Raw genomic sequence first — 540,734 nt, forward strand, 5'->3', positions numbered from 1 at the left:
ATTTACAATTCCTGCTTTATTTTATCTTTCTTACAGAAATGTCAGCCAAGGACAGCTCAGGAAAACTGCTTGCTCCCGAATCCTCTCCCCTCCAGCCCCACTGCCTGACAGCACTACTGCTTTTTGCACCCATTTCACAGCAAGGCAAGCTTTACTGTAAGGGAAACAGAGCACTGGAGCAGGCTGTTCAGAAAGGTTGTGAAGTCTCCTCTAGGTATGTGGATGCATCCCTGTGTGACCTGCCCTAGGTGATCCTGCTCTGGCAGAGGAGGTGGACTTGATGATCTCTGGAGGTCCCTTCCAATCCCTACCATTCTGTGACTCTGACTCTAAGCTGGTATCATGGTACCTGTCCCATTGGGTGCCTGGCAGAAGTCACATCCATGGGGGGACAGCCCAGCCCCGCCCAATGGCAGCATTTGGCAGAACACCCCACAAACCAAGAGGGATCAGTAAGAAGCAAAATCATTGCTGTTCTTCCTAAAATCACAGAATCATAGGATGTTCTGGGTTGGAAGTGACATTTAAGGTCATTCAGTCCAACCTGGCTGCAGTAAGCAGGGGCATCTGCAACTAGATCAGGTTGCTCAGAGCCGCAAACAACTTGACCTGGGAGGGCTCCAGGGGTGGGACATCTACCACCTCTCTGGGCAACCTGGGCCAGTGTCTCATGGTCCTCAGTGAAGAATTTCTTCCTTGTATCTAGTGTAAATCTCCCCCTTTTAATCTAAAACCACTACCCCTTGTACTGTCACAACAAGGCCTTGGCTAAAAACTTCCACCATCTTTCTTACCTGCCCCTTGAAGTACTAAAAGGCCACGATAAGGTCTCCCTGGAGCCTTTTCTTCTCCAGTCTGAACAACCCCAGCTCTCTCAGCCTGTCCTTAGAAGATGTGTCCCCACCCTGCAGCCTGCCCTTGGGCTTGGAAGTCAGTGCCAGCACCTTTGAAACTCACTTAGACAAGAGTATGCTCTGTCACGGTTCTGTAAGTCCCACAATAAAGAAAGTCTCCAGAATTAAAATAGCTGATTTAAAACAGACAGCAGCTTCAAGGATGAGGAAGGCCTGGAGGAGGGATGGCTTGTTCCCAATGACCATGATAGGAACAGTGTTTCCCCATGATTTCCATCCACGGACTGCCTATCCTTGTCCTGCAGAGGTGCTGGAGCTCCAGTGGGGCTGGGGAGCCAGTGTGGGATCAGCTGGAGCCCTTGTACCAGCATCTCCTCCAGCACTCCCTCCTCTCATGTCACCTGCACAGCCCAGGTGGGGTTGGGCTGGTGCTGCTCTGCCCTGCCCTGAATGAGACATGAGGACAATCCCCTGGCAGCATCCCACCCACCTGCCCAGAAGGCAGAGCAGGGGGAGGTGGCATCCATGGAGAGCATTGGTGAGATGTCACCGGGGTGTCACTGCCACTGCTCTGCACAGCAGGTACAGCCCCAACGCAGTCACAGCAGGATGTGAGGAGATGGCAAGATGACACTGGCCCTAAGAAAGTCCTTGGCAGCATCTTGGCTCACTGGATGAGGCCCTCAGGCAGCAGCAACGAGGTCTCACTGGTGCTGGCGAAAGGGGCTGCCCTGCTGCCCCGCACTTGTGCTCCTCTGCACCGCTCTGAGCCAGGAAGTGGGAGAAGCAGGATAGAGCTAAGCCAAGGCTGGTGTCCTTGACTTAGTGTAAACACTGCTCAGCAGAGGTATGACTCCAGCATGTTATCAACATTGTTCTCACACTGCACCCAAACCACAGCACTGTACCAGCTTGTAGGGAGAAAATTAACTCCATCCCAGCTGAAACCAGGGCAGGTGTCTAACTGCCTGCTGGGTTACACCACAGCAGCTCACCATGAACCCCACCGAGGCTGGGCCACCCCTGCTCTCTGGAAGGGCTCCTGTTCATCTTCCCAGCAGCCAAGCCCTTGCAGTCTTCTCCCCAGCCCTGCAGCTTTGGGGCCTGACGAAAGTCAGATTTGCCTTCCAGAGCCACACTCAGCAGCACCCTGGGGGACTCCAACCCTAGCACTTGGAGCAAGCCGTGACCTCACCTGCCTCCTCCCTGCTGCGGAAATGCTGGAATCCTTCTAAGTCTGCAGAGAGCAGGACTTGGAGAACAGGCTCCTGGGGGCAGAGAAAACTGGGCTGGGGGAGCCTGCTGCTTTGCCACTCTCTCTCCAGGGCTGTGAGCCTCCCAGCCAACTGAGGGCAGAGGATACAGCCCTTCCCTGCCACCCCCACATCTGGCAGCTGGGCTCAGATGCTGCAGCCTCCATCTTTGTGAGATGAAGACACTTGAGGTGATGAATGTGCTGCCAGAAGAGGTAGTAGCATCCTCATGGCAGGTGCCACCTGCAGAAGGCAGCTAGGCTGAGCCCATGGGTGCAGACCCTGCTGTGTTGAGCAGAGCAGACACCTGGAGCAAGGAGAAGCAGCAGGACACCACACGGAGGCTGCTTCCCACATACCTGCAGGCTGCAGAAGGCCAGGGGCAACCCATGCTTGCGCAGCTCCTGCAGCAGCTCTGCCAGCCCCACCACCACTGTGTAATCAATGCTGCTGATGTGGCAGCAGTCCAGGATGATGGAGCATGGTGGAGATGGTGCTGGAAAGAAGAACATACAGTCATGTCCCTGATGAGGCCAGAAATGACCGGCTCAGGACAGCCCTCAAGAGCCAGAGCTGTGTCTGGAAGGGGTGAAACAGCCTCAGGAAAGCAGCAGCAGGCAGGGGCTGGTCACCACCACAGGGAAGCTATGTTGCTGCTGCTTGCACCCACAGCCTAGAAGCAACACTTGGTACCCCAGCAGAAGTGATCCAGGTGGGCTTAGGGTTCCAGCCAAGTCCTCCGGACAAGCTGGCAGGCCAGGAAGCACTGTACCTGCCAGAGCGTGGCTGCACACAGTGTCCCGGAGGCACTCGATGGCTGGGAAGTGCAGGCTGCTCCCCGGCTGAACAAGGAGCACGTCCCCCTCTGACACCTGCACAAGATACCAGTGGAGGGGACAAGTTATGGGCATCTTGTCACCTTCCCCAAGAAAGGACAGTTGTCCATGTGACATAGCAAAGCACCTTCCCCCTGGATGAAGTGGGACATACAGGACCCTCCACTCCTCAGGGAACCCCTCCCCTGTTGCAGAATGGCTTGCAAAGACATGGTTCTACGGAACAATGGTTTGAACAAGAGCATGTAGGCCGCACTCCATCTTGTTATTTACTGCTCCCAGTAAGCTAGTGTGTTGATGCAGCCAGGCCACCGTGGCCTTGTAGCTGTGCTTGCAGCTGCCTGCAAAGGATAACAGGATACCAAAGCAAGGTCACTACGCCCTTACAGGCGATAACAAGTAAAGAAGAATGTAAAACAGAATTCTTGTGATTATCTCATCAGGATGGGAGAGCAGGATGTTTAACCGCAGAAGGTGGGGCTGGCAGCTAGGCTACTGTATATAAGAAGTGTCTGATGCTCAATAAAGTTGGATTTCGTGGATCATATTGATCGTTTGCGACCCCTTCTTGCGGCACTCCCCTGCACACACCCCAGCATCAGCAGGAACAGGGACAGCAATGCCTCCCTCTCCTGCTCTCAGCTCCTGAGATACTCCTTTCCTTGTGCTCCTTGAAAGGGTTCCCTGTGCTGCACTGACAGCAAGCTGGGGACACAGGAGACAGCAGGAGCAGGACAGAAACATCCTGTACCCCAATACCCCATGGCCCTCAGGAAGCCCTCTCCCAGCTCCCTGGTGAGCCCAGGTGGCCCTGCTGCAAGGGGAACCATGAAGCCCACCTTTATTGGAGGCCTAGCAATGGAGTAGAGCAGGAGAATCCCTGAGATCAGCACCCCAGCCACAATGCCATACTGGACTTCCCAGAAGCAGAGCAGGAACGTCACACAGAGGGGAACAAGGTCCAGCCCTGCAAGAGAGACAGCCCAGACGTGGCTGCACCTTGTCCTCATGCCACAGGGCCCTTTGGGACAGTGCCTGCTCTGCAGGTACAGCTGGGTGGCACCAGGGGTCAACAATCCCTGGCTTGTGGCCTCACTCTTAACCCGCCAGAGCCTCCTGAAGATCGCAGTGTCAAACATGGGGACCACAGCCGAGATGATGACAGCAGCCAGTGCTGCTTTGGGGATGTAGTAGAAGAGTGAGGTGAGGTATGCCAGCGAGAGCAGGACCAGGGTGCCTGCAGAAGGTATGGAGCACCTGAGCCATGGGGCCCCAATGCCCAGGGTGCCCAAGGGGAGCAGGTGCTGGGCATGGGGGCCTGCAGAGCAGCCCGTGGCAGGCTGGGGGGGCTCTACCTGTGATGAGCCCTCCCGCAGGGGTGCAGACCCCTGATTGTGCATTCACAGCTGTCCTGAAATGCAAAGCAACATGTCCCAGGCTGCACTGGGCTGGCTGGAGCTGGCAGCTGCCCCTACCTGCTGCCCCTACCTGCTGCCCAGAGACCCCACACAGGAAAACCACCCAGCCTGGCAGACCCCACCAGGGAGCAACATGAGCAAGCCCACTGCTCCCAGCTTGCAGAGCACGAGATGGGAAAGATCATCACAGGATGCATGCATAGCCTGGTAGCCAACACGGGCAGCTAGGGACCACGATGTGAGCTCAGGGACCCACAAGGGTCCACACAATCTTGTGTCCAAGATCATGCAGAGCCCACTCACTACATAACCCCAGCAAGCATCCTGTCACCCACCGGCCAAAGCTGCCTGTGATGGGATACGACGAGACGAAGGATCCCAGGATGTTGGCAAAGCCTGTGGTGAACAAGGAGAGGGGCTGAGTATGCAGCACCTATGCGAGGCACTGCTTAAGATCATGAGATGGGTCAGTGTCCCTGTCATCACCTCTTCCATCCCTGGGCTGGTACCCAGAGACAGATCTGAGCCTGTCCAGCCGTGTGAGCTGGGCTCAGGCTGCTCTGGAAATGGCTGTGCTGTGAAAAAGGCTTGGGCTAGGGGTAACATGCAAGACAAGAAAGGTAAAACTTCAGGTAGAGGTAGGATGGCTGAAATGGAGATCTCTGGTAGCTCAGGGGCTGTGGGACATGTGGATGCACTTGAGGCAGATCCCCAAGCCCTTCCCTCCAGCTCTGAGAGGCCTCTTACCCATAGCCAGCAGCTCCTGGTTGGGGTCAATCCTGTAATCGTTCTGCGAGGCTGAAAGGAGATGAGCAGCATCATCCTGAGCTTCCCATGGGCACAACCAGCCACAGATACAGAGCAGGGCCAGGAGTGCCTGGAACAGCCATGGGCTCCAGCCCCCAGCACACTCATGTGCAGGAGCACCCTGAGACAACACTCAGCTCCTGTGCAAACTTTGGTTGTGCATACCACAGGATCCTCCCAGCCCACAACCCAGTCAGGCATGGTGGAACTGCCTGACCAGGGGCAGTGGGTCAGCAGCACATAGTGGGACCCCTCCTGCCAGCCCATGCTATGAACTGGACTCACAAGCAGTCCAGTATCCAGTCCCTCCCACTGACCCTGTGGGAACAGCACCCCCCCAGCACCCCAAGCCCCTGCAGAGACCCCCTCCTGCCACTGCAGGAGCAGAAGCCTGGTGCAGCCATACCAAAAGCCTTGGCAATCGCAACGGTCTCCAGCAGGCCCATGAGTGGGACCACAGCCAGCCCGATCCCCATGTCCTGGGAAGGAAGGACGTGGTGAGTGTTGCCACCAAGGAATGAGAATCACCCCCCAGCAGAGCCTTCTGCTGTGCAGGGAGCCAGCAAATGCAGGAGTAAGGAGAGCAGCTGGCAGAGACTCCAGGCTCTGCTGGCCAGTCTGGCACCCACCTCCACCATGCTCCAGAAGGGGATGGTGCCATTGGGTGCAGCCATGGAGAAATGTGGCAGCTGGAAGGGAGGGAGGCCCTGGGGGATGCTGCCGGTGAGTGTGAGTGGCTGGGAGCCCATCACCTGGAAGGAGTAAGCAACCAGGCCAGCAAAAAGGACCACAAGGGCATTGCGTGCTGCAAGGGAGAGAGCAACTCTGAAAACCTGACTGGAGCTCAGGCTGAGGGGAGGGACAGCAGGAGGTAGGTTCTCAGGCTGCTGAGGTCTTCCAAGCATTAAGAAGGGGCATGCAGGGTGGCAGGACCATCCTTGGAACTTTGTCCTCCCCAGCCTACCTCCAGGTCTCAGCTCCTGCCAGCCAGAGCTTTACCAGTTTCAGGCTGTGTCTTCCCTGCCATGGAGAGGCAAGACCCCAGGAGTGATGTCTTGGGGGGGGGGGGGGGGGGGGGGGGAAGGCACAGCCAACCCACCTGTAGCAGAGGTCCAGACGATCAGGTAGCTGAGCCTGGCAGCCAGCGGCTCCGCACTGGCAGCTCGGGGCAGGTGACTCTTCATTGCCTGGAGCCCTGCCAGTGCAGCCAGGCAGGCCAGCCCCAAGACAGCATCCCCAGCCCTGCAACAGGAGCATCAATGCCAGTCCCAGTGTGCTGCAGGGCCCAGGGAGAGCTGCCCCAAAGCTCCATGGGAGGAAAAGTATGTGCCCAGGCACGTGACACAGCTCTGCCAGGAGGCGTATAGCTGGCAGGGACGTGGCTGGCACCTCCACACCACTGGCAAAATGTGTCACCTCCCTGGGGGGAACTGCATGCAAGGGACTAGGGGGTGTCCCCAGACAGCAGTACAAAGTTCATGGGTTTGTTGGCTCTTCTTAAACACGGAAGAAGGTCCTATGTTGACAGGCAGGATCTGCCTCCTCTCACTCCTGGCTGCTGTCCCACAGCTAGACAGGGAGGTATCTGCTGGCTGTGATGAAACTGACCCTGTGTGCCACTGCACTGTGTGTAAAACCCAGGCTGTGGCACAGACCCTGAACCAGGGGTGCAGCAAACAGGAGAGGGTGGGGCACATGGGGATGCCTAAGTTCCCTCTTATACTATCAAAAATTGGAGGAGAACTTTTCACAGAGACAGCCCCAAGGATGTGCCTGTCTTAGGGCTGCCAAAACCCTGCTGTACATAACTGGGAGCAGAAAACTCTTTACCATCTTGGGAACCCATGTGCTCCCCCATCTTCACATTTCCAGCTCAAATGGAAATGGCTGAGAACAAGTGCTTGTGTGTCAGCCCTGAGCAGGGAATGAGAAATCAGTCCAAGATGTGGCCAAAGAGATGGGGTATAAAGCAGCAGAGTGAGACCCCACAGGAGGAGAGAGCAGGGCAGATGTAGGGGCAGTGCTGACCTGGTCTCCCCAATCCTCCGCAGTGTCTCATACACCTGCAGGAAGAACTGCCGAGGGATCCCCTGCAGCCCCAGGATATTCTGTGTAGGAGGACAAAGCCTGGTGAAAGCCCAGCACAAGCCCTTATCCCAGCCCTGCCATCCCTCTGCACCCTGCTGAGAGCACCAGCCATGCCCTTGTGCCTTGGCATCAGCTCCCACTGTGACCGCAGCCATTAGCTAACGCTGGCCTGACACAGCCTGACGCCATCTCCTGGAGTCTCTGATTTTGGTCAACCACAAAGGAAGCACTGCAGCCCCAGAAGAGCTGGAGGGACTCAGGTCGCTGAGAGGGACCAGTGAGGAACCAGCTGAGCTGTAAACCCACTGTACCTGACAATCACCTATCACTTCCTGCCAGTGACCAAATCAACTGTTCTGGTTTTACTGGTGTCTTCAATGCCACCAGGTGGTCACATGCAGAGGTTGAATTCTGCTTGGTATGCTCAGAGCAGCACATTCAGGAACCCACCAGAACCACTGGCAGAGATCTGTGGCCCCTTGCCTCAAGCACATCCCCCAGGCCAGTGCTAAATATCTTAGCTCTGCAGAACAGGCAGCTCTGGAAGGGAGCAAAGGAGGTGTCCAGGGCAGACCAGAAGCCCCTACCTTGACTTGGTTGAAGCTAATGGTGATGGAAGCAGCTGATGTAAACCCTTTAATGACAGGGCAGGAGATAAAGTCCAGAAGGAAACCTGCATGGGACAAGAGACAGTAAAGACACTGCTGGCCCCAGCTGGGAGCACACACTGCTTGCATGCACACAGAGCTGTCGCAAGTCTTAGCAGGACAATCCCAGTGTCTTGGAGAGCACTGGGGCAGGGGGACAGCTAGATGGACACAACAACCACAGGGTGTACCCTAAAAATACAACCAGGCATGGCAAGCACATCTCACCGAGGTGCAGGAGCCCCATGGCCAGCTGGATACAGCCGGAGAGTAAGGTGAGCAGGATGGCATAGACAGGCTCATGGAAGGCATAAGAAGACACAAGCAGCGACATGATGGCCGTGGGACCCAGCGTCACGTCCTTGGCGGTGCCCAGGAAGCAGTAGACAAAGCAGCCCATGAAGGAAGAATAGAGGCCATACTGCACGGGGACAAGAGCAACACCAGCATGACAGTCAGAGCTGAGAGATGCCAGGCACCTCCAGGACGAGGAGGACTGAGCTGTTCTCAGGTGCCTCCGGTGCCTGCAGCCAGCCCTAAGCAAACACACGGCGTCTGCACCGTCCCGACCCGGAAAATGGATGACTGCACAGGACCAGCCCTCGGCCACTGGCTGCCCAGCCCTGCCCGCCCTAATGCCACAGGCTGTGGTCAGCGAGCAGGTGTCCCCTAGCATCCAGGGCTGCGGGGCACTGTCACCCACCTGCAGAGGCAGCCCGGCGACCTCGGCGTAGGCCAGTGCCTGCGGCACGACGGTGAGCCCCACGGTCAGGCCGGCCATCAGGTCCAGCTGCAGCCAGGACAGGGAATAGTGCGGGAGCCAGCGCAGGATGGGCAGCTTCGCCCGTACACCCGGGCACCCGCAGTTCTGCCCCGGGTGCCACGCACCCTGAGCTGCCATGGCCAGGACAGTGGCCACCAGCCCGGTCACCTCTAGCCGCCGGGACCTTCTGCACAAGCCACGGGGGCCAGAGCTCCCGGGTCGCCGGGGGAGCAGAGGGACCGAGGGCTCGCCGTCGGCCCGGGACCGACTGGCTCGGGCACCTCCGCGGGGTCGGGGACCTGAAGGGAGGTTCCGCCGGAGCTGCGCGGGAGCCCCGTAGCCACCCCTCGTTTCAGCCGCGGGCTCCCGGCGGCTCCGCCCGGGCCGGATCTGAGCCACCGGGGCTGCCTCATGTGACCGGGGCAGAGGAGGAGCCGCGACGGCGGGAGGACCCGCTGAGTGCCGCCGAGCCTCGCCGCCGGCGCCCGGCCTCTGCCGGTGTCGGTGCCGGTACCGCTGCCATGCGGCATTTGGCGCTGCTGTTGCTGTTGGCCCCGCTCGGGACCGGCGGAACACCGGCTCCGGCCCGCAATGTGCTGCTCCTCCTGGGTAAGTGCGACTGCCGGCCCGGCGGAGCCCCGCGACCAGCCCCGCGGCGGGGTACCTCTGCCCGGAGCTCTGGACGGCCCCCGGGCAGGGGAGGGACGGCCTCGGGGGTTCCGCAGCATCCCGTCTGCTGGGATGGTTCGGATCAACTTCAGCCCAGGAGTGATCCCAGAGTCATTAGTGTCCCCCGGGCTTTGCCACCCCGCATCGTTAGGGACACACCAGGGGGCTGTCCCGGTGCTGCTGGGCTCACCCTGTACCCCTCCCGCTGCAGCAGATGACGGTGGCTTTGAGAGTGGCACCTACAATAACTCGGCAATCCGGACACCCAACCTGGACGCCCTGGCCCGGCGCAGTGTGATCTTCCAGAACGCCTTCACCTCTGTCAGCAGCTGCTCTCCGAGCCGGGCCAGCATACTGACTGGCTTACCCCAGGTAGGGGCACTGCCACTCTGCAGTGGGCACAGTAGGCCAGAGCCAGTGAACATCCAGCGTGGTCACAGGACCTGGCAATCCCCGCCTCTCCGGTCTACTGACCCACTCTCCCCTGCTCCCTGCAACCTGCTTCCCATGCACATGTACTTGGTGCATGGCTGGACTGGTTTGGGAGCCAGGCTGGCAAGCATTGTCCAACTATGCTGTTTTCCCTGGTCTACAGCACCAGAACGGGATGTATGGGCTGCACCAGGATGTACACCACTTCAACTCCTTCGACAGCGTGAGGAGCCTGCCCCAGCTGCTCAGCCAAGCACACATCCGGACAGGTAGGGAGCTCAGGGCAGGTGACACAAGCAGGGAACGTCCTACCCTGTGCACTGAACCCCACCAAATGAGAAAGCTTGAGTCCTAACTCATCTGCAAGCTGGAGAGTACCAACATACCCATGCTTCGTGCTGACACCTGCACCTTGCTTTTCTTGCCCCCACCACTGCTCCTCTGCCATCCCTCTTATAGCTCAACTCTACTTCCAGTCCCCATCCTGCATGGTCCTGGTTCACACAAGGCTTGTGCTTGATACAAACATCCACCCAGACTGCTCAGCTGCTCTAGTGCTTACCCATTCCTGTGACCTGGGGCAGCATCATCCCCAGATGGGTCTCGTTTTCTACCAGACCCAGAAGTGCCTCTGCAACTGTCAGAAATGACTGGAGAAGCCACCAGCATTTTCCACTCTCAGCTGAGCACAGGACATGCTGGAGCAGATCAGCTGCATCAGCCTCCAGGGAGGAGACAGCAGCAGCCAGTATCCCAGCCCCTGCTTTAGGCACACCCTGTGTCTGTGTTCTTGCAGGGATAATTGGGAAGAAGCATGTGGGACCCGAGGCTGTCTACCCCTTCGACTTTGCCTACACAGAGGAGAACAGTTCGGTCTTGCAGGTGGGGAGAAACATCACTCGAATCAAAGCGCTTGTAAGGCAGTTCCTGCAGAGCCAGGATGAGAGGTGAGCTGGACCCTGTGCTCCGGGGGTGAGCTGCAAGGGGGCACAGGAGAGGAGAAGGAAACCAGCCACGCTGAACCTGTGTCACAGAATCACAGAATGTTAAGGGCTGGAAGGGACCTCGAAAGATCATCCAGTCCAACCCCCCTGGCAGAGCAGGATCACTTACATCAAATCACACAGGAATGCATCCAGGCGGGTTTTGAATGGGAGGGAGACTCCACAATCCCCCATGGCAACCTGTCCCAGTTGGTCACAAATAGAAAGGGACACCTTGTCGATGGAATCTTCCCAGTGACACCAGCTCCCAGGGACGGTCTCATGGGGTATGGGCAGACCTTTGCTACACCTCCTCCACCCTCTCCATCTCTAGGCCTTTCTTCCTCTATGTGGCCTTCCATGACCCGCACCGCTGCGGGCACTCCCAGCCCCAATATGGGCCATTCTGTGAGAAATTCGGCAACGGAGAGAGCGGCATGGGCTGGATCCCTGACTGGAAGCCACAGATCTACCGCCCAGAGCATGTGCAGGTGGGAGCCTGTGGGGCTGTGTGGGACTATATGGGGCTTAGTGAAGCTATATGGGGTTGTAGGGGACTGCATATAGGGACTGCACATGACAGCAGTGTCTGCTGGAGCCAGGGTGGCTGTGGGCTGGCCCCCATCTTGGTCACTGCCATCAGTGTTATGGACAAGAGCTGGTGAAGGCTGCCCCAGCCTACCCACAGCCTCCTTCCTCATGGCAGCCATGTGCCACTTTTATTTCTCCATTTAGGTCCCCCACTTTGTTCCAGACACACCAGCTGCCCGGGCGGACCTGGCAGCCCAGTACACAACCATTGGGCGCATGGACCAAGGTAAGAGCCACAGGGGCCAGGCTGGCACCAGTGAGCACCACAGTCCCCTCATCCTCCTTCAGCTCTGTTTCTCTGTCTGCAGGGATTGGGCTGGTCCTGGAGGAGCTGCAGCATGCTGGCTTCCACAACAGCACACTGGTGATCTACACCTCTGACAATGGCATCCCCTTCCCCAGCGGCAGGACCAACCTCTACCGGTCAGGCACTGCTGAGCCCCTGCTAATCTCCTCCCCAGAGCACACCCAGCGCTGGGGACAGGTCAGCCAGGCCTTTGCCACACTCCTGGGTAAGAGCCCACATGCCCCATGAGGGAGCAGGGTGGGAGCTGGTTCCCACCTTCCTCACACTGGGTCCTGTCCCAGAGGACAGCCGCTAGCCCTTGGCATTGGCACAGCCAGCCCCAGGAAGGGAGAGGAGGGATGGCAGACCAGCAAGAACGCCAACATAGAATCACAGAATGGTTTGAGTTAGAAGGAACCTTTAAAGGTTGTTTAGTCCAAACTCCCTGCAGTGAGCAGGGACATCTTCAACTGAAACAGGTTGTTCAGTGCCCTGTCCAACCTGACCTAGAATGTTCCCAGGGATGGGGCATCTACCACCCCTCTGGACAACTTGGGACAGTGTAAAAAGCATCTTCCTTCTATCTAGTCTAAATTGCTCCTCTTTCAGTTTGAAACTGTTGCCCCCTGTCCTGTCACCAGCAGCTCTTGCTAAAAAGTCTATAGGAAAGAACCATCCTTCTGATGGGCTCCCTTTAATTACTGGAAGGCTTCAATAACTTCTCCCCAGGGCCTCCTCCTCATCCCAGGGCCCCTTCTGCCCTTCTCCGTGACTGCTTTCTTCCCACAGGTACCAGCCCCTCCTCTCACCTTTCTTTTCCCCTGCAGATCTCACACCGACCATTTTGGACTGGTTCTCCATCCCCTACCCTTCTTACAGCATCTTTGGCAAGAAGCAGGTGCAGCTCACTGGAAAGTCTCTCCTGCCAGCGCTGGAGTCAGAGCAGCCCTGGGACACTGCCTTCAGCAGCCAGAGCCACCACGAGGTGACCATGTACTACCCCATGCGAGCGATCCAGCACCAGCAGTTCCGCCTCATTCACAACCTCAACTACAAGATGCCCTTTCCCATCGACCAGGACTTCTACATCTCACCCACGTTCCAAGACCTGCTCAACCGCACCAGGGCCGGGCAGCCGACCCACTGGAACAAGTCCCTGCGCCAGTACTACTACAGGGAGCGCTGGGAGCTCTTTGACTGCAGCCACGACCCCACTGAGAGCCAGAACCTGGCCTCCGACCCCAACTACGCTGCTGTCTTCCAGATGCTTCGCACACAGCTCTTGAAGTGGCAGTGGGACACGGGGGACCCCTGGGTGTGTGCCCCTGATGCTGTCCTGGAGGAGAAACTGAGCCCCCAGTGCCGGCCACTGCACAATGAGCTGTGAGCATCACCTCTGCCTGGCGTCCCCATTGCCAGGGGACAGCCATGTGCTGCCCATCAGGCACAAGTGGGTTGGAGCAGGATCCTGGCTGGGCCAGTCCCAAAAGCCCTGGGTAATGCCCTGAGGCTCTGCTCTCTGTATTGCGCATACTGCCTGGTCTTGGAGCATTGAGGGATCCTGTTCTCCATCAGAGGAGCCTTAGGGACAGGTTGCTCCTCAAGGAAGCCTCTGGAAGAGAGGGCTCCATTTGTACTTGGAGCTGAGTATGCCTGGGACAGCTCCTGGCACTGTGGTGTCTGTGTGGCACTGCTTGCTGCAGGTACCAGTGAGGAGGTGGCAGGGATATGGTTTTATGTAACAAAATACACAAAGTGCCCAAAATACACTGAGTGACAGTGTCTGCTCCTTCCCTGCACAGCACAGGCTCGACCAGAGCCAGCCTGAGCTGGGGGTCCCCAAGAGCAGCAGTCCATGAGCTCAGAGCAGCTGGACAGATGGGATAAGGGGCTCTGTGGCACAGCCAGGGCTGCAGGAGCAGCCAGGGGTTCCCCCAGTGCTCTGGGAAATGGGGTGAAGCCTGCAACAGGTGCAAGTGTTCTTGCTGGGGGCCCAGGGATGGAGCTGGGGAGGACTGCAGCCAGGGTGGGCTGAGCCACGGTGGATTGAAGCCTGGGTGGGCTGAATTGGTGGGGATTCTAATAAGGGTGGGCTGAGTCAGGGCTCAGCAGCACTTTCAGGACAGGCAGCAGCAGAGAGGCACATGGACACAGCTTTGGGCTGCTCCCGGCAAACAGCAGCTTTATTCACAACACTGTACTGATCCCACTCCCCCCAAAAAGCAGCCAGAAGATTCCCCACAGTCCCTCCACAGGTTACCAGCTCTGCCTGTTAACAGGTTTGCTGTCTCCCAAGGCACTTTGGTGTTTTTTCCCCATTTTGGAAGAGGTAAGAGATTCCCCATCCCAAGGGGCTGTGCAAGGCCTGCCACTACAAGTCCAGTGCACACACTCATGAACTCACATGAAGAAGGAAGATAAATCCCAGGAGCTGAATTGCATGGAGAAGCAGCAGCAACTCTGGTTCTCCACAGGACAGCATGGATTAGGCTCCAGAGATGGAGGGAACAGAATTCTCTCTCCCTGCTGAGCAGCTCCGATCCAGCCTGGGCTCAGGACCACGTGATCACAAACTGCTCCCACATGGGCAGTGATACAGGGACTTTCAGCACCTGAGGGGGAGAAGGAAGGGTCAGCACATTGAGGACTGGCCAAGACAGAGCCTGAAGGGTGTCAGGGCCAAGGGGTGTCCTGTCGTCCTCAGGGTGCACACAGAGATGCAGCCTGGCATGGCCCCAGTCTTGCAGACCCCCTAGAAAACATGCCCACAGCAGAGAGCTCAAGCAGCAGAGCTTTGCCACTGCTCTCTGCAGAGCTCCAGCCCCATCACCATATAGTGTTTCCATCCATCTCCTCCTCGTCACCTTTTGTGTTCTAATCCAGCCCCAGAACAGGAACCCAACCCATGCTGGGCAGGGCTTTACACTCCTTGATGCCAACACAGCAGGTACTCGTGCCATCACTGGGACTAAAACTTGCCAGCTCCCTAGCTGAGCCCTGGATCCCCACCCAGCTGACAGCTCCCCACCACCATCACCCCCTCCCATGACAGGGTTGAGCACTCACCTGGGTGTCACTGCGGTAAGAGAAGTCACCCACAAGGGCACCATTGGCCAGCACTTGCTGGGGAGGGCTGGTGACACCCAGCACAGTGACAGCCTCCAGCAGGACTCCATCGAGGTGAGCACTAGCCTGTAGCAGTTGGCTGAGCACAGCACCCTGTGGGGACAGAGGACTGTCACCCTGCACACACCCAGGGCTTCTGCATGTGCCCTGCCCAGTACACTGCCTATCTGCAGGGCACTGATCCTGGGGAGGTAGGCATGCTGCCATCACTGGAGAGCAGCAAAGCAGCAAAGCTGTCAGAAGGACAGGACTGGGCATCATCCACTGCTGTGCAAGATGACAGCAGCAAGCTCTCTGGAGTAGCATCATTCCCCCCTAAAAGGGCTCCCAGCAGGGTGGAGCCCTCATGGGATCCCACCACCCACACAGTGCTGTAGCTGCTCAGTCTGGCACTTTTGGCACGACAGCTTGGCTGCACCAGGGCATGGTGCTGCCCATGACGTTTCCCACAGACACCAGGACCTACATGTGGCAGTCAATGTCTGGATGCCCCTCACCAGCAGTCCCTCCTCACTCACATGTGTGGCCAGGAAGAGGATCTCAGTGTAGTCCCCATTCTCAAAGCTCTGCCAGCTCTCTCCATCATCCCAGAACAGGTCTCCTCTGGCAAAGCCATCTGGTGTCAGTGCCACAACCAAGGCCATGCCCTTCTTGCGGGACTGGGCAGTGCTGAATGCAGGCTCCTGGGGCACAGGATCAGGAACAGCTCTAACACTGCCTGAGCTGCTTTCCCCCCACCCCTGCTGAGCATCACAGGCTTGGCAATGTCCAGTCTGCTGGTGACTGTGTCACAGCCCTCTGCCCTGCCCCATCACAGGCAGGGGCTGGCCAGGCAGGTTGCAGTGGCATCACCACAGTGCTGAAGGGCTCACCTGCAAGGGCAGGATGTACCCAGCACGGACATGAACATTAATAGTGTCCAGGGGAGCTGGTAAGAGGATCCACTGTCCCTTGCTGTGGATGGTAGAGTCCTAAACAACAAGAGGAACGAGCACGCATAAGGCACAGTGTGGCCAAGAGGGTCCCAACCCAAGGTGGCTGATCTTGAATGGCCATGAGCAAAGGCAGGCAAGGCACAGCCCTGGGGGGCGGATACCAGCAATGGGGTGCAGGAACGCACTGTGTGCCCCCTGAAAGCCCCGAGGCAGCGAAAGGGAGCACCCACCCCTGTGAGGCTGTACCACGTCCCCGCCGGGAAGTAGCCACTGACTTTGGTCTTTCCTGCCTCCAGCACAGGTGTGATGAGCAGCCCCCCACCCCACATGAGCTGGCGGTCCACAGTCCATGTGTTGGGGTCCTTAGGGAACCTGGAGAAGGATGGGGAGGGGTAGTGTAGCACCAGGGAGAAACTGCAGCCACCTCCTGCTGAGCCTGGCACCCCTCAGCCCCATCCAGGCTGGCACTCACTCGAGGAAGAGAGGCCGTGCCACCGTCTCCCCAGCCGAGTGAGCTCGGTGGAAGAGGCTGTAGAGGAAGGGCAGAAGGGAGTAGCGGAGGTGGAGAGCACTCCTCATGGCTGCCTGGGCGGCTGGGCTGAAGGCATATGGCTCCTGTGGCTGCAGGAGAGAGGCCGAAGGAGGATGCTCAGAGCACACAGGCAGGAACACCAGGGACATGGGGTGGAGACCTGCAAGGCACAAGCCTGGCACCGATGGCACATGCCCCAACAGCTTCACCAGCCTCTTTCCCCCGCAGGCAGGGCAGCTGCTTGCACAACCCCAGAGCATCCACCCCTGCCCCATCCACCCAGCCACTGCCCTGCCCACTGCCTGCTGGGCGAGGCTGCTCACCCGGGCACCGTGGTCGTTGTGATTCCTCATGAAGGGGTAGAAGGCTCCCAGCTGGGTCCAGCGCACACACAGCTCCTCGGACGTGTCACCAGCGAAGCCACAGATGTCAGCACCCACCAGTGGCACTCCAAAGAGGTTGAAGAGCAGCACTTCTGTGGAGGGGGCACAGAGGGCATCAGGGGCACGGAGAAGCCCCCAGCTATGGGGGAAGTGCAGGGGGGAAGTGGTGGTGGATGTGACTCTAGGACCCTGCAGCCTACCTGGTACAGAGTAGTACAGCTGCTCCCAGGTGCTGCTAACATCCCCTGTCCAGTGCCCTGCGTAGTGCCCATGCCCAGCAAACGTGGAGCGCGAGATGACGAAGGGACGCTTGCCACGGATCCTCAGCAGTGCGCTGTGGGCAGGACAGGTTCTGCTCAGCACCACTCAAGACAGGGAAGGGGCTCCCAGCAGCTCCCAGCAGCTAGAAGCAGCTCCCAGCAGCACCACAGACCAAGTATATGCCAGGGCAGACATCTAGTGCCATCTCATCCATGGGGCAGGTGACACAGGACAGTGCTCAGGACACAATTCCCCAGCCCAGGAGCCAGCATGGCCACACTGCACCAGCTCCAGCCCCATCCAGCACTGGGCCATCAGCAGCAGGTAGCAGCATTATAAATCAAACCCTCACCCACCCACCAAACACCCACCACGCCCCAACTGCCCACACTGCAATGCAGGCTCCTGGCTCTGGCATCTCCTGGGATGTACTTCAACTCCTCCTGGGCAGCTGGAGCTGTGGCACGAGCCCCAGGCTTACTTGTGGGTGGCGATGGCCTCGGTCAGCCCATAGAGGCTATGCAGGTTGTAGTGGGAGGAGAGGTACTGCTGGCTGGAGGCACAGATGGTCCCAGCTTGGAGGCGTCCTCCAAACACACCTGCATGGGAGAGGTGGTGGCTCAGAGCCCACTTGGTGGGAACTGGAGCATGCCCTGGGCTCCTCCTGGGGCTCCCTGTACCTGGCACATAGAGTGGCTGCTCCAGGTTGTTGTTGGGGCAGCCATCCTGGGAGCCATCCACAAAGTTTGAGGGCTCGTTCATGTCCTTTGGAAGGAAGGGAAAGGGAGGGAAATGATGGGATGTTCTCTCTGACATGCTGGAGCCGAGCCAGGGAGCCACAGCTGGCAGGTTTGTGGGGGACACTCACAATCCACATGCCATCGAAGGGCACTTGGTCATGGAAGTCCTTCACCATGTCATGCCACCACTCATGAGTCTCTGGGTTGGTGAAGTCTGGGAAGACTGTTGGACCTGGCCAGACCTGAAGGAGGGAGACAGCAACAGGCAAAGACCTGCTGTCCTCAGGCCCTCTGCACCCCACAGTCCCCATGTGTCACCCCATTCTCCAACACAGTCACTGCATGGGTGTTGCTCTCGGGGTTCTTCCCAACATAGCTGCCTCCCACAAGGACTGGGGCTGCTCCCCACACTCACCTTCCCAATCAGGGGCTGCCCTGTGGTGTTTCTGATGAACACCCCTCGCTTCAGTCCCTCGTCGTAGGGCTTGTAGGTGCCAGGAGGCCCTGAGCTGCTGATCCCAGCATCCTGGCAGGGCACAAAGCCAGGGCTTCACCAGCAAGGGCAGGGAACAGCCTCCCTCACCCTCCTCACAGGAAGCTCCATCATTGCTCACGGGGGCATCTGGGAGTCTCAGTACCAGCCCACCCGTGTAGGAGCTCCAGCACAGCCAAGGATGTCACTCACCACGATCATGATGTACCTCAGGCCACGGCGGTGGAAGTCCTGCACCATCTCTGGGTAGTCCTTAAAGCTTTTCTTGTTGAAGGTGAAATCCCTCTTGGCATCTGCATAATCCAGGTCATTCCACTGCACATCCTGGGGATGGTGGCACTGGCACTCAGTAAGGAGCAGGGACCCCTGGATGCTGCCACAAGACCCCAGCCCTACAAGGGCTCTCCATCAGCCCCTCCATGGCCACTTTTGGGCAGAGACTTCAGGGAGCAGCCAAGACCTACCTGAGGGAAGCGAGCTGCTGACATATTGGCCACGACCTGCCGGGTGATGTTGGTGGAGGAGTATCCCCAGCGGCAGAGATGGAAGCCCAGGCCCCAGTATGGGGGCATGAAGGGGTACCCTGGAAGCCAGGAGGGTGCGTGCTGGCCAGGTGGACCCAGGGACAGCCCAGCATCATGCTCCCCTGCAGTGTTGCTCTGCGCTGCTGGCCCCATTGTGCCATGTGCAGCATCCCAGCAAAGCCACCCCAGGAGGTCCCATGCTCCCCAACCACAGCTTGGCCCTACCCACAACATCCAGGTACTGCCGCACCACACTCTTGGGATCAGGGCCCAGGAAGATGTAGAAGTCCAGGATCCCACCTGTTGTGCGCCAGGTCAGGGCTGGGCTGGGCTGCAGCAGCACATCTGGGGAAGCACAAGCATGGGATGAACAAGATGAGGACGAGGACAGGAGCCAAGCCTGTGCCCAGCACCTCCACAGGACTCACCCATTGCATTGCTGTTCAGCAGAAAGACACCATGAGCTGAACCACCATCCTCCATCCCCAGGTAGAAAGGGTGGGAGCCATAGAGGTTGACCTGGGGCTGGACCAGAGCACAGTGTGGTGCCAGCAAGACTCCACCAGAGACCCTGGCACAGCACCCACCCACCCACTCGCCTGCCCCTTGCCTCTGCCCAGAAGCACTGTCACATCTTAAGGTGTAAACCCAGGGCTTGCAGCCCCAAACACTGCCTGAGTCAGCAGAGCTCTGCCCCAGCACCATCCCTGGACCATACAGGGAAAAGCAGCTTGAGCAGCACAGGGCCCGGAGGAGGACAAAGCCCCACCTGGGGACAATGGTCTCACAGGCTTGCCCAAGGCAGAGGACAGGTCCCAGAGCTCAGCAGGCATGGACACCTTTCCCCAGCCCTGGTCAATGCATGAGAGGCCATAAGGCCACCCCTGTAAGTGCAAGCGAGCCATCTCCCTTTCCCTTAGCCCTGTCCCATACCACAGGTGCCATGTCCCGATTCCAGAGGGTGACCCTGGTCCATGCTGTGTCGAGCATTAGAGGTGTCAGGTGCTCCCCCAGCCCAGAAACAAAACGAGAGGGCAAGGAGGTGGAGATCTGCAGAAACTGGTCTGCGAAGAAGAGGGGAGCGATGGTGGTGTTCAGCCTGCCAGAGAGAAAGGGACACTCCAGCAAACAGCCCTGGCAACCAGGGAGGAGGCAGCACCGAGCTGAGGACAGCCAGCCTTGGGGAGGGACACAGATACTCATCACCAAGTGAAATAAAATCAGATTTTGGCCGAGAGCTGGGACACCCTTCCCCGCCCCCGAACTGCAGAGGGGGTCACGACAAAACCCCTGCAGCTGCTGACTGCCACCCTGCTGCTGTGCCCCCTGCAGCACCCTGGCTCCCGCTACCCACATCACTGGGGCTGGCGTCAGGTCCCACTTCCAGCCCCAGTCCCTGCGGGAAGGCAAGGGAAGCCTTCGTCCAGCTCGGGGCACTTACAAGACCTGCCCGTCCCGCTGCCGGTAGACGACGAGGCCGAAGGGATCCTGGTTCACCTGCACCTCGTAGAGCGTGGAGGTGGCTGGCCCGCTGGCCCGCGGTGTGGCCAGCGGCACCTCGTAGCGCTGCCGGGCCGCGTCCCGCAGCTGCCGGGGCAGAGACCGGGGGTTAGCGGGGGGGCAGGGCCGGACCCACGGCCAAGGTGGGGGTCAGGGCGCACCGTGAAGCGCAGGCGGGTGGCGGTCTCCAGCGCCAGGTCCAGCCGCAGGCAGCCCACGTCCCCCGGCAGGAAGCTAGAAGCTACGCGGCGGAGCCGGGCGGTGTAGCCGGTGGCGGTGGCTGTCAGGTTCTCCGCCCGGTAGCTCCGGTAGCCATGGGGAAAGAAGCACCAGGGTGGGCCAGGACCGGGACCGGCGGGCACGTAGCAGCAGCCTCGCGCTTCGCAGTCCTCCCGGGACAGGAGCCGCTCGGGGCCGCAGTCGAAACGACCGGCCGGGGGCAAGTCGCAGCTGGCAGCCCCAGGGCTGCAAGCCGCAGCGGAGACCAGCAGAGACAGCAGCAGCACGGCAGCAGCGGCTAGGGGCCGCGGCCCCTGCATGGCCTCGCCAGCCCGGCCTCCCGGTAGTGCGGCGGTAGCGATCCGCGTCACGCCACTGGCTGCGGGGCGGGGCCGGCCCCGAGCACCGCGCCAGCCCCGAGCACCGCGCCAGGCCCGGGTGGGACCCGTCCCCTTCTGGGAGCCGCTGAGCGCCCGCAGCCGCCGCCGCTTAGAGCGTAAGCAGAAGCCGGGGGGAGAGCGGCGGCTGGGGCAGCTGCTCCAGCCAGAAAGTCAAGGCAGCACCTGCCCCAAACCTCCATCGCGGAAGCGATGAACCTCCCATTTACAGCAAAACGGAAACTGAAACAAACGAAAAAACTCGCAGCGCTACCCTCTTTAACATTTATTAAACCCTCCACCTGCTTATCTTTCATATTTATTTAGTCACAACGCCTGCAGCCTCCGCCAGGAGGCAGATGGTTATATGGGATTTGTCTGTCAGGCTTCCTGGGAGCAGAGCCTAGATTCCAAGCACTGACTGAGCCACTGGAGAGCTCTTTGGTGCTGAGGATGTTCCTGCTGGACCTGGTGGATAATGGCATTGATGGCACGGAGCCTGTCCTGCAGCTTCTGTTGCTCCTTTCTCCACGCTTGTTCAGTATGGCAGAGGGGAGTGTACTTCCCTTCCTTCAGTGCCTGCAGATGCTTCTGGCGTGCCTGGTAGGCCACAATCTCCAAAAGGTTCTGAGAAAAGAAAGCAACATCAGAAATTACCTTGTCAGCAGACTGCACACAGGAGAGAAGTAAAGAAACTGATGTGAGTCTTGTAATGAGTTCTGTAACCATCCCCTTATCAAACAAGGGCTGGAGTAGAAGGTCAGTGTTATGAAATCTACATTATAACAGCCAAACAGCATCACCGTTCTCTAGGGATACAGTCACAGCATCTTGTAGGTTGGGAAAAAAAGTCAAGGTTGAGTGCAACCATGAACCCAGCACTGCCAAGTCCACTACTAACCATATCCCCAAGAGCCACATGTACACATCATCCAAGAGGGGAAAAAGGGATATTTTTAGCTATTGGATGTTCTCTAAATCAGAGAAGTACCTGGGTGTACAAGGCAGTGCTTGCCAGGACAGAGATTCATCAATTTAAACGCTTCACAGGAGGTCAATTCAGGCCTTGAGCTGGCTCTCAAATCTGTAACATACTGATGAGTAGCCAGCAAGTGCTCACAAAGGAGAGCTGGTACTGGATATTTTCAAGATACAAATGATGTCCTTCAGGCTGATGCTGCCAGGTGAATGTTGCCTTACCAAGAGTACAACTTGCAGCATCACTTCAGGATCACTACTAGCCCTCAAAGCATGCTCAGTTAACTTCAAGTGTTGCTAAAATTACACACCATGCACACCCAGTTCAGGAGATAAGGAGCTGTGGAGGTGGCCACAGAAGAGCACAGCAGGTTGTGTTTGGCTCATGTGCTGCAAGGAAGCAGATGTGTGCTCACCCATCGCTTCCTCTGCTGAAGATGTTCTGCCTCTGAATCGAGGCCTTCGGACTCAGCCTGCAGCCTGAGCAGTTCTTGCTGCTTTTCTGAGAAGGTGGCACTAAGGGATGCTTGGGTGCTCTCCAGCTCCACTATGGTTTTGTTGCAGTCTTGGGTGTTCTGGTAAACAAAAGAGAAAGAATTATCAGATACTGGTTCTTCAGCTCAGCTGCTTTCCTGACCATCTTCCCAGGAGACCCTTTTTCCTGAGTCTCCAAAGCCTGCCCCTGTGCAGGGGTAACAGCACTGTAGAGCAGTGGTATCCCTGTGCAGGGCCTGTGTCCTGACACCCCACGTGCCTGTGCTCAGTGCACACTGGTGCTCATTGGAAGGCACACACACAGGCTGCACGAACTCCTGCAACCTTCCCCCACCTGCTCACCTTCTGTGTTTCATGGATCTTCTTCCTCAGCTCCTGTTTCCTGCTGTGGAAGTCACTCTTGGTGGCACGTTTCTTATCTGCTTTGTTCTGAGCCTCTCCACGTGTCGATATCACCTCTCTACGAGAAACAGCTGCCTCCATGTCCTGAATCATCTTCTCCTGCTGCCTCATCAGTTGGCCATAGTGGACCTGTCATTTGACAAGATACAAACCAGGCTGAGCAATAATGAATGTTTATGAAGGACACCTAATTGAAGTCTTCTGTGGGGCACATCCCATCAACACAAACCAGATACACGTGACACGAGCACTGGCAAGCCAAATTTGCTCTCATTTCTGGTTTGCCTTGTGTGAAAGGCAGAGGGCTGGATTATCAACTCATCTAACTCATCAAAAAAATCTTTACTGGAACTCATTAGCAACAGCAAAATCACTAAGAGCAGAAGCATCCTGGGAATAAAAAGGAAGAGTCGCTTTGCCAGACAATAAAAGTCGTCAACATTTCTTTGCTTATAAATAAGGGTCACAGAACAAGGTGGCAGACATGCTACATTTTACACAGGTTTCTCAGGTACACCTGGGTTCTGCTGCAGCCCCTTACACCTCATGCACCAGGAACACATGAAGCACACATGGGCTGGATGTATTTAATTAAGCCTAGCTGTAGGGTGGTAAGTCTTCCAGTATTGCTGCAGCCTTGAAGATGCTACTTCTCCAGCCTGTTTCTCATCTCCTGCCTTATGTTTCAGCAACCCAAAGCTGAATATGCTGTGTGCAGCTTTCCCTCCTCAGCCCTTTCCCAGTGACTTACTTGCATTCTGTGAATTTCGTATCTCATGGCTCGGATTTCACCCTGTCCCATCTGAGAATCCACTGCTGCACGCATCTCTCTGGTCAGCTGGATCTTTCTCTCCCATAGCATGATCTGATGCCTTCAGTGACAGAAAGGGAAAGCAGCACCTTTGTAACCACAGAAAGGATGCTTTCTCTGGGCATCAGGGCCAGCATGCTACTGAGATCAGTTCTGAACACAGAGCCACCTGGTTCAGAAGAAACCAAGGATTTGCATATGGGACATGTAGAAGGGCAGCAAGGGCAGTATGAAATCAAACAGGAAGCTCCACAACTCTGCAAATGGCATGATGACTCTGACAATCAGCACACCCAGAGTGCCAGGGGGTACTGACAGGGACCCTCAGTTCTTCACAGAAAGAGTAATTGACCAGTGGAATGTGCTGCCCAGGGAGGTGGTGGAGTCACCATCCCTGGAGGTGCTCAAAAAAGGATTGGATATGGCACTTGAAGCCATGGTTTAGTTGTCATGAGGTGATAGGTATTAGGTAATAGGTTGGACTTGATGATCTCTGAGGTTTTTCCAACCTGGTTGATTCTGTGATTCTATAATTTCCCAGGGCAGCACACTCGCTCTGAGTTACTGGCAGAGGAGACAGCATGCAGAGGGAGTCCTCCCACGTAGATCTTGGCAACATCCAGCACAAGCATGATGGAACTGTTAAAGCCAACATCCTCCCAGCTCTTTTGCTGGTTCCAGAATCAGCCAAAGCACCTTTCTGTTTCTGCATTTCAAAAATTCCTTAAATTCCTTCCATCTTCTCCAAGAAGCACAGAAGCGCTTTTGCTGGTGCTGGTTCAGTTTGATGACCAGAGGAGAGGGTAACATGGACACATGTACAAAAGTTTGACTGTGGCACAAAGCATGAATCTCTCTGGTACCTACTCAGCTTCCAACAGGCTGTTTAGGAGTCTTTCCTTCTCCTCAGACAACTGATTGTGCTTCTCCTGCATCTCAACTGATTCTTTTTCTGCTGCCTAGAGTTGTGGAGCATAAACCAATACAACACTGTCAGAGCAAGAAAGATTTACAGGATCACTATTTGCCTCTAATCTGCATGGAAAGTTGAGACCTGGAAATGAGGTGCCACGCCTCTGTACCTTGAGAGAGCGGAGGAACTCATTCTCTGTGACAATGTTGCCATATTGCAGCTCCTCAAAGCTGTTGTTGTTCTTGTTGATCAACACATTCAACTTGATTAAGTCATTTGACATGTTCCTCATGTGACGTTCGATGTCTTTCTGCTCTTTGGTTTCCTGATTAATTTCATCTACAGGTGAGCAGGAAGGAAAAAAAAGAAAAGGTCTTAACAATTCCTAGGAGCACAAGGTTGAATGAAGGCAAGGTGTGACAAACTGCTGTTAGACCAGACAGTGCTGCATGCAGAGCCACCTGTCCCATGTACCCAACCTTCTTCCATAAGCCCAAAAATCAAATAAGGTTTTGAAGGAGACCACTCTGGAAAGACTTGAGTTTGGCTAAGGAAAGTGCTGTTGCTGGTAAGGATATTTACCTACCAACAGGAAGGCTTGGGAAGGACTGTTTAGAAAGGCTTGCAGCAATAGGACAAGATGCAATGGTTTTAAACCATTGCATGGTAAAGCATTTAAATCGAAGCAGGGTACTTTTAGGTTAGACATAAGGAATAAGTTCTTTATGACAAGAGTGGTAAAACAGTGGAACAGGTTGCCCAGGGATTTGGTCGAGGCCCATTCCTGGAGCTATTCAAGATCAGACTCAATGTGGCCCTGGCCCTGATCTAGTTGGAGATGTCCCTGCTGACTGCAGAGGGGTTGGGCAAGCTGACTTTTGAGGGTCCCTTCCAACCTGATGAGAATCTGGGAACTACTTGTCAACGTCATTTAAGAAGTGTAAGACATGACTGAGTCCCTTTGGGTTCAACTGTGTCAGTTCAGACAGCAGGAAATAGCCAAAACATCAGGCAGTGCCTGGCTCTTAGCCCTGAGGCCCTGAACATGGTACCGGTGCCATTTGCATCATTGCTCAGGCACACACAGGAGTACCAAGGGCTTTCTTTGGTGAAGGTCTCTCATCACCTACCTGTAAGCACTCACTCCCTGTTTTCTCCATTTGTGAATGAACATTGCAAGAGTTAGGAAGGACTTACTTTCCGTGCGCACTTTCTTCTGCTCCATTACTGTGATCTGCTTCTTTAACAGGTCCAAGGAGGCTAATTGTTCCTCCCGTTCTTTTGTTAACTTGACCAGCTCTTTCTGCTGATTGAGCCAGTACTTCTGCAGTGTCACCACCTCAGAACTGCATTCTTCTATCTGCTTGGTCAGCTTGTTGATCTCCATTTCCAGTGGTCCAAATTCTTGCCCCTGTACATGGGCAAAGTTTGGGATTACTCAGGCCGAAGCTGCTGGAGCACTTCTTTATAGCATCATTGCAGAAGGTTGGTCCAGGTGCTGAGATGCCCACTAAATGCTTCAGCTATACTGTTATTTCATCTGTTAGTTACTTCCTGCCTTCATATCCCATGAGTTGGATGGGACTAATCATTCCTGACCTCATAGGATAAGTTCAACAAAAGCCTGAAAGATTGTCAGCATCTGTGGCAAAAAGGCCACCTAAGCTCCTCCAGCAGGTACATCTGGACATTCAAAAGTTTGTCAGGTATATGCCATAGTACTCATTTTCACACTGCTATCCACAAAGGTCTTACAGCTCACAGTGTTATGGACAGATCTGGGCATCATCTGAATGGGGCCAACCGTCACCAGAGGGACTTAAGTCACTCTGCCTGCTCTGCTCTCCCCTTATCAGTCTGTGCAGATTTTATAATGAGATCCTATTTACTCCCAGAGTGTTTATGTCATTCAGCATTTTCATTAGCTGCAGACAACTCCCTGCAGAAATCTGGGCTAGGCACACCTTCGTTTCACAATTCCCTAAAGGCCAGCTCCTCTTCACATGCATTAAGAACTGTTTGTCAAACATAAACATTCACATTACCTGGAATAGCTTTTAAATCACAAATGCTGATGCCTTAAAGTTTTAACTATCCAACAGTTGTGTAGTTACATTTATCAAGGACATCTGTGGCCAGCACAAAGAATAAAACCAAGTTTGGGATTGAAGTGTAAATGGTACATACCCCCTGCTGAGAAAGAATCATCTCCAGCTTCTTGTTGTACTGGCTGATGACCGCTTGCTTGTTCTCAAACAGAAGCCTGAACCTGGCAATCTCACTTTCACTGTGACTGATCAGATCATTGACAGTATTTATTTCCTTGTCCAGCTCACAAAGTGTTTTCTGGAGAATTGTCAGCCTGCAGTTGGTGTGAGTTGCATTCAGAATAACCTGAGTCACGTCGTTCTCAAGTGCAGAAGAATGCAGCTCCTAGGAATGTCAACAGACAGAAAATAAACTACTATCAGCAGCAGCTCTGTGATTTGTAATGGCCACTTATCAAAGCACAGGAATTGAGGCATTTAGATTCTACTCCCAGGTCTGTGCTGCAAACAAGCTACTTACCCTCTCTGTATCTTTGTTTCTCCATCTATTGACAGGAGATAGCAATATTTACCTCTGCCATAAGGCTGTTGGAAAGGATTAAGGAGTCTAAACATCCCCAAACCCTTTAAGAGACCACACTCATCACTGCTGCAATTACCTTCCCTGCTTGGATGTCTCCAGTTACCTGGCTAACAGCAGCAGGATGTTACTATATTGTACCTTCTCCACTATAACAAACAAACTCATCCCTTGCCTAACAACAGCCATACCAGCCAGAACGTGTGGGTGTGCCTATTTGAGCACAGCATGAATGCAGCCAGGTGACACTGAAGAGCCTGTCTGCACTTCTGCACTGCCTGGATCACACCTCAGGATGTTACTATTTGCTCCTTCCTGAGCTGTAGTCTCTGCACTATATTCAACTGTACTACACAGATGCCAATAGTAGTCAACACAGAGTATCTATTTGTTTGTTGGGAAGGGGGCTGGAGGGGCCTTTCTCACAATGGAAGCCAACCCTTGCAGTCTTCCAGTTACTTAAGATATGCCCTTGATTTAAAAAAGCCATGGATGGGCTGAAGTTACCCAGGGAAATACGGAGGTGTGAGCATGTTGTGTTAGTGCCAGCTCACACAACTCAAAATACTATACTGAATCTCCTAGTTTTAATACCTGCACCAGTTAGAAACTCCCAAAGAGAGCAACTTATAATGCTATAAAGAACTGTGGCTCTGGTTTGACTCTTCCTTGAGTCCTATCCTTACTTCAAATGTGCCTGTAGCACATTCCATGATACAGTATAGAGATATAAGTTAATGTGGAGGCTAAAGTGGAATATAGGAATACCACAGGTCCACTGTCTTCCTCCCATACATAAGAACTGGTAAGACAGTGTAGTAAATTCTGTCTCATTTAAGAGAGAATAGCAGGTTGTGTGTCAGGCTTTTTTGGCCAAATTCTCTCACACACTGGAATCCTGCAATAAGATCACTAGAAGAACCAAACTGGAGTCACAAACTCAGCAGACTTTCAGTTGGAGAACTGAAAACCAGACTGAAGATGCTGACAAAACACAGTTGAGAAATGCTGCTGGAGGTGGCTTCCTTCCCCTGCCCAGTCACATGGAAGAGACACCATACCAGATCCATTTTTCTCCTATGAAGCTTTGCAGCCAGCTGTGAGAGTTGCTTTGTGGCTTTGCTGGATATCATCTGGTCCTGAAGCTTTGCTACAATTTCTTTCTCCATCTGCTCTTTGGCATCAATTCCCTTCTGTATGTCCTTACGGATGGACAGCAACTCACTCAGGCGAGCAGCTTGATCCTGAAAAGCAGGGAAGACAGAGACAGGATCACTACAAGTCCTTGGGGAAGGGGGTTAAATACCCAGGTACAAGTAACTCTTCTCACCATCTTGGTCTTGTTGAGGGCCTGCTCTGTCTCGTGGAGAATGCGAATATAGGTGCTGTATTCAACCTTCAAGGCCTCCTGCCTTGAAAGGCACTGGGCAATCAGTTTCTTTGTTGTGTTGGCATTGTTCTGGGAACGGCTCAGGCAGGTGACAAGGAACTCATTCTTCTCCTCCTCCTTCCTGATTGACTTCCTACACCCATGGATGTCTGCTTCTAGAGACTTGAGATCGTGTCTGTACTTGCTGGACAGGCAAAGGGGATGGAAAATCATCACAGAAGATTCATTTGTGTGCTGAACCATCACCTACAAGTTCCTCTTTTCAAACAAGCTATTGCAACAACAGTTGACCAAAAAGGAAGATCTTTATAAAAGCTAATCTGCTGTAACAGTGCAGAAGATGAATGGAGACATTGATGTTTCAAAGGAAATGTTGTAGGAAAATAATTCCTTCTTTCAGTCCTGACCCACACCTCCGTTCTTATCAGGACCCCCACATGAAAGCACAGTTTGTTCCTAGAGAATCAGTTAAGCTTTAAGTCTCCAGACCAAATAAACACTTCCTCTGGCAACAATAGGAAGGTTTTCCTGAAGGCATCACAAAACCCTAATAGAAAGCAGTAGATAAATCCTTCTTGCTGCCTGTCTCTTTGGATTGAAAGATGTTGCAAAGATGAAGGAACTCTTTTAAAGGAATAAAATATTACCAGAAAAAAAACTCTAAACAGCTTTAAACCCCACACACATTAAGGGGGAGTTGTGCTTTGGGTAAAGAAAATAGTAACAATGAGTTGTGCTTATCCTTTAACCTTATTACATGCAGCAAACTTGTTCTGCCTGACACATCCTGCACATGACAGAGGACATACTGCCCACTTAGAATCCCTCCTGTCCAAATTATTTGAGGTCTCTCCTGTGTCTCTTTTCAGAGACAGTACCTCAGCAACTCTTGTGCAGCAACATAGGCCTCATCTTTTTGCTTCATTCCAGCCAAGCTGTTATTCCAGTGCTTCATCAAGCGCTTTTTCTCCATGTTAATAGCCTGTATCTCCATGTAAGCCTAGGGAAGACAGAATTGGTAGACAGTATAGGTTGAAAAAAATGGCTTGGAAAAAAACATATATAGTGGGTTGAAGAAACAAATTCATGTTACAATGCAGCATTTTTTATCTCTTCATAATATGCTGGACATAAACAGCTTTGACGAACATGGGTTTAGTTTGTTGTCACACCACCAGGAAGAAGAAAATGCTGTGAAGGTGGGGGAGAAAGTGATTTACAGGCAATTGTTAAGGACAAGGTGGAAAAAAAGAAGTCATCATTCCTCCAAACAGGAACACACCGTACAGCTCTGGCCTAGATTGTACCTATCACATGAGCATGACCCAAAGGGGTCAATCCTTCCCAGAGGGAAATATTAACCAGAAGCTAAAAAAACAACCAGCCTCCTACCTCATTTACTGCTTGCCGAGTTACTTTTGTGTCCTCTGCCTGGGCCACAAACTGAGCTTCCAAGAGAGCAATCTGTTCTTGCAGTTCAAAGGCTTTTCTTGTTAAGCGGTCTACTAGAAGATCCTAAAGAGTCAGAGCCAAAGAGCTCAGGATGAGTTAGATCATGTCAGCCTTAGCCAACCATATCCTACAAGAGTAATAGACTAGAAAAGGAATTAAACTGCCAATTGGATTAGATCTGATTCCTCCTGTGACTTTTCCTCTCACCTACCAGTGACTCATGAGTGCAGCAGTGGCAAGGCTCTTCTCACTTGCTCCCTGTGATAGGACAAGGAGCAATGGATGTAAGCTGCAGCACAGGAGGTTCCACCTCAACACAAGGGGGAACTTCTTTACTGTAAGGGTCACTGGACCACTGGAACAGGCTCCCCAGAGAGGTTGTGGAGTCTCCTTCTCTGGAGACTTTCAAGGCCCGTCTGGATGCGTTCCTCTGTGACCTGAGCTAGATCCTATGGTCCTGCTCTGGCAGGGGGGTTGGACTCGATAATCTCTTTGGGTCCTTTCCAACCCCTGACATCCTGTGAGCCTGTAAACTTTCAGGAAAATGGAACCTTCTTGGCCAATTTTTTTATGATTCCATTTGCAGTAGGAAGTTGATGCCTCAGATCTGGAGCTGCATTCATTCTTTCAAGCATGGATTATATCGTGCCACCTCCCCAGCAGCTGGGAGTCTGCATCCTTTGTGTTTTAGAATCCTTTGTTAAAATCATCTAAATCCATTTGATTGCAAGTCTTTGTATGCATTTCTGGGTTGGTAATAACCAGCCTGAGTCTGGCTGCAAGCAGAAGGCAGCAGCAGAGGGAGCTCCAGCACACCGACTTGCTCAGCTCCTTCCCAACGTCCCCTTGTCATTGTGAAACTCATCCTGACACCCAACTCCAGACCTGAATGCAAGATACTTCTCCACTAAACAGCTGCCTCCACACTCCCTGCCTGTCAGTGAAGAGTGAGTTGCTATTATAAGGCTTATCAAAAAGCTTTGGGCAGTGTCTTCTTGGTAGGGATTCTTCTTGATTTTAGAAAAACTTGTGGGCTGATTGGTGGTTTTTCATCAATTTGGAAAAAATATCCCCACGCATCATCCCTGATTCAGGCACTACAGCCCTCCTCTGACAAGGCAGCATGTCCCCCAGGACTCACCACCAACTGTCATGCATATTTATTTATTTACTTTAAAGCAGTGTTGCTTGGTACCTGTTTTTTCTTTTCCAACTCAGCCTGGACTTTCTCTGCCTCAGCCCTCTTTGATGACTGCTTCATTAGTAACAGGTTGTGATGCATGTCCTGGTCCATATTCTGCATGTAGAAGAGGTGCAAGGCCAGGTTTTCAACCTGGGTCTGCATTGCAGAAACTGGGGAGGCAGAAGGAAAAATATGCACAGAGAAGTGTGTTTGTAGGACATAGTCGAAACAGAAATAGAAGGGAAAGGGAAGCACCCAAAGCAAAATCTGCACACACATGCCAGCTACCTCAGCCCTCCCTGAAAAGAGAACTCACAGCAGCTTTGGAGTACAGCTCCACAAGCAAAGCTCAAAATCTTGAGTAAGCAATTGACAAAAACACAGAATGATAGGGGTTAGAAGGGACCTCTGGAGATCATCTGGTTCAATTCCCTGTCAAAACAGGTTCACCTGGAGCAGGTTGCACAGGATGGCATCCTGGTGGGCTTTGAATGACTCCAGAGATGGAGACTCCACCACCTCTCTGGGCAGCCTATTTCAGTGCTCCACCACCCTCAAAGTAAAGAAGTTCCTCCTCATGTTTAGATGGAACTTCCTATTCCTTGATTCCCAGCACACAGAATCCCAGGAAATCCAGGAATGGGCCTCAGGAGGCTGTGAATCCACTTTTCTGCCCCCAAACAGAATTGTCTCATTCTCAGTCCATCGAATGCTTCTCTATTTTTCTCAATAATCTGCAAAAACTTCCCAGGCAATTTATTTTAGTGCTCATTTATCCTTGTCAATGCAGTTGTTTCACTGTTTCCTATCCAACCCCCTGCAACACATGAATGAGTATGGTCCATTTCTTTGGCTGGAATGGCCACATGGATGCTGCTTTCATCCCCTGGATGCCCCTACAACCCAGGACCTCCACAATCCAGTCACAGCCATACAGAGACACAGGCAAACACATCAAAGTGATGGGAGCTTCCTTCCTGCTAAATCCCAGAACAGCCTACTTGAAGGTCCTAAAGACCTTCTTAGAAGTACAATACAGCCACGTGGTCTTAGAGACAATAGAAATTACATGGCAATCAGGAATATCTGTGAAACTCTCCAACCCTGCCTCATTTGACTGTGTTTTTCAACCCAGTGCTTGGTTTATATCCAAACTGATTTCTCCACACAGTACTGGAATCAGGAGATATTGCAAGGACCACCACAGTCACCTTTCTTGCGTTCATCATCTGTGTTCTGCCGCATTTTCTTGTGAGTAAGCCTGAGGCCCTCCAGTTCCTCTTCCAGCTGCTGCCGTGCTGCAGCCACCTGAGAACGGCGCTCGTGGCTCTTCTCCAGCTCCGCCTGCAGACGCCCCAGCAGCTGCTGCGCCCCGTAAAGAACCACCCCAAGCTCTTCTCGCTGGATTTTGACCTCCTTCGTTCCTGCCCTCTGCAAACACAAGAGGAAATCAGCTATCTCACTTCAGTCTGGACAGGGATGGGCTGCTGTGAAAAGGCAAAGAATGTTGCATACCAGTTCCTGAAGGTCTAGGTTGACTTTTTCTATCTGCTTGGTAAGGTAATTCTTCAGGGCAGCCTGAAATCTTCTCATCAGGGGCTGTAAAGAAGCATGAATCACAGAATTGTCAGGGTTGGAAGGGACCTCAAAGACCATCCAGTTCCAATCACCTTGCCATGGGCAGGGACACCTCACACTGGATCAGTTTGCTCAGGGCCCCATTCAGCCTGACCTTACAAACCTCCAGGGATGGGGCCTTTACCATAACCCAGGGCAAGCTGTTCCAGTGTCTCACCACCCTCATGGTGAAGAACTTTTTCCTAACATCCAATCTGAACCTACCCACTTCTATATTTGCCCCATTCCCCCTAGTCCTATCACTACCCAACATCCTAAAAAGTCCCTTACCAGCTTTCTTGTACCCCCCTTAAGATACTGGAAGTCCACAATAAGGTCACCTCAGAGCCTTCTCTTCTCCAGACTGAACAACCCCAACTCTCTCTCTGTCTCCATAGGAGAGGTGCTCCAGCCTTTGACATGGATAAACTTTAACATACTTGTGTAAATACAATATGAAGAAACCTTACTGCTACTCACACTATGAAATAAAACATCCTGATTGCTGCCATTGATACTTGCTTTTTATTTTAGCTACACTCAGTGTAACAAGCGAGAAGAGTCAACACAGAGTATTTGTTGATGCTAGAAAGTAACTGCTGAGAATATCTGAAAGTCAGAAATACATCAGAGGAGCTCCATTGGAGAAGCCATCCACTCACTCCTGCTGTAAGGGCTTATCTTTGAGGACTACTGAATGGTATCAGAATTACCCACTTCTGATCCTGCAGCTTTAAAGTTAATATTTAGGCAGTCACACAGTTTTGCAGGAGCTACATTTAAGCATGTAGTGTCAGCACACAGCTAAAACTATACCTCACACATTTGATTTAAAAAATAAAGTAAAAAAAAGAAATAAAGTAAAAAATAAAGTTTAAAAAAAGTAAAAATAAAGTAAAAAACTAAAATAAAATATAAATAACAACATTTAAAAATAAAATTAATAATAAAATTAAATATAATAATGAAATAAAGTAATAAAATAAAATAGGCAAGTCAGGAAAGAAGAATGATCTGAGGACTTCTCACATGTTCTGGATCCAAGACAACCAGTTCAGTCTCTTCTAAGTTTTCCTCACTTCTTCTCTTTGCTTCATGCTCCTCAGTTCTGTGCTGCTGCATTTCCTCTTCCCATTGTTGGTCCTCATGCCCTGTAGTGAGATGACCAAGTTACTCAAAGGCAGATTGTGAATAGAAAGAAATGGGTTCTCCAACATTCTCTGGACCTCATCCCCCCCCCAAAAAGAAGAGAATGATGAAGAAAAAGGCTTTGATTTCATAGTATTATGTCTCCAACAGGACTAACAATCGTAGAATCAGTCAGGGTTGGAAGGGACCACAAGGATCATCTAGTTCCAACCCCCCTGCCATGGGCAGGGACACCTCACACTAGATCAGGCTGGCCAGAGCCAGTATGTTTAACAATGATCAGAAAGGAATAAAACTGGAAACTGTACTTGATAGATGGTATCAAGAACTGTATTGTTAATAAGGAGATGAATGGTACCTGACCCCAGGGAGCTGTTCATCCCCTTGGACAGTGCAGACACCTGCACAGGAGCTCCTGAAGGAAGGGAAGGGCTTCCTCTGTCTGTTACTGGCTGCTCCGTGTCACCCAGTTCCAGAGAACAACTGCTTAATCCCACATTGTCCGAGAAAGTCTCAGGAGATTTTTCCTGAAACATAAACCCCATCACCTGAAACAGCTTTTCAGTTTAACTCTATTTGCCCCTAAAAATCTGCTCATTTTTGTCATCATGAGATATGAACAATGCAGACAAAGAATCAACAAAAGGGTTTTGTTTCAAAACCAGCACACAGGCATCCTGGCAAAGCTGTGTCCTGATTAAAGTAAACACACACAGAGCACAACAAAGAATCTCTGAATAAAATGATATTATTAGAGTGTCTCACTTCTGCAGAACCAGAAAACAGCTCTGTAGATCCTCCTTCTGCTGGGGGAAATGTCTCTTCCTGGTCCTCCAGAGGAACAGACTCATCCTTTTCATTCTCGTTGCCATTCTCTGCTTCCGTTTCCTAGAACACAGCAAAGGGAAAAAGCAGAACAGCAACACTGCAGGGGGTTCTTGTACTTTGTTCGGTGTTAGTTCTACAGGGTTGTAAAAATGCTTTTTGTCACAGGGCACAGGAGTCTAATGTAGAAGCTAAATCTCACTTGCAAAAGCAGTCACTTAGCATTAAGACAGCTAAGATCTTGACAAACATTTCTATATTCCACTTTTAATTTCACCTGAGTTTCTAGCTGACAACTATTTCAAAAGAAATTACCCTTAGGGTTTATTAATGAAAGTCTTCCAGCTTGCCCTACATGCAGCCACATTGCTATCTTTCTTTCTGAAGAGACGTTGTTTTATCCCATATCATCATTTTCCAAATTCAAATGTTGTGAAATAAAAACAAACTTTATCCCAAGCACACCTTGGAGACCCCAAGCATATGATGTCATGAGACATAGGTAACTTCTTTTCTAACATGTCTACATCAGAATTTGTTGAGAAATGAGAAGCAGATACTTCCATATGCTGCTGACACACAGGACTGTAACTACATTTACTTGCTGGTGGCATTTTTTAATTATTATTATTATTATTTTACAGGAGACAGCATTAATTGTTTGCTTGTTTTACTTCCTCCTATTGAAAGTGCTTCCATGAAGCCATGGTTTCATAAGGAACACAAAGGAACATGCTGCCCCATGAACCTTCCAAGGGAAATCACCTCCATAGCAAGATGTGAAGGAACTCTGATTACATCCTGCTCGGGGGAGCCGAATTCCATCCCAGGACCCTCTGCTGCCGCGGCACGGGGGAGTTCCTCCATGGTGCTAGTGCTGACCTCTGCCCGCGACTAGAGCGTTCCACAGAAGAGAGACAGAGAATGAGTGAGCAACTGAGTGCCGGCTAAGCGCTACCTTCCCGGGGCCCGCTGCAGGCCGCCCCTTGGCCGCGGGGTGAGCACAGGACCAGAGAGGTCATGCCGGGCCAGGCCGCGCCGTGGGGACCCAGGTTGCGGAGGAGCTCCGGCCCCGAGCCGGATGGGGCCAGGCATAAGGTACACACGGGTTTTTCGAGGCCGGACCAAGCCAAGGCGGTACCGGACCGCAGTGGAGTCCCGGAGGCGGCCCAGCCCCGCACTCACCAGCCGGCGGCCGTCACCATCTTCCCGTTGCCAGGCTACGCGTCAACACCAGGTGACGTGCGCACCCGGGCCGCACCATCTCAGCCTGCGGAGGGGGGGTTCGGGCCGCACCACCTCAGCCCGCGATGGGGGCACTGTTGGGGGGTGGGGGGGGTCGAGCCGCACAACCTCTGCTGCCCGCCGGGCCCGGGCGAAACCCGCAGCGTCCCGGCCGCCATGGCCGCGCCAGCCCCAGTGCGGAGCAGCAAGGTAATGGTGCTAGGGGCCGCAGTCCGTGCGCGGTGTGCTGAGGTGAAGAGGGTCCCGCTCTGCTGAGGAGCTGCCGGGCAGCCTCGGGTCACGCCGGCGGCGGGCGAGGCGGGGCCGCGGGCGGGCACACCCCCACGGGCCGGGCCGGGCGGAGCGGGGCGGTGGCGGCGGTGGTCCCCTCGCAGGGCCCGGTGGGGGCGCGGCGCTTCGGAGCCCGCCCAGGGTCGGACTGATCCGTGCAGCCGAAGTTTCCTCGGGCTCGTCTTTGCAGGTAAAAGCGCCGGGGCTGTGAGGGGCGTCGCTGGCCACGGGCGCGTTGGGGGCGGAGGAAGCCGGCTCCGTGCGGCGGGGCTGGGCCGGGCCCCGGGGGTCTGGGCTGCGGTGGGCGGCAGCAGGGCCCGGCTGACGTGTGCAGCGGATGCCCCAAGCCCACCCGCGACCCCGGGCCCATGGGGGGGCTGCTTGTCATGCCTGTCACTGTCACATGGGTTCGGGGACGGGGCACCCGGTGTCCTGCCCGGCACCCCGGTGACACATCGTCCCGGGGTTTATCTCGCTCTTTGTCTTCCCTTCCTCCGCGCCCCGCCGCCGGTCGGTGTGCTCGGAGCTGGCAGGCAGCGGGATGGGAAATAGTTGTTAAACTTTATCCTTTGCAGCGGCGGCCGGCAGCAGGGGGGTGTTGTGGGCCCTTCACTTTGGGGCAGGTGGGCTTTGGGTAGTTACCCCAATATCTATCTCGTGGTTTGCTCAGTTTGGTCACCAGCAGAGACATGAAGATGGATGGTGGGGATCCTTGGCAATTATTTGATGTGTATCCTTCAGGCGCTCCAGGTCAGGGGTTAGGGGTGGATTTATTGCTCACGGTGTTGCTGATGCTCTGTAAAATAACTCCTTTCCTCGCTGAGCCCTGCCTGTCTTTTTCTGCTCTCAGACTGGCAGCTTGTCTTGCAAAGGTATTATGTTCTCGGCTGCCACTCTCAATAGGAAGTAATAAAAATGAAGTCTTTTAAAAGAAAAATATTGGAAATGTTAAGAACAGGACAGCTCAGGGTAAAAGATCTTGGCCTTGCTGCTGCTTGTGTAGAAGCCTCCTTTAAGTTTGCAGGCTTAGAGGAGCTTGTTCTTGTTCTGGTGATAACTTGGCTGAAAGAGAGAAGTCTCTGAAAGCTGCTTCTCTGGCCCTGTGCTGGATTTGCCAAATATCTGGGTTTCCTCTGTGTGTCTTGTTGTTGGCTTAAAGCTGGAGAGCCAGGATGGGACAGAGCGCTGCTGGCAAGGAGGGAAGGGGACATGGTTCTGGCCATGGCAGGGTAAAAAGAAAAGTGTTTCAAAGTGTCAGCTTGGCAGAGATGTGTGGTCTGCTGTTTGTCCTATTAAGAGAAGACTCAGCTGTGAAGCCAGGTTCCTGGGATGCTGATACTCAGGGACCTAGTGCTGTGAGCTGTGGTTACAGGACACTGGAAATAAAAAGCCATAGAAGTGTTGTCTACTGCACAAGCACTGCAGTTAAGGAATATGAAACATGTTCAATGTTGGGATGGAGTGACATATGGCACAAGTTATTTCTCAGCACTGAAGCGTGTGTTGTGGTTTGACTCTTCGTGCTGGAGGGGTGTTAAGCTTTTTGTTTGCGTTTTTGTGCCTCAGCAGGTGTGGCTGGAAGCAGCAGGCGGGCTCCAACGATAGCATTTCCTTTCCCTTTTTATCTCTGAGTCACAAACTTGCAGTATTTAGTCTGCTGTCCCTTTTTTACCTTCTCAGCTGAGATGCATCTGAGCAAAATCTGTTCCACTGAAGTGGCTGGAACTGGAGTTGTGTGAGTGCTGGGATTTCAGCCGGTGCTGGTGACTGCTGTTCCTTTCCTTTGCTCTGTACTCTGAGAGCCACTGCTGCACCAGCAGGTCAGGAATGAAAGACTTTTTGGTGACCTACATAATTCTCCCTATGAAATGGGATGATTTCAGAATGGCTCCCTATGGTAAACTTGTTTCCTTGATTTGGCTAGGTCATCTTAAATAGCTCCAGCTAATAGCTACTAGCTTTGAAAGCTTGCCTTTTTTTTTTTCTTCTCTCTAATGTAGAGGTATTGCTATACAAAGGGAAGGTCGTTAGAAAGGCTGTCATATGTACACAGAGAAGTACAGATCAAGTCAGTGACTAGCTGAGAGTTGCACAGAAAATCCAGTCAGAGGACTGGGAAGAAGCTGCAAGTCCTGACTCTTGGGCTCCTCTACTCTCATCTCCAGCTGCTCTGCCTTCAGCACACGCTAACCTGTGCTTGAGCTACTGGAAATGCATGGGAAAAGCAGGTGACAATTTCTGTGGTGTTTGAGACCTCCACAGTGCAGTGACTCTGTACTCCTTAAATAGGTAGAACCAAATCTATGTTATTAGAGGACAGAAAATAAAAAGAATAAAAACTCTGTTGCATTTTTCTGACCTAAGGCATTTCACACTTAAATTCGGTGCTGATGTTTAATAGCTCATGTTTCTCCTCTGTGCCCAGGCATGCTCTAGGTCTCGTGTTTCACTTCAAGAGCCTTGTAGCTCTGCTTATTTTGCTTGTAAAGCTATTAAACTCTTGCACAGCAAATTCACCCTTGGAGCAACAAGACCAGCTGCCAGGCACAAAGTGCTCAGCAGTGTGACTGAGCTGCAGCCAACCCCAATTGCAGGCTGTCATATACCTCTATAGGCTAAACTTCTTTGTGAGAGATGCCTCAGCGTTTTGCATGCTCAGAAACCTCCCTGATGTCAGTGTGTGCTGCACAGAGTGGGAATGATGTGCTGGAACCTGTGTCAGCCCATGCAGAAGCCTTGCATTGCCCTCCTGTGCCGGAATCCTGGAATCCTGTGCAACCGGAGGAAGCAACATTTGGTCCAGCAGCGTCTGCCAAGGTGAGGGTGTGATCTGCCAAGCCAAACAGGATCTTGTGGTTGATGGGTTTGTGAGAAGGGGAAGGGCATTTCCAAGGGAGGTGAGCAGCCAGTTATTTGAGATGTTGCTGGCTGGAACTGGTCAGGCTCTTGGGAAGAGGCTCCCGGAGCGATTTCAGGAGTTGTCTCCCCAGCCTATTTCTGAGCTCTCGTGTGCTGGCGTTGACTGGGAGAGCAGCCAGGGGCTGTGTGAACAGACTTGGTAGCTGTAGCAAAGATTTTTAGTAGTGACAGTTGCTGTGTGGGAGAAGAATATGTGTGTGTGCTTAATAAATATTGGCACTCAGCAAGGGCTTATCAGTTAATTCAGTGCTTCAGCTTTTGGAGAGCTGGATTGTCTGTGGCATGTTGAAAAGAATCCCTTCAGATCAGAGGATAAATAGAAAATTAATGTGAAAAATACCTTTTTTTTTTGAATGGTGCTAATTTAATTCTGACTTAGCTGTAGGACAGTTCTTGCCTGCTTCCCCAAGCCCACATAAGAGGTAGCAGCAATACTTGCACCTCCTCATGACCCAGGCCCCATGGACTGGGCATGCAGATATTGTCCCACACAGAAGAGAGCTCAGAATAGAGCAAACCTTGCAGATTTGGTCTGCAGGTTTGTGTTCTATGAATTCCTGTGTTTTAGGAGGGATGGGCATATTCACAAGCTGTGTTTCAGAGACTTTTGGGGTGGTGTGAGTAGACTAGATGACCTTCAGAGCTCCAATCCATCACCTGACTCTAGCTGGGACTGACTATTTCTAAGCTGATCTGTTTCTTTGGTTCATTTTTGAAACTCACCAGTGATGAAAACATCCCTTTTCTGGTACACCAGAATGCCGTTGGAATGACTGAACTAGATATTTGTTGCCACAGTTTAACTGTTTAGGATGGATGTTAGGAAGAAGTTCTTCATCGAAAGAGTGATTTGCCATTGGAACGGGCTGCCCAGGGAGGTGGTGGAGTCACCATCACTGGAGGTGTTTAGGAAGAGACTTGGTGGGGTACTTGGTGCCATGGTTTAGTTGACTAGATAGTGTTGGATGATAGGTTGGACTCAGTGATCTCAAGGGTCTCTTCCAACCTGGTTTATTCTATTCTATTCTACTCTTCTGTCTTTCTTTGGCAGCGACAGTTCTCATGCATGAAGACTTTTAAAACATTTCCCTTTCTTTAATCTTCCCTTGCAATCTCTCTCCATGCCCCAGATCAGTCTTGTTACTCTCTGTGAAACTGTCCCATGACTTTAATCTGTTTTTCTTTAATGCTGCAACCAAAGCTCCACAGAATTCCCTACTCTGTGACACTGGTGAAAGGATTAATTTGAATCTTGCTGGTGATATTTATAACCCCCAGTATATTTGGCTACTTCTTTGCAGCATTACAGAGGACTCTCTTTTATTTCTGGTGCATAGCTCTTCAGTGAGGCAAATGCCACAGACTAAGTTTCAGTACTGGCAGGACACCATATTCTTCACCTCCTGTCTTATGTCTCTCCCTTTCCCAGCCTGCATGTGTGTACCTGCAATGCTGTTCACCTGCACACCAGGGCAGTGATGAAGCAACAAGTGTTTTGTGGGATCAAAGTGATACTTCCCTGCAAATCCCTCCTGCTTGCCAGTGAGCAGCTTTTGATCTTCTACCTGGTGCTTTGTTCTTTCCCTGCTAGGCAAAAGCTAATTAAATGTTGCTTCTGTTAGCATCAAAGTCTTGCACCTCTGCCTTGCATTCCTGAGAGCCCCTGGAAAGCGGTGGCAGGAGGTCATGGTGAGGTGGGGATCAGCCTCTTCTCTCAGATAACAAGCGCTAGGACAAGAGGAAAGTGCCTCAAGTTGCATCAGGGGAGGTTTAGTTTGGAAGCTAGGAAAAATTTCTTCCCTGAAAGGGTTGTCAAGCCCTGGAACAGGCTGCCCAGGGAAGTGGTGGAGTTCCCCATCCATGGACGGATTTAAAAGCCATGTAGGTGTGGTGCTGACAAGGTTTAGATGTGGGACAATGTTTAGAGGTAGACTTGGCAGTGTTGGGTTAATGGTTGGATCTGATGATCTTAAAGGTCTTTCCTACCCTACACCATTCTGTGATTCTGTCACACAAGCACTTGATTCATACATGCTTCTCCATCTCGTGCTGTCCTTAGTAGGAAAAGCTAACTCATGTTTTCTGAGGGACAATTCCGTGGTGAACATCTGCGGCCTCCTGGTACCTCCTTCTCCTCTGCATGTGCAGGTTTGGCATTTTTAGAGTTCTGATGCGATAGCTAAAGGTCTGGATGCCCAGCCCAGTTTCAGTGTTGAAAGCAACAGGGCATAACTGAGCAGACCATACTGCCTGCAAAATGTGGTGTCAAAAGATGACCCCCTTCAGATGTGCTCAGGGCCTCTGGTGCCATCCAAGTTGCTCCACATCACTACTTTGGTCTCCCTCGAGTCTGTGTTGAAATGGCATGTTGTAACTTGGTGATGAGAAGGGGGAATTGCAGCAGTTACTGCCCATGTTCTTGCAGGGTGCAATGAGAGGAAAGGTGACTTGCTCTTTAAATGTGGTGGAGGCAAATGGCTTTCTTCACGATGCAGCCCAGAGCTTGAAACAGTGCTGTGGTTTTTGGTGATCTGAACAAAACCAAGCGTATGACTCCACTGCTGTTCATGTTTTGGGGCTGAGACATGAAGAGGTGTGTTGTGTTTGGTGCTAGAAGGAGACATAGGTGAAGGACTTGCAAATCGTGTCATTCTAAACACTTGCTGGGCACAGCACATAGCAGGGCTGAGGCTTCTCTGTCAAGTTCCAGCGAAGACTGAAATGCAGAAACTGCTTATGCTGTGATTCAAGCTGACAAATGGAGTGATTACCAGTTAAACCAATAGTTTGTCCTGTATTGAAGGCTCTGTCAACTGCTCGGCAGTCTCATTTACAACCTTCTGTATGTACAAATCTGTCAGAATCAGGATAGCTCTTTTCCTTCCCTGCAGCTTTCATCTGCTTTTTGAGAAATGTTGGTTTCTCTTCACCCTTTCTACCTTCTTGCTGGTCTGAAGATACCATTAAAAGTGGGTTTAAAGAACTTGGAGCTATTCAGTGTCTGATGGTGCTTGCTTGGGCCCCTGAATGTTCCTGCATATGGTGCCTTGATAGTGCAAGTCAGGACCTGTCTGCTTTTCCTTTTAGTTTTGGTTCCCCTGCTGTGTGCTCTGCACGTATCAAGCTCATCTCTCCACCACTGCCCCTAAACCTGGCGCTGCAGAGATGTGTGGTTCATGCTGGGTTGGACTGACCTGTTCACAAGCAAATGAGGCCATGTAAAGACAAAGGAACAAAAGTAGGCATTTCTCCTCCTCAGGTGCTCTGGGCAGAAGAGAAACTGCTGTGCCTGTGATTATCTGCTTCCTAGCACAGGACAGCAGCAGCAGGGAAAGCCTGATCTGTGTTGAGTTGTGTTGGGCTGTCTGTGGGATTGCTTTGTGTGAGACCCACCTGCTGCTTAAACACATCAAGTCTTCCTAATCTGTCTGCTAAAAAGTTTATAGCTCTGGATTCACTGTACAGCTCCTCATCCACAGCCCTGAGGAGCAGCTCGTCCTGTTTGAGTACAGAGCTTACTTGGTGATTAGCTGGGGATCATACTCCACAGTTAGCTGATGTTACCGATTGATAGATGAAATGTTTGCCTCAGACTGATGTGCCATACTCTACTCTCGAAGAAGAGAAGGCTTAGGGGAGACCTTAAAGCCATGTACCAGTACATAAAGGGTGGCTGCCAAGAGAATGGAGTCTCCTTTTTCACAAGGAGTCACATGGAAAAGACAAGGAATAATGGGTACAATTTACTCCTGGGGAGATTCAAATTGGACTCCAGGAAGAAAATTTTTCACCATGAGAACAGTTAAGAGATTGGAATCATTTCTCAAGGGAAGAAGTGGCTTCTTCTACATGGGTCAGTTTTAAGACTCAGCTTGACAGAGTGCTGGGCCAGCTCATTTCAACTATGCTATTGCCTAGAGAGGTTGGACCAGATGATCCTTGGGGTCCCTTCCAATTCCCTGGCATTCTGTGATTCTGTGAATCTGCCTGCTTGGTGGAACATGGGGCTTTTGCCACTTATCTCTGAACAAAATCCATTTGACCATCACTGCTCAGCCAACAAAACAAAACCCCAGCCCCAAAACCTCAGCTCCACAGCAGGATTATGCCAAAACTTGGTAAGCACAAGATGAACTTGTTTTGATTAATGTTTTCTTGGAGCTCAGCAGTTACTGTGGATGAAGCAGCAGCCCCTTGTTTAATGTTGTGGTCTCAGCAGTTTTTCTGTGCTGTAAGAATTCTCTGGGGTCTACTCTGGCTCTCTTTGACATCCCCAGGACAGTGATACATTGGGCAGCTCTGCATTGCTGAGTTATTCCCTTAATGGGCCATTTTCAGCAACAAGCATTATTTTCCTGTTTCCTCCCCACAGTAACTATTAAAATGTGGGGGGTTTACTGCCTCCATATTTCTTTGCTGCAGAGAAACCCATCCCAGGATACTGTACTTTGGCAGCTTTAAAACACAGAGGTGATGTTACAGATCCAAAGCATTTGGAGGCTCTTGCCTGAGTTGCAGGATTGTTGCAGCAGTTGATGGGAGACCTCTTGCTTCTCAGACAGTGGTAGGCATGTGCTGTGCTATCTGTATTGATTCTAACCCAATTCTTTCCTCTTTCTTGGCAGATCTTCTGAATTTGGCTCCTGATTAAAGTTGACAGATAATGGAAACATATCCTTGGCGATGTCTCTGGGGCGACTCCTCCGACGTGCCTCTTCAAAAGCTTCCGACCTCCTGACCTTGAATTCTGGTGGCAGTAGCAGCTCATCTTCCATACTTGATGGGGAGATTATCTACTCAAAGAACAATGTCTGTGTCCACCCACCTGAGCTGCTACAAGGCATCGGGGAGCATCATCCAGGTGAGGCGTGTTGCAAACACTGCTCACTCTTTTTCTCTTTCCTGGGGTGTGTGTTTGTATCAAGTTCTAGATGTTGGGCTCTAAAGAATGGAGAGCTGCCAGTGGAGAACAGGGAAAGGTAGTCTTATGGGAGACTAAAGAAATCCATCCACAAACTGATCCATCAGCTCTGAAAATGTATTTTCTTTTCTCTTCTGGTCAAGTGAGGATTTACCTGATTTAGTAAGTCCTTTTGTATTGCCAGGAGATGGAGAGTCTTCATTTGAGGGTGGTAACTTCTGCTGCTCTTTCAAATATGTGTTTTGCTCAGGGAAGCCAAGTATCATCTTCTAATTGTCTTTATTGCTAGAGCAGCCTCAGCAACCACTGGTAAAGGGAGAAGGAAAAAACCTAATTGTGGTTTTATGCACAGGAATAAATGAAGATAAATACAACCTTGTGCCTTTATTTTAATCTGTTACTGCACTCTTTCATGTTTTCATCAAAGAGAGCCGTGGCTACTGGCTTAGCCTCACAAAACTAATGATCCTGTGAACGCTGACCCACGCTTCCCTTTTTGTCTGTGACTCTCTTTTTTTTCATTGGCTTTCTATGAAAATTGTAACCCTTTAGCTACACCAAAGTAAATATTCTTGAGAAAGAAAGGTTTGGCTGGCACTTGAAATTGTTTAACTAACAAACAATAGAAGTTTTTCATGTGGCAACGTATTTCAGAACTTACTCTTGATTAGTAATCCATCCAGGAAGCTGAAGTATTTGCATGTCATTTCTATGTCCACTTGGGCCTGAGGGAATTTAGACTATTCAAAAGCCATATGGAGGCTCAAAATGATTCACAGATCCTGAATAATGTTGAGCACTCCACAATTCATTTGGCAGAATTCTCTCCTGGTAAATCCAAGGGTTTGTTTGGCCTGTGCGTGATGGTGGTGGAGTGGGGGGCGATGGGGATGGCCACATTTCAGCCTCACGCAGAAGCTGTGTTGTCACCAATTGCACTTTTGCTCTCTTAAAGGCTATCTGTGTCTGTACATGGAGAAAGATGAGCTACTGGGAACCACACTTATCCTTGCCTGGGTGCCAAACTCCCGCATTCAGAGGCAGGATGAAGAAGCCCTGCGCTACGTCACTCCCGAGAGCTCCCCTGTCCGTAAAGCTCCCCGCAAACGCGGTCGCCACTCTCAGGGTTTCAGCGCTGTCCAGCCAGCTTCCCCCACCGAGCAGAGAGGAGCAGTGGTCCTGAAGGGAGAAGACATCTTGACTCTGTCTCAGCTTGTAAAAGATGTGGCATACATCAGCTCCCCCTCTTCGGAAGGGGAGAAGCTGTCACAGTGCTGCCCCATGGCCAACAGCAGCCGCCGGTCCCCGCAGCCTGCCCGCAGTGACTCAGGAATCCTATCGACAGTCAGCTCCCAGGAGGAGCAGAACAGGTCGGAGCTGTCGGTGGAGGGGATGGAGGAAAGTCCGGACTGCAGGCCAGAGCCAGGGGAGGACGAGGGCTCCTTGGAGCTGTCTGCTGATGACGTGAGCAGGGATAGTACTTTTGACTCTGATTCTGATGCCTTCTCTTCCCCCTTCTGCCTCTCTCCCATTAGTGAAGCCCTCGGGAAAAGCAGTAGTTCTGTGTTTCTGGATAATGAAAGCAGGTAAGTGCACCCTTTTCTCCAGTTTCTGGGTGAATAGCTGGGGTGCTGGATGCTGAACTTGGAGATGCTGAAGAAAACTGAGAAGCCTAAAGGCTTGTAGTAATAGGATGAGAGGGAATGGACTGAAGCTTGAGGAGGAAAGATTTAGACTGAATATTAGGAAGAAATTCTTTACAGTGAGAGGAGTGAGACACTGGAACAGGCTGCCCAGGGAGGTCATGGATATCCTCTCCCTGGAGGTCTTGAAGGCCTGGTTGGATGAGGCCCTGAGCACCCTGGTCTAGTGGAAGGTGTCCCTGGAAATGCCAGCAGGGTTGGAACTGGATGATCTTTAAAGGTCTTGTCCAACCCCAACCATTCTGTGAATCTATGGATCAGTGTGTCGCTGAGCTGAGTATCCTGCCTTGTTTCAGGCACCTGTATAATTTACAGGAAATTGTTTGCCAGCAAGTCCTGCTTCTGCTCAGTGAACCCTGGCCCCAGACATTCAGGGCTGTGTATGTTAAGTCTTACAGGTGAACTGTCTTGAGCCCTGAAAGCAGCATTACTAAATTAAAAAGGTCTTTTGTGGGTCTGATTGGCTATGCTGAGGAGATGCAGTAGTTACTTCTTGCAGAGAGCCACATCAAAGTGTCTGTCTGGCATCCTTTGCATCATGGGTGCCTCTCTGCAAGGCACTGTGTTGACATGAAAGCTGCATGTATGAGCTTGTTTTGCTGATGTTCAGAACATGGCCCCAGTTAAGACATATAAATATTCATTCTTGCTTGTTTAACCTGGGTGTTTCAGTCAGCTCTGGTGTGTCTAGATGTCAACATTTCTCACTGGCATCTGCAGTAAACCCTTCAGAGGGGAAAGAAGGTACTTTGGCAAAGGGATCATGAGGAACAGGTACCTATATTAAACATTTCTGGCTTTCTGGTGTGTGCTCTGTGCATTGTGTCACTTATGCCAGGTTGGGGAGGGTGGATGTGCTGCGTTCATGAAGCACTGTGGGGCTGACTCTAAGGATATAGCTCAGTTCTGAAGCTACACCTGAAACTGAAAAATGAGCTCTCCTGTGTGTGTCAGCAGTGTACAGAGTGCATTAAGACTTGACATTTGAAGAGATTTTCCCTCTTTATGGGCTGATCTCAAGCCCAGTGAATGCCAGTAAAGGATGAGGTTTATGAAGGAACTATTCTAATTGATTCAACTCTCTCTGGATATTTGAAAACACTTCAGTGCAGTGATCTCAGCCTTTGTATCAGATTTGCTTTTGGTCTGTGTTCTAGCAGTATGCTCCTAATTAACTGTCAGCCCACAGGGTTTTCTGGGCTTGATGTCTGCAGCAGCTGGGTGGGCAGCACCTCAGCACAACTGTTCCATCCCATCCTGTCCCAGAAGCTACACAAATGTCACAAAACACACCTTGAAAACACTTTACAGAGGAGCCTTTGGAATGATTGAATATCATTCCTAATGAATGACTTTGTTTTGCAGCTTCTAGGCTTTCTGTCCCTTCCAGACTGTGTTCTAGCACTGGGATGCTGCTCAAGGGTTCAGAGTTTCAGAGAAGGTCATATTGCCTTAGAAATTTCTTGTCTCAAGCATTTAAAAAAAAAAAATAAAATCACAATTGATTCAACATTTCTGAGTTCCAGCAGTAAGGTTCTGAAAGGACAAATGTTCCTGTCTTTGAGTCTGTGTGGGGAAGCTGTGGCCTCAGCTGTGGCCCAGGTCACCCACACACCCTGGGTACAGCATGGTCATTATCCCCATGATTAGGGACACGTTCAGAACAATGTCCTAAGTGCTGAAAACCTGGAGCCTGATCTCATCCCAGGGAAATCCAAATCTGTGGCCTGGGCCACAAGGCCATGTGCTACCCAAGGTGTGCAGACAGCACCGAGAGAGAAGCAGAAGGATGCTGGCATGGGGCATGGCAAGGTTGGCAGTGTTGTGGTTTCGCTGTTTTGCAATGCTCTGAGCTGCTGACAGTGTCAGGGAAGGAAGGAAACAGAGCTTGCTGCATCTTCTCAGCCTTGCCTGCGCCTTCCTGCGGCGTTTCCCTCGCAGCCTGGCTCGGGTGAGCCCTCTGCCGGCTTTTCCTCCCGGCTGCTGAGCTCCAACAGCTCCTGGCTTTGCAAACACTCCTCCTGGGCTGGCAGGCTTTTCTTTAACTCCTCTGGCACCAGTCTGGAAGCCTCATACACATGTGACACTCATAATTAATAAAACAGACCTTTCATTGTTTGGGATTTGAGACTTGAAAGGCTTTTGTCCAGTGTGTCCATTTTTAATCCCAATTTATTCTTCCCCGTAGAGCCTCTTTGCATGATATCTGCAGGACCTTACAGAGTGCTTGAGTCAGAGATTTTTCATAGAATACTTGGGAAAAGTCTCATCAGAAAGTACTTTCTTATCTCCTTGTTCATCCCAGGGGCTTTGGGGGGCAGCAGATGCTGTTTCAAAAGTCACTACAAGCACAAGAACAGCTTCCTTGTTTCTTAAAGTTGGTTGGGTTTCGTTTTTTTTTCTGCTGGCTGCTTCCCATCTGAGCCAGAATTGGAGAGTGAACAAAGTTTGTGCTGCTGGCAGATTGTCTCAGCTCTTTTTCCCCTCCCTACCCTCCGGTCACCTCCTCCTCCCTGCAAAGAGGAGCAAATGTTTCTGGTTATTTCCCTCTGTGCTGGGGAGCAGTTGTAAAGAGAGCTCTGCTTTTCCCCCTGCTTGTTTCGGAAGCTGAAGCAATGCATTGCATTATCTTGCCATTAGATATCACCAGAAGTGGAAAAATGTGACTGTGGAAGAATCAGGATGTGGAAGAATTTCATACAGACTCGGATCAGACGAGATCAGGGGCTCAGGAAACTGCTTGCCAAATATCCATATGACCAGGAGCCACAAGCCCTGTGTGCCTCTTGGAGCATCCTCTGAGAAGGTGGTTGGTGGGAGCCAAGAGACACGTACTGCTGTGTGCAGAGTAGGGACAGGGAGGGAGAAGGGAGGTGGATGAGTTACACAAGTCAGTCATTTTAAGTCAACAGCTCTCGGGGTAGAACATAAGCAAAGAAAAACTTAGCCCTTGTTTTTTTGATTGTTTTCCTCTTTGCTTCTCAGTTGGGGAGGCTGCCAGGGCTCCCATGCAGCAGTCGATGCTTTCCTCCCATTTACCCAGTTCCTCAGGCTAGGAGCTATGGGAGTGTCCCATCACCACTGTACACATTCTTGCTTCTCTCTTCAGAACAGCCTGGCTTTTCGTCTGCACAGTGCACTCATTGCTCCTGCCCTCTTGGGGTTTGTGCCCTGGTTAACTGTGGGGGGGTCCTGCTCTGCTCCTGGTGCATGGTTCCTGCAGGGAGGTATCTTGTGTGGGAAATGCCTGTGTTGACAGGGGCTTTGTCACAGGCTGCATTTCTGTAGGAAAGGAGGGCTACTGGAAATAAAAGTGTTCCGTTCTGTCCCCTTTCTCCCTTGTCACCGTTGTTTGCTGTCTGTGAGGAGACATTTGCTTTGTGGTCTGAAGGGCAGTAATTCAGGACAAGTGTACTCAATACCCAGCTTTGGCTTGGTGCCCCTTTGCTAAATTACTCAGCTTCCATTTCCCCCACCAGTAAAGTGAAACTAAAAAGCCTTTTGTTACATCCCGGCGACCAAATAGCATCTGACACCTATATAATGTCTTTCAACCCATGCTTCTGGAGTTATTTTAACTGACCATGACATCAGATCTATACCAATCAGCTGCAGAAGCACTTAGTGCTCTGTAAGTGGGGTTGTTGGGGGGTGGTTTGGACCATGCCAGAGCAATTCCTGGTGAGCAGAAGCATTCCCTAGCAATGGGTTGTGGGGCTGCTAAAGCCTTTTCACTTCAGTAACAAACTACAGCTGCTCTTCTCTGATGAGCACTCTATCAAAATGTTGAAGAGGACAAATAAATGCCAGCATTGTTTCCTCCACTAACTTCAGGTTCAGATGTTGGTTGGTGCCAGTCAGAATTTGGTCTGAGATGCTTTGGTGATGGAATTGCATGTGTGGAGCTTGGGGCAACATCTGCCAAAGGCCAGAGCTCTGAGAAGAGTCCCGCAGGTGATGGAACAGATGCCAGCTCACACTTCCACAGCACTTGCCTTAAAGGTCAAGCAGAAGTGATGTGACCAATGTGGTCCTGGATATCATTGTGAGAAGGAAACATCTTTGCTAAGAAGGTGATCATTTTAGCAACCAGTAATACCAACAATGAAACATTTCCACAAAGGAGCTACACAGTGGTGCCACTCTCGTGTTCTTCGGCAGATGTGCATGCACAGAACTATGAGAGAGGGCCTAGGCAAAGCACACAGCACAAAGAAAAACTCCTTTGGCGTCGCAGTTGATGCAATTTTTACAGATGTGTTGCACATCCTGTTGTTAAGCCTCTTCCCAGGGAGCTAATCAGTAAATTGCCATCTCAAGAGGGAGCGGAGGCGCAGCGTTACGGAGGGTGGCCGCAGCTGCGGGAGCGGGTGGTAACAGTGCAGAGGGTTGCATCATGTTGTTTTGGCAGCTCACCTGAAAGGCTTAGGGCTGTTCAGGCCTCTGCAGAATAAACAGGAGGCAAAATTATAGGGGAAATGAGCTGAAATTAGTGTGAACTGGCAGGAGCTTCAGAGTCATCAAGAGGTTGGGAATTCATCACTGTGTAACAGAAGTGATTATAGTCTTAGAACCAGGGGGAATTGGGCACAGACTTCCAAATCTCCTGTAACTTCTTGCAGCATCTTGTGTCATGCTAGCCCACTTTTGATGATGTCAGGCATGAGGATGAGTGCACAGGGTGCCTCACTGCTTCTGGTTCAGGCTCCAGTTCCCTGGAACCTTGCCTGAACCAGTGTGATTTATGATGTAAGAGACTGAAACAGCTCCATTAGCACCCAAACCAATGCCCAAGAAGAAAAACAAACCCAGGAACATCACCAAATCCTCCTTCCATCAGAAGGACAGTCCTTTTTCTCTTCTCTTTGAACCGTGGTGTGGGCGACTTCATCTAAGGCTGGACTTAGAGGCAGTTAGTGCAGAGCTGGGTGCTGGGAAGAGGAGCCAGCCTTTGCTGTCTGCCATCAGCAATGCTGTGTGATCAGTTGTAAGTTGTCACCAGCTGCAACACTGAGAAGGTTGGACAGATCCAAGAGCCTGCAGAGGCACATGGCTGGATCCTGCTTTAGATAAATATTTGAGCAGTGAGAACATTAATTACAGCAGGTTTGATTTTTCCCTCTATCGGTTCCCTGCCAGGTGGCTGTGGAAGAAAACGGTGACAGCTAACTCAAGAGCAGGGATTGCAGCTAGCGGGATGGCAAAGCTCTTTACTGGGGGCTTTGAGGGGTGGATAAAAGGGTGGTGATGGGAGCAGGGGATGATGCTCTGGGGAGAGACCCCCTCGGTGGGGGAATGAAGAAGAACCACTTCACCCTCCGGATTTATGATTCGGTGCCCACGGAAAGGGGCCTCGGGACCAGGCTGGGGTTGTGGCCGTGGTCTTAGCCGTGACCGTGACCGTGACGGTGGGCTCGGGGCCGAGCCGGGCGGTAGGCGCGGCGTGGCCGCCAGGGGGCGGGCTCGGCCCAGCGGCTCTCCCGGTGCCCGGCCCGGCCCTGCCTCCCCCAACCCCGGCACTCCCCGCTCGGCCCTGCCGCCTCCAGCCCCGGCATCCCCGGCCCGGCCTCTTTCGGTCTTGCCGTCTCCCAGGCTCGGTATACCCAGCCCTGCCCTGCCCCCCCCCCCCCCCCGACACCGGCCCGGTACTCCCGGCCCTACTACTGTCCCCCGGCCCGGCATCCCCAGCCGAGCGGCCGTTCGCTCCCCGGCTGCTAACGCTCAGCACCCGGCTGCCCCCCAGCCCCGTTCCGCCCCAGCAGAACCGCTTCAGGGAGCGCTTGGCCCGCGGAACTGCGCTTGCAGCCCTCTCCGTGCACCCGGGCTGAGGGGCTGGGATCCGGTCCCGGTGTCCTTCACTCGTAGAATTGCGATAAAAGGGATTTATTGACAGAAAATGACCGCGTGGGCTTGTCCGGGGGCACTTCCCGGGTGGGCAGTAGGGCAGGGAGGGGGTCTGGCCATTGCAGCTTCAGCAGCGGGGGTTTGCTGCGGGAGGCATGGCAATAAAGAGCCTTTTCCCAGGGCTGTCTCACATTTCTTCTGTTATTTATATGATCGTAACGCCCAGAAACCCGAATTGAGAGTGGAGATAAATGGTGCTGGCAGGTATCCACAGCTTTGTGAGGGAAGAATTGTGTTAACTGGATCAAAATAAAGAGCATGGCCCCTCGAAGAAGTGCAACAGTATATGCAAATAAATCTGCATAGCCTCTGTCTTCTTGGCTCGGTCCTCACAATTATAACAGCATTAAGCATTTACAATAACTCTGAAACATGCTGTTAGCCAGCTCTCCTTTTTTCCTCTCCCTTTTCTGCTCCTTGAAGAAAGCTCTTCCCTGGGGAAATCCTCATTGTATTGTGGAAATGGGGAAATTCTCTCTGGGTGGTGTTGGCTCTGCTAATACTGGGTCAGCAGCAGCGCAGAGTCCGGGGAGTTGGTTAACTTCGTCTGTCAGTAAAAAGTCCCCCTGAAATTCCCAGTTCATTGCTTACAGCCAAGAATATAAGAACAAAGGTAATCTTCAGGGCTTTCAAGGGACCAGGGTTTTGAAGGCTTGATTGTAATTAGCATAATTAGTGTGGAATTTTATTTTTGCATGGGTAGAACTGAAAGGGGGGAAAAAAGAGGGGGGGGGGGGGGGGGAACCGACGCAATAATCCACTGATTTTTAAATATAAAATAAACACTGGTAAGAAAGGTCCCCTTTTCCAGTCTGGAATAGGCTGAAAAGCAAACATTCTTTTTCAGGCTTTGCTGAGAAATCACTTTTTCCATCTAAGGAATTATTTTTTTTAAGTGTTGCATTTCGATTGATTTATTAATGAGCTAAAAGCCCAGGCAGGAGGTGCCCCTTCTCTGTATGGATTGTAAAAATCTGCCACTCAGCTTTTGGAATATTTTTCCTTCCTTCAAATGAAGGCAACATTTGCATCATTGAGCAGCATAGGCTCGGCTCTAAATGATTTGTTGTGTTTGGCTTCTTGGGAGCTATGTGTATTTTATTCATAAGCATCAAACTGCTAATTCTGCTCCTGCTACCTCACTGCAACAAGAAGTCACAGAGAGAAACCTTGCTTGGGTTTTACCAAAGGAGCCTACACCTGCCCGAAAGCCTCAGCCATGAAAAAACAGCTTGCTTGTCTTTCAACCAAAGGTCTGTGTGTATCATGTTCCAGACTTTGGGTGCAAGAGATTACAACAGACATTAATTCATTACAAACATCTGATTATTCTTTCCCCCTTCACATTTACAGTCAAAATAATTAACTCAAGAATTCCAGGTTCGTTTTGTTTTTCCTCCTGGATTAATTCACAACAGTTAGGGGGAAAACCCTTTGGAGGTGAGCAGGGTTTGTTTTCTAATGCTCCCTCTAAAAATCTCATGGCTTCCCTTCAACCCATGAGGACTCGGAGGAATAAGGAGGAGCAACAAAGCTCCCAGTGTAGCAAGGCTTCTCAGCTGCCACCCTCCTCAGCAAGCCCTGCAGGTGGGCAGCACCCAGCACCAGCAGAAGTAGTTCATGACCATGGGTCATCCCAAGGTGCAGGCACCCAGCACCATGGCAGAGGTACTTCATCAAAGCAGGCTGGCTCTTGGCTGCCAAATTTGGGTTGCTGAGCTGGTGGCAGAAGCAAGTGAATCAGTGGCAGAGGTGATGAACCAGCGGCAGAGGTGGGCTCTCTGTGTCCTACCTGCCCTGGGTGGAATTGTGTGCCCTGGGAAGGCAGGCAGGGTGCGGTAGAAGTGGATTGCAGAAGCCCCATAAAGCACAACAAATTGTTTTGATCTTTATTTCTCAAGGACAAACCAATTATGCCTATCAGAAGGCAAAGCTGCATAATGGGGTTTCCCTGAGTCCCTCCTTTCCTTGTGTGAAAATGTTTTATTTGTCAGACTGATGCTCCCAGAGTTGATGTTAATCCAGAGCCCCATGCCTGATCATGAACTTGCTGTTACAGTCCAAGGTCAGAGGGGTGGATGTAGAAGTTGCTGCCCTCCTGCAGCCCATGCTGGTGGGGTGTAGATGGCTGGGAACCACCAACCACCTTCTGCTCTTCTACTGCAGGGGGTGGGGGAGGGAGGGACGCCGACTCTTTGAAGATGTAAACAGCTCGTTCTTTGGATATTGTTAATACCATTAACAATATGGGGAGTGACTAACAATGCCAGGCTGACTTTTAGAAGCTCTGTTGAATCTGCTTCCCGGTGCTGGGCGTGAAAGGATACAATTATTTTTTATAACCTTTTATTTTCCCTTTACGGCAAGCTAAGCAAAGCAAGTTTGTCAGAGGCAGAGTGCTCCTAATTTGGTCTCCAGTGACCTCTGCAGCCGTGATTGGCAGTCCAGTGTCGGGAAGGAACTTGTGCCTGTGAGATAGAAATGAGCAGAACAAATGCCGTAGGACAGCTTGGGTTCCCTGGAGGACTCAGGCTAAAAAAGGTGAAAGAAGTGCAATTACAGGAGGTTTTCAGCACAGAAAGTTAATTAGCTACTAAATAGCATTTAGTGCAGTTCAACGTGAGGAAATTTATGTTTTGAAAGCAAACAGATCAATGGCAAGCCGGTGGAACAAGCTTTTGGAAAGTCCATGCTGGCATTCCTGTACTTTGCACTGTAATGTCCTGGGCAGTTTTTCCCAGCAACCAGGAGGAATTATTGGGTTTGTTTCCACACGTTTGCAGATGCATAGATACACTTCCAGGCGAGGGTGTTGGGGCATTTCATTTCAGAAATCCTGCTTAGGTTTCCCTCCAAGCCGCCTGACACCTTTGTCCCCACTCACCAAGGTCACTGTCAGTCGTTTCCGCTTGGGCTCTCTTGAGGCAGAGGAACGTCAAGGTTCCAAATACTTTCAGCCAAAGGGTGAATTTAACACAATTCTTAACCTAGTTACTCCTCTGCGTTGATCAGGTGTGAGGAGCCGGTGCCACTGCAACATTTCACCATCAGCGTCTGGCTCTGCATGGCCTTGCTCCTCTGCAGGGGTCCTGCCGCTCCTGCCCTGCCACATGACACAGAACCAGCAGAAATATTTTAACAAGTCTCTTTTATATTTTTTTTTTTCCACCCCAAACTGCCAATCTGTTTTCTTTTGCACATCTTCTACAGGCTGCTGAAGTCAGCACAGTCCACAACTCGTTATGTATGTAGAGTGGCAAGGACATCTCTTTTAATCAGAACAATAGATTTGGGTTCCAGCTGCCTGGTATTACCTCACTTTGTGCAGTCACTAAATTTTTAGGTGTTTCAGGATAGCTTTGAACTGTTATTGATGGGTTGTTTGTTTGAAGCTGTCTTAGACATTTTAGGCAGTTGATGCTGCCCTGAGCTGTTTCACCTTGCTGGAAAGAAGAGGAACCTAAAAGGTCAATGCCTGTGGGGAATAATGGAGAAAGAGAGAAATGCTAACCCCTGGGGAGGAAAAGGGGCATGTAATTCCCATTACATGGATGCTCATACATTATGATGATACTTATTGTCTATAAATGATGTTTCAGCAGCCAGCCTGCAGGAATAGCTCTCAAGCTGTAGGGAGAGCTGTCATTAGCCAAGGAGTGATTCAGTGCAGTGGTGATGGAGAGCCAACCAAGGAGGGTTTGGCTCCAGCAAGAGGCTCTCTGGGAACCGGGTGGTGCATGCTGACAGCTCAGTGAACTGCCACACCATGGCTGTAATCTTCAGCCCCTTTCCCTCTTATAATTACATTTGTCACATCATGTTGTAAAATGAGTTATTAGATCTTCACTGCTGAAAGAGGCTTCCCATGTGATTGGTGCAGGTCTCTGCCCTGGTTCCGTAACAGAAATAATCCTTGGGTTGATCTCTCTTTATGCTGTAGGTGTGTACCAACAGTAGGTTATGTTCCATGGCTACATCACTGCACGTCCAAGGTCTTGTTTGCAGGGTATCTGTCCCTGTGTGAGAGAGTTCCCATGTGGAGGGAGGAGGATGTGGCTGCCTTATGCAGTCCCTTGCTTTCTTAGGGGCTGCAAAAACTCCAGGAATGCAGATATGGTCGATTGCTGGAGTTGATTGTTGAGTGGAGAACATCTATCACTCCTGTTCCTGCTCACCAGCAGGAATGAGATGTATTTTGAGACAAAGGAGTAAGGGGACTTCAGTAAGGGGGAAAGGCTTAAGTGGAACCATGAATATGTCCATGGATTTCCTACCTCAGGTTTTGCTAATCCTCCTTATTTCCCGCCCCCCTGTCCCTTTTATTCCCGTGGACCATTGCACTTGTTCTCTTGTTTTGCTGAGCAGTGCTGTGTACTAGCTGGCTCTCTGTTTTTCCTGGATCTCACAACCCAAAGTCTCTCTGGAATGTTCCTCCAGCTATTTGCCTTGCAGGGCTTCAGCTCTCTGTTTTCGTAGGGCGCTCTGGTATAAATTCCTCATCTAACAGATAGAAGAGTCTGACAAGTAATAAATTCTTCCCTTGCATCTTGTGCATCTCATGGCCCCCAAATCCACAAAATCAGCACTGACCACACTGCTGCTCATTATTTATGTGGAGAATGGTCTCAGTATTAAAATTATTTTTTAAAACAGTCCAACAGATTAGAATCTTTTCAATAGTTGTTGGTTTTTTTTCTTTCAATCACTGTGTACAGGAAAAAGTAATTTTAAACACAGAGAGCTGGGTTGTTTTTTTCTTGAATTCCACAGTGACTAAGTATGCCCCAATGTACAAGGTGGGACTCCCTCTGCATCTGCACTGTAGATGAATGTAAGTGTTCACAGCCCTCTCTGAAGGGCTTGAGGTGCACAGATGTCTCTTTCAGATTTCATCTTCCACATCAATGAAATCATTGGAATTTCCCTGGCTGCACACTCTGAGGCACTGTGCTTGCACTCAGTGGCTTTTTTGCTGTGCAGGAAGGGTCAATCCAATTCCACATGTTGCATCAGATTGCGTCCTCCTGTGTTGGATGTGTGCGCAGGCTTGCGACTAAGGGCTAAAAGAGAGCTGTAAACATTTCTCTTGAAGAAGTGTTTCCAGAAAGTATAACATTGCCAGCACCTTTGTGACTGAGCTCTCCAGACTCTGAGTTTTCAGGTAGCTTCTGCTGTATCTGGCGCAGATTTTGGTTATGGAGCAGAAGGAGCTGCAGCTGGCACTTGGTGCTGAGGAGCTACACGATTCCCAGGATGGCTGTGAGCTCACCTGACTCTACTGGAAACTGTCCTTGCAGTTGTCTGTCTGCCACTGGTCATTTGAGATGATATTCTTGAGGAATGGACACACTGGCCTGTGACAAGCTAACTGCAGGCCAGTGATCCTCTCAGCCAGCCCATCTTCCAGCCCTTTGTCATACTGACCAGTTCCTCTTTGCAAGAGTTTTAGAAAGTTGGTTGCCTCTGCTTAGTCTTTGAGCTGGTTTGAGTCATCTCTTCCAGGAAAATCCTGTGCAACCAGCTGTGGCTGTTATGAAGTGTTGCTCCACAAATACCAGCTGCTTACAGCAAGCAGTCCAGCACAAGTGTCTCCTACCAGGACTCCTCATACTTTTGCATTAATATGAATCACAGAATATCCTTGGTTGGAAGAGACCTTCAAGATCATCTAGCCCAACCTTTGATCCAGATACTGAATGTTTTAGAAGCTGTTATATTTTGCAGCTGTATCAGAAAGTAAGGCTTCATATCCACATGGAAAAATTCCCAAGGTGCAGATAATGGTGTAGATGATCATAGAATCATAGAATGGTCTGGGTTGGAAGGGACCTCTGAAGGTCATCCAGTTCAACTCCTTCTGCAGTCAGCAGGGACATCCTCAACTAGATCAGGTTGCCAGGGGCCCTGTCAAGCATCACCTTGAATATATCCAGGGATGGGGTCCCAACCACCTCCCTGGGCAGCCTGTTCCAGTGCTCCACCACCACCATAGTAAAGAATCTCTTCCTAACATCCAATCTAAATCTGCTCTTCTCTAGTTTGAAGCCATTGCTCACTGCAGGCCTTTGTAAAGTCTCTCTCTGTCCTTCTTGCAGGCCCCCTTCAGGTACTGGAAGGCTGCTATTAGGTCTCCCTGGAGCCTATTCTTCTCCAGGCTGAACAGCCCCAGCTCCCTCAGCCTGTTCTCATAGCAGAGGTGCTCCAACCCCCTCATCATTTTTGTGGCCCTCCTCTGGACCTGCTCCCTCATGTCCATGTCCTTTCTATGTTGAGGGCTCCAGACCTCGACATAGGGCTCCAGACCTGGACATGGCACTCCAGGTGAGGCCTCACCAACAGTGCTTGGGACTGGAAGTATTCCTGGCTACTGGAATTATCCCAGTAGACTGGATGCTTAACCTAGAAAAACTGCTGTCATTCCTCTTTGAGTGGGTTTGGGTATGCTGAGTGATCCCTGCTCCCATGGTGACACTGCCATTCCGCTTTTAAGACCTCAACCTCCAAAGGGCTTGAATGGAAGTTTTGCTTTGATGCTTTCTCTCTGGAAAACAGAGCAGCAGAACTTCACGAGCAGGGGAGTGAGGCCACTCTTGGCTGCAAGTAAACCAGGCTTGGTCTCATCTACATAATGCTGCAGAAGTAGAGAAGGGGACTCAGGGATTTATTCCCCATGCGTGTGGGCGCGGAGGTTTTGGGTCGCACCTCTGAACTGGGCAGCTCACAGGGGACTCGCATCAACATTTCACCCACAACTAACTGGGATGTCCGGAGACCTGTCCATTGGAATGCAATGACCTGAACCATGGGTTAGATGCTGCAAATAAGGCTCTTCCCCATGGAAGAGGCACTGTAGGCAGGCTTGGAAAGCATACTGATGTGGTGTGCTGCAGATGCATGCTGAGTGTGTGATTTTCAGCGTTCAGTGCCTACATTGTTAGATAAGCGGATTAGAAAACATTGCATAAAGTGGCATTGCAGGGGGCTGGCTTTATACCTGCTACTGCCCTTGTTCTGCAAACCCTGATTTCACAGCAGAACCCATTCAGAGCTTGTGCTGAGATTGTTCACATCTATTGGCCTTTTTAAGAATCAAGGGGTCACAGTTGCAGATTCACTTCACTCTCAAAGCAGTGATATTTTTCTTCTGGGCTCAGGGCTGGTGGTGGGCATCTGGGGACTTTCAGCTTGAAGTTTGCTCTTAGAGATAAATATCTGGGGCATGGCAAGCTCCTTGCATATTGGAAGTTGGTTGGGTTCACTCTCTGCTTTAGGTGGGTATAGAGAGCTCATGTGTGATTTCCTGCTCCTTAACTCACCAAAATCTCAAGCTTACGAATGGAAACCATTTGGTTGAAGTTCATACACATGAATCCAGGTCCACTTGCAAAGGCTCAGTGAGAAACTCGAGTTCAGGGGAAATATCTGTGGATGTTATTGGTCACTAAAGGAATTTGTCAGATGAGATCCTTGGTCAGTGATGCTGCCAAAATGTGCTCACTCCTCCTGTCCCTCGCTGGGGATGGAGCAGCTGCATGAGGAGGTCACTTGAGCTGTGGAACAAGTCTCTTCCCTGGGAAGTTATTCCCTGAGTGCTGCTGAAGCAGGCTGTGGAGCACTGGTAGTTCTGCAATCATGGTTTTTCAGTGGCCTGAGGTTTACCATCCAAAGGGTTCATCAGTCCCAAGGCATAATGGTTTGAAGGGCTCTGTGCTGTGGGCTGGAGAGCCAGCAAGTGCCTGCTGTACTGCTGGGATCCCCAAACCGGTCCTTGTGCTGCACCAAAGGATCTGGGGACATTCTGGCCTGTTCCCTTACTGGGCTTCTGAATTTTGTCTTGTCAAAAGTCAGTGTTCTGAGGAACAGTTTTAGCTCTCCCCAGTCCTGTGTGGAATTCAGGAACAGACCAACACCAGGATCATTTGGGGGGATTAAATAAAAATTAGGGAATTAAATTAAGATTATTTAATCTCTTATGTGGGCTGTCAGCTATTGACTCCTCAGCCCTGCAGGGAATTCCAGTTTTAGAGCTCTGACAAAAGGTTTTAGTGTGGAGTGTCTGTGTAGTGCCTGCAACTGCAGCCTTTGGCTAATGTCCTGGGGGGGACTTTCTTCCTCTTGTCTACAGGGACACCTGTGACAATCGCATGAACTGCTCCACCAGCTCTGCCTCCAGCCTTGACACCAGTGCCCAGTTCCAGGAGAATAATGGGCAAACACAGGGCACCAGATGGGATGAGCAGCAGAAGGTCTTTGCCCTGGAGCAGGTCTGTGGTGTCTTCAGAGTGGACCTGGGACAAATGCGATCCCTTCGCCTCTTCTTCAGGTAAGGTCTTACTGTGTGTGCTAGGAGTGTGTGTTCTGGATCAGTGCACACTGGGCTCTGGAGACAGATGGCTTCTACAGTCCCCCTTGGAATTCTTTCCCTAATGGTTGTCTCCAGGAAAGCAAGTGTCAGCCTCCCCCCGAAGAGCCTAGGATTTTCTTGCCTAGAAAAGTAAAGGCTGCTCTTAGCTTTCTTACCAAGAATGTCTCAAATAACCTGGAAGTGTGGAAGACATCTCTTCATCTATGGAATCACAGAATCATTAAGGATGGAAAAGACCTTTAAAAACATTGAGTCCAACCATAACCCAACTACCACTATACTATATCCTGAAGTGCCACATCTACTTTTTCCTATTTTTATCTGTTATTCTTTCTACAGCTTCTTAACACCTCTGTGGTACCTTCTCCCTTCCCTGCTCCTCATCTGATCTTTCCACTTCCTACTCAACCCTTCTTTGTCTTGATGGTTGTGCCATTGTTTTGTCCCACAGTGATGAGGCATGTACCTGTGGCCAGCTGGTTGTTGCAAGCAGAGAGAGCCAGTACAAGATCTTCCATTTTCACCATGGTGGCCTGGATAAACTGTCTGAGGTGTTTCAGCAGTGGAAGTACTGTACGGAGACCCATCTCAAGGACCAGGTACCTGAGCAAGGTTCATGGGCAGAGAGGGTTTTCCCAGTAGATATTTCATATGTAGGTTTTTAGCCAGGGGAGTGTGATGGAGAAATGAATCATAGAATTATAGAATCACAGAATCATAGAAAGGTCTGGGTCAGAAGGGACCTCCAGAGGTCATCTAGTCCAAACCCCCTGCTGTAAGCAGGGGCATCCTCAACAAGATCAGGTTACCCTGAGCCCTGCTGAGCCTAACCTTGAATATCTCCAGGGACTGGGCATCAGCCACCCATCCCAGTGCTCCACCGCCCTCATGGTAAAGAAGCTCTGAGCTCATGTCACCAAGTCAGGCAGGAAGCTACGACGTGTTTGCCGTTGTTTAGGATGCAAGTCAGCCCTGAGGTCTCACTTGTACTTGCTTATCCCCATCCATTCCCGGTCTGCCCGTGGACTGTGGGGGAAGGTAATCCAGCAGAGTTGCTCAGGTGGCTGTTCTGTTAGCCCTGACAGGTCAGCAATGTGCTTCAGGCGTGGAAGGTGGCTGGGAAGTCTGCAGTGGTAGGTCTGAAATTCTGTCAGAGCCTTTCATCCATTTTGTGAAGCGCAGCACACCGCTCCGGAAAATGTTTTGACAAGGCACCGTGCCATATTTTGTTCAATCTACATACAAATGTGATAAGAGCTCTTTAATTATCTGTTTAAGATACTGTATGTGCTTATTAGAAACAGTGATTTTTAAATTTCCATCCTTCCCACAGAGCCCCCTGCTGCTTTTCTTATTATGGTCGCCTGGGCTCACTTTTTGCATTGAACAACCTTTGATTTTTAAATTAAATGTCAGCTGCAGTCTTGCACTGGGATCAGGAGTGCCCTTAGAGAGCCTGGCAGTGCACTTCCCCTCTTGCCTAACAGCAATCCCTTTGTATATGGCCAATCATATGTAATTTATTGCAGGCATTCCTGGCAGGGCGAAGTTTTGCTGTAAGCAGCATTAATTCAGTTTCAGGTCAGGGATAAGATTGGGGGAGGAATGGAAACGATTATTTATTTATTTGTTCGTTCATTCATTCATTCCAAGGTGAATCTGTTTGGTGGCACTCAAGATTTTTAATTATTCTTACCACTTCTGCTGTGGCAATGGTCGGGATTTGGGGGCGGGGGGAGGGTGGGAAACTCCAACCCTCCCCAAGTGCAACAACCTCAGTTCTTAGTCCTACATCAACCAGGCAAAAAAAAAGGTTTTCCTGCTCTGAAAAGCAGAGAGTTTCTGCTGCTGTCCCTGGCTCCTGCCTCCAGATCTTGGGTTTGTTTCCCCTGGTTCAGCAGCTGACTGATGAGAGGATGTGTATGCAGTTCTCCATCCGCCGCCCCAAGCTGCCCTCCTCAGAAACCCACCCCGAGGAGAACACCTACAAGCGTCTTGATGTGTCTGCCTGGCTCCATCACCTGAACGAGTCTGGACAGGTGGAAGAGGAGTACAAGCTGCAGAAGGTGAGAGGAGAGCTACTGATGTGGGTTTGATCCTTTCTCTCCTGCTGCAAAGTGTGAGTGCCCTGGTGGAAGCTGCGAGAGTTTGCTTTCCTGCTCGGGGCAAGAAGTGGGCTTCTGAATGTAGAAAGATGGACATAGCTTGGCTGGAGGTCTTGCTGGGGCTGCAGATGAGCCTAGTAGAGCATCTCCCCGACCCCGGAGCACAAGCTGTCCAGCTTCTGCTGCCAGCTGGAGTTAGTAAACCCAAGTGCCCGCTGCTCGACGTGTTCACAGAACGCGGTGTGAACAAATCAAAGAGAGAAAAACTGAGATTACTGCCTGGAAACGCGCAGGGGAGCACTGGGTCCAGGTCCTGAGAGAGAAGTTTGCAGTGAAACGCGGTGTCTCCAGGCCTGAGGATTAAGCCGTGACATGAGAACGACACGTTAATCATAGAGCCTCTCCAGGGGGGGTTATTGACATTGAAATGAGCCCGATTTGTGTCTCGTCTGGGAATAGAAGGCCAGCACTTTCCCTCTAAACATGTGCAAATTGCAGGAGCTTGAATCAAGGCGTCACTTGTCAGCAAGGAACTGCAAAGCCACCGGAGCACAGTAGCGGGCAAGTTTCTTGTTGGTGTTTTGGGGAACGTTCAAACTGTACCAGTCATAACTTTTGCTCCTTCTTCCAGGCCATTTTCTTTGGTGGGATTGATGTTTCCATCCGTGGGGAGGTGTGGCCCTTCTTGCTGCACTACTACAGCTATGAGTCCACCTCGGAAGAGAGAGAGGCACTGAGACTGCAGAAGAGGAAGGAATACTTCGAGATCCAGGAGAAAAGGTAAGGGACCAGCTTCATCCTCCCCTCCTCATCTCTCCTCATGCCTGACGTCACAGCAATACTGATGGTGATACATGGATACATGAAGTCTCTGCATCTTTTGCTGCAGGAGAAACCAATAGGAGTAGAGAAATGAGAGGGATGGTGAAGGAGGGATGGTGAAGGCAGAGCAGAGCCCCTGAGGGTCTGGAGATAGTAGCTTGTGCTCTTCACACAGGCTCATCAGTACCACATAGGGAAGCATATCTCACACAGCATGCTTGGTTTAGGACACTGGAGGTGAAAATGGGATCTTCTATTTCTTTATCAAGATATCTGGGTGTAAAAATAGGGAAAAAGAAGGGGTATCTAATTCAGGGAAGTTACTACTGCAAGAACTGCATGTTGTAAACTAATTGTGGGTGCATTCCAGCTGGAGAGGGACAGTATTGTTATCATTAATGAGGAGAAAATTGTAACAGAGAGGTGAGTTGTGGTGTGCCAGCCTCAAGGAGCAGTGGAGAGCAGAGTCCAACTGCTTCTAGAGCGGATTTTATCACAGACAACACATCATGTCCTCACATTTATAACCTGGGAGGCTCCTTCTAGTAATCCATGTGAACAGAAAATCTGCTGCTCTGGACACACCTGCTTGTCTGTTTTCCAGGTGATGACAAAACTCCACACAGGAGTAGTTTTTTTTTTTTTCCTCTGCTAACAAAAGCTGAAACAAGGCTTTTTGTTCCTTGTGGCAATCATCTCCCCCTCTTGGCAACACACTCCTCTTGCTGCTCAATCTGCAGGCTCTCAATGACTCCAGAGGAGCAGAAGGATTTCTGGCGTAAGGTGCAGTTCACGGTGGATAAAGACGTGGTGAGGACCGACCGCAGCAACCAGTTCTTCCGAGGGGAGGGCAACCCAAACGTGGAAACCATGAGGTGAAGGCTCTGATCTCAGTGTCCCAAACAACATGGTTCTGTAGAGAAATGTATAGAAAACTGAGTAAGCCCCCATGGGCCAGGCTGCTGGCTCACTGCCTTGAGAATGCTGAAGATGACCATGTGTATGGTGGCCAGTACCAAGTGATGCCAAAACAAGAACTTCTCCCCCAGTGCTTTCATTGCTTCTTTAGCCCTTGGCTTCTGGATATGACAACCCTGCTGCCATCCCCTGTCTTCCCTGCACATGGGCATGTGAAAGCTGGCTGTGGCTGTGGGAGGGTCGTGGGTGCTGCAGCAGAGTCGTGGGCAGTTCCTTGGTCTGTGATTCTCCTGGTGGACTTGAGGACGAGCACACCAGAGTCTGCTTCATGGCTGTGTGACTTACGGGGGTGTGATTATAGAGCAGTTGGATTTCATCTAACCATACAGCCTGGAGCCCCATGGATGTGTAAGCATCACCTTTCCCCTTCCTTTCTTGCCTCTTAAATATTTTTAAATTCTAACTGCTTGTTTGTTTCTGTTTTGGTCTCTGTGTATTGAAAACCTTCTCCTGGTGTTTATTTCACTGGGCTGATGTTTGCAGCAGGGTTTCTCTGTAGGTGTTAAAGCTCCTCACAATGGGCTCCTGTGTCTTTGTATCTGAGATGAACGGTGCTGCTTGTTCCCAGTGCACTGCTCCCAATGGGCTGTACTGTGGCTGGAGAACTGGAGCTGGAGAAGTTCTCTTCAAATCCATTGTCTTAGGCTGCCATGTGCTACTCAGAGTTCTTGTTCCCCATCCAGGAGCCTCTCTGGACAAATGCAAAATGGTTTGAATCCTGAATGGATTGGTGCAAAATATTGTAATCCTAAAAAGCATAAGGAAAATTCCAGCTAGGTGTAGTGTTAGTGAGTCTTTGTTGTGCTTCTAGATGTGGTTCTTCCAGGGAGAGCAATTCTGTGGGATGCAACATGCTTCACAGGTGCTCAGAAGTTCACAAACCTCTGGGTGCAATTGCAAGTTGATCTTTCAGATGGCAGGAGTGATCTGTTGCTCTTCTGCCCCTTTGGCTGACTCGGCCTGTGTGGTGGAAGTTTGGGTAGGAATCAAGAGGTGCTGGTCTCAGCTGTGACCTTCCCTTTCCTGTGTCTCACCTCTCCTTTTGCATCTCTTCTCCAGGAGGATCTTGCTGAACTATGCAGTATTTAACCCAACAATTGGATACTCCCAGGGGATGTCTGATCTGGTTGCTCCACTCCTGGCAGAGATCCTAGATGAGTCGGATACCTTCTGGTGCTTTGTAGGACTGATGCAGAACACAATCTTCATCAGCTCACCCCGGGATGAGGATATGGAGAAGCAGCTGGTGAGGATGAATGTTGAGCTCCCTTTAGCCCTGTCTTTAGCTTCTTCTCCTCAGTCAAATGAGAAGAATCCCATACATCAGTGACCTGGGCTGTTGGATTCCAACACACCAAATGACTCTCCAAAGCCACAAAAGGGATAAAATTGATCCTGAGTGACTGGGACACTCAGAGGCAGTTCTAGGCAATAAATTGTCCAAGTAAAGTTACCTAGCCTATGCTAAAGGGTGCTGACTCAAGGAACCTTTGATGATCAGATGAATTTAGCATGCTGCTTACTTTATCTTTGCACTTCTCTCAGGCAGTAAAGACTCATGGTTGGTTTTTGTCCTGATTCTGGAGTATGAATGAGGCAGAGTTGTTGACTGAACTGCAGCTCTTTTTGTGATGGTTTGGTTTGGGGTTTTTTTAAGGCCTTAACATTGTTAATAGATTTTTAAAATTATCTCCAAATTAAAAGCTTTCTGTGTCTGACAGAGTTTCTTAAAGTAAGGTGATCTTATTTAGAAATGGAAGCCATTTAGGTTTTAACAAAAGTGACAGTTATTTTCTGACCAAGATCCTGAAAAATCCATTCTAAACCTGAATAATCCTGGCCAGGGTCGTGATGGCACCAATTTAAACTTGTGGTGCAACCCCCATGGGAGGCTGCTGGTGAGGTACAGTCAGTTAATGCACAGATTTAGGCCCTGTGATGTGCCTCTATAGTTAGGCTTTCTAAGATCACCACCGTATTGATCATTTCTACTGCAGTGAAACACTGCCAGGGAGAGCTCTGTGCTTTCTTTCCTGTGGTTTTTAAGGCCCTAGCTGCTTTCCTCAGCCTGAATCTCTCCTCTCCTCTCCTCTCCTCTCCTCTCCTCTCCTCTCCTCTCCTCTCCTCTCCTCTCCTTTCTTTTCACAATGTAGCTGTCAGGGGATTTTCTTTTCACTCTCCATCCTTCCTTGTGAAATAGCTGCCATGGCCTGTGAGCTCTGGCCTGCAACGACAGACCCAAGCGTGCTGCTGGCTGTGCTGTAATAAACAGGCCGTAAAGCTGGAGGGTTTTGAGAGAGGAGAGAACTGTGGGCAGCTCTGCAGGAGCCCAGGCCTGGCACAAGGGGTGGGGGCTCCTGGGGACGGTGGGTGAGAGGGGCAGCAGGGGCAGGAGGCAGCAGCTCAGCTCAATGTCTTTGCAGCTGTACCTGCGGGAGCTGCTGCGGCTCATGCACCCACGCTTCCACCAGCACCTCTGTGCTCTGGGAGAGGATGGTCTGCAGATGCTCTTCTGCCACCGCTGGATCCTCCTCTGCTTCAAAAGGGAATTTCCAGAGGCTGAGGCTCTGCGCATGTGGGAAGCCTGCTGGGCACACTACCAGGTCAGAGCGCTGGCGATGGGCATGCAGGCACCGGGCAGCAGCGTGGCCTGTGCTGAGTCCTCACCATCTCAGCAAGCACTGCAGCATTTCCATAAAGGCTCTTCGTAGCAAAGCTTCCAAAGCAAGAGGTGTATACAGAGGGCCTGTTCCTCTCGGAGAGGTTTGTCTGGGCAGCAGAGGGAGGGAGGTTTGCTTCTCCTCCTCAAGGATGTCCAGGCTTCAAAAGGAGATTTTCCAGGAAGTGCTGAGCATCCACTTCTGAAGTTCAGCCTTCCCTCACAGAGCTGCAGAATGTCTTCTCCAAAACCACTAGTCTGCTTTGAAAGCTCTGGTGTAAACCTTGCTACTGCACTGTGGAGGGAAGAGTGCAGAATTCACCAATGAATCACAATCTGCATCACCAGGCAGAACGAGAAGGAGCACAAAATCTCACTAAGGATGTGCTCGTGGTGGGGGAGGAGGTGAAGTGAGACCTCTGCCTCCACCTGCTCTACTCCAGTCCCTGTTTTCTCATTGCAGACTGATTATTTCCACCTCTTCATCTGTGTGGCCATCGTGGTGATTTATGGGGATGATGTCATTGAACAACAGCTGGCCACTGACCAGATGCTGCTGCATTTTGGCAACCTGGCCATGCACATGAACGGAGAACTTGTGCTCAGGAAGGTAAATGCCCAGGTGCTGGTGTGGGCTGAGTCTTAAGCCCAAGAGATGAGATGAGTGTCGAGAAAATCAGGGACTGACGTTTCACCTTCCACATCTCCTGTATCCCCCTGCTTGTCTGGAGCCTGGGAGGGGAGGAGGATGCTGTCTGCCTGGAAACAAGTTTTACAGAAATCAGAGGTAGCTGTAGAGTGCTGAGGAGGTGGTGAGGGCTGGGATACGCCTTGCACATACCCAGGGACATGACAGACAGAGCTGTTCATGCCATGGTTCCAGATCCATCTGTGGCTGGGAGTGACTGCAAGCAGTGGGTTGTACTGCAGCCACCTTTACCCTTTGCTGGAGCTTTGGCTCTGCTGAGGTAGCCGAGCAGGACAGTTGGACGGAGGCCCTGGGCTAGCCCAGCTCTCCTGTCCCCTGGTGAGGAGTGCCTGACTTTTCTCTCTCTTCCCTCTAGGCGAGGAGCCTGCTCTATCAATTCCACCTCTTACCTCGCATCCCCTGCAGCCTGCACGACCTGTGCAAGCTGTGTGGGACAGGAATGTGGGACAGTGGCTTCATCCCTGCTGTGGAGTGTTCTGGCCATCACCCCGAGTCCGAGAGCTGCCCGTACGGGGGACTGGCGGAAGTGTCTTCTCCTAAGGCAGGAAGTGAAGGCAGGAGAGGCCTGAAAACAAGAGACGTCTTCACCTTCCGAAAATAGCTGCAGAGGAACAGGGTGTGACAGGCAGGAAGGATGTGCATAGGAAAAAGTGGAGGGATAGCTGGGCAAGACTCCTGACAAGAGTGGAGAATGGACAAGGAACGAACGCACTCAACAGGGAAAGCAAACTCCAGTGCTCTGGTGGTGGAGCTGGAACAAAACCACCGAACCAGGAACAGTGTTGGCGTGTGCTCGGGTTTGGGTTTGCTAGGAACATGCTTTTTTCTAGGTCTTAACAAGGACTTTTTAATTCTGCCTCTGGGACTGGACTGATTAGCAACCAGAACTTTGTTACTTGATGATGAGAAATGAGAACACTAAAGAGAGCTGAGTTCAACCAGCGGCATCTGGGGGTCAGGTGGACGGAGCAGAGCTGTGCCAAGAGCTCTGTCTGTGTCATTCCTCCATCCAGAGCATACCACATGCACGCACTCTCTGCTTCAACCAAAACCTGCACCTGAGTGGCTTCTCTCTAGAGCCATAAAAGACCATTTTAGTTATAATCTGCCAAAAAAATAACCCTGCAGACTGTTGGGATTGCAGGGAAGGTGTCTGCTTTGTTGGAGAGGAGGAACTGGTCTGTCTCTTGCCTTGTTTCCCACAGTACTGTCTGGCATGTTGGGTTTTTTCCCTACTGTACAAAGCATGTCCAGCCACAGGTCTTAATGCACCACTTCAGGGTCAGGATGTTTGACAAAGGTGACTTCTTCATGCCCTTACAGCAAAGCTGTGTCTTTATGCTGACAACTACAGGCTTTAGGCTTTATGGAAGTCTGTTGTTTCCAATGTATTTCCCATGGTGTTTCCTTTGACTCTTCTCAGCTACCTGACTATTTACTGTCCTGCCCTGTCTTTCTGTGGCCCATGCTCCAAGTGGGCTTCAGAATCTTCAGCTGGTGCCAGTAGTGCACCCTCTTCCCCAAAGTGAAAATGAAACTCAGCTTGTTGCAGTCATTTCTGCTGAGCTCTGTCTCTGCTAAAGGTTTCACTTGAAGTATTTTTGAAAGGACAACACAACTCTCCTCTTGTCTGCTACAGAATTTGCCAGCTGGAAGTGGAGCTGGGCCCTTGAGTACAGCTATGTTGCCAAATGTCCCTTACCAAACTGAGTAGCATCCAAAGGTGTGTCCTGAGCCAGTGTTTGTGCCAAACAGAGCCAGGGAAATAGTTGCCTTGTATGGATGAAAAAGGAGATGAGGTGAGAGTGGGCTGGGCCGTGTTGCTGCATCCCTCTGCACAGCCTATCAGGTCCGGCAGCCTCTCCTGGTTGTCTTTCTCCCTCTGACTTCAATCATTCTGCTCCTCCTGTACAACCATGTCATGCTCTGGCAGCAGGGGAAAGTCCACACTGGCTTTTCAGCAGTGTCTGCCAGGTTTCTCTGTCCTGTCAGCAGCACATGAGGGAACACCCCACACCCTCCTGCAAAGTGCTGCAGAAGGCTCCTGCAGCTGACAAGCAGATTTCCCTAAAAGTCTTTCTGCAAGGCCTTGGCCGTGGCCTGATCTGGATCCCACGTGCCCCAAACCTGCTGGGAAGCAAGGCTGGCACCTGGCCTGCTTTGTGTGAAACCAACATGAACCAAGTGCACCTGTGTAAGGGGAAGGAGACTTGACCCTGTGCAGACACCATGCCAAAGGCTGGCTGGTGGGGGACAGAAGGACAGTTTGGCTCTTGATTTGTGTGCCTTTAATTCAGAGGATGAAAACCTTCTCCTTGGTAAGAGCAAAGGTGAAACCTCCTGCAGTATTGCACACCTCCAAACTAGCCCAGCTTTGAGGGGAACCATGGCTGCAGGTGCCTGCTGGGGTGGCAGGAGGTGACACCTTGTGTAAGGGCTGGTGGTAGCTCTGCTGGGAAGCAGAGAGTTCTGCAGGATTGGTGATGTGTCAGTGAATAATAAAAGTTTGTGTGAGGCATTTGTGTGGTATGTTGCTGTCCAGGCTGGGTGTCATACCTTGTAGTCTTAGAGTCATAGACTGATTTGGGTGGGAAGGGACCTTTAAAGGTCATCCAGTCCAACCCTTCTGCAGTGAGCAGAGACATCTTCAACTGGTGCAGGTTGCTCAGAGCCCCAGACAATATAACCTAGAATGGTTCCAGGGATGGGACATCTCCCACCTCTCTGGGCAACCTGTTCCAGTGTCAGAAACAGCACTTGGCCAGACACCATCCCCACACCTCAAGCGGCTCCTTATGCAGCAGTACAGAGGTGTGGTGGGTGCTGGGTCTGTGGTGGGTGCTGGGTCTGCATTGCTCTCCCCAGGCTCCACTGATGTCAGCCTGGGGACACTCAGCAATGTCCAGCTAGATGCAAGCTCCAAGTGGTGGTGGCTGAATTAGGGTCAGAAAAACCAAGTGTCAGAAAATGCCAGGAGCACCTTGCTGCAGAATGGCTTGGAGATAGGCAAGCAGGTGCCAGCTCCCCACGGGGACAACAGGAGCCAGGTACCACCCACCTGCCCCCTTGCCTGGGATGGGCATTGCCATGAAGCCTTTATCCCACCACAGGAACACTGTCAGGGAGTGGCCAGTGTGTGGGCAGCTCTGCCAGGCTCTGTACCAGGTACAGGGTGGGCAGAGCCCACCTGGGCCCAGCAGCTGCTGGCAGTGGGCTGGGAGGCATCAGCAAACACCACCCAGAATCACAGGATGTTAGGGGTTGGAAGGGACCTCCAAAGATCATTGAGTCCAACCCCCACTGCCAGAGCAGGATGATAGAACCTAACACAGGTCACACAGGACCACATCCAGAAGGGTCTTGAAAGTCTCCAGAGAAAGAGACTCCACACCCTCCCAGGGCAGCATGTTCCAGCACTCTGTGACTCTCACAGAGCTGGTTTTGCTGCAGCAGTCATTCCCAGCCACTAAAAGACAACAGGAAGAGATGAAGCAGATCATTTTGAGCATCATTTTTTCCACTATGCAAATGTCATTCAGCAGTGTGGGCATCACTCAGGATTTGCTCAGCTGAAGACTCTGTGCTGCAGTTTTCCAGCACGGGGAAATAAGTTTTTCCCTGTGCCACAGCGCTCAGCTGCGTGGCAGCGGCTCTCACAGTGACCAGCTCTGCTGTGCCTGGTGTCCCCTGCAGGTCCCACTGCCAGCAGGAGATGTCAGGTGTCCTGCTGCTGCAGTGGCTCTTGTGCTCAGTGTGGGGAGCTCCCCAAGCTCCAGTCAGATACTTCAACAGAGGCGATAACCCCACAGCTCCCTGCCCACCAGCAGCGGTCACATCCCAGGTGAACTTAATTTATCATGCCATTATTAATTTCATACTGGACATCCCCACACTGCTGAGCTTGTTTTGGGTGGGAAACCAGAAGGGTGCTTGGAGCCAATCTGGAGCCCTCCAGCAGCACCTGGGGATTCAGGAGCAACCTGGGAATTCTGCAGTGGAAGACAGGCAACAAGTCAAGTCTCAGCCAGGGAGCAGGTTTCTGAGGTCCTTCTGACCTGTCCCCGAGATGCCTTTGACCCTTGTGACACTCTTTGCCATCTGAAAAGACAAAAAAAAACAAACCACCAAAGCACACCCAAGGAACAACAAAAAAAGAAGCCCCTGCAAAGGAGTAATGTAGAGCCTAGAAACAATGACCCTCATGTGGCTTCTCCTGAATCGCTGCCCTGTTCATTGAATTAGCTGCAGCCGAGCAGCCAAAAATAGACCCTTGCAAAGGTAAATAGTCAGCATAAGCCTCTTTAGACTCAGCCTGGAGCTGACACATCCTTCTGCCTCCTGCTGCCGGGGGGAAGGGGAGCAGGAAAGAAAGAAAACCGAGTCCTGGCTCCTGGCGGTGGTAACACTATGCTCCCTGATCCCGGAGGGGAGCCTGATCGCCTGCATCTGGAAAGCTGAGGAGCACAGTGTGCACCACAGCCCCACACCTCCTGCAATGCCTGGGCTGCTGGTGGGCATGGGGAGCAAGGGCAGCTCCTTCTGCACCATCCCGGGCCTGGAGAAGGCAGCCAGCCACCCCCCACCCGGCTGCACAGTGGGATGGATGAAATGGGTTTGTTTTGCCCCTGGCATTAAAGGAGCAACCCCGAGGGCAGCTGAGGCTACTGCCGTGGTGGCAGGCACGGAGCAGAGGTGCTCAGCCAAGCTGCTTCTGGAGCCTTCTGCACTGAGGGAATTTTGCCTTTGTAAAGTGGAGCAGAGGCAGCGATGCTGGCTTGGCCTCACTGTCCAGGTACAAGGTGTGCTTGGAGGTGGCCATTTGTCTGCTCTGTTCAAGGGATGCTGTCTGTCAAATGACAAATTACAGCTCACAGGAACAAAGAGACTCACCTGAGTTATTACAGGCACCAAAGAATTTAAAACCCAACTTAGCTTGTTCCCCTGGGCTGGCTGATTCTCTTTGCTTACATCATAAAAATAGACCAGTCTGGCCAGCTGTAGCTCATGGTCACCTCCTGCTCCAGAGTGCTGGCCCAGCCCTGCCCTGCCTTTGCTGAGTGCTGTGGGGAATGCTCCACACACCACTGATTTCTCTCATTCAGATGTTTAGAAGACAGCAGATGATGAGGAGTGGATTTCCTCCACCACCTGGGCAGAAAAGCTGAAGCCAGTGGGAGCCATGCTGGTGGCACCAGCTTGGAATTGCCACAAGCCTGCTGATGACTCTGTGGTGAGGAGCATCCTCGTGAGCAGCTGGTGCTGGCCATCCCAGGGCCACCAGAGCACTGGTGGAGAAAGCCCTCCTCCAGCATCACCTGGCTCAGCCCCATGCCCAGCCCTTTCCCAACCTGAATCACATCCCAAAAGCTGCTGTGTGCTCCCAGAGTCACCAAATCATAAAATGGCCCCACTTGGAAGAGACCTTCAAGGTCATCTAATCCAACCTTCAGCCCAGCACTGCAAGTCCACCACTGAACCACGTCCCTCTGCACCACACCTTTTCAACACCTCCAGGGATGGCAGCTCCACCACTGCCCTGGGCAGCCTGTTCCAATGTTTGATGATGACCCTTGCAGTGAAGGAATATTTCCCCCTCTCCCCACAGGCTGCTCCAGAACCAGGTTGCTCTAACTTTGAAGCTGGAAATTTAGAGGAAGCTCCTTAAATATTTTTTGTGGCCAATTTTATTGCAGGCTGTGCTTCAGCCAAGAGCTTCAACATTTTCCAAGTACCCAAAAGTCGCTGCTCTTTGAATGGAGCTCATTTCTCCTTCTAGTATGAAAGGCAACTCTCTCTCTTAGTTCCAGCTTGAAAAGGGCTTTGAAAAATAATTCTGCTGTGAAGGTCCAGGCTCCCCTGCTTCAAAACCTCTCCAGGTCACGGAGCTGAGCTCTGGCCTCTGGCCTCCCTTCGGGTCATGCCTGCTGCTGTGCTGAGCTTTTTACCATGTCCTGTGTCCCTCGCAGCAGGGGCATGAGATCCTGCTTCACTTTCTTCCTCTGCAGACTACTTTCCCAAGAAAAAAAGCAGGATCATTTCAGAGCTTGTCTTCAGCCTCTGACTGGCAGCTGCTGGCCATCGCCACTGCTCCCAGTTGCTGTGCCCCACCATGGCGTTGCCCATGGCTCAACTAACTTGGAGCAGAAGGAAGCTGAGCAGAGTGCAAGGGTGGTCCTCAGAGGTGCTCAAGCAGGCAATGGACTCTTCATCACATTCCATGGACTTTCTGCCTTCAGATCACAAATTTTAGGCCATTTTGATGCCGTAGTCTGGAAACTGCAGTGGTAAAGTCATTATGTGTGGTACCTTACCTCTTGAAATCTGATGTCCAGAGCTCCAGGAGTGCTCACATCTGTGGGGCCAGCCTCAAGTGGGTTAAAAAAGAAAGGACAACATCTAAAACATTTCAGCTTAAAATTTATCAGCTTTAAAAATTTCATTTTAAACATTTTCTGTTTACAAATTTTCAGTTTAAACATTTTCAGTTTAAAACCCTGCCTCAGCCATTCGGCCTTGCTGTGCCCACAGGACTCCTTTCTGGCAGCCCAAGGTCCACAGCTGGCCACACCAGTTTGTCATGGGGCTGAGTGTGGGGCTGCAGTGGGGACTGGGGCAGAGCTCTGGGCTCCTCCACCACCCCCCAATGAGCTGGAGGCCAACTTCTATTTCAAGCTCAATCTGAAGAGCATTGGGTTTAGAGGCTTCTTCAGCCTGGTTTTGTTAAGACCTCACCCACCTGCCAGGCCAGAGCAGGGAGTGTTCAGATGCTGCTGGTTTTAATAAGAAAATATTTGGGTAATGTTGTCATGAAGCAAGTCTGGGTAATGAACCCAACAGGCTGGTTTGGGTTTGGGTGAGATGCTTGAAAGCACCGAGCTATTGCCTGGGTTGTTTGCTAAAGGTGATCCGCAGCACTTTCTGTGCTGGGGCTGGGGCAGCACCTGTGCACCTTGCTTCTCTGTAACATGTGGGGCAGGGGGGGGAATGCCACCCCTGTGCTTCAAGTAAATATTGTGTTTGAAACTGATGAAGAAAATGCAACTGATGATAGAAACTGTCAGTGCTGGACATTCTCCAGAGAGTGGATTTTGGCCATGCAAACCTTTGAGCCCTCCAGGAGCCAGCCAGGCATAGGCAGCAGGGCTGGGAGAGGTGTGCTGAGGCTGCACAGGGCTCTCAGCAGCTGTGCCCAGGGCTGTGGCTCTCCCTAGCCCCTTCTCCCTCTCTTGGAAAGCTCGGATCATCCTCCAGCCTCCTGGAAGCGAGGGGATCCCAGCTCAGCCTCCTGCCTTTGGTTGGTTGTTTCCAAACCCATCCTTGTCTGCAAGCTGCTGTCATTTCAACTGATGTTCTGCAGCTCACCTTTAAAACAAAGCCCCAGCTGGTCTCAGGGGAAGGGAATATCAAAGGGGGGTTGGGTTTGTTCCTCTGTTTCCCCTTGCAGGCTGCTCTGTTCTGGTTGGCATCGCTGCAAAACCGGAGCCACGTCACAGTGCAGTGGCACAAACAGCAGAAAAACAAAGCAAAATCAAAATGCATCCTCCTGTTAAAGCCCCTGGGGCCATCCCACGTGAGCATCAACACCCAGGTTAGGATTTGCTTTCACACAGGGACCTGCTCCACCTCCTTGTTGCTCTGGCTGCACCGTGAAACGTCCTCCCGGGTTTTGCTGGACTGAGGGTGGGAGGTGCACCCCAGGCAGGTAACAGCAGCTCTGCTACAGGTGCTTTTTTAATTATTTTTTTTCTAAGCAGGATTAACCAAGTGACTGTCCTTGGGCAAGGTCTTCTCAACAAAGGAAAATTGCCTTGAAGGGATTCGAGCCTTGTCTGCAGCCTGGCTGGACACACGGAGCTGTCCATGTCTCCTGAGGTCCGTGACTGACCCAGCAGTGCCAGGCGTGCTCCAAAAACATCACAGTGAGCACGGTGACAGCTCAGGCAATCCACAGAAAGGGACCTGGTGTCAGCTGGCACTTTTTAATGGTGCTTTTTGCCAGCTGGAAGAGATTCTTTAGCCACCCCCCACCCCTCCACCATGCACAGCCACACCACAGAATCATAGAAACATAGAACGGTAGGGACTGGAAGGGACCTCCTGAGATCATCAAATCTAACCCCCTCCCCCCACCAGCTCCCTCCGAATTCAGCTCCAAGTTCAGTCCCTGCCAAAGCTTTATGTGGGAAAGCAGCAGCAGAGACCTGGGGAAGGAGCTGCTTAAAGACTTTTCCTGGGATTTTTTACTTCATTTGGCTTGGGTTTGTCTTCAAGGAACCACAAACAAGTTAAGCTGCTTCTGTCTGCAGCTGGTGCTTGACTAACCTTGGCGGTGTCAGAGGCAGCCAGGGAGGTGGCATCCACCCAAGTCCTCATCACTCCAGAGGTTTCTCAGGTGCTTTCACATGTTGGAGAGTTCAATGTCCTGCAGAGGACTTTTCTGTGTCCTGCCTGTGCTGAGCCAGGATAGCATCTTGCCTTCCACAGGCTTCTACAGCACAGAAAATGGTCTAAAAATCCAAACCAGTCATCCCACTGGGAAGAGCCTCTCTGAGCCTCACTGCTGTGAGGGTCCTAGTGCTCATGGGGGGGTTCTGCCAGAGTCCAGGCATTGTGGAGACATGGAAAACACCCTGGGTCCCCAGCACTGGGCAGAGCTCTTGCTGTAGGTGAAGGCAGAGAGGTTTTTGGTGCCAGGGAGCAAGGGAACCTGCCAGGAGGGCTGCCCAGCCCAAATCAACTCTGGCACCTGGATCCCAGTTCCAGAAACCAAATTCCCCCATATTGCATGGGAGGGTGGGCACTGAAAAACTTCCAGTGGTGACAGGAAGCCCTGGAAACAGCCCAAACACCAGCTGGGCTTTAGGCCCTCTGCCAAGGTGATAAATCTGCCTCAACCTTGGCGCTGCAGCAGCCAGCGCTGGGAAGGCACTTGGTGAGCAGCAGCAGCCCCTCTGCTGCAGGATCTCCCCAGGGGTCAGCATTAGTGGGGAGAGCATGCCCCAGCCCCCAGAGCAGCCCTCAGTGCAGCCTCCAGCCCTGGCTTGGAATGGCAACACCACCAGCTGCTTGTAGAGGGTGGCATAGCCAGGACCAGGCTGGAAAAGGATAATACAAGGTTGCAGTGGAGCTGGGTGCACCAAGCAGCATGCAGAGCAGCTTCCCAAGCTGAAAATGCTTCATCCCCTCTTGAAGCCAAGAAGGAACAGGGTCAGGCCTGGCTACTGAAGCCAGAGGGGTCACAGCTACCATTAGAAAAGCTCCAAGGAGCCCATGTGCTCAGCTGTACCAGGATGAAAGGGTTAAGGAGCTGCCAGAGCAGGGAGTGAGACCAGGGAATTCAGCTGCTGACGCAGGTAGTAGGAGATCTGCAGTCAAAGCATCGCTGTGCAGACACAGCAGCGTCACTGTCACCCCTCCCCTGTGCTGCGTGGGAGCTCCCCCCGAGCAGGAGCAGCACGTGGGGAATGGGCAAGCAGCTAAGTTCCACACCAGAGGCACTCCCCAGACAGCACTGCCCAGCTCACCCAAGAGCAGCCCAGGGTGCCCACTCCTCTCCTTGGTGCCACAAGCATGGCCTGATCCAGCTCTTCTGCAAATTGCTGCTGGAAGGATGTCCATGGGCACTTGGGTGTGGGGCAGAGGAGAGATTGATGTCACAAGAAGAAAAGACCACCCAAGACCTGCTGCATTGGGGGCTGTTGCCCGGGATGGGATGGGATGGGATGGGACAGGGAGCCCCATGGGACACCACCATCGGGCTTCTTCTGGGCTTCAAAAGCAACACATATGAGAGGAAGAGAATGGCAGTGTTCCTGTCATGGCCAGAGGGAAGGAACGAGGGGAGGAGGGCTGCCTGGGAGGGGACACAGCCCTCCTGCCCCACAGAAAGTGGGGGTCAGAGAGAACACATCCCCCAAGACTGTGCAAACAGCTGAAGCAAGCCCCAGGCTTGTCACAGCTGGGATGGTTACCGAGAGCTCTCTGAGGATGAGGAGGGTCCTGTGGAACGGGAGCTGTTTCTCTTGCACGTGGGCTGTGCCACACTGTCCCTGCTGGAGGCAGCAGCAGAGTGGCTGAGCTGGGGCCGTGGCCCTGGTTTTAGCAGGGTGCCTGGTCTGGCCCATGGGGCTCAGGGCTTCACAGAGCAGAACCAAGCAAGGCGATGTGTGTGCTGAGCCCCTGCCAGGGCTGCCTGTGCTGCCCCTCCAGCAGCCAGCTTTGAAGTGAGCCCCGATGGAAGCAGAATGGGATAATCGATGGCCCATTGTTGCCGGGCTTAATTTAGCTGTTCGAGCAGGCAACGACCAGCCTGAATGTACGTAAGCAGAAGCCAAGGCAAGAGATGAATCAGCCTCATGTCCTCTGTAGCTCAGGGAGTGAGCAGGCACAGCCAGCCAGTGTCTCCTGCACCAGCCAGCGCCAGGGCTCTAGCCCCCAACCCCCAGGTGGGGGTGCAAGCAGGTGCCACTGATGGGAACTGACTTTGCTTTGTCCAAGGCCAGGTTAAAATGCCTGCAGCTGGGTTGAGCATCACCTGCCTGCATTGCCTGAAGCCCCTTGTGAGCTGAAGCAAGAGCAAGGAAGCTGCTGGCTGTGCTGAGGCAGTGCCTGAGATTAATTCTGGGGGAGGGCATGGCTTGGGAAGGACACAGCTGCAGCCACAGCCGTTCTTGGGCACCACCCAGGAGCACCAGCAGCACTCCTGCACCGGCTCCCCTGTCCCAGGAGAGCCTTCCAACCTTTGTCCAACCTGCCTTGAAAGGCCCAAAATAAATGGGATTTTGGGGAGAGTCATCACACTCTCATAGAGTGGCTTGAGTTGGAAGGGACCTGAAAGATCATCTAGTTCCAACCTCCCTGCCATGGGCAGGGATCTGGGATGTATACAGACCCGATGCAGCCTGGTCTAAAACACTTCCAGGGAAGAGGCATCCACAGCTTCTCTGGGCAGCCTGTTGCAGTGTCTCACCACCCTGTCCACCTCACCAGCTGGAAGCACATCCCAGTGCAGGGCCCCAGCCTTGAGCCTTCACACTTTGCCCTGCTGCTCGGCAGTGCCCACCCCGATACCTGGGGCATCGCCCTTCCTCCTCGCTGTTTATCTTCCCCACATTCCTGTGGGCTGGCTCACACCCCGCCCTGGCCACAGCTCCACAGCACATGTGGGCTTTCCTCAGAAATTAGTCACTCTCCTGTGGTGGGTCTGTTATCTGCCCATCTCTGCTGTTCTTCTCTGGGCTTTGGTCAGTATTTCAAGCCCTGCCAGTTAAGGGCATCCCTGGGGTGAGCCAGAGCAAGCAACACCTCCGAGCTCTGGTCACTCCTTGTGTGGAGTTCATCACCACCATATTTGCCACCCTGATGTGTAATGAGCTCTGGAGCTTGCTGCTCCTTCTCCCCTTCCTCAGCTCCTGTCCTTTTATCTCCCCTTGAGATGCCTCCAAACTCAAGCATCCTCTGGGATGGGTTAGCAGTGTGGCTTCAGCTGGGATTTAATTCCTGTGCTTCAGTCCATGCCAGTCTCTCCTGGTCCCTCTGACTCTCATGTCTTGGCATCTGCAACACCTCCTGAGCTACTCTCAGCTGCAGACGTTATCCCTGTGCCATGGACTGGCACCGCCATTCTGCAAAGGACAAGTTAGATAGGAGCAGGCCTGAGAAGGTCACTTGAGACTCAGCCAGCAAGTCCCTTCTCAGGGCTGCATGACCAGCTGAGACACAGCTGCAGCTTTGGCTGTGCCCATGCAGGACCCACCAGAAGCACTCCTCAGCACCCTGGGCACCTATGGGTGTTGGGGTGGGGACCTTCCTGCCAGGACAGGAGCTGTCTGGCCCTTTCCTGGAACCAGCAGGACACAGGCTGTTCTGCAGAACAGCAACAGGCTGGGGGTGCCCAGAACATCCCCTCTGCAGGGCAGCCCCACAGCCCTGGGAGCAGCCCTAGCCCACAGCCCCAATTCCCAAAGCAGCTCCCCTGGACATGAAGTGCCCCGATGCAGTGGGCCCAGTGCCAGCACCCTCCCCACGTTGCCTTTTATGGGTCTGCTGCAGCTGAGGTCCAAACAAGGGAATGGTGGAGCTGGGAGCCTCCCTGGGGCTGGCCCCGACAGCACCCAGGGCTGTCCTGAATGCCCACCCTCCCCCAGCCTGGGTGAACATGCTGGGGGAGCTGGGGCTGAGCAGCCAAGTGCCCTGTTTTGGCAGCAGTCCCCTGAGCTGTGGGGTCCCCAAGCATCCTGCAGCTCTGCATCCGTGACCCTCTGCCCCAGGCAGCTCTACCCCTGCCCCATACGTCCCCCATCCCTGTCCTGCTCATCCCTCCAACCCTGCCTCGTGCTCCACCCTGTGCCACTCTGCCAGTGTGCACAGTGTCACTTCACACCTCCCTGGCCCCCTAAACCACACAGTCCCTTGCACCCAGCCAGGGCAGAGCCACAGCCCCAGTTTTGCTCACAGTGCTGCAGACAAATGAGCTGCAAACAGACAGAGGGACAAGAGACTAACCAACACACCCAGCCCTGGGAGCCCTCCTCCTGACCAGTACCCAGGCAGGGCTTGCGGGGAGCCTGCGGCCGGGCGAGTCGAGCTCCCCTCCAGAGGAAAGGGTGTGCCCTGCCGGCAGGCACGGGGTGTGTCAGAGACCAAATGACTTGGCTGTCCCCACGGTGTCACCCCTGACAGGAGACTCCTGCCTGTTGACTTGCTGCCTTTCACCCCAGGGGACAGAGCCACCTCCACTTCAGGGCCAGTCAGCCTTCAGGCAAGCCTGAACTCCACCACAGGTCACCACAAGCTGGGACATGTGAGATCTCACCACAGTGGTCAAGGCTGGCCAGGAAGCCATGAGGTGCCATGGGGATGGACACCTGAGGTGCACATCCCCACCTCACACATGAGGCTGTCCTCATGTTCCGGTCACCACAGGACACTGTCCTGCACCCCTAAGCTGCAGGCAGCCCAACATGGGGGACAAACTGCTCTCAGGGTAGCCAGGTGGGGGTTGGTCTCTTCTCCCAGGCATCCAGCAACAGAACAGTCTCAAGCTGTGTAGGGGGAAGTTTAGGCTTGAGATTAGAAAGTAGTTCTTCACAGAAAGAGAGATTGTCCATTGGAATGGACTGCCCAGGGAGGTGGTGGGGTCGGTGTCCCTGGAGGGGTTTAACAAGAAACTTGGATGAGGCACTTAGTGGCGTGGCCTAGTTGATTAGTTAGGGTTGGGTGATCAGTTGGACGTTGGACTTAGAATCATAGAATCAATACGGTTGGAAGAGACCTCAGAGACCATCAAGTCCAACCTATCACCCAACGCCTCATGACTAACTAAACCATGGCTCTAAGTGCCACATCCAATCCCTTTTTGAACACCTCCAGGGATGGTGACTCCACCACCTCCCTGGGCAGCACATTCCAATGGCCAATTACTCTTTCTGTGAAGAACTTTCTCCTCACCTCCAGCCTAAATGTCCCCCGGTGCAGCGTGAGACTGTGTCCTCTTGTTCTGGTGCTGGTTGCCTGGGAGAAGAGACCAACCTCCACCTGGCTACAACCTCCCTTCAGGTAGTTGTAGATGTAGACTTGATCTTGGAAGTCTCTTCCAACCTGGTTGATTCTGTGATTCTGTGACAGAAAAGGGAGGCAGAAGAGGGAGCAGGGGTGAGAGCTGCTGGGATGGATCCTGAACAAGGCTGTGCAAGGGGGATTGCTGCTGGTCTGGGCTGCCCCTGTGTGTGGCCTGCCCTCAGAGGGCACTGAGGATGTAGAGTGAGTGCACACATGGCAATGGGAGCTGTTCCAAATGGCATCCCAGGTGTCCCCATCCCAGCGTCATCCCAACCTCCTCCCAACCCAGGGTGCCAATGTGGGTGACAGACCTCCAGGTGCACCCCAGAAATCGAAGCAACCACAAAGTGCAAAACTCAGAAGACCTCTGGAGAGGGTGAAGTTCAACCCTGGATGAGGCCATTCTGCCCATCCCAGGAGAGCTGGCACTGCTGGCCTTGGTATGTGAGGGGGCTTCCATGCCAGGGCAGCTGCAGGAGGGCAGCAGAGCTGGTGCACATGCTGAGGAGTGAAGGAGTGAGCTCAAGCAGCAAAGCATCTCTCATGCTGCCCAAACAGCAGCTGGAGTTCCCAGAACCTGCTCAGCATCCCCGGGGGAAACCAGACAGTGAACAGCAGCCTAAAAATAGCTGTCCAGGGCACACACTTGCCTGAGAGAAGGGGAAGTGAAAAGGAAGATGGTCTGCAGCTTTCCAAGGAACAGACCCCAGCCCAGCCACGGCCCTGCGCAGCCTCGCACAAGGAGAGACCTTATCCATCCTTCTGAGGGACAGCATCTCTGTGCCTTTGCCTGCTAACTGCTCTCCTGGGACATGCCAAGGCCTCCCCTTGCCACAGCCAAATCACTTGAAGCCATTTTTCCATGGATGATTCCCAGCACTGCAGGGTAGCTGATGCTGAGCCCTTTGCCCAGCACTGCTGCTGCCACCTGAACACTGCTGCCTAACCCCTGCCAGCCGTGCTGGGCTCCTCTCCTCCAGCCTAGTGCAATTTTTGCTCAGGGGAAAACATTCATACAGCTTGTGACACTCTGTGGCATCCTGGCAGCTCAGCCTGGAGACATGGTGCCTGGAGGGACTAAATTTCCCCATGGAGATGCCATCTCTCTGATGAGAGGTCACTGTTCTCTTTGAGGCACTCCAGTGAATGACAAGCAAGAGGAGTGGACTCGGTAGAGAGGTTTCCCCTGCCCAGAGAGGCCCTTGTGTTTCTCAGGCTACAGGACTCAGAATGGGAGCACCCTGCTCTCACCATGCTGCTTTGCCACTGTCCCATGTGTGAATTGCAAAGTCTTTCCCACAACACCTTCACCTGATCACTCAGCATGATAAAACATCTGAGTGTCGGACACCAGCACCTGCAGAGCCCAGGACAATGTCACTGTGGGCCAGGACTGGCCAGGCAGGAGCAGAGCACAATCCTAAGAGTCCAGTTTGAGTCCTTTAGCAAGCACTCAGCTTTATGTAACCAAATATAGGTAGTCCATGAAGAGGCAGAGGTTGGAGAAGCCAGTTTAACCAGTCAGTGACCAGTCTGTCTCCCCAGTAGTGCTCACCCAGCTCCTGTATGGCCATTTCCAGTTGCCTACACCTGGCATGAGCTGGTGCACTCATGGCCAGCTGGGAGCCCAGTGCCTGCTGTGCCCTGTTTAATGCACATGCAGAGGACTCGCAGATAGAATCATCAGATTGTTTTGGTTGGAAAAGGCCTTTAAGATCATCAAGTCCAGCCATCAGTCTAATACCACCGTGACCTTTAAACCACGTACCAAAATGCCATGTCCACGTTTCTTGAACGTGCTGGGCAGCCTGCTCCAAGGCCTGACCACTCCTTCAGTAAAGAATTTTTTTCCTGACCTCCAACACAAACCTCCCCTGGCACAACTACAGGCTGTTTCCTCTTGGTCTATCATCTGACTCTAGGGAGAAGAGACCTACCCCCCACCTCACTCCAACCTCCTTTCAAGTCATTGTAGAGAGATCAGCTTTTGGCTTGAGGGAATTTGCACACCATGCAAACCGCATCCAGGTGCAGGGCTGAGTGACCCACGCTGAGTGTGGGAGCAGAATTTCACCTAAGTCCCACAGGCTGGCAGGAGTGGGGACACAGAGCAGACACCCACCCTCTGTGATGCACATCCAGCGGCTGCCTTGGATTAAGTCCCACAACCCTCCATGTTTCTGCCCCACTGGGCTCTCACCCCCAGGCAAAGGCAGATGCTTCCTAATGGATTTAATGCAGCTCGGCTGGGGTTGGCCTAAGCAGCTTTATAGCAGGGAGCACTCTGGTGACAGCGTAATGCACAGCCAGCAGCCAGCATGGCCAGCAAACCTTTCCAGACCCTTTGGAAACATAAACACTTGGTGTAATCCTCTGAGAGGATTTAAAATGCCAGGGCAGTGGTTGGGGTGGAGAAATCATCTTGCAATGAGCCACAGGCTCCGGCTGGACCTGCTGAGGGGATGCTGAGGTGATGCCGGCTGAGTGCTGTGGGCGGAAGGAAGCCGGAGGGAAGGGCTGCTGGGGAGCTGTGTGCTGCCTCGACTCAGGTGCAGGGAGGATGGAAACTGCCTGACCACAGAGCCCTGCACGCTTCCTCCCTCCGCCTGCACTCAGCAGCACTCAGCAGCACTCAGCATGCAGGAGAGGCTCCCCAACCCAGCTGCTTGGGTGTGAGCTGGCAGCACCCTTGCAAAATCAAGACCCTGCTGCCAAAGGCTGCATCCTGTGGCCACCAGCCCCTTGCTCCAGTGCAGCAGCACATGGCTGAGTCGTGGCTGCAACTCCTCATCCATGGCACGGCTGCCAGATCCATCCCAGCAAGTCCCAACTCACTCCTGAAGGAATCACATGCCTGGAGCAAGGATCTTGTAGCTATTTGAGTAAGGAGAGGCCCAAGAGTAAACCCCCAGCCCACCTGCTGCATGGCCACAACACCACATTCTGGCTGCTCATTGCAGCTGCAGCTCTTGGTGCCACCGGCCAGGACCCTCACAGCCCTGGAGACACCAAAGGACCCCAAGTGATTTGTAGCCCCCAAGAGCTGCAGAGCCTGAAGGTCCCCATCACCGGTGGTTCAGTGGCCATCACCACCTCCACAATCCTCACAGCAGCCCAGGGCTCAGCTCTGCCACACTCAAGAAGGGCAGGGCAGATTGCTACGACCACCAGCACTGTGCCCCCATGCCAGCCTTTGCCGTGTGCCATTTCCGTACCATGAGGCAGGACGTGTGCTGACAAGGCCCTTGCCTGCTCCTCTTCCTGCAACTCCCTGAGCTGTCCCAGCCCAAACCAGTAATTACCACTGCTGTCTGTGGGCAATTACAGATCTCATCGCTGCGCTGCCCGGGGAGGGGAGGCCGGGGTGGCAGTTTGGATGAGTGCCAGCCTAACCACTCTGCCACAGCAACTGGTCCCAGCAGCGGATGGAAGCTGGAGCTGCGGCTCAGCGGTGCCAGGTGCTGCACAAACATAACTGAGATACCAAAGGAGCAGAGACCCTGCATGGAGCAGAGCACAGGATCCCACACAGAACCAATCACACAGGTCCCAGCATGGGCTGCAGGTTTCCTCTCTTCCTGTTCTCTCCCTCCCTGTGCCTCATGAGTAGCTCTCCACGGCCCTGCCCTTCCCAGGCAGCTCATAGCAGGACCTGGATGCAGGCACACTCACCTGTAATCTTAGCAAATCAATTAGTCAATCAATCAACCGATCAATCTCTATGCTTAAATAGCTTGGTATGATCAGCTCAGCTGCCTCTGCAGCCAGGGGAGGTCTTAAGGATGCTTGCTGCTCTCAGGGGTTGTTGCCCATGTGGGTGGGAGCTAGGCTGCAGTTCTGGGTGCTATGGGCTGAGGCTCTTTCTCCTGGGGCTTAGCCCAGCTCCTGCCTGAGATGGAGAAGTGCCTGGGTGCTCTGTGGAGAGGAATAGGCCTGAGGCCATCCTTGACCTAAGGAATGAACATGTGGGTCAGAAGAGCAGCCTGGTGTGGGATGAACAGACCAAGCATCCCTGTGGGTGTGGGCAGACCAAGCTGGCTCTACAGCCACGGGAGGTGGAGGAATCAGGTTTTGCTGCACATGGCAGTTTTAGCAGCATGCATTATTGCTGAGGTTCAGGAGGTGGTTTGTCTCCTGAGGATGTTTTTCAGACTGGTTTTCCCTGTGTTTAATGTTCTCTAGAAGATGATGATGCTTTTAAAAGAAACTGCAGGTAGAGCTGCTCCAATCTTCTCTGAGTTTGATGACTGAAATGTCAAGATAATGCTTTTATGGTTCCAAAGCATGGCCCTTCCAGTGAAGCGCTCTCTCTGGCTGTCCATGCAGATCTGGACTGACATGAGAAGCTCTGGCTGAAGCACTTCCCTGGCAGCTCCAGCTAACTGTCCAGCAGCTGCATCATCTGCTCTTATCCTGCCATCAGACCACGTGGGGCAAACCACTGTGGCCAGTGACTCCTCTGCATGGTCAAGACTTTGTAGTAGGTGCACATCTTAGATTGCCTTCCTACAAAGGGATAAGGACCCCTCTGCAGGTGTGTGCTTTGACTCTCTTAGGAATAGCTTGGTGGTTTTGCCCATTAAAGAGCATGATCAGAGGCCAGGCTTGCATTTGTTGTGATGGTAGAAGTATCTGCCTGGAGGCTTTGGTGTGAATTGAGCTGCAGCTTCTCAACCTGACCTCTAAGAAAAAGGGAATTTCTTGCTATGCTCTCAAACGTATTGGAGAATAACAAAGGGGAAGCCCTGAGAAGCCACAGAGGATAATTTCTTCCTTGTGCCTCTGTTGATGGCATTTCCAAACCACCACCCTAATCTCCACCCCAACCTGCTCTCCTCAGCAAGATGTCCTGGAGCCTCCAACTTTCTCACACTCTGCAGCGGGTGCAGGGCAGGCAGCAGCATAGCTCTGTCTACCTGGAGAATGGAGAGGGGAGAGGACAGGAAATTCCAGAGCCACCTTCAGACTACTATACCTGGGCCAGAGCCATCCCAGCTCTATGTGCAGGATTCCAGTGTTCCCCATGTGGCTTTTGTTGCAGAGGAACCTTTGTTCCACATGTTTTACTTGGGGGTTCTATATACAAAATGATACTGACCCCAACAGCTTCTTGTTTGATTTTTGTGGAGGGGCTTGAAAGTTGAGCTGTCCAAAACCTGCAGTGTGCTGGCACTGTTTATTTTTTGATGGAATTTTTTTGTGATTCCAGTGGATGGAGTAGGTTGGAAAAGCTTGCACAAAACATCTCAATCATTTCACAACTCACTGAGCAGCTCCTCGCCGCTGCCACCAGCGGATTTTGGCCTCGCCAAGAGACGCATGCGCAGACCTGCTCCTGCTGGAGGAAATCTCATAATTCCACTCGGCTCCCAAGGAACAGCATCAGCTTAAGTGATAAGAGGAGGAAGAGAGCTCCAAGTACAGCCTTATCCAGGGCTGCTCTGAAGAGCCAAAGTGGGACAGCAGAGAAGGTGCAGGGCAGAACAAGATAGATGATGTGCACTGGGCTCCCTGCAGATTCCCAGCTCCTGTCCATACCCACAGCCTCCCTGCTCCCTTGCAGGTGGGAATGTTTCCCAGGTGGGAACACTTCCCAGTGCTTGCTGCCCGGTGTTAGAGGAACCTGCACTGGTCTATGGGGACCTGCTCCCCCCTGGTAGGTGCTGAGCCCTCTGCCACGGAAGGAGGGTCATGTCCGGGGACAGAGGGACTTCGGTGCCTCTTTCCTCAGAATTTTTCCTGACTTGCCTGACTCTAAGAAGATTAAAGACAGATGGTCTCTGAGGCTCTCTCACTGGCACCCATGCTTGAGGCTGGGGATGAAGGAACAGCAGAAAGGGCCCTGGGAAAGGGGAGTTATTCCCAAGGGACAGAATCTCCTGGGAACTTGCTACTTTTTCTGACTGCAGCTCTGCAGAGCAGTGCTGTCACCTCCTTCCTCACAGTGGGGGTTCCAAGGGTAAGGGGAGCCCAGGCATGCCCCCAGCACAGCTGCTCTGGGTAATGGTGCCACGTGTACTCTGCCTTGGCCCCTCCATCAGCCACATGAAAGCAAGCTCTGCCGCGCTCTGTTAAACCGCCACAGAAGTGCACGGTGTGCTCCTGACAAGTGCCTCCTCTGTGGGAATTTTGTGAGCAGCTTCTCCTGGTGTGTGCTGGAAGCAGTGCCAGAAGGAGAAAAAAACAAAAGACTTTGTCTAGCATGGCCCCGTGCACAGCAGCAGCAACTGCAGCAGGGCATTTGTGAAGCCATTTAAATTTCCACGTGATGACCCAGTTCAGAGTGCTTTTCCCTCTGAATTTTCCCACTGCTGCTGCTGCCTCTGGCTGGGGGGTGGCAGCTCCAGACTTGGCTGCTGTACTTGGTGCTGAGGCCACTACGCTTGCTCCACACTGACAGTGCTTCGAGTGCTTGCTCTTGGTGGTGCTTTCCTGAGTGTTACAGAATGCTGGGTACTCCCTGTGCTGGTTTTCTTCCTGAAGCTGTACCTGAAAACACTCATGGCTGCTCCGTGGTCCTGTGTGTTTCACTGGAAGCTTTGGGGACTGAACATTGCGAAGGGTTTTTTTGCAGCTTTGGAGAGCATCTGATGCTGGGGGCAGGGCACATGTCACTTCAGCTGCTGGAGTGAAGGTGGTGGGGACGCTCCAGGGGTTTTCAGTGCCTGTGCTGGAGTAAATTCCAGCCCAGCTTCCAGCAGAGTTGACTCTTCCCTCACCATTTTCAAACAGCCCCAGCCAGCAATCACTGAGCTGCTCAGCACCAGCATTGGGTTTGAACTCTGAGGCAAAGGGGCAGCTTGTATTTAGAAGGAGACAATAATTGCAAGTCAGATTTGCTTGTTCAATACTCTATTGACAGATTTGCCTTGGCAACCTGGAGCAGGGTTTCATTGTTCACATCTTACCTCATGGCATCCTATTGATTGGGTGGGTGGGTTTGGGGCTTTTTTGTGGGTTTGTGTGTTGTGTTTTGTTTGTTGGGGTTTTTTGTTTGTTTTTTTTTCCCAAGCCTTACCTACTCATCCTTCTCTTGTTTTCCTCTGGCATGGTATTGACCTCAGCAAGGGCTATGTTAGAATCCAATTTTCAGACTGGCCACAACTTCAAATGCAAGCCAGAGCTGACAAAGGCAGAAGGGCAAATCCACAAGCCCAGCTGGCCAAGGCTAAGGGTGGACAGGTAGGAATGAATAGGGTCAGAGCCCTCCCCCTCCCTCCAAGGACACCAACAGGCAAGAGAGTCACAAAGTCCCTGTGAGAGTGGCCTTGAAAGAAAAGCTCTAACTATTCATGTTTTAACTTTCTGTTGTTATCTGGTGCTAAGCCTGGATGTGTTCCTAGCCTTTGTGGACACCAGGAGGAAACACTGGCCTTGCCAGGGCAGAGGGGAGGAAAAGCTGAGCACCCAAACTGCAGCCTGGGAATCATCTTGGTGAAATTGGAGGATTACAGCTGGGAAAAGGGGGGGAAAAAAAAAAGGCTTTCTGGTTTGAATTGCTAATAATGATACAGACTAATGAGCAACATCAGAAATGATGACATGTGTAATCAGTGCTGCTTGACAGCAAACATACAGTGGATCTCTAGGAGCTACTGTAGTAAGAGGCAAGGTGAAGTGGAACATCTTGTGTTTTGGAGAGGCAGAACCCAACCCAAGCAAGACACTGTCACAGAGCTGGCTCTATCTCCAGAGTAAGAACTTTATAAATAATGATGAAAAGAATGAACCTAGACAGACATCAGCCCTGGGTGGTAGGAGGGAACATGGCCAGCAAGTGTTTGAGGGGAAATTGCTTTGGTATGCTTCCTAGCACCTGCAGGAAGCCCATCTGTCTCTGGCTGTTAGAGGTTTTGTCTTACAGCTGCACCCCAGCAGCTTCTGCTCAGGATCAGGCCCTCCCCTGCTGCACAGGTACACGGTGGGTAGCTGGAGTACCCCATGCTCGGTCTGCCTGTCCAACCGCTCCTCACACCTCTGCCTGGGACAGTCTTCCAGTTACAAGGAGCCATGTTCCTACTGACCATACCTTGCAGATAAAGAGGAACCTGAATCATTGCACAGATGTGTGGTGGGAGGAAGGCTATCCACACAACATGCACCTGCACATTGTTCCTGCCTTATGAAGAGGCAAATCACAAACAAAACTCTTGGTACTAAACCACTGTTCTCTTGGCTTTAAAAGGCAGCAGTTGGCTCCTGCTTCTCTTGGGCAGAAACCCTTTTTCTTTCCTCATGCTTGTGACGTGCCCCAACCAGTGGGGAAGAGGTAGCAGTTGGAATGGTTTCCTGCTTTCCTTCTTGAGGACATTTTTATGTGGTTCAAATAAGGTGTCCTCTTTTGAATTGACAAAGAGAAAGATGTATCAGTTCATGAACTGCTGCTATCTGAGCAAGGTAAGAGACAGAAAATCACCACCATTACAACCATTACTGTGAATCATGTGCAATCAGCCCAGTAACAGAAAGCAGATGAACATTGTGCAGAAAACTACAGGACCCACACTGGTGCTGAGCTACCAGAGCCAACCAGGCAATGACTGAAATGCTTCTAATACAGGTTTTCAGTGTTGCTGTCCCTTTTTTATATGTATTACATTTCTTAAATGGTCTCTCCTATTCCTCTTAAGGTGGGTCCTTCAGAGAAGACATTCTATGGTTCTATATCCTTGGTGTGAGTTGGAAGGGACCTCAAAGATCATCTAGTTCCAACCAGTGTCACACAATTGTTCACACATTGTAAAACATACATGTTCCATGTGTGTATCTCCAGCCTGCCAGCTCATGCACTCCTCGTTGCCTCTTCCTGGCCATGTCCCGGGAAAAGCTGAGCCTTCCTGGCCAGGCTGGGCCTGAAGCTGTTCCGCGGGGGCTTCCTTCACCAGGCAGCTTATCCAGATCCAGGGGAATTGCACCAAATCCTCCTCGTCCCTGGGCATTTAGTTTTATTGCAAGCATTAGTGGTTTGTGCTCAGCTTGTCTCCTCTGGCAACAGGAGAAGCTCAAAATGTCAAAGGGGAGGGTTAACAAACTCCACTGGCATAAATTTCAACGAATGTTTCTTAGGAAAACTGCTAAGTTTAAAGAAAAGAGGAGGGAAAAAAAAAAGGAAAAAAAAAAAGGGAATTAAAAAAAAAATTTAAATCTTCCTGCCCGTGCTGGCTTTCGGCTGCTGTTCACAATGGATAATAATTCTTACATTAAGCCCCTTTGGCCCTCCAGGGAAATCAAAATTGTAATATCAGTTTGCTTTTTATTGGCTCGGCTCTGCGATCACGGCGGCTGCGTCTTTGTTATGGTCTCTGGTGCGGTGACATTCAGAAGTGTCGTCGCGTCCCCCCCCACCCCACCCCCGGTACCACCCCGATGTCCCCGCACCTCCGGATCCGGGAGCTGCTCCCCTAAGGCGCGGGGCTGCTGACGGCCGGGGCTGTGCGGCTTGAGGGGAACGGCGACCGGGTGCACCCGTGGGGATAACGCGGGAACGGCCCCTGCGGGGCCCGGGAGCATCCTCAAGGAACCGGACGCTGCTGCACGACCCCCGGCAGAAGAGCGGCTCCAGGTCCCGATGCCGCTCGGGCTCAGCTCCGCCTCTCCCGCACCCTGGTGAAAGTTGCCCGGAGCCCGCGGGGCGCGGACGCCATGGCCCGGCAAAGCGCGGACGCGAACTGTGGTGCTGGGACTCCGCCACGGGAGCGGCCGCGCTGCGTCCTGGTGGCTCCGGTCCTGTCCCGGCCGGGGCCTCCATCCGCGGCTCAGGGCCACAGCCTGGTACATGCCAGGACAGAGGATGGCTAGCCCCAGGAACCGAGAACTCCACAAGGGTCTGGGGGCAGGGCTGCGTCCCTATTGTCCTGCCCCACGGGGGCCAGGGTCGCAGCTCCCGCAGCAGCAGGGAAAGCTTGGAGCAGCTCGATCCCCACGAAAGGAGGCTGCGGGGAACCACCGGGTCCTGGCACCGGGAGGGTGCCCTGCTCGCAGCGGCCGCGGGCACGGCCGGCCCCGCTCCACCTGCCCGGAGTGGGGAAGGTCCCCCTCTGTTCCAGCACCGCCACATTTCCCGGAGCAGAGCAGGGAACGGCGGGTGGTTCCCGGCGGATCCCCGGCAATCGGAGGATCGGCGCGGGCACGCGTGGGCCTCAGCCTCCTCCTCCCCTTAATCCGTTCAAACGAGAAGCGAGTTCGGGGAACCGCCCGCCCCGAGCTCCTCGCACGCTGCCGCCGCCGTTTTCGGCTTCCGGCACCGGGAAAGGGAAACTCGCCCCTGGCACCTGCCCCGGGCCCGTTGCCCCCGGTGTGCTCCGGCCATCTTGCACTGGGGGATCTCCGCCGTTAGCTGCCCCCGGGCCGGGCTTCTCACGGCAGCAGCACCAGGCCCGGGAACGGGGCGAAGGCTTCTGAGGGCCAGGCCCGGGGCTGCTCCCTGGCACCCGCCTCCACCGGGAGCCAAGGGATGAGCGGAGGGCCCGGGCAGTGCAGAGGGTGGGCACAGCAGCCCTCTTCGGCCCCGCCGCAGTTCACGGCGTGGACTTCTGCGAGGGCTTGCCCCCGACCCAGCCGCGCATCCTCCCCAGGACCCCCCCCGCCTGACAACCCCCCCCTCCACACCGGTGCGGGGTGGATCGCGCACCTGCCCCACGGGCTCTGCCGCCCCCCGCCGGTCGCTGGGCCCGTGGGGGGCTGTGCTGAGTCACGCGTGGGGCGGGAGCCGGGCTGCCCGCGTCTCCCCCCTACACCCACACACACACCCCCGCCGCTGCTGCCCGGCCCCCGCCCGCCCCCTCCCCGCCTTGCTCCCCAGCAGGTCTGCGCCAATCCCCCGGCCCCGCCGTTGACGGGCAGCCGGGCCCGGGAGGCACCGCCTCCCTGACGTTTCGCTCCGGGATTTGCACGGGTTGCGGTGCCGCGGCGGCCGGGGCTCAGTGTCTGTCGGGTCGGCGGCGGGAGCTGCCGAAGCCGGAGCCCAGCTCGGCTGCAGCGGCGGCCGCCGCGGACGCCCGGCCCGGCCCCTCCCGGCTGCAGCATGGAGCTGCCGGCGGTGGGGGAGCACGTCTTCGCGGTGGAGAGCATCGAGAAGAAGCGGATCCGAAAGGTGAGGAGATGGGGGGGGGCGCGGGGGTGTGGGGGTGGGAGGCGGCCGAGCCGGCGGTGGGTCCAGCTGACGCCGTGCCTTTGCCTCCCGTGCTCCGCAGGGCAGAGTCGAGTACCTGGTGAAATGGAGGGGATGGTCGCCCAAGTGAGTACCGAGCGGGCATGGGGCATGGGGCACGGGGATGGGGATGGGGGTAGGGGCGGCCCGTCCCGACGGCGGGAGCTTCGCTGCTCTCGGTGCCCCGGGAAGGGCCCCGGTGCAGGCGACGAGAAGCGGCCGCGGAGCCCGGTGGTGGCGGTGGGAGCAGAGCGAGGCGGGCAGGCGGCGGCTGATGTGCACCAGAAAATGGCTCCTTCCCCCTTTCCCTCCTCGGGAGCCGGGCTCCATATTGCAGAACCGAGCGGGGAGAGGTGGAGGGGGGGCGAGGGGGGGGGCGTGGGGAGCAGGGTGGGGGAGGGAAGAGGGGGAATAACCGCAAAAATAACCCGCGCCGCCCCGCAGCCCCCGAGAGCCGCCCGCCGAGGCGGAGGCACCGGCCGCGAAGCTGCGGAGTCTTTGGGGTTCGCATGACAGTGTCGTGGGGGGGTGGCGTGGAGTGGTGGAAGGGGGAGTCCACGCCGCTACTCCGGACCCGGCGGCAGGGTCTGCCCTCCGCGCCGCGGCCGCTTTCCTGGGTCCGGGAAAGGGGATTTGGAAAATTTCATCATGACATGCCTAGAATTCCTCCGGAATAATAACTGCGCTAAATAAACAGTTCCGTCCCTGTGTCTCCCCCTTTCCCTCCCTGCGCCCATCCCCCTCCCCCGGGACCCCAGCCCCCGGACACCCGCTCCCAGCCGGGTCCATTGCTTTGAGTCGCGATGACAGGGTGCCCCTGCCTGGGACCCCGGTTCCCTCCCGGCGGGGCCCCGCCGCTGACGGCCGCTCTCCTTCTCTCCAAGGTATAACACGTGGGAGCCGGAGGAGAACATCCTGGACCCCCGGCTGCTCATCGCCTTCCAGAACAGGTGAGCAATAGCAAGGGTGGTGGGGGGGGACACACGACACAGCGGGAGGGGCGCGGGCTCCCGCTTCGGCAATTGCAGATGCGTCACGGAGCCGGGGGCCGCGGCGGGGGCGGGCACGGCACGGGACGGGACGGGGCCGGGGCTCCTCGGGGGTGCGGCCGCGGTGGGGCGGGCGGTGCCAGCGGGTCAAGGTCCCCCCACGCCGCGCTCCCCCCTCCAAGCTGCGCTCTGCTCCGCTCCCCCCCACGCCGCGCCTTGCGCTCCTGCCTGCCCGGGGATTCGATGCCTGCGAGGGGAGGAGGAGGCGGCGCTGCTGCTGCTGCGCTTGGCCGGGCTTTGGCTGCCTTTTGCTTTTTTTTTTTTGGCCTTTTTTTTTTTTTTTTTTGGCCTTTTTTTTTTTCTTTCTTTCTTTTTCAGCTTTTTTTTTTCCCTCTCTCGTCTTTCCGTGCATTTATTTCCTGTAGTATTTTGGCACAAACTAAACTTCTACCCCTCGCTTCAGCGAAAGGAGGGGGGAGCAGGGAAGTTGCCTTGCGTGCTGCCTACCTCAGCAGCTTGGCTGTGCCCCTGTTTCACCACCTTCTCCTACAGCACCCCCAGACATGTGGCTTCCCACCTTTGGGACCCCCAAGCATGTGGCTTTGCACCTGAAAGACCCCCAGTGTGCAGCTTCATGTCTGCAGGGTCCCAGCTCCCCTACCACCATCCCCTTGCTGCACTCCTGCAGGGTCACTGGCACCACAGGAGCTATCATGCTATAGAGTGTGGGGATGAGTGTACCCTGGGGGTCCCTATGCCAGGCCTCACTGTAACTCTGTGTTCCCACAGGGAGCGGCAGGAGCAGCTGATGGGATATCGCAAACGGGGGCCCAAACCCAAGCCTCTGGTTGTGCAGGTAAATGCATTGTGGAACCCACAGTCTGTTTGCAGCGTGGTCCTGTCCCCAGGGAGCCCCTTTCAGCCAGTTTCATCATGCTGCGGAGCCGTATGCACAGCCCGGGTGCTTCCCAATGTCCCAGGGAGCCAGCACTGAGCTCATCGGGCAGTCCCAGCCCCCCTTTCCCTGCGGGCTGCAGGGCAGATCCACTGCACCCGTGGCCGGGTGGCATTAGCAGGCTGCTCGCAAGCTCGGCAGCGGCAGTCCCGCTTGGCCCCCGTTACAGACAGCTGATTGAAGGGTGCTTTTCTTCTTTTCATTGCTTCATTAATCCGGAGCAATGCACAGCCTGTAAGTTGGAGTGGGCTGGGGCCGCCTGCTCGAGGCCACGGCGCCCTGCGATGCAGCGTCCGGTAACGAGAGCTGCTGGAGGGGCGGGGGTTTCACTGGAGCCTTTGGCACCTGACGGGGCGCTGGCTCAGTGTGGCTCCTGGGTTTGTGTTGCAGCTTCCCTCCTTCGCCCGCCGCTCGAACATCCTCACCGGGCTGCAGGACCCAGCTGTGGACAACAGGCCCAAGCTGGATCTTGGCTCCTCCGGCAAGAGCCAGCAGCACCAGTATGAACTGAACAGCAAGAAGCACCACCAGTACCAGCCCAATGGCAAGGAAAGCAGCATGAAGCACCAGTCCCATAGTAAAGGGAAGTATTACTACCAGCTGAACAGCAAGAAGCACCACCACTACCAGCCAGACCCCAAGATGTACGAGCCCCATTACCAGCCCAGCAGCAAGGAGACACAGAGCCAGGCCTGCTTGGACAGTAATAAGAGCTCTCTGGTCACCCACCCAGACAAGTGGGCTCATGGCCCAGCCAAAAACCTGCTGGGCCCAGTTAAGAACCTCACTGCAGAGAGCAAGAATGGGGCTGAGAAGAACCTGTCCAGTGGTACTGGGCCTCCTCCCAGGGACAGAGTCACCAGTAATGGCCTTGGAGGCAAGATGAAGATTGTCAAGAACAAAAACAAGAACGGGCGTATCGTGATCGTCATGAGCAAGTACATGGAGAATGGGATGCAGGCAGTGAAGATCAAGTCTGGGGAGCCTCCCCGGAAGCGGGCTACAGAGGAGAGGACTCCTAAGAAGGGTGGGGAGGAGAAGTTGGAGTCTTGGAGGAAGCCAGGAGAGGAGAGGGTGGTGGTCAGCAACACCCTGAGCAAAGTGGAGGGTGAGGGCCAACAGCCTGATGCAGAGCTTGAGGAAAGTCCCAGAAAGACTCCCCTGGCCAAGGAGCTGCCCCTTCCTCCGACGGAGCAGCCCCTGCAGCTCACCACCAAGCCAGACCTTGTGCCCTGGTCTCTGAGTCCCATCTGCGAGCACAGCCCTTCTTCCATGGGACTGAACCTCTCCAGCCCCGGATCACGGAAGCGCTGCTTGTCAGAGCCGCATGTGGAGCGGGAGCCAGGCAAGAAGCGCCTGACCTCCCGCAGCATCAGTGCCCCCACCTGCCTCAGCCCCCCAGCCCCGGAGCGGCCAGAGCCGCCCACGCCCACCCAGCCGGAGGTCATCCTGCTGGATTCGGACCTGGATGAGCCGATAGACTTGCGCTGTGTGAAACCACGGGAGGAGAGCGAGCTGGCCCTGGCACAGGTGAAGCCAGAGGTGCCACCGGCACCGGCTGAGAAACCGGCCACGGAGCAGCCTCTGCAGCCCCAGGAGGTTGTGGAGGAGGAGGAGGAGGCCGAGTCCCTGCAGGAATTCAAACCCTTCTTTGGGAATATAATTATCACAGATGTGACCGCAAACTGCCTGACCGTGACCTTCAAGGAGTACGTGACAGTGTGAGATGGGACTGCGGCTGCTCCCCATGGGAGCTGCCTGCCTGTCCCGGGGCCACCAGCCCCGCAGCCTCCCTCTAAGGTACCGGTGCCCCTACCCTGGCACCTGTGTGTCCTCTGCTCACACCGTGGTGGCCAAGCCTGCCCTCTCCACCAAGGGGACACGGGGACAGGGCTGGGCACTATGGTCACCCCTGCCACGCGGGGTGTCCTCGCCACTGCTCCTGCCCCGCAGCCAGGGGCTGCCCTGGGACCTGCAGGTGCCAGGACACACGAGGAGGGGGCCCGCCAGTTACTCAGAGTTATAGTATTATATTTTAACAGTGCTAACTTGTCGAGTGATTCTTGCTCCCGTTTGTACGTGGTGTTCTTGAAATGTATTGTTTGAGCTGAAAGCTGGTCGCTCTCCGGCCACGCTAATATATTTATTTGTAGGTATTTATATAATGAAATATAAAAGCCTAGATTTATGGAGTCCCCTAGATCACCTTATAAACTATATCAAACGACTATTTTCTGTTCTCCTTTTTAACCATTCAGCATTTGTTAGTCTCGTCCCTTTGCCCTCCTCCCAACCTGCAGGACCATCCCTGGTATATATTTTTTGATACTGTACACGTGGTTGTTTCTATGTGCAAAACAAAAGCAAAAGAGGAGGGGGTGGGGAGGCGGGGGGAAAGGTTATCTAAAGCGAAACAAGCTATTATAGAAACTGCTGCTATTAGAAAATGTCTAAACTATAAGCTTCCAATTATTAATTGCTTGAATGTAAATATTAAATGGAGATGTTGAAAGTGCATTTGATGTTCTGCAGCTAGCGTAGATCGGATTGCAAAGCCCAGCTGCTGGGAGGTGGAGCACAAGCTGCCAGCAGCGCTTCCTGGTCCGAGGGCTGTGTCACGGAGGGGAGGCGGGGGGGGTGGGGGGGGAAAGGGGGGGAGAAGAAATGTATCATGCAATCAGTGCAAAGGACTATAAACCTTTACAAAAACTGCCAGGATTTGGAGTGCGTTTGTTAACTGCATCGGGATGGCACTGACCCCGCTCCTATGTGGGCAGGCAGCGGCTGGGGTGCCCCGGCGCAGGTACCTGCAGGTTAAAATTGGCTCCGAAGTGCAGCATGTGGAATGTAATTGTGGCTTTTCTCCAAGAGCATGGACGAGAGCATGCTACCCTCAGAGTGTGAGGGCACCCTGGTTCCTCCCGGTGCTGCCCGTGGCATGTGAGGGCACTCCAGTTCCTCCTGGTGCTGCCTGGGCAGGCGGCAGGGTCGCAGGAGCCAAGGGTTTGGTGTCTCCCTGCAGTGCTGAGGCAGGGCTGGGCTTTTCCCAAGAAAAACAAGCTGTGCATGGTCTGCAATGGGAAACTGGAGGGCTGCTGGGCACACAGGCCAGCGAGGTGGCTGCAGTGGATGGGTGAGTGCAAGTTCTCCCAGTATTGTCCCCCCCAGTGGCATCATTGCCAGTGTTAGGGAGGATCAGGATTAGGTGAGGAGGTCCAAATTCCATTAAAAAGCCTGCAGATGTCTCTGAACTAGATTAATAATTACTGGAGTCTACTGAAAATACCATGCAGGGCTAATGCTTTACAAAATGTCTCACATGAAGGTGGCAACCTAGCAGTGTGCCCGTGGAGCCTATTTGCATGTGGCTGAGACATAGTGCTCAGTCCCCCCTCCCCCAGGGTCCCCAACAACATCCCCAAGCAGAGGTGAGCACTCATACAGTAACTGTCCTCTGAATCTGTGCTTGTCAGACTGGTTCAGTGACCTGCTGTCCTTGTCTTAAGCTTCTCCTTGGAGCTGATTCCTCTTCCCGAGATCTTAGTTGAAATGTTGTCAGTGATGGCATATTAATGTATATGGACAAGAGCCTGGAGCTTGTGAGAAGCAGAATTAATTGGTTTGGGTAAGGTGGACCCTGTGGTTATACAGAGCTACTTAAAGACATGGGTGAGTTGCCCCCAGCTATGCATGAGAGCCCAAGAGGTGGGCAGGACCCTTCAGGCTCAGCCCCTGGGTCCTGCTGTGGAACAACTTGTACCTGCCCAGGCATGTGGCAGTGCTGTACCCAAAGCAAAATGCAACCCCTGCATCTCCTGTTGCCCATCTTTGGGCAATCTAGGCTTTCTAGGCTTCATTTTATTGAAATAAATTCAAATGTCAGCTTGGCAACTGTCCCTTTGTAAATCCTGAGGGCTGTGTGGTATCTGCAGAAAGATGAGACAGCATCCAGCCAGGTGTCATCTGCTGGGACTTGTTCACAGTGGGAACCTCTGTGTGAGCTGTGTCAGACCGAGTCTTGCTTACAGATGTTCTCGTGCCAGAGGCAGAGTGCTTTTCCAAGGCAGCTTGGGTTACACTGGAGAAAAGGCAAGCACTGAGTGTGTGGATGCCATTTTCTCAGCCATGTATCCAAGTGGGACAACCTTAACTGTGGACACTGTTGTGGGCAGACATTGGTTTTGGTCTGGTGCACCTCAGGTCTGCTGCTCATGTAGTGGTGGAAATGGCTCCTGGGAGCTTACACCAGAAAGCTGGCTCCATCCCAGCTATTTGGTTAGACTTGTTTGTGTGGGCAAGGTCAGCACTGACAGCTTGGTTCATCTCTTGTTTCAGCTGGTACTCTAAAGCCAACAGAAACTTGGGCAATGTGTTTAGTGCCTGTGATTTTTCACCTACCTGCAAGGAGACTCCAAAATCCAGTTGTGTGGGCACAGAGAGCAAGTGGGGAAAGGTGAACTCTGATTAAAATTGACATTTTGCCTGTTAGCTGTTCTGAACCTTAAAAGGGTTTCAATCAACCTTGCATGTCACTGGGGCTGTGTGTGACAGGCAGAGGCAGTGGTGGCCAAAGGTGCTGGGTTCAGGGGCAGAAACCTGCAGACTGGGCAGGTGGAGCCCACTCCACGCCAAGGGAATGCCCAGGAATGTTTTGGGGGAGACGTTTCTCTGCCATCCCAGGCTTAGCTGGCAGAGCAGGCAATCAGAAATGATGCATTTCCCTTGATTAATTAAGCTAATGGTTATCTGAAAACAAAAATGGCATGGAAGAGGAGACGCATGCTCAGAATGCAAAATGTGATTTATGAAAGGAGAAGTGCAGCTCGACAGACAGCAGCAGGAGCCAGTCCAGGGGTGGGCTGGGCGGGTGGGCTCGAGGGGGGGGCAGAGGGTCTGCAAAGGGAGAATTTGTTCTTTAGCTGGACAAAGGCAGAGGAAACCAAAAGGTTTTCTCACCAACAGGCTGTGTCTTTGAAACGAGGGTTCATTCACAGGCTGCTGGCTAAAGCATGAGCATCACTGCTGCTTGTCATGAGCTAGGTCTCCAGCTTCCTTCTCTGGTCTGTAGGTGTGTGAGGCTCCTGACATTCAGTAACTGTTCGCAGGTTTACAGTCGGTTCAGCTCATTAATATCTCAAAACATGGACTGCATTGTGTTGCCTGTTTTAAGGAAGCTGTTCCTCCAAGTATGTGCTTTCCAAGCTTCCTTTTCCCTATGCCCACCACTGCTCCATCAAGCAGGAGAAGCACCTGGAATACTGTCTCTGCTGGCAGTAGCTGTGGTTGGTTTGAGGCACCATTGCCTGGAAACCACAGTGCCAGGTATTTCTTAGTTTAATAGTTTACTTGTGTTTATCACAACTCCAGCACCTTGCTGGATGCTGAAAGGTGTGATAAGTAGTTCCTGGTTTAAAAGACACCCCCTTCCCTTGGGTTGTGCCTGTTGGCTGGGAAAGATTAAGCATTTCGGGTGTGAATTACTTATTCATGCCTCTCTCTTTCCATATTAAGTGCATCAAAACCTAAATGCCTGTTACTGAGCAAATTAATGTGAAGTCCACTATGATTTCCAATGGTTATCAAAGTGGTCCAGGATGAGATGGAGTGTCACCACGCTCCATTAGGGAGGCTGGTGAGCACACCAGCTACATTTAATGTATTTCCCAGGAATGCGTTAACCCCTGCTTGGCTTGGATTTATTCCAGACAAACATTTGCTGATTTAAGAGGAGAATTTGTGTTCATATTTTAGCTCTTCTGAAAGGGTCTGATGCATCCACCTATCCACAGCCATCCCAAGAGGAGGGGCTGCAAATCTGTGTGGTAAAACTGCTTTCAGGTTCTCCCCACCCCAGCCATGGTGGCACCAGTGTCTGCACCAGCACCGGGCTGAAATCCAGCTGCCATCCCTCCCTTGCTGAACTCTATTACCAGCAATTGCTGTGGCCCAGTGCAGTTTCAGCAGGCATTGGTGTGGTCCCTGTTCCATGGGAGGTGACAGAAACACTGCACCCACAGGGCATGTCCTGAGGCTTGGTAGAAAAGGTGACACCTCTGGGGTGAGGATGCTGTTAAGGGGAAGGATGTTAAATAAACACACACAACACACAGATGACATCTTTTAATAAGAACAAGAAACAGCCTCGTGGGAACTGGGAGACTTAGAGGTCCAGACTGGGAATGGGAAAGGAGCTACTCTATGGAGTAGGGCAGAAGGTGTATGTGACCATATGCAGCGGGAAGCAGAGAGTTTCCCAGACAGACAGGGCACTCAGTGCTTTTGCTGATACGTGGGTGTGGGCAGCTCCTCCAGGCAGTCACTGAATGAGTTTTTGGCGGGGGGGGGGGGGGAAGGAGGGGGAAGGAATTCCTTTATTTTTCTTATTTAGTATTTTGCCATAGGATGTTGAGAGCCAACTGCTTGACTTTACTGAATGCAGTGGCCTCAGCATCTCTTTCCCCGCTGGAGAAGCCAGCAACAAGGTAAACATTCATAGTTACATGGTTGCGGGGGGGAGAGGGAAAAAACAGCCGCTGTGGAGGCTGTATTTTTCCAGGCCCATCCCCTTGAGCACGGCAGGGGCTGCACAGCTCGGCCGCACACGTGCTGGCTGCTATAAACCATTTCAACTAAAACTGCACCCAGTGGGACTGGTCCAGCAGCAGAGGCCTGCCACCAAGGTTTGTTGATGGATTTTTGGTCGGGCTGGTGTCCCTCTGCCTGGGAGAGCAACGTCAGGAGGGCAAGGCTGCGATGCAGCCCCTGCCACCGAAATTGGGATAGCTGGGAGAGGGGGACACAAGCAGTTTCCCCCAGTCCTGCCCTGGCCTGCTCGCCTCCCCCATCCCATGGTTTGAGCAGCTGAAAATGCCTGGCGGTAGGAAATCCTCTGTCTCCTCCACAGATAAGATCATTTGGATTCAGCCCAGATTCATGCGAGATCTGTGTCGGGAGGAGATGACCGCAAGGACACTGCTCTGTTTATGTTTGCACCACAGGAGGAAAAAGGCTGCACAGTGCTGGGCACAGCCCAAAACAGCTCCAAAGCACTCCCAGAGCCTCTGCGAGTAGCTCTGGAGGATCCCCTGTGTGTGGGAAAGCTCCTGCCAGCACCCTCAGCTGGGGAGACTCCCATTAAAGGAAAAATTAAGCAACTCAAAGCATTCATGAGGCAGCTGCCACCAGCAATATCTGATCTAAACACAACTCTGCAACACAGCACGGTCTTGAACAGCATTGATGCGGCAAAGAAGGATGGTTGCACGAGTGAGATGTTGGATGGTCCTCCAGAGGATGGACCCCCTGAGTGCTGCTGGGAGTGACAAGAGGATGACACGACTGGAAGAAGTGGGAAAGAGAGCTGTAGTGGTTTCATATGGGTACTGTGTAGCCAGTTGGGGCAGGATTGGAAGAAACCAGGGTCCTGATGGTGTAGCTGCTTACAGGAGCCCACCCTGGATCTATGCTGGTGTGTGAGGTCTCACAGGCAATGACAATGGTGGACCTTTGGGTGCAAAATAGGAGAGAAACAAGTCTCTAAAAATGAAAATTCGAGCCAGGGTGTGAGGGTGGCTGAGATCTCTTGGGACCTGCCAGTGTCTTCTGTCACAGGGTGAGATCCCAGGCTCACCCAGGAGCAATTTGCGAGCACCTACTGAAGTCATTTCTCAGCAGGAGCCGTCAGTTCTGCTGACACCTTGATGTAGTTTAAAGTGAACTGCAAACATGAAGATTTATTTTTATCGGACGAGCAGGCATATAAAACATGATGTGCAGCGCAGCACAGTCTGGTAGGAAGCACTCTGGATCTCAGCAGTTGTGGCTTCAACATTCTGGGCCATGCGCTGTCCCTGGCTGACCCTCCTGATGGCAGGTCCCTGGGGTTTAAGGGTGGGGAGAGAGGGAAACTCAATCACCAACTGCCAAACCCTCTAGAATCCCTATTAAACAGCAGGACCCTTATGGAAGGGGCATCACTGGCACCAGTGGGGTTGAGGTAGAGCCCTGACAGTGTTATAGGCTCTGTCCCTGGGAAGGGGGTATGGCCACGCCTCCATTTTCCAGGGGGTTTGTTCACTGCTTGAGTGGATACAGTGTCTGTGATACAAATGTGCTTCAGTCGGAAGTGCTTAGCTGGAGGTGAAAAAGAGGAAAAACCAAAACCTTAAGCAGGTGTTGCTGTTGTGCTGCAGCAGCCAGGGCAGGGAAGTCCTACAGACAGAGAAAATAAATTAAACAGACTTAAACAGTATTATAAAATACATTAACAGGCAGCCTGCACAGAGGGACTGAGCTGATGGAAGCTTTAACAAACGTGTTTGGTGTTGGATATAAAGATTGTGCCGAGCAAAAAAAAAAGTGCCAATGTAAAGCCACATCTCCTGGGTCACTGGACATCCCATCTTCATCTGCAGCAGGGATAAACCTGGGATGTATGACACAAGGAACAATGAGGTTTGGTAATGGGCATGAAATGAGCTGCAGCCCAGATCTTCCAGAGGGAGCAACCTGCTCCATAGAATCACAGAATTAATAATGTTGGAAAAGACCTCAAAGATCATCAAGTCCAACCTGTCACCCAAGACCTCATGAGTACTAAACCATGGTGCCAAGTGCCATGTCCAATCCCCTCTTGAACACCTCCAGGGATGGTGACTCCACCACCTCCCTGGGCAGCACATTCCCATGCCTAAAAACTCTCTCTGTGAAGAACTTTCTCCTCACCTTGAGCCTAAACCTCCCCTGATGCAATTTGAGAGATGGGAGTTTGCCTGGAGAAGGGCCTTGGATCACTCAGCTTTGCTTCTTTCCCCTCTCACATGGGGACTATGTTACTTTCATTGACAAAGCTCAGGAAGAGGGGATGATCTCCAGGGGTCTCTTCCCATCCTTGCCATTCTGTGAAAACCAGAAGGACTCAGACTTCAGAAGCTGCCTCTCAAAAGATGGAGAATTTTAGCCCATAAGCTGCTCTGAGAGCTTGTGATCAGAGAGGTAGAAATTTGGACTCAACACCCTGATCTAGTTGAAGACATCCCTGCTCATTGTGGGGACGGACTAGATGACCTTTAAAGGTTCCTTCCTACCCCAAACATTTGATGATTCAATGATTTCTCTCCTGCCCGGTGCCAGTGGTGGCTTGATGAGCACAGAGTTGGGGAGGGGGGATGCCAGTCTGGTGCGGGCAGCAGGGAGTGGGCAGGTCCAACCCTGCCCGGGGTGATACTCCGCGGTGCCATGTCACCTTTGCAGAGGCAGAATCTGCCCCCAGCCGCTTTAGGGAGTAAGAAACTAGCCCTGAAGCTGGGAGGCGAGCAGGGTGAGGTAGTGGTGAGTCTGCAGGCTGCAAGCGTGGGCTCTACTCTGTGGCAAGGGTAACCCCTCTCCCCAAAAAAATGTACTGGGCAAAGGGACAGCAGAATGGCACCAGGAGAGCTTGGACAGTGGGGTGGCAGCAGCAGACAGCTGGGGGAGAGCAGTGAGGAAACCTTGAAAATGCTCCTCGTGTGTGCCCGGACATGTTGGCTTCAGCAGGTAGGGAGCTGGGGTTGTTTTATCCCTTTCTCTTGCCACCGGATTCCGGGGTGTATCTCCGGTATCTCCCCATCTCCCGTTCCCCAAGGCGGGGGGACACGCCCCCTTCCCCCGGTGATACCGCGGAGGTGAATGTGCTCCACAAGTCACTGTCTGTGGAACTTCTCAGGGCTGACAGTTACAGCGACATGAGACAAGAAATAATTTATGTTTTGGCTAGAGGGAAGGGGGGGGGGGAAGGAAAAGGCGGGGGAGGGGGCTAAAGTGAAGGCGTCATGTTGTTTTAAATACCAGTGCTAAGCTTTGGAGAGGGAAGATTTAATCTGCATCAGGGAGCCACCGAAGCATCTCAAAGCACCAAATAAACAGTAATTTTCACATCTATTGGTAAATGTTAATTTTCACATATGTTAGTAATTCCACATGCCTTGGAAAAAGTAGGACAAGAGCTGTCCTTGGCTGTTCCCCTCCATTTGCCAGGCTGTCATTTCAACCCCAGGGATGTATTTTAGAGCCACTGCCCTCTGCCTGCGCTGGGTCCAGCCGTGACATTATCCTGTGTCCTGGCACACGAAGTCACCAGCAACAGATAATCCAGGGAGATTCATTGTGAGTTGTGCAGAGAAGACGGTGTGACGGTCTGACACCAGAAGTGCCTTGACTTTCCCGGCTGCGGGTGGAATGATATCTTATCTTGAGTTTAAGGGTTCAACCTGACCCTGAGCCATTTTTAACCCGAGGTGGGAAGAGCCCTCCCTGGGTGTCCCTCTCCGCTTTGAAAAAATCCTTCCCTCACTCCGCGGTATCCTCTTCCCTGATGTTTTTCATTTCTCTACCTCTGACACTTTAAGCAGACCCACTTTCCCAGTGTTTGATGCTCTGCTTCTTGAAGATGCTTTAACTCAGGACTCAGAAATAACTCCTAGCAAACACCGTGCAGAGAGAGCCGACAAGAAGACATCTAATCTAACGTATCCTATTTCCATAGCTTGTGCTGCAAGCAGCAATTTGTGGTTCAGCAGCAACGGCTGAGCAGAGACGAGCATTATCGCAGAAATTCCTTCCATCTCCCGCCTGAGCGTGTGACAAATAAGTGCTGGCCGTGGCATTGTCTTTGGTGGATTCGGACTAACAGCTTTTTTTTTGTTGTTGTTGTTCCCCCCCCCCCCCCCTTTTTTTTTTTCCTCCAATTTTTTAACCTTGCACAGGCAATTTTAGCTTCTCCCCATTCATGCTTCCCCTCCCCGTCACTGAGAATTCGCTGCATCGTGCAACGTCCCTGTGCTTAGAGAGTACAGCGCCAGGGTTGGGGGGTGGCCCAGGGGGGCCGTGAATTCTAGCACCCAGCCGAGGTGGTCAGCAGGGCTCGGTGCCAGCTGGCTTCCCAAGGGACGGGGAATGTGTTCGGGAGGGGCTGGGGCTGAGTCCTACGGGATGCTGTAACCAAAGGAGCTGCGGTAACCGGAGGGGTGACGGAGAGGACCCGCCCGACAGTCTTTCGATGCAGAATCGCGGGACTCAGCCGTCATTGGGGGGGGCGCACAGGACGTTCCCCCGTCGGTGAGGCGGGAGGGGGTGGGTATTCCACTGTGCTCTCCCTGTGCCCTCCCCGTGAGAGGGACCACACTCAGAAGGAGCCACTCGTGTGCCAGGAGGTCCCGGCCGCAAGCAAGAGTTTGCGGTCGGGGATTGCTCCGTACCCGCACCCGTCCCTCCCCGGGGAGCTGTCTGGAGGAGTTCAAACACCAGCCTCCGGGACAGGAGCCAGCTCTTACGGCCGCTTTCTCTGCCCCGTAGTGACACCGGGCACCGGGACCGGCCCGGAAATATGACCCACGCTGTGGGAGGGTGGGGTGGGGTGTCGAGGAGAGGGACAGGGATAGGTACAGCTCCGCCGCCAAGGAGGATCCCTGGTTTTGCAGGGGAAATTCAGGGCAGAGCGGGCTGGCGGTACTGCCTCGGTGTGTGGCACTGGTGAGCCCGTGTAACAGCTCAAAAGAGATACTGAAATATCGGCGAGGAGCGGGAGAGGCGGCAGAGGGATGCCATGAGGGTGTGGGGAGCCGGAGAGCCCGTGGGGGCGGTGGAGGGGCGGCTGAACATCTCGAAGGGAAGGTGAGGGACATTTTGATCAGCCCCTAAACCACTACGGAGGGAAGAAATTCAGGGTCTCAGCTGGGCTTTCTTTCATCTAGTAAATGAAGACACACCAGGATCCAGCGGCTCAAGTCCGCGCCAGCAGTAGCTGGAGCTGGAATGCGGTGCCATTTTCACCGCGTCAGAGAAAAAATCCAGGTGGGAGGGTAAAAATCGGGGCCGCTTGGCACCGCGCTGAGCTTCGCTGCCCTTCACTCCAAAATTCAGAATTGCAGGGGGTGTAATCCTCAGTCCGTGACACATGCACGGGCAGTGGGTCCTTCTATTGCTCACCCCTACTCCAGTTTTAAAACGCCACACCCACCCCCTGCACCTCGCTATTCTATGTGATCCATCTTCGCCTGCTGCGTTTGTGTCTCTATCCGCTGTGAATTTTACAAAAATAATTCCTTCTCTCCAGGCCACTCGAGTGTTTCACTGTCAGCCGTGCCCACACCCTGATGCACCTCGACACCTCGGACAGCCCGAGGGGAGCGGGATGCGGGGTAGGCAGCTGCGGCGTAGGGATTCATCCCCCACTTTCTGGGGTCTCCCTCCCTTTCTGGGTGCTTCCTGTTCCCGTGGTGTGTATCCAAATGTCTGATGGCAGCAACGGGGAAGGGGAGGTGGAACCTCTACCCCCAGGCTGCGGTCCCGCGTGGGACCACTGATTGCAGAGGGACCACGGGGAGCGCAGGGGGAGAACGGGGCGAAGCTGTGTCTCAGACGACAGCGCGGGTGGGGGGCTTTGAGGGGTGGACTCGGAAGGTAATATGAGGAAGGGAGATCTTCCCCCAGGGGAAGCTGGATGGAGCGGAGCAGGGCAGAGAAGAGCGATCCGCCCCAGTGCAGGACTGGGGGACTCAGCGTCCCGGGATCGGGGGGAGCCGTAAAGAGAAGCCGGGGAGGGCCACAGTCATTGCTGCGGTGGCCTGCAGGCGTCCAGTGTCGAGGGCAGGATGAGGCCCCGCCTCGGCAAACACAGGGCGAGCGAGAGACCCGCAGACCCCGTGAGGGAGGAAACATCCCGTGGTCCCGGCAAGAACGAGAGGAAAACGAAACAAAGGCAAGAAAACGGAGGAGAACCGAAGGCCGGGGCGGTTCGAACAGAGGGCGGCCTGGTTCGGCCTGGGATGCCTGGCCTGGTTCGGCCCGGTTGAGCCCGGTGCTCACACCTGCATTGCAGCAGTGGCGGGGCGGCGAGTGCTGCCGGGCCGGCGAGCTCGGCTCTCGACACGGCTCTGCATTGCAGTACTGCAGGAGCCCCCTCCTTCCCCTCTCCCTTCTCCCTCCGTCGCTGCTGATGCCCGACCCCGGGGCGAGGACCGGACCCGCTTCCACTCTCACGGGGTGCATCTGCCTCCCCCACACTTGCGTCTTCTACATCGTGCCACAGTTGAGCCCCCCCGTCCCGGCCCAGGGTCTAGCCGTGGGGCGAGAGGTATTCACCCACCCGCTATGTCCCCTGGTTGGTATCCGTCAGCAGTGTTAATCAACCCCTAGCCCGCCCCATCGGGGCATCCGCCGTCCTCCCTGCCCGTCCCCGAGCCACCGGCAGCTTCTCCCGGCAGCCTTCCTCCCCTTTCCCGCAGCCCACCCCGCCGGGCTGTCCGTGTTGTCCGCCCCGTCAGTCTGCTTGGCCACGCGTGGGCCACGAACTGCCTGGCGCGGTCTCTACAGGCTTGCCGCGACGGCCTTTGGGCTGGTCCCACGGGGAGCCGGGACCACCACCGGCACTGGACAGGGCAGATGTACTTGGCAACCTTCGCACCGGAACGGATCCTCAGCAACGGGACGGTTCCTGTGGCCGTCGGGGCATCTACACTGCCCGTGGGAGAAGCGAAGGGAGTCTACTAGCCCATCGTCACAGGCCCATCAGGAAGGGAGGCTGGAGACCGCGCTCCGGGGTCCCTTGCCGGGGGGGAGCAGCCCCGAGACTGGTGCCAGCACTGCGTGACTGCATCCTACGTGGACCCTGCCAGCCCCGGCTCGCTGCTGCTGAGCGCGGGGCGTGAAGGGGAGCGGGGTGATCTCGGTGGGAAGGAGCCGGCTGCAGCTGGGCATCCGGGGACCGGCCCTGCTGCCAGGTGCGGCGCCGAGAGGGCAGAGGGGAGCGGGACCCCGGGCCGGCTGGGTGCTGCCCGCCCCGGCACAACGGGGGCCCGTTCCCAAGGCTCTCGTTCTGTCTCTGCTTTGGGAAAACGCCAGCACGGTAACAAAATGGCGGGGAAAGGGTGGGATTGTCACGGTGAGCCCTGCAGTGAAGCTCGGTTAGCTCTCGGCAGCGTCCTGCCGGACTCAGGGCGTCCATGCCGGCGGCTGGCAGAGGGGCGGGAGGCCCCCCCGGGCTGTGCCACCGCTCGGCCCCACCGCCCGGCAGAGCTCCGGTGGAGACGCAGCTGCAGAAAATGGCTGCTCGGCGGAGCCCGCTGAATCCTGCCATGGGCGGCGGGGGGACACGGCAAAGAAGAGGCACAGCCCTCTCCGCCAGCCGCGGCACCCCCTAGGGAGTCCCGGGCCAGGCGACACGGGGGACGGCCGGACTCTCACAGGGACGGCAGCACCTGAGCGGAGTCCGCATCACGGTGACCGACGCGGAGTCTCCCCGGTGGGGCCTCACCTGCGGCCCGGCGAGGGGGTGTGCGGGGCTCCCCGCCCTGATCGTACTCATATCCCCTGCGGTGCCGGGACTGCACGTGCTGAAAGCCCCCGCCCGGTGCCCCGCGAGGCAGAGGGCAGGGGCGGCTCCGTGACCGGGGGCGGAGGGACGGGACGGTGCATCCCCCCAGAGCCGTCCTCGCCAGAGGTGCCCCCTGTCCCGCAGCCGCTCCCGCAGTGCCCGGTTTGAAATAAAAGAGAATGAGAATGAAAATAAAATAAATAAAACAGGGGCGGGAGCGCGAGCGGGAGCCACGCCACCGGCTCCGCGGCGAAGCCGCAACGAAAACTCGACCCGGCAGAGCCGGGATGAGCCGTTGTCCCGCGGCGGCGGCGGCGGCGGCTCCCTGTGCCTGCCCCCGGTGCTTAGGCGGGCACGCGTGGGTGCACGGCCGGCGCTGGTTTTCGTGCTCCCCGCCGGTTCGCTTCTCGCTTGTGTTCACGAGGTGAGGGGACGCCCTCAAAACGTGGGAGCCCGGATAGGGTGATCTTCCCCGCCATGGGAGATCGGCCGCGGGTAAACCCTCACTGTGGCGGCTGGGGATGGGAAGACACTTTGCCACGCAGGGGTGTGGGTAGCAAGCGTGGTCTGAGCGGAAACCACCGTCCCCGCCGCGCACGGTACGAAGGACACCGGTGCCTCTCGTCAAGGTCCTGCCCGATCTGCTTCCGCCGACCTCCGCGGCAGGAGGAGGTGGCCTGGCACCACCGGGATGCGGCAACGCACTGCGGAGCCCCCTCGGTCTGTGTGCCTCGTATCGAGGTCACCCGTGTCCATGCATCGCTGCGGCTCCCCCTATCCCCTCTCCACGCATGTTTCTATGTCAGCACAGCGGAGCGGGGAGGGGGATCATGCCGTTTCTGCAGTCCCGATTGCACACGTCCGCCCTTTCCCTGCCGCGGGTGGGACGGACCCTCTCTTCTGCCTCGTGGCCCACATTGCAGGACAGGGCAAGAACCGGCGATCCCGCCTTGTTTTGGGAGCTCCGTAAGCTCCCGCGGTGCCGTCGGTGCCCACAGAAAACACCGCTACGTCCCCTCCTCCCCGCTGTATGCAAGGAGGCGGCCCCCCCGAAAACCCTGTGCTGCGGGAAAGGCCACGGGGAGGACTGACAGGGCGGGGGGAGGGAGGGCCCTGGTGTTGGGGGATCCACCTTCTGTGTGTGTAAGTCCCTTCGGGTGTCACCCGTGAGGATGGCCGTGGGGTGCCAGTCCCGAGGGGGGGGTCGGAGGGAGGGCGGGGCCGTTCCGCTGGTGAGAGCCGGTTGCCGAGATACCGAGGGGCCAATCAGCGTTCACCAGCTCACCCCCGGCTCCGGCGCCGCTTCCTTATATGGTGAGCGCCGTCTGCGCGGTGCCGCGCGCATCGCCATATACGGGCATGAACCTAAATACAGCGGTTACCGTGCGCGGGCGGGGCCCACGCCGGGGCGGGGCCGGGCGGGGCGGGAGGGGAACGGGGACTGGACCCGGGGAGATGGGGGGGGGTGGGGAAAAGCGGGGAGGATCCCGCAGATATTGCCCCCTTCCTGCCCGGGGGAATCCGCCGCCGGTCATGAGATGGAATGTCAACGGACAGCGCTTCATATCTAATTGCTTTTGTTAAAAGCGGAGTCGCGGGGCCCTGCGACGGTGGGTGGGGCCGGGTGGGGTTGGGCAGGGCCGGTAGCAGGGTAAGGCTGGATGGCTCCAAGTGCACCCAATGTCATCTGTCACATAACAGATGACATCACCCCCACCCTACACCAGACCGGATATCATGGTCCATTCATCGCCGGCGGGGCAGTCGGGTGGTCTCTGCCCACTCGTGACGCTTCCGTGGACGTTGAAGCGAGGGATCAGATTCGTCCTTCTGCCGTCCTTGCGGGCCTAGCAGCGTGGCACCGGTTGGGCAGCAGCAAGGGCCGGTTAGACGCGAGGCGTGGGGAGAGGAATACCCCGGAATTTTCAGGTTTCCTTGTCCGACGCAAGGTTCGGGTTGGTTACTCCTTCTCCCCCCTCTGCAAACAACTCGTATTTATGTTCCTACAAATAATCAGCAAATTCAGAAAGCCCGGAAACAAAAGGTCTTTTGTGCAGAGTGCTCACAGCCTGGAGCGGGGCGATAAAGCGGTTACCCCCCACACACACCCCTCCTCCCCCGCCTCGCCCCAGGGAGCGGCACTTTTCTCGCGCGGGGGTTTCGGTGCGACCCGCGGAGCTGCGCGGCTGCTGGAAGTCGGCCCCGGGGGTAGAAGCTATGAGCGGTTCTTTGTGCATATTGGCAAAACTGGAAACGAGAGTGGGGGACTTCGGGCTCCCCATGGGCTCTTCCCAGGGTGGAGATTCCACCGCTCAGCCTCGCTGGAGGCTGGAGGGCGGGTGCTCGGGTCACGCCACCCCCATTCGGGGCCTTGATGGGGCAGGTGCACTAGTGGCTGCGGGGACACCCGTGGGGCGGCTCTCACGTGCAAAGCCGACGCAGGAGACTCTCCGACGGTTCGCGAGTATATGATCTAGGAGAGGAGCGTGGGAACTGCATACAGTCCCGCATTACTCCGAGGACTCCTAAGGGATGCTGAAGTCTGGGGTGTTGAGTGGACTCCCCGGGGCTGGGGGCGACGGCGCCCCCCGGGGGTGGCTGGAGCCCCGCTGGCTCTGTGGCGGCAGCTGCCGCCATTTCCAGTAGGACGGTGCCACCTATGGAAAGCACCTGGAATTCATCGGGCAGCGGGGCCGCGCCAGGCAGCGGTCGCCTTTCCATGCGGCACCCTGGGGACGAACCCAGGCAGTGGCCGCCGCTGCTCTCACTGCTCCCCACGGCCGCCCCCGGGGCCCGGGCCGGGCCGGGATGGAGTGACAGATAGGGCTCGGCCGCTGTGGTCAGCAGGGCAGCTGCTGTCCTTCAGCACCGCCGCCCCGGGCCCAGGCTGCCCTGGGGAGGATGCTCGGCTCGGTCCCGGGGCTGCATCCCGCTGGGGCGGATCCCTTGCCATCTGGGCCAGAGCTTCAGTAACTAAGGAATAAGGACCAAGGGGTCAGGAGAGAAGAGGTTCTGCCCATGACCCGCTTCCCTGGCCCTAGCCGGGTCTGGTCAGCGCAGCCCGGAACGGGGATCCCCCCTCTGCGGAGGCCCTGCGGAGCGTGTCCTGGAGGGGACAGAGCATTGCCGTGGAGTCTCCATCCCGAGGCCCGGAAGAGTGAAAGCAGCGTCGGGCGGACGCGGGGATCTCGGCCGGAGGAAGACGAAGGGAAGGCTCCGGTACAGGCGGAGGGTCCACACTGCTGCCAGGGGGAAGCGCGGATCGCCCCGCACCAGCGCAGAGGTGTGTGCAGCGGCGGTCCCGAGGGGATCTGCCTGCCCCACGGAAGCCTTCCCGGTCCTGCCTGTCCCAGCTGCCAGCCCGGCACACCCTGACCGCACCTTTCCCGCACTGTCCTCGTCCGTCTGCTCTCTCCCCGCTCATCCGGGATCTGGCCGCCGGGGAAGCCCTGCTCAGGGCTGAATTCTGTCAAACACGTTGACATGAAGAAGTCCTCACACGGGAATTCCTGGGAGTGGGAAGAAGCAGCCCTGGTGTGACGCCATTTCTCGGGCAACCCCGAGATCTCCCGTCCCCGGACCGGCCACCCTCGCGTCCCGGACAGCTGCCCCCCACGGCGGCAGTGGGAAATGTCGGGGGTCGGAGCCAAAGGCGCCGTGGTGCCCCAAGGGGAAGAAATAGGGACAGAAGGCGCGCCGGTCTCAGTGGTAACAAGTCCACGTGTGACTGCAGATCTGGGTATGGCCCCGTGTCTGGGACTGCCCTTGATTCCGGGGGCTCCGGTCCTCCCCGTCCCGCGTGGGGTGCAGATGCTTCAGTCCTAGACCAGTCGTTGCCTCCTCACTTCGCCCCCAGGTGCTCGAAAACGAAAAGGCAGAGTTGCCGGTGTGGGGGCTGCTCCCCGCCCTAGGCAGGGCAAGGGGTCGGGGGGCCGAAGGGTCCTCGAATCCATACCCGCCCCACGGGTACGGCCCGGCACCGGTGCGGGGTGCCGTGAATTTGCCCCGAGGCTCATACCTGCTTCGTTCAGCCACGGGTGGAGGGAATCGTTTTTTACCTCAGCTCGTGAATCGGAGTGGGCCAGAGGAAGCCGGGAGCCGAACCAGGTGGGGGGAATAATCGGCAATCCGGAGACAGTCACGAAGGTGCGGGGTGTGCGTCCACGCACGCAGGGAGATCGTGTGGAATGGGACTGCAGGTTATGCTCTGCCCTGCCCAGAGATAGCCACGGCCACCCGGGCTGCGGGATGCCACTCCCGGGACACGAGGTCCGGCCCGGCCGTCGGATCAGTTCGGGGACCAACAGGCTCTGAGATTCTGCGGAGGTGGCGACTCGCTCTGCCCACACTTGCCTCCGTGGTCGCAGCGTTGGGGCCACTGTCACGTCTCCCAGGAGAAGGGGACACGTGGGAACTCGACTGTGGTGTAACTGGGTCTCCCACCGACACCGGCATCCTCAACGGCCCGGGGTACCGGACAGGACCAAGAGCTGGACCAGATCCTAATGGTCTCGGATGCTGGTGTCCGTGGGGCAGAGCAGCTTCTGAAACACGGTCAGTGGAGCGTACGGGAAAATCCGGGGAGGAGCCCGGCCGCGGCACTGGGATCAATCGTGGCGGCGGTTGGGTTGCAGCCAGCTACCCCCTCGTCCCGCCGCCGTCCCCGGCTCAACTGCGCTGGGACACGCGTGCTCGCCCCACAGCCCCCACGCGCGGCCCCGGGAGGGGCAGTAGGCCTCCGGTTTCGTTGAAAAGCTCGCAGCCGTGGAAACGCCCCGCACCGAGAGAAACGAGGAGGGAGGCGGGCAGTCTGCCCCACAGGGGCCAGCTGAGCCCCGACAAGCTCATCGCACGAGTGCGGACCCGGGGAGCGGAGATCCGGCGGCTGAGGTAGAGGATTCGGTGTCGAATGGAGTGGAAACGGGGTTTGCCATGGCGTCACATGCCCTCGCCGGGCCGGAACCGTCCCCAAGTACTTGCCGAGTCCCGGGACCCCCGGGGCAGGGCTGGGCACGGACGGGGCCGGCGGAGGCGGAGGGCGCGCGGGGGCGAGCGGCACCCCCCCCAGCTGAGTGTCCGTGGGGAGCCCCAGCAGTTTCTGCCGTTGACCTCAGAACCGTGGAGGGCAGTCTGTGCTCGGGGTCCGCTCCTCCTCCCTGTAGCCCGGGCGGTCGAGTGGGACCTCCCCGCAGCGTCCTTAGCCCCCGGCCCGGTGGTCCCCGGTCCCCCGCCGGCAGCGGGAGGAACTGCCCTGGGAGAGCAGGAGCCGGTCCCGCCCGCCGCTGCCTCGTCCCGCGGCGCCTGGTCGGCTCTGTCCTTTTTCTCCTTCCGGGCCAAGCCCCCCGCGAGTGGCCGTAGCCCCGGTTCTGGTTAGCTCACGGCCCGGGAAATCCGTCTGGATCCCCACGCAGCGGCGGTCGCTTCCCGCTGCTTTCCCCACGCCGTTCTCGTTTACGTTTCGCTTTCTCCTTGCCCGCCCCCTCCCTCCCCCTGCGGACAGACCGGCACTGCGCGGGTCCCGCGTAGGTCCAGGAGGCGGATGCGGCGCGGTGATACCCGCGCAGGAGCCAATAAAGCCGGGGTCTCTCTCCTTTCCTTCCCCACGCGCGGCCGTGGGGTTCCACGGAGCTCCGCGCAGGCGACAAGGTAGAGGCGGCTGCTCAGCCGGGACCTCCGCGGTCTTTCAGGGCTCCCCGGTGTGGGGAGGTTCGGCTCCGGAGGGCACATCCCACATGCACCGGGATACCGACAGCGAAGGCGTAGGGCAAACGCCCGTTACTGCGGGCTGCAACGGCCCCATGGCCACGGACGTGGGGCTCACTTGGGAGTCCCAAACAGAGGACGAGGCGGCGGTTCCGGTATCAACGGGCCCGGCAGGACGATCTGCACCCCCGAATCCCCATTCCTCGACCACCTTCGGGATAGGATTTTCACCCGATGCCCCCGGGTCTGCTATAAGGCATTTTCCTGGGAGCGGGATTCACGGCAATTCACGATCTGTGCCCGCGAGCCGCTTTAATTAACAATGATTAATTCGTTATTAACGAAAATCTCCCCAGGACGCCCCTGGCCGGGGACCGGGAGGGATCGAGGGATGCGTTCCCTCCGCCGGCCCCTCCGCACCTGCCCTGTGCCATGCAAAACCCGTGGAGTGCAGAGTTGTAGTCATGAGGCTGAGAGCCCACGGGAGTCGCGACGTGGAAATGTACCATCTCCTCCCATGAGTTCAGTTTCACCCCGATCAGAGGCGGCGGGAGGAGGGCTTTGTCCACGGAGACCTGACCCACGGGGGGCCAGGACCTCCACCCGTGTCCCCAACCCACTGCAGGACAATTGGTGATTTGGTGACAGCCACTGGAAGAGGGCTTCGTGGAGGCAGGCAGGAGCCCACGGGAGAAAACGATCCCCAGGACGGGGACAATGCTGGTGCCATCTGGTTCCCGCTCCAGGTCCCGGGGTCCGTGGCTCGTCCCAGGCAGCATCCCAGGCTGGGAGGAAGGAAAGAACCTCCACGGAGGAGATAGTCTTGCAGCTGTCCCAGTCTCGGGTGACCCAGCACCCCTATGTCAGCAAACCGGAGCCAGACCGGAGTTCCGGGGTACAGCAGTTACAGTTTCATTTAATGAAGAGAAGCCACATACACATCTTCGGTATTAGATCTACCGTGGGCTCTCCCACGAGTGATCGCGACGGCGACCGGGGTCCTGAGCCCCGAGTCAAAGCAGCCACACGATGTCCTTTACCGGAGAGCAGCCACAGTTATATCTTCGAGGTTAGACCCACCGTGGGCTCTCCCACGGGTGATCACGATGGTCATCGAGACACGCTCCACCGTAGCAGCGGAGCGAGTAGGGGGACTCGAGGCAGAACCTGAGGAAGGACCCCCACTGCCGCCATCGCCTTTCTCAGACCTGGGGACGGGGCAAAGGGTGATGCCTCCTAGGAGCTTCTTTGTGTTCCCCCCAAATTGGTACCCCTGGGAAAGGAGGTGTGTGGCTTGGAGGGGCGTGTCTGGGCGTGTCTAAGGGGCGTGTGTCCCCCTCCCACCGTGTCCCGCCCCGTCGCTCATTGAGGACGCGACGCACGTCGGGGCTGGGCGGGCCGGTGGCGTGAGCCAATGCGGCTCGGGCGGAATATTCCAACAACGGGGGGGGGGGTGTGTTTAAAAAAAAAAAAAAAAAAGGCGGAGGAACGGCGAGGGGGGGTGCCGCGGCGCTGACGTCAGCGGGCGGAGTATTATGGTCTGGGCTGCGCTGGCGGCTGCCTCTGTGCTGCGTAAACATGGAGCTCTCGGCCGTCGGGGAGCGAGTCTTCGCGGCCGAGGCCCTGCTGAAGCGCCGCATCCGCAAAGTAAGTGCCCCCTCCACCCTTATCACCATCTCCACGAAGCTCCATCGCCCCCCCACTACCGCGACTCTTCCTCCCCCCACAACCCTTTACACCGGGCCCTGCCGCCGCCAGCCCCGGCCCGGTTGCGGCTGGGCGGCTCTTTCTCCCCGCCGCATGCCCGGGCGCTCGGGCGTGCTCTGCTGCTGCCCGCTCACCCTTCTGCACCCCGGTCTCTTTAATTTATTTTTTTTGCGATCGTTATTACAGTATTTTTCATGCATCCCCCTCTCCTCGCGTGTTTGCACCCCCTGTGTTTTCTTGCACGCGTGGAATTGCGGGTCATACCTTTTGTTGCGGGCGTTTATCGCGGTTTTTTCTCCATGCATATTTATATTTTATTTCTTCTCCCCCTCCCACCTCTTTGCATCTGCAGGGGCGGATGGAATATCTGGTCAAATGGAAGGGCTGGTCTCAGAAGTAAGTGGGCCTTTGGGCCATAGTCTGCTGGGGGAAACTGGAGGGGAGCTGGGGCGAGCTGGCTGTCTGCAAACCTGTACTCCCATTGTAGCAGAAAGGAAACATGGGGCCCTTCCTTTATGCCCCGTGTTTTTAATTTTTATTTAATATTTTCCCACTCTGGCTTCTCACACTCTTCCCCCTCTCTGTGCCTCCCCCGCTTCAGGTACAGCACTTGGGAACCCGAGGAGAACATCCTAGATGCCCGGCTGCTTGCAGCCTTTGAGGAGAGGTACAAGGCCTTTGCTAGCTCTAGCTTTTGTGCTTGTAAATATGTGGCTGTCTTGTAGCTATGCTGAATTGAAGCTTTGGTTCTTTTAACACCTCTAGGGAGCGAGAAATGGAGCTATATGGGCCCAAAAAGCGAGGTCCCAAGCCCAAAACCTTCCTGCTAAAGGTAAGGTGGCTGGAGCCCTGCATGTGCCAGTACCATAGTAAGGATTGGGGGTCCCTCCCCATCCTGCAAGGGTGCTTCTTGAAACTCACGAGACTCCCTTGTCTTGTGACTTGTAATTACGCAGCTGGATGGCAGGATAATAAAGTCACTGAGTGATTTATCTTCTTTGCAGGCCCAGGCAAAAGCAAAAGCCAAAACCTATGAATTCCGCAGTGACTCTTCCCGGGGGATCCGGGTGCCGTATCCTGGCAGGTCCCCCCAGGAACTGGGCTCCACGTCCAGGGCTAGGGAAGGACTGAGAAACATAGCCCTGCCCCCCCAGAGCAGCTCCAGCACCAGCACCCCCAAAGCAGATGGCATCCGGGACCGGGTGATTCGTGTGGAGGAGAAACCTGGGGAGACCCCCAAAAAGAGAGGCCCGAAGCCCAGGAAGGAGCTTTACAAGGACCTGGCGGAGACTCTGGATGCCTCCAAGAGGAAACTGGGGGACCCAGGGGACAAGATGGGAGACTACCTGAAGGCCAGGAAGATGGAGGAGGCAGCAGCAGGGGCGGCCAAGTTTGGTTCAGGACACAGTGTCATCCAGCTGGCCCGGCGACAGGACCCTGACCTCCCCAGCACCCTGCCTGGCCCCAACCGAGCTGAGGTGGGCGCCAAACTGGGAGCTGCCGAGACCTACCCTCCGCGGCTGGCCAAGCACCGGGCAGACTTTCTGGACCCCAAGGGGCAGGGGGGGCTAGACCCTGGCGGGCCCAAGCTGCTGCACAGCACAGTGAACCCAGGCAGTGTGGGCAGCCTGTACCGTGATGGTGTGGGGGGCCAGGCGGGACGACCCTCCCTCATTGCCAGGATCCCCGTCTCTAGGATCCTGGGGGACCCCGAGGAGGAATCCTGGAGCCCCTCTCTCAACAACCTGGAGAAGGTGGTGGTAACTGACGTGACCTCTAACTTTTTGACCGTCACCATCAAGGAGAGCAGCACGGACCAAGGATTCTTTAAAGAGAAGCGATGAGTTTGTTGGAGATGGTGCTGGGGTTTTCTTCACTCAGATCCAGACAAAAGCTTGGTTAGAGCTTGGTGGGCCTTTTTTTTTTCTCTTTCCCCTTTATTTTTGTTTCTTTTTTTTCTGTTTTATATATTTTATTTTATTTTTTTTGGTCCTGGAGAGGATTTAGAAACTGTCCTAAATTCATTAATTCATTCATTTGAATTTGGTTTTGGGTTGGTTTTTTTTTGTTGTTGTTGTTGGTTGGTTTTGTTTTGTTTTTTCCATGTCTTACATTTTGTTGGAAAGATTATCTCTAGAGTTATATTTTCTATTAGATGTAAATATGTTATTTAAGAAAAAAAAAAAAAGCTTATATATATATATATATATTTCAACTCTGAGTTGTTTTATTTAAATGGAGACAACAGTGACTGCTCAGTTGCTCTTAGAAAGGACAATAAAACTGAGAACTAACAGAGTTCATGCATCTCTTGCAGGAGCCGGTGTACATAACGATGTTCATAGCTAATTACCTTCTGGGTTTGTTTTGTTTTGTTTTGTTTGTTTGTTTTAACTGTTATTTTTCATATGATGCTATGGATGGTGGAGGGGGAAAGTGTTACACCACCCCCCCCTCTCCTCCTCCCTGTCCTCAGAGGGCGAAGCGCCCTGATTTCTTGATTGTGATTATGAGGTGTTGCTTGTACAATCAAGTGTGCTGTATCCAGAACTGTTGCCCTTGACAGCTGAACTAAGCACTTGAATTTACAGTGTTGTTGGGGAGGGGGCCGTTTCCAGTCTTCACAGGAAAAAAGGAATAAAAACAATGTTGCTACAAGAGTTGAGGGGGGAGGGGGGGGAAGCAGAAATCCCATCAAAAGGCTCGAAGTGTTCTAGGGGAGTATTAACTTGAATTAACCTTTTCTTGCGAAGGAAGAGGAGGTTTGTGTGTGTAAGGTTCCTGAAGAGGGGTGATACTGAAATGCACTTTAATAGAGTTGTCGTAGCAGTTGTGGGAGATGGGACTGAGCTGAGAATCTGTTTTCATTTTGTCTGGTAGCTTGATTCTGTTCCCCCACCCACTAGGAAAAAAAAAATCATCATCTTAACACCCCCCCCCCCCCCTCTGTTTACATTCCTGAAATGCCAGAGAGGTTTGGGAGGGTAGCATGTCACTGCCCATATTTAGATGCTTTATATTGCTATAGAAAATGGATTATTATTATTTTAATCCCACCCCCCTCCCCTCCCCCCCAAAATACATTTTGTTTCATGCTGTTGGAAGACTCCAGATAAAATGTTTTGTGATATATACATCTCTGACAAATCCCAGAGCCATCTTTATGCATTCAGGGACAATAAATATTTCCCTTTTCTGAGGCTAGTTAAACAATAGCCAAAAGGCGAAATACTCCTGTGTGCAGCAGCCTTGCTGACTCGGGTGGCTTTTTCTGGTTGATCTCGTGGTGTTCTTTCTCCTGGCTCTGGAGGTCCCTCATGGTTTCCTCCCTGGGCTTGGGCAGGGCATGGTTGTGGGGTTTTGTGGCTCTGGACAAAGTGCAGCAGGAGTGAGCTGTGGGGTGAACATGGTGGTTTGCAGCCTCCTGCTCTGGTCACTCCTTCTCTCCTAGTTTGATTGAAGCCTGAGCTGCGTAGGGAGCAGGACCTTCCCCTATGTTGTGATTTTTGGTTGAGGTGGAGTAGGTGTCCCTGTCCTGATGTGTTGGGCTGAGCATCTCTCTGAGTTGGAAAGCACAAATCTGGCTAGGGCTGGGCCAGGTCATCCTCATCTTTCTGAGCTGAGCTCCCAATGGCTCCTGGTTTTGGAGGGTGGGGGGATTATAGTGGGTGACAGCACTGGGGGCTTGCTGGGCTGGAAAATGAGATGGGGCAAAAGAGCAGCCCTCCACTGTTGGGCCTATCTGCAGCCCCACTTTGCTTGGTCCCACGCCCCATGCTTGTTTTGGGACCTTTGTCAGATGGCCTGTCAGGATGGTGCTCTGTTGACTGTACAAAGGGAGCCATGTCAGTGAGGTCTGTTGTTACTTTTGTTGGTTTTCTTTTCTTTCCTTTTTTTTTAAAGGCATATTTTGTAAAATTGAGATTTTTAACTTGGTTTGTACAAAGAACCAATGTGCTGGTTTCAGTGCTGGTGCCAGGGGCAGCCAACAAGGTACATGTCTGTTGTCAGAGGAATGGTGGTGATGGGATGGAGTTTCCCAATCTTCCTGAGGCTGGTGGACACCTCCCTTTTGCAGAAGACTCCCTTTGGAGTCGTGCTCCTGCCAGGACACAGTTGGGATTTGGTGTGCTCTTCTCTGGCCCTGTGTATCTGTGTGTCCTGCCACACACTTATATGGAGCAAGACATACATGTGGGTGTATATGTGTGTATGTATATAGCAACGTATATACTGAGTGTGTATGTGTGGAGGGTGTGTGTGTGTGTGTGTGAATTATTTAAATCTAAGACTTGTACAAAACCAAGATTTGGCTAAAACTCAGTCTCAGAAGTGAAGCTTAACTACGTGTCTTCTGCCAGCCGTGAATGTCCATGAGACCTGCTTTTTATGTGAGTTTAAATATATACTTTGTAAATAGAAACGTCTCTGTCTTCCCTTTGTGACCTTGGGGGAAGGGGGAGCTGGAGCATCGTAGGGTGAGCAGTGGGGCCCCAAAAGGGTGGGCGGCATCGCATCCCTCCCTTCACATTCACATCGCCTCCAGGAGCCGCGGCTGTGCCGGGACCAACACCTGACGGGGCGGGAGGAGTCTGGGCTGCCCACGGGGAGAGTTGGGACCGTACCTTCTGGGGGTCCTGCTGCGCCCATACTAGGCGACGGGTGCAGTTCTGCTCCCGTAGCAGGCCCGGGGCTGACGCTTTGCGGTCCGAACATGGGTCTCGGCCCTGGGGCTGCCGTTCCATGTTTCCGACGGGGCGGGCAGCGCGGCGGGGGTGCGGGCCGGGGCGCGGCGGCTTTTGGATTCAAATCTCCCCCCGGGGCGTGCAGGCGGAGGACAGCGGGGGTTGGGAGGTGGTGGTTGTGGCGCTGGTTTTGGTGTCTTTTTTTTTTTTTTAAGCCATGTCCTCATTAACCTCCTTTTTCTGCTCGGCCGGGTGAAAGGCGCGGACCCCGCATTATGGGAGCTGTCAGCGCCTGGGCGCGGAAAATGAGTGTCAAGGAGGAGCGGGAGAAAGGGCCGCACAATGGCGGCTTTCACCCCTGGCTCCGCGGGGAGGGGGGAACCTTTCACACGGGCCACGGCGGGGCCCCGCCGGGACGGGTGGGATGGAGGGGGGTGGAGGGACAGAGGGACTCAGGAGGGCGAACGGCTGGCAGATACACACACATCACCCCCCCACTCCCCCGCCAACTCCACTCCAAGTGCCGGGGCGGGGAGCTCAGCTACTTCCCGACGGCGAAGCCCCGCGCACGGCGGCCGGGCGGGCTTTTGGGCTGAGAACGTTTGAACCCCTCTCCCGCCGCGGAGCCCGACTGTATTCCGGTACGTGCCGGGGCCCAGAGTGGGCTGCATTTTGCCTGCATCCTCGCGGGGAGGGGGATTCCCCTCAGCCTTCTCCGTCCATCGGGGGGGGTCCTGCTGTACCCCCAGGGTAGGGACAGAACATCCTCTCGGGGTGCGGTGGTTGGGGACGTGATTCACAAGAGAGCGGCAGCCCCGGGGAGTGGGGGAACTAGGCAGGAGCCCGGAGGGTTTGGATGGGAGGAGGGGTCGCTCCTACAGCAGTGACCACACCGGGCTGAAAAGTTTAAAAAAATATTTATTGATATGCTAAAAAGGAGCAGTGGAAAAGTTATACCAAAAAAAACCCCCAAACCCACCCGAGGTGACAGTCTCCTACTGTTTTCCTGCAAATAAATTAAAAGCAGCCCGAAGGCGGTTGGTCCACACTAGAACCCACCGCACAAAATGTGAGTGAGGTGCCTGAAGGGTGGCTAGGGCCCCGCGGGGGTGGGGAGTGTGGGCCCCCAGCCCCATTGCTTAGCAGGCTGGCTGCCCATCCAGCTCCACAAAGCCCTTAACGCTTTCCCAGGGTAATAACATCTCCCAACTTTTGTTCTCTGAAAATAAAAGCAAACAAACAGCTGTAGTTTAAAGCAATTATAAGTGTCATACAGGAACGATTTGGCTCTCTCTTTAATTAAAACATACAAATCAGACCAGTGACTGGCACAAGTTACAATGAACAATTGGTTGTTTTCACCCACCTCAAGAACACAAAACCTTCGTACCGGCTCTGAAGCCCTTCACATCCAGCTTGGAAACTCAACCCAAACCAAGCCCCCCTAAACTATCCCCATCCCTTCAGGAATTCCAGTTGGTGGTTTGCCTTTTTTGTTTGTTTGTTTCTTTCCCTTTCTTTTTTTCTTCTTCTTCTTCTTTTTTGGTACAAAATATATATATAAAAATAGACTAAGTTTCTAGAGAAGATGGCTGAATGGGCCACCTCTTCCAGTCCAATGGAAAACAACAAGTATGCTTAACCAGATTATGCCTGGAGAAAATATCCATTCAATATACAAATACTGCAGGACTTTCCACATCGGAAACCCCTTAGAAAATGACAAGTGACAAACCTTTAATTGGCTGTTGGGCACATGGCTGAACACTCCAACCTATAGCAGCAAACTCAAAAAAAACCCCCAAACAAATCAACAACAACAAAAATCAAACATCCAACAGCAACAAAAACCAGCCCCTCCCTACCCCCCCCAAAAAAAAGAAAAGAAAAAGCTAGACCTTGAATGCTAATGGTTGTGACTGGTAAACGGTGTCTGCACTGGCTTTCAACCCCTGTCCACAAAAGATTACAGTAAATCACTCACATAATGTGTCTTTGAGAGGCAAACTCCAACAGGAACCGCTCACAGACACCTTAGTGCTGCTGGGAGAGCCCAGATCCTGAACCACGAGGTCAGGAAGGGGCTGGGGCAGGATGCAAGGAGGAGGCAGAGGTCAAAAAAAAATTCTAGATGATCATTTTCACCATCCTTAGACCTTTGGAATTGAACCAGCTGGTGAGCAAAAGGCACAATAGCAAGTGGTGACAGCAGAGTCCTGCTGCTAGCATGAGGGGATATGTTTGAGAAGAGTGGGTGATGCAGGAGAGTGCTCACCATCGAGTTCTCCTGGGTACAAGCCCAGGTCAGGAGGCAGAAGCAAGCTCCTGCCTGGAGAAACAAGTGTGAGATTTGACAGGGGCTCTGGAAAGAGCAGCTGTCTTGGAGCTGGCGTGCAGCCAGCACAGCACCCATTGACACAACTAGTCTCCTGCACCCTCTGTGGACACTTGGTGCCCAGCCCCTTCTTGGAGCATCCTCAGATGCTTTTTTCCCCTCTTAGAGACATGTCCAATTGAGGTAAGAGCATCTCTGCCTGGTTGGCATCCCCTCTGTGGACATCCCTCACCTGCAGCAGGGTTCTGCATGACAGCTGAGTGTCCCTCTGGGGACCAGGGCACCTCACCCCATCAGCATGACAGCTGTCCTCAGGACCCTGTGACCATCCTGCTTTGCATAGGCACAAACCTGTGGTGGGACCGGTGTCACAGACGAGGCTGAGATAAGGACGGTCCGAAAGGCACATTGTCTTTCAGTTTGGATTTGTAAAGGCCAAGTAGCAAACATTTGGTGTGTGTGTGTGTGTGAGGAAGAACATTACCCTGGTGCTCCCAAATTCCTTGATTCTCCACCGAAAACGCTTGCATCCCCAGCACAAAAGCACATCCAGCAGAGACCATGCCTGGAGCATCTGTTTCTGCTAACATAGGCCAATGTTTCCTTGGACTGTTCAAAGCAACAGTAGCTCATTTGGCAAAGTTAAAAACTAGAAGGTAAACAGCACAGACCATGACATTTTGGCATCATGGAGCTTAACAGAAACTCCATCCTTGGGAACCTCCTCCATGGGTATTCCCTCCTCCCCTCTCAGCTGTTTGCCTGGCAGAACAATGCACAGTGTGTTGCTGGGAATGGTGACCAGCAGTAGATCGGGGCTGCCCCAGCCCTCTGCCAAGCCTCTGCCCCAGGCCACCTGATACCATGACAAGGTGACATTCAAGGCTGTCTAGCCACACTGGGGCAGAACTGGAGCTGGCTGAGAAGCCTGCACAGGTCCTGCTGCAAGGCAAGCTATACATCTTCACCTGCCCCAGCTCACTGGCACATTGTTGGCCCATGCAGGATGCCAGACTCAGCTCTGCAACACAACAAAGTCATGGCTGGGCATTAAATACAAAGATAAGTGAGAGCATCCCTGGAGCACATGAACCTGCTGCAGCTGAAGCTCAGGGAGTGACCATACATCCTTTGAATAACCAGGAACACGTGCAGCCATTATGGACTTTTCCTCCTCCCCGAGAAGTTTCCCAGCCAGCAACAGCAAACATGACTGCAGTAGGCTGATAACTGGAGGGGGCAGAAGTACCTGCATGCCCATTTTGGTCCATTTGCCTCCACACCCCCGTGTGATGACACTATGAGTGCCCCTGCCTGTGGCAGTGAGATGCTTCTCTAGGTGCCAGGTCTGTCACCTGGCAGGGAGCCACCCCAGAAGTGAAGTCTGTTCACACACACACTGAGCAGCCACGCTGATGGGACAGCCCAAACCACACACTGAGGCTGGGCAGACTGCAGGCTTCATAGCTCCCCCGAGGAGTTCAGCATTAACAGACTTAGAATGACCTCAAATGCTACTAAACTCTGCCTGAACTACTGCTGCTAATTTTGGCTTGTAAGAGAGTTCTACAGCAGGGAAAGAGATCTCCATGAAAAAGCCATTATGGGTTGCAATTACAAGCCAAAGTGAACCCCCTGGTGAAGGGCACAGGCTGGCAGGTTAAAGGCAAAGGGGCTCCCCCAGGCCCTCCAGCTCCTCCCAAGGTACTGTTGCCACTGTCTAGCTGTGTCCCATCTCCCTCTCCTCTCCCGCCCCTTCCCACTGCTCCAGACCACCCATACAGGCGTTCTCAAGCAGCTTCAGAGCCCTTTGACTGGAGAGAAACATGGATGGTCAGTGGGAGTCAAACCCAGTGAGCATCCAGGGATGGCTCTAGCTGGGTTCCCAGCACAGAGGGCTTGATCCACCCTGTCTCTGCCTGGGTACTCTGCTGTAGCTGAACAGAGCAGTGACCCTGCAGACGCCAGGCAGCCCAAGGACCAACCTACCTGCTGCTGGAAGGGTTCATGTGCTCTGCAAGACTCAAAACAATATTGCTCAGCTCGGTCCCTGCAAGTGCCTGGAAACTGCTGAGCAGGGTGGGGGGATGCTGGTGATGCCGGGACAAGGCAGAGGAGCAGTGCTGGGGCTCCTGGGCTTGCACAGCAGTTTGGGCTTTACTTTCCTCTCATAGTCATCTCTTCTACAAAGAAGCCAGTGACTCCCAGGGCAGGACCTTCCCAGGGCAACAAGGAGGTACCCATTGCCAGCAGCCCCTGGCTCTTAAAGAGGCACCTTTGATGGCCATCTCATCAGTGGCATCCAGGATTGAGTCTTCCCTAGACTGGGTTTATTCCCCTCCCTTTAAAAAAAAATAAAAAGAAGGATTTTCCTTAATAAAAAATGTAAACAACATTTCCCTATCAGCTGGAAAGCACAACAGAAACGTGGGCTTCACCATCATTGGAAGTGACCTTGCCCAGGGGGGTGGCTGGGCTGAACATACCCTGAAAAACCCCCAATCAGCAACCATTCCCCAACAGCCCCTCAAGGGCTGGGAGCAGTGGCTGCCTCATTTGGATTGACTTGCAACTCCCCACACCTTACAAACAGATTCTGGGGACCCCAAGGAAGGGATCGACTTCTCCTCTCCCAAATAGGAGCTTGGCCCACGGCGGCTCCACACCCTCTGCCTGCTGCCAGAGGGTCACAGAACTTGTCACCTGCTGTTTCAAGCTGTAAAGCAAAGAAACCTGCATACAGTGAAGCCTGGCTCAAAACTTGCCAGCCTATCACGCCCAGCAGCACTAGTGCCCCTGCCTCTGGAGAATGGCACCAGTTTGGGGCACTGGCTCTGGAGAGGACAGGTAGAAGCTGGGGGGGATCCATTGACCCGCTGGCAGTTCTGAGCAGGTTTCACCGTGTCTTTCCCAAGCTGCTCTGGACACGAGTCCCAGCAGGTCTCATGCATTCACTTGAAGAAAGAAAACCCTGGTGGAAGAGCTGGGCAAAGCTGAGGGTGAGGCTGAAGGACCCTCTCTCCCTCCCCTTGTGCTCCTGGGCTCAGTATTGCCGTAGGTTGAAAAACCCAACGCTGGTGGGAGACTCCTTGACTGTGACTGTGATCAGGTTGGCGGTGACATCGGTGACAAAGACGTGCTCGATCAGGCTGCGGGTGGGTTTCCAGTCCTGGCTGGTCTGGATAGAGACAGACATGTTCTGACCCACGCCTGGGAACGACGCCGAATCCCGGTCCGAATCGGAGCTGGTCTCGTCCCCTGTGCTCACTTCGGAGAGGGCAGCTGGCTTGCGGTTCTCGGTGGCTGTGTGCCCCTCCTGTGTGCTGGCTGTGCCACTTTTGGCCAAGTCCCTGTCACCTGCTCGGTGTGCCTGCTTCTCGTTCTTGCCACCGTCCCCCCCTGAGCGCGCACTGGCGCTGGCAGCATTCAACCCGGCAGCCGCTGTGCCACTGCCCTTTGTGCCCCCAGCCCCTGTGCTTGCTGCTGTGCCACCGCCAGAGCCTTTGGACAGGGCACTGCAATGGTGCCGAGGAAGGTTGTTCCCACTGGCTGTGCTCACACCGTTTTTGACACTCTGCAAGTTTAGAGCTTGGAGGTTCAGCTCCTGGCTGGAGGCCTGCTGGTTGCCAGCCCCAGATGAGCTTGCTGGTGTCTTGTTGCCATTGTGCAGCATTTGGCCACCTGCAGCAAACCCTGATTTTTGCTCCCCTCCAGCACCACTGTTAGGAGCCTTCGTGGTCTTGGGTCCCTGTGTGCTCAGCCCAAGCTCCCCAGATCCTTTCTGGTTCCTCATTTTTAAGTCCAGGCCTAAGCCGCTCTTGCTGGATGCCTGCGACTTCAGTGCCAGCCTGCCCAGGGGAGAGGTCTCTGCCGAATTCTGGCTTTGGGACATCCTGTTCATGTAGTGCACAATGGAGCTCTGCCAACTGATCTGGGCCCGGTTTGGGCTCGTGGAGCCACTCTTCATCATGTTGGACAGGTTTTCTGCAGATGAACCCCCTGAGCTGAGCCCAGACAAGGTGCCTGGCGAGTCCTTCAGCATGGCCATGCCTGAGCCCTGTGAGCTGTGCTGGGGCTGCAGCTTCCCCATCAGCTTGGTGCTGCCACCCACCTCCTTCCGGGATGTTTTCAGCACCTTTGTCAGGTTCACCGTCCTTCGAGCTGCTTTCTGTTCTGGGGGAAGAGGTTTCCTCCCACGCTTCTTCCTGGAAGTGTCTTTCATGTCAGGCTTTGCCACCAGGATCTGAGCTTTCTTCTGTGGTACTGGGTGAGTCTCTCTGCTGCGGGGACCTCTCTTTGCTTCCAGGTCACTTTCATCCTCTTCATCTGAGGAGGAGGAAGAGGAGGATGTGGAGGAAGAGGAGCTACTTGACTTAGCTGTTTTGGTAGGCATCTCTGGTTCCTGGGAAGCAATGGAGAGGAACAGTGAAAAGAATTAATACAAATTACCAAAGAACCACCGTGGGCATTGCAAATCCTGCAGCATTGCCTGGCCAGGTGCCTCAGACATGGGCTCCTTCTCCACATTATCTGATCTGCTCATCCTTTGTCATGAAATGAATTAGGGAGTGTGCAGCACAAAACTGAGCAGGCTTCAATATCCAGTAGGGCCCTTGTGCAATGTAACTGTTTCCTATGCTGTTGCCACAGCAGCAATGAAGAAGTGTCCTCCTCACAAGCATCCTCATCCACCCATCCATCACTGCAATCTTCAAAGCCCCTGACACTGGGTCAGCAGACATTGTTGTGTCCTCACCACCCTCCCGAGGTCAAGTGTTCACCACACCCTGCACCGTGGACAGACATGCTGGTGCCTTCCAAGGCCACAATCCCTCCAGTGCCATTGTAACCTTGGAGTTCCACCACCACTTGGGACTCACCACATGTTTCCTGGGCCTGCCCCTGGGCCTCTTGCCCCTCTTCCGATTCTGTACTTCTTTTTCGTGCTCCCTGAAAAAGCAACGATTAAAGACACTGTTTGCAGGGAAGAAAAAACATCCAGAATTACTCTGATTCTCCCTTTCTTCTGTCATTAAAACCCCTCTTGCTTGGGATGCTGAAGGCTCAGCTCATCTGAGCAGTGGCTGGGAGATGTCCTCAACCCTTACCAATGTGTGAACTTAACAGACTCCAAGCACATCACTTGAACCCACACTGCTATGGGTACATCACACTCCAGGGCAATTAAAAAGCCCCAAGAACTGTATGGAAATCTGGGATCTGTAGAGTACAACCTCCCCCATGTGGCATCTGGACCATTTACCCTATGAGATGAGCACAGGTCACTGGAACACTCGGGTTGTAAATGTGATGCAATGCAAGAAAAAGAACTCCAAAGTGGGGAAACAGTGATAAAAAATGTGGTTGCAGATCAAGGACAGGTATCTGGACATCAGGGTGCCCAGGTGGCTCAGCAGCAGGTACCTGCCCTCATTTACTGAAGGAGAGGTGAAAGAGAAACTCTCTTGCACACAGCATGGGATTGACCTGCATGCATGGTTGAAACGTATTTACCAGACTGCTCACAGAACTAAAATCCTCTGCCATGCAGGACCTTCCCAGTCCCTTTGCCCCACTGGTGCCTGTCACAAGCCTTTCAGACAGGCACTCAGTTTGGTAATGTGTCCCCTGAGAGTGACTCCTTGCTTGTCTTGCACTGAGTAAACTGAGGCTGGGCTCCCAACCCTGCTCTGCTATCTTTGCCAGCACCACTGCTTGCTACAACAGCATCCCCACCACAAGAAGCTTCCAGCAGTTGGAACCGTGTGGTGTTACCCATTCTGGACCAGTAACTCTTACCATTCATGGCAAGATTTGCAGTTTTTCTGGTACAACAGCAAGCAGAAGCATCCACCCCAACTCTGCCCTTGCTTAAGACACTCACAGAGCTGAGCTTCCCTTCCACTCACAGTGCCAAACAGCCGTGTGGGGCAAACCCCAACACATTCCCTGGAAACTCCACAGGTTTCCCCTTTGCTGGATTTGTTTCTCTTCTGCTGAACTGCTTGGTCTGGACATGGTGGCACAGGCTGACAGCCATGCATAGCCCAAGGTGGAGATACTGGAAATATTTCAGGTAACAAGACTATTTTGCAGCTGATTGGAAAGGACAGTGTTGAGCTGTGGTACATAGGGTGGATTAAATGCCGTGCTGCTGTCTGCACTGAGAACAAGGCTTCATTGAGAAAATGGATCCAGAAGCAAGTTATAATTAAATCCTATCATAAACTTGAATGATTTGTGTTAATATGGAAACAAAACATTTGGCAGTGCTGTGCTTACTGTAGCCAGCTGGCTACTGTTTTTAACCTCCATAGAATCACAGAATAATTAGGGTTGGAAAAGATCTTTAAGATCATCAAGCCCAAGTGTCAACCCAACACCATTGCTGCCTATTAAGCCATGGCCTGAAGAGCCACATCTATGTGTTTTTTTTGACACCTCCAGGGCAGTCTGTTCCATGTGTGGTTCCTGGTGTGCAATACCTGCACTAGCCCTGCCCCTGACCAAGGACACCATTTTCTCCCACCCATTACTTCCTCACTCTCTTATAGCTAGGCTATCCAGAAACACATTTTGGTGCCCTCCAAGCTCACTGTTTCCGCAGTACCCAGGTGCCATCTGCCTTCCCAGGGCCTGCAGTCGCCCCACAAGTACAGCAAGGCTGTGACTGGGGAGCCTCAGCTCTTTGCTGGTCCCATTGTACAACCGGCACAAAACCAGATTGTGAGCGGGGCCATAAATTCTTTGTGTTTCCCCAGCCCAGGAGAGCCGTCCGAGGTGGACCTGAACGGCGATTCCAGGAGGTGAACAAAAGGGCTGTGCCACAAAAGGCACCGCGAGCTTCAGCCTGTTGTTGCCACAACTCCCACCGCACGCGCAGCCAATTAGAACTTAATTGACTTTATCGTTTGCTTAGAAATATTTATCGTTTGCTCACTTCTTTTGGAAAGCCAGGAGGAGTCTCGGATCAAGGATGTTCTCCTCGGGCTCCCAGCTGTTGTGCCTGCAACAGAAGATACGGGCTGAGCGAGAGTGGGGGGCTGGTGCTCCCCACCACTCCCCTTAACAGCCGAGCACCGGGGGGAGTTCATCCGAGGACAAATGGGCCCTTCGCGCTGCCCGGGACCGAGTCCAGCGGGCACCGGGGCATCCCTGCAACGGGGAAACGGGGACATCCCTGCAGTGGGGAACTTGGGGCAGCTGCGCAACAGGGATCGGTGGACGCCGGTCCCCGCAGGGTGGCCAGGAAAGGAGCCCGGGGAAGCAGATCGGGGAGGGAGCGACCACGCCGCCGCGGGGCGAACCGATCCGAGCGCCGCGCATCCCGGGAGAGCTCCGGTTTCAACGGGCAGTCGCGCAGGAGGCCGGTGCCTGGGCGCCTGGTAGGGGGTGTTCGAGGGGCTCCAGAGTGGGGTTACCCGGCCCGGTGGCGGGAGGGGACAAGGGGGTGGCGGTGGGGGGGGAACGAAGCCCCACGCGGTGGCGGTGAAGGGCCGGGCCGCGGCCGCGCTTATTTGTAAACAAAAGGAGCAGCGCGACCCGAACAAAAGGGGCTGGCCGGGCGGCACCCCCACACCGTGCACCCCCGCACCGCTCCGCTCCGCACCGCGCAGCTCCACTCACTTGGAGGACCAGCCTCGCCACTTGACCAGGTACTCCAGCTTGCCCTACAGAGAGAGACGGAGAGAGGCGGGTTAACGGTGGCCGGGGAGTTGCCGGAGGGTGTGTGGGGGCTGCCGGGGAAAAGGGGGTGTGTGGGGTCCCACCTTGCGCAGCCGCTTGCTGAGGATGCACTCTGCGGCGAAGACCTGCTCTCCCACGCTGCTCAGCTCCTCCATGGCCCCGGCCCCGCGCACACGCACACACAAGCGGAGCCCCCCGGGCGCGCTCCCGATGCCGGCCGCGCACTCGCGGGCCCCCCCCCTTCTCCCCCCCCATCCTCCGCGCGCGTCCCCCTCCTCCCCGGCACAATACAGCGTGCGCGCTCCCGGTGGGGAGGGGGGTGGGTGAGGGTGGAGGGGGTGTGGGGAGGGCTCCCCAAATTCCCCGCTGGCCAATGGGGAGCGGAGGGCGGGGAGTGGGGGGAGGCATTGTCTGCGCACGACCCCTCCTCTTCCTGCCCGCGGGAGGGGGGAGTGGCCGCTGCCCGGCCGGAGCGGGGACAATGGGGACGGGCCCGGCCCGGGGCTTTGTCCCCCTGTCTGTGTGTGTGTGAGCTCGGAGGAGGAGGTGTGGGTAGTGCGGGAGGGTTTCGGTGGGGAAGGGGGAGCTCGGTGGCGTGGGAAGGGGCTCCATAGCTCGAGGAGGGTGTTATTGGGCAGTGATGCTAGGTACTGTGGGGAGGGATGCTGGGCAGCGCGGAGGTGCGGGGAGAGCGGGAAGCGGAGGGGGTCGACAGCACCGGGGTTTGGGGTTGGGGGGTGGAGTGGGCTTGGCGGCATAGGGAAGGGTCCCCTGCTTGGTCCTGCGTGCAACGACCTGGGCCTCGTGCCTGGACAGCCCAAGGTCTCCCCTGGGGACAAAGCATGGGATGGGAGTGGGGAGGTCGCCTATGCACCCCTGCCAGCCCTTACTGGGCTGGGAGCAGATGCTGGCGGCACGTTATTTTTGCTTGAGATAGTTGGCTGTAATGGAATAAATTGGAAAATGTCCTCAAGAGGGTGGCGGTTGCGTCAATAACCACCTCGCTGTCACAGTCAGGTATGGCCTGGCCCAGAATCCTCTCCCGGCTCTAATGAACGTGTGCGGGGCTAAGGGGCCACACCGCGGCACCGCACGCCAGCAGGGCGTGCAAGGCGGCGTGCGGAGCTGCTGCACGGCGCGGTGGGCGTGGAGCACTGAAATATGGTGCTCTACAGGCATGGAAGAAGATGAGTCAGCACCTCAGGGAGTTCACAACCGCCGGCCCGCAGCCTGCGATTAACCGTGCAGGAGCCAGCGGGGAATGAATTTCGGTAGCCCCGGCACTCGGGTGTCTGCAACGTGCAGGGGCTGAGTGGGACCTGGACGGGCAATGGGGTGTCCTGGGCATTGGGGCCTTACGCAGACCCCCGGCAGTGCCATCTCCGGTAAGCGATACTGGGTTTAGAAAAAAGCCTTTTTTGGTTTTTTTTTTTTAGCTGCAGGCTGGTGCGTTGGGCTGGCCCTGCTGCGGGGAATAATGGTGCTGCTGGGGAGACCCGGCATGATGAAGGGAGAAAATAGTGGCTTCATTAACGGAGCGGGGCTGGCTCGGGGGCTGTAGGACGGTGGATGTGCCTGGGGTGCTGGGTCAATACCGAGTAATTGTCCTGGGTCGAGCGCTGTCACGTTTTATTGTTTCCTTTTTACAATCGCTGTGATTGTTCGTTGAGCAGAACTGCTGGAAGCATTTTCTAACTGAAGGTGACACAGAAACGCAGCCCAGCGTGGCACTTCTGCTTTCTTTCAGAGTTCATTTACCTTTCCTCAGCTCTGCCCTTTGTGTGCAGCACGTCTTAAATTTTTTTGGGGGGGGGGGGGGGGTGGAAGCAGCAGCAAATGTGTGTGACTCTCTGTCCCGCTGCGCATGAGCTGCGTGTGCGCGCAGTCGGCATCCCCGGCCCGAGTGACCAGCGTGCTGGGGCGAAGCAGCCTGTGGGTCTCACCCAGCCACCAGGATCTGCAAGGCATCAACCAACCCCACTGGGAAATGGGTCCTGAGTCAGGTGATGCTGGGTGAGCTCGAGAGGTGAACCTTGCTGGGAAAAGGGCCCCGAGTCAGGTGTACCAGGTGGGCTCTTCTCCCCAGCTGCCCTTTGGTGCTGGTGTCTGGAGCTCCCTGTGAGGTCACAGGGATGGAAAGAGCTGCTCTGGTGCTTCTTGGTGTGGAGAAGAGGAGGCTGGTGGTGTGGAGATGCTCTGCTTGCTGAGCCTGAGGGAAGGTGGGGGTCAGACATGGGAGCAGCCCTTGGTGTTGGGCTCTCTTTGGGGACTGTGGGCAGTATTTAGAAGGCTGGTGCCTGGTGTGGGGCTGTGCCAGCAGCATTGTCCCCAGTCCTCCGTGGTCAGTCTCAACCAGTTAATTTCCAGCTGTGCAACCACAGCACTGTCTGTGTCCCTGCTCACACCTCCATGTCAATGGGGAGCCAAATCCCTTCATCTCTCATGGGGAGAAGGGCTGCATGGCTCTGCAGACTGGAAATCTCCTTTATATCCCTGGAGGTTTGCTGGGAACTAGTCCTGATCAGCACCTGGACTGCAGTGGGCTTTGTGCTTTCTGCCAGTTCTCCCCAGCTTGCAGCTGCAGGTTAGTTTGGGTAGTTTAGAAGCTGTGTGCAATGGTGGGGGCAGAGCACGTGTCTCTTTGGAGCACAAAGCACACCGAGCCCTGGCTGTCATCTGGTTCCAGGGTGGCACCTTCCTTGGGCTGGTCCCAGTTTTCACATTCAATGTCTTTAATGGAGCTGTGTGGTTAAATGAAAAATACCACTTTTTCTCAGTAAAGAAAAAGGAAGAGAACAAATCACTCTAAGCCTTAAAAAAAGCCTGAACTTGTGGCTTTGAAGATTTGCAAAAACAGGAAGTGAATTTAAAAACCCTGCATCTGTTTGTATGTTAAACGCTTGTGAGCTTTTATGTTGCAGTACTTGGGCTTGGCAATAGCAAAATGATCTTGCTGAAATTGTAGCTACCTGCCCCTTCCTAGTGCCAGGGGTGCCAGCCCAGCATTGCCCAGCTTTCTCTTTGGCATTTTGGGATGTTTTAGCGATAAAAAAAATGAAATAATTGTCTGTGAGAGCCTTGCTCCACTGACCTCCTGCCTTCTGCTGCTGACTCCAGCTCCCCTGGACCAGCAGCTGCATAGCAGGACTAAGGGCAAGGAGGGCTGGGGCTGCAAGGGGAAACATGGTGTGGGGGGGTTATAGATCCTGGGATGTCCCCTTTCTGCTGAGTTGGCCAGATGGGCACTTCCCTGAGCTTGGCTGGCTGGAGGGGCTGCAGAGGCTGCTGGCTGGGTCAGAGCTCCCCAGGAGGTGCAGGAGGAGATACCAGCCCACTGCTGCCGAAATTGCATCTCCCTCTGCGAATGCCTTTAGGCTGAATTCAGTGTTCTTAGTCTCTGACAGAGACTTCACCTTGCCAGAGAAACTTGGGAACAGGCAGCAAATAGCTTGGCTGCCACATTCCCCAGCTCCAGCTGAGCCAAATGACAGTGGAGCCAATAAACTCAGCAGTTGCTGAGAAAACCTTTGGCATCTTAAAAACGAGACTCAGAGTCCTGAACTAATCTGGTGGAACATAATTTCATAGCTCTTCCCAAGTATGCCAGACATCCCAGGAATGCGGTGTATCCCTAGTTATATCAGTTGGGGCTGTCATGATGGGGTGGAGGTTTGCTGTCAGAAGGTGTTCACTGAAAGATCAGACTTTCCTGATGAAATCCATGGTGCTTCTGGTGGGTTAGAGGGCTTAGAGCAGGCACATGGGCAGGGCTGCAGGAACAAGTGTGGTAAGTCTAGGCATCACCAGGAGCAACAGCCTGTTGGGTCAAGCTTTGTCCCAGCAGTGAGGGACATGACCACTCCCTGGGGGCTGACAGAGAAAAGACCCCTGGCTGAGGAGCAGGACCATGCCTATTCCCACAGGATGTTTGGTTCCCATCTTCATGCCCGGATCCACCAGATGAAGGAGTGTTGTCAGGGATGCCCCCTCCATGCTTCCCTCCTTGGGCTTTTCTGGATCAGAGTTAATAGTGAGAAGGTTTTCTGGGGGGGGTGTGTGCCAAGTGTAGTAACATTAAAAGAATGAAGCTGTGGAAAGCCCAGGAAGCAGCTGGGCCAAGGTAGCCATGTTTGTTGTGGGCAAATGGTGATTGTTTTCCCAAGGTATCAGCCAATTGAAGCACAGAGATCTGCATATCATTTGTGCAGCTGGGTGTGGAACTCTGCAGCTTGCAGGGTGGGGTCACCAGAGCAGGATGGGGCGACCGCAGAGAATGTTGTATCTGGATGCCATGGCCATGTGCAGGAGCTGTAGAGACACGTGCCACCCCTGGACTGGTTTTCAAGAAGCAGCAATTTTCCTGCAAGCTGTGTGTCTGCCATAAATAAATAGGTGTGTGTGGAGATGTTTGTTGTTATGTTACCATCTCGGAGCAGTTGGGACCCCTGGGCAGCAAGCGTCTTTCTAGGGCAGGAAAAAGAAAGGGAAGCAAATGGTGTGGAAATGCATAGCAAATTGGGATGCAATACAGAGCGGGGCTCTCCCTGCTGTGTGACCCCCAGCCCCGCGGAGGGGGGTGGTGGGGAATGAATTACTCGGGGACAGGAGGGTGAGTGGAGGGAGGTGCAGTGCTTGGTGGAGCCCAGCGGCTGTGTCCACCAGCACAAACTGGTGCTGGATTTGCCAGCAAGGCCAGAGAGGGCTTTAGGCTGTCGCAGTTCTGCATGCCTGTGGCGTTAAACCTCCTCACAGCCATAACCTGGGACTGGGAAGCACTCTGCATTCCGGGGCTGTGCTGTCCAAGGGGAGGAAAGGACTGGAAAACTGAAGTGTGTGATGTGAATCACCAGGGCATCACTTGGGGAAACCTGCATGTTCATAGAATCATAGAGTAGAACCATGGACTAGTTTGGGTTGGAAGGAACCTTTACTTGGAATGTTTCCGGGGATGGGGCATCTCTCACTTCTCTGGGCAAGCTGGGCCAGTGTCTCACCACCCTCAGTGTGAAAAATTTCCTCCGTGTATCCACCCTGGTGTAGCTAGAGCTGCAATGGGTGCTGCGTGTGAGGGTGCACCCCGGGCTCAGCTGCTGCCACAGGAAGGTCCCGATGGAGCTTCAACTTTGCGCTGTTACGGGGCAGCACCGAGAAGCGAATTCTCCGTGGGAGACTCCGAGACCTTTCACACCGGGAGCGGGCAGCAGTTCATTGCGCCGGGCGAGCGGCCACTAACTGCGGGCAGCGAGATTCACCCGGAGGGGGTTTTATCATCAGCGGTGCCCCCCACCTCCGCCGGTAACGATCTCTCCCGGTGGTGCACCGGGCAGTGAGTGCGGCTCGGGAGCCACCGCCCGCCAGCTGCCGGTACTGCACCGGGGCACCGGACCACCCGGCCGGACCACCCGCCGGTACTGCTGCGGGACCGGCGGGGCGGAGCCAGACGACGAAAGCTGCAGCATGAGCCTGGGCCAGTCCCAGCAGATTTTCATAGAATCCTCGAATGGTTTGGGTTGGGAGAGACCTTAAAGATCACCTAGTTCCAGCCCCTGCCATGGGCAGGGACACCTCCCTCCCACTAGACCAGGTTGCTCAAGGACCCATCCAGCCTGAGTTTGAATACTTCCAAGCCTAGAGCCTCCACAGCTTCTCTGGGCAACCTGTTCCAGGGCCTCGACATTCTGGTGGTGGTGAAGAATTTCTTCCTAATGTCTAATCTAAATCGAGCTTCTTCCAGTTTCAAGGCTGTATCCCACAATCCTGTCAGTACCTGCCTTTGTGAAAAGCCCCTCTCCTGTAGCCCTCCTCAGATCCTGGAGGTGGATGAACACCCAGGGGAGCAGCAGCTGGGCTGAGGAGAGGGCAGGGGAGAGGGGTCTCAGGGAGAGGTTCTGTGGGGAGGATGGAGAGGCAGGGCTGAGTCTCTGGCCACGAAGGGGGATCCTCCTCTTCTCAGAGGCACCAAATTCAGAGGATGCTCTGTGTTTTGGATACAGTTGCACTAAAAAAGTTGCTTTTCAATATTTTTTTCCCTTTGCCCTGCTCCAAGTGAAAGCAGCTGCTGCAGGGTACAGAGAAAAGCAAACTGCAGTTTCAAGGGGCTAGAAATCTTCCTTGCAGGGATGTGGCAGAGCTCACTCTCCAGCCAGAGCAGTACCTACCTCATAGGAGAGTTTTCTGACAGGGATTTGTCTCGCTGAAATGCTGCCTTATGAATCAGGAGCTGAGGCAAAGAACCACTGCTGGGTGAGGATTCCCATCAGGAGGTTGGTCACCATAAACTCCATGATGCCTCTGGGAGTTGCAAACTAGATCAGGACCAGCCCTGCCATTATCCTGCTTTGCTCCAGCTGCAGCCAACTGCTGGGCACCCCGAGGGCCCTGGCATAGCTGTGCAGGTCCTGGCACTGTTGGGCGATGAGCTCTGCAGGCCTTGGCTGCTGGGATCTCTGCGGCACTACCTTCGCAGCCCAGCGGGCTGCTGCTGTCTACAAACACGGGCAGGGTTGTGCTGACCTGTGCAGAAAGTCCCAAGGTCGCCAACGGGATCTCTGGGAAAGTTCCTGTGCACTCTTACTGTGATTATTATTTTAAAGCCTGTTTGTGTGTGGCTCCCCTTTCGGAGCCTCCCTGTTGCTCACTGTGTGCTGCCGGCCTGACCCCCACCCCTCAGCACGGTCTCCAGCCAAACATTTTCTTCCTGTTTTCCCGGGCGGAGCGTGCGTCTCCTGTTTCATCTCGTTGGGTGAAGCCGACGCTGGGAAGGCAGTGAGTGAGTCTCTATGGCAACAGATGTTTATCGAGCCCCTGAGAGGAGGCACAGGGTTGGGGAGAGACACTTCAGCATCTAGGATGGGGTCTGGGGCGGCTGCCATGCTAATACCACGCTGGGAGGACTGGGAGCAAGGGTGTGGGATACTGAGGGATGTCCTGCTCCCCATCCTTGTGCAGTAGCCTGGCTGAGGGGTCCTGAACTGCTTTCTGCAGAGAGAAGTTTGGCTTCATATGAGGCCCTTTGCACTCAGGGTGCATCAGCTCCACTGCAGAGGGGGGCAGCAGATGGATGACACAAGTTGGTACAGGCTGTGCATGGCCCTGGGGTTGGGGACTGTGGGGCTGGGGGGTTTTCTTTGAGCTGAGGATCCTGGTTGTGCTGCTGCCACATCCTCTGTCTCAAAAAATACATCCTGGGTGATTACCCTCTCCCAGAGCTCCCAGGAGCTGAATCAGGGCTGCAGATGTGTTGAGGCTCATGAGTAGTGCAGCCAGGGCCAGTCCTCTTTGCAGGTTTTGAGCTCAGGGGGTGTAGTGCAATTTCCCATTTTTGTCTGCAGCCACAAGGGACAGAAAGGCCAGCAGAGTGGTGCTGAGGACACCCAGGGAAGTGGCTGGAAGCACTGTCTTTGGGATCAGTCCTGGACTCCAACCAGGATTCTAGGCTAGGTGGTCAGAATAGAGCTGGTTGTCCCAATGCTGTTGGTAGAACCAGTCTGGTCTTGAGACCAACAGAATCAAGCTGGGCCTCAGCATCTGTCTCAGTGTGTCAGGGCTGTCCACTTGGTCCCAGAGTCCAACACTGTTCACTGGAGGCTCTTGGTGTACTCAGAGCAAATACTTTTATTTGCTTTAGATCCTCAACTTGCATTAACTGTCCCTAAGTTGCTCTGCCTTGAGCAGATGGGGAAGTTGGGGTAATGTAGACATAGGGTGACCTTGTCAAGGTCAGACTGGACATCAGTGCCAGCTTCCACAGTGGTGCATCCTGGAGCTTGGGAGAAGCATCTCCCCACTGGGACTCAGGATTGTGGATCAGAGTTTTGACAACTCTGCACAGTTCTCTGAAACAGGGACTGGTTTTCTTTGAGCTATGTCCTTCCTCATCTCACCACACATTTCTGCTAGAGCTGCCTGGAACTCCAAGGCTGCCCAGCCAGGAAAGCACAACACTGCTGTTACTTCTTGTGTGTGGAGCCTATGGGCTCAGGGTGTGCTGTATTGGCAGTGCCAGGAAACTCCACTGAAAATGACTTTCCCTGATGACTCTCCAGGCACTTACACCTGGTGAAGGCAAGTGGCAGCCTCACATCTTTATTTCTCTTGCAGCTACATGCAGAGCCACAAGAAATGAAGCATTCACCTCTCCTTCATGATGCTCACACAGCTTCTCTCCTGCCTTGCCCAGGCTGTACACAGGGCTGGTGAGCAGAGAGGTGGTTAGGAAGGGCAGGAGGCAGGCTGGAGGGATGGCCAGCCCTTCCTTCTAGCCCAGCATGTACCCTGCCTGGATGGTGGCAGCACTGACCCAGGCAGTACAAGTCCAGAGTCCCTCTGCTCAAAGTGCAAAAGGTCTGCTGTGTCCTGTGGAGAGCATGGAGAGAACCCATAGAGACTAAAATGAGCTCAGGAACTTAGAAGAGTCCAAGAATGTGGGACATGTGCTTGCCTGGAGAAGAGCATTTTCAGTTTTGTTGAGGTATTGGAATGTGTCTAGAGAAGGGCAATGAAGCTGCTGAAGGGTCTAGAGCACAAGTCTTGTGAGGAGCAGCTGAGGGAACTGGGGTTGTTCAGCCTAGAGAAAAGGAAGCTCAGGGGAGACCTCATTCTCTACAACTCCCTGAACGGAGGGTATGGTGAGGTGGGGGTCAGGCTTTTCCCCCAGGGAACAACCAATAGGATGAGAGGTTTAGGTGTCAGGAGAGGTTTAGGTTGGACAGTAAGAGCAATTTCTTCCCCAAAAGTGTTGTCAAGCCTTGGATCAGGCTGCCGAGGGCAATGGAAGAGTCCCCATCCTTGGACTCAAAGCCATGTGGATGTGGTGCTGAGGGACATGGTTTAGTGGTGGCCTGGCAGTGCTGGGTTAATGGACCTGATGATCTTAAAGGTCTTTTTCAACCAAAATGACTCCATGATTCTTGACTTCCAGTGGTTTTTCTGGATATCCTTAGAGCAGTTACCTCTGATAGGGGGAATTTAATAAATTCCCCCCCAGTGTCCTAGAACGAGAGCAAGTGCCAGCATCACCGACAGCTTCGTGGCAGCAGGGTCAGGAGCAGCAGAATCTCCAGGGCCAGGAGCAGTGGTACCTGGAATGCCAGGATCACTGGTACCTGGAATGCCAGGATCACCGGTACCTGGAATGCCGAGAGCAGGAATTCAGTGTCTGCTCAGTGCCTGTCCTTATCCCCTCGAGCAGCCACACTATGGATTCTCATCTAGGGGCTTTGTCACCCTCAGACACTCCCTCTGCCTTGCCCGGGCTGGCACATCGTCACCCTGAGCACCTCCTGCTGCCCACCTGGGGGCGTCAGGCGCCGGGCTTTTGTGCCAGGGACATTTCTGATGCCTTTAAGGTTACCGGAACCCGGAGCGGGACTGGGGATGCTGTGTGCTGCAGGGCGGGCGGCACAGCAGCTTCGATGTGGCGACGGGGCCGCGGACGACGCCCGCCGGTGCCCCCGAAGCCACCAGGAGGTGGCATGAGCGGGAGGAGAGGCGCGTGGCGACCGCCAGGTGTCGCTGTTCCCGCGGGAATCCCATGCCCGTGACCGGTGCGGCGGAGCATGACCGGAGCCCGGTGCCGGTACCCGGTGTGACAGAGCACCGCCAGTGCCCGGTGGCGGTACCCGGTGGGAGAGAGCATCGCCCACTGTGGCAGAGCACGGCCACTACCTGGTGGGGCGGAGCGTGGCCGGTGCCTGATGTTGGTGCCCAGTGCGGCAGAGCATGGCCGGTGCCAGATGCCCACAGACAGTGCCTGGTGCTGTTGCCCGGTGCCCATGGCCAGTGCTCAGTGACAGGTGCTGGTGCCCGGTGCTAGTGCTCGGTATAGTGGACCATGCCCAGCTCCCACAGACTCACTCAGCATGGGCTCCATGATCGCCAGGGAGCCGTTGTGGGGCTCAGGGGTGATGCCCAGCAGATGGCAGAGGAGGGGGTAGACATTGACGCTTTCAAAGGGCTCAACCACCAGCCCCTGCTTGAAGGCCGGCCCCACAGCACGGAAGATGGTTTTCATGTTCATGGCCTCGTTGTCAAAGCCGTGTTCACCTTTGTTGAACTGGACTTTGATTCTCTGAAAGGGAGAGAGGGAGAAGATGTGGGTGCCCAAACCCTCCAGCCCCAGCCCTTAGCAGCAACACCAGTGCCTCCAGCTCTCCTGCATGTGGCTCTTGTGCTGTGCTCTGCAGCCCTGCATTCTGTTTAATTTCTCTGAGTTTTTTGAGGTTGATCTAGTAATGGTAAACTTTGCAGAAGCTGGAAGGCGCTGCCTAAACACAGCTCTCAAGCGATGACACCTTGTAAGTTTCCTTCCTAAATGTCAGCAGGTCTGAATTCTGTTGTACTGAGGAGCTTTGTAGTGGGAAGCTGCCTGTTGGCCTTGACTTTGGGTCTTCGCCTAATGCCAGGCCAGGAGATGATCCTGCAGCTAATACTCTGTGTTTATGTAAGCCCTGCACCAAAACTTTTGGAGCCTATTTTTTTTTTTTTATCTGAACAGCAGAGAATATCTTTCCCCAAAGAGCTGGAATTTCCATCTGTTTGTAGGGAGAGCAACCAACATGAAGGCATAAAGCCAGGTAGGTACTGGGACGCCAGAAGGACAGGAGGAGAGAGGCAGATATGCCTGTGCACACATCTTACCCCATGGATCACGTATCCTGGATCGCCGTACAGCACCAGTGGGGCTATCCGGGGGTGGTTGGCGTAGTGGAATCTCTCTGGGAAGTCTTCTTTCTTGTACACATGTAAGTTTGGGTGAGCATTCTTCAGGACTGAATACACATGCTCTAGTTTTCCTTCCTTTGGCAGCAGCAGCCCATTCGGTCCATAATCTAAGAGTTCAAACTGGATGTCTTTGAATGAGAAGTTTGCTACTTTCCTGATATGAATCTCATTGGTCTTTATGACGGTCTCCATGCCGTGGTCAGATGTGATGATGAGGTTGAGTTTTGATTCCAGGCCGCTTTCCCTGATACGCTGTCTCAAGAAACCAATGGTTCTGTCCACCTTCTCGATCACTGTTTTCCTCTGGGTGGACTCGGGGCCAAACTTGTGCCCTGTTGAGTCCGGCTCACCGAAGTAGAGGGCGATGAAGTCGAGGTCGTGCTCTGTGAACCACTTCATGGTGATGTTAATGTTCTCTTGCCAGTTGGTTTCATTGTTGTAGTTGAAGATGATGGGCTCCACCAGCCTCATGTTCACTTGTTCCCCTTGATATTTTGCCTTTCCTCCAGGGAAATAGATTGAGCCTGTCTTTAAACCCTGTTAGTGGAGACATTGCATAAACTCACCTGAACTTGCTCTGCAGCATCTCTCCATCTGTCAATGCAGCCACCTACTAATGTGGTTAGTTCATTCAGTCCCCTAATGTCTACCTCTGCCTCTAATGAGGTTTTTCTTGCTCATTGCCAATTAAAAGTGATTAATTGAAATCACTGCCCTTCCCAGAACTCCTGCATGCTGGCTTTCTCACTGTGTTACTAACACTAGTTAGAACTTTGTGAACAATGACTCATTTGTACCTTGCATGGGCTCTCCAGCTTTTGACCATCAAGACATTGAGGTGTGTTTGACTCCAAACATAGAAACCCTCAGGCTGAAGTCAATGAGGCCAACCTGGCAGGTTAAAGACAGGCAAAGATATTCATCTTGGGCCAGGTCCTGGGTCTTGGCTCGAAGTCAAATTCAAACTTGCTGCCTGCTGGGATCTAGGAATGCCTTGCTGCAGTCCCTAGTGTAGAGGGGACCAGCCTCTGCTTCTGCCACCCAAAAGGTCCTGGATGAGGGTTGTGCCTTGGAGTGTTCAAAACCCCCAAGCTCACTATGCTCCCGAAGGAACCAGCTGAAGTTTCTTTAAACAGGAAAAGGATAGCCTGTTTTATTAATGTCTTAATAAAGCTGAAATGCATCTCTCTCTTTTTTTTTTCCCCTTCCCTCCCTATTTTTAATAGAATGATCATAATTATTCCTGCCAGTGTCTGGGGATTTCATTTTTTTTCCTGCTGGTCTAATTAGCCTGTCGTTTGCAGCGAGGATGTTAGCTCATGGCCACTAGAGATCGTGGCTTGCCTGTAACTTTTCCTACATTGCAGGCAGGATCCATCTGAGCAGGGTATGCACAGGGTCTTTGCATGTGAAGAGGTGCCACTTGCCTGTCTCTGGGCAGTGATCCAGATGGGCAGGCTCCCGTTGTCCCACCAGCTGTCCACGCCTTGTGTGCTGTAGTAGGGCAGCTTCTGTCCTGTGCTGGTGTTGAACCACATGTTGTGAATCACCCCGTGGCTCTCCAGGTATCTGCCTGTCAGGAAAGATGCAGGAAGTAGGAGTGAGCCAGGCTGTGGATGAAGTGCGGTGGGCCTTGCCCCTGCAGTGGGCAGTGGGCCAGCTTTGGGTCAGCAGAGAGCTTCTGTCTGCTGCCCCCTTCTTGTGTCCCATCCCAGCCCTTTTCACAGAATTGCCTAGATTGGAAAAGACCTTAAAGAACATTGAGTCCAATCATAAGCTCAGCACTGAAAAGTCCTTGGCTAAACCATATCCCTAAGCACTGCATCTATGGACCTCTAGGGTTGGGGACTACACCACCTCCGTGGGCAGCCTGTTCCAATGCCTGATAACCCTTTCAGTGAAGACATTCTTCCTAATATCCAACCTAATCTTCCTTTGGCACAACTTGAGGCCATTTCCTCTCGTTCTATCACTTGTTACTTTGTTGAAAGGATTGACCCCCACCCCTCTACAACCTCCTTTCAGGGAGTTACAGAGAGCAATAAGGTGTCCCCTGACTCTTCATGTCTTCAGGCTAAACAACCCCAGCTCTCTCAGCCACTCTTCACAAGACCTGTGCTCCAGACCCTTCACCGGCTTCACTGCTATTCTCTGGACATGCTCCAATGCCCTTCATGGGGTGAGGGGCTCAAAACTGAACCCAGGTTTTGTGATGCAGCCTCACCAGTGCTTATACTTTGACTCCTTCTCCCCTTACCTTGCACAAAGTGGGGCATCCCAGGTCTAGGGATGCTGGGGGACATACATGCTCTTCTCAAGGGATGGTTGATGTCTCAGCCAGACCTGAAGCAGAGGCACCCTCATGCCAGTGCTGGTGCTGCCTGGGGCTGCTCCTGCCTTGCTCAACACACACAGGGTTCTCTGTTAGCCTGCAGTTATCTAATTGCTTTGGTGTTTCACTTTCCCTGTTTCTCACACCCTGTGAGGTGAGTGTGCAGCAGAAGTTCCTCTTGGAAATGAAAGGCTTGCACCTTGCACTGTTACCTCTCATGCTATTTTGATTATTCTGGTCCTGAAGAAGGCTCAGTTACTCCTGTGCAATATCCCCATTATCCCTCTATTGACGATGCCTCCCTGCCTTTTCCCATCAGCAGATTTCATTAGCATGTTCCACTCTTTTATGCCAAGGTTATTAATTAAAATCTTAAATAAGATTGGCTCCAAAATCGATTCTTCAGGAATTCCCTTGTTCCCTTCCCTCCAGCCTGACAATATCCTCTCACATCACCTGCTGTCCTCTTCCCCACGTCAGAGGTTTGGTACTAATCTTCATCTTCTCCATCTTAACTAATGATTTCCCGTGTGGCACTGTATCAAATACATTACTGAGGTCCAGAAAGATTAAATTTAGTGCATCTCCCTTGTCTAAAAAAAAATAAGAATCATTTATCTTATCAAAGGAGCCCATTGAGTTGGTTTGGTGCTAGTTACCTTTGATAAACACAGCTTCAGTTCTGTCCCTTTCTGCAGCTCTTGCCTGATCTCTGGTTTACTGGGGAATCTGGATTAGGAGAATATTGTGTGGAATCATGTATTGGGTTTGTGCCTTTGTAGGTAGATTTGTGTGGTGCTGTAGCAAGCACTGCAATACAGACACACATTAGAGGCTATTGATGTTTGGCACCTATGTAACATAAATAGTGCAGATTTGCTGATAAAAACGAAGGGAGGACATCACAGGGAGAGACTAATTTGTGCCAGAGATTAGCATGAGTGACTAAAGTAAATGAAGCCTTAGGCTGCATGAACTGTGCTTTAATATTTGTTTTGTGACTCCAGTAGATAGGGAAGTGTAAGTGAACTTGAACTGCAGGCTGTCCTGTAACAATAGAGAAGGAAATGCCTCAAGACACAGCCATAAAGGGTGCCTGGGCACTGTGAGAGTGAACCAGAAGAGAAGGCTCCAGGCTCCCAAACAGGACAGGGCTGAGCAGAATTGCCATTGGGAAATCAGGTGACCTACAGACACTGTACATCCAGGAACAATGGACAGGCCCCCAGCTGGAGCTGCAGCCCACCTGCAGTAGGAATAACTGTACATAAAAGAGATCATCTGGTCTACATTAAAGTGGAATTTAGGGATGGACCCTGTCAGGGTGGCCTCCACATAATTCCCACCATAGTCTAGGTGGTGGCTGTGTAACTCCTGTGACATCTGGTGCTGTTTACCTTTCATAACCAGGGGGTCAGTTCTGTCTCTTTCAGCAGCTATTACCTTCTCTCTAGCCTAGAGTGGCCAAGGCTGGATGGCAGCTTGACTAAGAGTCCTTCCCTGATCGTAGTAGTTTTAGGCTGTGCCTAGAAAAATTTCCACAGATCTTGAACAGAAAGTAGTAGAATGTAAATGAATTACTGTTGGATGTGAAAAGGAAAACAATGATAAGTTCTAAATAATCCCAGTGGACAGATACCTAACATAAAAGTTAGTTTTGTACACTACCTCTCTCTAACTCCTTCATAGCTCTGTCTTCTGCTGGCTTTGCTGACCTTGGCTGCATTGCTTTGTTGTGGCTAAGTATTAACAAACAGCTCTCTCTCTGCTTTTCTCCTTTCTTCTGTCATCCCATGTACAGGGGAAGGGAAGGGAGCAGGGAGGGGGAAGCTGTTGGTAGCCCCCTGCTTTATCCAGGGGGTGGTTCTTGTGTTGCTTATAAATGCGTGCATATTTTGAGACATACTCATTGCATTTCCTATTTAGATTGGAGTTTTGCTTGTAAATACAGCTTCCATTTGCTTTCTACCTGAGCTAGTCTGGCAATTTGATGGTTGGGAGGAGGAATTTTCAACCCACCACACCGATGCAGAAGGCTCAAACCCACCCGGCCCTGAGCCGCCCCTCCGTCTGGCTTGGGGCTGGCGGGGACTCACCGGTCAGCAGCGTGAAGTGGCATGGGCTGGTGATGGTGATGAAGGCAGGAGTCATGTACTTTGCCTTCACCCCCTCTGCTGCCATAGCATCCAGGTTGGGGGTGTCCACATCCTGGTCGTAGTTCCACCGAAAGCCATCAAAGGAGACCAGGAGGACTTTGCTGCGGCTGGGCGTCTGCTGCAGGGGGACACAGCTTGCTAAAGAGAGGGCAGCCAAGAGGAGCCCCAGCAAAGTGAACATCTTCATGCCCTTGAAGGGGAACAGCCCAGTCACCCAGAGAGCTCACATTAATAGATGTGGGATGGGACTAAGTTCAGTTCTTATCTAATCAGGCAGTTGCTGATCAGGTGCATGGCTTCAGCCAGCACTCTGTATCAGAATGAGCTCTTCTATTTTCTTGCCTAGCTGAAGTAGATTATCTGAGATTTCCTTCGGGGTGAAAACACCAAATCTGCCTGCTAGATCAGTGGCAGCAGGTGTTATTTCAGCACTCAGGAATGGGAGGAATTGTTCACAAGGCAGGAGACTTCTCTAGGGAATCTGTATGAAACCAGCCTCCCCAGCAGCTGGCATAACCCACCCTGGGCTGGCTCCCTGCACCCGTGGCTGTGTGTCCTTCCCATACCCCTGGCTTATGGTGCCTGCAGTTCAGCTTCAAAAGACAACTTGCCCTGCTTCCAGAACCACTCATCTACCTCCAGAGAGGTGCTCAGAGGCTCAGGAGGGAGCTTGGGTTTACCCGAGGTCCTTGAGTGTGACTTTGTGGAGCTAACTTGCTTGGGAAACAGACTCTTTGCTGGATCCAGTCTGTGCCAGCAACCCCCAGAGCTGTTCCAGGGGGTGAGCCTAACTCTGAAGCTTCCATGTCCCATCAGCACAGCTTCCACTGCTTGGTCTCTGCTGCTCACTGCGGGTGACCCTCACCCGCTAGTGCACTGCTGAGCTTCGCCATCTCAGCATCCCTTTTTATCAATATCTGCAGGTTTTTATGACTTCTCTGAGGTTTAATCATTGCTGATGACTCATTTCTCAGCAAAACTGAGTTTAAGGTTTTTGTAGACTTATGTAACAGAGGTTGACTTGCTTCCCCAGGGTCTGAACTCTCAACCTTTGTGTCTTTCCCTTTCTCCCTCTGCTCAGGTTCCAGATTTATTCCTCCGTGCTTTGCTTCCTAAATGCTCAGCCAGCCCCTCCTTTGCTGAGCAGAACCTTCTCCACCGGTTTCCCTGTCCCTGCCTGGGGCTATTTCTTGGTATTTCTCCCCCAGGGCTGAGCTGGGCAGATGAGTCTCATGCACATGCCAGGTTTCATCCTTCCTGGCCTGTGACAGTCTCTTTGTAGACCTGAGCATCCGTAAGTACTCCTGTCTGAGTCAAGTCCTCAGGGTGCATCAACATCTCAATTGCCTCTTGTCCTGTGCTTGTGTTTCCCAGGTTGGAAATGGGATAATTGTGCAAGGACACTATGAGAGGTTGGAATGATCTCACCAGAGAACTCATGGCTGACACAAGCCAGGAGAGTGGCTTTGAGCACTTTGCAAACAGAGTAAAGGAGGCCAGGTCGTGGTGGGACCAAGCCTGCTCTGAGCCCTACTCTGGCTAATGGAGGGTCTGACAGCAGCTCAGGGGGAAACCTTTCACTTTGACTTGGAGCTGCTGGGCTGTGCAGTTTGGTGTGCTGGGCTCTGCAGGGCTGTGCTGGGTGCTGGGCTGCTCTGGGCTCTGTGAGGCTGTGCTGGGCTCTGCTGGAGGCTGCTGATGTGCCTGTGCACTCTGGGTTTGGCCAGGCTGGAGCAGAGTGGTCACAATGCTGGGGTCATGTCTGCCCATTCCAGTCACTGCCATGGATCTGGAGAGCCCCAGGAGAGGAGCTGCTGGCTGGGAACCCTCTCTGCCAGCTGCAGCACTGCACTTCACTCAAGGAACTATTTTGTTATCAGCATTTGTTGCCCTGGGTATGTTACTGTCCTTTCAGCAAGGACAGAGGCTTTTTCCAGATACTGAGAGTTTAAAGTGCTTGTATGATAAAGATGTTATTGATTACCAAGCTCCTGGAAAATCCTAAATGTTCAGCAAGTTGTGAGGTGTGTCAGTGAGTCCCTGGCCGTGGCTAACAGTGCAGGGAAAGGTCCTGATAAGTTATTGTGTTCATCAACTCTGCTGGGAGTGAAGAGGCTGGAGGCATTGCTCCCATCTCAGGGGAGTATTTTATGGCAGGAGTGTCTTCTCTTGATATTTGGTGTCTGAGGTGCAGGAGGCACAGGTAAAGAACATCACCTTTGGCCACCCTGCCTGGGGCCACTGGCCCTCTCCCCATAAAAAGGCTGATGCAATTGATGTTGCACTAACAGCACCCAAGGCACCTTTCCTGCCAGCAGATGTGCCTGAGGGGCCAGGGCTGCTCCGGGGCCACTGTGTCCCTGCTCAGCACCCTCCAGATCACAGGCCTCTTGCTGACAGCACTTATCCTGCATCCTTGGAAGCAATCATGTGCAATGAGCTACACCCTGAGGGCACACATAGTCAGCCCAGCACCTAATTGGAGAAGATGGTGCCTGCAAAGGCATGTTGGGGCTGAGGCTGTCCTCATGCTTGTGTACCAAAGACAGAGGAAGGGGCTAGAAAATCGAAATCCTGAGCACAGAGATGTCATCTGCCACTGGAACAGCCCTGTCTGAAGTGTGCTGTGCAGGGACACAGCCTGTTTCCAGCCTTTGGAAGAAGGGAGGTGCCACCATCCCTTGGGCAGAGCTGCAGCTTCCCTGCACAGGGAATGTCTGTGGGTAGCTGCCAAGGTCTGTGCTGGGGGAAACAGTTTGGTCAGGCAGGTAGGGGCCAGGTGGGTTTCTCTGTTTTATTGCTTATTTTTAAAGGGAAAAATAAAAATCTCACATTTCTGAGGGGTGCCACACATTTCAGTCAGGGCTGGCACACTTTGTCACATGTGTCCACATGGATTGGTTATTGATGTGGTCTCTTGGGGGGTGGGAGGGTGGCTGCACCTCCAAGAGTAGGGCTGAGCTACAGAAGGCTGCCCAGGGAGAGACCCCTCCCAGGTTTTGGAGGGTGGGATTGATGCAGGCTGGGATGGTGCACTTGAACCTAACAGAGAGGATGAGTTGATAGAAAGCAGGTAGATGGTTTTCTTCTGCTCACCCTGCTGGCCTGTCTGGAGCAGCTCTGCTCTGTAGATCAGTTGCATTGTCCCGGTGGTTAAGATGTTGTATGTGCAGCCTGTTGGAAAGAGGGTGAAGGAGGAAAAAAGGGGAGAGAGGAAGTGGGCAGAAGAGGGAGCAGAGCATTGAATAGAGCAGCTGGAGATGTCCTGGTTTGCTCTTTACACTAAGCATCAGCTTGGTGCAGCTCAGACACAGGGTAAATGTCTGCAGGGCTCCTCTTGGCTCCCAGCACATGATTGCCCAGGACTCAGATAAGCTTCTTATCAGCAGTGAAGGATCTAGTGCCAAGACCTTGTGGTTGAAGATGTGATTCTGCTCTGGTGAGCAGAACCAGGAGGAGCTCTGCAGCTGAGGGTTCCTGGAGTGACTACCAGGAAAACCATGGGGAGCTAGGGAGTGTTGAACCGAGCTGTGGAGTCTGTGGGGGCTGATGGAGTCTGGGTGCACCTGGGGCAGTCTGTGGGGGCTGATGGAGTCTGGGTGCACCTGGGACAGTCTGTGGGGGCTGATGGAGATTGGGTGCACCTGGGACAGTCTGTGGGGGCTGATGGAGATTGGGTGCACCTGGGACAGTCTGTGGGGGGCTGATGGAGATTGGGTGCACCCAGGACAGTCTGTGGGGGGCTGATGGAGATTGGGTGCACCTGGGACAGTCTGTGAGGGCTGATGGAGATTGGGTGCACCTAGGACAGTCTGTGAGGGCTGATGGAGATTGGGTGCACCTGGGACAGTGAGGTGGGGTTGATGGGTGGAGCAGACTCTGTTCTACTCCCTGCAGAGTGTAGCTGAGGGCAGCTCTTGGAGAGGAGGTTGTTCCAAGGCAGAGCACACATCTGACTGCTCACACTCACTGCCATCCAGGGTGAGTTGATGCCCTCCATGGGTGTTCAAGCTGTTTTATGCCAGGCATGGCCAAGGAACTGGAATGCAGGTGGAGAAAGTACTGATAATGGCTTCAAAACCAGGAGAAGAGCAGGAGTGACAGTGTGCTGCAGGAGCAACCCTGGACTTGGCCTTAGCCCTGAGGCAGATGGAGGGAGGAAGGTGCTCCAGCCAAGCAGCTCATAAAGCCTGGAAAAGAGGTGAGGAGGCTGGAAAATAGGCTTTGGTTGCTGCTGGGGAGATCCTGGGCCTGGCTGCCTATACTGGGAGGCAGGAGTTTGGGTCCTACCTCTGTTCCTGAGAGTCCCAGAGCTGTGGGAAGCTGATGGGACTCCTGTGCTCCCTGCCTGCCACTGACACTGCTGCTGGGGGCATGTGGGGGGCACAAGGGTCCCTCAGTTGGGCTGTCTGTGAAGGGCAGGTGGTGGGGGAGAAGGTGGGGTCCCTCTTGATAATGTTGTTGTGGTCCCTCCCGGGTGTTTGTCTGGCTTTCTGTAAGCAGCTGGGATGGACAGTGTGCTGTCTGCTCCCTTCTAGGAGATGGTGCACCCATGGTGGGTCCAGAGGAATATGTGTGTGTGTGTGGGGGGGGGCAGATGTGAGGAGGGGGCTGAGCTGGTCAGATCTACCCATGGTCAGTATGGAGTCTGAGAAGAAAGCAGGTGACACAACACTGGGAACACCCCAGCCTGTGTCTGGATCACAGGGCAGCTGTTGCTGTTGGGCTGCAGGATCTGGGAATGGGGACAGTAACGTGAGTGTGTGTTGTACAGCCCATGGTGACAGAATCTGGTGATGGCTAGGGATGGAGCACGAGTCCTGTGCTCCATGAGAAGCCTTGGGGGATCAGGGCTATGTTTTCATCCCCAGTGGTAGAACAGAGTGACCTCAGGGGAGAACTGCTTTGCTCCACAGGCACACTCAGAAACTCTGCCTTGAGCACAACCCCAGGCTGTGATGCTCTTGAGAAGTCACTAGCCATGTGCTTGGTCCCCAGAGACTCCCTGCATGGAGATCAATGCTGCTTCCCTCCCCTGGCTTAGGTCAGATCAGGCTCTGGCCATCAAGTTCCAGCAAGGGTGGGAAGGGGAGTAGCAGGGGTCAGCACTGAGGGGGACTGCGTCAGAATATGAAGGGAGCGTGGAGCTGGGGTCAGGCTGGCTCAAGGACCCAGGAGTTTGATGAAGTCTGGGGGACAGGGGCATGGCAGGATCTCGGTGCCAGGGCTGAGTCAGCCTGGAGGTTGTGCCCACTCACTCTCTGGGGCTGTCTGCCTTCCCAAGTGCTGAATGTGCTCCTGGGTTGAAAACCAAGACTCTCCTGATGGAGCCCCTTGTGCAGTGACTCAGCCAAGTGCCGGCACCACCCGGACGGGCTCCAGGAGTACTGGGTCAGGGGAGGGGGGGACTGGGGCATCTCTCAAGGTTGGGGCCTGTGCAAGCCCTGACTCAGCAGCAGCTCTGTTTACCTGGTCTGGTGCAACACCTTCTGGGGAGAGTGACTTCCTCGCTGTCTGGTTTGTGCTCTGTGTCCTGACCCTTGGGGAGTGACCCAGCCCAGCGCTCAAGGAGAGCTTTGTATACTGAGTGTGGTATTGTGTGGTCTGCAATAACCCTTTGGTCAGTTGGGATCAGCTGTCCCACCTGTGTCCTCTGCAAACTTCTTGTGCATGCCCAGACTATTCACTGGTGGGGTGGTGCTGGGCTCTGTCAGCCCAGCAGCATGGGTGGGAGTAAGGCTTTGCGTGGCTCTTCTGCTCCAGCTGATGTCCCCACAATGCCCATAGTCCCCTGCACCCTCCTGGGTTGAGTCCCACAGCAAGGACCAGCATGTGGAGCTCACAACAGCCTTTGGTCCGCAAGAAAAATGGCCTATGGCTATATCTTGGCTCTTGATCCTTGAGTGGGGCCCCTGGGTGATGACAAGGGACTCAAGCTCCTTCTCTGGCAGCAGCTCTCCCATTCCCTCTCACATTGTTGCTGTATTTGATCCAGGGTGCTCCTCAGGGTTCATCACAAGGCTTTTCATCAGGCCATGACCTGGGCTTCTCTTCCTGCTCCCCAGTGGGGGTCTGTGCCCTGAGGATTGGGGTCAGCCCTGTCTCACGGCTCAGCCTGGCTCTGCTCTCCACCTGAGACCCTGCTTGGTTAAACCCAGCATCGACCACTCCATCAAAACGTGGGGCTCTTTCTCAGCTTTCTCAGCTAATGGCTGTGTCTGCCTCCCATTGATCCCCAGCTGCAGAGCTCATTGATTAACTACATTTCTTACTACACTTAATGGTATTTTACTTCTTTCTGTGCTTACCTTGTGCCAGATGCTCACCCTGTGCTTCTGGCTGCCAGGAGGAGAATTCCTCTGCTCAGAGAAAAATCCCTCCTCTGTGTTGGCTCTGCTCTCCTCCCCTCAGCCACCACCTCAGCCTCCCTGGCCTTCCTCCTGCTTTCCCTGCCCTCCTCTTCCTCACAGGCCAGGGAAATCCCTCTGCCTTCCAGCTCTTTGCTTCTTGGTCCCAGCTCCCATGCCCTCCTTGCAGGGCTGATTCTCTCCCAAACAAAGCCACAAGGCAGCCACATTTTTCAATGCTTCCGGAGGGCTGTTACAGCCCCCTGGGACAACCTATCCTGTACCCTGCCTTTGCAAGGCTCCTGCTGCATCTTAGAAACACCTCCCTGAGCTGCCAAAGACCTCACACCAAACTCCTTTCCAGTCTTCTTGTGTCTCCTTCCCTCCTGCTCACTGCAGCATTGCTCCAGCATGCCAGAGCCCACCACAGTCAGGGCTGCCTTGCCTTGCTGGAGCATCTTGGTGGTCTAGGAGTGTTCTGGATGTGCCTCACTGACTGCACAGAGCCTCTTGAGAACAAGAGTTCTGGCGCAGACTTGGTCAGAGGGATGCAGGTTCCTCTTGTGACTTGCTCCCTGGGGCTGGTCCAAGGCAATGGTCAGCATGTTGGCTGGTACCACCTACCTAGGGCAGAGCCAGCTCCCTTTGAGGTTCATTGTGACTTTTCTGCAGCGAAACAGTGTAGTCAATCCAGCAGCTGGGTTGTCCCTACCCACAGCCAGCCTGGCAGCATGAGAGGCTCTGGCCAGAGCACTCTGTTCTGCTTTGCCTCCCTTCGCAAACACCTTCACACTCTGCACGCACTGTGTGCTACTCCGCGCTGTGCCTCACCTCCTTTCAACTCTCCTGCATGCATCATTCAAAAGCCATAACATTATTGGGCATAAAATATTTACTTAACTGAGCTTTTTGCAAATATTCCCCTCCATTATTTTTCCTCCTTTTGGGAGCAGACACTGCTTCTCCTGTGCTCTCAAATGGCTTCTCTTAAATAATACAACAAGAACATATGAACACCCAGTAGCCTTTTTCTTTCTCTTTTGAAATGCTCATAAATATAATGGTGTCACCTGTTCATTATAGTTACACCTGACCCGTGGCTTGGGAACACCCAGTAGCACCAGCCAAGTCACCTTGCTGCTGGAGAAGGAACAGCTGGGGAAGTTGCTTCAAGAGGGAGCAGAAACATGAGGAGATCTGACATGGTGCAGAATATTAAGAAATGTTCCTCCCAGAAGGGACATCTGAAGCTCAGCAGAGAGAGCGCAGGGCTGAGCAGTCCTAGTCTGGTCCCAGCTAGGATGCTGGGACAACTGCTCGCAACCAGATTGCCTACAGCAGGTGAATGGCAGGTCCCAGGAGACCAGCCAGAGGCATAGGCATGTGAGGGATGATCCCACTGCAGGCAGCTGGGCAGGGCCTCAACAGCTCCAAAAGAGCAGGATAAAAAATTTAGGAGCTTGAGAATGCCAGAAAGGATGGATGCTTTTCAGAAGCAGATCTGTTGGATGGTGAGCACATTCTCCTCGTGTGTGAAGGCATCTGGCTGCACAGCTACAGTTTTCTTTACAGGGATTGGTGCTTGGCTCCTGGGGGCTCTCCCATCAGAGGGTGCCAGTGGGGGGCCTGGCTGTGGACCGTGCTGTGTCCTGTTTGGGGTCCAACTCCTAGAAGTGGAATGTGTCATGCCCAGTGTGGGGCTTCTCGGGCACAGAGTGCACTGTGCCTGGTCATGGGGGACTCTGGCTCCCGGCTGTGGTGGTGCTGTGCCCAGACGGGGGGGGTTGGGTGCCGGCTGTGGGGTGGGCGCCGTGGACGCTGTCCGCGGTGCTGACAGCAGCGGGGCCGTTGCCGTGGAGCGCTCCTGCCGTTATTGTCTGTGGGTTTGTCCGGAGACAATAGGAGGTGGCAGGGGACAGTCTGAGTGGGCTCCCCGGCCATCACAGCCAGTAAAGCTTGACAGATCCCAACAGCTCTGGCCAAGGGTTCATGGAATTCCTGGGATTTAACGTCTCTCTATTGAGATGTGAAGTCATCTTGTGGGAAGGAAAAACCGGAAATGGCAGGAAAAAGCCACAGAGAGAACTCCACAGCAGTAAGAAAAAAATATCAAAGAACCCTGTTTCTTTATTGGTGTGACATTGCTGTCCTTGTGTAAGCTAAGCCTCCAGGAGCACAGAATGGTTTAGGTTGGAAGGGACCTTAAAGATTATCTAAGTTCCAACCCCCTGCCATGGGCAGGGACAGATTCCATTAGACCAGGTTGCTCAAGGCCCCCTCTGACTTGGCCTTCAACATTTGTAGGGAGGGGGCATCCACAGCTTCCCCAGGCAGCTGTTGCAGTATCTCCCCACCCTCACTGTAAAGAATTTCTTCCTAACACTCGGTCTAAATCTCTACACTCATCCAGCCTCATGCCATTCCCCCATATCCTATCTCTACAAGCCCTTGTAAAAAGGAAGAGGATCTCACTGCCCTGTGGAAAGACAAGCAGCTAAATCAAATGCATTGAGAGGAGGACATAGGTATGTACCTGGAGTTGTCTCCTACCCAAGAGAGCTGGGCCAGGGAGCTGTGAATTTAACACCCTCCCTGCTTGCACCCATCTCATCTGCTGGCCCTTATCAGTCAGTGGTTGGGACAGGTCTGTGGAAAAGGCCAACAGTGTGAGTGTCTAGGTGGAAAAACGGCAGATGAATGTTGCTGAGTCCAAGTAATAGAGATGAGAAGAGATCCTTAACTCCAAACTCACAAAGCTGGCCTTTAATTTAATATTTCCTACTCAAGAAAGGAGCCCTCGCAGTCACTGAGGGTAGTGCTATGAAAATGTGACCTCAGAGCCCAGTGTCAGTCAAATAAGGCAAATTGCTTGTTAGTAGTTATCAGGGAAGGGACTGCAAACAAAGCAGGCAGCAGCATCACACCCAGGTCGCAGTGACAGTGCTGGGTGTGGGCTGGGTTGCCCAATCACTACAAAGGAGGCAGGTGAACTAGAAAAGGTAAAGGAAAGGATGACAAGGCTGATCAAAGTCACTGTGTGAGAAGAGACTAATAATTTGGGACTCTCTTGGTTAGAGGGGAGGCAATGGAAGCAACGCAGGATGGAGTTCTATGGATTCAGGAGTGGTGCAGGGGTGAGCGAGAGGCAAAGGACAGTCCCTGTTTCTCACAAATGGGTGGTGTCAAATGAAACAATTGGGCAACAGGTTTAAAACATAAATGAAGGAAAGGATTTTTTTTTTTCCCATGCAGTGCTTAATTATGCTGTGGAACTTGGCTCTGCAGGGTGGCTGAGGGACCTGCAGCCCCGGGTGCAGAAAGCAATTAGAGAAGTGCAGGGAAGATGGATGCATTAGGAGTGATTAAGTGTGGTGATGCAGAAGCAAAGCCCAGCACTAGGGGTGGTGAAAGGAGGCTGCTGTCAGGGGCTGAGCTTGGGGTGTGAAGGAGCCTATGGGCAGGTCCTGTGAGCCTGGGGGTGAGCTCTGTTCTGCTCTCCACCCACCTGGGAGCCCCATCAGTGCAGCAAGCCTGGTCTTCCTTTCCTTGCCTGGCTTGGAGATGTGCAGTGGGAAGGTGCTGGGAGCAGAGATGGAGCCTGAAGCAGCTCCAACCTGCAGTGTGAGGCTAGGGCCAGGCTGTGGACAGCTCAGCACATGATGCCATTGCTGTTCTGTCACTCGGAGTCACAGGATGAAAGAGACCTCATCTGGTCCACCTTTTCTAGGTAATAGTCTAGTTGAAACAAGCTGGCCCAGCACCCTGTCAAGCTGAGTCTTAAAACTGTCCAATGCAGGGGAATACACAGTTTCTCTTTTGGAGATGATTCCAATCTCTAACTGTTCTCATGGTGAAAAGGTTTCTTCTGGATTCCAATCAGAATCTCCCCAGCAGTAACTTGTACCCACCACCCCTTGTCTTTTCAGTGTGACTCCTTGTGAAGAGGGAGTCTCCATCACCCTGGAAGCCACCCTTTATGTACTGGTATGTGGCAATAAGGTCTCCCCTAAGCCTTCTCCTGTCAAGGCTGAACAAACCCAGTTCTCTCAGCCTTTCCTCATATGGCAGGGCTTCCAGCCATAGAATCATAGAATCAACCAGGCTGGAAAAGACCTCAGAGATCATCAAGTCCAACCTATTACCTAACACCTCATGACAACTAAACCATGGCTCCAAGTGCCACATCCAATCCTTTTTTGAACACTCCAGGGATGGTGACTCCACCACCTTCCTGGGCAGCACATCCCAATGGCCAATTACTCTTTCTGTGAAGAACTTTCTCTTCCCCTCGAGCCTAAACTTCCCCTGGTGCAGTATGAGACCGTGTCCTCTTGTTCTGCCACTGGCTGCCTGGGAGAAGAGACCAACCCCCCACCTGTCTACAACGTCCTTTCAGGAAGCTGTAGAGAGCAATAAGGTCTCCCCTGAGCCTCCTCTTCTCCACTTCTCTGATCATTCTCATGGCCCTTCTCTGGATGCTTTCCAGGGTGCTTCATCCTCACTAGTGTCTGTTGATGGAGCTCCTGTGACAGTCCCTGGCCCTGCCTGGTGCTCAGCTGGCCATGGCATCAGCAAGCCCTGACTTGGGCCGTGCCTTTGCACCACTGAGGGCTGCTTCAGTGTTCCCGTCACAGCCGAGCGAGCAGCCCTTTCCCCGTTAATGCCGGCAAATCCCTGCTCCTGACGAGCTGTTAATTGATTTCCCTTTCCATCGGCCCCTGCCCCCAGCCGGGCTGACACCCTCCTGCCCACCCTCTCCTGCCTGCACTCCCAGCCAGAGCCTGCCACAGCCAGATCCTGAAATTATTGATAAACACTCATTGGGGCTGGAGCCTGGGAAATTGCCAGCAACCCCAGCGGATTTCTCTCTTGCCAGCATCATTTTTCTTGCTGACAGCATGTTCCAAAGTTTGTCAGGGAGGGGACAGGGCCTCCTGGTAACTTTTTTTTTTTTGTTGGTTTGTTTTTACGCTTCAGTTGGTTTAAAAGATCCCTGCAGAAAGGGGGAGGCTTGGGAGCTGGTGCCTGCAGTTATCTCTGCCCTCCAGCCTGTCCCCAAAGAGTGCTGGGCTGGATTCTGCTTTGAGCTGTGCCCAGGCCTGTGTTCCCCCTCATCCTGCTTTGCTGTCCCTCTTGGTGTTGTTCCAGGGTTTCTCAATCCTGATGTGCTGGATCACTGTTCCTTCATACAGCCATAGAATCGGTTTGGTTGGAAGAGACCTTTAAGGTCATCAAATCCAATCTTCAACCTTAGACCACTATGGCCATGAAACTATGTCCACACACTTCTTGAATACCTCTGGGTATGGTGACTCCACCACCTTCCATGGCAGCCTGTTCCAGTGCCTGACCACTAAAGAAATCTTTCCTAATATCCAAATTAAACCTGCCTTGGCACAACTGCAGGCTGTTTCCTCTCATTCTGTCACCTGATACTAGGGAGAATAGACCAACCCCTATCCCTCTACAACATTCTTTTAGGTAGGTCTGCTCCTGGAGGCTGTCACCCTACATCATGGCATGCTGGCAGTCAGGGATGCTGAGCCATGGTCTGAGCAGGGAGAGAAACCATCATGGGCACTGCAGCTGGAGCAGGGCAATCCCTTTTCCAGGACAGGACAGTTCTGATCCTTGAGGAGCTGGACTGTCATAAGGGCTTCTCTGGCTTCCTACAGCTGGTCTGTCAGACCAGTTTAATCTGGGCTGTGCAGTGCCCTGTGCCCAGCTTATGAACATGTGTGCTATGGCTCTGACTGTTGCTCCTTCTGGAGCTTGGAGCATTTTTCTCTCTGCTAGGTCTGCTAATTAGTGGGAGGTTGTGGATCAGGAACAGAGGGAAATGTCCTTCTGTGGTTCTGGCACTAGAGATAATTGAGCCATTTTTCACCTATGGCCAATCTAATTCTGTCCACATCTTGATTTTTCTCTTAATAGCTTGGGGATGCTCTTGGCAGCCATGAGATTCACAGCCATGGCCAAAGCTTTGCAGTAATCACTGGAATTTTGTGCTCTCTTTCTAACTGGTTGCTGCTAGTTTCTTAGTTTTTGATTAAGCTTCTCCAGGGATGGAGAAGGAGCTCATTTTGGCCACTCTGCCCTCACCTTTGAACCAGTGTTCTCCAGACCCTCTTCTGGGGCAGTGCCTGTGCAGCCATATATCCCCAGAGTTGTTGCTCAGGTCCATTTCCCATCCTAACCATAGGCAGTGTTCCTGCCCCCAGGCTTCCCTGGGCACACAGGACATGTCCTGAGGAGCAGCAGCTCCTCAGGCTACCACAGTGAGGGCAGCAGGCTTGATTTGCACTCCCTGGGATTGGTCCCACTGTGCCACCCTGTCTGGGCAGCCCCACCCTGGGCTGTGTGGGCAGCAGGGCTCCTGCCTGCTGGCTCAGTGTGAGTGGGCAGAGATCTGGGCATGAGGCATCACCACCTTCTCAGGGCAGCTTCACAGCGGTGGCTGATCCTGCTCCATGCCTGCTGAGTGCGTTCTTGCACACCCCAGTGATCCCAAAAGAGCAAACACCCCATTACAGTTGTCATGGAAATTAGGAAGTGTCTGCCTGAGTTTCCTCGGCACAGGGCTCTGTTCCCAGCGGTTCATACATCAGAGAGCTCTGTGCTGATGCAGGAGCAGCTCTCATGAGGTGGCCAAGCTCCGTGGGCAGCCCCTGCTTCTCCCACCACACCGGTACTGGGGCTGGGATTTGATGTGGCAGGGAGGTGTGGATGTTCATGATGCCATTTATCAGTGCTGGCCCCCAGAGGCTTGGGGCATGTCAGGCACCACAGAATCCCATGCATTATGGTGGGGGGGTGGGTGTTGCTGCTGCCTCTTTTTGTTATTTAGTATTATTACTTTAGGTTTTGGTTATTTGGGGTTTTTATGAGTGATGGAATGCAATGGTGGGACAGGAAAAGAGCAGCAGCATAAGAACTGGCTCTGGGCATGGGGGAAGGAGTAGGGCTTGGGCTCCTAAGCTGCAGGGGTAGATGGATGCAACTCACCTTTCCATGCACTACAGGAATCTCTCCTCTCCCACCTGCAGATGTGGAGGAGGGGCAGCTGCAGCAGGAGTCTTCAGACAGATGTCAGTCAGACATCTTCCTCAGCTTCACCCTGTCCTCTACATTTGTGCCTCTGCCTATGCTCACGTGCATGCATCTGTGTGCAGATTTGATTGTTTTCTTCTTTATAACATTTTCTTTTTCCAATGTTTATGGGCCATGGGATTGGAAGTGAAGCATCTACTTAATTGCTGTCAGGCAAGGAAACGGGTTATAAAGTTGCCAAGGGAAAAAAATAGATCACTCGGGGTAAATGCAGGGGAGCAGTGCTGCTGGAAAGAGGAGGGAGGAAAGGAATGAAAGCAACGGGCAGGCAGTGAAGGGAGCTGGCTCAGGAAGGGAGGTGGGGACTTTCCTGCCCTCTGAGCCAAAATGTCACCTTCTGTGCTGGGCACCTTTCCTGGCATCGAGGGCTGAAATGCTTCCCAGAAGGGAAGGGTCTGTGCTGGAACAGCCTGGGGTTGGTGCAGCTTCCCCCCATTGGTTCTCTTCTGCCTTAAACACCACAATTCTACTACTGTAGTGTGTCCAGACATGTCCTGACCCTGCTGATTGTGCAAGTGAGGTGGCAGGAGTGAGGCCATGCAGGGAAATGAGCGGTGCCAGGACGTGGGTTGATCCACCCACCTTCCCTTGAGGGCTTTGTCCACAGCCCTCACAATGGTGATGTTCACTCTCCTGGTGCCATGAGTAGGGCTGCAGGAGCCCTTTGCAGAGGGAAAACTGGGCCAAGGAAGCCCTTCCTGTCCATGCTTCCCCATCCATCCTTTCCTGTCTATCTTCCCCGTCCACCCTCCCCATCAGTGGAGCCTCATGGCTGCCACCGCTCCACTTCCAAGCTGTTAGCTCACAACTCTCTTCATCTGCATCGCTTTCTTGTTTCCATCATTATCTCCCCTGGTCTAACCCTGCACCATGTCATCTTCATTGCACGGCTCCTCCCTCTCCCCGTTCACCACATTACTGCAGCAAGGACTTCACTTTCCCATCTTTTAGTCTCAGTGCCATACATAAAAGCGCTCTGATGGCCATGGCGTGATAGCAAAGACAGAACTTAATTTCACAGCATTTTCATATAATACTCCATAAAACTGAACAAATTTGCTGGAGTCCAAATCCATCTCATTATGCAGAGTCATTGAAAGGGAGGCTTTTACATTCTGGGACTCAGTACTCGACTAGAGGATGGTACAGAAGAAGAGGGAAAAATAATTAATTAGGTGCTGCTCTGGATCTTTGATCCTGCATCGCGAGGCACATTAAATAAAACGCCTGGCTCACGAATAAACGCTGCTCCAAGCTCTGGTTTTCTGACCCCACTCAGGAAATTTTCAGTGAGGCTGAGGTGGTGTGTGAGAAGATTCCTGGCCTGAGTCTGTGCCCCAGGAGCAGGGCAGAGAGGAGGGGATGGGGCAGGACAAGAGGTATTCCCAGAGCAGGAGCATTAGGCTGCAGCGATGACCCCACTGGCATGGTTACAAAAAGCCAAGTGTGGCTGCAGTGCCCTGGCAGGGTGATGGTGATGAGGATGGGATGAAAGCGTACCCCATTGCTCCCAGAGACCCTGCCTGGCAAATCCAAGGTCTTTCCCTGGTGTGAGGAACTGTGCCTGCAGCTGTCTTGAGATAGTGCAATATGTCAGGGTTCCTACATTGCTCCACATCTTCCTTCTCCTGTATTGCACATTTAGGCTCTTCTGTGTCCACTGCTGCAGTCCATCTGTCAGTGAGCTTGAGGCTCATGTGAGTTTGTATATGTGCACTTTGTAAGGACTGAGGACTTCTGGATCCTCATGGATTTGGAGTGCACCAAGCAAAGGGGCGTCAGGGTGCAGGCTGTGCTCCAAGCCTTTGGCTGAGTTGTCATCAAGCCCTTCATGTGCTCATTGTGCTTTGCCTGGCACCTCTCTTTGCCCTGCTTAGCTCTTGGGCAGAACAGATCATCAGACCTGGCAACAGGAAGATCCAAGGAAGGCTTAAAGTTTAGCTTTATTTGCATCCCTTGATGGCTTGGTGTGGGAATGAGTCCTGGCATCCTGATCAACAGGCAGCACTGCTGCCCCGTAGTAGGGTGGTACAGTGCCCTTGAAGGCAGTCACAGTGCTGGGCAGTGGATTAAAATCACACCAGAAAAGCAAACCTGCAGAGGAGAGAGCTCACTTCACCTCATGCTGGTAATTAATCTCCAAGCCAATGAGGATGCTCTCATCTGGTCTTTACTTAATCCATAACCCAGAAATCCTCAAATTATGTCATTTGTTCAATACAGATGAAATTAATTACTCTGGGAAATAGGCAACAAGTTGCATTTCTGATGTCCCTTATCGTATAATCAAATCTACAAAGTGCTTTCCGTGCAGCCGCAGTGGCAGTGCGGGGATTGCCTGCAGCAGGCATGAAATACTGAGCAGCCTCCACTATAAATCTGCCTCCGTGCTGGCTCTTCCAGGAAGCCCATGGCTGGGGACTCTCTGTGGGAGTGCTGGTGGTGAAGCAGCCTGGGCAGGGTTGGCTGCTGCAAGCCCCTCTGCTCATTCCACCAAACACAGCCACCAAGCAGCCTCCACTGGAGGTTTCACCACCCTCCTGTGCCTGCCACCAGCCTCCCTCTTATTTGTTGGCTGTTACTGGGGTCAGAGGTACACCTTTCAGGGCTTCCTGGGCATCCAGGGGGACAGATCTCTCCCACAGTCCCCTCAGAGCCCGCTGCCTTTTCTCAGGGCTCTGCAGGATGCGTTCCTCTGCCTGGTGACTTTGAGGAGGCGAAGGGAAGGTCCTCATCAGGATGGATCAGAAGAGCTGGGTACAGAATAATAGCGATTTACTCGTTATTGGAGTTACTGCGGGGAGGGAGAGCTGGGACGTGAGAGCCAAAGGCTACGGCAGCGGCTGCGGCAGCGCCGCGGGAGCGCGGCACGGGGGCGAGTGTGGTGCAGTTGCACCACCTAGGGGGCTCTGCTCTGCCTGGGGCGGGGGCTGTGGAGGCATGGTTCGGGAGGTGGGCAGGCGAGGCATTGCCTATCTGCCAGGAGAGCGGATGTTACTGCACGGCGAAGTGCTGGCTGCGTCCCCATGCCTAGTATGGTGCCGCTGTCCCCAGTGGGGCGTGGGGCTTGCATGGTGTCTTCCTTGCTGGTTCCCCCTGTCTGCTGCTGCTGCTCCTGCCCTTCTCTCTGGGCTCAGATGACGCTTTTTAAATCACCTACTTGACAACCATGAAGTGCTCTGGTGAGCCACAGTCTTTTTTGCCCATTGTGAGCTGCCCACCTGTGTTCCCACTGTGGCACTGGCAGAGAAACCTCCCAATGCTGTGAATGCCCTGATGAGAAGCAGCCCTGGCATGGCAGGAACCTGCACTGGTGCCAGTTGTCACCTCCATATTCTGCTCCTGAGAGTGGGCTGCAGCCTGGAAAATGAGCCACCCCTTTCCTGTTTGTCCTGAATGTTTCTCTCCCTGGGAAAACATTTTTTTCCCCTAGGTTTTCCCCTCGGGAAAACCCTCAGAGGATTTTACTGGAGCTTGTTGTGGGGGAGCCCTGTGTGCTCCAGCACAGCTAGAGATCTTGTAGAGAGCACTAAAGACGATTCCCAAAGGCACACACGAGCAATCTTTGCAGCCCAAGCTTGCTCCCTCCTCCCACCGCTCAGCTGCCTCGGCCGGCGGGCTCAGAGCAGAGCTCGGCCCCAGCAATGCTGTAATTGGAGCCTCCGGTCAGGATCGAGCTCCTGAGGCACGACGAGCCCCAGGCTGGGCTGCCCACACCAAGAGACGCCTCAGCCCCTTTTCCTGGCCAGCTGTGGGTCTGTGGGAAGTGGGCTGGGGACCCCCAAACTCCTTTCTGGTGGGCCAGATTGCTGGAGGGAAAGCTTTACTGTAAGTGGTTAGGGCAGGTAGCAACTAACATGTTAAGAGCTGTTGTAACAAAAATCTATACTAGTTGTTTGCTCAAATGGCAGTAATGAATTGAAAAATATTACAAGCTGATCAAGGCAGCTATTCCAAGGCATGTCAGGGCCCTTAGCCCAGCTCTTCAGCTCACCTGGGTCGCCAGACACAGTCAAATCTATTTGGAGAAGATAGAAATGTAATTTCTCTCTGCACTATCAATTTAAATAAATTATCTATTAGATTAGCTGCACTTAAAACAAAACAAGAAATCAATCCCACCAGCCCTGCCTGCTATTAAACTGTGTTTTGCACCACTAAACCTAGAATTACCTAAGGTCCCCTTTAAAAGGAGAGCTGGCAGGTGCTGTGGGTGGGCTCGGGCACTGCTCCCCAGAAAATAAGGCACAAGGGGTAGTGGCTGGCAGGGATGGCACTGCTCACCTGCCTGCCCTGAGCTTTCTGCCCCTGCCACAGCAGCAGAGCCTGAGATAATTCAGGGCAAGCTTCCTTGAGTGCCAGGGCTGTTGTGGGCAGCCTGATCTCGGCCTGGGAGAGGTGCCAAGGTCAGGGCCAACTGCTGGGACCTCACCTGTGTGTCCCTGGGGATTGCATCTTGGAAGCACCCAAAGTCTGGAGGCAGGTGGTCAGTTTAGAATCATAGAATTATTTAGGTTGGAAAAGATCTTCAAGATCATTGAGTCCAACCATTAACCCTACTCTGCCAAGTCCACTACCAAGTCATATTCCCAAGCACCACATCTATATTATTTTTAAACACATCTGAGGGTGTGTGTGTGTGTGATTAACCACCTCCCCTGGCAGCCTGTTCCAAGGCCTGACAACCGTTTCAGTGAAACAAATAATTCCTAATGTCCATCTTAAACCTCCCCTGGTGTAGCCTGATCTATGATTCCACTGCATCCTCCACCCCCAGCTTGCTTCTCTGAGTGGGTGAGCAGAGCCAGACCCCCTCCTGTAGAGTGTGAACAAGGGGATAGGAAGCTCATGGGACAGGGCAGGATGGAGTCAGGCATCCCTGCAGGGAGCTGGGGAGGTTGGGAATCCCGGGGTGGAGGGGGCAGGAAGGTTTCTGAAGCAGAATTTCAGACATGGCTGTTCCCTTTTTTTGGTTTTGTTTTCCTGCTGAAACTGCTGCCTTGTGCAAACCTGCTCGAGCTCCTCACATAAATTAGCATCTAGGGGATTTTTTTTTTCCCCTCTACATTTTGTGCAGTTGCATAAGAGGAAAGAACAGAGGAGCCCAAGTGGCAGATTGCTTTGTAGAGCAGCATGAAACAGCCGCAGACAGAGCTGCTGTCTCCCTGCTGCTAACAGATCTCACACGTTCAGCTGGATGAAGCTCAGCCCTGTGATCTGGGCGTACTGGGGATAGTCTGGGAGAGCGTGGGCAGGAGGGGGAGACCAGGGGAGCTTTTCCCAGTACAGCTGGTGTGTCCAGGTGTCCCTGTTTTCAGGCTGGGCAGTCCCAGCAAAAGCAGTCCCTGCAGAAACTGTCCCCACAGGCAGCCCAGCCCTGTCTTCCTCCAGGAGAAGGCAGCTGCCAGGCCCCTGCCTGCTGCTGCTGGTCTCTGCCTCTTCACCTCTTGCAGGCAGTGGAGAAGCCCTTTTGCAGAGAGACTGAAGGAGGCTCAGGACATGTGTGTGCAAGAGCTGGGGAAGCTGTGGGGGCTTCCCAGCGGGTGTCACTCCTGGTGAGAGGAGGAGGAGGGTATCGGTATCCACTTGGCTGCCTCTCTCCCTGACCTAACCCCATTGATTTGTACCGATCCCAGCCTGATGAGATGCGTGAAGCGATCGATGTACCTGCAGCTCTGCCAGTGGATGAAGGGAAGCAGGGGATGAGGGTATGGTGTTTAACCCCTCCTATTCCCTGCTGCAGGTCCCCCTGTATCCCTTGGGGCTCAGGGGCCCTGCTCACGTCCTGCTGGCCAGCCTGGGCTGTGTGCCCCAAAGTCAGACGGGTAGCTCCTGGATCACACTTCTTCCTCCAACTACATATCCCAGGATGTCCCTGCTGAGTCTGTCTCATATCCCTACACCACCAACCTCTGCCTCAGAGGTACTTTTCTCAGGGATTTCATCGTGCTCAGGCAACAGGACCTATGTTATCAGGTTGTTCAGGCAGCACCACAGTGTGGTGGCCTCCCCACCCCTCTCCAGCCTTTTCTGAGATGAAACTGGTCCAGCACAGGCTCTGCTCTGCCTCTTGTGCCACTCTCAACCTCCCCACTCACACCTGCATTGGTGTTTCACCTCCCTGTGAAATTCCAGAGAGTAGGGTAGGAAGAGGCAGGGAGGGGAAAGAAAGATCCAAAAAGGCTCAAACTTGCAGAAGGGTGGAAGAGCTTAGGGCAGGTGAAGGGAGAGGAAAGGGCTGCAGAGCACACCTGGGAATGCTTGGCCAAATGATCCAGGAGGGGCTGAGTTGGGGCAAGAGCTTGGGAGTGGCTGCGCCCGGGGATGCTCAGCTCTAACTGCTTTCATAAGCCTCAGAAGTGATTTTCCTGACTCATAAGCACTGGAGGTAAATAGGATTATCTCATAAAAGAGAATGGCAAAATAATCAACATGTTTGTAACAGCAACGCCCTGGCGAATGAGAGGGACTGAGGCGGGGCCGGGGCCGGCAGCCGTCCCTGTAGCCGGCACCGCGTCCGTGCGGGAAGGCACCCGGGAAGCTGCTTCTCAGGACCCGGTCCAACTCCACAGCTCCTTGTAAGTGCAAACCCATGGCCGTGCAGGGCTGGGTATCGTGGGTCTGTTCTTGCTGTGATGTGAAACTGATGTCCTGCCTGCAGTGCTTGGTGGTGTGGGTGCTCAGAAGGCTTGAAGGCACAGCTGACTGGTGCAAAGGTACTGGGGCTGCTGGGGAGGTAATGAGTTCAGGTATTAAAGTCCTGGAACTTGGCCATAAAGCAGTGCATGTCCAGACCTGCAAGGGTCTTGCACCAAGATGTTATCCTGTGCAGGTGGAAGGAGCAGGTCTCCAAGGCAGATCTCTCAAGAGGAGGTTGGGAGCCATTCTTGGTGTGCCATGCCCTGCCAGCTGTACTGGCCTTTGCCTGTCAGGGTGTTTTCTTCCTGCATTCCAGAGCTTAGGGTCCATCCTGGTCCTCTGTCAGCTGGGTCTGACAGAGCCCTGCACATGGCAGTACTGTTCCAGGCTTGGCTGTGTTGAGAATAGGGAGCGGGCTGATGGGAGACCTCTCCACTGGGCAGGAGATAATGAACTGCATCTCTGGCTGAGGGAAACTGAGAGTGAAGCTGTGCCCAAGAAGGGTGAGGCTATCACAGGCAGGGGAAGCTCTGCCCACATGCTGCCTGTGCTCTGCAGTGTTCTTGTCAGGATACTGCAGGACCAAAGGCACAAAAGTCCCTCCTGACTTCGTTATGGTGACAGAGACCGAGTCTCCTCTAGCAGGGAAAGGTTCTTTAGCTGCATTAACAGGCTGAGATCTGATGGGAAAGATGAAAGAAATTGGTCTCCTCCACATCACTCACCTGAGACTCCATCAGACTTGCTGCAATTAGGAAAATTCACATCGAAGGCTTCATTTGTAAAGAACTGAAATAGGAGAAAGCGTGTGGCCCACAGGGAAGCAGAGAAGGAATTTAAGCTGTTTCTCATCTTTCATCATTTGCCTTCTCCCACTCCTATCTTGGCAGCCCCAGTATTTTGCTTTGTCTCCTTCAGGTGACTAATCATTAGACTAATTAGTTGCTAATCAATGTTTAATTAAAACTTAGCTGTTAATTACTGGAGGTGCTACCCTGGGTTGGATATGAAATGTTATCATCACATTTTTCTTAGGGCAGTTTCTAGGAATTTGGCCTCTGTCCTTTGTCTCTGGTGTGTGCCTTGGTCAGAGCCACCGCTCCTGGGGAGGAGTTGGGATGGAGGCTGCAGGTGTAATGCACCCATATGGCAGTGCCTGCAGTCACCACAGCCTGGGACCAGACCATGGTGTGGATGGCTCAGGAGCATCCCTGACTCTTTCCCATGGAGCAATCAGGGCAGAAAGGTTTTATGCTGAGCATGGTGAGACACTGGCCCAAGTTGCCCAGAGACGTGGTAGAAGCCTCAGCCCTGAAACCATTCCAGGTCAGGTTGTTTGAGGCTCTTAGCAACCTGCTCTACTCGAGGATGTCCCTGTTGACTGCAGGGGAGTTGAACTTAGATGACCTTTAAAGGTCCTTTCCATCTCAAACCGTTCTATGACTCAGGATGCTGACGAGCACCTAAGTGCAGTGGTGTAGCTCCTGTTCCTGTACTTCCCTGCTCAGCCTGTGTTTCCTTCTGCCTCTCTGAAATCTGTGCAAGGCAGCAGGGCCTGGCCTGTCTCCAGGGGCAGGGGCTTCGTTATGCACCTTCCACTGCGTGCAAGAGCCTGGAGGTTTTTCATTCAATCCATTGAAAAGAGTCCATTAAATATTCTATCAGCCAGGGCTATGTAGGTCACCCAGGTGTGCTGCTGCCTCCAGGTACCAACTCATTTCAGCCCTTGGTGGGGAGCCTGAGTCTGCTCATGAATTCTGTGGCTGCTTATCCCTCTCTGTGCCCTTCTGGAATGGGGGCTGATGTGCTCAGCCAGGAATGGGGACTGGCATGCCTGGCCAGCAGCAGGGGCATGGCCCTAGGGCTCTGGGGGCTTTGTGCAGATTTGGAGGGATTGCCAGGGCTGGGGGCACCATGTCTTGTTCAAGGACCCTGAACCCCTTATGGCTCCATAGGGTGAACACCCGAGTGAGGGGGACCAGGGGAGCACCTGAGGCAGGTCAGGGGACCACTGGGACCTCTCCCTTGCCATAGAAGAGCCCTCCCTCCTTGGGGGCTGTGCTGACCTGATGGGGAACAGGAGCTTCGTGAGTGCTGGACATATGCTAATGACACCATTTACATTCTCCTTGCTCTGTACACTCCTTATTCCACTTTACTTGTCATTTTATGGCTCATTTTAATTTCTTGTGAGCAGACCCATAGGATAATAAGGTCTGGTGCTGCAGAGGGTCCCGAGGCAGACACTGCGTCTCCATCCAGACAGCGACGCTGGGAGAGCAGCTAATGTGCCTGTGTCTGGGTCAAGTGGTGGCATGTTCTGTCACCTGGGGATGAGCAGGGGGCTGAGAAGTTGGGTGGCTGGACAGGAGCTGATGTGCTGGCGCCTGCCAGAAGAACCAGCTCTTGGCCTCTGTGCTTGGTGTCTGTGCTCTGAAAACAGGCACCATTCCCAGGGGCTGCTGAACCCTGCTGGATCCCTGGCACCCCAGTGGTGTTTGCTGCAGATGTGGATGCTGTGAGGCAAGGGGTGGCTCCAGAGCTTACCTGACCAAGGCACTGGAGTGTCTCAGCCACTGGTGGATCAATGTCCCCATCCCTAGGCTGTCCTTGGGTAATGCCTGTGTCTCCTCCAGCTGTAAGCCTGGCCTTGTGTCGCTCCTCACTTTGACTCATTCTGCCTGAGCATGGACTGGGTGCTGCAGGACTGGGGAAGGTGAAGCTCTGGGTGTGCTCTTTGTTTGCTCAGTTCCACTGGATATGGAATTTTAGGCTGGGGGGGGAAGTATGTTTTCCCCCTGATACTTAGAGAAAGATGCTGACAATGGACCCAGGTATTGGTGGTTTTGATGGTGTCAATGTGAGGCAGCTATGTTTAGAAATAATTGCTTTGTCTTTTGCAGAGGTATTAGTGCTTCCATGCTGGCAGTTACAGGAATTAGCTGACATAAATTCAGAAGCAAAATTATTGCTACTTATAATCACTTTTGTGTGTGAGAAAGAGATGTTATCAGGGCAGAGAGACGAGAAGGGAACTGGGAATCAGAGGGGCAGGAACTCTGGGATCTCCAGGACAAAGCTGACACATCCTTGGGCTTTGCTCTAGAGGCCACAAAGCCTGTGGCTATGGGGCTAGGGATCTGGTGGTCCACTGCTGTTGTTTTAAAGATGCCAGCTCTTCTGAGGGTCTGGGCCTGCCTCTGGGAAAGAGTGAAGAGGACCCATGGCACCAGGGCTGCTGGATGGTAATTCATCTAGAGCTGCTTTTGGCTCCAAGGGAAGGTGAATTAGGGGCAGCAGGTTGGCTGTACAGAAGCTGGGGCAGATAGGGTCCCTCACTCCAAAGTGAGATGTGGTGGTGGGGTGGGGGTGGAAGGCTTCTCCCCACTGATGGCTGTGGGGGAGGTGAAATGGGCTATACCCATCCCAGCAGAGACCTGGCTGAGGGGACAGGTAGCCATTGGTGGGGGAGCTGGCCAGGCAGTGAACAAGGGATTTGTTCTGAACAGCAGCAAGTGGAGTCTGACAATTTGCTTCTAGAAAATCATTAACCAGCTGAGGAAGGAGCTGGGCTGTGGGGACAGGAACAGAGTGGGTCTGGGCAAGCAGCTGTGGGCAGTGTGGCTGAAGTGTGGCAGAAAAACTTACTGTGCTGAGGGCATTGCTCTGTGGTGTTCCGGCTACCACCCTGCACGGGTGGGATGGCATCCTTCATCTCAGCATTCCACATCCTGCATCCTGGCTGGCACTCTGCTGCTGTAAGGACATGGCCCAGAGAGGCTGTGGAGGTGGCTGCCAGCCCTTGGGACTAGGAGAGTCTCTGCAACCAGGAGAAGCTGAAGAGCTGCAAGCATTGAGTGTGTGAAAGGGAAACAGTGGGATCCTCCTGCCATATGGAAGGGACTCGTTTTGGGGAGGCTGACTCAGAGGGATGTGCAGCCGAGGTGAAGGTTCCCTGTAGCAAAATCCTCCCTTCCCTGGCTCCTGGTGTGCCCAGCACAGATTCCTCCTTGGATGGAAGAGGAAACTCGGGATCAAAGTAGCAGCAACATTTTGGTTGTTAAAATGGGAGTAGATGACGGTATGTAAGGTCAGGAGCTGAACACCCCACGTGAATGGGTGCTCACCAGAGGAGTGGCAGCGGCTGTGAATGGAAGGATCCTCCCATAGCAGAGCCCCTTGGGAAGCTGCTCCACTTCGGATTGCGGAGCTGCTGCTCCATCGGGAGCACCCGGGGATGCGGCCGCGGCTCCAGCAGTGCTCTGCTCTCCTGCTGTTTGTTTCTCCCCGGCTCCGGCATTGCCGTTCCTCGCAGGCGGCTTCCTCCCCCGTCCCTGCCCGTCCCTCGGTGGCAGGGCTGGCTGCGAAAAGTAAACTCAGATGTTAGGCAGGAACAGATCTCTGATGAAACAAGGCCATTCATGCTTTCAGATATTAAATTCCATGCAGAATATTAAATAATTTCCTCTTCAATGATCCCAGTAAATTTAATTAGCTCTTGTTCCCCCAATAGAGTTGTCTCTGCAATCCTGAAGTGCTGTGTGTGGAGCAAACAGGAGCTCAGCTCCTTGGCCAAGCACCCCCAAGGACAGCAGTCCTGGGTCACTGCTGTATCTGGGGCTGGGATCTTGCTCTAGAGGAGCCCCAGCATGGAGAGGTACAGGTGCTCCTAACTCTGTGGTCTAGTTCCTGGTGCTTTGGCTCTGGAGTGCTGTTTGAGGCAGGTTTTGGAGGTAGTTTTGCTCTGAAGGTGGTGTGAGCTGCTCTGCCTGGAGGGTGAAGGTCTGGGGAAGTGGAGGAACCTGCTGGAGAAAATCCACAGGGTTCAGGTGACTTATCCAGGGCTCTTTTCTGGCCACTCAAGAGACTAGTTCCAAAGGGGAAGGGATGGAAATCACACATGTGCTTGACTTTCATAGAATCATTAAAGTTGGAAAAGACCTCTAAGATCATGAAGTCCAGCCTTCTACCCAACACCTCCATGACTCACCACTTGTGGTAGCAGTGTTTGCTGAGGGGGATTTTGGGGTGGTTTGGGGCTTTTTTTTGGGTGCTTGATTTAAAAAAAACACAACAACTTTTAGACCTTCAAAGTAAAGAGGGGAGGGGAAGAAAAAAACCAACCCAACCAATTTCTTTCTGATGGAAGCAGCTAATAGTGGGTTATAAATGTGTCCCTGGCATGGTTCATTAGCTGCTGTGACATATTGAGAGCTACGAGCGGTATGATACCAGCAAATCAATCCAGAATTTAATCTGAAGAAGAATGTGGGGAGGTCAGATCTGTGCAACATGTTACCAAACACCACTCCTCAGCTTGAGGCAGAGCAGCTCTGCTCTCCCAGCGTTCCCAGGTTGCTGTGTGGAAGGCAAAATAAATAAATAAACAAGGACCTGATCTACCGATGATTAATTTGCATAATTAGTGCTGTGTCAAATCACTTCACTGAGGTGCAAGGCACACTTCTGAGTAGATGTTTGCATGGACAGCTTTCCAGGGTTACTTGAGCTCACGTTCTTTCATGTTTAACAGTCTTGTAAGGTCCTATCTTCAGTGGGGATGGGATTTCATGGAGTTGAAAGGGGAAGGAAGAACCCAGGAGGCTGCAGAGTGAAACCCCTGCTGCTCTGCTCTGCCCTGCCCTGTTGTGCTAGAAAAAGTGCCCTGTCCTGAAAGCATGTGGCAGGGGCTGGCTGAGGTGGTGGAACCAGGAATGAGCTCAGACCCAGCTCTGCTGCTGACCTGCAAATTCTGGCCAATGGTGACTGCTTGGAGAGGGGCAGTGACATGATGTCCAGATCCTGGCCGTTCTGTACCCACTTGCTGCTCCCCATGACTCTGCTGCAGGGATGCTATGGAAAGGTGCTCAGGATGGGCGGTGGGGATTAGAGTTGGGGGCAGAGGCAGTGATGGGGCTTGACACTTGATGTCCAAGAGTGGGGAAGTGAGCATGCAAGTGGTTTAGCAGCACCTGCTGTGGTGTGTCCCTTGATGTACGAAACTTGCCTTCTTTGAGCGGTGTTCTCTGGCACTGAGCACTGCTAATGCTGCAGAGCTGATGCCTTGCTTGGGGGAAATCCCAGCAGTGATGCTGATGGCAATTCCCTCTTCAGCCTCCTGCTTCCGGGCAGGGACTTGGGGCTGAGAAGAGAGATGGTTTCAGGGTCTTTTCTCTCCTTTCCCTGGAACAGGAGAGGTGGCTGCAAAACATCCCAGAAATGAAGCGTTACAAAGACATGTAATGCTTTAAAAGAGGCCGGGCTGCAGGCAGCTCTGGTTGCAGCCCCTCTTTCCTTCCCCTCTGTAATGGATATCAGATTGTTCAACTGATCTTGGCATTCTTTTAGTAATTGACTGATGCAATGCAATGTTGGCTGATTTAATAAGTTTGTTAGGATAATAGAGGTTCAGGGGTTTGCTGTTAATGTGCAGTGACAATTACATTTTAGATTTGCTCATTATGTTGCATAACTTGGCTATGAAATCCCTTGTAAATTATATTTTAAAAAGCATTATTCCAGAGCACATTAGCATGGCTCTTCCCTCGCCTCTCACCCGTGCTGGAGAGTGCTTTGCAGGCTGAGTGTGTTCAGGACCAGATGTGCGTTCAGCTCCTCGCCGGGCATTGCGCGTTCCGCTTCGGCTTTTTTGGGTCAAGGCAGCTGACACTTGCCAAAAAATGAGATCTGGGTCCTGCCATGTCATTCCAGCTGAGGGGGCTACAGGTACCTGCTGTTCTGGCAGCTCTCTGGGTAAAGTTCCAGCTGGCACCGTGTTCCTGCTGGGCAGAGGGCTCTGTGGCACCCGCACAGGTAGGACGGGTGCTGGTGGATGGTGGTGAGCTTCCTGGCAGGGCCAGGCATGAGTTGCTGGTGCTGTGTCAGAGCTGAACACCCTGCAAATGTCCCCTTTTCAGGCAGTGTCATGAGGAGGGGCTGGACTTTGTTTGGGCACCTCAGATCTGAGGGTCCCCAGGAGCTTGAGCTGTCCGGGAAGACTTGGAGGACCTGCTGCCTTCTTGTCCCACATCTCTTCCCAATACCAAGCAGCATCTGTGGTCTCCCAGAGGTGATTTCTGCACATTCAGGACTGGCTGCAGGGCACTCTCCTTGCTGAGGCTCCGTGGAGGAACTAATGGGGAAATGATGCTCAGCCCTGGGGCCCAAGGGGATCCCCACGTGCTGGGGTTTTCCTGTACCTTCTGCTTTCCCCCTCAGGAAAAAGTGTGAACAGAGCCCCAAGAGGTCGTGTCAGCTCTTGACCCCAGCCACAGCTATGAAAAGGAAAAACCTCATCATCGTTAAGGATAAAACCCAAAAAGGAGCAGTAATGTAGCAGCTTGCTCTGCCTCCCAGCAAAGGCCTTGAGTGGCAAATAGACTGTGAAATAAGCTAAGGGAGGGGAAAAAAGGGAAGAAAAACAAGTGTTTTTTGCAGATTGGTACTTGTTTGCCCTGGTTCAGGTAACAGGGGAGAGGCAGGGGGGTGCTGACTTCTGCATTTCCTAACTGCTGCTCTTCCTCCCCTGTCACTCTTGCTCACTCCCTGCCATTATCCTTGTCTGCTCCACCTCCTCCACTCCCACAGCCAGCTTTGGATGCTCACCCTCCTGGACACCCAGGGCCAGATTCCCCCAGTGGGTTGTTCTGGTGTTTCCCGGGAGCCCTGGTGCAGATGGAGCCCGGCTGGATGTGCTGCTCTGCTCAGGCCATTTCACACTGGGAAGCGTGGGTTGCCTAGCAATGCCCAGCATCCTCTCCTCCAGCGCCTGCACAGCACCCGGCCTGCATGGCTGCCCCTCCAGAGCGGGTACCAGCCTGCATTTCTAGGAACAGATGTCAACAGGGACCCGGTTCCCAGGCTCAAAATGCAGGGAACGTTTTGCAGAGCAGCGCTCTCCTGCCTTGCTGGTGCCTGGTTCTCCAAATCTGCTGCCTAAAGCATCTTCAGCCCCAATGAACCGTGAGGAAACGGCACAGCAGGGCATAGAAAGGAGCTGTCCTGGCCGGGTGCTGCCTTTGTCTGGCAGGTCGTGAGAACAAGGGCTGCTGCTTGCTGCTGTTGCTGTGCTGGGGTCGCACGGCTCGGCTGCGGGGGCTTACGCATCCCGGAGGGCTAAAAATACTCACATTTGTCATGCAAAATGGATGTTGAGATGGATGAGGTGCATTTGGTGCATTTCACAGTCCTCATTCGCGTTCTGGCTCTGTATAACCCTTGTGATTTTTCTTCAGAGCATTCCTCAAAGCTCTTAGGTGGGAACAAAGCTGTGTTGGGAGGGGAAGAGGGGAGCAGTGCCTGTTTTCAGGGGGTGTGTGGACCCTGCAGGACATTGTTAACGTCTCATGGGTGGACCCTGGGCCAAGTTCATCCGGAGTAAATGAGTAAATGATGGCTTAGACTGCAGGTATTTGGGTAGTCCACAGGAAATGTGATTTCTGGAGGTTCACTACAGATTTAACTGTTTGGAACCACAAGGAGATAATTGGAGCCAGAAAAAGGTGCTAAGCCCCATCCGGTAATGCTGGAAGGTGTGCAAGGACAGTTTGCTGCTGCTGCACCATGGAACATCCCCTGTCTGGGGAGCTTCAGGCTGCCTGGCCATACCTGGTAGCCGGGACCCTCAGTGCCATACTCAGCTGGCTTCCCTGGGGAGGAGGGAAACAGCAGGAGAGGCATTGCAATGATCCATCATGTCATCCCACTGAGGAATCCCACCCAACTCTTGGGCATCCCACCAATCCCTTGAGGCATTTTACTGACTCCTTGAGTGCCCTGCCCAGTGATGGAACCAGTACGGTGCTTGGGTGCAGAGCAGCTCAGGGATGTGCTCCTCACCTGCCTGTGGATCTGCACGGGTCAGTGCTGTGGAACATCTGGAAAATGGAGAGAAGGCTCTTAGAGCAGCTTCTGGCCGCTCCCAGGCAGCACCGAGCACAGCTCAGCTGTAGGCATGCTGGCCGGGCACCGCGGCTGTGCCACGGTTATTTTGGGGAAAAAAATGGAGGAAAAAGCCTTTTTCTGGTTCAGGGGTGGGAGCATGTGCTGAGCGCCTGCCGAGCACAATGCCCGGGGTGGGGCCTTACCGGGACCCCCTTGCTGAGGTGGGACCATGGGGGTGGGAGCGGGTCGTGAGCTCCCGGGGTGCAATCCGGGACTCGACCTTCCAGCCCCCCGCCCCTGCCTCCTAGCTCGGGTATCCCCTCCGACCCCACGGTGATGTCGGGGGGGGTGGGGATGCTGGGCAGGGGGCGGCAGCCGCGGGGCGGGGCGGGGGTGCGGCGGCGGCGGCCGGGGGCGGGAGCGCGCTCGCTCGCTCGCTCGTTCGTTCGCCGGCTCCGGGGGCGGCGGCGGTGGCGCGGGCGCAGCCGCGTGCGAGGCTGCCCGGTGAGGCGAGCCCCAGCCCGGCGAGCCCGGCCCGCTGCCGCCCCGGTCTCCGCTGCTCGGGAGATGCCGTTCGGCGGGTGGGGACCCACGGCTGCCCTTCGCCTCCGCCGCCGCGGCGGGGACTTCTGAGAGCGTGAGTTACCGGCAGGAGGGGGGAGCGGAGGTACCTGCATCAACACCCCCCCTTCCCCCCACGCTCCCTTTCCCCCTCCAGTCTGCCCTACGGCACCGGGGAGGGGAGCAGTGCGGGGAGGCTGCGGGCGGGGCAGCTCACCCCGATCGTGGAACGGCAAGACGGCGGCTAGGGCGGCCCTGGGGTGGGGGTGGGTTCCACCAGGAACCACACCGGGAGCCTGGAAGCGCATCCCAGGGGAAGGGTCAGTGCTCCAGGTGAGGTGGAGCGGGGTGCGGGCAGGGGGCTTTGGTGGCACAGTAGTTGCCCCGGTGCGCTCCGGGACGAAGTTTGGCTGCGGCGGGCGGTGCCGGCTCCGGACACCGAGCTGGGTCCGGTAACCGAAGCTGCCTGCTCCTAGCGGCTTTGACAGCGTTTGGTTTGTCTGTGCGAGAATGTGGGGCCAACTTCTCATTAAGTTTGCATTATAGGTGCTTAGCGGATGTCTTAATTAGGTGCTGTTGTTAACAGGAATATTGTGCTAATTAAAAGCGCAGCCTCCAGGTGAAGGGGAATTGTAAGGAAAAGTTGGATGAGGTGGAGTCTGGGTTAATGAGATGGAGGAGAAGAGGGTCCCATTCGGGCTGGGGAAGCAGGTGAAGTTGTGGGGCAGAGCTTGGACCTACTGCGAATGGACAGAGAACGGCAAGCGAGCAGCTTTCCCTGGGGTTTGCCTCTCCTGAATTCCAGTCTGTCTCCTGGAATTTCATTGCATGCTGTGCTGGTGCGTTGAGGGCTTGCAGTGTGGGGAGGGAGGAATGGAGAAGGCCCTTTCAAGTCCCCTGGTTTGTTGATGGTGCATGTGGAAGTGCCCATGCTGTTCTCTAGCTGCCTGTTTGCCACCGGTGCCCCGGCCGTGTGCATGCCAGGAGCCTGCACCGTGCCCAGCATCGCACCCAAAGGCAGATGATGTCTGAAGTAAACAAACGTGGTGCAGGGGTCCGGGAGCAGCCGTGCTGCCCAGGCTCTGCCCAGGAGCGAGGGCAAGGACCCATCCCTCTGGCTGGAACAGCTTGGGGAGCACTGGTGAGGCTTCGTTATCTCCTGTGTGTGTGCAGGCGGAGGGGTGGTGGTGGAGAACAGGGATTTCTCGGCTTCTCACTCCAGTAAGCATGACATTAACAACAGTGACTATTTTTGGCTGCCTTTCGTGAAGGTTTGGAACTCGCTGTCTGCCTCCGCAGAAGCCTCCTCAGGCAGGGTGGCTCCTGCCACCTGGTTTCTGTCCCTGGGGGGGACAGCCTGGGCTGGCTGCAGGTTGCTATGTGAGGCTGTGAGGTCAGAGAATACCTTGTTCTTTTTTCCCCTGCTAATTCTGCCCAGCGTTTTCTGGGATGTCTCAGGCTCATGGTTGATCTCAGGCTCATGGTTGATCTCAGGCTCATGGTTGATCTCAGGCTCATGGTTGATCTCAGGCTCATGGTTGATCTCAGGCTCATGGTTCATCTGGCAGCACTTCCAGCGTGTATTCCTCTGCCTCGGGGTTACTTGCCTTCCAATGGTGCCCAGCAGCTATGGCCAGGCTGGAGGCCTTGCTGGGTTCTCTGCAAACATGGATGAAGGCACTCTCCTCCCCAAAGAGCTTCCTGCTTTCAGGCTGAAATGGTTGAGGCGTGATAAAGCCTCACAAAGCAAGAAATTAAGGCTATTTTTTCTGGATAATAGATGGAGAAAGAGCCCAGAGTTGATAATTCTTGTAGAGGGATGATTGCAGCGGGTGGGGGCTGGCAGGGCTGCCCAGATCTGGCCAGTCGTTGGGAACTTGTTCTTGGCTCTGGGGAGCTGTGGTGAGGCTCTGCTTGTTGTTTCACAGAAAATCCAGGAGGGTTTTTTTTTCACCCCCTTTTCCTTTGAAGTGAGCTGTGGGATTGTTCAGCATCACAGAAAGCTTTGGCACAAGGGCACAGAAATGATTTGCTGCAGCGTTAGGTAAACCTTTTCCAGAGTTAAGGCAGTTGGTTTTGGGGCATGGCTGTGGGATCCTCTCACAGGGACATAAACGTCCTACAGTGAATGGAGGGGGTGGCTTTGGAGCACTGGAGATGAGAAGTCTGGAGCCCATAGGCCTGCTGACTGGTGGCTGTGAGCCCAGCCTCAGATACCTGAAGGGGCACATCGGGTACTGGGATGGGATTGGGAAACCCTCCAGCCCCACGGTGACAGTTCTTGCTCCTTCCTTCAGTTTAGGAACTGCATGGGGACAGATGTTGCAGAACTGGAAGCACTGGAAGAGCCATCAATAACAGACTTCTCCAGGAGCCTGCTTGGTACCACGCTGGGGTCCTCCATGGGTACCTTGCACTTGGCTGCAGGGCTGCTGTAGTGCTAGTCCCTTCCCTTCCTGCTGCTCTCCAAAGAGTGGGGCCTGGGCAGGTTGGGAGGTTTTAGGATGCTGACCCTTGCTCCATGTGATGCTGCCTCTGGAAAACTGGCTCTTCCAGCTTTACTTTTCCAGACCTGGCCAGCCATGCAAATTCCATGTGTTTCCCACTTACATGGTCCTTGCATGACAGGGGTTAGGATTTTTCTCTCCTTCCTTTACAAAATGAAGGTTCTCTGTCCCAGTTGCACTTACTGTTCCACCTCCTATCACTAGAACATGTTGTTAATTCCCACGTTCAGGTCCTGGGTGGTGGCATGGCTGGACAGTCTGCACATTGTGTTTGCTGCTGCTAGAGCCCATTGCTCTGGGCTGCTATGGCTTCTGTTTGCCTCCCCATCCTGTGCAGAAGGTTTCTTCTTTCCCACCCTGGGTGGGATGGTTTAGTTCATTATGCTGGCTGAGAGGGACCCTGTGCTTCCCTGGCCAGGGAGGAGTGCAGGAGGGGGGCTGGAACATGTGGCTGCTGGGGTTGGGTGCTTGGGGAAGGGGATGACTGTGTCCCCCCATCAGTCTGATGGCTCGAGCAGCATGCCCGGCACAGACCGTATTTGCTCGTTCGATGTAGAAATAAAGGGTTTCAAGTAAGTGCATTTACTAAATTAGTTTGTTGTCACCATTTTTCAGATGGATCAGCTGACAATAGATAAATGCCTCTGAAGGTTACTGAGATAACAAAAGGCATGAGGGAAGTTCCTTAATTTATTTGTGTTCCCTTTTAATTTATGGTCTTATGGGGGGGAGGGGAGAGCATGCTGAATAATGACTGACTTACTCTTTTCAGACAACCATGGAGGGGGAAGTGAAGCTGGTGAAGAGGTTTGAGGCTGAGCTTAGTGGAGCAGGTTTGAACTGGAGGTGGTGCAGCTGTGGACCTGCACAGCTAACGTTGCGTGGTGCTGGTATCCTGGAGCTCCTTGAGCATCACCTCAGAGCAGGCTTTGGAGGTGCTGGGGGAGGTTTGGATGGCAACATCTCTGTTTTTTACACATCTGGAATGAGGAGGCTCAGGAGGCTGAGGTGCCTTTCTTGAGGGTGTGGAGTGAGTCAGTGTCTCAGCTGGCTTTGAAAGGTGACCTGCAGAGCAGCTGGCTTTCAAATGGGTCTGAACGCCTTTTGCTTGTCGTGATGAATACAATGAAGTGGAAAGGAGACATTTTCAAGCCTGTGAGCTGACAGGCCTCCCACATATTGGCTCAGAGCCCGTGGTGACCCTCCTCTGCCCTCCCCAACCCCAGCTGTTGCTGGCAGTCAGCTCTAGCCACCCTGAGGGGGCTTCGGTGCCCCCCAAGCCCTCAGGGGACCCTTTCTCTGCCAGTGAGCCAGCCGGGAAGCTGAGCCCAGAGCCCTGGTGTCTTCTCCCACTGGGATGGTCCTTCTGTTGCTGGGCTGCTCTGCTGGGGGGCTGCTGGCAGCAGCTGCTTTCTTCCTCCCCAACCCCTGGCAGTGCAGGCAGGGGCTGTTCCAGGGCTTTCTGTGGGAATTGTTTGAGGTATTTTGGGATGTGCCTTCTTGCAAATTAATTGACAGGCTGAGATGCTCAACCAGGAGGCAAAATTTTCTTCTCTGGAATTTCATCAGTTACTGAGATTAAGGGGTTTTTTGGTTTTGTGTTTTTTTTTTTTTTAAAACCCTTTATTTTTAATAAACCAATCTAAAGCTAGCTCCTTCTTTTGCTCAGCTCGATCTCAGATGCTCCAGGCATCATTGTGTCTTCCAGACAAGACAAGATTGAATTTCTGATGGGTAGAAATAAGCGTACAAGTGTGGGATCCTTTTTCATCTTTCCTTATCCAGTGTGTGCATGTCCCCCTGCCCTCCTTGCCCATCACTGCCTGCTGTGGGTTGTCCTGCCAGCAGCTCATGCCCATCCTAGGCTTTGCTGAGCAGCCTTGATCCCATTCCCTTGTTGGCATCTCCAGACCTCCCATCTTGGACCCAGACTGTGGGCATGCCTTGGCAACAGAGTGGGATCTGTGCAGTCATAAACCAAGTTGCTGTATCCCAGTTCGACTGGCCAGAGCTCCCTTTTGGGCTGTGTTTTCCCTCCATGGCTCTTGCCATGTTCCTCTGGTCATTGTGGCAGGAGAGTTGGTATTTTATTCCAGCTATGGCACATGGCTGTGCAGCGTGATAGCTGGTACCGTGGGACCCTGGCACAGGGAGGAACAGCCAGGCCTGCAGCCCCATTGAGCGGTTGTTCATGTTCCCCCCCTCCCCCCCTTAGTAATTTTTTGGCTTTACTACTCAGAAATTGAAACTGTTTCTGTGAGTTTCCAAGGCAGAGAGCAGCTCTGCTGCTCAGTCCCTCATTGCTTGTGGCAGGCAGAGGGCTGCAAGCATGGATCCCACAGCAGCAGGGAGAAGATCCACAGGGTTTTGTTGCTGGCAAAAGTGGTTTCTCCTTGTATTTTGCTGTTATTTTTTCCCCCAAGTAGCACAGGAACCATGTACTTGTGTGGGCCCTGCCTGGCTGCCTGTGTCCCTGCTGTGGGGATGCTTCTACCTGGGAAAATAAAAATAGAGCTAAGCGGGGATGATGGCTACTGAACCCCAGCTGGTTTCTTCCTCTCCTGGCTGTGCTGCAGTGCCTGGCATGCATATGCCCAAAATGCCCTCCCAGCTGCATGGCTCTGCCCAGGCAGGAGGTGGGTGAAAATAGGGTTTAAATATCTAAGAGGCTCTGGGCTCACTGGGATGTGAGTAGGATCATTGATGCTCCCTTTGGGCAATCTGAATTTCTTGAAACTGGGAACTGGGCGACGGCCTGAGTTCTGTAATGGGCTAAAACCATCTTGAGGGATGAGGGAGCAGAGCCAGTGCTTGGAGAAAAAGGAGAAGTCATTGCAACTGGAATTTATGGAAGTGATAAAACAACTTTTGACAACAGGCTCACCTCCTCCACAGCTGGGAGGGGAATATCTTCCTCTTGTCGGATCGATAAACAATTAATTCTAAAGCAGGGAGCCAGAGAAAGAGGGAGAGTTTTCCAGATTCCTAAACTCTTAATCAAGCTCTGGGTAAAACACAGATGTGAGAATCTGAGACCTGCTGATAAAAATCTTGACCTTGATAACTGGTTGCTCAGTTCCTGGACCGCAGATGATACTTCCTTCGCTGAATAAATCCACTTTTAAACATTGAACTTATTCCTAGATATTTATGCCTCCAACATATTTAGTGTAGCTTTACTTAATAATCTGCTTCCAAATGCTGATTTTCTTTCCCCCCTCACATTTTAATTGGATACTAATTTCCATTCAGAATCAGCTTAAATTAAATGACTTTTAAAATGCAGTAAATAACACATACAGTTCACTTAGTCTTAACAACAGCTGTGAAAATAAGGAATCCAAAGAACTCTTTAAGCTTTCACGTGGTGCATCCTTCTTGTTAGGACCTGGCATTCTGTTTTGCTCCCTGTGACATCTTTGTGGATTGGCCAGTAAGAAAGAAAAGATTAATTTTAAGGCAGAAGGAAATGCAATACTCTGTGGTGATTTGACTGGAGGCTGTCCTCATCCTGACAGCACTGGTTGGGTTTGGCCCTTGTGTGAAGGTGCAACTGGGTGCTGTCTGTTTGTGGGGCAGGAGGTGGGGTGGGCAGTGGCACTGTGTTTGTGTTTGGGTGCCCGGTTGGGCTTGGACAGTTTTCCATGTCATTTTCTTTGGGGCTCAAAATGTGCAGTGGGCAGGTGATGATGGCACTAGTGTCCCACGTCTATGGGTTTAGGAGGTCACTGGGAGCAGTGACAGACCTCTGGTCCCTGGTAGGTCCTCTATCACCTGCCTTGGCTGCTGCTGTGACTGATGGAAACTGTGGGCTTCAATTAAACTTCCCTGAACGGCATTCAGGATTTTGATGCCTGATGAGAACAGCGCTGCCAGGCCATGGGTACAATGGAGTGTTGCCTGTTTGCAGGCTGGGAAGTTCTGCTTGCTCCCCAGGAGTTACTGGGGTTGTCTGAGAGCCTGTTTCATGGGAAAAAGGGATTAGGGCTCTGACACAACTTATGGGCTTGGTTTCTGAGCAGTGAAGGAATTTCTGCTGTAACACTGCAGCAGGCATTGGGCTGGTGTGAGCTGCTGGCTGAACTGGGGACCAACCCTGCTTTTGGCTGCTTGCTGGGCCCTGGCAAGGGGTGTCACGGACCTGGTAACTGGTGAGTGTGGGAGAGGGGCTGGGGTGCTGCCTGTGCTGGGCTCTGCCTGTGGCTGAGGCTGTTGAGCACGTAGAAATGGTGGCTGCTGCTGGAGAGCATCGCTCTGCGCCGAGGGGCTCTGCAGGCAGCCCAGGTAATCTGCAGGGCACCGCAGCGCTGCTGCAGCTGCCCAGAGCTGCCTTATGTGGGATGCTCCTGCTGCGCCTGGGGGGCTCTGGCAGCACCAGGACACGCCAGCAGCATCCCAGCCGCACCCCGGCAGCACCAGTGGGGCTCTCTCTTTGCTCGGAGCGTAGCCACAAAACCCCTCAGAGCCGCGAGCAAACCGGGGTTGCACGGAAGGTTCTTGCAGGCAGATCCAGGCGGGAAGGTGCTTCATGGGATATGCAAATCCCAGTATGAAGAGAGGCCTAAATAATTATCCCTTTAGCTGGATTCTTTTTTTTTTTTTTTTAAATAAAGCTATCTACAGTATATTGGAGAAGTAATTAGGAATCCTGAGCTGGCTGTATCTCGATCTTTATAGCAACATAGCTGATAAAGCATGATTCAGGGACCTCGTTATCTTTTTTTAAAGAAGTTTTTATTTAACTTCCGTGAAGTTGCCATGGTTACTCCTGTGCATGGCTTCCCTGCCTCTCTTGCCTTAAGTGCAGCTGCTAGCGTTGAGAATTAAAACATCTACATTTGGAGCAGCCCCGGCCTCCCCCCCCCCCCCCTCCCCCCCCGCTGCAATCGCGGCTGTGCTTCCGCGGCAGGAGAGGCTGCGGCTCAGGAGTGTCGTCCCTGCCGACCCTGGCAAAGGCATTTTCAGCTCCTGTGTGAGAGCTGCTTGGCTTGGTAAAGCCCTGCCCTTCCCCAGCTAAATAAACAACCCAGCAGGAAGGATTTGGAGGGTGGCTTCGGTCCCCCTCAGCACGGTGAAGAGGCATTTGTGCTTCCATCGCCTCTGCAGTGATGCACCTTGGGTGGCTGTTGCTCTGTGTACGCTGCTGCTAAACGGTGTTGATGGCCTCATCCACATCTCCAACCTCCAGAACCAAGGCTGGGGCTCTGGTTCCTTGTCTAGGACAGAGGAAACCTTGCTGCTGGTGGAGTTGGTTCCACCTGCCACAGTGCCTCTGTGGGGCTGGGGCTGCCCAGGGGTGAGAAGATCTCTTTTTATCTTAGTGAAGAAGTTGACTGGTGGAATGGTCTGTATCTGGACCAGTGGAGGAATGTGGATGGTCCTGGAGTCTGCTGCGCAGAGCTCTGGACCACTGCCCTCATACAAGTACTAGAAGCCTGGGTTTAGAGTTTCCTCCTGTGGTGGAATCAGTTGCTGGCTTTTCAGATATGGTGTGGAGAACACTGGTGGGTTTGTGCAGGTGTGGCTGTGAGCACCCCAGATCAGAGCTGCTGGGGTGGCCCAGAGCAGTTGTGCCAAGGTGGCTTCGCAGGTGCAGGTAGCCTCTGGCTTCTTTGCTTCCTCCATGTCCTTCATGGTCCTGGCAGCCTCAAGAGCAGGTACTGAGGAATGCTGCAGCAGCTATCATGTGCAAGAGTAGCTTTGCAGCCATACCCCGAAGCTGACTGGGGACAAGAGACATGCTGGTCGGGCATTTCTCTTGCAGGGGGTGTGCCACCATGGGTTTCCCCGCATTACTGCACAGCCCCTAACATCCTGGGCAGTTTTCCTCCAGTGCAGGCAGGGGAAGAGGGCTGCTCCACCAGCACGCTGTCAGTGACAGAGATTAAGTGGCTCGTCAGTGCGTGGGATTCCGGTGATGTGCCAGGATGTGCACCGCTGGGCATTGGCACAGCCTGGGATGCTCTCTGCTGCAGCACATGAGGCTGCCACGGGGTGGTGGTGGGGCTCTGGGGCTCAAAGCTGGATGGAGAGAGTGGTGGTGGGCACTGGGAGCAGGGACCAGCACCCCAGAGTCCCGATTTCCTCTGCGTTTTGGCTAACAGGGCCTCGTTGTGTGGGAACAGACGGCGGCGGGGGGTTTTGTGAGCCCAAACGAGCCCTCTCTGGATCCTGCGCCGGGAGGCTGCCGGTGCAGGCGTGAGGAGCCAAAGTGGGGTATGAGATCAGCCCATTTCCATGGCAACGGCCATGACATAAGACACCGACAGGAGATGTTTAGTGATAACACGTCTTGAGCTAGGCAAACCCAAGAAGTTGGGGAGCTGAAGAGACCCAGGAGCCAGCCTCGACCGGCCCGGGAGCTGGGCACAGGGAGCGATGCTAGAGCTGGGGGAGCCTCCAGAAAGGAAAATCAATATTCGAGCAGTTGTTTGATGAGGAGGAGGCGCCTTCTCCTGCCAGTGAAGGGCTTTCATTTCTGCTGGCAGGGGCATTTGGGTCTCGCGGGTGCTTGGCGCTGCCGCTCCGATCCGCTTCCTGACCCCGCGGCGCCGGCCAGGTAATGAGGAGCCCTGTGCAGGGCCGGCGATACCGGCCATCTGTCCAGGGCCGCGCTGAACTCTGTCCTCATTATGTCTGTCAAAGTTTTGTCAAGCTTCCCCTCCTGCTCCTCTCGGCGTTTTTAAGCAGCGGAGGGTGGGAGGGTGCGTGGGAGGTGAAGCCGCACCAGAAATAATCCTGCGCGTTCGGGGGTGCGAGCGGCGCTGCGGGAAGCCACCTCTCCCCGGCAGCCCCGCTGCTGCCCGCCGGCTGTTTGCCTGCTTCACAAAGTCCCCCGGATGAAGTGAGCAGCTTTTATTTGTTTGTCTCCCCTTTCTTCCTCCTCCCTCCCTCCCTGTCTTTATTTCTCTTTTTCCTTCTCCGTTTTCCTTCCTGATGAAAGATTTTCTTGCAGTGTCAAGGCAATGTGACCTGGTTCCGTAATAAAGAGGAGGCTTATTAGAATTAAAGCCCAACAGTGTTAAAAAAGCAATCTTTGCAAGATTGAGGCCATGAGGGAATTGTAAATTCTCAGCAAAGACCTCATTTAAAGACCAGGATGAAAACACATGCGCACGCACTGAAGCCTGGCACCGTGAGGGGATGGCTGGTTAGGAGGAGAATTTGGGGGGGACGAGGGAGTGGAGAAGCACTCAGGTCCTCTTTGAATTGCCTGAGGTCCTTCTGTTGGGCAGATGTGTTTGTAGCTGCGCTCGCTCCTTGACTGGGGTGGCTCCATGAACATCCCCTGGGTTTGGGTTTGTTTTCCTTGCTCCTCTGGGGACATTCCCCACCCCCCTCTCTGTTCCTGTGCATCCCCTCCCGGCGTGGCCGCCCACCTATCATGGCGGTGGGAGCGATGGCAGCCAGTGCTGAGCATGCAGCCGGTGAGTCAGGCTGCTCTGGCTCTGTGTGAGCTCCTTGGGGCGTGGGGCTCCTGCAGCTGCTACCCACAGAAGTTCCCTTGGGATGTGATGGTGCTGGGTTGATGCTAGAGCCAATGGGGAGATCTGAGCTGAGATGTCCCTCCTGAGGGTGAGATGTGCCACTTCTGCAGACCCTCTGCCCTGGTGCTGGGTGCTCCTCACACATGCGAGCTGGACTTGCAATGGGTCATGGTGCTCTGCAAGGCATGGTGTGGCTGTGTCCTCATCCTTCCTGGAATGTGCTTCCCTCCCACCTGCTTCTTTGGGAGTCTAGATGGGACAAGGGCAGCTTTTTGTCCATGACCAGGGAGCTAGTGAGCACATTGTGGTGCATGAGCAGCAGATGAAGTGACCCCACTGCCCTCCAGCAGCTCCCCTTTCTCCTTCCTCCTGGACTTTTTCCTTGGCTGCACCTTGAAATCTGTATTCAGTTTTGAGCCTCGCTATAAGAAAGACATTGAGGTGCTGGAGTATGTCCAAAGGAGAGCAGCGAAGCTGGTTATGGGTCTAGAGCACAAGTCCTAATGATGAGTGACTAAAGGAACTGGGGTTGTTCATCCTGGAGAAAAAGGAGGCTCAGGGGAGACCTTCTTACTCTCTACAGCTCCCTCAAAGGAGGTTATGGTGAGGTAGGGGTCAGTCTCTTCTCCCAAAGAATAAGCAATAGGATGAGAGGAAACAACCTCAAGTTGTGCCAGGAGAGGTTTAGGTTGGACATGAGGAACAGTTCCTTCTCCAAAAGGGTTGCCAAGGCCTGGAAGAGGCTGTCCAGCGCAGTGGTGGAGTCCTCATCCCTGGAGGGACTGAAGAGCTGTGTAGATGTGGTGCTGAGGGGCATGGTTTAGTGGTGATTTGGCAGTGTTGGGTTAATGGTTAGACTCGACGATTTAAAAATTCTTTTCCAACCATGATTCTATGATTCCTGCACTTTGGGTTTTTTTTCTCCTCTTCCTGCTGTTTTTATCTCCGGAGCTGCTGCTCTGTTCCCAGTGCCGGCTGTGGGGAGTGAGTGTGGAACAAGCGGAGGAGCTGTCAGAGTGGCCCCAGAGCTCCTGCTGTCCGCAGAGCAGCAGTCCCTGCCATTCCCCTCGGTGGTCTGTTGTCATGATTTGCTGTTATCTGTCTAATTAGGAGTCAGCTCTCCTGGCAGGAGCGCGGCGGCTGCTCCGGCTCTGAGTGCCGGGCACACCTGTGGTGCAGCAGAAATGAGGATGTCTTAAGCAGCAAAAGGGAGGGCTGATGTGTTCATCAGCTCTCCTGCCTGAGGTCAGGGCTGCGGGAGCCTGTGCTGCCCACTGCCGGCTGGCCGAGGGGAAGGGGCTGCTGGCAGCCGGGGGACATCAGGGCTCCTGTTCAGCCATGCCTCAGGTCAGCAAGGGACTCTCGGGTGCTCTGATCTGGTGAATTCTGGTGCCCTGAGCCTGATGTTGCAGGGAAGAAGACACCATCTCCTGTAGCTTTGTGTCCTGATGCCTGTGACCAAGGCCGACCCTCTACCTCTCCTGCCAGGTGAGACCTGCTGCTCCAGTAGCCAGAGGGACTGACACACCTGTGCCAGCAGATGCTGCCAAGGGATTGCGTGTCAGGGAGCATTTTCTTCCAGGTCTCACTCAAGTGCAGGGGGAAACACAGGGCAGTTGAGTTCAGGGCTGTGCTGTGTTCCTGTGACACATGGTGCACAGTTCAGCTGTAGCCTCTGCTGTCCCTTCTGCTCCTGGATATTTATAGCCAGGCAGAGCTGTGCCCAGCCCTGCAGTGCTGCTCTGGCTGAGTGTCGGAGCTCCACATTGGCTGGGGGAGCAGAGGGGCTCCAGGTTCCTGCTTGGGGTGTTTGGCACTGGGGAGATGTTCTTGGTCAGGGTGGGAGCTGGGTGCCCATGGAGCTGGGCTGTATCGGTGCCATGTGGAGGGGTGGGGGGCAGGTGCTGTGGCTCTGCTGCCACCTGAGAAGACAAACAGGGTTTGGAGTCCATGGTGTGCATGGACACAGTGGTTCTGCTCTCCAGAACCACACTGGTCATCTCCTGCTGTGTGGCTGGTGCCACTGGCTGGTTTATGCTGCTCCAGAAGTAGCAAGGTGGCTGGGCACTGAGTTCTGAGGTCTCTTGCAGGGCTGTTTGAAAGGAAAGCTCCTTGTGGACACTGCTCAGCTGGGTGCCTAGGTGCACAGTTGTGGCCATAATTGGGATGTCTGCAGAATTGGGATGTCTGCAGACCTGTGTGCAAGGGCTTTGCTCTTCTCTGCAGCTATCCCTCTGACAGTGGTTAGTGAGGAAACTCTTGCTGCAGCCTTTGAAGCCTGTAGATGCTCTTTTGCCCCTGAGCTTGCTCCATGCTGGGGGAGCTGCAGGATTCAGGGATGCTTCAGACCATGACCCAGGTCAGAACTTGCAGACTGCTGTCTCCTTTTTCTGTAGCACTTAGCAAAGTGGTGATGATCTCATGTGTGACTGGAGTTGGATTTATCCTGAGATGTGACTTTGAATATGGGGTGAATGGTGGGATTTGGCCAGATGGGCTTTGGGGGCACCTTGGTTACCTCCTGTCCTCTGAATCTGCTGCAAAGACTCTGAGGGGCATCTCAGGAGGTGCAGAAGGGTTCTTTCCCAAAGGGCTTTGAGCAGACCACTACCCCATTGCCAGGGTCCTGTTAGGAAGGCAAGGCTGCCACCTCTCCCTAACATACCCTGAACTGAACATCTCCTCTAGGAACCTCTCACTCCAGGATAAATGGCCTTTCTGTCCTGAGCCTGTGTGAGTTACTCTGATGTTTTGCTGGTGAGTAGACACGAGTAGGGGAGTCAGGTGTTGGATTGGGTGATAGGCAAGAGAAACAATCTCTGGGAGGCCATCAATTTGGATTAAGCTTTGTGAACTGGGATGTAGGGTAATCACCATCCTTCATTTCAGAGAGGTAAGAAACAAGTCAGCTTCTTTATGGATCATTATAGCTGCAGCTGGAATTGCTTCCACCCCAGCCATGGGCAAGCATCCCCGCTGGCTGGAGGGGATGCAGGAGGGCATAAAGCTGAAGGAGTAAGCTGCCTGGGGCAGAGCACACAGGGCCAGATACGGTTCTGGAGCTGTGAACTTGATTCTGACCTCACTGCCTTCCTTGCTGGTGGAGATGACCCTGCCTGAGGGCTGGCTCCTTCCCTCAGGGTGCTGGAGCTGGGTGAGGTGAGTGGTAGGAGTTGTTGTGGAAACAAACTCCCCAATTCCTCTGAGCTGTCCAGAGGTGGGATCCCATCTGGTCCTCCTGCTAGTGCCTTTTGGCCTTGACTGGACTTCCTCCAGCTGTGTCCATCATGCCAGACTCCCAGAGGGGTGTTGGAGGTGCTCTTTGACCAGAGCTCAGTACCCATCCCTCAGCACAGCATCACAGCAGGTGCTGTGGTCAGGGATGGGGACCAACCACTGCCTCGATCTGTTTGTGCAACATCTCCCAGCTCCAAGCCCTGCGATGGCTGGCAGGAGCTGCGGAGCCTCTCCCCGGGCCCGCTGACAACAGCGCTCTCCAGGCACCCTCCTCCTCCTCCCGCCTGTGCTCGCCCACGCGCAGGCAGCGATAAAAGGCTCAGCCCCGTAAACAAGGGGGGAGAGGAGGAGTGATGAAATGGAAATGGGGCAGCGGTCTGAGGCGGGGGAGCGTGGCTGTAAATCCCGAACCAGCCAAGCAGAGCTGGTGGGGCTGGTGCAGCTGGAGCGCTGCCTCTGGCCGCGCTGGGGAGATGCTCGCGGGCCGGCGGCGAGAAGAGATCTGTTTTGGGGCTCGCCGAGCAGAAGGCGTTCTCTTCCCTCTTCTTCCCTTTTTGTTTGTACTTTTATATATATATATATATATATATATATATATATCTGCGTGCTTCATTTTCCTGAAGCTGTCATTTTACATAAACCTCTCAGCGAGGTACATCCATTCCCACTGCCAAAATCTCCATATCAAACACTTGTAACACGCCGCCGAACTGACAGCCCTGACTCTCGGCGCTCCGTGGCGTTACAAAGGGGATGCTGCGTCGGTGAAGGATATAAATACATGCATTGAAATGACACACAGCAAGCTCGCTCTCCAGCCTGCTCTCTCTCCCCTGCTTGTTTGCTGCCCAGTTTAAAATTTAGCTGCAACTTCAGAGCCGGTGCCCACGGCCCTCCCGGCAGCACCCCGCTGGGGTGGGCAGAGGGGCTGCAGGGTGTGTGGCACGGCGTGGTTGCTGTGGGTGCAGGGCTGGGGTGTCGCATGTGCTGTGGGGGGTAGGTGCAGGCAGGTCCTGGGGTTGCAGAGGGAGAAGGATTAGGGGGTGCTGGTCATAGAATTGTTAGGGTTGGAAGGGACTTCAATGATCATTTAGTTCCAACCCCACTGCCATGGGCATGGACACCTCACACTAGATCGTGTTGCTCAGAGATACATCTATCCTGGCCTTAAAAACCTCCAGGGATGGGGCTTATACCACCTCCCTGGGCAACCTGTTCCAATGCCTTTAAGGTCCTTTCGAACCCCAATCAGTCTATTCTGTGACTTCCAAGCAGTGATGCTTGCTGAACTGGGAAGGGCTTCTCCATCCTAGCAAAGCACTCAAACTTGTCATGCCACAGTCTGGGTTTAAGAATATGGTTTCTCTGGGATGTAGTTCATTCCCCACCTCCACCATGGCTGCTGCTTGCTTCTCCCTGAGCCCCCTTTGCTCAGCAAACAGTGGCACCTCTGTGGCTAGGGTCCTCATGATGATGGGGCCAGCAATCCCAGAATGGTGCAGCCCCAAGGTACCTCACAGCCCTGGTGATTCTCTTTGGCTTGAAACTCTCTTTTCCTCAAATTCCTTCTTAATGGGAATGTGGGGACGGAGGGAGTGAAGATATCTGCCTGCTTTCTTTTCAAAGAGAATTATTTTCTTCTGGATGAAATTCAAATGCAAGCCCAAATCTTTCTTCCTTTGCAATGGAGAAGGAAGGAAATGCAAAACACACTCTCCACCCCGCAAGTCTAGCAGGCTTGCAGCTGATGGGCAGAACCATTCTTGCTTGTCCTGGGATTCCCTCATTCCTTTTCAGGAAGAAGTTGTTGTCATTGCTGATGGTGTTGTCACTGTGAGCTGCCAGGCTGGCCGTGAGCACCACTCTGCTCTTCCCCAGGATGAGATGTGGTCACCTAGGGAGGCAATGAGATGCTGGAGCAGGTCACAGGGGGATGGGCTCTGCTGATGTGCCCAGAGCTCCTGTGGTTCCTTTCTTCTTTCCCTGGGGCCACCTCGTTCCTTTGGCACTGACAGATGCCACAGGGGGCTTGTCACTGGTTTGGACTTGGGGCCATGGGGCAGCACCAGCCTGAGCCAGGGAAGGGCAGCAGCAGTAATCCCAGTTTAGGCACGAGAGCACTGGGAGAATGGGACTGTGTGGTTAGGGAAGCAGTGACTGAAATTGCAGGAGTGGCAGCAGCAGTCAGGTTCTCTTGGTTCTCTCCTTCTGTTCCCCAGAGCTCTCCACAAGCAGCCTAAAATAGACAGAAACTGGCTGTGCCTGCAGCGGGGGACGTGCTGCTGCGAGGATTGGTGTGCAAGGCAGGATCAGTGCTGGATCCATCCCTCCTCATGTGACCTGTTGGGGCACCCCATGATGGGTTGATGCTGCTGCTCCTGGGGCACCCTTTGCACGCCTTCCCCCCACCCCTTTTCCTTACCACGTCAATGTGCTTTGCTTTGTCAGGGTGAGCTCCCTCATGCTGTTGGTGGCTTGGTCCTTCTTCCAGCCTTGCTGGGGGAGCAAACTGGGAGCAGAACTTAGAGGGACGTGGGGCTCACTGGGGTCTGTGGGCTCTGCTTCCTGCATTATGTGGCTCCGTTGCTCCATCAGTTGTTCCCTTACCAGCGTGTGCTGGCCAGTGCTGTGAGCTCTGACTGGCATAGTGGGTACCTCATCACTTGCTTGGTGGCTTCTGCTGTGCTTGCAGACAGGAACTTTGACGTGGGAAAAATATGAGAGTTATTTTTTTAATGTAGTGCCCTTAAAATGGTTTTTAATTGAGTTCATTTCTGCAAGTTCGATGATAAATTTTTAAGCACCTCGACGTGGGGAGAGACAGGTCTGAGCTCAGCTCTTCTGCTTCTCCTGTGAGACAAGCTCCAGGACTTGAAATGTTTCTGAATTGTTGCTGTGTCCATCCTCTCAGCTTGCTGCCCTCCAGCTAAGGGGAAGATTGGCACATGCATGGAGGATATGTCCACCCCCAAACTCCTGTCCTCCCAGCTCTGCTACCCAGGATGGTGATGCTGGGCAACGTGGATGTGCTCTGAGTCAGGTATCTGGAGATCCAGCTTGGTCAAGGTGGCCCTCAGAGGGTTTGCACTGGCTCCTGCTCAGGGCACAAGGTTCATGGGGGTAGATGCAGAGTGCATGACTGTGACTGCATTGCCCTATCTGGATGGGGAAGGTGTCTGGGCACAGCAGTAGGTGAGCAGCTTCTGCTCTGTGTCTGTGCCTCCTTCCAGCCAGGATGAATCAGCCTTTCTCAAGGACCTGTGAGCAATCTGCCACCACTGTGGCCTCGAGTCCTTGGGGAGAAGCAGCCCTCCCTGGGCTGAGGAGCCATGGAGGGTGAGGGCAGCAGCAGTGCAAGCTGCGATGCCATCTGCTGCCCTCGCTGCTAGATAGGCACAGACCTCATGTCCCCAAATGGCTCTTTTTAGAGGAGAGAAGTGCACCTGCCTGGCAGCACTGCTGGGGGCCTAGGCAGTGCCAATGTGCTTGGGCTGCCAGCTGTTGGGGGTTGTACTGTGCCTGTGGGGCTCTTGTGGCCACCGGGTGCCCACTGTGGGCTCAGGGCAGTCCCCATGGCTGAGGACTGGGATTTCCTTTTCCCACCCAGGCCTGGCCCATGGCTCCAGTGTGTACCTTGGCCTGGAGCCCCATGTTTGCCCTGCAGGAGAGGTGGCCATCCGTCCTGGCACTGGGAGCCATCCTGGAGCTGGGATAGGTGTGTGCCTGAGCTCTCTCCAGGCCCGCGTACTGATGTGTGTGATGGGTGCAGCTGTAAAACCAGAGATGGGGCTGCTGCTGGTAGGAACAGGAGCAAATGGAACACAAACCACTGCACAGAATGAGATGGCACCCTTTGGTCCATGGCTATGCTGTGGAGCAGGCTCCCTTTGGCCATCAGAGCCCCAGGAGTGCTCTGAAGCTAGCGGGGCTTGGCTGAGAGATGAACACCTAGCCCCAGCTCTGGACCATTGTGCTTCCAAATCCCATCCCCTCTCCTTGCTGAATGCTGTGGTGGGTGGCTGGGCATGCTGGGTTTGCCCATCTGCTGCTGGTGGGGAGGTGGGAGCGTGGTGTGCTTTGGCTCAACTGGAGCATCACCTTTGGCTTGGCCACTTCACAGGACCTGTCAGGGGCAGGCAGTGCCTCTCTGGCATTGCCAGTACCTGCCCTTGGTTCTCTACTCCCTTGCCCACTGGCAGTGGCAGCTGCTGCCTCTGAGCCTGGCTGGGTGCAGCCCCTGGTGCCAGCTGCCTCCAGGCTACCTTCCCTCTTCCCCACTTTGTCCAGAGGCTCTTCCCTGCCTGCCTCGCTGTTCCTGCAAGAGTGCTGGTGTTGGAGAGCAGGAGTGTGCAGGTGTGGGGAGGGGGCAGCTTGAGCTGAGCAGAGGGGTTGGGTGGGCCATGGGCTGCTGCTGTGAGCGATGGGGGGGAAGATGGTCTCTGCAGGCAAAGTTCATGAACGTTCATCACTGGTGATGGGAAGTTTTTGTAGGTGCTGATTAACTGCCTCCCTCTGATGTGACATGGCAAGATAAAATATGAGCGACTGCATTCTTTGACTTAAAACTTAATTAAAACTATATATCAAAACTGTAAGACCCTAGGCTTAATAAAACCTGATAAAATTATACTAATACACTTCAATTTCAATCCAAGGCTCCCTGATGGAAGAGCGTGAGAGGCTGAACCCATAACTAGATTAGAAACACCTCCTATGCAATATTTATGGTGCTGTCCTGCTTGAGATGCATGGCCTCCGAGGAAGACTCTGGCACTGTGATGAAGAGCTGTTGTCAGCCCAGCTTACATGTAAATAGGAGAGAGGGCAAAACCACACATGTGTGGTCCTGGCAGGGAAGAGCGATTTTGGGGCTGCACTAGCCCCAGAAAGTGAGCTTGTGGAGGGTTAGGTGCTGCTTACACCCCAAGCTGCTCTGCTGTGGGGATGCCCATGATCCCAGCCCTGCCTGCTGCCATCCCTTGTCTGCAGTGCTGGTGGCCCAGCAGCCGTTTGTCTGGGGGAAGGGAGAGGTGGGGAGCTCCAGTGGGTGGGCTCTGCCCACAGGCTCCTGCCAGCTGCTCATAGCTATTGGCCACTTTGCCTTCAGGGCTGATTTATTGAGTGAGATGCTGCAGGTTGGATCAGAGGCTTAGAGCCAGAGCCATGCAATTAGGAGTGGAGTGGAGAAAATGAGCCAGTTAGTTTGGTGTGCTGGAATGTGGCCATCCTGGTGGGGAAGGTGGCAGTCAAGCTGCTGGTGGGGGGTGGGTGGGTTCATTTTGTGGTGGAGGTGCCCCTGTACTCCCCCTGCTCCAGGCAGAAATCAGCAGGAGCACGCAGGTTCCCAGACCATCCCCACTACTGGAAGTGCTCTCTCAGCCTTTCCCAACTGGTTTCATCTCTCCAAAATTTCACTTTTGGGCGGAAATGCCCCAAGTTTGTATCTGCAGAGGGGCTTGTGCCCAGGGCAGGCATCACTCCATGCTGTGCAGTGAGGTTTGGGGTTACTGGCAGGCTCAGTGCGGCTCAGCTGGCTGCAGTGCCATGGGAAGCAGCTCTGGCAGACTGCTAATGTGGAGCATAAATCGTGGTGGAGACAGGGGAGGTCAGAGGAGGGAGGCAGGACCAGTAAAGCATCACGGTCAATGAGACTCTGTCCTAGAAGAAGCCAGGGTCTCATTTCAGAGTGAAGGGAAAACACAAAGCGATGCTCTACAAGGATGGGTGGCTGTGGGGGCACTGCCCTGCACAGCCAAGCTGCTGCTGGAGCCACGCTGGCCATGCCCCTCTGCCCACTGGGACATGAGGTCCAGCCTCCTTGCCTGCCACACTGGCCACATCTGTACTCCTCTACCTGCCACAGTGGATTTGGGGGGCCGAGACCGCTTTTTGGTGTGTTTGCACACAACCTGGAGGGATCTGCAGCGATGACAGCCAACAGAGCAGGATGTTTCTGCTGCCTTCTCTTCCTTGGGTTGCCCCCAAACCCACTGGAACAACCCAGCTGTGTCTTGGCTGAGTTGGTGTGCCTGGATGGGACACGGAACACAGAGCAGGCTTTAGGTGTACAGGAGGAATCAGAGCCATCTGTCAGGGCTGGGGGTGCAGCCATGGGTTGGGGGTGCTGCTGGGACCTGATGCTGTTGGAGGACTCTGTGCCTATCTCCCATGCCTGAGGGCGGTGGCCCCATCTGCCCCTGCCGTTCCCTTGTCTCCTGTCCCTTCCAGGTGACCAGGCACATGTCTCCAAGGAACACTGATGTGTGTTGGTGTTTCTCCAAGGCAGTGACAGCCTGTGTTCCTCTAGCAGCGAGCGACCTGACTTGACCCCCGGTGCTGGAGAGGGGGGTGAGGTGGGTGCTGGGCTGGCGGGGAGCATCTTCCCAGGCAGGAGGGGACCTGGTGGGCAGCATCAGCCCTATCCTCTTGCCACCTCCACAGATTCCCAGGGAAGTGGAAGCAAAGGCAGAGCAAATGGAGAAGAGATGGCTGTCCGTGAGCCAGTGCCCATCTCTGGCCACCCTGCGTTGTCCTTTCTCCCCCAGTTTGCCCCCTCCTGCCATCCCTCTCCCCAGCCTGGCGCGGGGATGGCTGTGCCCAGTGCTCCATGGAGCTGTATTTTCAGAGACTGCGGGGGATGTCGTGTGTGTAAAATTAGCACTGCCTTGTTAGTCCTTTTCAGGCTAATTCGGAGTGAAATGCTTTAGCAGCGGTGGGCTGATTCTATCAGGAGAACAAGAACTAATTAAATTCACTCTGACCATCAAGCAGTAAATTATTTATACCCAGACAGATGCAATCTAATCTGTAGCATCCAGCCCCACCGAACTTGCATCCCCCTTGGTTTGGGGGTGAGAAGCAGATGAAGTGTGCAGGAAGGCAAAGGTGGGCAGGGGAGAAGCAGGGGGGCTCGGGGGCAGAGCAAGGGCAGCCAGGGGAAGCAAATTTGTTTGCTTCCTGGTGCCAGTGCTGTGACAGGGCCTCTTTGTTGGCACTGTGACCCCTGGCTCTGCCTGGGGAACTCCAGGTTGTGTGGGGCTGCGGAGGTGACACCAGGGAGGAACAACTGGAAGAAGGGACAGAATGTCCCCCAGAGCTTCTTGTATTCCTCCATCTCAGAGAGCAGGCACCAGACCTGCACTGCGGGGCAGGAAGGTGGCAGGGCTGGCACTGCCCTTGGCCAGCATCAGCAGTGAAGTGCATCTTTCTCCTCCTCCTCCTGGGGCGGAAGGCTGAACACTGTGCAGAGGTGAGGGCAGGTTTCTAGCTGCCATGTCTCTGTCCCTGTGCTGCCTGCAATCTCCATCACCCTCCTCCCTGCATCTCCCCCAGGCCCAGTGGCAGCAGGCAGGGCAGGCAGCTCAGCTCAGGGCAGAGAGGAACTGTTATCATCTCCTCAAGGATTTCTCTTTTTTTTTTGGTTATCTGATGCTGGTGTCTGATTAGATCGTTCTTGCACCTCAGTAGTAACATGAGCTTCCACTGTGTAAAAGCTGCAGTTCACTCTAATTGCTATTGAGCCAAATCCTTCTTCTTCTCTCCAGTCAAATGGAAAGAGTGAAAAAATCATTGTCTGATCCTTCAGGGGATTGTAAAGGATTCCAGCAAGCTGGAAAACTGTGCTGGTTGGTGCTGTGTAAAATAGTGTGTTCAAAATGATCCTGCCATTATTTATGTTAGCGGGACACCAGGGACTAATGCAGAGCAGCCACAGCAGTGCCTTGTGAGGACAGTCCCTGAAGCTGTGGGGAAGGGGATCTCCATCCTGCCTTGGGCAGGCTGGTTTAGCTGGTGAGAGCTCTGACAGGAACCACTGGGGCACCTGAGTGGATGGGCAGGGTTAACAGGGCTGGGTTTCCGTGGGTTTTGGCCAGGAGAGCAGCCAACTGAGCCCCCAGAGCAGCGTCTCCCCAGGAGCTGCCCCACTGCTTCTGCAACCAAGAGGGTGGCAGAGGGACAGCTCCTCTGGAGGTGATTTTTGGGCTCTCTCTGAATTTATGAAGGTGTTTAAATATATTTGTCCATAATACTCGAGGTAAAGATGCAGATAAAAGACTCCAGGGTCACATGTTGCAAAGCCCATCAGCAGGCAGCCCCTCTTCCCCCCTCTTCCCCCCTCTTCCCCCCTCTTCCCCCCTCTTCCCCCCTCTTCCCCCCTCTTCCCCCCTCTTCCCCCCTCTTCCCCCCTCTTCCCCCCTCTTCCCCCCTCTTCCCCCCTCTTCCCCCCTCTTCCCCCCTCTTCCCCCCTCTTCCCCCCTCTTCCCCCCTCTTCCCCCCTCTTCCCCCCTCTTCCCCCCTCTTCCCCCCTCTTCCCCCGTTTTGGGACGGTTGAGCCCAAACGGTGTTTGCATTTGCACCAGCGATTAATCTCTGTAGCAGGGGAGGGAACTCCTGTTATGAATCAGGCTCATAACTCTCTGCACACATATTTCCAAAGCCCTGTTGAACTATTAATCCTCCTGGCTCCCTGGGGTAGGGAGGATGGAGGGGGAAATGTCACCTTGTGGCAGGAGAGCTGTGATCGGCAGCCAAGGCAGGCAGCTCTGTCTTGGAGATGGCTCCTGGTCTCCAGATCACTCTGATGGACCATGTGGCCTCACAATTGATTTAAAAAGGGGAAGGGAAAAAAAAAAAAAAAAGGAAAAAAAAAAAAGAAAAGGAAAAAAAAAAAAGAAGAAAAAAAAGAGGAGGCAACTGCTTAGCTCTGGTTTTGCTGCTGCTGAGAGGACAGATTTGCCTGCTGGCAGCTCTCTGCCATTAAATGGATGAGCTATTCAAGTGTGGGTTATGGATTTAGGATCAGCCTGACTGTGCTGGAGAAGACACACGATGCTGAGCCCAGATGGATGTGTGGTCCAAGATGGGGGCCTGGGGGGAGCTGACACACTCTTTTCAATAGCAGCAGAAGGTGGGATGGATGGAGGAACCTTCACCAGGAGCAGATAACCTTGCAAAGGGAGAGAAGCTCCTCCAGACTCCTCCTTCGGCACACAAAGCGACTTGGCCAGGTCCTTTCTGAGGAGGTGCATAGGGAGGGACACACACATGCTGCAACCTCCACGAGTGGAGAGGCTGAAAGATGAGCAGGAAAAGCAAGTCCAGGTTTCAGCTCATGGACAAATTGGATAAGAGGAGATTGGTCAAACTGGCACCACTGGCAGGAAGGGATTGGGAGTTTCCTTCTGGGTTTGGTGAAATGGGCTGGAAGTGATCACAGGGTATGTGCTCAGCAGTGCTGGAGGGGAGAAACTTGGATGCAAGTGAGGCTGGGGCTGCTTCATCCCCAACTGTGCCATGGTGCCGTGGCTGTGCAGCATCTCCTACAAACCCACTGAGCAGGCAAGGTCCTGGTGAGCTCTTGGAGAGCTCCTGGTGAGCTCCCAGCTTCCTCAGTGCCTTTTCTCCATGATGAATGTATTGCACACTTTCTGCCCATACTGGTTGCCAGGTGCAGGAGCAGCTTGTCAGGGTGGCCAGCCAGTGCCTCCATGGTCCTCTTGCATTGGGCAGAAATGGGAGAGGAGCCTTGCTTGGCTTGAAGAGTCTGGGAGCAACTTTCAGGATGCAAATTTCCCTTTCCAGCCCTAAAGCTGCCGTGAACATCCTCGCAGCTCCTGCTGGCAGCCAGCACACATGGCCCTGGCATCTGTGGAGATGGTAGGGAGCAAGCTGGAGCTGGACCTGCTCCTGCTCTGCCAAGAGCCAGCAAGGAGAGGGACCTGATTTTTTGTTTTTGGCTTCTGAGGATTGCTTTCACACTGAGCAACCAGAAGCTGAAGCAGCAGGAAGGCATCTCCCCAGGGCTGCTCTGGACGCCGTGCGCTCTACACCTGGGGAATGCGCCCGCGGTCGCAGTGCCGCCGTCTCCCTTCTCCAAGCCCGTGGAGCGCTCCCGGCGCTGCCAGGCGCAGGCAGCAGGTGGAGTCCATCGCGGCAGCGCTGGCGCAGCTCAGGAAACACGAGCATTTCGATATTTTATGTATTTTGTCTTTTTTTTTTTTTTAAATTTTATTTTTGTTTTCCCTTTTTGACATTGTTCCTCAGCCCCTTCTCTGGCACTCCTCGCTAAGCTGTTAAATCACTCCATTTATTTAGCACGAGCATTGCTGAGAGCTCATTTTTATCTCGGTGAAAACCAGACTTGCTCATGGGCACATAATGAAATTGTATAAATATACCCTTAGCTGGGAATCTAATTTATTTTTCCTGTTCATTATGGGGTAGAAGGCCATTATGAGATGTAGAACTTTTTTTTTTTTCCCCTTTTTTTTTTCCCCTCTCTCTCTCTTTTTTTTTTTTTCTCCCCCAGTGCTGGAATTGAAAGGCTGGTGCAGGCTCTTTTTATACTGATGATTTCGTCCTGATTCAATTTAAAGCTGGTTAGAGCTCAAATACTGTAGCATAATTGACAAAGATTGGTGTGGGTTGTAATGCTAATGTCTTGTCTGCGGCTCCGGCAGCAGCGCCGGGGCCAAGGCAGGTCGGAAATGGGGTCCAGGGGTGAGTGGTCAGGATGGGCACGAGGAGGGTGGCACAGCACCACATCCATTAGCATCCTTGGTGAGCTGTGGGAGCTCAGAGCCCGACTCATCTCGTGCCACAGGGAGCAGCAGGTTGGAAATGGTGTCCAGGGCTGAGTGGTCAGGATGGACATCAGGAACATGGCACAGCACCACATCCATCAGCATCCCTGGTGAGATGTGGGAGCTCAGAGCCCGACTCATCTCGTGCCACAGGGAGCAGCAGGTTGGAAATGGTGTCCAGGGCTGAGTGGTCAGGATGGACATCAGGAACATGGCACAGCACCACATCCATCAGCATCCCTGGTGAGCTGTGGGAGCACAGAGCCTGACTCACCTCACAGAATCACAGAATCAACCAGCTTGGAAAAGACCTCAGAGATCATCAAGTCCAACCTATTACTTAATGCCTAACACCTCATGACAACAAAACCATGGTTCCAAGTGCCACATCCAATCCTTTGCCAAACACCTCCAGTGACAGTGACTCCACCACTTCCCTGGGCAGCACATTCCACTCACCAATTACTCTTGCTGTGAAGAACTTTCTCCTCACCTCATGCCACAGGGAGCAGCAGGTTGGAAATGGTGTCCAGTGGTGAGTAGTCAGGATGGGCATGAGGAGCGTGGCACAGCAGCATGTCCACCAAACTCCCTGGTGAGATGTGGGAGCACAGAGCCTGACTCACCTCATACCACAGGGAGCAGCAGGTTGGAAATGGTGTCCAGTGGTGAGTGGTCAGGATGGGCCTCAGGAGGGTGGCACAGCACCACATCCATCAGCATGCCTGGTGAGATGTGGGGGCACAGAGCCCGACTCATCTCATGCCACAGGGAGCAGCAGGTTGGAAATGGCGTCCAGTGGTGAGTAGTCAGGATGGGCATGAGGAGCGTGGCACAGCAGCATGTCCACCAAACTCCCTGGTGAGATGTGGGAGCACAGAGCCTGACTCACCTCGTGCCACAGGGAGCAGCAGGTTGGAAATGGTGTCCAGTGGTGAGTGGTCAGGGTGGGCATGAGGAGCGTGGCACAGCACCACATCCCCCAGCATCCCTGGTGAGCTGTGGGAGCGCAGAGCCTGACTCGCCTCATGCCACAGGGAGCAGGGGTGGCCTGGCCCCGGGGTCAGCAGGCCGTATGTCTGTCCATTTGTCCGTCAGCAGGATTGATTTTTTTTGGTGACTGTATTGCTATTGCTATAAAGCTGTGTTTATAGAGCTATAATTAAGCGGGGCCATTTAGCAGGCAGTGTTAAGTGCTGAGCAGATTTATGGCAGGGTTCAGCCTTCTGCAGTGTTATATTTCACCATGAAGTACAGCAGGTTTCTGCGCGTTGTGCGATTGTGTTCGTTTGACAGTGATTAGTCTAATGGGGGTGTTCCGGGGTCGTGTTGCCAAGCTAAGGAAACAGCAATTACAGTCCTGCTGCAGTATCAACTTAATTGCAGCCATTTGTGAGCGACACGAGCCCGGGTGTGGGAGAGCAGCTGGTGGGTGAACCCCAGCTCCTCTGCCCCTCCCCCTCCCCCCCCCCCCAACTCCCTGTACCCACTGACCCCCATCCTGTTCCCTGACCAGGGATGGTGCCGGCTGCCTGCTGCTCTGTAGAGTCACAGAGTTGCCTAGGTTGGGAAAGAGTCCAATCATTAGCCCACCACTGACAAGTCCTTGGCTAAAAAATATTCCTAAGCACTACATTTATGCACCTCTTAAATACCTCTGGGGATGGGAGCTCTACCACCTCCCTGGACAGCTTCTTCCAATGCCTGATAACCCTTTCAGTGAAGACATTCTTCCTAATATCAAACCTAATCTTCCCTTGGTGCAACTTGAGGCCATTTCCTCTTGTTCCATCACTTGTTACTTGGCTGAACAGACTGACCCCCACCCCTCTACAACCTCCTTTCAGGTATTTGTAGAAAGTGATAAAGTCTTTCCTGAGCCTTCTTTTCTTCAGGCTGAGCAACCCCAGGTCTCTCAGCTGCTCCTCGTAACGCTTGTTCTCTAGACCTCTCACCAGCTTTTCTGCCCATCCTGGAGCAGAACCAAGGGCATCTCCCATGCAGACCAGTGGTGTTGCTGTCTACTGCTGGGCAGCCACAGTGGGCTCTTGTCCATGCTCAGCTGGAGTGAAACCACTGCTACCAGAGTGCTGGTGGGCTTGGGGTTCCTGGTGCTGTAGGGATGGTGTGGGATATCCTGCAGGAATGGGATTCTCCTTGGAGACAGAGCCGGTGGTGCTCTTCTGGCATCAGTGGAGGCTGGATGATCTCACTGCTGCATTTCAGCCTTGCTTGCTTCTAGCGTGTGACCAGAGTTTGCCACTGTTGAGCAGCAGTGGGGCCATAAAGCTGGATGGTCACAGGTCTTTAACCCTGCTGTGCTCAGGAGCTGCATGGCCAGGGAACAGGCAAGTGGAACATCGCAGGCAGGGCGGGAGAGGGGAGCAAGCAGATCAGAGGGCGAAAGTGCCACCGGTGAATTTGCAGCAGTGCAATTAGAGCTAACCTTGGCGTGCACTTGTCAGCCTTTCCTTTGAACTCTCTTCCCCAACGGCTTTCCTAAGATCTGGAGATTTACTGGCTCAGCCCTTCGCTGTCCTCATAAGTTGCAGTCAGGTTTTGCAGAGCAGTTAATGGGAACCCAGCGAAGGCTGTGAAAGAGCCTTTCCTGAGCACCAGGAATTGCCAAGCCCTTCCAAGGGGCAGGCCCCATCCTTTAGCAGGGTGTGGGTAGAGCCCAGGGATGCCAGGAGGTGTGAGGGGCAGGAGCCCTGGCCGTCTCTTGCCATGGGTGCTGAGCACCCTGCCTGCCCAGAGTTGGGCAGGGTGGGGATGCAGATCCTCCTGGGGGTCCTGTTTGCAGGACACCTGTCCCTTGCCTGCTGATCTAGAAGCAATGGAGCATCGCTTGAGGTGCATGGATGACCTGCCATGAGCACAGTGATCCCATCTCTCTTTACAAGTGGAGGTGGGGTTGGGAAAGGGCAATCTTGCTTTTGCCCTTGCTATGTGCACTTTCCCAACTCGCTGCAGGAATCAGATGGGCTTTTGCCGACTAAGAGGTGTTAAACAGCTCTAAATACTCTTCACGCTGCAATATCTCCACCACAGCGTTTAATTGAGTGCCACAGAAATGCCTATAAATAAATGTAATATGCCTGTGCCAGTACCCTCCTACAGCATCTTGGAGCTTGCAAGAAAGTCGACAAGTGGCTTGTGCTCAGGCTGCAGCTTCTGCCCTCACCTCCCTGCTCCTGCCCTTTTCGTTTTGCCCTTTTCTGACTTTTTTTTCCCCCCAAGAGCAAGTGGGTCCAGCCCTGCATTGGTGTTTCCCTGTCTCTTCCCTGACTGCCCCCCAGGGAGTGTTAAGCCCCCTCTGCAGTGATGCCATCCCACTTTGATGGAGCCCCATGGGAGTGGGGATGGGGGGCAGGTCTGGAGCATCAGCTCAGTCTTTGTTGCAGGGCCTGTTGGGACTGGGAAGTCCTTGCAGGCATCCTCACTGCTCCCCTTGTATCCTGATGCCTCATTCTCTGGTGCTGGGCACCTGGGCTGGGTGCTGCACCCATCTGTACCACAGAGTCAGCCAGCAAGAGAAAAGAGCGAATGCAAGGGTAGAAGATCAGAGAGTAGAGGGAAAGAGCAAGGAGCAAATGCAAGGGTAGAAGATCAGAGACTAGAGGAAAAGAGCAAGGAGCAAATGCAAGGGTAGAAGATCAGAGAGTAGAGGGAAGGGTACGGAACATTCCATCTCTGTTTATGCTGTTCCTGCATCTGTATTTGTGTCCAGATTCCTTTGTGACTAGGGATTGGGATACACCAAAATAGCTGGATTTCCCACCAGACTGCCTTAAATCTCTGGCAGATCAACCTGAGCCCGAGCAGACAGAATGTGTGTGCTCTGCTGTGTCTGTTGCAAAGGTACTTTTTCGGTTGCTGGTGTGCGGAGCGGCCTCCTGAGAAGCACTGCTGAATTCCTGCCACGTTCCCTTCCCAGAGCCTTTATTAGAGAGAATAAACAACAAGCTTAAGGAGAGAGAGAGGAGTGGGCAGCGGGTGCTCCTCGGTGTGCGGCGCAGCCTGGCACAGCCACTGTCGGAAGCGCTGGGTGCTGGGGGTGCTGGTGCAGCAGGATGCCCCAGCTGCAGTCCCCTTCCTGGCTGAGGTCACAGGGCAGGGTGCAGAGCCCTGCATGCACAGGGCTGTCTGCATTGGCACCCTGGAGGGGCGCTGGGGATGCTTTGAGGGGTCTGTGGGGTCCCTGGGAACCCCCTTTGCCAGGCAGCTGGCTGGACCCCTCTCACTGCAAGGGAGCCTTGAGGCCTCGTTTAGGATCCTCAGCCAACTGAGATCCCTAAATAGGCTCCTCAGACTCGTCAGTTGACTGCCTCTCCAGTGCTGATGAGCCACTCTGCTGTTACTATTTAAAATCCTAATTGCTTTAATCAGCTCGCCTTTAGCCGCAGCTCAGCCCGCCGAGGCCAGGGGCTGAGAGCTCTCCTGCTCCCCTTCCGCCCACAGCCCCCGCGCCCTGCAGTGCAGCTGCAGCCTGGGCACAGCCTGGGCACCCAGCACCCTGTGGCTCTGTGCCAGCGTGTGTCAGCAGCAGGGCTTGGCCATGGGGGCGATGGGGTGGCTGCTGGGATGGCTGTGATGTGGCTGATGGATGGCAGGGGGAAGGCTGTGGGGTGGCTGGTGGATGGCAGGGGGAAGGCTGTGGGATAGCAGTGGGATGGCTGGTGGATGGCAGGGGGAAGGCTGTGGGATAGCAGTGGGATGGCTGTGGGGTGGCTGGTGGATGGCAGTGTGATGGTTTTGGGAGGGCTAGTGGGATGGTGGTGGGAAGGCTGTGGAATGGCTTTGGGAGGGCTAGTGGGATGGCTTCAGGAGGGCTGTGGGATGATGGCACAGCTGAGTGTGGGTCTCCTGAGGAGGAGGAGGAGGACAAGGACTTTAACAGATGAGGAGAAAAGGAGATGCTGTTACCAGGGGTTGAAAGATGTCAACTCTAATGAGCTGGGAATCCCTTGTGTCCTCTCCCACAGCTCCCTGTGCTCACCTTTATCACCATTAATTCCCTTCCACAGTCAGAATCACTTCTTCTGTCCAGTGAGACCAAGGACATCCCCTGTTCCTGCTCCCCATTCCCTTGCAGCATGCAGCCAGCCCCTAGGAAAAGGGGGACACATCCCAGCCCCTGGTTGCAGCTCTGAACTTGCCACTTCTCCTGTGGTGGGGATGTGAGGTCTGAGGTGGCAGTGGATGGGCTGCAGCAGGCCCTGTCCTGGGATTTGGTGGCCTCCAGCTCTGTCCTACAACTGGTTTGGCTCCTCAGGGCATTCCTCTGTCCCAGCCAGCTGCGGGGTTGAGTGGCCCAGGGACAGATCTGTCCCAGGGCTATGCTGACAGCCAGGCTCACCAGGATGGGTGGGAGTTTGGATTAAAATAGCACAACACTTCCCCAGCTAAGGGAGCCTTGTGGCAGGAGCCTGTGGTGGGAAGACACCCACATGGCTCTGCCGAGGAGGAGGCGGATGCTGTGGGCTGATCAGCGCCTGACACTGGCGGGGCTGGGGTGGGATGGGCTGGGGTGGAGGGGCAGGAGATGGAAAAAAAAACAAATCTGTGGGCACACTGCCACTGCTGAGGGAACCCTCCCAGCCTTTGTTGCCCTGTGCTGATTGTCCATGGAGGTGTGCAGGTGTGGGTTGATGCCCAGGGCAGCTCCCTTCCTTGGGCTAGGGCTGTGTAGCTTCTAAAAGCTGGGCTGGGCAGCAGGGATATGTTCCTTGCTTGTATTAGAAACAGCATGGCCAGAGGGATGGGGCTAGTGATTGCCCCCTCTAGTTGGCACCTTGAGTACTGGGTTCAGTTTTGGGCCCCTCATTCCAAGAAGGACATTGAGGTGCTGGAATGTGTCCAGAGAAGGACAATGAAGCTGGTGAAGGGTCTGGAGAACAGGTCTGGTGAGGAGCAACTGAGAGAACTGGGGTTGCTCAGCCTGGAGAAAAGGAGGCTCAGGGGAGACCTTCTGGCTCTTTACAGCTCCCTGAAAGGAGGTTGGAGCCAGATGGGGGTTTGCCTTCTCCCAAGTAACAAGCAATAGGACAAGAGTAAATGGCCTCAAGTCATGTCAGGGGAGGTTTAGGTTGAACAGGAGGAACAATTTCTTCCCCAAAAGGGTTGTCAAGCCCTGGAACAGGCTGCCCAGGGCAGGAGTGAAATCCCTGTCTCTGGGCATGGTTTAGTGGTGACCTGGCAGTGCTGCCTTAATGGTTGGACTTGATGATCTTAAAGGTCTCTTCCAACCAAAATGATTCATTATTCTGTGATTTGTTCCCTTCTGAGAGGTCCCTGGCAGAACAGGGATGGGGAGACCAGGGTGCTCAGCACTGGCAGAGGCAGGCTGGAGGAAATGAGCAGGGAAGTGCCTGCTGTGGCTGGTATGCTGGCATCCCCACTGGGGCTCTCTGCTGCAGCCTCTCCTCTCTTGCCAAGCCTGGCAGCGTGGAAGACATTTGCCAGGGGCTGGTGCCGGCACCCCAGGCATGAGCATCAGCTCTCAGGGACAGGCTGCCCCTCGCCTTCTGTCATCCTGTATCTTGGCTTCTCTGGGGCGCTGCATCCCACCTGCAGCCCCTCTGCCAGTGCCAATCATCCCATCCCTGGTCCTCATCCCTGGAGCACGGCTTCTCCAGCCTCCATACTGGTGTCTGTGGGGAGTTGGTGCTCCGATTCCTACTCATTCTGGGCTTGAGGGCAGAGTGACTTCCCCTGGCCCTTCGTGCCACCCTCTCCTGGTGCCATGGCACAGCAGCCTGCTCACTGCTGGCATGCCCAGTGACGAGCAGTGCAGGGGCTGGACGGGTGATGTGCAGCAGCAGCCCTGGGGCTGTGCTGTCCCAGAATATCCCTGGATGAGCACAAACCCTCATACAGTGGATTGCACAACTCGCAGCAGACTTCCCAGGGAGCGAGGACATCTCTGCATTTATTCAAGGACATCCCTTCTCAATTAAATCCCGGCATGGGCTAAACAAATGGGCTGCTGAGATCAAAGGGAGGTTTTTTTCCCCACTCCTTTTTCTTTCCTTCTTTCTTTCTTTTTTTTTCCCCCCCATCCTTCCTTTCTTTTTCTTTTTTCTTTTTTTCCCTTTTGGTGCAAATCATTGAAAAGATGCATTGGAGGCAGAGTGGTGTTCTTGGCTTCTACTCGCCTGGTGGGGAGGAGAAACTTCCATTGCATTCACATAAAGGTGTTTGGCTGAATTAATGTAGAACTGGTGGGGAGTGTTTGTGCTGGGGTGATGGCCCTGGGTGGCCTCAGTGGCTGTGGGATTGCCTGTTGGTGTGGGATTGCCTGTTGGTGTGGGATTGCCTGTTGGTGTGGGATTGCCTGTTGGTGTGGGATTGCCCGTTGTGCCCCCAGAAATGAAGCTGCATGTTTTGCCACAGCCTTAACCCTCAGATGTGGCACCTGCTGGCACTGTGCTGGGGCCTCTTAGAGTGATGCCCCATCTCGTCCTCATTGGACCCCAGGATGGTTCCCTCTGTGGCACAGAGCCAGCCCTGGACTCCCTCACCATGAGGTCCAGGAGGTTCAGGCCCTGCCTGGCTGCATGCCAGCCTGGAGCCTATGCGTCCCCCTGCTCCACCTTGGGCTCCTTGGGGATTGATGGTGTCATTAAAGCTTCAGGCTGGCCTGGGGCTGGGATTTATGTTGGAATCTGCCTTGGTGAAGGTTTTATTGCAGCTGTTAAGCAGCTGAGCGTGTGCTGGGGTTGGCAGTGCTGGGGGCAGCCGGGCAGGGTCTGGGTTGTTTACTGCCAGTGCAGTTAGGAGCTGCTCCTGCAATCATCTTTAGTGATGGGGGCCACTCGCCTGGGGACCCTCGGGATGAGGTGCAGTGGCAGGATGCTCCCAAGCTAGGAGGAGATGCAATGGGATGCTGCAGCTGTGCATGCACAGGCAGGAGGGGCCAAAACGATGCTGGACTGGGCAGTGAAACCTGGGGCTGTGTCAGCAGAGGAGCAACTGGAGCTGGCTGAATGGCTCCAGCTGTGCCAATGCTGCCTTGGCTGGAACCCCCTAGCTGGGATAGGCACTGGGTCTGTGCTGGGCAGGCTGGTAATTTACTGCTGGTGCTGGTGCTCCTGGCACTTCACTCTCCTCAGCATCTTCTGCTGGTGACCATTCTTGGCTGGTTCCATGTTGATTCCTGCCATGGACATCCTTGCACCCCAGAGCTAGCTCCCTGATGCTGCTCTGGCCATCACCTGGGCTCTGTGCTCTCCCCCACAGTCTCCAGTAAGCACTGGAGAGGAGAGAATTTGCTGGGGTGAAGAGCTTGTGCAGGACCTGCAAATACAGGAAACCTTGGAGGTGTATGCTGCTATGGTGTGCCCATGCTGGCAACAGGCACCACAGCACTGTGCTTAGCGGGAACCCCGAGCTCTGACCAGCCCTTCCTGCAGTGGCAGCCGCAGCCCCAGCTCTGCTTGGGGGTGTTCAGCTGCATTTTTGGTGTGTGAAGCCTGCTGCAGTGCTTGGGTCCAGCTGTGTGCCCTGAAGCTGGCCTGAATGCAGGGGCTGGCCATAGTTGGCCCAGCTGCTCCTGGAGTCTGTGGTGGCATGGGCCTGACCTCCTCCTTCCCGCTCCCTCTGCCACAGATCCATCTGTTAAGGAATTGATCCCTTTGCCACCAACTCTGTCTCCTTTCCTCCCCCCCACCCTTTAAAATGGTGTCACTCTTCTATTTCCTGGCCTCTCTAATAGATTTTTATATAATCACTACAGTGCACTTTTAAAGAGCTATAGATCACGTTCATTGCTTTTCCCCGTGATTAATTTCCCATAATAGTCCTCTGTAACACCAAGGCAAAGAGAGGAGAGAGCAGAAAACCCCCACATTATCCACTTTGTGCTCAGAGTATAAATGAATTAGATTTAATTTTTGTTTAATTGTTTCCATAGCTCAGCCTCTGCTAACTTTGCAGGATAATTTATTTTGCAGTCTTGGGGAAAAGAAGGGAAGAAAGTCTCTGCAGCCAAGTGGTCTGCCTGTGGATAGTGCTTAATTACAGCTGATAGCCTTATCTGCTTGTAATTAATGGAGTCGTGTCGGGCACACTCCTGCTGCTGGCTCCCTTTTGTGCACCCCGGGTTGGTCGGGGGTGAGCAGCACAGGGTCCGAGGCTGTGGGAGAGATGGGAAGAGGTGAGCAGGGGATGTGGCATCTCAGGAGTTTTCACATCCCAAAAGTGTGGATTCCTGGCCAAGGAGCTTCTTGGCTTGGGATTGGGGGTCAGCAGCAGGTCCTGCAGGGGAAGGGTGCATGTTCCTGGTGCTGGCCAGGCTCTGCCTGGCCATGGAGGTGGCTGGGGCAGACCTAGGGCAGGATTTGGTTGTAACCAGCATGGTCAGAGCTGGAGGAGGAACCAGAAGGGAGGTGAGGAGTTGTACTGTGCAGTGCAGAGCTGCTGTGGGGCAGGGCTGGGCTCCCTTCCCACTGCCTCAGGCTGAGAGGGGATGGGATGGGATGGGATGGGATGGGATGGGATGGGATGGGATGGGATGGGATGGGATGGGATGGGATGGGAGAAGTATGCTCCCAAGGGACACTCTGGCCTCATGTCTCTGCAGACTCCTGGGTGGCAGCAGGCTGGCAACTTGCATTCTGGGCTGACAGGTAGCAAGCCCCATGTTTTCAGACAAAACATCTTTGCCAGTTCATCCCTAATTTGGGGACAATTTTACTTCCTTAAAGCTGCATTCTTTTTTTCAGTACATGCCTTATGTAACAGAGGTTGGGCAGAAATGGTGAGGAGAATTTATTCTGGCTGCTTAATTTTGTAGAGTAGCTTGGTAAGGGGAGCGTTTTGTGGGGAAGGTGTAAGCTGCCTGCACCAAGGGCTCTCCTGGCATGGCTGAGCCTCGGGCATCCTGCCTTGGCCAGATTAGAGCCAGATCCCTGAGGAATGACCCCGTGACCACTGCATATGAGAGCAGGCAGGATCTGGCAGCATCGTGGCCTGCCCATGTGCTGCTGCCTTTTGTGCTGGGGAGCTGCTCTCCAGGGGTCTCCTCTCTGCTCTGGTCTGAGCTGGTGCTCTCCTCCCTGTGTGCAGGGTCCTTGGCTTCCTGGGAAATATGTCCTACTTCCCCTGCCCAGTGCTGGTGCCTGGGCAGGGGCTGTGCTGGCAGCAGGGAGGGGAAGCTCTGGGAACCACAGCCCAGCATCTAGCATCCTCCCCTCCAACAGCCACTGGCTGCTGGACCGTGGTGAGACAGTTGGGCTACTGGGATCTCCCAGTGGGAGTGTGAGAAGAGCAACGGGGACAGAGCCACCGCATGTCCTCCTTACCCAGCTTGCCATTAATCACTGACTGTGGGGGCATTGGGCCCCTGCTTAAAATGCACTGACAGTGCCGAGGTGAGAGCAGGAGCTCGAGAGAGCCTCTGTTAATCTGCTCCCTCCGAGACAGGCTACCTTCGGCCTGTTAATCAGTTGCAGTAATTACAATCCCAACTTTACATGTGGAATGTTAATTAAAGGACGGGACGCAGGGACCTGCAGCCTGGCAGCAAGTGATGTGCCTGGCAGCGAGGGGTCAGGCTGGGCCGGGAGCTATTGGGGGTAACCTCTGTACCCTGCCTCATCTGCTTTTCTTCTCTGCAGCCAAGGCAGGCATCAGGCTGTGGTGGTGCCATTCATGGGGCCAGCTGCCTGCACTGGCTAGCAGTTCTGTGTGACTGTGGCTGCTGGGACTGCTGCTTGCCTCTGCAACCTCTTTGCTGGTGTGTATGGCAAGATTTGGGGAGGAAATAAGATATAGCAAATAGAGATCCACTGTCCTCTCTGCTGCTGCCCTGGCTCTGGCCTTCCTGTAATGTCCTGCAGTGTCCCTGACCCTCCCTTTCCCCAGGCTGAGCACTCCATGTGTCTCTGCATCTGTCCTGTGCTCCATACTCTGACCATCTCCATGGCCTGCTGCTAGGCTTGCTTCAGGACATCAGTTCCCCTGCACTGGAGAATCCAAAGCTGGACAGCAGTGTTTTTCTGCCTGGCTGGCCACCGGCAGCTCTGGGACAGAGTCTGGCATTTTGCTTCCTGAGATCCTCCTGAGTGATACCCAGACTTGCTGTTGGAGAGGAGATCTGAGATCCTTGCTTTCCATCCCACACTACAGCCTTGTGCTGCACTTGCTGGTAGCCCTAACCTTCAGCAGGGTGCTCACACCTGTGCTGAGAGCTGACAGATGCCAGCATGCAGGCAGCCACAGGCCAGGGTGCTGCCCATCCCCTGGGCAGGCAGAGCCCTGCTCCCCTCACATCCCTCTGCAGAGCCCTGTGCTGTGATGCCTTGAGAAGTGTCCTTCTGACTGACGCTGAGCCGCAGTTGTCCCTTCCCTATCCCTGAGGGATGTGTGGTGTGTTGTCAGCCAGTGGCCCTCTGGCTCTGCTGCATTTTTGCCCTTGGCTGTGCTACTTGCCCTGAGTAGCCAGTGATGCCAGGGCTTTGGAGAGGATGACGTAGGTCCTGGGGCAGCCAGGAGCCTGGGTGTGAGGTGAGAGCAGATCCTCGACGGAGGATCTGCAGGATGCTCCTTGCTCATCCCTGCAGCATGCCAAGGCCTTGTTAGGTGCAAGGGTTCTGCAGAGGAAGGATGCTGGGGAGAGCCTTGCTGGCAGCAGTGGAGGTGGGGCTCAGCCTCTGCTGCAGCCAGGGGAGTCATTAAAACCCCGGTCAGCAGCAGCCGGGGAGCAGCACCGAGCAATCTGCCGGGGCGGCAGTGCCCTGGATTATTGCTGCGAGCAGCTGAAGGAGAGCAGAGAAGAGGCGTGAGCTGAGAGGAATGACAAAGAGGGGAAGGAGAGGAAGAAGCCCTGGAGGAGGAGGAGGAGGAGGAGGAGGCAGAGGGGAGAAGGCTGGATCAGTGCTGCAGGCAGTGTGGGGTGCTCCAGCAGTGATGCTTTGCTGTCCCAGCATTTGCTTGGTCTCCACTCCCTGAATAGGCTGCCATGTTCTGGTGTGTGTCCTGGTGCCCTTGGGTGCCCAGTCCCATTGCAACCCCCTCCTCCTGGTCCCTGGGGCTGTTAAGCTCCTTTTTTTTGGCATAGTTTTTATTTTCCTCATGGAGAGGTGAAGTTGCAGATCACTCAGATCTTGCACTGTTTCTTTTCCATTGGGTCTTAACCAGGTTCACTAAAGCTCTTCTGTCTCTTCATCCATGCTGCTCATAAATCAGGGGCTTGTCTTGCCGGGCTCTGGGCTATTGCCAGTCTTCAGATGATCCAGCTCCTCGAATGAGGAATGCTTCTCCTGGCATTTCTAACTCCCTCCCATTGCTGGCGGCGTTGGAAAGGGCAGCAGGGAGGGCTGGTGTGCTGCAGCAGCTGGCTCCAAAGGAGCTCTGGGAGCTGCACACCCACGTGGTGGCTGGGAGGGCTGGTGAGCTGTGAAGTTCTGCAAGACACTGCTGCTTGGGAGGGTGCTGGGGGATGCTGAGCTGAGGAGCTCTGCATGGCACTGGCACTTAGGTGGATAGTAGGGGATACTGGGACACCCCCAGTCCTGGATGCTTTGCCACCATGGAGCCTTGGCAGCATGAACACCATGCCAAGGTAAGGAAAAGGGGATGGTGCTTCCAGAGCAGAGCAAAGCCCTGTGCCAGGCAGGCCAACCTTCCAGTGCTATGGCAGAGGTGGGCACTGGGGCCAGGGGCACTTTAACATTTCACTGGTGCAGCTGATCAGTGCTGCTTTGGGGTCATAGCTGGCAGGTGAACCTGGGAAGCTGCTGTAGCTCTTGGAGCAGCACTGCTGGTGTTCATCATTGCTCCAGTAGGACTTGCACTGTGTGTTTGTTCTCCAGGTTCAGGATCGGGGATGATCCCTCAGGATCTTTCTGTCTTGGAGCAGCCGGACTGCAGCCCTGTCCTGGGCCACCGCAGGCCTGGGATGGAGCACAAGCATGGCTGGAGCAGCCAGCAATGCCAGGGCTGAGTGGGGTGACCATCCTGTGGGCCAGGAGATAACCTTGAGCTAGAATGAGGGATTTCCCAATTCTCTGACACCTTTCCTCGTGGATTTTCCAGAAGCCGATCATGGGGCAGGTTCTTTAAAATAGGGCAATGGCAAGGGAGGAGGGTTAAGATCCAGGGATGACAGGAGCAGTGGGACAGATCTGATGAGCACACCCTTGGGTAGCTGAGCGTCACCCTGCGAGTCCGAAGCGTATGTGCAGGGAGGGCCGGGATGTAGGCACAGCTCTGTGGATGGACAGGCTGCTGGAACTGGGAATGGTCCCAGCCCTTGGCTCCATCTCACTGCTCTCTGTTCTCAGCAGAAGATCCCATGTGCAGTTTGGAGCTGCAGACCTTACAAGGGCAGGAGCGCCAGAGCTGTCTTTCCGGTTTAGTCCAACTTTGGCTTCTAGTAGCTGCTCCAATGAGCTGCATATTGGGAAGAACTCCTTACCACAGCTGTGCTCTTATGCTGTGGAAATACGCTCATCCCTCTCTGATTGACCCCTGCCAGCCTCATAGCACAGCTCTTTTCCTCCCTTCTTGGAGCTCCTTGGATCTGCTCCATGGTCTGTTCTCCACCTTGCTCCTCAGGTACCATTTCACAGCCATTTTTCAGTCACAGGAGAGGTGGCTGCGGGGTTGTAGTGTTGGTTATAGAGCTTCTGTTGACGAGGATCCCACTTCAGGGTACCTCTATCCTTCTGTGCTAGAAAGCGCTGGCACTTCTCCATGCAGCTACTTCCTCCTGGCACAGCACCAGCTGGATCACCGGGAGAGACACACCGAGGCTTTCTCCCCGCTTCCCCTGCCTGCTTCCTGGCTGGGGACTGGGGTCTCTCTTGTGGGTGATGGACCCCTCCTGCCACCTTCCTTGGTCTCCCATCCTCTGATGGGGCAGGTCATCTCCAGAAGTCTTGAGGACATGCCCCCTCAGTGCCCCAAAAACCCTCCCTGTGCTGGGAATGGAGCCAAGCAGCCGTGGGCAGGTCATGAAGGATGTGGCTCCCACAGCCTAGGAGAGCCTGAGCTCTGCTAAGCACCTTGTGCAAACTCCTCAGAATTGCACTGGGCAGTCACCATGGGGCCATGGGCTGTGAGTACCCTGCTCCAGGGGAGCTGGGGATGAACAGGAGAATGAGACATTGTCCTGTCAGCTTTCCACTGGAGCAGAGCTGAGCCAGAGAGCTGGTGGCTGGGCAGGCAGGACTGTGATGGCCCAGACCGAGGTTTTGGGACTGGCACTACCGCAGTCTTCCTTCCCTTGGTGGCATGGATGTGGCACAGCTGGTGCTGTGAGTTGTCCAGGGTGGGATCTGGTGGCACCAGCAATGTTACATTACAGAGTGTGCCCCTGTGCCCTGGGCAGTCCCTTTATGCAGCAGCACCAGATGCTTTCTGTGCAGTTTGAGTTTTTCCATCTCATTTGTTTTAAGGATTAATTAAAGTGTTTCCCTCTCTCCTCCCTCCCTCCTTTTCCTCTGTTGCATACAGCTGCACATGGGTTTTAGGGTCGTGCTTGTTTACATCAGTTGTATTTACATTAATGGGTGTTTGTTTTAGGAAAAACAGCAGAAGTCCCACAAAAACAAACGTTCTTTGTGTCCCACAACAGCTACCACTGCCCCATTAGGGTGGAGGCTATGAAGTGGGTTTCCTGGCCAGTCCCTGCCTGGCTGCCCCTTATCCCCTTATATCCCTTAGACCACAGTGGCTATGGAGAACTCTGGCCTGGGCACAGGCAGCTTCCAGCATCCATCAGGTACCATCCATGAGGTGCCCTCTGACATATGTGAGGAGCAGCACCCTGAGGTGGGTGGACAGATGGCTTGTGTGGATTTTTGACCCCCCCCCCCAGTCCCACACCCCAGCAGCAGCAGGAGTGGCCACTGAGCAGGATAAGCCCCGTCCTGGAATGGGGCTTCTGCCGGGGCAGCCAGCAGGGTCATGCTCCTTCATCAGGAGGTTGGATGAGGGAGAGCATTGAAGAAAGAGAAAGGGGAGGGAGGAAGTATAATTATTTTTCCAAATGTCTCTGCGCTGCTGGATGCCTTTAAAGTTCCTTTTGTGTTCCCAGAGGTCAAGCTGGGCAGAGCCTGGCCCGGAGCAGCGCGGTGCTGGCCGCCTTTGTTGGTGTGCCTGCGGTCTTGGTTATTAACCAGGATACGGAGACCCAGAACCTCAGATCTTCTGTGCAGCTGGTGGGAGAAATAAGCAGAGCTGCCTTATCACGCTCATTTAACTGGTTAATACATCTTCAGAGCAAATAATGCAGTCTGTGGGTGAATTGCTTAACCAACCTCATTACTATTGTGCATTTAGCAGCTTGGAGGAAGATAATACCTTTCAGGTTTGACCCAATTTTAGTTTTTGTTGTCATAACCATGGAAAATCGACCTTCAGAGACCCTCAGCAGTGAGCCTGAATAGGAAGTGATTTACAGCAAAAGTGCTGTGCAGAATGCTTAATGCACTTGTGCAGAAAAACAGGCTGCAGCCACCGTCCTGGCATCCCCGGCCCCCGCAGCACCTCGTCCTGGCATCCCCGGCCCCCGCAGCACCTCGTCCTGGCATCCCCAGCCCCCGCAGCACCTCATTCTGGCATCCCCAGCCCACACAGCACCTCAGCCTGGCATTTCTGTTCCTTGTAGCACCTCGTCCTGGCATTCCTACCCCCCACAGCACCTCGTCCTGGCATCCCTGTCCCCCTCAGCACCTCATCCTGGCAACCCTGTCCCCCGCATCAACTCATCCTGGCATTCCCGTCCCTCACAGCACCTCATCCTGGCATCCCCATTCCCTGCTGCACCCTGTCCTGGCATCCCTGTCCCCCACACAGTGCTGCCTGTGCTGGCGTTGCCCTCACTCACAGGCATGTGATGCCCAAGCATGGTCATGTAGAACAGGATCCACAGTGGCTTGGCTCTACCAGTGTTTTGCCTCACCTGCCCAGTGCTGTGTTCCCTCTTCATGGTGCCAGGATGCTACCTGGGTGAACTGGAGCAGGGCTGGCATGGGCACCCACTTCTCTTGGTGTGGGCGAGCTGCTGGTCATCACTATCAGTGCTGGGGCCACTTGCTGTGGTGATCTGGGACCCTTGACTCTGGGGACTGTCATCACTTGCCCATGCCAGAGTGGCAGAATGCATCTGCAGAGCAGGTCTTGGGCTTGATGGGTGCCATGCCCCAGCCTCCAGACTTGCCAGGGCCACCACAGTGGAGCCAGCACCCACAGCCCTGCCTCAACTCTGGATGCTCATAGCCACTGTGCTGCCTTAGAACAACAGGGGACAAGTAAAAAGGTAAAGGATGAAGTCCTCAACTATAAAACATAAAACTTTAAAATAGCAGGAGGACTGTGGGGCTGTGAAGCCTGGGGAGGTCATGCCCTACAGGCTGGCAAGGAGGGGGCCAGGGGTGGCTGATGGATCCTTTCTGTCCCCTCCTGTGGCACTTTCCGGGAATGTTCTCTTGTCCTTTTGTTCCAGATGGTTTCTCCTTCCATTCATTGCCTGCCTTTCCCTTCTTCCCTGGCTCTTTTATCTAGCAGCAATGCACCTTTGGCACGGTGAGGCTGTCCAACAAGGCTGCAATAACTCCCTGTTCTCTGGAGCTGGGCAAGGAAAATGCAAATACTTTGAGCAGGGACATGTCCTGCTCTCGAGTTGCCTCCTCACTTTGCTCCTAATGAGAGTTTTCCTTCTGGCTCGCTCAGTCCATGCCCTCTCTCAGCCTGGTTAGAGCTGCTTGAGTGCCATGGTGCACCCCGTGGTGAGGGTGCACTGCACAAGCAGGACAGACCCCATCAGTGGATGGACTCCAGTGGAGCTGGCTGGAGCCCAGCTGTGGTGCACTGCCTGATGGCCTGGTCTTGGCTGGACTTTCCTCTCCCTGCCATTGCCTGGGAGTTCTCAGCCTAGTGCTTTTCTGCAGGTACCCGTTGTCTGTCCACTCTGTGCCGTGGGCGGTGGTGACAGCCCCGGCGCCGCGCCGGCAGCGTTCCCACAGGGGAGATGTCACCCGCGCCGGGTGGAGGTGGTTCCCATCCCTTTGGTTCTGTCTGTGGCAGGCAGAGACTTTCCCAGCTCCAGCAGTGGGGGTGTGTGGGACCTTCCTCTCACTCAGACGAGGAGGAGGGTAGCAGGGAGGTGACAAACCTTCCTCCCCTTTCCCTGAGGCAGCTGTGAGCACAGCTCTGCCACCCAAGCCTGGCTCCGTGCTGCTGCTGCTGTGGTGTGTGGGTGGTCCCTGTGGCTTGGGATGCAGCTGACAGTGGGAATGCTAGGAGCTGGTGATGCCCGCGGGGTGCTGGGTCCCCCCACCCCCAGCACCTCCCTGGAGGGCTCTGTCTGCTCCTATGAGGTTTGCAATCAGGATCCTGTGGTGGGGTTTGGTGCTAAGGGGATGCTGCAGCAGGAATGTGTTCTCCTCCCACCTCTCTCTGTGCTGGAGCAGGGGCATGGAGCAGGCAGCTAATATTAGATTGCTTAAATTCTGCTGTTTTGCAGCTAAAGAAGAAGCTGCTCCCTCAGTGCAAGAGTTGAAACTCTTTAGCCTTCCTCTGTGTCACCTCTATGGCCATGGATACCTCCAGGTGTGACGTAAGTGAGACCCGGGGAAAAAACATCTTCTGTTCAGCATCAAAATCCTATTACCCAGCGCCGTGTTCTGCTGCACAGATATCAGGCTCGGCACTGATAAGTGGGAAATAGCTCCTGATCCGGGCTGCAGCTGGAGCTGTATCTCAGGCTGCACAGGCTCCCAGTGCTGCTTCACTGCGTTTTCTGCTGGAAGAGACCCCACTTCCCACCACCTCTGTAGCCAAGGGACAAGTAGCTTCGGACATTCACCTTCCTTCCTCCCATCCCGGGCTGTCCCCTTCAGCACTGCTCCATTGAGGGGCATCTCTCCACCACCCTATTGCCACCACACACCCAACAGCCAAGCATCCACCAGGGAGCATCCCCAGCGTGGGGTAGCGGCTGGGACTCAGCCTAAAATGAGCAGGAACAGCCCCGATGCTGCTCACCTCCAGCAGCCGCAGCCACTGGCTCTGGGATTGCAGATGCTGCGGGCAGCTGCCCTTCTTTTTCTGTCTCCTCCCTGGGGTGCTGCTGGCTTTGATAAAACCTCTCAGCCTTCCCAGGGCTGGCTTGTAGATCTAATCGCTGTGTTTTATTGTGTAGTAAAAGCCCGCTGGCTCCTGGGGAGATGCCCCGTGGGGATGGCAATCTGTTTCCACACCCCTCCTGGGGCTGCACTGCTTTCCTTGGGGGGGACGTGCCAGGAGTAGGGATGCTGCCAGACCCCTCTCTGCCCCACACTGCTGGTGGGGAACGTGCCAGCCCTGTCCCCCTGCACGTGGGTTTGCTCTTGCAAATAGAAGATGCTGAAAAAAAATAAATGCCTGTGTTCAGCTTGGTTTAGGGCTGCTGTTGAGTCTTCCCTGTGTCTATCGTGTCCTTCACTCGCTGTATCTGCATGGGGATGGTTTGGTCTAGGGTAAACCCCACAGAGCTGGAGCTAAATGAATTTGTGTTAGAAATAATGTGGCAGGGAGGAAACCCAGGACTGCTGCCACCAGGGCTGCCCAGTGCCAGGCTGAACTTAGGTAAGAGGGCTCTTTGTTGCTGAAACCTGGGGGAAGTGACCTGGGAGCAAAGCTGGGCTGCCACCTTAGGGATTGTGGGAGGAAGTTTTGCCTGGTGTGGTGCAGGAACTCGGAGGGCATGATCCTTCTTTTCTTTCTTTTAGGCTTAAAACAAACTTGTGCCTCAAAGATCTGCTTTGGCCCAGGTTGTCAAGAGAAACCAGGCACTCCAGCTGCCTATCCCAGGGGATACAGGGTGCCCATACTAGCTGCCCCTTCTCTTCTGGGGAGTTTCTTTCTGTCTGCTCCAAAGCTGGTGAAGGGTCTAGAGCACAAGTCTTCTAATAAGTGGCTGAGGGAACTGGGGTTTAAACTGGAGAGCAGGAGGCTGAGGGGAGACGTTCTTGCTTTCTACAACTGCCTGAAAGGAGGTTGTAGCAATGTGTGGGTCTTGCTCTTCTTGCAAGCAGAGAGCAAAAGGACAAGAAAAAATGGCCTCAAATTGTGCCAGAAGAGGTTTAGATTGGACAGGAGGATCAATTCCTTCCCCAAAAGGGTTGTCAAAGATTGAAACGGGCTGCCCAGGACAGTGGTGGAGTCCCCATCCCAGGAAGGATTGAAAAGTCATATAGGTGTGGTGATGAGGGACATGGTTTAGTGGTGGCCCGGTAGTGTTGCTTTAATGGTTGGCCATTTTTCCAAGCAAAATGATTCCATGATTCTATGATTTTCTGGCTGCTTGGCAGAGCATGTCAGGAGCAGGAGGTGAGCAGGGGTGGGGCTGTGTCAGCAGTGAGTAGAGGGGAGATGTGTGCGTGACTAAAATCCCCTCAGGAACTGGGACAGCTGAATCGTCTCTGAACTCCCAACTCAGGTATGGTTCCTACTAACACCAAATAACTTGACTCTTTTCTCACCTCCTCCTCCTAACCTTCTTTCCCACCTCCAAGGCAGAGGGAGGCAGGGCTGTGATGATGTGATCAGAGAGGAGAGCAAAGGTGGGGTAAGGGGACCCAGCTGTGACAGACTGGGGCTGGGGAGCATGAAGATGTGCTGAGCTCTGCTCAAGCTCTGTGTGCTCATCAGGAGAAGAGCTTGATGAGCTGGACTAATGAAGCAGAAGGGGAATTCCAAGAAGTTTGGGGAGGCTAGGGAGTTCCTGTGCCATTCACCATTTCTATGGTGGTTTTCTGTGGTCTCTTCTCAAAAGCAGTGATGGGTTCCCATCACAGACATGGTACCTACTCCTAGCAGCATGCTTGGTGTGCCTGGGTTTCACAGCATAGTCCAAAATCTGCACCCCACAGCTGAATGACTGCAGGTGTCTCATGGAGAAGGGCACTGGAGCATGCTCACCTGGCAGCCTGGGCTGTCTCCAGCCCCAGGAGGATGGGGAGCAGCAGAGTGCCCTGCTTGGGATTCTTCTGTTCATCTTCCTCCACATCTTTCCCTGGTCAGCATCTGATAGCTAACGTGGGTTGCTGTTTGGCTTCTTGCTGGCTCTCCTGCACCTTCCCCAGGGCTTCCATGCTGGCACACTGCTGGGAGGTGGCATACTGGTCTGGACACTGTGATGCTTGCTTTATGAGGCTGCTGTGTTTAAGGGATGCTGGTGGCTTCACACAGCCCTGGCCATCAGCCTCCCCTGTTGCAGAACCAGCCTAGGGGCTCCCAGTTCCCTTTCCACTTCTTTCTTGGGTTTGGCTGATTTGAAGGCAGGAGAGTGGTTTGTGAGCCACACCACTGCGGGCATTTCCTAGCCCCCGCCCCCCTTTCCTCTTCTCCTTGCTTTTTAATGAGCCAACCTTGGAGGACCTTGAGAGACGCTCCTGCAGCTTTGCTGTGACTTATCTCCCGGCCTCTGCCCCCTATTCTGCCGAGGGGATAAATCTCGGCTCCCAGCGCGGAGCCGGCGCGCTGAGCCCGTCCCGCCGCACGGTGCAGGAGTCGTAACTCACGGCGGGCGGGGGGGGGGAGGCTGCCGGGCCGAGGTCGCAGGGTGGACGTCACCGCTCGGTGCCGTGATGGATGGGCTGCCCTGAACAGGAGCAGGGAAAAAAGTCCCATTACAATGGGGTACAAGCTGTTAAATTATCTCCTGTTCAACCTGGGTCTGGGAAAACGAAACCAGATCGCTGAGAGTGACATGGGACTGCGGGCTGCCTCTGAGGAGCTTTTGAGGAGGAATGGGTCAGGGGGGATTGTTTTCTTCTAGGAAGCTTTTGCCTGTCCTTGTCTCCCTCCTCTGTTCTTAGCTGAGGCCAGGGCTTGTGCTGGGGAGGCAGGACCAGCCTCAGCATCCCGTGTCACTGCAGAGACTGGGGTGTGTTCTTGCTGGGGACCTGCTCTGCACCCTTTGCAGCCAAGCCCCATTCCCCAGACCTGCGCACACTTCCCCTTCCCTCGGGGCTTTGCTGGTGGGCAGGGTCCTGCCTGCTGGACTGCCTGTGTGTTGGGCAGCCAGGCCACCCTCCAGAGCTTCTCCCCAGCCGTGAGATTTCCGTGCTGTTAAAAGAGCAGGACATCGCTGTGCGAGCCCCTGGAAGTCGTGGTATTCAGAGCCACTGAGCTCTGCGCTGTCCTCCTCCGTTATTAGCAGCGGTGCCTACACAGGGACGGGACTGGAGCCTCTCCCTTTCTCTTTCAGGCTGAGACGCTGCGGCTGCGAGACCCTGACGGCTCTTCCCGACGGCTCTGAGGGGCCAACGCGAGTGTGAGCTCCTGCCTACCACTGCAGCACTAGGTTCCTGCTTGTGGACTCCAGGTACGTGGCCCCCACCAAGCAGCACAAGACAGGGGAAGCATGGAGTTTTTTGGTTGAGGGTGAAGCAGCTGCTTCCCCCAGGCCATGCCTGAGTCAGGAGTGTGAAGTTCAGCTCATCAGGTGCTTGGCACCAATGCTGGGTACAGACCCCATGCCCACCCACAGTAGCAGAAATATCCCAAGGTCCAGACTCTTATGAGATGACCTGGCAAAGGGAAGCACTGTGGGGAGACACCACAGCTGCTTCAGTCCTTGTGGGATTCTGCCCCACTGCTCCGTGGGGCTCAGAACTGGCCGGCACCCCCACTGCCTGCTGCAGGAGCACGAAGGTCCCCGAGTGCAAGGTGGTCCCCTGCACAGGCGGTGAGAGGAGGAGCGTGAAGCACACACAGCCTTGCACAGCCTCTGCCAGGACCCCGCTCTTGGCACAGGCTGTGCTGCACAGCCCCGGAGCCGCTCCCTTTCGGCCTGCTGTGAACCTGTCTCTGTCGGTTACACAGACTAAAACCTGGCCTGCACTGGGAGCTTGCACCAGCTTAAAGAGTGGTTAAAATTTAAACCTGGCAAAGGCAGCCTGACTTTATCCTCCCAACAAGCCATTGTCCCAGTTTCTTCTCAGCATCAGCAAGACCTGAGGGTGCAGCCTGCTCTCAGAGGGCCTGTGGTGGTATTGGCACAGCTTTGTTTTTCCTTGCCATGGCTGGGGACCGGGCATGGCTTTGGGACAGACCACATGGCACTGTTCCCCTATGTCCTGCCAGCTGTGGCTCCTGGATGTGGGGACCTGAGAACCTGGACTGCTCTTCTCCCTGCTGATGTGAGCAGAGGAGAACACCTAGGCAGGAGTGGGTGCATCATCAGCTGGCTTAGCCCGCACAGAGGTTCCAGCACTGGGGAACTCTTAAGTCCCTGCTGCTGGTCAGCTCCTCGGCTCTGCCCCGGTCCCAAGTGCGTGCTGGGAAATGATCAAAGAGGGAGCGAGGTCTTGAGCACCCTCGTCCCTGGGCTGGGGCAGAGGTCATCCCGAGTGGGAGATTAGCAAAGCCTCTCCTCTGTGAAGAGGCTCTGCAGATGGATTTCCCCAGCGGCATTCATCAGCCTGAAGGCAGCAAAGGCAGCTGAGCTCTGTGTATCACCTTGAAGCTTTTTTTTTTTCCTTCTCTCTCTCCTTTTTTTTTTTTTTTTTTGGTCTTTTAGAAAACTTTGGGTGGATGTTATTGCTCATGAAAGCAAGGGGCTGATCATGCTGGGAAGGAGCAGGCGTAGTGTGGGCTGGCACTATTATGCAAGCTTCCCACATGCCGCTCTGCCAGTGCACTCCGTTCCAGAACAACAGCACGCGCCCGCATGCCAGCCCCGAGCCCACCCCCAGGTCTGCCAGAGCACCGTGGTCCGGCACTACCCACATTGCCCACACCACAAACCCAGCCTGCGCTGCCCGCGCCGCACTCCCGCCCCTCCCGTAACCCACTTCCATCACCAGACATGAGCCCAGCGGGTGGGCAGGGATGGCTGGGCAAAGGGAGATGTGTGGGGCTGTGCCCTGAGCTGATGGTGGGGAGAGGAGTTGTGCAGGGCTGCCCCACAACACTGTGGGGTGCTGGAGCCAGCCTGTTACGAGCAGCCTGTCCGACACAGGAGCGCTGGGAGTGTCTCCTGGGACATGTATGAGTTTTGGGGCCAGAGCTGTTTCCCTTCATGAGGGTTTGAAGTCGGGTTGTCATCCCAGAGGTGACTCAGTGAAGTGTCTGTTTTTGGGGAAATGTGCTTGGTCTGGCCAGGCCAGTACAGTCATTGCTGCCAGGACCTGCTCTGGGCACTTGGGCAGGGGGTGGGTTCCTTTGTGATGATGTCACCAAGGTTCATCCCCAGCCAGATTATCTCCCTGCTGCTTTCTCCTCTACCTTTAAACCTTCCTCCCTGAGAGGCGTCTCCCTCACTGGGGCCTTACATGAAGACTGCTGGCCATGAACTGCCAACACAGGTTCTGGTGGCGCACATGAGACTCACTGGGACTCACTGGGAGCAGCCTTGAGCATGGAGAAATGCACTGATGTGGAGCCCCTGCAATGGCTGTCCCCATCATCCCCAAACCTGCCAGACCCCCACCCCTGGGAAGAGAGCACTTGGTAAAGGAAAGCTTGAAGATGAGCAATGGAGAAACATCTGACAGGGGAGCCCTCGAGGCGCTTTTGTTCCAGCGAGTGGGAGTGTGAGATCCGCTCAGACATGAAAGGCTGTGTGGCTCTGTCCCCAAAGTCACGGTGAGGAGGAGGAGGAGGAGGACAGGGGGTGTGCAGCTGCATGGGGAGGTCATCCCGGGAACGACTGGCACCGGGATCCCCTCTCCCTCCCTCCCCTCTGAGCAAGTAAATTAGGTCACACTTGAAAGTCAGTTTCTTGGCTGTGGATTTAATTTAGCTTTTCCAGGCTAGTTATCATATAATAAATTCCAGGAGATTTATAGAAAACATGCCCAGGGAGGCTTAGCCAGTGTGTAACAAGATTTGTGCCTATTTCCCGCTGTCGAGCAGCTCCAGCGAGTGCGGTGCTGCTGGCAGGCACATGCAGGGCTGGCAACCAGCACCGGGCAGCCCTGGCAGTGGAAAGCTGTCACCCCACACCTCTCTGGGGTGCAGGAGCATCCTGAACACTGCCGTCCTCTACACCAGCTCCCTGGCAGCAGCTGCTGCTGTAAGTGACTAAGAAGTGGGTGCCTGCCCCGTGGCCTTTCATCACTTGTCTTCTCACATCAGCTCAACCTGAGCAGTATCAAGTGGGAGCCCATCCCAGAGGCATCCAGTGGTGAGCTGGCAGTGCTGGTGGCAGTGTGAGAGCTGGGCACCTGTGGAATTGGTGCTGGAGAGGAGTGATGAAGGGTTTGGGAGGCCACTGGGTGCCTTTCTACTTGAAAGGGAAAAGCGTGCAGGGACGTCCCTACTGGGGAGAACCTTGTATCCTCCCTGCCCTCTTCCCAGGGTGCAGCTGGCCATGAGACAGAGCTGGAACCTGCAGCTCTTTGCTCTGCCTGCTGCTGGAGGTGGATTTCCCACTAGTCTGGGAAAGGCCAAGAAGGGAAAAGCGCTTGGGTCTGGAGTGATTTGTGAGACTTGAAGCACACCAACAGCTGAGCTCCAGCTCAGCACAGAGGGCACTGCCAGCCGTGCTCCCCGCTCCGTCTCTCGCTGCTAACGCCGCCCAATTAGTGTCTTATTAGTCACTCCGCATGTTAAAGCATTAAGAACAATTAAGGGTGAGAAGAGTTTCCAGATGTAGCAGCAAGTACTGGAGCTGGGAACTGGCAGCTCTGTTGGCTGTTCCCATATGGAAAGGATCTTGCACATGGCAGGGCTCACTGTGGGACGGTAGGGGCCAGCCTGCAGATGCTGGGGCCCACATAAGGTCCCCAGGGCCACCCAGGTGTGGACAGATGCTGGGTGATCTTGCTGTGGGGCAGCCCTGGGGGCAATGCCCACTTGTGCCGTTGGTGCCAAGGCCAGGGGCCTTGCTGAGGTGGAGTAGAGCCATGGGGATTCACCCATGGGGGTGAATGTGAGAAATAGCCACTGGAATGTGGGAAATAGCTGCTGGGATGTGTGAAATAACCGCTAGCATATGGGAAATAGCTGCTGGGAAATAGCTGCTGAGATGCAGGAAGTAGCCACTGGGATATAGGAAATAGTTGCTGGGATGGGGGAAATAGCCACTGGGATGCTCACTGCTGGGGGGTACAGCCTGGTACGCCTCTGAGTGCCACTTGAGCACCTTGGCCATAGTCCATCCTTACTGAGTTTGCAAATGAGCTCCAATCAAATATTTATTTATTGGCTGGGCTGGGTGTGAGTCAGAGTCCCTCTGCTCGGCACCCAGCCGTGGCTGGCAGCCCCGCGCCGCGTGGCGCCTTTCCTGGCGAGAGAATGGGGCTGGGGAAGTGCCTGGCTGCGAGCAGCTCCCAAAGTGCATCTGGGACACAGCATGTGGGGGACAACCGCCTCGATAAAGATAGCACCCGTGCTGTGACACTGTGAAGTGCAGGAGAAGCAGCACAAGCACAGACGAATGTGATTTCAGAGCACCAAGTGAATTCAGCTTCCCATAAATAGCCCCTGGATGGCGCTGGAGGGAGGGGGGTCTGGAGCAGGTAGTTCCTAGGGGCTTGTCATGGTGCTCCTGCGGCTGGTTGCCCCGGGTGAGGTAGATCACACTCTTGCCACTGCCGCGTGTCATTGTATCCCATCCCGTTGCATTGTGGAGGGGCACCAGCAGAGGTCTGAGGAGGCAGCAGCGGCCTCTGCCTGGCACAGTTGATGGGACATGTGGTTGAGCAGGGCTGGCTGGGCACCGTGCCCATGCTGCTTGCTGGGCACAGTCGTCTTCATTTGCCCGCTGCCCGGGCAGCCACCCACAGCCAGCTCTTTGGCTTGGGTGTGTTTTATCTTGGCAGTGCTGGCACGTTTGCCTGCCCAGGATGGGTGTATTTATAGCTGTGGCCTCCCCATGCTCCTCAGCACCAAATCCCTTGCCCTACAGCCAGGTACCTTGGGACGTTTTTCCTATCTGCTCCTGGAAGTTTTGGGTCCCCTTGTGATGTGGAAGGGCCTTGCTCCAGCCCCAGCTGGGTGCTGTTTGGCCGGGGGTGCTCTGCTGGTGCAAGGGGTCTCCCTGGGCAGGGATGTTGCAGTCTCTCCATCGCCACAGCTGAGGCCAAGTAGGCACTGCGGGATGCTGATGGGAAAGACAGTGGCCTTGGGTGTGTTGGAATAATTTCTCTCCTGCTCTCTCCAGGGCAAGGAGAGGTTCTTGGACAGATGGTGTTTTTGAGTGACCTTGTAGCTCTGAGCGATTCCCTTGGATGCTGAGTAATGGTGGGAGCTGCGGGAAGCAAGCAGCGGTGCTGCAACCTGCTTGCACCGGTGGGAGTTTGTCAGGGATCCAGGGCTGGGGAGGGATGTGGGGTGATCCAGGGGGATGGAGCCAAAGCCTGGCAACCATGACGCCAATGGCTGCAAGGAAATTAAATGTGCACCACGATCCCCCGCTCCCCTCGGCCGTGGGAAGAGCACAACATTTCTGGTGGAGGTTCTTCTGACACCCTCTGACAGCTCCTCCATCCAGTGCCCCTCTCTCCTTCACCTAGGCAACGAGATTGCTCCTCCTTGCTCCTCTTGCTTGTCATTGAGAGGAGCTGAGCTTTCTCCAAGAGCCAAGGCAGCGTGGCTGGGCCAGGCGTGGTGGGGAAGCCCCTGTGGTGGGTGCTGTGGGAAGGTGCTGCTGCCTGTGTTGAGCCTCCTGGGAACAGGATGTGTGGTGGCACAGGGAGAGGGAGGTTGGGGTCATGCCTACAAGGGCTGAGCTACTTAGTAAGTGTTGCTTGGGTGCTGAGACCAAAGGACAGGGATGCACAGTGCTGTGCACCCCCAGCACTGAGGAAGGTCTGCAGCAGCAAGGTGAGCCCCCCACTCTGTTCTGCTCTGCTCCATTCTTCTCTGTCTTGGCCTCAAGCCAGCAGACCAGGGTGGAGCATGAGGTGGGATGTCCCCCTGTGAGAAATGGAGCTTTCGGTCCCCCAGGAGCACACTGCAGGGTTCACTGTCCTCCTGTCTCCAGTGTGATGAGCAGCTGATTGGATGCAAGACACAGTAGTGGGCTCAACTCACCTGCCCCCATTGCTGGGGATATTCATTTGCTCATCCTGGTCCCTCTTGCTGGAAGTCAGGCTCCAACCTGACCCCCAAAGCTGGCAGGAACAATGTCCAAAGGACCCTGTGTCCTGCATGGGATGAGGGTGCAGCAGGCAGAAAAGCTTTTACTATAGGCATTTTGTCTCACATCTATGATCTGGGACCTCAGTCCTGAGGGAAAAGTCCTAAGTGTGGGTAAAACAGCACGTGAAGGGTTGACTTGCCATGAAAGCCAACAGCACCCTGGCTTGCATCAGAAATAGTGTGGGCAAAAGGAAAAGGGAAGGGATCATCTCTTTGTACTGGCCACAAGAGTGGCCATCCCCCCCAGTACTGGGTTCAGTTTTGGGCCACTCACTACAGGGACATTGAGGTGCTGGTGTCCAAAGAAGGGCAATGAAGCACAAGTCTTGTGAGGAGTAAGTGAGGGAACTGTGATTGTTTATCCTGGAGAAAGGGAGCTCAGGGGAGGCCTTTTCACTCTCTACAGCTTCTTGAAAGGAGGTTAGAGACAGGTGGGGGTTGGTTTCTTCTCCCAAGTAGCAAGCAGTAAGACAAGAGAAAATGGCCTCAGGTTGTGCCGTGGGAGGTTTTGGGTGGACAGTAGGAACAAAATCTCCCCCCAAAGGGTTTTCAAGGCCTGGAAGAGACTGCCCAGAGCAGAGGTAAAGTTCCCATCTCTGGAGGGAATGACAAGCTCTGTAGATGTGCTGAGGAGCATGGTGAGCTGGCAGTGCTGGGTTAAGAGCTGGACTTGATGATCTTAAAGGCCTCTCCCAGTCCAAAAGATGCTGATTCTGAGAGCTGCTCCTGGGTGTGCCTCAGCATACTCCTTCAACACTCTTGCAGCTACCTACATGAAGTTTGCATCACTAAGAAGTGTCCTAAATTGAGGAAGGAACAAGGAGATCTTGGCACCAGCCCGGAGCATCATTTGCATCCAGGCACAGCTCTGTGCTGTGAGGGAGGTGGGGTGGGGGCCCCAGCAGTGCTGCAGGGTGAGGACTGGGGCTACATCCTGCTGTCAGAGCATCTCTGGGACCACTGTGGAGGGAGCTCTTGTGTCTGAGGCTGCCATCCCAGATTTGTGCCTCTGCTTTTTCAGAACCATTTCCCGATGGTGCCTGGTGCCCCCTTGCCTCCCAGGGATGATGCTCCAAGTGCTGTCCCATCTTGGTCACTTTCACAGAGCCTGGAGGCTGCCAGGGCTTTGGGCAAGGGCCCTGGGCTGAGGTCCCTTGGGGTGGACATAAGCCATCAAAAGGAGGCTGGCTGTGGTGATACTGGTGTGGGCTTCTAGACCTTTCCCTGGAGCATAATCTGATAAACCATGCTGGGACTGTTTCTACTTTTGTGCTCTCTGGGGATGGAGAATGTCTCATGTTCTACTAGAACTGGATCACAAGGACCATCCAGGGCTGAGCAATTCCCAGTTGGACTCAAGTGGTCTGCTCTGGTGTCCTGTAGAGTGAAACACTGCTGTGCTCTGGCCAGGGGCTGTGTGGGAGTAGGCAGCTCCTACCAGGCAGCTTCTCTGAGCTGGGATATGGACATACTGTGGAGCAGTGGATGTGCAAGGGTCTCACAGCTTGGGGTGTGGGGCCCAAAGCTGCTCTGGAGTCACCAGAGGGAGCACTTTTCTGGGGGAAAAGTATTCCTGCTGTAGGTCTGATGTGCCTGGGTAGGGTGGGAGCATCATGCAGAGGAGTGCCCATACCCTGCAGCGTCTGCAGAAGGGATTGGTGCTGTCCTTCCAGGATGCCCTGTGTGGGTGACAGTGGTGGTGGATGCTGTCAGAGGACTCTTAGACTGGATACCAGGAAGAAATTCTTAACAGTGAGGGTGGTGAGACAGTGGAACAGGCTGCCCAGGGAAGCTGTGGATGTGCCCTCCACAGGGCATTCGCAAAGGCAGGCTGGTTGGGGCCTCAAGCAACCTGGTCTAGGGGGAGATGCCCCTGCCCCTGGCAGGGGGTTTGGAACTCGATGATCTTCAAGGTCCCTTTCAACCCAAACCATTCTGCGATTCTATGACTCAGCCTGGCGCTGGGGTAGGGTGGGAGGAAGGGACAGGTCGAGGGTGCTGCCAGGGAAGGCCTGGGCAGTGCTGGTGCTCTGCTGTGGTACATCGCCCGCAGCCGCCAGTGCCAGGCTTCCTTGCAGCATCTGAGCAGCTCTGGTTACTTAACATGCAGCAAGTGTTGCGCTCGGAGAAATTTAGACGTAATTTTTTTTGTGTGTGTGTGCTTGCATGTAAATGTGGGTAGGTGCTGTCCTGATTGATGGCAATTAGCATTTTCTAACGGTAACAGATGTTCAGATTGCCAGGAGGCTGGTACCTAACGCCCACGCTGCCATCTGTTCCACTGGGCACTGCCTGGGGAAGCGGTACCAGCGCCGCAGACCTGTGAGTCCTTGTGGGGTGTATTTAATGGTATTGTGCAAGGGGCTGGGCTTGAGGAGGGGGGGGCAGTTGTTGGTGGTGGTTTGGGTGGTTTTTTTTTCTTTTTGTTTCATTGGCTTGTTTTTCTGGGGCAAAATAATAACAATAAAGATGTTTTCAGGTTTATAAATAGTGCTCTCTCTTTATTATGGGATGGAGACTTTTCCATCTGATCAGCAGCCGCGGTGCGAGGGAAGCGATCTGGAGAGCGCATGGAGCTGGGGATGCCTGGCCCGTGGTTTGTCATGGCTGTGGTGGGAAGGGGTAATGGCACTGATGTCAGGGGAGTGGCTGTGGGTGAGCCCACCGCCCTCCACCTGCTCCCCACAGCAAGCAGTCACCACTCTGCAGGGGAAAGGGCTGCTCAGCTGTGGCCATTGCTTGGCAGCTCTGCAAATGGAAATGGTGAAACATCCCAGTTTAAAGGCGTGGTTTAGGAGAAGGCCCAGTCCCCACTCTCCAGGCAGTCCCAGGTACAGCCCCTTCCCTCACCTGATCAAGCATCCAGATGCTGCCTGTCCCTCCCTGTGCACAGAAACCTCCCAGTTTCCTTCCCACCTGCCTTTATTTGCAGCCCTTTTACACCCATTTATTCTTGTGCCAACACTGTCCTTGTACTCAAGCAGCAAATTTCCTTCCCCAGTGCCTACTCCTGCTTATTTATAGAGAAGAAGCCTTGGCTGGGCTTGGATGAGCTCCTCCATCCTGCTGTCTTTCTGTCTGCTCCCTGGAGTAGCTCTCCATCCTCTTTTCGCTGCCCCTCCATCCCAGCTCCTCTCACGCAGGGTCATCCAGCAGCACGGATCCAGCCCTGGCAGAGCCTTGTGTGGCGGCGTGGCTGCTGCTGGCTTTCTCCTGGAAATCTCTTTGCCAGGCAGCCTAGAAACACACTTGCTTTTTTTCACAGATGCTGGAGCTGGTGACTCATAGTCAGCTTGTAACTGAGTAATATACCTAGATGTTTCTGTGTGTGTTTCTCCAGGTTAGAGCAGAGGTTCTCGTGCAGTCCCTATCCTCAGCAGTTTGAACTTTGTGCTGTGCAGTCGCTCTGGTCTCAAGGTCTGCCAGCCCCTCCCTGGGCTGAACCTTCACCTCCTGCCCAGCACATGCCTCCCCTGGCCCCTGCCAGCCTGTCTTGCCAGGGTGCTGCTGGCCCACCCACTCCTGGTCCTCTTGTCTGAAGGACAATACCAACCTGTTCTGGCGTAGCTGCCTTTGGTAAGGCAATGTTCCATCTTACCTGTCTGTGATGTATTTCCACATTGTTTTTCATTTGGCTTCTGTTCTGCATGTCAGAGAAGTTTGGGGGGGGGTCTGAGGGGTCTCTCTCTGCCCTAGATCTGTGCTGTGGCCCATTGCAACTTGACATGTCTGTGGCTGGGTTCTGGGTTGGGCCAGTTCTGGTGGGTTTCTGGGATGGATATTGCCTCCTTCCTCTCATTTGAACTCGTCGGACGTTGAACTCATTTGACTGTTGGACTTGATGATCTTCGAGGTCTTTTCCAACCTTAATGATTCTATTCTATGTTTTGGGATTTGCTCCTCTGTTCCCCTGCTCTGCTAAGGCAGCCTGCAGATGAGAGTGTGTTCATCACACTCCTCCTGAAAGCCAAAGCTAATTGCTCAAGCAGTTTTCAGGCAACACCTAGGTTAGTTTTATCTCTGCTCATCCATGCTGTGTAGCAGCCTTGCCTTTTTCCTGTATTATCGTTTTATTTACATAACTAATGAACCTTTCACTGCTATGCCACAGCTTCTCATTCAGCCCCTGGCAGTCCCAGCTCTGCCCCGTGCTGCTGCTGCCTCCCCCCAGCTGCTCGCAGGCTGCCTTTGCTCTCTGCTCAGGTCCTGCTGGCTGTGTTATTTATCTGCTCAGTTCTGGGTCGGCTCTCTCAGAGCTTCCTTCCTCTTGCAGGGGACTTTATTTACTCCTCCTGCATTAAATAAAGCTCTGCTGGCCTTACAGCTGAAGGCTGTGGCCTCTGAGCTCTTCTTGTCTGTACTCTTGGAGCCAGCCCTAGCACTGAGATATATTTTTGTTTGCTGTTGTGTTCTTCAGACTGACTCAACATGTGGCCACCTGAGCCGAGGTTGTTTTCTGCTGACATTGCTCCTGATCCATGGCTGTGCCAGGCCCTTTGCACGGCAGGAGGGTTTGTGAATGCCTCACACCTTGCCTGGGGCTGCCCGAGTGGTGCTGACACTGCTCTTTATTGTGAGCCACAAACTGCCACAAAGGCATGAAAAGATTCCTGCTGCAAGTTGTGCACCCTTCAGGGGAGAAGCTAAAAGACAAATGGGTGAAGAATGCTGAGAGACTCTGAGATGGGATTTGCAAAATCTGAGCTTTTTTTCCTTGGATTGTGCCCAATGACCATGTCATCCCCAGGGGATCTGACAGGCAGGTGCTCTGCTGTCTGGGTGTGCCAGGGCAGCGTGGGGGCATCCAGAAGGTGATGCTGGGCTCTGGGGAGCTGGCAAGGCTCGGGTGCTGGATGCCATAGCCAGGCAGAGGTGCTGGTCACTGGTGCATGTGGGGCACAGCATCACCCCACCCTGGCTCTTATTCCTTCCCTGCTCACCAGCACGTGACCTTCCCCACCCGTTCCTTTGGGATTTGTCTTTCCAGGGAGAGCTCCTCTGTCTGTAGCATGTCCCAGCAGTTCCTGTGCCCCTGGCCACCATCCTGCTCCCCTGCTCTGGCTGTTTGCTGTGATGCTGTAATTTGGACAATATTCCCTGGGAGAGGAGCTAGCTGCTGCCTGCCCCTGGCTGCAGGAGGGAGCTGGGGAGCCCTTGAGAGTCCTCACTTGTGTCCCTGACCATGCTGGGCTGGACTGGCTGCTCCATTCCCTGACACCCATCAGGTCACAGACTGGTGGGGACTGGAAGGGACCATCTAGTCCAACTCCCCTGCTAGAGCAGGCTGCCCAGGATCACATCCAGGCAAGTTTGGAATCTCTCCAGAGAAGACTCTGCAATGTCCCAGCAGCCAAGGCAGACCAGTGGTGGGTGATGCTTTCACCTTGGTCTAGTGGGGCCAGAAGGGATCTGCCACTGTAACCAAAGGAGCTGTGAGCGCTAAACTTGTGCACAGGACATCGAGAGAAGTTCTCCTCCCTCTCTACTCTGCCCTGGTGAGCCCACATCTGGAATATTGTGTCCAGTTCTGGGGCCCTCAGTTCAGGAAGGACAGGGAACTGCTTGAGAGAGTCCAGTGCAGAGCCACAAAAATGATGAAGGGAGTGGAACATCTTCCTTACCAAGAGAGCCTGAGGGAGCTGAGGGCTCTTCAGCTTGGAGAAGAGGAGACTAAGGGGTGCCCTCATTCATGTTTATAAATATGTAAAGGGTGAGTGCCAAGAGGATGGAGCCAGGCTCTGCTCAGTGATGCCCAAGGGCACTGGGTGGAAGATGAGGCATAGGAAGTTCCACAGAAACAGGAGGAAGAATTATTTCACTGTGAGGGTGACACAACACTGGAACAGGCTGCCCAGGGGCGTTGTGGAGTCCCCCTCTCTGGAGATATTCGAGACCTGCCTGGATGAGTTCCTGTGTGACCTGGTACAGGTGATCCTGCTCTGGCAGGGAGGTTGGACTGGATGATCTCTCGAGGTCCCTTCCAGCCCCTAACATTCTGTGATTCTGTGACCACACCTGGACACCAGCAGCTGACCCACAGCGTCCCCATGGTGCCACCACGGAGAGGAGCCCCAATCCCGCCCTCACCTGCGTCCCCTGGCTGCCCCACGCAGGGCTGGGGCCGTGTAGCACTGTGACTGGCACAAAGTTGTTTCCATGACACATGATTAGCTCTTCCCTGGGCATCATTAACATTTCTCTAAAAAGAGCTTGGCGTTCTGCCAGCTGCTTTGTAAGCTGTTCGGAGGAGAGGAAATCAGCTCTGTCTCCTTGGCAAACTGGGCCAGGGGATGGAAGTTTTCCGACACAGCTTGGCATCCAGGGCAGGAACCTGCTCAGCAGCAGGAGCCAGCGTTCCCCAGGCCCTGCCCTGGGTTTCCCATCACCCGGCTGTGCCGCTCGGCCGCCAGCAGCAAGAGGGGTGGTGATTAAATGACAAAAGGTGAATTATATAGAGAGTGTTTTCCTCCTCTCTGGAGAGCTCCCACGCTTTCTCTGAGGTTTGATTCTGAGGCATTTCTGGATTTTTTTTTCCCCTTTTCTTTTTTTTCCCCCTTTCTTTCCCTCCTCCCCTTCCCAATTTTCCTTTTAAAAACATGAGTCAGTTGTAGTGTGCAGCAAGGGGAATACTGGGAGCTGGGGCTGGCTGCTGTGGAGCCCTGCTGGAGTAAATCCCATTCTTGGTACTCAGCTGCTCCAGCTCAGGGAGGCTTTGCTGGGACTGCAGGCAAACCAGCTTCTCCAGTTCATGTCTGGAGTTTCTGACTGCTGTGCCCAGCTGGGAAGAGCCTCTGCAGCACAAATGGAATCCCTCAGCCCTGCTGAGCCCCAGCACCCCCCTCCTGGGCACTCCCCCCTGGCAGACACAAGTCTTGTTAGTCTGCATGCTCCCCTAGCCATACAGCTGATGATTGGCACACTCTCTTTGTGGCTTTTTTCCCACACCTATCCCCAATGCTCATGGCAGCAGGAGCAAAGTGAGCTGCACCCAGGGAAAGGTGACCCCCAGTACTGATTACTTTTTAAACTTTGCCAGAGCTGGACCCTGGCCCAGCTGTTTCCCCCTCAGAGCAGAACTGTTGGCAGGGAAGGAGAGGCTGAAAGCAGTCAAATAATTTATCAGGTGATGGATTGACTCAGGGCCAGGCTGGAGAAGGTTTATCAGCTGCCATCTCCAGGAGCTTCTCTGGCTGCAGCAGCCTGGCAAGGGGCTGGGACTGGTGAGGGCTGCTCCAGCACACCCCTGGGAGTGGGGCTGCACCCTAGGACCCTGTGGTTCCTGTGGTTGCACCTGGCAGCTTGACAAAATTTGGAGCTCTGGTGCAAGTCCAGAGCTGTGGGGTTTGACTTGCTTTCTTTTCCTCTGTTATCATTAGGTCTGGGACCTGGCATCATCCCTGAGCTGCCATGTGGCACTGCCAGGGTTTGGGATCAGCCGGTGAAAGGCTCTAGGGCAGCTGGACCAGGCAGGGTGAGGCTCATCTGCTGCTCTGGTGCAGCACTGGGAAATCTGCAGGCACTTCTCTTCCCTTTGAATGAGATGTTGGCTCTGGCCAGAGACAGGCATGGTGTGTGGAAGACTGCGGGGCACATGAGCCACTGCTTTGGGCAGAGGAGCTGGCAGGCAGCAGGCAGCTTTAGGACAAGCTAAAGCCTCACCCTGGCATGAGCAAGCTCAGCCCTCACTGCAGAGCTGGTCCCAGGGCACCCGGTGCTGCACAGGGAACGTGGTCTGGGATTGGGGCAAGGAGCTCTGAGTGCGGGCAGGCTGCTCCCCTGCTGCCTTTTTTTATTATTGTTATTATTTTTAATTGGAAAACAAGTTGGCTTCGCTGTCTGCCATTCCCCCTTCACTTGTTTCCCAGATTCACCTGGGAGAACTTCCCCGGGTGTTCACATCGGTGTCACCAGCCCGACAGCTTGCGCTGCTCTAATAAAATGGCTTCGTAGCAGAGGGTTTGATCTATTTTTAAAGCGAGCTCAGCGCTCTCTCCTCCCGCCCTCCCCCCAGCAGGCTCAGCTCAGCCCCAAGGCTCTTGGGAGCGCGGCAGGGGCGTGGGGCAGCTCGGAAGCCCCAAGCCTTTCGTTCCCTGCGCTGCGCCGCTGGCCGTGCCCGCGGCCGGGGGCTGGCCGTGCCTGACCCAAGCTCTCTGCGGCCTGGAGCTGGTCTGGCGTGACAGCAGCAGGGAGCAGGAGAGGGCTCCCTTTGCTGCTTTCTCAGAGAGAGGAGCTTTCCGCCTGCTTTTCATCCCTCGGAGCGGTGGATGTGCTGTAGAAATTAACATATGGAAACTTAGCTCCGCTTGGAAGTTTGGTATTTTCTCCCCGTTTGATGCCCTGTTATTAAAACTCAATTTTCTACGAATAATGTCCTTTAAATAGAATTCGTCTTCCAGCGATGACTCATATCAAAGCAGCAGCTCCTCGCAGGAGAAGGCAGGCACCAGGGCAGGTCTGGCACTCGCAAGCCTCGGGAATCCCCAGATTAGCTCCCGGTGCTTTGCCGTGCTCGGGGGAAGCTGCCCTTGTTGCCTCTCCTGCCCGTCCCACTTCCTCTGCCTGTGCCAGCTGTCAGTGATGCCCAGAGGCTTGGTTCAGGGATTGGAGTCTCCAGCACGGTCCCTGCAGGCCTCCCAGTCCCTGCTTGTGTGATGTGCTCCTGGAGTGGGATGTTGGAGTGAAGCTGGAGTGAAGCGAGGAAGCGATGGATCACCAGGCTGGCTATGTCCAGCCTCAAGTGGTGGCTGGGGAGATGTGGCAGCAGGACATGGGGCAGGCTAAAATTTGGCTTTTTCCCTTGCACCAGCTCTGTGTCAGTTCTGCTGGTGCTGGCTCTTTCCTGTGTGGATCTGCATGGCTGTGTTGTCTGTGTGGATGTTTTGTGGGCTGATGTGGCTCCTGTCTGTCCAGGAGGTGTGGGAATGGGCTGCTGAACTGCACTGAAAGGGACAGTAGTTGCTGAGCCAACATGTGCCTATCTGCAGCTTGCAAGTGCTGTGGGAAGCTTCTGGTCAGCTGCCTGGGCAGGCAGGGTCTTGGGCCAGGCTCTTCTGCATGAGACAGGGACATGGTTTGCATGTTGCTGCAGTTTGTCATTGAGTGCCAAACATTTGGCTGGGGAAAGGATCTTTGCCCTCTTGGTTAGGCTGATGAAGCTTCATTTCCCAAAGGGAAGGAACAGCACTGGGCTGCTGCCTGGCTGGAGTAGGCAGGAGATGGCAGGCTGGTGCTGCAGTTAACTGGGAAGGTTGTGGGTGGAAGGAGTAGGTGGCAAGGTGCTCGAGGGCACAACTCAGCCCCTGGGCAGAGTGTGGGCAAGGGGAGCAGGAGGTCAGGCACTCTGCCAGCTGGCACCGAGCCATATGGCAGTGCTTAGGACTGGGGCAGCAGGTGGAGTGGCTGGGCAAGAGGTGTCAGGGACAAAAACAGGTATGGGAATTGTGTCAGGGAGGCATTTTTTAGATGCTTGCTGGAGTAGAGAAGTGGTATTCCAGCAGGCAGGGAGGCAGGATGAATGGGGCTGGGGTTGAAGGGCTCCTGTCCAAAGCTGGCTTTCACCCATACTACAGCAAAACTGCATGAGATAATTTCCCCCTGGGGAGGAAGAGGAGGGCACAATTGAATCTTCCAACACTGGCAGTGTCAGGCTGGGGCAGCTCCAAGTGGTCCTTAACTCCTGCAGGAATGAGTTTTCTCCCACCTCCTGCCCCCCTCCCTGGGAAGCTGCTTGCTCCAGTTCAAAGTTACCTGCCAGGATTATTATTCTTTCTGGTCTGGCATCTGTTAAGGTGACAGCAGCCAGGGAAAGGAAAGGTATTGGAACAAATTTCTCATAAAAAGTAGCTAAGTTGATGAAACCATTACGGTGCCTGCATGCTGCACTCAATCATGGTGACGTGCCAGGGAAGAGGTGCACGGCGCTGCCACACGCCGGAGCTTTCCTGCAGCAGAGTGGGGCCAGCCCAGCCTTCCCATGGCTTCTGTCCCTGCATGGGCACACGTGCCCCTGAACTCTCCCCCCTGCCCATTCTGCAGCCAGGGCTTCTCCACCTCTCCCATTTCTCTTCACTGGCATTTAATGAGGGTCCTGGCAGCAGGTTCAGCTGCCATGGTGTAGCAGGGCACCTATCTCTGGCACAGTGACAGCATGGGGACAACATCTGGCAGCTGACACCGCTGTGGCAGTGCCTGCTCTGGGTCCTGCAGGGTCAGTGTGAATCCCTGGAGCCATCCATCAGAGATGGGCAGAGGAGAACTGGGCAGGCTTGGGCAGTCCTGCGGGAGCAGGGTCTGCGCTGAGTTCTTGCCCCAGGGCTGTGCTGTGGGCTGGAGTGGGCTGGAGCAGAGGCAACCAGGAAGGAGAAAACAGGGCCCAGTGCTGGAATTCCAGAGTGTTACATGCTTTTATTAAAAATCAATGATGCACTTGAGTGCTTCCACTTTGTCTCCCTGACAGCGAGGCCTCTGCATCAGCCGGGACACAGGATCCAGCACCACTCACGGCTCTTGTTATCACCCTCTCCTCTCTGCTGCTCACCTGCCCTGAAAGCCAACCAGCTCATCTCCAGCCCCATCAGCACCAAGATTTACAGCTGGTCTCTGCCTGTTGCTTGTCTCATCCTTCTCTTCTTTTTATTCCCATGATCGATTGTGCCCTGCTCCTGCTGCACAGCCACTGGGACAGCGTCAGCTGACCTCCTGCCCCATTCCCCCCCCGCAGGAGGTGTGCCGTGGTGTTAAAGTACCAGGGCAGGGTCTCGTTCCCCACCCACCCACCAGCCTGAGCCTTCCCCAGCTCCACTGGGGTTTAAGATGGCAGTGACCCACAGAAGTCTGCTGCCCACAGAAGCCCGAGGCTCTCCAAGCCCTCTGCCATCCTTCCTAGCAGCAGTTACTGATGTCATTGGCTTTTTGTATTCTGGGAGGAGCAGGGCTGCTGCATGTGAGCTGTGTGACCTGTGCTGCTGGAATGTGCTACACCCCTCCTCCATAGCCCTCTCTTGGGACCCCTGGAAATAAACCCAGCTTCTGGGGGGATGCAGGGAGGGCTGAAGCTGGCACAGTGAGGCAGGAGAGGCTTTCTACCACCAAGGTCACAGCCAGGACATATCTTCTGTGCACAGTGTTGGTTCTTAGACATGGCATCTGCCACGCAAAATTCGGTGAGAATCAATTTGCTGGCCCTGGCCCAGGTCCCAGTGGTTTGTCTGTGTCCAGCTAGGTCCCCCTGGGGCTTTACATTCTGCAAATGCCTTTTCCTGTAGAGGTGCTGCTCTGGGGACCGTAAAGAGCTGAGAGGGCTCCAGAAATGGCAGCTTATCTGTAGACCAGGTCTCAGAAATGTTTTTAATCCTTTTTCCACCCCCACAGCCTGCTTCATGCTAGGCTTGAAGTGGTCACCCATGTTAGGTGCTCCCTCCTGGTCTGGCTATGGAGCTGGTGGAGGAGGCACCAGGATGTGAAAGGAAAACCCTTTTTCCTGAAGGCGCTGAGCTATTCCTTACTCTGACCTAGATGTCAGTTTAATGCTCCAGCAAGTCCCAAGATTCTCATATGAAGTTGCCCAGGGGAAGATGATATTTCAGGAACACAGAAGCTTCTCAGCAGTGGTAAAGTGCATGAGCTTTCCCTGGCAGGAGCCTTGCAGAGCCTCCGTATGCTAACGACCACCGTGCCAGCCATGGAGCTGTGCCCCCCTCTCCTCAGGGGTGCAGTCACAGTGCCCGGGCACAGGAGTGTCAGCCATGCCCTGGCACACAATGGCAGTGCCAGGCAGAGCCGTGGTGCTCCTGGGACTGGGAGCTGGAACGTGACCATGAGCTGCTCGTGACGCCCTGTGCTCTGCAGCTGCTGTCAGTGCTGCCTGCCTGGTGCTTGCCCATCTTGCTCAGAGCAGCTCCCTCACAGGGATGCAGAGCAGAGGCTGTGAGCAGGCTGTGAAGAGGAATGTGGTGTAAGTGGGGGACAGACATTTAGTGTTCTGGGTAAATCCACATTTGCACACTTGTCCATTGCTGTGGCAGCCAGGTCCCATCTCCTGCATGTGAGCCAGCACTGAAACATGGGGAATGCTGCTCACCTCTGCCTCTCTGCTCTCCTCTTCCCATCAAATGTTTAATTGTTTTAATGAAGTGCACTGTGTTCCCCCAGGCACCCCCAGCCTAAGCCTGGCTCACACACGTGCTCTGAAGTATCTTAGCACGTGCCCAAGTACTGAGGAAGTCTGACAGGGTGAGGAGCAGTGGGGAAACACTGGATCTGTCCCCCTGAGTCTTGGTTTGGACCTCTCTGAAGGGCCACAGAGCTGCTCTGTCTTCAGGCACTAGAAGAGCTTGAGCTGGGACATTATGAGGTTTTGAGGTGGGGAGGAGGGGGGTGTTGACCTGGTTCTCTGCAGTCAGATGAGAGGTGTGGAGGTGGCCCTGCTTTCCTCAGCACCCCCATGGTAGGACATACCCTGTCCTTCTGCATGCTGCTCGTGCCAGGTGGAGAGTAACACTGATCCATGTCTTCCTCCCTTCAACTGCCTGATACCACAATCAATCATCACAAATGGCTTATGGCCCCATGCACCACTCTGGTGCTGACTGAAGGGTGCAGCTGAGCTGGGCACACGGGAGGGAGCTGGCAAGAGATGGCTCTGCCTGGTGTTGGAGCCATGGGGCTGCACAAAGCTGGATCACACAGGTTTGCTTTGACAGATCCACTTGAAAAATGTGGCAATTTCATTTTGGTGTTCTTACCTATCTTTATTTGGCTGCAGCAGCTGCAGGTGAGGACAAAGAAGCAGGGACAGAGTCTTATTGGCTGTTGGGATTGTCCTCAACATGCCCCTGCCCTAGGACAGGCTTGCATGCCCTCAGCTCCCCAGGGCATTGCCTGCTGCACTCTGTTCTGCCAGCTTCAGAGGGGCTTGGGACTACAGGCAGCACCAGCTGGCAGGGGAAACCTTCAGCTGCCTGCAGAGGGTTTCTGCAGGAGATTTTCTCCTTCATTGGACACATCTGCAGGTCATTGGAGCAATGAGGGCTGGGGAGCGAGGCTGCTGCCCTATAAAAGCCCCCCAGGGAGGGGCAGCAATGTGGTGGTGTTGGGAGTTCTGTTTTCAGTCTGCAAGTGCAGCAGTGTGGTAAGGAGCTGGAGCTGTTTGGTGTGGTCATGGGGGGAATTTTGTGCTTATTTTAGTCTCTCAGTGGCTTTTTTGATTTTTAATTTTCCTTTCCTGCCTTGTGCCTTGGTTTGCCTGCCTGTTAAACAGAGGTCCAATTTAACATCCTTCTGCAGATTTGCTTTTTTTGTGTCCTGGCAAATCAGGAGCCTGTCCCCTGCTTCCCCTGTGCCCCAGGCCTCCTCCAGCAGCCCCCGGTGCTAGTTTGGCACCAGATGTTCCTTGCTGCTCTTGTCTAAGTGGCTGTGCCCCCTTCCTTCCTTGTTCTCCAGTACCTGCTCTGTCCCTGCTAGGCTTGGGCACTTCCCTGGGGTGCTGTGGGGGCTTGTCCTGCCAGCTTCCCCCCCAGCTCCTTTATTGCTATTGGACCGTTTGTGGCAAGTGCCACTCGGCACAACTGACATCACCAAAAGTTGATGCTCTTGTCTTCCATTCCCCACACCTGCAAGTTGAGAGCTGAAAGGCTGTGCTCTGGCACTGGGAGAGGGCTCCCGAGATGAAATGCTCTCTGCCAGCAGCTGAAGTGACAGAAGCCCCATTAACAGTAGCATATGCCTGAAAACACACACGTACTGTGAGGGAGGAAGATGTGGGGTAGGGGGAGTGTGGAGCAGCAGCCCACAGGAAGGGGCGGGGTGGGGGGATGCAGGAGCTGGTAATTACTCTGCTGCCACTGGGATGCTCCTCGCTAATTTACAGCGTTAGTGGAATCGGGGATGTGATTCTTCCTCCTGAGCCCGGGCAGGGCTGTCCCCTGGTGCAGGCAGCCATAATTATCCACATTTAACTGAGGGCTTGTAAAATCTATTTGTCTAGCAGAATGTGAGTATAATTGCTGTGAGTTAAATAAGGATGCAGTTGTGGCTGGAGCAGGACCTTGCCTGATGGGGAGCACAGAAAGTTCTGTCTCCCTGGGCTCCTCCCTAGCACCCTGTGCTGATAGGGAGGGAGGCTGTTGGGGAGCATTTGGGGGTGTTCTGTGTATTGCTGCAACCTCAGCACAGACCTTTCCCCCACTCTTGCTGCTGGTCTGACTTCAGTGGATGTGCTGACGGCAGCCAGGCAACCTGTGAGTGTTCCCTGTGATCTGCTACTTTTTATCTTCTCTCAGCTTTGGCCCTGGGGCCGCTCTGGGTTTGTTTTACTCAGTGAATGTGCTTGCGAAGCTGGTCCCCCTGGTTTGCTGGACTCTTCCACAGGGGTATGTCAGTGTGCTGGGGGTTTTTCCCCTCAGTAGCCTGCCTTTCCCTCAGCCCAGACTGCTCCTGCCCTCCCTGCAGCCTCATGGTGTGGGGTATATCCTGGTTGGCCTGGAGTTTGAGTGCTGTGGGACTCTCCAGAAAGATGGGGAGCAGAGGCTAAGTGGTGCTTAGTGGTCTTTCAGGTGGGCACCACCAAGGGTGGGAAACCTGCCCTGGAACTCCCAGGTTCTGGTTGCTGAGTCCTTCCAAGACCGGTTTCCCAAGGTGTTTTTAAGACACTTGCATCTTTGCTCCTGACAGGCTGTTTCCTCTGCCTGGAGTGACAGTAACAAACCTGTGACTTGGACCTGCTGAGCCTGGAGGAAACGGCACTGGGGTGGCAATGGCTTCATCTGTCCCCTTGGCCTGGGCACAGGTCGCAGGCTGGGCAAAGGGCCTTGGGGACTGTCCTGCTCGGAAACCAAGCTGGCAGGAGGGGAGTAGTGGTAGGCAGTCATTCTCTATGGCCGTCTTCCAACTACCCCCCCTAGAACCAGGGCAGGATACAGAATGTCCCTTCCCTTCATTAGGGTGTTTGTGGATGCAATCTTACTAACAGCTCAGTTGAAAGGCTTCTTGTAGCCACACAGTCAGCTCCTGGGTGGGGATGGGTGGGAGTGCTGGCAGCATCCTCAGGATGCTGGGACCACTCTTGGTGCTGGAAAAACACTGGTGACATGGTAAATGTGCAGAGAAGAGCTACAGAAATGGCTCACAGGCTGGCAGATCTGCTCTGCTGTGGGAAATGCAGCCTAAGTAGGTTGAACTCTTCATCCAAGGGAAGTTTAAGAGGGTGGCTTTGCAACGTAGGTCGTTTTAGGCTGTGATCAAGAGATTTCTGCAGGTACAGAGTGCTCTAATTTAGCAGGGCAAAGACATAACAAGATCCAGGCACTGAAAGCTCCAGCTAGACAATTTTTTTTTTTACTAGAAAAGAAGTTCATATTTTTATCAGGGAAGGTAATTAACCACTGGAACAGCTTAAGCCTGTGGGGGATTCTCCATTGCTTGACATCTCTGGATCAAACCCGCATATCTGTCTGGCAAGGATGTGGTAGCGTGAATGAACATGGGATTAGAGCTTGGCTGTCTTCAGCTCCTCTTCTTGGGCACTGTACTCCATGGGTCTAATGGCCCTTGTAGCCTCAGGCTGTAATAAGCCACAACATTCAGTGTTGATACTTGGGGGTAGGTTAAAATGTAGGTTATGGCAAAAGAGATGGAGCACTAAGGCACTTGGAAATTGGAATTGAGAGTGTGTCTGGCTGTAAAGAAGGAATCTTGTTTTCTCTGGGGATTTCTTGGAGGTGGCAATGTGCTGAAGTTACCCTCAAAGCTGGGTAAGAAGAAAGCAAATGATGATATGGGCTAGGGGCATGCATGAGGGCTTTGTACACTGGGAGTCTCTGCTGGGAAGAAGCCCTAGCAGAGGATGGTTTTAGTGGGGGATTTAGGGCTTGGGCACCTCTAGCTGCCTGCTCACAATCTGGGTATGCCTTCAAATACCCTCAGGAGGTAGTGGGGACTTGCCAGCCCTGTCCCTTTTATCTGAGTTGGTCTCTGTTGTTTCTGAAACCTCCATGTGGTGTGTGACTGTGGGTCAGTGCTGCTGCAGAGGGCACAGAGCTGCAGCTGGGCTCTGTTCTGCATCAGTGTGCAACTGGTAATGGGCAGAGTTGCTCTGTGTATCTTGCAGGTGATTCTCTATGCACCCCAGCACATTATTGGTTGGTTGGTTTGTTTTTTCATGTAGTGCATCAGGGCTTGCTCATTTTTGTCTTGAGGTCCACAATAAATCCTTCTCCTCTGGGGCCACTTACGTATGTGCCCATCCTCAGCATGTGCCAGTTGCAGCTCCTTCATCCTGCAAGGCAGCCTCTGCCCTCTCCCTTCCAGCCCCTAGTCTAGTTCTGGCACTGTCCCTGTCTGGTATCTATCTGCAGGAAAGTGAAGAACACTTTTTTTTTGTCCTTAATTATGAAAATCAGACACTCCAAAGCCAGGCCTGTTTGTGGTTTTCTAGCCCATTTTTGGTAGTGTTTCTGGGTAGACTGTGCTGCTTTGCTTTATTTGCAAGATCTGTGTAATGGGATATTGGAAACTCTCCTGAAGTCACAGAATTCCAGGCTTGTGGGGGTTGGAAGGGACCTCTGAAGATCATCTTGTCCAGCTCTCTTGCTAAAGTAGGGTCACTCAGAGTAAATCACACAGGAAGGAATCCAGGTGGGTTTTGAAAGCCTTCAGAGATGGAGACTCCCTAACCTTTCTGGGCAGCCTGTTCCAGTGCTTTGTTGCCCTCAAAGTGAATCATTTTTTCCCCCTTATGTTTATGTGGAACCTCCTGAGTTGCAGTTTGTGTCCACTGTGCCTTGTCCTGTCACTGGACACACTGTGAAGAGTCTGGCTCTATCCTTCTGCCACTCACCCATCAGGTGTTTAAATATTTATAAGTCCAAGTCAGTTGTGTTCCCTTCTGTACTGATGGACCCAGCTACTTGCTGGGGGAATGAAATCAGATTGGGGTTGTCCTTAACACATCACTATTGGCTGTTGCTTGTGCAGCTCCATCTCCTGAGGTGGGTCACCATGGACAAATGGACAGCTGTCTGTCCAGCAGCGCTGTGTGCCTTGTGCTCAGCAGCGTCGCTGGGGCGGGCACGGGGGCCTGACCTCTGCCGTGCTCCCGTGTGGAGCTGGGCAGCACATTGTCAGAGCAGGCAGGACGTTGGCTCAGCATGTGCTGGGAAGGTTCCCAGGGCCATCCATCTGCTCCTCCATGGCAGTGTGGAATTTGTGCAGAGCCAGCGAACCGATGGCCGCGGGTCGGGGCCAGCCTGCTCGGGAACCTTCTGCCCAGCCCCAGCGTGCTGGGGGATGGAGGCCTCCGCTTGCTGGCAGGCCTGGGCAGGAGCTTGCCTGTGGTGTGGTGCTGCCAGGGACCCAGCGTGGCACTGGTGGCTGACCGTGTTCCCGATGGAGGAGCATCCTCTCCTGCCGACTGGGGCCACAAATAGCAACTGAGTCACTCTGGGATGGGACCAGCTTCCCAGGCACCATGTTTTTCCAAACAGTGTTGAGTCTTTCCTATGCTCAGAGACTGAACCCTGTACCTAGAGAGGGTTGTGCCACAGGACAGTGGTGGCTAGAGGAATTTCTGTCGCTTCTCAGTGAGACAGGGGCTTGTTGTGCACCATTCTTGTGGGGCACTTTCCCTGCTTGTGATGCTTGCAGGTTGCTCTGTACCAGGGACTGAGGCAGGAGGAGTAGTTGTGCTGATCTTTAAATTCCTAAGCATCAGGGACTGCTCCTGGTCCCTGCCACATGAGCATTTCTATCACATGATGCCCAAGGGCTGTGGGCAGGTGAGCAGGGCAGTGCCAGTCCACCCTCAGCACAGCAGAGCTGGCAGGGGAGCACCACACAGACTTATTGCAGCTCTTGTTGAGGACAAGGCGTCTTCACCCCACGCATCTGCTGCTCTTTGCCTTCATCCTGGGGCCATCCCTGAAGCACTGAGGGCACTCCAGCCCTCCTGGCTGAAGGGGAGAAAATAGGGGATGTGGCATGGGGAGGGTTAACATAAAAAGGTTTTTACCCTGTGGCGTAAACACCACCGAATGCATGTTTGCCTTCATTTGCATATTGAAACATATCCTAAAGGCCCCTCGTTTGGAAAGTTCTGGGTTTTTACTCCATCTTCCTATAGAGGGGAGGAAATTATTCATAATTAAAAAGTAATAATAATGTGGAATGAAGGAACCCAGCTGTATCATACCCAGCACAAAAGGGGGAGCGTGGGGAATCTATTTTTAATGGTTTCCACAGCAACAGAGGTTTTGTTTACAGTGATTTTCCTCCTGTGCTGTGAGGCTGTTCCCAATTTACATTTGTAAGAAGGCCTTGCACAGGGGGTCTGTCACTGGAGGGTGCTCTGGGCACTCAGGGAGGATGCTGAGACTAAGGTACAGTTGTGGAGAGGCTGGTGTTTGTGTGATGGGGTGTGATGAGCAAGGCGGCTGCTTGGGCATTGTGCCCTGACCTGTGGCATCCCTGCTATCCCCAGGCTGGGCTGTGAGTGGCACTGGAGGCCGTGTGGCACAGATAAATGTCTGCTAAAGGCCAGGCTGAGACTTTCAGATTTACAGTTGCCTCCAGGAGCTGAATGGTGACCTCGCCAGCTGGTGCACAGACCCACTGGCATGGAGACCCTGCCTGTGTCCACAGGGCATGAGCTGCAGCATGGTTCCCTTGGGAAGGCTGTGGCCATGCCAGAACTGGAGGAGCTGGGTGCTGTGGCAAGGGGCAAGCTCAGGCTGTGCATGGGGGACTGTGTCCTGCCATTCTGCTGGCCTGGGCCAGGGGATCTTGTATCTCTTTAGCCCATCTGTTCACTCTAAGTGACCCTTGGAGTGGTGGTTTCCCTCCTGTATAGGAATCTAGGTTCTGTTCCCATAGCTGGAAGAGGAAGATGTTGCTTGCTGCCCTGCCTATCTGGCTTGGCTGCAGCTTGCCCTGGGTGCAGCTGCTGGGCTCAGCTGGGGTCTGCAGTGGGTGCATCGAGGGCCACAGGCTCTGGAGAGGACCTGTGTACCCCTGCTGCAGTGTCAATAACGGAGCAGAGGAGCTGCTGATTATTAGAGAGCTCTTTCATCTGGCAGGCACAGGCACAACAAGATCCAGTAGCTGGAAATTGAAGCTCTCCTGATAGGTACAGGTTTTTAACGAGGGCTAATAGAGCAATGGAGCAATTTGCTGGGAGCTCATTGCATTCCTTGGCACTGGGTCTCTCCCTCTGTGGCTCCTGAGAGCAGATATGAAGTAGTTTAGCTGTGAGCGTTTTGATTGCCAGAGGGATTGTGCAGCTCCCTGGGCAGAAAGCAAGGGGAGGGTGAAAGGGGTTAGTCTGTGGTCCCTCCTGAAGTCTGCCAAGGATGCTGTTCTCTAGGAAGATGAGAAGGTGGATAAGGGCTCTCCTGCTTTTTCAGGTTTTCTTCCTTTGGGAGTGGATGGTGAACAGCTCTCTCCCTCTCTTCTGGGTGCTTTAGTCATTTCTCCCTAGGGATGGTACCTCAGCTCTGCTTCAGGGTAGTGACAAATGTGCCAGCCCTGAGGACCCAGGACTGCCTTTGGTTCCGCTCTCATCCTGTGCAACCAAGTACATGAGGATGTCCCTCAGGAGCAGAGCTCTGCTCCCACACCTAGGGTACCTCCAGCATCTGGTACTTTAATTACAGACTGATTTCCACCAGTAGAGTGCAAGGCTGACTCTTAGTGCTGTGGTCTGAAGCTGTGAGTCTGGACTTAACCACTCAAGGGAAATAGAAGCTTGAAGCTGGAGTAAATGGTGCTTGAGGGCTCTTTGGGACTATGGCTGATCCCAGCTGGGGGCTGCCTGGGGAAAGGGTGTTGGCCCCTTCCAGCTGCATGATGGGGAGCTTCTGCCTGGAGATCAGCTCCTTTTATGAACCAATAAAAGAAGGTTTTTATCACCTGTTCAAGCTAATTTTCTGTGGTTTGTAATGGCTTTGGGAAGCAGGTAATTGCAGCGATCGCATTACATGTGTAGGCATTAAAGGGAATTGAGGGGACTGTGTGTTAATTAGCTGTACTTGTGTGGAACCTGAAACATATTAACCTTCATATAATCCCAAACTATTAGGGATGAAGAAGGGATTTAATGATGGGAGAAGCAGAAAAACAAAAAGCAATTAAGGCTCCTTTTTCCCCAGCATTGCTGGTGTGTTGAGTGCTGGGGAGGGGGGCCGGGATGGGACTGGCACAGCAGCCCAGCAGGCAGGATCAGGAGTCTGGGGGAGGAGGTGGGAGGGCCCCACCGGGGTTGTGGGGTGGGATGAATAGGGCTGAGAGCTACAGGCAGGTGCAAATTCCTCCAGCAGCAGCATCCCCAGGTGGGAGGATAAGGAGGCAGACCAGGACATGCATTCAACCTCCTGATGCCCTGATCTTCCCCATCTTTTCATCTTCGCATCACTGGGCTGGGACACGGATGCTGCAGAGGCAGGTGTGTGTGCTGGGGAGCAGTGATCTCTGCTGGGGGATTGCCTGGCTCTTCTTGAGCAGCTCTGTAAACGCTGAACTTTGAGTGCTCTCCTGGCTGCAGGTCTGCTGGGCACAAGGTAGCCTGATGGCCAGTGGTGAGTGGCCTTAGGCTGCAGCGTGAATGTGGGACAGGACAGGTACTGCTTATCTTTAAAATCCCTGGAGATGCTGTGTGATGCTGCTGGGGAACAGCTCTATGGTGCAGCTGCTGGCTGAGCATCCTGAGGCTGTGGGTATCCTGATGGGAATTGCAGAGGAGCTTAAGCCCTGAGGGGGTGATGGAGACCCTGGTCTCTGTGAGGACCAGGGCAGCAGGGCCAAACAGAGCTGGGATGAGAGAGATGGAATCTGGAGCTGCAGGAAAGTATAAATAGTGTCTCCATGGCAACTGTTCAACATAAACTCTTTCCTCCCTGATTATGGAATTAATGATATTCTGATCAGTCCTGGGCTGCTCCCCCCCGTGGCAAAACCCTTCAGGTGTTTGTTATTTTTCATGCTCCTTCACAAGAATGGGCAGTTGGTACCTTATGCTGCTGGTGGCCCTGGCTCCCCCACATTTTGGAGAAGGAAGAGCCCTGTCAGCTCCTTTCTTGCTTCTCAAAGCCTGGGCTAGAGGTTTGGAGGCAGGAACAGGCTCCTCTAAAGGTGTTTAACCTGCTCCTGCTCTGGTTGCATGGAAATGGGGCAAACTTCTTGCTTCCCGCTCAGGTGGGTGCTGGTGGCTCAGGAACTGTGTGCTGAGCCCCGTCACCTTCCAGGGCTGTGAGGCCTGGAGGGACTGGGGCATCCCTGGTGCCGCGCATCTGGCTGCTAACCATCCTCCTCCATTGCACATGTGCAGAGCGGCAGCCTCCTCTCCCCAGGGATTTGCCTGTTCTTCCCTGTCTGTGCACAGCAGTGGCACGTGCTGTGACTAACATGACACCTCCTGCCCAAAACTGTCACTGCCCAGCCGGGCACATGAAGCCGTTGAGACAGCTCCACTTTCCCTGCTGGGAGCTCTGGTGCCTTCCCCAGCAATCGTTAATATCCATCAGCACCATGCAAACAAACTCCCCGCTCCATTTATTCCACCCGGCTCCCGATTTAATTAGGTTTTCCAGTTTTCTGCTTGTCCTGGGCCGATCACTCCTTAAAACAGTGGAGAATTAATTTGCACCTGCTGTCAGAAAGTGTCTCTCCCCAGTTAGAAAAATAATTAAGCCATCATCACACATCAGGGGTAATGAATCACCGCGCTCCATTCCCTTCACAGGTCGTTTGTTTCCTTCCACACTGGCAAAGAAGGTGCAAACTAAATGTGAGCAGCTGCCAAGTTATCCCCATTCCTGCTCTGCCCAATTTCATTCAAACTCCATGGATTTTCCAGCTGAGCTGGACCATGGCCTTTTGGAAAGGTTCTAAGCAGGTGGGTGTGTGAAGTTTCCCAGCAGTCCCAGGGATGAGAACCTGGATTTTTGCTCCTCCTCAGTGACCTATGGGTTTCTCTACCAGAAAGTTTGACTCCTGTCTGCTCATACCACCTCCCACCTGTGGCAGCATCTTGTTGGGCAGGGGAGCTCAGCCCAAGCTTGAGACTGGCACTGGGCAGACCAGCAATCTTGTGGTGCCAGCCTGTAGGCTGGTAAGGGACAAGGAGCATGCAGTGGCACACTGTGGGAGAACAGTGGAGCTACCTGCAGTAGCTGAAGTATGCCTTACACCAGATCAGGCAGAAAATGCTGTTTGTGTCCTCTGTCAATAGGAACATAGTGCTTGGAGTGGCTGTGGAGGTTGGTAGAAAGGAAGGAGGGTGATGTAGTAGGACCTGGTACCTGTGGGGGGTTAGCTGTGTGTAACCCACAGCATGACAGGGGCACAGGCACTCCCAGCCTGCAGGTCTGTGTGGTGGCTCTGTGTGTGATAAAATGTGGTTTAGTTTTCGAGTCTGGACACAGTACAATGCTGGGGAGGAAGTGCTCCCACTGATGGAGAATTTTATTTGCATAATATGACAGTTACTGACTTGGGTCAGGAAGAATTTTGGGTCAGGTAGGGGGTTGGTGGAGACTTTGTCCTGTGCAGGTGGATTCTGCTGATGGTGGTCAAACGAGGACTTTAATGAACCATTTCCATGACCTCTGTCCCCATCTCTCTTCTTGTGCCATGTTGCATTTGGGACTTCTAACCTTTTACTCCACAGGAGAAGATCATCCCATGCTTGTGGAGTGGCAGCTGTGGTGGGATGCTCCTGTACATCCTCTGTGGCCTGTAGTGGAGGCAGTGAGGAGACTCCACGTGCTCGGAGAGATCCCAGCTCTCTGTGCAGGTGCCCTGAGCAAAGGCTGTGCTGCATTATTCTCCCTTACAGGGGTGTTTTTATCTCTTTGTGAGGGTAACTGTGTTCACCAGGAGTGTCTGAACTGAGAGCTGCTAGGCTCAGGGAAGATGCTTCATGTTTAAGTAAGGTAGAGATTTTGGAGGATGCAGCACAGACAGCACCTCTCCTCCTGTCCCCTTTCCCAAGTGCCAGGCTGGCGCTTCCTCCTCTTTGCAGTAAATTGCTCTGTCACTCTGCATATGGGAAGCATGTGGGGGAGTGAGCTTGCATCCAGGATAAGAAGGGGCTGGGAAGGTGGATGAGCTCCACGCAGCACCCCCAGCCAGTCTGAACAAAGCTGCTGGGTCCCTGGGGAGGACCGATCCCTGCGAGCAGCTTGGGCTTGGGTTTGCAGCATTTGGGGTCTGCAGGGACGTGCTGGTGGGGGTGAAAGTGCCTGTGAGCGAGGCCAGCAGACTCCTTCCACTTGTAACTGGTGCCCCATCTGGTCTTGTCATCTGCAATGAATCTTCCCAGGGTGCTGGGGTTACTTGAGGAGCCTTCCAAAGGGAAACGCTTCGTGGCAGCAGAGTGCCCGAGGCATGGTGTGAGTTGTGCCTTTATGCTGGTGGCCACGCTGGCCACACAGTGCCATCAACTCCTGCTCTGTGGGCACAGTGAGTGCAGATGAAATGCTTGCCTTTGCCTGCACTGATTTGTGCTCACACCTGCTCACATGAAAGCCCAGTGCCCACTTCAGTGCCAGCTGATTAAATTAAAGTCCTAGTGAGTTTGAATAATTTTCCCTGTGAAATGTGGCAGATGGCCTCCATTAGGCGTCTGCTCCCAGCATCTGCCAGGATGTGATCAACCCCTCTTTGGAAAATGCACAAAAGGGAGTGGAAGTGGAGAGACCTGGGAATGGGAACCTATCCCTTCCATCCATGCTCTCTTTGGAAGCAACTGATGTTCTGCAGGAGCAGCATCCACGTGTCCTTCCAGCCACTCTGTGCACACACTGCTGTGCCCAGCAGTGGCAGGAAGAGGGATGGGGCTGCTGCACCTGGCCCACCAGTCCAGGTCACCCCAAGGGTAAGCAGATTCCTGAAAATGAGGTGTGTAGTCCCATCCAAAGCTGTGCTGTGCCCTGGTGCCACCAGGCTGACACTGCAGAACTGGATGCTCATCCTGGACAGCCGGAGCAGCTCTCCGATGCTGGGACAGCTGGGGATTGCTGCCGGTGTTGGCTGGGCTTGGAGGTCCTGCAGGTGTTTGTACTGAACCACTCCAGCCCCAGGGCATGCACACAGCCTGCTGTGAGTCCTGCCAGCCCTCCTGTCCTCTTGCTGTAGTCTGTGCTGCAGAAGGTGTCTGGCACAAGCAGTTGAGGGAGCTGTTGTTGTTCAGCCTGGAAAAAATGAGGCTCAGGGGAGACCTTCTCACTCTCTACAACTCCCTGAAAGGAGGCTGGAGCAAGGCAGGGATCAGTGCCTTTCCCCAGGTCACAAGTGATAGGATAGGAGGAAATGGCCTCAAGTTGTGCCAGGGGAGATTTTGGTTGGACATCAGGAACAATTTCTTCCCCAAAAGGTTTATCAAGGCCTGGAACAGGTTGCCCAGGGAAGTGGTGGAGTCCTCACCCCTAGAGGTATTTAAGAGGTGTGTAGGTGTGGTGATGAGGGACATGGTTTATGGCTGACTTAGCAGTGTTGGGTTAATGCTTCGACTCGATCTTAAAGGCCTCTTCTAACCAAAACCATTCTATGATTGCCTGACATGCAGCTGTGTGCATGTCCCTCCATGCTACAAAGGGCCCAAGGCATGGAGCGCTGCAGGTGTATGGGGGTGTCCCATCTCCAAATGCTGCACTCAAGGGGCTGCTGGCACAGCAGAAAGTGCTGTCACAGGCTGCCGTGCTGGGATCTGCTGCTGATAGGCAGCGTGTGGCGCCGGGACCAGCGGAGCGTCCGCTGTGTGTGACAGAAGGGGGCAGGTTGCGACACGTCCCCCGTGTAGGTGTTAGCGGCAGCCGCTCGTGCTCCAGCCTGGAGGGGGGGGATGGAAGGAGCCGGGGGATGGAAGGAGCCGGGGGCAGGCGGCCGTGACGGTCGCGGTCGCTCCCGCCGGCGGGGCCGGGCTGCCGGCAGGTGGCAGCGGCTGCCTGCGACGGGCCGGGGCCGCTGCGGGGAGAAGGCGGGAGGGCGGCCCCGGGCTGGGCTCGGCCGGCGGAAAGCGAGCGGGAGGTGCTGGGCCGGGCTCGGCCCGCAGAGGTGCAGAGCCGTCGGCGCATCTGTCAGGAGCCACCGGGGAGCTCTTCGCTGCCCGGTGTTGGCTTCCTCTCGGCCCGGGGCATTTGGTTCCTGCTGCCGCTTGAACGTGCTGCGGACCGGCCTGTCCTCCGCGGGAAACCCACGTGTGGGTGAGCCCCGTCGTGGGCTGGAGCTGTCCCCGCAGCCCCGTGGGCAGAGCCGTCCCCGCTATGGAGTCTGGAAGGGCGGAGGGGGATGCGCTGGGGCGGCTGCCAGCGCGCAGGCAGGGGCACTGCTCAAGCGGAGATCGATACAAATTAAGATGGTTTCCCTTGAAAACAGCTTAATAAAGCGAAAAAGGCGATAAAGCTGCGCTCAAAGCCTCTGCAAGCGCTGCAGGATGGAGCTGGCTCTGGGCAGCTGCCAGGGAAGCTCGCTGGGGACCGGCGGCAGGAGGTGCCGTAGGGGCTGCCGCTGTCCCCCCGCTCGCAGCAGCGCTCCCCCGGCACTGCAGGGAGAAGGCAGAGCTCTGCTCAGCTGCTGTTTGAGCGCGGGGGAAGGTACCAATAAAACTCCCTTCCCTGCCCCAGAGACCTTGCAGCAGGATTGGATGCTGTAGCCTGTGTTTGAGAGCAGAAACCGTGCTAGGGAGGAGGAGGAACTGCTGGAGGCTACCCAGCATGCCTGCGGTGGCGGGGAGAAGGCTGCAAGTTGGAGGATAATCCGGGAGAAGAGTGTTGTGCGCTTGCCTGCATGCGCTGAGCATCTGCAGCGGGACGGGGAGGTGAGAGGGTCCTCCGAGCCCCAGGCAGTGCGGAAACTCAGCCTCTGCCATGGGCCTTGCTGCATCCCTCTGCTCTTGTATTTTGCCCTCATCACAGATAGGTGTTCTCCTTCAGTTGCTAATTTAGCCATTGTTGTGTTCTTTTAATTAAATTAGCATCTTTTAATACACTTTTGTCCTGCCATCACAGCTTAATGTCTCTTCAGCTGCAGGGAGCCCAGAGCTCCTTCCAGGCCTGTGGTGTGCATGAGAATGCTCAGGTGGACTGGCACCAGCCAGGGTGCAAAGTGGAGTGGTGGGTCCTATCTGTTATATCCTGCAGGTCCCTGGAGGGAGACCACAGAGAGCTCCATCCTCACCAGGTGATGTCCTTGGTGGGAAGGGGAAGGGAATGCAGCCGTCCTTGAGGCACCAGGGCCACACATTCCAAGGCTGGTCAGCTTAGAGCAGCCTGAGTGCTTGGCTATTGCCTGCAAATTGTCAGGAACTGTCCTTCTGCCAGGCATGCTGCTACTGCTGTGGTTGGAGAGGCTAGCACATCTGCCTCCTCCTTGACCCCCTCTTCCTGTCTGCTCACCTTAGAGGTGGGGTCCAGGCACCTTCTTGCTGCCAGCCCCAGTGGTCCGCACTGCGGTCGCTGGTGCCTCCTCTGCCAGGGTCAGGCAGGTGCTCTGCACGCTGTAATGGATGCACCAGCCTGTCTATTAACATTTTCACACAAGTCAGTTCTCTTCCTTAAGTGACCTTTAAGTGTGATGCCTGAGTGATAATTGGCCAGCAGTGAATTCAAGGCGCTGGCAGGATGAGTCTCTATCCTGCTGGGCTCCTCTTGGGTTGACTCCATCCCTGGCATGCTTTGGCAGACTGAGGAGCCCACGGGTGCAGCAGGTCTGGGTGCCCTGAGGAGGTGAGCAGTGATGGGTGCTAGTGTCTGCATGGTTTTATCCCAAGAAGGGTGCTGCAGTTGCCCCCAGCTCTTGCTCTTGAGTGGTTATGCTTGCAGTCCCCTCTCCCTGCCATGGGCAGAGCACAGTGTGGCCTTGCTGCTGACTGTCCCCTTGGTTTGGGTGACAGTGAGGGTGTTACAAGCTGTCAGCCTTATCAGCTTCTGTCAGGGTGCTTCAGCAGTGCTGGTGTGGGTGCTGTGGGTAGCATGGTCCCAGTGCAGCCCTTCAGCTGGGCCTGCTGTGGCATCATCCTGGCATGGTTTGTGCCTAGCCGTGGAGACAGAGGTCCAGCCGTGCCGCAGTGAGAGGCTGCTGGTGTTACTTAATCCTGTGCCTTTGCTCTGCTTGTTTCCTGGCTCACTGAGGAGGGGCAGGCCGAGAGAGGCTCCTGTGGTTGCCCTGTCTTGCGGAAGTGCAGCAAAACACCTCAATTGTTAGTCGGGGCTTGTCAGCTCTATCACAGGAGCGCTGGATAAAGTGTTCCAGTGAAGAAGATAATTGAAAATCAAAAAAGACTTTGTTAATTTGATTAGGCAGAGCCGTAGTTGAATTGTTCTTCATCAAAAGAGATTTAATTTTGACATGCAATTAAATCCTTCTGCTGTGCTGGTGCCCTGTGTGTTCCCAGCAATAGGGCAGCCTGAGGGGGTGGTTTACAGGACAGCAGAGATGAAATGTGCTGGCTGGGGGGCAGAAGGGAGGAAGAGTAAGGGGAGTGCAATGTGTGACAGGTATGATGGGAGTGCAGAGGTGAGGAGAGTCCGTTGTGGCAAACATTACTGATTTAATGCAGACTTTGAGTTGTGCATGCAGGAGGCAGCTCTGATCCCCTTGCTCTGTGGCTGTACCCTCTTCTCATCTGCCCAGATCTGAAAGTAAAGCCCCAACCTGCAGGGCTGTGGTTGTGTCTTTGCTGTCAGCTGGCTTCTGCACAGCAGCTGGAGCAGGTTTGCCGCAGGATCAGCACCCTCTGGCTGGGCAGGAGCTGCATCCTGCTGCTGGGAGCTGGGGTGGGCAGCACTGGCATGGGGGTCTCCAGCCATCCTCCTCACTGGCTGCTCCCCACACAGATAAGGCAGAGAATTATCACTGCTGCTGAGCTGAGGTGCCATAATCCTTCCCCACTGTGCTGGTGGGGGCGATGGCTGAGTGGAAATCCCACAGTCAGGGTTGTGGATTTGGAGCTGCTGGCGAGAGAAGGAGCTCAGTGGGATGTGACAGAGCTTTAAAATGTGCAAAAAAAGAAAAGTCTTCTCGAAGGGAGCAGAGAAAAGCCCTCTTGGTGAGGAAGAGCTTTAGGGAGACTGGTGGGAGGTCTGCGTACTGCAGCCACAGCATGTCGTTTAGCCCTGGCATCAGGAGCCCTGTCGAGGTGTGGTGTGGGTGGGGAGTGTGGAACTCGGTCAGTGCTGCAGCTCACTGGGGGCTGGACTCTGGCTGGGCTCTTTGTGGTGCTGCCAACCTGGCTGGGGCCTGGCTCAGCTTGGAGCCTGAGGCCAGTTCAATGTAAAGCACCTTCTGAGCTGAGCCCCGTCCTTCCCTGGGTTCACCTCCGTGGGGGCACACCAGGTGCTTCATGCTACTCTTGGCAGAGGGAGAGCTTTAGGTCTTGGTGTTGGCAAAGCCTGCAGTGCCATGAGCTGTCCATGGTATTGTGCCCTGCCCATACCTCTGCCTGGGCTCAACACCAGCAGTGAGGCTGGGAACTCTTGGCACTGAGGGATTTCAGCTGCTCTGATCTAATTCTTCTTAGACTGGATGGAGCCACAGTGAGATTTTCTATTACAGCCTCACTCTTCCACTTGCCAGCCCAGAGGAGCACAGCTCTGAGAGGTGATGGACTTGGCCATGCAGGAGGCTTTTTAATTCCTGTGCTGATGGGCCATTCGTGGCGCCTGGCACGAGCTCTGAGCTGGTGCCCTGGGATGGCAGGGTGGCAGCAGGCTCATTGCTGAGCAGACTGGCAGCCTTTGCAGTCCTTGCCTTTCCCTTGTGGAGGTGAGGTGGGGAAGTGAGCAACAGCTGATGTAAATCCAGATTTCCTGATCCAGAGTGCAAGGTGGCCAGCTTTGCCCATGGTCTTGTTTCCCTTTGCCCTTTGGTGTTCCTTTTTTTGGTCTCTGTTCCCCTTCCTGCATTGCCATCTGCTTGGCTCCCTTCAGACCCGCTACACATACACATACTTCCTGCTGGTTTCCATGTTGACCAGCTTGACTCCATCCAGTTAACTGTGCCCTGAGCTCTCCTGCCTCATGCCTGCCCAGTTCTCCTGGCTTTCCTGCTCACCCTTCTTGGCAGAGGGAGTTCTCCTTTGGGTGCCTCTGTCCTGTGCTCCAAATGGCAGCATTCAGTGCCAGCGCAGATGGCAGCGTTCAGATGGGGACCAGCTGAGGGATGCTTGGTGTAGGCTGTGGGAGGTGGCAGCGCTGAGTCCTGCTCTAGCAGCTCCAGTGTGTACTAGGTAGTGCAGGAGACAGGTGGGTCACATAGGGCCCCTCAGTGCCTTCCCAGTGGGGCCAGGTACTTGGCCAGCTTGTGTTGCTGCAGCCTGGGCATCTTCAGCTGCTCGTGATGCTGCAGGACACATTTCCACATGTGAAACGGGTGCCCTGCTCATGTGAATTGGGCATGGACCTGCCTCTTCCTGGGGCTCTCCTCTAGCTCTTGCACTGAGGTGGGTGATTGAGCAGCAGCAGAGGTGTGAGAATGTGATCCTCCTGCCTCCACAGCTGACAAGTCTTGTGGTTTGGACTGTTCTAATTGCCTCTAAAATGCCAGCTGAGAGCCAGAGGCAGCTTGTGAGGGCAAGAAAACAGGGCTGCCTGAAGCAGCCAGGAGCTTCTGCCTGCTGGAGATGTTGAGAAGGATCAGAGTGATCCTTGACAGCCCCGAGGAGACCCAGAGTGTGCTGCTGTGTGGGGTGCTGGGGATGCCAGTGGGGCTCCAGTGGCACAGAGGAGCTGGGTGCTGGGCACACCACACATAAAAGCAGAGCTGGCACCCTGTGCACAAACAGGAGTTGGGTGTTCCTGCAAGGCTGGGAGGGACAGCAGTGCAGAGCTGTGCTGTGTTTGAGTGGGTGTTGGTCCCTGTCCCGAGGAGCTGTCCTGATCCTGAGACAACTGCTATGAAGACCCTCCCATGGCATCATCTTTGCCCTGTGCTCTGGGGTCCCACAGCAGGTGCTGTGTCTGCTTGGTTGGGCGCTCAGCTCCAGCAGCACTGGGGCAGGAGGATCAGGGGGAGAGGTGCCAGATGTTCCTCATCCCAGCCCCGGGGCAGCAGCGTGCGGGCAGAGCGGGTTCAAAGCGGGCACCTCCAGCTGCCCACAGTGTGGGTGCAGCAGCCCCTGTGAGCTCGGTGCAGTGTTTACCGCTTCCATCTTGGCTCCTTGCCTTATTTGTTCTCCTCTAATTGAGCAAATGCGCTGTAGGCAGTGAAGCTAGGCCAGCATTGACTTTATTAGGGGAGAGCATCAATACAGCGCTGCGTGTTAGGAGGCTTAGTCTAACGCTGTCAGACTACTGGAGTTTTAAAGTTGCACTTTATTCATGATGTTTTGATTTCTCTTGCTCTGGGGACTCTGACTTTGATAGATTGTGATGCGGTACCAGAACAATATGATACACAAGAGCAGCTTGCTTCCAAAAGGGGCATTTGCCACCAGAGCCCAATGTTTTCTTGCCTTTTTTATTTATTATTTTTTTTAACAGGGGGGAAAAGTGATGGCATAAAGAAATCTTAAGCTTTGCACAGTTCAATCGTTCAGAATTAGCAACCAGAAAGTTGATTTTACTGCTGACTGGTAGGCTGTTAGAGAGGTAGTTACGCCAAGCTAATTCCTGGGTTCATTTTGCTGCTGCAGCAGCAGTGCTGGCAAGAGCTGTTTTCACTCCAGAAGTTTGAGTGTCTGGCTGCCAGTTTACCAAATTCTTCTTTTGCAAGCAAGCCCTCTCTCCACTGCCACACTGCTGCTCTGTTCCAGCCTGTGGGCTCTCGGTGCCTTCTGCGTTCCTGCTCCCCCTCACACTTGTGAATTGTGCAGGCAGGAGAGAGGGTACGAACTGCAGGTGTGGACCCTCTGCTAATCCCTCTTCTTGGGGCTCCAAAGAGCACTCTGTCCCTCTGGATCTGGTTCTGGAGGCTGTTATCTGATCTGCCAGTGCTCCACGTCACAGGAGGTATTTTCTGTTAACACATTTCTCATGTGAGCCCTTGCTGGAGCTGTCGGGTGCTCGTTGTCTGAGCACTAAGTACAACCCATTTATCTGCTCTTGGTGTGGATGCCATAGGGGCTTCTGTTGGAGCTCCCCTGGAAATTAAGTATGAATTAAATGTACCATTAAAATAAAGTGTTATCACACTCATTAAATGAGTAGAGACTCTAACAGCTTCATTTTCCCGTGCTTGATGGCAATGCCCTTCTTATTCTAATTCTCATAGGTTCCTATTGACAGGCACTTGTGTTACTTGAGCACAAGCAGCATGTTCCCAGTGCCAGGCTCTGCCACCTTGGATCAGGTGTAAATGACTTCCAAGAGTCAGGCAATTGGGCATCTACCCTGCTGGAGAGCTGATCTGGGGAGCTGATTTGGGGGTTGGATTGGATGACCTTTGGAGATCCCTTCCAACCCAGACCATTCTATGATCTCTGCTCCCTAGGGATGGCCCAGCTTGGGCTCTGCCACCCCTGTGGCAGGTCTGTCTCAGGGCAAGATGGCCATGTACCATGCAGCCTAGTTGTTGGTAAAAGTGATGGGGGATGTGCTGCATGCTTTAGATATACTGCAAGGGGTAGGATGGACAATGGGTTGCTGTGCTGCAGGGTGAGCTCCTCTTGTGCAGAGGGGCTGGGGGGAGCACAGGGACTGTGCTGTGCCTCATCCCAGGGCTCTCATACTTTTTTCTTGTCTTTTTCCCTGACTCTGAGGAGGGGGAGAAGTGCAAGAGAAGTGATGGCTGCTGTGTGCAGGTGGCTGGAGAACCTTAGAGCTTCAGCTTGGGTAGGGGAGAGTGGGGAGCAGGGCCTCCTACCTCCCTCTGGGCTGCTCACTGGACTGCAGGAAGGTGTGGAGATTTTTGAGCATATATAAGCTGGAGAACACTGGGTTCTGGTCTGGGTTTGTGGTTTTTTTTTTGTTTTGATGTGTCAAAACAGCATTTTCCTGCAGCCTTGTTCTCGGAAATGTTTGAACCGTTCTCGCTAAAACTTCCCTCAAAATTTCAGCCCGAGGCAGACGCTCGATCTGGGAAACATCAGAGCGAAATGACTTGCGTTGCACAAAGACACAGGCAAGTGATAATAAGGTCCTTTAAAGCGTTGGGGAACTGCTGAGCGGTGGCACTGCAATCTATAAAGCCTCGTAGCAACCCGGAGCTGAGCAGGCTGCCCGCATCCCTGGCACCTTCCCAGGCTTTGGCAGAGTCTCCGAGGGTGGAAGCACAGCACCGACCTCCCGGGTCACATGCACGCAGGATGGAAACCTTCCTTGCCCCTGGCTGGGTGACCCTGTTTGCAGCACAGTGTTTGCAGCCTCAGCAGAGCTTGTCCTGGCCTATTGTGGTGCCCTGATGCCTGCCAGCAGTGCTTTCCTTGCTCTCCTGGCTGAGGCTGGGGATCCTGCGGGGCTGGCTAGGGATGCTGTGGGCTCAAGGGGTGTCTCCAGATGCTGCTGTGCTGCTTGAGGTCCCCCACAGGGGCTATGTGGTGAGGGTGGTGATGCTCCTGGTGAACATGGCAGCAGGAGCTCTTTACAGAATCATAGAGTTGTTGGAAGAGACCTTTAAGATCATCAGATCTAACCATTAACTCAGCACTGCCAAGTCACCACTAAACTATGTCCTTTAGCACCACCTCTACAAGTCTTTTACACCCCTCTAGGGATGGGGACTCCACCACTGCCCTGGGCAGCCTGTTACAGACCTTGACAACCATTTTGGGGGAGAAACTCTTCTTAATGTCCAACCTAAACCTGCTCTGATGCAACTTGAGGCCGTTTTCTCCTGTCCTACTACTTGGTCCTTGGCAGAAGAGACTGACCTCTACCTCATTCCAACTTCCTTTCAGGGAGTTATAGAGGGCAAGGTCGCCCCTCAGCCTCCTTTTCTCCAGGCTGAACAATTCCACTTCCCTCAGCTTCTCCTCAAAGGACTTGTGCTCTAGCCCTGTACTGGGAATGGTGGAAGAGAAGCTGTTCTGGATGAGGTGTCACTGCTGTGGCCCTGGCTGGGCTTTGGTGGCTGTGCCAGCAGGCAGTGTGTGTTGTGCTGGGATGGCTGTATTATTTACAGAGAGGCTTGGGGAGTCTCTGAGGAGAACCAGCACAACTTGCATATTGAAACAGAAACTGCAATTAACAAAAAGGGGCATTTTTATAACACTTTTATTGAAGTCTTAATGAACAAATAAAGAAGCAGAGCAATCTGCATATGCATTTGTGGGATATAAAACTGACTGAATCAAGATGAAGCAGCAAGAAGCTTTGGCTACTCTTGTTTTCTGCTAGATAAGTAAAAAGAGCAAAGAAGGGAGAGGAGAGGGGAAAGAGAACTCAAGTGCAGGAGCTGGGAGGCCCCAGTCTGTGGTTCCTGTGAACCCAGTGAGATGCAGGAGGCTGGATCAGCAGAGCTGTCTGGCACCCTCCCCTCTGAGCTCTGCCGAGGGGATTTGGAGGAATTTCTGAAAGCATATTGGAAGCTGAAAGAAAATAGAAAAGCATGGATTTGGCCCCAGACTGTCTGGGTGCTGCCTTGCTGCAGGGCTGGGAGCTGAGTCTGCTCAGGGGCAAGGAGCAGGGTGCCCCAGCAGAGGCTATGGGTGAGCTGGGGCAGCTGGTTAGAAGACAGCAGGCAGCTTGGCTGTGGGTGAGGAGGCTGTTGGACCCCCCTCAGTAATGCAGGTTGTGAGGGCCCCATCTGAGGAGCCAGTGGTTGGGGATGGTGAGAGTGGAGGGGGCCAGTGGGCTGGTGCCACACCAGGGCATGGATATGAGTTGTGGTGGGGTCAGGGCTGGGCCTGATATTGCTGAGGAGAGGTAAGGGAGGGCTTTGTTTAGAGTAAGAGCAAGAGGTTTAGCACCCAAGGTCTGCATTTGGACACCTAATGCTGGCTTTGGCTTTCTGTCACAATGAGTCCTGGGATCCCACACGTGGGGTCTGGGACTGCTGAGCAGGGAGGCAGAAGAGGGCAGGGGGGATCTGGAAGGCCAGCAAGGTGTCTCCAAATATTACAGGCTACAGAAATGCCTGTGTTAAGAGGAGCTTCTCTGGTCCCGAGGGCGATGAGGCACATCAATCAGTGCCAGAGAGATGTATTGACAAAGCAGTCAGCATACAGAGCAGGCAGGGCCACGGCGGGCACCGGGCTGCCAGGGGGAAGAGTGGTGGTGCTGGAGACCAGCTGGGAGGTCAGAGCTGTAGCCACCTCCTGTGACAAGTGGGACTTGCTGCACTAATTCCTGTGCCCACTCCCTGTCTCTCTGGGTAGCAGAGATCCGTGGGGCTCTGGCAAATTCTCCACAGCCTTTCTGTGTGTGGGGGCATTGTGCACAGCCACTGGTTCCCTCTCCTCCCTTCCAAGTCTCCAGGGCACAGCAGACCCTCTCATTCTAAGCAGCTCCAGTGGGACTCCTGCAAAAAAATACTCCCCAGAATGATTTATGATACTCCTTCAGCTAATTTTTAACTCTGATGGCTTCTCCTTCTCTTCAGTAGAATTTAACTAGTTTGCCTGGGATATTAATAATTAAACATCAAGGAATTATGTCCCAAGCAGTCTTTTCAGATGAACAGTTGTGATTGTTTTAAAGCTGGCAGTGCTGGGTTTTAGTGGCTCTTTGATAGAATTTTGCTTCTTTTAAACTGCTGACACCAGTAACCCTATAAATTAGCAGATGATGGAGGGAAATCTCCTGGCTGCTTCTGTTGGTTTTTATAGTTTGATTTGTTAATAGGAGTTTTGGGTTGCAGCCAGGAATTCCTTAACCAGCAAAAGGGAAGGGCTTGCCCCATGGTGCAGCAGTGACTACCTGGCTGTGCTGTGTGGGGCTGTGTGTAAGCACAGGTTGGCACTGGGCTGGAGATGATGCATGTCAGTGCTGGCAGCATGCAGCCCCACCAGCACGTCCCTGAGAGGGGTCTGTGGTTGTGGGGTATGTAGGAGCACATAGGAGGGTTTAGAGACATCTTGGCTTCAAGGGTGCACTGGTGATCACTTCTCTGCAGCAAGACAGTCTCAGTGGGAAGCTTGGAATGCACTTTTCCTGATGGGAGTGAATGGGCAGAGGAACAGTACAGGGCTCAGCTGTATCATAAGAAGGAGATCCTGCCACAACAGGGATGCTCAGCAGGTCACAGAGGCTGCAGCCTGTTGCTGGTGTTTGTGATGATCTCTGCTGCAAAGGAGGATTCTGCCTCCTGTTGCTTAACGCTGCAGAGCTACCTGCAGCAGCCCGTGCTGCTGGTGTGAGGTGATGGCTTCTTGGGCATGATTTGTCTCATCATCTGCAGCACAGGTATAAAGTGCTGCTGGCACGGAGTGTGTGTGGTGGCATTCACCATTCCCTGGCGTGTGGCAGTGGAAGGACCAAACCCTGGTGCCTACCTGCCAGTAAACAGGGGCGGTTGTGAACCAGAGGCATTGCCCAAGCAGGAGGAAATTGCAACAGCCAGCTGGGATAGGTTTAATTGCTCCGTTCATGAGTGTGTGCCCATCATCCCTGCCTGCAGCTAGGAGCAGGCAGGGCAGCTGCCATCCAGGAAATAAATCATCTTTCCTAGCGCCAAACACGTGTTTCCGAGAACATGGCCGAGGCGATGTGCTGCTTAGCTCCAGGGCAGAGACGTTGTTACAGGAAAGTTGCTCCTTGTACCCTTTGTAGTTTGTTTTGAGCTTGTGGAGCACCCTGTGCTGAATGCAGAGCTTCCAAGGAAGAGGGCTCCCAAACAAGGGATGCTTTGCATGTGGAGGTGCCGTGGGGAAGGTCTGGGAAGCAGCCCAGCATAGTCAGGAGTCTGAGCAAAAGCTTTTTCCAGCGCTGTCCACCCTCTCCTGCATCACTTCCACCTGTGGGACATCTGCTGGGAGGGGGGTCCCAGAGGGGCTGTGTGCCCTGGGGTCCCGCTCCCACACTGTCCTTCAGGGCCAAGAGCCCATTCCCACCCCTTGCCCTGGAGCTGAAGCTTCATTTATTCTGAAGGGAAAAGAATTCACATCTCCCCGACCAACGCGAACCCAAATACAAATAAATTTCTCTCAAAGTGCAGTCAGTGGAGAAAACTAAAGGCCGTTAGTCAGGCTGACATCAGAGGAGCTGCATTCGCTCTGACAAGCAGCAAAGGCTTATGTTTTATTCACCAGGCCTGAAAAATACCTTCCCAAAGAGGGGGCCCATAAATAAACCAGTGTGATGAATATTACACAGGATAAAAACTGATAAAGCAAGGGCCCTAAACAGGGGATGCACGCTGAGGTTAGAAAAGCACATGGGTTTCGTTACACCTCATCCTGTGTGATGAGCAGGGGGGGTGAGGGGGAGGGGTGGGAAGGGGAAGCCACCTCTGGGGATGCTTCTGGTCCCCCTGGAAGAAAGGAGAAGAGGCATGGGCTGAGCTGTCCCTACTCCTGGCCACAGAGCCATGAGGAGAGGCAGCCTTGGTCTGGGGCAGAGGAAGGGCTTGAGAGGCTGCAGCAATGCTGCCAGCCCTACCTGGGACATCTTTGAAGCAGGATCCTGATCACCATGGTCTTTACCTGGAGCCTGTCTCCTGGCTGTGAACTATCTGTGGGTTTGGGGGATCGCTTCTGTAAAGTTTCCAAGAGTCTCTGTCCTTAAAAGCTCTGTATCTGCAGATCCCACAGAGCTGTGGCAGGATGCTGAGGTTCAGGGCTGAGCTAGGTGTGGCTGCGGGCAAGTCCCTCTTGTGCAAGTGCCTCTTATGCTCTGTTTCCTCACTGTCATTTCTCTAGCTATGAGTTTGCCAAGGTTTCACTGCCAGTGGCAGGGTTGCCAGACTGTCCCTATGGCACTGACCTGCCCAGGGTCTGGACAGCAGAGGTGGGCTCAGCCCCATAGCTCTGGCCTTGCAGAAGGCAGGGTGCAGGGGTGAAGAAGGGACCTTGGGGTGCCACTGGAGGGCTGTCCCCTGCTATTGCATTTCTCAGCCCAAACGCTTGTCAAATGTATTGGGTTTGAGAACAAGCAGAGGATTATGAAGCCTCTGATTGGAGTGTCTTTAAAGATGAAATGTCCATGTTTGGGCATGGTATTTAAGGGTGTCTTCCACCAGATCAGGAAGGGGTGTACTACCCAGCCTCTGCGAGGAGCTGGTGGGGAAAGATAGTGTTCCACTGGGGAAAATCGTGCTTCCACTTGGGGGTGCAAGGCCAAGAGGAAGAGAGCTCTGGGTAAAGCAGCAGTGGTGGCAATGGTCCTTGGAGCAGTGAGCACTTCAGGTGTGTTCTTCTGCTTGGCCTCCTGCTACCTCATAGTGAAGGACAGCACTGGGCCCTTCCATGTCAGTGGCCAGTTGGAGCTGGGGGCAGCTGGGGCTGCTGGTTGCTCTGGATACTTAGCTGTAGGGTGTGTGGTGGTGGTGAGGCTCGGGCAGAGCTTGCTGTGCACTGCCAGGCTCCCACTGGCTTCACCTGCCTGTAACTTTTGTGAATGTTTGCCTTCCCTTCTCTCCAGCCAGTTTGAGCAACACAAAAGCCAGGCTCTGAGGAAGTGGCTGCAGGGCTGCAGCTCTGCAGAGGTCCCTCTGTGTCTCTGAACAGCAGGCCACAGACAGCACCAGAGGTGGCTGGTTCAAAAGCTGCACGTTCAAAGGCTGCAGAAGGAAGTTTGCCCAGATTTATGCACCGTGATCCCATGGTTGGCAGATTCTGTGTAAACTGTGTGTAAACCTCCTTTGAAAAGTTCCTCCTCGGAAACCCCAGGCTGGACCCCTTGGGGAGAGGGAGCAGCCCCCTGCCCAGCACCTCCCCGCAGAGCGGGAGGCAGGAACCTTGAAATACGAGCACTTAGCTTTTTATTACACCATTTAGTTGCTGCCTGACAGTGTAATCCACCATTAAAAACATCAAAGCTCAGGGGAATTCACCATTGTTATTCAACGTGTGTCTCTCTCTTCCTCGACTCGCTGCTCAGAGATCCCATCTGCTCCCTCCTTTCACCCTGCTCGCTCCGGGACGGTGAGATGGCTGGTGCTGGCTGCGTGCTTGCTCTGGCTGGTGGAGACCTTGCTGGAAGCAATGGGTGCCAGTAAGGAGAACTGGAAGGGGCTACAGTGCCGTGCTCTGCTCGTAGTGCACCCCTGGGCAGAGAGAGTGGGCTGGGGCTGTCAAAGAAGCTGTGAAGGTGGCAGGGGACCATGTAGGTCCCAGCTGGATCTGGCTGTGGAGAGCAAGAGGCTTTCCCCTGTCGAGTCAGGACCCATCTGTGGCTCTGGGGACAGCTGCACAAACATGAGCTGCTGTCCTGCCTGCAGGCAGAGTGTGCCTGCCTCCCCCTACCATGGGCACCCCCTGCAACCAGATCTTGGTTTTCTGCCAAGTGAGGCTGTGGGCAGCTCTCCTTGGGGGTCACAGGGATGGCTGTGACTTGGTGCTCACCAGTTCCTCCAGGATGAGAAGCTTGGCCTTTCTCACTGGGTCACAGAACAGGAGCTGAAAGCAGCCCCAACAGGGGTGAGCCACCCCCCTGCCCCATCCTTAGCTGCCCACAGCTCCTGGTGGGAAGCTGCTGTGCAGATGCAAACCCCAGTTTGGGGAATTGCTTTCACGTTGGGTGCAGATTCTGCAAAGCTTCCCCCCCACACTTCCTGAGCTGCAGCTCTGTGTGCTGGGCGCCGTGCCCAGGTGGGCACCGGGGTGTGGAGGAGGCACGTGCTAGTGTGCTCACCAATCCAGCCTGCATCCTCCTGGCTGGAGCTGCATCCTCGGAAAGGATGCAGGGCCTGACCACGCTGGTCACTGGGAGAAGAGGAGCCTCCTTCCCTCTGTAGAGACTCCACTGCCTTCCCAGCTGCTCCCCACCAGTGGTGTGGGGGCTGGTTGGGAGCAATGGGCTCTGCTGCCTCTCTGAGTGGTTCCTGCTCGTGCTCTCCTCGGTAATGATTTGTCTTCTCTTTATTTCTGCTGTGTAAAAAATAATGGTGCTGCCTGCCGCGGCTGGAGGCATTGATCGGGGAGCTCTTGGCTGCCAAGGGGATGTGGGGGAAGCACAGCTCCTGTGCCCCCAGCCATGACAGGAGTCCCCCAGCAGACCCATCGTGGAGTCAAGCAGGCTTGTGAGGATCAGCTGCAAGGCCTCAGCAGGCTGTGTGGCAGCGGTTATCCAAAAGTAGTTTGTTTCTCTTCATTACAGGCCAGGGGCTGGTTCCCCAGCCTCTTTCCTTGTGCCGTTCCCAGTTAAAACAGGAGGTGATGATGGACACCGATGGGTGGGGACTGGTGCCTCCAGGCCCTCTGTAAGTCACTACCAAGACTCCTCGAGATCTGGGGATGTCACATTGTACCCACGTCTCCGCTCAGCTCATGAAGCCTGGTCCTGGTCACGCTCCTTGTGCCAATCCCAGCTTTGGTGGGCTAACGCTCTGCGGGACCAGGAGGTGGGAATTGCCACCCTGCCCCGCTGCGGAGATCGGAACGCTGTGCCAGCTGGGCTCACGGCAGAGGGGAGCTGCAGCGGTTTGTTGGCGGAGCCCAGCGCCGCACAGGGGTCCCAGGACTGCCCTCCCCCTGCCCGCGGTCAGCACTGTATTAAAAAAACATAATTGATTTTCCTTCCTGCCAGCGCTTAACCTGGACTTCCCCGCTGCGGCGGCAGAGGGCCTGATTCCAATCTCTCTGAAGAGGTCGGTGAGTTATAGTAATGGACACTCTCCGAGCTGTCTGTGCCGCTCGTAAATCTATCCCCTCCTGAAAGTGCAGATGGTCCATAATCGTCCATCATCCCCAGCCCAGCGCCGGGCAGCGCCAGGGGTGGGTTTCTCCTCTGAGGCTGCCTTTTTCTGCAAGCTCAACGGAACTGCGGCACGGCACGGCCTCTCTCCGTAATGGAACGCGAGCGGCCCCACCGCCAGCCCTCATTTAGGGGACAAGGAGCAATAAATATCGCCCAGGTGGTGGCTGCCAGCGCGAGGGGAAGGCAGCAGGGCCAGGGAGGGTGTTTGTGCGCAGCCTTGTTTGTTCTGGGGTCTGGCAAACGTGGCCTGACCCCAGTGGAGTGGGGGAGGTCAGGGGAACCTTTCCAAAGGCTGCTGCCCTGCTCTGCTCTCTGCATCCTGCATGTGTGGAGCAGGAGTATCAGGAGCAATCCCAGCTGCGTGGTGCCTGTGGCCCTGGGTGCTTTGTGACACCAGTTCCTGTGTGCCAGCAGTGGTCTTCTCTTCTCCAGGCTAAACAGCCGCACAGCCCTCTGGATGTAGCTTCACTAGGGCAGAGCACATAGGGCAGGAGAACCTCCCTTGACCTGTTGGCTGCACTCTTCTTGCTGTGCCCCAGGAGACCTTTGGCCTTCTTAGCCACAAGAACGCATTGCTGGTTCATAGGCAACCTGTCAACCAGCACTCCCAGGTCCTCTGTGGAGCTGCTTTCCTCTGTTACCCTACCCTTGCCCTTATTGAACTTCATGAGGTTCCTGCTATTGCACTGCACTGCATCTCGCAGCAGCAGCAGCACCAGCTGTGGGGTGCTGGTATTCCCTCCCTGCCTGGGACTGAGCAAAGAGCTGCTGCTGCTTCCAAACAGACAGCTGAGAGGCTGGGCATTGGCCACGCAGGGTGGGCAGAGCCCTCTGTCCTCTATGTGTGACAGGGTCTGTGGCATGTTACAGGTATCTCTGGTGATAGCCTTTGGTCTGTTGATGCTGCCTTGTCTGAGCCCTCCCCCACACTGTGCTGGTGAGCACTGGTGTGCTGGTGCTGAGCAGCACATGGCTGCAGCTCCTGCCCAGCCAGTCTCCGCCCTGTGACCATGGGGGTGCAAGAGTCAGCCCCTCCTGAGCTGTGGGCTGACAGAACCCTGTTAGCTTACACTTACAAAACTCCTTCTGGTGATGCTGTGCTTGAGGCTTGGCCCAATCCCACCCTGGTGCCACTGCCTTTGCTGCTGGGTGTTTGCTGCCTGTGCCGCTTAGACAAGGGTGCCACCCAGGCAGGATCCTAGTGGGATTTTGTTGCTTTGGCAGCCCTGGCAGGTGCCCACTGTACTGGTGGGATCCTCAGTGTCTCTTGGAGGCTTGCTTGCACTGGCCACATTGAATCATGTACTCAGGGAGGCGCTGAGGATATTTGTCCTCCCTTCACCATGTTGTTGCCTAGAAGCGTGGGCTGGTCTCCAAGCTCTCTGTCACTAGATTCTGGGGGTCCTTGCTGGCCCCAGCCCCCTGCCCATCGATGTTGTTGCCATCCCCTCTGGCCACTCAGGCTCTGCCCTCTCCCGTTGGGAGACCTGCATCAATGTATTGATGCTGAGGGCCACAGCACTGGGAGCCGGCGGCACCCAGCCATGGTGCTAAATGTCTGTATCGACCCTCCCACCAGAGTAGATTCCAGCTTGGTTACAGCAGTTTTATTTGGTACTTAACATCTGAAACGTGGCTGTCTGCTGTGGGCAGCAGGTGGGTTGTGGTGTGCTGGCATGGAGCCGGGTTGGGATTCCCAGTGCTAAGGACCTTGCCCTTTGTGTGGTGACAGTCACCAAGCCCTCTCTTATGGGGAGATCTGGCCTCACACCATGGGTCCCAGAGGGGACAGAGGACTAAAGACCCCAGCAGTATAGCTTCTTGCTCTCCTCTTCCTACACCTTGGCAGGGTTGCTCACCAAGGATTTTAGGAGGCAACACTTGAGCTTTTCTCCCAGAAGCTTGTCCGAGAGTGATTCAGAGCTGCCTTTTATCGGTGCTGCCTTGTAGCCGAGACAGAGGAGCTGCCCCTGCCTCGCCAAGTGCCCTTATTTACAAGAATCCCCTTGGCATGGCCTTTAAGCGCTTCCATTAACATTTTTGCATCTCGCTTATTGCAAGCTGGGGCCCGCCGAGACCCGCGCGTGGCAGGCGGCAGGCAGCAGCACCAGGCTGAGCACCAGGCTCGCTTTAATTGGTTTGAAGCTCTTGCTGCTGGCTGTGGAGGGGTCTCTTTCCTTGAGTAATGACCTGGAATTTGATCACGAGGCTTTTATAAGATTGTGAGACTGGCAGTGGAACTGTACAGGATCAAAGCAAAGCAGGCACCGTTGTGAGCTGGGAACCACAGGGCTGAGGGAGAGGAGCCCCTCGCTGCCAACCACCCTGGCAGGTTAGAACAACCCAGCAGCCTGCTAACTGCTTCCAGCTCCTAGTGACAGAGCTGCTCTCGTGCTTCAGCGGGGCACGTGCAGCTTCTGTGGCTGCTGGAGGACAACATGGTCCTCTGCTGAGCTGCCACCAAACCCCCAGGCCATCCTGCCCTGTACCACCAGCTGGTACCTCTCTGTCTGGAGTCAGACCCCCTAGAGATTGGTCAGCTGAGGAGGAAAGGTCACATCATGTCCCAGAGACTGGGGGACCCTGGCAGTGCTGGTGCTGTCAGCAGCATTGGGTACCACCACAGCCCTTACACTACCTGGTGTTGGGGCTGCTGAGGGCAGCGCTGGGAGCCAGGCAGGACGAGCAATTGCCGTGGTGATGAATGGCACGCTGGTGGGAGCTGACAGCTCACTGTGCCCGTGGTGCCAATGAGCAGCTGGATCTTCTGCTCTTGACAAGCTGTTCCAAGCCCCCCCCGGGCTGTCGGGGCCGTGCCCCGGTGCCAGCCAGGCCACAGGAGCTGTGCCGACAGCCCGCACCACGGCAGCTCTCCCTGCTCCTGCGGCGAGGAGGGCTCGCGGTCGGTTTGGAGATTCTGGCAGCGTCGTCTGGCTTTATTAAGCTAATAAAACAATGTTAAGTATCCATGCTCTGGAGCCCCCTGAGGTCGTTTTATGTGCAGAGAGGAGCCGGGGGATCCCAGAGCCTCCGCACTGATGATTGCTCTGTCACGCTAATAAATAGAAAGGAGCAGGTAGCACTGCGCCAGGCTGCGGGGCAGCTGCAGCCGGCACAGCAGGACACGCCTTTGCCTCTCCCAATGTGCCCACTGCAGCCAGAGCTTGGGTACCCTGTGAAGCACCTGCTGCCCTTGCTGTCCCCTCTGGGCTTTTGGCAAACGTGAGCAGAGCAATGGAAGCTGCTGGCCCCCCAAGGGATGCTGGTGGCATCTCCATCTGCCTGTCCTCTGGTGCAAGTGGCTGTACAGTGCCAGAGCCCAGCTGGGAGAGTGTTCTCTCGCCCTGCACCAGGTCTCAGAACTATAGATGTGGTACTGAGGGACATGGTTTAGTGGTGACTTGGCAGTGTGAGGTTTTCAGTTGGATTTGATTATTGTGAAGGTCTTCTCAATCTCCGTTTCAGCGATTCCACCTCTGGTTCCAGTGCTGGGATTGAGCTGCCCTGGCAGCACCAAACTGGTGCTTTATAAAACTGGGCAGGGTCTCCCTGGCTGCAAACTGCCCGCAGCTTTCCCCATGCTGCAGTGCATCCGTGTGGGATGGTGGTGGCAGGCACTGGCAGCATGCAAAGCAGGCCGTGTATAATAGATAATAATTAATAGACTGCTCCGGCGGCTAGCTAGGTAAGTAGATAAATAATTTTAATTATCCTTGGGGAGGCTGTAAATTCGCACACAGCCCTTTATTAAACTCTCTGTTTACAACAGTCATTTATATTGTGTGTCATTTTGCATAAAACCCCCTTGGGGCCGAGGAACGCTGCGTAATAAGGGCTCCGTTATTGCCAGTACCTCTGCTCGAGGGCAGGAGCGCTGCGGGCAGGGAGCTGGCGGCTGCGGGACATCAGCACCCTGGCCAAGGGACAGTTCTGGGTCTCCCGGGAGCCTTCGGTGTGCTCCTCCTGAAGGCGAGGAACTGGGTGCTGTGGTACAGCTATATCAGACTTTGCTGCCCAAGGGGATCCCTGAGAGGTCCCCCTGGGCTCCTGCTCCTTCCCAGTGGAGTTGATGTTTTTGTGCGGGTGGCAGGGTGTTTCCCCCCCACCCCGGTTTTTGCGCATGTCTCTCAAAAGAACCATAAATTCCGAGCTGTGAAATCCTGCTGCGTCAGCAGTCTGCAAAATGAATTGATATTAAACGTGACAAAAGTCTCTCTAATTCGCCCTGGCCAGTTTCTTGCTTCCCTTCCTGAAGATGTAATTGAAAAGTGGAAGAATGGAGATTGCCCTCGTCCCTGCCTGGAATAGCACTGAGCCATCTACTACTGGGAGCCTCATTAATTAAGGATTATTTACAAATACCTCTGCTCTCACCGTGCTGCACACCCTGCCCCATCCGCACCTGGGTACTCTCCTCCTTGTCACACAGCTGCTTCCCAAGCCCGTCGGCCCCTGGGCACTCGCATGTTGCTGTGGCTCCCAGGGAGCTCCAGGAGCTGGTGTTGCTGGGGCAGGGGGCGGCAGGAGCTGAGCTGCGCTGCTCCCCGTGGTGCTGCTGTGGTGCTCCCCGTGGCAGCAGAGCGACCTGCTCGCCCGCCGTAGTGACCTCGCTTGCAGAGGACTCTGCTCCCAGGACTAATTTGTTTTCGATGGCAGGTTCTGGCAGAGTCCCTGCCAACATCAGGACAGGAGTCTTTGGGGGTTTAAAATTACTTTTACAGGAACAATGTGTGGCTCTCCATTCCTGGATGCTTCTAAGGGCCATCTTTTTTACTTTTTTTTTTTTTTCTTGTTGCTGGAGCAGGGGCTGGGTGCTGCTGCTCAGGTACCAGAACCAACCAGGCTTGTACCCACTGCCCTTTGTTCACCCAGCCGAGGGGCACGTGTGCCATGGGAGGACCCAGAACCCTGCACATCACACCTGCACACAGCAGGTTTCACGAGAGGGTTTTGCTCTGCTGTGACCCCACCTGGAGTACTGTGTCCAGTTCTGGAACTCCTATTAGAGGAAGGATCTGGACAGGCTGGAGCATTCTGGAGCATGTCCAGAGAAGGGCCACAAGGATGATCAGAGAGCTGGAGCTCCACTCCTGTGAGGACAGACTGAGGGAGCTGGGGATGTTCAGTCTAGGAAAGAGAAGGCTTTGAGGAGACCTTTTTGTGGCCAGTGTCTGAAGGGAGCTACAAGAAAGCTGGGGAGGGATGTTTTAGGGTGTCAGGCAGTGATAGGACTAGGGGAAATGGATCAAAAATAGAAATGGGTAGATTCAGATTGGATGTCAGGAAGAAGTTCTTCCCCATAAGGGTGGTGAGACACTGGAACACGTTGCCCAGGAAGGTGGTGGAAGCCTCATCCCTGGAAGTTTCTAAGGCCAGGCTGGATGTGGCTGTGAGCAACCTGAGCTAGTGTGAGGTGTCCCTGCCCATGGCAGGGGGGTTGGAACTGGATGATCCTTGAGGTCCCTTCCAACCCTAACAATTCTATGATTCATGTTCTCAGCAGCATGCAGCTTCCCTGAGAAGCACCAGCTGGTGATGATGGGTGGCTGGGTGACACTGTGCACCTATGGGTTAGGCAGTTCATGTAGCAGTGTGGTGGGGAGGCTCCTGTCAGGCAAGCAAGCGACTGTGCTGGTGATGCCTTTGGGTAAGGGCAGCGTTTTTTGGAGCTGCCCCAAGACCTGTGCTTGCTCTGCCTCCAGACATGTACAGAGAGGTAACTTTGCAGTCAAAGAACTGTAGAGTTTAATATCCCCACCATCAGGGCTGACATTTATGTCGTTAATTTTAAAACACTTTATTTCTTCTCTATTAAGTTAGACTCATTTCCAACAGGCTAAATAACTCACTCTCCTTAACTGTGGGCTGGTGTTTTATCGTTTCCTTCCCCCTGTGGTTTTTGTTCCCTTTCTGAGAAGCTCATCAAGATGGAAGGAGATGGGAGAATGCTGTGCCCTGTGGTGTTTCCCTCCCTGGAGGTGTTCAAGGTCTTGAGCTACCTGGAAGGTGTCCCTGCCCATGGCAGGGGGATTGGAACTAGATTATCTTCAAGGTCTTTTCCAACCCAAACCATTCTATGAATCTCTGATCCTGGTGTGTCCCAGCAGATGGGCAGCTGTAGCCTCCTTGCTAGAGGAGACGAGAATGTGTCCCTCAGCTTTTTTTCCCTTTTTTTTTGGGGGGGGGCGGGGGGTGGGGGGTAGGGGAATGTGTGATGATGAAAGAGTCAAAGACTGGAGAAATTGGACAGAAGCACTTTACTACTCCCCTTTCATTCCTTTCCAGAGCCTGGAGGGATTGTGTGTTGTGGTGGCTTCCCGGGATTTAAAAGTCCCACGTGATGGTTCCGCATGGGAGACCATCTCTGGCCTGGCAGATCTGTGTGTGCAGAGGGACAATAGTCAGAAATGTGCTGGTTCTCTACTCCCATCGGTTGCCATCTGCAGAGCAACTGCCTATGGCTTCACTGTGGGTAGTCTGGGCAAGGTGGGGTTAACCTGGCAGTGCTGGGACTGGACCAGCCCTAGTGACGCCCAGACCTGATGGCTGCAGATGCAGGAGGGGTTATCTGACTCTGAAAGGGAAGTTTCTGTCTCCCTCCCCATCCATCTGCCTCGGCCCTTTCCCAGAGATGTTTCTTCTGACTTGTCTCCTGGCTTGTCCCTCTTGCCAGTCCTGAAGGGCTTGTGCAGCACGGTCCCCTCTGCTGATCCTGTCCCTCCAGTGGTGCTAGGACCCATCACCCTCCTGCACAGAATGGGCTGTGCCCATCCTCACCCTGCCAGGGCTGCCACCAGCCTGACCTGGGCTCACCATGCAGGGGGCTGGTTTTGGGACCCCGTGTGGGGAGGAGCTGTGCAGGGCCAGGGTCATCCTTTATTTTTAGCAATCGATGTTATTGATGCCGTGCTAGCTGGAGGAAGCCACTGGAGGGCTGTTCTTCCATCTCATTACATTTAGAGCTGAACTATCCCCTTTTTATATAAATCTTGACACATAAAGATAAAATACAGCATTTTCCATAGAGCTGGAGGCTGGAGTCAGGGCTGGCACTGGCTGGGGCCACCCTATGCACACGTGTGCTGGGGAGTCCCTCGCTCTGCTGGAAGGAATAGGCTGGGCTGAGCAGACGAGCCAGAGATGCCAAAAACTGCGCTGGAGGAGCTGTCCCCTCAGGGTCCAGCCTCTGCCGTGTCCCTCCCTGGGGCTGGGATACTCCTGGGGATCTCTCCATGCTTCCTGGCCCTCAACACTCCTCTCCTGACAGCCAGCTGTGTGAGGGTCTGAGCTTCTGATGATAATAGGAGATAGGGCTGGAAAAACTGCTCCGTGCATCAGTCCAACACCTGCCAGCATCCTGTGTCTGACATCCATGGAACTCACAGTCTGTGGGGACCCACTGGAGATGCTGCTAGGGGGTCCTGATGCTTAATGCAGGCTGGAGGGACCTGGGCTTTCATGCACAGCCAGCTGGAATGCTGCACTGAGACACTGTCCCCAGCTCTGTGCCCCCTCCCTGGGCAGGTGGAAACTGCTCAGAGAGGCTGGGCTCTCCCTCACCTCTGCCCTTGGCACTGGTGCCCAGTGCTGTGAGAGTCACGCTGCTGCTGCTGCTTCATTAGTGCTAAGACTTGGCCAAGCTCTTTGATTAATGCACCGACTTGAGCAGCAGAAACTAGTGCAGAGATGAAATGGAAACCCCAGGCTTCCTCCCAGCACAGTCTCTGCCCCAGCCTGCTCCCTCGATAGAAACTCAATCGCAGCTGGAGGGATCGATGCTAACCCTCTCACTGTCCACGCTAGGCCTGCACAGGCATCGCAGTCTGGGGGGATGGGAGGACTACTGCCAGCCTGCCCACCCTGGGGGATTGCCCTACACCATCACCTATGTGGCTGGAGGGCATGAGATGCCCTGTGGGGACAGACCCCTGACCATGGCCCTCCTGACCACAGCAATGGGCAGCCCTGGACAGGTGAGCAGGAGGAGTCTAAGGCATTTAAGGAGCAGGAAAATCTCCAGGTTTCCCGTGGGTCCTTGCTCCTCCCGGGCTGCAGCAGCATGTCCCTCTGGAGTGGGGCGTGCAGAGCTGTTGCCCTGGCTCAGAGGGACATCTCAGCTCAGGCATGGAGCAGAGGGACTCTGGTTTCCAGCGAAACCAGCCCAGCAGTGGTGCTGCGGCTGCCCAGCCACAGCAGAGAGGTCTCTTTCCATTTACTTCTGTAGTTTTTCATTTTGAGATGAAATTAAGCTACAGAGAGAGAAAAAAAATACAAAACAACAAAACACCAAACCTTTTTTTAAAGCAATGCATCAACACATCCCTTGAGGGGAAAACACTCTTACATGGAGGTTTTCCTGCACTTTAGTTGTCCTCTGTGTCTCAGCTCTCCTGCGCTTTCAGAATGCTCGCCCCCGGCCAATTCCTACGCTCTGGGTTTTTGGTGGTTCAGGTTTTTGTTTCTGGGGCTTTTTTTTGTTGTTTGTTTGTTTGTTGTTGTTGGTTGGGTTTTCTTGCTATTGTTTCCAATCAATTTTACACTAGGTTTGTATTTAGGATAAAAGCCTTCCCCATCCTCCACTCGCCCTGCTGTGTTTTGTACCCCTGCGTCTCTGCCAATGCAGCCCAGGAGCAGTGGGGGCCAAGCTGCCCCTTGCCTGCGGGTCACTTACCTCTGCTCTGGGGCCACCTCTGGGTGTCGACAGCTGAGGACATCATGATGTGCACAACTCTTCTTCTGTGCTCTAAGCCTGCTGGCTGGCTGCTCGGTGTTTCCATGGGTGGCTCCAGCAGCTCTGGTCCCAGCCATCCTGCTGGCCGCCGCATCCCTCCCTTGCTCCGCACCAAGCGATCTCGGTGGTGGTCACCCCTGGAGTGGAGCTGTCTCCTTTTGTCACATCCCATCAGGTTCTCACTAAAGAGGTTGAGCCACAAGTTAATTTATGGTGTATGGGGGAGCCGGGGGTGGGAGTAACGTCTGCCCTCTAAATAAGTCATGAAGCAGGATCCCAGCAGCACAATTAGAATCTTCCGTTAATGAGTATTTATGGGGCTGGGAATGCTTATTTAACCTGCCTATATTAAATATTAAACCAAATTATAATATTTATAACTGTATTTACAAGAAAAGGGAGTGGTGTGTTGCTGGGGCTCTGGTGTAGGGGTTTAGTGTGAGGGGTGTGCTAAGGCTGGAGGGACTGTGGGTAGTGTACAGTGGCTTGAGCGGACCAGAAAAAACATCTTGTCTCTGTCCCCCACACCTGTGCCTTGCAGATGGCTTATCCAGAGCATCCTCATGGAGCAAGGGAGCCTGTCCTGCCTCAGCAGGAGGGACAAGGGTTCCTGCTGGCAGCTGGCATGGGGGGATACTGCTGAGCACCACCTCTGCTCATCCCTCCCCCTCTGGGTGCTGTGGAGCCAAGCTGTGCCAGCCATCCCCTACTGGGCTCCCATCTGGTAGAGAGGCACAAGCCAATGGCCTTCTGCTGGGCTTCCCTGTCATCAGCCCTGACATTCAGGCAAAGGCCTCTGTGGAAACACAACCCCATGCATATCCCGTGAGGGAAGAGGGAAAAGCACCACCAAAAGCGCCTGGCAGGACATGACCCAGCAGGGATACAGGTAGGGTGCTGTTAGCAGAGTCCCAGCTGAGGCAAGCACCCAGCTGAACTGGGAATTGCAAAGTCTGTTGGTGAAGCAGCTGATAGTCCTTCTTTTGTAGTTCCCTCACTACAAGAAGGACATTGAGGTGCTGGACCAAATCCAAAGGGTGGCAATGAAGCTGCTGACGGGCCTAGATCACAAATCTTATGGCTGAGGGAAGTCATGTAGCTGAGGTTGTTCAGCCTGGAGTAAAGGAGGCTCAAGGGAGACCTTCCACAACTCCCTGAAAGGAAGGTTGGTCTCTTCTCCCAAGTAACAAGTGATAGGACAAGAGGAAACAGCCTCAAGTGTGCCAGGGGAGGCTTAGGTTGGATGTTAAGAAAAATTTCTTCCCTGAAAGAGTTGTCAAGCCTGGAAGAGGCTGCTCAGGGCACTGGTGGAGTCCCCGTGCCTGAAGGGGTTTTAAAAGCTGCCTAGATGTGGTGCTGGGGGACAAGGTTTAGTGGTGCCTTGGCAGTGTTGGGTTAATGGATACCTTCATGATCTTGAAGGTATTTTCCAGCCAAAACGATTCTGTGATGCTATGATTCTAAGCAAACTGTGTTGTCAGCCCACAACAAGCTAGGCATGCATTCCTCCAAAGAGCTTGCTGGGGGCTTCTTTGCCACAGGGGTCCTGCCCACACTGCCCTGGGGGTCTTTTGTTCTCCAAATCAGAGGGGGAAGGAATCATCTGCTGTGTTTGGAGTTGCAGTGTCCAGCTGACCTGCAGGGATGATGAGCTTTGCCAGCTCCTCGCTTCTTTCTGTCCTATGCTCTGCCATCAAACTACATCAGTAGTCCTGATAGTGGGGGCCTGAGAGCCCTGTAATTCCTCACAGGTCCTTCTCCAGCCCTTGGGCAGGGTCTGGGCAGGACATGATCTGTGGCAGGCAATGTCGAGGCAGCAGGTGCCCCTTGGCTGCAGGTACTGGGGATGTCTGACAACCCACTGTGCCCACTCTGCTGCCCTGAGTGGGTTCTTAGGGTCACCAGGGGTCCCAGCCCTAGATACAGCACTGCTTGCTGGGCCAAGCATCTGTCAGGGACATGGGTCTGTATAAAATCCCCTGCCTCACGGTGAAGGGGACAGAGTCAGGCTGTGACACCCCTGGGCTGTGTTCCACACCGAGAGCAGCAGGTCTGGCAGAGGCAAGAGCAAAGCACTTATAGGAGCAGAGAAGCAGCCCCAGGAGACTCTCAGATGCTGAGGGCAGCTGAGAGGAGACCTGTGGCAGGGTCTCTGCAAAGGTTCAGTGCTGTTGTGACCACTAACAGTATTTTCAGGTATGCAATCTAAGATAATGACAGGGCTAATCAAATCCCCAGCCTAAGCTGTTGGGTTTGGGGTCAGGAGGGAATGTACTGCACCTAGAGCAGCAGTGCTTAATTGCTTTTGTCTGCCTGTGAATTGGAGGAGGCAGCTGGGCTTGGTGGGCCACGGGGTCTCAGCACAGGTCTCGCAGCTGCCTGTGGCTGGGTGGCTGCTGCATGCTGGAATTTTACTCCTTTATGGTAGAGCCAAGGCTCCCATTCTGCTGCCCCCAGCAACTGGAGGAGATAAATGAAAAGTGTCCCCCCCCCACCCCACACTCCCAAAGTCGGTGTGATTGCAGGTTCTGCAGCCCGTGGCAGATAAAATGATGATTAAGGGGTCCTACCCTATAAGCAGACAACCATGTTGACCTTATTTAGGCTCCTAATCAATTTGCCCCCAGTGTGATTAATTGAGATGCTTGCCATTGATTTTCCGTGAGACAGGAGCGGCTGAGGTGGGATTCGCAGGGATGCCTGCGGGGACGTCTCTGACTGTTCGCCGCCGCAGCAGCGAGAGGCTGAGCCGTGCTGAGTCCTCTGCCAGGCTGGGATTATCCCGGCTCTCCTCGGCTGCAGCTCCTGGGGCTGGCTGCTGGAGGCTGCTGTGGGACTGACTCCCTGCCTCTGTCAAAGGGCTGGGCAATTTAGAGCTGGGCACAGAGCTTCAGGTGGGATTAAAGCTTTCCAGGAGCCCTCCTGCACCCCACAAACAGTGCAGCAGACCTGGGACCCTGGGAGGGATGGGGCAGTGTGAGGAAGAGCCAACACAGCCAGCGCCACTGTCAGTCTCTCTGTCCAGTCCTGCATGCACGCTGCCCAGGCTACCTGCCTGCTGTTTGTCTGGACACCAGCCCTCCTGCCCATGGGTGCACAGTTTGGCTCCTCCTTTGCCACCAACTACAGCAGTGCCAGCAAGAGGGTCCCTAGAGCATGGGCTTGGCCTGGGCACACTGCAAGGGGTGGCATGATCCCCTCCCTGCGTGTCCCCACTGGAGATGCCGTGGGATCTCTAAGCGCTGGGGCCCTGTGTGAGCTGCTAGCAGCTGCCAGAGTGGGAAAGGCTCTGCCCAGAGCTGCTTGTTGGGGGTGAAGGACCTCCAGCACGGGTTATTGGAAAGGATTTTCTAGCTAAATTGCTGAGCAGATGGATTTACCCTGGACTGGTCCTTGTGGACTCTGGAACATTTTCTCTTCTGTCACGGTTCCTTTTTATGACCTGCCATTTGCTCCAGCAAGCGAGAAGTGAGCCCTGGGCGTCCAGCTCCTGCTCCGGCTGCCGGTCAGGAACGCGGTGGCGGCGCTGCCGGGAGCCGCCCGCTCCTTTTCAGGAACGGTGCCGAGCCCTGGCAGGGCACCCCTGCCCGCCCCTGTTCCCTGGGCATGCTGTGCTGCTGCCCGCCCGCCCAGGTCTCTGCCCGTGTTGCCTGCCCTGGCTGACAGGTGCTGAAGAGGTGGGAAGGGGCAGCTCCTGCTGAGGCAGGAGGAGCTGGCAGCTGCCGGCTGGCACAGGAGGATGCTGTGCCAGCGATACGGTGCAGTTTATAATGAGCTGTGGATCGTTACAGCGACCACCTGCAGTGTGGGTCCAGCCAGCTTGGGTCCAGCCAGGGGGTCTGCTTCATGGGGAAGAGTGATGCCCATCCCCTTCACTGCCCTGTCTCCTCCACTGCCCCATTGCCCTCTGCATGAGGAGGGCAGCAACAGATCTTGCCTAAGGCAGAGCTGTGAGCCCTGGCACTGCTGGGGCAGGAGCAGTGGCAGCAGGCTGGGGAAGTGCTACCCACCACACCCAGTCAGGGCTCCATGTGTAGTTTCTCTCATGGTCTGGTGGCCCATCAGCTCTGCTAATTACACGCTGGCTGATCACAGCCCTGGGCGGAGCAGCTGCCAGCCACTGGAGCTCACGCTTCCCATGCACTGGGTGTGTTTTCTGCCCCTCCAGCACCTCCCCAGTGCTGGTGACAGCCCTTTGGAAGTGGCAGACCCCTCCATGGTGGCAGCGTGTGCAGAGGGGTCAGCGGTGGCCCCCAGAGGGCAGGCTGGGTGTTTCTCTCACTCTGTAATTAGCACTTCCGTGTGGTGATCAGGCTGGTGGCTTTGGTCCCCACCATCCCTCTTCATGACTGGTATTTCTCTTTCTTAGAAGAAGGCAGAAGGACGACATGCTATCTCCCACCAAGAGCCCTTCCCCTTCCTTCAGCAGCGTTTCTGCCATTTACATTAAAGGCTATAACGGGTTGGAGTAAATGGAGCAGGTTTGCAATTAGTTTTCAAAGTACTTATCTCATTAAAGTAAATGAATTATTGATTTAGTGACACTCATGCTTTTAGTGAGCGGCACAGTGCCATCACCACTCTGTTCCCTGGCTCACAACAGTGGTGGCCAGCCCCTGCACGCCGGCTCCTCGTGTGCACGTGTGTGTGGGAGCAGCAAGTAGCCTCTCTACCTCTTGGCTTCATAGCCAAAGCAGACCCATACTGGACATGAGAATCCCATCATGGTGAGGGCAGGTGTCAGGGAGTAGGGGCCTCTGGGACCTGCCCTGCCAGCCAAGGGATGTACCCAGGATGAGGTCCAGACACTCATCCTGGCACACTCCTGTGGGCACAGCAGCCATGCCGGGACATCTCCTGCCAGCCCATCCATACTGTGCTAAAGGGAGGGAGGCAGGCAGGCCACCAGTGCCATGAGGTGCCTGGCTTACGGCAGCACAGCAGAGGACTGGTGTGAGGCTGCCAGGCAGTGTGAGGAGGCTGGGGCTGGTTCTGTGCACTGCCCATGCTGACTGTGGCTCCTCCAGCCAGTCCAGTGGGCAGGGTGTGTGGGGTGCATGCCAGCACTCGGAGCTGGATGCTGCCCGGCAGAGTGTGGCCACAGGAGGGTGAAGCTCTGAAGTGCTGTGCTGGAGCCAAATGCTTATGGCTGAACCTGCTGCCCCCCAGCCAGCTGCTGATTCAGCTCTTTTGTGCTTCTCTGTACAGAGATTTAATCTCTCCTGTAAGATAAAATACTCCATTAATGGGAACCTGCCTACTCAGAGCCGCCCCTCTTTGAGTTCCAGGCAGGAAGGGCTGTGCTCTTCTACTGCCAACAGCTGAGGCTGCTGCTCTGGGGAGTGTCTTGAGAATGGCCCTGGGTGCCTGGGAGGTGCCCGGCCCTGCACGGCCAGCTCTGCAGCTGGACATACATCCCCTTCCCTCCTGTGCCCCCTGTGCATGTGGGCTGTGGGAGAGATGCCAGCAGGATAAGCTGGGAATGCTGGACTTCTCTGGCAGTGCCTGCTGTGTCAGTGGGTGCCACATGGCTCCACCAATGGGTTTCATGGGTGATGTGTCAGAAGCACTTTGTGCTCCTCAAGAATGTGGTGTGCTGGGAGGGAGGAGATGGCAATGAACACTAGGATATTGGGAAGAATTTCTTCCCCCAAAGGGTTGTCAAACACTGGAACAGGATGCCCAGGAAGTGGTGGAGTCTCCGTCCCTGGAGTGATGTGAAAGATGTGCAGATGTGGTGCTGAGGAGCATGGTTTGGTGATGATTTGGAAGTGTTGGGTTAATGGTTAGATTCAATGATCTTGAAGGTCTTTTCCAACCAAGATGATTCCATGCTTCTGTGATGCTGTAAGTGCTGCAGGAGGAAGTGCCAGGGCATGAGCAAATGTTGAATCAGGAATTTGGGTCGAAAGGTTCACAGCAATGACTGAGGCTGATGTTTCGGTATCTGTAGTCAGGTCTGGCAATACTGGTAGGGGTCATGCTGAGTGAGCATGCTCCCTGGGTCATGTCATCCCCTCCCTGCAGCTTCAGTTGTCCCTTGCCAAAGGAGACAGTTCTCCCTGGGTGAGTGGAAGGTGCAGGTTGCCCAGCATGGCTCATGCCATGCCAGCACTGTGCCAAGGACACTGCCCATCACCAGGAAGGGGTGAGCAGTGTGTGCTGCTCCACCTGCACAGCCCTTCCTGCAGCTGGGTGTGCAGGAGCCAGCTAGCCATGGTGTTTGGAAGGGGGTTACCAAAGGGGCAGCTCCATGTGTTATCACTGTTCCCACAAAGTGACTGCATGTTCTGGACTGGAGCCACTGCTTTGAGGACTGTCCTGAACAGTTACTCAGCCCCAAAGCTGTCCTGGTGATGATTCCTTGCCCAGCCCTGCTGTGAGAGCCAGGGCTCCTCCCAGTGCTGCCCAAGCACCAGAAGATGCCAGCTCTTGGCTGACAGGGTGTGCCAGTCCCAACTCAGCAAACGGCGCTGAAACACATCCCATGAGCTGCACCGTGGGATCCGACCCCACAGCCCTGCCCCATGCCCCGGCCCCTGCCTCCAGGAGCTGCTGGGAAGGAGCAGGGCTTTTCATCTTTCTTAGTTTAAAAAAAAAAAAAAAAAGAAAAAGAAAAAAGAAAAAGGAAAAGAAAAGAAAGAAGAAGAAGGATAAAAAAAATCCTTCTCATTTAATTAAAAGTGTTGACATTGTGCCTGGCCATCCCTCCCGCCAGAGAACGTGGTTATAAATTAAACATTAAACCTTTAATGGCCCATAAAGAAATATTCGCTTGCTGCTTATGTATATAGGGGATATAAATAGAGAGGGCTGCTGGGGGGAGGGGCAGGATAGTATTTTTTTTTTCCTCAGCCAGATAATCTTTGCTAATGAATTTAATTAAAAGCAAAATTAATTCAGGATTTTTTGGTGAAGGGAAGGGGAAGGGGTGTGGCAGGCTGTACTTTGAGAAGCTACGGAGAAGTCTCCCAGCAAAGCGGAGCGGCCGGCCCGGGCCTGCTGCAGGGTTTGAACCAGGGCTGCAAAGTAGGGATGGAGGTCGTTGGGATGCAGCTACCTGTGGGGCTTGTGCAGCTGGTGGGTTGGGTGACACAAGTTGTGCTTCCAGAGGATGCCCTGCAGATGCCCTGCTTTGGATGTGGTGGGGTTTAGCTGGATTTGGTGTCACTTGTGAGCTGGCCTGTGCTGGGCTCACCTGTTCTGGCTGCAGGTCCCTGCAGCGTGGGGCTCTGGGCAGAACCAACCAGCCTGGAGCTTTGCCAAAGAAGCAGGGACAGGGGCCAGATCTCCCCAGTAATGCTGATCCCAGTTGCCCAGAACCCTGAGCTGGTCCTAGCACACCTCCAGTCAATGCTCTGTCAGGATTTTTCCTCTCCTGCTTTGCTGTGTGCACAGGACAGGGAGCAGCTCAGTCATCTGAGCAGCTCAGTCCCTGCAGTGATTGGGACCACCTGAGATTTTTGCCTGGGCTGTTGCCAGGCTCAGCAAGCTCCCCGGGTGAGCACAGCACATCCTGGCTGCTGGGGCCCCAAGGTGCTGTGGGGAGCTGCTCAGAAGGAGCCTTCCTTGGGAAATGTGTTTGGGAAATGAGATTTTAGCCATCGCTGTACCTCCCTGAGGACAGCAAGCATCCTTCAATTATTCATTGCCAAACAGGCTGTCTGGGCTCCCAGCACACCCAAACCCTGTGTAGCACAGGCTGGAGTTCTCCCCTCCTGCTCCACTGTCTCCTGCCTGCCCCAGCCAGGGATCCTGTGAGCACTTCTTGCTGAGGCCGAGGAAGACCTCAGGAGCAAGGCTGGAGGCTGTGCCATCCCCATGTCAGTGCTGGGTGTTACCTTGCTGTTGGAAACTCCAGGGTGTCCAACCAACTTTTTTAGGGCACCTGTGTCCCACAGCTCACTTTGTCCTGGTGCAGGGGGGCCAGGGTGAGGAGACCCCAAGCCGGGAAACACGTCTGGCTGGGTGAGAGCTTTCTGGAGGGTTTTTATCATAAGAGCACTAATGGAAGTCAGCACCAGCCTAATGAGCTGTGCTCCTCCATGAATCTGATTCATTGAGGCAGGAATTACCATAATTGATTATCCTGCTGCGTGGCTGAGAGCTGTGTTTGCTAACAGCAGTGCCTGGGAACCTGCTCCGACCTTCCTGAGCCACCACTGTGTGTGGCTTGGCCACTGGGCCAGCCATGGGCCACCCTCTCACAGGGACCCAGCTTCGAACCACACTCTGGCAGGGATCCAGCCATCGGCCCTGCTCTCACAGGGAGCTGGCGGTGGGTTTGGAGCAGCATCTGCTCACCTGGCCCCAGGCACAGGGTCCCTTCAGCTGTACTTGTGCACTCAGGGCTGCCATGCCTTAAGGTGCTGCCTTCCAGGGCAAGGGATCAGGGGAACATCGCAGCTCCCACAATTAGGAGCAGAGCTGTTGCTGCCTACCTGAGTCTCTGGCACTCGACTCCCCCAGGTCCCCAAAGAAGCAGTTAGCAAACAGCAACAGCCCTCACTCTTTTCAGAATGCTCTCGTGATGTAGAAGTTGCTCTCATTATTTTTGAGGGTCTGACATGATTTATGAACGTTTGTGTTGGCAACATTGAAAAAGCCAATTAGTTGAAGTGCAGCTTTCAAGAAGTTTTCTTTGAAATTTGGTGATGTACTCCAAGAAGTGCCCTGAGCCGGGATGGTGAGCTGCAGGGCGCCCTCCTTGCAGGAGCGTGGGGCAGGGATGGGCACTGCCCAGGGCACAGAAATGCAGGAGTGTCCCTGGGTGTGTGCAGTGAGCTGGGGCAGGCAGAGGGCTTGGTGCTGTGTGTCCAGCACTTTGGTGATGGCTGTGTCTTACCCAACCCCTCTGAGCTGTGGGCTGTGTGGGGCCAGAGCTGCACTTGCAGAGAAGCTGAGGAAGGGACTCATGGTCTGTTTGAGCGGGGTCAGGTTTGGGATGCTCTGGCAGAGATGGAGGTGGAAGTCCTGCTCCTGTTCCCCCCTGCACAGGGAAGGGCAGGTGCTGCTGCTGCTGCTCAGCATTGGGGCTCAGCCACCACCTTTTAACCAGGGTGGGTTTCCCAGATCACATCCACACTGGGATTCAAACGTTTTGCCAGTCAATGAGCAAATGGCATTGACTGTAAGCAGGTTAGTGATGATGAGCATTGATTTTAATTCTTCCTCCTCTTTCTTGTCTTTCCTTAGAGAGCCCAGCACGAGCACCCTAGGAGGAACTGGCCTGAATAAAAGGTATGGAGGCGTTGGGTTCTGATGGGCCAGAGGGGGGAGGGCTGCTCTGGGGCACAGGCAAGCGGCTTCTGGGCCCCACCGGCTGCATGCCCAATCCTGCATGTCCAGGGGCAGGCCGTGGGTGCTGCCTGAGCTGTGCGGGGCTGGGTGGGACAGGGCAGCACCCTCTGCCCACAGCTCCAGGGTCTGGAAGGGCTATGCACTGGGGAGGGTCAAGAGGAAGGCTGCCACTCCTCTGTGCCAGCAGCCCCTGGCACCTGCTGGGCGCTGAGCCCCCACACAGGCGTAGTGTGTGATGTGAGTCCGGATTGAGGAGGGCTGAGGGCCACGGTGTCTGTGAGCTGTCTGTGTGTGCTGGCATTGCTGTCTGTGCTCTGTGTGGCTCCCAAGGACTCCCTGGGGAAGCCTTGAGGGGGGACCCAGCCCATGCCAGGATGGCACTATCCCCAGGTCCTGGTCCTGACCTGGAAGTTGCCCACTGCAGGGTGTGTTTGCCCCCAGGGTCCTGCAGCCTGTGCCATGAGTTGTCACACCAGCTCATGGTGTGCCCTGGGCTGAGACCCAGCTCAAGCAGCCAACGGCTCATGTGTGTGGAAAGAGTGGGCCAGACTGTGTGCCCCCTGCCAGCCCTGTGCTTGTTGGGCAGATGGGATGGCTGCTTCCCATTGTAACCTCGTGTTGCTGGGTGTCATAGCAGTAGACTCTTGTTCCATCACAGCCTGGGGAAACTAAGTCCCCATAAACATCCATCCTGCTGAGTACAGCATGAGCTTGTGCTCCCCCCTTGGTCTAAGCCATTAAAGCAGAAGAGCAAAGATCAGACAAGGGGCTAAGGATGAGGATGCTGATGCATCTGTTCTTCCATGCCCTGGCACTGGTGCAGAGGTGCCCATGCAGCAGTTGGGAACCAGGGGTGGTGGTGGCTGAGGTGGTGGCTCTGAGCACTAGGGAGCTGATACTCCCTGCATTTCAGGGGAGGACTGTTCTCATCTCTGTCATGGGCAGGATAAGGACTAACGTGACCCCCTAAGAGGTGTTCGTGGTCCAAACAGGTCCTGAGATGCCATGAGAAATGTGGAAGAGGCAGCATAAGCCAGGACTAACAGGATGAGTGCAGGGTGCTAGGGCTGCTGTGGCAATAGTGGTTTGCTTCTGTGCAGGACCAAGAGTCTGAGCTTCAGCTGGATCCATGATGGAATGTTTGACAAAACATGGCAGCCCTGGTGCAGTGCTGGCAGGAAATGAGGGATTGCTGGGGCTGGGCACCAGGATGGGTGGACCCAGGGCTCACCCTCACTGCTGGTATTCTTGTCTCAACTGATACCTTTGCAACTTGTTCCCTGTGCTGAAGTGAGAGCTTTGCTCCCTCCTAGTGTCTGACTGCATGTGGGGTGGCACTTGGACCAGTCCCTGGCACTGTGGTGGGTTGCTGGTGCTCAGAGTGTCTCAGGCCATGGCCACATGGTTGTGTCTGCATGGGAGATGTGCCCAACAGCAAAGGGGAAATGACAGCAGGGTCTGAGCCACCCTTGTGCCTGGTTTGCACGGGAGAATTGGGATGGGGCTGTGGGTCACAGGATGCTGTTTTTAAAGGTGCCTTGAGGCAAGAGGCCTGTGTGGATGTGGGGCTGGGGATGATGGAGCTAGAGAAGGTGAAACAGCACTGGGCCAGGGAGCTGGGGTGGGAAGTGCTCTGTCTTTGGGAGGGTGCTGCCCCCTGCCCAGCGACACTTCCCCCCTCCCCCCCCCCCCAGGTTTTGGCTTGCATGGTGATGGAGGGATTTTATTCTGCTGTGTTGGGCCCCTCTGTGCCAGGTCTCCATGCAGCTGGCGTATGCCCAGAGCATGTCCCATGCAGTAATGGGGGATGTCCCACAGTCTGTGAGGCACCAGGCTATGGCTGGGTTTGTGTGTGCAGGGCACAGAGAGAGGAGAGGGGTTTGATCACCAAGACATAAGGGGGAGTGGGAAGCCCCCCACCCCAGCTGCCTGCAGTGGTGGCTCCTTTGGTTTATCACTCTCTTCTGGTGCTGAATTATTGAGAGTGTTGCTTTCTTTTATTGCTGTGCTGGAGGAGAAATGCCTCAGCCTGGCTCTGCTTTGAATATGATTACGGGGCTGGAGATGTCAGAGCCAGCTGGGCCCCAGAGACCGATCTGCCACCCCTCTCGCTCCTGTGCCTTCCCTTATTCTTATTTATTCCCTTGCTTCCGCCTCTGGTTCAGCACACACGGTCCCCTTGCTCTCCTCTGCTGAGCAGTGCCCCAGGAGGGTGGGAGATTTAGTGCCTGACAAGTCACCCTGCTGCCGAGCCTCTGTGCCCGCAGCTTGTGCCAGAGGGGCTGGGAGCTCACTGCCTGGGCAAGGACCACCACACCCCCCATGGACAAGGTCCTTCTCACAGAGTACTGTAGACAGAAGTAGAGCAAGGCTTCTCCCCATGCCCACCCTGCAGCCAGCTCTCCCCCCACCTCCTCTACGGGATCTCAGCTGATCCCATGGCTCTTCCCTGTGGGTGGGGGTCTCCATCCAGCCTCAGTGCCATGGGTCTGCTGCTGTGTGATGCTGGTGCTTGAGTGACAGAGGCTGCCTTGGTGTTGGTGGGGACTTCTGGGTGCCCATCTTGTGCAGATTAAGGTGGCTATGTCCCAGGTGGTAGGGCTGCTGCCGGGACTGTCCCCATCACTCCTGCACCCAGAGACTGGGGGCTGCTGGCTCTGCCCCACCTCGGGCAACAGCTTGGCTCTTACTCACCTTGGGCGACAGCTTAGCCACATCCAGCAAAGCATGTGATGCTGAGCCCGCCAAGACCTGCTGGACCCCATCTGAGCCTACCCACCTGGTGGGAGCAAGGGCAGGGAGCCGGCTGGCACCTCGCAGGTTAACCGCGAGAGCCGCCGATTCCCTTATTGACAGGATAGCTTGAAAAATGCTGAGGCAGGACATCAGCTCCTCCGAGTGTCAGCGCGGGAGCCCAGGCTGCGCCGAGCACACACCCGCTGCCGCTGCCCCCCAACACCCAGCACAGCCTGGCCCTGGCCCCCCACCCAGTCACCCCAGCTGGGGAGCGGGTCTGGATCCCCATCACACGCTCACCCTTCCCTTTGCTCTTAAAGACGCCAGAGAGGATCTCATTCTTATCCCTCCCTCTGTCGTTCTTTTTCCCCTGGGGTGAATAAGCCCCTGCACCGCTGCCCGACCAGGGCTGCCCCCTCGTCAGCCCTCCGCTCCCCGCCCTCACTCCCCCCAGCAGCATGTCAGGCACCGGCAGCCAGCTCTGAAGCGTGCGTTGGCCCGCGGCAAGCGACCACACCACGCCAGGGAGGGAGGCGAGCAGGGCATCTGGCCACGGCCACTCCGGCTCTGGGTGCTGGAGCTGGACAGCAAGTGCCCAAGGGGAGAGAGCCCACCGAGGAGGAGCAGCACCCAGCGCAGCCGGCCTCGGGGAGCAGCTCACCACCCTCCTGTCGTTCCCGCAGAGCTCCTCAGCGCCTCGCTGCCGACATGATGATGTATTTTTGGGTAGGTACCACCAGCAAGGGTGGGCATTTCCCTTCCCTCTCTGCCAGGATTTTGCTCGGGGTTGGGACCATTTCTTGCTGTCGTCGTTTCCCAGCTGAGCTACCACCCCCAGAAAGCTTTTCCTTCTCTACTGAGGAACTCATAGGCAGTGGGCAGGAGACAGGCTGTGTTTCTGGAAGCAGGCCTGGCACTGGGAAGGGATGGGGCAGCTGTGGAGGCAGACAGGGGTCCCTGCTAGCTCAGTGCTGCCTGCAGGCAGCAGCCCCCTCACCTGCCCAGGATGGCTGGAAGCAACCTCCCCACCTCATCCTGTCTTGTCTGTGCCAGGCTGGTGAGTGGTGGGCTCTAGAGCCTGCCCTGGAGGCTGTGCCAGGTAGGGAACTTTGGTGGCACTGGGACACTCAGGTGTGTGGGGGGCAGCAGCCAGCCTCTCTTGCCTGGGGGTCAGTCTGTCCACCATCGGTGCCAACCTAGGATCTGGAGCCACTGACAGAGTGGCCCCCATACTTGTATCTCAAGCTTAAAGTTGGTGTTTGAGACCCCTGGGATCCCCATGGGGACCCCAAGGCCCCTCTGTGGCACTGCAGTTTTCATTCAGGCAGGTTGGAGCCCATGGGGATTGGTGATTCTGGTGAGCTTGGAGCTGGGGGAGCACAGCCAGACTGGGGGGCTCAGGGTCTCCCTGTGCTGGCAGAGCTGTCATCAGGGGAGTAGCTGGTGAGACTGGCTGAAATCTCCCTCAGCCATTGTAAGGGCTTTAAGCAGGGATGGGGAAAAGGGGGATGTGTTGAGGTCTATCCAGGCACTTAGATTGTGCCTAGGATGCTGAGTGTGGGTTCAAGCTCCTCTCCTGGGACAGCAAGTGGAGAGGACACTGATGAGGACCAAGCAACTACACATTCTCCCCAATGGTGCAGGAACTGAGTTTAATGTCAGGCATTGCACCATCCTGGGGAGGACTGCCTGTGGTATCACAGCCCACAAAACGGGACTTAAACTCCTTCCATCCCCTCCTGCCCCAGAGCTGGCTGAGCTGGTGCTGCAGCAGCCTGTGGAGGATTCCATGCTCCAGGAAGCTGCACTCCCTGGGATTTCAGAGCGAGCAGCAGAGTGGGCAGAGCTGGGTGAAGGGGGATGTGGGGAAAGGAGCTTACAGGGGAGAGGAGGAGGATAATGCGAATTCATTGTTTCTCAGGGAAGCAGCTTTCAGGCATAAGGTGCTTTGTCATGAGAGATCTCTGTGCAGCTGCTGATCCCCGCCGGTCAGGAGCCCATCAGAGCTCACAAAGACTTCTCCTGCCAGGGTGTTAATTCTGCCCAGGGTCTTAATGAGTTTGTGAAAGCACAGAAACTGCTCTGGAGTTTCCGCTTGTGGCTGCACAGGCGTCACATGGATTCGTGGAGTTCCAGCTGGGTTCAGGGCGTGGGGCAGCACCGCCAGGATGCCTGTCCCCATGGGAGCCCCAAGCACTGCTCCCTGCAATGCACTTGCTGCCCGGGGTGCTGGATACCCAAAGATCTCTCTGCCACATAGCCAGGAAGCGTGGGACCGCCAGGTCTCGGCACGGCACAAGGCGCAGCAGCACCCCCAGCCCCGCTTGGAGAGAGGCCAGGCGAGGGCTGTGCTGCCGGCAGGGCGGCGTTGTGGGCGTCTCTCCGGCGGGAGCGTGGGAGAAAGCGGAGGGGGTTTGTTTCCATGCGTGGCAGGAGCGTGGCCACGGTTGGGAGCGCTGCGGGGAGAGCCGCAGTGGCAGGCGGCAGCGGGCGGCTCGGTAATCGACACCACAACAGGCGCTGAGATGCCAGAGCAAAACGTCTTCAAATTAGCAGTAATTGCAGGCGAAATAAAGAGCATGTGGGGCGAGGGGAAGGAGGGCTCTATAAATATTATGATTTTTAAAGTTTGCCCTGGAGTCCTGGAGCCTGTTTAAACGCTAATATCCTGTCTGTGCGTTTGAGAAGCCTTATAATGAGGATTGAGTGTCTGCTTCCAGAGCCCCCCTGCCCGGTGTGTCCCCTCTGCCCATGTCACCTGTCTGCTGCTCCCAGTGTGTCCCAGCCCAAACTGCCCTGTGCTGACACTAGCAGTGCCATGCACTCCCCTGCCCTCGTCCCTGCTCAGGGATGTACTGACTCCCTCCAGGCAGCCTCAAGCATCCCATCCTGCCTCGTGCACTGGCACCCTGCGGGCTGCTGCCACAGCCGCTCACTGGTGCCAAAGGCTGGGATGCAGTGTTGCACCAGCTCGAGGGGGACGTTTTCCTGGGGATCTTCACTGAGCAGCAGAGCTGATCCTGGGGAAAGGGGAGCTCTGGAAATGCAGCATGTTGGGTCCCCAGGTCTGCAATTGCTCATTCCTTGCATCAGCCTCCATGATTCCTGCGTCAGACTCCATCCTGCGCTGGGCCCTGCCATGGCTGTGGCGCTGGCCGCACCGGAATGGTGCACCCTGACGAGTGCGGTGTGGTGCTGGCGCAGCCCAGCCAGCCCATGAGCTCAAGGTGCTCAGCAGCATCTGTTCTGCCATGGTTCTGCTGCCTGCATGTTAATTCTCATTAAATCTAGGGAGCCTAATTGGCATTTCATGTAAATATTTTGTCAAGGGAAAGGGCTTTAGGAAGGGCCACGCCGACTGCAGGTGCAAAGCCAGGCTCTCTTGCCGCTGCGGTGAGAAGCTTCTCCTTGTCCTGCCCAACCACAGGTGGAAGCTGCATCCCACTGGGGCTGCCACACGTCCCACAGTGGTCCCAGAGCTCAGATGTGACTGTTGAGAGCTACCTGTGTGCTGTCTGTTCATGGTGGGTGACAGGGGGTTACCGCCTGCCCTGCCTGTGCATCTCAGGACAGCTGCAGCCCAGCCTCTGTTTCATGGTCCCAAGGTGCTTCCCGTGTTGGCTAAAGGGCAGAGGAGGGATGGTTCAAGGGGCAGTGGGATGTGCCCAGGTGCTGGCCCAGCTGCTCTCCTGCTCTGTGTGGTGCTGGTAGCTCTGGCCAGAGTTTGAAGCATCTCCAGGCCCCTGTCCTATCTCCCACCACTGCAGGCAAGGAAATCTACAGTGAAATGATGTTTTTCCCTAGATCCCATTAAACTTTCATGTGCTCCCCTCCTGGATGCCACAGCTGCTGTCTCAGATATTCACAGTGTGGTGGTCACATTCTCCTCCTTACATGGTGAGGTCACCCCTGGGTGCTGAGATCATCACCCCTGCCTGGGATCTGTGACCTCATGGTCACTGTGGCCAGGGACAGAGGCAGAGCAGCAGCAAGGGTGCTGGGAAAGCGCAAAGTGGAGGTTTTCAGTACAAACTCTGACTTTTTTGGAGCGTTAGAGCAGGCAGGGGACCAGGAACCCCCTGAGAGCTTCTGGAGGAGGAAGGAACAGGGGAAGATGAAGTTAACAGAGTGCAGAGGAAGCTCATCCAAGGCAGATGGGTATCCTCCCCAACATCCCACTTGTGTCCCCTAGGGTCCCTGTGACCTGGCAGGGCTGCTCCATATTGACCAAATCGTATTCCAGTGCAGGTAGTTTAAACCACATCTGACTTTTGGAGATGGAGCAAGAAACCAGGAATCTATAGGTGGCTGTGGAGCTATCTCCAGAGATGGGGGAGTGCAAGGGGAATCAGGGCAGCATGTGGCACTGGAATGGTGTGAGCTGAGCCAGATGCGCTGGGAGCTGCACCATGACCAGGGCTGGTGGTCCCGGCAGCAGGAGGAAGCACTCTGTGCTGTTGCTGGCACTGGGTGCTCCAGGATAGGGCTTACAGCTGGGGGACCTCTGCCTGGCACTACTCAGCCTGCACAGGCCACATGGCCCCTTGCTCCTTGGCACCCCTTACTCTCTGGGTGAGGCATCCGCATCCCAGTAAATCCTTATGACGCTCCTGCACAGAATGGCCACAAGAGCCCCGGAGGGAGCTCGGGTAGAGGGAACAGTGACACAGCAATGGTGTGGAGATGGGCAGGGACTTCTGCAGTGGGGCAGAGCCCACTGGCACTTGCTCCCCTCACCTGTCACTACTGTCAGTCCCTTCTTGATGTTCCTGATCTGTGTCCAGTGCTGAGGCACTCCCTGCAGCCGAGCTAGTGTTGGGGGTGGGACCTTCCCTTGGCTTCTCAGCAGCTCAGATCCGACAGTGCCTTTGTCTAATTGCTTTATGTCTATGATTAACTACTAATGAGGTTTTAATTAATGAATACCATGGCTTGGGGGCATTCTGGAGTGGGTAGGAGGAAAGAACTAGATGGGTGCCCCTTTCCCTGGGTGCTGCCAGGCTGCTGGTGCTGCGCTTCTGGGCTGACCCTGTGGAATCTGGGAGCACCTGACCTCCCCAGTCCTCACTGTGGGTACCATGCTTGAGCCTGACCCACATCCTTCCTTGGCAGCTCTCCTTAGCAGCTGTGTGCTGGCTCCTGCACCTACTTTGCTCTTGCAGGAGTGTGCTGGAGGGTGCCTTGGGCATCCTGTTAAACACCAGACACTTGCAGCCACTGGGGCACCTAGCCTACCCATGGCTGTGCACTGTGTCCCCACAGCAGGTCCAGGAGCCACTGTGTTGTCTGTGTCTGCCAGGAGAAGTTGTGGGACGGTGTCGCAGTGAGGGCTGCAGTGCTGCAAACTGCCATTGCATCCGGTGGCAGGGGGGCAGGGCAGGGCTCTGGACATGCCATTGGAGCAGCCCTTGGTGGGCAGCAGGTTTGATGTGTGCTCAAGTCTTGGTGCAATGTGCATGTGCTTGGTGTCCCTTGGCACCTGGGTGCCTGGGATGTGCTTCAGCTGTGCTGCATCACCAGTCTCTACAACACTGCATGCTGAGGCAGGAGTTGAGGCAGAGACCTGGCCAGGGTGCTAAGAGCCCTTGTTTCTGTCAGGTGAAGTTTCCAAATGGCAGAAGGGAGCATGCCTCAAAGTGGAGCTGAGCGCCCAATGGCTCTGGCACCTCCCTGGCAATGGGAGGCGGCAGCAGCACTGCACTGGGGGCACCTCCCAGTGGGTCTCTTCCACCAGACCAGCTTCCCACTACACATAGCTGATAACATCTCATCCTGTGAGAGCAGCCAAAGTGTCACACTTTCCTCAGCACATTCCCTCAGCCTTCAGAGGTATGTGCCCATCAGCCTTCCTAGCACAGGCTCTGCCCTGCAGCTCCGGCGCATTGCTGGTCTTTGGACCAGTGGCCGAGGTCACTCCTGTCCTGGTGCCATGTTGTTCTCCCTCTTCCAGAAAACAAAACCAAGGAGCCCTGAAGGGTTCATTTAAAATAAATAAAAAATGAAAATAGTGCTGATTTGAAGGAAAGCCAGCCCCATCCTGTGCATGGGAGCGCATCGCCAACCCATCCCCGAAGGGCAGAGAGAAAGATGTGCTTAGAACTGCAGCCCTGTGCAACTTCTGCCTTTGATCATATATCTTACATGTGCCCTTTGCTTTCCCTCGTCTGATATTTATTAGGTTTAATTTTACTGGGACACGGCTGTAAGTGAGACAGATGGAACAGGGTCTGTGCGCCTGGTGAACACATCTTAATTAAACAGATAAATAAACTTTCATTCCAGGAGACTTCAGTTTTGGAGGGGTTCCTCTGGGGCTGCAGCTCCATGGGGCTAGGCAGCCCTGGCTGGGGCTCCTCAAGCCTGGGCATCCTGAGGTTGCTCCAACACAGCCCTGGTGCTACTACCAATGCCACCAGCTGGGGGTTGCAGTGTGGTGTTACTGCCCGGGTGGCTGGAAGCAGCAGGGTGAGAGAAATCAGCTGGTGGTGGGACTGGTACAGCCCTGCTGTGCTGGTGTCCTGTGTGGACTTCCTGCTGCTGTGGGGAAGTCTCTGCAGCCAGGCAGATGTTGGTGATGGCTGGGGAGGGAGAGAAGAGACTCAAACACTCCCAGAGCCATACCCATTTTACCCACTGCTGAGTATTTATCCTGGGGAAACACGGCCAGTTCCTGCTGCTACCAGCAGTGCTGAGGGTCTGCACCAGCAGGGCCAGGGATGGGGGATGTGCCCAGCACATCCTTCCTGGCAGAGCTGCCAGCTCGGACCTTCCCGCGACGCGGGCTGCTGGCTAAGGGCAGTGCCAGGACTCATGGCACTGCCGCCAGCCAGGAACACCTTTGAGTCACCCTGCCTGGAGCCAGGCTCTGGCGCGGGGGAGTACAGGCAGATTACCTCATCCTGGAGCTGGCTCCTGCCTCACGTGGTTTGCTTGGTTGGGCACTGCAATCCCAGAGTATCAGGCCATGCCCTTCCCTTGTCACCTCTTCCTGTGAGCAGTTCTGGAGCCAGGGTGGAGGCAGGGCCTTTGGAGGTGCCCATTGCCTTCACCAGGGTGTCCTGTGGCAGGGTGCTGTGCATATGGGTGCCTGATGGGGTCCCTCTACCCACAGGTGCCCAAATGGCAGGACATGTTATCCTCCAGCCCTCGCAAAGTTACTCGTTGTCCTGCCCAGGGTGCTGGAGCATGTAGGGGAGCGCAGCACTGGGGCCACAGGAGTCTCTGTGGGAGGGGAGCCAGGCGTGAGCAGGGAGCGTGGGGTCTGAGCACCAAGCTTTGCCAGCTCGGCTGCCCCATCAGGAGCTGTCATGGTCCCTTGGGAGCTGGAGGATGAGCAGTGTGGTGGGCCATAGAAGCTCATTGCAGCCCACAGTGGCTGGAGGATGCTGTTGCTAGTGGATGCAGCTGCCAAACCCCTTTCAGCGGTGGTGGCAACAAGAAACCCTCCCCTGACATCCCCTCCCCAGCTTGGCACCTTGAGGTCCCTTTGGAGCGTGGTTATTCCGGCAGCAGGATCCCATGGGAAGGCTGGCACCCCCTTGGCCGCAGATGCCACTTCCTCAGGATGGCTTTTCTCAGAACTGGCTGTTTCCACCAGGTTCAAATGCCCGATGGCTCTGGGCCGGCCGTGCCACATGCCGCTGCTGTTGAGTATCTGCAGCAGAAACAGGAACCGCTGTGAGTGTACCAGGACACTGCAGCATGTCGCTATGTCTGGGGATACTGTGGAAAATCCCAGCCTCCAAAGAGGGCTGGTCGTGTGCTGGAGGCTCCGGCAGAGACGGAGCAGCAGCAGCTGCTGGCACAGACCTGCCTTTGTGCATCATATTTGGCCAAGATGGAAACTGAACCGAGCCCAGGTTTCATTTCCCACATACCCAAGCACAATGCCGGACCCGCTGTCTCCTTGCCGCCCATGGCTCTGGAGTTGGGCACAATGCAGCACCGATGGTGCAGGGTGCTGGGCAGGGACCCATGTGCCAGCACTGAGCTCTGTGGCACCAGAGGGTGCTGAGAGTCATGATGGAAAGAGACGTAAGGTGGAAGAAGGAACCTGAACGAGCAGATATGTGTGCCCACACCGGCTATCCCTTGTGGGCACCGGTGCATAGACTATTGCCATGGCAGCTGTGCCAGAGGTGTGCAGTGTTGATCCATCAGGGCTGCTGGTAGCACTGGCAGGCCAGTCCAAAATGCCAAAAATCCTCTTGAGCTTTGCTGAGGGTGGCCCTCTGTCCACCACTGATGGGAGATGCTTGGGGCAGAGTGTCTCCATCACTCCAGGGAGCACGGGAAAGCCAGCACCTATGAGCAGGGACCCTTGGGTGCCAGGCTCCCTTTTGCCAATGGGTGCTGGCAGGCAGGCGGAGAGTTTACAGAGTGCCAGGAGGAGGCCCTGCCTGGGGCTCATGCCTTGGCTCATGGTGGGGCCAAGCGCTGGTGCCTGGATGTGCAGGTGGTGCTGAGGCTGTAGCCACAGCTCTTCTCACAGGGAACGCTGGTGGGCTGCCGGTTGTGGTGCGAGCCCGCGGCGTCGCAGCGTGTGGCAGCCGGGCCCACGCGTGTCATGGGGCTGCAGGTTGAGGAGGTCCGTGCCTCTCCGGGGAGGCGGGGCTGGGTCTGCTGCATGGCTCCCTGCCCAGCTCTGCCTGTCTGCCTGTGTGTCTCCCACCGAGAGCGTGGTGCGTGTGCACGTGTCCAGCTGTGTGTGCGTGGGGAGTCCCGGCGTGGCGGCAGCGGTGGTGGCGAGGCGCTGCCATCGCGGGGGCTGCGCGGCTGCAAGTGCCGGCTGCTGGGCTCGGCTTCCCGGGGCATCCGTGTTGCATCACCAAAACTCCCGGTAAGACCCTTCATCCCTTGGGAGGCAGCGCTGGGAAGGGAGACGGTTCTGCCCGCTCGGGCTCATCCTGCCTTCCTGCTTCTCCCGCGCGGCAGCGTGTGGCCGGGGGCTGCGAGGGGCTGGCCGGGCGGGGGGGAAGCCATCTGCGAGCGGCGGCGGAGGGGTTAAGTGCGGGATCAGCTGTTCTCATGTCATTACGGATTCTCTTCATTTTATACAGAGCTCTGTTTGATGTCTGAATGCACAGGGGACTCCCCCTCCTCCTCCAACTCCCACCCCTTTTATTTCGCTCCCTCGCCCTCTCTCCTTTCCTCCTCCCCTTCCTTTCTCTCTCCCCGCTCCCGCTCTGGCTCACACACACCCTTTGCAGACCGTGCGCTCAGTGCCAGTGTCTAATGGCACCGAAGTGAAGGGGCGAGCGCTGCTCCTGGGGCGCAGCCGGCCTGCCGCAGATGACCCCTCCTAACTAGCGCCGAGGGGTCGGGAGGGACGGCCGAGGAGGGGAGAGCCCGAGGGGCGAGCCGGGAAGACGAGGATAGCGGTGTGCGGAAGAGGACGGACCCGCCAGCAGCTTCAAGGCTACCTGTCGACACATGCTGTGCTCCATGGCTAACTCGGGCTGCCTCCTTGTCTCCAACTCAGGCATGCTTCCTCACTCTCTCCCCTGTCCTCCAGCCTTCCTCTACCTCCAACAGGTAAGTCACCCTCTCCGGGGGATATTTTTTTTTTCGCTTGCCGGTTCGCACGTGTTTCTGGCCGGTTCCCTCCTTGCGGAGGGTCGGAGCTTAACTGCTTCCTCCCTGGCCACGGGGCCTCTCCGGCACCAGCCCCGCGGCACCGGCGAGTTGCGTTGCAGTGGCGGCTCGTGGTCCTTGGCCGCGGTTCCTTTGGGGTTTCTCTGGTTTCTCTGCCTTGGCGGCTGGAGAGTGGCGGAGGCGCGGGCAGTGCGGCAGGCAGAGCCACCGGCAGAGCCGGCGGCGCGGGTCCAGCGCTCTCCGTGCCTCGGTGCTGCTGGCGTTCAGCGCGGGCGAGGGGCGATGGTGAATTCTCGGAGAAAGGAACGAGGCTCCTGCATGGCCTGAGCAGGGGAGAAGGGCTCTTCTGTGGGGAAAAGGGCAGGTGATGAGCTTGTGCATGCACATGCGTGTGCATGTATGCCGTGTGTGCCGTCACGCTGTGGGTGACTGCAGCCAGGCCGTGGGGTCAGATGTTATTGACAGGAAGGTGCTGCAGAGAGACCCAGGGGCAGCATGGGCTCAGGTGAGCCCTGGGACTGATCTGCCCATCGAGAGGGTGCCTGGGCTGTTGGTTTGGTCCTTAAGGTCTGGCCAGAGCATGCTGGCCCTTGGATCCCATGCTGGACCCAGTGCACTGAGTTTCTATGCTCGCTGTCCCAGGGGAAGCACAGCTCAGGAGAGGCAACGTTTTCTTCAAAAGGCTCTTTGCTGCGTCGGAAATCCCATCTCCCAGCCAGGCAAACTGCTCCATTTGTGCTTTCAGGAGTTTAAAAATTCATAGCATCCTCACCACGCTCGGCATGGCCTGCGCGGCTCTCCCGGCAGCTGAGGACAGGCGGCGCGGGTGCAACCTTCCCACCTCGTTGGAGAAGGGCCGTGAAGCATTTTGATCCCTGGGGATGTCTGTAGCCTAGGTCCAAGTAGGCTTGTGGCCAGAGCATGGCTTCACTGGTGGTGGGGACGGCAAGGCCTGGTGTCACTCCAGCCAGCACCAGCACTGGAGATGGGGCTGGCAAAGCTGGTGCTGACACTGGGTATACAAAAGCAGCGGTGGCTGTGGGGTGTGCATGGGGCTGGGGTTCATGCAGGGACTGCTGCAGAGGCCAGCCAAGAGGGTGCATGATTTATTGCACCCTTCTGCAGGCAGAGCCTGGGGAGAGTCAGAGCTGGGCTTTGGTCTCTGTCCCTGCAGCCACTGTTTGGCTGCTCAGGCATGTCTAGTGCTGAGCAGAAACTGCCCCTAAGCCCCCACCCATCCCTGGGGAGGTTTTCTGTCCCTCTGAAGGGAGCGCATGGATGCTTTGAACCAGCAGATAGTGTGGGGCCCAGAGCCTCTGTTGGGAGCAGTGGCAGTGCGGGAGATGCCTTCTCCAATCGGGATCCTCACATTCCCTGGCATCCCCTCATCTCCCGGCATCTCCTTGTCCTCAGCATCCCTCCTCTCCTGGCATGCTGTCATCCCCCAGGGTCCCCTCATTCCCTGTGATCCCTGCATCCCCTGGCCACACGCAGGGGGCTTGGCCATGCCGCTGGCCCTGCAGTGCCCTCCAGCACAGACTGGCTGCACTGCCGGCTGGCTCCTGGGGCTGCAGCTGGAGGCAGCGGAGCTGGCAGCACTGCAGGCAGGCGTGGGCTGCTGCTGGTGCCCAGCTGGGCCATGCACAAGTGGAGTTTGGGATCTCTCAGAAGAAGCAGCAGCTTTTCCCCGATGTGCAGCTCTCTGTGCCCAGCAGCTCTTGGTTCCCCCATCGCCCTGTTTGTTTTAATTTGACCGTCATGTTTAGCATCTCTTCCTCCCCACTCTCCCAGAAGCCTCCTGCTCCTTGGCAGCAGATCTGGGCTCGTGAGCCAGGAAAGAGGGTTTTATTAGGAGATTTGGACTTGGATTTTCACCCAGCTAATGAGCACGATGGAGGCCAAAATCTCTGTCCTCTTCCTGGGGCTTGTCACTTGCTGAGGCACTGCACCCAGCGCATGGGGATGGGATGTTCATGGTGGGTGTCACGATGAGGTGTCATACAGAGGGACATTGCAGGCAGCCATCACGTGGGAAAGGGACACAGAGCATTTGCTGCCACCAGGCTCCTCATACTGCCCAGCTGAGCAATGGGTCTGTCTGGTGCCTGGTGGTTTAGCTCCAAATTCGCTCTGGATTTCATATGCGCACACTGTCAGCATGCCTGTGCTAGAGGAGAGCCCAGGGAGCAGTGCTGCTTCTGCCTGTGGGTACAGGCAGAATGGAATGGGCTGCCCAGGGAGGTGGTGGAGTCACCATCATTGGAACTGTTCAGGAGGAGACTTGATAGGGTGCTTGGTTGCATGGTTTAGTTGATTAGGTGGGTTGGATGATAGGTTGGATGCGATGATCTTGAAGGTCTCTTCCAACCTGGTTTATTCTATTCTATTCTACATGTCCAACATGGAGCTCAACCTGGGCTGTTTGGCTCGACTCACCAGTGCATGGGCAGAGACACCTGAAGGGGATTAACCAGCTTTTTCAAAAGGTTTTATGATGTGGGGGCTTTGAGGGGCTTGGTTTAGACATCCTGGGTTGTAGTTGCCTGTGTGGAGTGTGTGTGTACACAGGGAGGCAGACGGCTCGGCATCAGGCCTGGGGTGGGCAAATACAGATGGATGGTGGCTGTGCTGGGTTGATGTAGGGACTTGTGCTAGCCACCAGCTTCTCCCTTGCTGGGATCCACATTGAGCTGGGATGGCCAGGGGGTCCAGGAGCTGGAAGACTGCAGGGTCTGTGTGCAGTAACTGGCCCTATCCCTTCGGGCACATGCTCTCTCAGCAGGGAAGCTTCTTGGCATTCGCTGCGCTTGTTCCTGAGGAGGCCGTTTGTGTTTTGTAGCTCCCCAGCATTTTCAACACTGCCAGTGTTTGAAGGAATGACCAAGAGATGAAGTTGTCTGCAAAACTTCAGTGCCAGGGACAATCCAGCTGCCAGCGGCTCTGGCAGTGCAGATGGCTCATTGAAGCGGCAGCGGGCACCTTGCAGCTCGCTCAGCTCAACTCCCTTGGTCCCAGCGTGTTGCAGCCATGCCGCATGCAGGAATCCACCCCTAGCCCTGCTGTGTCCCACACCAGAGTGTGTGCCCATGGCCGAGCAGCCCATGCTGTTGGAGCAGGAGGGAACACTACATCCTTCGGTGGGGCGAAAAATTATTAGAGGGTTGGAAACCTGGCTGTGAGGCCAGGCCAAGAGTGTTGGGGCTGTTCAGCTCAGAGAAGAGGAGGCTCCAGGGAGAAGTTATTGTGACCTTTCAGTTCTTAAAGGGGCCAATAAGAAAGATGGCGACAGGCTTTTTAGCAGGGTCTGTTGTGCCAGGACAAGGGATGGTGGTTTGAAACTCGAAGGGAGATCTAGGTTAGACAGAAGGAGGAAATTTCTTACACTGAGAGTGGTGAGACCCTGGCCCCGGCTGGCCAGAGAGGTGGCAGATGCCCTATCCCTGGAATCATTCCAGGTCAGGTTGGACAGGGCTCTTAGCAATCTGCTGTAGTTGATGATGTCCCTTCAGAGGGGTTGGGATAGATGACCTTTAAAGCTCCCTTCCAACTCAAAACATTCAATGATTCTATGACCTGTGCACAGAAGGAAACTTTGATAACTTCATTTCATTACCAGTGGAATCAGTTGCTGCTGAAGTGTCTCCAGTGTAATTATGAATGAGTAGCTAATTGTTCCAGGACAAGGTGTGGTGTTGACCCAGAACGGACCCCAGCTCTGAGGCACAGACCCTAGCACACGTGGTGACGTTTGTGTGGGGCTGAACACAAGTTCAGGTTGATGTACAGGTGACTGAAACCCACTACAGGACTTCTCCCAAGGCCATTCACCAGGGATATCCCCAGTGCCCACACTGCACCACGCTGCCCAGCCTACGGCACAGGAGACTCGGGGAAGCAGCGCCCGGCCTGCTGGGAAACATCCTCTGCAAAGGCTGCTTGGAAAATTCCTTTCCAAAAGGGCTGCTGCCAAGTTTAGCAGATTATATTTTTAGGGAGCAAGTCTATTCTGAGCAATATTGTAGCGTGTTGCAGCAGCGGGTTCCTTTCAAACCTGCTTGCTCGCCATGCTTGCTCATCGCATGGATGCGAGACCCGGCGTGGACCCCGGCACGGACCTGGCAGCTCCTGGCTCCCGCACTGCAGCGGTGAGGACAGGCTTTAAAGCCACCAAAACCCACATATTTTCCTTTCTTTTAATATATTGAAAACACTGACATTAATTTTAGCTTTGCAAAGCTGGTTTTCCCACAATAGCTGTAATTTAGGCCTACACTGCCTGGCGATGCTCTTTTTATAGGTATATTCCTATTTTAGTAATGTAGTGATGGGTGAATGAGTAGATGAAATTAGATTTAGTATCTATCATTTTTAAAGGCTTACAGGCAGGCGGTGGAGGGCTATGGCTTAACAAAGAGAGGCTAATGAGGAGAGCAGGCGCAGGCTGCCCACGCCGCTCCCACTGCCTCTGCCCCTGCCTTCCCCCAGCTCTTGCTCAAGGCCCAGAGTGAAATCAGAAAGTGCATCTGAAACCAGATTTTCCAGCACTGGCCCAAGGCTAGGACTGTTCTGGGGCTGGCAGCTAGGGCTGAGCAGAGTGCTGGGTGTTAGGGCTAAGTTTCACCAGGGATTTGCAGAGTCACGCTGGGGACTTGGCTCCCTGGCTGTTCTCCCCATAGAACGAGTGCTGCCACCAGCTCAGGTCCTGCTGCTGGCCCTGGACAGGACTCTGCATGCTGGGTGCATTGCATCTGTCACCATGGAGGGACTTTGGCTGCAGGGCTGTGCCAGCTCCCATCTGGTGTGGCTCTGTGGGCAGCAGGAGCAATGCTGCCCCATTCCCAGGACTTGCCTTTGTGAAATGATGAGGTTTAGTGGTGGAGTTGGAGCAGCTCCTCCAGAAAGGGCATTGGTGCTTTGGTGCTAATACTGGCAAGCAAGGCACAGCAGACAGGCATGAAGCTGGGAAAAACACTGGCATCAGGGAATGCTGGGGAGGTTGCCTTGGCACAGGAAGGAACTGTACATCTAAGGGAGGATATGAGTCTTCTCAATGATGGCACATCCAGGCTGGGTCAGTGGGGCAAAAGAGGCTCCAAGCCTGGGAAAGCTGTGACTTCAGCATTCTTGTCAGCCCAGCCTCATCCAGCTGGGCAGTGGGGTGGAGGGGTTGGGATTCAGCCTGAGCAGAGCCCAGCAGGTAGCCCAGCAAGAACCTGTGGGTGCAGAGCCTACACTGGGCATATGCTCCCCTGGTTCAGAGCACATACAGGCACCCTGGTGGTTTCAAGGCAGGGTTTCAAGGCAGTTCCTGCACATCCCTGTTTGTGCCAGCACACACAGCATGCTGAGGCTGCTCCCTGCAGCAGCAGCAATTGGCTGCTGAGCCCCATTTTGCCCGTGTGAGTCCCAGTATGAATCCTGTTGTCAGCCCAGCAGTTGACAGAGGCCCCTACAGTCCTCACCATGCCAGGTGGAATGCTACTGCTGTTGAGCAAGGTTGGAACTCCAAGATGCGCACAGGGTTTTGCACCTCTGCTGCCTGCAGGCAAGAGTGGCTGTACTGCAGACAGCCCTCACAGAGCTTTAGCCTGTGCCATCTTCCTTAGCGTTCATCTTTGCAGTGAGGGCCACAGTGACACTGCTGGTACTACACTGGGCTGGCAGTTTGAGGAGCAGCCCCCTCCCACATGAGCTCAATGGGCTGCAGGGCAGGGAGGCACCAGCCTGGCTAGGGAGGGACAAAAGGGTCCCAGTGGGTGACAGAGTTTGTGGTGGCTGCTGCAGGATGGGCATCCCGTGGTGCTGCAGAGGAGCAGGCATGGTTCCCAAATCCCTACAAGCCCTCCTCTCCCCAGCTGCTATCCTCCTGCTGGGTTCTTGCTTTGCCTTCCTGACACCAGTCCAGCCAGCTCCAGCAGTGGGCTGCTCCAGTGCTCCCCAGGGGCAGGGCCCCCTCCCCAGCAGCCTTTGCATCCCAGCTGTGCTGCATGGATCTCACACGTGGGGGTTGCAGAGCATCAGCAGGATCTGTGTTAGCAGCACTGCTGAGATGGGAGCAGTAACCTCTTAACCAGAGTGAGATGAGCACTGGAAGCAGATCCAAGCAGAGGGGGCAGTTTGTGGGGACAGGAGTAATGCTTGGGCAATCCTCAGCTCCATGCTGGTGCTGCCAGGGTTCGGCTGTGTGGGACCAGCCAGTGCTGCTGGAGAAGGCAGAACGCTTGGGGGCCCTGTCAAAGAGCCGTTTGTCCCCCACTCGCCAGGATCTCAGCCATTCCCCCTCCATCACAGAGCCAGAGGGTTGCTGCACCCCAGTCTTAGGAGGGCTTCTGCCAACGTGAAATGGGGGCTGGGGGCTGGACTGCGTCTGCAGAGCCCGCGTGGCCCTGTGCTGGCTGGGTCCGGGTGGCCAGCGCCCGGGCGCGGTGGTTGGTGCATGCCCGCAGAACTGTGCTGGGGCTCGCTGCAGGGCGTAGCAGTGGTGACAGCCTCGCAGCGATCCTGCGGTGGGGAGGACGCGGCAGGTCTGGCTGCTCCCGCTCCCCCTCGCCGGAGCGCCGGGCTCACAACACTTTGTCATGATTTTCCCCTCGTCTCCGAGCAGCGATCCCTCCCGGCTCGCATTACCCGAGTAGAAAATGACACATAAGCTGACATGATTGCGCGGCTCCCAGCGCCCCGCCGCAGCTCCTCACCGGCGGCGCGGAGGAGGCTGGCAGGGCTGGTGCCACACTGCCTGGACCCTGCTCCTCACCCTGGGCACCCCTCTGCCGTCATGTCCCACTCCAGCCGAACTGCAACGGAGCCAGGGAGAGGAGGGGACTGGAGGTGCCGAGGCAGCACGTCGATGAAACAGTATCAGTGTTGTGTCCCGTACTGCCCTGGTTGCTTGTCTCCCTCTGTGCCCAACACCGTGCCAGGGACCATGCTACAGCCCCACAGCCTCCTGCGGCTCTCTGCAGGCTTGGAGACCCCCAGCAGTGCCTGGCCACCCTGCTCTCCGGTGGCTCCATTCAGTGGCTTTGAAGCTCGCATAAGACGGGTGTTTACCTGCAGATCTCTGTGCTGCTGCCCAGGGTGGCCTGGGACATGGCTGGGGAAGTGCTGCACTGGTGGTGCCAGAGCTTGAGTCTTGGGGTCCGTGCTGGCTGCTTTCCTGCTCCTGCTGCCAAGCAAGACACGGGGGTACAGGGTGTGCAGCCAGCTCGGCCACCAGCAGCTGGGCCAGTTGGGGTGTTTGGGCAAGAGCTGCTCAGGATGGGAAGCAGGGGAAGGACAACAAAGGTTCTGCTCCAGTACTGGAGTCAGAAAGTCTGAGGTGATCTCTGGCTCCATGAGGGGATCCCCCAGGGTAGCAGCAGCAGGGCTCAGAGGAGCCCTGGCACTAGCTGCAGAGGGGAGCAGTCTCCAGCCTGGGGAGGATCCCCCATTCCTCCACCTTGCCTGCACCCACCGAGCATCTCCCCACATGGTGCCGGCCACAGCCTTCAAACAGCTCTTGTATAAATTCAAAAATGGGGAGAGCAGAGCAAGAGCAGGCGACAGTGGCAGCTTATTTGTGATCTGCATTGTGTGGGGAGCTCTTAATTAGAGCTAATTAGACTAATTAACTTGCAAATGAGAAACTCGTCTTTTTCTCTTTTTCTTTCACAAGAAAAAAAAAAAAAAAGACGAACAACAAGATAAATATTGAGGCTAATTACTTTGTACCTGCTGCAGAGCTCTTTCCCCCCTCCCCCCCACCCAGCGTGCCTGGCTGATGCGGTGTGCTATGGTGTGCCAGGCCTATCCACATCCTGGTGTCCTTGCAGTGACTGTCCTTACTCAGGGCTGGCCCCACCATAGGGCACAGCTGCTGATGTCTTAGCATTTCCTAGTGATGGAGAAGGGACCACTCACCATCCTCTATGCACCCTTGTGTCCTGGTGCCAGTCAAAGACGTCCAGGAACTGACAGGACCAGTGGCAGGATTTGGCAGCCAGCACTGGGCCTTAGTCACCAAGTCCTGGCGATGGTCAGTGCCACAGAGGGCATGGCACCAGCGTCATCCTGCCCAACACCCTGCCCAGCAAACTCATCCCACCTTAGAACCGAAGTGTGAGGGTCTCCTCCATGGCACCAGCATCATCCTGCCCAACACCCTGCCCAGCAAACTCATCCCACCTTAGAACCGAAGTGTGAGGGTCCCCTCCAAGGCACCACATGGTCCCGGCTGTTTTCCAGCTCTTCCCTTGTGGCATCTCTGGTTTCCCCTTCACTCTGCCACCACAACACCCTGGGGGCTTTGTTAGCACAACTCAGTTCAAATGTCTGATTAGTCTTTAGGAGATCGAGGGGTCAATTTTCCACAGCTCCTTCCTCTCCATTTAACTAATTTAACTGCGCGATTGTTACAAATTTCATTTTATTATAGCCCTGCTTCTCAGTCCAATTGAATTACCAAAATCTCATTTTCTCAGAAGTGCTGAATATGTAATTAGAGGGAAAAATTATGCTCCTGACTGCCTATGAGAGAGGGCTGTGTGAGGGAGCCTGTCCGGGCACACAGGCGAGCTGGCGGTTCTCCAGGTGCCCTGCGCTGGTCAGGGTGAGGCTGCGCATGAGTGAGTGCCACGTGTGGCAGTGCCACAGGCCCCCCAGTGCAGTAACAGTGTGACAGGGATGGGAGCCATGAGTGGGCTCCTGCATGCAAAGGACTTTGCAGGAGTGGGGCCAGCGTCCAGCCAGTGCTGACTGAGCTCCTTAGGGACCTCCAAGCTGCGGGATGGTGGCTGGAGCTGTTGCGGTTCTCCTGGTGGCACGGGATGCTGATGGTTGTGGCCATTCATCCTGCTGCTTGTCGTGTCTTTAGGTGTCTGAATTCAGCTGGGCTGGACTCTGGTGTCAGTAGATTAGGAAGTACTCTGGATGATGGGGAACCAATAGGAGGATTGCTGGTCCTGGGCAGGAGCAATGTCTTGGTAGGAGGCAGGAGCAGCCAGGGAAGCAGGTGCAGCATTGTGCCTGAGCTTGTTTTGCCAAACCCAGGGCAGGGCTAGGAGCTGTTAGCCCCAACAGCTCTGCTTTTGGGCACTCAAAATGGGCCAGGCACCCTGGCCTCTGCAATCCTCCCCACACCCACAGTGGGACACTCTCAAGGGCCTGGGAGGGCCCATTGCCCTTTGGGCATGTTCTTCCACCAGGGAAGATGCCTTCTTCTCTCCAGGCCCTACCTATGTCTGCCTGGGCTGTGGCGGCCACTCTTGTGTTCTGGAACACCTTTGGGTGTCTTGACCCCTCCAGAGCTCCTTTCTCCCTATTCCTTTGGGCGCAGTGGAGACCAAGCACCCTACAATTTCTCTCCAGATACCCCAGCTGCTGCCAGTGACGGGGACAGCAACTGCCCCCACAACAGCTGGCAGCAGCAGATGGGACAGACTCTAGTGTGGCTTGGTCACTGTGGTGCAGAGCTGTGCAGTGCCCGGGCACTGGTATCCAATGCTCTGGTGTGCAGGATTCAGGAGCAGGTAGCTCAGGCAGCTGCTGCTGAGGGCTTAGGTCCTCTCCAGCCCATCCCTGGACTCTGTAGGCAAACTTCTGCTTTACATGTTTGCATGTCCCATACCCTTTGGTGGCCACTGGGGACCGAGTGTCTGGGAGTCCCGGCCAGCGCTGCATACACCAGGTCTGTGCTGATGTGCCGTTAAGAAGAGCTAAGCCAAGGGGTCAGCCTGGCTGCTGCCCTCCAGCAGCATCTGCTGGGAGCTGCTGTGGGTGAGCCCCGGTGATGCCAGGCTCTGCTCGGGAGGGAGGAGAGTGCTGTGTGTCCCTGGAGCTGCAGTTCTGCTGCCTGCTGCAGGCCTGATCCTGGTACATCTCTGGTGGTGCTATAGAGGAGTTCGTGCCCAGCGCAGCGGCACAGGTACCTGTGAGGCTGGGAGATATCAGCCACACACATGCAGGGGGTGGCCAGGAGCACCCCCCCAAGCACCCCCGCCTCGCCTCGGTTACACAACATTATCATTTCATAATACCCTGAAATATACATGAAGTTGGCTGAATGCAGATGAAATTGCACCATTTACTTCATGAATATTTCATGCAGCCTCAGCTCCGAAGTTTCCGGCTAGCAAAGCCAAGAGCCAGGTCTGGACCCTGCTCCCCTCTGACCTGCAGAGGTGGTGGCAGAGATGCAGGGCAGGGCTGTGCCTGACTCCTGGGCTGGCATCTCATCCCCCATCCTGCTGGGTATTGCACAGCTGCTGCATCCTTCCTCTCTGGATTTCTCTGGGCAGTGGGGAAACAGAGTCTGGCCCTGGTTTTGCCCTGGCCACTGTCATGCCCTGGCAGCCTCAGGCAGCTGGGCTCTGGCAGCTGGGCCAGGATCTGGCCACACTTCCCTGTGGCAGCAAGGGGTAGTTCTCTTCTTGCAAGGGTCTCACAGAGGTGGTGAGGCAGTGGGTGGCAGCCCAGAAAAATGGTCTTTTTCCCATGCCAGCAGGCTGCCCTGCCTTTCCCCCTCCCCCCCCTTCCTCCACCTCCTCTCACCCCTCAGGTCCTGCCTGTTTTCCCAGTCCTGCTGCTCTTGCAGAGCTTCCCACCCGAGCATCCCTAGCAGATGCCATTAGTGGGCTCTTCCCCGCTCTCTGCCTCCCTGTTAATGAAGATATTAAACACAGAGGCTGCTACCTCCGGCCTCCGCAGCTCCTCACCTCCTTTTGCAGCTCCTTCCCCGGGGGTCATTCTGTGGTTGTCATCCCCCCCCAGCTCTCCATGGGGCCATGATGATCCTGTTGTGGGGAAGAGAAGAGAAGCCACCTGCCATCATCCTCCCTGGGCTTGTCTCTCCTGGGGTCAGGGATGTCCCCATGGTGAGCATCCCAAGCCTGCTGCCCTTCTGCAGCCTGGGGCTCTGTGGCTGGTGCCTGCTCAGGGCTGGGCACGCTGCTTTGTATGGATGGCGCCGCATTTTGGGTAATGAAATATTCACAGGTCAGTGATTCCTTGAGAAATGACGGGGATCAGTCAATTCCTTTTCAGGGAGTAATTTTCTTCCCCTTCACGGCCTCTGTTTCATGTTGACAGTCATTAGCATGAGCGAGCGGCTGGATCGAAGCAGGGACGTTGTGGCTGTCACACAGATGAGCTGCATTGGGCATGGCCACAGGGCTGCGTGGCCCCTGGGAGCCTGGGGGGCACGTGGGGCCGTGTGAGAGCCCTGAGGCCTCTGGTAGGGCATCTGCTGAGGCCAGTGCTGCCACCTGGCACAGCAGAGCACTGCTGCACCACCCTGCTTTGATCAGTGGGCATGAGGGCAGACACTCCCATCAGCTTCCCTGTGGGCTCCCCATCAGTCCCCAGCATCAGGTCATGCTGGTGGGCATGGTGGGTCCTGCTGCAGCAGTGCACTGCAGACCTGTCACAGTAGTGAGCAACTGCCCTTGGCACAGATGGGTTTGGGTGCCCAGCGGAGCTGCTCAACGCCCTCCTCCGTGTCCAGTCCTGACCTCAGGCTGTCTAGCAAGCAGGAGTCAGCCTGGGTCAGAGTAAGGCACTTGCTGCCTGCACTGCCTGCAGGCTGCACTGCCCACTGAGGCTTTGCGGTTTGGAGAAACATCTCGGTGGCCTCCTTCAATGCTGTGGTAGAGTTGGGACCCTAGGCCCTCACTGCACTCCTCAGTGGGTGACTGGTTCACAGTGGAAGAAGTGAGACAGCCACAGCCATGGGAGACCGGAGCTAGATCTGCCTGCAGATCCCTGCTGTCTTTGGTTCCTAGGCACCCATGGCTGCAAGTTCCTCAGTGTATTCTGCTCTTGGGGATCTCTTCTCACTGGCAGTGGGGAGGTGCATGTGGATGGCACTGTGCCCCTTCCCAAGCTGCTCCAGGGCTCAACATGCTGGCTTCTAGCCAGGCTGCATATGTGTGTTAGTGCTGGCCTGAGCACAGCACACAGGAAGAGGACATCCACAGGCAGAGCTAGCTGAGTTGGGGGTGTCCCCAACTGAAGAAAATGAGGCTCGGGGAAGACCTCCTCACTCTGTACAACTACCTGAAAGGAGGTTGTAGTGAAGTGGGTGTTGGTCTCTTCTTTCAAGATACAAACAATGGGACAAGAGGAATTGGCCTCAAGTTGTGCCAGTGGAGGTTTAGGTTGGACATTAGGAAATATTTCTTCTTGCAAAGCCCCAAAACAGGATGCCCACGGGAGTGGTAGAGTCACCATTCCTGGAGGGATTGAAAAGCCATGTAGATTTGGAGCTGAGGGATGTGGTTTTATGGGGACCTGGTAGTGCTGGTTGAACTTGGTGATCTGAAAGATCTTCAAACTAAACCATTCTATGAGCCTATGAGATTAGATGAGACAGCCAGGCTGAGGTGGTGGATGGAGGAGGCTCTGGGCATGTTTGTAGTGGCCACGGGTGAGGGGCTGCTCCCCAGGATAGGCTACTGCATGGTTGGAACTCATGGCCACATGTGCAAACCAAGGCTCTAGCTGAGCATGTCATGGCTCCCTGGCTGAACGGGCCTTGCAGGGACACCATGGGGCGTTCACACTGCCCATCCACAGCTGGAGGCAGGTGGTAGCAGGTGACAGTTGTTCAGAAGCAGCCTTTGCACCGTGCTGGCTGGCTGCCCGTTATGGGCGAGGTGCGGCGACATCATCGCTGGGGCCAGCGGTGCCTGTGGTTAGCGCAGGCGCTCTGAGCTCAGCTGGGTGCTCCGACCGACCACGTCCTCTGCGCTCAGGGGGACTCCTGGTGGGTTGGTGCCTTAAAAAACAGGAGCAAATGTTAAAAATGGCGTCGTCAGCCCCGAGCTGACAGGCACAATCACCAAAGTGCGGTGTCGGCAGGAACCGGCCCCACGCGCTAAATGACTTGAAAGGAAATGGCCTGGATTGTGCTGAGGAGGCAGAGTGTGGTGGGGAGAAAGCAAGTGGAGCAAACAAAAAAAAACCCCTTCATTAATTAAAGAAACTCGTTAATGAGGGACATTTAATCAGCAAAAGATGGTATCTACTCCCGCCTGCTGCGGCAGCTACTGCTGCACTGGGCTGGTGATGTGAGGTTGTGCCGTGGGCCGGGCAGGGGACTTCAGGGTCCTGTCAGCTCGGCCCTCTGGGGCTGAGCTTAGGGTGCAGCGTCTTACATCTGGCTGGATGAAGCCACTCTCAGGGGGCTTCCTTGCCGCTGGGGGTGCCAGGTTCCGAGGCTTGTTGGCGTGGTGCTGTGCCAAGGAGGCCAGCAGCAGTGGGATGCCCACCAGCACACAGGATGCAGCAGCATCTGCTGTGCTTCCTGGAGCTGCTTCCCCTCTTGGTGGTGAAGGCCTCAGCTCCCCAGCCCAGTCCTTTTGCTGCCATCCCTGGGGCCATGGTGTTTTGTCACAGGGTTGTGCCACATCCCTGCTGACATCCTGTTCAGGCAGATGTGCAGCACAGGTGGTGGGGTGCTGCTTTTGTCCCTCATGCTGTGTTAGATACCATTGGCTTTGCTCTGCACTCAGGCTCGTGTACCGCACTCATCTGCTATCAGAGTTTCTTTCAATGTAAATGCAGAAAGCTGCCCCATAGACTGCCATATGGGGGCATCCCCAACGCCCCTGGGGCTTATGTACAATGCAGGAGCACAGGACCCCTCTCAGAGCCCCCTGGCCTTGCATCTGTGAGCTCCCTGCAGGCTGGACACCCTGAGCTGGGAGCATACAGGTGCAGGTTGGTGCCATCTGGCTGCCTCCTCTAGGGTACAGAGGTGGGTCCCTAGGACTTCCCAGGCACTGGCACAGGGAAAGACCCAAGGAAAGACCTACTCAAGGTGCAGGCTTAAGAGCTGCCATGGGTCCAGGACCCCACTAACCCTCCTGGGTGAAGCAGAGGGTCCCATCACTGCCCAGGGTGCCCAGCTGCGTGGCAGGCAGCCTGGAGCAGCTGGTGAGGGAGGATGCAGGGAGCACTGTTTCACCGTGACATCAACAGGCATCACACAACCAAACCTGCCGCCATCCCCCTCTCCACAGGGTTCCTGCTCCCAGCAGACCCCCACCACCCAGCTGAGTGGCCCTGTCCCACCCAGAGATGGATGGCCAGCACTTGCAGGAGGTGCTGGGAGCTGTCGATCAGCAGCCCCAGCGATGGCGAGTGGCAAAATGGGGGAACCTAATGGTCCCTGAATGAAATAATGCCTGGGCTGACAAGCACTGCGACAGCCCTAATTAATAACAGATATGGACCTGGCTGTCGGGATGGGCTGGCAAGGAGCCAGTAGGTCCTAAAGCCTGTGCAGGTGGGGACAGTGCCTGCCCCAGCACCTATCTGCCCGCTGGTTTTTCCTGTGTGGGCAGCAATGTCCTTCCTTGCTGTGGAGGCTGATCCTGGCTGCGGTGATAGCAAGGACAAGTGTCCAGTGTGGAGCATGTGGGAATGCTGCAGGCTGCTCCTGCTGCTGGCTTCTGCATGCAGGCCAGGAGGGTTGGGCACTGGGCATCAGAGATGCAGGCAGGGAGGGTCAGGATGTGAGCACCAGGAATGCAGAGAGGATTGGGCACTGAGAGCATGACCTATGTGATTTAGCTCCTGCCCTCTCCCCGTCACAGGCTCTGGGACCAGGGTGAGTGCGGGAATGGAACCCCTCCGGTCTGTGAAGTAGGGTTTGGCCCAGCTGCCCAGCTCAGGGGCTGCCCCAGGGATGGGGCTCCGCCGTCCTGCAGCACCGGCAGCCCTGGCAGGTGCATCTGGCTGGCGCGTCCCCGAGCAGCTGAGTCAGCAGGCGGAGGCGCTGGCGAGGCTGCCGATGACTTGCAGATCTGAAGCAGGATTTCTCACGCTGGGCTTGCATGTGGTCCCCACCGTGCCCCTGGCGCTGGCTCTGCTGCCTCCCTCGCAGGCCCGATGGTTCTGGCAGCGTGGTCCCCACCACCACCCCGTGGCTGCACCCTGCTGTCCCTCTGAACTGTAAATCGGCCGCACACACAATTAAGGAGCTTGTCTCCAGGGGCTGAGCCTCATGGGCAAGAGGCAGCTGCTGCAGGCTGTAAAGCATCTGAGGGGCTGCCAGTGCTGCCCCACGCGCTGGCTCAGGCACTCATTGCCAGCGGGGGCTGCTGCTGTGTGCCACAGTGGGCATCTGTGTGCAGCAGAGAGTGGGCACACGCCTGTGCCAGGTGGAAGAGCCCAGGGTGCACGCAGGAGGATGGAGGGTGGGTGTGCAAGAGAGGCACAGGCTGGCAGCCCCATGTTCCTGCAGCCCCACAGTGCCCCCCAGCCGCATGCCACCCCTGTGGCAGGCAGTGGGCAGCCCTTAGCCCTGTGGCATGGGTGTAGCTCACCCCATTTGACCAGGGCGGCCAGGCTGGCTGCGTTAGAGCAAAGGGCCTAATCAAATATTTAGCAGTTAATTGATCTCTGATGTTTGCCAAGGGGCCATCGATATCTCTTGCTGGCTGTCCCTCCCTACCCTGCTCCCCTTCACTGCCACCACTGTCTCTGGGACATGGGTTTGCTGCCAGCAGGCACCGATGCTCTGCAGCCCCTCCCAGAGCAATGTTGCTGGTCTGGCTTTACTTTGCCCCACTTTGGGCTCCAATCTGAGGGCTACCCTGGTTTCCTTACCTGAGGAGAGGGCAATGTGCAACTCTGATAGTAAGGGGAGTCTCCATCCTGCTGCCCAATCTCCAGTGCACTGGGCAGCCAGGGTCCAGGATGAGGGCTTGGATGCAGGTGCTGTGGCCTGAGAGCTGCCGCAGCACAGAGACAGCCCAGAGTTTGGGGGCAGTGACACACCAAAGGCTGGGACACGGTGAGGGTGGGGGCCCTGGGGCTGGCTGTGAGGACCAGGAACCTTCCCTGGGTCGGGTCACAGCCTAGCACCCCAAGGACATTCGTGGGTAAGGGGGATGGTGCCACTGTCTCGGCAGGGTAACCAGGACGCTACGGCTCCGCCGGACGCGATGGCTCAGCCCTACCCCCCGGCCCAGTACCCCCCGCCCCCCCAGAACGGGATCCCCGCAGAGTACGCACCGCCACACCCACACCCCACGCAGGACTACTCGGGGCAAAGCACAGTACCAGAGCACGCCATGACCCTCTACACACCAGCACAGAGCCACGCCGAGCAGCCGGGCACCGACGCCAGCACACAGTCCATAGCAGGGACACAGACGGTACCAGTAAGGAAGTGAGCTCTGGGGGGGATGTTGGCGTCCGAGGGCAGTGCTGGAGCTGCCAGGACGGTACCAGGGCAGCAGCGCTTGCCTGGACACTGCCCCTTGGGGTGTCAGACTGGGTACCCCCTCCGCAGGCCCCCCCCCCCCCCCCCTTGTAGCCCCCACCCCTCGTTCATTTCTAATCACTTGTAATCTACCTGCTTGGCTGCCTTCCCACCAGATAGCTTCAATTACGGGCTTGTAATGCAGCGCTGGGAAAACGCTGAGCCCAGCACTTCCCAGCCAGGCTGCAGCAGCCCCACGTGCGAGGTCTGCCACCCCCCACCCTGAGCACACCTGTGTGCCAGGTCGTGGCCCACGGGCACCGTGCCACTGGGCTGGCAGGAGGGATAGAGGCTAGTGCGAGGCCATGAGATGCTGGCTGGCTCTCTGCAATGGGTCACGCCCTGCCCTCTCCTAGGCCTCCCCCTCCATGAGGTGTGCTCTTTGTGCCCCCACAATTCTCAACCCCTCCAGTCCCTGGCACTACTGATGGGGTGAGTGATGCCCTGATCCTGCTGTGTGCGCTGGCTGAGGCAGGGAGGTGCATCCAGGGCTGGTGGCTGTGTGGTCCCCAACTCCCCACAGGCAGTCATCCCCTCCAGCATCCCTTCAACTCACAGGGCTTTTGGGATACCCATGGGGTGCTGCCTGGAGCTTGGGGACTGTAGAGTCCAGGATGTCCTTGGGGGTGGGCAGGGCCAAGCACAGGGGAGGAGGATAGTCCCCATGCCTTGACCCTTTGTGGGGGACACAGGGCTGGCAAGACAGGGGCCTGATGGCCAGTGGTGCTTCCCACAGCAGACAGACGAGGCGGCACAGACAGACAGCCAGCAGCTACACTCCTCAGACAACACAGACAAGCAGCAGCCCAAGAGGTTACATGTCTCCAACATCCCCTTCCGATTCCGGGACCCCGACCTGCGGCAAATGTTTGGGGTGAGTCTGGCCCCATCTGACCACCACCATCCTCTGCTCTGCACTTGAGTGCTACCCCTGTGGCACTGCACAGCACTGTCCCATGCTCAGTGCCCATTCTGACTAGCCCATGGTGTGGCCAGGCATCTCCATGCTGCTGCTGGCCAGAAGCAATGGTTTGCAGGATTTATGCCCTGGTTAATAGCCAGGCTGTCAGACCAAGGCTGGGAGTGATAGAGAGTCCTTGTTCTCATACCCCTTGTCCTCTCCACAGCACTTACTAGGATTCAAAGCAGTGCAGGCTAATGAGATTTTGGGTGATACTCCTCAAGTCTTCAAGACACAGGAGGGATGAGGCCTCTCCCCAGCATGGCACTGAGGGTCCCCTGGTCTACCCTCCAAGGCAGCCCCTTGCCCATCCCAGACACAGATCCCTGTGCCAGCAGCCCTGGCTGTGTGCTATGGGCACTCACCTTCTGCTCTCTCTGCTTGCAGCAATTCGGGAAGATCCTGGATGTGGAGATCATTTTCAACGAGCGGGGCTCCAAGGTGGGTGCTACCTGTGACCCGCGTGGTACAGTGAGCCCTGGAGAGGGGGCCAAGCAGAGCTTCAGTATCCAACAGCTCCTCTGCTCACTTTCCCCTCTTCTGCCCCACGGGACCAAGGCATGGGGGGAGTCCATCTGGAACAGCCCCATCCCACTGCCCTGCACCAGTTTGGGGAGGCCATGCAGGGTCCCTGCACCCCAAACACTGGAGCAGGGGGCAGGCTTACTCTGCCCACTCTGCACAGGCAGCTTGTGTCCCTTTGTGTGTGGATGTCTCTGTTGTATCTTCCCTGCTTTCTGTGCCCTTTCCCAGACTCTTCTCCCAGCTCATGGGCGATGCTGGGGCCTCAGCCAGGGCCCCCAGACCCAGCGGGGGCCCCAGCCTGGCCTCTCCATCTCTGCACTGCGGCAACCTCATCTCCTGCGCCAGCTCTCCTGATTCACCCCCTCTCTCTCTCTGTCCCCGCACCCTCTCTCTGTCTCTCTCTGTCTCTTTCTTTCTCCTTTTCTCCTCTGCTCACAGGGTTTTGGGTTTGTAACTTTTGAAACTAGCACAGATGCCGACCGGGCACGGGAGAAGCTGAATGGCACCATCGTAGAGGGCCGGAAGATTGAGGTGCTCAGATAAGTGTGCTAGTGCCATGCTGCGTGTGCGTGCGTGCCCTCCACCCTGCCCGGGGACCCTCCCCTGACAGGGGCTGCAGGCAGGGCTGAGCTGAGCTGCCCAGGAGCTGTGAGCTCTTTGGAGCAGCCCCAGGTCCAGCCCCAGTCCCGCGTGCCCCAGGGGAGGCTGCCCGGCGTGTGCATGCATCCGTGAGCGTGGCACAGGAGCATGTGTGCCCGCTGCCGGGAAGGTCACCGCTTGGCACAGGGAGCATCCGGCTCAAATCAGCCTCCTGTGTGCAGGGAGAGCTGGGCACCGGCTCGGGCTCTGTCTGCATTTTGCCAGTTACAGGGGGGGTTCTGGCAGGCCCCCACTGCCTGCAGCCCCTGTGCCCAAGCTCTGCAGCGAGGAGAGAGGCTTGCTGCTCCCCATGCTGTCCCCATCTCCTTTGTGCCCAAGAGGGAAGGATACCACGCAAGGCTCCCATGCCCGCTGTGCAGGCAGCTGCTGTGCTGCCCAGCCCACAAGGCTTTTATTGCCTCAAGCCAGGCAGAGGGATCAGGTTCTGCCCATTTGTTGGCAGCACCTTGCTGATTGCTGGCAGGTGGTGGGAAGGAGGGAAGCACGTGGCTGAGGGAGCAGGACACAAAGGTCCCCAGCCTGCTGAGTGCAGGGAAGGGCAGCCTGGTAGGGCACAGTGATGCCCCATGGACAGGCACTGCCTGTCAAAAGAACACAGTCTGACACAGCTGGGCAGGAGCTTGTGGGCACTTGCAGTAGACCCAAGCTCTTGCTGCAAGAGTGTCCTTCCTGCAAGCTGGATCAGGCATGGGGTGGGGATGAGAGGCCTGCTGCAGCAGGACATCAGAGATCAATCTGAGCATGGCACCACAGTGGTCAGGGCATCAGCCACCAGCCTGAGCAATGCTTGTCACTGGGGCTAGGAAGCATGGGCTGGTGGGGGTACAGGCAGGATGGCATCACAGTGGGGCAGCTGTGGGCAGAGACTCATCCCACATCTCCCCACCCATCTAGCATCCCTTGCTCCAGCATCTGAAGCAGCAGTGACACATGCCAAGTACAGCCAAGCAGCCCTTGGCTGCAGCCTCACCAGCTCTGCTGCCTGCAGACACTGAGCTCCTGTGCCCTCTATTCACAGGTGAACAATGCCACAGCCCGGGTCATGACGAACAAGAAGGCTGCCAACCCCTACACCAATGGTAAGGGCCAGCACAAGAGCCAGAGCTGCAGTGGGCAGGGGCATCGCTGGGCAGACTCACTGCAGCTGAGCTTCTGCAGCCAATGCCCTCCACACCCTTGGGCAGATGGGAGAGCAGCCACTCCCTGCCCAATGTGGGGTTGGAAGCCCCCCAGGCACCTCACACCCTGCAGCTTCTCAGGCTCATCCAGGGGGTGTGGGGAGTGCCATGGAGAGAGTGCCCCCAGCCTAACCTACTCTACCTGCCCACAGGCTGGAAGCTGAACCCAGTGGTGGGAGCAGTCTACGGCCCCGAGTTCTACGCAGGTATTGTTGGGTCAGGGCAGATCCATGCCATGTCTGACCCTGCCACCGCTCTGAGCAGCAAGCCTCCCCCAGCCCCTTTCCCCATCCTGCACCCCTGCCTGCACAACCCCCCCGACCCAATCCCCATGCCCCAGCATCCCCCAGTGTCCCCAAAGCCCAAAGGACAGAGGCAGGCTCAGACACGAGGTGCCCCACAGTGGCTGTGGGGGTCCAAGCCACATCCCAACATTTGTCCCCTCTCCTGCAGTAACGGGGTTCCCCTACCCTGCCACGGGGACAGCTGTGGCCTACCGAGGGGCACACTTACGGGGCCGAGGCCGTGCCGTCTACAACACCTTCCGGGCTGCACCGCCGCCGCCACCCATCCCCACCTACGGCGCGTGAGTACCGGGGCTGCGGGGGGGCGCTGCCTGCCTTGGCGCAGGGGGCCCTCGGCCACTGTGTTGCTTCAACGCTGCTGCCATTAGCATTGGCGCTGCCAGGATTTTGTGCTTCAGGAATGGGCCCTAGCTCCTCCAGCACTTGCCTGGCCTTGGGCTTTGTTAGTCCCCCCCAGGCTGCTGCCCCATAGGGTGATCAGCAGCCCCCTGCATCTCAGAGCATGAGCTGTACCTCCAGCTGTGCCAGCTGTTTTAATAGCAAAGCATTCCTGGCACTCGTGGCCACTCCAGTGCCAGCACAGCCATTGGAATCTGTGGCCACTTAACTGCTTCTAGTAGTGATTATTCCCTGGACTCTTCTATAACTGTGGCACCTCTTGCCCTTGCCCTCTGCCTGTCGCCATGTCCCTGCCCTCCCTGCCAGGAGGGGACATGCCCCCAGGTTGCCAGAATAGACACTCCTCGCCCTTTGGCTGCACTGCTGGAAGCAGCTCCCCCAGTTTGCTGGCCTCACCCCAATGCTTCTCAGTTGGTGGCGCAGCCGGGCTCTGATGCCTCCACCTCGTTTGCAGGGTCGTCTACCAGGACGGGTTCTACGGAGCTGAGATCTACGTAAGTGCTGCTGTGTCCAGGTCTAGCACACACCAGGGAGCCTGTGCCAGGCTGGGGGGCAAGCAGTGCTTGGTGGCTCCCCGTTGGGCTATGCATCTGGCAGCTGTTTCTCCTGGGGAAGGCAGCTGGAGCCCAGGCCAAGCATGGACGGGACTTAGCAGGGTGGCACTGCACAGGGTCCTGTAGGTCCTGTACCTTCAGCCAGGCTCAGCACCATGTGGCACAGGGTCCTGTACTCTCAGCCAGGCCCAGGATCATGCAGGATTCACAGCCTGGGCGAGTGCCAGTGCTCTGCCTTCCACCAGCATTTAACCTCCATGTTGGAGAAACCCTGGGCAATATTTCAGGCAGGCGGCTGAAGGATTTATCTAACGTGACACCTCATTAAAGTGATCAGGGAGGTGACATTCTCTCCTCTGGAAATTTAATTTTTTAAGGTTAATGTTTGCAAAAGCCTCTGGGGAATGGTAATGAGGCTGGTGTGTGCCTGCCAGCACAGGCGCTGCCTCCTGGCAGGGTCCCACTGCTGCTCCAAAGCACTGCACTGGCCAGGGGGTGCTCCTTGAGCCTCCTCAGCAGGTGCTGCCCCTCACCCTGACAGAGTCTTTCTCCACTGCAGGGGGGTTATGCTGCATACAGATACGCCCAGCCTGCAGCAGCAGCGGCAGCGTACAGTGACAGGTAAGCAACCCCTGCACCATGGGCATCGCTTTGGCAGGGCAGAGCCCCATTTCACCACCTGCATTGCCCAGTCCAGCACACCCCAGCTTTTGTGCCCCACAAGGGGAGGATGGAGCTGGGCACAGTGAGGATGTCCTTCAAAGTGGAGCCCTTGGGCTTGTTCTGAAAAGGACTGATGGGGAAAAGTGGAAAGGACCTGTGGGTCCCAGACACCGTGGAAGGAAGCCGTGGCCAGGCAGGGGAGCTGCTGAGGGAAGAGGGGACCCTGACCCCAGTCACTAACACCCAGTACTGTGCTTGCTCCTAGCTACGGCAGAGTGTATGCAGCAGCAGACCCCTACCACCACACCATCGGCCCCGCCGCCACGTACAGCATCGGCACCATGGTAAGAGCAGCCCCCAGGGCCTTTCTTTGCTTCACAGCGCGAGCAGCCGCCAGCCTGGGGAGGGGGCCCAGCCCAGCATCCCGGGGAGCCTGCAGGGTACAGGGGCAGGCAAGGTCCTGTGGGAGGGGGAGCTGAGAGCTGGTGGTAGTGGTGTGTCTGCAGGCAGGCAAAAGAGGAAGATCCCCGCCCCTGTGTCTCCAACCCATGTGCCCTGTTATGTGCCCTGGCTAATGGCAGCATGCAACATTCCTGACCATGTACACCACTTTATTGGTAGCCCCCATGCCCAGGGCCCTATCCAGGGACTGGGACCCCCTTTCTCATCCCCAGTGCAGTGCCATGTCCCCAGGCCCTGGCGTGCAGCCATGCACAGGGAGCACACACGTGCATGCCAGCACCCACAGCCCGTGCACGTGCCACAGCTCTTAGCTAGCTTCACAACCAGCATCAAAGATGAAAAATTCCACTCATGGGTGGGGTCTCAAAGCCAACCTGTCTTTTTTTCCTTTTTTTAACCCCCCCTACCCCCAGTTGGGGTCAGCACCCCCTTGACACAGCCAGCCCTGGGCATCTGCCACTGTGGAGCTGAGACCCCCTCCATACCATGGGGATGGGCAACGCGGGTGCCAGCCCAATGCAGGAGTTGGGGAGTGGCTATTCCATGATCACCGTGGTGCCCCACTGGGGGCACTGGGGCTCAGGGCACCCTCCAGCTCCATGGCCCCAAGTGCAGCACCTGTGGACATCCTAAAGCCCAGGCAGCACTGGGCACCCTCAGCCCTGCCCACTGTTATGTCCCAAGGAGAGAAGCAATTTGGTGTGATTTCAGATTTAAAAGGAAAAAAGAATTAAACCAAAACCAAAGCCCACAACCTAACCAAAACAAAGGATTAAAAAAAAAAAAAAAGGAAAAAAAAAGGAAAAGAAAAAAAAGGGAAGAACTGGGCTTTGCCTCTCTCTCGAATACTGATTGGCTTTTTTTTCATCTTTGATGTTGCAGGCTAGTCTATACCGAGGAGGGTACAGCCGCTTCACTCCCTACTAGCAAGACAGACCCAGCCCCTCCCACCACTAGCACTGAGCGCTCACTAGCACCAAACCCAGCCAGGCAGACAGAGCCGGGCCCAGGCTTCTGGAGGAACCATGGCCCTGCCTGGGCTGGGCTCCGCTGAGCCCACACCCATAGGGTCACCCCACGCCACTCCAGCCGCCGTTCGCCCATGTCTCCTGCACCATCTGCCTGCCCCCAGTGTCCCTGGGGACTGTGGGGAGCAGGGCCAGCCCTGGGTCCCAACGACACCCCATTCCCACAGTCAAGTTGCAGGGTCCCCGAGCAGCTCCATCCCAGCCTGAGCAGGTGCTGTCCTTCCTGGGAGTGCAGAGGGCAAACCAGGAGGGATTCTCTGTCTGTAGGCATGGAGGGCATGGTGCTGATGGCAGCCTCTCTGGCCCTCCATAGTAGACAGGAACTGATGGGGGCTACTGCAGTCTTTGGGCACAGAACTGGGCTGGGGTGGGACCCCAGGGACATTCCTCCACAGGGACAGACCCCTGGGCAGTAGCACTTCTTAGGGCCGACTATGCTGCTCTGTGGTGTAGTGTGGGACTGGCTGAAGTGTGGGGCACGGCATGGTGCCGGGCTTGAGGGGATGGCCCTGCGGCCAGCAGCTCAGCTGGGCTGCCCCACATACTGCTACAGCGAAAGACCTGCCTCTCTGTTTCTGTTGTAGTGAAACCACGGCTGTTTTCCTTCTGGGACCAGGAAGGGCAAAAAAACTCCACACAGACACACACACACAAAAATAAAAAATAAAAAAAAAATTAAAGCAATTTAAAGCAAAGCAAGAAAAACCCCAAACCAAACAACAAAAAAAGAGGAAAAAAAAGGGAAAAAAAAGCAAAGAGGTAACAGCCAAGTGAGAGTCCCATAACACCGTCCACACACACACCGAGCGAGCGAGTCCCGGAGGAGAGCCGCAGCGAGCACGGAACCGGCCGGACGCGCCAGAGGGGCCCCTCTCCACCCCGGCCCCCCAGCCCCTGGCAGGGAGGGAGAGCCGGCACATGGCGAGCGCAGGGCGTCCAGAGGGGCCCCCACCCAGGTGCAGGGCCTGGGCACCACGTCTTCCTTTCAGCCCCGGCGCGGCGGCAGCACTGGGGGTGCCGGCGGAGCGCCGCAGCACGTCACCCCTGCCCTGGCTCTGGGGACTGGGCACCAGGTTGGGAACCCGGCTCCGTGTTTCCCTTCCTGAGCGCCGGTGCTCGCAGGTCCATCAGGGTGTCAAGCGTGCGAGGCCTCGGCTCCCGCATGGAGCTGGGGTGGCAGCGCAGCCACTTTGCTGAGGCGCGGGGCGTTGCAGGGGGATGAGCCTCAGCCTTTTAAAGGGAATTTTTGTTAAGAGGAGCTTGCAACTCGCTTGCCATCCCTTTCCCCTCCCTCCCCTCTGTCCCCTGATGCACCCAGGGCTCACACCCTGCAGGGAGCAGCCCTGACCGATGCCACTCATGGCCCCCTGCACTGAGCTGGGACCAGGATCCTGCTCCCACTCCCACCTGCTCCGTGGCATGGGACATGCTCACAGCCACCTGTCCCTGTCTGAGACAGCAGGACCCTGCCAGCCCTCAGCTCAGGGTCTCAGCCATTGCATAGCCTGCGGGGCCCAGCCCAACCCCCCCCCCCCCCAGGTTGCTCCGCAGCAGCCAGCAGGCCAGGTCCGGTGCCGGTGTCACGAAGCGCGGCAGAGCCCACCCCGGGTTGCAGGCCTGGCATCACGCTCAGCTCCCCACCCCCCCCACCTCCTGCCCCACGTGGCTCTGCCACTCCTCAACCTCACTTTATAGTCTGCAGACGCCCCAATGCTCCAGCGATGAGCTCCCCCTTTTCTATTCCCAGTGTACATAGCCCCGGCCGCCCTGGCCCCGCGCCCCCGCCCTGTACAAAGCTCCTTCCATCGCTGTATTGGCTTCTTCCTTACAGCAGAAACCCCTGCGCCGGCCGCCGGCGCGCAGGCTGGCGCTGGCCCATCCTGTATGCTTCAAAGGTGTGACCATTCTAATAAACAGTATTATTATTATTATTATTATTATTATTATTATTATTATTATTACAAGGATTATTATTATTATTATTGAAATTATTAATAAAGATTTCTTTCTTCAACCAGTGCGACTCAGGATCTGACTGGGGCACAAGTGTGGAGCTGTGGCTAGCTGTCCTGGCACACCTCTGGACAGCAGGGCTACCATCCTGTGCCAGGCAAGCGCGGGGATTGCACCAGGGCCCCCACTCTAGACTTGCCATTGCAAGGAAGCAAGGTGCCAGCCCTCCCCTGGCTGTGCTGAGCCCATCATTTTTCAAACCGTCAGATAATTCATCTCAGAGCAAGTCCCTCACCAGAGGAGCAGCAGCTTAACTGCTGACATATTAATTTTCCTGACCAGGAGCCAGCATTGTTTGTGGGGCTGAGGCCGGCGCTTGGAAGCGGGGGGAGCTGGGGCTGGGCGACCCTGCTGCGCCTCGCGCCTGCCTGCCTCCCTGCCTGCTAATTGCTTGCTCACCAGACTGTGAGAAAATAATTGCTGCTATAAATTTTCTCTCCTTCTCCACAGAAGCTGCCCAGGGGAGAGGCAGTGCGGGTGCAGCCGTTGCCAGCCCACCCTGGGGAGAGGGCATTGAGGGCTGGGTAGTGCTGGGATAGGTTCACAGTGGATGGGCACAGTGACTGCCTGCACCAGGCTGCTCCTCAGCACTGAGAATTGCAGCACACCAGGTGGGTCCCTAGCATGACTGGGTGCAGGGCTTGGGGGTGTCAGGGCAGGTGCCACAGCCTGGGTGTGCTCAGCTGGCAGACAGCAAGAGCTGCAGAAGGTGGGGTGGTCCCTGGGCAGTCCCTCACAGAACCCTGGTCAGCACCCAGCAGGCCAGAGGTGAGAGAAGTGTGGCCCACTGATTTCAGTGTCATGAAATGCAGCCTTCACCTTCTAAGCTCCTTGACCACAGCCCACCCATGAACACAGAGACACAGATGCAAGGCTGCACCATGTTCACCTTTAATCCCTGTCTCAGCTGGTGCCACTGGCTGGCTCGGAGTAGACCAGCACTAGCCGCCCCCAGCGGTGGGGGTCCACAGGCATTTCGTCCCTCAGCACCGGCTCCACCAGCAGCTCTAGCTGGCAGGACTGCCCAGCTGCTGGCCGGGGCACCAGCAGGCCCACGGCACGGTACAGGCAGGCATGGGCCAGCCCCAGCAGCTCTGGCTGTGTCTGGCCCCGGCGGCAGCGAGCACCCTGGCTGAAGACACGGAAGCTGCCAGCCCGGCCGGGAGGGAAAACCCAGCGGAGGGTGAGGCTGAGCGAGAGCTGCCCAGCCTCAGGGCCATCCTGCCACCAGAGCTGTGAGGCCGCCAGGCTCTGCACCTGAGGTGGGGACGCTGCCACGCTGGCTGCATCCAGCACCTGCAGAGGGAACCACAGCACTGTTGGGGCAGGGGCTCGAGGAAGCACCCACCCACAATCCTACCTACCCACCCTCCTGGCACAGCGTGGTGCAGCACTGGGGCAGATGTCTCCCAGCAGGCACTCACCCGAACCTCCCCAAGGAGGCAACTGAACGATGTCTCCTGCGGGCTGGGCTGGTGGCGGGACACGAGCAGGGAGAGGTCTCGCAGGCTGCAGTCCTGCAGGTCCAGCTCATAGCACCTGAGAATGAAGGAGCAGAGCTGATGCAGTGCTGAGGGGCTCTAGAGGGAGGCCATACATGCCCATGGGCACAGGGTGCTGTCAGGGCACTCACCGGCTGGTCCAGCCATTGGAGCCACGGTGGCAGGCAGCAAGCAGCTTGGCAAGGCTGGGTGGCGGTGCCGGGAGGAACCGAGGGTGGTGCCGGCCATTGGGTTCTGCTGGAGGGAGTGGGGTCCAGGGGGTGAGGGGCTGAGTTGGTTCTAAGCCCTGCAGTGAGTGCTTACTGCAGACTGCACACAGTGAGTGCTTACTGCAGACTGCACAGGGAGAGGTAGGGTCCTCACCAGGCAAGGAGGTGATGTTGCCCTCGTGGCAGATACCCGAGTCCCAGGTGGTGATCTCCAGCGACACTGTGAACTCATCAGGGTGTGGCCCCTCTAGCTTGTAGAGCAGGGTCAGGAAGAGCTTGGGGGGTGCTGGCATCTGCAAAGAGAAAAGGCTGATGACCCCAAATCCACCCAGAAAGAGAAAGAGAGAGGAGAGAGAAAGAGAAGATGCATCGGGTTAGGTCTGCTGGGCAGTGCAGGCAGACAGCTGCACAGCTCTGCCCAGGCCATGTGGTCCATGCCAGCACAGCACCAGCCCAGTGCTGAGGGGGTGACAAGAGGGCTTCTCCCCAACTCACCGGACAGCCACTAGCTCCTCGCCAGGGGGAATGGTCCCCTGCACCCTCAGGGAGCTGCCCCCACACCAGGCGTCCTGCAGGCAGCAGCTGGTGCTCAGCCTGCCCTTGCGCTCCGGGTATAGGGGCTGGATCTCTTGAGCGCTTAGGTCATACCAGGGCCCAGCCTCTTCCTCCTGCAGGACACGGGGAGCTGGATCAGACACAGAGCAAAAAGTAGGGACCCCCCTGCCCAGCCCACCACTGCCAGGCTGTAGCAAAGCCATTGCCCTGCACACACCTTCCCATCCAGGAACCTGCTGGTGCCCATGCCCAGGCTGAAGGAAGTGGCAAGGGGCAGTGTGCAGATGCTGTGTGTGGGCAGGTACTCAGACAGCAAGCCCCAGAACCTAGAGGAAAAGGTAAATTTCAGAGCAGAGACTCCTGCTATAGCTGCTGCCCTGGCACAGCCTTGGGCATTGCCTCAGCTGGGGCAGAGTGGGGCCAGACTAGTCCTGGCCAGCAGCCATGGTCTCCCAGCAGCCCTGCTGGCCTGAGGTGTTCCCAGCCCCATCTCCCACCATGGGGCCTGCCCTGCTGAGCCACCCTCACTTGTTCTCATTCTGCAGGAAGTTTTCCTCGCCCAGGTGCTCGTAGACCCAGCCAGGAGCGAAGATGGCTGCAGAGAGGCCATGCTGGCGGATCAGGCGCAGGGACTGCAGAAACAGGAGGTGAGCAGCATGGGCTGGGCCAGGCAGTCATCTTGTCACCCAGCCTGTCCCCACTCCCCCAGGTCCCACTGGCCCCGTGGTAGGGCAGAGCAACACCGTGGGGATGCACAGTGGCATCTCCCTTTCCAGGGACAGCAGCACCAGGATCCCTTAGCTCCCTCTCCATGCATGGCTGGCAACCCAGCAGCTCCAGTTCCCCCCCTCCTCACCACTGCATGCCCTGGTTAGCAGCCCAGGATGGCACAGGCACAGCCATCAGTGGGAGCTCAGATGGCTGCAGTGGAGGGAGGTCCGAGCTTCCACTCTATCCCAGCCCCAGCACACTCACCTTGTCAGTGTCGAAGCCACCACCAATCACCTCCCCACGGGCAAAGACATCGACACCAACATAGACATCAATGTGGCGTGGCCCAGCCAGCTCCCGTGTGCGCTCCAGGTGTGCCTCCTTCCAGTTGTAGTTGGTGAACAGCCCATCACAGGCATCAAAGAACAACCTGGAGACAAGGGTCAGGGTGACAGGACAGCCACTGCAGCTGTACCCACAGACCACCCCACTGAGGGTTGTGCAAGCCATGCCTTCACCACCCCCCAGGGCTGGGCTCATGCCTCCAACCAGGGCCAGTTTTGCCTGGGCAAGATGGTGGGGCAGAGCCTGGCCTCACCTATTCTCCTCGTTCAGCTCATTTTGCCACTTCAGGGTGCCATTTCTCAAGATGCTGTCATACCAGATCACCAGCCCTCCTGGCACAGCACCATGCACCTCTGCCGTCAAGTGCCGCAGGAAGTGGGGCAGGTTCCTCACCGCTGCTGGCTGGCAGGAGAGAGCAGGGATAAATGAGCACAGGACAGGCAGGAGGAAGGCGAGGGCAAAGAGGAGGCAGGGAAGGGCGGCAGGCTCACGCTCAAGGTGTTCTCCAGGTTGATCAGCCAGCCATCAAAGCGGTAGTGCTGGGCGATGCGGGCCAGCTGCTCGCTCACAGCACGGAATGCCTCCTCCCCACCGGCCAGGAATGCCTCACACAGCTTCTCCCCATCCGTCCACTCTGTGATGAATGTTCCTGGGGGGGTGGCAGGAGAAGCCTTGGCCACACATTCTGGCAAACCCACCATGCACCTGGGGCTCCCCCAGGCCTGGTCCTGCAGCCCCCAGCTCTGCAGCTGGCCCTGCCCTCACCCAGAACAGGGACGCCATTCTTGTGTGCCGCATTGGTCCAGCACACAGGGGGGATGGTGACGGTGTGGTGGCTGAAGTAGACAAAGATGTCGATGTACCGCCAGTGGTAGAAGACATAAGGGTTGCGTGTGGCCGAGCCCTGGATGAACCTGCAGTGCCAGAGAGGGAAAAGGGTTGAGCAATGCGGGAAGGACGCCGGCAGACAGCTGTGGGGCTGGGTAGGAACCTGACTCATGCCCCAGGAGCCAGGAAGAGCTGTGGTGCTGAGCCACCTTTGTGGACCCCAGCTGGGGCCTGCCCAAGCAAAGTCACCATGAATAAGACTCCTCCATCTTTGCCTGCCTGCAGCCAGGCTGGCAGGAAATAAATCACACAGAAATAGAAGAGGTTTGGGGGGGTGAGATGTTGAGCCTCACTGCTGCCCAGCACATACCTGTCATCAATGTACCCGCCACGCATGTCATGGCACACCAGAGTTCGGGGTCTCTTGCTGTGGAGAGGGGGCTGGCGCTTTGCCAGTGGCACCATGGAGATGTTGAAGTCATCGTTGCCATCAGGCTTCCAGGCCAGCAGCTCCTCCAGGCCAGACAAGAAGAAACTGACTGGTTCAGTTGTGTTGATGTCAAAATACCTCGCTGGAGCAGGTGGGGAGAGAGGGCATGGGGTCAGCAGGAAGCAATGCTCATGAGTCTTGGCATCAGCACTGGCATCAGCACCTGGCACTAGCATTGGCACCAGGCACCAGCATTGGCACCAGGACGGGTACAGGCACCAGCACCAGCCTCACCTGGCAGGGGCTGCGGCTGGGTGCTGATGGTGTCGTGCAGGATGGTGGTTCCCCGGTGTTCCGCCGCCGGCTGGAAGCTGCCCGGGAAGGGAGTTGAGGGCCAGCACAGGCCCCGGTGCTGCCCGGGCTTTCGCCACCGGGACCGGCCCAGCACCGCGGCCAGCGCCCGCCGAGTCTCGCTGAGCCCCGGCATGGACCCCTATGGTGACCACGCTCTCGGCCCGGCCGGGCTCACTCCACCGCCCACCTCCTCCGCCGCCTCCCGGCCCGCTCCGCCTCCACTTCGGCTTCCTCTGCCGCGGCCCCGGCCCTCTTCCCGCGCCGCCCAGGTCCCTCCTGCGCCGCCGCCATGGCGCTGCCGCCGCTGCCGCTCTCACACTGGCAGCAGCGCGGCAATGGCCCCGGCCTGGCCCCGCTCGCCCGGAGGCGCAGCCCGCGAAGCCCCGCCCGCAGCGGCTCCGGCCCCGGCCCCAGCTCCGGCCGCTGCCGCGCACCGCCCCCAGCGCCCGGCTCGGCCCGCCCCGGCCGCTCTCGGCACCGCCTGGAGCCTTTGTCACCGGATGGGGACTCGTGCCCTGGAGTGGACATGTGCTGGAGTGCAACATGTGTGCTGGGATAGGGCCATGTGTCCCGGGATAGGGACGTGTCTCCCAGGATGGACTGCATGTCCCACGATGAGATCTGTGTCCCAGGATGGGGCTGTGTCTCCCAGGATATAGGCATGTCTCACAGTGGGGACATGCTTCCCAGGATGAGACACATGCCCTGAGATAGTGCCATGTGTTTTAGGACAAACTGCATGTCCTAGGATGGGATCTATGTGCTGGGACAGGGCCATGTGTTCTGGGATGCAGTGTGTGTCTCAGGATTGGACATACATACAGGCTGTGTGTCCTAGGCCAGGGCTGCATGTCCCTGGATGGAATGTGTCCCAGGATGCGATGTGTGTCTCTGAACAGGCCCTGCTGGGCAAACTGGGAGAGAGATGGTCTTCAGGCTGGTGGGCACCCCCCAGCAGGCTGCCCTATACTCATGCCAGCAGAGCCAACTGTGCCTGCCACCCAAGGGGCCAGGTGCTGCCATGGGCTTTGCCACACCATGGGGCTGTGATGGGACACTGGGCCAGCTGTGAGCAGGGAATGCAGGGTCCTTGGGGGCAGCCCCATGGGGACAGCAGTACCAGAGCCATGGAGGCACCACCAGCCCTAGATGGCCTGATCAGCCTCACCTGTCTGCCACCACACCCCACCCGTGGGGCCAGGGCTCTAAGCTCAGCCCTTATCCCTTCCTTCCTTGCTGTGCTGGGGGGATGTTGGTCTCTAGCTGCAGCCCTGCTGCACCCAGCCAGTGACCCACCAGTCCTGACCACTGGCCTCCCAGTCTGACCTCAGACCTAATTCATCACCATGGACTTGCCCAATGATCCAGATCTTCGGTAAACTTGGGCACCACCCCTAGCCTGCGCCACAGGCTGATGGGTCTGTTGCTGCACCTGGTTCTCTGGCCCTAGGGGAGCAGCTGGCCCTTGCAGGGCCTGACTTGAGTATCCTTGGCTCTCCAGGGACATTCTGTCCTTTCCTTCCCACCACCTGCCAGGCAGCACCATGCCAGCCCGTGGCTCTCGGGGAGATGCTGCACTCCAGGAGCAGAAACCTTCCCTGGGCTGCTTGGAGCCTCTATGCACACAGAGCAAGAGGACACACTGAAAGTATGAGAAGGACTCAGAATCATGAAGTGTTTAATGTGGTCACAAGCTGTGCAGAGAGTGGGGTGCTGCCCTGGCCCTGCTCTGCTGTTGCATCTACAAAAATACAAAGGCTGGCCAGCAGATAATCTAATGGAGAGGAAGCAGCTGAGGCCAAAGGTCCTGCACCCAGGGCTGCCAGTGGGAAGCCAGCCCCTCCTCAGCAGCACCAGTGCAGAGAGGAGGCTGCAGTGTGGGGGACCTGTGACAGGGTCTTGCAGATGGGAACTTATGCAACCTGCTCCCCTGTGTCAGCCCAGCGGGTACCCAGCACCATGCTGCAACATCTATGCTGTTAGGACTCAGCCCTGCGGAAGCACAGAAGGGCTCTTAGTGGTTTTATTGCCTTTCCTACTAGATGCTGAGCACCCTCTGCACTTTTCCAGAAGGAGCCTGCGGAGCACACAGCACAGTGCAAGCAAGTCTAGGGAGGAACACAGCTCATGCGTCTGTGCTGCCTCACACCATCAGTCAAACCCATGCTACTGGCTGTGGTGACAGCTCACAGCCAGTGCCTCGAACACCTGGGCCCCAGCAAACTTCTTTCTGAAGCAGGTTCTGGTGGGGATGAGCTCACTGCCCAGCCCAGAGAGGGGCTGCTGCCTGGCTCACAAATGCCACAGAGGCTGGAAATGGCTTCAGCTCCTCCAGGTGCATCTGATCAGCCTTGAGGAGCTGGGGGGCGGGATTCACACATGCACGCAGCTGCTTGGGGTAGCGGCACATCGCAGGGCTAACAGCTCAATGGTAGGTGGCATGTCTGGGGCGAGAAGGCAGCAGGGGCTCCTTGGACACCCATCCCAAGGCCGGAGAAGCAGGGTGGAGCAGCAGGTGCTCAGGGGTCCCCACTGTACTTGATGAGGTGACCGCTGAAGGTGATGTAAGTGTCGTACTCATCGCTGAAGACGGCGTTCTCTCGCTCGCCCTTGTAGAGCCTCACCCAGACCTCGTCCTGCTCCCGCAGCTCCAGCATGACGCTCTGGCTCTGCATGATGCTGCGGTCGCTCACCTGGGCATAGAGGATTACCACCTCCACCCCGTTGTGCATGATGTGCAGGTATGTCTCCTTCTGGTTCCAGGTGTGCACGTTGAGGCTGAAGTAGTAGATGCCAGGGACGTAGCAGTAGAACTTGCCCGTGAACATGTTGAAGTGGTCGTAGAGGTTGACAAACTCCGTGTCAAAGATGAGGGTCTGGTAGTAGTCATTGCTGTGCAGGGGTTTCTTGCGGCCCACCGAGAAGGCAGCGTAGTGGTTCTTACAGCGCTCCCCCGGGGCTCCCACACTGCCCTTCTGCCCCTTAGGCCCTGCATGGCCCCTGCTGCCAGCCATCCCGGTCTTGCCAAACTTGCCCTGCAGGCCTCGCTCACCACGGTCCCCCTTCTCACCTGGGCAAAGCAGGAGGGGCAGTTGTGTCAGAGGTGGATGCCATTTCTAAACCCAGCACCCTGGAAGCCTCTTTGCCTGGGAGAAAGGGATGGAGACAGCAGGGGCCCCACCAGCCTCTGCCCACCTCCCTTCTGCCTGTGCCAGGTGCTGGACAACAGGCACCAGCTCCTCACTCCCAGTTTGTGCAAGGCTGGCACCTCAGAGAGACAGAAGCCCAGCTTTGTGCTGGCCCAGGGGTGATGCTGGCAGAACAGGCAGCCTGATGGTGCCTGGCAGCACAGGGTGACTGGACTGCAGGTGCAGCCACAGGCACTGCCACAGTGCAGGGTGCCACCAGCCCTCACCTTTCAGGATGGTCATGTTGATCTGAGGCACAAGCTGGTACTGGGGGTAGGAGAAGCGCTGGTCGGATGGCTCACAGCAGCGGACGCAGCGGGGCAGTGGGGGCAGCTCCCGGGCACTGCCAGCCTTCTGCTCCCACATGGCCCTGGGGAGGGCAGAAAGCAAAGCGCAACAGGGAGCTACAGGTGGGGGCTGGGGCCCTTTTGCAGTGCCAGGGCTGCCCTGGCCCCCACTGTGATATGCCTTGGCCCCAGGGTCCCCTCACCTGGCAGCATGTTGCTGGGACAGTTCCTCATCAGGGTCCATCTGCAAACGCTGGTCAGGACTAGGACTGCTCTGGCTCCCAGCAGGGGTGGGCAGCAGCAGGCAGTAAAGCAGCACCACACTGAGTGCCCAAGGCCCCTCCATGCTGTGGCAGTGCCCTGTAAGATGACAGGGATAGCTGAGTGGGACAGCAAGACCTGACTGTGCCAGAGGCTGCAGAGATGTCCTGCTGTGCCACCCTGGCTATGCCCTGCACTGTCCACTTGACAGGACCTGGTGAACCAGGCAGCTGCATTTGCAGCCCCAAAACCTGGTCTTAGAGTATCCTTTCCCCAGCAGAACCTGCAGTGCGGGCACATCCATTTCTTGCAGCTGCAGGAACCATCTGGACCTAAATAGGTGCTTTTAGCTGGGCTCTGTGCCTCAGAGATATTCCGGTGAGTGCCTGGGCAGACAGACATTTGGAACGGAACAGGGGCACAGGGCTCACTGACATTCTAGGAACTCCCAGAGCCCTGGTAAGCATGGAAAAGGGAATTACCTGAGGAGCCAAGGTTGGAGCAGAGCAGCAGCCCCTGACTGAGACAATGCACTGCTGCTTCTACTCAGCCTGGCTCCACTTGCCTCCCGTGGATGCCCAAGAGAGACAGCTCAGGGTATCAGCTCCAGATGCCATGAGGAAAATGTTGGGGTATAGCCCTGCCTGTTGTGGGGGACCCCAAACCCACCCAGGGAGGGTGTCTGCATCCCAGACCCAGTGCGTGGAAGGACATCCACAGCACAAGCTGCACAGAACCCATGGAAGGGGCTCCTGCGCCCCAGAACCTGCCAGCCCTTGTTCTGAGGGCTTGCAAGGAGATAAGATGAACTGCTCCAGAGATGTGGATGCAGGCTGGCAGCTGGTTGCCACAGGGAGAAACCTTCCTGGGAGTCCACATCCTGTGTGGGGCCAAAGCTAACATTTGCAGTTGCTGGTGGCACCATGGCCCAGCCCAGGCAGCTCTGCTGCCCTTCCCTGCCTTATCACAGCCTTATCTGCTCAAGGTGTGGGGCTAGGCACGAAGCACTTTGCCCTGTGACCCCAAAGGTACCAAGACAGCCATGGCCAAACATGCCTGCGGCATTGCCCAGCTGCTTAGCATCCCACAGCAGCAGAGTCCAAGGCTGCTCACTAGGCTTCTGTCTCTGTTGGGTGCCTGGCCAAAGGGGCACTGGTGTCCACATTCTGTGGCTGCCAGGCTGTTACCCTTTTCCCCCAAGCACAGGGGCTGGTGGGATCCAGGGCCCAGGCAAACATGCTCTGGCAGTGGGTGCGGAGGGTGTTTGAGGCCAGGGTGGATGCCTGGCTCATGAGTCACCTTCACTGGGGCCAGGAAGGGGCGGAGGGATGGGGAAAGGCTCCAAAGGGCTTTCCTGCTCCCACCCACTGCAAAGGGCCTGTCCCCTCATGCACTCCCCGAGTGGCTCACACTCTGCTATCTCTGCCTGTGTCATGCTGGTGCTGCCAGGTGTAGGGAGGGGCAGGGTGTAGATACTGCATGCAGGCAGCCTGGTGCTGCATCCTCCCTGCCTGAACCCTGGCCTGCCTGGCAGGCAGGGGAGAAGTGAATCCATAGACAGAAGCATGGAGTAGGCCAGTCAGGGTCTTGTGAAGAGAGATCACCTAGGGAAGCCTTGGCCATGCATCTCTTCACCCTGCTTGGCCTGCAGCTGTGCCAGCCACATGCTAGTGAGTATGGCAGCAGCTACTCACTCAGCTTTCGTTCAGCTTTGGTATCATCAAACCAGACATTCCCCTGGGAGCTGCAGCAGGCTCAGCCCTGGGGAAAACTCAGCTTGGCAGGGAACTTCTCCACAGGAAGAAATCCTTCAGCAGGAAATTCCCACCGAGGAAGGCAGCACATTTCCCAAGCTGTTGTAGGGCTGGAAATTAAGGCAAGTGTGCTGTGCATGGGGCACTCACCAGCAGCTTGTTGGGCCCCCAGCATGTGTCTCCCCCAGCACCCTGTGGGCATGTTGAGTGGGAGGTGCCTGGTACGCATGGGCATACACAGTCCTGCTGAGGGGATGTTGTTTTTCCTGTCAGTGTTGGATGTTCTCCAAGAGCAGTTTGGAGATTTAAACTCAGTGGCTGCTAAAGCCTTGATACTGCAAGTCAAAACATCCTGCAATACATTCCAGTAGGTGACAAAGATCAGGATGAAACAAGGGTAAATCCTGGTGAAGGATAAGGGAGCTCAGGGTGGCAGGACCTGTGTACTCACCTTGTCCTCCCCTGCTCAGGGTGGTCAATACAACTACAACCCTTCCTGAGCCAAAGCAGCCAAGGCAAAGGTGCCTCTGGGGTTGTGCTGGTGGGATGGCTGCCTCTCTCTTTTGTTGGAATGGTTCTGAGCCATTTGCACTCCCAGAGCAGTGCAGCTCCAGATGTTAACTGGGTGGGAGCTGCACAAGGCTGCTGTGGTAAAGTGGTCACAGCCCTCCGGCTCCCACAGCACCAAGATGTTGTGCTAGGGACCCCAGCAGCCACCATGTCCCCGGGGAAGTCCAGCTCTGGGTCTCATATGCTCATGGGTCCTGGTATTTTAGGCACACAATTAGGGCAAGGCTGGGAAAGCCACAGTGCAGGGCACCAGGTGTAACCCTCCCCACTGCTGTCCTCTTGCAGCTGTTGTGGGTCTGTCTGTATCCTTGCAGGACTGGCAAACTCAGCTCTGTGGTCCCACCACTCCCCTTGCATGCAGGGCAGGATCCTCACTCGACTGGAGCAAGGACATCTGGTCCCTTTACTGGATATGCCGTGCCCCGGGTAACCGGGTAAGGCAGAGCTGATTCCTGGCCGAGTCCGTCACCGATGCCCCAGTGCCCATTGCCAAATGGCAAACACAAATGGGTACACGACAAGGTGCAGCTTCGGGGTGCTGGTGCCCAGGCCTATAGGATTCCCCCAAACCTGCCCCTCACCTACCTCTGGGGCAGGGCTGCTCCCTCCTGGTGCTGCCGTTCCTTCCCTAGAGCATCCCCCCCGTGCTGTGCAGCCCTACCAGCCCCGGGAGCACGGGGGAGCCTGCCCGCCGTGATCGGCTGCTCCCGCGGCCTCTTCTTCGCCCGGGCGGAAATGCATTCTCGAAAGCGAAGGAGGCAGCGGCGGAGCGGGACGAGGCGCAGCCCTCCCACTGCCAGATGTGAGCCCAGGGGTGCGGGCGGCTGCTGTTAACCATGTGAGCTCCCAGTGCCTGCCAGCACCGGGCCCGTGGCCACGACTGTCGCTGGCTCGAGGTCACAGAACGAGGGCAGCACATGATGAGAGCTTCACCAGAGTCGATGTTGGGGGGCTGGGACTCCAGCAGTTGCAGCCATGCATCAGAGCGAGACCCTGCCCCGGCCTGGGAAAGCTGCCAGCTGTTTCCCCGTTGCAAGGACCCAAAACCTTGCTCAGCCCCAACTAGCAATGACTGGCCACGGGTTTTACGCAGGTGGCTGCTGACCGCCACACCTGCCGGACGTGACCTGTCCCCGCACCCCAAGTGGCGAGGGCACTCGGGGTACGTCCAGGCCAACGCTGGCTGCGGAAACAGGACCCTGCCTCATACTAGGGGAGCCACCGGCCGTTCCCCAGCCTCGGATGTACCGGAGCCTGCGCAGTCCCAACCGGGAACGACCATGGCTGGGCTCCAACCTCCCGTGTGCGCGGAGTTCCCCTCCGATCGGGAGTGGTGGGCTCGGCCCAGCCCGGACGCGGGGCAGGAGGCGGAGTGTGACTGCAGCTCCCAGCAGCCCTCGCGGTGCTGCGGCCGGGCCGGCAGCGGGCGGTGGGGCGCGAAGGCTGCAGGGAGCTGTAGTTCCTGCAGCGGCCGCCGTGGTTTGGCCGCTGCCGGCCGCCGTGGTAGGGCGCGGAGGCCACCGGGAGCTGTAGGCGGCGGCTGCTGCTGCGCTCGGTGGCCGGGGAGGCGGGCAGCTGCGCTCGGGCGGCGCCGCGGTGAGCGGGGACACCGGGGCGGGAGTCACCGGGGCGGCGCGGCGCGGCGCTGGGGCGGAGTCCTGCGGCCTAAGGCCGAGCCGAACCGAGCCGGGTCTGCAGCATGGGGGTCTCCGCCGGCCTAGGGTAGGAGCACTGTGGGCCCCAAGCACCCTGCTCGGGCGGGAGCGTCGGGGGCCCCGAGGCTGTGCCCTGGGGCAGGAGGTCCCGGGGACACGGAGACTCTCTAGGCCCTTTATAGGCCGGGTGGTGCTGCCTTCCCGGCAGCTGGGTCGGGGAAGGGGCTCAGTTGTCCCTAAGGGCACGCCTGGCAGAGCTGCCGGGTCTCTGTATCCATGACCGGGGGTCCCCATGAGCATACCCCGGGGAGCAGGGGATCCCACGTCCATGCCCGGGGGGGCCGTGCTTGAGGCAGGTGGAGCCCCACAGCTGCAGTCGAGGCCGGTGTACTGAGTAGGGTCTCGGCGCCCCTGCCGAGGGTGATGCTCGAGGGCCCTGGCAGGATGGAGGGGTGCTCAGCCCTCCACTGCAGCAGGGTTTCAGAGTGAGCAGCCACCCCTCATGGACTCTCCTGTGCCCTGGCTGTGGCCAGGAGCATGCCGGCCTGCCCGGGGCTAGGCCCCCCATGCTCAATGCAGCCTCTGTTTGCACCTCGGGCTGCTGAAAGGCATATTGAGAGCCCAGTGTCTCAGCTGCCTGCGGGGAGCACGGCCTGTACCCAGAGCCAGGCCCAGGGCCCCACCACAGCCGGCAACAGGCCCTGTGGGGACAACACCGAGGACCCCCCTGCACTGGCTTGGACTGAGGGTCCTTGGCCCGTGCTGCATTGCACCAGGTGAGAGAGGTGCTGCTGGGGCAGCTTCCACTCCCCAGGGGCTGCTTGGACCCTGCACAACCTGGAGTGCCTGCCTGCAGGAGCCCAAGGAGGTGCCACGTCCCTTGTGTGGCACAGACGGAAGTGGTGGGGAGGGGAGGCACTGCCGGTGCCCTGGCCCTGCAGGTGGGCACAGCCCCAAGTAGGCTTAGAGTATCCAGACGAATCCTGCCTGGGAAGATGGTTTGGCTGTGAGCAGGCCTGGCAGGGTTGGGGGGCTGCAATGAGTTTAAGGCTGGGCAGGCTGTCAGTGTTTGTCCCTTGGACCCGGCACTGCGCTTCCTGCTCAGGCGTTGGCATCCTGGTCGGGCGGAGCTGCCACGTATCTGCTGGTGTCCCCGTGGGGCTTGAGAACAAACTCACCAGCAAGGCCAGTTCTCTGTGGGCTGAGGGAACTGGGCCAGGCCAGCTGGCGGCTTCAGAGGCAGCAAAAGTTGTCCTCACCATTGAAGGGGACCCATCTTCCTCCTGGGGCTGTGTGGGGACATCCCAAGGCAGGTCTCTGGCCTCAGCTCCCTGCCTGGGCAGGTAAAGGTGCTGAGCAAGGTTCATTCTGGACTGGGAGTGCAGGGAGGGGTTGAGAAGGGGCTACAGGTGGCTCTAGCAGCAGAGCAGCCCCCATGACATGCTGGTTCTTCCCTGTGCAAGGCGATAGCACCTTCTTCTTCTGCAGGAGAGGGGATGGGACCCCTTGCCTCTCCATTATGACCGTGCCCTGCAGCCCCTGCGTGTAGGGCAACACCAGGCTCTAGCTCTCTGACCTGTTTCCTCCCCTCTTTTCCACCAGGTTCTCCTTGCCTGTAGTCTGATGCCCGTCCCACCCTGCCATGAGTCTATGAGCCCCCTGCGGATCAGTGTGGGTGGTTTGCCTGTGCTTGCGTCCATGACCAAGGGGGCTGACCCCCGCTTCCGACTGCGCTGGAAGGCCATCGTGCTCTCGTCAGCCTTTGTGGGCTTTGTGCTGCTGCTCTTCTGCCTGCACCGCTCCTCTCCTGCCCGGCCCAGCCTGCCCAATCCTCGCCACTGGCAACTCAGCCTGCAGGCAGGGGACCGCTACAATGACACCTACCCATTGTCCCCACCCCAGAGAAACCCCGAGGGCTTGCGCTATCGCATCGGAGTCATCGCGGACCTGGACACGCAGTCCCGCAGCTCCGAGGAGCACACCTGGTTCAGTTACCTGAAGAAGGGCTACCTGGTGCTGTCAGACAGTGGGGACAGCGTGACAGTGGAGTGGGACAAGGAGGAGAGTGTGCTGCAGTCCCACCTGGCTGAGAAGGGCAGGGGCATGGAGCTCTCGGAGCTGGTTGTCTTCAATGGGAAGCTGTATGCAGTGGATGACCGGACAGGAGTGGTCTACCAGATTGAGGGCAACAAGGTGGTGCCATGGGTGATCCTCCCAGATGGGGATGGCACAGTGGGGAAAGGTGAGCTCCTACATCCTTCTCTGCAAGTGCAGAGCAGGAAAGCCTCTGGCTTTCTGTGACTTGCAGGGATGGGATGTGCCTTTTCTGTAACTCTATAACCCCAGCTGAGAAGTGAGCAATTCCTGCTGGGGTCCAGCTGGCCATGTACGGGAGGGCTGATCCCAGCACTGGACAGTCTGGTATGGCATGAAGGGGAGTGGGGACTGGTCTGATGTCCATGTGCTGGGTGAGCACTGGCTTGTGCTGTTCTCTCCACTGCAGGCTTTAAGGCAGAGTGGCTGGCAGTGAAGGACGAGCACCTCTATGTGGGGGGACTGGGCAAGGAGTGGACCACAACGACAGGGGAGGTGGTGAATGAGAATCCTGAGTGGGTGAAGGTCATTGGCTACAAGGGCAATGTGGACCACGAGAACTGGGTAGCCAACTACAATGCGCTGAGGGCTGCAGCAGGGATTCGACCCCCAGGTACTGAGTGAGGCTCCCTCCTGCCACCCTGTGCCCCACACTCACTGCAGGCTCTGCGGCTGAGGTCTCTCTCCCCGTAGGTAGTGGGGCTGGTGTGAGACTTAAAGGCTGCTGTAAGCCATAGACCTCCTGCTGTCCTGGCAAAGAGGCCAGAGCCTGCCCTGGCCACTTTTCTCCTCTGTCTGTGCTATAGACAGCTGGTGGGTGGCTCAGCTGGTGCTGTGCCTGGTAGCCAGGTCCCTGGGCAGAGGAAGACTGTACAGGGTGCCCTTGCCCAGCTCTGGGATTGGGGGGCCTGCTGCACGGGGGCAGTGGGGCAGGAGGAGGAATAAACATTGGCAGCAGTTGCCTGTCTGGGCAGCCTACAACTTCCTCAGCTGTGATGTCTTTTGCAGTGGGTGAGGGTCCCACCCCAGGCTGGCAGGTGCCCCATTTGCCAGGTGCCATCAGCCTCTGCTCCCTGCTGCAGGTTACCTGATCCACGAGTCGGCTTCCTGGAGCGACACGCTGCAGCGCTGGTTCTTCCTGCCGCGCCGTGCCAGCCACCAGCGCTACGACGAGCAGGCGGACGAGCGGCGAGGCACCAACCTGCTGCTCAGCTCCACGCAGGACTTTGGGGACGTGACGGTGGGGCGGGTGGGCGAGGTGGTGCCCACCCACGGCTTCTCCTCCTTCAAGTTCATCCCCAACACGGACGACCAGATCATCGTGGCGCTGAAGTCAGAAGAGGACGGCGGCAGGGTCGCCACCTACATCATGGCCTTCACGCTGGATGGACGCTTCCTGCTGCCCGAGACCAGAATTGGTAGCGTGAAATACGAGGGCATTGAGTTCATTTAACCGAGCGCTGCAGGCGCAGAGGAGGCTGCGGGTGCTGGGCAGGCCCTGCCGGCAGGCTCCCGGCCGGGCACATGCCCCCGGGCTCGGTCAGGGGATGCTGAGCTGCGCTCCCAGCTCTCTAGCCGGCCTTAGCGTCTTCAGTAAAGTGTTGGCCTTGTCATCTTCGAGAATGCCTTGGCTCTGCTGCGGCAGGCGTGGTGCAAGCGTTTCGGCAGTGGCACCTGGTGGCAAGGGACTGCCACCACAGGGTGCTGGAAGCCCCGGGCCAGGAGATGGACGGCAATGTCCCCATGTGCGGCTCCCCAGGCAGGCCTCGTGCTGTAGTCGTCAGTTAATTGTGCTGTAGTCGTTCCTAATTGTGACAGAAACCCTCTGCAGTGAGTCGGTGGCTCTGGGGACATCTAGGCTCTAGGTTTGCAGCTGAGGAGAAGTCTGAGCCCCAACTCTGTTGGTCTGCCTTGTGTCCTTCCATGCCATATTGCTCCCTGGGTGCGGAAGGGTCTCTGGCTGAAGCACTGGGCCCATCCCAGTACCTGGGGAAGCAGGTCAGATCTGGGCTCTGGAGGCGAACCACACTGTCAGCCTGTCCTCAGGCCACCCCTCAGGACAACTTCCAATCTCTATCCGCAGCACCTCACTGGGAATGTACTGGAGACATGGGGCCAAGCATCCCTTGAGGCCAGATCCTGCCCCATTCTCTTGACCCTCTTGAGGTCACATCAGGCTGTCACAGCCAGGGCAGACAAGGGCTGTCTGTTGTAGCTGCAGGGCATTTCATCAGGGTTTTTACCCAGAGGCCACTTTTCCTTCCCTTTTCCTGTAAGCTGAGTGAGGTGGCAGCCAAGGTGACGGGTGGCCCTGGGCATTGCTTTCTGGGGAAAGTCTCACTTGGAAGGGAACTGCGTCAGTGTCCCTCTGCCCCTGTCACCAAGAGGAACAGAGCTGTCCCCACACCAGTGGTAGGGGGCTGAAGGGGCCAACAGCCATGGATGTGTACAGTGTGGACACAGCCCTGCACCTGGCTCTACATGATTCCTAGCCCACACCCCAGACAGGTACCTGGTTTGCTGGCCATGTGTCTTCTCCCACCCTTGGCTGTGCACAGCTGAGGCCCAGGAAGTGCTCCTAGACCCAGGTCTCAGGAGAGCCAGGACCTGGACAGGAGCTGGCAGGTGGCATGGCCATGCCTGCACCAAGGGCTGCTGTGCTCAGCACAAGAGGGAGAGCCAGAAGAACCAGCAGAGGTTCCTGGGGCCAGCAGCAGCTGGGAAGCATTCACAGCAGCCCTGGGCAGGGAGCCCTTTCCAAGCTTGCCAGCAGTGTTGTGAAATCGTGGCGGCAGCCTGTGGCCCCCCAGGAGGAACTTGCACATGTCTCAGGAGCTAGAAGTGCATGGGCATCTGCAGGCCCCTGGGCCTCCTTCCTACCCCAGTAACCACAAGGTCTGCAGCTCCTGGCTTGGCCCACGCTCTCCTGGTTCGGCTGAGCCCCTGCTCCAGTTCACAGGGTAGCACAACAGTCTCCTCCCCTTCAGCACAGTGAGGGGCTGGGGCTGGTGTTTGGCTCTGTAGTGTGTCCCTGGCTTGGCAGGGGAAAGCTGCAGGTGCAGGGCAGCTGGTGGGGAATGAGCTGATTGTGGTTCCAGGATTCTCTGCAACACCCCAGAGCCAGGCTGCAGTCCAGGGACCTCCAGGGATGAGTCCAGTGTGGGGTGAGGTCACCATGGGGGTTGGCCATGCTCAGGGTATGGAAGGAGCCTGTTAATGCAGCTGCTGAGTTGCAGTGGGGTGGGAGGATTCACAGTGCTGGGAGCTGGTAGCACAAGGGCCCAGCCAGGCTGCCCCCTCACCCCCCCATCTCTGTTTACACTGTCCAGCATCCCCTTGAGTTGCGAGAGTAGTGCCTACAGGGCTGGGCACGTGTTTTTGTTTAGCCCAGACAGTGACTCGTGCTGGCTGCAAGTGGCCACACTCATCTCCTCTGCAGGCAGCTCTGCCCCGGGCACTGACCTGTCCCCACTGCTGTGGGCAGAGCTGGCCTTGGTCCCTGCACGTGGCCTCCAGGACCATGCAGCACCCAGCCCAGGGCACCCAGGCTGTGTTCCTAGTCCACACAGGGTGCCAGCTGGCCATGGGCCACATCAGTCACTCTGCCTTCACTTGTGCTTCGCTTGGCACAGCCTCTCCTGGCCTTGCTTGCCCTCCTGGTTTGGGGCTGGCAGCTCCACAGCACCTGTCTTGGCCCCAGGGCTGTCTTGGTGGCTGTCCCTGCTGTGGGGCCTCTTCTTGACCCTGGGCTCAGGCTGACAGGGAGCTCTGCACCCCACTGGGAAGTGGAGCCTCCCATACCATGTCCCCCTGCAGCCCAAGATCACCCCACCGGCTGCCCAGCCTGCCCACACTGGTCCTTTTCATAGCAATCTGACTGGACCCCATCTCACTTCTTGTGCAGGAGAACACTGGGGGCCTGGGAGGCTGCCAGGACCCAGGGCAGCAGTGTGGTGTGGGTAGCAAGACCATCACCCACTGTGCTGTCACAAACAGGACTAGGCTACAGCATCCCTAGACCTGTGGTGCCCTCAGAGCAGCACAAGCACCCAGCAGCAGCCAGAGCCAGCAAGACTCCTGATGAGTGCTCCCAAAGCATCTGCAGAGCCTGTACCCTGTAGGAACCTGGAGCCCCATCCCCAGATTTTATCCAACATCCCAGCATTGATGCAGTCACCTCCCACGGGTTCCCTGCAGGCTCAAGCAGGGATTAGCCAGGGTTTGGCTGCCCACATTTCTGCCATTTCTTCTCATCCAGGAGGCCAAGCAGTTCTTGATGCCTCCCTCAAACGTGAGTAGCCACAGCAGGGCATCTCTCTGGCAGAAGGCTGGATCAGGAGCAGGTTTTGTGGCCACAGTGTTGGCTGTCCCTGCCAATGTGTGCCTGCAGTGCCCAGCTCAGCTGTGCTCAGAAGCTCCGTCCCTGCCCAGAGGCAGAACTGGGCTCCTTGCCTGCTTTGCCATGATGAAGGCACCACTGGAGAGATAGAGTGTGCTCATGCAGCCAGCTGGGCATTGTAGTACTGATGTGGTGAGACTGGCAGCACCCTGACACTCTTTATAACAAGGCCAAGGTGGGATTTTTGGTGATGCACTCCAGGGCTGACAGCCACTGACCAAGGGGAAGAAGCCAAGGGTCTGTGGGCATGTCACAGCGGTGCAGAACTCCCGGGTGAGTGCAGAAGGGATGAGATGAACTGGAGAAGCTGGACAGGGAGGAAATGCCTGGGCACAAACATAATCGCAGCCCTCCCCTCCTCCCGCCCTTCCCTGCTCCCCGTGGCGAGGGCCAGACGCCGGGACTGCGGGCTGGGGCCGAGTCCTGTGCGCGCTCTCGCCACCTTCCCCTGCCCGCTGCTGCCCGGCCCCAGTGGGGAGAAGGGGCGGCAGGACCTGGGATGTCGAGGCCAGCGGACAGTCAGGCTGCGCGGGGCAGGGCCCGGGGCGGGGGCGGCCGGTGCCCGCGGCGGGGGCCGGGCCGGGCCGGGGGAGGCGATCGCGGCGCGGAGCCGCATCCTGCGGAGGGGCGGGAGCAGCCGGGCTGGCCCCGCGCCATGCAGAGGAGGAGCAGCAAATCCCCGGAGCACGTTAAAAAGCGAGGCTGAGCGGCAGCCGGGGAAGGAAGAAAACACCTCCATAGAAGGCAGCGGAGGAACGGCCGCAGCAGCTCGCAGGGGCCGCGGCTGCCGGCCCCAAACTTTCCGCCGGCGGCTCGGCCGCGCCCGGCCGTGGATGCGGCTTTTTGGGCCGGGTCGCTAAAGCTGCAGCCCCCCGCAGCAAGATGCTCGCCGCGCTGCCCAGCCTGCTGGCCTGGCTGGCCGTGCTGCTGCTCGGCAGGGCCCGCCCGGCCGACGCCTGCAGCTGCTCGCCCATCCACCCGCAACAGGCCTTCTGCAACGCGGACGTAGGTGAGCGCCGCCCGCCGCCCTCGCGCTTTGTCCCCGCCGCGGGGCCCCGCAGCCCCGGCAGCAGCCCCGGCCGCAGCCCCGGCCCGGCCCGCGAGAACTTCCCGGCGGGCGAAGGGGCGGAAAGTTGGCGCGGAGCGGGCGGGCTCGACGGGCGGGCAGGGAGCGGGGCAGAGCCCGCCCGGGGCCCCGGCACCTGCCCGCACACCCGTGCGGATGTCCCGGTCGGCCCGGGGGTGTGGCGGCGGGAGTAGATGCGCGGCCGGGCGCGGTCCTTCCGTACGGGGTGTGTCTGTCTCTCCTCGCCGTCTCGGGGCAGAGGAACCCTCGGGGCCGTGCTCAGCATCGCTCCGGCCGATGCTCAGAGCCCACGGGGCCGGGCTGGGCTCCCGCTGCGCGGCCCCGGTGACACGGGTGAGACCGGCCTCTTCCAACTTTGATTAGACCGCGGTGGTACGTGGCAGCGCGGGGAGCTGCCGGCCTTGGGGAGGGCTCAGGGCCCTCTCAACACTGCCGTCTCTCGCACGGTACCGGCCTGAGCACGGAGGCAGCCCCAGTCCCGAAGAGCGGCCGCATCGGGCTCGGTCACCTCCCGTCTGCTCCTTATTTCCAGGCATTTCCTCTCCCCCGTCCCACTTTGTTCGGCTTGGATGCTGCTGAAAGGGAGGGCTTGGCAGAGCCGGGATCTAGATTCCTCTTTCTATGAATAATGCCCTTATTAAATTTTAACATATTAAACAAACAGGCCAGCCCCGGTTCCCGACGCTCCCCTTTCCCGGGGCTGTTCCCAGGCTCAGCTGGAGAGGTAACATTCCCAAACACTTAGGCAGCCCCAACCTCTGGATGGCCCTGCCCTGTGGCTCACTCGTGAGCCAGGCTGCTGCTGCTGGGTTTCCAGACTCCCTTCACCCCTTCCAGACCTTGCTCCCAGTGTTTCTCTGTCGTAAGGCCAACTCCCACCATGTCTGGCTGCTGCTCCATGTGCCCAGCTCTGTCCAGCCTTGCTGCTTGGCACAGCATGCTGCAAATCGTGTTGAGGACAGGGAGGTTCCTAGACAAAATGGAGCACTGAATTTTTGGGGCTGCTGCCTGAGCTGGTGTCACTGGGCTGCAGGATGCCCTGTGCTTGCTCCAGGAGTGGGTCTGTGCTTCCCATCACACTCCTGATGGAATCAGCTTTCCAGACTACTCATGACTCAGTGCCCGTCCTGGGGTGCTGGTTCAGCCATGACTCAGCTGCTGAGTCACCATCTGTCTCGGCATCTCTGGCTGGTTCAGCTGGCCCCTGGGTGGGCGCAGCATGGCTGGGCAGCAGTCTGCAGGTCAGGCTGTCCCACTGCCCTCAGCAGGTGCCTGTCTTGCAGGCACCCAGAGCTCATCCTGCTAAAGCAACCTCCTCCTGGCCTGTGCTGCCCACATTGCTGGCACCTTCTGGCTCCCAGCTCGAGTACCCTGTGCCACTCATCTGAACCAGTCTTGCCTTGTGTGAGCTCAGGTGGAGACTGTGCTGGGCTTGGGGGAGTGAGGTTCACCCCAGATATTGTCCCCAGCCTTCTCTTCCCATGCAACATGGATCCATCTCCTGCAGCACGTGGTCCCTGGCCCTTTTGCTGCTTCTTGTCTTCCCCCAGATACTCTCTAGAGCTGGAAGGCTTCTCAGTGAGCTCCTTGCCACAGGCACGCAGATCCCACAGAGAGCTGGAGGCACAGAGTGCTGCCAGGACCTTCCTCAGCAGCTGCAGATGGAGCAGCTCATGTCCAGACTGGGTCCTTGGTGAGATGTGGTGGTGGCTGATTCCTTGCAGAGCCTGGTGCATCTGGGGCTACTGATAAGCTCTCAGGCTCAGCCCTCAGTAAGGGGGAGCTGGGTGAGTACAGTGCAGGGTCCTGGCCCTGGGACTGAGTTCCCCACTCAATAGCATGAGGAGTGCCTCCCATATCCGTGTCTCCCCACAGCCTCTCTGCCTTTGCTTGTGCCCTTGCAGCCAGCTCTCCCCTGCAGCAGGGACGGAGCAACCAAAGCCCAGGGTTGCATTTCCAGATGGCACAGGGGGAGGTGGATGCGACTCAGCCTTGGATGTGAGGTGCCAGAGGAGCTGGGAGTTGTGTCACTGAAGCCGGTGACTTGGAACAAGTGACTTGGCTGGCCTGTTCTTGTGCTTCCTGGGCAGCAGTCTTCTGCAGGGCCCAAGGGCTCAGGGTTGCCCATCTGCCATTCCTCACTGTCATTGTGCCCAGGCAACAGAGGCTGGCAGCTGCTCTGTGTTGCTCTGCCAGGGTTGCTCTGCTGCCAGGTGGGGCCACGGCCAGGCTGGGGGCTGCAGCAGAAGACCTGGTTTGTGCCTGGTCCCCTCTGGAGCAGTGTGGAGGTGTGGGAGGTGGTGCTTATCTCTTCTAGGCATGGCTGTGAGTTTGGCTTTGAGTGGCAGCACCAGCTCCAGGAAGGGTAAATGGGAGAATGGACAGTGGGGGCTTGGTGTGCCACCTGGGACGGGGAGCAAGTCAGGTGCGTCCCTTGGCAGCATTGTGCCAATCTCAGTTGTCCCAGTGCTTGGTTCCTTGGGATGGGGTGCAGGCAGCATGGAGGCAGGGGAGGGAAAGTAGGGGCTGCTGGCATCTGGCAGGAACTAGTCAGAGGAGATGATTTGGAGAGAGCCCTGCTGAGAGCTGCCAGGGGGAGCACGGCTGCCCAGTGGGCTCTGCCAAGCCCAGGTGGGGCACAGAGCTGCCCGGTGCCTGGTGCCGGCGGTCGGAATCCTTCCCGAGCAGAGGGGCTGTGGGCTGACTGCTGGGGCCGCTGCTGATTGGGCTCCGTGCCGCTCCCGTCAGGCGGCCGGGATGACGCACACGGACACGGCAGCGGGGAACCCGCGCAGGCCGGCAGCCCAGCGGGGTCTGAGTGCCCAGGGGCACCGCTGGGCGGGCCCCCAGAGCGAGGTGAGCCCCGCTCCGCTGTGGGGCCGCTGTGCTCAGCTCTGCATCCCTCCAGCCTCCACATCCCCATACCATGGGGATGGGCATCCAGGCTGGCAGAGCTGGGTGGGCAGTACTGTCACTGGCAGCCATCCCCTTTGCTCAGCCGGCTGCCAGCAGCCCCAGAGAAGAGACCTTTCTGCCCTGGCCACTCAGCCTGGAAGTGCTTCCCGTGGTCTGTGGGCACCAGCACTTCCCAGGCAGCTGCAGGGTGCTGGTGGGGCTGTGCTGTGGTATCTGAGGTGGGATGGTGGAGGAAGGGACAGCGATTTGGCACATCCCTGGCCAGTCCCAGGCTGAGACTCCTTGTGCTGCCCCCCATCCTTGGGGTGCACACAGGCAGGCAGAGTGCATTCCAGCACCTCCCCTGAGCTGGGATGGGCGACTGCAGGATCCACCCTCGCTGCAGCTTCCCTTCTTGGCAGGTCTCACCAGGGCAGTTCACCCCTTCCAATCTCCCTTTTCTCCTTCCCCAGAATTTGGAGCTCCCACATCTCCTGCACGGTCTCACAGCATCTCCTCAGTGGCTGCTCATGGAGGTTCCTGCTGCAATGGCAACTGGAACACCCTGCTCAGCAGGCAGAAACACTGGGTGCTGCCCCTGAACTGGGGCAGCTGCATGGCAGGGCCAGAAAGGAGAGCATCCCACTGGGTGGCAAGCCCAGAGGGATATCACAATGGGTTTATGGCGCTGGGTGACTCTGCCTCCATGTTGGCTCCTGGAGCTGCACCACAGCCCCACTCTGTCCCAGTTGGATGGTCATTGCCCAGCTAGGCAGAGCAGGGCAGGGCCCCAGCGTGGAACCCTTCTTTACAGCACTGCTGCCTGATGTGTTGGGGGGATTGCTCTGCTGCAGGATGCTCTGGGCATCTCCATGTGCTTAGGATGGGAAGTCACCACTTCCTACCAGCTCCTCATGGACCCTCACTCATCTGCAGCTGGAGGGGAGATGTTCCTCTCCCTGCCTACCCTTGTGCTCATTCCTGTATTCCACCATGGGCAGCAAGGAGTGGTGTTTGGAGGCAGCTGGCAGTCATGGTCCATGCCAAGGCAGCTACAGCAAGGTATGGGGCAGGTTACTGGAAATGCTTGGAACTGGTCTCAGCTCTGAGGCCCCCCAAGGCAGCAGGTTTGAGGGGCAGCCCCCTCAGTGGGCAGAGTTTATTGAGCTGCACAGGCCTTGGCTGCCAGTATAGCCCTGCTCATGCAGCAGCTTTGGAGTTACAGGCCAGTGCAGGTGTTTCTCCCAGTGCTGGGGCAGGAAGAAGCCAGCTGGCAGCTTTGGCATGGGGGAGAATTCAACAGCCCAGCTGGGCACCTGGTGCACCAGCCCTAGTGCAGAGGGCAGTGAGGAGACCCACCGCCTCATAGGGCTCTGCTCCAGAGGGATCCAGGGTCCTCACTGTAGGGTAGCCACAGCTTGCAGCCCAGGGGTTGTCACCAGTGGGGCTCCCAGCAGTTGCCCCACAGTGCATCCTCTTGCCATGGGTTGTCTTGCCTGGGGAAGGATCCTTCCCAGCATTGCCCTGATCAGATTTGGTAATCAAGTTCTGTCATCTTGCTGGTGCCATGCACACTGGGAGCTGGGGGAGCTCAGCTCAGCTTCATGGTGTGTCCTGTGGCCGTCCAGGTCAATGGCAGGAGTGGTGGGTGACACAGCCACCCTTGGGCATTGGCATGTGTCAGGGGATCCAACTGCCAGTCTCTGAGTGTGCAAGGTGTTCTTCCATCCCTTGTCCTGCCTCTTCATCCCCGAGGTCTCAGCTGGGCTCCTCTCTGGGGCTCGCCCTCCCCGGGGCTCCGGTTGCTGGCTGGCGTGGAGCAGCTTGGCTGCGCTGCTGGGGTCTTGGCGGGGAAAGCGCAGCGCAGCCGTCCCCTCCACAAAGCCGCACTGTTCAGAACAAATCCGCCTAGAATTGGGCTGCATTTTTGTCAAGTGATTCATCAGCACGTGAATGGAAAAGGCTGGAGCCCACTGAACCAGTAACCATTCCCCCACGCCTGCAGCCACAGGGCTGGAGCTGGCGCATGGCTCTCCAGCCTGGCTGCACCCAAGTTACGCCGAAGCGAAGGGCCTGGCACGTGGGAGGATGCAGCAGCCACTGGGCTGGGCAGCGGTGACCCAGGCATGTTGCTGTCAGAGGAGTGGGCACAGGCACTGGCAGCAGGCAGGGGTCGAGGCTGTTCATGCCAAGCAGAGTCCTCCAGCTTGGGTCAGGGACAGGGGTCTGCACCCAGTGCCCAGTGAGGATGCTGGGAATTCCTACATGGCCGAGATGCTGCCTGTGCTGCCAGTGTGCTGGAGCAGCCTGGCCCAGCTCCAAGGCAGGGTGGCATGGCTTGGAAAGCCCTTGATGCAGCCCTGGTACAGGTGAGCATTGCATCCACATACCCTGCACTGAGTTTGTGTGCATTGACCAGGAGCAGCTGTTTTGGGGAGTCTTTTTCCAGGGCCCTGCTTGTGCTGGTGGCCACCATCTCCTTCCTGGAGTAAACTCAGTTGATACTTCCCAGTTACTCACATGAGGCTGTGCCACTCTGACCTTCAGCTTAAATAGCCCATCTGTGTGCCTGCATGCCCCATGGTATTTATAGAGCATGGTCAGATTCCCTCTCCTTGCTGTGCCAGGCTGGTGTCCCTGTATGTCCCTGGCTGCTCCCACCCCAGCACCTCTTGATGGGTGACTTGAGCTGGATCCCCAGCTTGGCTGGCACTTGTACTCCTGCTGCCCCAGCCAAAGTGCGGCTCTCTGTTCCCTACCCCCACAACATGGCCAAAAAACAAAGGGTTGGCAGAACACTGGGGTGCCCCTGAGGGACAAGGGATGACTACACCCCTAGCAGCAGAGAAAGGAGCCCTGCAAGCTCTTGGCCTGCAGTCAGAACTCCTCCTCAACTGTGAGGGTGCTGAGCAGGAACTGCAGCTTTGGGGCTGCCACTGTGCTGCCAGTGTCCTTAGGGCTGACTGGGAGTTTGCAAGTTGCAGGTCTTGGTGCAGGGACCCAGGCCCTGCACAGCACAGCACCAAACCAGCCATCATGTCCTGAGCTGGTGAGTAAGGGTGAGCTGGCTGCCTGCTGCCTGCCTGCCCCGGGTGCCTGCTGGGTCACTGCCACGTGCCGAACGCTCACATGCCAGTTTGTGTGTCCCTAGGCTGTGCTGGCAGCATGACCACAGGGACCCTCCTACAGCAGAGCTGGCCTCATGTCACTGACCCTGAGCTCCAGGGTGCCACAGCCTCAACATCCCTGGGGCACCTGACCTTGTGCCTTAGCACTGACCATTGGGACCACCCTGGGGCTGTGCAGAGCCCAAAGGGCCTTTGCCTTCAACCAAGCTGCTCAGGGCTGCTGGCTGGAAGCTCACTGCCTCCCCTCACCTGGCCATGTTTTCTCGCTGCCCTAGCCCTCAGCATCCCTGGGTTATATTTGCAGGCAGGAAGGACAGGAGGTGACATTCCACAGCCCCCTGCTCTGAGCAGATGTCGTTCCTGCACCTGCACAGTATCTGAGCTCTGGCAAGGAGTCAGCAGCCAGAGCATCACCCCATGGCAGCTGGGACCCCCTCCATCATGGCATGGGGACCCTGTGCTCCAGCTGTGGGTTACAAAGGCAGCCTGGTCTTGGGACTACTCCACCAGTGTGGAGGTGCAGAGGGGCTGACAGGGGCCTCGTGGGACTGAGGATGCTGGCACAAGCTGCCTGTGCTTGCACTTGGTGGGCAGCACTAGGACCTGTGCTGTCTGTGTGGCAAGTGGACAGGATGGATTCTAGCCACCTCCCTCTGCACCCGAAGGTGACCTCCAAATAGCTCCCTCTGCCCTTTTCTCCTCCAGCCTGGCCAGGCCACACAGGCATTTGGCTGGGACTCTTGCCAGACACTGGATTAATTAGTGACAGTGGGACAAATACTCCAGTGCTCTCAGGATGCTGCTGGCAGGTTTTAGCTGTGCCAGTGCCATCTGGGTGACAGGCACCAGCCTGGACAGGGTCAGCCTGCACCCACAAATCCAGCACTGGCCAAGGGCAGCTGGTCCTGCGTGGCTGGCAGTGGTGGGACCAGGCGATCCTGGGGTGACCTTTCCTTATCCACCACGAGGGTGCTGCTGCAACACTGCTTGTCACCGTGCTGCACGTGGCAGATCCCTGTCCTTTTGGGCACAGCGTGTGACAGCCAGCTCTGCTGGCAGCTGGGTGCCTGTGGGGAGGACAGTGAGGTTCCCTGCGGGCAGCCAGCCCCTGTGAGAGAGCTGAGTGGGACCACCCCACCCCTCTAGCTCCTGAGCACCCCTGGTGATTTACCACTTCTTGTTGCAGTGATCCGAGCAAAAGCTGTCTCTGCGAAAGAGGTGGATTCAGGGAACGACATATACGGGAACCCCATCAAACGAATCCAGTATGAAATCAAGCAGATCAAGGTAATGGGGCACAGCAGGGCAGGAGGCTGGCAGGAATGGGGCAGCCTCCATGCCAGCTGCTCAGTCCTGCTCCTTCTCCCTAGATGTTTAAAGGCCCTGACCAGGACATAGAATTCATCTACACGGCTCCATCCACTGCCGTGTGCGGCCGGCTGCTGGACACCGGCGGGAAGAAGGAGTATCTCATTGCAGGTGGGTGCTGTGAGGGAGGGCTCTTGGCAGGGGATGCTGGCAGTGCTGGCTCTGCTGCCTCACCTGTCTCCCTGCCTGTGATGTGTGCTTGCTCCTCTGTCTGTGTCTTGTGGCAGCCCAGGGCTGTGGCAGGGGCAGCTGGGGACAAGCCTCTGCTCCCTGAGGACAGTGCATGGATGGTGGAGCTGGACTGATCCTCAGGCACCTCAAGTCAATGTCAGGTCCTGGGGCACTGGAGTGGACTCTGAGTGATCTCTCTTCCCTCTTTCCAGGCAAGTCTGAGGGCAATGGGAAGATGCATATCACGCTCTGTGACTTGGTCTCCACCTGGGACTCGCTGAGCCCAACCCAGAAGAAGAGCCTAAATCAGCGGTACCAGATGGGCTGCGAGTGCAAGGTGAGTGGACAGGCTGCCCACGTCAGTGGGGTCTGCAGCTCCAAGGCAGGCATGGGCTCCACAGTGAGATGCTCTTACTTCTCCTTCCAGGCTGATGCTGTGCAGGGTGCACACCATGCAGCCAGGGATGTGGGAAGGGTGTCTGAGCCTGGGACCTGAGGCCAGCTCTGGGACCCATACATAGGGGTTCCATCGCTCCCCTCTCATCCGGGTCACATCCCCACCATATACTGCAGGGAGGGGCAGCCTGGCACCCCCTCACTCCAGAGCTGAAGGGATGGGTGAAGCAGAGCCACGAAGGCAGGAGAAGGCAGCCCTGCTCTGTGCTGCTTCCTCCTGCCCCACTTCCACTGCAGTGTGCCCACCTCGGGGGTGCTCAAGGATGGTCTCTTATGTGCAGATCTCGCGCTGCCTCTCCATCCCCTGCTTCGTCTCCTCCTCGGACGAGTGTCTCTGGACAGACTGGGCGATGGAGAAGAACAACGTGGATGGGCGGCAGGCGAAGCACTATGCCTGCATCAAGAGGAGCGATGGCTCGTGCGCCTGGTACCGTGGCATGGCCCCCCCCAAGCAAGAGTTTCTCGACATCGAGGACCCCTAAGCCAAACGAGCGCATTCCAGTAGCCAGTAGAAAAAAAGACAAAAAAAGAAAAAAAAAGGAAAAAAAAAGAGGAAAAAAAAAAAAAGAAGAAAAAAATAGCCCAAACCTGGGAGATGTTAGACTGGGTCCACGCTGATATCAGTTCCTAGAGACAGCATGAAAATCCGCTCAGCTGTGGCGGGGGGAGGGTCCCCTGGGCTGTGGTGGCTGCCGTGCATGGCAAGCTGTGGCTTTGTGCCAGGGCTGAGCCGGGCGTGGGAAGGTGTGGGAGCTGCAGCCCCTCCCAGCTGCATTCAGCCCTGGCAGCTGTGAAAGAGTAGAACCCTTGGGAGTGGTGGGAGCTGCCCCGTCCACATAGCAGGTCTACCGGTGCCCTCACCATGGGGGACCTACCCCAGCAGTTCTTGCCATGCAGTTCTCCCCACTGCAGTGTCCTTGGGACCCCCTTGTCCCCCCCTCCCCACCCCACTGCCTGTCCCTCCCTTCGGGGGTGCAGGAAGGGTACAATCTCCAGGCAGGGGCTCTAGGGGGCTTTACTATGTGGCAGAGCCTTTGGCCATGTGTGAGGGTCTATGGAACCTTTACAGGGCTGGGCCGCTTCTGCACCTGAAAAGCCAGAAGGGGGTACATTAGCATGCATGCTCCTGGGCACTGCTACCCCTCTTGCCACACACTCCTCTTCCCATGGGGACACAGAGGTGAGTGCAGGGTTCACCACTATTCCCAGCATCATAGTGAGGTCTATTTTAGCTTCACTCTCCTGCGTAGGTGGGGAGCTGCTGCCAGACCTCGCTGCAGCCGTTGCCAATGGACAGGCCCAGATCGACTCCCCCACCCTTGCAGGCGGGCAGCAGGGTTGGGCAGGAAGCTCCCCCTCAGCTGGGCACAGGCACTATGAGCTCTGGCAGTTCAGGCAAAGGATGTTCATCATCGCCTTGTGCAGGTGTTGGACGAGCTGTGCCATGGCCTTTGGCACTGCTGCAGTGTTTTGGCCAGGTGCACTCTCTCCTCTGTGACAGCAGGGACAGAGCCTGGCATCTGGCTGGGCACAGGTGGCAGAACAGCCACAGGAACACTCATTCCCTTCAGTGAACCCTCCACACACCTCAGGCCCCACTTTCTCTGAGCCATTCCCATATCGCAGCAGCACTGGTGCGTGCCATGGAGCTGCCCATCCACGATGCAGGCCCTGGCACACGTGCCCAAGGCCCCCCCTTCCCACAACTTTGGGAGTGTGCCAGGAAATCATCCCCCCACATCCCTGCTCCGGGGGCGTTTTCATGCTGTGTGTTCCTGTAAGGTTTAAGGAGTCCTACTGGACCAGTCTGGGCAATTTCAACATATTAAAGAGAAAAATTCAGAAGAAAGGAGAAAGAAAAAGAAAAAAACAACAACAAAACAAACAACAACAACAAAAAAAAAAGAAAGAAAGAAACCCAACCTCTAATCAATGCCATATACGGCTCCCGTTCGCTTACTGTATGGTTATATCATATGTGCCGTTTGCTCCTGTCTCTGCTGGTAGTCTGTCTCTGAGTTCAATATTGCCACTTGTTTTGCCACCGGCTCTATGTCCCTGTGCTCTAATTTCAGTCTCTCCTTGTCAGGTGCTGGAGTTGCACCGGTTCTGGGCGGGGTGTGGGAGGTTGGGTTTGCACTGGGGGCTCCAGGGCAGGGGAAGAGCAGCAGCAGGGGATGCTTATCCAGTGTGGGTGGTGCTTCCCCGGTTCATAGAATGGCTTGAGGATCTTTAAGGTCCCTTTCAATTCTAGTTCCAACCCCTCTGCCAATGGCAGGGTACTTTCCACTAGACCAGGTTGTTCGAAGTCTTATCCAGCCTGGTCTTCATCACTTTCAGGGATGAGGCATCCACAGCTTCTGTGGGCAATCTGTTCCAGTATCTCACCACCCTCATAGTAAAAGACTTCGTCCTGTTGTCCAGTCTAAATCTACCTGCTCTAGTTTATCAACAGATGCTTATAAACAGTCCCTGTCCATCTTTCCTGTAGTCCCTCTTCAGGTACTGCTCTAAGGTCTCCCTAAAGCTTTCTCCAAGCTGAAACAGACCAAATTCCCTCAATCTGTCCTTCTAGGGGAGGTGCTTTAGCCCTCTGATCATGTTCGTGGCCCTCTCCCAACAGATCCATGTCCTTCCTGTGCTGGGGGCTCCAGAGCTGGACACAGTACTCAAGGCAGGGGTCTCATAAGAGTAAAGTAGAGGGGCAGAATCACCTCCCTTGATCTGCTGGGCACATTTGATGCATCCCAGGACATGGTTTGGGTTTTGGGCTTGTGCTAAGCGCCTCATCAACCAGCATTCCCAAGTCCTTCTCTGCAGGCTGGTTCCTCCCAGACGATCCCCGGTCTCTACCGGTCCCTCCCAATCCACCCTCAGTCCTCACTAGTTCATGCCAGTACCTCTCGTGTTCCCCCACCCCGGTTGCCAGCGCCCTTAGGAGGACAGGAGGGCTCCCCTCTGGCTATTAACTGAGCCCCCAGGGACAGAGGGGAACGTGCACAGCAGCGCCAGAAGGTTGATAGCGGATTATTGCCAACCGCCCCCACGCCTGCTCCGTGTCTAACGGGACAGGGGCACGGACAGGGCCGAGCCGCGGGGCCGCACGCCAGCGCACAGGACACGTCACAGCTCGGGCTTGCCCCGACCCTCCCGCGCAGCCAATCCGCGGGCATGGCTCCGCCCTTGAGGCGCGTAGGGAGCGGGGCGACACCTCGGGGGCGGGGCGGGGCGATGCCCCGCCCCGGAGCCCGGGCCGGAAGCGACTGGTACCGGCGGCGGGCGGCGCCTCTGCACGGCGGTTGCACGTGTGCGCGGCGGCGGAGGAGGCCCGGATGGTGAGTGCGGACGGGATCGGCTAGGCCAGGACATGCCGGACTAGGCTAGGTTAGGCTGGGCCAGGCTGGGCCGGGCCGGGTAGCGCCGTGGGGTTTGCGCTCCTCACCGCTCTCCGCTGCCCTGTCCGCAGGATCGGCTGTGGCGAAGCGCCGGTACCGGGAGAGCCCCACGTGGCAGCGGGCGGGCGGGCTGAGGGAGCGCGGCGGCGCCGTTCAAGGTCGCGGGCAGGAGGGCGCGGTGCATTGTGAGTTGCGGTGCCCGTAACGGTGGCAGGCGGGCGTCCGCTGAGGCCTCTCCGGGGCGCGCGACGGCGGAGCCGGGCCTGCGGCTGGTCTAGGCCCCGGTCTGTTGCCCTGGTAACGCGGCCCCGCGGTAGGCCGGAACGGCGCCCCCACTTAACCGGCCTTTCCCTCCCCGCAGCCGGGGCCGCCGACCGCCGCCATGCCGATCGTAGAGAAGCTGAGGGAGGCGCTGAAGCCGGGCCGGCCGGAGACGGGAGAGGCTGGGGAGCTGGGCCGGTTGCTGGCTGCCTCCGCCAAGAAGGTGCTGCTGCAGAAGATCGAGTTCGAGCCCGCCAGCCACGGCTTCTCCTGTGAGCTCCAACAGCTCCGTGGCAAGTATGTGCTGCTCAACCCCCGGTCCGAGGCTGCCGGCCACCATCGTGTCCCCGTGGAGGAGCCACCTGGTAAGCAGGGTATGCAGCGAGGCAGAGAGGGGCCCGCCCGTGTACCGCACCCCTCGGCTCACCACGTCTCTTCCCATAGGTAGTGACCATGCTGCGAGAGGACGGGGGGATGGGGTCCCTGCTCCCCAGAAGGTGCTTTTCCCCGTGGAGCGTCTCTCAATGAAGTGGGAGCGGATCTACCGGGTCGGTGCTGGCTTGCACAACCTGGGGAACACCTGCTTCCTCAACTCCACGGTGCAGTGCCTCACCTACACACCACCACTTGCCAACTACCTGCTGTCCAAGGAGCACAGCCGCAGCTGTGAGTGAGGAGCCCCAGTTCAGCAAGTAGAAGGGCTGGGGGGACTGTGCTGGTGGGGAAGAGAAGCTCCTGTCTGTCCTGCTCCTGGTGCTGCACTCAGCACCTCTACATAAGGCTCTGGCAAGGGACATGTGGGTGTCAGGATGTACCTCCTCTGCTCCCTCCTGCCCATTTCTCCATCAAGAGGTTGTTCCTGCATCCAGATCACTTTTCCTGGATGTAGCAGTGTTCCTGAGCTCTGCAGCCCTGAATCTGGGGAGGCTTTATTGCTGCTGGGCACAGTCTGGACTAAGATGGGTTCAGCAGGGTCTAGTGGCTGAGCTGAGAGTTCCAGACAGCCCCTGCCTGTGTGGACTACATGAGTGTAAGGTAGGAGGCTGTGCAGTCAGCGAGTGGCTTTGAAAGGGAGTCTGGTGGGCACTTCCCCAATCTAAGACCAAGGGAAGCACTTAAGGCTTTGCTGCCCTTCAGGGCCAGCCCGTGGACTTCTCCAGGGGGTACCTGTGACCTGTTTTCCATCCACATGGATGCTGTCTCCTTTGGGGGCATTGCAGTGACTGTCACAACTGTGGTGGTGTGTGCTGGTCCCTGTATACCTGGGGTGTCCTAGAGCTGTACTGGAGCACAGAGCTTGTAGGTAACACTGAGCATGGCTGAGCTGTGTGGGGCCTGAGCTCTTCTGTCCTCTCTGCTGCCTGCATCTCTCCTTGGTTTGTCCCTGACATACTGTCTTCTGCTGCAGGTCACCATGGAGGCTTTTGCATGATGTGTATTATGCAGAACCACACGATCCAGGCTTTTGCCAACAGCGGAAATGCGATAAAGCCTTTGTCCTTCATCCGAGACCTCAAGAGTAAGGATGGCAGCCCTGCCCTCCAGTAGCCATGCAGGAGAGTGGTGACTAATGCAGAAGCAGAACCTTTGAGATCTGGGCAGGTCTTGGCAGATGGCTTTTGTGAGATGACTCACTGAGCTGTTGGGGTCTGGTGACTTTATGGGCTGCAGCCAACATGAGTCTGATACCTGGTTTGGGTTGAGGGGGGTCAAACTCTGAAGTCCCTGCCCCAAGGGAGAGTAGGGCCTGCATCTGTTGCAGCACGTGCTGGGGCTGAATTCTCCCTCTATTGCAGAGATTGCCCACAACATCCACTTTGGGAGGCAGGAGGATGCTCATGAGTTTCTGCGTTACACCATCGATGCCATGCAGAAGGCCTGCTTGAATGGCTGTACCAGGTGTGTGGAACCTCTGATAACTCATTGCTGTTCTTCTCCACTGTCCCCCACTGGTACCCAGAACAAGGGGACACAGTCTCAAGCTGTGCCAGGGGAGGTTTAGACTCGAGGTGAGGAGAAAGTTCTTCACTGAGTGAGTCGTTCGTCATTGGAATGTGCTGCCCAGGGAGGTGGTGGAGTCGCCGTCCCTGGAGGTGTTCAAGGGGAGATTGGACGTGGCACTTGGTGCCGTGGTCTAGTTGTGAGGTCTGTTGGAACAGGTTGGACTTGATGATCCTTGGGGTCTCTTCCAACCTTAGTTACTGTGATACTGTGATACTGTGTGATACCCTGTGCCCACAGAGCAGGGCTGTGCGGTGAATGTGTCCCCCACAGGTCACACTCAGAGGGTGGTACTGACTCCAGGGGCCTCAAGTGGATGGCCCAGCTCTCATTCCCCTTTTCTGATACAGCTCTGGGCTGTTTTCTGCCTTCTGCCTTCTGATTCCTCTGCCCTAGCATAGTTGTGGTCCTATCCCCAGATCCTGAGGCCGCTCTGGGTTTGGATCCTGTCCCAGCTGCTGAGGAATCCAGGCATGCTTGCTAGCTCAGCGTCGTCTCTGTGGCTAGGCAGCTTTCCTATGGGCTTTCCATCCTGGGAAGTCTGCAGTGTCCAGCTCTGAGCTCTGGCCAGGAGTTTCTGCTCTTTATAGAAGAAAGTGCCCATCAGAGCCTGGTGCACTGGACAGTAAATTGGCAGAGGCTGTGACTTCCCTCTACCCTCGGAGCTCTGCAGCCTGTCCACTGCCCAGAGCACACAGGGGAGCTGTCCAGAGGACGTAGGTGTGTCTCTGGGGGTGGCTGGTGCAGAAGGGAGAGTGTGAGATCCGCTGCTGTCTCTAGGTTGGATCGCCAGACCCAGGCCACAACGCTGGTTCACCAGATCTTTGGAGGTTACCTGCGGTCCCGTGGTGAGTGCCAGCTGCCAGGCCCTGGGCTGCTGTTTCCCTTGCAGAAAAAATCATTTTTGGGAGATGGCTAAGCATTTGTGAATGATCCTGAGCTGCAGTTGGTCAGTTTTATAGTCCCTGTGGATCATGACTCCTGTTATGGGGATGGATAAAGCTGTTGGCCGTGGGTCCTCAGCTCATTACCACCAGCAATGTGTTGCCAGCTATCTACCAGCACTTGCTGTCCCAGCATACAGTGGAACTGCCAACCTTCCTCCTTGCCAGGCTGTGAGTCCTGGTGCTCACACCCCAGAGCCTAAACCCAGAGAGGAGGGGAATATTAGAGCTGCCTGTGTTGTGTTGGGGTGGTGGTTGGTGCAGGTGGTGTGCCAGGGTGTGCTCATTGCTCTTTCCTTTGCAGTGAAGTGCTCAGTGTGCAAGAATGTCTCGGACACCTACGACCCTTACCTGGACCTGGCACTGGAGATTGGGGTACAGCAGCAGGGTCAGGGGTGGGGAGAAGCTCTGCTTTCATGGGGGATGCTCCTCACAACTGCACTCACAGCTTTCTATGCTCCTTCACTGTCCAGTGTTGAGTCATGGTGCAGACAAGAGGGAAGCAGCTGCCACTGTTACACTGCCTTTTCAGAGTGTGAGCCACAGCTCCTCTCTGGTGTTAGGGATACTGCAGCTGTCCCTCGTGGTATGGTAGCCAGTGCCCAGCTGGTGGAGCCCCACAGTACAGTCTGGAGCCCCACAGTACAGTCTGGAGCCCTGTGCTTATGCACTATGTTGCCTCTTGGGGCCAGTGTCTTGGCAGAGAGCTGTGCTATGGCGTGGGCAGGCCTGACTGACCTCTCCTCTGTCCTTGCAGCAAGCTGCAAACATAGTGCGGGCGCTGGAGCTGTTCGTGAGGCCAGACCTGCTGGGTGGGGAGAATGCCTACATGTGTGCCAAGTGAGTTCATGGGGCTGCAGGTGGCAAGGGGCCTGTGGGTGTGCTGGTGGGAAGCAGGTGAAAAGCTTCTCACAATATGGGAGGCATTCTCTACCTGCTCCATGGCTGAACCATGAGACAACAGCCATGGAAGCCTGCAATGAAGCTTGCCACTCTACTCCCTCCTCTCATGAGAAGGACCTGGGCCAGCAGCCCTGGCCGTGAGCAGGTGCCCTGGAGCGCTGCCTGCTGTCAGCAGGGTCATTTCCATGGGGTTTGCCACTCAGCCAGGGCTTGCAACCATCTGGGTGGTGGGACAGCTTGAACAGCTCCAGCTCTTCCTGTGCAGATGCAAGAAGAAAGTGCCAGCCAGTAAACGCTTCACCATCCACCGAGCCTCCAATGTGCTCACGCTCTCGCTGAAGCGCTTTGCTGACTTTGGGAGGCGCAAAATAACAAAGGTGAGTGCTGGGGCCCAGAGCTGGGGCTGCCTCCTGGCCTGAGGCCGTGTGCCCAGAGCTGGGTGGGAGGTGATTGTGTGCCCGGTGTGAGCTCTGCCACAGTCCTGCATCCCGTCCCTAGCTGTGCGGTGGGAGTTGGGCTCATCCTGGCATCTTCCTCACCGTGACCTCTGCTTGGGGATTGCAGGTCCCACTCTTTCAAGAGATGGAACTTACAGGACAGCTGGGCTGGTCTTGCTCTAGCATACAAGTCAGCCTGATCTAGTTGGGGATGTCCCTGCTGACTAGAAGTCAGACTAGATGACCTTTGGAGGACCCTTCCGGCCTGGACCATTCTGTGATTCTATCTATGAAAAGCCTCTGCTGTGCAGGCTCCTGAGACATCCTCTCTCCACAGGACGTGGGGTACCCTGAGTTACTGAATATCCGCCCTTACATGTCTCAGAAGAACGGAGATCCCATCATGTATGGGCTCTATGCGGTGCTGGTGCACTCGGGGTTCAGCTGCCACGCAGGGCACTACTACTGCTACGTGAAGGTGAGCCCAGGGCTCTGTCTTGGCACCCCCTTGGGGCTAGGGGATGGTGGGTCCTCATGGGTCCCTGAAGTGCACAGAAGGGAGGGTGCTGCAGCAGGTGTGCATGGTGCAGAGCACTGGATGGGGAGTACAGGCTGTGCTCTACCATAGGAAGTGTGGAGGCCTGGTCTTGCAGAGTCCCCTTGCCTGCCCTGGGCCTTTGCTAGGTTTTGGGGAGGGCAGCTGTGCTGACAGGTGCTGTTTCTGTTGCACTTGACTCCAGGAGGGTCCTCAGACACAACCCAACCCTTCTCTTCTCCTTCCACAGGCCAGCAATGGGCAGTGGTATCAAATGAATGATGACCTGGTCCGTTCCAGCAACATCAAAGTGGTCCTCAACCAGCAGGCCTATGTGCTATTCTACCTGAGGTGAGAGCACCCTGTGTCTCCCAGGCCCTCTGCCCCCTGCTCTCAGCATCTGGGATAGGGCTGCTAGCACATCCCTGGGTGTGGGAAGGAGCTTGGCCCAAGTAGCCCCAATGCCTTTTTCTGTGTGCTGGCTTGGAGAAGGGTGCAGAGAGGGGCCCAACACCAACCGCTGTTGTGGCTTTTCTGTAGATTGGGAGCATCTCATCTCCTCAGAGCTTCTGTCTCCTCTTTCTTGTGCTCATCTCCAGTGGGACCATTCCAATTGCTCAAACCCTCACAGTAAATGCGTGTCCTCCTCTGCTTTCTCCAGAATCCCCAGCCCCAGGAAGAGCTCGGAAGGGGTCATTGCCAAGGCTGCCTCCAGCCTGCCTGCTCGCACTGTCAGCTTCTCCAATGAGGTCAAGAAAACTGTGACCAATGGGTCTTCACCACTGGTGGACCGGGTGAGTCCTGAAGGCTGCTCTTGGCCAGTGCTCCACTGTTCTGTGAGGACCCATGGGCTGCAGCTTCTCAGGGGAGGATGGTTTGCAGGAGACGCCCTGCTGAGGAAAGGGTTCCTTCATGCATCTGGAGAGGGACAAGGAGGGTGTTACCATTCTGTGTCCTTGACTCCTTGGGTTCTCTCCTTGCTGAAGTTCTCTCTTTCTTCTTGTCTAGAGATCAGACACATTGCCGGGGAAGAAGCTGCCAGGGCCAGAGGAGGTCGGAATCCCTGTGGCCCGTAGCACGTCTGGGACAGGGCTGAAGCTTCTCAATGGAACTGCTCCACCGAAGCTGTCAGCTGGCTCCCTGTCACCCAAAGTGCCCCTCAGAGCCACCTGCACAGCCACAGTGTTGCCTGATGACACAGCCCAGAGACTCAAGAAGTCGTTCTCCTTCCTGCAGCGGCCTCCCACTCCCAGAGCAGCTCAGGGTTTCTGTGACATCAGCAATACAACTGGGGTTAAAGCAGAGCTGCCCCGGCAGAGCTCCTGGGAGAGCAAGCAGTCACCTACCTCATCCAAGCTGCTGCTGAGCAATGGGGAGAACACTGGGATCCTGGAGAGGGACTCCAGCGGCAGCAGCACTGCCAGCCCAGCACACAGTGTCGGGGGGAAGCTGGCCAAAGCCTCCCAAAAGGCCAAGAATGGAACCAGCAGCTTCTGCACCTCTCAGGAAACAGATTGTGGCACAGACCTCCCTACTGGCCCCAGTGACGAGCTGGCTGCCCCCAAAGACTCCAAGCTGGTGAAATTGAAAACCTCCCTGTTGGGCAGCGCTGCTCTGGAGATGAGCAACATCATGTCTCCCCCACCAGCCAAGAGACTGGTGCTCTCTGCCAAAAAGGTGAGTCTGAGCTTCTGCCTGGAGTCTTCAGAAGACACCTTTTTGCCTTCTGAGCTGCGGCTTATACAGTGGGCAAGCACAGAACTAATGCTGGGTTTCTTCCTAAGCCATAGGTGGGTGGGGAGAGCCCTTCGGCTCCAGGGCTGTAGCAGTTGCTCTGCCCTCGCACTGGGTCAGGGTGTGGGGCCAGGCCCCCACTGTTGTTCACATCCCTGAGTGATGCAGGAGAAATGTCTCCTGCCTCCTTGTGCAGGATTGAGGGGTGGCTGTGGCAGTCCCTTCTCTGGCTACCATGTCCCTTGGGGCGAGTGGGAGTGGATGACATCACAGCTGGAAGGCTGTGGAGCTGTCCCTCCCCCGGAGGGCGGTGTGGGAGCAGCCCCCTCTGGGCGCCGCTGTGCAGCCAGGGCTCAGGATGCTGCGCTGGGGTTTCTGTTCTTTAAATTTCCTTCCTTCCTTTTTTCCTTTGTGCCTCTAACTGAAAACACTTCTGATTCTTCTTCTACCACCCCCACTTCCCTCCCCCCGTCTGTATCTGTTCCCCTTCCCTTTCTCTGGGCTCCCCTTTTTATTTTCTCCTCTTGGCTCACGGAAACCTCTTTTCTTTAGACCACCAAGTTTTTATTTATGTCAATAACTGCAGGGCAGCAGCCTGGGGAAGGCGAGCGGAAGTGACCGCCAGGCACAACCTCACCCACAATTTGCTGAGCACACCACCCACCCTGACTCTGCTGCCCAGCCTTTCAGCAGAGCGAGGTAAGCAGTGCCAGCCACTGCCAGGCTCCTGCACAGCGGCAAGGCCTGTAGCAGCCTTGGGATAGTCCACAAGGCAGCCATCTGGCATCTCATCTGGGCATGGCAGCCTGCTCTCCTGTTCTGGGCCGGCAGGGCTTGCTCTGGATCATAGCTGCAGGGCATCTTCCCTGACTGTTGGCACAGAGTGTGAGGAAGTTTTGTAGGCTGTGAGTACATGGTAGTGTTCCTGTGGGATCAGGAAGCACCAGTTTGGTCTAGATCTTGCTCCAGGTCTCCCTTGTAACCTTCACCATCGACATGTGCTGCAGCAACACTCACTCTTTCCTAATCCTCCCTGGGACAGTTTGTGCCCTGCATATGGCTGGCACTGGGCAGGTGCAGGGTCACTGTGTGCCCTTGAAGCTGCTACTCTGGGAGCAGGGTCTGATTCACATTTTGTGGCTGAGATGGTGGCAGTAGGGTGCTGTGCTTGTGCACCTCAGGGTGGGGAGGAACAGAGGGGCTCATGCTCCTGACTTGGATTTCAGATCAAGTCAACTTCTTTTCCTGTCCTTCAGGCTGTCTTCATCTGCTCTCAAACTCCCGAATCCTGAAAAGCCTGCCTTCAGCTGCATCCTCAACCCAACCCTTCAGCTTCCAGCCTCTTCCCTGGCCAATGGTTCCACTGCCCACCCTTCACACCACCTTCCTTCCTGCAGCAGGGAGAAGGGGTCCAGCCACATCACCCCTGGTTCCTCCAAAAAGAAGCGGCGAAAGCAGCAGCATGGAGCAGAGGGCAGCTCTTCTGCTTCACCTGTGAAGGGCAAGGATGAAATCGCTAAACCCCCCAAGAAGAAGAAGAAACTCTCTCAGGAGGGTTCAGTGTCCCTCATGGGGAAGGAGGTGGAAGGCAGGGGTGGCCAGGAGGGGCTGAGCTGTGAGGACATGGATAGCAGGCCTAAGCAGTACGTGTCAGACCCCATGAAGCCCATTTCCCATCTCAAGAAGAAGAAGAAAAAGAGGAGAGTGAAGGAGACAGAAGAGTGCTGCTTTGAGACACTGTCCTCGGGCAGGTGAGGGACTATGGTCATGTGAGAGTCATGTGCACCTCACTTCCCCACATCGGGCTCCCTGGGCTGTGGGCAGGTGCCTCTTGGTTTTCTGTGGGTGGTGTGAGCCTTGCTTGGGAGCCAGCTGACACACTGGGGTGGTGCCACACCTGCCTGAGTGCTGGGCTGTGGATGTCCTATGCCTAACCACCCTGCAGGGAGTTCAAGCTTCCTGCTCTGGTGTGGCTGGAGTGGGCTGACCCTGCTGCCTTTCCCAGCTCTAGGGGAGTTGAGATTGAGCTCTGGAAGACAAAGCAGCGGCCAAGTGTGGAGCCTGGGAGTGGGGAGAGCGAGCACCGCAAGCGGAGGGAAAGCCTTGGCAGTGCAGCCGTGGAGTGCCCGGCTGCCAACGGCACCTGTGCCTCAGACAGCACCCCAGGTATGACCGTGTGCCTGCAGCCTGGCAGGGGAGAGCCAGCCGCTCCTCTGTCCATGCAGCCCCTCAGAGCACTGGTCTGCAGTCCCCGGTGCTTGGTGATTTCCACAACTGTCTGGTGGTGACCTATGTGTTGCTCCTAGAGGGCTGCCCAGTGTACCCTGGCTGTGGTGTGCTCCTCTCCACATTCCTGGGGACAGGCCCCTTGAGGGGTGCAGATTTACCCACAGCTCCTTCCTGCTCAGGACAAGCCCCATGTGCCCAAACACTCTGTACCATCAGGATCTTGTTAGTCCTGGCAGTGTCTCCTGGGACAAGATCCATCTTGGAGATGGAGCAACACAGGAGCTCCCTCCAGCTTGTCCTCACCTGCCTGTTTCCACAGTGGCAGCACACACCTGGGATAGCCAGCACGGAGATGGCCACAGGCACTGGCCAGCTACCCAGAGCCCTGAGCCTTGCCATGGGGCTGGCACAGCACCTGGGAGTGTGGTGGAGGAGCTGCTGAGGAACTCCTTGGACAAGGCTTACGGCAAACAAGGTAACCCCTGTGCACCTGCATGGGCAAACAGCCACACAGCTGCCTCGCTTTGAGCCCTGGATGTGGGCAGACCCCTCCACTCTCACAGGGCCTAAGCACCCCCAGCACCAGTGTGGGCAAGCCAAGGGTCTCTTGGGGGTTCATGGAATAGGGTATTGGAGTGAGGTACTCCAGTGTCTGGCCCACGGTGGGGCTCTGCACAGGTGGGTGTGGCAGAGCACAGTGTGGTGCTCCCTGCTGACTTCACTTTCCCACAGTTCTGACCTGGGAAGGTGAGATCTCAGCTGTCAGCCAGGATGCCATTCAAGATGCAACCTGGGCCCGCAGTGAGACCATCATCGACGAGTGGGACAAGGAGTTTGACAGAGGCAAGGTGAGTGCTGGCCATATCCTGGGCTGGGACAGGGTAGGTGAGAGGAAGCAGAGACCTCTGCATACTGACCTTATTGAGCCTTCCTGCCTCTGCACAGGTAAAGAAGGTGAAACTGAAGCGGGAGCGGAGGAGACATTTCAATCCCTTCCAGCAGTTGCAGAGCAAGCGCAACTTCTGGTCCATGACACATCCTGCCAAGGTGGCTGGCCTGAGCCACCGGCTCTGAGGTGAGTGAGCCTGGAGGGTCAGGGAGTAGAGCAGCTGCCTGGTGGGATTCTAACACTGCTCCTTTCCTCTCAGGTCAAGATCTGCATCCCCAGTCAGCGTCTGGAGCAGTCCCAGGTGAAGGACAGACAGGGGAGCAATGGCTGGGAGATAGTCGTGGACTTTGCCGTGCAGGGGACACCAATCCCATGTCTGTCCAGGACACTTTGCCTTCCTTTCACAGAGATGCTGTCCCTGAGGGCCCTGGGGTCTTGATGGCCTGGGGTTACATTCCTGTGCTCCCCAGCCAACCTGCCTTGTCCAGGCTCCCCTGTACCTCTAGGCTGCAGTAGCCCCTTCTCCCACCCAGCCTCGAGTTTAAGGCTTGGTGGGGGGGACTTCTGGAAAGTGCCTGCAGATCATCCCCTCTACTCTGGGCCTATGTGCCAATCCCTGGCTCCACGTTGGGAGGGGGATACCAGCCCCTGCTGCAGTGCTGGGATCACCAGGGCTGGTGTCCCCTTCTCCTGGGTACAGCTTAGGGATCTCTGTCTCTCGGACCCCACCTGCACCCTGTCCAGCTGCCCTCCCACCCCCACAAACTGCGAGTCGCAGTGACTCCATTGCCCCCCCTCCGGGTAGGGCCCCGCTCCCGCCCGGCCCCGCGCTGGTCGCGGGAGGTGGTGGCGAGTCCCGCAGGGACGGGGCGATGTCGCCGGCACTGCGAGCAATAAACTCGTGGTGCTTGAGATGGCTCGGCGCGTTTCGGCGCGGCCCCGGTCGCGCCAGCGCGGCAGCCGGGACGGCTGGGCACTGTGGGCGGGGCATGCGCGGCGGTGGGCGTGTTCTCGGTGGAGCCCGCCTATCTGCGTCACGTGCCGCCGCCCGTGGCGGCTTCGCTGCCCTCGTCACGCGGGCGGGGCCGGAGCCGCGGCGGGATGATGATGGAGGAGGAGGGCAGCTACGGTCAGTGCGGGGCCGGGAGGGGCCCGGTGGGGATGGTGATGGGTCGGAGGGAGCGTCCGGCTCCCCGGGGTGGGCTTTGAGACTCCTTACCTGGGCCGGGCAGCCGCGGAGTGAAGGTGCCGGGGCGGGTCCCGCACCTCACGGGCACGCTGCCGGCGGGGGCCTGGGCGGGCGCTCCCCGGTTGGGCGGAGGCGGCTCTCCCGGGCGGGCGGGAGTGTTTGAGGTGAGCCGCTCCCAGGGGCAAGACAGGTTGGCGGCTCCGGGGAGGGCTGGGGCTCGGGCTCTGCGGCGGTAGGACCTGCGGCCGCAGGTGACAGAGCGGCGGTGGCTCGGCCGGGCGGGGCCGCGGCCTTGGCGGAGAAGCAGGGTGGAGGAAGCGCCAGGAGGAAGCCGACACCCGGTGCCCAGCGCGGGGAGAGCTGCTGGGGGTCGGTCCCTTCTGCAACCCCCGAGCCTCAGCGCTCCCATTTCACCGGCGGCGCGTCCTCATCCTTCCCGGGGTTCAGCCGCCCTCCACAGTGCCAGTGCTGCCTGCAGTGTCCGTGCTGTGGGGCTCGGGGACCTGCTGCCTGCAGTGTCCGTGCTGTGGGGCTCGGGGACCTGCTGCCTGCAGTGTCCGTGCTGTGGGGCTCGGGGACCTGCTGCCTGCAGTGTCCGTGCTGTGGGGCTCGGGGACCTGCTGCTTGCAGTGTCCGTGCTGTGGGGCTCGGGGACCTGCTGCCTGCAGTGTCCGTGCTGTGGGGCTCGGGGACCTGCTGCCTGCAGTGTCCGTGCTGTGGGGCTCGGGGACCTGCTGCCTGCAGTGTCCGTGCTGTGGGGCTCGGGGACCTGCTGCCTGCAGTGTCCGTGCTGTGGGGCTCGGGGACCTGCTGCCTGCAGTGTCCGTGCTGTGGGGCTCGGGGACCTGCTGCTTGCAGTGTCCGTGCTGTGGGGCTCGGGGACCTGCTGCCTGCAGTGTCCGTGCTGTGGGGCTCGGGGACCTGCTGCCTGCAGTGTCCGTGCTGCCAGACCACAGTCCTGCTACCTGCAATGTCAGTGCTGCGATGCTTTGAGACCTCCTGCCTGCTGTGCTTGTACTCTGGGACCTACTGCCAGACTCAGGGACCTTGGTGTCAATGCTGCTAGGTCCTGGGACCTGCTGCCTTCAGCATCAGTGCTGCAAGACCACAGACCTGCTGCCTGCAGTGTCTATGCTGCCAGGCTCTGGGACCTGCTGCCTACATGCCTTCCCTCCACCACACAATCTTTGTATTTAGCTGATGCCTCTCAGCACTGTCTGAGCTCAGGCTTTGCAGGTCTGCAGAGCAGATTGGTGTTGATGGCAACCACTGGATGTCTCCCAGACTGTTCCTGCTTGAGAATGTCTGCCTGGCACTGGAGCACTTGGTGTGCCCCTAGGGCCTGTTTCCAGGGTGGGCTGAGTGGGGTGAGGTGGCTCATAGACTGCATGTCCTCTCATACATGTGCATATTACTTCCCTGCTTTTTTCCATCCTCCCTGTCTACAGAGCATTCCCTCCCAGTGCCCAGGAGCAGGAACAGGCAGGAAGGTGTTGCCTGTGCCCTGACCCTCTGAGGCAGGTTCCTGTGGGTTGGCAGGTGGGTTTTCCATGAGCAAGGGAGGACTTTGCTAATAAGAAGGCTGGAGTCTGCCTGGATGAGATCTGAAACCAAGGTCCTGATGGAGGAGCTGGTGACTCTTCTTCCCAGGAGCTGAGGTCATCTGGATGCTGCCAGTGCCAGCTGCCAGCAGTGTTGGTTCAGGAGCCGGCTTCCTGCCTGCTGCAGTTGTGCAGTGCTGCTGATCAGCAGGCTGCTGTTCCACCCCAGAAGTGACTGTGCTTGGTGGTGGGGAGTGGACCATGTGAGATAAGGTGCCAGCGCCCAGCCCTGCTGGTGTGTGGCTTGGCAAGGGCGTTGTCAGATGCAGCCCATTAGCAGGAGAGTGCTGCAGGGAGCGATTCTGTGAGCAGCCTCTTGCTGCTTCCCGGAATCGCCTGGAAGTTGTCCCAAGTTGTCTCTTAGCATCAGAAATCACCTGCTTACCACACCACGAGGGCAGGATGCAAGGATGGGTGGCACAGTCACCTCCAAAGCCTGTGTTGTAGGGACTTCACAATCTGCAGCTGCCCTGAAATCCTCAAGCTCTGTTGGTTTTGCAGAGGATGATTTGTGAGGCCTCAGCATGGTGGGAACCCATGCTAGTTCCCAGAGCAATGGGGAAGCTCTGGCTGAGGGGATTGTGCTGACACCAGTGTCTGCCCCATGATCCACAGCCCCTCTCCAGCCCGTCTGCCTCAGCACAGAGCAAATCCTGGGGTGAGCAGCTGGTAGCACAGATGCAGCTCCCCCCCCACTCCTTCCAGGGCTGCACTCCCACCCTTTTCCCAGCATCTCCCCATGGGGATACCAAACCTGTCCCTAGGCCGAGCATGGCAGTGGGCTCTGCACACCTCTGGATGGCAGAGTGGTGGTGGTGCAGAACTGACCCAGCTGTTCTGTCCCTCCATGCTGCAGCACTGGTGAGCAGCCACAGGAGCATGATCCCATCCTGGCACCGTGTCCTGAGCTGTGCCCTGTCTTAGCTCAGGCACAGCCCTGTGGTGAGGGGGATTGGGCAGCGCTGGTAATCCTGCAGCACCCGAGGGATTACTGCTTGCTCTGGCCTGAGGGATTAAGGGATTTCTCTAAGCGGGGTTGATGCAGCCTCTACAAAGCAGCTTGTGCCTGGGGGGCCACACTGTCTAGGACAGGATGACTGGTACCAAGAGGTGGGGTAGGCTCTGTGAGGGGAACCCTTGAAGGAGGGTGAGCTGCCAGGTCCCAGGTTGGGTAGTCTCCAACAGGCTCTGGCCCTTGGTGTGGGCTCAGCTCGTTCAGAGACAGCTCAGGACAGTGGTGTGCATCTCTGCACTGAGAGGACTGGTGCTGGGGGGAACAATGCCAGGGAGCTGCTAGTGATGCACCAGCTGTTTCCCTGGCATGTCACTGAGGCAAGCTAGGGTAAGTGGCTGGGCCCAGTTCAGGGAGCAGCTCTTCTGTAGAGCTCTGGGGCTCACACATTAAAAATACGGGGATAGTGAGGGGATGGCACCGGGTTCAGAGAGCAGACCCAGGGACTGGGGCTCCAGCAGCGCAGCACTGGACAGGGGCAGCTAGCTGGTTCCTTTCCTGAGATGTTCAGAAAGCAATAAGCCACAGTGCTGATAGTTGGCAGTTACACACCAGGAATACAGTGGACTCATGTGTCCCCAAGTGGCTGTTCAGCCTGTCTGTGCAGCAGGTCCATCGCAGCAAGGTCAGGGTCAGACAGTTCTGCTCTGGGCCTGGGGAAGAGGGAGGCTGGTGAGGGAGGCTGCTCCCTAGGGCTCTGCTTTCAGAGCCTAGAGCTGTGGTTAGCAAACCCAATGTGTTTGTAAACACCCACCTTGCCTAGGCAGGGTGTGAAGATCGAGCTGGGCATCCAGGTGCTCAGCATGGGAGATGCTGCCTGGCCCCGCTTCAGGCTGACTGGAGCACCCATGGGTGCCCTTGCCACACAGGGATTTGTCCAGATGCCAGTCCAGGCCTGGAGCAGGCACTTGCCACACAATGTGTCCAGCTCAGGCCCTCTGTGCCCCTGGCTGCTCTCACCTGCCCTTTTGTCTCCTGGTGATGTGTTAACCACCACTTCAGTGCCTAGGAACAGGGAAGTGATGCCAAAACCAGAAAGTCAGTCACCAGGAGGTCAGTCATGTCAGCAGTGAGTGCCTGGCTGCCTTTTTTTCTCTGCCTTTCCTTCCATCTGCAGCCACATAGCTCCAGGGAGTCAGGGTCCCCTCCTGCTCTGCACCCTCCTGCCTGGCTCAGGTTTCTTCTAGTCCAGCATATCCCAGTGCTTGCTGGTGCAGGTGAGGGGAGCTACTAGCTCCTGGCAGCCAAGAGGCAGCAGCCAGGCTGTCTGCAGGACGCTGCCTCCTGCTCCAACAGGCTCTGGGGTTTGTTACTCACAGCCATGCCCTGTGCTTGGCGATCGTCCCTGCTCTGGGGGAGGGAGCTGCTGGTCCGGTTTGGGTTCACCCGGCGCCTGTGGGGCTGGGGAATGCAGGTGCAGCAGGGCTGGAGGGAGGGAGGGCTGTGCTTTCTCCCTGCCTTCATAGCTGGCCCAGAGGTCAGATTCCTGGGGCAGGGCCCCCTCGGTTCTTGTCACAAGATCCCTCTGCACCCCATGACCGCAGCAGATCCAGAGGCACCTCTGTTGCCGCTGGAGCTCAGCTGTCCTTCTGGCATCGCCAGGGGCCTGGCACACGGTACAGCCAGCTTGCCTGTGCACAGCGCAGGCTGGGCCTGTCAGGGCTGTGCCAGGATTGGTGACCAGGCCCTGCACCCCACAAGTGGGGGGCCATGCAGCACCACCCCCCAGCTCCCCATGCCTCACCAGAGCTGCCTTGTTTCTTGGTGCAGTTTCCTTTATGCAGAGCTGGTTGCTATGCGACCGCCAGCTCCTGATGCTTAATGCTCTAATACGGAGGGATAAAACCACTCTAAAAATACCCTGCTGCTGGCCCCCCACGGGGGCAAGGGGCTGCTGGGGGACAGGCAGCCTGGGATGGAGGGTTGGGGGGGGCTGCTGGGGATTTCCCCAGCTCCTTGTCCTCTAAGTGGCTTTGAGCCACCGTCCGGAGCATCTCCAGGAGCGGAGCGTCGGCAGCGAGCAGGCAGTGAGCGGCAGGGATTGGCTGCGGCCGGCGCGTGGGCTCCTGCAGCTGCAACAACCCTGCTGGAGCTGCCTTCCCCGGCTCCAGCCGGAGCGAGGAGTCCTCCAGCTGCCCTGCCTGCACCTTGCCCGCAGGCCCCAGCACCAGGGAGCCTGCTGCTCCGCCACACGGCACCTTGCCAGGCCTCTGCCTGCCCCTTCGGAGCTGGCAGCGTCCTGTGCAGGACCTCAGCAGCATGGGGACAGTCAGCGAGCTCTGTGCCTCCAGTTTCCAGGCCTTCCTCTGCCCTTCGGTGGCTGCCAAGGCAGGTAGGCTTCTTTGTGCCCTCCTCTCTGCTTGCTGCAGGGTCCCTGTCCTCCCGGCAGAAGTGGCAGTGCCCACAGCCCTGGCTCTGTATGGCTCGCGCTGACAGCGGCAGAGAGTCCTCACCATCTTGCTGCCTCTTTCCCCCGCACGCTACTTGGCTTCTGTAAGCACTGAGCCTCAGCAAAACGGCTGGGCACTGGGCTGGCTTGTGTGGCATTGCCCTGCAACTGTGCTGGGTGCCATGCTGGTATGGGGATGCTTGGGAACTGCTGGCAGCAGCCAGGAGGATGCTCACAGCCCTGGTGCGACTCTGACAGATCCTGCCCCAGCCCCTCACCCTCCTGCTCCGCTCTGCCCTGGGCAATGTGTGTCTGTCTGTCATCGCTGCTGCTGTCTGTGGGTTCCTGCCCAAGCATGGGACCAAGGGTGACTGTGCAGTGGGGCACAGGTATGCCAGACCTCCTCTGGCTGGCCCCACTAGCAGCTGATGCCAGGCATCAGCAGACAGTGCTCCTCTTGAGGCCCAGCACAGTGAATGGTGCCAGTGAGGTTTCTGCTGGGCTGCCCTCCTGGCACTTGTACAGGAGTGCATGTGGACACGTCTGAGCTAGTGCCCCTCTGGCTGCACCGTGGGTTGGGGGTCTGGTGTGGGGAGGATGGGAACCTGGAACCCCTAGGGAGCAAGGCAGCAGAAGCTGCAGACGTGGGTTCCGCAATGGGCTCTAGGCATGGGGAGTGGACGTGACAGGCAGGGCTATGCCAAAGCAGGATGTGGACTTTGGCCAGCTCTGGGCATGGGGTCTAGCCACCTGGAGGGTCTTTCCTGGAGTCGACTGTCCCCAGACCCTTCTTCTGACAGGCCTTGGCTGTCAGCAGGGAAGAATGGGGCTGATGCAACCCAGGATGCACACATGTCGCAGTGAAAACAGGATGTGGTGTGCTGAGATAGGTAGGAAGTGTCAGGGGGCCCCACGGCCCCCCCAGCTATGGGTTACAGCTGGCAGCACCCTGAGCTTGTCCCCACAGTCTGCCTAAATCTGTTGCCTTTACTTCTCTGATGCAGCCCAGTGTGGGCTGTGGGAAGCCTGGCTAGTATTGTGGAGCAGCTGTGGCCCCAAGGACCACCATGAGGCTTCTGAAGCCCTTCCTCCCCTTGCTCCATAGCTGGCATTCTGGGTGCTATTTCTCCATCTGTGCTGCCAAGCAGGATTTAGCTGAGTCAAGGCAGCCAAGGCTCACACAGCGTCTCCAGGCAGCTGACAGTGGGATGAGAACGTGGTGGGGCCAGTCATGGCCCTACAGCCTTCAGAGCCTGCTGCACAGTGAGTCCATATGGAGTGGTGGGATCCATACAGGTACTTCAGGGCAAGAGGCCAAGACAATGGAGAGCAATCTCCCACAGGCACCAGCATCATTCCTGACCCTGCTCCTGCTCCCAGCTCTGATCCTGTCTGACTGTGTGAGCTATTGTGAAGTCTGCAGCAGGCACAGCTTTCCTGGTCCTGCCTGGGGAGCTGATCCTGCTTTGTTCTTCACCTGCAATAGGAGGTCTGTCAGAGCTGGAGCTACAGGTCAGGGCCAGAGGTCAGCCAGGGCGTGTGCTCTGGGTCGTGGAGAGGAGGCGATCCCAGCACTTCTGCAGGGAGCTCAAGACAAGCTGGGTCAAGCGTCCTGGTGACCCCTGAGGAATGGAGGGCTGGGAGCCCAACACATCATATACCCCAAGCCCAGGGCTGCGGAGCAGGGCCCTGGCTGCCCTGTTTCTCCACTCCGCCGGGAGCAGAGGAGTTAAGGCGGTGGCGGCCCCGGGCTGGCTGCGGCAGGAACAGGGTGTTGCTGGTGCTGGCTCCCGGCAAGGCCGGGATGACGCCCAGGCAGCCCCGAAGCTCATTGGCCCCACGCAGGCCCTGACTCAGCCCAGGAAGCACCGGGGCAGGCAGGTATCCGCACCTCGGAACAGCAGCGCTTCTCCAGAGCTTCTGGCACAGGCACAGCCCAAGGAGCCGGGGGAGACGGCCTGCCAGGATGGTGCTGAGGGCAGAGGAAAGCGGTGAGCTTGGCCCAGGGATGCAGGGAAGCTGGTGGGCAGCTCTGTGTTTGCCCCAGTCCTGTGCCTCCATCTGTGCCCACTTGTCTCAGGGCGGTAGGGTAGGAAGGAGCACGGGGACTGAGCTGGGTCTCCGAGTGTCAGGAGAGGCTTTGCTTGGGCATGGTGGGAGAGGGGAACGTGCTGCTGCTGTGCCCCTTAGGGATCCTGGGGCCCAGGACAGAGACGAATCCTTCTGGTGCCCTTTGTTGCACTCCTGCTACCCGCCTGCGGGGCCCTGGGGCAGCAGGAGCTGTGGGAGGCCCTGGGCCCCCTGCACTGGGGTATGTGCTGGTGGGGAACAGATGCTGGCACTGGGATGACCTGGTCTCGTGGATCTCTGTGCCCTGATTCCTGTGCTGGGCTGAAGCCAGGGCAGCTTCAGCCCCCTGTTCTCTGCAGCTCTGCTGTGCCCACGGCCAGCCTCTCAGGAGCCGTTTGGCTCAGCAGCGCAGGGTGGGTGCTGAGCAGAACGCTGAGGAAGGGTTAACGCCCTCTTCCTTCCCCAGCAAAGCTGCGTCTGGGGTTTCTCTTCCTCTGGCTGCTGCTGACACGGCTGGGCCGGTGTCACGAGTGCTCAGCCTCTGCGCAGGCAGGGAGGGACCTTCCTGGGCTTTGGTACAGCCCTGCTGTCCCCCTCTGCCCTGCAGCATCTTGCCCCTGGGCCTGTCCAGACCCCTGCTTGCTCCCAGGTCATTAGGGCAGGCTGCCAGGGCTTGCTTGGCTGGCATCAGGGCCTCACTCGGCTGGCACCAGCTCTCCAGGCTTTGGCCAGCTAGCCTTGGGGCAGCAGCCAGCTTGCTTCAGGGCAGGTCCAGCTCTGGCATTGAATTTCCCTCCCCTGCAGCCACAGCTGGGCAGTAGGGTTCTCTTGCACACGTTCCAGCAGAGGGATTTAGAGGGGTTTGTGTCTGACAACAGGCGCAGGGCACAGCTCGGCCCTCCTGCAGCGAGCCTGGGCTTGCTGGGTGCCCTGGGCGCTGGGCAGGAGGGGCTGAGCCCCTGCGGGAGCGGTGCTGGATGGCTGAAAGGCACTGGAGTGTATCGATAAGGCAAGGCCTGCAGTGTTTCGAGTTGAAATTACTTCCAAGCTGGTGCTCTGAGCTGGGCTGTCTGGTTCCTGCTTCCTGGTGTCAGAGACTGAAACATTGGGCAGCGTCTGGAGGGACACGTCTGGAGGGAGGGTGTCGCAAGCTGAGGCTGCCTCCAACCTCGGCAGCAGGGGATTCTTGTGAAGGAGGAAGCTCGTCAGAAAGCCTGAGCAGAGCCTGGGAAGTGCTGAGTCCAGAGATTCTGTTTGTGCGGTCGCCATCACCTCGGGGGTGCGTGTGGCTCCCACGAAGGAGGGGGAGGCTTGGGGAGAGATTATGCAGGGTTGAGGACGGTGCTGGTCTGAAGGTATGTGATGTTTCTGGGCACTGGTACAGGGCAGGTGGCTGTGCTGGGGACGTTCTGGGTGAGTCTGGGCTGGCAGCCGGGGTGGTGGCCTGGAGACCATGGTCGAGGCGGCACACGGGGCTTGGGCAGCATTTAACAGCACCGTCTGGGGAGGGAGGGAAGCAGGGGCCTGTCCCCAGCATGCCAAGCAGCACCAAGCTGATGGGTGCTGCTGCCACCTCCCTTGGGGACAATGCTCTGGAGGAACAGGACATAGGTGTTCTTTCTGGTGACCTTGGTGCAGTGTGCAAGGGAGCTGCTGGAACCCACTGACAGAGAGAGGCACTGTTGGGAGTGTTGCTGAAGGAGCAGGTAACCTTGGGGACAGGAAGGAACAGGAATGGGCTGCCCTGTTACTGCAGAGCAGGAGGTCACGCACTGGGGAGCACCAGGAATGTTCCGGGAGCTGTGGAGCTCAGGAGCAAGCAGGAGCGTGCGGTGACTTGGGGTCTGAGCATCAAGGATGGTGTTGGGGAGGGGGTGCCTGGCTCCCATAGGGTGACAGCAGGGTGGAGATGTCATGGCATGCAGGCAAGGTTTGTCCAGAGGGTGTACTTCTTCCAGGCTTTGGCTTGGAAGGTCAGATCCAGTGTGGAAGGGGTTGCTAGGGCAGCCAGGAGCTGGTTTTCTCTGAGGCTGTCCTGGTGTGACAGAGCAACTCAGGACTCCAGGTCCAAGTGGAGCCTGATGCTGTGGGGCACAACAGAGCAACCCAGACTGAGACAGGCATAGACAGCTGGGGTACAGCAGAGTTAAACAGGCCTTGGTGCCACAGCTAGGGGAGCACTGAACCAGTCCTGGGCTGTGCTAGCCCTCAGTGCCCTCATTGCCCTCACTTCCCAGCTGCCATGGGCTGAATCAGCAGGAGTCAGCAGTGCCCAGCTCCCCCGCTGCACCCTCTGCGCAGCGGGGCGATGCCCAAGCCCTCGCATTCCTGGCATGCCACGGGTGGCACTTGGCTGCTGCATGGGGACGAGGGCACTGCTCACCGTTCCGGCTCCTCCAGGCACCCAGCAGCTCCGTGTCCTAGCTCCTGACGGGCCAGGCTGCCGGCTGGGAGCTGAGGCTGTGCCCAAAGCCTGGCAGGGATAATTGCCACGACCACATGTGCTGACCTGGCTGTGTCTCTGCTCAGTGCCCAGTGACCTGACCCCGGAGGAGTGCCAGGAGCTGGAGAACATCCGCCGCCGCAAGCAGGAGCTGCTGGCTGACATACAGGTGTGATGCTGAGGGCCACCCCCTGGGGCACAATCCCCCTGTCCCAGGCACTCAGGGCTGTCCCCTGGGTGGTGGGGGACTGTCTCTCTGCCCATGTCACCCTGTAGCCCCATCCAGGGTCTCTCACCCTGCTGCTGGGAAAGGGGAGCATGGCCCAGATGATGCAGGAGTAGAGCTGCATCAGCCCTAGCCCAGGCTGTCTATAGTGGCTGTGGGATTGGGGTGCATTGTTCTAGACCGCAGAGCCCAGGCAGGAGCAGACCTGTGGGTTAGGTTTATGCTCCTATGCCCTTTAATTGCCAGCCTCTGGCTCTCTGTGGGACTCTAGTGGAGCTTCTGGAGCTGTGGGAACCAGAGGGTAGGGTGAGCTGAATCCATGATCTGCTGCCCTGCTGTCTGACAGCACTGGACCAGGGAGAGGGTCCCAGCAGGGAACCTGGACCTGGGCTGGCAGCCAGTCCTCTGCAGAGCTCTGGCCTCTGTGCTTGTGCCATTCCCAGTGGCCTGGGGTACCAGCATCTCTGTGCCAGCCCCTCGCTGGCACAGGCAGAGTCTGTGTCTCTGGGCCACTGCCTTGGCAAGCAACTGCGAGGTCAGTGCTCATCTGGGACACTCGTCAGTCATGTCCCCGATTAAGGCAGCAGAGGCTAATCACTGCCATATGCTGAGCATGATCTAAAGGGATTAGGAGGTAATTCTGTTACTCTCTGAATCTCTTCCTTCCTGCATGCTTGGAGCATGGTGATGCTCGGGGGGGATTAGCAGCAGGGTACAGCCAGCCCCTTCTGTGAGTGCCCCTCGAGTTGGTTCAGTCCCTGGCAGTGCTTGGGATGGGAAAGAGGGAAGTGAGGGGAATCACCCGAGGGCTGGCTCCTGCTTCATCCATCCCTAGTCCATAGGAATGCCCTGCCTGCTCTTGGAAGTGGGAGGGAAGGTTAGGGCTGGGGGTCTGGAGGGTTTGGGGGAAGGGGTGGAGGCACCTCCTGTCTCACTGCTCTCTCTTCCCTCAGCGGCTCAAAGATGAGATAGCAGAAGTGACAAATGAGATTGAGAACCTGGGGTCCACGGAGGAGAGGTGAGTGCTCTGCTGGCATGGCTGGGTGCTGGCTCACTCTCACCCTGTGGCAGCCATGGGCACCGAGCAGGGCAGCCCAATCCTGTGGGTGCTGGGGCCAGTGGCTTTCCCAGGCACACTGAATTCCCTGGAGCGGCAGCAGCATCCCAGTCTGAAGTGCTGCTCCAGAGGTCTGTTTTCCCAAGCATCAGTCCCTCTGTCTGGCCACTGCAACTGTCAGACTTTGTTATTCTCAACTGCTGCAGGCAGTGCCAGCCTGGGATTAGAGGGTCCCAGCAGTCGACAGGAGCTGAATCCCAGCATCATTTTCAACTACCCACTGGGGCGTGAAGGCTGTCACCTGAGGCTGGCCCCACAGGGGTCTGGGGGCTACTCTCCCCAAGGCCCTGTTAAACCCATCTTCCTCCAGCCTCCACCCATGTGGAGTTCACCTGCTGGGATGCTGTACCCAGCACAGTGTGGTGATCTTCTGTATAAGGCAGTTGCTCTTTGCTCTGGGACCTGGCAGACTGAGAGCAGTGCCATGCTGCTCTGCCACAAAGCGGGGCAGAGCCATGGAGCAGTGTGCCAGCTTTGCCCTGTACAGGTTTGATGGAGGGGGGCTGGCTCAGGCTGAATTGCTCAGCTCCTGTTCAGTCCAGACCAACCCCTCCCTGCAGTGCCCTGACCAAGGGGGTGGGCAGGAAGCAGCAGGGTCCCTCCTGGGTGCTCAGAGCTACTTTGTGCCTTGCAGGAAAAACATGCAGAGGAACAAGCAGGTGGCCATGGGAAGGAAGAAGTTCAACATGGATCCAAAGAAGGTACAGTGGAGTGGGCTGGGTGGGGAGCAGAGTGTTCATCAGCCTGTCTGGGGCCATGTTGGGCTGTGCCACCTCATGGTCCAAGTGTCTGCTGGGACAGAGCCAGCTCCCAGGGCAGGGGCTGGGGAGGAATTGGACAGGGTGGTGGAGTCAGCAGCAAGCCCCAGAGCAGCACCTCTTGCACCACTCCAGGGCATCCAGTTCCTGATTGAAAACGACCTGCTGAAGAACACGTGTGAGGACATTGCCCAGTTCCTTTACAAGGGAGAGGGCCTCAACAAGACAGCCATCGGTGACTACCTGGGCGAGAGGTACGCTGGCCTGGGGGCGGCCTGGGGCTCCCAACGTGGCCTAGGGTTTCACCACCTGAGAGATGGGACACTGCAGCTCTTGGAGCGTGCAGAGTAGCTGAATGGGGGTATCCAGGGGCTGGGCACCGAGTGCCAGGGCCAGCTTGGAGCTGTTTGATCCATGGCTGGCACTTTGGAGAGGCTGGTATATGCATACCAGCCCAGGTCTCAACCTCTGGGAGTAGCTGCAGGGTCACCCCACAAATGAGCTGAGTCTGGAGTGGGACAGGGAGAGGTGGAGCCATTTGGCAGTCACAGGACTTGCTGATCATGCATCCCTTGTGCTCTGGCTTTGTTCCCACAGAGACGAGTTCAACATTCAAGTCCTGCATGCCTTCGTGGAGCTGCACGAGTTCACCGACCTCAACCTTGTGCAGGCCCTGCGGTGAGCAGATGGGGCCAGGAGCTGAGCTGTGTCTCATCATGGGGGACAGGCAGGGGGCTGGAGCAACGTGAGGGTGCTGGAGGGTGTATGGAGCCCCCAGACCAGCACAAACATCTCACTCTTTGCAGGCAGTTCCTGTGGAGCTTCCGGTTGCCTGGGGAAGCGCAGAAGATCGACCGGATGATGGAGGCCTTCGCCCAGCGGTACTGCCAGTGCAACCCTGGCGTCTTCCAGTCCACAGGTGAGCACCTGCCCCAAGCCCTCTCCCTGACTGTTCTACCTCGCAGCTGACTGTCCCCTCTGCCCCTGCAGACACCTGCTATGTGCTCTCCTTTGCTATCATCATGCTGAACACCAGCCTGCACAACCCCAACGTCAAGGACAAACCCACGGCGGAGCGCTTCATCGCCATGAACCGTGGCATCAACGATGGGGGGGACCTGCCTGAGGAGCTGCTCCGGGTGAGGGACGGGCCGTGGATGGGCTGAGGCTGGGCTGCAGAGCTGGCCCATCACAGGGCTCCTGAGCAGAGCAGAGCTGACACTGTGTATTTTGTACCAGAATCTCTACGAGAGCATCAAGAATGAGCCTTTCAAAATCCCTGAGGACGATGGCAATGACCTCACCCACACCTTCTTCAACCCTGACCGTGAGGGCTGGCTCCTGAAGCTCGGTGAGTGCTGGCAGCTCGGCAGATGTGGCCTGGGAAGGAGCTGGGCCATGGGTGCAATGCCCTTGGGCTGCATGCACCTTGCCAGCTGGCCTGCCTCCCCACAGCCTGGCCCTGTGGAGGGGTGAGAGGCTGGATCTGAGGGCACTGTGGGGAAGTAGATCCAGCAGCCCTCTGTTTTTCCTGGGCTGCTCAGCAGGAGCGAACTCGCAGCAGACAAGGCCCTACGGGGCAGCTGGGTGAGCATCCCGGGGGATTCTGCCTCTAGGCTGGGCAAGCCCTGGAGCGCAGAGCCTGGTACCAGGGTCTGGTGTTGGAGCACAGAGACCACAAGGCCCTTCTCATGACCAAGTCATAGCAGGGTCCTGTCGGAGCAGGCCCCTGGGAGCAAGTGGCGAGCTGCCCCAGGCTGTGTGTGTCCCCCCTCTCCATGCCACAGACCAGTCCCTGCCTCACCTTCCCACAGCATTATCACCTCTGCATCCCAGCTCCACATGCAGGCAGCGTGCATGGCATCCCCGCGGCCCTGCTCCACAGCCCGGCTGGCAAGGCCAGCCTGCTCCACGCCCTGGCTCCTGTGGCTTTTCTTCTTGGCAGCTCAAGGGAACCCTCTGCCTGGGTTAAGCAAGGCCTAGGTGTCAGCAGGAGTGGGGTCTGTTGGGGGCCTTTCCTTGGGGCTCTCACTGGGGACACAGATTCCTGCCCTGTTGCCACCCCCTGAGTATGGGAGAGGAGTCTTATCCCAACACTGTGACCTGATGAGTGCAGAGTCCAGTCCTAGGGCTGAGCATAGACCATCTGCTTTCCAGCTCTGGGCTGGGGGTATCCAGGGAGAGCCCCATAACTAACAGCCTCTCCTGTCCCTCAGCAAGCCCAGTGCCTTGCTGGCGAAGGGCCTTGTGCACAGCAGGTTGGCATCCACCACGGCTGGGGCTGCTAACCACCGAAGGAGGCAGAGAGGCAGCAGAGCAGCCATGGGTTCCGCTTGTGTGGCAGGGAGGGACCCCCTAGAGAGGCCATGGGGCAGGGGAAGCCAGGGTGGGCACCCCTGCAAGTCCAGGAGAGCTGTCCCACAGAGCCACAGCGAGCCAGGGCAGGTTGGCCCCCATGGCAGTGCCACAGGCACGGCCCCCAACGGCTTCCCCGCTGCAGCCCCCTGACCCAGGCGGGGCGAGGGAGGTTCTTTGGGGTTTCCTCTTTTTTTCTTTTTTTTTCCCCCCCTGTTTTGTTCCCCTTTTTTATTTATTTTTTTTTAATTTTCTTTTCTCCCTCATTTGTATGTTTCCATGATTTTGGCTCTTCCTTTCCTTGCCCCCCAACTCCAGGAGGTACGTACCCCCTCTCCCTGCTCTGCTCACTGCCGCTGGGGCTTTGTTTCCTTTTCGTTTTTAATTGCTGGTGATTAGTCTCATCTGCTGCTGCTGCTAACCACCCCCACCGCCTCGGGGACCTCGCCTGCTGAGGGGACAGCCCCACCTCTGCCGCCACCGAGGCAGGGAAGCAGGGCACCTGCCCTGCGATGCCAAACACTCCCCGAGGTCTGCTGGCCCCCTCCGTTGCCGCGGTGCACCCAACAGCCCGGGGACAGATGGGGCTGCAGCCATGGCCACTCCTTGCCCAGTCTGTGCTTTGCTGTGTCTGCAGGCAGCTCGGCCTGGCCACGATGGGTCTCTGCCACTCGTGCCACACGGGATGGGGATGGCTTTGGGGTGTCCTCAGGAAGGGCCCCAGCCCATGCCTGGGGAGACTGGGGGCACAAAGTGTGGAGCTAGAAGTGAGCAGGCAGGAGCCATCTACACTGTACTGTTGCTGTGTGTCATGCTACAGGCTTGCAGCATTTTCCATTCTGAGTGCTGTCACTGCCCTCACTCCAATGCCTGCAGCTGCTGGGTGCCAGGGGTGTTGGTGCTCCCTCCAGGTCGGCACTGGCCCTCAGTCCTGTATGGCTCCACAGGCCCTGCCTGACCCCACAGAACCCTGCAGGCCCAAACCCTGGCTCCTCCCCCTCCCTATGCCACAGGACCCTCCCCTGGCACCTCAGCACATGGCCTCTTCCCATCCACAAGCCCTGGGAGAAGAGGTGGTGCTAGGGAGGTGCAGTGGCTGGAGGGAGTCAAGCCACAAGTTTTAGGTTGGGCTTGGCAGGAGGGAGGCTGAGGGGTGGTTTCTAGGAAGTGCTGGCCCCAGCCTGGCTCTAGTGCATGGGACTGGGGTGGGTGGCCAGCTGGCATGGAGGAGCAGGGGGCATGGAGCCTTCCTGGCAAGCTGAGGGACATGAGCACAGCACCCAGCCCACATGGTCTATGCCAGACTTAGGCAGCATGGCCTGGTGGGTACCTGTCTGGCACTGTTGCATGGCCAGGGCACACTGGCATGGTGAGGGGGTGTCTGGCGCAGGGCTGAGTGTACCCTGAGCCTCGGGAGCAGCATCTCCCTCTCTGGTGACTGTTGTGAAGCTCCTTCTGACCAAACCTCCATGAGCCATGGCCCTAGGCTGGTGTCCTGCTGTGGCCCTGGGCTGTCCTGGCTGGGATGCCTTGGGACCTCCCGAGGGCTGCCTGCCTGCAGCATCTTCTGGCCGTGCTGAGTCAGCATTTTGGGTGTGCCCAGCACCTTCATCACCCTCCACCTCCATCCTCATCCATCTGCTTTCCGCTCCTGCTCGTGCCCTGCCCGGCCTGGTGTGTGCTGCCTGGCTCTGCTTGCGCCCCGGCGCCTGGTGCTTGGCTGTGTGTCTGCCTGGGCTCCAGCTCTGCCCTCGCCGTGTGCCCTGGCCCACACCATGCCAGGGCTGCCCCCAACCCGCCCCTCTCTGCTCTCAGGAGGCAGGGTGAAGACGTGGAAGCGTCGCTGGTTCATCCTGACGGACAACTGCCTTTACTACTTCGAGTACACGACGGTCAGTGGCCTTCGCTCGGGATGTGTTGAGCTGGGCTGGGGAAGGGCACCAGACCCAGCCTCGTGGCACCAGTCAGGCACAGCGTCCCACTGTGGGGCTGCCCCACTGCCTCCTGGGGTGCTGGTGACTGCCAGAGTTCAGAGTGCAGCAGGGTGTTGGGGAGGGAGCACGTTGGCAGCATCCAGCCTTGCCTGGGGCATACAGGTGAGGTTTGGTAGGATCTGGCCTGTGGCTAAAGTCTCTGCTTGGTCCCACCAGGATAAAGAGCCCCGTGGCATCATCCCCCTGGAGAACCTGAGCATCCGTGAGGTGGAGGACTCAAAGAAGCCTGTGAGTGCCATGGCAGGGTCCCCTGGGCCCGGAGGAGCAGCTCTGGTGCTCTGGTTGGGGCAGGGAAACCCAGGAGGTGCTGCAGGCCCCAAAGGATATCCCTTGGAGGACCCTGCTATGGTCACTGCCTCCACCCAGTACAGCAGCTGGGTGCACAGCCAGGCCTGGACACTGCAATGTCCATGGCTGGTGGCAGAACACATCTGGAGCTGTGGGGTGATGGGTCCAGTGTGTCCATCCCTCCCTGCTGCATTGGGGGTGGCTGCGTCAGGGAAGCACCTGCAGACCCAGTGCTCTGCCCCATCCCTCCCAACCCAGGTTCCCCTTTGGGAGTGGGGGCTGCCTCTGAAACATCTTCTCTCTCCCAGAACTGCTTTGAGCTTTACATCCCTGACAACAAGGACCAGGTGATCAAGGCCTGCAAGACGGAGGCAGATGGGCGCGTGGTGGAGGGCAACCACACAGTGTACCGCATCTCCGCCCCCACGCCCGAGGAGAAGGAAGAGTGGATCAAATGCATCAAGTGAGTGCCTGGGGTGGATGGCAAGGTGCTGGGCAGGGGCACAGCAGGGACCTGAGGGGAGTGGGGAGCAGTTCTTCCTGTCGCACCCTTCAAGGATAGAGGGGAAGAGGCTTTCCCAGGGGCACAAAGGGACCTGGCCAATGCTCTGCCAGGCAGGACAAACCCAACCCTGCCAGCAGTTCTCAACATGCTGCGTGGATAACCAGAACCTTGTTCTCCCTGCCAGGGCAGCCATCAGCCGAGACCCTTTCTACGAGATGCTGGCTGCCAGGAAGAAGAAGGTCTCCTCCACCAAGAGACACTAGCAGCCTTTGCTGGCCCTGCAAGGTTGGCATGCCCCTGGCAGCCTGAGCCTCTCTCCTTCCTGGAGTGCTGTGGGGCTGGAGCCACACTGCAGCCAGGGCCCAGGACCCAGCTTCAGCTTCGCAGTTTCTTTACCATGGGCAGAAGGAGCAAGCACAGGTGTCTTGGTGACTCTGGCCCCACCATCGCTGCCTCATCTCCAGGAGAGTCTTCACAGGCTGGAGCTGGGACGTGGACAGCCCATGCACACAGAGCCCCATCCTGCCCCAGGCTCAGCTGCAGGATGTGGAACGCCATGTGTCTGTACCATCCTCCCTCCCACCTCTGCTAGTGGGCACCACAGGCATCCTCCCTGCTTCTGAGCCCCCCCAGCATGCATGTGGCTGCTCATGCTGCTGGATCCTGCCCCCAGCACCCTTGTCCTGAAGCACTTGGAGTGTCCCATCAGGGACATGATGGCTGGTGGTTAGCAGTTGGTGGGTTTGGGCTGCTGAAGGTGCCAGGCTGAAGGTTGGCACCCCGGGGTGACTGAGGGGACCTGCAGAGACATGACTCCTGGCTCTCGTTGTAGCGGGCCTGTGTCTGTCCTGGACTGACCCATGCTGCTGCCTTGGACCCTCCCAGCTGTCCCCTGCACCAGTGCAGGGAGGGCTGAGGGGCAGGGAGTTGTTGCTGTCACAGCATACGGGTGCCACACGGGGCACAAAAATGTCCTTACCTATCTGGGGTGCCAGAGCTCAAATCAGGACCCTGGTGTGGCAGCAGCCGGTGGCATTGCCCCTGCGAGTCCTTGCGGCAGGATCCTTGGATGAGGAGCAGGGTAGGTCTTGCCAGGGTGGCCATTGTCCCCTTGAGCATGAGCCCTTCCTCTGGAGCAGATGGTAGGATGTGCTCGGAGCCTGTGCCAGGGATGGCTGCTTGTGGGGGAGGAAGGGGTCCAGCTGGGCTGGGGGCTGCAGGCCCCCCGCCTCTGCCTTGCAAACACCTGTGTCTTGTCCTGTTCCCTGGCCACCATGCACGGTCTGGAGAGAGGCACCTGGATCAGTATTAGTCTATTTATCAGAGGTGTAAATACTCCTGTATAGTTTTCTCCTTTTAGATTATTTTGTATGTGGGGTTGTTCTGTGCAGAGGCCTCTCTGGAGGGCTGGGGGGGGGGCAGGGCAGGATTTTTTTATTCTAACTTTTTTGGTTTTGTTGTTTTGGGTTTGTTTGGTTTTTTTGCCACAGCCTTGTAAAGTAGAGCTGAGGATCTGCAGCAAATAAAGACTGAACCACGCTCAGCCTCCTGTGCTCTGTGTGCTGCTTGGGACAGGCAGAAGCAGCAGCCCCCAGCCCCGTGCTGCCACCCCCTGCCCTCTGCCCAGGCTTTGTGAACAGGGTCATGTTTCTCACAGCCCCCAAAATTTCAGTGCCCAGTGCCACAGTGTTGCCGTGTTGAAGCTGGCAGTGCTGTGGCCAGCATGGTCCTGTGTTGAGCTTTCATCTGTTCCCATCCAAAGCCTCTCCTATCTTGGTGCCCTTGCCAGCTCCCCTCAACTTGCTCCTGGCCACCAGGAAGTAGCCTTTGGAGCCTTGCTGCAGGATGCAGCATGGTTCCTAATCTTGCATCCTGTGTGCCACCCACCCACTGTGTAGTGGGGCTGGCATGGAACTCAGCTGGGCATAGGGCCACAGGGACCTGAGGGCTGGGCCATGAAGTGAAGCCCCTGACTGCAGAATGGCACACTCTGCAATGGTGCAAGGGGGCTCAAGCAACAGGGGAGGCCCACCTTGGGTACCCCAAGCTCACAGCCCAGCTCTTGTCTGGCAGCTGCCAGCTGCCTGGCCACCGGGGAGGGGAGGGCACCTGTGAGGGGGGCTAGGGGCCATCATACCCGGGTGGTACTAGCTGTAACCGGGAATGGGATCAAAAGTAAAGGCAGGGCCAGGAGCAGGCTGGGAACTGTGGAGCTGGTCTTGGCCATGCCTCAGCCATCAGAGTCGGGGGAGGCTGGCCACTTGCACCTGAGCCATGATGGGGAGCCTGGCAGAACCAGGAGCAACTTCTGCTGCAGGTCTTGCCTGCACTGCACCTTGGCACCATGTGGTAAGTCCAGCCAGGATGGTGATTGTGTGGGCAAACGGCCCTGAACAAGAGATGAGGGGCAAGGATGCCAGGAGGGTGGTGGGATGGGGGCTTGCAGTGCCAGGGCAGTTGGGCAGGTGCCCGTGTCCGTTGGGGCTGGTGCCTGTGTCCGTTGGGGCTGGTGCAGTGTCCGTTGGGGCTGGTGCCTGGGCTGTTGGGGCTGGTGCAGTGTCTGTTGGGGCAGGAGCCAGCCAGGCTGTGGAGGGTGGCTGGAGAATACTGGAGGACTGAGGGGTGCGACAGGGCAGGGGAGCAGTACAGGCAGGCTGGGGGGCAATGGAGCTTGGGATTGTGGGCAGAGGGCAGAGGGCATAGGACCGGGGCGGGGGGATGCAGCTAAGGGTAGGGGGCTGGTCGGGTTAAGGATGGAATAGGCTGGGAGGTGATTGAGCCGATGGAGCCGGGCAAGAATGAGCCCCGCAGCTCCCAGGAGACTGCAGCATGCAGAGGGAAGCTGAGGGCAGTGACTGGGGGGGGCGGGAAGGGGTGGGTGGAGTGGTTGGGGTGCGGGATGTACACAGCCCCTGGCTGAGTGGGGCTTTGTCTGCCTGCCTCCCACTCCCCGTGCCCCAGGTGCTGAGGAGCCGCACCGGAGCCCGGTGCCGGTGCCAGCAGGATGTCATCCGTACCGGAGGAGCTGCTTGGCTTCCTGGAGAGCTTCACCACGCTGCTGCTGCGGGTCCAGCCGGACAAGTGGAACAAGTTTGTGGGCAGTAGCGAGGCTATGACTGCGCTGGACGAGTTCTTCAAGCAGCGGGATGTGCTGGAGCTGGTGCTGGGGCTGAGCCCCTCCGGGCAGCTCCTGCCAGCCATCGGCTTCCCGCCCACCCTCAGGGGCAAAGGCATCTACTTTGTGAAGCAGGAGGAGACCATCACCCTGGCGAACCACCGGAGTGGGCTGCTGGTGGGAGACATCGGCCCCTCGCCCGTGCAGCATCTCAGCACGGTGGTGCAGGAGGTAGGTTGCCCCTGCTGGGCACAAGCTTGGGGCAAGTGGGATGAGCTGAGTTCCCTGTGCAAGTCGCTATCACCAGGACACTCACTGCAGGCTGCTGCAGCCAAAGGCTCAGATGGACTCAAAAAGAAACAATGTTAGTAGAACTGTCCCTGGCGCTGGCCTTGACCTCGTGGTGACTCCCAGCCACCGCTGACTGAACGCCACCAGGACACAGGGCTGGGTGAAGGTCACAAGCTCAGTTTTCTTGTGGGTCTCAGCTGTATCACTTCCTCCCTGGGATTCGAAAAACTCAGCGAAATTCCCCCTTCCCTGTGGCCTGCAGCTGGGAAATGTCTGAGTGGCTTTCTCTCAGATTTCCCCTGAATATTCCCACCCAGAGCACTGCCAGCCCAAAGCACCCCACGGCTGGGTCAGCCCCAGGAGCCCCTGCAAATTCTCCTTAATGCCAGCCGCTTTGGCTCATGCACCAGCCCCTGACCCCACTAGGTGCACTCGCCGTGCCACTGCTAGCACTTCCCAGCCCATGAGATTTGGAAACCCACCACAGGGTGATGGGAATCCTAGCTGATGAGATAAACATCAGGAAAAAAAACCTTAGTGGCTGCTGGAGCTGTGGCTGGGCTGACGCTGTGCTCGGGCAGGCAGTGGGAAGGGCTGACGCTGTGCTCGGGCAGACAGTGGGAAGTGCTGCCCTGTACAATGGGAGAGCCTGGCAGAGTGCCCAGCTGAGTCCTCTCCTGCAGGTCATATACCCCCTGCTCCTGGTCGAGGAGAACGTGAAGGGCTGGCCCAGGGTAGTGGTGGAGGATGTCTTGCAACAAGCTCAGCAGCTGAAGAATGAGATGCTGGTGATGGGTGGAAAGATCCAGGGGAAGCCTCTGCTCCCACTGCCAGAGGATGGCTCCAGCACCATCCAAGACTGGTGGGTGCTGCTGGCACTGCTTGGTGCCAGCAAAGTCTGGCAGGGCCCTAGGGCAGCATCAGTCCCTCTGGGAGGGACAGGAGCTGGCACATGGGCTTGGTCCCTCAGCATCCTGAGGCACACCTTAGCAACAAAATGCCTTCAAGAGAATCACGCTGGGCTGCTGCATTGGCAGAGGTGGCCACAAACAGTCCCACAGGGCCAGCCTGGGGCCAGTCCTAGTGCTGGAGCGTCACTTTGTTGCCTTTCAGGCTGGATGGGCCTGTGGATGCTTCAGTGCTGCGCACCATCGAGACTCTGGTCATTGAGTGGTCCCAGCAGATCAAAGGCATCCTGAGCAAGGACTCGGCACAGCCGCTGCTGGCAGGGCTGCACCCCCTGCCCAAGACTGAGTTTGAGTTCTGGGACACCAGGACAGCTGACCTGCAGTGCATCAATGACCAGGTACCCCCTCACCTGTGGACAACCCATGGTTGTGTCCTCCCTGGTGCTGAGCACCCAGTGCTGAGCCTGCCACCTCTGCCCTGTCAGCTCCTCTCACCCCAAGTGACAGCACTGGCTACCATACTGGAAAGGGCCAACAGCTTCTACTGGCTAGCATTCCAGAGCCTGTTCAGGGATGCTAGTGCTGGTAAGCTTCTGGGTGACACAGAGGGCAGCTGCCTCTCAGGCCAGTCAGGCTTCCCCATTCTGCAATGTGGAATTTCTCCCCTTGCCCAGGTCTGGAGGAAGCCAAAGATATCAACCTCCACCTGCAACCACTTCGAGTCCTGTTGGAAGACATGGAGCAAGCAGATTACTTCCAGGTAAGTTTGTTGGGGTTTTTATTGTGGCAAAATAACCTGGCACCACCTGGCTTCCTTGTCAGGCTGAGCCCAAAGCTGCATGTGGGTATGGAGCTACCTGGGCTCTGCCTGACCCTCATCAGCATGCCACACTAAGGAAGCTCTGCTCCCACAGCTGCAGCCCTATGTGGACAGGGTGCTGTGCACCGTGCGCCTGCTCCGCGCTCACTGCCAGCACTACCGCTCGCCCTCCCATGGCATCGTCATCCTGCAGGAGATCTGCAACCTCCTGGTGGAGATGGTACAGCCCCAGCACCGAGCCAGCACTGCCTCCTCCTGCCACCCTGCTCTGGGACTGTTATGGAGGGGTGGCAGGGAATGGGCACGGGGTGAAATGGAGACACCCCAGCCAAGAGACCAGCAAAGCTGGAGGGGGTTTGGGCCAGGGTGTGGGTTGCAGGAAATCACCAGGCAGCTCTTGGGTCCAAGAGGTGGATGGGGGCAGGAGGGGCCTCTATGCTGACAGCCTCTGCCTGTATCTGGATGTCCTAGACGCGAAACTTCCTGGGCCCTGAGGATGTGATGAAGGGGCTGCAAGGAGAAACTGAGGAGACCTTAGAGGGAATCAAGCTGAGCATTTCCACCATCGAGAACCTCTTCCAGTCCTACAGCACTCTCTGCTGTGACTCAACAGCCACGCTGTTCCCAGTAGGTGCAGGGGATGGTGTGTGTCTACCTGGCCTCTTCCACACCAGCTCTGCTCTCTGACAGCTCCTCTCCACTGCCAGGAGGAGCCCCAGCTCTGGGAGTTCTCCCCTTCCCTCATCTTCAAAAGAACTGAAACCTTCTTGCACAGGCTCAAGACCATTGAGGTGACAGCACTACAGGGCATGGAGCCAGCTGCCCCTGCCCTGGGGATGCTGAGGGTCCCCTGAGGGTGGTACAGGGTATGCTGGGGCTACCAGCACAGGTGAGGAGCAAAGGGGAGGTGGAAGCCCAGCAGTGGTGCATTACTGAGAGCATTGCAGCATTGCCCCTAGCAGGACACCAGTGGCCCCCTAGCCCTTGGATGGAGCTGGGAGGGGCCTCCCCAGGCCAGACCACAAAGTCCCCCCCAGGAAGGAAAGGATGTTCCTTGGGAGTAGTGGACTTGCAGGAACACTGCAGGACCCCTGCATCTCTGTGCTGGTGCTGCAGCTCCTGCACCCACAGTGCTAGGGCTTGGGCAGCCAGGGTTTGCCACTGAGGAGCTGGATGAGATGGTAATTTGTGCTCACCAGGATCTGTACGAGACAGCCATTGAGCTACTGAAGCTGGAGAAGGTAGAACTGGGCGGACTGAGAGGAAACATCCTGGGGACCCAAGTTTTTCAGATCTATGAGGAGGTCTCTGAATTCATCAAGACTTTTGCTGACTGCCAATATGATCCCTTAGATCCTACAGAAGAGGTGAGTGGGTGCTGGTGTGGAAGGGCAAACATTTGCTAGATGAAAAAAGTGTCTGGCCAGAGCGTGCTGGAGGAGCTGTATGGAAAACTGCACCAAGGCAACACGCAGGATTTGGGGCAGGTCACAGGGCACTGGGCTGGGTGGGGTCAGTGAGCTGGGAAGGAAGCACAGAGGCTGTACCTGCTTAAATCATTTTGCTCTCTCTGGCAGCAACTGGACCAAGACTTTGCACTGTTCCAGAAGAAGATCCAGGTCGTGGACAGGCGGCTGGCCACCATCATCCACCAAGGCTTTGAAGACTGCAACTGCCTGGTATCTGCTGTGAAGGTACAGGCTTTCCTCTGGCTCAGCAGGTCCTGTCCTTGGGCACAGGGCAGCCTTGCCTGAGCACTGGAGGCTGGCAGCAGCCACAGTGCACCCACACATGGGAGTGACCAGGGGGTGGCACCAGGCCATCCCAACGATGCTCTGGAGCACAGCAGCCAATGCCTGTTTGTTCTACAGATGGTGCACATGTTTGCCTCCCTCCTGGAGCGACCTCTGATAAAGGCTGAGGTTTCCTCCTGTTACTCAGCCCTGCTGGCGATGTTTGACACTGAGCTGGAGAAGGTGAAGGTGCTTTATGACACCCAAACCACTTCCTCATTGCCAGCCATCAACAAGAACATGCCACTGGTGGCTGGGCAGCTGGAGTGGGCTCTGGAGTTGCAGCAGCGGCTGGAGGGGCTCCACAAGGACTTGTTTGCCATTGACCACCTGTACGTGGGGGTCACCTGCGGGCATGTGGAGCAGGATCTGGCCCAGCCTGGGCCTTCTTCTGTGCCCCACTACAGTAGCTGCTTCTTCACTGTGCCCTTGACAGGGTGACAGCCAGTGCTGAAGCTGAGCTGGTGTCTGAGAAGTATGAAGAAATCATGGGCCTGCTGCAAGAGTACCGCAAGAAGGTCTACGAGGAGTGGGTGCAGGGAGCTGGCCAGAATTGCCACTTCAACCTGGAGCAGCCCCTGATCCTCAGGGACCCCAACTCTTTGCTCCTCAGTGTGAACTTCAGCAAAGAGGTGGGTGCTGGTGTGGGGAGCACCACTGGTCCCTCACCTGCACATAGAGCTCCTCAGAGGCTGTGGTGAGATGTTGTGGGTCCCAGTAAGGATCCTTTCCTCTGGCTTCCTGTCCCACAGCTCATCGCCGTTCTGCGGGAGGTGAAGTACTTGAACTTCCAGCAGCAGAAGGACATCCCAGAGAGTGCTGAGAGCCTCTTTGCTCAAAATGAGACTTTCCAAAAGCTTGTGGACAACCTGAATCTTATTGTTGGCTGGTACAATGAGGTAGGTTGCACAGGGGTGACCACAGAGCAGCATCTCCATGCCCTGGGCGCTGGCCAGGCTGAAGCTGGCTGAGGAACCTCCAGAGAGAGGCTCTTGTGAAACGCGTTCTAAAGCCTGTGGGTGGGGTGTGGGTAGAACAGGCACATCAATGGCACCCTAGGTCCAGCCCATGACTGAGCCAAGCTACTGTTGTCACTGTCTCACTGGCCCCTCCCAAGCTCTGTGTTGGTGGGGGGGATCCCATTTCTCTGTAAAAGCAGTGCTCCAGCAGGTGTGTCTCAGCTGGAGGGGAGTTGGTCGTTCACTGCTGGACACATTGGTTCCCCAGGTGAAGCAGATACTGCTGCCAGTGGAGCTGCCCCTTTTGGCAACGGAGCTGGAGGATGTGGATGGGCAGCTGGCCAGCGCTGAGCAAACCCTGTTTTGGCACCATGAAGGTAGGAACTCACCCATGACCAGAGATCTAATTTGTGCATTTCAGGGTGTCCCCATTCCCCAGCACCATCCCAACCCCTGCCCAGCATCTGCCCTCAGGTGCCTGTGAGGTCCCCCCATGTGCCCCCACCCTCTCTGCCCCAGCTATGCTCACTGCCTTGGAGGTGTCTATGTAACATCTCCAGATGGACATGGGTTTTCCTCTCAGGTGTCATGGAGTACATCCAAATGATGAGAGAGGTCTTGTGTGGCTTGCAGACCAGGGTCCAGAAAGCAAAGTTAAACGTGGAAAGTATCACCCAGCTGATTGAGGTAGCTTTGGTTGGTGTTTTACAGGTGCCTTCCCAGGAAGGCTCCTGCAGGGATTCTCCTTCCCCAGAGCAGCAGACCAGCTCTGTCCTCTTCCTGCAGGAGTGCTCAGCTACTCCCTTGTATGAAAGGAAGGACAACAAGGAGACACTGCTCTTGGACCTGGAAGGAAGAGAAAACACCTTCAACAAGCGCTGTGCTGCCATGAAGGATGCAGGCAGGAAGATCCAGGAGCTGCTGGAGGTGAGATTTGTCCTGGGATGCTTCAGCTGGAGTTGGTTTAAGACAGTATGTCCAGTGCCCACATGCTGCAATGCTCCAAACCTGGTGGTGTCCTCCCTAAAACCTGGGGTGCAATCCTGTGGTCTCTGCTGAGACAATGCTCCAGTGAAAGACCACTGAACACCACTGAACACCACTGAACACCACTGAACACCAAACATGGGCTCCAGAGGCCTGCTACCCTCTTGGCTGCAAGTCTAGGTGTCATACAGCTGGGAGAAAGGGCAGGGTGTGGGATCCGTGTGACAGCTGGACAGGGCAAACCCAGAGGAGGATGAGAGAGGGAGGACTCACTGTGAGGAGCTGATAGGTTTGCTGGGTAGTGTTTGACACATACTGGTGTTTTTTTCCTGCTCACAGGAGAATGCAGGCCTGCTTGTGGCTGACAAGTCATCCCAGATATGGTTGAGCTATGTGGAGTACGTAGATAGGATTGTGCTGGATGGACTCTTTGAATTTGTCCACAAATCCCTGCAGCTGCTGCTCAACAACATGGCCTCTCACGTAGGTCCAGGGTTCCCTGCAGCGTGGTGCCCATGTCTTGCCCATCCTTCTTGCTCACTCACTCTCGGTTTCATCAGGCATTCGTTTAGTGGCCAGATGTGCTGTGCCAGTGCTCCCTGGCACACGTGGGCAGTGAGCACCAAATGTGCTGGTGTCCCCACCTTGTGCTCACTGCGATGGGACCGTGGGGCTGGGGGGAACACCTCAGGGGACGCTGACCTGTTGCAGGTGAATGTGGCTCCGCTGTTCGAGGTGCGCATGGAGCTGACCGATGATGGAGTGCGGTACTGCCCCTCGCTGGAGGGGATGGATGACAACAGTTTCCTGAAGCTGGTGGAGAGCCTGCTCAACGATATCTACACGGCCACAGCATGCATTCCTCGGCTGCTGCAGGGCAAGCTGAGCTACAAGGTTGGTCTCTGGTGGGCTGGATGTGGGCAAAGATGCCCAGTGCCCTCAGCTAGTTCCTGAGAGCTCTGCCTGTCCCTTCAGGTCACCCTGCAGGAGCAGGGAGCTATCAGCAGAATGCATCAGGAGGTGGTGTCACTGGTGGTCCATGCCATGATGGAAGGCGAGGAGTACAGTGCTGGCTTTGAGCAGCAACCCCACCTGTGGCTGGTGGAGCCTGAGGAGTTCCTGCAGCACATTCTCACCTTGGGCAGTGCCCCTGGCCCAGAGGGGCAGAAGCCACAGGAGCCCTCAGCTCATGGGACCCCATCGCTCCAGCTCTTCCAGCAGGAGGTATGGAACCAGTGCTTCAGCAGGTGTGGGGTGCCTGGGACGTACTAGGTGCCCAGGAGAACACCAGGTGGCTGGGGAGGTGCCAGCCACAGGCTGTGACCAGCTCTCCTCCCCAGATTGATGCATGCGAGGAGCTGCGCAAGGAGGTGTCGGGGTTTGCAAACACCAAGGTCTTCGGGGGGTGGCTGCAGAGCGACTGCCGCCCCTTCAAGCAGGCACTGCTGGCTACCATCCAGTGCCGGGCCCTGGCCCTCCGCCAGCACCTCACCAACTACGTCACCACCAGGTAGGGCCTTGGTGAGCCCCGGAGTGAGAATGGAGAGCTCCCAGGGACTGGAGCGCAGCTAGGGATGTGCCAACACGTCCCTGTGTGCCAAGGCAGGGCTGGTCTCTGAGGGATGGAGCCATGGAGGTGCAGGGGAAGGTGCTGGGCACCTCTGTGAGGGCAAGTCCCTCAGGGGCCGTGCCCCACAGAGCCAGCCCCAAGCAAACATGAGGAAGCTGTAGCCCAGGGGTGCCCAGTGAGCCACCACCTTCTTCCCAGTCTCCAGGACCTGGAGAATTTCATCCAGGAAGCAAATACCGGCTTGAATAAACCTCTGGAGGAGGGAGACTATGATGGACTGGTGGAGGTGATGGGGCACCTGATGAGGGTCAAGGAGAGGCAGGTGGTGACTGACCACATGTTTGAGCCCCTGAAGGAGACAATTGCTCTGCTCAGCACTTATGGAGATGAGATGCCAGAGGAGATCCATATGAAGCTCCAAGTGAGATCCTTGTGGTGTGGGGGGCCAGGGACAGGCTCCCTGGAGTCAGGCTGCTGACACTGTGTGGTGTTGGCTGCAGGACCTCCCTGAGCACTGGGACAGCACCAAGAAGCTTTGCCTGTGCGTCAAGCAAAACGTTGCACCCTTGCAAGCCAATGAGGTCAAGAATATCTACAGGAGGTGCCAGCAGTTTGAGGTGCCTGCTCTGGGGCCTGAGGGCAAGAAAGCAGCTTCTTGGGAGCTTTGGGGAGACTCCACTGCTCTCCCTGAATGCCATCTCCTGGCTGCTTACTCTGAGCCCTGTGCTCCCTGAGCAGGTTCGGCAGCACGCCTTCCGCGATCAGTTCCGGCAAAAGGCTCCTTTCTCCTACGCTGACCCAGAGCCCTACAAGTCTTTGAAGAAGGTAAAGAAGGGGAAGGGATCCAGGGCCACTGTTGTCCCTTTGGCACTGCTTGGTTACCCCCAGCCCCATGCACTGGAGGAACTGGGGAGGGGCAGCATCTCCAGCTCTCAGCCAGATGGGGAGGATCTGGCCCTGCAGCAGCGACTTTCCCATCCCCTTGGTGCTGCAGTGGTGACAGAGCCACGGCTGAGGCAGGAGACATGTCCCTGGTGCACGATCTCCAGCTGAGACCTTTTCTTTTCCTCTGACCAGCAACAGAAGGGCATTGCTGCCATGCAGAGCGACATGGCAGAGCTGTCCAAGTCTGCTGGGCTCTTCGAGGTGTCGGTCCCAGAGTACAAGCAGCTCAAAGCATGTGCCAAGGAAGTGTGCTTGCTGAAGGAGCTCTGGGACATGATTGTCCTGGTACGTACCACAGTCCAGCATGACAGGGAGGGAAGGAGGAGGCAGGAGCATGGGAATGTGCTGGGCTGGTCAGGTTTGAGTTCCTGAAACCCAGCATCAACAAACAGTAGCTGCCAGTAGCCATCTGTGGACAAAATCAGTGACTGGGAGCACTGGTTTTCAGTACTGGCCTCTTTGCCCCGGGGTGTGATGCCCAACACTGCTTCCAAGCAAGGACTCAACAGCAGAGAGCTGTTGGCAAGTGTGGGCGCTCGGTGCAGGCACCCTGTGCTATCTGGGCATTGCCAGACATAAGTGCGAAGTTGTATGTCCTCTGAGAGGTGGGATGAAAGGTGGGATAAAACATGGACCAGGTCTGCTGGTGCAGGGGCTGTGCACCCCAGTGTGTGTGCACTAGTGTGCAGGCAATGGGCATGGGGTGTGCACAAGGTGTGCAGGTGCTGGGTATGGCACTCTTCATCCTGGGCCGGAATGCTTCTGCTAAGCACACATCCTGTGAGCACACACTTCCTAACTCAGGTTAACACGAGCATGGAAGACTGGAAGACCACGAGGTGGAAGGAGATCAATGCTGAGCAGATGGATATGGATTGCAAGAAATTTGCTAAAGAAATTCGGAGCTTGGATAAGGAGATGAGAAGCTGGGATGCGTTCACAGGGCTGGAAAGCAGCGTGAAGAACTTGATGACCTCCCTGCACGCCGTCAACGAGCTGCAGAACCCAGCCATCAGGGACCGGCACTGGAGGGAGCTCATGCAGGCAACTCAGGTGCCCCCAGCCCTCCCACCCTGCCCTGACTCAAACCCCTGGCCTAGGAGGCTCCTGAGATTGGCCTCCATCAGGGGGGAAGCGTGCAATCTGTTTGAAAAGCTACAACAGAACAACATATCTGGGGAGGGACTTTTTAGGGTGTCAGGTAATGATCGGACTAGGGGGAATAGAACAAAAGTAGAAATGGGTAGATTCAGATTGGATATTAGGAAGAAATTCTTCAGCATAAGGGTGGTGAGACACTGGAACAGGTTGCCCAGGAAGGTAATAGAAGCCTCATCCCTGGAGGTTTTTAAGGCCAGGCTGGATGTGGCTCTGAGCAACGTGAGCTAGTGTGAGGAGTCCCTGCCCATGATCAGTGGGGTTGGAACTAGATGATCCTTGAGGTCCCTTCCAACCCTGACAATTCTATGATTCTATGTTTGTGCAGGGTGTTAAACATGGGTGTTAAACGTGGGTGCTCAGCTGGGCAATCTGCTGGGCTATCTCTCCATGGAGGGGAGTCCATGCCCTGATGGTGCCAGTTCTGCTCCAGGTGAAATTCACTATGTCCAAGGACACAACCCTTGGGGATCTGCTGCAGTTGAACCTGCACAAGTTTGAGGATGAGGTTCGTGGCATCGTGGACAAAGCCGTGAAAGAGTCAGGGATGGAGAAGGTAAAAAGCACCTGGCTGCTGACCTTGCTTTGCTGAGAGCCCAGCTCTGATGCAGCTCTGTGGCTCTTAGCACTCACGTTCTTGCTCTTGGGGGCTGGAGTCCACCTTCAGCATGCCACCCGTGGAGCTTGCACCTCCAGAGCAGGAATGTCTATTGCTGGTTGCTTTTCCACAGGGTCTGGGACTTGCTTCTGCAGAGTCCAGCTCATTTCTCATGCCTCTGCAGGTGCTGAGTGCCCTGGACACCACCTGGAGCACGATGGAGTTTGAGCACGAGCCGCATGCCAGGACTGGCATCATGCTGCTCAAATCGGATGAAGTCCTCATCGAGACACTGGAGGACAACCAAGTGCAGCTGCAGAACCTGATGACCTCCAAATACTTAGCCTTCTTCCTGCAAGAGGTGTCAAGCTGGCAGCAGAAGCTGTCAACCACTGACTCCGTTATCAGCATCTGGTTTGAGGTGCAGAGGACATGGAATCACCTGGAGAGCATCTTCATTGGCTCCAAGGACATCCGCAAGCAGCTTCCAGAGGACTCCAAGCATTTTGATGCTATTGATGAGGATTTCAGAGTGCGAAGCCTGACCCAGCCCCTGGCCTCTGAGGTCTCTCTGCCACTTTGGGTTGAGCTGAAGCATTTTCCCTCTTGCAGGAGCTAATGGCTGACGCAATGAAAACTCCCAACGTGGTTGAAGCCACAAACAAGCCTGGGCTCTATGACAAGCTGGAAGAGTTGCAGAAGAGGTGAGGTTTGAGTCATTCTGGTGGAGTCATTCATGTGGAGAGACTCCACTAGCTGGTCAAGGGCCAAAGGAAGGGTTTGGTTTCTGCCAAGTGGGTCTGTCTCAGCATGACTAGGACTTAGCAAAGAATAAAGACTAACAGCAGCGGGGTTCAGTGCAGGCTTCTTCCCTGCTCTCTGTCAGATTGGCACGCTGCGAGAAGGCATTGGCTGAGTACCTTGAGACCAAACGACTGGCTTTTCCCAGGTTCTACTTTGTATCTTCAGCAGACCTGCTTGATATTTTATCCAATGGCAATGAGCCAGCTGAGGTAGGGCTTGTGCGTGAGGCATGGAGGCAAGTCCTGTGTCTCCTGCACGCTAAACTGTTGCAGAAGGTTTAAAACATTTTTCATCCTAACAGTCAGGACACCACCACTGGTGCCCCCTTCTCGGGGACTTAGTGCCCTGAGAGCCATGTGGGAGGTAACCCAGGTGGTGATTACATCTGGGTGGGGTCACTGAGCTCTGTGTGCCATTGTTCCCAGGTGTCCCGTCACCTGGCAAAGCTGTTTGACAGCCTGGCTAAGCTGAAGTTCAAGATGCGTCCAGACAAGAAGCCACTGAAGATTGCCTTGGGGATGTTCAGTGGGGAGGAGGAGTACGTCCCTTTCCACAAAGACTGTGACTTGTCTGAACAGGTCAGCTGAGCTCCATGGTGCTGGGCAGGATGGGGACAAGGATGAGCCTCTTGCTTGTTGTGCATTAACAGCCTGGAGCAGTTGTAAAAGGCAATTGTGAAGCCTTTTAGCCAAAAACCACTTCAGAGATGGGATCTGCTTTGTGGGTGTAGAACAGCACAGGGGCACAAGCAGCAGCCTAGAGCACAGTCTGATGGGAATTGGCTGAGGGAACTGGGATTGGCTGAGGGTCCGGAGAAAAGGAGGTTCAAGGAAGACCTTCTCATGCTCTATAACTGCTTGAGAGGAGGTTGGAGCAAGATGGGAGCCTCTCTCTTCTCCTAAGGAACAAACAAACAGGACAAGAGGAAACAGCCTCAGGTTGCAGCAAAGGAGGTTTGGGTTGGACATCAGGAAAAATTCCTCCCTGAAAAGTTTGTGAAGGCCTGGAACAGGCTGCCCAGGGCAATCCCCATCCTTGAAGGGATTTAAAAGACACATAGATGTGGATCTGAGAAACAAGGTTTAGTGTTGGACTTGGCCACGTCAGGGTCATGAAGCCAGACTGGACTGAGCTGGGGACTGCCTGCTCAGAGTGTGCTGGATGTGACCCTCCAGGTGGAGATCTGGCTGAACCGGGTGCTGCGGACAATGCGCTCCACTCTGCGCCACCTGATCCCCGAGGCGCTGCTCACCTACGAGGAGAAGCCACGGGAGCAGTGGGTGTTTGACTACCCAGCACAGGTGGGAGCTGCTGCGTGGGGCTGGGCTGCCTGATGGCTCTGTTAGCTGAGGTCCAAAAGAAAGAGCAAGCTCCCTGTGCAAGCACCTGCCCTGACTTTGGTGCCAAATTTTGCCCTGCAGGTTGCTCTGACATGCACCCAGATCTGGTGGACCACAGAAGTTGACATGGCCTTTTCAAGGCTGGAGGAGGGATATGAGAATGCGATGAAGGAGTACAACAAAAAGCAGGTTGGTCTCCCTAAGCCCTGACCCAGAGTTGCTCCTGCAACCCTGCTATGCTTCGAAGAGCTGAGGTTCAGGGAATGGGCAAATGGTGATGTTTTTCTGTTCATCATTTCTGTCCTTGCACAGATTGCTCAGCTAAATGCACTGATTTCACTGCTCATTGGAAACCTGACTCCTGGAGACAGGATGAAGATCATGACAATCTGTACCATCGATGTCCATGCCAGGGATGTTGTGGCCAAAATGATCCAAGTGAAGGTATTCCTTACAAGAGGATATTTCTGCTGCTTCATGTTTTGGCCATTCTGAGCCCAGATCTCCTGTGGGTTTATTACATTCCAATCTTTTCAAAGTATCCCAAGTGCGTGAGGAAACCACACGTGGGATGACGTTTAGGAGAACACAGCTGGGGTGAAATGAGGCTGGGATTCAAGGAAAGATAGATTCAGGAGCTTGGTGGAGCTGGGAGCCTCTGTGCAGGGCTGTGCAACTTGGTCAGTGGGCACAAGGTTGGCTGGGCCAGGTGAAGGGACAGTTCCCACACAGCCCAGCCTCACACAGGGACCTGTTTCCATGCTCTCCTTATGCATGGAGGTCCTGACACGTCTGTGAGCTCCCTGTGCTGGCGGGTCCAGGATGGGCAGCACCGGTGCCTGCCTGCCCTCTACACCTGGCCGCTCCACAGGTGGAAAATGCGCAGGAGTTCACCTGGCAGTCGCAGCTGCGGCACCGCTGGGACGATGGCAGCAAGCACTGCTACGCCAACATCTGCGACGCGCAGCTCCGCTACTCCTACGAGTACCTGGGCAACACCCCGCGCCTGGTCATCACTCCCCTGACGGATCGGTAGAGGCCCTGCCCCCTGCTCCTCCCCCTGCCCACGCCGACCTCATCGGCTCCGGCACTCTGCTGGCACCGCTCAGCCCTGATGCCGCTGCCCCTTCCACAGGTGCTACATCACCCTGACACAATCTCTCCACCTCTACATGGGGGGAGCCCCTGCTGGCCCCGCAGGCACTGGGAAGACAGAGACCACCAAGGACCTGGGCCGGGCAGTGGGCATAATGGTTTATGTCTTCAACTGCTCCGAGCAGATGGACTACAAGGTAGAGCATGGGAAGTGGGACCGTGGCACCGAGGTGAGAGCCATGGAGTGTCCACTCAGACAAGGTGGGCACCACTGCAGCCTGCAGCTCCCCCAGTTTGGTTGTGGTGTCCATCACCCATACCGTGAAGCTGTTCCTCTCTTCCTGGCATGGCAGTTGGCAAAAAACACATTGGTCCAACAGCAGCCCACGGTGCCATTCTGTGCTCCTCAGCCCGGGGCCAGCTCTTGTCCCTGGAAGCCCAGAGGGCTGCTGGCACTTCCCTAGGGAACAGCACAAGCCACAAAAGCATGAGCAGCTCTCAGCACTCGAGTTTTCATAGCAAATCCCACACTGCAGCCTCTGTGTAAGAGCTCAGGGTCTGAAGCCCACCTCTGCTGCTTTCCCTCCAGTCCTGTGGCAACATCTACAAGGGCCTCGCTCAGACTGGTGCCTGGGGATGTTTTGATGAGTTCAACCGCATCCTGGTGGAGGTTCTGTCCGTGATCGCTGTGCAGGTCTGTGCTCCCCATACAGACTGGTGGCAGCAGAGTGCTGTAGGGGCTGTAAGAGACTTCCCAGTTCTCTTACTGGACATTGTCACAGTTAAAGCTGACTTTGCAAGGGAGGATTTGCTGTTGTTGTTTCCACTGTGTGATGTTCCACCAAGTAACAAGTGAGAAAGCAAGAGGCTTTGAGTTGTCAATGCTGGGCTAATGATTGGACTTGATGATCTTAAAGGTTGTCTCCAATCTGGGCCATTCTGTGAGTCTTTGATATGTTGGAGACTCTATATGTTTGGAGACTGGATGAGGCACTTGGTGCCATGGTTTAGTTGGTAAGATGGTGTTGGGTGATAGGTTGGACTTGATGATCTTGAAGGTCTTTTCCAACCTGTTTAATTCTATTCTATTGGGACACAAATGGAGGGGAAGCAGAGTGGTACAGGGCCTTGGGGCACATTTAAGATCCCACACCCCACCTGTGCCCTATCCTGGTGAGCTGTCACATTCCTGCTGGCTCTGACATCTCTGGGGACAGGGCACCATGGTGCCTAGTGAGACACTGGTGTAAGGTCAGCTCTTCTGCTCTTCAGCCTGGAGATTGCTCTGCTGCCATGGCCTCAGCAAGTTCCTGGTGTCATTGCTGAAGACACAGCTGAATATCCAAGGCTCGCTTTCTGTGGGTGGGTGGTGAGGGCGAACTGGGAGCCACAGAGCTGCCGGCACTGACACTGATGTCCGCTGGCCTGCCAGGTGAAATGTGTCCTCGATGCCATTCGTGCCAAGAAGAAAACGTTTAATTTCCTTGGAGAGACGATCTCTCTGGTCCCATCGGTTGGGCTGTTCATCACCATGAACCCAGGCTACGCAGGAAGGACAGAACTGCCTGAAAACTTAAAAGCTCTGTTCAGGTACCTGCGGGCAGCCGGTCGGTGTGTCACTGGGGTCGTTACAGGTTTCCCTCTGCAGGAACCCACATCTGCTACAGCCTTTGTTAGTGGTGTGTTCTGGTGACCCTAGTGTCAGGGAGACCCTGGCACCCCAGGACAGCCCTACTCAAAGCTCTGAAATGGTCAGAGGCTGGGAGAGCTGGGCAGCTCAGCCAGGGGAAGAGAATGCTCAAGGTGTCTCATTGCCACCTTCAGCTAAACCTCCCATTGAGAACAAGGGAAAAAGTCAGTCAAGCACTGGAATGGGAGGCCCAGGGGTGCTATGTGATCTCTGGTTTTGGAGGAACTCAAACTGTGACTGCAGAAGGCACAGAGTGACCTGATCCAAGATGAGCCCTGCTTGGAGCAGGAGGCTGGAGAAGAGTCCTCCAAAGACCCCAGCTGGTGTAAATTGTTGCCTGGTTCACTGTTGATCAGAGCAGCAGGGAGCGATCCATATTTGAAACCTGGGGGCAGGTTCCTGCTGGCTGTGGAAAGGTGAGGGACATATGGTCACCCCTACACAGCCCTGCTGACCTGCTGCTGCTTTTCTCCAGACCCTGTGCCATGGTGGTCCCCGACTTTGAACTGATCTGTGAAATCATGCTTGTGGCAGAAGGCTTTATTGATGCCAAGCTTCTAGCAAGGAAGTTCATTACTCTGTACACACTCTGCAAGGAGCTCTTGTCTAAACAGGTAACTTAACCCCATCACATGGTTCTTGAAGACGAAACAGTTAATTTGCATTCCAGACCTGATGGACAGTTTAAAATCCCTCAGCTGGCAGTAACACACTGACTTCAGTTCCATGTAGCTCAGCTGGACAAATTCCTCTTTCACGCTGGTGCATCATATGGCATATTTCTGCCTTCTGGAAGAAATCAAGCCATCTAAAAATAGAACAGAATATAGCCAGTGAAGATGAGAGCATCCAGTTATGACTCATCTCAGCAGAAGTGATTTCCAAGGACTCAACCTTGTGGCTGACCAGGGCTGGTCTTATACCTAAGCTCACTCTAAGTCTGCTCTGCTGGACACTGCTGGGCTAACCTGGGAGTGGGGTGATGGATGTAGGTGTTCCTGTGCAGTGTTGTTTAAAGCAGTTCTCTCAACAAAGTGGGGTTGTAACACTTTGCTGCCTGTTGGCAGGACCACTATGACTGGGGGCTGAGGGCTATCAAGTCTGTACTAGTGGTCGCAGGCTCCTTGAAGCGAGGAGACCCTGGCCGCGCCGAGGACCAAGTTCTGATGAGAGCTTTACGAGACTTCAACATCCCCAAGATTGTGACAGATGACTTGCCCATCTTCATGGGGCTAATTGGAGACCTGTTCCCAGCCCTGGACGTCCCCAGGAAGAGAGATCTTGACTTTGAGAAGGTACAAGTTTAGGCACAGCACCAGTGCCAGAGACATCCCAGTGCCAGCAGGGTTCAGAGGCTGAAAGTCCATTCTGGGGGTGGCTGGCTCATCTCTGGGGTCTTACTGAGCCTGTGACAGCCACTGGTGGTCAGTGCCTGCTTTCCTTCCCAGATCATTAAGCAGTCCATTCTGGAGCTGAAGCTGCAGGCAGAGGAGAGTTTTGTGCTGAAGGTAGTACAGCTGGAGGAGCTGCTGCAAGTGAGACACTCAGTCTTTGTTGTTGGCAACGCTGGCTGCGGAAAGTCCCAGGTAACAGCTAAAGCATTCCTGAGGACACAGATCTTCTCCTGCCCTGGCTGAGCAGATTCCATGGTGTCCCCTGTGTATGCAGACACCTGGTTTTATCCAGAACTTTCCCAACATGGGTGTCCAGGCCAGGGTGCTCCACAGTGGGTGGTAGCAAGGCTTTGTGCCCCTGACCATGGGCAAAGGCTGCTGAAGGCTGCAGCTTGGTTGGTTCCCCTCTCCACAGGTGCTGAGGTCACTCAACAAGACATACAAGAACATGAAGAAGAGGCCTGTCACTGTGGACCTTGACCCAAAGGCTGTGACCTGTGATGAGCTGTTTGGGATTATTCATCCATCCACACGAGAGTGGAAGGACGGTGAGACACCAACACTTGTGAGCAGCTGCTTACCCCGGGTGAGAGCTGGCCACAGCTGGTGCCCAGGCTGTGTCTGTGTAGTACTCTGCCATGTGCTGATGGAATGGGGAGACCTTTCCTTGGGGCTTTTTGCTGGAGGGTGAGGGAGAAGGAACGTGTTTCAGGGAAGCAGCCAGTCCCATGTGCCCCACCCAGCAAATATCCCATTCATGTTTGACCAAACTCACATCTCTCTCTGTGGGGCAGGGCTGTTTTCTTCAGCCATGCGTGACCTGGCCAACATTACACACAAGGGGCCCAAGTGGATAATCCTCGACGGGGATATTGACCCCATGTGGATCGAATCTCTGAACACGGTCATGGATGACAATAAGGTTGGTGCCATCACACCCCACGAGTTTCGCTCACTCCTTAGCTCAAGCTGGTCAGCTTGTATTCATGCCTGGGCCCCAAGATCAGGACCTCCCTCCATGTGAGAACCTTCTGCCAGGTTCTCACCTTGGCCAGCAATGAGCGCATCCCCCTGAACCCCACCATGAGGCTCCTCTTCGAGATCAGCCACCTGCGGACGGCCACGCCGGCCACCGTGTCCCGGGCAGGGATCCTCTACATCAACCCTGCAGACCTGGGCTGGAACCCGTGAGCACAGGGAGGGATGGGGTGGGGATCTGGGGCAGGGTGGGGCGGGAAGGGAAGGGATGGGTTTGGGGTAGGGTGGGGCAGAACAGAGTGGGGTGGGGTGGGGGGGGTGTTGGCCCCCTGTGCACTCACCTGCAGCCTCACCCATGCCTCCCACAGCATTGTGACCAGCTGGATAGAGACAAGGACAGTGCAGTCCGAGAGGGCCCATTTAACAGTCCTCTTTGACAAATACCTGCCAGTGTGCCTAGAGAAGCTCAAGTTTGGATTCAAGAAGATCACCCCTGTCCCTGAGGTCACAGTGATACAGATGGTGTTGTACCTGCTGGAGTGCCTCCTGACACCACAGTCCGTCCCAGCAGACTCACCCCGGGAACTCTATGAGCTCTACTTTGTCTTTGCCTGTGCCTGGGCCTTTGGTGGGACCATGTTCCAGGACCAGGTATGGCTGTGGGAGAGGCCTGTCCATCTCCATCCCTTGGCTGCATTCCTTTGGAAAACACTAAAGCAATGGCATTGGCCAGTTCCTGAGTTTTTCTGTTTGGCTCCTCCCAGCTCGTGGATTATCGCCTGGAGTTCAGCAAGTGGTGGGTGGAAGAGTTCAAAACCATCAAGTTTCCTTCTCAGGGGACAATTTTTGACTATTACATTCATCCAGACACAAAGAAACTCATGCCCTGGACTGAAAAAGTGCCAGATTTTGAGCTCGATCCTGAAGTCCCTTTGCAGGTATTTCTGTTTCCACCTTTCATTTGCTCATTAGTCCAGGGTCTTCCCTTGAGCAACCCTGGGCACAACTCCACACCTGAAGTGTGCAGGGATTTGGGCTGGCTCTGCCACTCTGCCATGCAGGCTGCCAGCACCTGGCAGACCCCACAGTGTAACAGGGTTCTGCTTTGTCCCATGGAAAGCCCAGCAAGAGCTGCAGGCTGCAGCTCTTCTCTCGTCATTTCAGATTAACCTCTGGCTCCTCAGAGTCTCCTGAAATAATGACAGCTATGACCTGAATGCAGACCTGCACTTTAACCCTTTATCTGCACATCTTTGGAGATGCTGTGCTGGGGAGGGAGAGGGTGTCAAAGATGTTGGGGAAAGGGAAAGGTGCCACAGCTGAATCTGGCCTCTGCATTGGCTCAGCAAAGTCACTGGGGACAGTTTCAGGTGCTGTGCTGTGCTGTTCTGGTTTCCTAACTAGTTTTTCTGACAGCTCCTATCCTTGGTCAGAAAGTCTTTAGCATAACCAGATGCTTAACACCATTTGCTTTAGAGAGGGACCAGGTTTGTACAGCGCATCTTTCATTAGACCATCTGGCACTGCCAGGAGAACCAGGCATGGCTCCTGGCACACTGCCTGCTGCTCAAGTGGGATATCCCAGCTCTGCCTGCAAGCATCAGCTCCGGCAGCAAGAGCTGAGGTCCAGGGACTGAAGGAGTGATTTCCCCAGGCCTCCGTGGTGCACACAACTGAGACCATTCGCATTCGCTACTTCCTGGACCTGCTGATGGAGAAGCAGAGGCCAGTGATGCTGGTGGGGAACGCGGGGACAGGGAAGTCAGTCCTGATGTGGAACAAGCTGGAAGCACTCAGCACAGATGAGTACCTCGTGCAGTCTGTGCCCTTCAACTTCTACACCACCTCGGCCATGCTGCAAGGTAAGACTGGCTCCAACTGGCAGCTAGACCTGCACTGGCCTCTGCCACACAGCCCTGGGCATTGCTGCACTGCCCACCAACCACTCCTCTTGCTGCAGCTGTCCTTGAGAAGTCCCTGGAGAAGAAGTCAGGGAGGAATTATGGTCCACCTGGCACCAAGAGGCTTATCTACTTCATTGATGACATGAACATGCCAGAGGTGGACAAGTATGGCACTGTGGCACCACACACGCTCATCCGGCAGCACATGGACCATGGGCACTGGTGGGTGACAGCCAGAGGCCCCTATTGTAGGGTTTCAATGACCCTTTGCCCAGCAAACCCATGCTATATTGGCTTCTTTTGCATCACCTTGGAGGCCCCAGCCTTGCTATGCCCATGCTGCCTCCTGTGCCATGCTGCCAGTGGAGCTGAGCCACCCATTCCTCCCCAGCCCACTCATCCCCAGAGCTGTGGGGAAGGCTTTGGCAGAGGAGTAGGAAAGCTCTCTGCTGGTGACTCCAAACCCCATCCAAAGCAAGAAGCCACACTGCCAGTGCCAGCAGGGAAGCCCCAGTGGGAATCCCAGTGCTGGGCAGTGCAGCATGGGGCCCAGGTGGTGGGAAGGGGGAAAAGGTGACAAGGTGCCAGCTGCAATGGAGGTCTGGCCATGGGGTATGGGAAGGGCCCCACACAGCAGTGCCAAGAGTAGTGCCAGGCTTTGGCAAGCACAAGGGAGAGGGGGATCCCTGCTCCTGGGTCCATGGGGCATAACCAGACCAGAGGAATCTACCCCTGTGGAAAGTGTCACAGTGCTGGTTCCTGCACAGGTATGACAGGACCAAACTGACCCTGAAGGACATTCACAACTGTCAGTACGTGGCCTGCATGAACCCAACTGCAGGCTCCTTCACCATCGACTCCAGGCTGCAGGTACACAGGACCCACAGGCACTGTGCCCCAGGCAGTCCAGAGCCTGGAGCTGGTGGGATGGGGCTGGCAGCGTCAGCCCTTGCAGGGCAAAGCTCCAGCTGAATTTTTGTCCCTCACTGCAGCGGCACTTCTGTGTCTTTGCCATGAACTTTCCTGGCCAGGAGGCTCTGCTGGCCATCTATGGCACCATCCTGGCCCAGCACCTGGCCCTGCAGCGGGTGCCACCAGCTGTCCAGAAGCTGCAGCCCCAGCTGGTAGCAGCGGCACTGGGTGAGCCCCTGTCATGCTATAGGGTAGGGAGGGTGGCACATGGCAGTATCAGCCCCTGGGCAAGATGCCCACCCCCACTGGCACCAGGAAATCCAACCTCACCACTAGTCCTCCCCTGGGAGCCCCACACTGCACCTCCACATCATGGCACCATGCAAATGAAACCTCAGCTCCTCCCTTCCTCCTACTCATGCAGCTTGTGTCACTAGAAACTGTCAGACCCAAACCTCAGCCTTGTCCTCCCTTCGGAAGGTCCTGGTGGGGAGAACAAGAGAGCTCAGAGATCCCCCCAGAAGCTGCAGTGGTCTCTGGGGATCTACCCTCCCACTTATCCCTGTTTCCTACCAACAGCTCTCCATCAGAAGGTCACCTCCACCTTCTTGCCAACAGCCATCAAGTTCCATTACATCTTCAACCTCCGGGATCTCTCCAACATATTCCAGGTAGTGGGAGAGCTGTTCCCTCTAAAACATCTTTATTCCTTTCTTTCCTTCATGCACCCCTGCAGTGCAGCTGTACATCTCCACAAAGTACCACAACCTTTTCCCAAATCCAACCTTTCACTTCAGTTCTGAGCAGCTTCAAAAATCCCCCAGGGACTGAGGGATTCTTGTCCTCCTCAGGGTCTGTTGTTCTCCACCCCCGAATGCCTGAAGTCTCCTGTGGACTTGGTACGCCTCTGGCTCCACGAAGCTGAGAGGGTGTATGGGGACAAGCTCGTCAATGAGAGTGACCAGAAAGGTTTTGAGAAGGTTCTGGGGGACACCTGCAAAAAGTCTTTTGCTGTAAGCTCTGATGAAATTTGAGGGAGCCCCTCAGCTTGGTGGGGCTGTGCTGCCAGGCTGAGCTCCCCAGCAGTGGCACAGGCAGCAGTAGCCTCTGGGTGCTCCTCGGCTGAGCCCCATGGCTTCATTGTCTCTCCCAGGAACTCGGTGAAGATCTGATGTTTGCCAAGCCCAACATCTACTTCCACTTCACCCAGGGCATGGGAGAGCCCAAGTACCTGCCAGTGCCCAGCTGGCCAGCTCTGAACAAGCTGCTGGTGGAAGCGTTGGAAAGCTACAACGAGGTGAACGCTGCAATGAGTCTGGTGAGTGCCCTGTGCGGGCAGCTCTGTGCCCGGGCAGCAACTATGCCACAGAGCTGCAGCATCGCTCCTGCTGGGGTTTGTGCATCACAGGGCATTTGCTGCCTTTCCTGCTGTGCATCACAATTGACCCTTCCCCTCCTGTCCCCTCCAGGTGCTCTTTGAGGATGCTCTCTCCCATATTTGCAGAATTAGTCGGATCTTGGAGTCCCCCCGGGGCAACGCGCTGCTGGTGGGGGTAGGGGGCAGCGGGAAGCAGAGCCTGGCACGGCTGGCAGCATACATCAGCAACCTGGAGGTGTTTCAGATTACGCTGAGGAAAGGCTACAGCATCCCAGACCTGAAGGTGACAGCAGCTTTCCCCCCAGCCCAGCACCACCTGCTTACAAGACCAATCCTGTGAACATGGAGCAGTGCCAAGCACTGCAGTGGTTCTGGTGCCTAGGGCAGGAGCACAAGGCTCTGCTCTCCTCTTGTCACTGTGCCTGTGCACCATGACCTGCTCAAAGGTGTTTCTGAACACCTACTCTGAGGGACTGTGGTGTTTCCCCATCAGGGATGGGTAGGAGACGCTTGTGAAGGAAGACACAATTTGTGCAGCCCTGGCAGACAGCCTGGAGACAAACAGCCAGCACCCAGCACTCTCCCAAAGGCACCTTCCCAAAGGCACCTTCCCAAAATCTCCTTCCCAAGGGCTCCTCCCCAAAGACTCCCTTCTGGCTTCCCAGAATGGCCCCTGAGCCCCAGGCTTTACTTTGGGGAACAGCTCAGGGTGTTTGAAGATGGAGGATGATGGTTTCTCTCTCCTGCTGCAGCTGGACCTCGCCTCCCAGTACATCAAGGCAGCTGTGAAGAACATGCCCACAGTATTCCTGATGACAGACTCCCAGGTGGCTGAAGAATCATTCCTGGTCCTAATCAATGACTTCTTGGCATCTGGGGAGGTGCCAGGGCTCTTTCAGGATGATGAGCTGGAAGATATTATGAGTGCCATGAGGCCCCAAGTGAAGATGCTTGAGTTGCAGGATACCAGGGAAAACTGCTGGAAATTATTCATAGAAAAAGTCAGGCGGCAGCTGAAGGTGGGTGCTCACCAGAGGGGAGCTTTGCCTTGCCTAATCCCAACCCCACTTGCAGACAGGCTGCAGGAAACTGTGGGGCTTCATTAAATGGTGGTTGGCCTAAGTGAAGGAGGTTTCTAGAGGCTTCCCAGCCAGTGGTGCACCCCCAGCCCAAAGGATGCAGGTCTTCATCCCCATTTATTTATCTCCCTTGGGGCAGGGGGTGGTGAGCAGCCTCCATGGCCATGAGCTGCCACCAGGCTGTGCCACTGGGATGCTGATGTGGGCACTGTGCTTGGCCACTGGCCACAGCCACCCAAACAGGTCCAGAGGCAGCCCTGACCCTGCTGAGAGGTGCAGAGTTCATAATCAGACCATCTCCCACACACTGGGGAGTTAATGGGTGGTAGACAAAGTCCTGATCCTCAGCAGAATGTGCACAGCAATGTGAAGCCCACAGGGATACTCCTAGGGGCCCATGTGTGAGCTCACCCCCGACAGCAGGGACACTGCTCAGCAGTGATGTTCTGCCCCAGGTCATCCTCTGCTTCTCCCCTGTGGGCTCAACCCTGCGACTGCGGGCGAGGAGGTTCCCTGCTGTGGTGAACTGCACAGCCATCAACTGGTTCCATGAGTGGCCAGAGGATGCACTCGTGTCTGTCAGCAGCAGATTCCTGGAGGAAACAGGAGACATCAAGGTGAGATGGGACCTTGGCTTGCTGCATGCTGTAACTGTGCTCAGCCCTCAGCCTTGGGTGGATGGACCAATGGGGCTGCTTTGGGCCCTGACTTTGCTGCTCTCTTTGTTGAGATGTGCCCAGGGATGGGGTCTGGTATGGCCTGGAGGTGCTGGGACAGTGAACTGGGGATGGGGGCTGGGGTAAGCTCACAGCTGGCTCTAGGGCTGGAGCAGGTGAGGATGAACCCTTCCTCGTTCCCTGTTTGTCCTTAAAACACCACCACAAACAGCAGCCTGGAAACAGCAGCTTCTCCCCAGAGCAGCCCAGGTTAGCCCTGGGGGATTAGCACTAGCAAAAACCAGAGCGGGGCTCCAGAACCAACATCCTTCGTGCCAGGATCCCTATTTAATGCAAAGGGAAGCTTTGCCCCCTGGCCTCTGGGCTGGATGTGGAAGGCTGGGTCTCACCCCATCATTTCACTGCATCTGTGTGGTGCAGCATTTGAAGCTGCTTCTGGTAGAACATCTTCACTCTCTGTGCTCCTGGCGCAGCCTGAGGTCAAGGTCTCCATCAGCCGCTTCATGTCCTACGTCCACGTGAGTGTTAAGGAGATGTCCAACACCTACCTGGCCGTGGAGAGGCGCTATAACTACACCACACCAAAGACCTTCTTGGAGCAGATAAAGCTCTACCAAAACCTGCTGTCGAAGCAGCGCAGTGAGCTCACAGGCAAGATCGAGAGGCTGGAGAAAGGGCTGATGAAGCTGCAGAGCACAACGTCGCAGGTGACTGCCCACAGCACCACATCCTGACACAGGGTGACAGGAGGAGAGGCATCCCCACGGGATGGGCAATGGTGGCTGTGAATCACAGAATCATAGAATTGTTAAGGTTGGAAGGGGACCTCAAGGATCATCCAGTTCCAACCCCCCTGCCATGGGCAAGGACACCTCACACTAGAGCAGGTTGCTCACAGCCACATCCAGCTTGGCCTTAAAAACCTCTGGGGATGAGGCTTCCACCACCTTCTTGGGCAACCTTTGCCAGTGTCTCACCACCCCATGGTGAAGATTTTCTTCCTAACATCCAATCTGAATCTATCCATTTCTATTTTTGTGCCATTCACCTCAGTTCTATCACTCCCTGACATCCTAAAAACTCCCTCCCCAGCTTTCTTGTAGCCCACTTCGGATACTGGATGGCCACAATAAGGTCTCCTTGGAGCTTTCTCTTCTCCAGGCTGAACAACCCCAACTCTCTCAGTCTGTCCTCATAACAGAGCAGCTCCATCCCTCTCATCATCCTTGTGGCCCTTCTCTGGACATGTTCCAGCACCTCCAGGTCCTTTCTGTGATAGGAACTCCAGAAGATAACAAGCTAGGGGCTGTGAAGTCCCCAGGCCACACTGAGGCACCACTGGGAAGGGCTTGGCAGGAGCAATGCTCTGATCTTCTCTGTTTCTCCTCCCATCAAGGTGGATGAACTGAAAGCCAAGCTGGCTGTCCAGGAGGCAGAGCTGAAGCAGAAGAATGAGGATGCAGATAAACTGATCCATGTGGTAGGCATTGAGACAGAGAAGGTCAGCAAGGAGAAAGCCATCGCTGATGAGGAGGAGCTGAAGGTTCAGGCCATTAACAAGGTGAGTGGTACTGAACCGATGCCCACTGCACTAAGGTCCAACACAAGACAGGGCAGCGTGAGCTCTGTTGGCTCTGGGTAACTGCCATTCACCCCGTCCTGTGCCCTCACAGAACGTGGCTGAGAAGCAGCAAGCCTGTGAGACCGACCTGGCAAAAGCAGAGCCAGCACTGGTAGCTGCCCAGGAGGCCCTCAACACACTCAACAAGGTGGGTGATGCCTCGGTGGGAAGAGGGGACCCAAGTGGTGCCAGCACCCCTGTGCCCAGGCGATGCTCAGCTGCCCTGTGGTTCCTTCTCAGAACAACCTGACGGAGCTGAAGTCCTTCGGGACCCCACCGGACGCGGTGGTGAACGTCACAGCAGCTGTGATGATTCTGACAGCCCCAAAGGGCAATATACCAAAGGATAAGAGCTGGAAGGCAGCAAAAGTCATGATGGGAAAAGTAGACACTTTCATTGACAACTTAAAGAAGTTTGACAAGGAGCACATCCCCGAGGCCTGTCTCAAGGCATTTCAGTGAGTCCATGGCCGGTTCCTGCCCCCTTCCTAGCCCCATGCCATCAGCCTGTCCTGGACAGGACATCCCAGAGACCCTCATTCAGTGAGGTTCCACAGGCAGGAAGTGGGATCCAGGTTCCTGCTCTGCTCTCCCACCCTGCCACCCATTGGGAAGAGCCCAGGGAGGAGTGAGATGGGGCCATCAGCAGCCACAGTACAGCATCACGGCACTGTGTGTTCTCCTGTTCCAGGCCCTACAGGTCAGACCCCAGTTTTGATCCAGAGTTCATCATGTCAAAGTCAACAGCTGCTGCAGGTCTGTGCTCCTGGTGCCTAAACATCGTCCGCTTCTACGAGGTGTTCTGTGAGGTGGAGCCCAAGAGGAAGGCTCTGGAGGAGGCCAACGCTGAGCTGGCAGAGGCACAAGAAAAGCTCAGGCGCATCAAGGACAAAATTGCTGTGAGTTATCCCCCACACACACACCCCCCCAGGCTAGGAGCTGTTTGCCTTGGCTGGTACCCATGACCCCACCAGCTATTTGTCTGCCAAACAGGAGCAAGAAAGATTTGTGTCATTTGTATCACCTGGAGCCCAGGTGCTCCAAGAGCTGTGTGGTCACAACAGAGGCTGCTGCAAAGCTCTCCTGGCCTGGCAGCTCCCTGTGACTGTGCTCTGGGCAGGAGGTCACTGTGGATGTGTTGTCTTTTGAAGGACCTGAATGCCAACTTGGCAGCTCTCACTGCAGAATTTGAGAAAGCCACAGCTGAAAAAATCAAATGTCAGCAGGAGGCTGATGCAACCAACAGAGTCATCACACTGGCAAACAGGTACCCTGCAAATGCTGGCTCCAGAGGCACCAGGACTCTACTGCTCCCTGGCACTGCCATCAGAGCCCCCCATGTCCTACCCACATTAAAAAATCCCAAGTATGAATTGGGCCAGAAATTCAGGGGGGAATGCAGCCTTGGAGCCAAGCACAGGGGAGGGCAGCCTACCATTCAGGCAGAGGTGGGTTAATTCCAAGGGCGTTTGGTGATGGCCATCTACTCTGGGGCACCATGGTTAAGTCCCCATCTGCCTCACCCAGCAATGAGAGTGGCAGCACCACAGCAGGCAGCATCCCCTTTGCCTCCCCAGGCTCATCGGGGGCTTGGCATCTGAAAACGTCCGCTGGGCTGAGTCAGTGGAGATGCTCAGGGAGCAGGAGAAGACAGTGTGTGGAGATGTGCTGCTGGTCTCTGCCTTCGTGTCCTACGTTGGCTACTTCACCAAAAAGTACAGGAGTGAGCTGCTGGACAAGTGGTGGATCCCCTTCCTCAGCAGGCTGGAAGTGAGTGGCCACAGGTCCTGTCCCAGGCTGCCTGGGGCTGCTTCCTCCCATACCCACTGCCACCAAGGGGCTGCTGCTCCTTTGTGGCCAGGCCCCCAATGGCCCCTCCCCGGCAGGTGCCCATCCCCATCACCCCAGAGCTGGACCCCCTCAGCCTCCTCACCGACTCTGCTGATGTGGCTGCCTGGAGCAACCAGGGGCTGCCCAGTGACCGAACGTCCATCGAGAATGCCACCATCCTCTGCAACACCCAGAGGTGGCCCCTGGTCGTGGATGCCCAGCTCCAGGGCATCAAGTGGATCAAGAACAAATACGGGGAGGAGCTGCGAGCCATCCGTCTGGGCCAGAAGAAGTGAGTCAGGGGCTGGGGGCTGTCTGCAAACTTGGGCTGGACCACCCCAACCTTCCCCTGCCAGGGCACCCATGTCCCACATCTGACTCAGGGTATCTGAGGGTAGCAGCACTGATGGAGCACCCAACACCTCGATGGGCTCTCCAGGGGCCAGGATGGGTCCTGCTGAGGTGCAGCAGCTGGCAGTGTTTGCCTGAGCTCACCCCAGGCCTCACTTGCCTGCAGCTACCTGGACACCATCGAGCAGGCAGTGTCTGAGGGACAGACGCTGCTGATTGAGGACGTTGGTGAGACAGTGGAGCCGGTGCTGGACCACCTGCTTGGCAGGAACACCATCAAGAAGGGCAGGTCAGCTCACCCTCTGCTCTGGTGCCAAGGAGTTTCACCTACACTGAGAAAACACTGCTGCCCTAAAATGCCAATTTGTGCCCCTTGCATGACAGCTGTGGGGGCTGACCCTGGCCCTGCCCACATCCTGCACTTTGCCCTGCTATTTCCCACGGAGGATATTTGAGGCTGATGTGATGTTTTGGAATCTTCTGGTCTGCAGAGTCCAGTTTGTTTAGTGGTTTAAGAGCATGGCCCCTTGTGTACCTGCAGTAAGGTGTGATCAGCTGGGAGGGTTCTCTTGGCAGACACAGAAGCTGTTCTGTGATGGGGATTTTAGGGGGAATCCCATGCCCCACTTGGTGCTGCCAGCCCTGCTGCAGGCAGTGTTGCCTTCCCCAGACACCACCAACCTCCCCTGCCATGCTGCTGGCTCTGGTGAGGGCTGATTCCCTGGAGCTGCAGGGACAGAGCTCAGGGGCTGCCAGGGAGGGAGCTGCAACACCTGCCTTTGTATCATGGCATGAGCTCAGAAGCTGTGGTGGGGCTGCAGGCAGGGCAGCCACCAGCTCCTTCTGCTCCTCCTGCCTTTGCCCTGCTAGGGCTGTTTTGGATGTTCTGTCCTTGCTATGGACCAGAGAAACACATCTTGAGTGGCTGGGAATAGCATGTGGGTTGAGGGCTTGTGTCTGTGATGAGTTACTGCTGAGTGTGCATACATTTATTAGTTTAATTAACTGAACAGATACATTAAGATAGGAGATAAAGAAGTGGAATATCACCCACACTTCCGCCTCATTCTGCACACCAAATACTCCAACCCTCACTACAAGCCCGAGGTGCAGGCTCAGTGCACCCTGATCAACTTCTTGGTGACCCGGGAGGGGCTGGAGGACCAGCTCCTGGCTGCTGTGGTGGCCAAAGAACGTCCAGACCTGGAGACCCTGAAGGTAAGAACCCTCTGCTGGCGAGGCAGCAGCAGAAAGCAGCCTGGAGAGGCTGTGGTTGCTCTGCTGGGAGGAAGCAGCAGGACGTCACCTCTGCGAGCTTGCTGCTGCTTATTGAGAGCTCAGTGACTGCCAAACAGGGCTTTTATCTGCATGGGCAGCTGCATGTCCACCATTCCCCTGAGGAGCCTGGCACTGCCACGGGCACGCTTGCTGCTTCACCCTGCAGGTGACAGCATATCCCAGGCCGGGCCACCTCCACCCTCCTCTTGCTTTGGCACTTCGGTGACATGATGAAAAACATGGGGACTGATGGCAGTTTCACCTCTTGAGTGATGTCTCTGGGTGCTGGGCTTGTAGGCAAACCTCACAAAGAGCCAGAACGAGTTCAAGATCAGGCTAAAGGAGCTGGAGGACTCTCTGCTTGCCAGACTGTCTGCTGCCACGGGAGGGTTCCTGGAGGACACGGAGCTGGTGGAGAACCTGGAAACAACGAAGCGCACAGCCATTGAAATCGAGGAGAAGGTAAGGGAAGCTGTCCTGGTGCCTGTGCTGCAGTGCCACAGACAGCAGGAGAGCTCTCCTGGGCCACAGTGGGCACTCAGCAGGAGGTTGGATGCCAGGCTGCTGGGTGCATCCATCTTCATGTGCATCCAGGTGAAAGAAGCCAAAGTCACCGAAGAGCAAATCAATGTCGCTAGAGAAAACTACAGACCAGCAGCAGAGCGAGCGTCCCTTCTCTACTTCATCCTGAGTGACCTCAACAAGATCAACCCCATCTACCAGTTCTCTCTTAAGGTAGACCTGGAGCAGGAGGGGAAGGTTGGGGGGTCTCGGAGATGCAGTGTTCTGGTGTTGATGCTGCTAACGAGCACCCAGCCCAGCCACTGAGCTGCCGCTGGGCTCTCCCCCAGGCCTTCAATGTGGTTTTCGAGAAAGCCATTCAGCGCACAGCCCCCAGTGAGGACATCAAGCAGAGGGTCATCAACCTGACAGATGAGATCACCTACTCTGTCTATGTGTACACTGCTCAGGGACTCTTTGAGAGAGACAAACTCATTTTCCTGGCCCAGGTCACCTTCCAGGTAATGTGCACACCTCTGGGGCTTGTGTAACGCCGGATGTGAGTCTATGCTGGTTTAGAGAGGTCTGTCTCTTACATCTGTGCTGCTGGATGCTCAGCAGCTTCTTGCCTGGTGCTCAGCCCCTCACGTTGAGGCTGTGTGTGCCAGGGTGACTATGACTTTGTGCTTTCAACTTGGCAGGTCCTGGCACTCAAGAAAGAACTGATCCCAGTGGAGCTAGACTTCCTTCTGCGCTTCCCTTCCAAGGCTGGCGTCACATCCCCCGTGGACTTCCTGCAGCCTCAGGGCTGGGGTGGCATCAAGGTTGGTTGATAGGGTTGCCCACTGTGCCAAGGTGATGACAACACAGCCCATGGTGTGGTAAGTTCAGGTGCACCTGCAGCACCTGGGAGGGTGCACAAAGCCCTTCATCCTCTGTGGCCAGTGAGACCCATCATGTCCTGGCTCCTGACAGGGACTTTGAGCACAGAGGTCCATGCTCGCTGCTGGGATCAGCTGACCAAGCCTGCTCAACTGCTCCCATTCCTCTGCACATCCTGCTCACCCCAGGGGCTGAGGGGAAGTAGCTGCTCACACTGGTGGGAGGGGGCAGCTGGCAAAATTGTATTCCAGCAGTATTTTTGACTGTCAGCATTCCCTGTGTGCCCAGCTCCTCAGTTCAGGGGTGTCCAAGCTGTGCCACACCAGCCAACACACAGCGTCCCAGATTCACCAGGCATCCTTGGCAACCCAGGGGTGTCTCAGAGGGCAGCTCTGGCAGCCTGCCTGGGCTGGTGGAGCAGAGTTGTGGGACCCCTCAGGGCCCAGCTGCAGCACAGCACACAGCTTTGTGGGGACCTCCCCAAAGACTGGGGGTCCCTGAGGGCAAACAGAGCCCAGAAGTGATTTGATCCTTTGCTGTGGGACCTGAAGGTGCTCTCAGAAATGGAAGAGTTCAGGAACTTGGACAGTGACATCGAGGGCTCAGCAAAGCGATGGAAGAAGTTTGTGGAGTCTGAGGTGCCAGAGAAGGAAGTGTTCCCCAAGGAGTGGAAGAACAAAACAGCCCTGCAAAAGCTGTGCATGCTGCGGTGCATGCGGCCAGACAGGATGACCTACGCCATCAGGTGTGCTGGGCAGCTGGCACCAAGCTCTCCTGGCAGAGCCCTGTGGCCTCACCACACCAGCAACCACAGCTGCTCCCAACTCCCATGATGGTTTTGTTTTCTGCAGGAACTTTGTGGAAGAGAAGATGGGGAGCAAGTATGTGGAAGGAAGGAGTGTTGAGCTCTTCAAGGCGTACAAGGAGAGCAGCCCCTCCACACCCTTGTTCTTCATTCTCTCCCCTGGTGTTGACCCACTGAAAGATGTGGAGGCCCTGGGTGAGCTGCTGCCCGCTCCCTGGCTGGCATCAGCCCACAATGGCTGTGTGTGGCTGCTGGGTGGAGCTGCACACAGCCTCATCTTCATACTGACTCTAACCAAAAAAGCATCTCACACCCTGGTGCTCTCCTCCTCTCTCCAGGCCAAAAGCTGAACTTCACCATTGAGAATGGGAGGATCCACAACGTGTCACTGGGGCAGGGCCAGGAGGTCGTGGCAGAACAGGCACTGGAGGTGGCAGCTGCACAGGGCCACTGGGTCATCCTGCAGGTGAGTGGTGGTCCTGCTGGCCACCAGGCACATTATGAGGCTGCAGCCCTGCTGGCAACCAGACACACCAGGGCTCAGTGACCCCAGGCTCCCCCAGCCTGGGCATCCCCATTGACACTCAGGTGGTTTTTTGAACGGCTGAAGCTCAGTGGGGTGTTTGCAACTGCTCTGCTACCCCATCCCTGTGCACTGGCTGTCACATACAGTCTCTGTGCTCAGCCTACACAGTGGCCAGGTCCAGGCTTGTCCTTGCTGGGGGAAAAGCCAGAGGAAGGGAAGGGACTGAGGGCAGTCCCACCACCCAGCTGTGGGAAGGTGCTGTGCAGGAGCAAAGAGGGTACATGTAGGGCTCAGGGAAAGAGGGGTGGGGGGAAACAGGGGGAGTACAGTGCCCATCACTCCCTGCAGTAACACCAGCAGGTGAGGGCTGAGATATGATAGCTCCTTACCCTCGCTGCACCGTCATGGGCAAGGTGGAAGGCAAGGGGACATCTGGGACAGACAAACCTTTGGTGTGCACCAAACTCCACTGGCTGGCACCAAGGGAACTGGAGAGGGGCCCCAGAGTAGGATACAGGCAATTGAAAGTGGAAGCCAAAAGGGTGGGAGGCCACCCAAAGAGGACAATAGCCCTGCAACAAGGGAACAGGGCACACACACAGAGTGGCAGTGACACTACCTGGGTGAGTTGGGTGTCCTCAGGCTGAGAGCTGCCATGTCATGCTGCACCTGCTCTCTGCAGAGCCACAACAGGAATTTAGGGGGGAGAAGTGATTCCTGAGGTGGTATAGCAGTCCAAAGAGTGCAGGGGGCCTTCTGTTGCAGAACATCCACCTGGTGGCACGGTGGCTGGGGACACTGGAGAAGATAGTGGAGCAGAACAGTCAGGGCAGCCACGACGACTACCGAGTGTTCATGAGCGCAGAGCCAGCCCCCACCCCTGAGAGCCACATCATCCCTCAGGGGCTGCTGGAAGATGCCATCAAAATCACCAACGAGCCCCCCACGGGCATGTATGCCAACCTGCACAAAGCCCTCGACCTCTTCACCCAGGTACCCCCACCCCGCTGCCTGCTCTCCCCTACCACCACCACCCCCCTGTGCACAAGCCAGCTCCTTCCAACCATTTTGAGTCAGTTATCCCTGGGACATCACTCAACCACAGATGATGTGCTAGGAGCCAGCACACCTCCAGCATGTCCTCCTGAGGTGGGGGGGGCAGAGCTCCCCATTTGCCAGGCTGTGATTTGTGGGTGGCCAGAGCTGCCTCAGGGTCCCAAATCCGGGTGTGGGGTTGAGCTACTGGAGCCTTTCCCAAAGCTGAATGCCGAGCTGCTGCAGCTTGATGCCACCAAGAAGCCACCTTGACTGTCTGGGGAGTGTGTGTGGATTCCTGATTTATTTATTTTTGTGAATGGGTGCAAAAATTAACCAATTCACAAATGGTTAGAAGATAATTTTATGCTTTATTTTTTAATAACCTCCAGGTGTCCTTGGCCATCATCTGCTAACTTTCTGCAACAGAAGGAGGGCTGACAGCCACATTTGCTCATTCTCTGGCAAACCCATTCACACATTCCCATTTTAACTCTGCTGCAGGACACATTGGAGATGTGCAGCAAAGAAATGGAGTTCAAATGCATCTTGTTTGCCCTCTGCTACTTCCACGCAGTGGTGGCCGAGCGGCGCAAGTTCGGCGCTCAGGGCTGGAACAAGTCCTACCCCTTCAACAACGGTGACCTGACCATATCCATCAATGTCCTTTACAACTACCTGGAGGCTAACCCCAAGGTGAGGGAATCAGAAAGTGACCAAATCGCTGCACAGGACACACCACAACATCAACTCTTGTTATAAACACTCAGCAGTTTGTTGCACAAATGCCTCCTCTTGAAGGAACAGCACCCTGCTGCTGGCCCTTCTTCAGCTCCTCCCAGGGAGCTCTGGCCTGTGAAGGTGCAGAGTCCTCAGTGTGGCTGAGCTGGGTGCACAGAGGGTGTTCAGCCTGACCTGGCTCCCCCCTCGGTGCTTTGCTGGGTTGGTTGGGTAAATGACTTTCCACTTAAAAAGGCAAAGCCTGTCCCAGTAATGAAAGTGTAGGAGCAGGACTGAGGCCTCACCTTTTGGAGAGTTGTGCTTTTCTCTGGCCTCACAGATGTGATCAGTGTTGATCTGAATAAAGAGGGGATGACAGGGGTTCAGAGCCCATCCTGGGACAAGGTGAAATCTTGGGTAACCACAAGAGACACCTGAGATGAGCTCAATCTGTCACCAAGGATCTGCAGGTCCAGGGTTTGTCACCTTCCTGGACTTACTTGGGAACTGTTGCTCCCTGAACCCCCAGTTCTGTAGTTGTGTGCAGCTTCCCTGGGCTGCAGGGCACTGGTGGGGAGCCATGCAGGAACCTCTCCTTGAGGTGAGCCTTTCCTTGCAGGTGCCATGGGATGACCTCCGGTACCTCTTTGGTGAAATCATGTACGGAGGGCACATCACCGACGACTGGGACCGGCGGCTGTGCAGGACCTACCTGAGCGAATACATCCGCGTGGAGATGCTGGACGGGGAAGTGCCCTTGGCTCCAGGGTTTTTGACCCCTCCCAACTTGGACTACAAGGTAAGAAAGTTCAGTCCAGTTTTGGGGTCCCCAGCTGAAGAGGGACAGAGATCTACTCATGAGAGTCCAACGAAGAGCTACCAGGGTGACTGAGGGACTGGAGCACTGCCCTGTGAGGAGAGGCTGAGAGCCCTGGGACTGTTTCTTCTCAGAGAAGACTGAGAGGGGATTTAGTTAATATTTATAAATATCTGAGGGCTGGGTGTCAGGAGGGAGGGGACAGCCTCTGCTCAGTCTGTGTGGGACAAGGGGTAATGGATACAAACTACAGCACAGGAGGTTCCACCTCAACATGGGGAGGAACTTCTTCACTGTGAGAGTCACAGAGCACTGGAACAGACTGCCCCAGAGAGGCTGTGGAGTCTCCTTCTCTGGAGACTTTCCAGCGCTGTCTGGATGTGTTACTGTGCAACCTGTGCTGGATTCTATGGTCCTGCTGTGACAGCGGGGCTGGACTTGATGATCTCTGGAGGTCCCTTCCAACCCCTAGCATCCTGTGCTCCTGTGAACACTGCAATTTGCTGTAGAAAACCACTGCTGGGTTGAACGCACGCTGGTCAGAGTTTCCTCATGCTAACCAACAGGGAATGTAGGGGGGGGAGGGGGGGAAGGTTTAAATCCCCTGGAAATATGCAGAACGGCTGAGAAAATAATTCCTGTGGCTGGGGTGGTGTGAGGGAAAAACTTAGGTAAGATGTGAGTGAAAAACCATCTTGTATAAGCAGCGTCAGCCAGCTGTGGGGCACCACCAAAAAGCAATGAGGTATTTTCAAGGCTGGCACAGAACTTCTCCTTGGTGTCCAGGGCGAGGAGCAGTAGACATAAACTGGAGCACAGGAGGTTCCACATAAACACAAGGGAAAAAAAATCTTCACTTTGAGGGTGGCAGAGCACTGGGCCAGGCTGCCCAGAGAGGTGGTGGAGCCTCCTTCTCTGGAGGCATTCAAAACCTGCCTGGATGTGTTCCTGGGTGATTTAATGTGGGTGATCCTGCTCTAGCCAAGGACTAGATGATCTCCAGAGGTCCCTTCCAACCTCACCACGCTGGGATCCTGTGAGAACTTGGGCTCCTTTGTACCTATCTGCTAATCTAACAGCAGCACCTGCCCTGCACTTAGGGGTACCATGAGTACATCGATGAGAACCTGCCCCCGGAGAGCCCCTACCTGTACGGCCTTCACCCCAACGCTGAGATCGGCTTCCTGACCGTCACCTCCGACAGGCTCTTCCGGACGGTGCTGGAAATGCAGCCCAAAGAGTCAGATGCTGGAGGAGGCTCAGGTGTCTCCAGAGAGGAACAGGCAAGTGAGGTTTTACACTGAAACACTTCAGAGGCTGGGAGAGGACTAGGTGGTGAGGACAGCTATGGGCCCACACACAAGGGACAGGATGTGACCTGCAATGCTGCCTTTTGTTGGCGCAAGATAATAGAGATGTGACTCTCACCCAGGACCTCATGGCACAGGCTGTCAAGGCTGTGAGCCTGGAGGAGTACCAAGGGAAAGAGAAGGGGTAATGGGTACAAGTTACTGCTGGGGAGGTTCCAATTGCAATCCAGAATAAAATTATCACAGTGGATACTGGAATCATCTCCCAGGGGAAGCAGTGGATTCCCCTACATTGGTCAGCTTTAAGACCAAGTTTCAAGGGTGCTGGGCCAGCTCCTTTCAACTAGACTATTATCTGGCAAGGTTGGCCCAGATGATCCTTGGGGTTCCTTCCAGCCTGGCATACTATTATTCAGCTGCTGATGGCACAGAGCTCATGAGAAATGCTGCAGCCTGTGCTCAGGTCTTTATTTAAGTCTGTTTGCATTGGTTTCTCCATGACCAGATTCTCCTTTCCACTCCAGTAACTGCCAGTCTTTGGCATTGGTGATGTAATTGAACATAAGCAAACACTTCACTCTGCAGCTGCTGAGGCAGCAGCACAGCTGTCACAGCCCCAGGGCAGATGGAGCAGTGGCCACAGCTGCCTACACATCCCTGTGTCCCTCGCAGACCCCTCCCCTCTCCTCCTGCATCACTGCAGCCCCCAGGCAAGCAGACACAAGTCACGCAGGTCACAGCCATGAGCTGCTGTGAGGAAGCCACCGGGTAAGGAGCTGGGGCTGAGGCACTGCCCTGGCAGTCTGTGTGTAGCCTCCATCTGAGCATGTGCTGTTACACAAGTCAGCAGCACTCAGAGAAAGGGGTCAAGATGTGCCAGGGGCACAATGTGGCTCACAGGCTGCGTCCTCAACAGATGGAGCAAGCCCAGCGATTCCCATTCCCCATGGCAGCTACTAAAAATACACATCTAACACAAAAAAATACAGGAAAGTAGCCTTCCTCCTGACTCCCTGGATTTTACCCTTGACTTTCACTGCCTCTGTGGCTTCAGTTCTTACCTTCTTGGCTACAGAAAAAGAGCTGCAGCTTTTTAAGATCCAAGAGCAGCTAATGAAAGAACAGAGCATTGGTAACAGAGGAGGAAACACAGGGAAACAGGAGGCCAGAAAAGGAGATCTCTTACTAGGTCATTAACTGCTAACCCACTGCATTTTCCCTGAGGTAAGAGCAGTTCTGTGGGCTCTTCTTTCCAGGTGAAGTCAGTCCTAGATGAGATTATGGATAAGCTGCCAGAACCATTCAATATGATGGAGATCATGGAGAAAGCAATGGAAAAGACCCCATATGTTGTAGTGGCCTTCCAAGAATGTGAAAGAATGAACATCCTGACCCATGAAATCAGACGCTCCTTGAAAGAGCTGGACTTGGGCCTGAAGGTACAGTCGGGGGGCTGCCTGGAAAGCCTCTGTCCCTACCAAACACCTTCCTGTGATGTGCCAATGGCTGCTGCTCACTGCAGCCCTTGTCCCATACAATACCCAGTGCTGGCTCCAGCCAGGAGGTACCCAGCCTCCTGCTTCCTGAGGAGTTTCCATCAGAATCACTTTGTTCAGATTCCACTGCACAGCTTTCCTCTGTTCTCCAGGGAGAGCTGACCATCACATCAGATATGGAGGAGCTGGCCAATGCCCTCTTCTATGACAGTGTCCCCGAGTCCTGGATGCGCTACGCCTACCCTTCCCTGCTCAGCTTGGGAGCCTGGTATGCAGACCTGCTCCTTCGGATCAGGGTGAGCAGACCTCTGGTGGAAGTTAACACTCAGGGGACCATGGCTACCACACAAGACCAGGAATCACCTCCAGCAGTGCACAGTGGTTAACTGGTTTATTTTTCAATATTAAAGTAAGCAGTTTGAAGTACCTGAAAGGGCTGGTTACTCCCAAGGAGGAGAGCAGATGATTGAGAAGGGTTCACCATTAGAGAATATCACTGGTTCAGAAGAGCATTAGCCACCCCCCACCATAACTTTCCATGTCCCAGAAGGAAAAAAAATACATTTAATAAAATAATCTATTGCAAGTGTGGCTTTGTTATTTCAAAAAATAGCAGCAGTACTTACTGCAATCCAAATTCATGGTTTAAATGTCAGGGCTGCAGTGGAATCTGCTGTTTATTCCTCAGAGATCACCTCCATCCCAGGCTCCCCATCTAGAGGATTACCTGGAGCTCACATCAGTTCTTTGTACCATCAAAGCAATATTCTACTACTTGAAGGCCATGCTTTGCTCTGAAGTACTTTGCCGGTTTTCTTTTCCAGGAACTGGAAGTCTGGACAACAGACTTTTCACTGCCTGCAACAGTGTGGCTGGCAGGGTTCTTCAACCCCCAGTCCTTCCTCACTGCCATCATGCAGTCCATGGCCAGGAAAAACGAGTGGCCACTCGACAAGATGTGTCTCTCGGTGGAAGTGACCAAGAAAACCCACGAAGATGTAAGGGCTCCACCCCGAGAAGGCTCCTATGTGCATGGATTATTCATGGAAGGTAAAAGACTGCATTTTCTATGAGATGTTTCAGACAAGGAGAAGGCCCAGTTCAGCCTTACAAACCCCTGCAAAGAGGGCAGGTGCTGGTACTCGCTGGCTCCTGTGACCCTGAGCAGTGGAGCCGCGGCTCCAGCCAGTGTCAGGGACACGCCAGCCGAGGGCAGCACCCGGCCGTTTTCCAGCAGTTTCACACCCTGGGACCTGGGGTTTGGAAAGTCAGATTGCAGATCCCCAACCTGAGAACTGGGCTGAGGTTCAGGGTTCTAGGGAATAAATGTACTACACTCCTATGTGACGTGCAAGTAAGGCAACCCAGGAAACCCAGAACCTAAAATAGCTGCTGCTAAACAAGGAGGGGGAAGGAGATGGCAGAGCAGCACAGGGTGCACAGACCACACAGGACAGCTTAGCATAGTCCCACCACAGCCAGGTTCTACCTCCAACTCTGCAGCTTCCATGCAAACCCAAGCTGAAGGGATGAGTGGGGACAGTTTATTGAGACATCCCACACACGGTAAGGCAAAAACGCATTCAGGAATCACAGTGAGATGAGAAGATATCAGCCCCATGACCACCAAGCCATAGCCACCCAGTGTTCACGCTCCATCCTGCTACAGCAGCTCCTTCCCACCCATCAGTAGTTGTGAAAACAACCCCTCCAAGAGACAAAGCTGGTAGCTGGTACCCTGACAATCTGCTACCGCCGCAGGTGCACGCTGGGACATCCCCTCCGGAGCGATCGCCGACGCTCAGCTGAAGGAGCTGACGCCCATGATGCCAGTGATCTTCATCAGAGCCATCCCTGCTGACAGGCTGGACACCAAGAACGTCTATGAATGTCCTGTCTACAAGACACGGATGCGAGGGCCCACCTACGTCTGGACCTTCAACCTAAAGACAAAAGAAAAAGCTGCTAAGTGGGTCCTGGCTGGCGTCGCTCTGCTCTTACAGATATAAAACCTTCAGGGCCCGTGAAAAACAGCAAATGCTTTTAACTTGCAAAGGAAAAAACACTCCAAGTTGTGTCACTTAACCCAAGGTTGATTGTCCCAGAATTACTTTAGCAGAAGTATCAATAAAAACAGTGCTGGAACTGCTGTCGTGTGCAGACTGCTCTTAGGCCACATGGCATTTTTCATGATGAATGCTGGTTTCAGTTGGTGGTTTCTGATAAAGTGCTGGTTGGGAGCCAGACCACCAAAGGAAGCCAGACAGAACAACTGCATGCAGCTATCCGGATTCCTTCCCTTCTCACAGCTCTCTCTCTTTCCACACATATTTGTCTGATGGCTCAGAGCTAACTGTGAGCAGAAACTCATCCAGCCATGTGCACAGCATTCCTGAGTGGACGCAGGGATCTGCTCAGACCAGCCAGGAGGAGGAAGGCACACATTTGGCCCAGCTCACCAACACAAAGGAAGTCCAGCTGCAAAGAGATAAACCTCTGAGTATGTTTCTTTCCATTTCTAGGTCACAGAACATCCTCTGCTCTTTTCTTGGATGGGGCCTTGAGGGACCTGACCTAGTGGAAGGTGCCCCTGCCCATGGCAGGGGGGTGGGAAGTCGGTGATCTTGAAGGTTTCTTCCAACCCAAACCATTCCACAATTCTGATTCTTTCCCACCAAACAATTTGCATCAGCAGTTACACCTATTAGGGTGATTAGAACTGCTGTGGCCACCTTGCAGAAATTGATGTCTGTCCCTTTAGCAAGAGTTAATTCTAAAATACAGTTGCATACAACTTCCCTCACAGCTAGTGGTAAAAGAAGGCACGAAGGGAGGCAAGCAGAGCTGCTTCTTCCTTTACAAAGCAGAAGCATTTAGAATAAATTACTATAAAGCTTCACACTTAGGTTTCTGATGCCTGAGAAGGCTGAAACTCTTTTTGTTGGCAATCTGAGAGCAGAACACACTGCATATACTCCACCAGTGACTCTCACAAAGCAGCCCAAACCTGCACTCAACACCTCTTTATCTGGCTTCTCCATCAGCTTCTCTGCAGGACCTGTGTTACAGTTTGAATCTCACACTTTCAGCAGTTAACATCCCCAAATCACCTGAGCACCTAAAGTCCTCTCATGCCCACTCCACAATTCATGGAAGACACTTGTAACACGTCATAGCATGAAGGAGCCAGGTACACAGCCCCAGAGATGGAGGCCATGTTTCTGTAAATAAAACTTAAGTGTGAACACCCAGCATCAAGGGCACACATGTGAGTGCCAACTGCATGGGCTGTGTGCGCAGGAAAAACCTGAGAGAGATTCCATGAAGCTCAGAGGGGCTCCAGTTACTGGGCAGTCAAACTGCAAGGCAAATCCAGGACACTGGAGGAAGCAAAACAGCATAACCAGCTGTCCCTGGTAACCAACATCTACAAGGTTAAAGCAAAGCACTGACCAGGTAAAAAGATTAAAAGCAATTTAAATACTCCAACATTTTCTATCAGCTGGTCATGATAAAAGGAAGCACAGCCCTTCTCCACAAAACCCTGAAAGGGACATTTCCAAAATGGAAGTTTCAGTTCTATTCATGGGAAATACCCTTGTATGTGTCTCCTCTACTGACCTGCCAGAAATCCTAGCAGAGGAAACCAAATACAGACCCTGAGCAAGAATTCCAGTCAGTGTCAAGTACTTCAGAAGGAGAGAGATGCCTGTTTCTGACTCACATCACCCATGTTGCCATCATCCATCTCTTCCACACAACAAAGAACACTCTATTTACTAACTACAGTCAGTGCTAGACAAACCCCCCAGAAGAATGGCAGAAAACTCACCCAAAGCAGCAGCTTTTCTTCTTTCAAAAGAAATTCTTGATCAGAGGCGTTACCAGCTTCACCCACAGCTTCACGTATCGGTTTGGCTGCTCGAATGTTGATGGTGAGACCACACCTGAGCAGAGGTAAAGCTGCTCCTGCTCCTGTGGAGGGAAAGAGACATCACCCCAGTAAATCTCTAAGGGATAAACTCTAAAATAGCCTTTCAGAAATGCAAGCTCCTTGGCCAGCTCATCTGCCAGCTCTCTCAGCACCCTAGGATGGATCCCGTCTGGTCCCATGGACTTGCGGGGATCCAAACGGCTGAAAAGATCTCTAACCGCCTCCTCCTGGAACAGAGGGAAACTATGCTGCTCCCTGGCTCCTTCTCAAGCTGCGCCAGGGGAGGTTTAGGCTGGAGGTTAGGAGGAAGTTCTACACAGAGAGAGCGATTGCCCATTGGAATGGGCTGCCTGAGGAGGTGGTGGGGTCACCATCACTGGAGGTGTTCAGGAGGAGACTGGATAGGGCACTTGGTTGCATGGTTTAGTTGATTGGGTGGTGTTGGATGATAGGTTGGACACGATGATCTTGAAGGTCTCTTCCAACCTGGTTTATTCTATTCTATTCTATAAAATTGGCCATGGACCTGCTAAAACAATGCACCATTTCTGCCACAAGCCCTTGACCTAAGACTTTGATTTCATGCCGTGCAACTCCAGACCAACTATAGCAGCAAGGAGGTGGCACAGGATCTGTCCTTCACACCCACCAGCCACAGCACTCCACCTTTAATGGCTATCAGCATGTTCAGTAACTCAGCCTTGAGAATTAGCAATTTAAACTCTACAAAGAGCAAAGGTTGAAGGTCTTTTGCCTTCTGTGCCCCACAGCTGAGCGAGAGTTAAGCTTCAGTTTCAGAAGAAGCCTCAATTCCTTGCTGTAATTGCCAGAAAAGGAAACCTTACCATAATCTCAAGAGACTGACTGAGGCAGCTCTTTCTAGACACAGCGTTTTCAAATGAATATGCAGTCATGATTTCAACTAAATTACCAGAAACACTTAGGCTTCTCCAGTGAGTGCACACTGCTGCTGGAGGAAATGAACCATCATGATGATAACACACATGATGATAACACATAAAAGCAGCTGTTTGATCAAAGGTAAAAGAGGTTTTTCTTATCAAGGCCAGTCAGGTCTCTAGATTTGCAGGCAAACAAGGAGCAGATCAGCTACTCTGAGTCTGTCCATCATCTTTTTCTCATTAGCTAAGCTATCACAAACAACAGAAAATACTCTGTGCTGTTTACACACAGGGTGGAACACGGGGAAGGAGGAACCAAGCACTGGAAAGTAACACCAAAAAGGTAAACTGACAACAGAAGGGAGACATTTGTGTGCCCAACCAGTCTAATTTTAGAAAGCCCAAATGCTCTAAGAGCTGTAGTCAGCCCAGCTATGAAGATTCTGCACAGTGATCATCTGATACAGAGAGGTCACCTGATTGCTGGAAACAAGACCGGTTCTGTGGAGTTCAGTTCCCTCTGTGGAGCACCCAGAGGTACCCAGAGCACTCACATTTCTTCCCAAATCTCATCACACATTTCTACAATGGCTCTGAATGGTACCTCAGCAAAGTGATTTCATGGCAACGTACCAGTAATGTACTAAACCTGCTAAACAAAGGTCCCAGAACAGTAAACAAACAGCCAATCTCACAATCAGCTTCCAGCAAATGGGGATGGTTTAAAGCCCTTTCAATGTGACCACTGCAGCACTGTGTGAGAAAATTCTTTTGTCATATTTCCATTGATTCTCTCCTTCCATTAGAAACAAGTAGAGGCAAGACATGAATTGAAATATTCAGGCAACTCTTCCAGTAATAGAATTGTTTTTGATTAGATGTACTGTGACTCATCCTGTGGAAGAGCCCTGATGCAACAAGGCAATTCCCATTGATCTTGAAGGCAGCTCTGCCTGCTTATGCCAGGACTCAGCTCAACAGAACATTTTTGAGATCCCCAACAAACTAGCTTGCTTTGTATCGGAGCAGACATCAAAAATTACTTGGGACACTGTGAGTTCCTGCAGCAAGACAGCTGGAGAACCAAACAGGATTCAGAGAAGCAGGAAAAGTGCTGAGCAGTCCAAGCTGCCTAATTTTAAAAAAAGCCCTGAACATTAAACCACTGAAAAATGTTTGTCTCAAGATTATACAATATCATCACAGGATCTTGAATAATAACATGGCATAGAACCTCATGGGCAATCCAACCAGCCCAGGAATCCCCCTCTTGGAGAAGCTCCACTAAGATCCTCTGCAGCCTACGGGAAGCCACCCAGAAGCTGACTGATTGGTGTTTAGATTCCTACAAAGGATTTCCCAAATGCCTGAGAAGCAAAATCCTCCAGAAGTCCAAGGTCAGCAATTCCATAGGCCTGATCTCATTATCCCAGAGCATGGTGTGATCCTGGCCATGCCTAAACGCTGGGGAATAGGGCCAAGGACATGCTGTGTGCTCAGGGAGCAGGGGAGAGCAGCAGAGAGGGAGCAGGGAGCTGTGAGCACTGTCTCTCCACACGCAGCACCTGAGCTCTCCCGACGCTGGAGTTCACTGGGGACAAGTTCCTTCCCGTCACGGCCTGCGCTTCCCAGAACCAGGCGCTTGCAGCAGGCATCTCATCAATAGTCACTTAACTGACAGCTCCCTGAGCCTTCCTGCACTCCAGAAGGTCTTGAATTATTGTAGCTGCAGGTTTTCATTGCAGCTGTGTCCTCAGCATTCCCTGCGTGGCCGGGGCGCACGGCAGCCCTGCTCCCCCCTGCAGTCAGTCACTTACCCGGTGCAGCTCCCGCTGCAGAGCTTGATTTTCAGTCACTATCGCAACCTGGGCCTCCAAGTCCCGATGAACTGATCGATAGCCGAAATTTGGGGAGCCAATGAGGGTGAGGCAGGGAAGGTCACTGCCTGCCAGGTACAGCCAGAGGCCTGCAGGAAAGACAGGAGAGGAGGGATACCATGGAGGCAATGAAATGCCCAACAAAAGGCTTCACTCAGAATGAATCAAATGTGTCAGACTGCAGGGACTACAAAAGATCAGGACACAAAGCAAGCTGCTCACAGATCACAGAATCACGGAGTTGTAGGGGTTGGAAGGGAGCTCTGAAGATCATCAAGTCCAAGCCCCTTGACAGAGCAGGATCACCTGAAGCAGATCACACAGGAATGTGCCTGGGTGGGCCTTCAAAGCTGTTAAGTTAGTGGCTGTTCTGCACCATGGTGTACCTGAGAAACACTGAGGACAGACCAATAGATTTTCAATAAAGGAAAACCTACACCAAGCACCAGAGCAGAGGGCAAACAAGCCAGGCCCAGACAGTCAGCTCCAGAGCTGGAAGCAGCACAGTGCCCAGTGACTAACCCCTTCCTGAGACTACACAAGAGGGTGACATGAAATGACACCTCCCTGCTCTGGCAGGTGAATTCACATGAAACAGACTGGTAAGAGAAGTGCAAGTTGCTACACCCACTCGTCTCCTGGGGAGATACCCCAGGATGAAATGAAGGTTTGCCAGGACACAAGACTCCCAAGTGCACTCCCCACTGCAGTTCACACACAACTTTGCCAGTGCAACAACCAGGGCAAGTGTGACAGAAGCCAGGATACCATCTATTGTCCAGCACACCATCACAGTACAGCAGGAAAGAGCAACTAGAGATGCAGAGGAGAGTCAGGACTGCTGCCAAGGGGAGTCTATCCAGCCATTCTCTGTGTATAAATGGACCCAAGAAGTGTTTCCTCTCCACTTGGCCCATCAGAAGCACTCAGAACAGCCCTGGTAGGTCCCTGAGAGATGAATTATCCCTCCAGCAAGCCACTCAAGACTACAACAAAGAAACCATCACGTAAAAACCACCTAGTCCTTAAAATAGAAGCAGGTTTCCTAACTCAGCCCCAGAGCAGTTCCAAGAACGCCTTGAGTAAGAAGCTGCCGATTCACCGCTGGTTCCTGTAACCTCCTCCCCGCCCCCACATCACACACACTCAGCAGCTTTCCTGCCACTTTCAGTCACCCCCTGGCTCAGGGGGGGCAGTATCCATCCCTCAGTGGCACAACTGGCTGCTCCACAGGCTCAGCCCACCCGCAGCACGGCAGAAGTGCCAACAGAGTGGGCTGTGTGAGCCACAAAAAGCACCCAAGCGGTGCAGAAATTTGGCAAGTTCTGCCACCCAAGAGGATGGCTGCCGGGGCAGGGTGGTGCCGTGGCACAAGGCTCCCAACAGCAGGCCAGAGCTCTGCTTGTCATGTTCCTCACTCTTTCAAAGCAGTCACATGGCAGCCCCAAAGCCTTTAGAGTGTCTCTGGCTTTATGGCCACCTGGCAGGATCTGCTTCAAACAGTGACTCACCTTCCCAGAAAGGGGAAGCGCCATTTCCCAGCCACCATTCAACAGCAGCTTTATCTGGGAGCAAACAGCCACCTGCCTGGCACTGTCACCCTGGCAGAAGAAGGAACCCCAATCCTAAAGGATATACCTGCGTCACTCACAGCATCACAGCCAGAAGGGCAGCAGCAGATAGATGTGCAGGGCTGCAGGTGAAGCCTGCTTCATGGTGTGACACCCAGGAGAGCCTCTCTCTCTGCAAGGACTTGTGAACCCAAGGGCAGTGGTAACCCTGGTGGGAATGCAGCATGGGAAGCTGTGCATGAGGATACAACGTGTTTTAAGTGGAGCTGTAAGAGTTTACAGAATAGCAACCACAGCTTGATCCAACAGGAAACTAAAAGGATGTCCTTTGCCTTAGCCCAAGAAGGAAGCATTAAGGGGCACTATTTGCTGCTAGGGACCTCACGTCCTCTTCCAGGAGCCAGACTCTACAACTGCCCTTCATCTGTCTCCAGGGTTTCCTCCTCTGCCCTGTCCTCTCTTTCATACACTGCATGACTCCTGCAGGAGGAAGCTGATGAATCAAGCTTATGCCAAAGGGCAGAATGTGCCAGAGAAGGGAGCTGAGGCTCATCCTTCCAGCACTCTGAAGAGGAAACGGAAACAAGGCAGCAAACATCTCCAACTGTCCCTCCTGCCAAGCACAGGAGCTGCTGAACAAGACTTGAGTCCTGTATCCCTCTCCAAAAGAAAACATCATACAGCACTTCCAGGAGAAGGCACAGCTGGCCCAGGAAGGGACTGGCTGCCCATGCCTTCCAAGCTCAATCCATGCCAAACCACAAATCCCACTTGGAACCAGCACTGCTTAGCAAGAGGGGGAACCTGCAAACCATGGAACACTTGAGCATGTGCTTCCTGGAAGACAGGCCACACAGGACTTCCCAGCCAGGCAGCACCTCCTCCAGGCTGCCCTGGACTGAGATAAGAGTTTTACTGCTCTGGAGTTACTGGTCTCACTGCAGCAGCAGCACAACACTCAACCGTAGTTTCGACAGAGAGGCAGCCTAGTAACTCTTGTGTTGCTTCTTTCATCAAGAGAACACCTACTCAGCAGCTTTCTCTCCCTGTCACCCCTGACCCTTCTTCTGGCAGCCCAGTGGGAAGCAGGGCTGATAGAGGCACTCCCATAATCATTAACAGCCAGTCTTCTTACAAAAACAACAGGTGAACTCTGGAACAGGAACTGGCCAGAGCCAGGAGGCTGCATCCAGATGAGATATGTGCAGGAAATGCCCCTCAGATGCTGCAGGGCACTGGGGAAACCTGTGTGTTGATTAGTGCCAGATAGGGCACTGTTTCCAGTAACAGAGCTGTCCTGGGGGACCATGAGCCATCATAGGAAGTGACACGCTGCACAGCTCTGCTCCCAGAGGATCAGAGGGACAGAAGATGCTGTGGAACACAGCAAACATGGTACAGCTTGGCCAAAGGCCTGACCATGAGACCAAGTCATTTTGTGAGGGGTTTCACTGGTCACCTCTCCATGTGAGAAGACTGCAAGAACCTCAATAGTGTCACATGCAGTGGATTGCTAAATCAGTTTTAAAATAATAATAACCACCCTCAATTAAGAACAGTTAAGTAGACCTCCACAGCTATTTGCATTACTAGAACCTACTACTGAGCATTCAAATACTTACTCCTGTCTTTGAAGCAAGAGAACATGAGTCAAGGACTGGATTTTCTGGAAGGAAAAATTAGAGACACAACCAGCAACAAGCAGTCAGGGGAAAATTTTCATGCTTTGGTCAAGGTGCCACTGAGCTGTGCAAGCTGCACACAACCTCTCAAGCATGAAAGAATCTGGGGGTCAGCTACAGAAGATCATGGTGGCAGTATTTATTATTTTTGTTTGTTATTAACTGCATTTGTTAAGCAATGCTCATTTCTCAGCAACTTCCCCTCCAGCTGCCTCCAGCTCCCACAAGACACATGAGTGCAGTTATTCACCACCCTGTGCTTTCCTGTATGCCACAAACAGAAGATGGTACAAATTCCTCAAGCCCTACGTCATCCCCAGCAAGACCTGCTGTGTCGCAGACCACTAAGGAGCCACCTCTAGCAAGCTCCCTCCCTGCTGCCACCACAGATCCTGCCCAGACGACCCCAGCACAGCCATGGCTTCTGAAACCGACAGGAGGGATAGGAGAAACTGCATCACAACTGTTGCTGTGATCATAATAAACACACCCAGATGCTTCCTTTTCTTTCACATCACGTTTCACATCAGGGCAGTGCCTTACTGTCACCACAGGGCCAATCCTTGTGTAATCTCTGGGGCTGTATTCAAATCAGAAATCCAGAGGCAAGGCATGACTTTGCGTGGCTGTTCTCTGAGTGATCCAAACCTCAGGGGTTTATGCAAGCAAGATACTGGAACCTTGGATGAGTGTTTTGGAGGCTAAGCCCAGGCTCAGCACCCAGCCAGCTCCTTAGTTGTGCAATCCAAACACGCACAAGTCCTCAGCGCCTTCTGAACAAGCCCTCTTACCTTTGGCATGGAAGGTCCACCCAGCCCTGGAGTACTCCTGCAGCTGGACCCTCTCCTGCTGGTGGAGGTAGCAGACCTCACTGTAAAACTGGCGCTCGATGTAAACGTAGGCAGCAGGGATGGCACCTGCCACCCCTTTGGCACCAAAGAAGCCGTTCACCTCCGGTGAGGCCAGCAGGATGCGATACTCGGCCCTGGTGCCCAGAATGAGGTCCATGTACGCTTGAGTCAGGTTGAAGTAGCCGGTGGTGAGGTATATCCTGGCGTCCCGCTCAGCCTCTGTCAGCAGTGTCTCTGTGACCATCTCATCTATTTGAATCCCAAAAGGTTTCATCTGGATTAAGGGATAGATCCAGGTGTCGGGTTCTGGTTTCAGACCCCCTGATGCTTGAGAGCCTTGTTGGGATATCAAGGAGCTGCCTTGCTGGCTGCTGTGGAAAGTCTTTGCGTGAAGGAGCTCTTGTCGTGTCCTGGCAGAGTTGATCACCTCCATGACCCTTCGATTTGCTATCTCACAGTAAGTCGTCTTGTCTCCTGCAGGAAAGCCACAAGAGATCATGCTTGAGACTTAAAAGGTGCAGAGCTACACATCACCTACTACATAGCAGGAAAAACTACTGCCAGGACACCAGTAAGAAGGGGCTAAGACAAAGACCACACAACTCTCTCCCCTAAGTCTCAAAAATGGATGTTTTAAGGTTAGCAAAGCTCCATTACAGAAGAAAAAAAAGATAAGAAACATAACTAGCAGTAACTTGAAAAATCTGTTGAGGAAGGAAAAGACCATAGCAAAGCTGAACTGGTAACCAAGAATGAACTTGGACACAGAAAATAAATTACTGCCCACACTCTAAGCTCACATCACACAGCAGTGAACAAGGCCAGGACAAAAACTTATGATGCAATCAGCCTGACAGATGCCTCGCTCTGCTCACTTGAATGTTTGTTTTCAGTCTTCCTAATCCAATATTCATTTGGCTTCCAGAACAGACCAGACTACAAATTATTAATTACCAAAAATAGCTCTACATTCATGAAACTTTCAGAATATGTACACACAGTCAGCTAGAGATTAATATCAGAAACAGAAAGAAACTCTCAAGGAATTTAAGCTCTTGTTTAAGGTCATGCACAGCTGTGCCATGAAGCAGCAATGAGACTGTTGCAGAGGAACCTGGAGCCTTTGCACACTCTGCAGATTAGCTGGTGACAGCCACTGTGCAAGGAACACTGACAAACCCAGACTCCAAACTCAAGAAATCCTGATTTTAATAATGGATGGCACAGAAACAAGACACCCCATGGTCTACAGACAATGGTCAGACAATTCACAAATGGATGGAGTTCAAGTCTTCTGGATTGTGTCATCCACCCAGATAACACAGCTCCCTCCTACCTTGGTATGGGTGTTCCATCCCCTCCATCATCTGGACTGTATCATCTCGCTGTAGTTGCAGAGACACATCTCCAATCGCATCCACTAGCTCTGTGAAGAAGTCTGCAATCTCAGGAGAGTCCTGCAGGAGAACATAGCGATCCTGACGATTGGTGAAGTACAAATCACTCAGGTTTGCACTAGGAGAGAAAAAGAAGAGTCGTGTTCCAGAACAGAGTGCAGACGGACGGTCCGGGCCTAGGCTACACCTCTCACTCTGCAGGTAACTGGAATAAAATACAGACTGGCCATTGCCCTTGGAATCTTGAGAAATCTTTTGGTTTATCCTTTTGAGAAAGACTCTCTTTCACATGAGAATCTCACATGGAAAAGCTGTGGTTGCTCTTCCATCTCAGAGGAGCGTCAATACGATCACTACAGAAAGACTAACAAACTTCAGACACCCTGGCAGCAAGCACACCCTAGCTACAGGAACCATGCAAGGACCTGAAGAGGGAGGACTCACCCACTGAGGATGACATTATCATCAAAGAGATAGACCTTGATGTGCTGCAGTCCAATGGTCTCATTAAAACGTTCTGGAATGAGGAGCCTGAGAAGCCCACGCAAGTTTGGAGTGTGGAAGAGGGACACGCGGACTTGCTCGGGAAATCGCTGCAGCAAAGGGATCAGCATCGTTCGAGAATTCTTCCTGCCTGGGAGACAAGCAGGGAGTTCACACACAGGATAAAACACAGCAAGACACCAGGGCTCCCCAGCTAGAGGGTGGTGACAGAGACGGCACCCAGCTCATCTGCAGGCGCTTAACACCTTACCCTCTTCCTTTTCTTTTTCAATCACTTTCATTTGCACTACCTGAGTATTGAAACTGACACCCAGAAGTGTAAGCTGTTACCTGAATGGGTGCTGGGAATAGTCACTGAGCAAGTCTGACTCGACTCAAGCTCCTTAATCATGCCACACCTCACACTGGAGATACAAAAAAAGGCACCAAAAGGTTCCTGATCAAGTGCTGCTACTTCCAACACTGTTTTCCTTTAAAAGGAAAATGCAAGTTGCACAGAGCAGGGTTTGGTCCTTCTTGCTCCTACCACCTCTTTGCAGAAGAAAAAGTATTCAGCCTAAGGATCTGGGAGTAAGTACTGGTATACAAAAGTCCAGTTTTAAAAGGGGTATTGTTTAAGCAAGGAAGTCCAATTGGTCGAGACAAAACCAGTTTACACAGCCTAGCTGTCAAATGAGCCTCAAAAGAAAGCAAGCATTTTAACACCTACCCCGAGATCCCCTGGTGTAGTCAAGGAGAATGGAAACTCTGAGGTTAGAGGATTCTTTGGCTTGCAGGGATTTCTCTAGTGTTTCTTCCAAGCAATCCACCTGCAGAGAGAGATTTCTCTACTCATTACAGAGAGCAAATGAAGCTTGATAAAGGAAAGCGTTCAGCAGCCAGGAGGACGGTGGCTATGAAAGCTTCCACACCCCTCTAAGAGTCGTTCCTACTCACGCAGAATGCTGCTGGTTTAGACTTTGCATCTGTCAGCCCAGCATCCCACTCTGTCAGCTCAAAGTAATACATGAAAGGACTTCAATTTTCCATGCACACCTCCTTCAAGCCTCTGAAGAGCAATTCATTCTAGCAAAGTCCCAACACCATTCCCAAAACACAGATTTGCACTACCAAAGGGAAACCTCAGTAGGAGGCAGTTTTATTCCTTAACTACAAGGCTGTTTGTCACAGGAGAATTCAAATCTTGTGTGCAAGCCCAGACAAAGCCAGGCACAAAACCCTGTGCTGGTCCCTGTACACCTTCACCCCACTGTGGAATTTGCCTTTTAACGTAAGAATCTGGCCACAGTCAGGCTCTGCCCTGAAGGTCTGGGGTAAGGCTTGTGTGTCCAGAGGGAAGAACAGGAGACAGGAAAGACTAACAACATGAAGCAAACATGACCTCTGTCTTAAATGCAGAGAGCTAATACTGCCTCAGCCTACTGTACTTGGAGGACACAACCCAGCACTACCCACGCACAACTTCAACTGTGTTCAAGGAAAACACCAGCAAAATAAAAGTTACTCATGGTCCCACATGATCTTCTGCAAGAACCCTTTGAACATCATGCCAGTAACCTCTAGGAGCCTGACAGAGCCAGGCTCATTATCCCATTAAAAGGTTCAGTATTTCCACAGCTCTGCACCAGGCTTGAAACAGAAACTCCAAGCACCTCCCTTCCAATTTCCTCCCCACCTCACGTGCACGTACACAAATGCAGCCAGGAACCAGGAGAGCGCTCTCAAGGAGAGTGGAAAACACATGTAAAGTGAATCCCTGTATGAAAGGTTTAATGACATTACAAGCTCACAAACTGCACCTCACAGATCCCTCCTGCACTTGCAGGAACAGGAAGCTTAATGCAAAGGCAGGCATTTCCTTTCTGCATTCACTTTCTCCCCTTCCCAAACCTTTTTCACACTCACCAGCTCCTGTTCGAGGAGCCCCGTTCCCAGGTACAGTGAAGCCATCACCACTCGCTGCTTGGCTGTCTTTATCTGCACCTAGGGGTAGCAGAAAATAACTTCAGTGTCACCCTTTGGCCTCTGATCACTTGGGAGGCAAAGATACAGACCGCAGGAGAGCTTGGCTTCCCCTGAGGACAATCACTTTGGCTAAACCATAGCACTGTCAGTGTTGCTCAAGGATGATACACTGTCAGCAAAGATGTAAAACACATCAGCAGCATTGCTGCAGCCAAAAATCAAGGAAGAAACCAATGCTTTCTGGAACACTGAGGAACACATTCCCTGCAGCTAAAGCTATGACATACAAGAGCAGTTCCCACGCAGCAACTGCAGCATGGGGATTGTGTCAGTACTGGCAACCTCAGCTTTAATTCTGCAACTGCTTTAATCTTTTTGTATCCCATCCTGTGAACTAGCTAGAACCTGGAGATCAGAGCTCTGTTCCCTTCCCCTGTGCCCCTCACCAATGCTGCAGGGTGGAGGCTGCTGCCCTGTTCCCCAACAGCTACCATGGTGATCTAAGATCATGTTTCAGAAGTACTGGAACTTGCTTTGAACACACATTGTAGAAGGACTCAAGGACAGAGCCAAACAAAGAAATTCTCACCTCTGCCCCCCTGCTTGCCCAAGAAATGCCATAGGACAGGAGTCACACTGTAAGGGCCTTTGGACTGCAGGAGTTGTGTGTGATTCACGTTGCAAAGAGAGTGGCCAAGAGGGCTGATCTACTGCATCTGCTTCAAGAGCAGTTACAAAGGGGATGGACCCAAACTCTCCTTGATAGTTACAGTTAAGCAGCAGCCAAAAGGCTTTGGAAAGTTCAGGTCTGGCACCAGAAAAAAATGCAAACTACAAAGATGGCACAGCACTGGAACTGTTCACCCAGAGGCAGAACCTCCATCCTCAGCCACTTTCTGAGGCTGATCTGATCTAGTCTTGACGGCAACCCTCCTTCAAGTAGAAGGCTGGACTGGTAACCTGCAGGTGCTCCTTTCTAACAATTTGTCTGTGATTCTCTATAACCACAGCAGCTGCCAGACCCCCAAAACCACTCCCACAAGCTGGAACCCACAACTCACCTTCAAGAGTTCATAGAATTCAGCTGGGCATGAAAGCACCTTGACGTGCGAGCTGGAGATCCCAAACTCTGGCACCAGGTTCCTGATCCACTGGAACCTGTGTGCTCCTTCTGGACAGAGCGAACAAGGTGGGGCTGTGATCACAGGGACAGGAGGTGTGAGCAATGGGGCTAGGAGCAGCCATGATGATCTGTGAAAAGCAAGATGGAGAAATTCCTTATAGTGGAGTCTCTGCTTCCCACAAACAGCTTCCAAGTAGGTAAAGAAAGAGCTGCCACCAGGGCCACCACGTTGCAAGCATCCACAAAGGCAGTAATTCCCTTGTCTTCTGTAATCCAAGAAAAACCACCAAAGCCAAATCTAGAAATAGAAAATCACAGACAAAAGGTAGGAGAACAGACCATCACATCAGCTCCTTCTCCTAGCTGGCTGGGGAGAGGGGAAACTACCCTGTCATCAGAACAGAAGAGGAAACAGGCAGGAAGCTGAAGGAACTGAGAACATGAACCCTCCAAACTCCCCCAGATCAGCTGTCTGGTGGTGCCACTGTGGTACCAGCTATAACTGTAACCAGTCACTTCTGAACTGGCTTTATCACACACACATGAGCTTTGCCACTTTCATGTCCAGCTTAGTTCCCAGCAGGGCTAAAGATCAGCTGTTCCTATTTCAGGTAAAGACCTTTTCCACATCACACTGCTCTAGAAGTTCCCTAACAAAACAGAAAAAAATGGCTCAGGCCCTCAAATGTATCCAAAACAAGGTCTACAACACACATAGTGCCTGAGTGCACATCCCAGACAAAGCAGTGAAGTCACAGCACCACAAAATACAGCAAAGGATCAGGAGTGTTTCAACGGGCAGGAGCCAAGCACCACAGCTGAGAAACATCGAGTGGCCCCCTACAGAGGTGGCACTCACAGTCTGCACAAGTACTTCAAGAAGGTCAGAACTTCTACAAATCTCAAAGAAACAGCAGGGAACTCATTCCTTAAAAAGCCATTTCAGATAAAATTTAATTCCTTCGGGAAGAAATCAACTTACTGCTAACAGTCATGCTTATAGGAGTGGCAAGACACAAATGGATCTTTTCTTCTCTGGATGCTTCATGCAAATTCATCAAGTCATACCAGAACCCCTGGTAGGAGTTTGTCCACATGACAAAACCACATTTCAGCACAATTAGCAGCAGCAACTCCCATGAGATCCAGGAATTGATGAGCAAGGGACTGAACTACACCCCCAAACCTGACAGAAAATGTTCTGGTCTCAAATCCCACTCACAGAAGTCATTTGCTACCAGGGCAGAACCAATGCCTGAAGGAACACCAGATCCCTGGGGCCAGGAGACAACCACTAGCTTGTGACCATCCTGATGCATTTTGCCATCACCACATACCAAGAAAAATCTGATTATGTCCTTTACCAGAATTTGTTACAAGGAACTTGTAGGTTTTACCACAATCCAAAGCCCAAATGACCACAGATTCCAGGAAGATGATTTCACTCCTTTGCTTCATGATAAAACACTGGATCTTCACAAGCTTTCTGAACACCCTTACACAGAAACCACAGTTTGCAGTTGCATTTCCTGGAAAATCCACTAGTTCGTCACAGACTATTCATGGCAACAGAAACCCGAGTCAAACTGTGAAAGAATTCCTAGGATGGTGGATTTAGAATCATAGAATTGTTAGGGTTGGAAGGGACCTGAAGGATCATGAAGTTCCAACCCCCCTGCCATGGGCAGGGACACCTCACACTAGATCAGGCTCAGAGCCATATCCAGCCTGGCCCTAAAAACCTCCAGGGATGAAGCTTCCACCACCCTCCCCGGGCAACCTGTTCCAGTGTCTCGCCACCTTCATGGTGAAGATTTTCTTCCTAACATCCAATCTGAATCTACCCATTTCTCTTTTTGCTCCATTCCCCCTGCAGTCCTATCACTACCTCACACCCTAAAAAGTCCCTCCCCAGCTTTTTTGTAGGCCCACTTAAGATACTGGAAGGCCACAATAAGGTCTCCTCGGAGCCTTCTCTTCTCTAGACTGAATAGCCCAAACTCCCTCAGTCTGTCCTCACAGGAGAGGTGCTCCAACAGATCATGTTGGCCAGGCTCGGAATCAACACCCAGAAGCTGTACCAATGACCAGCACAGACTGCTAAACACAATGGAAACATTCCATAGTATAATATACACACACACACACACACATCAATCAAAGCAGAAAAGAAATACCAGAAATACTGGTTTCCAAGAACATTCTGGTCAGTCTTTGCAGGACCTGTGCTCAACCCATGTCTCAAGCCACAGACCATAAATGGGGAGCAGAGAGTCACTGCCAATTACTGCCAAGGAGGATGGCAAGCAGAACAAGACAGACCAGGCTGCATCAGTTCAAACCAGCATCCAAAAATACTCTTTAAACACCACAAAAGGCACGACTTGCAGAGCAGTAACAAAGCCCAGGGCTACAACCAAGCCCTGCAGATTACAAATGATGTTGTCTGGAATTATTCCCACTGATGCAACAGTGGCAAATTTTACTCATTTTATGATAACAGTTTATCAGTGAGAGGAGATAAATCTTTTCCTGCTTCCTTCATTGGTCAGTCCTGGCCAGTTATACTTCCAGAAGCCACTACATACTTCCAGAAGCAGCTGAGAAACCATCTTCTAGAAATATGATTCCAAGAAGCCATTTTCTGGCAAAGAGCACAAAAACTGCCAGTTAAACTGCATCCTGACTCCATGTGGCCAAATATGTGGTTTATGGACTGACCAGGCTTCTTCAATCAACCCTTTCTCAGCATTTTTGAGGGAGAAAAATCCATCTGTGGCACCAGAACCATTTGCTTTGAACCTCCTTAACTCTGTACATGTATTGACACTCTGGGTTTTTTACTGCCTACACAATTCATAGTACACCTACACTGCTTAATACTTTAATCCCATACTGAAATTTTAGGATTTATTTAGAGAGCTTAAGGTTTTTACAGCGATCCAACAAATCAGTATTTTGCCCTAGCCAACACTAACAATGGCTCAGCAACTGAAGCAGCAACTTCTACCCACAGCTCAAGCAGCTGCCCAAGGACCACAAAACCCTTCCAAGTGTAAGCACCCAACAGTCAGAAACCACACAACGTTATGAAGAAATCATCAAAACTCCATACTTTGACAAATCAGCTTTCAGGGAACCAGAAAACAGGGCTGGGGGGGAGCCCTTCCCATGTACTCTACATCATCAAGTTAATCAGAAAGAGAAAACAGAACTAAAAGAAACCACTTCAAATCTTTTCTGCATTAGAAGTTGACCTTAAATATGAACGAGGGATTTTTGTGTGTGTGTGTGTATGCTCTATTTTTAAAAACTGTGGGTTTGGTACACAAACTCATGGTGGAGCTGAAACAACTCTAATTCACTGTAAAACCTCATCTGCAGAGCCAGAGGTGAAACGAAACTGCAGGATCTGGCGCCGTCCTTTCACCCACGCGTACGTCACCGCATAGGGGATCTACAAGCCAGCTGCCCTTGAATCTGGTTGTCTCTTTCCAGGGCTCAGTCTAGTAATTTATCTGTGCTAAAAAAAAAAAACCCACTGCTGAAACCAAAAGAGAAGTCTGAAAAGAATTTCCTTGGCCTAACCAGAACACAGGGCAGAACAAGGGCTAACACAGGGCTCTGAGACATCAGCAAGAACGACTGCAGCCCATTTGCTGTCCAGGGGAAAGCCGAGCGGAGATGTGTCGTGACATGAGACACACCACCCTTAAAAGCTTGCCTCATACAGAAGATTGTATCAGGCATCACAGTAACCAAACCAGAACAGAATCCTCCCAGGCCTCTCTTACCAAGTACAGTGCAAAGTGGTGCCCAAAAGCTGGAAGATAGGACCTATTTCTAAAGATTCCTTGGAAGCATTTTGTTTGATTGCTTCTGACCCAAGAACATGAGTTCCACAGAAAAACAATCACCTCTGCTTCTTTACTGGTTTGGTTTCAGCAGGAACTGCACTCCAGGTCCCAGAGGCCAAAAAAAGCAACAGCAGCAAAACTAAGGCTGTGGGGCAGTGGCACGGGCAAGAAGAGGAGAAGTTGTTCAGGGGAGCCAAGCTAAAGGACTGACAGGAGGAACCAATCTGCAGCTTCACGTTCCCTTCAGCACAGTACACAGCCAGCCTAGCAGCAAGGGCAGATCTGCCTCCCCACAGCTTCTTCATCCCTGCTGTCTCTGGGGAAGGACAAAGGAAAGGGAGGCTCTGGGCCATTTTCAGACACCAACTCCTAGATCCCGCTCACCACACAGCCAAGACATCAGGACAGGAAGGCTCACTCCTTCCCACAGCAGCCAACTCAGACACATTTAAAATGACAACAAAAACACACTCTGTACAGTTTGATAATTCAATTGCTCCAGCACAATGGAGACAGCAGCTGGGCAGAGCAGCCCTCTTCCCCCCTCACCTCCCCCATATCACATCCAGCCCCAGCACAGACAGGGTTGAGGCCTGTTCTCACATCTTTTCCAGTGGGGAGCAGGGGGATCTCACCTTCCACAACCTCCAGCCCAGGTGGGTTGTGCTGAACACCTGAACTCCAGGCAGGATCAGTCTGGAGGCTGACCAGTACTAATGACGGCTAAGGCAGTCATGGAATGGTTTGGGAGGGACCTTTAAAAGTCACCCCCCTGCAGTCCAACCCCTTCCAGTGAGCAGGGACATCTTCAAGTAGATCAGGTTGCTCAAAGCCCCAGACAACCTGACCCTGAATGCTTCCAGGGTTGGGGAATCTACCACTTCTCTGAGCAACCTGGGCCAGTGTCTCACCACCCTCAGCATAAAGTACTTCTTCCTTGTATCTAGTCTAAATCTCTCTCTTAGTTTCAAATCATCATCTCTTGTTCTGTCCCAACAGACCCCGCTAAAGTCTGTCTCCATCTTCCTTGTAGACCCCTTTAAGTATTGAAAGGCCGCAATGAGTAATTAATTAGTAACATCGTTTAGGGAAAATAAATGAAGGAGGAAAACAAGTGCAGCTCGTCCTAGGGGCAGCAAGCTGAGAGCAGAACTCGTCCCAAGCCTAAACTTAACCCTAATCAGCCCTTCGGTAGTTGATTCACTGTTGAAACATCAGACCCGAGCCGCCCCGCCTGCGGGAGACGGAGTCCGGTACCGGCAGGGCCGTCACTCCCCGCACCTCCGCAGCGTTTTTAAAGGGTCGAGCAGAGCACGCACGGGGCAGAATCCCAGGGCAGCGCCGCGTCCAGAGAGGGGAAGCGACGACCGGGAGTCAGCGCGCTCCCCACCCAGGTAACGCACAGCCCAGCCACAGGAGCGGAGCCGCTCGCCCGCCACACCGGGCGAAGCTCGGGAGGGACCAGGGCCGTCTCGGCGCAGCTCCTTACCTGCGGGCGCGGCGGTCGCGGCCACGGGACAGGCGGTCGGAAAGGCGGCCAAGCAGCGCGGCCAGCCCGAGGCGGCCCCGAGGCAGCCAGGCCGAGAGCCTCCGCCACAGCGCCGTGCCCCCCGCCGCCGCCGCCATCAGCCCGCGCACCTTCCGCTTCCGGCCGCTGCCATGGCGACGCGGCAGGACCGTCCTTCCGCTTCCGGGCCGGCCGGCTGCTCCCGCCGCTCGGTCCCCCGCGTCGTGGCGGTATGGAGAGACCGCTCCCAACGGGAATGGTCCGGAGGAGCTTGGGAAGCGGCTCAGTACGGGCTCGTTGTCCGGCGGCGCCTGCCCGGGGACTTCCCCGCTCCCCCCCTCCCCCCCCGGACGGCTTTACACCCGAGCCCCGGGAACTTGGTCGCCGTCCTGGCTTTCAGCCCTCCCAGGTCTCCCAGAGCCATTGTCCCCCAAAATCCTTCTTGGAGAGCCCGGCCCCGGGGACGCTCCCGCCCGCCGCATGCCGCCTCTACGCCCGCCCTGGCACGTCCCCGGGATGAGCTTAGTGTATGGTCATGGAGGGAACTGCTGGTCCACGCCGTGTCCCCGTAGCTTGCCACACCGGGCAGGGCGAAGCGGAGCCCTGACGGGGCGGTGTGCGGGTGCCTCCGCTGTGCCCGCCAGAGCCACGTTCCGGCCGCCCAGCCTCGGCTGCGGGAAGCCCAGCCCGGCCCGGCCCCCGTTTCGCCACTCCCGCCCCCGGCAGCGCTCCAGAGCTCGTTTGCATTGCAGACCAGCTGGTTCACCGCAGCCTCACTTCCCAGAACTGCTCCTCTGGTGTTTATTCCTGACTGGCAGAGGCAGCGGCGGCCGCGGCAGCTCCTCCAGGGCAAATTAAACTATTTAAAATAAAATCCCTGACAAAGTCTGGCTTGTTTTCCAGGTCGAAACTGACAATGGCCAAACGAAAATGCAGAGAAACGAGGTGGGCAAGGGGGCTCCGGTCCCCCCTGAGCTCTGCTCGCCGCCCACTCTGCTAGGTTGGCCCACATGCTCCCCTCCTGGGGGCTTCCAGACCCGAGTGAGCCAGAGCAAAGGGACGAAGAACCTCTCTCGGGGTAGACTCTGCCGTCCACCCCCGGGAGGACCCAGCCAGGGGACGGGGACCCTCGGCTTCACGGCCTCGCAGCAGCTTCCCCACCGGCCCACAGACGGACATCTCGGCCCCTGCTCTGCCACGCCGAGTGCCAAAGCACCAACTGCACAGGGCAACCCCAGAGCTCCCGGAGCCAGCGCTGGTCCCAGCTACTGACCAGAGGCACCATCGGAGCTACCGGCGCCGCCATTGTCCCTCGTGGGTCACAGCCCCCTTGAAGTGGGTCTGCAGGCGGGGGTAGTTCGGCCACTGTTGATCTCTGGGAGCCCCCCAGGCACAGCCTTGGGAGATGACTCGCCCCTTATTGTCCCGATATGTGGAGGGCGGGGTGGGAGGGAGTTTCATCACCCCAGGTCTCTCGGAAAGCGCATTCGGGGCCAGAGGCAGCCTGGGCACATTGTACTTGAAACAAAAGCTGGCAACGTGGGGCTGCTGGCTCCGCTGCCCCACTGCATGGCGGCACACCCCCCCCCCCACACACACACACACCCTCCGGTGTACCCTGCCAACAAGATCCAAATCCACACTTCTGTTAGGTCGGGGTCCAGATAACCTTCCCAGCAGAGGCGAAGGCACTTCGCAGTGCCCTCCTGGGGCATAAGCATCCCCGGGGCAGGCCGCACCCCTGTCATGCCCACGGGCAAGATTCCCCCTCGACGAGGGTGTCCCGGGGCGGGGGGGTCCCGGGGTTGTCCCCGCGGCCGGGCTCGGGAAGGGAGGAGAAGGCGCGGGGGGAGGCAGAACCCGGGACTCTCTTCTTAGAAGGAAAGATCGTGCCGGGGAGCGAGGGGGATGGGGGGGGGGAGGGCGGCTGCGCTGCCCGGAATGGGCCGGCGGCGGCTGGCGGCACGCCGAGGCGGGCCGGGCCGGGCGGGGCGGCGGGAGGGCGCCGGCAGCGTTACAAGAAGCCGCGCAGTTCCAGGAACCCGAGGGCGGGCTCTGCGCCCGCTATAAGAGGCCTCCCCGGGCGGCCTCGGCAGCTTTGCCGCCGCCCGCTGCCACGCACCGGCTTTCACCGCCACTGCCGAGACCGGCCCCGGCACCCGCGCTCCAGGTACAGTAACTGCCCGCCGTGGGACGGGATCCGGGAGTATGGAGGCGGGGACCGCGGTGTCCCACGGGGACAGATAGCCCCACACCGGGAATGCCGGTGCCCCCGAGGGGGGCGATAGTAGAGAACTGGTAATACCGATGCCCCCCAGGGAGTGAGGTAAACGGGCATCTCCGTGCCCCTGGGCGAGCAGTAACCAAGTACCGGGGGGGTGCTTTGTACCCTGAAGAGGCTGATAGCCGGAGATGCCCGTGCCCCGAGAGGGCAATGGCCGGGGTTCCCAGTGCCTCCCCGAGAAATGAGGTAGCCGGGGTCGGGCGGAGCCGATGCCCCTCGACAAGGGGATGGCTGGGGTCGGGGGATGCCGGCGCCTGGCGGGGGAGGGCGATAGCAGCTGCCGGTGCCCCAGGAGGACATTCGGCGAGGGCTGGGAATTCCGGTGCTCCCGGGAAGTGAGCAGCGAGCGAGGCGCGGGGATGCCGGTGCTAACGGCCATCTCTGCCGCAGGTGATGGTGTAGCAGCGGCTGGTCCCGCAGCAGCACCCCGGGCACGCAAAGCTGGCTCCCTGCGCCATGGTCACCCACAGCAAGTTCCCCGCCACCGGGATGAGCCGCCCCCTCGACACCAGCCTGCGCCTCAAGACGTTCAGCTCCAAGAGCGAGTACCAGCTGGTGGTGAACACCGTGCGCAAGCTGCAGGAGAGTGGGTTCTACTGGAGCACGGTGACTGGCGGTGAGGCCAACCTGCTGCTGAGCACCGAGCCCGCAGGCACCTTCCTCATCAGGGACAGCTCGGACCAGCGGCATTTCTTCACTCTCAGCGTCAAGACAGAGTCAGGCACCAAGAACCTGCGCATCCAGTGCGAGGGTGGCAGCTTCTCCCTGCAGAGCGACCCTCGCAGCAGCCAGCCTGTGCCCCGCTTCGACTGCGTGCTCAAGCTGGTACATCACTACATGCCACCCGCGCCTGTCCCCGAGCAGCCAGGAGGGACCCTGCACCCCAAACGCACCTACTACATCTACTCGGGCGGTGAGAAGATCCCCTTGGTGCTGAGCCGCCCGCTCTCCTCCAGCGTCTCCACCCTGCAGCACCTCTGCCGCAAGACTGTCAATGGGCACCTGGACTCCTATGAGAAGATGACTCAGCTGCCAGCTCCCATCAAGGAGTTCCTGGACCAGTATGATGCCCCTCTCTAAGGGGCCAGTGGAGCAAAGTTACACGCTACAAGCACAAGAGCAGGGGACAGGCACAATACCTCACCAGTGTGGGGACTCGCAGGGCATGCCAAGCCTCTCCCTCCAGGACGGAAAGGAGAGGGACTGGGGTGAGCCACTGTGGACCCAGTGCTGTGGCGAGCACAGCCTGGTGCCTTTGGTGCTGGGGGGCAACCCCGAGGAAGTGCGACAGCCTCTCTCCACTGGGAAGGAGGAGGCTGCTCCGGTTGGACTGTGGATGTTACAGTGTGCCCAGTGCAAAGGCCTCCCCATCACAACCAGGGAGATGCTGTTGACAAAGCATCCGTGAGCTCAGGCAGACAGGATGGCACCCACAGCACAGGGGAACATGCACCCTGGCAGCCACATCCCGACTGCTGTGGTGAGATCATACCTGGGGTGTCTTGGCAAGAGCCCTCTCCTGCCACCCAAGCACGGAAAGCACTGGAGCCCAGTGAGTGCCTGATCACTTTTCCTCCGTTTTAAGGGGAAAGTGTTTTTTGCCCATACTGTATGTTACCTCTTGCTGCCTCCCTGTGGGTGGAAGCTCCTTTCACACCAGGCCCCAGACTTGGAGGTTGCTGCCTTTTTCCCCTAGCTGCCATTTTCCAGGGGACTAAGCCTTAATCTTATCCCTGCCCCATGGTTTGGGTTGCTGCACATCATTTGGTGACGCTGCACCGATAACAGTCCCGGTGACGTGCCATGAAGCTGGAGGGGAAAGAACGTGTCCTGACACCACTGAGAATCCTGCACGACCTCATCTGCAAGGAGCACTCCAGGACTTGCTGCTGCCACCAGACCGTTACTCCCGAGCGTCACAGCCCACATCTGCCCAGCTGCTCCCTGCAGACCCTGCTCTGTGGGGACACCAATTTCCCCCAGGAGCGTGGCAGGAGGATTCTTTGGAGCGTGTCGTCTCACAAGTGCTTTTCTGCGTGTGCCCAGAGAAGCAGTTGGGGTTTTTCTGGCTTTTTTTTCTTTTACTTCATTTTTTTTTAACCAAAGGGATGTTTACAGGCCAACGTGAATCACTGTCTTTTATAAAGATTCCATCTTCACCTCCAGCCTTGAGGGCTGAGCAAAAACCATGCTTGAAAATTCAACCAAACCAAAACTCAAGATGAAACTTTGCACATATTTATATTTATATTCAGAAAAGGAAATGTTTCCATAATTTATAATAAAGAGCACTATTTTTTAATGAAAAAAAAAAAAAATCTGGTTTGTTTTTCTCCCTTGCATCTCTGAGGCTGCTTGGGCCGAACCCCCACCCCACCCCCCCAGCCCCGGCATGACGCATGTCCCTCTGCAGCCGCTGCCCTCACTATGAAGTTGGGATAGTGTTTACACCACGTAAGCGCCTGTTTCCTGGAGCCTGCTCTCCCTGCCGGGGTGATCCCTCCGGGGTGACTCACAGCCCGGCATGCGTAAGCGCTGCTCCAGCGCTCAGGTACATCCGAGCCCTGCGACCTCCCTCCACTGGCCGAGCCACAAACCGCTGTGGGGACGGGACCTGCTTCTGGCACGTGCTGCAGCCACAGATGTCCCTGGACTGCAGCACATGGCTCATTGCCCTGGGCACAGAGGAGGGGAGTTGCTGGCCAAGGCTGGCCTGTGGCACGGCACCAAATGCAGCCCTGCCTCTGCAATACTCCTGCCCCCTAGGTCAGTTTTGGGAGGGGAATGCAGAGGAACCGGGCATCAAGGGATGCAGGGTTAGAAAAAGGTTTGTGGTGCTTTTGTTGCGAGTGCAGGGATTGAGGGTTAAGCAGGGAGGCTGAGGTCCTGCTCACTGCACAGCACAGAGGTAGAAGTTCTTATCCTGAACCATGAGGACTGTCCTGTGCAGACCCTCATGCCAGACCCACCCTGGCACAGAGCAGATGTCAGAGGAAGAGGAGGAGGAGGGAGAGGGTTTCCACCTGGGGCATCCTCGCCCCTGGCTGGCAGCACCTGGCCCCCTACTCTTGCCTTCTATGGAGGCACCATCCATGAGAACCAGGCATGGGAATAAACCTACAGCTCCAGCTAGCTGGAGGGAAACTCTGTCTGGGGGGGTGTGGGGGAAACTCCTGTGAGTTCCAGCCCCTTGCAACATCCCCAGAGTCCCAGGCAGCAAGAAGGAAGCCCAGGCACCCTGTGCTTCACAGCCACTGCAGCACTTCCAGTCCTGTGCTATGGGCACCACTCTGGGCATCCTGCACCATACTCCCTCCTGGGGAAGCCCATCCATTGGGAAAAGGCTTCCCTTAGGAATCACCCCAGAGCAGAGGGATGGCAAATGTGCCCTCTCAGGCTGCAGGCACGGTATGGTCCCAGTGACTATTTTGGTGCTGCTCTCTGGGGCTGTGGCTCGCAGGCTGCCAGGAAGCACTGTGCAGCCTGCCCGGGCACTCGCCGGAGCTATGTGAGGAATGTCCATGTGCACGGGTGGCTGCCCGCCAGGCCCTGCCGAGGCACATCCCCGACGTCAGGGTTCCCAGCAGCACCAGTGACTCCCAGCCCCACTCCAGGGAGCAGGGTGGGAGCAGCACCATGAGGATGAGCAGCCCCTGCCAGCAGGAGCACCTGGGGAGGGACCGACAGCATCACAGCACTTAGGCAGAGCAAGGCACAGCAGGGGATGTGAAACTGGGAATCTGGGAGACCTGAACACCTTCCGCACTGCCCTGGCAGAGTGAAGGGGGTCACAGCACCCCACCATAGGGCAGAACCAGGAAGCTGCCTGAACCAGCCCTGACCAACAGCCCCAGCTGGACCCTAACCCCCTTGTCCCTGTGGGAACAGCCCTGGCTTCACTGCTTCCCAGAAGAGCCCTGTGGGCCATTCAGGGGTCTCTTCCCTCCCTCTCAGGCCACTGCGCTGTTGTATCCCGCTGCTAAGTCAAGAGTCTGGGGAGCTCCACCAACCCCATGGCTTTCTTGGAATGAAGCCAAGCTCACGGCAGCACTGACGCAGCGGCCAGCGGGTAAATCCCTGCCGAAGGTTTCACAAACCTCTTGCCTTCAGAGAAGCTGAGTGGACTTGGCCCCGTGTTTCGTAAGGAGCCAACCAAGTGTGTCACTGGCAGCCAGTTCCCCTCTGTCCCGTGGCTGACTGAGCTCATCCTCACAGAGGCTTCCTGGATGGGGAAGGTGTTCGTGGTGGTGATTAGAGGCTGTCTCTGCATGGCAGTGCCGGGAGCTGGATAGGGCATGAGTACAGGAGGCCAGAAGCAGGGCTAGGACACCATGGTCCTGCAGCTGCCTCCACTCCTTGTTTCCCAGGGCTGGGCACAAGGCAGGTGTGGTGAGGCTGCCTTCTGAGCCAGGGATGAGCTGGGGATGCTGCAGTCTCATTCACCCTGAGGTCCTGGTTCCCATCTTCCTGGCCAGGAGCACTTGGGTGATTTGTTGGCATCCCCAGAGAGGGACTCTGGGCAGCCTGAGGACTGACCAACAGCAAGCACAGAGGCAGCCACAGCAAGCTAAACCAGGCAGCCCTGCAGCTGAGTAGGGCTCCTAGTCTCCTTGCTGTGCTGCACCAGCCCCTGAATCCCCCAGCCCTGCCCCAGCCCATCCTCTCCAGAAGGGTGCAGGACAGCCACCACCACTTCCCACCACGCTACCAGCTTGTTACTGGCATGAGAACAAAGTGTCTGCTGGGATGGTGAAGCCAACCCCTGCGGGGTCAGAGGGTGCAAGAAACCTACTCTGGTTCATGCCAGCATCTGCAGACCCCAAAACAGGAAACAACTGCAGTCTGTGATTGCTGCAGCTCCCAGCCACACAGTCAGCACAGCATCTGGGGAGCACTCAGCTGGGCACCAGGGCTCCACTGTGGGTACCCCAGATGCATGGCAAAGCCCAGCTGGGCACAGTCAGAGGTCATCCCTGGGAAGTAGAACAAACCCATGAGGGTCAGCCCCACGCCAGGACCATTAGCCTGGTCCCAGCTGCCAGTGTACGGAGAAAAGCCCCTCATGATGGGAAGGGACCTTCCTGCTTGGAGCATTCTTGTCCCATCTGGGCAACACCAACGGCACACACAGGCAGAGCAGGCTGCAATGCAGGCACCAACTCCAGAGCACTCACAGGACAGGCCAGCTGTGGGGCTGGGATCCACAGCCTGCAGTGGGAGGGAGGTGGCACTGCATGGGGCACCGTAGGGGTGTCCTCCTGGGCTGGGACTTGAAGACCTCTGTTGTAGTATAGGTGTTTGGTGTTCAATCACCTCAAACACAGCTTCCAGGCTAAGATGTAAGAAGGCAAAGACATTTATTACGTTATACAGCAAAGTTATATCCTCTATCAGAAGGCACGTGTCACACCTGAATTGGTTATTTTCTACTGGCATGTGTGTAATTAAGGCATACAATAGGTTAAAATAACAAAACAATATTTCAACACATCCAACCAAATTCTGCCAAATCTTTCTCCTCAGTTACAAGATGTTTACATTCTTTTCTAAGTCAGACACTAAACATAGCCTTCTCCTACAGACCTCCCTGAGGAAGGTGGCAGTGAGTGGCAGCAGGCAGGGAGCTGGTTGTGAACACCCCGACCTTGCAGCACACTCCCCGTGCACTTCCCCTGCCTCTGCTCCACAGCGCCAGGACATTCCCACATCCACCCACTGCGTTTCCCAGTAGGATGCAGGAAAGGGCTGTGCAGCAGCCGGGGACTTACTGTAAATGGCACCACCTGCTCCTTACATGGCGATTCCTCTGTGGGCCATGGCTACAGGGACAGTTGGGAGCAGGCACTGAGACATCTGCTCTCCAGCCTGCTGCTGGGAAGCATAGCTCAGGCTCTGCCGCACAGCCTGCGGCTGGCACTGCCTACTGCAGCTGCACGTTCAGGATGGGCAGTGACTCCCTGTGCTGGACGCTGGAGGAGGAGTGGGACTGTGCAGCCCTGAAGCTTAATGTCCCTGAAGCCTGTGGCAGACCCTTGGTCTCATGGCATCCCCTCATCTTGCACCTCTACCCCAGGCAGGTTCTCAAAGCATTGCCCTGCTGTATGGCATGAGGGCACTGGCCCCAGGAGGGGCTTAGCCAGTGGTAATGGCCAGTGATGACCCAACCAAACACTGGTGTGAAGGAGACAGAGCCTTGGCAGATGACAGAGCCACAGGGACTGCCCCAAGCCTCTTCGTTCCATGCCTGACTTGGCCCTCGATGACATGACCAGGGCCATGAGCAGGAAGGGAGTGCAGAGCAGCAGCAAGCCCCCCATGCCCAGGTCAGGATGTATTTCAGGATGAGCCCAGAGGCCTGTGTACATCCCCATGGAAACCCCTCTCTGTTGATGCCTCTCCAGCCAGATCCGCAGCCAGCTCAGAGGACGCCAGCAGCTGTGGATTCCTCACTTGTTCCATCAGCAGCTTCACAGGGCTCACTCCATCCAGTAGCCACATCCACCAGTTCACTGGGAGCAGAGGCCCTGTTACCCTACCGGCACCACACAAGATTTGGGAGATACAGCTCTTTTACCTGCCCCACAGACCCCTGCGAGGGAGCAGAGTCTCCCTACTGCCCATTGCCCCTGCCTACTCCTGCCTACTCCAGCACCCACTCATGGCTTGGTCCTGCACCCCACAACCACCAGCCACGGCACAGGACAGAACTCTGCTGCCCAGGCAAAGGTTCAGGGTGGAAAACTCCCCCCAGCACGTTTCCACAGCTCAGGAGGAAGTTTTCATCCTGGCAGCAGCAGCTGGAGCCCAAAGAAAGTCTTGACATTTCAGAGGAAGGATTCAAACAAAGCCACGTTGCTGTGGCAATGGCAGCCACAGCCGCCTCCCCCCTCCCCCCCTCCCCCCCCCCCCCGCCCTATCCTGTGGCTGGGGACACAGCCAAGGCAGAGGGAGTAGCAGCCTGGGGCTGGTGGTGCTGGAGCTGCTGGAGGATGGACAGTGGTAGGCTGTGCCCTGCAGCTCCAGCCCTGCCCCTGTACCAAAGCTGGAGGGTCCTGCTGCCAAATGTCACCTGCAAGGTCTCTGTGATGACCATGCCCAGCGTGGTCAGAGAGTGCCATCAGAGTCAGATGCCATCCCACACCCTCCTTGAGGTCAGCCCTCTCCTGATACTCATCCAATTACCCTGCCCTGGCACATGCTGCTCCTGCACCTGCATTTGCAGGGAACAACAAGGCACCTGCCACAACTGGGCATGGTCACACCAACAGCACACCATGGGAGGTCTCTGTGGGTGCTCCAGGCTGTAGGTTGCCAGCTGCCTTGGGTGTGTTTGCCCAGCACAACACAGAGTCCTCAGATGACCCTGGCAGAGCAGCCATGGGCAGGTGCCAAGCCCCAGCCCCGGAGCATCCCTTGGCCACAAATCATCCCATGGCCTCATCCCTGGCACAGGAGCAGACAGTGGCCATGCCACACACGCTGCTGGGAACAATGGTCCTGGAGGTGCGATTTTGCATCCATAAGGTGGGCACCGCTGCTCCCAGCATGGCCATTTCCTCCTGCCCCCTCTCCACCAATGCACTGCTGCACCCCACCTTTGGGAGGCCCAAAGGTACCCATACGCCTGGTGAGCTGTGCCTGTCCCACGGCTCCTGAGCCCACCCGTGGAGCAGCTTCAGCCTGTGCCAGCAGGGCTAGGGGAACAGGTGGAGACAGGCAAGGACAGAGTGTGCAGCTGGCAGAGGGCACAGCTGGAGCAGATGTTCCCTAGAAGGACCCAAGGGCCCCGTCTCAGCATTTAACGAGTGGGAATGGGAGCAAGCACTTTACTGTAATTCCAGCAATTACATTGTTCATCCTTGGCAGACGACACCGGTTGGTGTCCAGCACCATGGGATCACGATAAGCCACCTGGCACGGAGACTTGGCAGTGAGCTGTGCTGCTGGGCAGCCGGCCAAGGCAGGGCAATAAAGGGATGCAGAGCGAGGTGTGAGGTACGGTAAGTGCCCGCCCCAGGAGTTCCTGGCACTGGCACGGCCCCAGCACACAGGTGCTGGTTAGGAGGTCCCCAGTGGCCAGGGGTGACTACTGAGACCACAAGACCAGGAATCTCCATCCCTCCGGCTCCAGGGAGCACATTTGCTTTCCTGGGGGGTTCCAGCAACCTCACTGCACCACAGCAGCCCCTTTGCCCATACAGCCATGCTGGAGTGCTGAGCTGCCAGCCGTGCCGGCAGCAGGATGCTGGGGATGTTCAGGACAGCACGGTCCCGGCAGTCTGCTCACCAGGAGCAGGAGAGGGCTCAAAGACAGGGCATAGGCTGTGCTTGAGGGCTGGACACTCCCAGGGTCCTGGAGATACTGTGTTCCACCCAGCCAGCACCTCCTCAGCCTTTGCTCACTCATTGCTGCTTCCAGGCAGGCACTGCCCTGTGCTCTTTCCCTGCATGCCCTGGCCCACATCTGGGTGGTCCCCATCGGTGCCCGGGGCCATGCAGGAGTAGGGGACAGTTGGCACCCAAGGAATGGGAGTGTGAGCCCTGCTGAGTCATCACTTTGCTGTTCTCGTTTTTCCATGGTGCTGTTGTGCAGTTTGCTGGAAGCCAGCTAAGAGCCATGACTAATCTGTTCTCAAAACAAGCACAAAGCGAGCAGGGAGGTTTGTGCAAACCCGCGGGGAAGGGAGGCTGAATCACAGCACGGGGCTGGGGGAGGAGAGCAGCTGGCAGCAGCTGGGAATGCCCAGCAGTGGTGCAGCCCTGTGGGCAGCACCTGCATGGAATGGGCACAGCATGGGGCTGGGCAGGGGCAACTGGGACCCTCGACCTCCCCTGCCGTGCCCTTGCCATGCATGTGGCAGCATGCCGGGGTGGGGTGAAGCAGGCAGGTGTGCACCATTGGCACTAGGAAACATGTGCCATTTCCAGGGTCAGGGCTCCCACCCGGGTCGTTTCTGCCCTACAGAGAAGCCATCGTCCAGGGAGGCCAGGGAAGGAAGTTTGCTCTGGCCGGAATCGGGCATCCATTGATTTGCTGTTATTAAAACCAGAGCTGCTGTCGGGAACTCTGCAGCCTGGCTGCCCTCACATGTGCTTCCTGGAAAGGGCTGTCCCACATGCCCTCACTGATGGGGGACAGTGTGCCCCAAAGCACCTTGCCATGGCACTGGCCCGATCCAGGTTTGGGTGGCATCTAGGGCAGAGGAGACCCCGTGGCAATGGGAGCTGGAGAGTCAATTCTTCACTTAGCACCCACCTCTCCATTACCAAGCAGCACTCAGGCCACCACCATCCCTGTCTCTTCTTGGATCACCTGGCACCCCTGCCACTGCCCATGGGGCAGGGCAGCCCTAGCACTCCACAGCAGGTGCTGGTGGAGGTGAGGGCACAGTGGCACCTTTAGTCTACTGATCTGAAAAGAGTTTACTGGATAGGCAAAGTCATCACTTCCAGAGGGGATGAATCACCCTTGTCAGGAATTCTGCCCGGGGGCTTTTCTGTAAGAGTGTAGAATTTCGACACGGCTTCGTGCCCTCCCGGCCGGCCGTGCGGGTCCCTCCTTGCACAACCTCCCGGGGGGTTCCTGTTCCCAGCCACGGCGCTGCAGCCGCAGCAGAAGCTCAGCTGAGGGGGGCAGGCACAGCACCCTGGTGGGGAAGGTCCCTGCCTACAGTGAAGACTGGAGCCCTGGGTGCCAACAGAGCCAGCGATGGGGCTAGGATGAACCTAAGTTCCCAGCATGGTGTAGGTGCCCGCACCCACAGAACTGTGCATCCCAGTGCCCCTCATGGCTGCTCCAGCCACAGGCGGGTCCTTGTGGGTCCATGCGCTCACCGGTTCCACCTGTGCTCAGCACGGCAGAACCGTGGCTGCTGGTAGGCTGTCACCACAGCAGCCGTCTGCAGTTCACACCCACAAGCAGTTGCCAACAGAGGAGAAGTGCCAGGTCCCAGTGCAGCAGACACACCATGCCAGCAGCAGCATCTTCCTTCTGCCCCATGTCAGCACATCCCACACCCCTGTTAGCACTGGTGCTAACACAGATTGACAAGAGCGGAGTGGGGGGTGCTGGCAGGGCAGAGGTGTGCAGCTGTGTATGGAAGGGCAGCTCTCTGATGGAGAGCCTCTGCACCATCCTGGTGCCATCCGTCTGCAAGGTCACCGTGAGGGGACACTGCTTACCCGAGGGACACCACAGCCCCAGGGGGCTGCCTGGCATGGGCTGCTGCCAGGCTGTGGCTGGAGGGGATGTGGGGGAAGTGGGGGCTGAAGGCCAAGCATTTCCCGTCAGCCAGTGCTGACCCCACAGGAGCCCAGCCAGTCAGTGGGGCCATGCTGGGGCTGGGGTTTCTCTCAGTTTCCACATGCTGCAAAAATTCTTTCAGAGCGAGAGCAAAGAGATTTCTTGATAAGGGGGGAAGCACACTCAGAGCAGGAACTGAAACATCACCTTTGAGACTGGCTCTTCCCCAAGCCAGCTGCCTGGCACAGCCTTGCCACTCTCACAGCTGCTTTGCAGTAACAGGGGCTGCCAGAGCCAGGGTGCCCCTGTCCCACACTCAGCCCAGCATGCAGGACCCAGCACGTGTTCCAGACACATGAACACTGTACCCCACTCTCTCTAGCGGACCACTGCAGCCCTTCTGTGAATAAGCTTGTCCCATGTCCTTCTGAGATACCCTCTCCAAAGCCTTGGTCCTACTGACCTGCACAGATCCCAGCCCTGCAATCCCCTCCTTCACTCAAAGCCTCTGCTGCTCAACCTGTCTGCTCCACTCAGGGCTCTGCCTCAGGTTCTGGCAGCACACTGAGGCCAGCCCTGAGGGTTGGAGCAGGGGCACACAGTGGCTGGCACATAGGAGAGGTGAGGAGGCTCAGACAAACCCACCAGGTAAAGGAAACTGGCAGGAGCCCCTGTGAGTGAAAGTGAGCCCCAACTCAGGCTGCTGCTGCAGCTGCCCTGTGGCAATGGTGACATGGTGGGGATGGGCTGTGTCAGTTCCCCAGACAAAATGTCCTGTCCCATGTGTGAGACAAGCAAGCAGCCTGGGTGCCCACAGCACCGCAGGGGCCATGCCAGTGCAGGGAGTGCATCACTGTGGGAATACAGAGATAAGAGGTCTCACTTCCTAGCACCTCCTTTCCTGGACACAGGGCTGCAGGGAGTGAAATGCACAAAAGCCTATTCCCAGGAGGCCTTTCTCAATGCAAAGCTCTTCCATGCCCCACTATGGGCACCCTAGTGAGGCTCCTGGTTGGGCATGGCTGGTGTCCCCAGAAGGGAAAGGATGGCCACTCCAGGCAGGGCAGCCCAGAAGCACATGGGGGTCGCACGACTTGCAGCCTGTGCAGCTTCCATGTGCCAGAGGCAGCTGGGCACATCTGCTGCGGGCAGCTTTGGTGCAATGTACCCACACACAGGCCCTGCCACCACAGCACCACTTCCCATCAGGGGCCAGTTGCCCTGTGGTAGCCAGCAGTCACAGCTGTGGCAAGGCTTCCCGGAGGGCTGGGTAATTTGCCTGCCCTGCTTTGCATGCCTGAGGCTGCCCTAAGAACAGGGAGAGTGGGGTGCGTGGCATGTTTGGTACGGGTGGCAGAGCTACAGCCCCCACCTCAAGGCAGGGCAGGCAGGAGGGCAAAACCACCCCCACCCCAGTGTGCTGAGCACCCAACAGCCTCTCCCAGTCTCGAGAAAGGGAGGTGGAGGATGTGGGGAAGGACCAGGGAACAGCAGGACCTCGGCTGTGGGAAGCTGCTTTAGACTTTCTGCCTTTCCTGGAAACAAACAACTGGAGGGCCCACTCTGACCTGCCTGCTGGGAAGCAGCCACTGCCCACTCGGCCTCCTCAGCCCCCGCCCCTCTCAGCTCTTCCAGGATGTTTCATGCCCAGGGGCTGCCTGCGACTCCCTCGCCCAGAAGGGCTCCCACGGTCCCCTCGGGGCTGCAGCTGCCGAGTCCAGCCTGCCCTGAACCTGGGAGCGGCTCATCCAACCGCCCTGAAACCAGGGGAGTGGTCACACCCCAGTGTCACAGAACAATCCTAGACCCATGGGCTGCGATGCCTGCCATCAGCCCCGTTTTGCTGCAAGCCGATGTGCTGCAGTCCCGCACGCTGGGGCTGAGCAGCTCCATCCCAGCTCTGAGCCACCTGGGGTCTGCAGATGTGCACACGGAGGCTGTGCAGCTCCATCTCAACTCTGGGCCACTCGTGGACTGAGGCCCTGCACACCAGGGCTGAGCAGCTCCATCCCAGTGAGCCCCACACATTACCACCAGGCTGATTTATAGAAATCCAATGGCTGGGGCAGCCAGTGCCTCCTGCCAAACCTCATTAACGGCTGGCCTGGGAGCAAGGCAAACAGCTCAGGCAGCAACAAGGAAATCCTTGTTTAAGCATTTCTGGCCATGCAGGGCCCTTCCCCTCATACTCAAGGGAGCGGAGGAGGTGCAGGACACAACCCCCAAGCTGGCAGCAGCTTGGCAGCCATGAGGAGGGAGATGCAAGGGAATACAGTAGAATCTGCACAGGGAAGGAGTGCCCAGGATGGGCTATGAGCTGTAAGGGAGTAGGAAACCACAGGGGTACAGTGTGGGACAGAGGGTTCCATGCTGCAGCACAAGGGTCTGCACTGGTAACCCGTGGGGATGCGAGCACATGGAAACACTGAGTTGCCAGCAATGGGTGACCCAGGCGAGGCTCAGTAGGGCAGCTTCAGGCAGCTAAGGGGCTTCATGGCTTACTCCTGCCCTTCTGCTCAGGCCCACCAGCATGCTCCCTGTGCCATGCAATGTCGGACCGTACATCATATGCTGTGCTGTGGGGTAGAGAGCTTGGCCAGGGCTGGCTGGGGCTATACCAGAAGAATTCACCAGTCTCCCTGCAGCCTGGAAAAAGCTCTGCATGAGGCTTGGGGAGTATCCTGCCTGCCCCTCAGTGCCCCTGCTCCCAACCACACCAGCTTCCCTGCACAGAGCGCTGGCAGTGAACACAGTGAGCTCTAGGCACATGGGGCTGCCAGGAGTCTGTGGAAGATGGCACTGGTGTACCTGCCCCACAGCAGGCATGGGGCACCAGCATGGCTAGCCTGCAGACCTGGCACCAGTGAGCTCTAGAGCAGCCTTAGCAACCTGCATCCGCCTGCCCCACGTGCGGCTCAGGATCTATTTCATCATCTGGAGAAAAGCATTTACTGCCAATAAACGGGCTAATTAATTCTCCTCAAAGACCTCTCAATTATTCATCTTGGACCACAGAGAAAACAATTACAGCACTTACCTCAGCCTTGGCTTGGCCAGTGCAGCAGCCAGCACAGGGCCAAGGCTGGCAGCAGGCACAGCATGGCTGGGAATGGTTCACCACAGCTCCTGGAATGGTGCCCCAGCTCCCACTGCCTAGCCAGCCCCAGTTCTGCCCACCTGGCAGAATCAGTCCTGCAGAGCTCCAGGGAAAGGCTGCTGAGCCTGCACAGCCCCTCAGCCCAGAGCCGACAGTGGCAGCAATGATCTCCCAGGGTGTCCCCAAGAGCTGCTCCCAACTCCAGGGCTCAGGGGCAAGGGGACCTATGTGGCCTCCTGCACCACCCTTCACAGCAGTGTCCCATGGGTCTAAGCCAAATCTGCACAAATGCAGCCAAAGCCACTGTGTTCTGTTTCCTGAGAACGTGGTGGTGGTTTGTTCCCTCCTTGGCACCTGCCTGCAGTGGCTTTCTCTCCCCATCCTTATCAAGCAGTTCTCCACACCTCCACCCAGGGACACACACCTGGGAGCCATGGCTGGGCCCAGCTGTGGGTGCTCTCTGCAACCAAGGGCTCAGGTTACCTGCCCCACACATCAGTTCCGGCCACCACCCAGCCTCAGGCAGCACATGGCTCCTGGTCGACCCGAGATAAGCAGGACTCTGTCCTGCCTGGGGACCCAAACCTCCACTGCCGAGACAGGTCCTGCTGGGGTCCCCCTTGGAGAGGGGCTTTGTTCCCAATTGGATCCCTGGTTCCTTGGTCCTTGCGATGCTCCTTCTGCTCTGCTTCAGCTGCACCTTGAGAAGGAAAGCCCACCACGCTGCTGGCACTGCCAGCTCACTGGGTCCCTTCCCGTGGCACGGCCAGACCACACCAGGGCGGCATATGGGCACAGAGGTGCCCCGGGGCCGAGGTCCGCTCAGCTCTCTCCTACCCACCTCCCCCGTGCCCGGCGGGTCAGGCTGCTCCAGCACTGCCACTCTGCCGCTTCCGACACTTCCCAGTACCATCCCCGGGTCCCCCCCCAGGCCCCCGGGAAACGGGGGCATCGCTGACCCAGGGCGTGTGGCCGCTGCGGAGGCTCTGCGGGATGCCAGGTCCCAGGATCGGTACCCGGTCCCAGAGCCCCCGGCCTGGGCAGAGCCGGGGGCCGGGCCGGGAAGGGTTAAAGGCGGCCCGCGCCCCCCCGGCGGCCGAGGGGCGGGCCTGTCGGGAAGCCGGGATTTCTGCGGTGGTTTTACTGGAAAAGTTGTTGCCGGCGGAGGGAGGGGTCACCCGAGCAGCCCCAGCAGGTTGGGGACGGGGGGACCGGCCGGCCCCTCGCCTTCCGACAGCTCCGCTCTGCGCCTGCAGCCTTAGGGGCCGGCAGCGTCCACCGGGAGCGGGATCGGGAGACGGCTTCTCTGCCGGCACGACCGGACACAGCACAAGGCCACATCGCCACCCCGGAGCAGCCCTTGCACACTGCTCCTGCGACCGGGGCAAAGACGCTTCTGGGCATCCCGGGGACTGGGTCTATCAGCAGCTGCCCATTCAGGGGCTCTGCCACTGTGTCTCACGGGTATCAACTGTGCTCGGACCATAGTGATGGAATTGTAGTCAAACCTCTCACTGTGATGGCCATCACTGACCGGCAGTGCAACCCCACTGGGTCAGGGTCATGGTGCCCGCTGGGTGCATCTCAATGGAGCCATCACAGATTATTCGGGACTGAGGCTTGTTTGGAGGCTGTGCATACAAGCTGCCACTGGCAGATGCCTCATGGAGCCAAACAAGCCAACAGCACCATTACACCAGGACAGAGGTGGGCTGTGCCCAGTAGAGAGGGCAGTGCTCTTCCCTCAGCACTGTGCCCACCATCATCATGTCCTGGCACTGCCCAGGACATGGCACGGCATGCTGGAGGCCTGGCTGTGCCCCTGTGAGGCTGAGCCAGGAGCTCAGCATGTCCCAGAGCTTCCAGGCATCACTCCATGGTTCCCAACAGTAGAAAATCACTTGTCTGTGTGGTTCCTGCCCCTCCAAGGATGACAGAAGGTGGTTCCCCCCTGCCCAGGCAGGAGCAGGGCACTACAGGCCAGCCAGCCTCAGCCCACAAGGATGAACTATGGCAGCCAGCAGCACAGGCAGCATGGGCAGCACAGGCAGCATGACTACAGGACCAAGGCAGCCTGGCATGAAAACACTCCCAACCTCATGGCAAGCACTTTGGGGTCATTGCCAGGCCCCGCACCCAGCACTAGACATTCAGGGCACTGCCTGTACCACCACCAGTCCTGTGCCCACAGCCCACTAGTTATGCCAGGGAGTCCGGGAGCAGGATGTCTGTCACCAGCTCTCTGCCGATGTATGCCTTGGGCAGGCAGCTCAGCCCCCGCCTGGTGATGGCCGAGGAGGAACAGCCACACTGGCACTGGGTACTGTGCCTGCCCCCAGCCCTCAGGCTGTCCTGCGGTACCCGCAGAGGGGACGCGTGCGAGCAGGCAGGACCTGACAGCGGCAGCTCGCAGGGCTGTCGGAGGGGCCGGGGGCAGGGGGAGCCCAACCTGCTCCGGGAATCGCCCCAGCGGCTGCCAGGGCTGTGGCAGGGAGGGCGGGGAGGGGGTAACACGATCCTCCCCGGCGGGACCTGGACTCCACTCCCCGGCTGTGCCTCGGCTGCTAATTTTAGCCCTGGGGAGGCACCACAGGAGCATGAGCTCAGCTCACCACGGCTACACGTTCGCCGGAGCCGGGGGCCGGGAGCCGGAGCTGTCAGGTGGTGGCTGTAGGAGCCACAGCACAGCGTGGCCCCGGACAAGCCCACAGGCAAGCCTCCAGCCTCTGTCCGAGCCCCCGTTGAGCTGCCAGACAGATTCTGGCACTGCCCTCCCGCTGCCCACACACCTGTGGCTTTGGCTCAGACAGCCCGAGACATGGCCACAAGCTCTCCTGCAGGGTCCGGTGCTGGCCCCATGGAGACTCTACGATGACACTACTGGGCCCTGTGCACTCAGAGCCCTCACTGGGGAACAGTGGAGATCTCCGAGGCAGGTCCCACACAGCCCTGGAGGAAGGCATGGGGCTGGCAAGACATGAGGCTCCTTAGAGAAGCCTGGCCACACTGCAAGTTCCGGTGAAGGATGTGGCCAGCTGTCAGTGAAGGCCCCCCTCCCTGCATGACTACAGACCCCAGGCTCTGGCCAGGCTGGGGAAGCAGGTTGCAAAGAGCAGAGCTCTCAGCCAGCATCCCCAGCTCTCCAAAACCAGTGTTTGCAGAGTCTCAGATGACAGCCATGGCCAGGACGGGTTCTCTCCCCATGCTGTAGTCAGCCTGGTGTCCTACAAGGCACCCAAAACCCACCATCCACCCAAGTCAGGAGCAATGGGCACAGATTGGTGAGTGGCTGGGGAGCCACAGCCAAGGAATGCTCCAGCCAGCTGGCCCTTCCCAAGAAAAGAGAAAATTACTCCAGAGCCTGCCCTGCCCTGGGGCAGCTGCCGTGGGCACGGTGGGGTCCCCATCCCAGGGCCCCATGGCTGCATTTCCCCTCCAGCCCTTCACCTGTGGTGTTAAGGGCTGGGCTGCCCAGCGCTTACTGGAAGAGGAAGCTGCTGGGAAGGCAGAGCGTGCAGCGGGGCAGCTTTGGAGAGGCTCTGCTGGGCTCGGCAGCCGGCAGAGCTCTGCTGTCCATGCTCCCAGGTCCAGGGCCAGTAACGGGAAGCGTCTGCTCTCAGTGACGGTAAATCAGATCGGGGAGATTAGAGGCCTTTTTGCCTAATCATGAGCAGCTTGAAGTTGGAGGACAAGTTCCTGGAACAAAGAGGAAATGGAGGCAGTAAATAAAGAAAAACTGTTAACATGTGGCCCTGTGTGTGAAAAACGTCTCCATGAAGGACTTTATGGCTCACTCATCTGCAGGGCTGACAGCACAGGCTGTGATGGGAGGTGGTGAGGAGGCCCCTCAGACAGGGGCGCAGGCAGAGTGTGGGCAGCCAGCTGGAGTAGGTGCAGGGGGCTCTCAGGTGGTGGAGAGGGTGTGTGATGTCATGTGGCACATGGAGGAAGAGGGCAGCAGCACAGCAGGGGCTATGTGAGGGCAGCTGGACTGGGATGCTCTGGGAGGCTGTGGCACTGGGTGGTGCACCAGGCAGGCTGGGCACTAGCTGGCCCCAAGGTAAAGGGGGCATCTGTATACACTTGCCCCTCTGTCTCTCCTCCAAATGCCAGAACAGGTTCTGAGTGCTGCAGACCTGTGCCCCCGGCCCTGCCTGCAGCACAGGTCATGGCCCAGGCTCTTGGACCAAAGCCCTGTGGCCATGGGCTGGATCTGCCCCACAGAGCATCACCAGCCTCAAGCTGGTCCAGCCCAGTGAGGAGAAGGTGTGTGTGTTTTGGGGGTGAGTCTTGCTGCTGCACTGGGCATGTTCCCCTGTCTCTGGTAGCAGTAGGGATTTCTGCCAGGTGCTAGTGGGGCCCCTCCTCAGTGCTGGCAGAGAGTGCTGAGTGCTGTGGTGCTGCCCATACCTGATACATGACTGCTCACAGTGCCACAGGATGGTGGGCCAGGTCCTTCCAGAGCAGATACAGCCAGAAGCCAGAGCCAATGCCCAGCAGCAAGGTCACCCTGTGCTGTCCCTGCCTGCAGGAGGAACAGCGTGGTGGGAGCCACTGCTGGTCAGCACGTGGTGCTGTGGGCTTCCAGAAAGGCTCCAGGATCTTCATGGATCCAGGACTGTGTGGGCACAGGCGACATCATCCTGGGAAGCCTTCTGGCATGACACCAGGGATAGACACTCCTGGCAAAGCAAGGGGCAGCGGGTGAACCGTGGAGCCTGAGGCAGCACCCACTCGCGTTCCCCTGCACCCTGTCTGGGGGTGGAGAGTTCAGGGGGTGCCACAGACGCCAGGCAGAGGGAAGGGCTGGAGGGACAAGGAGGGTCTGCGGGGAACACGCTGTGGGGAACATCGGGACCTTCTGGGTTCCTACGCAGGAACCGTCGTCCCGTTCCTGACCGGCCCCACAAGCCCAGTCCCCTCTCCGCCTGCCACGGGGGCCGGGCCGGGTGCAGGAGATCCCGCCCCCGCCCGGCCCTCCGCCCGGGAGCCTCCGCGGCGGGGCGGGACTGGACCGGCGATGCGGGCGGCGCGGGGGTTAGCCATTGCGCTGCGGCGGGCGGTGGCCGTGGCCGGCGCCAGGGCAGTGCAGCTAGGGGGCTCTCTCCGCCCCGCAGGGCCCCCCCGGCACACCGTGGACCTGCGGAGCGACACGGTCACCCGGCCCTGCGCGGGGATGCGCCGCGCCATGGCCCGTGCGGCCGTGGGCGACGACGACTACGGGGAGGACCCGACGGTCAACGGTGGGCGGCGGGGGCGAGGGCCCCGTGGCACAGGGACCGGCAGAGACCGAAGGCCACCCGGCCCCCGCGGCGGAGTCCCTGCCTGCAGTCCCCCAAGCCCGGGCGTCAGTCGGGATGCGGAGCCCAGAGTGGGGTTTCCCCGGGGCTGGGGAGGGCTGGGAGGAGCTGGGGGCGGCAGCCTGGACCTGTAGGTGTCCAGAACCCACTCCTCCCCGGGCTCGCCCAGCACGTATAGCTCCCCCAAGCGCCCTGTGTTTCTCCCCCTGCAGAGCTGCAGCACCTGGCCGCAGGGATCCTGGGGATGGAGGAGGCTCTTTTTGTGCCCACTGCCACGATGGCCAATCTCATTGCTGGTGAGTGCCTGGGGCTGTGCCCAGCTCTCCTCTAGTCACAACTTAGGGGCAGGTTTGTGCTCTCATCCCATGGAAGGTGCAGCAGACAAGAGCAGTCCTACTCCTCCCTGGGGTGGCAAGGAGAGCCCTGTTTCTGCTGCCACAGGGGAGGGCTGTGCATCTCCTCAGCCCCCTCGACCTCAAATCTCTCTCCAGCATGAACGCTGGAGCTGCTCCCCATTTCATGCTGCTGAGCAAATGCCCCTGGGGTCTGGTTTCCCCATCCTGCACTTGGGCCTGTGCTCTGTTACACCAGCCTTTACCTGCTTTGCTCTGCTGCCTTCCTGGGGTTCTGCTCCAGTCCTTGGCCATATGCATGCACCATGAAGAGGAAGCCATGCTCCCCATAGCCTTCAGCCATTGCATGCAGCCCCAGTCTGATAGCCCCAGCACCCCAGGGACAGAACAGGCACCCCCTGCCCAGCCTTTGTGTGCCAGACCCCTGCCCAGCTGAACCTGCTTGCCCCCTCATAGGCACTGCCTGCTGGGTGCCATCTGCAGTGTCCCCTCCCTCACTGACCATGTCCCTCACAGTGATGTGCCATTGTCAGCGCAGGGGATCTCAGATGTTCCTGGGCCAGGACAGCCACCTGCACCTCTATGAGCATGGTGGGGCTGCACAGGTGGGTGCTACCGGTGGGCAGGCTCTGGCCTGGGCTGGCTGTGCCCTGTGGCACCAGCAGCACAGTCAGGAGTAGGCGGGCGGCTTGCTGCTGCCCTCCGCTGGCTGCTGGGGATCCTTTGCTGGGCTGCAGCCACAGCATTCCTCGGATCACCCTTCCTGGGCCAGAGGGGTGGGACCCCCGTACACTGCCACCATCCCCTGTGCACTGTCCCTATCCCCTTCAGCTCTGCTCTCTGCCCTGCCTGGGAAGCAGGTCGCTGGGGTCCACTCCCAGGCGCTGCCAGACCTGCCTGACGGCACCTTTGACCTGGACTATCTGGAGCTGGCCATCTGCGAGGCCCAGGGCAGCCGGTACCACCCACGCCCCAAACTTGTCTGCCTGGAGAACACACACAGCTCTGCCGGGGGCCGGGCGCTGCCCCTTGCCTACCTCCAGCAGGTAGGAGCCCACAGACAGTGGCCAGGCTCAGGCAGCCAGACCAGGCAGGATGGCACCACGGGGACACTGGGTCTGTGCTGAGGAGCTCTGCACACAGTTTATGCTGGTGCTGGCCACCCCAGGGTCTCTTCCAGACTCTGCTTCTCTGCCTCCTCCCAGGTACGGGGCCTTGCTGACCGCTACGGGCTGCGGGTGCACATGGACGGAGCACGGCTGATGAATGCAGCGGTGGCTCAGGGTGTGAAGCCAGCTCGAATTGCCCAGCACTGTGACTCCGTGTCCCTGTGCTTCTCCAAGGTGTGCTCACTTGGGGACAGGGTCCCTGGGACAGCACAAGCTGGGGCCTCACCCATGTTTGGGGCCATCAGGTTGAGTACCCACCTTGCAGGCTGGGGCATCCCTGGGCATGTCTCTGGGAGGGGCAAGGGCAGAGCAGCCCCCAGGAGTAGCATGGGTCACTGATGTGCTGGCTTTGCAGGGCCTGGGTGCCCCAGCCGGTGCGGTGCTGGCTGGAGGCAAAGCGTTCATCGCTGAGGCCTGGCGTGTGCGGAAGCTGCTGGGCGGGGGCATGCGGCAGGCTGGCATGCTGGCAGCTGCTGCCCGCCTCGGGCTGGAGCGGGCAGAGGTGACGCTGCGCAGAGACCACGACAACGCCCGGCGCTTTGCTGAAGGTATCTGGGGTCCCTAAGCACGTCAGGAGCTACCCACACCTGCAGTCTAATGCCACTTCCATGTACTGCTGCACAAGAGGGGTCCTGTCTTGCCCAGAGCTGGGGTGGGTCCAGCCTTACACCCACCACCCACTGGCTGGGTTCACTCTTAACCAGTTCATTGGTAGCAGCAGTATGAGCACCAGGCAGCCATGCTGGATCTCCAGCCAGGTGAGGGAGCTGCTGGGGTGCTGGGATGGTGCCATGCCTGTCATCACAATGCCTACAGTGACCCTGAAGGGAAAAGGCCCATCCACCTCCAGCTGGGACCCAGGGTAAAGCTTGGGCAGTGCCTTCTCTCAGCCTACAGCTCCCGTTTCCCCCCAGGCATCCAGGAGCTGAACTTGCCCCTCTTGTCGGTCAGCCTCGCAGCAGTGGAGACAAACATCGTGATGGTCAGCATCACAGGGGCTTGGCCGTCCCCTGCAGAGTTCTGCCAGCACCTGAAGGCAGTGAGTGAGGAGGAGTTGGCTGAGACCAGCCAGGCTGTCAGTGTCCTGATGTTCCCCTGGTCAGTGCACACCCTGCGTGCTGTCTGGCACCGTGACATCTCGGCCCACGACACAGAGCTTGCAAGGAACAAGCTGGAATTTGTTGCCAGGAAGTGCCAGGAGAAGCTGGCCATGGGCCTGCACCCCTCTCCGAGAAGAGGGGGAGCCTGAGCATCCTCCCAACCCTAGCCCTGAGGCAGATGCCTCCACGTGCTGCTGCAGTCTGGGACAGCTGTCTCAGTCCTGTCAGGGCAGCCAGCAGCAAAGGGCAACCAGGCACGTTTCCAACTGTCAGCCCTGCAAAACCAGTGTAAGCCCAGCCCCAAGGAGATCACATCCCACCCCTGCACCAGGAGCACCTTTGCAGGCACGCCCAGAGGGACAGAGAGTCCACATCTCCACACATCCCAGACCCCTCAGACATGGCATCCTTGCCTCACTATTCACCCAACAAATACATCCTCAGAGCACCCTCTAGTCCTCCACAGAAGCTCTGCTTCTCTAACTTAGGTCTGCAGACAGCATCCAAAAGCAGAGCCAGACACCCCTCTCCCCAGAGGCCACACACTGTGTCTGGCCCATGTGCACCACACATGTACACCACACATGTGCAAGGATGCTGCAGCTGGGAGACACATCCCAAGAGATGGTCATGTCAGGACACCAAATAAACACATTCTGGTAGTGCTGTGCCTGTGCTGGGTGTTTTCTCCCAAATGTGCTCCTGATTCCACCAGGAACAACGTAACAGCCCAGAGGTCCTCATTAAGGCACAAGTGCTCCTGAGGATATGGAACCATCTCTTAAGTTCATATATGGTAGGGACTGTTCCTGGGGCCCAAGTCCAGCCTGGCCCAGACAGCTCCCCTGTGTGTTCCTCTATCACCCTCATCCCACAGCCTCTCAGTAACCAGGCTCTCCTTCTAGTGTCCCCTGTCTGCTGAGCCCAACACATTCTGGGTCTGGAAGGCCCCAGCTTTGCCTGTGCAAAGAGCCAGGCCAGGCTCTGGTCTGTTTCCTTGGAAAAGCCCGGCCACAAACAGGAGTTCCATACTGGGAGAAGGGATTTTGCAGCAGCCATGTGTGTTGTGTGCTCACCAGATTAGCACAACCCCAACTCCACTGACACCCAGGCAGCAGTTATTCCCATTTCATTTTGTATTGGCAATAGGCACTTTAAAAGGAAGCTAAGGGATCAAATTTGTCACCCAGAGAGAGCCTGGCAGGCCTGCCAGCCCTGTGGACTCCAGGTGGGCAAGAAACACCCAGCAAAAGGATGCCAGCCCAGGTGAGAATCGGTGGTAACTGGTGTTCTGCTGGCCTGAGCTCCCCACCTGGCTGCAGGCTGGATGGAGCGTGGGGAGGGAGCACAGAGGATATCTGGAGACTGACCCTTGCAGCATCCAGGGCAGGGTCCACACAGGCTGCTTGCTGCTATCATGCAGTTGCGGTTCACTCCTTAGTTTGTTCCTGATGTGCCATCAAGCTCTTGAAATCATGTTCAGAATCACCTGGCAGCAGGACACAAGCCCTGTGAGCCAGGATTGCCTGGCCCTACTCCTCCACCCCTAGAGAAGACAACCAGTCCCACTGCTTCAGCCCTGCACCCATCCTGGTGTGCAGGGGAAGCCTCAACACAGCCTTTCTAGGCTGCTTGCCAGTCTCTGCTGTGCTCAGAGCTAAGGGAGGATGGGACCTCTTCCTCTACCTGTGTGAGGATATAGCTCTTCTCTGATAGCCTCTCAATGATGTCAAAGTGATCTACATCAGCCAGGTCCAGCATGGAGACAGACCAGCCGGCTGCACGCAGGGCCTGTGGAGAGCAGTGCTGGCAGAAGGGACCCTAACACCAATCTGTCCCAGACAGGGTGGCAGGAATGACAGCTTGACAAGGATTATTGTCCTCCCCTGAGCTGCTGCTGAAGACAACAGCACCAGAAATACTGCTCTGATATGGCACATAAGCTCTTCATCCCAGCTGATCAGGTGTGAGCAGGCCCTCTGCAGCAGCATTCCTGTGGAGCTGGACAGGTGCTTCCCAGAGCTCACCTGGCCATACTCCTGTGACTGTCTGCGGAACTCTGGGGAGTCTTGCTGGGCCACAGCCACCAGCACTTCGCAGGCCACAGCCACAGATGCTGCTGGAGCAATGCACTGCATGGGGCTGTTCCTCTGGGCAACCTCCCTGCAGCAGATACCACAGTGGCAGATGACACAGCCTCTTGTTCAGAGAGGGTGTCTGCTCACATCCTCAGTGATGTGCACCAGCCAAGCAGAGGGCACAGCGATAGATGGTGCCCTGCGGTGCAGGCAGGGGCAGAGTGGGCACTGGCATTCACAGCCTGCCTGTGCCTTTCCCCAGTTGTCACCCCTGCAGCATGTGGCCTCACCTGCTCATGTTCAGCTCATCATTCACGTAGGTATGCAGGATAGGCTCCAGGTCATACACACCACTCACCAGCACAGCTCCTACAGGCAGAGGTATAGGCGTGCGAAGGGCCCTGTGGCTTGGAACCCTCCTTGCACCAACATCCCCAGGCCTTGGTGAGGACAGCTCTGGAGGCAGCTTGTGCAGGAGCCCAGAGCGCCGTACCCAGTGCCTGTGGGCTGCTGGTTGGGGCAACTTATTTCCCTCATTCCAGAGGCACACACCACTTCTGGACACATCAACATTACCTTTGATATCTGGCACCACTCCATATTCTGTCCAGTCTGTGGACAACACCATGGCTGCCAAGTGGGCCCCTGCTGAATGTCCACATAGGTAAACACCTCTGGAGAGAGGGAGCCATGAGCCAGTGCCAGGAGCAACACTGTGGCACCTGCAGCCTGAGGACACCCTGCTCTGCATGGAGGAGGTGGCACAACCACAAGTACCACAACCCACATGCAGCAGCTTAGGCACATTTCTCAGTGCGCTGACTGATGCCTCACGCAGTGACATGGCAGCACCGTCACAGGCACTGACCAGCACTCACCAGCAAAGCCCTTGCCACAGTGCAGGGCTCATCTGCCCCTTCCTGTTGCTGCCAGAGCCACCTTGGGCACCAAGCCACCCAGAGAGTGACAGGGGCACAGTCTGCCATGAAGGCCTGGCAGTGGCCATGATGGTGGGGTGGGGTGACCTGGAAGTGGTGCAGGGCCCACCTGATCCTGGAGTACTGCTCCACCAGGAAGGCAATGCTGCGCCGAACCTGCAGCACCATAGCATCCATGTGCCCTGGGCAGAGGACAGAGTCAGGAGGGTGCTAGGTTGGTGCAGGCAACCATGGCCTCCACTGGGCAGCACTTACCTTTGGGGGCTATGTCATAGCCCACTGCCACCACTCCCACACCCTGCGACACCAGTGGGAGGGCTGCGAATCCTGACTCCTCTTTACTGGAGGAAACAGAAGCCATCTGGGCTGCAGGGTCAAGGTCTCCTGGGGCCAGTCAGGGCATACCCAGGGTGCCCAGAACAAGTTGGGGTGTCCAGAGATGGGGATGGTAAGAGCAGGCTGCGGGGTCCCATCCCAGGGAAACGCACTGACCACAGTCTGCCTCACCTCAGGCACTGCCAGTATCCGCCATGGATGTAGACCAGGACCGGGAATGCTGCGTGGCACAGGCCGGGTGAGCAGGGGGCATGGCCCCCCGATCGCCCTTGCCCGCTTGTCACCTACTTTCAGAAGGGTCCGGGGGAAAGTAGATGTCCAGCTTCTCCCTGTCTCCGTCGCCGTAGGGGACATGCAGTGCGGTCTGCACGCTGGCCCGGGCCCGCTGAGTTGCTGCGGGAGGATGGACACGGAGCCTGGGGCACGGTCGTTGGGCGAGGGCCAGAACATCGAGAGGCAGCCCCACTCCCTGTGCCTCTCGCCTCGGGACCACCAACCCCTCACCTGCCGCCATCGTCGTGATGTGGGCTTGGATGATGGTGTCCCTGTCCAGGCGGGAGGACCAGCGGCTGGGGGAGTATTGATCCTCCAGCACCTGCGGGGAAGGCACGGCGGATGCGGCGCAGGGCAGCTCCGCAGGAGAGGAGGGCACCAGGAGAGACCTCCTGCCCCCCGGCCCGGGTAAGAACTGCCTGCCCTGCGGGCATTACCTCTGCGGTCATGTCCTGCCACCCCTGCATGCTGCGGCTGGTCCCGGTCCGGATCCCAAACCCAGTACCAAGCCGGCTCCCAGCCCCGCGACCCCTGCCCGCCCGGGGGCGAGGCCAGAGGTAGCGGGGCGGGGCCGTCCTGTTCCCATTGGCAGCCCGAGAGGTGGGGCCGGGACACGAGCCGGGGGCGGGACTGCCCTCTCGGGGGCGGGGGCAGACTCAGCGGGGCGGGGCCGTCCCCCTGCCATTGGCTGCCAGCGGAGCGGGGCCGAGCCGGGACACCGGGCGCGCTCACCGGGTGTATGCCGGGAAAGCGGTGCGAGCGGGAGGAGAGAAATAAGAATTTTGGCGCCTGTGCCGCCATTGGCCGGTGCGGCAGCGCGGTGGTGCCAACCATCCTCCGACTGGCTGGCGCGGCGGCACGTGGGTGTGAGGCCTCCCCGGATTGGTCGGCGTGGCGGAGAGAGGCGAGCGCGGGCAGTCAGTCCGCCCGCCCTCCCGTCCGTCCATCCATTCATCCATCCGTTCGTGAACCATGAACTGTCTGACGGTGCCCGGTGTCCATCCCGGCTCTCCCAGCCGCCCCCGTGGGCAGATACAGGTACTGGAACGGCGGATACCGGAGGTGGTAGTGGGGTTGTAGGTGGCGGGCTGGTACGGGGATCAGGGTGGCAGCAGGGATGGAAGGGGTTGGGTGGGTAGCATAAGGGGACGTGGGGATGAAGCGACCGGACGGGTACCTAGGGAGACAGCGAAAAAGGAAGCTCTGGGACGGTATCGGGGTTCGGAGGGGCTGGGCTGGTACCGGGAGATGCAACGGGGAAGGAGAGGCTGCGATATATCAAGGCAGGCGAGGAGCAGCGGGGATGGAGCGGCTGGGCCAGTATCGGGGTGAGGGACGGTGGCATGGCCAGGATGCAGGGTCTGGGGGCCACACGGGCTTCCGCCACTGTTACGGGGCTTTCAGAGTTCCAGTAGAGCTGGGCCACTACCGGGCAGGGTGGTGGCCAGGCCAGCGCCCAGGGAGCTGCCGGTGCTGTGCCTCTAGAAGCCGTGCTCTGCTCGTTGACTCCGTGATTCTCCCCCAGGTGATCTTCGGCCCCATGTTCTCTGGGAAGAGGTAGGTCCGGGACCAGAGTAGGGGGGTCGAGAGTGGCAAGATGCCTGGGGCTAGCTGACATCCATCTCTTGCAGCACGGAGCTCATGCGGCGGGTGCGGCGCTTCCAGCTCGCTCAGTACCAGTGCTTGCTGGTGAAGTATGCCAAGGACATACGATACGGTACCGCTGGTGTCTGCACACACGACAGGTGAGTCCCCAGGGCAGGAGGAGCCAGCCCAGCAGTCCTGGCAGCTGGGCAGCCAGGCTCATCCTCTCCTTTTCTTTTCCCTACAGGAACACCATGGAGGCCCTGCCTGCTTGTCTCCTCAAGGATGTGTACCAGGAGGCGCTGGGCTCTGCCGTCATTGGCATCGATGAGGGCCAGTTTGTAAGTGCATGGCCAGGGTGGGTACAGGGGAGCTCTGCAAGATGCAGACAAAGGACCAAACCCTCTGCAGGAGGGGCTGGGAAGAAATTACCCCAAGGGATTGTGATCCTGCTGGATTAGGCTTGTATCATCAAGCCCTTCCCTGAGGCTGGAGTCCATTTCATAAATAGGTGACATTGCTCTGGTTTTCTTTGTGCCCTGTGCTGCTGGATACTGAGAAAAGTGCTACCCCTTCTTCCTCCTGACACTGTTTCTGTACCTTCTCTAGTTCCCAGACATTGTGGAGTTCTGTGAGATGATGGCCAATACTGGGAAAACTGTCATTGTTGCTGCTCTTGATGGGACTTTCCAGAGAAAGGTAAAATACTTATTTTTAGTGCAGCAGCTGCTTTGGGATCTTCACAAAACCCATCTGACAGCCCTGTCCCCGCTGTCTTGCCACAGGCTTTTGGAAACATCCTGAATCTGGTGCCACTGGCTGAGAGTGTGGTGAAGCTGAATGCTGTGTGCATGGAGTGCTACCGAGAAGCCTCCTACACAAAGAGGCTGGGAGCAGAGAGGGAGGTAAGTTGCATTGGAATAGAAAGTGCTTCAGTAGCTCCACCTTGCCGTTCCTAGAGGGATCTCCCCAGGGAAACTGAGCTCTGCAGAGTGACCCTCCCAATTTCCTTACCAGGTTGAAGTGATTGGAGGAGCAGACAAGTACCACTCTGTGTGCCGAGCCTGCTACTTCCACAAGCGGCCTCAGCAGCCTGGGTTGGAAAACAAGGAGAATGTGCCCCTGGGGGTGAAGCAGGTGGACTTGACGGCCTCCCGGAAGATCTTATCTTCTTGACTGCTGGGCTCCCATATGGGGAAAATGGAGAGGAAGGAAGCTGAATGTTGTGATTTCCGGATGACATATCTGGCTTCCTCTGCTCTTAGCAAAACTATTGGTTTAGCACTACCTGCCAAGCGAAGCCACTGTTCCTCTGCACCAAGCACAAAGGAAAAAGAAGGATCACCTGGATCTGGTACTGTGGGAGAGCTGGACCCTGACTGAAAGTGACTTTCTTTCTCAGATCACAGGAAAGAGACAGGTGTAGTTGCTAATGCTGACATTCAAGTCCTGAGAACTGTCACAGCAAGCCAGGCTGCCAGGTTTTCATCTCTCACCACAGTTTTGGCCTGCTCTGGTCTTTTGACTCTGTTTCAGAGCAGCACTAATGACTGGTTCAGTTACTGTTTCTATCCCTCTTGTGAGCTGTTGCTAAATTGGAAGTTTCTTAAGACAGTGTAGAGTATTTTAAACCAACTTCCTCTTTTTAACGTAGAAGAGATAACTTGGCCCTTGTCAGAGCTGTGGCACAACTTTTAACTGACACCCATAGAGGCAGCTTGGCCCTTGGCTGTCCCTGGCCTATCCTTTTGCTGTTACACTCACTTGGGTCTGGTAAATTTTTGTTGAAACAGAGGGGGGAAAGGGAGGCTTCAGTTGACAGCCCAGCCATAGGCTCCTCCTAGCTTTTGAACTCTGAAGAGGGCCAGAAGCAGCAACAGTCCAGTAGCAGTCTGTGTACTAAGGCAGAGTCTTTTGGGGAGAACTAAACTTCACTTTGGGAAGATCCTCTTCTCCAAAATGAGAAGGATTTTGCCCAAGTCCAAGCTTGGTGCTACCACTTCAGTGCCTGAGTTGTGTGGGAGGGGTTTGGAGGCTCAAAACTTAGTATGTGAAAGTTTGGGCTACTCTTTCTGTGAAGCTCCAGCTACCTGGAAAAGGGTCTCTGCTTTGAGTGGGTGGTTCTCAACTTTGTGTCTTGCTCATGCCCTAGCCTTCCAGAAATTCTCAAGGTTGACTCTTGCTCTATTGCAAGTTGACTGAAGGATCCTCTTCCCCCTTTGCTTGACTTGGCTTCTGGAAAGTTGTTGTTTTTTTAACTTGCTCATTGAAAAAATGCTTTTCACTGTAAGCCAGCGCTCACAAGTTCAGAGCAGTAGCTCTTGGCTCTGGCGAGGTCAAGTATCCAGGTGCAAATGCAGTGCTTACTGTTTGCCTAGACCTAGCTCAGAGCATGCACCTCCCTACAAGGTCACAACAGCTGCCTGAAATCTCTACTCCCGTGACGTTGCTGGGAGTGACAACAGTTGTAGTACACACAAGTGCTTTACTGCCAGGGTTGGGCTTTTCCCTTAGGGACAAGGACAGCAGCACTGCTACTGCTTTAGGTCAATAAATAATAAAATTCTGTGTGTTTTATAGCTTCTGCTCTGAAAAGGCTCCCTGCACTGAACAGCACAGGCTACTTCCTCACAGCAGTGGCTTGTGCTGGATGGCTGGTAGCAGGGGTTGGTGTTGGAACTCTCTGCCGAAACTTTCTATCAACAAACTTATATGGAGCAGGAGGAGGGCTTGCCTAAAAATAGATACAGCATGAGTCTGCTATTTGCAGCACAGTTGGCTTGGGCTGCTCTGCTGCTTCCTGGCCTGGAATCCCTTGCTCCAACCCTCAGGGAGAGGGGAGGAATCCAGTTTGGTTTCCCAAGAGAAGAAAGGCACATGTTGGCGAGGTGAAAAAGTTTAATCCATCTCTACAGTGACAAACAAAGAGCTATTTGAAGGCCAGCCCCAGCAGCGACAGCTCACACACCGCACACTGCTGCTGGGAACAGCTTTGCAACAGCAGAAAACAACCTGAGCTGACCAGCCTGCCTGGGTACCCTGGGGGCAGCCAAAGCACAGGCTGTGAGCAGGGCCCTGGGATGGCAGCCTCACCACTGCATATGCAGTGCTTGGTGGGAAGCCATCAAGGGGTGCCAAGTACTCTGTCAACAGGAAAGCCCTCCAGGAGCTCCCTCAGACACAGCCCTGCTGAGATCCCAGTGCTCACTGCTCCCACAGGTCCCAAACCACATCATCTGAGCACCAGCAGCTCTATCACAGACTGTGGAAGGCACAGCAGGGGATTTTGCAGTCAGAAGAGAGGGCTTTGGCATCAGGCTCACCCAGCAGCAGCCACAGGGGAAGGCATGGGAAGCTGGTGGAAGGCAGGAGCTGGACACCCGGCTGTGCTGCAGCAGCCAGGCCAGCACTTGAAGAGTTGCAGCCAGCAGGGCTGGAAAGGCACCAGTGCCAGGACAAGCCAGGGCAGCAGTGACAAGGGTAAAGCTGAGGGGACAAACCACACCCCACTGCTTCCCCCAAGGCACAACATCCAGAGCAGGAACTTGGCTGGGGCCACTCTACACACACCCTCTCTGGAGCTGCAGGGCTGAGATCAGTAGTTACAAATCACCCAACATGTGCTGAATCATCCTCTATGCAACAAGCTCTGGATTCTGGAGGTGGAGAGCTCAGCTCCATCACTTGGACCATGCCCACCCTGCACCCCAGCACCAAGGCCCAGTGGCCATCACACAAAGCAGCTGTCACCCTCCCACCCCACATGCCCCCTTCAAGTCACAGGTCCCTCCCCTCCCACCACATCGAAGAGAATTGCACTGGTACAGCGGTCCCCACCAGGGCTCAGTACACCGGTGGGGGCTGGTAACCCTCTGGGCCTTCTGCTGTCTGGGTGAAGGGTGGCTGCTGGTAGCTGTCATGGCTGATGTTGGGGTAGCTGGAGTACGGGGTTGAAACCTCTGGGGTGGGGTCAATGTAGCTTTGAACAAAGTCCTCCACCCCCATTTTGTATCTCTTGTAAGCAAAGGCAAGCAGGAGGCCCTAGAAAGACAAAAGGTGTCAGGGGTGCAGAGCCCTGGGAGCCCCTCCATGTTCCCTCCCAAGCAGGGCAGGGCCAGGCTCCACTGCAGCTTTACTCACCCAGGAGAAGATGGAGAAAAAGCTAAAGGTAATGGCAGCTCGAGCTGAGTCAGCCCCAATGTACACATCCTCAGCCGGCGTCGAGGACCACTGGTTGGTCAAGAAACAAAAGCCAACAAACCACAGGAATGTCCAGAGACCTGTGGAAGGTGGTGTGAAGGGCTAAGGCTGCATCTTGCTGCTTCCAGGCAGGTCCTCAGGCCAGACTCTGCTGCCACTAGGCTGCTGCCACCATCAGAGAGGTGCAGAAACCAGCCCAGCTGCCCAGCCCAGTGCAGCCACTCAGTGAAGCCACTCAGCCCAGCCCAGCCCAGCTGCCCACGTGCTGCTCCCCGTGGTTCCTTGGAGTGCTTTGAGCAGGCAGCTCGTGGCCCACGGGCAGCATGCCAGGCGGGAGCGACTCCCTTCGCCAGGCACCGGCAGCCACGTCACGGGACAAGGGCAGCCATTGTGGCAGACACGGAAGGCACAGCCCTGCCCCACGGCTGCTGGTACCTGAGAAGCCGAGGTCTGCCAGGACCAAATACTTGCGGTCGGTGGTGTTGCTGATCTGGGGGAAGTAGGCGTCCACCATAAAGAAGAAGATGCAGGCGAGGAAGGCAAGGACGCCGATGCCGATGCCATAGCGACAAGCATCCTCGTTGCGGTTGAAGACGCAGAAGAGCTGGGAGGAGGTGGGCACGTTGGTGTAGCCCTCCCCGACCAGGCAACAGAACACGATCAGGGCGAAGATCTGCAGAGATGAGAGGAAGTGTCTGGTACCAGGGCAGTACCGGGGCGTTGGGGACCTTCCAGCACTGCCCGTGCCCTGCCAGGCTGGAGACACCAGTACAGGCAGGGCTCGGCTCAGCGTCCAGCGCCGCGGCTGCGCCGGGGCAGGGCACGGAATGGCCGGGCCACGCCATGAGGGCCTGACGCGGACAGGAAAGAAAAGAAGGTTGGGTTGTGAGGGAGGGAACGGCTGGACCAAGCCGTGCAAGTTCCGAGGTGCGGGGCCGGCCAGCCGCAAGGCCTGGCGGAGCTGTTGTGGTGCGGCCCAGGCGCGGGCCCCGTTCCGTGATGTGCCGTCCCCTTCCGCCCCGTCCCGCCCGACTCACCGCGCTGGCAATCCGTGTCAGGACCTGCGGCTGCTGCACGAAGCGACCCAGGTCGAAGCTACCGCCGGCCTTGGCCGCCCCATACGCGCCGCCAGCGACACCCTCCATCGCGCCGGACCTGCCGCCTTGCGCCCTGCTGCTTCTGCGCGACACCGCCCCGGGGAGGGCCGGAGAGGGACAGGCGGAGCGAGACGGAGCGGAGCGGGGCGGGGCAGGACGGGACGGGACGGGACGGGACGGGTGGGACACGACGGGGTAGGGTAGAGTGGAGCGGGTTGCGCTGTGCTCGGGCAGACGGGAGCAGATCTCCCTCGTCTGGCTGCTGCGCGCATCGCTGGGCCTGCTCCGCGTCTCTCCGCTGTCCACGAGACCCGCAGCCCCTCGGTTCCGCGCAGTAGGAAGGCCGGCAGCAGCTCCTGTCCCTGCCGGCGCCGGCGCCACCCCAGGGCAGTGTCTGGGGCAGTGCCGTAGGGCAGGGGAGCGCCAGCCGGCCCTACGCTAGCCCCACGACGAACGTCCGGCGCCCTCCGACGTGTTTCGTGCTGCGGGTCAGCCCCGGAGCCCGACCGGCCCCGGTGAGCGCGTTCGGAGGGGAAAGGGGTACTCTGCGGGATTGGCACAGGGATGTGGCTCGGCGAGTCGGTTGTCCCCGCCTGTGAACGGGGCAGGCTTCGCACCCATCCCCGGCCGCGGCGGGGGCGGAGGCTACGGGAGCCTCGGGACGCGTCTACGTCGGTTCCTGTTACCGGGACGGACCGGGAGTCCCACCCCCAGGGAAGCTTCATCAGATCTGCCCCGAGAGGATTGCGGGGCCCAGGGGCAGTGGAGGAGGAAGAAGGACGAGAGAAAGATGAAAGCGGGGAGCGCCGACGGTCGGTGGGAGCTGGGCGCGGGTGGTGCAGCCCCGGCAGAGGCGCTCTCCGGCCTCGAGAGGGCGCTGGCGGGGGAGCGCAGAGGTGTCGGCCCCGGGGCTGCAGGTCCTGTCGTTCCCAAGCCGAGTGCCGGGGTCAGTGCCGCGGGGCGGACAGTCTCTGTCCCGAGACCGGCCCCGGAGGCTCCCTGCTCCGGGGCGGGCTCCACCAGCGCAGCCACCTCCCGCATCCGCCCGCCCTTCCTTCCTGCCCCGCCGCTGCTCCTTGCCTGCTGGAAGCCGTGCTGGCCCTGATATTAGCCCCCAGTTTAGACACGGGTTTAATTCCGTGAATTCTCGTGCTCCCGCCTGCAGGATCCGGAGGGCAGGCAGCACCCCGTGGGAGCTGAGTGCCGGTGGGTGCCCGTGGCGGGGTCGGCTGAGGCAGCATACTGGTGAGAGCGTGGTTCCTATCCAGGATGTCCCGGCTGCCATCCTTCACGCTCCATGTCCCTGAGGACACCGACAACGATTGGTGAGTGTGACCCTGCCCAGCCTAAGCCCTTGCATGCTTGGCCTCTGGCATCCTGCAGCCCCCGGCCAGCACTTCCAGGGGATGGCAGCTCTTGTGCTCAGCCGGCACTAGGTGTCCATTCCAACAGGCATGGTTAGGCTTTGCCAGGGCTCCATCCTGCAGGCCCCAGAACCCAGCACAGCCCTAGGTGAGCAGATCTATGTCCCTGCAGCCAGGAACCAAGCCCGGACAGTGAAGGAGCTCTGCACACTTCCTTCCACCAGCTCATCCAGGAGCAGAGCAGCTTGGTAGAGGCGAGTCTGGAGCTGGAGATGCAGGCAAGGAACAGAGGTAAATAGCTGTAATTGGGGTGGGATAAGGGACAGCATGTGTGCCCAGGGCTATCTACCATCCTTCACTCTGCCTGGGCTAGCCAGAGCTTGTGCCAAGATTGTGGCCAAAGCACTTACAGGAGCCTGCTGACACCTTTACTGGTGCAGACAGCAGGATAGACCTGCCCATCAGGACACCCGGAGGGTCCCCAGAGAAGGGGATGCTCCAGGGGAAGCACCCAGCCGGGCAGGTGTTTGGCTTCTGTGCCAGAGCAGAGCAGCAGGGCCACAGGGATAGGAGCCATGGGTACTGTGGCTCTCACCACTCTGCATCTTGCTGCCCATCTCCCAGAGTGCGTGGCTGTCCCAGATGCCTGTGCTGTGACCTGGCTGGAGCCCAGGCAGGGCAGGCGGCACCCCAGCTACCCCTCCACCTGCCTGCAGATCCTGGCTAGCATGCCCAGTCGCACAATTGGTAGGTGCCACACATCCTCTGGCCCTTCCGCAGGCCCTTGGGAAGAGCTTGCTCAGCTGCCTTGCTCTCCCGTGGCCACCTCTTACTCACAGGACGTAGCCGTGGGGCCATCATCTCCCAGTACTACAACCGCACCGCACGACTACGGCGCCGGAGCAGCCGCCCCCCGCTGCAGCAGCTCAGACACACAGCACGGCCCAGCCTGCGGCAGCGTGACCTGGAGACTGACCCTGCCACGGCCAAGTTGGAAGGTGAGAGTCTCCCAGGAAGTACTGCTTTGGGACAGGCATGCCCTGTCCTGGCTGGCAGTGTCCCACTGAGCCCCTCATGTCCCCAGACAAGCGGAGCCTACTGGCAAAGGAGCTGCTGAGCCTCTCCCCCAGCCAGCGCAGCCACATGCTACTCACGGTTCCCCTCAGCCTGGCAGAGAAGTGCACCCTCCGGTAGGTCCTGTCCTGCCACCCCAGGCAGGGCTCTCACAGCTGGAGCCATCCCAAGGCTTGTCCCACCCTCTGCCACCCCTCTCTGCTGGACAGGCAGGAGCTGAGTGAGCAGTGGGATCTCACAAGGCTGTATGTCCAGTGCCGTGCCTCCTTCTCAGCCTCCAGAGGGTTCAAGGACTTCCCTGTCCTCGTAAGTCTGGGGCGCAGGTTGGCACAGGAGCTGTTGGGAGCACTAGTGCAGGCTTTGGCCCCAGTGCTCCCCACGGGCTCCCTCTCCCCAGGGCTGCCGGGGCCTCTGGTACAGGCTCCTCTCCCTGCTCGCCGCTGCACAGCCTTGGCACTACACTCTGAAGCAGATAGGAGGCCGCTTCGGCTCCAGTGTCCTCTCCTACTTCCTCTTCCTCAAGAATCTCCTTATGTTCAACATCATCTCATTCCTCATCCTCACGGTCTTTGTGGTGGCCATGCAGGCTGCGTATCCGCCTGCCTCTGCCAATCCCCAGCCCTTCACCGGCCTCGAGCTGCTCACAGGAGCGGTAAGCACTGCCAGCACCCCAGGGCCAGTGGTTGCTCCAAGCCTGGGGACCAGCCCTTCATCCCTGCATCTCTGCCAAGGCCATATCCCACACCCTGTCCTTGTGCAGCTGGGGCTCTAGGACTGCCAGGTTGTGGGTGTGGAAAGGGATACCATGTGTTGCCCCAGCCCACAGCTCTGTCCGTGTGAGCTGGCACAGGTGTGCCAGGCTGGGCAGAGAGTTGGGCACCAGTGAGATCAGTGTGAACCTTGCTATGTGCTTTCCTACAGGGCTACTTCACTCACTCGTTGCTGTACTATGGCTACTACAGGAATGCCACCCTCAATGAGCCCTGTGGCTCCAGCCCCAATGGCAGCACCAGTCCCCTCACAGGCCCCTCGCTCCCATACAACATGCCGCTGGCCTATGTGTTCAGTGTCGGTGTCTCCTTCCTCCTCACCTGCATCCTGCTGGTGTACAGGTGGGTCAGCACTGACAGCCTTGCCCCCTTCACTCAGCCCTGATGTCCTGACAGCCCTCTCCTTGCTGCAGCATGTACTGCTCGTTTTGTGAGAGCTACCGTGTGGGCAGCTCCACAGGAGACCTGGCTGTCAAAGTCTTCTGTGCCTGGGACTTCAAGGTGATCCAGAGGCGCTCTGTGAAGCTGCAGTGTGAGAACATCTGCACCCAGCTGAAGGTGAGGAGCTGGGCTGGAGTTGACCCTGACGCACCCTGCACTGAACAGCAGGTGAGGGTGTTCATAGGAGCACCTCTGGACCCCACGGCTCAGCACCCCTCTCCTCCTTGCTGCACCGGGGAGCCCTGCAGCTGCAAATACATCCCAACCCCTGCCTTCCACCAGTGCGTTCTCCACCATCCCTTTGGGTCCCACCTCAGTGCAACAGGACAAGCCCTGGCTCCAAACCTGGTCCCAGAGCATGTTCAGCACCACTGGCACTGCTCTTTTGCAGGAGCTGCTGGCAGAGCAGAGGTCACGCTCCCGCTCCCGGAGCCTCTGCCGGCAGCTGGGGCACTTCACTGTGCTTCTCCTGGCTTGGACCCTCTCGCTGGGCACAGTGCTGGGCTGTGTGGTAGCTGTGCACTACTTGTCAGAGCACATGCACATGGTGAGTGCTGCCCCTCACCACAGGATCTTCTGCTCTGGTGTAGGGGGCTGTGGTACTGGGGCAGGAAGCCAGAGCAGCCCTGGGGACAGAAGCAGCCCCACTGCAGCTCCCTTCCTGGCACAGGGATCTGTTAGCCTCCCTGATGGCACCAGGCTGCTGGCAGCTGTACATTCACCCTGGTACCTGCTCACCAGGTTCAGCAGAAGCACCGAGCGCAGGGTGGTGGCAAGTGGCAGCAGGAAGCCATCCTGCTGGTCCTGCCCTTTGTGGTGTCTCTCCTCAACGCCGTGATGCCCCACATCTACAACTTGCTGGCACTGTGGGAGAAGCAGGACTCCCCTGTGGCACGAGTCTACGTGGCAATCTGCAGGTTGGGCTGGCTGGGGCTGGGGTTAAAGAAGTGTCCTGCAGGATACTCCTGCACCCTCACTTGTGAGGTGGGAGGAGGCTTTGGGGCTGGGCAATCTCTCTGTGGGGCTCAGCCCCTCCATCCCCAGGGCTGGGGGGCTCCCAGAACTGCTTCTGCTCCCCAGGAACCTCATTCTGAAGATGGTGGTCCTTGGCCTGCTCTGCTACCAGTGGCTCAGGCGGAGAGTTGTCTGCTCAACAGAGGAGGTTGGTGCTGCCACCATGGAAGCTGTGCCATGCAGACTGTCCCTTGTCCAGAGAGTATGGAACAAAGACAAGGCTTCCGTCCTCGAATGGGCAGGCAGCAGGGACAGGGCTTTACCAGGCAGCACTGCAGGCATTGTCTGTCCTTTGCAGAGAGAGGAGTCACAGCTAGACAGAGGAACCCCAAACTTGGGGTGGCTGGGAAAGGGGTGCAGGGGAGGAAAAGGTCCCACAGCCCCTCACACCCCATGGGGGCCACAGAAAAGCGGAGGAGAGGCCTTGTTTCCCACTTAATGCCACCTCTGCTTGTCTCTCCAGTGCTGGGAGACTTGTGTGGGGCAGGAGCTGTATCGCTTTGTGGTGATGGACTTCATATTCACCCTGCTGGACACACTCTTGGGAGAGCTGGTCTGGAGGTAACATGCCCCAAGAGGGGTCCCCTACCAGTATGGCATCCCTGGCACAGCCCCAGTTCTCTGCTGCTCAGGCAGCACTGCCCTGGTGCACCCAGACTCTGGGGGAAAAGATGGGGTGCCAAGCATAACCCCCACCAGCAGCAGTGTGAGAGCAAAGCTTCTCTCCTTCCCAGGCTGATCTTGGAGAAGAGGCTGAAAAGGAAGCAGAGGCCTGAGTTTGACATCGCCCGAAATGTGCTGGAGCTGATTTATGGGCAGACTCTGACCTGGTGAGCCAGCCCCTGCCCCGTGGTGGGAAAAGTTCAGCTACTGACCAGCCCCAACAGGCTGCACAGTAAACCCTGCACAGTGTAGCTGTTCTTTGCTTTATGAAAGCCTGACAATAGCTGGTGTCAGTGCCCTGTGCTGCCCCTGGCTCTGCCTGTGTTGGCTCTTGGGGCCCCGGTTCAGGACAAGCTCATCTTCCTCCCTCTCTCCCAGGCTGGGCATTGTCTTTGCACCACTCCTGCCAGCCATGCAGATGCTGAAGCTGCTGCTGCTGTTCTACATCAAAAAGGTGTGAGCTACCCCCCCCACCTTCCTGAAGCTCTCCAGGTGTCCCTGTAACAGGCAGCCTGCAGTGATAGTGACACTGCACAGGCTGCCTCTGCCTTAGCAGCTGTATCCTCCTGGGAGAGAAATGTTGCTGAGGACTGGGTGACCCCAGGCTCACTCAGCTCTCGGAGGGTGGGCAGGATGTGATGGTGGGAAGGGGGCAGTTCATCCTGCTTGCACTCCTGGGCTGATTCATCAGAGATGGCAGCATGTGGGACTCTGCTCCCTGTCTGCAGACCAGCCTGATGCAGAACTGCCAGTCCCCGAGAAAGCCCTGGCAAGCGTCTCACATGAGCACCGTCTTCATCACCCTGCTGTGCTTCCCGTTCTTCCTGGGTGCAGCCATCTTCATCTCCTACACCATCTGGTCGTGAGTACTTGCTGAACCACCAGCTGCCTGGTGAAATAGAGGGACATGGGCAGGTCATGCCTCCCCAGCCGTGGTGGCACATGGTGGTGTACCCAGCACAGGGCTGCGTGACGCTGCCCTAGGCAGGGAGGTGCTGGTCAGCCCAGAGGCTTGTCACTGCCCAGCAGCAGCTGACTGTACCCACTTCTCCCAGCTGTTCCTGATGCTGAACAAGGGAATAAGGATGTCCTCCTCACCTGGGGATGGCTGGAACAGGCCAGGCTTAGTCCCTGGAGGGCTCGACATCCAAGGCCAGGCAGTGCCCTGGGCTAGGTGTAGCAGCTGGCTGTGCTGCACATTGCTCTGACATTGCTCTGTCTGCTCAGGGTGCGGCCATCAGAAACCTGTGGTCCCTTCCAGGGGATAGAAACCATGTATGAGTCAGGAAAGACCTGGGTGCAAGTGCTGGAGAAGTCTAACCCAAACATCACCTGGTTCACCTGGGTCCACCAGCACCTGGTGGAGAACACCTTCCCCCTGTTCTTCGTGTCTGGGGTCCTGCTGTGAGTGCAGATTCAAGCCTGAGGCTGAACCCTGAACCCATGCTTCAAGGGTCTCACTGCCACAGCTGGGAGCTGAGGCATCATTCCAGAGCTCTGCACCCCAGTGCCTGGAGTGCAGCATCCCCCAGCGTCCCACCCTGGCTGCCATCCTCCCCTTCTGTCATTGCAGAGCTGCAATCTACTTCAACATCCAAGTGGTGAGAGGCCAGAGGAAGATCATCCACCTGCTGAAGGAGCAGATTGACAATGTGTGTGAGCTCTGCCCCCTGCCCCTGGCTGGTCCCAGCTGCTCCACACCCTGGTTCAACCCTGGGATTGTCAGATTCAGGCTCTAACCCTGGCACTGCTGCCACCTTGGCCATGGAAGAGTACATCCCATGGCTGCTCACTGCAATGTTCTTGCTGTTGCAGGAAGGGGAAGATAAAAGATTTCTCATTCAGAGGCTTCACTCCATTTATGAGCAGAGAGAGAGACATGCCTGAGTTCCAGGTGAGGCCTCATGAAGGGGAAAGGGAAATTCCAGCATGTTGGGAGCTTGGCTGGACACATGGACATTGCTTTGCTCTGTGCCAGAGCAGGGTCAGCCCAGCTGTGGCAAAGCACTGCTAGGGACCATGAAGTGATGGGCAGCCTTTCATTTCCCCTCACTCCGCTGGCACAGGCAGCCCTATAGCCGGCACACCTTGCAGCTGAGGATGTAGGGCTGAGCATGCCAGGGAGTGGCTGGGCTGCCCCAGTACCCAGGGCCACTGGAACTCTGGTGCTGCTGTAGCCTGGGGTCGGCATCACTGGCAGCAGAACCAGCACAGGGACAGGGAAGGGTCAGGAGGGGAACAGGGACATTCAGAGATACTGTCTGCTTTCAGGGTGGGGCAGTGCTGTCTGCCCCCACCAGCAGACACACAGGGTCTCAGGTACTGTGTCTCTCCTTTTAGTGACAGAACCCCCCAGGAGGGAGTGGGACAGGACAGGACTGTACTTGCGGCCAGGGACTGGATCCATCTCTTTCTAAGCCATCATGATGTGGTGAGGGAAGCACCGGGACCATGGGAGTTGCAGCGGCCTCCAGCATGCAGTGATGAAGGACCTATTGGCACCCATCACATGGTAGCTCCACGGGGACGCTGTGCCACAGGGACATGGGTGCTCCAAGTGCCAGAGCCCCTGGAGACACAGCAGGACCAGGACTGTCCCAGGACACAGCTCTGTTCCAGGCTGCTCAGTGGCAGAGTCCCTGCCCAAGAGTAGTTGCTGTTAGCAGAGGACAGCTCTCCCCACCCTGTATGTGTTCCAGCGTGCTCAGACACCAGCTTTGGGCTGTTTCCAGAAGGACACTGAAGGAGAGACAAACTGCAGCTTCCTCTGCATTGCCCAGGAGCAGCGAGGCCAGAGCCAGGAGCTGCCAGGCACTGACCCATCTCCAGTCCCACATCTGGCTCACCAGAAGGGCAGGTGGCTGACACCATCCCCACAAAGGAGGCAAGCAGATGCCCCTAGGCCAGGCACCCTGCAACACACTGCACCTACCAGCAAGACGGGCCTGGAAAAACCACTGTGATGCCAGGTGCTAGGCAGAGGAGCTCCCTGGCTCTGGCTGCAGGCTCACCCAGCCCATTAAAGTGTTGCTGTGTCCAGACTGGTTGGACTGGAAGCTGGCAAGCAGGTTTGGTGTGTCAGCGTCACTTGAGAGTGTGCAGGGTGTGCTCGGGCTCCTTGCCACAGCCTGTCTGCCCACCAGGCTGCCCTGGGTAAGAGCCCAGCTCAGCCCACACTGCAGGAGGACCACTTCTACCTCACTGCATGTAGCCCCAGGAGCCACTTTCTATTGTGGTGCACAGTTCCCAGCTAAGGGAGCCCCCTTTCACCACAGCACACTCTCAGCAGCCTCCAGCCCTGCACAGCTGGTCCCCCTGCAGCATGGCACTGAGAGACCCAGTGAGGGTTGTGTAATGGTGTGTGCCAGGCCCAGACAGTCACCAATACCCATGTGACTTGGCCCTGGCACTGTTGGGGGAGGAAGCTGCCCATCCAGCTGGGGCCTATCAGTGTGGGCATGGGCTGGGTTATCCGTGCAGGCAGGGGCTGCGTTCTCCATACATCCAGCCATTCTCCAAGCCCAGGTGAGTGCTGGAGAGCAGTGACAGCCTGGCATTTGCTGCCGTTCCTGAAGTGTCCCCAGCTGAGGCATCTCTATAGCTTAGCCTGCTGTGGCTCACAGCACCCACTCAAAGTCCATGTTCTTCTAGGCCTCCCCATTGTGCCCTGGCTGGTTCCCAGGGCTTAAGCTCCTGCTAGCAGCACCAAATGCCCTTGACCTCCAGTGCCCATGACCACTGTGACCACCCTTCCCTGTCAGTAGAGGTACCAGCACAAGTCTGGTTTTTCAGGCTCTTGCTTATCCCTTGCCCCAAAGTTCAGGGATTCCATCCAAGCACAGGTCAGCCACCAGCCTGGGTAGCATGGTGGAAATTTTACTGTAAAGTCCCACAGGGCTCCTACCCTCCACCAGCCCATGTTGATGTCCTGGGCCCTGCTCAGGGCAGCCGCTTGCCAGCCACCTTCTTTGGTGACAGGACTTGGGTCAGGGTGAGCGCTGGTCTCCGAGGACAGCCTGCAGCCACTGCAGGACGTCGGCCAGGCCGGTGCCGGTGCGGGCGCTGGTCTCCAGCAGTGTGATGGGCTGTGTGGCACAGGAGACGACGTCCTGCATGCGGAACAGCGACTTCATCTCTGCCAGAGACATGTAGCAGGGCAGGTCACTGCAGTCAGGAGGAGGGGGTTGCTTTAGCCCACCAAGATGACTCCTGCCCAGCCAAACCCCTGCCCACAACGTCTGGGGAGCACAGCAAAATGTAGCACACTGGGCTTCCTCTCACATCACCCCGTGGAAGGGATATGACAGCTCTTGAGGGAGCTGCCACAGGCCTTCAAGGTGTCCCCACGTGCCCTACCCTCGGTGCCGACCACCCTCCTCACATCTTGTTGAAGAGGACCAGCACTGGCACGGAGGCGAGCGGCGCTGCGGAGAGCACGGACAGCAGCTGGACGCAGGATGAGGAGACCTGGGTGGGGCTGGCGGCGTCGATCACGAACTGCGGGAGAAGGGAAAGCGGTGGCAGCACAGGTGTGCCCGAGGTGGAAGGCGGCGGCGGTGTCCTTAGCTGCCACCGCACCAGCTGGTGGTCCCCTGTGCACAGCTCCGGTGCCGTGGCCGCTCACCATGAGAGCGCTGCACTCATCGTAGTAGCTGGGCCAGATGGGGCCCATGCAGCCGCCCAGCTCCCGCACCGTCACCTTCCGCGGCAGCCGCAGGTCGGTCAGATTGGTGCCCACCTGTCGAGACAGCCACCAGCTGGGTGCGGCCGTGCCCGCTTACCGGTGACCCTCGGCCGCATTGAAGCTGCCGAAGGGCTCATGGCCCCTACCGGACGCTGCCTACCGTGGGCAGCGTGGCCGGGGGCTCGCCCAGCTCCGCAGGCCCCGCCTCGGCGCTCAGCTGTGCGGCGCGTTAAGGACACGACGATGCTGGGATGGGGACACGACCCGCCCGGGACCCCCGCCCCGCCGGGCCCACCCCGGGACCCCCCGACCCCGCCGGATATGACGCAGCCGCCTGGCCAGCAGGGTCTTGCCACCACCCGCGGCTCCCAGCAGCAGGCACGTGGGCACGGGCCGCCCCGCCGCCGCCATCCCGCCCCGCCGGAAGTTGCCCAGCCCCTGCCGGAAGCAGGAAGCCGGAAGCGGAAGCGGCCGCGGAGGGGGCGGTGGGGTAGAGCCAGGCCGGCGGTTGGGGGACACGATGGGGCGCGGCGGCGGCACCTTCGAGCGGCTCCTCGGTATCGGCCGCGGCCTCTGCGGAGTGGGGCGGGGGCAGGAGCCAGGCCGGGCCGGGCGATGTGCCTCCCGGCCGGGCCGACATCTGCGGCGCTCGGCCTTGGCAGGCGGGCCGGGCACGGGGCTGGTGGGGGCGGTGGGACTGCTGCCGCCGGGCACGGCGCTGTCCGGGCCGGGACCGGCACTCGGTGTGGCCCGGGGCGGGTCTGGGTCCGGGCCTTCAGGAGCTGGTACGGCAGGTCTGGGGTTACCAAGCGCCCTGCGGCCTCTGAAGGGGAAGAGCTGGCGCGTTCCGAGAAAAACTGGGGCTTTATGCCGTGTGCTCGGGTCCGGGGTAGAGCCGGCTCCGGGAGAAATTTCTTGCACATGAATCAGCGATCACGGAGCAACGGCGAGATCGGTAGAACTGCTTAAAGCAGCCTGATGGGTTTGTTCCTTGCAGATAAGGCTACGAGCCAGCTCCTTCTGGAGACAGACTGGGAATCCATCCTGCAGATCTGCGACATGATCCGTCAGGGAGATACCCAGTAAGTGCTGTCGACTGGTGGGTGTGCTGTCAGCACAGCTCTTCTTGCAGGCAAAGCCTGACGGTCCCAGGCCTGTCAGCCTGCGATAACACATGTTCCATTACCCCCTTTTGGAAAAGCCTTTCAGTTATCCCCTTCACCCTGGTGTGTTGAGGTACTTTCCTGATCTCTGGAGCTGCACTGACATCCTCAGAGAAACTCAGACTTAAATGTGTTTATTCCTTCTCTTCCCAGTTTGTTTTAGGGCAGTCATGTAGGTCAGAGCTGACTGTACCTTTTTTGTTAGGGTGGGGGTTAGTGGGGTTAGTGGAATCTCCCTGTCAGATTCTTGTTGACCTGAGGACACCTTCTCTTTTTTCCTTACCCAGAGCAAAATATGCTGTTAGTGCTATCAAGAAGAAAGTCAATGACAAGAATCCCCATGTGGCACTCTATGCACTGGAGGTAATGTCAGCCCAAACCATGAGTACTGCAGGGCCCAGCCCATGGGTCAGGGAACGTCCTGACTTTTCCTTCTGGGCTGCCCAGTCTGCTCAGCATTCCCTACATGGGGACCACTGGAGTTGTAGCTCAGAGCTGGCCCACTCCTGGCTCCAGCTCAGAGGTTTCATGACTGATAGCGGGCTGTGGGTTTTGTTCTTTAGCTCCATCTTGGAGTTAGGAACAGGCAAAGCTGGAACATAAGACACTGTCCATGGGTTCTGTCTCTACATACAAGAGGTGCAAAGGCCACCATGCAGCCAAAGTGTGGCTTACTCCAGCGTGGTGGTGTGGATTTCTTTGCCTGATGTTACTTTGATTCAGCTACTTACTGCTGAAATGATGCCCCCATCGTGGTGTGCTGTGGCAGAAACCTGTAACTTGTGCTGGGACTGATGGTGGGGCACAAAGAGGCACAAAACTGGTGGGCTAATACTGTCCTTTGCCCCTGCAGGTCATGGAGTCAGTGGTGAAAAACTGTGGCCAGACAGTTCATGATGAGGTGGCCAATAAACAGACTATGGAGGAACTGAAGGAAATACTCAAGGTAAAGGTACCTTATTTTACTGATGGTTTTGGATGAGCTTGTAAGAGGAGCAGCAGAAGGAGAAAGACTCTGTGTATCCCTTCTTTCATTCGTATAAGGAACGGAAGGGGAACTGTTGGGAAATGCGCTTCAGGAAAGAGCAAACTGTAAGGGGTGATGTGCAGGGAGCTGAGGAGCACCTGCTGGGGACAGAAGGTGCCCTGAATGAAAGGGAATGATTGGCTGTACCATGAAGTGAGGTCAGATTATGCTGCAAAGGTCTGGGGTGTTTCGTAGTAAATAGTCCTGAAGGCAATGCTTGGCTTGGCTTAAGACAGCGAAGGAGAACAGAGGTCATGCTCGGGAAGGTGCAGTCAGGACTCAAGCAGCAGTGAGTAGAATTCCCTCCCCTAGTACAGTGTGAGACATGCAGGAAGGTAATGCAGCAATGCAAGAACTGTTAGAAGCTTCCTCTTCGTCATGGCTGTTTTGTTGGCCTGTGGGACTGTTGGAGGACTTTGCAGGGTGCAGACCAAACTGTAGCCAAGCTGTCACTTGCCAGTTTGACATAACATGATGCCTGCAGGAGCTCTGTGTGCCTTTGGTCTGGAGACTTCCATGAGGAAAGTGGAAATAGGACCTCCTGTCTCCAACTCCCAGCTCCAGAACAGTCATGCCCAGACAAGAGCTTGCTGAAGTAGTGCTGTTCCTCCTTTACAGCCTCCAGATGAGCCAGGTGCTTGGTGAATGAGCTGTGTGAGTCCCATCACCTCACACACCACAACAGGGCGTCTCCCTTGTGTCACCTTCTTGCTGGGGCTGACCCAGTCTCAGTGCAGGATCTCCTGCTGAGACAGGAATGCTGCTGTAGCTTGACAGCCAAGTGTAGTAGTGCAGCCACTCCAGTGCTGAGGAGATCAGATCAAGAGATCCTCTGATTCTCTCCAGTCCTGGTCTGCATATTTTCCTAACTGCTGCAGACCACTTTTCCTCCTACACTTGGTACTTTGCTGCTCATGAATGCCCAGTGCTGGTAAAATGGTCTTAGTTCTGAGCAGGTTCAAGGCTGTGGCACGTGTGGAATGCAGGATTTTGCCAAATCTTGTAGAAGTTTAGAGCTCCAGGAATTGTCAGTAGGTCATGCTGTGTGGGCCGAGCTCTCAGCTGAAACCGGAGCTTAACAATGCTCCTTTGCTTCCCAGGGGACCTGGGGCAGCTGGTCATGTGAGTGCAGGATGACTCGGTCAGCTGATGACAGGGCTGCTCTGGAGGCTGGCCAGGATAGGAACAGGCTTGCCAAGTTTCCTCCAGCTCCTTGAGCTGCAGAACAAGCACCTCTGCCTTCAGAGGGCAAACTTCCCAGCTGTCCTGAACATGTCACACCATGAGGTGGCTTTGGGTGTTCCAGCTTGGGCAGGAGTCTTAGTGTTTGGGGTTCTGACAGCCTGGCACCAACACCCTGCAGACATCCCTCTGCCTGTGAACTTGTGCTGTTTGGGCTCAGGTGAGGTGGGCTGAGCTGTTCTGCCCAGCTCAGGAGCTGTAGGTCCTGTGAGTATGAGATGAGCAGCTCTTGTAAGAAGATGAACAGAGATGTGGGGCAAGTGCTTGTGCTGCCCAGGGGGCATCTGTGTGAGTCTCTGTGTGTGTTTTCTTCAGAGCATTGTAACCACACCCCTCTTCCAGTTGGTCCTTGCTGCTCTGAAGGACCTATTGTTGTTTGTGCTGGAGGGGGAAGTGGGGAAGCTGAGGGAGCATGTAGTCCTTGGCGTGGATTGTCCTTATTGAAGCTTCCCAACAACTCTTCACAGAAATACTCTATAAAGTCTCTATTTCCCTGAATAATATTCCTGGCTTCTCTTCTGGGGAATTCACAGCACCCTCTGGGTTTCATTTTTCTCAGCTTTTTGGTTTTCTCCTCCCTGTCTGTGCAGAGGCAAGTGGAGAGCAGTGTCCGCAGCAAGATCCTGTACCTCATCCAGGCCTGGGCTCACGCCTTCCGCAATGAGCCCAAGTACAAGGTGGTGCAGGACACCTACCAGATAATGAAGGTTGAAGGTGAGGACTCTGTGGGTGAAGGTGGGTGGACACTTGGCCAAGCAACTATGCTTTGGAAGGGGCCTTGCCCAAGAGGGAATTAGTGTCAGGATCCCGCCTAGTGTTTGCAAAGTCTGGACTGGCAATATTGGTGCCCAGAACCCAGTGAACCTTGGAGTGAGTCCCACTGCAGAGACTTCACCTCTTGTCCCAGGGTCCAGAGCTGCCTCACTCTGGGCCTGGAGGCCCAGCCATGGGTTGGCAGTGAGACTGAAAAGCAGGAGATGCAAATGTTCTTCAGGAAACTGGCAGCAAATCCCAGTGTCCTCTTGAGGATGGATTTACACCGGGGTGGTTCCTCCCCCCAGGCTTTCATTAGCACTTCCAGATAGGTCCATGCTCCTGCTTTCTGTGTCAGTGTGGCCCTGGGATGGCAGTGTTCTGGGGAGGGAAGGGATGTGCTGCTGTCTACCTTTTTGTGCAGCAGAACCTCCACGGGCTGTGGCATATCCTGGAGGTCCTGGTCCTGTGCCAGGCCAGTGTTGCCACACTCCTGCCACCCAAGGGCTGAGATCTAAAGCCCTATCAGCCCATGCAGAGGCTTTCTACCCTCTGTGCTTAGTTCAAGTGTTGAGAAATGAGCCTCCTCCAAAGGGCCCCACTGTCCCTTACTGGTGTGTAAGGGAAACCAATGGGGAATTGTCCTGTGCACTCAGGGGCCTGGCCAAGAGCCCAGTGCTGCGTGGGCTTCACCCCCAGCCTCCTTGTGGCAGTGAGATCACTGTTGATTGTGTCAGAGGGAGACAGTGGCCAGGGACAACATGCAGAGCTGAATCCGGTACCTATGGCTGGGACCTGTGGGGTGAGGCTGAAGCACCATGGCCTCCCCATGCCAGAGGAGCCCTTGCACAGCAGGATACTGTCACTTCTACAGGTCATGTGTTCCCAGAGTTCAAGGAGAGCGATGCCATGTTTGCTGCAGAAAGGGTGAGTGCTGCTGGCAGGGAGAGAGCTGATGCCTTAAGACAGATCTTTCTCTCCTCTGCCTTTCCTGATGAACTTTCAGTTCTTGTATTCCTCCATTTCATGGAGATTGGAGACCTTGCTGGGTATGTGCTGCTCCCCTCTGTCACACAGGCAGCTCTAGGGTGGTGTAAAGCAATTTAGCTTAAACCTACCAGACTGAGTGGAGAACTGACCAGGACAGGAGATAGTCTTTATCTTACAGCACAAGAAAGACCTGGATCAATTGGAGCAGGTCTAGAGAAGGCCACAAAAATTGTCAGAGAGAGGGAACAACTCTTCTGTGAGGAGAGGCTGGGAAAGTTGGGGTGGTTCAGCCTGGAGAAGAGAAGGCTGCAAGGAAAGCTGGTTGAAAATTTTCAGTACTTAAAAGGGGCCTACAGGAAAGATGGGGGCAGGCTTTTTAGCAGGGCCCATTGCAACAAAACAAGGTGTGTGTGGGTGATTTTAAATGTAAAGAGGAAGATTTAGACCAGATACAAGGAAGAAATTTTTTTACAATGAAGGTGATGAAACCATGGCACAAGATGCCCAGAGTGGTTGTAGTTGCCCCATTCCTGGAAACATTCCAGATCAGGTTGAATGGGGCTCTGAGCAACCTGCTCTAGTTGAAGATATCCTTGCTCACTGCAGGGTCTTGGGCTAGATGACCTTTAAAGGCCCTTTCCAACTCAAACCAATCTTTGACTCTATGATTCTCTACCTGGTGGCTTTCCAGCAGCACAGCAGTCTGAACACAGCAGCAGGGCATTGCTAAAGTGATTGCTGTGCAGACACATTCCTAGAAAGTCTCTGGCTGGCTGGGAAAGCATCACAGTCTCCCTGAGAGGAGAAAACCTGTGGGGATTAATATTTCCTTTGAGCTGCAAATGCTTCCAGCCTCCCCCATTCATGAGAGTGCTGTGGTCAGCTGTGGGAGCTCAAAAGGCTCAGTGGAGACACTTTGTGAGGCCTTCCTCCCGTCCTGATGCAATTTTCTTTCACCACACCAGGCTCCAGACTGGGTGGATGCTGAGGAGTGTCACCGGTGCCGAGTGCAGTTTGGGGTTGTCACACGGAAGGTGAGTGCTGCTCCAGCCCCTCTGGGTCCACTGGTCCTGCTCAGCCCCCTCAGGCTGGCAGCACTCTCTGAACCTGTGTGGAAGTGCCAGGACTGCTCCACATTCTCTGGCCACCAGCAGGGAAGTGCCAGGAGTGTCTCATGTCTAACAGTCAAGGGGTGTCTTGGTACTGCACTGATGTCTCCTATCCTCTGCAGCATCACTGCAGGGCCTGTGGGCAGATCTTCTGTGGCAAATGCTCCTCCAAGTATTCCACCATCCCCAAGTTTGGGATTGAGAAAGAAGTGAGAGTCTGCGAGCCATGTTATGAGCATCTGAACAAGTCAGTACCCTCGGTGGTGTTTCTTTGCCTGCAACCACTGGGACTGTGAGTGGGGAAGCCTGGTGTGGAGCCACCTTCCTGCAGAGCAGAGCAAGGGCTTCCCTGGCTGTGCAGGCTGGGCTGGGCTCCCTTCCCTCCTGGGAATGGGGTTTATAGCAGTGGTGTTATGAAGACGTGGGGCTCCAGGGCAGAGGAAAGAGCATTCAGCCTGCACTGTCATCTCTTTCTGACTACAGGAAAGCTGAGGGTAAAGCTGCTGCCACTTCTGAACTGCCCCCTGAGTACCTGACCAGCCCCCTTTCTCAGCAGTCCCAGGTGAGCAGCTTCCCCTTTGGTGATCCTGACCTGCTTGTTGATCCCTTTACTGACCTCTTTCTCATCTTTCCACTTGCAGCTGCCTCCAAAGCGTGACGAGACAGCTCTGCAAGAGGAGGAAGAGCTCCAGCTTGCTATTGCCTTGTCTCAGTCAGAGGCTGAAGAGAAGGAGAGGATGGTTTGTGCCCTGCTTGGCCTCTGGGGTTGTCGTTGCCATACAGCCCAGATGTGCTGGGCATCTCCTAGCTGGGCTTGTCCTGGAATTAGCAAGTTGTAGGACCTATGGAGTGAGAGGGCAAAAGCAGATCCAGGCACATGCTGTGTTGTAGTCCTGAACCTCAGAACCAGCTGTGCCCAAGCTGTGAGCTCTAGCCATGCTGGGAATTGCTCAAAGTGTGAGGCTGAGTCTGCTGACCCTGCCTGGCCATTGCTGGGAGCCTCACCCACCCAATGTACCCAACCTATTTCTGACTGGGTGATTTGAAGGAGTCTGGACAGTCCTGGACTTGTCTGATTTTGTGTTTTGCAGAGACAGAAAACCTCCTACTCCATGTACCCGAAGGCTGAACCCACCCCTGTCACATCCTCAGCTCCTCCAGTCAGCACACTCTACTCCCCACCCGTGGTACGTTCGCAGCAGCCCTTGCACATGAGGTGGCCAGGCACGGGCTGCTTCCCTAGCCTGAGCCTGCCCTGCTGGCATCAGATTTAATCCCTGTGCCAAGAGAAAAGATTTGCCCCATTCAGTTCCTTGCTCTCACAGCACCTCTGTGTTTTCAGCACAAATGCTCAGCCAGCATTTAGGTGCCTCTGCTGCTTCCTGCAGCTGCAGTATGTATCTGGCTTAAGGATGTGGCTGCCTCTGCTCAGTCTCCTGCTGGTGCTGAGCACTGGTGGTTGTTCATGGCCAAGCCCAAGCAGGACATTAGAGTGGGAGCTGTGAGTCTCTGGTGTCTCTGAAGTGGATTTCCCTGTCTGTCTCTTTCCAGAATTCCTCTGCTCCCTTGGCTGAGGACATTGACCCAGAGGTAAGGATCCAGGGTTACTCAGACTTACTCAGCCACGGTTAGCCCAGACTTACTCAGCCACGGGGCTGTGGTGCTCATCTTCCTTCTCTTTCTTCAGCTGGCTCGGTACCTGAACCGCAACTACTGGGAGAAGAAGCAGGAGGAAGCTCGCAAGAGCCCCACACCGTCAGCACCTCTGTCCCTCACAGAGCCAGCTGCTCAGCCCGGGGAAGCCCACCCTGCCCCACTCAGCGTGGTTGAGGTAGGAGGGAGCCTGGACCTGTGTCTGGCAGCTTCTGAGGGGTCAGGAGTGCCCAAGTCCTCTGTTCAGCCTTGCCATGCAGCTCTGCAGGCTGGCTGCAGGCTCTCCACATAGGAGAGCAGGGGCTGATGGGCTGCCCTCTCCTTCCAGCAGCAGTACCAGAACGGCGAGTCTGAGGAGAACCACGAGCAGTTCCTGAAGGCGCTGCAGAACGCAGTCACCACGTTTGTCAACCGCATGAAGAGCAACCACATGCGGGGCCGCAGCATCACCAATGACTCTGCTGTGTTGTCCCTCTTCCAGTCCATCAACAACATGCACCCCCAGCTGCTGGAGCTGCTCAACCAGCTGGATGAGCGGAGGCGTATGTGGGCACCGCCCAGCTGTGGGCATGGGCAGGCGGTCTGGGAAGAAGCGGGCACCTACCAGGGCTTCCCCTAGCACCGGGGTTGTGGTGGCAGAGCCTCTCTGGAGAGAAGCCAAGGAGGTGGTCTGCTGGTTTTGGCAGGGGTGGTCTGAGCACTCAAGGGGGTCCCTGAAGCTGTCTCTCCCTTCCCCAGTGTATTATGAAGGGCTGCAGGACAAACTGGCCCAGATCCGGGACGCGCGTGGGGCTCTGAATGCACTACGAGAGGAGCACCGGGAGAAGCTGCGCCGTGCGGCAGAGGAGGCCGAGCGCCAGCGCCAGATCCAGCTGGCCCAGAAGCTGGAGATCATGAGGCAGAAGAAGCAGGTGAGGTGTGGAAGAATCGCCAGGGCTATGTCAGCCAGCCAGCCTGCCTGCCCTGGCAACAGAGGATGCTGGGGTCCCAGCTTCTAGACATCACAGCCCTGTTCCTGCAGGAGTACCTGGAGATGCAGCGGCAGTTGGCCATCCAGCGACTGCAGGAGCAGGAGAAAGAGAGGCAGATGCGCCTAGAGCAGCAGAAGCAGACCATACAGATGAGAGCCCAGATGCCAGCCTTCTCACTGCCCTATGCCCAAGTATGGCTGCTGGGCCAAAGACACTCTCTCCAGGTCCCTGAGGACACAGCCTAAAGCTTGCTGTTCTTCCCTCAACAGCTCCAGGCCATGCCTGCAGCCAGCGGGGTGATCTACCAGCCCTCTGGGCCCACGAGTTTCCCTGGCACCTTCAGCCCAGCCAGTTCCGTGGAGGGTTCTCCCATGCACAGTGTGTACATGAACCAGGCAGCACAAGGGGGCACAGGGCCGTACACTGCCATGCCCGTCACAGGGACAGGTACGTCGGTGAGCTGATGCATTGCAGGTGGAAGCCGAAAGCAAGCTGCTTGCCTCAACCTCTGCCCTCTCCACCACAGATCCCAGCATGGTGAACGCCTACATGTACCAGCCAGGTGCAGGCAGCGGGCAGGCAGCTCAGCAGGGGCAGGCAGTGCCCACCACCACTCCAGCGTACTCATCCTACCAGCCCACCCCAACGCAGGGCTACCAGGCAAGTGAGGGCAGAGTGGCTTGTGGGCAGCTAGGGTGAGGGCTGCGGTACCTTGCCTCATCTCAGCATCAGGCTCTCTGAGCAGGAGCCAGAAAGGGCTGGCTGGATCTGCTGCTGCTTTGGCTGTGGGAGTGGGCTGTGGTTGGAGCCAGTCCTGGGCTCCTAATGGCACAGAGGGAAGACAACCTAGTTCCAGTAGAGCTGAGAGAGTGGTGCTGGTCCTGAGGCACTAGTTTAAGATGAGCTATCGCTGTCTGCACCCTCTCTTACTGTTATCTCCTCCCCAGAGCGCAGCTTCGCAGTCACAGAGCATCCCAGCCATCTCCCAGGCCCCCCAGTCGGGCGCCATGGGCTACATGGGTGGCCAGTCAGTTTCCATGGGTTACCAGCCCTATGGCATGCAGGTGAGCACACCCTGCCCCTTCTCAGGCATGGCTGGGGAAAAGCTGCAGGTTGGCTCTAGCCTGGGGAACTGGTGGCAGGAAAGGGGGAGGCCTGGCAGAAGCTGTGGGCCTTCACCTCTGCCCTGCATGGGCTGTGCATCCCCCAGCCCCTCTGACAGCCACCCTTTTGCCTCTCCCAGGGCCTCATGTCAGCCCTGCCGGGCCAGGAAGCCACGATGAGCAGCCTGCCAGCCCAGCAGACCTATTTGCCTGGCCAGCAGCCCCTCTACCAGCAGGTGAGTGCTGCAGCCCTGGTGGGGTTGGGGTCCCAGAGGGATGAGTTGGGTGACAAAGCCACCTCCTGTCTTTCAGATGGCACCAGCTGGAGGGGCCCCCCAGCAGCAGCAGCCCCCACCGGCACCTGCCCCGGTGCAGCAGCCCCAGGGCAGCAGCGAGGCCCAGCTAATCTCTTTTGACTGATTTCCCCCACCACAGGGTGGAGGGGTCCCGTGTAACACTACTTGTCATTGGAATCACTTCTGCACTTCAGCTGCTCCTCCTTCCCCTCGGCCGAGGAGCTGTGGTCCCTCGGGTTCCCACCGCTGGCCCTGGGGACTCGACAGCAGGCACGCAGCCCCCGACCCTGCACCGGGGCTGCCTTCCTGCCTTAGCTCTTGTCGCCCTGCCTCACTCCCCTGCCCCGGGACCCTGCGGCCCGATGGGCCGGGCCTGAGCCGGGCGCTCGGCCCATGGTCCTTCGGCTTGGTCTGTCGCAGTCTCGAGGGCACAGCGCCCGCCGCCCTCGTCCCGTTCACGCCGCGGGCACCGCGCTGTGCGGTGCCAGCTTCTCCTTGTCCCGCTCTTCCCAGCCCCGTTCCCCTCCAGCGTCCTCCCCTCCTTAGTCCCGGTGCCCCTTGCCGGGCTCGGCTTATCCCCCGTCTCCGCGGCGCGGCCACTCTCCTCACGGGGGACACCGAGCGCCAACGGTGATAATAAAGTGTTCGGAACGAGCAGTGGTGTGATGTGCTGTGGTGCGGCGGCACCGGCTCGGGGCGGGCATCGGCAGGGCCGCCAGGGGCGACCGAGTTCTGGCGGACCCGGAGGCTAGAGCGTCGCTTCCACCCAGTTCCACCATCGAGAGGAGGAGCCGCGGCCTAGAGCGGCCTAGAGCCGCGGTGGCCGCCGGGACCATAGAGCGCGGGGCAGAGCGCCGCCGTGTCCTCTGCGGCCGCCATGCTGCCCGCCGCCCGCGCGCTGCCGCCGCGCCTGCTCCGCCGCTCGCCGCCCGCCTGGCGCTGGGCCGCGGCCGGGTCCCCCGCCGCCGGTATGCGGGCGCTGGGCACGGGCCGACCGCGGCGCTCGGAGGCGCTGGCCGGAGCGCCGCTGGACACGGCCGCCAAGGAGTACTCGCCCAAGGTGCGGCAGCTGGTGCAGGACATCGCGGGGCTGACGCTGCTCGAAGTGGCCGACCTCAACGCGCTTCTCAAGGTGGGTGGCGCGGCCCGGCCTGACTCATCTCGGACTGGCCCGGCTCGGCTCGGCTCGACCCTGCCTGGCCTAGTCCGATTTATCCCGACCCGCGTGCGCCGCCTCACCGGCCGCTGGTGCCGCTACTCTTCCCGCAGGAGACTCTGAAGATCCCGGACGTAGGGGTGATGCCGGCGGCGGCTGCCTCTCTGATGCCCTCCCAGCCGGCTCCGCAGGTACCAGGGTGTTGGGCGGGAGCTGGGTCCCCGGGATTCCGTGTCGGCCCGGCGGGTCTCCATTCGTGGAGTGGTGGAGGCTCGTTGAGCTGGGCCGGGTGTCTTTACTGAGCTATGGCTGCTTCCAGGACGAGGAGGAGCTCCCACTCAAGAAAGAGAAAACACATTTCACCGTCCGGCTGACAGATCTGAAACCTGCTGACAAAGTGAAGTTGATCAAGGAAGTGAAGAACTTTGTGCCGGGAGTGAACCTGGTGCAGGTGAGGAAGGGGCTGCCCCAGGCTCCAGCTACCTATTGTGCCATCCCCGGGCCTAGACAGACCTTGAAGTAGGGTGAAAGCAGCAGCCTTGGCTCTCTGCTCCAAGGGGAACTGGGATTTCTGCATTTAGAACAGCCTGCCTGTGCACATGCCTCAGTACAAAGAGGCGGATGAGGTGTAGGGCAGAAGTCATTGCATCCGTTAGGCAATTTTTAGAGAAGGCTGTGCCCTCCAGCTCTGCTAAAGCAGTGGGATGCAGAAGGAGGATCCGGGGCCTTGGAGCCAGCCTCACTTTCTCCAAATGCTAGAGCTGCTGCAAGCTTGACTGCAGACCTCAGGGGCTTTCCTTGTCACAGCTGTCCTTTACCTTGCCTTCCCTTTGGTTTTTCAAGGCCAATATATTTCTGAATTTAGATTAATTGTTTCAAATTCATACATGTTGTAATCCATGCTCATAGTGCTCTTCAAAGCTCTTCTTTTCCTAGATGATGCCTCCTCCTTTTTCCTTGAAGGAGATGTGCCTTTCACAGTCCTGGGCAGCATCTGAGCTTATGGCCCTGAACCGTGGTGTAGGCTCAGAGCACAGAATGCATGATACAGCAGCTGCTGCAGAAGCATTTGATGTGCTTCAGTTCTTCACTGGGCAACACTTTCATATCTTGGGGAGAAAGCAGCACTTTCTGCTTATCTGTTTGCAAGGAAGAGATGTTGGGCATTGTGAAATCTGCTCTTACTTGTAGCCCAGGATTTCAGAAGGATGTGCAGAAAGTCTCTGACCCCTTTGTGTTGATGTATGACAAAGCAAACAGGTCGATAACAGAGAAACTGGTGGCACAGACATGAGTTCCATCAGCCCACAGGGATAATTAATATCAGTTAATTGTTTAATTTGGCAGTTATCTATTAGCAGTCCCAAATCCTGTAACGGACCTGCTCAGCGGATGATTGGAAGCTGTCTGGAGAGCTCATGCTAAATCAGCCTGGCCTAGCACGTGGAACCTGCCTGACAAGCTGCTGGTTACAGTGCAGTGCAGTGGCAGGGCTGGCAGGCAGGTTATTGCAGGTAAACTTGGTCAAGTGTGACTTACCCAACCTGGTGTTTCTGTTAAAACACACACACAACAAGCTGCTGCTGTGGGGTTGGCTCTGGCTGCAGCAGCTGTAGTCAGAGCATAGCTGAGCAGTTGCTGTTATAAATTTTACGGCCACCTAATCAAGGTGGACTTGATGAGATTCGCAGGGAGTGGGTTCCTGTCCTGTGGAGCTGGGTGTGATTTGGAACAAAGTGTTGCTGCTGGTGCAATCTTCGGATGCTGGGTGCTCGATGTGACCCAAACAGGACAGTCCTACAGAAATAAGTGCCTGATGATACAGCATGAGCTGGACTCGAGGTGTTTGTGCCTCTGATGTGTTCTGAGCCAGCCCAGCAGACACCGACCTCGTGTCCTGGGACAGTGTCCTCGTGTGCTCTCCCTGGAGCGGACATGTATTGCTGTGCCGGCCCAGTTTGGCTCAGACCTGGCTCTTCCTCCTGCTGGGAGCTCTGAGCAGCTGCTTCCTTTAGCTGGGGCTGCTTCAGGGCAGACTTTGAGCAGACGTTAGGCATTAGTGAGCAGGAGTCTTAAATGAATAACTCTGATTGTGCTGCCTGTCCTTCTCCCAGCCAGCCAGAGCAGGATCCTGTCTGGGGCTCTGGTGGGTGAAGCTGTGCCTGTCCTGCCTTCATGCCTACACTTTACCCCTCATGAAAAAAAGCACTTTCTGCCACCATGGGGGCATCATCGCTGTGCCCAACATGCATCAAAGTGATAAGACCTTCCTGTCAGCACTGGTCAGTCTGTTGGGTGCCAAAACACCTGCAGTGCTGCATGGCAGGGAGCTGGCTGTGGCTCTTCACTGCAGAAACCTTCCTGGGCACTCTTCCTAAGGAGCAGAATTGCTTTGCTGCTGCTGTTTGGTCTAGAAGTGGGCACATCTGGCTGTAGCTGGGGCTCACCCTCCCAGGTGCCTTCCCTCTTTGTACCCAGTGCTGCAGGAATCCCTGTGAATAGGCAGTTTTTCCACTTGCCTTCAATACCCTGGTGTTGTGGTACCAAGAGTTGTGCATAAGAAGTCCTGAAAATACCAGGATTGTGCTGCTAAGCACAGCCTGTGCTGGAGCTCTCTGACCCGGCGCAGTGGGTTCCTGAGCAGCTGTGCACAAGCCCCGTGGCAGCCTCTGCTCCCTGCTGCAGAAATATGTGAACCAAAACATGAACACTGCAGACAGCAGACCCATTGCAGGCTCGTCACCGCTGTGGCATGCCGCTGCATGGTGGCTGCACGTCCCAGAGCAGAGCAATACCTCAAAGCACCCTCCACATGGTGGGAGGAATTTAAAGGGCAATTTCTTGCTGGAAAGGGTTCTTCTAGGGCTATGGTGGATGTGCTGTCAATTGCTGTCAGGCTTAGAGGTTTTACATCAGGATGTTCAAATAAAAGTAGTGGGTTTTGGAACGCTTTTTGAGTTCCCTGAGTCTCTTGTGGGAGGAAACCTGTTAATCCGGTTAGAGAAATGCCAGTTGTGAACCTCGTACTTTGTCCCTCCTGCAGGCCAAGAAGCTGGTGGAGTCCCTTCCGCAGGAGATCAAGGCGAACGCCTCCAAGGAGGAAGCAGAGAAGATCAAAGCAGCACTGGAAGCCGCCGGAGGGACTGTGGTTCTGGAGTAGGTGGCCACGGTTCTGCAGCAGGCATTTGCACCACAGAGGGACTGGTGTGATGGCAGCCTTCCCCACCAGCACCAGAGCCTGGGTCTGGGTGTTTCTGAGAGCGAAACATCCTCTTTGTCGTGTGGTGGGAAGGCTCTCTCGAAGCCATCCGATGCAAGAATGCTGTATGTTTTGGTGGGGCTGCCATCTGGCCCCACCATCATCACGAACTCTACCTTCATAAACATCCTAAAAAACCTGTAAAACGGTTCATCTCTCAAAAAAAAACCCTTAAGTCTTCTGCTACTAGCACTGCATACCCCTGTGGCACTCTCAGCAGCCACCCCCTCCAGCTGTTTTTCGGTTCAAGATGCCAGCGTGGCTGCGGCACGGGCTGTGGGTGGGATGGTTTGACCTCCCTGTTAACTAGTCACCATTAATTAGTGGTCAACAATTACTGAAGTGCTGCTTTTTTCAGTCCGTGGAGCTGGCTCTGTGGGTGGGAATTGCACATCCGAAGCCTGGGGTCGCCGCGGCCACCCCAGGCTAGCGGTTGCCCCCGGATCCCGCCACACCTCCCGGTACCGTGAAGAAGGGGAGTGGTCTGCTGCAGGGGGCGTGTTAGTGAGCGGGAGGAGGGGTGGGGCTTAGCGCAGAGCGGCACCGATGGCGGAGCGGCGTGTGTCGCGCTGGTACTTCGGCGGCCTCGCGTCTAGCGGGGCCGCCTGCTGCACCCACCCGTTGGACCTGCTGAAGGTGAGGGGAGAGGAAAGGAGGGAATAGGGAAGAAGGAGGGTGGGGAAGGGCTAAGAGGAAGGAGAAGTAGGGGGATGGCAGGGAGGGACCGGCTGGGAGTGCGGAGGGCGGGGGTGGGGGGGTGGGGTGGGAATCGGACAGGAGGACATCGAGATGGGCCTGAGGGGTCGTGGGGCGTGATCAGGGGGGCTAGGGAGTGGTTCTGAGCGGCTGGGAGAGGCTGTGGGCATGGTTCTGAAGGATGGGGAAGTGGTTGTGAGGGAACGGCTTTAAAGGGCCGGGTTTTAGGGGACGTGAGGGGCTGTGAGCGGCTATAGGGGAACGGCACTGGGGGGCGGGGGGGGGGGGGGGGGGCGATGTTTTTGAGGGACCGAGGAACGGCTGCGGTTTACCGGGGGGAACGGCTGCTGGGGCGGGGGGCAGCCCGTAAGGTGTTAGGGAGAGGCTGTGAGAGGACAGGAGCGTCCCTGAGGGGACAGGAGAGGCTGAAGGGCAAGGACTGAGGGTCTGGGGGAACGGTACTGCGGGAAGGGGGCGACGGTTGTGAGGGTCCCGGTTACGGCTGCCGCAGACCGAGCGAACAGCTGCTGTGGGGACAGGCAGGCTGCGAGCGGACGGCAGCAGCTATAGGGACGGGACTGAGAGGATGGGGAACGGCTCTGGGGGGTTGCCGGCTGTGGGGAGAGGTCCTGAGGGTCCGGGGAGCATCTGTAAGGCTACAGGAGCGCCTGTGAAGGGCTAGGAGCGACTCTGCGGCCGGGTTCGAAGGACTCGGTGTGGGGACGGCTGTGAGAGGCCAGTTCTAATGGGGCCGACTCTGGTGCTCCGGGGAACGGCTGTGGGGCTGGCTCTGTGGGGCTGGGGAACGGCTGCAGAGGACAGGGGGAAACAGGTGCCTGGGGGAGCCAGTTCTGAGGAGCTGGTTCGCGGCTGTGAGGGGACTGAGCGAGCAGGGACATAGCCCTGGCCACGGGGAGGACACAAGCAGCTAAGGGGCCCGGGGGTCATGGCAGCGAGGGGACAGGAGCAGGGGCGGGTCACAGGGGCAGGGTTAAAGGGACGCTGGGCCTGGCCTAGGAGAGGCCTAAGAGAGGCCTAAGAGCAGGTGCAGGCATGTGAGGGAACCCGTGTGGGGCTGAGGAGACACAGCTCGGGCTGAGGACTCTGGGGAGCTCAGGGTGCTAGCCGTGGAAGCTGTGGAGGACGCCCTGCCCAGGCTCCTGCGTGAGGCAGGGCTGTGGCTCCAGTGCCCATCGTGTTGGACGCAGGCCCACTGGGCTCCGTGTCCTCAGGCCAAGATGTCACCTAGGCGCCGCAGACGGCCTGGCATCCCTGCTTCCGCACAAAGAGCGCCGCGCGCAGCCCTCTGCTGCCAGCACCCACGGACAGGGCAAATGCCAGCGCTGCCCGGAGCCTTGTGCACCAGCCAAGCAGTGACAAGCTTGGCAGCCAGGCAGGCTGTGGAGGGAGAGCAGGAGAGCAAGCTCAGACCAGAGCCTGTCGTGCCTGGGGCCGTGTCCGTGGGTGAGGTTCAGGACGGGCAGCCCCTTCCCAGCCCACACATGGGGATAGGAGAAGGTGTGCCAGGCACAGGCCCAGGAGTCAAGCCAGAGCTGGCAGGGCCAGATGCTGTGCCTGGCTGGACTCATCTGTCCGGCATAGGTGGTTGGAAGCCTGTGGAGGCTCATGCAGGATGCCCTGGCAAGGTGCTGAGAAGGGGAATTAGGCTGGCACATGCCTCAAGGTCTGTCTCTGAGCCAGCATGATGGGTGTGACTTTTGGGCTGTGTCCCCATGCACTGTCCCTGAAAATGTGTAGCCCTGTGGCAGTGAACAGCCTGGGCCAGCCAGCTGGATCTGCAAGAGGATTGATGCCCCAGTATTGAACGCAGGGCCTGCCTTTGGCCCAGAGCTCTCCTGCAGCGGTGACTGGTGCCAGGCACAAGGGGCCACAGGCTCTGGCAGGGGTCAAAGTGTACTTTGCTGTACCTCTGGACCTTGGCCCCAGACAGAGGCCACTCTAGAGCCCCTGAGCCAGCACAAGCCAACACAGGCTACTTGCCCTGTGGTAGTGACCACAGCACTGGCCACCTTCTCCCCTTCCTGCCTTCCTTCTCTGTGGCAGGCAGCTTAGTGCTGCCAGGCGTGGCTTTGCCCTACCTGCCTGTCCAGTCCCTCTGCCCCAGGCTGTCCTACAGCCCTCACCCAGCTTCCCAGCATGCTATGAGCTCTGGTCCGTGCTCAGACCCCCCTGCTGGGGTCAAAGGCAGCCCTGTCCCTGCCTCCCTGCAATGTTCCCAGCGTCCTGCGGCGTATCCCACGCCCCAGCCGTGCTGGGGCTTCTGTAACAGGAGCTAGGGCTGATTCCTGATTCCCTGCCAGCGGCACTTTGCTCTCTTCAATTTTACCTCCTGGGCCTTTGACCTGCCTGTGGTCTGCACAGCATGGGGTTGGGTGGGTGCACTCAGAACATGCTCCAGCACCGGCTGATATGGCTCCTCCACCCTGGCCAGTCCCTGCAGTCCCCCTGACACTTCCTCTGGGGGTGGCAGGAAACATTGGGCTGCTGCAAGTAGGAAGGGGAGCACCCAGCCCCCATGGCTGTGCCTGGGAGCAGGTCAGAGCTGATGAGCTGCACTGCTGGCTTGTCTGATTCCTGTGGCTAGGGTGGAGGGGGTATTCTGGAGGACTGGCAGTGCCTGTGGGGAGATGTGGAGCAGCAGGAGGTTATAGATCCTCCAGCCTGGTTGTGATGACTGAACAAACCCACACTGGTCACCACTCATGTGCTTTTGGATTCTCCCTGCCCTGACATGGCCTGTGGCCTTTCTCTGCAGAAGCAGGTGCTACTGCTTCATCTTAGGGCTACTGCTGAGGGCACTAAGCCAAGCAGGCGCCTGGAGGGACCGCAGGCAGAAACCTCAGCACTGCCCCTTCTCCTGCTGGCCTTCACCACCCTGGTACTGGCCTGGGCTGGTTTCCCAGTGCTGCTTGAGCACAGGGAGCCTGGAGCTGTTGTTGTTGGCAGGGAAGCTCCTGCACAAGTGCTACCCAGTTACACCAGTGAGCATTTGGAGCAGCCACTCCTGAGCTCCCCCAGCCTCCTGACACTGGGCTGTGAGCTGACATTGCTGGACTCTGCCTCAGGTCCACCTGCAGACGCAGCAGGAGGTGAAGATGAGGATGATGGGGATGGCCATGCACGTGATTCGCACCGACGGCTTCCTGGCTCTCTACAACGGCCTCAGTGCCTCTCTGTGCCGGCAGGTGAGTGCCACCATGTCCCCACAGCCCTTGGTCTCCTGAGGCCAGCACAGAGCCCCTGTGGTGTGGCACTGCCCACCACAAGTGGCAGCTGCGCTGGAGCTGACCGGCTGCAGGCGGCCAGCAGGACACAGCAGCTCATTCTCCATCTCCAGATGACCTACTCCTTGACTCGCTTTGGCATCTATGAGACTGCGAGGGACCGCCTGGGCCATGGCACGCAGGGCCCTCCCCCCTTCTATCAGAAAGTGCTGCTGGGTGCAGTGGGAGGTGAGCAAGGAAGAGGCTCTCTCCCCCCTGGTCTCCCCCAGGCTGGAGGAGCCCCCTGACCCCAGCCCTTCCTTCTTTGGCTGCAGGCTTCACCGGTGGGTTCGTGGGGACCCCAGCAGACATGGTGAACGTGAGGTCAGTTCTGCCTACCTCCTGGTGCTACTGGTGAGGGAGGCTCATGACTAGTGTGGAGCAGCAGTCAGGATGGTGTTCCCTGCGCTCCTCACAGCATGACAAGGCTGCTCTGTAGTTGGTGGCCAAGTCCCAAGGCAGAGGTGGCCTGTAACCGAAGGCTCAGAGTTGTTCTGCCATCCGATGTAACAGCCCTGGGCCCCAGCGTGGTCTTCAGTGGGGTGTGGGGTTGGAGACAGCTTGCTTGTCCCTTGGTAAAGGCCCAGCCTGTCTCCTGGGCCTCTGCCCACTACCCTGACCAGGGGCAAGCCTGTTCCAGGACCCCAGTTTCGGGGGGACAGTGGGCATCAGCCTCCACTTACACCGTGCTCCTCTGCCTTCCAGGATGCAGAATGACATGAAGCAGCCACCTGCCCTACGGCGCAAGTGAGTGGGGGTCCGGGAGTTGCAGTTGCGGGGGCTGGGGCTTCCCAGGGGCTGGGGCAGCTGGGCGGGAGGTCGAGGGGCAGCCTGAGCTCCCGTGGGCACCGAGGCAGTGGGAAGGCGAGCCGGGGGAGCCGGGATTACCGGATGCGGCCGTCTATTGTGGCCGCGGGGGGGCAGCACCGAACCGGTGTCACGGCACCGTTCCCCGTGGGCAGCAGGTCCGGGGCCGTGACCGTGGGCCTGGGAGTTGCAGCTGCCCGTGCTGGGCTGCCGGGGTGCTGGGGAGCCTCTGGCCCTGACACCTTCCCCTCTCGCTCCCTCCAGCTATTCCCATGCCCTGGATGGCATGTACCGTGTCCTCCGGGAAGGTGAGGCTGTGCCAGCCGGGATAGGGTGAGCGTGTCTGGGGTGTCCTTGCTGGCACTGGGAAACCGTGGCAGGAGCGTCCCAGAGCACTGCATCTGGGAGTAGGGAGAAGGGACAGGGTGGCAGTGGGGTCCATGAGGCAGGGGAACCAAGAGTCTGGCAAAGCCCAGCACCTCTGCAGTGTCTGTCTGGGGCAGGGCCTGGCAGCCTGCCTGTACTCCAGTGGGGAAGAGGGACCTGCCAGGAGCGGCTGTGGAAAATCATGAGAGGGTGGAGTGGGTGGGAAGGGGAATGAAGGGCAGCAGGGATGAGGCAGAACTGTTCCAAAGGATTGTCCTTCTCTGCAGTTGTGTTTTAAGCACACTTGTGAGGAGGCTGGGACACAGGGCAGGGCAGGGAAGGAGGCTCCCATGGGAAGGGAGTGTGAGGAATGTCTCAGTACATGTGCTGATCCCAACCTGTCTGTCCACAGAGGGACTGAAGAAACTCTTCTCAGGAGCTACTGCTGCATCCAGCCGGGGGGCCCTGGTCACTGTTGGGCAGGTAGGATAACTCTGCTGGGTAATAGGTGCCAGGGAAGGTACAAGGGTAGTTCCTGGCATGGTGCGAAGAGGGAATGCATCACTAACATGCTGTGTCTCCACAGCTCTCCTGTTATGACCAGGCCAAGCAGCTGGTTCTTGCGACCGGAGTGCTGTCAGACAACATCTTCACTCACTTCCTGGCCAGCTTCATTGCTGTGAGCAGGGCTGGGTGTGGGGAGGTAGCACTGGAGCTGGGTTACCTGCAGTTGGGCTGGGGCTGCCAGAGCTGCTTCTTGGGATGTTGACAGAGCAGGACCAGGCAAAGAGGCTCCTGTAGGCCTCTTGGCAGGGGGTGGGTCCCAATCTGAGCTCTGGCTCTCTGCAGTGACCACTGTTATCACTTGATCACTGGCACCTCCCTGGATTTCTTCCATGAGCCCCTACCCTGTGCTGACCCCTGCTGACTGTCCCCAGGGCGGATGTGCCACTTTCCTGTGCCAGCCCCTTGATGTGCTCAAGACCCGGCTTATGAACTCCCAGGGCGAGTACCGGGTGAGTAGCCTGTGCTGTCCCCTCGGCCTGATGCCTTCCACTTCCTGGCTCCTCCTCACCTCTCTCCCTCTTGCTTCAGGGTATTGCCCACTGTGCCATGGAAACCGCCAAGCTTGGTCCTCTTGCCTTCTACAAGGTGCCTGGCTGGGGATGCTGGGGTGGGCTGGTGGGGTGCAGCTGGGGAGTCTGGGCTGGGAGCAGTCGTTAAGACCTAGAACAGTTCTGGCGCAGGAACCTTCCTGTCTCTGCTGCCTGCGGCAGCCTCCCCCTGCCAGGCCACCATCCCAGGCCAGGTCTGTGGGATCTGAACAGGCTCTGGCTGAGACTTTGCCTACATAGCAGTGGTGCCAGCACTGATACGTTTGGGCCAGAGGGGCTGACGCATGGTGCTGAAATCTGCATTCACAGCTATGGCTGTGGTGCCTCCCTCACTGCCATGGCAGGCTCTGCTGCCACCAAGGCCCCAGCTCCCCAGAGCTCGGCCACATGCCCACACGGTGCTTCTCCATGGGGTGGGCTGCTGGCCACCCTCGGACAAGCTCACACTGACTCTCCCTGTTCTCGCTGCCTCCTTGCAGGGCTTTGTTCCTGCTGCCATCCGTCTCGTTCCTCAGACCGTGCTCACCTTTCTCTTCCTGGAACAACTACGCAAATATTTTGGGATCAAAGTGGTCACCTGAATAGGAGAGATGGGATTCTGCCTTGCCCCAGAGGGGTGAGCGTGCAGGTCACCACTGAGATGATCCCAGAATCCCTCTCCACTGTGTGGGGCCGGTGCCACTCCCCTGCCCCTCATCCCCACTCCTGTGCCTTGCCAGTGCCTGTGGCCAGCCAGTCCAGACTCCACTCTCTCATCCCAGTTCTCAGCATCTCCTTTATCTCTGGGATGTTCTTTGGCCTCTTCTCCCCTCTGCACTGTTGGTTTGGGTTTTGGTTTATTTTGCTCTTCTCACAGGCCACAAGTTCTGTCCTTACCCCTCTCAGCCCTGTCCCTTATGTGCCTCCAGACTGCACTGTCCTGGGGGAACAGAGAGTCCAGCCTGGTCACAGGGCTGGGGAGGCCAGTGGCCGATGAGCTCAGTGGGGCTGGTGTGCTTCCAGCCTCTCCTGCCAGCAGCAGGGCCCTGTCCTCCACTAGCGCCTCTGACTCACTGCATTCTCTTCCTGACCCCAGCACAGCTTGGCCACCCCAAACCCAGCAGCATTCCCAGACACCCTCTGACTCTGCTTGGCCAAAACTCACCAGCACCCACCGGTTGCTGGGCTCTTCAGGGATTCTGCCTCATACCAATGAAGATGGTGAACAGAGCCTAGGGGTGAGGGCCAGCTGCTTCATTCCCCTGCCCTTGCCTGGGGCAAGGTTAGCAGCTGCCCAGCTGTCCCCTGGCTTCAGCCAGGGCCAGGCAGTACCTGCTCAAGGATCCATCACTCACTGACCCAGCCCGGGGTGGGGATGTCCATGCAGCCCTGTGGCCTCATGCCTCTCCCCAGCCCTCTGTAGCACTCAGTGCCCCATGTTCCTCCTCACCCTGCAGTGACCTGCATGTGGGTGCTGTGGGCACCAGTCCCTCTGGCCTGTGCACCCTTGTGCATGGGGGCCCTGAGGGATCAAAGAACTGGAATATTTGTGACTTTATTAAAGGGTGAAACAAGCACAGGACCCTGTGTGCTGCTTATGGGGGAGCCAGGGGAGTTCTGTGTCCCCTTCTGCAGCTGGGCCTGGGCACTGAGCTCTCCAGGAGTGCAGGGAGGGGTTCAAGGCTTTTCCCCACACTGAGCAGGGGGTTCTTCACTCCAGCCTGTGCCCCTAGCTCAGCCCCAAGTGTGTGTGTGTGTACCCCCACAATGCTGGGATCTCCCAGCTGTGCCCAGTCTCAGCAGAGCTGTGTCGAGGGCACCCGCCTGCTTCAGCCTTGTTGCTGGAGCTGCCTCCAGGAAGTGGCACTAATTGGGCTCCAGCAGGCGGAACAGAGCCAGCCTGGGACAGCAGGGAAGTGAAAGCTCATCACCATAACGAAGTCTAATGATGCTGGCTGGCATCACTGCTTTGTTCCTCTGCCTGGCCCTGTGAGATGGCTGTGGGCAGGTGAGATGAACCCTCTTCTCGTGAGGGGCTGGGATTGCCATCCCAGCACCACTGCCAGAGCTGATGGGGGCTGCTCTGCACCCATGCAAAGGCCAACACAGAGCAGGAAAATGATGGAGCTGCAGAGCCTTGCCCTGGCTGTCATCACCCTCATGAAATTAAGTTGCTTGGTCCTGTGGGGGCCAGTGGCAGGGATGCTCCAGTTCGGCCATGGTCCCCTTGGCTGTGCCAGCCCTGTACTCCTGATGCTCACATCCCTTCTTCCCACATACCCTGTGGTGGCAGCCACGCCACAGCCACGCAGGCAGGACAGCATGTGCCAGACACAGCCTGGAGCACAACGCGTCCGGCAGCTGCTTGGTGATGGAGCTTCTTATCTCTGAGCATCGGGGAGGCCTCGGGACTGTCAACAACCACTGCCTGCGGGTTTTGCGCTCACTCTAGCTGCCGGGCTCCCTCCTGGTCTCACTCTGCTTCTGCCCAGCCCTCCCTGCCCAACCCTCAGGCCTTGCTGCCTGGAGAGGATTCCACCTGTCACCCCTTTGCCTGCCCTGGGCAGGCCTGGGGCTGACCCCCGGGCCCCTCCTGATCCAGAGCAGAGTGTGGGCTGGCTCTGGGCTGACCCCCCTCAGCACTGGCACCTGCAAACCCCAGGGAGTGCCCAGTGGAGACTTCCAGACAGCTGGCAGCTGAGCCGACCCGGATCCTGGCCCCGGGGGGCAACGGCTGGTGGGCTCCGAGTTGGAGGACAGCTGTCCCCGAGCTGTCCCTGCTGCACGGACGCCAGAGACCGAGGTAGACCCGTTTGTGCCCAAGGGCCGGGGCAGGGGTAGCTGTTGGCGCCCCGCAGCTGCTGGCACCTCTGCCCAGACCACGCTCCAGCGGCAGCCCGGCGGGTTCGCTGTGGGATCCCCGAACGTTCGCTGCTGCGCGGGGCTGTTTACCCGGCTGCGCTGTAGCGGGACAGCGCAGGCGGACACGGACCCGTCCCTGCCGGCGGCGGCCGGAGCCGCGGGGTCGAGGCGGCTCTCGGCTGCACGGCCGAGGTTTGCCCGGGTCCTTCCGACGGGGCCCAACCCTGCAGACTGCGGAGAAGGACCTGGAAGGGGGAGGGGGTTTGTGATAGCGACGGGAAACCCGCAGGGACCACAGCAGAGCCCCGCGGACCCGCCGCCTTCCCGCTGCATCAAACGCGGGGCTGCACCGGTTCCCGGAGCCGCGGGTATCCCCGACCCCGTCCCTCGGGGGCCTCTTACGGTCCAGCTGCCCCCGCAGCTTCGTCCGCCCCGTCCTGGCCGGCGAGCCCAGCCGGTGCCCGGCACCGGGGCGGGGCGGGGCGAAGGGGCCGGCGGCGAGGACGGGCGGCGGAGACAAGAGCCAGTGCCTCCGCAGCTCTCGGGCGCGGTCGTCGGTGATTCGGGACCGTGCCGTGCCGTAGTCAGAGCCGAGGTCCCAAGGGTGGCAGCAGCGGGCGGAGCAGGGGGCATCGGGCTGCACATACACACACCCCCACACCCGTGCTGGCGGGAGGAGCGGGGCGGCGGGACGCTGCTCTTCGCCTGCAGTCCCTCCCCCCGCTCCGGTCCCTCCCCCCGAGCCTCCACAGCCGTCGCCGCCGCGGCTCCAGCAAAAGTTTGCCCCGGACCGGCCGAGAGTGCCGGTGCCAGTCCCGGTTCCCGCCAGCACCGAGATGCGCCCTGGAGCCGCCGCAAGCCCAGCCCCGACAGGTACGGGGGAAGGCGGGGAGGAGGGAGGGGAGCGCCCACCCCCGCGGCCTCGGGGCTCCCTGTTCGGTGGGATGCAGCATGCCCCGTCGAGGGGATACATATTTCGTGTCACGATTGCGCATCCCCGGGGCCGCAACTTGAGCCCCGGGAATACGGAGCAGCAGCTTCCAGAGCCGACCTGGTGCTGGGTGCTGGCCCCGGTGGAGTCGGGTGGTCCTGGGCTAGGCAATTCGCGTCCGGGCTGTGCCTGTTCCCCGCCTAAGTCGCTGCCCCTGTCACCTCGGGAAGGGGCTCTGCCCTTCGGCAGCTCGGCACCCTTGGGTGCTGCTGTGAGCTCCAGGCGTGTGATACCAGCCAAGCTCTGTTGTGCCGGGAGCATCTCCTGCAGAAACCCCTCTCTGAAGTAGTGCCCACTGCGTGGGCACACGGTGCTGTGGCTTTCTTGCTGAAGGGCTGAAGCAGGGGACACTTTCCCACCACCCCCCAGACACCCCAAGCTCTCCAGGTGCTGCAGGGGCCCATTGCGAGTGCCCTTTGTGACTCTGTCCCAAGCTCTGCTGTGTCAACACGGTGTTGGTAAACGGCTTTGTTTAACCAGGACATGGTGGGTAGGTGACCTTGCCGCCCTCCTGGCTGGAAGTGCATCTCCAAAGCAGCTGTGAGATCACCTCTGCCTGGTTCTGCCATCCCAGCCCGGCTGCTGCCCCGGGGTGGCCAGGGAGAGCTGGGCACGCCAGTGTCAGGCCAGCTCCCCTTGAGCCATGGTGGCTGGATGGCAGGTGAAGGGGCATCTGCTGCTGCCCAGCCAGCGCTATCGACCCGCGTTTGCCCAGCACCTCGCCCTGCACACCTAACGCAGCCACGGTGCCCTGCACAGCACTTGACAGCTTGTGCTGTGTGTGTCCTGACCCCTGCCAAATCCAGTGGGTGCCCCTGAGAGTTCCTCAGCTTTATCTGTGCATCACCAGGAAAATATAGGGCCTGCAGGACCCCTCCTCGGCATGTTAGTGTCGCCCCAGCTGGCAGCCCCTGTCCTTCCCACCAATCCCTGCTCCTTTCTGCACGCTGTGGTGCAGATTTATTTTTTTTTAGTATGTTCTGTTGCCTGGAGAGGGGAAAAGAGAAAAGGTTTAATGGAGAAGAGGCAAAATGTGGATTAAAAATAGTTAATGAAAAAATGTGACCACAAGCCCTGAGCAGCAGTGCAGGGCTGAGACCAGCTGCTGAGCAGAGCGTTGTGCCCCTCGCTGTGCCAGGCAGAGGCAGAGGCAGAGGCAGAGGCAGCAGCAGAGGCAGAGGCAGAGGCAGAGGCAAATGCAGAGGCAGAGGCAGATGCAGAGGCAGAGGCAGATGCAGACACAGAGGCAGCAGCAGCGGCAGGCTCTCATCACCAGGAAGATGAAGTGGCCACTTTGCTGTCCCCTCTGTGCTTCTCCATTGCATCCCGTCCTGTTCTGCCTCCCCCACGGCCAGAGCCCTTGTCCCTGTCTTTCTGTCTCAGCCCAGGGTGTGTCTGGGTAACTTGGCTTCAAGAAGCAGGCATCAGTGGACAGCCAAGCACGAGTTTCACACTGCAGCACCTCTGCCTCTGGCACAGCTGGTGGCTTGGCCATGCTCATGTGCTCCACTTTCCCTGAGACAAGGAGGGACCCTTCTAGGACCCATGCCGGGGTAGGCTGCTGTGTGCAATGCTACTTGCACATCTGCCCCTCAGCAGATCAGGGCTTGAGCTCAGTCCTCGGTGAGGTGCTGGAGGTTGTCCCCAGCTCCGTGCTGACCACGGCGTTCACGCCTGCTCGGGGGGGCAGGTGTTGAGCTCCCGGTGCGGGCGTGCTTGTGCACACTCCTGCCTGCACTGACCTTTTCCTCAGCTTTTCCCAGCCCTGTGCTTCCCCTGTGACACGCTAACCACACGTGTCATGGTGCTTCTCGCATGCCATCCTCCTGTGTGTGACAGGGGTTTTGTGCAACGAAGAGATGAACAAGAAAAACTTGTTTCCCCGAGCAAGGACTGCGGTGCTGCGTGGCTCAGCATCCCCTTGGCAGAGCCTGCCAAGCACCGAGGTTATCTGACCACTGTCCAGCTGCCCAGCCATGCTTGCCAAGCACACACTCCCTCCTTGGTACTGGGGTAGCTGTAGTGGATGCCCTTACCCACCCCTTTCGGCAGCAGGCACAGAGGTGATGCAGAGCTTTTGTCCTGATGGCACAGATGTGAGTACTGTTTGTTTGCATCCTCTGCTGCTGTTGACGAAAATGCTGTCAGGGTTGGTTTAGGTTTTCTTGGTCCAAAGTGACACAGAATCCGGCCTCGTCGGTGCCTGGTGACGTCGGCTCTCTCTGTGTGCTGCTGCCCGGCATTTCCACCATCAGGTAGCTCTGTGCAAAAGAGCTGTGGACTTGCAGCATGAGAGCTGCTCCAGGCAGTTCAGCTGCTCCTCCGCTGACAAAGTTCCTGGTACTCACTTCCCGTGGGAGGACTGAAGCAGCTGTGGGGAGCAAGAAGGCATCCCTGAGCTCTGGGCAGGGACACAAGCAGGGATGGCATGGGGTGTGGGCCAGACCTCCTGGGTCTCCCCAGTGTGGCCATCTCCCCCAGCCTCTTGTTCTGGTGGGAAGTGGAGCAGTATCGGCAGGGCCAGGCTCACACTGGCATCGCATCAGCTCTGGCCCAGCACTGTTCCCTCCCCTGCCAAGTGCTGAAGCCCCTGCCGTGCTGGCTTGTAGCTCTGAGCTCAAAGCCAAGCCAGCCGTGGAAAATGCTGCATTAACGCGCTGGGGGCTAATTCCTGTGTCCAGAGGGTATGCAGCCCCCCCTGCCCCTCACTTCCCGAGCATGGGGCTGTGCTGGGCACAGACCTGCACTGTCGGGAGACCATGCTCCCACCCCAGCTGCGGGTATGAGAGCCCCAGAGAGGGACTGGGCTGTGGGGCAGGGCTGTGTCAGTGTCCCAGTGCTTATGTGGGACTGGATGTGCCAGGGTGTCCCTGGGTCACGTTGCAGATGCCCATGAGTGTCCCTGTGGAGGCTTCATGGAGCTGCTGATCCATGTGGCAATTGGACACAGTGATCCCAGATGTGGAGCTCATTCCCTTGCACGTGTGATGGCACCAGAGTCAGGGTAGCAATATCCCCAGGGAAGCCGATCTAGGTGGGAGGAGGAGAGTATCTTGCCCTCAGGCAGGGCTGGATGCTCAGTTGGCCATGGGAATCCACATCAGCCCAGATCTGCTGCAGGGCAGTGCAGGGGCTGCACACCCACGGGTAAGGGGCAAAATCCTAACACAAGCCTTTTCCTGTCCATTCTCCGTGTCTTGAAGCAATGCTGCAGTGGTGGCAGCAGTGTGCCCTGATGCTGAGCATGCCCTCTGCCCAGGCTATGTGCCCTGGCCCCCTTCCTGAAAGTAGATCATGGGCCATGATCAGGGGGGAGAGGGAGTCCTTGCTTTGTCCCTGCCCTGACAGGTTTGGCACTGCCTGCTCAGGAAGGACTTAGGGCACAAACTCTGGTGCCAGCTACCACTCCACCGGCCCCCACCCCAAGGGTGGCTGATGGTGCCTGTGTCTGACACCTCCAGCCTCCCAGCAGCGGGGCTGTCAGCACTGACCCCCTTCCCTGTGTGAGTGCAGCATCCTGGTGCTCCTCTTTCCTCCTGTCCCACCATGGATACAAGATCTCCCCTTCATGGCTGTGACAGCCCAGCCTCTGCAGGGGTCAGCAGCCGCAGAGCCGTGACACAGGAACATGCCTCATTGCCCAACACCAGCGTGGGGCAAAAGTCCCTTGTGCACCCCCTGTGGCCCCAGCAGACGCACCCACTCTCGTGCTGGGCACCCTCCACCTGGTGCCCACAATTCAGCGTAGGTGGGGAGGTGTCCCCAAAGCCTGGGCCCAGCTAGGAGGCACCTGGAGTTTGTTGGGCACAGCATTGTGAGGGGATGTGGTGACATGGAGTCGGGTCGCTCCTGTAACACTACCTCTGGCAGCAGTGGGCATGGCTGGGGTGGGCTCTTTGCACCAGTGGCTGTGGCACATCCAGCCATTAGCAACTACTACTCCAAGGACTGTGGGCACTGATTCTGGGCAGTGCCAGCTGCTGGGGAGGTACTCAGCACTGCCAGTGGTCAGAGACACCCCAGAGCCCACCACCACAGCTGTGCTGGACCACTGCTCCTTCCCTGCCACTGCCTGTTTACACCAAGCCAGGGATGAGTGGTCCACAGCTACTCCTGCACATCCACGTGTCTGCCAGAAATAGCCTGAGGCTGAGGGCAGCCTGGGGTGGCTGAGCTGCCAGGGGTCTCTCGCACTCTGAGGCATGGAGGGCTTGTATGGTGCTGCTGCTGTGTGGCACCATGGACAGCTGGGGTAAAGGGCCTGGACAGGGCCCCACTGCGAGGGGGAGCCCCGTGCTGGAGGCAAGGAACGTGACTGGCCCCTGCGCCAGGACCCCTCACCCAGTGCAGTCTGCCCAGCTTGGCCCTGCAGCAGGATCAGGGCTGGGGAGCGGCTGACAGCCCGGGGGAAGTCTAGGGCAGAGGCCTCCCCGCTGCTAAATCCCATTGCAGGCAGCTAAAAATAGAGACACCTCTGCCCCAAAGCTGCGTCCCTGGCTGGAGAGGGGCTGGCAGCCAGTTTGCTGATCATGCCCAGGAGGAGCATTTCCTCCCGGGACAGGGATGCTCAGGCAGGGGCTGGGCATGGGAAGGTTCCCACAGGGCTGGGACATGGGCAGCAGCAGGATGGAGCAGGTGGGGATGTTGACTTGGGGCTGGCAGGGGAATGAGGACAGGGATGCTGGTATGGGGGTGGCAAGGGGAAGAAGGATGCTGGTGTGGGGCTGGCAAGGGGACAAGGACAGAGATGCCTGTGTGTGGCTGGCAGAGATGAGGACAGGGATGATGGTGTGGGTCTGACGGGGGTAAGAGGACAGGATTGCTGGCTTAGAGCTGGTGTGGGACAAGGACTCGAATACTGACATGGGCAGGTCGGTGCCCACCAAAGATCCCTGTTCCCAGAGCCCACCCAGTGAGGACTGTCCCAGGAAGCAGCTCCTTCTGTCCTGGGAGTGTCTAAATAAGGCGCGCCGGCAGGTCCAGCTCCTTGAGCTGCATCTGGAGCCCCACACGCTGATTAATGAGCTTCTCAGGCAGCCACTTGCGACATGGTGAGTGGGTCTGTATGGAGGAAAAACGACTTTCCCAGGGATAAAAATAGGCCTGGGCAGAGCAGCAAGCCCTGGGAGTGCTGGCTGGTCAGAGAGTGCGATGCTCCGGCCTGTGCCCGGATGGGAGGCTGGCTTGGGGGTGATCCTTGGGGGCAGTCCCTCCCAGCCTGGCTGCCCTTACCCAACACAGCCATGCCATGCCATGGGGCTGCTGTCAGAATGGCCTCTTGTGGGAAGAGCTGAAATCCTGCTCAGGAGCTCCATAACCCGCTTAGGGGGATGGAGGGAATTACTGCGCCTCGTGAGCTGGGCTTTGTGCAGGGAACTCCCGGGTGCTGTGCAGGACGAAGCACTGCATCGCTCCTGAACTGGGGGTGATGGAGCCACAGCAGCATGGCCAGGCCATGGCAGCCCTGCAAGCTGGGAATCCCTGCAGGTTAATGGTTAACCAGACCAGGGCCACCAGCCATCCCCATTCCCTATCCCCCATTCCCCATCCCCATTCCCATCCCTGCCTGGCTGGTTCTGCCATCAGGTTCCTGCCCCAGGCATGGGGTGCCTCGAGGGACATTGTGGAGGGAGATATCCCAGGGGCTTGGCCACCTCTATTGCTGGAAGCAGATCCAAAACTGGTGCTGCCACAAATGGTGGGGTGGCAATGAGGAGGGGAGGCAGCCTGGGTACCAGCCCAAATCCTGAGAAGACACTCAGGTGTGATGAGTCCCAGCTACCACTGGGTATGGGCGCTGCACTAACATATAGCCAGGCACCAGTATGGGGGCTGAGTATGGGGATGTCCAGAGGCAGTATCACCTCGAGGAATTGCGATGGTACCCTACAGAGGGGTGCTCTGGCCACGCAGGAGCTGGGGATTGGCTTGGCTGGCAGAGGGGTGGGATGACTACAGTGTGATGAGTCCTGGGGAGAACCAGCAGGTACACAGCAGCACGCTGGCAAACACACAAACAACAGACTGAATGCTCAAGCCAGGCAGGGTCGGGTGAGGACGGGCATAGGAGCATGGCACCATGACCACGGCTGGCTCTGCAGCAGGGCAGCCTCTCCTCCCCAGCCTGCCTGCCCCTCAGCCGCGTGTCTCCGGCTTTTCCCCGGGACGGGTCCCAGTGCCTGCATCCCCGTGACCTGGCGTCTCGTGCACAGGGTCACCCACGCGCCAGGGCCCTCCCCGCCAGAGCAGAGGAGCTGCCGAGGGCTGGTAAGAAGCCAGGCACCCCACAGTGCTCCCCATGTGGCTCGTGGCCCAGTGCAGGGATGTCCCAGCTGCATCTCTTCAGCATCTTGCTGCTGCTGCTGCTCTGCTGCCAGGTAAGGATGGGACATGCTGCACAGAGGTGCTCTGCCCCCACACCCTGCCCCTTGCTTGCCCCTAAGCTGCCGCCGAGCCACACCTCCCGGCAGCAGCCCCTTGCCTTGGCACACTGTGCAGCGGCTGCTGCCCTTTCCTGTCTGTTCTGCTGTCCATATGGCCTGGCACAGAACAGCACGGCACAGCACTGCATGCCATGTACTGCATGGCATGGTGCATGGCATGTTGGCCTGCACTCACCCATGGTGACCCTGCCTGGTGGCTCCAGGGTTCCTCTGCCCAGATCACGGATTCCCTCTACGAGAGCTGGAAGGCATACAGTGAGGAGTGCAACCGCAACATGAGCCGCCTGCCCATGCCCACAGGTGAGACCCAATGAGACAGGGATAAGGGGTAGAGGGACCATCATGTGGCCTGGCACCTGGCTTCCTGCACAGGAGATGCCACAAATGCTGCCATGTCCCATCTCTCCTCAGAGCTGGTCTGTAACCGCACCTTTGACAAGTTCTCCTGCTGGCCTGACACACTGCCCAATAGCACCACCAGCGTCCCCTGCCCCTGGTACCTGCCCTGGTACCAGAAAGGTAATGGCAAGAGGGGGGCACGGTTGCGTGTGTCTTGTGTACATGTGTTGCTCCAGATGGTTGTGCCAGGGCTGGCGCACAGTGCCCACAGTGGAGCTGGGACTTGGTGCACTCCATCCATTGCCCTCCTCCCGTTACAGTGAAGCACAGATTTGTCTTCAAAACCTGTGGGCCAGACGGGCAATGGGTGACAGGCCCCCGGGGACAGTCCCTGCGTGATGCCACACAGTGCAAACTTGACGCCGAGGACCTGGAGGCACAGGTGGGAAGAGCTGGGGGGCAGCTGGTGTGGTGGTCCCTACCCTGACTGTCCTGCCCTACCCTGCCCTCACTTGCTCCCTCATTTTCTAGGAAAAATTTGCCAGGACCTACGGCAGCTTCAAGGTGATGTACACCGTGGGCTACTCCGTGTCACTCTGTGCCCTGCTCCTCGCCCTGGCCCTGCTGCTGGGCTTCAGGTAGGGCTGTGAGAGTGATTGCCCAGTGGGGGGCAGGTGGGGGCCATGCTGGGGGATCCGAAGCAGAAGACAGGAGCAGGCAGGGCCCATAAGAGTGGTCTGGGGGTTTCCACTGACAGCAGCTCCCTTCCTCCGCAGCAAGCTGCACTGCATGAGGAACTACATCCACATGAACCTCTTCGCCTCCTTCATCCTGAAGGGCGTCTCTGTGCTGGTCATCGACGCCCTGCTCAAGACCCACTACAGTGACAAGATTGACGACTACAATGTGCACATCTGGCTGAGCGATGAGGTGAGTAGTGGGCTGGTGGGGCTTGGGGGGATGGGCGCCACAGCAGCCCTGACCCCTGCCCACAGGCAGCCGCGGGTTGCCGGGCGGCCACAGTCTTCATGCAGTATGGCATTGTGGCTAACTACTGCTGGCTGCTGGTGGAGGGCATCTACCTGCACAACCTCCTGGTGGTGGCTGTCTTCTCTGAGAGGAGCTACTTCACCCTGTACCTGTGCATCGGCTGGGGTGAGTGCAGGTGGGGTGGGTCCCCATCCCTGACCCCATTCCCAACTGTGCCTCACCTGCCCCCCCACCTGCCTCCCCTCCAGGAGCTCCCGTGCTCTTCCTCATCCCCTGGGTCGTTGTAAAATTCCTCTATGAAAACATCCAGTGAGTACCAGAGCCTACCGTGAGTCAGCACCCGTGGATGTGCAAGACATGGGCGAGTGTGTATGGGATATGCTGAGAGACGGGTGGGGAGAATGTGATGGCCCCGAAGAGGCTCCATGCAGTCACTCCATGCAATGAGGACAGTGCTGGGCCGTGGTGCTCTCTCTGCTGGGGCTGATGATGCCATGCCAGGCTCCAGCAGTCACACAGCTGAGCAACTGCCCCACATCTCCCATCCTTCCCCTGTGCAGGTGCTGGACCACCAACAACAACATGGGCTTCTGGTGGATCCTTCGCTTCCCAGTGTTCCTGGCCATCCTGGTGAGTCTGGGGCTGTGGCTCTGCCCACTACAGCTCCTTATCCAGCATTTGTGAAGCCCTAAGCCTGCAATGAGAGTGACTGCCCTGGGCTGGGGGATCAAGCTGCCCTGCCGGCACTGTCTAGCCCTGTGTGCCCCTGCCCCTCATGGCTCATTGCACTCCTTTGCAGATCAACTTCTTCATCTTCATCCGTATCATCCAGATCCTCATCTCCAAGCTCCGCGCTCATCAGATGCGCTACACCGACTACAAGTTCAGGTGGGTGGTGAGCACAGCCTTGGCCCCACATGCCCACAGTGCAAGTACTGGGGTGTGGGTGTGTGTCCTACCCATGACCCTCCACACAGGCTGGCCAAGTCCACACTGACACTGATCCCACTGCTGGGCATCCACGAGGTGGTCTTCGCCTTCATCACTGATGAACATGCCCAGGGCACTCTGCGCTATGTCAAGCTCTTCTTTGACCTTTTCCTGAGCTCTTTTCAGGTGAGCCCAGCTCCATGCAGAACTGACCCTCTGTGAAGACCCTCAGTCCTGGGTTGGTCCAGATCAGGGTTGGGGTTAGGGATCTGGCCATGTACCTCTTGACACCTCTCCTACCTCCACTCAGGGGATGCTGGTGGCCATTCTCTACTGCTTCGTCAACAAGGAGGTGAGTGGGACAGTGTGGGAATTGGGGAGCTGGGTGGGACTTGGGCAACCAGCAATGTGGGGCCACAATGATGACGACTGCCCACAGGTGCAGGCAGAGCTGCTGAAGAGATGGCAGCGCTGGAAGCTAGGGAAGGACTTGGCGGAAGAGTACAAGCACACCTACAGCCACGCACCCAGCGCCCGTAATGGTGCTGGCAGCACCTGTGAGAAGCACCAGCTGGTGAGTGGCTGTGCCAATGGGCTGGGGCGCAGCCCAACCACTGCACACCCTGGCACCCACTACCTCGAGAGGACCGGCCACAGCACCGCTGACCACCTCACCCTGGGGGACCAGCACCACTGCTATGAGTTCCCTGAGACCACAGCTGAGAGCCACTTCTGAGCTCGTGGCCAGAGCAGGAGGCCTGTGCTGGCCGCACTGCTGCAGGCCGAGCTGGCTGGGGCAGCTGCTGCCTCCATCCAGAGATTCATCCTGCTCTGAACTCTGTGGGACCATGCCTGCCATGCTGTGCCAGACATGCACAGGACAACAGCCACAGCTGGGGCTGAGGCATGGCGAGTGGGACTTGGACCTCTGTGTGGAGGGGACCTGTGGGGCGGGGGGATCTGTGTGTGGGGGGGGTGTGTTCATTCTGTGGTGCTGCCCTTGTGCGCCTTCAAGACCCTTCGCGCAGTGCTGTAATTTATCTGTTGTAACTGTAAATAGGTGTGGGCCCATGCCGGGCTGCAGGGCCAGCTCTGCGTGCGCCTCTCTGTCCAGGGTGTGGGCACTGGGGACACTGCAGCCCCACGACATATCTCTGAGCATCTCCAGGTGATGACCACAGCTACTGATGGGAAGCTGCACCAGAAGGTATCCCCACAGCCTGCCCATTGCCTGCCCCACACCCCAGCTTCCTGCCCCTCTGCCCACCCCACAGCCCTACTGCCTGCCCCATGGCCTGACACAGGTGAGTGAGGCAGACATGAGACCGTAGCTGCAGCAGTGCTGCCAGCCGGGGCTCTAGCTCCCGCCAGCACACGTTCTTCTCTGGCTGCTAATCGGCTCTGTCCTTTCGCTGCCAGGAGCCCTTAATTAAATCATTTGGCTCTGCCTGCCGGCACCCCCGCTCTCCTGGGAGCTGGCTCAGGCCGCAGGCCAGGCAGTGACTGCCAGCAGCACCGATCATGGTGAGCAGCCCTCAGGGTGTAGGGCTGTGGGTGCCTCTCTGCTGGCCAGCCGGGCTGGCTGTCATGGCAGGGAGGGAGCACAGCAGCCGGCATCCTAAGAGGCTTGTGCCGTGCACATGAGCGCTAAGCCCGGATGCTGCAGCTTTGGGCACCACAATTGCCTGGTGTGTGGGGATTAGGCAGGCACACCCCCAGTCGGGGCACCCTGCCCCACGGATGGTGGCAGGAGGGACAAACACCCTTGCCATGACCCCCGGTTGCCCATATGCCTTGGCTCTGGGGCACCCACTGCCTGTCACCCAGCCCTCCTGGCCTTGAGCAGATGACAGTTCCCGGCTGCTCAGACCCCACGCACAGCCTGACAGAAGGGATGTGACGAGCTGCGTGAGTGCTTGGAGCCGTGCCCCAGCAGCCATCGGCAACTCCACGCAGTAAACAGCAGCGCCAGCCGGGCAGCCGCCCTCCCCCAACCCCCAAAATCCCACCCGATCCTAGCATCATCCACACCACCATGGCCACGGCCCTGCCCGCCCACGCCGTCCAGCAGAAGGGACGGCGGGAGCCGCGCTGTCTGCCGGGGGGGGTGGCGGGTCGCGGACCACTGCGAGGGCGTCGGCAGGGCTGACCATGGCACGGGGAGGGCACATCCACAGCGCCGGCCCCAGCAACGCGGCGCTTGGCTCCAGGCGGCAGCGCCAGGCCAAGCACGCAGTAATTTTCCTGTTTACTTGATAAGTTGCTGCCGGCCCCCGCAGCACTGGGATCCCGTGCCCGGGGGCCGGTGCAGTGCTGACATGGGCTGGAGGGGTCTGGGGGCTGCGCTGCCATGGGTCAGTGTGGTCGTACTGTGGGGATGCACAACTCGAGGGGAAGCAGTGCTGTGGGGCTGAGCGGGCAAGGGGAGAGGAGCTCAGGAGTCAGGCTCTGCCCGGGCACAGAGATGGGGAAGGGAATGGGGAGGGGTACGGGGACAGACCCTGGGCGAGGCCTTGGTGCTGAAGCTGGCCGGGGCAGCCTCCCCAGAGGCGCTGTCCCCACGGGCGCTGCCGTCACCGCGGCCTCCTGAGGCGGTAATGAACCTAATTGAGGCAAATTGCTGGAGCACCAACCAAGCGGTTTCTGGGAAGGTAAATATGGTCATCGCTCGGCGCCGGGCCCTGCGCGCGTTGCTCCAGCGTTGCCATGGCAACATCCCACTGTCCCCGGGACACATGATGCCCTGTCACGGCCAGGCTGGTCCCACAGCACTAAGCACACAGGGACCCCCTCAACCCCTGCCCAGGAAGGGTGATGTGCAGTGCTGGAGCCCTGTGTCTGCACCACCAGGATGATGACTCTTTGGGGACCACCAAGGCAGCCCCAGCCCATGGGATGTCCCTCGGGCAAGGGCCTGTATCCCCTGGGGTTGTGGGTTATCCCCTGGCTCTGACCCATGTCCCCACAGTCCCTGTTTCTTTCACAGCCTCTTGTGTCCTGCCATCCTGCCCCCAGTGTGTCTGAATCCAGCATCCCACTGGGTCCATGTTGGAAGAGGCAGATCCCCATCCCCTGCCCTGTCCCCACTGCAGAGGCTTGGGGCATATGGCAGAGACTGGCCATGGGTCAGCAGGCACAACCCCAAGAAGGAACAGTGTCAGCTGGTGGCCAGGAGCCTCATGCAAGTGCCCAGTACCTGCCCACACTGTAGCATGTCCCTGTAGCACTCACTGCCAATCTGACTGCACCCCAAAGCTGGGGAACTACCTGTGCCACAGCACTGTGCCTGCAGCCCCTGTGCCCTGTGCATCCTCTGCTCCCATAAAGCCACATGCCACAGCCAGTGGCTCCTCAACACACGACCCCCAGGACTGCTGGACACAGACCCTCCTCAAGGGATGGCACTGCTCCCAGGATGCCAGGGTAGGAGCAGGGCGCCTACATCTCCTGGGAGTGAGGCCAGCCCTGGCCCAAGGAGCCAGCTCCCATGGGACCGCCATCAGCATCCTTTCCCATCACCGAGGAGTTGCTGGATGGGGAGAGCCTGCTGCCCATCTGCTGCTGCCCTCTGGCACCCACCCTGCACCAGGCTACGGAACAAGGCAGGCAAGATGTAGATGGCTTGGAGCAAGCTGCCTGTGTGCCTCGCCTGGGGCACAGCCATGGGGCTGCAGCGAAGGTTGTGGCTGGAGGACCCCTCCCTGCTGCAGCCTGGAACCGCCTGCAGCAAGTATCTCCCCTGTGTGCACCCTGACAGCACCCTGCAGTGCATGCCTTGGCAGCACAGCCTGTACCCCCACATCCCTGGGGTACAGCTCAGGCAGCACAGCCTGCACAACACACGCATGTCCACACACAGACACACTCACAGATACACACATGGGGACAGACCTCTGCTGTCTGAGTGGGAGCCATCCGTTCCCAGTGCCTGGTGAAACAAAGGTGCTGCCACCAGCCCTCCAGCCCACACACAGCGAGCAGAGAATCACAGAATCACAGACGGCTTTCAGCTGAAGGGACCTTTAAAGGTCACCTAGCCCAACCCACTCGCAGCGAGCAGGGACATCTTCAACCAGATCAGGTTGCTCAGAGCCCCAAACAACCTGACCTGGAATGGTTCCAGGGATGCAGCTTCTACCACCTCCCTGAGCTACCTGTACCAGTGTTCGACCATCCTCAGCATAAAAAATGTCTTCTTTAGCCGGGGAGTCAGAGGCGAGGCTGGGCTGCAGCACAGCCCCACAGCCCGGGGCCGCAGCAGCGCCTCGCACTGATATTCCCACTTTATCAAGAGAACTGAGCACCGCAAATTGGTCTTCTAAGTAGATTCTGCCCACTGCCGTCCCCTCTTCCTACTGCTTAATTCAATGATACAACACATACCTCTCCTCCTCCCACTGTTTAATCTAATGATGAACACCGCATCCGAGTCACAGCGAAAAGAAACCTGTGGCGAGTTCGATTTTGAGAGGTAAACAGCCTGCGGCCTGACGCTCTTGCAGGGGCCCCCCCCGCCACCTGCCCGCCTCACTTCTGCGCTGCCTCACCGCCCTCGCCCCCTGCTCTCTTGTTAGTCTTTGTAAAAACTGTCCGTTTATAGAATGATTTTTGTACATTTCATTAGAGTTTGAGCGGTTGCTTTGCCTCCGGCTTTACAGTGCCCGAGTCAAGACAAAACCAAGGCGGAGGCCAGCAGGGGTGGTGTGACAGTTTTAGGCTGTGCCTTTAAGAAAGGGACAGCTGCCGGACCTCCCGTGCATGCCCTTGGGCTTGGGGACACTGCTGCAGCCCCTCGGACAGCCCCAGATGAGGACTGTGGTGTGTGCCCAGCTGTGGGGAACAGTGCTGGGCTCCATGGCAGCCCAGCTGTCAGAGCAGTGAGCCAGCTGGCTGCCCTGTTCAAGCATGACCCACAAAGGAGCTGCATTGGGGCAGCTGCAGGCCAGCTGTGTGAGCAGCATGGGGCCAGCTCCTGGCATGCTGGTGCAGCTCTTGCCTGTGCCCACAGCCCCATCTTGCTCCCCTAGCACCACACAGCCCAAGGTGTGGAGGCTCCCCAGGAGCTGGCTAGGAAGAGTCACCTTCCCTCAGCACCAGTGGCCCAGCAGAGCCTCTTCCCATCCCCGTGGGACACAGACACATGGCCCTGGATGCAATCAGGACTTCCGGCAGGGCAGCTTCACTCACCTGCCACACTTTCCAGACAGAAGGCAACCCACAGGGCCTGTCCTGAAAGACACATCAAGGGAAAGGGGCAATGGTAGAAAGCACTGTCACCTTGCCCCTGCTGCCCCCAGTGCCTGGCAGTGCCAGGGTAAGAGAGCAGCCTGAGGCAGCTCCAGCAGTCAGCAACAACAGGAGGCTGAGGCTGCATCTCGCTGTGCTGGAATCGGGCAGCGCGCCCCGGCATGCAAGCACCCCAGGAACGTTTTGGTGATGGGAGATAAACAGGGTCATGGCTAAGGGTAGAGATGCACTTGAGGAGAAATTCTAGCAATGCTAAGTATAGTTTAATGCCATTAAAGCAGGGAAGGGAAGAGGATATGAGTGTATTAATAGTCTCAACATTTAAATCTTTGGTCCAGCGACAGCTCCAGGGATGCTGGTGCGTAGGAGGGCTGCCAGCACCCAAGGGCATTGTGCTACCAGCACGTAGTGCCCAGCTGCACACCTTGCAGGGCAACTAAGAGCCCAAAACAAGGGCAAGATCCCTTCTGGAAAGAAAAATAAATAAGTAAGAGGCAGCTTCCCTCTCTACATTACCTCTCCTTAGGGCTAGGTCAGGCTTGACATGGCACAGACAGCCCTGGCCTTTACTGTCCATGCTGAAGTCCAAAATGGAAAAGACAGGATTTAAATGATAAAATAGAAATGTCTTGGGACTCTAAAGTAAGGAAGAACCAGGGCTCTGCCCCAGACAGGCTGCGGGTGCATGGGCAGAACAGCAGGCAACCAAGGAAGGACTGGGCAGGCAACAGCTGGCTAGGACCAAGGCCACCTTCTCCCAGGCCTTCACAGCACTGCACCAAGCACAACACCAGCACTGCTGGAGGGGCTGAGTAGAGTCCACATGCTGCTCCAGCACCAGACACAACCTGGGTGGCCAAGAACTAAGGGATAGGCCTTGCCCCACGCCAGGAGCAGGTGCTAAGGGCAGCATCACACTGAGGCAGACCCAAAAGGACACCAGCTTTTATTTACAACACTCCTCAAGTGACAGACAACAGAAAAAAAAAAAACAAAAAAAAAGGAAAGGGAACAGTACAGCTCAACGACTCAACAAAGGAAAGGTAATGGCAGACCTAGCTCTCCCCCAGCCCCCTCCTGAAGCCACTGGTGCTGGGCAGGCCCTGGCAGCCCCCTCCCTGCCAGCTCAGAGCACAGGCGGGCAGGGGGCTGCTCCCCACAGGTTGCTGCGGGCACAGAGGCACGGTGGGCATGGCTGGTCTGCTCAGACAGGTGAGGATGGCACTGCTGCTCTCCCTCGCTCAGCGGTGATGATGCAGAAACCATCTGAGCCTAGCCAGGAGGGAGGGTGCCCAGAGTGCCTCCTACCAGGGCAAGTTATACTGGCTGTGGCCTGCCCCCCCAGTGGCATTTCTGCCAGCTGCAGAGGCCAGGTCTCTTCCGAGGGCACACGCCTGGAAAGCGGTGTTAGTATAAAAGAGCACAGCGCTGCTCCAGCGAGGATGCCAATAAGCTTCTTTCCACACAGTCAGCACCAGCTGACCCCCCAAGCCCGCTGCTGCCACCTCTCCTGAAGCTGCGAGAGCACTGAGCCAGGAGGGGCTGAACACAGCCCAGCACCCTCATCCAAGCACCTCTTAGGTGCTTGGGGCTGCAGCCAAGGCTGACACCCAGTCCCTCTCCCTCTACTGGGAGAGGAGCAGCTCCACTTCAAGCACCATAGGGACCTGGCCTAACCTAAGCACAATGAAAATCCAGCCTCAAATACAGAGCCAGGAGCTCTGGCAGCACCGATGGGTCCCAAGCACCAGCAGCCCAGGTACAAATTAAACACTCCCACAAGGGAGCAAGGAACAGCTGGAGTGTGCCCTGCCCAGAAGTCAGCTGCACAAGGAGTGTTGAACTGGGGCTGCTCATCTGTTCCCAGGCACAAAGACAGATCCAAGTCTCCCTCCTTCCCCTAGCCTGCCCCAGCAGCTATGTAACCTGGTGCACGGAAAGGAGCAGAGAACTAGCACTGCCCTTACCAATAACAGAGCCACTTGGCTCTGCCCGGCCACAAAGCAGAACCCAAGGAGCCCATGAGCTCAGTGTGCCAGAGGCAGAGATGGAAGAAGAACAGGAGATGTAGGAGCCCAGGATGAAGTGGGGAAGGACAGCCTGAGGCCAGAGAAAGCTATGAGTGGGGGACTGGAATCCTTTGCAACAGGCTCTGGGCATCCTCAGCAAGCCCCTGAGCATCTTTTGATTCCAGGTAGCTTCAGAGCCAGCCCCAAAGCTGACTGGCTCTCCTTCGGGCTTTTGGGAGTACAGACCAGAGGAGGAAATCAACACAAAATCTCAAATTAAATCTGCTTGAGGACCTTAGGAGAGCTGCCGATCCACAGGGAGGACTCGCCTTAAGACTTCTTTGCATCCTGTGTGTTCCTCCTCTTCAGATCACCCAGGTCAACAGGTTTAAACGCTGCAGGGAAGACAGGAGACACTTTGGCGGCAGAGGCCGCACCACAGCTCCCCGCGGCTGGCCGTCCCCTCCGGCAGGAGCCGAGGGAGGTTTCCTCCCCACCCCTCACCTTTGAGGCTAGGGTTCGGCATCTTCTCCACATACTCCTCCACCAGGCCGCGCTCGGAGCCCATCTGGCTGCGCAAGTCGCGCTCCACGCACTGCCAGGCTGCGGGGACGGGCATCAGGGACCGCTCGCCTCAACCTGGGCGCAGGCCCCGCCGCAGCCGGGGTCCCCCGAGCCCCGCGGCCTCCACCCCCGCTTACCCTCGTAGATGAAACGCACGTTCTCCTCGTGGGCCGGCGTGAAGATCTCGCTGCCGGCGCCGGGGGAGCGTGGGCCGCCGCTCCGCTTCCCGTTGTAGACCACGCGGGACACGGGGGAGCTGAAAGCAAAACGCGGGGCTGAGCCGGGCCCGTGGCCGCGGCTGGGCCTGGGGCCGGGCGGGGCTCACCTGGCCATGGCGTTGTCGGTGCGGCGGCGGCTCGGCGCGGCTCGGCTCGGCGCGGCTGCGGGGAGAAAGGAGAGGGCGGCCAGGCCGGGCTAGGCCGCGGGCCGGCCCCCGCCCGTCGCCATGGCAACGCGCGCCCCTCACCTGGGCCCGGCTCCCGCCTCCGTTCGCCCTCGGGCCGCGACGGAAGCGCCGCAGCGCGCAGGCGCAACCGCTCCGCCCCCCTCCGACAGGCGCAACCCCGCCCAGCAGCGGCCCCGCCCTTTCCGTGTGACGTCATGCCGGGCCAGCCTCTCACCCGCCCCGCCCCTGGCCCCGGTTCCCGGCGCAAGGGCTGCAGGTGGCGGCGAAGTCAAGGATGCTTTATTGGAAAAGTACAAAGTGTTTCCGAGACGCGGTACCGAGCGAGCCCTGCCCGGCCGCCGGCCCAGGCCCAGCCCAGGCCCGGTCCTCGGGCCGACGCAGTCCTGCCGCCCCGGCCCCCGGAGGCCTGCTCCTCTTCGTGCCCCGTCTCAGCCCATCGTGGTGGCCTCGAAGAGCTCCACCAGGTCCTTGTATTCGGGGTCGATGAGGTCTGAGGGCGTCTCCCCGTCGTCAGTGGTGGCCTCTAGGCTGGCCCCGAGGGAGATGAGGTACCTGCAGGAGAGAAGGAACTGAGTGGGGCGGCGGGCACCCTCCCCTCTGTTGGCTGCCGTGGCCCCGAAAGCTGGGGCAGCCCCACATGCATCACAGGTAGCGGGCACCCTCACAGGGCTGGAGACACCCTGTCCCAGCCCAGGCGAGCTGTCCCATAGCCTCACCTGGCTATGTCAGCATAGCCGTCACTGCAGGCCATGTGCAAGGGCGTCCATCCTTCCTCATCTTTCTGGTGGATGTCAGCACCATATCTAACCAGCAGCTTGACACAGTCCAGGTTTCCAGTCAGCACAGCTTCGTGGAGAGCTGCCATTCCTGGAAGGAAAGGATGATTTAGACCTGTATTGGGGGAGCAGTGTTCATGCTGAGCTTATAAATACAGGATATAGCAGAGGGCAGCAAACACTCTAGATTGTTTCTTTCCCCACAGACTGAGGAAGCAAGAGGAGCTGCCACAAGTTTCTGTTCCCCTTCTACAGCACATCTACAGCTATCTAACATGGCATAGCACCCACCTGCCCACTAGGCCAGGCAGGGCAGTTTAAAGGGGGAGGAGCTGCCCTCTTGTAGAGCTCCCAGCCAAGGGGCCTGCTCTGAGTCCAGCTAGGGAACATGAGAAGGTTCTCTGGGGTCCTACTCTGTATGAGTTTTAAAAACACCTTATGGAACAAGTAATGAAGCAACCAGCATGGAGAAGAGGAAGCCTGGGGCCATTTGAGACCTTTCTGTGGTCGTGTGACAGGAGAAACTGAAGCCAAATGCAAGAAAAAGACAAATCTGAGCTCTGCACTGTACTGTACCAGTCAGTACAGATCAAGGCATTCCACAGTTGCTAGTGAGGCTGGGTGCAAACATTAAGACCATGCCTTCCTCATAAACAGAAGTACTGCAAGTCCACGACTCCAGATGTGTGTAAGAGAACACACATCACATTCTCTTTTGTGGGAAATGGAAAGAGCCAAGAAGAAAATATGCTTCTCTCAGCTTTTTCCCTCAAACCATGGTGGGAGGCAGGAGTTCCACTGTCCCATCAGGAGCTTTGCAGCCTGGCTTGCCCTTGCTGCTGCTTCTCTAGATCCTGCCACACTGCAGGTGTACCATCATTCTTTGAAGGACCCACCCCGTTCCTTCAGCATATGCTGGCCATGCTGTTGAAGGGAGGTGTTGATGCCCTGCCACAGGGCCCTCTTAGAGCCCTTAGAGATGAAATTTGGGCCACCACTCCTCCCGGGGAGAAGAATGACTCAATTCCAACCTATGATTCTGCTATAGGTGACCTATGTCCAAGCTTTGGCCTCACAGCTCATTCTCATCTCCCTCACAGTCCAGCTGAGCTGTGCCATTGTGCAGATTTCAGTTCTGCCAGCCCCAGCAGCACTCACCAGAAGGGTAGATGGTGTCCAGTGTCACTTTCCTGGCACGTATGAATTTGCCCACCTGCTCCAGGTCTCCTTGCTTGATGTGGTCCTGAAAGACGATGTCATTGGGGAAGTGCACAGTGCGCGAGGCTCTCAGTCTGGGGACATACCGACTGTACTGGGACACTGAGGATGGGCAACAGTCCCTCATGCTGATCACAGCCTTCAGACACTGCAGAGGAGGAAGACCAGAGGCCTGTGGGGCTGCAGAAGCAGCTGGAGTTGCTCAGTGTTTTCTGGCCCTACTGCTCCTTGGCTTTGCAGTGCTGTTTTCTCCTCTTCTGCCCAGCAGGCTTCTCTTTGCCGCAGAAGTGTGAGAGCACCTGCAGCGCTGCAGTCCCTCCGTGTCTGTGTCCCTGGTGGGTCCAAACGTCCGTGTGCGCGTCCCCCGGTGGGTGAGCGTCGGTCTCAGCTGCAGGGCTTTGGCTATGCTCCTATGCTGCATGCAGGAGGTGGTGCTGGGCCCAAGCAGCTCACCTGTAGGCCCTGGGCCCAAGACTGAGTGCTCTCAAGCGGCCCTGGGTTATATAGGCTCCCGCAGGCTATTTTGGGGATGTGTGGCTCAATATTTGCCATGACACTTTGTAACTGAGCCGCCTGGGCTCGTAGCCTCCCACTTCTGGACAGAAGTTGATGTCTCATTTTACCATCCACCTGTTGATGTCTCCATCCAAGGGGTCAAACCTCCTCTTGCTGTTGTTGGGAGACAGCCCCTCAGAGGAGCACAAGGGCCTGGAAACAGAACTTCCCAGCACCAAGCCCACATAGGCATGTGCCCAGGAAAGATAAAGCATCACCAAAGGAGGGGAACCAGCTGCCCCCTGTACCTGCCAGCACAATGCAATGCAGACATCTCAGAGCTCTGATGCCAAATACATTCAGAGTTAAGTCACTCTCCTGTGGTTGCATCAGACAACCAGAAAGCAGCATGAGCTGTGCTTCCCAGCATGCCTGTGTGACAGTGCAAAGTTAAGTGTGGAGAATACCACCATGTGTGGGATGTCATCAGTGCATTTGTGAGGACAGAGATGCTGCTGGTGCTCCCAGTGTAGGTGCAGAACCAGAAGCCTATGCCAGTCCATGGTGTTCAGTGTCCTACTTCAAACCTGGAACCAAGACAAGCTTCTACAAAACCACCAGAGAAGAAGAGCTGAAGAATAGCACCACCACCAGACAGCTCCTGCACTCATTACTTGCGTTTCAAGGGCCCAAAACATCATCTACCATGGAGGAGTCCGTCAGATCCATCAAAGGTTCACACAATATCTGCTCCTCTGTGCTTTTTCCCATCAAAGCTTGGCCACTTCACAGAATCACCAAGGTTGGAAGAGACCTCAAAGATCATCAAGTCCAACCTGTCACCACCGACCTCATGGCTAAACCATGGCACCAAGTGCCACGTCCAGTCCCCTCTTGAACACCTCCAGGGACAGTAACTCCACCACCTCCCTGGGCAGCACATTCTAATGGTGAACGACTCTCTCAGTGAAGAACTTTCTCCTCACCTCGAGCCTAAATTTCCCCTGGCACAGCTTAAGACTGTGTCCTCTTGTTTTGGTTGCTTGGGAGAAGAGACCAACCCCCTCCTGGCTACAACCACCCTTCAGGTAGTTGTAGACAGCAATAAGGTCTGAGCCTCCTCTTCTCCACTTGTACCGATTCATACTAGCAAGGACCATCCAGGCACGTGTGTCAGGAGACATCCCTGTCCCACACTAGGACTCAGAGATTTCAGTCTGCCCCTTGTGCAACAGACCCTGCTCCTGAACACCTCCAGCAGTGAGGACACATCTCAGCCAGCCACACCTGAGAGCTGCCTGCACTTGTTTATCCTCTGGCAAACACATTGATCTATTTTCCAAGCACCTTGCAGATGGTTACATCAGGCAGAACGTGGCTTGAGAGGGAGGCCAAGTTGTCTGCTGTGAAGACTGAACACTTTGAGCCTGCTTTCTTGGAAAAGCAATTAGCTGTGTGCATGACATGACTCTAGCTGGTAGAGGAGTCCTCTGATGTACAAGCAAGCCCCCTCCCCTGAGCTGGGCAAAGCAAGTCTCAGCTCATAAACAGAACCACCAAAGAGCTCGGCCTTATTTAGACTCTGGCTCCCCCAAACAGACCTTTTTCAGCCTAGTCCTAACCAGCACCTTCTAATAGAACTTGTTACTCAGAGTGCTCTCTTCCTCCCCACCAAAACACAAGGCAACTACCACTAACCAACCCCAACACACTAGCACTGCCAGCTCTGTGGGTTACAGCCATGCCAGCCAGGCTATGACAAGAACAAGGCCCAGAGGAAAGCACCCTCCAAGGTCCTTTTCCACATATCCACAAGTTATGCCTGTTCTGTTACCAAACACCATTTTCTGACCCCACAGTGAGCAATCCCTGGTTCAGCCCCAGCCCTGCTGCACCAAAGCTTTGTGTGCACACAGGACTCAGCCAGAGTTCTGCTCCCAGAGGAAGCACAGGCGGCTAGAGCTGAAGACAGGTGGGAGTGTTGCACATCATTCTACCACACCAGGAACGTCCTGAGCTGCCCTTTAGCTTTGCTATGCCCTCCTGTGTGACATTTATAGCAAGTTTTCCAACAAAAATATTTCCAGCAATGTCTGGCTTGAAAATAGCAGTGTTGCTCACTGGATCACGTGTGCTTGACTAGCCAAGCTACAGGCAGCTCCATCTTTCCTTGGAGGCAAATTCCTTGTTGAACTGCTTGAGGGCACCAAGGTTTCCACTTGCCTCTGGCCAGCTGGCAAGCAGACTACTTGGCTTTGGAGCCCAAGAACATGTCCCCTTCACTGCTAACAAAGCTACTGTCTGCCCAAGCTGACTGAATCTGGACATGAGTGGTCATCCTGCCCATCATTTGTTTAGGTCACAGCACAAATTTCTTCAGGTTAAGGCACCAGAAGCCATCTGCACAACTGCTATTGTTCAGAAGAGAGCATGTTTGAGAAAAGCAACTGTTAAAGCTTGAGAAAGCTGACAAATGATTCTGGCAGAGGCCCCTGAGAACCACCCTAGAATTATGATCGTCTCTCAGGACAGGCTCAGTTGTATTTGTTGTACATTCTGATAAAGACAGGCAGAATAGTATTAAAATCTCAACTTTATTTGGCCAACAAATTCGGTTCCAATGTTACTTCAGCGGAATGCTAAGAACCAGCCTGATGCAGCTCAGGCCTTTGAGGCACTCCCCTGTTCAAGTTCCTCCCCAAACCCAGTAATTGCAAATGTCCTTGTTTGTTCTATTTTATCAGGCCCTCCCACACCACCCCACTTGCCTTGGTCAACCCACTCAAAATGATGCATGGAAAGGGATTGCAAAAGTCTTGCATTTGATCGAAAGGATGGCAACACAGCTAGGTCTTTAGACCACCTCCACCCTCAGAGCCTGCCACAGCCAGTGCATACAGTATTCCACCCTTCCAGGTGTTTGGAATAGTCATCTCCAAGTGTTTTAGAGCAGAGGGGAAAGAAAACATCTGGCCAGTGTGAAGAGAAGCACCTTAGTTACACCTTTCACCAGGATGATGTCAGCAGCCTTCTACCTGTTCCCTACAGACACTGAAGGCTGATTCCAGGGAAGAACAGCTGAGGCCATTAAGGACCCTGCTGAGTGCAGAAATCAGCTACAGGCTTCAGTTTGAAAAGAAATAAAAGCTTTCTTGGAAGATGTTAGTGGCAAGGCTCCAGAATGTTGGGCCATTAAACTTGTACTACCACTTCACAATCTGCTTCTACCCAGAAGGACAGAATACTTCAAACAAAAGCTGTGTACAAAAAAAGTACATCACAATAAAAAAAGAGCCCAGCTGGCTGGGCTGGCTACCTAGTGACAGATCCCTTCTCAAAAGTGAAAAGAAAGAGAAGTGTATGGACAAGTGAGGGTAAAGTGTTACTTTAGAAGCCAATCCCTGGATTTTCAGTCATTCACCTTCTGCTTTAAATCTTAATGGGTTTCTGCCTTGCTGGGCTGCATAACAGCAGCCAATTTAGTGTCTTGATTTTTTGGGTGCTGTAGATCAGTCTTCTCTTTACAATTCATCTTTTTGGAGTTTCTGATCATCATCATCACCTTCCTCAAGGTCTGTTTCTTCATCTGTCTCCACATCCTCCAGATCCTGTAGAGGTTACAGACAGCTACAGGTTTCTGGCACACTAGGCAGATCCAAATGCAAGCACAGAACAACATCTCTGACCTGGTCACTGCTGCCACATTAACAGAACACCCAGAGACTTCTACCAAAAGCTCTGGATCTGAAAATTAAGGATCAGGAACCCCAACAGCTGGGTACCTGCAGCACCCAGCAGATGAGGAGCTTCCGGCTTCGCACACTGTCATCATATTGCCCAAGCTGTGGGCAGAGCAGCACTCTCAGTGAGGAACAAGCCCTCTAAGTATTCACTTTGCACAACAACCAGAGACAGCTTGTGCAAATTTAGAGGTTATAGTATGAGCAGTTTCTATACATTTGTGTTTAAGCCTCCAAAGAACATTTCCTTCACACCCAAAAGGAATCCATCACAGGCCAGTAGCCAACCAGGTCCTATTTTATGTGGGTACTTTTGATCAGCAGTATTCTCTCCTGTCACAAAACCCATTTAGGACTTCAGACTCGGCACCAGACCCAACCCATGCCCCACATTCTGATGTTACTCACATCATCAGCTGCTGCCCCATCCTGACCACCACTCTCCAAGAACTTTTTGAAGCCTTCTAGTGTCCTCTCCCCATTATAGTCAATTACCTACACAGGAAAAAAACAAAGAGAATGGTTATGGGGACCTACAGAACCACACCCCTGAGGAGGAGAATTCTCTTTCTGAGCAACAGTTCACATGCCAAGCAAAAGGGAATTTAAAAATTCACCTTCACCCATACGAGACGAAGGAAAACAGCTCAGCCACTAGACTTCAGAGATCACTGCGAGGAAAGAATAGCCTGCAGATGAGCACACTGTCCTCTGCTATGCTCCCTCTCTTCCCCAAACCCACTTCCCACCCCCACCAAACTCCTTCCTACAGCCCAGCCCCCCAGAGGGTCTTGATGTCCTGTAGACTCAATGTATTCCATCCCTACAGAATGGACAACCCTCCCAAAGGCCTCAACCAGAACAAGCTCCAGCACTGCTAGAGCTCCCTTGTTAAGTGATGATCTATTAAAGGTCAGCTGCCTTCTTACATTTCTGCCAGAGCCTGCAGGGAAGAACTTGAGCGTGGGGAAGCTGTGGATTTTCACTGCCTCCACTTCGTTGGCTGTCGAATCCATCTTGGCAATGACAATGTTCTCATGGTCCCTGTAGGTCTCTCCCAGCTTGTCCCAGATAGGAGCCAGCTGCTTACAGTGACCACACCAGGGGGCATCTGTTAATTACAAAAATATCATTAGTACCAACAGCCTAATGAGTTACCACTGCTCCCCCTCTGCCCCCATAGCAGACAGTTCACACACATCTTTTCAACCCAGGCACTCCCTTTGTAGCTTAGATTCTGCAAGATGCTTTCTCCCTGACTAATCCCAGTCACACTGTTTTGGCACTTGCCTCATGGCAGTTACTTGGAATCAGCTGTTGAAAGACACTTACAGAACTCTACAAAGACATTCTTATTCTCATCAAAAGCAACTTCTTCAAAGTTCTTCCCAACTAGAACTTTGACAGGATGCCTGTCCCAGTCTTCAGGAAGATCTTGACTCATCAGGTGGGGCTGGAATAAGAAGTGAAATTCAGATAAACAGTTTGCCACATAGCTGCTAGGAGTGTACATGCCATCACAGATCCTGGAAAGCCCAAGTTTACATCATCTCAGTGCCTGAAATGGCTCAGAGGTGTGAGCAATCAGATGAATCAGTCACTTCCTCTTCTCCTTATAGAAAGTCTTTCCCACCCCAAGCAAGCAGGAATACCAGGTGCTCTTGTTCAGAGAACAGCAACTGAGCTCTGCAGGAAGGAATTAGTACTGCTGACAGTGCCATTACCACAGGACTGAGTTTAGCCAAGCTTCATATGGCTACCTCCAGCAGATCAGAGCTGAAAGCTCTTTAAGCTGTGCCACCCAAGTTCACACCTTCCACCATCTGCTGGATAAACAGCAGTTACCATAAGCAGCAGAAAGATCAGGCTCATACTTTACTTGAATGCCAGCACATAACTTCCTTCCCTACAGTCTTCACACTCCAGTATCTTTGCCTTTCATTCCTCAGCATAAAGCCCACTAGATATCCTGTATGTTGGTTGAAGCATTTTCTCCTGATGACTCACACAGCTCCTTACAGGGAGGATTTTTTTTATGCTTGCTCAGCCAACAGGTTACCACTGGCACCATTGATCTTAATTACCTTGATCTTGCCCTCCAGGAACTTGTTACAGAACTCTTTGATCTTGTCTGCTGTGAGGTCATCTGATTCAGGTTTGTATTTGGTCATTTCTTCCTCCAGTGTGATCAGACGTACAGCTGGACATTCCTCTTTCTTGAGGCCAAAGAACTCCAGAATCCTCTGGTTGTCAGTATGGTCACTGTCTATGAAGATGAACAGGATCTTGGGGGGGTGGGGGGGGAAACAAAGAATATGGTGAGGACAAGTACCTTGATATTTTACACACCCCTGCACAAGAAGCAGCTGAACTGGCTGCTCTTCCCTCTGAGCCCATGAAGAAGGCATCTTGTCAGGGCACAAGCACTAGAGCTGCAGCAGTACAAGCAGCACATGCACAGACCTGGCACTGATTGTCTTGAGAGTCACATCTGCATGCACAAGGAGGAAAGTCAGGAGTTAACTGCTACTCCTTCAGCAGCTGTGCAAGCAGAGACCAGTACAGACAGCACTAGCTGCAAGTCCTCCACAGCTGTTCAGTGGATACAGACAGTGCTGCACTTCTTCGCATGAGGTGGGCACAACTCAATCCAAGAAAACCCTCTCACCTTCCCTTTGAAGTTTCCAGCTGCACTCTTGAAGTTGTCCAGTTTCTCCTGATAGCCAGACACACTTTTTGGTAGGAACAGCAGAATGTGAGTCTTGATCTCTCCTCCAAAGATTTTAGGAGCAGTCTGAAAAGCAGAAAACACGTTAAGAATAAAATCGGTGTCAAGACCAGCTTGGCTCTGCTGTTCTGGCTGGACCACATAAACCTCCAGTATTCCAGGAGGACTCTGAACAGGAAGCTTGTGCCTCCCTTCCCCCGAGTTCTTCACACATCTTCCTAACAAACTAGTGTCAGTTCCAAAATAAACACAACCACAGCCTACAGCTTCAGCTTTGTTATATTCATACAGCAACTACATGGAGGCCTTACCTGGTATCTAAAGTGATACCCACCTGCTCAGTGAACTCTATGACCAGAGGCAATGAATTAGCCTTGATGAAGTTCAGTAAATCATCTTTTTTGAGATCCCCTTCAAAGTTATTACGACCTTCATCAAACTGCACAAAAACAAAGCCACTGTTAGAACACTTCCAGATCCCACACAACTTCCAAGAAATCAGAATGGATTTACACCAGCCATGGCCCCAGTGGAATCTCAGCTGTACGGGGACTTCTGTCTCTCAAGTAGGTCACCACATGTTCACATCAAACCTGGATCCAGCTGTTCCTCTTCCTGGCAAGCACAGCCTTCAAGCAGCAGAAGTCAAGCAGTAACAAGACAGCTTAGATCTCAGCACTGCTCTGCACAATGATGAAATGATGTGTGAAACAGGTCACCAAGGAGGAGCTTCAGCAGCTGCCTTACAGCTTGGTGTTAGGCAGAGCAGGAGAAGCTACCAGAGCATGGGCAATTTTGTGCTCCACGGGAATGAGCCAGGTCAGAGCAGACACATTAATCAGTCTGACAGCACAGCCCACCATGCACTGCAATTAAATGGTGTTTTACTCTGCTGTGGGGCTCTTGCAGTCTATTGTCAAGGACAACAGCACATGTTTTACAAGCACATTGCACTAGAGGTGCCAGATCCATTTTTATATTGGGACTTCACCTGTATCCCTTTACCAGGATTCTTGGAACCTTGCCTGACAGCCTGAAAAGGGAACAGCTGTAGAAGACCATGAAGGTTAAAGAGAGGATGTGCAGGATAACACCACAGGCCCATGGCAAGGCACCACTTGAGTTACTGGCAGAAGCAAAAGGGTGGACTCAGATAACCTACTGTTAGAGGAAGCATACCAGTCTCAGCTAACAGCTCAGCAAAACACTTAACACTGGAAATTAATGTTGTAAACACTTTGAAGAGTATTGAACATTGCCTTAGCACCCACAGAACAGTTGTTTGAGGATCTCTGCAACTCTGGACAGCTCATACAGTAAGATGAGAATGAGCCAACGCACCCTCACAGTTTAGACCAAACTAATTACAGGAAGCTGAGCTAAAGCCCCAAAACATAACTGTCAGTTGAAAAACAAAATCTGACTCTCATGCTCTGGAATTTGGTTACTGCTGGTGCTCACTTTCACCGTGGTTTGGGATGGGCATTTGCAAGCTCTCATGGCACTATTATGGTACCACACCAGAATGGGAATAAGGAGGCAACATCGGCCAGCTGGAAGGTATCTTCCCTCTCTTCCACACAGAGCAAAGCACATCTGCAGCACCCTGGGGGCTTGTGAGAAGCCTTTTGGAACAAGGTTCTTCCAACTCCCAACACCTGACAGAAGTTGCCTGGTACAGAAATGCTTTTCATTCCAGAGATACCCCAGCTGACTACACTTATGGAAAACAGCTTCCAAATTCCTTTACTGTTCAAGGCTGGTCCTGCCATTGCCCCAGTTCAGAGGAAACTTAACAGTGCACAGACTTGATGGTTAGAGGACAGTACATCAAAACAACACGAGTCCATCCTGCAGAGCACTCAAGATGAAAAAACAAACAAACTAAAAAGCTTGAGTTGGTGACAAAAGCCCTGGCTGTAACCCAGGCCCTGCTCAGAGTCCAGTGCTGGTGCTCCCAGTGTCTCAAAGAGATGGTGGCTTCTAGAGAAGCATTTCTGTTTGCACTTCAGCATTTGCCAAAGGACAGGAACAGAAGTTGAAAAAACTGCTGCAAACAGCAACTTCAGCTGAGCATTAGTCATGAATAGAGCACAGATTGCAGAATGCTATATATGTGATGAGGGAGACAGGGAATCAGTCAGTCAAAACGAAAATACTACCATCCCAATACTTCTCCCATCCCAGCTTCTCTAGTTGCAAAACCATGGCATTTTCAACTCATTAGCCAGCTCATTTACTTGCATCCTCAGCCATACTGAGAGGATTTCCTCACTCTGTAACTGCAATTTCAGAGGTGCAGTGGAATAAAACATGCTTGTTTTAGCTAAAAAAAGGACAGACTGAAAAAATTCATTCAACTCTTTAGCCTGTCTTAGGTCAGACTAATGACTGATTAGATTACAGGTTTAGTAAGTCTGAACCCCAAGCAGCTTTGTCCTGGCTCACTGCACCTGTATGTGTAGTATCAAGTCTAAGAAACCTCTGCTTGTATTCTCAGGCCTAGAATTTGATTCCAGTGACCTGCATTTTAACAGTAAAAGGGATCAGTAAGTTTATTTCTGATTCTGTGATGGCTGGCACCCCTCTGCACATAACCCAAGTGCCCCAGCCTCAGCAGCTGGAACTGCAAATCCCCTCAGGAACTTTGCTGGAATCACTGAGCTGTGGAACCCTCTCGGTATGAGGCAAAACAGCTCTTGGACACAGGGACAACTGACTGAGGCCAAACCGAGTATGCTTAAAGGCAACTTTAAGCCACAATTAGAGAGCACCATGACAAGCCAGCAGAACTTGATTATCCTTCTGTTTGAGGCCTTTGAAGCTCAGGGCAAGGGACAGAAGCCCTCACTAGTGACAACCCTCAATATTTTAAAGATTGTACTGATCATTACTGTACTGCAGTCAGACACCTGAGCAACCAGGGAAGTGAAGGAAGCAGCAGCTTGGACTCAAAACCAAGCACCTCCTGGAGGGCAGTGTCAGGCCAGGGGACCAACAAAGCTGCCAACTGTAGGCCCCTCCACTGCCAGCCTGGAGCTCCCCAGCCCACAAAGGCGCTACAAGCTCTGCTTTGGTTCTCCCAGGCTCAGAGGCTTGGGAACAGACAAACAGTGCAGAATCCTCCATTGTTTTGTCCAGGGCTGCCCTTATTTGAATCTAATTAGAGAAAACACAGAAGATTTGGGCATGGTGCTCACACTCTGCACCAGCCAGTACCTTCTTGAAGAGGACCACACCATCCTTGCTAAGCTGGTACTTTGTGAAGACATCAGCATTAGAGGAAATCCCAAAGGGAATGTCATCCACAGCTTCTGCTGCCAACAGGAACTCCTTTGCAGCCTCTGATGTCAGATCCTGGAGAGTAAAGAAAGGTGTCTCACATAGGACATGTCAAACTGCAGTATAAACATCCCAGGGCTTACCAGCTAAAGAACTGGAAGATCAAGTAAGGCAGGACAAAAAGTGTTTCACAACTCAGGGAGAACCTTCCCCAGATGTGACAGAAAGCAGGGAGAGCCCCAGACACAGACAAGAGCTTCTCAAGTGGAAGCACAAACTCTACCTTAAAGAAACCAATCACAACCACTTCACTGGAATCCACTAACGTCTCTGCTGCTGCAGCATCTGCCAGTGTAGTTGCAGCTGGGCCAGTGCGTTTCTTCAGCCAGTTGACAATATCATCAGCTTCTCTGCCAGCTACACAAGAAAGAACATCAATTGACTTCTTCCTCCTATCAAGTGCAAGGACACAAACCCCCTACATCTACAGGCAAGGTGCTCAGCAGCTGGCCAAGAGGTCAGAAAGGATCAAGATACCATTTACACAACTCTTTCCCTTTCATTCCTGGTGTCATTAAGCTAATCCCTAATTGCGAAGTCAAGGTACAAGAGGCTTCCAGGAGTCCACTCTGCTTGCACTTAACCCAAGCACATCCTTAAACTTTGACCAGTGATACAGCACTTCAAAATGGCAGTATTGCTCAAGCAATGGATCACCTTTTCCTTTCACACTTGGCTTTCTGGACATTGGCCTCAGCATCCAGCATAACATGGCCTGGTTCAGCGGAACTCAATGTGTCTTGGTCTTCCTTGCACCTCTCTCTTGTGTTTGCCTCTTCACCCATCCACTCAGGCATTTTTTCAGTTCAGGGTGCTACACTATTTAAGTAAAGTCAAGCTAAGCTTGGACTGATCTTTTCCAAAGAGAAATAATTCCAACTACTTTAACTCATATTAGGGCTTTCCCCAGCTTTAGGTGAGAAAAATCTGCTGAAGACAGACACACTCCTCACCACCCCGAGGCCACTCCCCAGATCACTGTCACTATGAACCTTGTCCAGCCGTGTCAGCACACACGGGAGCATGGGGCCAGGTGTACAGACCCGCAGCCACGTCGTTGCCCTCTGCACCCAGGGCCAGGCACAGGGCCAGCCACTCCGGCTCACCTGTGTACTCCTTAGGAGCGGCCTTATCACCGTTCTTGAAGAACTTGATGGTGGGGTAGCCGCGCACACCGAACTGCTGCGCCAGCTCCGACTCCTCCGTGGCGTCCACCTTGGCCAGCCGGATCTCTGAGCCCTCTGCCTTCAGCTTCGCCGCCGCCTTCGCGTACTCCGGCGCCAGCGCTTTGCAGTGCCCACACCACGGGGCATCTGCGAGACAGAGAGTCAACATCGGCCGAACCCCCGCCCCACTCTCTCTCCTT

At 56.0% G+C, this 540,734-nt stretch overlaps 32 protein-coding genes across 56 annotated transcripts in view; 18 read left to right on the forward strand and 14 right to left on the reverse strand.

The window, feature by feature from the left end:
- Positions 1–621: 621 nt before the first annotated feature.
- On the reverse strand, positions 622–9,039 carry SLC26A11 (solute carrier family 26 member 11). Its single transcript, XM_054170691.1, has 16 exons — positions 8,607–9,039; positions 8,132–8,324; positions 7,844–7,929; positions 7,197–7,276; positions 6,268–6,410; positions 5,798–5,973; positions 5,575–5,647; positions 5,109–5,159; positions 4,697–4,757; positions 4,299–4,354; positions 4,040–4,180; positions 3,783–3,910; positions 2,880–2,979; positions 2,467–2,603; positions 2,050–2,122; positions 622–1,619 (listed from the first exon to the last, which is right to left on the reverse strand). The coding sequence occupies exons 1-16, from the start codon at positions 8,802–8,804 to the stop codon at positions 1,522–1,524; spliced, it is 1,794 nt and encodes a 597-aa protein (XP_054026666.1). The 5' UTR covers positions 8,805–9,039; the 3' UTR covers positions 622–1,521.
- A 100-nt stretch (positions 9,040–9,139) lies between these two features.
- Positions 9,140–13,381, forward strand: SGSH (N-sulfoglucosamine sulfohydrolase). The gene is made up of 8 exons (XM_009897986.2): positions 9,140–9,275; positions 9,547–9,707; positions 9,931–10,036; positions 10,564–10,714; positions 11,085–11,241; positions 11,486–11,567; positions 11,650–11,853; positions 12,455–13,381. The coding sequence occupies exons 1-8, from the start codon at positions 9,188–9,190 to the stop codon at positions 13,012–13,014; spliced, it is 1,509 nt and encodes a 502-aa protein (XP_009896288.2). The 5' UTR covers positions 9,140–9,187; the 3' UTR covers positions 13,015–13,381.
- Positions 13,382–13,825: 444 nt separating this feature from the next.
- GAA (alpha glucosidase) lies at positions 13,826–20,920 on the reverse strand. Its single transcript, XM_054171094.1, has 20 exons — positions 20,915–20,920; positions 20,283–20,828; positions 20,063–20,208; positions 19,555–19,720; positions 19,050–19,146; positions 18,847–18,966; positions 18,562–18,680; positions 18,290–18,421; positions 18,020–18,130; positions 17,733–17,846; positions 17,545–17,629; positions 17,346–17,463; positions 16,804–16,937; positions 16,544–16,695; positions 16,161–16,309; positions 15,919–16,060; positions 15,626–15,724; positions 15,272–15,436; positions 14,694–14,846; positions 13,826–14,239 (listed from the first exon to the last, which is right to left on the reverse strand). Exons 1-20 carry the CDS (start codon positions 20,918–20,920, stop codon positions 14,180–14,182), a joined length of 2,814 nt encoding a protein of 937 aa, XP_054027069.1. The 3' UTR covers positions 13,826–14,179.
- Positions 20,921–21,000: 80 nt separating this feature from the next.
- Positions 21,001–35,427, reverse strand: CCDC40 (coiled-coil domain containing 40). Its single transcript, XM_054171095.1, has 19 exons — positions 35,359–35,427; positions 34,501–34,623; positions 34,094–34,262; positions 33,616–33,737; positions 32,485–32,568; positions 32,181–32,400; positions 30,982–31,139; positions 29,727–29,849; positions 29,213–29,334; positions 28,275–28,518; positions 28,006–28,188; positions 26,504–26,749; positions 25,514–25,727; positions 24,486–24,655; positions 24,271–24,362; positions 23,344–23,464; positions 22,533–22,721; positions 22,112–22,270; positions 21,001–21,344 (listed from the first exon to the last, which is right to left on the reverse strand). The coding sequence occupies exons 1-19, from the start codon at positions 35,425–35,427 to the stop codon at positions 21,099–21,101; spliced, it is 3,054 nt and encodes a 1,017-aa protein (XP_054027070.1). The 3' UTR covers positions 21,001–21,098.
- Positions 35,428–36,143: 716 nt separating this feature from the next.
- On the forward strand, positions 36,144–68,448 carry TBC1D16 (TBC1 domain family member 16). 4 transcript variants are annotated; one of them, XM_054170797.1, is made up of 12 exons: positions 36,144–36,265; positions 43,620–43,855; positions 44,871–45,501; positions 59,648–59,845; positions 60,339–60,486; positions 61,786–61,953; positions 62,624–62,772; positions 63,555–63,689; positions 64,852–65,038; positions 66,216–66,395; positions 66,915–67,061; positions 67,516–68,448. In XM_054170797.1, the coding sequence occupies exons 2-12, from the start codon at positions 43,678–43,680 to the stop codon at positions 67,759–67,761; spliced, it is 2,367 nt and encodes a 788-aa protein (XP_054026772.1). In that variant the 5' UTR covers positions 36,144–36,265; positions 43,620–43,677; the 3' UTR covers positions 67,762–68,448. The 4 variants fall into 4 exon arrangements, with proteins under 4 accessions (XP_054026772.1, XP_054026774.1, XP_054026775.1 ...); XM_054170799.1 differs by having other exon boundaries at positions 61,789–61,953; XM_054170800.1 differs by having other exon boundaries at positions 61,816–61,953.
- A 23,154-nt stretch (positions 68,449–91,602) lies between these two features.
- CBX4 (chromobox 4) lies at positions 91,603–96,440 on the forward strand. The gene is made up of 5 exons (XM_054170864.1): positions 91,603–91,812; positions 91,913–91,956; positions 92,754–92,819; positions 93,648–93,714; positions 94,204–96,440. The coding sequence occupies exons 1-5, from the start codon at positions 91,744–91,746 to the stop codon at positions 95,536–95,538; spliced, it is 1,581 nt and encodes a 526-aa protein (XP_054026839.1). The 5' UTR covers positions 91,603–91,743; the 3' UTR covers positions 95,539–96,440.
- An 18,956-nt stretch (positions 96,441–115,396) lies between these two features.
- On the forward strand, positions 115,397–117,493 carry CBX8 (chromobox 8). Of its 2 annotated transcripts, none has more exons than XM_054170865.1 (5): positions 115,397–115,513; positions 115,926–115,969; positions 116,175–116,240; positions 116,315–116,405; positions 116,578–117,493. In XM_054170865.1, the coding sequence occupies exons 1-5, from the start codon at positions 115,445–115,447 to the stop codon at positions 117,415–117,417; spliced, it is 1,110 nt and encodes a 369-aa protein (XP_054026840.1). In that variant the 5' UTR covers positions 115,397–115,444; the 3' UTR covers positions 117,418–117,493. The 2 variants fall into 2 exon arrangements, with proteins under 2 accessions (XP_054026840.1, XP_009896183.1); XM_009897881.2 differs by having other exon boundaries at positions 116,339–116,405.
- Positions 117,494–125,516: 8,023 nt separating this feature from the next.
- CBX2 (chromobox 2) lies at positions 125,517–130,454 on the reverse strand. Its single transcript, XM_054170954.1, has 5 exons — positions 130,363–130,454; positions 130,220–130,263; positions 129,534–129,599; positions 127,474–127,543; positions 125,517–126,995 (listed from the first exon to the last, which is right to left on the reverse strand). The coding sequence occupies exons 1-5, from the start codon at positions 130,432–130,434 to the stop codon at positions 125,637–125,639; spliced, it is 1,611 nt and encodes a 536-aa protein (XP_054026929.1). The 5' UTR covers positions 130,435–130,454; the 3' UTR covers positions 125,517–125,636.
- Positions 130,455–131,443: 989 nt separating this feature from the next.
- Positions 131,444–320,946, forward strand: RBFOX3 (RNA binding fox-1 homolog 3). 7 transcript variants are annotated; one of them, XM_054170633.1, is made up of 15 exons: positions 131,444–131,664; positions 220,046–220,162; positions 283,570–283,614; positions 295,470–295,944; positions 311,898–312,149; positions 312,987–313,124; positions 313,599–313,652; positions 314,175–314,267; positions 315,415–315,475; positions 315,727–315,780; positions 316,028–316,160; positions 316,733–316,772; positions 317,392–317,453; positions 317,761–317,839; positions 318,840–319,551. In XM_054170633.1, exons 4-15 carry the CDS (start codon positions 295,843–295,845, stop codon positions 318,882–318,884), a joined length of 1,113 nt encoding a protein of 370 aa, XP_054026608.1. In that variant the 5' UTR covers positions 131,444–131,664; positions 220,046–220,162; positions 283,570–283,614; positions 295,470–295,842; the 3' UTR covers positions 318,885–319,551. The 7 variants fall into 7 exon arrangements, with proteins under 7 accessions (XP_054026608.1, XP_054026611.1, XP_054026606.1 ...); XM_054170636.1 differs by lacking the exon at positions 131,444–131,664 and adding an exon at positions 174,907–175,105 and having other exon boundaries at positions 295,892–295,944; positions 318,840–319,552; XM_054170631.1 differs by lacking the exon at positions 131,444–131,664 and adding an exon at positions 174,907–175,105.
- ENPP7 (ectonucleotide pyrophosphatase/phosphodiesterase 7) lies at positions 135,485–145,676 on the reverse strand. The gene is made up of 7 exons (XM_054171097.1): positions 145,430–145,676; positions 142,429–142,574; positions 140,918–141,538; positions 140,135–140,348; positions 139,277–139,335; positions 136,738–136,792; positions 135,485–135,729 (listed from the first exon to the last, which is right to left on the reverse strand). The coding sequence occupies exons 1-7, from the start codon at positions 145,674–145,676 to the stop codon at positions 135,485–135,487; spliced, it is 1,587 nt and encodes a 528-aa protein (XP_054027072.1).
- Positions 320,947–321,805: 859 nt separating the features above from the next.
- On the reverse strand, positions 321,806–326,312 carry ENGASE (endo-beta-N-acetylglucosaminidase). The gene is made up of 14 exons (XM_054170927.1): positions 326,120–326,312; positions 325,873–325,949; positions 325,519–325,720; positions 325,086–325,234; positions 324,812–324,969; positions 324,574–324,722; positions 324,240–324,405; positions 323,793–323,896; positions 323,482–323,590; positions 323,205–323,377; positions 322,843–323,018; positions 322,632–322,737; positions 322,423–322,537; positions 321,806–322,294 (listed from the first exon to the last, which is right to left on the reverse strand). The coding sequence occupies exons 1-14, from the start codon at positions 326,221–326,223 to the stop codon at positions 321,902–321,904; spliced, it is 2,181 nt and encodes a 726-aa protein (XP_054026902.1). The 5' UTR covers positions 326,224–326,312; the 3' UTR covers positions 321,806–321,901.
- Positions 326,313–327,598: 1,286 nt separating this feature from the next.
- Positions 327,599–332,796, reverse strand: C1QTNF1 (C1q and TNF related 1). 2 transcript variants are annotated; one of them, XM_054170925.1, is made up of 4 exons: positions 332,578–332,796; positions 329,611–329,767; positions 329,348–329,490; positions 327,599–329,002 (listed from the first exon to the last, which is right to left on the reverse strand). In XM_054170925.1, the coding sequence occupies exons 2-4, from the start codon at positions 329,751–329,753 to the stop codon at positions 328,452–328,454; spliced, it is 837 nt and encodes a 278-aa protein (XP_054026900.1). In that variant the 5' UTR covers positions 329,754–329,767; positions 332,578–332,796; the 3' UTR covers positions 327,599–328,451. The 2 variants fall into 2 exon arrangements, with proteins under 2 accessions (XP_054026900.1, XP_054026901.1); XM_054170926.1 differs by lacking the exon at positions 332,578–332,796 and having other exon boundaries at positions 329,348–329,524; positions 329,611–329,720.
- A 737-nt stretch (positions 332,797–333,533) lies between these two features.
- CANT1 (calcium activated nucleotidase 1) lies at positions 333,534–337,340 on the forward strand. 2 transcript variants are annotated; one of them, XM_054170619.1, is made up of 4 exons: positions 333,534–333,588; positions 335,250–335,889; positions 336,151–336,354; positions 336,824–337,340. In XM_054170619.1, the coding sequence occupies exons 2-4, from the start codon at positions 335,271–335,273 to the stop codon at positions 337,192–337,194; spliced, it is 1,194 nt and encodes a 397-aa protein (XP_054026594.1). In that variant the 5' UTR covers positions 333,534–333,588; positions 335,250–335,270; the 3' UTR covers positions 337,195–337,340. The 2 variants fall into 2 exon arrangements, with proteins under 2 accessions (XP_054026594.1, XP_054026593.1); XM_054170618.1 differs by lacking the exon at positions 333,534–333,588 and adding an exon at positions 333,616–333,714.
- A 3,406-nt stretch (positions 337,341–340,746) lies between these two features.
- Positions 340,747–350,944, forward strand: TIMP2 (TIMP metallopeptidase inhibitor 2). The gene is made up of 5 exons (XM_054170813.1): positions 340,747–341,149; positions 348,437–348,537; positions 348,621–348,729; positions 349,002–349,126; positions 349,527–350,944. The coding sequence occupies exons 1-5, from the start codon at positions 341,023–341,025 to the stop codon at positions 349,725–349,727; spliced, it is 663 nt and encodes a 220-aa protein (XP_054026788.1). The 5' UTR covers positions 340,747–341,022; the 3' UTR covers positions 349,728–350,944.
- Positions 350,945–352,493: 1,549 nt separating this feature from the next.
- On the forward strand, positions 352,494–426,907 carry USP36 (ubiquitin specific peptidase 36). Of its 5 annotated transcripts, XM_054170384.1 has the most exons (21): positions 352,494–352,580; positions 353,002–353,266; positions 353,346–353,567; positions 354,310–354,420; positions 354,698–354,800; positions 355,683–355,750; positions 356,151–356,221; positions 356,604–356,686; positions 357,015–357,126; positions 357,524–357,664; positions 357,972–358,072; positions 358,383–358,515; positions 358,730–359,398; positions 360,042–360,154; positions 360,712–361,206; positions 361,461–361,621; positions 362,004–362,159; positions 362,417–362,532; positions 362,630–362,759; positions 362,833–362,878; positions 426,894–426,907. In XM_054170384.1, exons 1-19 carry the CDS (start codon positions 352,578–352,580, stop codon positions 362,756–362,758), a joined length of 3,252 nt encoding a protein of 1,083 aa, XP_054026359.1. In that variant the 5' UTR covers positions 352,494–352,577; the 3' UTR covers position 362,759; positions 362,833–362,878; positions 426,894–426,907. The 5 variants fall into 5 exon arrangements, with proteins under 5 accessions (XP_054026359.1, XP_054026358.1, XP_054026361.1 ...); XM_054170383.1 differs by lacking the exon at positions 426,894–426,907 and having other exon boundaries at positions 362,833–363,449; XM_054170386.1 differs by lacking the exon at positions 426,894–426,907 and having other exon boundaries at positions 360,853–361,206; positions 362,833–363,449.
- CYTH1 (cytohesin 1) lies at positions 363,651–382,043 on the forward strand. Of its 6 annotated transcripts, none has more exons than XM_054170390.1 (13): positions 363,651–363,702; positions 373,364–373,446; positions 374,457–374,521; positions 375,255–375,321; positions 375,514–375,632; positions 375,976–376,056; positions 376,185–376,297; positions 376,369–376,517; positions 376,618–376,729; positions 379,549–379,625; positions 379,884–379,955; positions 380,324–380,478; positions 380,705–382,043. In XM_054170390.1, exons 1-13 carry the CDS (start codon positions 363,675–363,677, stop codon positions 380,781–380,783), a joined length of 1,200 nt encoding a protein of 399 aa, XP_054026365.1. In that variant the 5' UTR covers positions 363,651–363,674; the 3' UTR covers positions 380,784–382,043. The 6 variants fall into 6 exon arrangements, with proteins under 6 accessions (XP_054026365.1, XP_054026369.1, XP_054026364.1 ...); XM_054170394.1 differs by lacking the exon at positions 363,651–363,702 and adding an exon at positions 368,378–368,703 and having other exon boundaries at positions 376,618–376,730; positions 379,547–379,625; positions 380,705–382,042; XM_054170389.1 differs by lacking the exon at positions 363,651–363,702 and adding an exon at positions 368,513–368,707.
- DNAH17 (dynein axonemal heavy chain 17) lies at positions 383,525–422,143 on the forward strand. The gene is made up of 80 exons (XM_054170382.1): positions 383,525–383,866; positions 384,610–384,788; positions 385,040–385,232; positions 385,320–385,419; positions 385,509–385,594; positions 385,749–385,874; positions 386,126–386,281; positions 386,362–386,445; positions 386,833–387,021; positions 387,232–387,348; positions 387,526–387,779; positions 387,884–388,079; positions 388,200–388,346; positions 388,675–388,783; positions 388,990–389,093; positions 389,193–389,333; positions 389,733–389,876; positions 390,105–390,287; positions 390,369–390,617; positions 390,734–390,903; positions 391,162–391,384; positions 391,464–391,580; positions 391,702–391,788; positions 392,041–392,193; positions 392,713–392,961; positions 393,500–393,622; positions 393,849–394,196; positions 394,277–394,368; positions 394,551–394,677; positions 394,894–395,046; positions 395,644–395,769; positions 395,890–395,997; positions 396,121–396,252; positions 396,680–396,840; positions 396,944–397,100; positions 397,493–397,597; positions 398,336–398,493; positions 399,069–399,207; positions 399,661–399,888; positions 400,042–400,179; positions 400,403–400,535; positions 400,782–400,909; positions 401,026–401,174; positions 401,334–401,616; positions 401,730–401,903; positions 402,620–402,827; positions 402,926–403,091; positions 403,637–403,739; positions 403,862–404,009; positions 404,361–404,452; positions 404,633–404,794; positions 404,935–405,099; positions 405,251–405,442; positions 405,912–406,178; positions 406,694–406,855; positions 407,389–407,622; positions 408,312–408,476; positions 408,589–408,684; positions 408,777–408,994; positions 409,228–409,435; positions 409,688–409,803; positions 410,114–410,306; positions 410,423–410,658; positions 410,884–411,006; positions 411,731–411,935; positions 412,293–412,457; positions 412,590–412,730; positions 412,847–413,017; positions 413,198–413,320; positions 413,930–414,123; positions 414,230–414,378; positions 414,522–414,649; positions 415,475–415,702; positions 416,249–416,440; positions 417,084–417,263; positions 418,382–418,564; positions 419,848–420,030; positions 420,240–420,383; positions 420,912–421,137; positions 421,849–422,143. The coding sequence occupies exons 1-80, from the start codon at positions 383,525–383,527 to the stop codon at positions 422,094–422,096; spliced, it is 13,374 nt and encodes a 4,457-aa protein (XP_054026357.1). The 3' UTR covers positions 422,097–422,143.
- PGS1 (phosphatidylglycerophosphate synthase 1) lies at positions 421,915–441,376 on the reverse strand. The gene is made up of 10 exons (XM_054170388.1): positions 441,240–441,376; positions 435,832–436,021; positions 434,711–434,788; positions 433,515–433,614; positions 432,746–432,935; positions 432,241–432,419; positions 430,845–431,378; positions 426,741–426,889; positions 423,920–424,062; positions 421,915–422,030 (listed from the first exon to the last, which is right to left on the reverse strand). Exons 1-9 carry the CDS (start codon positions 441,374–441,376, stop codon positions 423,943–423,945), a joined length of 1,677 nt encoding a protein of 558 aa, XP_054026363.1. The 3' UTR covers positions 421,915–422,030; positions 423,920–423,942.
- A 1,967-nt stretch (positions 441,377–443,343) lies between these two features.
- Positions 443,344–445,827, forward strand: SOCS3 (suppressor of cytokine signaling 3). The gene is made up of 2 exons (XM_054170614.1): positions 443,344–443,427; positions 443,932–445,827. The coding sequence occupies exon 2, from the start codon at positions 443,998–444,000 to the stop codon at positions 444,619–444,621; it is 624 nt and encodes a 207-aa protein (XP_054026589.1). The 5' UTR covers positions 443,344–443,427; positions 443,932–443,997; the 3' UTR covers positions 444,622–445,827.
- A 16,079-nt stretch (positions 445,828–461,906) lies between these two features.
- Positions 461,907–465,162, forward strand: LOC104297973 (uncharacterized). 2 transcript variants are annotated; one of them, XM_054171034.1, is made up of 6 exons: positions 461,907–462,124; positions 462,394–462,477; positions 463,366–463,580; positions 463,740–463,877; positions 464,059–464,251; positions 464,618–465,162. In XM_054171034.1, the coding sequence occupies exons 1-6, from the start codon at positions 462,058–462,060 to the stop codon at positions 464,950–464,952; spliced, it is 1,032 nt and encodes a 343-aa protein (XP_054027009.1). In that variant the 5' UTR covers positions 461,907–462,057; the 3' UTR covers positions 464,953–465,162. The 2 variants fall into 2 exon arrangements, with proteins under 2 accessions (XP_054027009.1, XP_054027010.1); XM_054171035.1 differs by lacking the exons at positions 461,907–462,124; positions 462,394–462,477 and adding an exon at positions 463,069–463,139 and having other exon boundaries at positions 463,392–463,580.
- Positions 465,163–465,287: 125 nt separating this feature from the next.
- AFMID (arylformamidase) lies at positions 465,288–468,956 on the reverse strand. The gene is made up of 11 exons (XM_054171098.1): positions 468,866–468,956; positions 468,660–468,750; positions 468,444–468,548; positions 468,327–468,375; positions 468,075–468,160; positions 467,929–468,001; positions 467,458–467,555; positions 467,172–467,250; positions 466,831–466,966; positions 466,490–466,594; positions 465,288–465,293 (listed from the first exon to the last, which is right to left on the reverse strand). The coding sequence occupies exons 1-11, from the start codon at positions 468,893–468,895 to the stop codon at positions 465,288–465,290; spliced, it is 858 nt and encodes a 285-aa protein (XP_054027073.1). The 5' UTR covers positions 468,896–468,956.
- Positions 468,957–469,400: 444 nt separating this feature from the next.
- TK1 (thymidine kinase 1) lies at positions 469,401–471,218 on the forward strand. Its single transcript, XM_054170977.1, has 7 exons — positions 469,401–469,466; positions 469,954–469,985; positions 470,060–470,173; positions 470,260–470,353; positions 470,622–470,711; positions 470,798–470,917; positions 471,030–471,218. The coding sequence occupies exons 1-7, from the start codon at positions 469,401–469,403 to the stop codon at positions 471,186–471,188; spliced, it is 675 nt and encodes a 224-aa protein (XP_054026952.1). The 3' UTR covers positions 471,189–471,218.
- Positions 471,219–472,900: 1,682 nt separating this feature from the next.
- SYNGR2 (synaptogyrin 2) lies at positions 472,901–475,382 on the reverse strand. The gene is made up of 4 exons (XM_009898001.2): positions 475,250–475,382; positions 474,648–474,885; positions 474,153–474,292; positions 472,901–474,053 (listed from the first exon to the last, which is right to left on the reverse strand). Exons 1-4 carry the CDS (start codon positions 475,355–475,357, stop codon positions 473,856–473,858), a joined length of 684 nt encoding a protein of 227 aa, XP_009896303.2. The 5' UTR covers positions 475,358–475,382; the 3' UTR covers positions 472,901–473,855.
- A 1,434-nt stretch (positions 475,383–476,816) lies between these two features.
- On the forward strand, positions 476,817–482,523 carry TMC6 (transmembrane channel like 6). Of its 2 annotated transcripts, XM_054170675.1 has the most exons (18): positions 476,817–476,964; positions 477,298–477,420; positions 477,513–477,671; positions 477,758–477,863; positions 477,957–478,053; positions 478,145–478,399; positions 478,669–478,859; positions 478,931–479,075; positions 479,350–479,505; positions 479,700–479,875; positions 480,039–480,120; positions 480,436–480,533; positions 480,707–480,802; positions 481,014–481,089; positions 481,364–481,497; positions 481,863–482,039; positions 482,209–482,287; positions 482,451–482,523. In XM_054170675.1, the coding sequence occupies exons 1-18, from the start codon at positions 476,946–476,948 to the stop codon at positions 482,520–482,522; spliced, it is 2,241 nt and encodes a 746-aa protein (XP_054026650.1). In that variant the 5' UTR covers positions 476,817–476,945; the 3' UTR covers position 482,523. The 2 variants fall into 2 exon arrangements, with proteins under 2 accessions (XP_054026650.1, XP_054026651.1); XM_054170676.1 differs by lacking the exon at positions 477,298–477,420.
- Positions 482,524–484,491: 1,968 nt separating this feature from the next.
- On the reverse strand, positions 484,492–485,736 carry ARL16 (ADP ribosylation factor like GTPase 16). The gene is made up of 5 exons (XM_054170828.1): positions 485,642–485,736; positions 485,480–485,537; positions 485,260–485,373; positions 485,017–485,132; positions 484,492–484,799 (listed from the first exon to the last, which is right to left on the reverse strand). The coding sequence occupies exons 1-5, from the start codon at positions 485,728–485,730 to the stop codon at positions 484,622–484,624; spliced, it is 555 nt and encodes a 184-aa protein (XP_054026803.1). The 5' UTR covers positions 485,731–485,736; the 3' UTR covers positions 484,492–484,621.
- A 50-nt stretch (positions 485,737–485,786) lies between these two features.
- Positions 485,787–496,276, forward strand: HGS (hepatocyte growth factor-regulated tyrosine kinase substrate). The gene is made up of 21 exons (XM_054170655.1): positions 485,787–485,876; positions 486,317–486,401; positions 486,770–486,845; positions 487,336–487,428; positions 489,342–489,465; positions 490,379–490,431; positions 491,460–491,528; positions 491,726–491,850; positions 492,087–492,165; positions 492,245–492,343; positions 492,695–492,790; positions 493,155–493,193; positions 493,291–493,434; positions 493,585–493,798; positions 493,995–494,167; positions 494,278–494,418; positions 494,497–494,674; positions 494,754–494,887; positions 495,175–495,291; positions 495,471–495,566; positions 495,643–496,276. Exons 1-21 carry the CDS (start codon positions 485,840–485,842, stop codon positions 495,748–495,750), a joined length of 2,280 nt encoding a protein of 759 aa, XP_054026630.1. The 5' UTR covers positions 485,787–485,839; the 3' UTR covers positions 495,751–496,276.
- Positions 496,277–496,488: 212 nt separating this feature from the next.
- MRPL12 (mitochondrial ribosomal protein L12) lies at positions 496,489–500,353 on the forward strand. The gene is made up of 4 exons (XM_054171048.1): positions 496,489–496,758; positions 496,896–496,973; positions 497,102–497,233; positions 499,826–500,353. Exons 1-4 carry the CDS (start codon positions 496,504–496,506, stop codon positions 499,940–499,942), a joined length of 582 nt encoding a protein of 193 aa, XP_054027023.1. The 5' UTR covers positions 496,489–496,503; the 3' UTR covers positions 499,943–500,353.
- A 196-nt stretch (positions 500,354–500,549) lies between these two features.
- SLC25A10 (solute carrier family 25 member 10) lies at positions 500,550–507,857 on the forward strand. The gene is made up of 11 exons (XM_054171047.1): positions 500,550–500,677; positions 503,824–503,943; positions 504,096–504,210; positions 504,297–504,345; positions 504,727–504,768; positions 505,093–505,136; positions 505,607–505,677; positions 505,781–505,873; positions 506,133–506,210; positions 506,290–506,346; positions 506,789–507,857. Exons 1-11 carry the CDS (start codon positions 500,588–500,590, stop codon positions 506,888–506,890), a joined length of 861 nt encoding a protein of 286 aa, XP_054027022.1. The 5' UTR covers positions 500,550–500,587; the 3' UTR covers positions 506,891–507,857.
- Positions 507,858–509,909: 2,052 nt separating this feature from the next.
- On the forward strand, positions 509,910–519,921 carry GCGR (glucagon receptor). Of its 2 annotated transcripts, XM_054170980.1 has the most exons (14): positions 509,910–510,023; positions 516,354–516,518; positions 516,690–516,884; positions 516,996–517,103; positions 517,244–517,365; positions 517,455–517,561; positions 517,700–517,853; positions 517,919–518,078; positions 518,162–518,222; positions 518,474–518,543; positions 518,713–518,801; positions 518,891–519,029; positions 519,154–519,195; positions 519,283–519,921. In XM_054170980.1, exons 2-14 carry the CDS (start codon positions 516,440–516,442, stop codon positions 519,577–519,579), a joined length of 1,623 nt encoding a protein of 540 aa, XP_054026955.1. In that variant the 5' UTR covers positions 509,910–510,023; positions 516,354–516,439; the 3' UTR covers positions 519,580–519,921. The 2 variants fall into 2 exon arrangements, with proteins under 2 accessions (XP_054026955.1, XP_009896193.1); XM_009897891.2 differs by lacking the exon at positions 509,910–510,023 and having other exon boundaries at positions 516,356–516,518; positions 516,788–516,884; positions 519,283–519,919.
- Positions 519,922–524,334: 4,413 nt separating this feature from the next.
- On the reverse strand, positions 524,335–527,244 carry MCRIP1 (MAPK regulated corepressor interacting protein 1). Its single transcript, XM_054171003.1, has 5 exons — positions 527,130–527,244; positions 526,989–527,043; positions 526,801–526,919; positions 526,604–526,702; positions 524,335–526,494 (listed from the first exon to the last, which is right to left on the reverse strand). The coding sequence occupies exons 2-5, from the start codon at positions 526,994–526,996 to the stop codon at positions 526,430–526,432; spliced, it is 291 nt and encodes a 96-aa protein (XP_054026978.1). The 5' UTR covers positions 526,997–527,043; positions 527,130–527,244; the 3' UTR covers positions 524,335–526,429.
- A 60-nt stretch (positions 527,245–527,304) lies between these two features.
- PPP1R27 (protein phosphatase 1 regulatory subunit 27) lies at positions 527,305–529,268 on the reverse strand. The gene is made up of 3 exons (XM_009898008.2): positions 529,004–529,268; positions 527,786–527,936; positions 527,305–527,621 (listed from the first exon to the last, which is right to left on the reverse strand). The coding sequence occupies exons 1-3, from the start codon at positions 529,188–529,190 to the stop codon at positions 527,498–527,500; spliced, it is 462 nt and encodes a 153-aa protein (XP_009896310.1). The 5' UTR covers positions 529,191–529,268; the 3' UTR covers positions 527,305–527,497.
- Positions 529,269–532,144: 2,876 nt separating this feature from the next.
- Positions 532,145–540,734, reverse strand: part of P4HB (prolyl 4-hydroxylase subunit beta) — a 9,127-nt gene continuing 537 nt past the window's right edge. Inside the window, exons 2-11 of the mRNA XM_054170729.1 lie at positions 540,475–540,681; positions 539,592–539,725; positions 539,246–539,383; positions 536,361–536,465; positions 535,967–536,092; positions 535,383–535,583; positions 534,631–534,751; positions 534,228–534,409; positions 533,707–533,793; positions 532,145–533,166 (exon numbers count right to left, since the gene is read on the reverse strand). Coding sequence (XP_054026704.1) covers positions 533,080–533,166; positions 533,707–533,793; positions 534,228–534,409; positions 534,631–534,751; positions 535,383–535,583; positions 535,967–536,092; positions 536,361–536,465; positions 539,246–539,383; positions 539,592–539,725; positions 540,475–540,681 — 1,388 coding nt within the window. The 3' untranslated portion in view covers positions 532,145–533,079. The remainder of the gene's footprint in view (positions 533,167–533,706; positions 533,794–534,227; positions 534,410–534,630; positions 534,752–535,382; positions 535,584–535,966; positions 536,093–536,360; positions 536,466–539,245; positions 539,384–539,591; positions 539,726–540,474; positions 540,682–540,734) is intronic.

The sequence above is a fragment of the Dryobates pubescens genome, chromosome 20 (genome assembly GCF_014839835.1).
Source record: "Dryobates pubescens isolate bDryPub1 chromosome 20, bDryPub1.pri, whole genome shotgun sequence".
NCBI classification, from domain to species: domain Eukaryota; kingdom Metazoa; phylum Chordata; class Aves; order Piciformes; family Picidae; genus Dryobates; species Dryobates pubescens.

Excerpts from the sequence above, each read along its gene's own strand:
- SLC26A11 (XM_054170691.1), bottom strand. The coding sequence starts at position 8,804 with ATGGCAGCTCAGGGTGCGTGGCACCCGGGGCAGAACTGCGGGTGCCCG. Across the intron at positions 5,160-5,574 it reads TGCGATTGCCAAGGCTTTTG|CCTCGCAGAACGATTACAGG; the intron begins GTATGGCTGCAC and ends ATCTCCTTTCAG. Across the intron at positions 4,758-5,108 it reads CCAGGAGCTGCTGGCTATGG|GCTTTGCCAACATCCTGGGA; the intron begins GTAAGAGGCCTC and ends TGTTCACCACAG.
- SGSH (XM_009897986.2), top strand. The coding sequence starts at position 9,188 with ATGCGGCATTTGGCGCTGCTGTTGCTGTTGGCCCCGCTCGGGACCGGC. Across the intron at positions 10,037-10,563 it reads CCAAGCACACATCCGGACAG|GGATAATTGGGAAGAAGCAT; the intron begins GTAGGGAGCTCA and ends GTGTTCTTGCAG. Across the intron at positions 11,568-11,649 it reads CATTGGGCGCATGGACCAAG|GGATTGGGCTGGTCCTGGAG; the intron begins GTAAGAGCCACA and ends CTCTGTCTGCAG.
- GAA (XM_054171094.1), bottom strand. Across the intron at positions 17,847-18,019 it reads GGCAGCCCCTGATTGGGAAG|GTCTGGCCAGGTCCAACAGT; the intron begins GTGAGTGTGGGG and ends TCCCTCCTTCAG. Across the intron at positions 16,938-17,345 it reads GAGGCCATCGCCACCCACAA|CGCACTGCTGAGGATCCGTG; the intron begins GTAAGCCTGGGG and ends TCCTGCCCACAG.
- CCDC40 (XM_054171095.1), bottom strand. The coding sequence starts at position 35,427 with ATGGAGGAACTCCCCCGTGCCGCGGCAGCAGAGGGTCCTGGGATGGAA. Across the intron at positions 34,624-35,358 it reads TCGGCTCCCCCGAGCAGGAT|GAAACGGAAGCAGAGAATGG; the intron begins GTAATCAGAGTT and ends GCTGTGTTCTAG. Across the intron at positions 24,363-24,485 it reads AGTTCCTCCGCTCTCTCAAG|GCAGCAGAAAAAGAATCAGT; the intron begins GTACAGAGGCGT and ends CCACAACTCTAG.
- TBC1D16 (XM_054170797.1), top strand. The coding sequence starts at position 43,678 with ATGTCTCTGGGGCGACTCCTCCGACGTGCCTCTTCAAAAGCTTCCGAC. Across the intron at positions 61,954-62,623 it reads AGGAGTACAAGCTGCAGAAG|GCCATTTTCTTTGGTGGGAT; the intron begins GTGAGAGGAGAG and ends TCCTTCTTCCAG. Across the intron at positions 65,039-66,215 it reads AGGATATGGAGAAGCAGCTG|CTGTACCTGCGGGAGCTGCT; the intron begins GTGAGGATGAAT and ends ATGTCTTTGCAG.
- CBX4 (XM_054170864.1), top strand. The coding sequence starts at position 91,744 with ATGGAGCTGCCGGCGGTGGGGGAGCACGTCTTCGCGGTGGAGAGCATC. Across the intron at positions 91,813-91,912 it reads AGAAGAAGCGGATCCGAAAG|GGCAGAGTCGAGTACCTGGT; the intron begins GTGAGGAGATGG and ends CGTGCTCCGCAG. Across the intron at positions 93,715-94,203 it reads CCAAGCCTCTGGTTGTGCAG|CTTCCCTCCTTCGCCCGCCG; the intron begins GTAAATGCATTG and ends TTTGTGTTGCAG.
- CBX8 (XM_054170865.1), top strand. The coding sequence starts at position 115,445 with ATGGAGCTCTCGGCCGTCGGGGAGCGAGTCTTCGCGGCCGAGGCCCTG. Across the intron at positions 115,970-116,174 it reads TGGAAGGGCTGGTCTCAGAA|GTACAGCACTTGGGAACCCG; the intron begins GTAAGTGGGCCT and ends CCCCCGCTTCAG. Across the intron at positions 116,241-116,314 it reads CTTGCAGCCTTTGAGGAGAG|CTTTGGTTCTTTTAACACCT; the intron begins GTACAAGGCCTT and ends GCTGAATTGAAG.
- CBX2 (XM_054170954.1), bottom strand. The coding sequence starts at position 130,434 with ATGGAGGAGCTGAGCAGCGTGGGAGAGCAGGTCTTCGCCGCAGAGTGC. Across the intron at positions 130,264-130,362 it reads TCAGCAAGCGGCTGCGCAAG|GGCAAGCTGGAGTACCTGGT; the intron begins GTGGGACCCCAC and ends CTCTCTCTGTAG. Across the intron at positions 126,996-127,473 it reads GCAGGCCCAGGAAACATGTG|GAACCAGAGATGCCTACCAA; the intron begins GTGAGTCCCAAG and ends ATTGCTTCCCAG.
- ENPP7 (XM_054171097.1), bottom strand. The coding sequence starts at position 145,676 with ATGAAGATGTTCACTTTGCTGGGGCTCCTCTTGGCTGCCCTCTCTTTA. Across the intron at positions 142,575-145,429 it reads CCACTTCACGCTGCTGACCG|GCAGATACCTGGAGAGCCAC; the intron begins GTGAGTCCCCGC and ends CTTTCCTGACAG. Across the intron at positions 139,336-140,134 it reads GATCATGGAGCCCATGCTGA|ATTCTGCTGCTCCTGACCCT; the intron begins GTGAGTCTGTGG and ends CTGGCCCTGGAG.
- RBFOX3 (XM_054170633.1), top strand. The coding sequence starts at position 295,843 with ATGCTGTGCTCCATGGCTAACTCGGGCTGCCTCCTTGTCTCCAACTCA. Across the intron at positions 315,781-316,027 it reads CGGCCCCGAGTTCTACGCAG|TAACGGGGTTCCCCTACCCT; the intron begins GTATTGTTGGGT and ends CCTCTCCTGCAG. Across the intron at positions 317,454-317,760 it reads GCGGCAGCGTACAGTGACAG|CTACGGCAGAGTGTATGCAG; the intron begins GTAAGCAACCCC and ends GCTTGCTCCTAG.
- ENGASE (XM_054170927.1), bottom strand. The coding sequence starts at position 326,223 with ATGGCGGCGGCGCAGGAGGGACCTGGGCGGCGCGGGAAGAGGGCCGGG. Across the intron at positions 323,019-323,204 it reads GAGGAGCTAGTGGCTGTCCG|CCTTTTCTCTTTGCAGATGC; the intron begins GTGAGTTGGGGA and ends TGGGGTCATCAG. Across the intron at positions 322,538-322,631 it reads TCCAATGGCTGGACCAGCCG|GTGCTATGAGCTGGACCTGC; the intron begins GTGAGTGCCCTG and ends CTTCATTCTCAG.
- C1QTNF1 (XM_054170925.1), bottom strand. The coding sequence starts at position 329,753 with ATGGAGGGGCCTTGGGCACTCAGTGTGGTGCTGCTTTACTGCCTGCTG. Across the intron at positions 329,491-329,610 it reads TCCCAGCAACATGCTGCCAG|GGCCATGTGGGAGCAGAAGG; the intron begins GTGAGGGGACCC and ends TGCCCTCCCCAG. Across the intron at positions 329,003-329,347 it reads CAACATGACCATCCTGAAAG|GTGAGAAGGGGGACCGTGGT; the intron begins GTGAGGGCTGGT and ends TGCTTTGCCCAG.
- CANT1 (XM_054170619.1), top strand. The coding sequence starts at position 335,271 with ATGCCCGTCCCACCCTGCCATGAGTCTATGAGCCCCCTGCGGATCAGT. Across the intron at positions 335,890-336,150 it reads GGATGGCACAGTGGGGAAAG|GCTTTAAGGCAGAGTGGCTG; the intron begins GTGAGCTCCTAC and ends TCTCCACTGCAG. Across the intron at positions 336,355-336,823 it reads AGCAGGGATTCGACCCCCAG|GTTACCTGATCCACGAGTCG; the intron begins GTACTGAGTGAG and ends TCCCTGCTGCAG.
- TIMP2 (XM_054170813.1), top strand. The coding sequence starts at position 341,023 with ATGCTCGCCGCGCTGCCCAGCCTGCTGGCCTGGCTGGCCGTGCTGCTG. Across the intron at positions 348,538-348,620 it reads ATGAAATCAAGCAGATCAAG|ATGTTTAAAGGCCCTGACCA; the intron begins GTAATGGGGCAC and ends CCTTCTCCCTAG. Across the intron at positions 348,730-349,001 it reads GAAGGAGTATCTCATTGCAG|GCAAGTCTGAGGGCAATGGG; the intron begins GTGGGTGCTGTG and ends CCCTCTTTCCAG.
- USP36 (XM_054170384.1), top strand. Across the intron at positions 360,155-360,711 it reads CAGCCTTTCAGCAGAGCGAG|GCTGTCTTCATCTGCTCTCA; the intron begins GTAAGCAGTGCC and ends CCTGTCCTTCAG. Across the intron at positions 362,160-362,416 it reads CAAGGCTTACGGCAAACAAG|TTCTGACCTGGGAAGGTGAG; the intron begins GTAACCCCTGTG and ends ACTTTCCCACAG.
- CYTH1 (XM_054170389.1), top strand. The coding sequence starts at position 368,635 with ATGGGGACAGTCAGCGAGCTCTGTGCCTCCAGTTTCCAGGCCTTCCTC. Across the intron at positions 375,633-375,975 it reads GGTGACTACCTGGGCGAGAG|AGACGAGTTCAACATTCAAG; the intron begins GTACGCTGGCCT and ends TTGTTCCCACAG. Across the intron at positions 376,298-376,368 it reads TGGCGTCTTCCAGTCCACAG|ACACCTGCTATGTGCTCTCC; the intron begins GTGAGCACCTGC and ends CTGCCCCTGCAG.
- DNAH17 (XM_054170382.1), top strand. The coding sequence starts at position 383,525 with ATGTCATCCGTACCGGAGGAGCTGCTTGGCTTCCTGGAGAGCTTCACC. Across the intron at positions 383,867-384,609 it reads TCAGCACGGTGGTGCAGGAG|GTCATATACCCCCTGCTCCT; the intron begins GTAGGTTGCCCC and ends CCTCTCCTGCAG. Across the intron at positions 400,536-400,781 it reads CACACGAGAGTGGAAGGACG|GGCTGTTTTCTTCAGCCATG; the intron begins GTGAGACACCAA and ends TCTGTGGGGCAG.
- PGS1 (XM_054170388.1), bottom strand. The coding sequence starts at position 441,376 with ATGGCGGCGGCGGCGGGGGGCACGGCGCTGTGGCGGAGGCTCTCGGCC. Across the intron at positions 436,022-441,239 it reads CGCGACCGCCGCGCCCGCAG|ATCATCATGGCTGCTCCTAG; the intron begins GTAAGGAGCTGC and ends TGCTTTTCACAG. Across the intron at positions 432,936-433,514 it reads CTACACCAGGGGATCTCGGG|GCAGGAAGAATTCTCGAACG; the intron begins GTAGGTGTTAAA and ends CTTGTCTCCCAG.
- SOCS3 (XM_054170614.1), top strand. The coding sequence starts at position 443,998 with ATGGTCACCCACAGCAAGTTCCCCGCCACCGGGATGAGCCGCCCCCTC.
- LOC104297973 (XM_054171034.1), top strand. The coding sequence starts at position 462,058 with ATGCGCCGCGCCATGGCCCGTGCGGCCGTGGGCGACGACGACTACGGG. Across the intron at positions 462,478-463,365 it reads GATGGCCAATCTCATTGCTG|CTCTGCTCTCTGCCCTGCCT; the intron begins GTGAGTGCCTGG and ends TATCCCCTTCAG. Across the intron at positions 463,878-464,058 it reads TGTCCCTGTGCTTCTCCAAG|GGCCTGGGTGCCCCAGCCGG; the intron begins GTGTGCTCACTT and ends CTGGCTTTGCAG.
- AFMID (XM_054171098.1), bottom strand. The coding sequence starts at position 468,895 with ATGCAGGGGTGGCAGGACATGACCGCAGAG. Across the intron at positions 468,751-468,865 it reads GGCAGGACATGACCGCAGAG|GTGCTGGAGGATCAATACTC; the intron begins GTAATGCCCGCA and ends CCTTCCCCGCAG. Across the intron at positions 466,967-467,171 it reads GATGAGCTGAACATGAGCAG|GGAGGTTGCCCAGAGGAACA; the intron begins GTGAGGCCACAT and ends TATCTGCTGCAG.
- TK1 (XM_054170977.1), top strand. The coding sequence starts at position 469,401 with ATGAACTGTCTGACGGTGCCCGGTGTCCATCCCGGCTCTCCCAGCCGC. Across the intron at positions 469,986-470,059 it reads CCCATGTTCTCTGGGAAGAG|CACGGAGCTCATGCGGCGGG; the intron begins GTAGGTCCGGGA and ends CATCTCTTGCAG. Across the intron at positions 470,174-470,259 it reads GGTGTCTGCACACACGACAG|GAACACCATGGAGGCCCTGC; the intron begins GTGAGTCCCCAG and ends TTTTCCCTACAG.
- SYNGR2 (XM_009898001.2), bottom strand. The coding sequence starts at position 475,357 with ATGGAGGGTGTCGCTGGCGGCGCGTATGGGGCGGCCAAGGCCGGCGGT. Across the intron at positions 474,886-475,249 it reads TGACACGGATTGCCAGCGCG|ATCTTCGCCCTGATCGTGTT; the intron begins GTGAGTCGGGCG and ends TCATCTCTGCAG. Across the intron at positions 474,293-474,647 it reads GGCAGACCTCGGCTTCTCAG|GTCTCTGGACATTCCTGTGG; the intron begins GTACCAGCAGCC and ends CACCTTCCACAG.
- TMC6 (XM_054170675.1), top strand. Across the intron at positions 480,121-480,435 it reads TTGTCTGCTCAACAGAGGAG|TGCTGGGAGACTTGTGTGGG; the intron begins GTTGGTGCTGCC and ends TTGTCTCTCCAG. Across the intron at positions 480,803-481,013 it reads TATGGGCAGACTCTGACCTG|GCTGGGCATTGTCTTTGCAC; the intron begins GTGAGCCAGCCC and ends CCTCTCTCCCAG.
- ARL16 (XM_054170828.1), bottom strand. The coding sequence starts at position 485,730 with ATGGCGGCGGCGGGGCGGCCCGTGCCCACGTGCCTGCTGCTGGGAGCC. Across the intron at positions 485,538-485,641 it reads CTGGCCAGGCGGCTGCGTCA|GCTGAGCGCCGAGGCGGGGC; the intron begins TATCCGGCGGGG and ends ACGCGCCGCACA. Across the intron at positions 485,133-485,259 it reads ATGAGTGCAGCGCTCTCATG|TTCGTGATCGACGCCGCCAG; the intron begins GTGAGCGGCCAC and ends CTTCTCCCGCAG.
- HGS (XM_054170655.1), top strand. The coding sequence starts at position 485,840 with ATGGGGCGCGGCGGCGGCACCTTCGAGCGGCTCCTCG. Across the intron at positions 492,791-493,154 it reads CACTCTACTCCCCACCCGTG|AATTCCTCTGCTCCCTTGGC; the intron begins GTACGTTCGCAG and ends GTCTCTTTCCAG. Across the intron at positions 493,435-493,584 it reads CCCCACTCAGCGTGGTTGAG|CAGCAGTACCAGAACGGCGA; the intron begins GTAGGAGGGAGC and ends CTCTCCTTCCAG.
- MRPL12 (XM_054171048.1), top strand. The coding sequence starts at position 496,504 with ATGCTGCCCGCCGCCCGCGCGCTGCCGCCGCGCCTGCTCCGCCGCTCG. Across the intron at positions 496,974-497,101 it reads CCTCCCAGCCGGCTCCGCAG|GACGAGGAGGAGCTCCCACT; the intron begins GTACCAGGGTGT and ends GGCTGCTTCCAG. Across the intron at positions 497,234-499,825 it reads CGGGAGTGAACCTGGTGCAG|GCCAAGAAGCTGGTGGAGTC; the intron begins GTGAGGAAGGGG and ends TCCCTCCTGCAG.
- SLC25A10 (XM_054171047.1), top strand. The coding sequence starts at position 500,588 with ATGGCGGAGCGGCGTGTGTCGCGCTGGTACTTCGGCGGCCTCGCGTCT. Across the intron at positions 500,678-503,823 it reads ACCCGTTGGACCTGCTGAAG|GTCCACCTGCAGACGCAGCA; the intron begins GTGAGGGGAGAG and ends ACTCTGCCTCAG. Across the intron at positions 505,874-506,132 it reads TCCTGGCCAGCTTCATTGCT|GGCGGATGTGCCACTTTCCT; the intron begins GTGAGCAGGGCT and ends GACTGTCCCCAG.
- GCGR (XM_054170980.1), top strand. The coding sequence starts at position 516,440 with ATGTGGCTCGTGGCCCAGTGCAGGGATGTCCCAGCTGCATCTCTTCAG. Across the intron at positions 517,562-517,699 it reads GCCCTGCTGCTGGGCTTCAG|CAAGCTGCACTGCATGAGGA; the intron begins GTAGGGCTGTGA and ends CTTCCTCCGCAG. Across the intron at positions 518,544-518,712 it reads CAGTGTTCCTGGCCATCCTG|ATCAACTTCTTCATCTTCAT; the intron begins GTGAGTCTGGGG and ends ACTCCTTTGCAG.
- MCRIP1 (XM_054171003.1), bottom strand. Across the intron at positions 526,703-526,800 it reads CGTGCGTTTCATCTACGAGG|CCTGGCAGTGCGTGGAGCGC; the intron begins GTAAGCGGGGGT and ends CCGTCCCCGCAG. Across the intron at positions 526,495-526,603 it reads GCCGAACCCTAGCCTCAAAG|CGTTTAAACCTGTTGACCTG; the intron begins GTGAGGGGTGGG and ends TCTTCCCTGCAG.
- PPP1R27 (XM_009898008.2), bottom strand. The coding sequence starts at position 529,190 with ATGAGGGACTGTTGCCCATCCTCAGTGTCCCAGTACAGTCGGTATGTC. Across the intron at positions 527,937-529,003 it reads GGACACCATCTACCCTTCTG|GAATGGCAGCTCTCCACGAA; the intron begins GTGAGTGCTGCT and ends CTTTCCTTCCAG. Across the intron at positions 527,622-527,785 it reads GGCTATGCTGACATAGCCAG|GTACCTCATCTCCCTCGGGG; the intron begins GTGAGGCTATGG and ends TCTCTCCTGCAG.